The sequence below is a fragment of the Harmonia axyridis genome, chromosome 3, assembly GCF_914767665.1.
Source record: "Harmonia axyridis chromosome 3, icHarAxyr1.1, whole genome shotgun sequence".
NCBI classification, from domain to species: Eukaryota; Metazoa; Arthropoda; class Insecta; order Coleoptera; family Coccinellidae; genus Harmonia; species Harmonia axyridis.
The window spans coordinates 20,571,116-21,047,724 of NC_059503.1; the positions used below are offsets into that span (position 1 = coordinate 20,571,116).

General features: G+C 34.1%; 22 protein-coding genes and 2 non-coding genes across 33 annotated transcripts; 8 read left to right on the plus strand and 16 right to left on the minus strand.

Moving 5' to 3' along the window:
- Positions 1-3,660: 3,660 nt before the first annotated feature.
- LOC123674549 (A-kinase anchor protein 14-like) lies at positions 3,661-4,506 on the minus strand. The gene is made up of 2 exons (XM_045609452.1): positions 4,354-4,506; positions 3,661-4,087 (listed from the first exon to the last, which is right to left on the minus strand). Exons 1-2 carry the CDS (start codon positions 4,363-4,365, stop codon positions 3,749-3,751), a joined length of 351 nt encoding a protein of 116 aa, XP_045465408.1. The 5' UTR covers positions 4,366-4,506; the 3' UTR covers positions 3,661-3,748.
- Positions 4,507-15,237: 10,731 nt separating this feature from the next.
- LOC123674548 (neuropeptide SIFamide receptor-like) lies at positions 15,238-64,217 on the plus strand. The gene is made up of 2 exons (XM_045609451.1): positions 15,238-15,517; positions 60,862-64,217. Exons 1-2 carry the CDS (start codon positions 15,438-15,440, stop codon positions 61,619-61,621), a joined length of 840 nt encoding a protein of 279 aa, XP_045465407.1. The 5' UTR covers positions 15,238-15,437; the 3' UTR covers positions 61,622-64,217.
- LOC123674550 (cuticle protein 16.8-like) lies at positions 27,682-28,363 on the plus strand. Its single transcript, XM_045609453.1, has 2 exons — positions 27,682-27,810; positions 28,000-28,363. The coding sequence occupies exons 1-2, from the start codon at positions 27,802-27,804 to the stop codon at positions 28,282-28,284; spliced, it is 294 nt and encodes a 97-aa protein (XP_045465409.1). The 5' UTR covers positions 27,682-27,801; the 3' UTR covers positions 28,285-28,363.
- On the minus strand, positions 30,463-31,853 carry LOC123674552 (cuticle protein LPCP-23-like). The gene is made up of 2 exons (XM_045609454.1): positions 31,496-31,853; positions 30,463-30,794 (listed from the first exon to the last, which is right to left on the minus strand). The coding sequence occupies exons 1-2, from the start codon at positions 31,499-31,501 to the stop codon at positions 30,525-30,527; spliced, it is 276 nt and encodes a 91-aa protein (XP_045465410.1). The 5' UTR covers positions 31,502-31,853; the 3' UTR covers positions 30,463-30,524.
- On the plus strand, positions 36,475-38,228 carry LOC123674547 (myosin-9). The gene has a single exon (XM_045609450.1). It carries the CDS (start codon positions 36,599-36,601, stop codon positions 38,036-38,038), a length of 1,440 nt encoding a protein of 479 aa, XP_045465406.1. The 5' UTR covers positions 36,475-36,598; the 3' UTR covers positions 38,039-38,228.
- Positions 64,218-68,903: 4,686 nt separating the features above from the next.
- On the minus strand, positions 68,904-75,852 carry LOC123675650 (cell division cycle 5-like protein). The gene is made up of 7 exons (XM_045611093.1): positions 75,691-75,852; positions 73,996-74,261; positions 73,204-73,334; positions 72,819-73,126; positions 71,482-72,598; positions 70,084-70,421; positions 68,904-69,642 (listed from the first exon to the last, which is right to left on the minus strand). The coding sequence occupies exons 1-7, from the start codon at positions 75,733-75,735 to the stop codon at positions 69,442-69,444; spliced, it is 2,406 nt and encodes an 801-aa protein (XP_045467049.1). The 5' UTR covers positions 75,736-75,852; the 3' UTR covers positions 68,904-69,441.
- Positions 75,853-76,459: 607 nt separating this feature from the next.
- LOC123675804 (U11/U12 small nuclear ribonucleoprotein 48 kDa protein-like) lies at positions 76,460-79,317 on the plus strand. The gene is made up of 5 exons (XM_045611324.1): positions 76,460-76,714; positions 76,770-76,935; positions 76,991-77,053; positions 77,880-78,015; positions 78,455-79,317. Exons 1-5 carry the CDS (start codon positions 76,583-76,585, stop codon positions 79,266-79,268), a joined length of 1,311 nt encoding a protein of 436 aa, XP_045467280.1. The 5' UTR covers positions 76,460-76,582; the 3' UTR covers positions 79,269-79,317.
- A 543-nt stretch (positions 79,318-79,860) lies between these two features.
- Positions 79,861-92,268, minus strand: LOC123675528 (ABC transporter F family member 4-like). 3 transcript variants are annotated; one of them, XM_045610893.1, is made up of 9 exons: positions 91,704-92,268; positions 91,585-91,650; positions 88,278-89,196; positions 87,825-88,163; positions 86,236-86,481; positions 85,640-86,005; positions 84,790-84,975; positions 83,345-83,566; positions 79,861-80,264 (listed from the first exon to the last, which is right to left on the minus strand). In XM_045610893.1, the coding sequence occupies exons 1-9, from the start codon at positions 91,779-91,781 to the stop codon at positions 79,930-79,932; spliced, it is 2,757 nt and encodes a 918-aa protein (XP_045466849.1). In that variant the 5' UTR covers positions 91,782-92,268; the 3' UTR covers positions 79,861-79,929. The 3 variants fall into 3 exon arrangements, with proteins under 3 accessions (XP_045466849.1, XP_045466850.1, XP_045466851.1); XM_045610894.1 differs by having other exon boundaries at positions 86,236-86,337; positions 91,704-92,218; XM_045610895.1 differs by lacking the exon at positions 86,236-86,481 and having other exon boundaries at positions 91,704-92,194.
- Positions 92,269-94,009: 1,741 nt separating this feature from the next.
- LOC123676256 (39S ribosomal protein L2, mitochondrial) lies at positions 94,010-95,209 on the minus strand. Its single transcript, XM_045612043.1, has 2 exons — positions 94,644-95,209; positions 94,010-94,479 (listed from the first exon to the last, which is right to left on the minus strand). The coding sequence occupies exons 1-2, from the start codon at positions 95,086-95,088 to the stop codon at positions 94,028-94,030; spliced, it is 897 nt and encodes a 298-aa protein (XP_045467999.1). The 5' UTR covers positions 95,089-95,209; the 3' UTR covers positions 94,010-94,027.
- A 2,087-nt stretch (positions 95,210-97,296) lies between these two features.
- On the plus strand, positions 97,297-100,637 carry LOC123675813 (insoluble matrix shell protein 4-like). Its single transcript, XM_045611336.1, has 3 exons — positions 97,297-97,454; positions 99,015-99,563; positions 100,480-100,637. The coding sequence occupies exons 1-3, from the start codon at positions 97,427-97,429 to the stop codon at positions 100,518-100,520; spliced, it is 618 nt and encodes a 205-aa protein (XP_045467292.1). The 5' UTR covers positions 97,297-97,426; the 3' UTR covers positions 100,521-100,637.
- A 1,157-nt stretch (positions 100,638-101,794) lies between these two features.
- On the plus strand, positions 101,795-104,953 carry LOC123675812 (probable pyruvate dehydrogenase E1 component subunit alpha, mitochondrial). Its single transcript, XM_045611335.1, has 3 exons — positions 101,795-102,268; positions 104,074-104,458; positions 104,513-104,953. Exons 1-3 carry the CDS (start codon positions 101,921-101,923, stop codon positions 104,938-104,940), a joined length of 1,161 nt encoding a protein of 386 aa, XP_045467291.1. The 5' UTR covers positions 101,795-101,920; the 3' UTR covers positions 104,941-104,953.
- A 3,300-nt stretch (positions 104,954-108,253) lies between these two features.
- On the minus strand, positions 108,254-110,031 carry LOC123674889. 2 transcript variants are annotated; one of them, XM_045610033.1, is made up of 4 exons: positions 109,934-110,031; positions 109,546-109,843; positions 109,467-109,485; positions 108,254-108,985 (listed from the first exon to the last, which is right to left on the minus strand). In XM_045610033.1, exons 2-4 carry the CDS (start codon positions 109,711-109,713, stop codon positions 108,855-108,857), a joined length of 318 nt encoding a protein of 105 aa, XP_045465989.1. In that variant the 5' UTR covers positions 109,714-109,843; positions 109,934-110,031; the 3' UTR covers positions 108,254-108,854. The 2 variants fall into 2 exon arrangements, with proteins under 2 accessions (XP_045465989.1, XP_045465988.1); XM_045610032.1 differs by having other exon boundaries at positions 109,546-109,977.
- A 3,383-nt stretch (positions 110,032-113,414) lies between these two features.
- LOC123674888 (ETS translocation variant 4) lies at positions 113,415-144,509 on the minus strand. 2 transcript variants are annotated; one of them, XM_045610030.1, is made up of 10 exons: positions 144,214-144,509; positions 135,530-135,605; positions 134,733-134,774; positions 130,821-130,901; positions 126,538-126,685; positions 123,173-123,285; positions 116,528-116,611; positions 116,237-116,427; positions 114,921-115,029; positions 113,415-114,349 (listed from the first exon to the last, which is right to left on the minus strand). In XM_045610030.1, exons 1-10 carry the CDS (start codon positions 144,283-144,285, stop codon positions 114,102-114,104), a joined length of 1,164 nt encoding a protein of 387 aa, XP_045465986.1. In that variant the 5' UTR covers positions 144,286-144,509; the 3' UTR covers positions 113,415-114,101. The 2 variants fall into 2 exon arrangements, with proteins under 2 accessions (XP_045465986.1, XP_045465987.1); XM_045610031.1 differs by lacking the exons at positions 130,821-130,901; positions 134,733-134,774; positions 135,530-135,605; positions 144,214-144,509 and adding an exon at positions 127,603-127,723.
- Positions 123,546-126,272, minus strand: LOC123674887 (GPI ethanolamine phosphate transferase 1-like). Of its 2 annotated transcripts, none has more exons than XM_045610028.1 (2): positions 125,775-125,900; positions 123,546-125,662 (listed from the first exon to the last, which is right to left on the minus strand). In XM_045610028.1, the coding sequence occupies exon 2, from the start codon at positions 125,481-125,483 to the stop codon at positions 123,663-123,665; it is 1,821 nt and encodes a 606-aa protein (XP_045465984.1). In that variant the 5' UTR covers positions 125,484-125,662; positions 125,775-125,900; the 3' UTR covers positions 123,546-123,662. The 2 variants fall into 2 exon arrangements, with proteins under 2 accessions (XP_045465984.1, XP_045465985.1); XM_045610029.1 differs by having other exon boundaries at positions 125,522-125,662; positions 125,775-126,272.
- Positions 144,510-153,168: 8,659 nt separating the features above from the next.
- On the minus strand, positions 153,169-237,296 carry LOC123674669 (colorectal mutant cancer protein). 4 transcript variants are annotated; one of them, XM_045609635.1, is made up of 13 exons: positions 236,987-237,296; positions 236,726-236,922; positions 235,934-236,037; positions 164,644-164,785; positions 162,482-162,585; positions 162,118-162,415; positions 160,402-160,705; positions 158,204-158,482; positions 157,912-158,101; positions 157,656-157,850; positions 156,819-157,009; positions 156,618-156,720; positions 153,169-154,059 (listed from the first exon to the last, which is right to left on the minus strand). In XM_045609635.1, the coding sequence occupies exons 1-13, from the start codon at positions 237,094-237,096 to the stop codon at positions 153,973-153,975; spliced, it is 2,304 nt and encodes a 767-aa protein (XP_045465591.1). In that variant the 5' UTR covers positions 237,097-237,296; the 3' UTR covers positions 153,169-153,972. The 4 variants fall into 4 exon arrangements, with proteins under 4 accessions (XP_045465591.1, XP_045465590.1, XP_045465589.1 ...); XM_045609634.1 differs by lacking the exons at positions 235,934-236,037; positions 236,726-236,922; positions 236,987-237,296 and adding exons at positions 212,366-212,561; positions 219,389-219,751; positions 230,591-230,856; XM_045609633.1 differs by lacking the exons at positions 235,934-236,037; positions 236,726-236,922; positions 236,987-237,296 and adding exons at positions 212,366-212,579; positions 219,389-219,751; positions 230,591-230,856.
- LOC123674671 (mitochondrial import inner membrane translocase subunit Tim29) lies at positions 235,223-235,949 on the plus strand. Its single transcript, XM_045609637.1, has one exon. The coding sequence runs from the start codon at positions 235,364-235,366 to the stop codon at positions 235,907-235,909; it is 546 nt and encodes a 181-aa protein (XP_045465593.1). The 5' UTR covers positions 235,223-235,363; the 3' UTR covers positions 235,910-235,949.
- A 306-nt stretch (positions 237,297-237,602) lies between the features above and the next one.
- Positions 237,603-240,785, minus strand: LOC123676258 (odorant receptor 7a-like). Its single transcript, XM_045612046.1, has 6 exons — positions 240,532-240,785; positions 238,783-239,287; positions 238,616-238,715; positions 238,025-238,129; positions 237,805-237,960; positions 237,603-237,743 (listed from the first exon to the last, which is right to left on the minus strand). Exons 1-6 carry the CDS (start codon positions 240,611-240,613, stop codon positions 237,690-237,692), a joined length of 1,002 nt encoding a protein of 333 aa, XP_045468002.1. The 5' UTR covers positions 240,614-240,785; the 3' UTR covers positions 237,603-237,689.
- A 647-nt stretch (positions 240,786-241,432) lies between these two features.
- LOC123675891 lies at positions 241,433-244,125 on the minus strand. Its single transcript, XM_045611448.1, has 6 exons — positions 243,669-244,125; positions 243,005-243,509; positions 242,596-242,695; positions 242,432-242,536; positions 241,815-241,970; positions 241,433-241,556 (listed from the first exon to the last, which is right to left on the minus strand). The coding sequence occupies exons 1-6, from the start codon at positions 243,976-243,978 to the stop codon at positions 241,503-241,505; spliced, it is 1,230 nt and encodes a 409-aa protein (XP_045467404.1). The 5' UTR covers positions 243,979-244,125; the 3' UTR covers positions 241,433-241,502.
- A 137-nt stretch (positions 244,126-244,262) lies between these two features.
- On the minus strand, positions 244,263-247,759 carry LOC123675892. Its single transcript, XM_045611449.1, has 2 exons — positions 247,359-247,759; positions 244,263-244,989 (listed from the first exon to the last, which is right to left on the minus strand). Exons 1-2 carry the CDS (start codon positions 247,516-247,518, stop codon positions 244,409-244,411), a joined length of 741 nt encoding a protein of 246 aa, XP_045467405.1. The 5' UTR covers positions 247,519-247,759; the 3' UTR covers positions 244,263-244,408.
- Positions 247,760-251,531: 3,772 nt separating this feature from the next.
- On the minus strand, positions 251,532-281,191 carry LOC123676152 (cadherin-23). Its single transcript, XM_045611872.1, has 26 exons — positions 280,988-281,191; positions 262,975-263,356; positions 259,969-260,120; positions 259,592-259,901; positions 259,327-259,530; positions 259,003-259,187; positions 258,747-258,944; positions 258,116-258,510; positions 257,494-257,771; positions 257,125-257,438; positions 256,753-257,067; positions 256,417-256,693; positions 256,094-256,362; positions 255,657-256,042; positions 255,322-255,469; positions 255,007-255,264; positions 254,763-254,951; positions 254,576-254,708; positions 254,361-254,518; positions 253,902-254,141; positions 253,659-253,844; positions 253,327-253,463; positions 253,069-253,267; positions 252,823-253,015; positions 252,310-252,463; positions 251,532-252,226 (listed from the first exon to the last, which is right to left on the minus strand). Exons 2-26 carry the CDS (start codon positions 263,231-263,233, stop codon positions 252,058-252,060), a joined length of 5,706 nt encoding a protein of 1,901 aa, XP_045467828.1. The 5' UTR covers positions 263,234-263,356; positions 280,988-281,191; the 3' UTR covers positions 251,532-252,057.
- On the minus strand, positions 274,232-274,315 carry Trnal-uaa. The gene has a single exon. It is a non-coding gene; the product is annotated as a tRNA-Leu (tRNA).
- Trnal-uaa lies at positions 275,711-275,794 on the minus strand. Its single transcript has one exon. It is a non-coding gene; the product is annotated as a tRNA-Leu (tRNA).
- Positions 281,192-285,394: 4,203 nt separating the features above from the next.
- Positions 285,395-465,919, minus strand: LOC123677030. 2 transcript variants are annotated; one of them, XM_045613434.1, is made up of 17 exons: positions 465,667-465,919; positions 463,758-464,004; positions 459,198-459,525; positions 455,080-455,239; positions 453,818-454,046; positions 450,878-451,167; positions 444,024-444,208; positions 332,715-333,064; positions 329,098-329,293; positions 309,992-310,200; positions 300,635-300,826; positions 297,440-297,592; positions 294,954-295,129; positions 291,494-291,546; positions 290,802-291,109; positions 288,758-288,907; positions 285,395-287,219 (listed from the first exon to the last, which is right to left on the minus strand). In XM_045613434.1, exons 2-17 carry the CDS (start codon positions 463,992-463,994, stop codon positions 287,082-287,084), a joined length of 3,354 nt encoding a protein of 1,117 aa, XP_045469390.1. In that variant the 5' UTR covers positions 463,995-464,004; positions 465,667-465,919; the 3' UTR covers positions 285,395-287,081. The 2 variants fall into 2 exon arrangements, with proteins under 2 accessions (XP_045469390.1, XP_045469389.1); XM_045613433.1 differs by having other exon boundaries at positions 290,802-291,546.
- LOC123677031 (adenylate kinase 8) lies at positions 455,251-456,818 on the plus strand. Its single transcript, XM_045613435.1, has one exon. It carries the CDS (start codon positions 455,322-455,324, stop codon positions 456,741-456,743), a length of 1,422 nt encoding a protein of 473 aa, XP_045469391.1. The 5' UTR covers positions 455,251-455,321; the 3' UTR covers positions 456,744-456,818.
- Positions 465,920-476,609: the final 10,690 nt, after the last annotated feature.

Here is a 476,609-nt window from a genome sequence, read left to right on the forward strand (position 1 = left end):
AAAAAAATTTTTCTGCTGCAGCGCGAAGTGTTGAAGAAGACCCCGAAATGACGATACGTCGCCATTCTCAACTTGTTGGCCTTTGTCCTTTGACTACGTGGAAAATTTTACGTAAGGATCGTGGATTACGGGCCAATAAAATACAGCTCATACAAGTATTAAAGCTGAATGACCATCGTTCTTGTCACAAATTTGCTGATTGGGCTAATTTAAAACTGACCAAAGATAAGCATTTTTACAGAAGAATAATGTTGAGTGATGAAGGCCATTTCTGAATAAATGAATAATAAGTGACATTGCCGTTCATGAAACAAAGACAATACTCAAACGATTAACGAATTCAATCCATTGAAACATTGGTTTGGTTTACAGGCTGGTGATGGCATCATCGTTTCTTATTTCTTCTGAAATGAGGAAGGAGCTCCAGTTACGGTGAATGACGAGTGCTATTGAGCCATGTTGACCGATGTTTCGTTTCCAAAATTTAATCAGCTTAATATCGATGAAATTTGGTTGCAACAAGATGACGCAACTTGCCATATAGCGCGCTTCACCATCAATTTATTGTAAAATCAATTTGGTGACATTTTTATTTTGAGAAGTGGCCCCCTCATTCCTGCGACTCAACACTTCTCGATTATTTTTGTGGGACTATGTTAAGTCATTAGTGCCAACAAGTCAGCAACTCTTGAGCATTGGAAGCAGATATTCAAGCCTCTATTGATGCTTCACGACCAGATTTATTGGAGAAAGAAGTGAAAAATTCAACTAATCGAATGAAGTATGTTGCTCATAGCAGTGACTAACATAAAGCGAAAATCATATTTAAAAAATGAATGCCTTGAAATTATCTACCAGATAATAATAATCAAGAACAAATTCCAACAGTATTTGTATCTTTTATTATTATTATTCAAAGTTCTGCAATAGCTCTTAAGAGAAAGGTGCTGTTGCCACTTTGTGCACTCTGTATGAAACGATTAAACCATTTTAGAAAACCGAATATAAATAATTTCTGCAGATAATTTGAAAAAGATCATGAAGGAAAATCGTAATACATAAATTCGAATTTGCATTTGCAGTGTTATCCCAAATTGAGGAGAATTCCCCATTTTAGCATTCCGAATCCCACACACATGGATCTTTCCCCATCCGATAATCCCCCACCCACTCTCATATCCACCAATAATTGTTTCCCAAATATTCTGATCCGGAATGAAAAATTCAATCGACCGTTCGACTTCCATCTGCGGTAATATATGCGCAAAAATGGAATATATCAGATCGCTCGCGTTCATCCAGCTTCCTATCGAGACCCTTCCAGGGGTTTTATAGTCGATCTGAGCCATTTCCACCTGATAACCTCCCAAGACATATACATATATTTTGTCAGCGTCACGGGGAAGTGGCTCAAGGAGACTCCAATTTTCCCATTCATCGCACCGGTTGATTTTACTCCTTTCCATCAGAAGATGCGGGGGTGGCACATTGTCATATCGAATGAATGCTGGCTCAATTTCGGTAGTTTATTGGATGAATTGTTTTAGTTTGGCGTAGGCATCATGGGATAAATTGACTGAAATGAAAGCGTTCAGCTAGTGATTATCGGAAGAAGCGATCTTTTCTTGCTGGAAAGGAAATGAGGCAAAGTGTAGAGGTTTTGAAGTATTACCGTTCAGATTGGTGTGGTGGAACAGAAAACAAGTAAATCTTATCGAAAATTGGATGGTATACAGGGTGGCCTCTTTTTCAATGGGATTGTATTGGAAACTTTCAAACCATAACAGTTAGAAGATCGGTCAAATGGAGAAAAAGTTGCATGCATAGAAGCATTATCAAGCAGTTCAAACAAATCGAGATTATCAGGGCCGGTTATTGAGATATCATAAGAAAAGTAAATTCTGTCATTTTGATTTTTCCCTTTTTCCCACTTTCTTTCAAATATTATCGAAAAATGTTACAGGAATTTTCTATTCGACAGTAAATTGTTCTCAATTTGACGTAATCAGATTTCGTATCCAACGTTTCGTGCTCTCTGGGCCATCCTCAACCTCATTTTTTTCAATACGGACCTGTATATTTTATGACAGTTTTCGAAATAACTTTTAACGCTGAATTCAACGATATATCATATAATGTCATTCAAAGTTGATTTTCAAGTGATTTTGACCCTTATCCAAATTTCTTTGGATCTGCTGACAGAAAACTAGTATCTGCATCCAAACGAAAACTTTTTTAGAAAATAAATAAAGAATTTGGAAGTTTCTGAAAACATTTTTTCATTCATAAATTCTTATTCAACATCTTATATATATATATAATACATATAATATAATATTATATATAATATATATATATATAATATATAATATTATATAATACATCATAGTTTTGTTTTTTTTTTATACATATCATATCCTTTTCTATTAGAAATAATCCAAAATTCCAATCAAACTCGATGAACGTAGAAAAAATTGACGAAAAATGAGTAGGGTGAGAAATTTTTTGAAAAACACAAGAATTCAAATATCTTAGAAACTTCCTCTCACAAGGTTAACGTCCAATTTGGAAACACCCTGTATACACGGAATTTTACGCGAATCAACCTTCCTCTGCTAGGTTAACCGGTCCTGCTCAATTTCATGCTCTAAAAATTTATTCACTTCAAGAGAAAGCAGAAAAACTATTTCTGTTCTGCCTGTTTTGGAATTCATTTGGGAGATCAGAAGAAATCTTAGGCCTCACATTTCGTATGTGAAACATATGTTGAACATTTGCGACAGTGAAGAGTCAAATTTTTCATTCATTTAATAGAATTGTAAAATCTTCTAAATTATGTGTCATTCGACTCCTTATTCAAGATTATTTAGGCGGTTGCCACCCTGCTTCAGGGGATAATCGTTGAGCCACGAATTTGTAGTTACAAAATGAAAATTGACCTCCCAACGTTTTCTGGAAATAACACAAACTTGGGGAAATATCCAGCCAAATTGGTTTGTTTGGGACATTCTGTATATTTGAATGTCTATTTTCGTCAAAACAATAATATTTTACCGCATTCTGTAGTAGACAGAGTTCAACAAATGAATGGAATACGTGTAAAAGGTTTCGTTCAGAACAGACTAGTTTTTATGAAACTCGATTGAAATCAACGTCTATGATGAAGGGACGTTATTTTGTTTTCGACGTACAAGTGATATATCACGTATGAACCCAGGTTCAAGAATGATGGATATAGGTACATTTGTCATTTCGATGCTCTTTTGTTACCAGCGTTACTAGTTCACAAGTGAAAATTGCAACTGCTTTCTCTCCATTGTAATTTGAACAGAAATATTTTCATCTTAGGATAATGAAAATTCTCTTTCTATCAACATGTTGAATCGAAGAATGTAATATTATTTCATGTAGGTCTAGGTATTCTTCATTCCAAATATTCAATATGACTGTATTCAAACGTTGCCAAAAAGCATTCGATAAAAGGAAAAATGTTTCATTATGTCGAAGTAACTTAAACTTCTGAATTTTATATGGAGATACAGTTAGATCACAATGCTACTCCAAAATTCTAATATTTGTTGGAACCTCAAAACTTCCCAACATTCTACTAGCTTCATGTAAATGATTCTTTTGGGAAAACGAAGTTGAATAAAATAATGATTACTAAAAGACTTATCATTTATTCAAAGCCTCCCATAGCTTTTTGTGCATGACTATTTACAAAATATTACATCGTTATCTTAGAGGTTTAATGATGGACAGCAATTACTGGAGCGTGGTGGACAACAGCGGCTGATCTGACAACTGGAACAATTGGGGCAGTGTGGACAAGGGGTACAACAGGGGCGGCGTGTACAACAGGGGTGGCGTGAACAACTGGGACTGATTTCACAATTGGAACAGTGTGTACAACTGGAACGCTCTTAACAACTGGGACAGAGTGAACAACAGGGACGGAGTGAACCACTGGGACTGCTTTCACAATTGGTGATGGGTGAGATTGTACAGATCCATGGCTGGTCACGGTGTGAGAGGTGATCACTCCGGCATTGGTGTAGGCAACAGCCAAAAGGGCGAAGAAGGCAACCTGAAAAAATGATATATTTCAGATTGATATATCAAGAAAAACCATTATTTTTAATGCAGAATCCATTTATCGTTTTTAAAAAATTGAAGAAAAATATGAAACGATTCACTGAAATGAAATTCTCAATAATAAGAAAATATACTCAATCCATAATGCTAAAATACTTAACGATTGAAATATTCTTAGTCAGATTATTCGTGTTATTGAGATATTTCAGTTGAATATCAAAATATTCGACCACGAGTATAAAAAATATGTTTCCTCACCTTAGCGAACATGTTGAATGAGGGGATTATCTCTTCTGTTAGGTTCAGAAATGAATATACTTCATCTCTTTCGTACAAGGTATTTATATCATTCTCCTTCGCCTGATACCAGCTTCAGATAATGTTGGTAGGTAACTTGCCTTAACCTTGTACGAAAAGACTGATTACTTCATAGCCAGTACGTCCACAATATTCGAATAAATTATGTGTAAATTTGAATATTAATTTCGAGGGAATCAGTCGATTCATCGATCTGAAGTTCACGACAATCACAAGAGGAGAAACACAATGCTCCATTCATCTTAATTAACCTATTCAATTTGAATGAATTAGAATTGAATATGTTCTGTGATATTTTTCAATGAACTAAGTACGATTATTCGTTCATTCCATACAATATCTCATATTCCATCTGAGAAACGTAAGATATTATTTATGTTGGAATGATTCATAACAAAATGAATTCCAAAAATATTTCAGGTTTAGGTTTTTTTTTTTCATTGATAAATGTTTCTTTGATTTATATTAAATCATTCAGAAGGGTATTTCTTTCCTAGTGATGAGAGGCTATTTATTGGTTTGAATACAAGAAAAACTTCAATCGTAATAATGACGATGATAATTCATTCAGAATCATTTTAGAAAGAGACAAAAATGTCTCTTGTACGTCTGGGCATCATTGGATTTTTCGATAGGATTATGATTAATTAATGAGTTGTTGTTCAGATAGTTACAGTTAAATCGATGATTTCATTTCTTTCCCATATTTTGATTTCCAATTTATTTGTCAAAAAATTCAAACAAAACCCGGTATAAAATAATAGTTTTTGTAATGAGGGTGATTTATTTTCGTTGAAAGTTATAAGTTAATTTGAAATAAATTGTGAATTAAGAAAGACTTGAGCATCAAAAGGATTTCTGAATCATCCTGTGTGTATGTTAAAATTGATATCTTCTCGAATTTAGAGTTAGAATCAGAAGCTGAGATGATTTTAGACTTGCATGTTTTTTTTTGTCTGTTTCTCACGTAGGAAAAATTATTGTTGTGGAATTTAGTACCCACACTCATGAATTTATTCATTCCAATTACGAATTTCTCAAGTTTTCTGAAAATCATAGAACCCGTCTGAAGGAAGGATAATATCAGGCCAATTGAAAAGTCCCCGGTCTGATGAACACATAGCGGTGCTAGAATTAAATCCATATGATTTTTACTTAGTACCAACCTTCAAACGATACCTGTCAAACCTTGACAGCAGCCCCACCATTAGTTTATGAGATATTGCCTTGTGAGTGTAGCTACTTTTGTTATTTAAAAAAAGGTGAAATAAAAAGAATTTCGTGTGCTGATAAAATATTGCTTTTTGAAGGGAAAAATACAGTTAAAGCAGAATCTTGGCTTGATGAAGAGTTTCCGGGGTCTGCACCAGGAAAATCAACCGTCATTGATTGGTATGATAAGTTTAAACGTGGTGAAGTGAGTGGACGCCCAAAAAATGCTTTGACCGACGAAAAAAGGGAACCAAATAATTTTGAATGATCGTAAAGTGAAGTCGATCGAGATAGCAGACATTGTGAAAATATCATCTGAACGTGTACATCATATCATTCACGAGTATTTGGACATGAGAAAGCTGTGTGCAAAATAGGTGCCGCGCGAGCTCACAATCGATCGGAAGTAACTTTTATTTATTTATTTATTTATTTATTTATTATTTATTACATACAAGGAATACAACAGACTATTTAAAGTCCACTACTGCATTCACAAATATCTACATAATTCGAGGTTTTATTACAATATAAAATAATCAAAAGAAGAAAAACGATTCCATTGAACCCAACTCAAAAATGAAAGTTTGAAAGAAGTGAAAAAAAAACAAAACAATAAGATATAGTATAAAAAAAAATTAAGAAAACAAGATAAAATAAACATACATACTTAAATCTAACTATAGTAATGAAAAGTGATTTTTCAAGGATTTTTTCAATGCACTCGAATAAATTAAAGTGGTCATTTATGTTATCAACAACGTGTTAATGATTCTGAGCAGTGTTTGCAGCTGTTTGAGGGCAATTAACCTGAATTTTTGCGTCGATATGTGACAATGGATGAAACATGGCTCCATCATTCCACTCCGAAGTCCAATCGACAGTCAGCTGGGTGGACTGCTCACGATGAACCGAATCCAAATCGAGGAAAAACACAAAAGTCAGCTGGTAAGGTTATGGCATCAGTATTCTGGGATGCGCAACGTATAATATTCATTGATTACCTACAAAAGGGCCAGACCATCAACAGCGATTATTATATAGCGTTATTAGATCGTTTAAAAGATGAAATCGTTAAAAAACGGCCCCATTTGAAGAAAAAAAGGTGCTGTTTCATGAAGACAATGCGCCATGCCACAAATCAATGAAAACAATGGCGAAATTACATGAATTGGGTTTCGAATTGATTCTGCTCCCACCGTATTCTCCAGATCTGATCTACAGCGACTTTTCCTGTTCTCAGACCTCAAAAGAATGCTCACTGGAAAGAAATTTAGCACCAATGAAGAAGTAATCGCCAAAACTGAGGCCTATTTTGAAGAGAAAGACAAATCTTACTTCAAAAATGGTATCGAAAAATTGAAAGATCGCTATGATCGGTGTATCGCCCTCGAAGGCAACTATGTTGAATAATTAAATCGAATTTTGCAAAAAAAAACATGTGTTTTCTTATGGTAGACCGGGAACTTTTCAATTGGCCTGTTATTAAAATTTTTATTCCATATAACAAACATTATGAAATTTCTCATTTCGAAAGAATGAACTCGTGAAATCAGGACTTCTTCAGTTAAAATAAATATTGTAATACATAACCTCGGTAACTTCGATCGATCGAAGAAAGCAAGACAGGAATAGGAATTCCACTCCAAAAAAATCGAGTTACATTGTTCGATTAATTTAAGGATTAAATCGGGGGAAATCAGACAGAGGTAAATTAAATTGGCTGTGAGTTCATGAATACAAAAACGGGGTAGGTTCATTTTTCAATCTTCAGAAGGAATCGATTAGATATCAAGTCACGTTTTAAAGGTCGTGTTCTTGAGATTAATCATTTTTTATCAGCCCTATATCTGCATTCAGGGATAGAATCACGTTTGTGGAAATTGAATTGTGTTATGTGTTTATCTCCAATTGAGTGAATAGGGCAATAAGGAAACCCAACTAATTGGAAATATATGAAATTGAAAAAAAATTTCCAAATCAATTTTCATCCAAATTTTTGATTACTGTTCTTGTTGTTGGATCTGTAACAATATGCATACCTACCAATAGATTTTATTTGATGGATGGCGTATTCAATTTCCAGTTTCACTTTGATTTGGGTCTTTCAATTACAGGATTTTGATATTGATCAAAAAACAAGTATATTTTAAAGAAATCAATGGATGTTCATTTTATTTTAAAGAGAAAACCTTATAATATAGATAGAAGGAACGGAAAGTCCTCGATCCCGAATACATGAGAGATCGAAGTTTAGTGTCACCAATCACAATCGAGCTAGCCGATTGTGTGTGCAAGATATAGGCGTGCAGAATCCTGATTTGATTGTTGAATGCTTTATCAGGAATCCTTTTTTCATAACTTCACAATAACTTAATCATTAAACTGAGACAAACATTGACCCTTTTGTAACACGAAAGAATGTTTAGGAATAAATCACATTGGAAACTATTTTTGAGCATGAATTGATAATTTGGGAATGAATAAAATTATGTTACGCTATTGCTATAGTGTCGCGTCAGACAAGGACTAACGAATGTTGGCATCGAAACAAATGCATCAGTTACAATGCGATTTCCGTTCCTCTTATTGATGTTCTAAGGAGAAAATGAATAAATGATGCCTTATGATGAGAAACGATATCAGCTAAATGGACGCCACAGGTTGCAGCACGATATTCTTTACAATCACAATGACTTATTCGCACATTTACGTCTGTACATCCTTGATAACTCCAAGAATTTCATCTTTAAGGTCTTGAATCTATTATGGAGCATCAAACAGTTTGAAGGTGTAAATCAAAAGATCTTGGTGTTCAATTATTGTGATCACCTTTTCGAGAAATAACACAGCCAGGAAACTTTGCTTGCAAAATCGTGTTTTTTTTTTGCTTGTGTGGTATAGTATGTCCAAAGTCACTTGAACTAGTCCATAAAACCACTTGGCCATAGATTTCCCTTTGAAGTGGATACCGCGATCCGCTAAATACCGGAGTTTATTTGGGTACTGTTAAGCAATAAATTAACTGGCCCCAAACGAATTTCTGGAAATTTGGACAACCCTTGTATAACCGAAATATTCAGTTTCCTCCAAGTGATTTGGATGTACTATACATAGCACCGTCTTGTTGAATCATAAGTCATAGCTCGCTAGAGCCCAATTTATTCACAGTAACCAACCTCAAAAATCACATCAAACAGTGACACTTCGAGGATGAAGAGGCTTTTGAAAAATCATTCTTGGATTTTCCTAGCCCCAAATGCGACAATTCTGCTTTTTATCCGTGGTAAAAATCATTTTTGAATCATTTTGATATATTCCAATGTCCAAAATCGACTGGCTTGAGTTCTATTCATCTGACAGTCAGCGTTATATACAGTGACTTAAAAAAACACATTGACGACAATTCGTTCAAATTGAGCATAAAAATGATGAACCATATGGCTTTACCATAGAACCTGAGAATACAATTGACTGAACTGAACTGACACTTTGTCAAAATTAAAATTATTGGACCTGATACTATTTGATTGTATATAAAACAAATTTATTCAACTGAAGAATACTACAGTGGCTTGATAAAATGGGCCTTACATTTTTGAATGAATCCCAAATCCAAATATCAGGTAAACGGAGAATGTTAACAAAAAGCCGCCATATTTAGGCTCAGTCAATAAAAAACGAGACCAAGCGTGACGCCACTGTGCTTTATTAAGTCATTGAGCGTTATATGTGCTGATGCGACACCTGGCTAACATCCACCTAAACTGTATCCCCTATACACTAAAATTAGATATTTTCGCAATGTCTTTACCATTCGAGGTGGGTCTCAATGAAACGCTCGGATCATACATTATAGAAACTAAAGCGGAAGTATGATATTATTGTTCAATTACTGCTTGCGTTTTTTCAGTTGTTTCCGTCTCCCACATTATACATCCGAGCATAAAAAGAAAAACCACTTCTGTGAAAATTTTTCAGCACTAGAAAAATTCTCAGATGAGAATCGCGATATCATAAAAACAATAAATCATCTCAAGTTTTAATTCAAGCTTCATTTCATGAACCAGTTACAATATTCTTCATGGAAAATAGTTGAAATTTCTCCTCCCTTTTCCTCATAAAAGAGATGTATATGCACGGTATGTCGTTATCTCCTAGAGTAAAGCTTGTGTTATCTGAAACGGGAGCGTCATAAAACGAAAATTCTGTACAGATTTTCAACATCAGCTCGTCACACTAGGGAACAGCTTTCAGACGGACAGAATGAAACGATTCATTTTGTCGATATACGAGAATGGGAATATTTGCCAATTCTTTCGACTCCAATAAACGGGTAATATATTCACGCGAGTCAAAAGAGAATAATAAACGTGCTGTCCCGGTATTAATTAATGAATCTGTATGAATCGGCATCGGCTTTGTTGAAGAAATCGAATATCGCGTTGAATCTGATTCCAATGGACGAGTTGTATAGGATCATCGAAAGAGCATCAAAAGAAATCGGCTTTTGTAGGGAACACTTCAAATTTCATTCATTGATTAATTATTCACTTCTATCTCACAGAATATAAAAAAGATAATATAATAGCTTGGGAAAATAGTAATTTACGTAACAAGTCCGGAAAATAGGGTTTTTTTGGACGAATAGACAAAATTCCTGGAATAGACGAGTCCTGGAAGTCTGTGAGTCCAAAAAAACCATTTTCGGGCGTGTTGCGTACAATATTTTTTCGGCAACCATGTAAAATAACACTATCGCTGCTGCTTTCCATATTTTATTGCGATTGCGATCAAAAAGCATGCAAATTTTTTGACAACTAATTTCATATGAACTGTCAGCCGTTATCTCGGTTGCTATGGATTCTATGATTCTTTTCCGGCCTAGTCCGGGAAGTACTACTTTCCGGACTAGGCCGGGAAATGCTACTTTCTCAGAGAAAAAGCGTCCGGGAAGTGAGCACTTCCCGGGTAGGTCTGAACTGGATGCATTAAAACTTCCTATCCCAATTCACAGAACTTCGGGCGCATCATCAAAGATGTGTGCAGCCTGGCATTGTCCACAGCAACACCTTCCTGGCTGTCAATCCAGGCTTGGTCATTGTCTGGCCGCTTTGTAGGCTTTCGACCTTGATCTCTGTTGCTTGACATTGTCCATAAATGACTCATTTTTCATCTTCAGGCAACATTCACTTCAGAATTCGATTTCATTGCGAGAAATTCTATACAAAAAAACAACAACTGTCTACTAAGTAACTTAAGTGATGGTTTTACATAACAACTGCGAACTAAGTTATTTTACAATTCAGATTTTTATGGAAATACACTGACAGAACTCTCCAAATGGGATGGTTATCAAAATACATTGTTATATCGACATAATAAATGATTTAATAGTAGGCTTGCGCCAGAATTGTCAAATAACTTTGTTGACAGTTGTTATGTGAAACTATCACTTGAGTTTTTTAAATTATGTAGAACAATTTCTACAGACATTGCCAGTTTTACGCTATGTAGATTGTTGACATTAGCATGATAATGTATAATTAATAGGATGTTACTTATCAAACAAGATAAGGTTTTTAAAAAAATATATGAGATGGCTTCACATAACAACTGACCAAAATTGTAGCATTGTTAAACATCCTGTATACTACGGAATATATGGAAAAACAATTAGAATTATCTTGGAAGTGTTGATAAATTGATTAATAGTTAATTGATTCAAATAAAAAATTCGAAAAAATGATAAGAAATTGGTGTCTATGAAAAAACACTGAGGAAATCAATAGAGTATGCGAAGTCTTTAATTATCGAAATCTTGTTGGCAGTCAATCCAGGTATATTATAGTATAATGAAAAATAATTCAAATTTGATTCTGAAAACGCGAGGTTAAGTTGCGTACGCAAACTCAAAACTGGAGATAGATTAGTTAGTTCCCTATTTGAGAAATGAATTATTCAAAAGTTGCTGATGAAATAGAAAAAATTGTTGCATGAAAAATGGTAATTCATCAAACACGAAGGAAAGGACCAATCGTAATGTTATTCTAAAAATATTATGGGATAACAGTAGTAGTGGTCGTGAAGATCAATATGAAGGTTGCTTAATTCTTTTTGAGCGCTCGACTCCGAACCGATTGCTTTATCATTTCATAAAATGTCTGTAATTTTCGAATTTCGAGCCGGGATCCCGCTGATCCTTGTACCTGTTTGTCACCTCCTGGCATTTTGTCACCGTCTTAGCAGTACCTAAAAGAACAGCTTTTTGCATTATATCACATTATATACTAACTAAGCCCTAGTTGCTTGATATTCCTTTTGAGATTTTTGAGATTGAAAAGTACCCGGTTTGATGCACACATGACGGTGCTAGTATTAAATCCATATGATTTTTAATTAGTACCAACCTTCAAACGATACGTGTCAGAATTTGACAGCAGTCCGACCATTAGTTTGTGAGATATTGCGTTGTGGGTGTAGCTACTTTTGTTGTTTAAAAAAGATGGAAAAAAAATAATTTTGGGTGCTGATAAAATATTGCTATTTGAAGGGAAAAAATACAGTTGAAGCAAAATCATGGCTTGATGTAGAATATCCGGGGTCTGCACCAGGAAAATCAACCATCATTGATTGGTATATGCTAGGTTTAAACGTGGTGAAATGAGCACCGAATACAGCGAACGCAGTAGACGCCCTAATTGGGCTTCGAATTGCTTCTGTATTCACCGGATTCGCCAGATCTGGCCCCCAGCGACTTTTTCCTCTTCTCACACCTCAAAAAAATCGGCTGGAAAGTAATTTAGTGCCCAATAAAGAAGTAATAGCCGAAACAGGGGTCCTCTTTTGAAGCGAAAGACAAATCGTACTACAAAAATGGTATCGAAAAGATCGCTATAATCGCTGTATCGCCCTCGAAGGCAACTATGTTGTATAATAAAATCCAATTCAGCCAAAAAAAATGCGTTTTACTATGATAGACCGGAGACTTTTCAATTGTCCTATTATTCCAGTTGTTGAGATGATAATTGGAATAGTTCTACTTGATGTCATTATTATTTTTTTATCACTACCTGAAACAAAAATTATGAAAATTTTATTTCAATATTTTTTCTCCGCCAGCTTTATCGGCAATTCAGATAAATTTTCATTTCAATTCAACCGAAAGATTAACTACTTCTGTCTAAGATTCTTAAGCAACTAGCAGAAGTCAGGCAAAGTCGATTAATCGATTATACCAGAACATCTGCATGATGAGGAAATAGTAATAAAATGTAGGTCGACTGGGAAATTATAGGATGCATACATAAAATTAGGTCATCGTCCTAGATCGGAGCGGTCAGGACTAGTGCGATGACCTAATCGAAAATCCTTCCAAATATTAATTGCTTGAAACGCTTGCGAGTAACTGCAAATTAATTCAATGCAGGCATGTTAGTGGAGAGATACGTTCCAACTGAAAATCACCGAATAGGAGAAGCAATCGTATAGATTTTATCCTTGACAATTTTATTTATCCTAGAAATTTGGAAAATGTATGTCTAGAAAAATGTCAGGATATCCATTGTGGTTTACTTTATATTGATGAATATTGTTTAAAGTCAAACTATATAAAATTCGTCAAACTTGGCTTCAGGACTATTGTAGTGATAGCTCATTCATGCTCTGAATGAGCTCCTTGAGACCTCAGTATACAGTACCTATACTGTATACAGCGTGTATCTGAATAACACCGAAGAAATTGAAGTGGGTATTTGATAAAAAAATTTCTTAAACACCCCCCCCCAGAAAATTTTCTAGGCAAATTTAAGCTTTCAAAGTGTTGAGGAACTATTTGATTTCTTCAATGTTTTTTTTTTGTAAGTTCGACATAATATTGTATTTTGTATAACTAAAATAAAAATTTCGTATCTACTTTTGTTTATTACACACGGATTTGAGTTGAAATAATGTAACTTATATTTATCTAAATTTGTATATCTTAAAAATTTAAGCTACTAGGTAAAAATGAATACGTTATTTGAATTCAGGACATCAAATTGATATAGAATCAGCTTAAAAAACCTAGACATGGAAACAACTGTTCCCTTGTAATAATCTTTTAAATGCAATGCGAAAAGATATATCTAAAAAAAAAACTCAATATTTTAACGGGCAGTCCAGAATTCAGTTCGATATATTCCTTAAAATAACTCATAATAATTCCTTTTAGGTTTCAGCCCGACAATGGCATGAAAATACCAGATGAAAGATCCTGTCGTTCGATCGAATAGAACATGTAACGCGATAAAATGAGAAATCGGTTGCCATAGAATTGGCTGCAAGAAGATTGATGGTAGTATTTCCAATATGGAAACAATGCAAAATTGCTAATTTCTTTGTCATTCATCAGAAAACCGCTGAATCTGACAGGGGGTTATCTGAACCTCGCCAGAAAAGGCAATAACGATGAAATATTGGAACTATGGTTACATGTTCTACGCCATTTGTTGCCATTGAAATTTCGTGAACATGATTATATTTTCAAGGGACGCGTCTTTCACGTTCTCGTTTATTCTCTAAAAAATCTTTTTTGAAATTCGAGTCTTCACTATAAAAAACTGGTTATTCATTTATGATTCAAAGTATTACCCATCGTTGGCCACTACTTTATCCCATCTTTCGGGCAGCGTACGAATCCCGCTTTGAAAAAACTGGTCATCTTATGAAGCGATCCATGAATCGATCCAATTTTTTACTTCTTAATAAGACCGGAAGTGCTGATTATGTCTCTCGTTGTATAAACGCATTAATTGCGTTTGATAACTATCACCTATGCTGTGATTGCCCATTTGTTGTAACCCATTTTTCATCTCCAGTCACAATGCAATGCAGAAATTCTTTCCGTCTTGCCTTGCAAGTAGCTGTTCACAAGCAAACAAACGCCCTTCAACATCTCTCAGCTTCAACTCGTACGGCACTCAATTTCCTTGTTTCTGAATAATTCCCATGACTTTCAGGCGTTTTTAAATGGCTTGTTGCGTCACTCCCAATGATCCTGCCAATTCTTGTTGCGTTTGACCCGAATTTTGATCATGTAATGCCTCCAATTCTGCATCTTCGAAAACCTTCTCTCTTCCACTGCCATGCTCGTCTTCGAAGTCAAAATCGCCGTTCTTGAAGCGGCACATTCCTTCACTAATAGCGGCCCGACCATAAGTATTAGATGAGCCTCAGCTTCATATTAAAACAGAAAATTAAAACCTTCCGCAAATAACGAGAATTTGGCTCGTAAGCTGACATGTTTAATCGAGAATAACTTTCGATGCAGACACAAATCGACTAATATTTCGATGGCGTTATGTTTAAAAACACCTAAGCTTATTGTATATGATATCTACGATCTCTTTATTTCGACTATTAGACTTTTCGTCCAAACCAGATCGATCGACAAAATAAAGTGTATATGATTGATTCTAAATGAAAGAATTATCAAACCAAGCTCGAGAATACTGAAACATAAAACATCAAGTATTGAACTATCTACTTATAACTTGTAGAAGGAGAAATCGTGCTTCAAAAATAAGTTCATTGATTGGACCATTCATAGACTATTTCATGTACAATAATTTGTACAAATTGTACCAATATTTGGAGACCAATATCCAGAGTTAGAGTGGAAACACATATTTATGGCTTTTCGCTTCAATATTTTGACTAGAAATACTCAACCTATCTTATAGGCTGGGTTTGACCCCAGGACTATATAAAAACAGTTTTACATTGAAAATAATAATTCTCATTTCTTTTCAGCTTGGGTGCTTGGCTGGTGGATGTGCAAAACTGTTCCTTATATACAAGGCGTTTCCGTTGCAGCATCTGTTTACAGTCTCATAGCAGTTTCTTTGGATAGGTAAGCATTCGCAAGAAGTAAAAATATATAGGGTGAATTTTGAAAGAAAAACATCGCCAAATTTTCTTTCATTCATGCATTTAAAAAAATATCGATGCTTCTTTTATAGGTACAATTCATATACTAACCGCCTTACAAAATCTTCATCAACATCTTTCAGTTTTTTCTGAACACGTTTTCATTTAGCATAATGAGATGAATCACGAATCTTCATTGATAATGATATATAATCAAGTCGATTATCTAATACTTCAATTCATATATCAGCTTTATGAGATTAATCCACAGTCTCAATTTTCAGAGTGCCCTAAATGTTGAGCACTATACGTTGAGAGCACGTGTACATTTGTTGTTGGTTCAACAAGTTCTGAAAATGCTCTCCAAAAAGCCATAATCGAAGTCAAAAACACTAAATTAGTCAACGAACTCAATTCAATTTGAAGCGCTCTTGTTATCAGAGAATCCACTATCTATTTATCAACTGAATTTTGCTACCCCTGTGGCCGACTTCAATCAATAGGAACCAAATTAGGAACCTTTTGATTATTTCCAACGTGTGGTAAAAGCAGGGACGATTGAAAATGATTGAAATGGCCTAAACCTCCAATCCCGTAAAGATTTGAACTTGGAATTTGGACCAAGATGCCTGAAGATGAATGAAAGTTCTCTTAAATGGAATTCAATTGTAATTGAACACACTTTTGTTTCAATAATAATGAGTTCTGTTGTAATAATTCGCCATATTTAATAATGTAATTATTTTCATTCATCTAAACCAATGGAACTGAAGCCTTGTTAATTAATGAAACAAAAAATTCAACTTGTTTTATGAATAAGCATATCAGTTGACCTCATTCAAACGATTTTTTTTCAAAAATGATAACTAACAGAAGGAATAAATTATTAGGATAGAAGATTTGGCTCGTATTTATTCCTTCGCAAGAAATTATCTCGAAACTGGGAAAAACAATAGTCAATAATATAAAAAACTTCATATTATGCTAACCACCGTAGTCCAGTGCATGAACGGATTAGCCACAGAATTAGAGATATACGAGTATATTATTGATACAAACCATAAAGGGTTCAAGAGAAAATGAACTACAATCTTCGTTGAGATTTTATTCATTCCACTAATTTTCCCGGTTAGTAGGTCAGAGATCTGAAATTCCATAGTTCGGTAGGTTTTACTTTTCAACATCGGAATTATCTTTGGAGCAAAGGAGAAAAACGTTAATACGTTGATTATTGATGTAAAAACGTTTCTATTACAGAATTGGCCTCTTCTTTCATTCCAGTTGTTTATCATTTCCATATCCTGCTTAATTCAGTGAAAAACTTTCCTCATAAGTAGACTTATTGGCCTTGATCGAAGAATTTACTCCACTTTTTGTCATTATCCAACTCTCTTATGGCGAGAATTCGTTACATAATTATTGATTGACTCTTTATCGAAGCACGAGTAGACGGAACATAAATACTCGAATCGAAGTCACTCCAGATCCTTCTTGGGTCAAGTTACAGCAATTTTCGATAACCAGTCGACTACTTGTAAACACTCCAGCACGCATAATTTGGTCATGTTACGGCACTCGATCCTTTGTAAGTCCATCGACGCCAATTAAGCAGCACTCATCGTGAAGAAAGAGCTTGTAACAATGAGTTTTCCGCCCTAGGCCAATATTTCAGATACTGGAGATAGAGCGCCATTTTACCTTAACCCAAATTTCAATATCTCAACTGGTTTTTTATGCAACAGCCGAACTCGAATCGCATTTCTATGTGGAAGTCGATAAATCCAACCAGTTCTAACCCACTGAAATCTGTTGAGTTTATAGTTATTGCCAGCTTTTTCGATTTTATTCTGTGGATTCTCCCTCGACTCCCAATAAATTTCGCTCTACAGTCCATCGTTAGAGGCATTCAAATCAGCACACGTATCTGGGAATAAAGACTTGGGGTAGAGAAACTCGAAAAAGTTTTGATTTAGGATGAACATTAAGTGCGTAGGTTTTTATGGCCTAACAAGCGGATGGCAAATGATCTGTAAATAAACGTACTCGGTTATCATGTGGATTTACAGGGTGTATCATAAGTAATGGGAAATATTTCATCTGTAGAATTTTGAGGCCAAAATATGAATATTTTGCTCAAATCCCCAAGATTATAAATGTATCTTCAGTTTGAAGAACAGGGTGTTTCATGTCATAATGTATAAACTATTTGTTCCCCGTACACTAGAATTTTCGCGGTAGGATCGAATCTCGAATGTCGCAACTACAACTAGGAGATCCGTGAATGTGGCCGTTCTAATTTTTTTGCCTGTTTATATAAAAAATGACTAATTCAAGAGCCGCACTAAACAACACTAAATATTGATAGCGGAATCGGATCCAGAGAAATGTTGGCAAAATATCGACAAAAAATTACTCATTATTTTCGTGACTTTAAAACCGATGAAGTTCATATTTTAAGTGTTGAAATAAGAATTTCAAGCTTCATATAAAATTTCGAATTCATCATATCATCACAGAACATCCAAGAAAAATACACAATATTTCCTCGTCATATACACGATCGAATTAAGATTTTCCCTGTATATATAGAATAACCATTTTCATCTTCAGAAGCATAAGAAATTCACGCGGAATATTGAAAAAAATACTTTCGAAGAAACTTGTTTGACATACGTACGTTCTAAAATCAAACAAACATTGGATGAAGAACTTCTGAAGTTTTATTCAATAAGTACAATTCTATCGATCTTGTATGGCCTTCACCTTTGAGTGACTTACAATGACAATTAATTTACAGATTTTCTATTCAAGCCGCTCAATCTCTTATTTCTCTTTATTCATATGAAGTATAATATAGCAAAGGAAGGAAAACAGTCAGGGCACAATATAATTTTTTCAATCTGCCCAAATGTGAATCGAAGGAAAATAATCCCCTGAACTTTTTTGGTCTATCTCTGAAAACTATTCACATCGATTTCAACCTTTTTAATTTATCCTTTTCGATATTCATCAATTATAGTGTATTGATTTTGTTACTATTAAGTACCGATTTCTGAACAAACCCATTTATGTTAGCCGATTTTCTAACCTCTCTTAGATACTGAAATGAATAATTTAAGAGGTATTAATGCGCCATCTGGTCAAACTGATAATAAGAACCTGCATGAATGAAATTATTCAATAATTAATGATTGTACCTGTTTACCACATTAGTTTTGTGCTTAGGTTTTGTGGTATGGAAACATTTCAGGAATAACATGTTTCCTATGTTTTGATGACTGAGAGAAGTTTCTGTAAACATATACATGGTGTTCCACCATTGACGAGACGCCCTATTACGGTTAAGCGCTGATTTTTAACTTTTTTTTCGGCTTAGTATCATTAGGCTACATTTTGAAATTATTTGTAAATACACAAGGTTCACCAAAAAAGTTTAAATGTGCAAACATGTTTTTTCTTGTTGAACACCCTTTTTTGTTTGAAATCATTTGCTGATTGCTTGCCATAAATAAATATGAAGTTTGAATCTAATAACTTCTAAATTAATAATGTTATTGAAATGAGATTTTGAAATTGAATACTAGAAGAACGGAGGTAAGTACTAATCGTTGAGAACTCTAATGCGTGTCCAAAATGAGACGATCAATTGATGACTCATTCGAACGGGCTTCTCCCAAATGGAAGATGAATCGAAAATAATGGAATTAGGCGGAATAGACCTCAATAACTTTTTTAAGATTATGAAATTCGCTACATAATAAAATAAATTAAATAAAGGGTGTGCTATTTGGAATAAACCCGATAGTAACGTTTAATAACTCATCAATAAGTTGTCTCATCTGAACACACCGTAGAATTCTAAATGACCATCAAAAATTTATTACTTGCCTCCGTTTTTCTAGTATGTAATCCAAAAATGTCATACAAATAAATTTATTCATTTCGAAGTTACTAGGTTTTTCCAAAAACCCGCCAATTTATGAAAAAACCTCCAAAAAGGTTTCAAGCAAACAAAACTTTGAAAATACTTGAGTTCATTCATTGCATGCAATCAGGAAATTCACTAAAAAACAGGGTGCTTCAAAAAGAAAAACATATGTTTGAAAATTACCCTTTTTTGGTATACCTTACCTAATGATACTATGTCCAAAAATTTCAGCACTTAACCTTAAAAGAGCGTCATATCAATGATGGAACACCTGTATACATATTTCATAGATTATGTTCAACCCTTATTTTTCAATTGTTCAGTTAAACCAAAAACTAATTGACAATATGAAAGTCAATTGAAATTTTAAAGTTTTCTAATTTCATACACGGTCGATATTATTCGATCTATGTATTTCTCATCTTTCAACAAAATCCATTGCATCATAGCTTTACAAACAGACGATATTCTGATAGGAGCTCATTGAATTCAAATAGATTTACATCCACGTTTGCCTCCCAACCAAATTCCATCTAACACGTAATCGTAGTGAACATTGATGTATATGGAATACATCCCTATTGTTATAAGCTATTTTGATGCATGTCGTTTAATCCCCCATAATAGCATACAAGGATCATTATTTGTACATGAAATGTACAAACGCTCACAATGGACAATAATTCCTCCCAATACTATCCAATACTTCATCATGTGATTTAGTCATAACAATTCCTTATCTTCGAAGCAATAATGCCTTACAAATGAACTTATTATTATTGAAAAACAGCTACCTGAAACAAGTTCACTACAACTGATCCATATTATTTTATTGCCTACGAAGATTTCATTGAAATACCAATAAAAAGAATACCTGCACTATAACTCTAATTTTGAACACATAAATATAAGGTGATAAAAATTTAATGTTAAATCGTAATCACAAATATCGAAATATCCCCATTTCAAAATCGTAAATTTTCTTCGATAGAATCTGTGGTAAATATAGGCATGAAGTTTAAGGTGAGGTATAAATTTAGAACGTTGTCGAAGTATAGTGTGAATAAGAGGTATATTTTCATGGATACATCATTGGCAATTATAAAAATTGCATTTTAGACCCCTTTTAATTTCTTAGCATTTCTAGCTGAACATGTAATTTTTATCACAAAAATTTACAATCGAAGTATTAAACAGAGGATTGACCAAATTTTGCCTGTATCGAAATAATACATAGATATAACAGGCCAATTGAAAAGTCTCCGTCCTACCATAGTAAAACACATTTTTTTGACTAAATTCGACTTTTTTATTCAACCTAGTTGCCTTTAAGGGCGATACAGCGATTATAGCGATCTTCCAACTTTTCGATATCATTTTTGTAGGACGATTTTTCTTTCGTTTCGAAATAGGCCTCCGTTTCGGCGATTACTTCTTCATTGGAGCTAAATTTCTTTTCAGCGAGCATTCTTTTGAGGACTGAGAACAGAAAAAAGTCGCTGCAGGCCAGATCTGGCGAATACGGTGGATGGAGAAGCAATTCGACGCCCAATTCATGCAATTTTGCCATTGTTTTTCTTTTATTTGTGACACGGCACACCTTTTTTTCTTCGAATGGGGCCGTTTTTAACGATTTCATCCTTTAAAGGACTCAATAACGCTATATAATAAGCGCTGTTGATGTTCTGGCCCTTTTAGAGGTATTAATTGAATATTATTTGCGCATACTAACGCCATAACCTTGCCAGCTGACTGTTGTGTTTTTCCTCACTTTGGATTCGGTTCATCGTGTGCAGTCCGCTCAGTTGACTGAGTCCACTCAGTTGACTGTCGATTGGACTCCGGAGTGAAATTATTGCACTTTAACAGCTTCAAATCTTCAAATCTGAGCAGTGGCTCAGAATCATCAACACGTTGTTGCTTTTGGTCGTTTGTGAGCTCGCGCGGCACCCGTTTTGCACACAGCTTTTTATGTACAAATATTCGTGAATGATATGATGTACACGTTCAGATGGTATCTAATAATAAACCAAAATCAACCAACTCCTGCAGTAATATGGCAGAAACGATATTGACCGTGGTGGAATCACCCACCTTTGAAGATGGCTAGACGGGAGCTAACACCACTGCAGTAAATACAGGAGTCGATCTAATAAGACCTGAGGAATAGAAGTTGTAGAAGAATACATTAGGTATTCTATTTGAAATCGGATGAGTATAGCAAATAAGTTAATGTCCTTATTACCTGGCTCTTATTTTATATTGATATTTATACTGATCCTCGAATACGATATTTAACATTTTATAGGAAACTTCATCTTCGGACGAACATTTATATTGAGATTTCTTCGAAGAATATTTCTGCCCCGATTTTCAATTCTGATATCTAATTGTCGAAATAGCATGAATATATATATAACTGTCAACATGAAATAATTGTTGATATTTTCAGATTTGTGTTATTCTAATGAATGTGAATATATTGTTTCTTCTATTACGACAATAGTCGTGAAAAAAGTCTGTTAAACGATAAGAATACCATGCGATCATCAAATACATGTTACAGAATATAATATTCCATGTGAATAAGATATTTCAGAATATTCATTCCATCGAAATGCTCTCAATCAGACTTCTAGAAAAAATAGCAATTTTCAATGTACCTACCTATTACACCTTATAACTCTTAATCATGACACGGTTGAAACTAGCAAGTACAAATACCTCCGTAGTATTCTGATATTCTGATATTCCTCACCATCGAATTACCTCCGTAGTATTCTCAAATACTTCTTAATAAAAAAAAAATTGTTAATCACAAAATGATTGAAGTCTGGCGGTTCTGGGATCTTGATCTGTTGAACATCAATGCTATTATCAATTATTTCAGGCTCATAAGAATTCTGTTCGTAACTCCTCTAGGAAATTCTTCGGTTAAAATTCACCAATCCTGTTGCCAAACAAAATTGCCAGGGAGCCTATTCTGTGTGTAAGGCAGATACTATCGGGGGAAAGAATTGATTTCCTGAAGAAAGGGCTTTGTGTATTGTACGACGAGGGAATCAGGCATCGGCACCCATTTATAACCCTGACCTCCAAACTTGAAAAAATGTTTTCGGGACCTTGAGAATTTCCCAATGAAAAAGAAACAGCAGTTCGCTAGACGGCTTTCTATCCTACATCAATCTTATATAAGAAAACACAATAGATTTCCATTTTATTTTTGGATAAATTATTTTCATGACATCCGACATGAATAAATAATAAAGTTTATTTGTTTTCAACACAACAACAACAATAAAATCAATAGGTTCATTATTTGCAGTGTTTATTTTGATATAGACCGGAAATATGTAATATGTATTTAGGGTGATTCACCTTCACCGGGATGGCCTATTAGACGTTTATGAAAACTAATCATAATTTTGAGCTGAAAATTTGCATATTGGGGTTTGAGACAATGGATTTTCTCCCAAAAATATTTTCAGATCTCTACAACTTCCGGTTATAAGAAAAACATACTACTACTTCCTTATTTCAAATGGAATACCCAGTATTTTATTGCATCATTAGATAGCTTTTTTGATGATAATTTCAGCAAATGCCATACCTTGGGTAAAAACTCAACGGTTTATGAGTAGATGGGATTCTTATGAAAAAAAGGTGGCGACGAGGACTCACATTTTTTTTTAATATTTCTGAAGAAATATTTACCCTATATCAACCTAACCTAATAGGTTAGATAATTGAATGCAACCTTGTAAATTTCCTCAGATTTAATTGAATATAAAGTTCTGTAAAGGTTTTTATCAATAAATAGTCTTTTTCTATTCATTCGGTTCAGACCATAGAAATTAACATTGAAAAAATGTTATACTTACTCTGTTTTTACTACCAATAAAATTGGATATTAACAATTTGAGGATTACATTGTGTAACCGCCCAGTTTCGAACTTATTCCAAGTTCATCTTCAAACAGAAATTGACCTTCCAGTTATATCGAAATAGATATTCGTGGAAATGGAAAAAGGGAAATGAAACAGTTCGCGTTCAATCTTAAACGCCACCGAGGGCTGCAGAAGAAACATTTCCAACTGAATAACTCAACTTTATCCCATGCAATCAATTCGGTGAATCGCAGAATTCCTTCATTTTCCACACGCCAAATGTAGGAAATTTTCTTTTACTCTTTCTCCGCACAAAACTAAGAACCACGCTCTATCACAGCGGGGGATGCCCGAAAAGTTTTCCCATTCGTTCTCTCCAGGATGAAATGTTCATCCTGAAATCTCTCCCGGACAGGTCATAACGAAAGTCAACAGTCAGGAAGCTGTCATAGGACTTGTCTACATCAATTTATGAACAATGCAATTGAGGGCTGGTTTCGAACATATTAGAGTATCGAGACTGATATATTACCCGCAATCTTTTCTTGTTTAGTCCCTCGTTGTCTGTTGCTTTCGTCGGCCATGGTGGAAATCTCATACATGAAGGACACTAAGAGTTATTACCCCCCAATACAATGGGCGGTAGCATAAGGAACGAGGTTTATTAGAATTTTATTGATAAAAGCGTCTTCTACCATATAATTTCATATTTACGTGTAGTAAAATGGCTGCTGGAAAGCTTAAGCAATAAAATACGTTGTTGGGCAACTACATTCGGAATTAGAGCTCTAGCTACGAATTTAGATGCCATCATTCCTCAGTCTCGCAATAAATATTCTTTGAATTAATATACATATTGTCAGAAGACTAGTTGATAGGATTATTATATCGTGTTTTTCATCGCTTCTTCTTCATAATTCCTATGAATGAACTTAATAATCGTTAAATAAAATTATGGCAGGAATATAAATAGTTAGATACCATAGCAGTGAAAAATTATAATAAGGATCGAACCGTTGAGCGAAAATGTTAAGTGAGTCTTTTACAACATAAATTTTCTAACTCAACTGATAACTTTCATTGGAAAATGAGACATCCTGAGTAAGGTACTGACTGACTGACATTTTCGATTCAGAACATCTTTTTTTTGTCCTGCCATACGGAAGCAAAGATTTGGGCTGCATTCTGGATGGTTCATTATCATTTGAAGCACATATTGACCAATTCATTGATAGGTTGAGCTCAGTGGTTTACACTTTCAGGGTAATAAAATATATATTAGCACGATGAAGGTAATAATATCATTATAACTTTGAATCTCTAGTAAGATATGGTATTCTATTCTATGGGGAAGTGAGTAACTACAAAGAGTTTTCATTTGTCAGAAGCGCGTCTTGAAATCAATTGTTATAGCAACGAATTATAGACAAACTTGCAAAGATCAATTTAAAAGTTTTTGCAATATATTGTTGTTCTTTTTCAAAAATAGGGATATTTTCAAAAACTCCAAACAAAAAAATATTTATCCAACACGATCATTGGAATATGCATATCTCATACATAGGCTCACAATATCTGAAAAGGTTCCTTTATACAGAAGTCTTAAATTTCATAGCAAACTCCCAAATTCTATAAAGACAATAAACAACCTTAAACAATTCAAAAAGTAAGTTTACAAAATGTTATTGAATCTAGAACCTTATGATATTTTCAGTTATCTCAATTTCCAATTCCCAAATTGTTGTTATTTCTTTTGTGCTGACACTATTTTTTAAGTTTCCTCAAAATAACAATTGTTCATTATTATTATTACTATTTTCATCTCAGAAATTGCTACACTCGGAAGCAAAACTCGTAATCCTTACTTGTTTGTTATTTTACTTTTCTTTTTCCTCACTTACCTTCAGCAAAGACTTTTCATTGCTGCTATTTTAAACACTGTCATGAACGAAATGAATAACTACTTGAACTTGACCAGTTTCATCTACATTAACAAACATCCAGAAAATTCTAAATGTTGTTCTCCCCAACCTTGCATTACATTTTCTTCAATGAGAAACTAATTGGTAAAAGTGTTCTTTCATTTATAGAAACCTATTAAACTTGATCCAGTTTCTTCAGTGAAATAATGATAGCTGAAGACAAGTTGTATTTATCTGGAAGAATAACTCTGTATGTACGAGGTGATGATTCCTAGTTGCTTACCTCAACCTTGCCTGCAAATCCGATATATTTACTGTCAATTGCTCAAGAGAATACTATAAATGCGAACAAAAATCAATCAATTTTATGATTGGAAAGTCTGACTTGACTTGATATAGATAATGAGTGTTACAGTATTTTTATTACCTTCAATACAGTTTATAAAATGGGGTTTATGTATCTATTTCTACAATATATCATTGAAAATAAACGAAAACCAACAGCAAGATCTCTTAGAATGAAAATATCTGCCGAATCATAGAACAATTCAAAGTTAATAATAGTGGCTTGGTGACCTATAAAAAATTCGTAAACATTAAGTGGTTCTAGAGAAGCAGAAATAAGGGTATTCAAGTTACATTTTCGGATTTGTGAAGATCAATAAGTAGGTATTTATTAATTTTCTGCGATTGTAAAGAAAAAATTGTATTTGATAGGCACTCATAATTTGTTTTTCACTTTTCGAATAGAAATTTTATTGATGGCTTCAAACTCACGAGGCAAATTTAAGTTTCTATAATGATTGAGGAGAAGTACAAAAATTAATCAGATTTATATTTGATTTGAAGTAACTATCACCCGAGAGTCGAACAAAATAATAAAGAGTTCCTTCTTATTTGAAAATTCAGTAACTAACAGAATATTTTGCTTTCATTGAGGATCACCCTATTCACTTTTTAATGCTGTTTTGGCACTATTACCTAGAAATCATTGATAAATGAATGACAGCTCATCAAACAAACAGATTTCATACATTAAATTGAGTGAATCTCAAAAAAGGAATTCCATGAACTTGAAAGTACATTATCATAAAATTTAAAGGAATCGGTTCTGAGTTGGCAGAAATTCATCATGAATAAAGTAAAACGAAATAATTACACGAATATTTTATTGCCTACGACAACTGTTTCTCTAATACTGTGACTTCATCAGGCTATGTATTTGAATAAAACACTTAGTTTTATTTTATTTATCATACGTCTGAATATGTGAAGCAGTTTTTTTCTCATCAATTCAATATTCAATAAAATCAATATCGCAAGTTTTACTTACGATAAATATCTGTAGTCCAAATTAATAATAATTTCATTTAAAATAATTCCCAATTGGGCCATCAAGAGTTTGGTATGAATTGCATTATAATCTAAAATCAAATCTAAACTGCCAAAAATTGAAAAAAAAACATCGACAAAAAGGCACTGACTGGGCGTCAGAGCTTTTGAGCGCTCGTTATTCATATGCATATTGTTCCCTTGCAGACCACTTAACAATAGGTAGATATATTAAAGATGTGATTTATTATGATGTCGTTTTCCCTGGCTTTGACTACTGATAATGTGATAAATTTGAAATTATTATTTCATATCTACAATAGAAATCTCAACTCCGTTCGTTTTGAGATCACATACATATTCGGTAATTTTTTTTCGATATTCATCTCTTTATTTTGTTTGGTTAGAGTGATGTGACCAATATGTTATTTTACATGAAGCTTGAAATAATCATTTGACAGTTCGTAAATCATCATAAAAAAAAATCGAACAATAATCTCATTCTTATCCTGAATCCTTATTCAAATATTGCCTTAACTCAACCACAGCATTGAGGATTTGAACCTAACATGAAATTTTCTAAATATTTTCGTTGCAAAGGTTTCGTGTTTAGCGCCAGTGCCAGAGACTAAATAATAAAGCAATCTGTCCGAGGATCGACCGCTTGAAAAAATTCAATGTAACAAAAATACTTGGTACATATATTCTTGAAATTCTTACCAAACCACACCTTTGTTGTAAACAAATTTGCTATCAATATATTCAGAGTTCACCTTGAAAAGCAAGGAAATAATGAGCTCAAACAAAAAAAATATTCGCGATCATATCTCGTATTGGCAGAACGCTGAAATCACCGTTAATAAATCCTTTCGCACGTCTAAATACTTCCTTCCGTACGAGCAAATACCATGTCCACCTTCAAATAAACTGCAGGAGACATGAAAGATGTGTGTACGCAAATCAATTTCTTTCATGAAAACGAGCCCACAACTGACAATGTACCAATTCAAATCGAGTTTGAATAAATCAAGCGGAGATCAAGAGTTTATCAAGGTCCTGTCCTTGAAAGAACAAAGCTAGGATCGCAAGAGGTGGGATATCTCACGAATATATATACTCCGGGGATTCTAGGTAGGATCAACCACAAATTCAAACGTTCTCAATCGATTTGAATCGACATCCCAAAATACAACCCAAAATGTTCAAAGTAAGTAAAGTTATTTCTTTTTTTTTTTTCAAAACAAATCAAATTGGTTATCATTTCTTGAAAAATTGATCTAATCTTTGAATTTGATCTCCAAATCATCGAGGAACAAGTGACCCATTTTTACTTTTTACACAGTTAATAAGTATTTCGAATTGATTATAATTTATTAATTATTAATAATAATTTCAGTTCGCCGTTGTTGCCCTCATCGCTTGCGTTGCTTTCGCTAATGCTGGAGTGATCACACCACTTGTGAGCACCCACACCGTATCCAGCCATGGATCAATCCAATCTCACCCATCTCCAGTTGTCCACTCTGTTCACGCTGTTCACACTGTCCCTGTTGTAAAATCTGTTGTGCCAGTTGTACACGCTGTACATGCTGCTCCAGTTGTACACTCTGTACACGCTGTACCAGTTGTCAGAACCGCCGCTGTAGTCCACCACGCTCCAGTCATTGCTGTCCATCATTAGAACTCAATGTACGCTGTGATTATAGAATAAGTCTTCATGTGTATTATATTTAAAGCTTTGAATATAAAAAAAAATATTACCTTTTTGTTTTTCTCCCCAAAAATTTCGTTCATTCACTAGCAATAAATTTAAATAATAGTAGGGTAACTAGGGGCAATGGCATTCACTTAAGGAAAACAATTTTTAGCATAATGATTTTATACCAAAAATCAAAAAAATAACAAATTCTTTAACGATTAAGTAATGAATATTTAAACAAAAAACTTCAATGTCTTTGAGCTATTAATGGTAGGAAAACTTTATAAAATTTGGAGCGTCATTGCACCCTTGGTAATGGCTCTCAGGCAAATCTACGACACTGAGTTCATTTTTTAGCACCTTTACTTGTTCAACAATTCCATTTTCTTATAGTGTGAAAATCGGCCTTAGGCTTTTATTTTTGTTTTGCAGCTTGTTTTTTGGACATCCCTTCAATTGCCTTCTTCACTCTAAGCTCCTTTAGCAGTTGTCATTTGGCAATTTCTATAAGAAAATTTCCAAAAAGTTGCTTTTGATTTTAACCTGATATTTAAAAACACTCAGATGCATTAGTTGAAATTTAATTAGGTCACCATAAAATTGAATGGTGAATATTCATAAAATTTAGATCAACAAATAAGAGACATTCAAATTTTGGACTCAGATCTAAAAACATCGAGCCCAATATTAGATCAGAATTGCCGCTTACAAAGAAACTCACTTTAGAGCAGGTTTACATGACAAGCGCTTAACGCGCGTTTTGACAACAAGCGTTTATAATTACATGCAATTTATTCGCAGCGTCGAACGAGCGCTTCATAAAACGGGCGTTATCATGTGTACGCTTTGAATAAAATGCATGTACTTGTAAACGCGCGTTGTCAAACCGCGCGTTAAACTCTTGTAATGTGAACCTGCTCTAAAGTGAGTTTTTTTGCATGTGGCAGGACTAATCTAATATTCGGCTCGATATTTTTAGAGCTAAGTACAGAATTTTAATGCCTTCTAATTGATGATCTTAATTTTCTAGATATTCAATCATTTTTTATATGGTGATCCAATTAAATTTCATCAAATGTACTGAGTGTTTTTAGTTTCAGGTTGAATACAAAAACTTCCATTTGGGGTAACACTGCTCAATGAAGCATCATTAACCCTTTAAGATTTTTTTTTTAATTTTTCTTATAGAAATCACCAAAGAACTACTGCTAAAGCAGCTTAGAGCGAAGAATACCTCCAATCTGCCATAAAGGAAATTGAAGGTATGTCTAAAAGACAAGGTTGTGAAACGATATAACATACCATTCACCAATTGAGGAATTGACTGAAAAATGAAAATATGAACAGAAATTCTGGGTTGATAGTGTAATCAGGATCATAGAAAATTCAAGCAGAATGTAAAAAAAAATCAAATAATATTTCAGTGACAACAGATCCAACCGAGTGGAATTGATCGTGTTGATTTATAATTCTATATATATTTCTATAATTTGTAAGTGTTATTAGATTTATTTTGCTTGTAAAGGTGAGGAGGATTCATTTTTGTGAGCCGATGGTCCGATAACAAAATACATTTATTTGCTACAATTTCAATAAAATAAAGCTGTCCTAATATTTTCATTGTCAATGGAGTTTGAAAAACTTTACAAGATTAATCGAAAACAGATTTGGGGAAAAACTTGAATTTAGCACTATCTTAACGGACTACTACTGAGTATTGAAGTGGATTCATGAAAGCAATTCCAAATAATGTTTTTATAATAGGATTACCTATTCGTTGGCCAGTGATATACATTTTAGATGTTCTCTCATAACCAGGAGTCTGCCTATAACAATAACAATAATAACAATATGTTAAGATATAGGCTTAAGGAACCCTTATCGATTCCAGTTCACACAAAGCACACTTAGTATTTTAGAAGTAGGCTACTTTGAAGACCATACAATAAATTTTCATGTTATAATAGGTATAAATAAATATTTCGTTGAACATTGACCAATTATTATCGGTACTACTTTGGCACAGTACACAGCTTTTTCAAGTTTCATGAATCTGCTAATTGCTATCTATTGGAGAATTATTTTGATATGTCAACATTACTGAACATAAATATCTAATATTTAATTCAATATTATTACGAGTAGAATGAAACACATCAATATGAACTATGGCTATTTATTTTTTACAACATTATGTACATCGGTATAATTTAGTCGGAGATTTAGTGGAGAAGAACTGGAGTATGAACAACGTGGGCGGTTTTTACAATTGGAACGATTGGTGCGGTATGTACGACAGTTTTTACAACTGGTACAACTGGAGCAGCGTGTACAACTGGAATAGTCTTCACAACAGGCACAGCATGGACAACTGGAGAAGGATGACTTTGGACTGATGAATGGTGAGACACTGAATGAGTGGCCACCAAGGGGGTAGAGATCAAACCTGCATTGGCGTAGGCAATGCAAGCGACGAGGACAACAATGGCGAACTGAAAAAAACAAATATAAAGAATTCATTTTAATTCATTGAGTATATTTAAACTACTATTGACTTAGAGAAGTAAAGTGGCAATTATAATGCAGCTACACCATGTTTGAAAATAATAATTTTCAGATTTATTTGAATATGTGAAATGTACGACGCTGTTTCATGAAATGACTTCTGAATTTCATCTTGAAAACATAATTATTATGATTATGATCGAAATTTGACCAGCAGGCTAGAATTATCAATTTTAATTTAAGATTAAATCATTCGGGAAAAATTAAAAATTGAAATTAATTTTGTTTAGAATTTTCCTTGGAAGATGGAATCCACAACAATATTCAACAACTATATTAAATCTTAGAAATTCAATACTCGGAACACAATACCTAAAATCCAAGGAATAAAATTAAAGAAAAATTATTTCTCGAACAACCCCATGAGATTTAAGGTTCCAAAAATCCTGAGATTGAGACTGGTTGATGATTTATAAATAAATTTTGCCAGCTTTAGTTCAGAATATCAAACAATATACAAATTGCAGTGATAGAATATTGCAATATAAACCTAAAATAATTTTTGGAAATTGTCCTATTACGTTCCATTTCAAAAAATTATTCTCATACTTCGCCTAAAGAGTTCACCAAATTGCCAGAAAAATATTTTTGGAAAACTGAGTACTTGAACAAGTAGAACATCACTTACTTTCATTTTGATGGTAGTTTGTAGAAGCTTGTGTGACTTACTATGATATTAACAAGCTTTGTGTATTTATTTATACCGGCTGCATCGAATCCCACCATTTTCTTTTACTTCTCATGAACGCACCTCAATGTCCATCACCTTGGTGATCTTGTACCATTACAAAATGATAAATTCAAATCAACGCAACATCATGAGATTAATTATTATAGTATTCCCATATAGAGATGTTTACAATTTAGATAAAGGTTGTCTTAGAATTCAACCGTGTTATTGAATCGATAAATAGCATTGGATACGTTAAAATAAAATATCTGGTACAAGATGGGTTTGTCACTTGTTTACTGTTATAAGGTGACCTGATAATTTAACGACTAATTTAAAGGAACATAAACATTGTTCAAACCCATAAGTAACTGCATTTCAATAAGTATTGTTTTATTATACGGTGAATTTAGCTTGAGGAAACTGTTATTCTTCAAATCAATGCTTAGTCGTTCAAAAAAAACACTGCAAATTTCATAATACGATTGATCAATTTCTTCTGGTATGAGAGCTAGAAAATTTTCAAATAATGTTTCATCATCGGTCGATTAAAAATATATTGTTCTAGCAGGTATCACCTTTCGAATTTTTTAAAATTCCTGTATATTTTCCACTGGAAATGCTAGGTTAAACTTCGAGATATTTCACCCGAAAAAATTGTTTATCGATGTTGTCAAAATCATATTCGACAAAAAGTTATTTTTGATTTCCAAATGCGTCAACTGTGCCACTATAACTACGTATTTAATAGGCCAATTGAAAAGACCCCGGTCTACCATTGTAAAACAAATTTTTTTTTTTGACAAAATTCGATTTAATCATTCAACATATAGTTGCCTTCGAGGACGATACAGCGGTTATAGCGATCTTCCAACATCTCAATACCATTTTTGTAGAATGATTTGTCTTTTGCTTCGAATGACACGACGCATTTTCTTATTGAAACAGCATATTTTTTTTCAAATGGGGCCGTTTTTCAACTATTTCTTCCTTCGAACGGCATCCCAGAATACTGAAGCCATAACCTTGACAGCTGACTATTGTGTTTTTCCTCGGTTTGGATTCGGTTCATCGTGTTCAGTCCCCTCAGCTGACTGTCGATTGGACTTCGGAGTGAAATGATAGCGCTATGTTTCATCCATTGTCACATATCGATGAAAAAATTCAGATTTATTGCAAAAAAAACATCAAACACTGCTCATAATCATTAACACGTTATTGCTTTTGATCGATTGAGAGCTCGCGCGGCACCCATTTTGCACACAGCTTTCTCATGTACAAATATTCATGAATTATATGATGTACACGTTCAGACTATATCTTCACAATGTCTGCTATCTCGATCAACTTCACTTTACGGTCATTCAAAATTATTTTATGATTTTTTTTAATTTTTTCGTCGGTGGCAGTCTCTTTTGGGCGTACACTGCGTTCGCCGTCTTCGGTGCTCATTTCACCACGTTTAAACTTAGCATACCAATCAATGATGGTTGGTTTTCTTGGTGCAGACTCCGGAAACCTTTCATCTTTTTTTCAAATAACAAAAGTAGCTACACTCACAACGCAATATCTCACAAACTAATGGTCGGACTGCTGTCAAATTTTGACACGTATCGTTTGAAGGTTGTTGGTACTAACAAAAAATCATATGGATTTAATACTAGCACCGCCATCTGTGTATCAGACCAGGGACTTTTCAATTGGCCCAATATTGTTCATTATTATATCCCGACTGTTCTAGGTCTCCGTTATATTCTGTGTAGGTGTAGGCTTTGTTACTGTGTTCCTTTACAACTTCAGGTACAGCGGTGTTACATTTTCACTCATTAGCGACTGATTGGACGGTCCCCTATAATTAGAAAATTTCTTTTTCAGCCCGGGGTTCTACTTCCTAACCTTCAGCTTAAGAGTACGGGATTCTTTTATGACTATAAAATAATTTTCACCGTGACAGTTTCAGAGTTAGTATTAACTCTGTATAAATTGTACTGGATACTTGATTATTTGGAAAATTCATTGTCATATTCTTGTACATGAAATACTACAATATAATGAAGTATTATGTTGTAAAAAACAAAAACATTGAATAAAAAGAAATAATGATTATGTTCATTATCCTCTAAAATCGTCCATGAAATTCTCGAACCATCTGCGAATAATTTATTACGAATACCAAAGATCTGGTTCAACAAAACAAGTAAGAAACCAAACAAATAAATTATCAACTCCTTCTTGGCGCCTATAGCAGTTGGTTTCGATTTTTGGATCGATCTTCACAAAACAGATAATTATACCTTTGAATACACTAGATGGAAGAAGTTGAGGTACTAATATACGGGCCAAGGATGGATATCAATTAAGAATTAATCATGACCACTATTGAATTTAGCCGGATTGATGTTATCGTGGATTCGACTCGAAAGTGACTCCATCATCGTGACAGAAAATTCATCATTTTCTCGGTGAGACCTTGACATAATGACCCTATGATTTGGCGTTACGCAATGAAAGCTTGTTTATAATCGAAATGAAATATTTCGATTACGTTTAGAGTTGTTTCTCTTGTTATGGGCCTTCACGCCTCGAGGCAAATGTAATAGATCATAGTTTTGGTCTCGGTTTTGGTCTGCTTTGCCATCCGGAAATGCATGAATCAAATAAAGGGTTTTCCAATAAGAGGTTTCATTTTGAATAGCACGCTATCTGGGTAGCTTTCGCTATTCAATTTGTCATCTCTCGAAATTTCAGAAGTATAAACTACGCCGTTACAAAAAATGGAATGATACACGCTTCAACAACGCATTAAAATTGTTAAAAGTCACTACAAAAATGCTGAAAATTTTGTAGCCACAGTTCCCAAAACTAAAGCACTTTTGGGTCGTTGTGGAACCACTTCTCGGTTGGCAATACTGAAACTGGTGGAAAAATTTGAGCTCTTGAGACAAGTTGATGGAAAATAGAAACCCTGTGCGTGACACTGTTTGGTTCTAATTGTGTGATTGAACCTACTCATTCTAAATTGAGGCTGGTGCAACTATTACGGTGAATGGATTGCGCTAGCGAGGTATGATTGACGTTTTTTATGGTTGGTATTGAAAGATATTGATTTGATAGAAGTTTATTTTGAACAAAACTGTGCTACGTTCAACACAAGCAAAAAAACAATAGCAATTTTGCAAGAAAAGCGAAAAAACTGGAAAATGGACATTTTTGCATGATCAACACGACCCCTCGAACTAGAAGAGTAAAATTTACTATGGGACCATCTATTACCAAACTGAATATTAGGCCAATTGAAAAGTCCTCGGTCTGAAGCACAGATGGCGGTGCCATCTTGAATCCATATGATTTTTAGTTAGTGCAAACCTTCAAACGATACGTGTCAAATTTGGCAGCAGTCGGACCATTAGTTTGTGAGATATTGCGTTGTGAGTGCAGCTACTTTTGTTATTTGAAAAAATATGGAAACAAAATAATTTCGTGTGCTGATAAAATATTTCTTTTTGAAGGGAAAAAATACAGCTGAAGCAGTTTCCGGGGTCTGCACCAGGAAAATCAGCCTTCATTGATTGGTATGCTAACTTTAAACGTCATTTCACTCCGGAGTCCAATCGACAGTCAGCTGAGTGTACTGCACATGATGAACGGAATCCAAAGTGAGGAAAAACACAACAGTCAGCTGGCAAGGTTATGGTATTAGTATTCTGGGATGCAGAAGGCATAATATTCATTGATCACCTTTAAAAGATGCAGACTGCAGACCATCAACAGCGATTGCTATCTAGCGTTATTGGATAGTTTAAAGGATGAAATCGTTAGAAAACAGCCCCATTTGAAGGAAAAAAAGGTGCTGCTTCATTAAGACAAAGCGCCGTGTCACAAATCAACGAAAACAATGGCAAAATTGCATGAATTGAGCTTCGAATTGCTTCTGCATCCACCGTATTCGCCAGATCTGGCCCCTAGCGACATTTTCGTGTTCTCAGACCTCAAAAGAATGCTTGCTGGAAAGAAATTTAGCGCCAATAAAGAAGTAATTGCCGAAACTGTGACCTTTTTTGGGGCGAAAGATGAATCGAACTACAAAAATGGTATCGAAAAGTTGGAAGATCGCTATTTGGCGAGTCTGTCTCGAGCCAATATTTAGGTGCGCCCTCTCCCGGGGGTATTGTGTTTCGTCCCGAAATCGCTGGTGGACTCATCGGTTAGGCTATCCAGCGATCTCTGTCTAAGACACACCTTCCCACACCATTGGGTGAGAAGTGAATCGGTTGCTTCGCGTCGACCCCTTTAAATACGCCGGGGCCGATGTTTTGTGGCGCATTACCACCATAGCGCCATCTCTGAGCAAACCGAGTCACTACAGCTATAATCGCTGTATCGTCCTCGAAGGCAACTATGTTAAATAATAAAATCTAATTTTTCCGAAAAAATGTGTTTCACTATGGTAGACCAGGGACTCCTCAGTTGGCCTGTTACACATACCAAATTTCATCGAAATCGGATAAGAATTGTAAAAATTGAGGCTGTTACATAAATGATAAAATGTGATGAAATGACATGAAACCAAAGTTGTTCAGAATGGTTCTAAATGCAAGTGTAAACTTCAAACTCGGAAACCAAAAAATCATCACAATCCTTTCTTTGGGTTCGGTAGACTTGAAAGCAAGAGATAGTCGCTATTAATCGCAGAATAATAAGTGAAAACACCATATGTACAAATTTCCACACAACAAGCCCAGAAACTACTAATGGCTTGTAGGTACTACCCGTATCAAAAATCATCTGTGTATTGTTAGCCCCTACTGAGTATATTTTCGAGCACTTTTCCATTCTGTTAATCAGATCAAATATCGATTATAGCAATTCAATTCATTATCTATTTCACTCAAAAAGCTTCAGGTAATCAATTAATAAATTCTGAATCGATCTTGCTATGACATCACGAATGACATTTGTCAAAATGTAACCTTTCTAATATATTCTTTCAGCTTATATCTGATGGCAGTTCTTCCTACAAAGAAATTTTCTACCAAGATAATATAGATAAACGAAAAAAAAATGGCTTACTGTGTATCTAACTCACCGCAAGACAATACATTCCAAATGGAGAAGCAACTCGTAGAAATGGAAATGAATATCCAGCATCTGGAACAGAAAATCAGGACAATTCAGAAAGAACGAGAGAATCTAGAAGAATACAGGAGAATGATATGTTTACCTTCCACTTGTAGCGGCCCCTGTTCTGTATCTCCAAGTTCAAAACCACCATGCCTTCCTCAGTCACCATCAGTTGCTACAGGTAAAGGAGGAGCCTCTGACCAACAGGTTAGAGAGTTGAGAGAACAATACAACAGACTTCAGGATGATTTCAAATCGAAATTAGTGGAAGTAGCAAATTTGAGAGCTGAAAATGATAAACTTAAAACAGGCTCCAAGGAAGCTGAAGAGTTCAAACGAATAGCTGAAGAAAAAATGAAAGAGTGCGATAAATTGATGAAAAGTCTGAAATCAGAAAATAACAAATTCCTTGGTTCCAAAGAACTTCTAAAAGAACAAGAGCAACAATTAGCAGTTGCCAAGCAACGGTTTCGAGAAGCTCAAGATGAACTGGAAGAACTCCGATCTCTGATTCAGGATCAGAAACAGCAGCTTGAAGATTACAGGAATAAGTATCTCGAAGCTCAACAGGAAGTTGAAGAACAAAGAAGGCAGATCGATTTAATGGAAATAGAAAATAACAGAGTCAACGAACAGGTTAATCTAGAGATTCAAAGAGTGAAAAACCAATTTCAAGAGAAGCTGCAAGAATTGATACCACTCCCCGACATCCTCAAGCAGACTCAACTGAAGCTGCAAGATGCCCAACAAATGCATCTTCTTGCTGAGAGAAATAATGAAGCCTTGACTCGGGAACTGCAGGTTTACCGTGATAAGGCGACAGCTTTGGCTAATGAAATGGAAGCTGTCAGAAGTGATCAACAGATGGGAGCAGATGAAAAAACAAATTTGAGCAAAAGGATTGATGACTTGGAAAAAAGAAGTGGCGAACTACTAGATGAAAATATAAGGCTCCAAACTGAACTCTCTAGAGCTGAAGAGCAAAGTGATAAATATCAGAACAGAGCGGAAGCGCAGCTCCATGAAATTGCTCAATTGATGGGTCAAGCAGAAAACGTCAGAGAAGAATCTGCACGACAGGTGGCTAGAATCAAAGACAGATGTGAGACGGTTAGAAGATCAATGCAAACTCAAATTTCAGACTTGGAGAGACAAGTTGCTCAAAGTAGAGCTTTAGCTAGATCTGCTGAGAAAGACAGAGACGATATAAGGCAGAAAATGCAAGCTCAAATCAATAACCTGAACGACAATTTCGAACAGGCCCAGATACGAATAAGAAGTCTTCAAGAACATGTGAATTATCTAAAACATTCATATACGGCAGTGTTTCCGGGTGCTTCGGGACCTTTATCAGATGATGGAGCGGTGTGCAATTGTTAAACGGAACAGTTACTATGACAATGTTGCTTCAGCTGTTGTATTTAACTTAAAAATAGATTCTAGACAGCGAAATTCTTGTTGTGTGAATAAGTACGTCTTTTGTAGCGTCTGATGTCATCAGCAAAATGTTACTCAAAGAAAATAATTCATATTTTTACAATATACATCCAATATATGTGGTTACAATGTCTTTTTGCCCTTTATAATTTCTCACCCATATACACAAGTTTTCAGATGAACTAAAAAGTCCTTCACTGTACATGAAGCAAATAATTGAATGAACTAAGGCAAAATGAATTTGCAAACAAAAATAAGAACGTTGACAAAAACAAAAATTGAACGTTGACAAAAACAAAAATTGAACATTGACAAAAACATGAAAGAGTTATTCTTGAGATTTTCATCTGTTTGTTCATTCAAGAGAATATTTTGGTAATTATACTTATTTATTTCATTTTTCTATGGAAAATTTCGAGAAAATTATTAAAGGTATGGCCGAATTTTTTAATGTTTTCAATATATTAAACGTACGCAATCTGAAGTATAACTCATTCGGTGGTTAGGTATGATCTTCTTGTATGATCTTTTTGTTTGTTTGATGTAAACTACAAAGGAATTATTGCCATTCAACTTGTAGACTCCAGATTTATTTTAATCATTTCATTGTTAGATTTTCATGGTTTTTTGTTCAACTTTCAATTTTTGTTACCTATATAAATTAGTGATTTGTTTTGTATCAGTCAAAATACAAAATTAATCTGAAAAAATCAATGTTGCCGAAACATTTGTTATTAATACTAAAATATTTGTGGCAATCAATCTTTTAATTCATTTAATAATCAACTTCCATGAAGTAAGGACCAAATTCATTAAATATCTAAGCAAAAAATAATTTTTTCAGTATTCTGCTTGTATAGTGCACTAATGAATTTTATCAATTCTTAATGACAGATGTTGTTTTACGAATTGAATTTAATCTGATAATCTGTTTAATTTCCTTCATAGGTTTTTTTGACCGCAGAATTCTATTCTGCCCCGTTCTCCTTTAGAGATCTGAGAGTAGATTTCCTATACTTTGCGATTCTGTTTTATGGGAAATGGCTATCAAAAATGAACCTTGACTATTTACCTATATGTGGGAAATGCCAGGAACACAACTTCGAAATCCCTCGCTAGGTATTTGAACGGGCAACTCGACTAGATATAAAGTATGTATATCTCTATGGACCAACTGGTCACTATCGATATCAGAAACTTATATTAACCGGGAGAGGTCTGCGATATTAAACCGAATATTACATTTTACAAGCCATTCCATGACCATTCCGGACCATTGTTCGGAGTTGATATTATCTGGGTCATGGCCAGCTTCAAAATTAGGATGTACAGTACATGAAAATATATACAAACCCGAACTTCACAAATGAAGCGCGCCTAGCTTAAGACACAATAGATTTTTATCGATTGCATATTAAAAATGTATAAACTAAGGCATTCAATTCGAGGTTATTGGATATTGGAGTACTAATCTTGTTTTGATGGAAAGTAAATTATTGTTGCTTCGTGTTTACTATCCTATATCGTATTATCTGATACATTTGTGGAAATTGTTGAAACTTTTCACATTTCAACTCAATTGACTGAAATAACAGACATTTTTATTTTAATCTGTTGTTTTCAAAATATCCACTTGCGATTGAAACGTGTGCTCTTGGATTTCATCAATTGACTTTTGTTTGTCGAAAAATTCTTGAATAAGCTGCATTGTGTAGGTACCCGAAAACATTTAAAATCTAACCTAATAGAATAGAAATACACCGAATATTTGAATTATCTGATTATCGTAGATAGACACTTAGGTGTATTCTCCGTGGAAAACTGAGACTTTTATAGTTTAAAAAGAAAATTATGTATCACGTTATATCTTCTTGAAAAGAAAAAAAAAACTATTTTATGTTTGAGAAATTTTATGATTTACATTAAAAAAAAAAGTTATTATTATAACGTCAAAACTAATCGCAATAAAAAACAAATTATAACACCAATAGATTCTACTGAAAAAAGTGCCTATAGAATGTTTCATGTTTACCTAGAGCACCAGTAATGAGCATATTACATTTCACGTAATTTTTCAATTTTCTCTTATAGCTTGAAAAAATGTAGTTGAATTTATAAGGATGCGGTTCTGAACCTTTTGAACTCAACTCGAGATTTCTCGTTGAGTATAAATCAATCTCAAATTCATATAGTACCTGGATTCTTAGCAGAAGCGCTGTATCTTTGTAAGATTATAATGACATTGTTTTCGATGAGTTCATCTAGATGAGGGATGCTGAAGATATGATCTTGAATATTCGAGAACTTTTTCTATGGAAATATTGGGTATTTTTTCGATTTTTTTATTGAATTTGTTTTGATATGATATGGTGATATGCTCTGGTGATTATAACGAAATATACAATTTCATCTCGAAAATGTAATTTATCAGGAAAAACTCGAGTTTTATGGTCTCCAAGGGTTCAAAAGCTCAAAGCCTCCTGTCTCCAAGTCAGAACTTTCCTCGAATTATTTTTTTTAAGTTAAAACAATTGGTATACCCGCTATAACTCCAGACAAATTCTTCGCAACTAACGTTTCAATCCTACATCACTTGAAGGTTGATAAAGTACAGTTAGCGGTAAGTGAAAATCGATCCACATACTCAAGTCCCCATTGTTCCTAGCATCTGTACGGATTGGAAACTTGTACCATGGATGTTGGCAAAGCTCTTCCTCATCTTCATCATTTCAAAACATCGAACTTTCGGGCAATATGCATTAACCAAATTATCACAAATGATCCTAAGTTTGGAAATTAATCGAAACCGTTGTTGTCTTCCGAACACGTTGAGGTCAAATGGAATCATTTGTCCGAGTAAACGGTCGGATGCGATTGCCTATTAATCAAACAATAGAATTCCAGGATGGATGGAATCCTTCTTCAGTGATTGCCGAATTCCTTTGGTCAGCTACTAACTTTTCTGTTGTTCGAAAAATGATTAATGTGTGTGTTCCATCATTTCTATCCTTGCGATAATATGGATTGATTCATCAACAGCTACTGAATGAAACAGCATTTTTCAGCTTGTTGGCCTAGATAAAAAGTTATTTCAGTACGTCTTCAATCTTTCCCGATGAGTTGTACGAGAATTTCTGCAGTTGAATTCGAATTAAGTTCTTCCACGTTTTCATAGATTGATAACTGCATAATTCTTACTCCTCCGAAGTTGGTGGTTGCTATATATATATTTCATGAGGCATTTGGAACCAGAAATACGAGTATAAAAAATATCCAAGTTGCTGCTCCCCATGGCCACTAATTTTCCAATCCAATATACCTAATAATTCCTGTAGATATTTAATACTTTTATCTAATAAAATTTTCATCATGACTATTGGACGCAGTAATTCAGGATTAAATACTATCTAGTTGTACCAGCCCTTAACAGCCTTAAGTGCTTTTCAAGCATTAATGTCAACATCTTTATTCCATAGAAGCTTACGGTCTAGGGTTATTCCTAGAATTTTCAACTTTACACCTATTATTATTATTTGAACTAGGGTCGTTGAGGCTCGGTAAGTCTTCCGGGAACTACGACCATGTAGATCTTTTGTTCTCTACTCTACTCATTCATGGAAACCCAAAGAGTTCGCCAATGACGTTAATAAAACTGACAACCTCCGAGGCCTTGACCGTTACTTCTCGGGTATCCAGGACCGGCTTCCCTATAGGAATGGTTCTTAGGCCAGCCAGCTCTGGACACTTGCATGTTCGGCTGTTTCTGCTTCTGGTCCACAGAGCCTGCAAATCTCATCAGCCGACTTTCCCATACGGTACAAATGATGTTTGTACCGCAGTGCTCCATCAGCAGTCCCACCATCACCCGAAGCTCGGCTCGCGACAGCTTCAAGAGCTTTTTGGCGTAGGTAGGTGAAATCGTCACGAATTTCTTGGCCTGAGTAAGTCCAGGAGTGTCAGTCCAGTGGATTATCCTGTCATTCAACTCCCATTGCTGGACCGCAGCCTTATATTGGTCTTTCTCTAGCCCACAGAAAGGCTCAGGTCCAGCAGGTGTTAACCTTGATGCACTTTTTGCAAGTTCATCGGCTTTTTCATTTCCTTCAACACCACAGTGCCCTGGTACCCATAATAGAGTCACTTTATTACCTCTGGCCAGTTTCCTTATGATGTTACAGCACTCCCAGGTCAACAGAGACCCCTGAAACTTCACACCTAAGTTCAAAATACATGAAACATTACTTTAACTATTCTTGGATTCTGATGAGAATAATTCATATTACTATCGGTACAATACATTCGTATTTTGAATACCGGGAAATGTAAAAAAAAATTCTTCCAATGAACTTCACTTAAATACATACCGTCCAAAACATCCATTGTTCTTCAATTCAGCTCTCATTCCTGAAAATCATTTCTCTAATTAAAATATCAGGAGCATCCCTCAGTAATGATAATTGCCAATTTACATCCCTTTCAGAAACGTCTTACAAGAACACAATTCCTGAATGGATAAAAGAATTGTCTTCTTTCAAATGATGAAAAAGCTCTCAAATATTTTCCAATCGATTGACGAACATTTTCCGAGATTGGATTTTTCATCAGAGGTTCGAACACTCATCTTAATTGTGCTTGCGGCTTTAGGTGAAATATAATTTGTGCTTAACGCTGGTTGTCTGAATAGAGCTCAAAGCCTCTTCGAACCGCTTAGAATTGATTCAGTATGGAAATATCTTCCAGCAGTTATTTGCATGGAGAATACCTGTTCCTGGGAACAAAGAGATAACTGAAAGTGAGCATTAATATTCAATTTGGTGACTTCAGAGAGTTTTTCGATACGAAAGTTATGTGGTTGGGTTAGAAAGGGGTTTGCTTTTGTCAGAAATATTTAGATTTCCGACTTTCTTCTTGATTTTATACGGAAGAAAAAACAGCTATCACTTCGTTATCTATTATCATTATCGTTAACGGGTACATAATTGGATTGTTGAAAGGAAAAACATCTGTTCAGGGTGAGCAAATTTCAATGTTTTAGCACTACAACTTTAAAACCAGAAGAGATAGACAAAATCTGATACCCCATTCTCGTTCTCTTTTTCTGAGAAACTAATAAGAGTAGTATTCATTTTTAACCATCTTCTTTTGTTTTCGAGATATAAGCGAAAACCTGAGATTAAAACATTATACAAGCACTTTTTTACGTACCATGAGAACTTGAGTATATCTCACTTAGACAACGAAGGTCGGCGTTAGGGGTGAAAGCGTGAGCCTCTTTTCGATGGGCGGCAATTTAGCCCAGTTTGTGGCCGCCCTTTCATATTTCTGAAAAAATATAGTATTGATTCTTAAAACCAACATGAGGTTGGTCCGCTTTGCTGCGTTTATCATCATTCCCTGCTATTAAAATCTCCAAACCGTCTTTACTAAGCCGCCTATTCAATAAATAACACATGGCAACCCAATCAATATAAGCAGCATTGCCTATCAACCTTATTGAATGAGGGATGGAATGTATTTCAAGACGAAAAACAACACTTCGAATTACGTGAAAGTTGTTTACACATTCAATATATGGAAAATTCCTACGATTCTGAATTCGAAAGTTATTACTGATAAATGCTAAATGTTTTTAATTCTATTTAGTTTTCGAAGCTTTACATGCCTTACCGCCCTTTGTATCTTGTGGTGTGATAGATAATCTTTCATCGATCGTATATGATTGATTGTGAATGTGAAAATTAGATATATTACTTCCGCATTGTTCATCGGCGTCGAAGAAATCCTGGAATTTATTGTAGGAAAAAATGTCCGAAAAAAAAGAAATCCAGTGGAAACGACTTAAGAAAGAAACGATCAACAAAATCGCTATAGAAATCAAAAAAGGCGAAGTATCATCGAGGCAGGTGCTGTTTTTTGTTGGGGAGGGGTTTATTGATACTTTTTCAGCAGGGGCTGAAACAAATTTAAGCAAACTACCTAACAAATAATCAGGTAATTTAAAAACCATTATATCACAGTTATATTGATCATAACATCCACCAAACTGTTAACTCTAACAGCTACGAAGTTATGAATGTTAGAAAGTTTAATTCAATGAACAAGCCATGCACAGTTTAATAATTCAGTTCCAGTCATGAAATGATCTATTCTGTGAAAATTAAAGAAATAGAGTGGGCACAATTGTTAAGAATTCATACTATCATAACAAATGAACACGTTGTAAAGTTCCAGAAACGTTCATTTCATTTGAAAGTTTACCAATTGCAGTTTCAGTTTTAGAGCATAAAAGATTACTAAAGCGTAAGCCATTTCTACATATCTTATATTTTGACTGGAAAATGTATAAACTGACCAACAATTAGTAGATGAAATACTGCAATTCGGTATATATTATATTTTTAGAATTGTTCAGTATTGTGTGGTTTCCGCATGTAAACTCAATTTCGGGCCCCAAAGAAAAAAGTCCATTCTAGACAAATATGGGCTGAAGCCGGTTAAGTGAATAGCAATCAACCTTTTACTCTAAATTTTAAACAGGCAACTGAACCTGAAAATTTCTGTAATACTGTATGAAAACATTCTGTTAAATGTAACAGATCACTTTATATATATATATATATATATATATATATATATATATATTGAGAATGGAATATTCTCAATGCTCTAAGTTGAGATCTTCATAAGAGTATGAACCAACGTCTCCTTTTTTTTATATCGTCACTTATTGAGTTCATAGTTTTGAGTACTTCAATTTGAGTTTTATCACTGTAGAAATGATAGTTCCGTCCTTCATTTAAATATGACAAGAAATTCAGGGATTTTACTGAAATTCCGTTTAAAAACCCAATGCAGGTATAATTTTGATTTCATATGGGTGTAAATGTAAATTTTCGTGTAGTATACTAAGTATATATCGAAAAAACCTACACAAGATTTTCAATTATAGTGTTAATTATGTTAATCGATAATTATAAGTTATTAAGAATTAATAGGATAATTCTAACGCAGCATACTACTTGCGCAATCCACTCGGTCTCGTATGATGCGATTGTTATAGAATAAATTATCTCAAACAAGAAAAACTCCTTTTTTAAATGACGGGATATAGGCGGATGAATAGGATTGATTGATTGATATAATATATTAGGAAAGTTCACCTTAACCTTAATTTCAATGGGTCATCTGAAACTACATTTATTGTATTCTTATTTATATCTTTCTTCGAAAAATACAAAAATATAAGGTGTGTGAATAAGTCTTTCCCGTTTTTTTTCAAATTTTGAGCCTTTATTGTGAAAAAATGGTTACAAATGAATTATTGAAAGTATTGGCCATCGCTAGCTACAACTTTTCCCCATCTTTCTGGCAACATACGAATCCCGTTGCGAAAAAATTCGACCGGTTTGGCCTCTATCCAGTCATCCACCCATTTTTTGGCTTCCTCGTAGGAATGGAAGTGCTGGTCAGCCAGGCCATGCGTCATCGATCTGAAGAGATGGTAATCAGACGGAGCAATGTCTGGACTATACGGCGGGTGGGGTAGAACTTCCCATTTGAGAGTTTCTAAGTATGTTTTCACCGGCTGTGCAACATGTGGGCGAGCATTGTCATGTTGCAAAATAACTTTGTCGTGCCTGTCGGAGTATTGTGGCCGTTTTTCTCGCAGTGCGCGGCTCAAACGCATCAATTGTCGTCGATAGACCTCGCCTGTGATCCTTTCATTCGGTTTCAGAAGCTCATAGTAAACCACACCTAGCTGGTCCCACCATATACAGAGCATGTGCTTGGCGCCATGAATATTTGGCTTGGCCGTCGATGATGATGCATGGCCGGGTAGTCCCCATGATTTTCTTCGCTTCTGATTATCGTAACGGATCCACTTTTCATCGCCAGTCACGATACGATGCAGAAAACCCTTTCTTTTATGTCGCTGAAGCAGCTGTTCGCAAGTGAAAAAACGCCGTTCGACGTCTCTCAGCTTCAGTTCGTACGGCACCCAATTTCCTTGCTTTTGGATAATTCCCATGGCTTTCAAACGCTTGGAAATGGTTGTTCGGTCAACTCCCAATGCTTCAGCAAGTTCTTCTTGCGTTTGACACGAATCTTCATCAAGCAAAGTCACCAATTCTTGATCTTCAAAGATTTGCGGCCGCCCGGAACGCTCCTTGTCTTCCACGTCGAAATCGCCACTTTTGAAGCGTCGAAACCATCCGCGAACACTTGAATCATCGTCACAACCTTCTCCATAAGCTTCCTGAAGCAACCGATGCGCCTCGGCAGCAGATTTCTTCAAATTGAACCAATAAAGTGAAACTTCCCGCAAATGACGTCGACTCGGCTCAAATTTCGACATTTTCACGATTTCAAAAATTTATGATGCGAAAAAATTTCAACTAATGTGTTAGTGTGGAATTGTGGACAGATGAATAAGCTTTGATTATGACATATGTAACCATTAAATACTCGCACAGTATTGGTGGCGCCATCTCTTACAGAAAACGGGAAAGACTTATTCACACACCTGATATATTTTTTTTTTGTAAATGAAGTATGTACATACCTACTTTTCATTGGTCCCTTATACGGACAGTCATGTGTGAAGTTTTGTGAACAATAAGAATAAGAAAATAATTTGAGGTCTTTATTACTCTCAAAAGGCAATATTGTTGTTAATAGGTATAGAGATATCATCAATTTTCTCCTCATTAATGCGAAAAATTTGATTGAATAAATTGAGTGTATATTCATATTGAATTTACATATTGAACATTCAAAATTATATCGTCAAATAAGAAAGGATAGACTTTCCTCGTTATTTTCCTCAATTCTTATCAATTTTAGTTTTCATCGCAAAATTTCTACGAAAAATTGCAAAAATTTATTGAAAAAAATCAGGAATACAGAGAATATAATTTTGAATTTTGTTACAAGACCAACTTTTGACGATACTAAAGTGTTGAAATGACTGACCACATTGTTATACATACATTTTGTGAGTAATTATTCGAGAAATTCAAAACAATTCATGGAAGATTTCGAGCAGATGAACATGAACTCGAACGTTTTCGACTTCTACTCAGTATTATTTTTTATTGACAACACAGGTTTATGTATATAATCATTCATAATTGAAAAAAACTTGTGACAAATAATCTGTGATCATCCTTGAAATTCACAATGTCTACGGTATGTGTGAACAATCCAGAAATTGAAAAGAATTCGGAATTTCTGGATATATAATAATAAAAGTCGTATCGTTTTTTAGCCTTTAGAGTCCACCACAAGGTTTCTGAAACCCTTATAAGTTCAGAGTTTGTGCGGTAGGTTCTATGTAGGCTTTGTTATTGTTTCTTATCAACATTTCAGGCACAGTATTATTCATTAATGAACTATTAAGTTTGTGAATTCCAAAATTATGAACATTCACTCTTAAACACTTTCATTTGTTACCTTTAATTGATAAAAGGAAATCCACTCCCTAACCTTAAATTCATTCAGCATTTTTCCTCAATACAACAAAAATAGAAGCAATTAATTATCTCTTTTAAAAGTCTCCGGCATTTTAATAACCTTCCGACATCACATTCCTCATTTCCCAGAATCCCAAGATTCTTGTTAAGGTATTTCGAGAATAACTGCGTTATGAAACATCTCGTAACGTTCAAATATGCAATTCTGGGTCTTGACACAAACAACTTGAGTAATAAGGGACGTATTACCATAAGATCTAAGGCAATCACTGAACGGCATTCATAGTATCATGTCCATTTTAGCAGTTGCTGCAAGACAAACCATAGTGAACCTGAACTTGAGAAATATCGAGAAAGTGAAAGGGTGACTAGATAGATCCATTTATTTATTGTGACGGTCTCCACATTGAGAAATATAATATTATTTTTAGAACGTATGATTCATCTAGAAGAATAGATCGAGATAACATCAAGAAAAAGTTCAGTTTTTGTTTGAGGAAGGCAAACAATGAATGGAAAAGATCAATCAGTGATAAATTTTGAAGTTTTGAACTATTGAAATATTTCGTTATTATTCATCAATGGATAAAGGTAATCAATAAAGGAAAATCATTGAAATTTAAAATATTTTTAGCAAACTATTCAACAAATAATGAGAAAATTGAAGAACTATAAAATCACGATAATATTAATTGAAAAATTCATCCTTGTAAACTATCAGCACCGTTAAGAAGTTATGAATGAATCCTAGGATATCCAACAGTTTTATTATTAGTTTTACCATAGTATAAGGAAAGGATAGTAAGCCAACCGCCGTTTGACGGCAAGGAGCTGGTCACTTGGAGTCGCTTCTGTAGTTGGAACCAATGTTTTACGGGTTGCATATATCGAACACTATTGACTACCCAAAGTGGAGAAGTAACTCGATAATAGATGGCGCTGAATCATGAGCTATAGATGGCGCAGAAATAATACGAAAATTCATTCAGTGGCGTGGTTGAAAAGGGGTCGCATAACATTGCCAACAATTTTTATGTTATTATTAAGTTACCACTACATTTGAATATTCGAATATTCATTGAATATTTATTCGAATAATTGCGTTTTGCATTACGATAAAAGTTTGAATGATCACTTAACTCTCTATTCAGGAATAATTACAACAAATTGATAGATACAATTGAATTAAAATTATTCATATAATAGTAGAAAGTGGTTTCATCCGAAGAAATATGAATAGAATTGGGATATTATCAATGAAAAAAATATAAAAATTGGATATAAGATTCAAACATATGAATTTAGCAATAAAGAGTTCTAAAAATAATAATATAAGATTCCACATTCGAAATGTAATGCCGTCTTTTAAATCGTTGGTAAAGTTTTTTCATTTGAAACCTTGCTTTTCTGATCCCTATGCATTGTGATTTTTAGACTTTTCTCTATTTCAGTGGTCAAAAATTTTTTTATTCTGAATTGAGAACCGACGAATCTTTCTATTCTTTTAAACCTGGGGTCTTGAAATGTACACACATCCTCCTCTAACTAAACTGAATCAGAAAAACAAAGTGTTTTGAATCATTCATAGAATTGAGGACGAAGTGTATTCTTGGAGGATTAAATGTTCTCAAAATCCGCTCTATCATTCTTTTTGTATCTGTATACCTGTAATGAATCTTATATAGGAACAAAATTGACACAAAAATATTCGAAAGGGTATCATAAATTACAAAGTTATATTGGACAATTTACCGCCTGGGATTTCCAAACTATCGGAAGAAATTCAATAAAGGGGATGAGTTTACATCCGTTTGTTCGTTCAACAGAATATTTTGGGTATTATACCTGTTTATTTCTAGGGATTCTAAGAGTGTTAGTCTTAAGCTCTTGTTTTCTAAATGAAGGATTTCAAAGTTATTATTGAAGGTATGGTCCCATTCTTTTAAGTGATTCGCCTAGGTTGAAAACGAACTATCAGATGTATAACTCTTTTGGTGTTCCTTTATCCTTTTATTGAAAGATCTTCCTGTTTGTCCAATATAAACCATAGGGCAATCATTACAGGTTAACTTGTTAATGAACATCTCTAAGTTGTTACTTGTTTTGAAGGATATTGTGTAATTGAATTTTGTCTTCAGGTATTTAGCAATCTTTTCAGAAATATTATTAATTTTATGGTATTGATACTTAATTTTTTTCGTTAACTTATGTTAATAATATTTCTGAAAAGATTGCTAAATACCTGAAGACAAAATTCAATTACACAATATCCTTCAAAACAAGTAACAACTTAGAGATGTTCATTAAAAACAATAAAGACAAAACAGATAAAGAAAATAAATCCGGTGTCTACAAGTTAACCTGTAATGATTGCCCTATGGTTTATATTGGACAAACAGGAAGATCTTTCAATAAAAGGATAAAGGAACACCAAAAGAGTTATACATCTGATAGTTCGTTTTCAACCTACGCGAATCACTTAAAAGAATAGGACCATACCTTCAATAATAACTTTGAAATCCTTCATTTAGAAAACAAGAGCTTAAGACTAACACTCTTAGAATCCCTAGAAATAAACAGGTATAATACCCAAAATATTCTGTTGAACGAACAAACGGATGTAAACTCATCCCCTTTATTGAATTTCTTCCGATAGTTTGGAAATCCCAGCCGGTAAATTGTCCAATATAACTTTGTAATTTATGATACCCTTTCGAATATTTTTGTGTCAATTTTGTTCCTATATAAGATTCCGAAAACCTTTGTACTCTTATCAGTTCAGAAATGTAGCCTGATTGAGCCACAGTGTGGCGAAACAATTGTTGCTAACAATTAAATAATATAGTGGAAATTAATTCGTTTTATTTTATTTATAATGAATTTCCGCCAAGTAAGGACCGAATCCATTAAATATGTATTTTAGTATATCCTGCAACATACTAACTATATTTATCTTAAAATGATAAGGAAATGCCAGGCGGCAAATTTTCAAAGTGCCTGTTATGGTTTATTACATCTCTTGTCGTTAGACACTTCTATCTTTTGAGCGTTTTCTTGTGTACCTCCAATTTCTTTTATTACAAGGTCAGAACGATTATTGAACGCATTACGACCCTAGGACCGGATCATAAAATACCATTTGGTACCTATTTTGCTCACTCTCAATTGAGCGGTAGTTTTTCTATAGAATGCTTATTGTGGGATTTCCATTCTCTGTATTGTATTGGGATTTGATTCTTGAGTCGATCTTGAATAAGCCTTTCTGTCAATGAATTTTTGAGCCCACATTTTTTATCCGTTGCAAGTTGCTACACGGTTTTTATATATAGTGACAAGGAAACCATCAAATATATGGGTCTCGGTACCTAATTTGTTATTTTTGCCAACTTCAAAGAAATAATTGCCAGTTAATTCATAATGATTATTGATGGTTGCAAGAGCATTCGCTCAGTATCTTCATGATTACAAGGTTTTATTGACTGAAACTGTGTGCTTTTCAAAGCATCAAATTCATTATCACCAGGGCAGCACTGAGACTCAATAACCCTCATCAATATCGTATAGTGTCTTATATCGGAAAAGCTTTATTCCCATAGAAAATTATTTTGTAAAGAATTGGTGCGGGTTGAATTCAAATGATAGAGAGTATCGAAAAAATACATCATATTGTTTCCTTCCAAGAACAAAAAAAAAATCAGAAACTTTTGATTTCTAATTCAGTAAAAATTGAGGAAATCTCTCTAAATTTTTATTGAATTAGAAATCGAAAGCTTCTGACCTGGTCGTAGCTAAATTCTTTAATGTATTTCTGACATCTAAATTCACCTTGATACTCACTTGTTACCATTTACTTGAATATTGAAGGGATTGAGGCAATAGGTCCTTTCTCAAATGCTGGATAAATAACAGATTTAGAACAAGATCTTGTAGAACTGATGTTAACCAGAGAGCTAAGAGTTTTAATTAAACACGGATAACAACGATTCTGATTTAAAAAATCATTTTCAGTTCTTTCTTCGTTAATGGTTGAGCTTGGATTTAATAAAGTAGCTTATTTACTTTATGAAAAAAACTGCACAGCACTAAGAGTGGCTATTTGCTTAGTATGTATAGAAGAACTAAAATTCCATCTGTCTCTACCAACTCTTGAACTTTTCTTTATAAAATTTCTTTTATTTGATATTAAAACTGAATTTTCCAATTTTCAAGTTTTTTCCTTCATTTTTACCAAAAAAGATGTATTACTAGGAAACCTCTAATATTTCAAGCTCCTGAGCTATATGAAAAATCCATTGATATGTTCAATCCACAAACTACAACCCGAAAATATTCATTTCATTTAAATATAAGGTAAATATAAAAATAAAACATGATTTTATTTATTTTCAACATCATTGAGATATTTCAATATAATTTGGTTGTTTAAGGTAAACTTTTCTTCAAATATTCATAAAAACATGGGCTGATTTTTCGGTCAGAAAATATTATTACAGTCGAATAATAAAATACATAACTCTAAGAATCGTAAAAGGTTGGGAAAAAATGATCGAAACCAACTGTCAAATGCTAAATATAGCTTTTGAGAAATTTCATTGGAACTTACGACATTAGGAAATAAATGTTGATAGAAACTTTACCTATTCTCACTCAATCTATAACAAAACAATGTCAATCGAATATTCTTCAAATACATTCAATTGCAATATCGATATCCCGCAAAATGGAGTTTATTCCATTCATAAATCCTGAAAAAACCTAGAGATATCATTTCATGACGACTGGACCTGATTAGTGATTTCATGATAACTTGTAGCATTGTACTTGTTTGTCACAAATACACGCCACTGGCGTAAATTCTTATTGTAGAGCAGAAAAAATATCAAAATATAGAAATCTTCTGACCACTCTTTTTCAAATGTTTTAGTTCTTCAAAATAACACCAATTCTTTCAGAGGGCTCCACTTTACGGACCAATTTTTTGACAGTAAAATTCGAGGCTTAACGTGAGTGCAACTAGATGGCGCTCAACATCAACAAAATCGAAAAAAGCACTACACTGGCTTACTATCCTTTCCTTATACTATGGTTTTACCAATAAAATGATCTTTGCTATGGAAAATGGGAAAATAAAGTGTGGGAAATTGTTCTCCGAAAATTCATATGATCATAGCACACTGCATTTATTCAGAAATGTTCATTTCATTTCTAAGTTTACCAATCACAATTTTAAGGCATTATAAAAAAAACTTCACTCATTTAAAGAGGTCATTCAAATATGCCTGAAGAATGTTATAAAGATGGGGAAAGTTGAACCATTTAGTATCGATAGCAAATGAGTAGGAGCTACATAGATTTGAGTTTGTATATGTACAATAAAATTTAAATTAGTCTCAACACTGAACCCTGTGGGACACCCGTAAATAAATTATTTCGCTATCTGGACATTTATAGTGTTCATGATTGTAAAATCGGGACAGTATTTCAAAAAGGAATATCTAAGAATTACCCACAATGAAACCAAGAATTTGTATTAGCCCAGAAATCAGATCAATGAAATCGGATGTTTGTAATACAAGGAATTGAAAAGCTCCTCAGAAACTATATAACATAGATAGTGACATTAGGTCATAAAAAAAATGAAATGATAGGCTAAAGATCAGATCATTTGCTTGGCAATAAGTAAAAAGGGACATTGTACGCTAACAGCTAGTACAGTACATCATATCGTAAAGTACTTCTATTAATAATTTCCGAAGTGAAGAAAAAGGTACCCTAAAATAGAAACTTGAAATATTTATACCTACAGAAATTCGCTTACACAAAATTATGAAATTTCAAACGAATAATTCCATAATTGTGCTGAATACAGATTCAATAGTTTTGGAGCTATGAATTCTTTATTAGAAGTCAAGAGGAAAAAATAATAAACCATTGAACAAAATTTGCAATGCTCTATCAATAAATATAACAGAAAATTCAAAATGTCATATTTTACGTTATCTGAAAAACAAATGCCTAGGGATACATGAACTTGAGAGATCTCGAAGGAATATAGGTAAGTTGATTCAAGAAATTTGCAAGTGGAATAGAACTTGATAGGTTTCCTTCAGGGTTGGGTGAGGCTTGGAAATGTGTTAGGGTATACCTCAATTCGCTTTCTATTCAGCGCGAAGATGTTCCCTTCCGGTGGAACCTATTCATTCAAATATTTGAGGTCTCATTCCAAGGATCCTAAATGGAAAATTAAATTCAGAATAACTTTCTGACATGGAGTGATTTCTTATTCAAACCTCAACTTGCGGATTCAAACGAGGCTTATCAGACGAAATGAAGAAATTTGTTAGAACCAAAAGATTCGTAACTGAAATGAGTCATTTGATGATGGAGACTTTCACTTTTAGAATATACGTTAAGCATCCTCAGAGGTTATGATGGTGCGAATATGGTTTTCATTTTTTTTCCATTAGATGAGTTGGGGATGGGGATAGGTGATACATGATCACCACTGCCCGATGATTTGGTTCTGGTGCGATTTATTGGTTATCAGGGCTATGAACGATTTATGTGATGTCGTTTCGGGCTATTTGGTGGGCTAATTCGAACCCAAAAACTGAAAAATGAAATTTTGTTCTCTAATGGGTATTCTTAACGTCGGTATAACTACTTAGTTCAGTGCTCCGCTGAATTGTACTATTCGTACTGCCAGGGTTCTTTGTTGACCTGGGAGTGCCGTAACACCATAAGACAACTGGCCGGAGGCAATAAAGTGACTCTACTATGGGTACCAGGGCATTAAGGTGTTGAAGGAAATGAAAAAGCCGATGAACTTGCAAAAAGTGCATCAAGGTTAAGACCTGCTGGACCTGAGCCTTGGGCTAGGAAAAGATCAAAATAAAGGTGCGGTCCAGCAATGGGAGTTGAATAATAGGATAACCCACTGGACTAACACTGCTGGAGTTACTCAGGCCCAGAAATTCATGACGATTTCACCTATCTACGCCAAAGAGCTCTTGAAGCTCTCACGAGCCGAGCTTCGGGTGATGGTGGAACTGCTGACGGGTCAATATCGGTACAAACATCATTTGTACCGTATGGGAAAGTCAGCTGATGAGATTTTTAGGCTCTGTGGATCAGAAGCAGAAACAGCCGAACACATGGTATGCAAGATGGCTGACCTAAGAACCATTCATATATGAGAAAGCAAGTCCTGGATACCCGAGAGATAACGGCCAAGGCCCCTGAGGAGGTTGTCAGTTTTATTAACGTCATTGACGACCTCCTTGGGTTTCCATGAATGAGTAGGGTAGAGAACAAAAGATCTACATGGTCGCAGTTCCCGGAAGGCTCACCCAGCCACAACGACCCCGGTTCAAATAATAATAATAATAATAATAATAATAGTTCAGTGCTCCACCGGTATCTAACAGCACTAAGTAGATAAAAAGAAATTAAGAAGACCCAGAAAACCAAACTCTATTTATTAGTTTTTAGGCTCACAGTGCTTAAGTACCCCGCAACGATGGTATGTATCTATTGATCTTTTATGCATTACTATATCATTCATCCGATCACCATTAAACTTTGAGTACATTTATACGGATATTTCTCTACTAATACTTCATACTAAAAAGTGTAAGAAAAATTACTTGAAGAAATTTAAAATCTGAGCATTCGCCATTTTGTCGTTTTCCATATGGAAATTAATAAGAATAATGTGAGCTGAATGTTCTCATATCAATTTCCTTCAATTTTTCTTCCTCTGAGATACCACCAAAGCGCGACCGGTGAGCTATTCAGTCGTTGGAAAAATGAATAACAATATTTTGGTTATTTTCTGATTCAACCGACATCATCTTTCGTGCTACAGAATAGTAAGTCAATTCTGTAATATGGTTAGAATGAAAATGCGATCCGAGCCGAATTACAAAATACCCTGTATAATAAAATATTTTAATATTCTTCATTTACTAGAATGCAATTTTTTTAAACGATTGCAAGATTCTTCATCGGAAAAGAAAGTTCTGTATTATCATTGGAGCAGGTCCAATTTTTTTGGCGTCTTTGAAGGAGGTCACACTGTAATTGATACTTTTTTAGCAGGGGCATCTGGCGCCAAAATTACTCAGGCTGGCCTGGATATCGAATCTTGTTAGATCGGCTTCTGCATGCTCAAATTAGTGAACACCTTGTATCTCGCTTATGCTTCGAAAACGAGCTTGATCAACAAAAATTACATGTGTAGAAATTCAAAAGACCGAATGAGATTTAATTCAGTCAACAACAACAGGAAGGAATACCGACAAATTTAACAAACATCAAAAACCATCAAAGGTGCCGCGTTACGAGTAATTGACGCTAAAAAAAATACATACACTCATCAGGCTTGTCGGCTTTCGCATTACGTTGCCGAATTTTATTGCCTCTTGGGGTTCTGGATTATTTTCTTTTCAATTCTCTAATCAGAATGTTGATTCCTCAGAATGGAATGCAAAATATAAGAAAAAAATTCCATTTCATCACTTTCAACTAACCTTCTTAAGAAAAATATGAAGATTCATTAGTTCATATTACATTTCATTATTTTATAATTTTCTTCCTTTTTTATATGAAATTATCTAGTTTTGGGCGTGGACGCATTCGAATTAAATAATGGTTCATCCGCATTATCCGATTGTTTTATTCGATATACTTAAACAAAAAAAAAACAATTTTCAAGTTTTTTCTAAAATCGAAACTAAGCTAGGAACCTAAAACTGAAGAGCCCTCTCTAGAGGGGCGGCAAATAATGGAGAGCGGCATTATCTACTTTTCCTAGGAAATCTGGATTACCGGAAGAACGAATTAAATAATTTTGATTTAAACGAGTTTCACAAATGATTTTTTTTTATCGAACTTTCTAATCTTAAACATCTTTGCATCGTGAATATCTGTAACATCTATTACATTACATTACTTCTATTCAGATTTAAAATAATCGTTCATTCGCATCATCCGGTTGTTCAATTCAATCATATCAAAGAAAAAAAAACGAAATATTCAAGCGTTATATATGTAGTCCAAACTCAGCAGGAGAATCTGAAACCTGAGATCAATTTATATATTTTATCATTTATTCATTATAGGATTCAGTTGAGAACGTTTATTGCATTCTACTTATTCTAAATCATGTATTGGATTGAAATTTGAATCCATAAAAAATAATTACACTCCCTTTTTTGTATTTGTCTACTGGGCTATATACTGGTGCTTGCCAAATTATCGAATATTTCGAGTATTAGGCAAGCACTCGGGAATATTATAATTCCATAGCAAGTGATGGAAATAAATACAGTCGAAATTCATACCAAACGAGGTGTTACATAATGAGTATTATATATCAAGTAATAGAAAGCATTACTGCAGTTCTTCTATAAAAGCAATTTGAGTACGCATCTGGACAGACTACTCGATAGCTACCAGATATAGATCGGCGGAAACTCCTCACCAAACGTGTCGTAAATCCCTCTCGGGTGGCTCAAGTTCGAATAAGATGGGGAAAACGGGTTCAAGTTCAATTATTATTTGTAATCAATGCGAATCATCCCCTTGGGATTTAATGAGCAGCCTGGAACATCGAGGAATTTCGCTTGCTGGGCACCGAACATAAAACAGAACGTGCGTGCATGGGAGAATTTGCTCGGAGGAGATCTGCAACGTCGTTATTTAATCCGATCCAGGCTGGTAGCTTGGTTTACGGCTCTTGAGGCTGGATCTCTTTCGAGTGTTACTGAAAACGCTGCAAATTTCACACAAAGGTTTATTATTTCCTTTTTCAACACTTATCCAACATAATAGCTCTCCTTCTGATAAAACTCAAAACTGAACAGTTTTAGAGCTGGGTACTGTTGAGTACTTGATATATACTAACTGACAAATGCAACACCCAGAAGAAGCTGTTCAAATTTAATTTTTTTTTTGGTAAAACATAGATGGTATAGCAAGGAGTAAATGATTAAAATTTGAAGAAAAAAAACGAAGGGTTTACAAATTTTTTTAATAAATTTGTTAATAATGTGTTTGTCCACCGCGATTATCTATACACTCCTCAACACGTCTCGGCATTGAAGCAATAATTCTTCTCAAGGGATACTATCCCAAGCTACTCTGCAACTGCAAACTCTGGCAACATGAGGTCGGGTATTATCTTGCTCAAATATTGGATTCTCGAGCCGGTTGAGGTAGGTGAGAAGATATGGCTCCACTATTTCTTGAAAGTAACGCAGCGCTGTCATGTTACCTCGAATAAAGACTAAAGGTGCCTTACTTGCATGTGCAATAGTACCCCATACATACATGACATGAAGCTCAACATCAAACTGAGGTTCACGTATTTCTCCCCGATGTCGTCTAACCCATCTTCGGCCATAATGTTCACCCAAGGAGAATCGAGATTCATCAGAAAAGACGACCTGATGCCATTTCACATTCCAATGTTGATGTTCTCTGCACCACTTAATCGTTGCCGGCGATGCTCAACCGTCAGAGGTAACACAATATGGGGTTGATAATGCTGCAGTCCAAAAGACCTTATCCAGCGGTAAACCGTTCGGAGAATTATAGGATGGACTTGGTCTCCTAACCATTCATTCGCCAAAGATCGAGTTGTCGCAAATCGGTGTCTAATAGCCATAAGTCTTAGACGTCGATCTTGAACTTCATTTGTGCACCTTCGATGTCCAGTGCCTACTCTTCTTCGATTTTGGGCATTATCAAACCACGAGATAGTGGTGGCCAGCGATAGGCAATACTTTGAATCATAAATGTATAAGCAGCTTTTTGCAATGAAGCCCCGAAAGTCGAAAAAAACGGCGGAAACAAAGTTGTACGCCTTTGTATCAGTAATTGGAACTTGATGGTATCCTTGTCGATCTCATTGGTCAAAGTGTCCTTTGAGAGATCTGTAAAATTTGATTATTTTCTTCCGTGTGTCATATCACAGTTCAATAAACGGATAAATTTTGAGATACCGAGACTTATGTGTTACTCCGAAGATACGATCTTGAAAATTGGAACTCAGTTAGTCAGTTGAAAAATCGTGAAACAAATATTGAATGTTGAATTTGTAATAAATTAAACGCACTGTTTAATAATTAAAAGTCTTTAATAAAATATAGGAAATAACTGTGTAGTAAACACACTGACAAATATACAATAATACTCTTCAACAACGGCCAACGAGAGAAAGGGACGAGCATAGCTTGCACATGGCCTATCTAACAATTACACAGAATAAATATACGACTGCGCATGCCGCGCATAGAAATACTACAAGACAACTTATATTACTTATGTACTGGGTAAATATTTCAACAGAATTTGATATGGCGTGACTCAGGAAACATTTTACGGATTTCAACTCATTGAGAAAGTTAGCCGATATATTTGGACTCTGAACCATATTTCAAAAAGTGTAGAACGAACAAAATCTGCCTGGAATAAGCGCAGAAAAATTAGTGTTGTATGTGAAAATGAAAAAATCAACTTCAATAGGTACCTACATACCGTAGTATAGTATATTAAAAGAAAGAAAAATTCAACCAGAAATAAATGACAATGATTAAACAGGTGCTGTCAATGAATACAAACATTTATAACGATAATAACTTGTTTTGAGATTAGGTTCATACCTTCATTGTTCGTTGGGATTTTTTCAATTGAAATAATGAAAAAGACAACAATAGAAAAATTGGAGTTATTCAAGAAGAATGTGGCAAATAGAATGCAAAAGAATCAGGTGTCATTGAAATGCAAATGACTCGAATTAACTTCGGGAATATTCAACGCCTTTAGCTGTCAAGATTTCTTATCTTTTTTTCGGAGCAGGTTTCCGGAGAGAACTTCCTTCATTTCCTCTCATTCGGGAAAGTATGCTGAGGGGTTTCGAAATTGGCCCCATTCAATCGCATTTTTCCACCTTTCAACAGCCAAATTCAGGAGTTCTGTACAATAATGAATTCTGTCGTTCCATTCCCACAGCTTTTGTTCCACGAATGTTGGTAATCGAAAAATCAAAAATATTATTCCCTGGATATTTCAGTTTATTGATTGTAGTGTTATTAATTGTATGTTCAAATAATATTGTCGATTGAAAATCTCAAATTAATAAATAACTGTGGGATTTAACTGTTACATTTTTAGATTAATAAAAATTTATAAAAATAAGGAATAATTTCTTTCATATTCTATCTGCTAGACCGCAAGGACCAAACATGTTTTGAAACAGCATTCTATTAATCTAAAAATGTAACAAGCTACAGGGTGTTACATTCAAACCAATTGCCTCTAGACAATAAGTATTTTTGATAATATTGTTAATTTAACTAATATAGTTATTTATAATACAAGTGCAGAAGGCATTGATATTCTTCCACGAGTTCAAAATTCAAAAACGAGCCACGAAGTGGCGAGTTTTGGAATTAACGAGTGGTAGAATGAGCCTTCTGTACAAGTATTATACATTATTTTCTCTTATTCATTGCATTTTCATTGAAATTAATGAAATATTTCCATAAATATATTTTAGTGATTTTTGCATTGAAAAATGTTGGTTGGCAGAACTGATATCTTTAAGGCAAATTGATGAATTGACAGATAAAGCCGTGGCGGAAAGTTCGGAGTACCAACATAGAATAATAAAATATAACCATGAAAACTGTGCGTTTCTGATATATTCTCGTACGATTTTGTTCCACAAGATGTGGAAGAATGAACGGAATAACCACAGAATTAGAGAAAAGAATGTTACGCGTTACGTTATGAGCACACACAAAACTATTCTATTTTTGTCCTCCCTGTACCAATTGAATTCAACATGTGATACATTTTTGGAATCAGCTCAGCTAGAGTAATCGGAAAATTGAGACAAAATGGGGGTGTTCCATTTAAAAAAAAATGACGGTGACGTCATTACTCGAAAGTGATTCACCCTGTATATTATATTATTATTTTAAAATACGGTAAATCAAAATAAAAAAATCGACGTGTTTCAGGATTATTTCTTGAAATGGTCTGTTTACCTAAAAATTAATTTGTTCCATACTTTACGGACACAGTGTATATGATCTGCTTTCTGATATGTTATTATTTCGAAAAAAGAGATCGGGGGTCCTCTAAGTCTTAGTTCTGGAGATGCTTTCAGTGAGCATCGAATTTGGGACACCCTGTATCTACTTCTAATTCTAGAAGACAAAAATGTTTCAAACATTCCAAATGTTTCATCTTGATATCTATTTAACGGTGATGTATCTTTTCTAGATTTCTGGCGATATGGTGGCCAATGAAATGTCAGATAACCAAACGAAGAGCTCGCTTCATGATCCTCCTCATCTGGTTTATAGCCCTCACAACCACCATCCCCTGGGCTATTTTCTTCGATCTTGTGGTGATCTTCAGCGACGCCCCGGATGTCCAACTCTGCATCGAAGTGTGGCCAGACTCAATGGATGGAGCGTTATATTTTCTAGTAGCCAACATGATGTTCTGTTATATTTTACCAATGATTTTGATCACTATGTGTTACGTTTTGATTTGGATCAAAGTATGGAAGAGGGATATACCAACAGATACCAAAGATGCTCAAATGGAGAGAATGCAACAAAAATCTAAAGTGAAAGTTGTCAAAATGTTGGTTGTAGTTGTTATATTATTCGTTGTGTCGTGGTTACCCTTGTATGTTATTTTTGCAAGGATTAAGTTAGGTGGGGATATCGAACCATGGGAAGAAGAAATTTTACCTATTGCCACCCCAATAGCACAATGGTTAGGAGCGTCCAATTCATGCATTAATCCAATTTTATATGCCTTCTTCAACAAGAAATACAGACGCGGGTTCATTGCAATAATTAAAAGTAGGAAATGTTGCGGTAGATTGAGATATTATGAAACTGTAGCCATGATGTCTTCGTCGACGTCTATGAGAAAATCATCTCATTTTTATAATAATAACTCAACCAAACGAATTCAAATGAACGAAAATAACGCAGTAGCTTATATTTTCAATGACACAGGGGTTTAAAGTCCTGGAAATGGACACCTCTGAGGTGGATGGTTCAATTGTCGACAATTTATTGTCATTGTCTACTCGATTTTATTCGAGATTGGAAGATTCAGTGTTTGTCTAAACTGACAAGATAGTCAGTATTTTTAAGTGTATGTAGATAGATTGACAAAATTAAGGTGAAATGATTTGTATTGGAGATTGCACAATATTTTCTTATGGGACTAAAAGGCAGAATTGTAGATGAATAGAAATCGAGAATATCCTATAATGTAGATATAAGTTCAAATTACGTTTCATTATCCATTAGTGAAAACTTGTTCTAGGTATTTTCAATTGCATATACATGTAAATGTGCTTATGCAACTTATTTGTATAATAAGAGTTAATTGTTTAAGTTAGTTTGGATGTGTAACTTTTAAGGTTCCTGGGCGAAAATCAATAGTTCAGTACATCAATAAAAACTGAATATATTGATGAATTTTATGCATAAGAGACTCGACCGAAATCTTATATATTTTTTCATAATTTTCCAGTTCGTTTGCGAATTTTTTTTTCACTCATAATAATTAATCTGCAATAGAATATTGAACACTACTGATTACCAATTCATCCATATTAATATTACTACATACTGCTTTTTTCCAAAAGTAAATTTTATATTCACATAAAAATTGAAACCTCAGCATAATTATATAAATATTTTCGGATAAATAAACGATTTTGTTTCCTCAAACATTAAACATAGTTTATCAGAAATAGATTCATCTAATGCTAAGCAAGGGACACATCTAATACTTTCTATATCATGACTGATTAAATAAATACAGGGTCCCCATTGAGTAATAAAAATATAATTTTATTTTGCAAGTGCTGTATACTTATGTTCGAAATTAAGTCATCGAATAATTCAGAAATATCTTATAAGCTCTATTGATTGATTCTCCATTTCAAATGAAATATTAATTTTTTTTTTGAGGACATAATTTTTAATCAACTTAATTCATTTTCAAACTGACTAAACAAAAAAAAACATTTTTTCCGAATGAGGGGCACTCAATGTTCGTTTATTATTGATTTGTTTCATCTCAAATTTGTATGTTGGATATAGAAAATATAAATTCAAATGGTTGTAGGCATTATTACAAGTGAAGTGGAGAACCTCTCTGGAGAGCAATAAAAATTGATAATTTCAAGTTTATCATTCGGTTCTGGCATAAAAAACAATTCGTTTCAACCCTATCAAAGAAAACTAAATAGATTCCAATCTTAATTATATTAAAAAAAATATTTCTCGTAACTACCTATCGATAATTCACGCAAGTATATTGAATAATATATTTTTGAAATCAATTAAAAAATCATTTAACCAACAATAAGTTCAAATAAGAGTAAGAAAACAACATGTGTAACATGAAAGCGCTTACAAAACTTCGTAGTAGGTTTGTTATACATACTGCCCTTAGACAAATATTACTGATTGTATGTATTAGGTACTAGAACAATAATGAATATAATTTTATTTGTAACTTGAGTAACCTGTTAATATTTAACAAGGTTTATGGGAGATGTCGTTTCGTTGAAATTTAATCTGTAACCCGACGCATGAATTGTGAAAATGAAGGGAGATTTCAACTTGGAAATGTTGAGAATGAAATATTTTTTCCGAAAAACTATTCGTATAAAAGACAAAAATTAATTCAAGAAGACAGTACAAATTGAATTTGTATATTTTGTGTTATTACATTTCATGAACTATTTAAAGCACTTTTTTTGTTTTCGTAGGAAAAATATAATACCTACTTAGATATTTACTCATGGTACACAAGCAGCAAGGATGATATTCCAACATCATGAATTTCATTAGGAAAAAAGAGCTTATAGCATCCGCTTTCAAGTAACTATTCAGCCTGTGTTTTTGTTTTATTTCCTCCAGCATAAATAAAATAGCTTTTCGTCGAGAAATTGAAATTCATGGTGAGGTCTGCAGTTTTCAATGAAAAAATAATATTTGATTTATTATCTACTAAGAACAGACTTCACAGTCTGAATGTCTACTTTTCCGATTCTAATTTCAAATAAGAGAAAATTAAAGCATATTATAATATTCATTCCAGACCAAAATCATCGTACATATTTTGAAATAATATTATCATTTTTATCATAAACCGAATATGATCTATAGAGGTAAATATCCATTTCGAATCTTCTGCTGTGGTTTCTAGACTGAATATGTTTGAATTGAATCAATCGTCCATTTATTCAGAATGAAGACATGTAGGATGTGTATTTCTGAATAATCCATTTATTAGGTATTAGCAATTCTTCATTTTTTGTGGTAGAAAGAAAATCGCAGAGCAAATTCGATTCGTTAATGAGGTATTCTTCTCAATATTCGTTTGGTAAAATTGCATGCTTGATGAAAATAAATATGAACTTAAACAGCACATAATCGCTAAATGATTATCACCAAATCCTGATAGATTTTAGATTGAACTAAAGAACTATTCAACTTTCTATTTTTTCATCGAATATTACCTGTAGACTACCCTATATGCATTGTTGAAGTATTGTGATATAAGTGATAATATAACGTACCTATATCATTTGTAATGTGGGATAAAAGATTAATATTTTGATATTATCAAATAAGGAAAATCTATATACATATACATATACTTGCTATATATTTAATTGTCATTGAAAGCTAATAATTTCCAATTGCATTTTTTCGTTGTTGTGTAATCTTGCAAGTTGTTCAGCAAGTCTATTTTAGTCATATTCAAAATAATTCAAAACATATCAAACAATGCAATAATTGGAATCGTGGAATAAAACCTTAGAGATATAATATACCTTACCTACATAAAGGTATATTATACTCCTATGGAAAAAACCATGCTTGTTTAGCTCTTATCACTGTTATTAGTAATATTTTGATTATTTCTATTTTTATAGATACCTAAGTATAGCTTACTTTCGCTATATGGAATCCTTTTTTTTATAATGATGAATCTGTTCAATATGGCATCTGTAAACAGATATATTCAAGAAGGTGTAAAATTTTAAGACCTATCATCATTTTTCTCAATCATATGGGTACACCTAGGCATTAGATGAATAAAAAATAATTTACTTACGAATCTCTCAAAAGGAAATAACGTGAAGCACAATTTTGGCAAGAAAAGTTATGTAAAAATAAAAATTTGAAAAGGACACTCTCTCACTTCGAGCGCTCATTCATTAATTCGCATATTGCGCCTTTGGGAGCCACAGAATAGTTAGTTTATCTAGATGAAGGGTTTTGAGTATACGATACTGTTCAAATTTGGTATGATCACCTACGGTTATTTTACTCGGATAGGAAGTCCTATAAACAATGCTCTGTTCTCGAGATACAGGGTGTTTCTCGTAGTCGCCCTTGTTTTAATGATTTTACCAGTTTATCGAATCTTCACTACAGATTGGGTGAATAAGTATCAAACTATTAATCATAGCTTACTAACTGAACCTTTATAATAATTTGAATTTTCCTGAGGGTTTCTAGAGAATTATTTGAAATTTTTTCTCGAAATCGGTAGCAGATACGACAAAACTACAAGAAACCAAATAGTGTAGTACTGGACCAAAGTTCTTTTTCTAAACTACCAGTGTCCACCAAAAAAAGTTCAGGAGGAATGAAGCGGAAACTGTCCCCAAAAAAATATCACCCTGTAGATTCACATTTAAAATTAATATATCACATGATAGAAATTTTAAATTTAAGTTTGTATGCCAAATTTAAGTTGAATATCCTTCGAAGAAAAGGTGCTATGATAAAAACAATTTAAAAAAAATCAAACTTCAACACCTGGTATCTCGAAAACAAATCATTTGCGGGCCCATGATTATTGAACCTTTTTTTCTTAAAATGATCCAAAGAATCTGTCATTTTCTTCTGTACTTCAATTTAGAAACACCCTGTATAAATACCTACAAACTAAATTTCAACCTAGTCGAAACGAGTACTCAAAAACAAATCTTCATTCGATAGTTTAAAGTTTCTTGGACTAGAAATTGTCGAATTAATGCTAAAAAATCGAATTGTCGAAGATAAGAGAAATCAACTATGAAAGGAATTATAATTTTGGTCCACCATTTCCAATATTAAAACATTTAAATCGTTCGCAGAAAAAATGTTACTCCCTGAATTTTTCAGAAATCGAAATAAAAAAATTCGTCCATCTACATTCCAGAACCTTAATCGAGAACTATAAGAGCATTTCGCATAAAATTTGGTACAAAAATCAATTGCTGTACCGCATTGATCCTCCAAGCTCAAAAATTCGACGGATGAATTTTTGAATCAACATTTGAAAATTTTAAGCAGAAAATCTAAAAAATTGCAAATATTTTCGTGACGACAAATATACATATAATAAAGTTGAAATTAAGTTTGTATATGTCAATTAATAACTAGGATTCCGTATCTAGATAAAATAACCGACAACAATGACAAAATAAATCAGTTATGAATGAGCGCTCAAAATCAGTGCTGTGCTCATATTCTCATTTTGTTAATCTCTTTTTTATTTGAGTTATTTATCTTCTATGAAATTATAAGTAGACGATAGTGTAGAGTTTTGAGTATTTTTGAATCTCTCAGCTCTTCCTGATGTTTTCTCTCGGAAGTAAGCTGTTTTCCAACAAATGTTTTTTTATTGCCAAAACTGGGCACAGTTGAGAATTGTGATACTTTAAGAAGAGTTATTTCATAAAAGATATGTATAAGAAGATCCTCGTATCTTAGCAAAAATATTTCGATACAATTGTTGTACATCATGACTAATTACAACAAAATGATCAATCAATTCGAAATCTATCAGTTATTTTATCATAGATGCATATGAATAATTAAATAAATGATATCCATCTCATTTAAAGATTTTACCTATGTTCAGACAGAGTATGAATAGAAAATCGCATTCAAAATAATATATTAAGTATCAAGAACGGTAAACATGTTTTACCGATCAGAGCCGATTGATCAGAGCAGAGAGATTGATTGACTAATTCTGACAATTATTGTTTTGATATCGATACATCTTATTAACGCATATGATGCTGATAGCGGTTTTCACACGATCTCATCATTTGTTTCCTTGAACATTTTAATTTGAATACATAAGATCTTAATTACTGAAAATTCGAAAGTGATGCTTTTATGAAATTAATATTTCTCTTATAATAGTTTTAACGTCTGTCTGTTAATATATATTAAATCAATTTCATTCAGCATTCAGACAATTTTTCAATTACAAAAATATACCTCCTCGAGCGGGACTCGAACCCGCAACCTCCGAATCACTAGTTCAGCGCTCTACCACTAGCTACCGAGGAACAAGTCTTACTGCTAGAGCGCTGGACTAGTGATTCGGAGGTTGCGGTTTCTAGTCCCGCTCGAGGAGGTACTTTTTCCAGAATTGAAGAATTGTCTGATTGACGTGAAATTGATTGCATTAATATTTCTGGTACGTCAATTTCAGTGAATACTAATTCCACTCACACACGGGGAATTACCATAGACAATTGTACTAAAACTGAACATACTGTTAACCGTTGATAATACTAAGGGCTTTCAAGGTGGAATTGTTTAACAGAATTGGAAAATTCCTAATCGTTTTTTTCGCCTGACCTTTCGCTACTGCGGTACGCATCTTCGACGCATATCTTCACCGCGGAATTACAATCTTCGAGCTAGAAACCACTGAAGATGCTTACCGAAGCAGTAAGCGAAATATCTGGTGAAGAAACCGACTAGACATGGCGAAAACGCCCGGAATTTTCAAACAACTTTATTGACGCTTAGCAATCAGTTAACAAAACCTACTTTCGTGGCAAGAGATACCGTAGGAGTAATCCAGAAAGTTCGATTGTGCAAACAATATTAGCAAATAAACAGATTTCGTATTCATTGAAAGAGAACCCCATCTTCTTGAAAAATCATATACTCAATCTCACTAAATAAATAACTTTTTATATTCATTATAATTTAATAATTATTGTTATACACTATAGAATAGCTGAGTTGATATCGTTTTTTTTCCTCCTTCAAGTCAATATATCATGTTAACAATTATGAATATCATTGACAGAATCTCTCTTTTTTGTTATTATGAAATATTAAGAAATGAAGAACGAAAAACTGAGGCAGAAAAGTTAATTTATGATTAACGAAATACCTAGTATCCTAATAATATAAATGTATGACATGTGAGAAATGAAATTCAAAACTAATAAATACCATAAGACTTATATCTATTCGTTATTTTCACCCATATCACCCCTATAAGTCTATAGAATATTTGAAGAGATAGTTATATTATAGGAAAAAGGATTCCACTCTGTTTTCATCTTTGATTTTGATCTAAAATTCAATTCTTTCCGGCACTGTGGTAAACGCGACTGAGGAAATCACAACATATAATATAATTAGAAAGATTTAAAATAGTGCTCTGCTTTCTGCAAATTTATCCGGGCATCTACTTCATAGATTAAATTATATCAATCAAAATCACTACTTTTGAAATGATCAAAAAAACAACATTTCGGATGATTATATTTATTTCTTAGGCTTGGAAGCAAAAAAGGTGATATATATGTAAAAACGTATCAGGGTTGCCATGTTGCGAAAATACGCCAGATGATGCCCAAAATTCCCCCAAAATAAAATATAAAAGAAGTCGTTGCGTTGCAACAGGGTCACCTCTCCAAGCTGGTGTGTATATTATTATCACCCAAATTTTCCCCGAGTGTCCAAAAATCCCCGACATTTGGGGAAAAAACATACTCCAATATGGCAACCTTGGAACCGACAACTTGAATGTTTCCTTAGTCAGCTCCACATATCAAAAACCCCTCAAGATGATCCCTGATAGTTTGTAATGGATGTATAGACTTAGGATTGGTATTTTGGATTTTTAGGCACAAGTAGAGTTAGAAGTCTTTAGGAGAACTTGAATTAAAATTTCTTGACCTTTAGAATTTTTATGACAGACCATTAGCTGTGTTATTCAGTGTATGACGGATTTTTTTTATTTTTTCTCATTTCAGTGGCTTGCTTTGCAGTTCTTCAATAGTGGAGTACATATTAAATAAGCAATCTATGTATTTTATATGCTTTTGGGGCAAAGTGGCAATTTTGATATTTTTTGTAGGGATGATTATTATTTATAGCAGGGTTCATTTATGAGCAGATAAAAGGAAAAGTCGAAAATTTCGAACATTCTTTTATTATTTACATATGCTTTTTCGTTCCTCCAAAAAACTTTTTCCAAAACAGTAAAAAATGACATTTCATTGATGTATCATGTCATTTTATGTTTCCATGGCATGGCACACTCCAGAAAGTTTTTACTTCAGATTTGTTTTCAGAAAACTGCATTAATTATATAAAAAATATACATGCAAAAATTAGAGAAAACTACATCAATAAGATTAATAACATCAATAACAAACACGCCCAACACTGACTTCACATCAGTGTTTTTGTCATTTTTTTCTATTATTGACGGTCAACTATCTCTTGCGGATAAAAACGAAGAAACATAATGAAGTTTTTATAAGAAAACAACAAATCAGATGAGAATGAACCTTGTTTTGACTCAACATATTTACATAAACATTTTAAAATTATAAATTATTCATTATAGAATCTGTTAAGTGCCATTAACATAGAAAAAAAAATTATATAAACTATATATATATATATATTGATTTCATGACACTCTAATTTGACAATATGTGCATTTCAAAATAATTTAGCTTTGTATGCAATCCTTGAGATGTCAAAGTTGCTGTTACTCATTTTGGTTATTGAATACTGTAACTTCTTGTGAATTTTCATTTACTGAAACCTCTGTATTTGAACTACTTTCAGTTGCTGTCTTCTTTGCAAGTTGTTGTTCATAGAGTTCTCTGATTTGATCCTGAAGTAAACTGTACCTATGTTGAAGACCCCTCTCACGTTCCATCTGCCTATTAACATCTTCTGTCAAACACTGGAAAAGTAAAATATATAATTTAAAGAAATTAAAAACCCAACATTCTTATATTGGCTCTACTAATTGCTTATGGCAATGAACTCCACATACATATTGATTTTTTTTATTCAATCATGAATTACCCAAATACCTATTCCTTAGGACATTTAGAGTGAACACAGATTTCTACCTCCTGAATCTAAATCAAAATAGTTACAAGTGCAGAAGGCATTAATATTCCCTTAAATATCATTTAGTAAATTTTGCATTTAAAAAATGTTGGTTGGCACAACTGAGTTCTGTATCACAAATTTGACAGATATAAGGTAAATCTGTGACAGAAGAGTTGCAATTACCAACAGATAATAATGAAATATAACCAGAAATCTGTGTGAAATTTCTACAAAGTATGGCAGAATGAAAGGATTTGCCACAGAATTAGAGGAAAATATTTCTCACCTGTACTCTTTTTCCCATAGCAATTTTTTCTTGTTCTGCTAGCAATTTCAAAGAATTTAATTCCAATTCCAATTGATCTGCTTGTTCATTTAATTCTTGTATATTGTTTATCATTTTCTGAGCTTTACTCTGGTAACCTGCTGTTAAAATTTTAATTTTCTTCTCTATTTTCGCAGCTTTTTTAGCTTCTTTAGCCATATGCATTCTATTTTGCTCAAACCTCTTTTGGAGGGACTCAAGCCGATCTTTTTTACTAGCTAAATTTGCTCTGGTGTACCGTTGTTGATTGGGAAGATAAAGGACTTGACCTAAGCATTCGTCCCATACTTGGGAGTAAGCTGTAAAAAAATAATTTAAAAGAATTAAATTTATCTTTCTACCCTCATTAGAAAAAGGTTCATAATTCATTCACTTCATACTTTTCAAAAAGTTTTATTATGTTCTCAACCATGTGAAATATCTCAACTCAATAAAATAATCTCAAAATGACACAAAAATATGTACCAAATATCTAGCCGACAAATTGATAGAAGGAATTTTTGCCAACGTCGCATATATTATTGCTACGGGTTAAAGAAACATAAGGTGAGACCTTTTAACTTTATTTTTTTATTATTTTATTTATGTCTCTCTGATGATGTTTGATGTTTTTTGGGGCTAGACTTGCTATATAATTCGAAAATGAAGTTTTCTAGCCAGTTAGTAGAAAAAATGTTATTTTTTAAATTTTTTCAACTCGAAATGAAAAATAATTTTCATATACATATTTTCATGGACGTGATATAATATGATTATGAACAAGGAAATTTCAAATTAGTCTTATAAAAATTCAAAAAAAAGGTCCATGTTCACACAACACCAAAAATTCTTCAACAAAATAATATTGAAATATAACCTATTCTTGTTCAAGATGCACAACCACAATGACAATGAGGCCTGTCACAGTGGCGGATCCATGGTATTGTTTAAGGGGAATGAGAAAAAACTTTTTTTCTATTATCATATTAATAATATACTACACAAACAACATTCAGCATATATTTAATGCATTTACTCTTCGATGAAAGCTGATTCCTCTTCAAACTATGAATATTTAGAAGAGTTTTTGGGCGGTAATTACCCCTTTTACCCCTGTCTTTTATACGCCACTGGCCAGTCATGACTCATGAGAAAAAGTTTGGTTATTTGCTAGTTAAGAATATAGAGGCCACCGGATCTAGGTGTTAATATATCCGGAAGTTTAGTGGCCACTTTTACCAATCCGAAACTGGTGAAACACAATTTTAGTGATATCTGTCAGATAAGCTATGACTAGGCTATCTGGGACGTTAAGAAAAGATGGTCAAACAGGCCCTAAGAGTATTGTAAATCATTCTAATAAAAACTGTATACACATACCTTCTAGCGGCAATTCTCCATGGTTCATTCCCTTCTTAACATATTCCATTTCATCTTTTATCATTTTCCTTGCGTTTTCAAGGTCTTCTTCCTTGAAATGTTCGTACTGATGTGAATCTAAGAACAAAAGATGATCTTTTTGTGGAATTTTCTTTTTACCATTTACTAATGGGGGATTATGCAAATTATCATAAATCATCATGGTAGTCATCTCCACTTTTATTAATTCTTCTGCTTTCTGCATCTCAGTTAAACCATACATTTCTTGGGGGGGTCTTAACACTGACAAATTGACATCATAGGGTCGAGGAAAATTTCTTTGAATCACTTGTGATCTCATCTTCAGTTCCTTTGCCGCTTTAGCTTTCAACTCAGCTTGCATCTTCTCATCCACATCTGCTTGATCTTCAATCATATTTACTTCTGTTTCTTCATTCTGATTAGATTCTTCAAGTTCTGGCACAACAATTTCATAGTCATTTTTTGGTTGAGGTAAACTGCTCAAACTTGCCCTCAATTGCTCTTTTGCACCCAAAAATTGATTAATAGGAGTTCCTAAAGTATTGGCATTCAGGTTCAATCGGTCTCTTAAAACTGGAGTTGCCGAAGAGGGGTCATTTCTATTCTGAGGGGTGGCAAATTCAGAATTTGTATTACTTCTTACTGATGCCAGAGGTGTAGATAAGACTGTATTTGGAGTAGCTATTTGTTGATTTTGGGGCATAACGGAGGAGAAATCTGTTTCATGTAGTGGGGTATTCAAACCTCCCTTCAAAGGTGTGTCCACATGTGAAAGAGCCATCAAATTTTGAGCTTCCTGCATTATTTTATCATTTTGAGACATCGGAGTTCTAGGAGTAGCAACTGCTGTAGGCGCCATAGAATAATTATTCATCAATAAATCTGTGGTATCATTTCCGGTTTCACTAGCTACTTCTTTCGCCAATTCATTGGCTCTTCCTAATTTAACAACTTGTTGAAGCTCACTGTCACTTATTTGAGGAGCCGGGAGTACCAATTTAGATCTCTTTTTTGCTGGGGCGTCATTACTGAATATTTCATTAGGAACATTCTCCTTTTTTCTTTTTGCTGCATTTCTATCTTTTTTCCTTTCATTCTGAAATCAATAAGAAATTAACAATAAGCTGTGAGATAATTTTTTTTAATATATGATTCTTAAAATATCAAACTCAATAAAATTTTACTATTTTTTTTATTACAACAAGAATCCTAAATTAAAGTTAATAGGATATTCATCATTCATTGACTGTTAGGCGGTACTAAGTTTGTCAGATCATCTAGTTTACAATATTTTTTCAAGTAGTTGATTTACATACCTCATCATTATCATTGCTATCATTTATTCTATTGAAATCTGGGCCAATTGGATCGACAGTCTCTTTCGATGTGTCATAAAAGCCAATTGCTGGCAATTTTTCGAAAGGAATTTCTGCATTATAATCTATACCTTTCTTTTTTTTATGTCTTGAAAGTACTTCAATTCCAGCAGCTCTTAACTCTCGTTTTTTCTGTAGGGCTGCCAATCGTCTGGCTTCTTCAAGTTGTTTTTCTCTAGCTTTCCTTTTAGCTTTCTTGCCTTGGGTGTTAGCTAACCTTGCTCTTGCTTCCGAAAGCATCTCAATCTCTTGAAGAAAAAAATTATGGATTGAGTTTGTTTGTGTAACTAGTAGCATAATTTCAGAAATTTTTATTTAAACTTACCGTCTTCATCCATATCCTTAGGGTCTGGTCTAGCAGGTTTAGTTTCAGGATTAGGATCAATTTCACCAGGTTTGAGCTTCCTTGGATCATCATTGGCATATTCACCTTCTTCTTTTCTTTGAGCTTGCTCCCTAAATTCATAAAAAAATTAAAATTGAATGAAATAATGACAAATATTTTTTACAGAACTATATTATCTGAATACTATTATCAGAAATAACAAAATTTCAATACTAATTTTATCACCTCTATTTAATTTGCAATAACCTTGAGTCATAATCATTTCACTGAGTAAAATAAGTTTTGAGGATTGTATATTGATAAAATATATCATTAACACTGTTCAATTTTATTTTGATCCACCAGCGCTATCTATGAAGGAGTACCGATATTCATACTTCAACCTTATTCAAAAATTTTTATGAATTATGCAAGAAAGGACAGGATTAGATTGAAGCAAAATTTGTTTGGTGTAGCTATTTATATCTGAGATCCCGGTGAAGGTTACTACGAAACTAAAAGGCATTTAGTCTAGAAAATAGTGATAAGAAATAAAGGATGAATATACTGAGTAGCACAGCGCACACTTCATAGTAAACGGATCATTAATTTTTGTGTATACTGATTGACAATAAGATTCAGATAAAATCATCTCAATCGAATTCAAAATTTAATTTTTCTAATCTATGAACAAATCTCTCTGAAAATTGTAATAATTCATATTTATTCACAAAGAATTCAAAATATTTTTGAATAGAACCTACTTAAATATAATCTATTTCCAAAACTTACAAAAGATATTCATATCTCTCAAGACATTGTGCTGCAGTTCGTCCAATAATTGGTGCAATGGTTCTCCACTGAGTAGGCATCAATTTTGCTAAATGTAGTAGCTTTTCATCTTCTACTCTTGACCATTCCGTTTTTTTTATACTAGGATCCAACCATTCAAACCAACGAGCCTTGCACTGTTTTGCTGACTTCCTATGAAGCAATGATGCAATACGAGACCATTGGTTTTTTCCATATTTCATCACTGCCGCTTTGAGGATTTCATCCTAAGAAATTGAATAATTGAAAGAATTGATATATGATAACATCATTTTACCAAAATGTTATAGACCTCATTAAATTCCATTCTGATTTTTGATGACCAACAAATATATTTGTTATATATGTTAAGAAAAAGGGCATTTTTAATAGAAAATAAAAAAAATACTATAACAATAATTTTTGGACACAAGAACTTTTAATGAGATCACAATGAAGTAACTGAATTAAATTTGAATAAAAAATAGGATGTTCAACAAATTATGTCTCAAGATCTTGTTGAAATACTTCAAATATCAGAGACATGGTTGATTAATTAATTGGTATTAGTAAAAATGAAACATTTACAGATTATCCATATAACAATAATCTTATAACGAAACATTTGTATTCATAGAAACACTTTTACAGGTAGTAAAGCCTTGTTCTCACCAAAAAACATTGTTGAAAACAATGATAGTAACAAAAAAGTTACTGTAAATGATATTCAACAAACTGTACACGCAATAACATTATTGCAAAATTTGTCACTAACAAATGTTCCTGACATTTTTTCATTGCACCTATGTAAATACATTACATCCAGACCGATTTGGACAATACCGTAGTATAGCAAAAATGGACGACAATATTATTATTGCAGCAGCAGCTTGTGAAGTGATTAGTCCAAAAAACGAGAGGAAATCAAGTCTTCGAATATTTAATTCAATTGGGCATAAAATTGTAAAAAAGATAAAAATTACAGAGAATCTATTCCAGTGAAATAAAGACTGGCAGTTACTTCCAGATTTTTAGCAATCGGAGACTTATCACAGTCTTATGTATTTATATTATATATCTAAGCAACATATATCAGAAATCGTGCCAGAAGTTGGGCTGGTAAATACTCAGTTTCATCACCAGACTTTGTTTTAGTTTTCTTAATCTTTTGCTGGAACTGCAAGATTAAATTTTTTATAAATTTCACCACGATCGCTGTCTAAACGAACAGTTATTTCCCCCCATGCATCGTTCTTCTTTTGCTTATTTTTATAATCTTTATCAGTTGCATCCCGAAGGATTGCTTATACATGAAAAAGTTCTATCAACTGACAAACTTTTTTCCTCGGCCACTGCATTGCGACTCTACTTTGTGCAGACTGTGTTAGAAACCCATGTTTATAACAATGATATTCATGATTCGGACAAGGCTTAGGAAAACAAAAATGATTTCTTAAATTTTGGCTGAAAGAATGAAACATCAATGCCTCTTCAACAAAATTACCAAGCAAGTCTTTTCGATTTACAAGAAGATATTTAGGCTGATTGAAATTGCAGCTTTAGTATAAAACCCCTTAAAATATAATTTTCAATCATATATTAAAAGAGGTTTTTCCAAATTTCCTTTCAATGTAGTTTGTTTATAAGAAAACATTTATAACCTATATAAATACAAACCTCAGTATTTCTCCAAACACCCCCTTTTATCATAACCCTTGGCATCTTGAAGTTTTATGTTATTCTTGTAAATTAAAAAATTGAAAAAGCAGAACACCAGATTTATCAGAATATTCAGAACAAGTCTAACAACACAGACTTGTTGTTTCAGCACTGACCACAGAGTACTAACTACTAGTCATAGATTATTCATATGGATATTAGGTCTATGGTCTATGTCTTTAGTCTAAGCCATAGACATTGAACAAACCATTGAACTTTTATTAGTTCTATGGAACAAACCGATCAGCTCATCCTAAGGGCCATTTGCACCATTTGCCAAAACATTGATTAAAAATTTAAACGTTGATCACTCTATGATTTCTCAAGAGAATCAGAAATTAATCAATAATATCTATATTCTAAGAGCTTATCTATGGTCTTAGGTCTTTGCTAACTAGTTACAACTCAGAACATTAATAATTAATCTACAATGTATCTATATTCTAAGAGTTACAAGCACAAACACAAATATATAGTCACAGATCCTCTTCTTCTTCTTCGAGTGATGAGTGACAGATTATAGAGTAGAAGCATAGAAATATAATATAACTAGAATTTGATTTGTTTAATTTCCGCTTGAATAATCCAATATATCATTTTATGATTTAGAAAAAAATGTCATGATCTGTAAAGCAATACCTGAAAGAATGGTGAATATCACTCATCTCCATTTTCAATTAAATAAAATGAATTTCACTATTTGTCTCTGGTTTCCATTGACAGATTATTGACTAGAATAAAAAAAAATAGAAAGAGTTGACAACATCGCGGATAAAATTGTGGTATGCACAATTGTATGTATGTATACTTCAGTATTAATGTACCCCGCTTTTCTAAATAGATATTCGTTATGGCAGTAGATTTCAATATTGAAATCAGAAAAAAACAATTAGAAAGTTTAGATCACTTTGTTACTTGCTCTAGGGAGAAAGTACAATCAATTATGAAATGTTTGGGTTGGTCAGTTGACAAAATTCAAGAAGTAAGTTTTAATTTTTTAAAATAATTTTTTTTTCTAAAATTAAGTTTCTGAATAGGAGCAGAGACTTTTCGTCACTTGTCCATATAATGACAATCATAAAGTACCTGCAGAGAAAACTGATGATCATATAAATAAATGTAAAATCAAGAGTGCAGGCTATAATTTACAAGAGGAATTTCTTTCTGAACCAATAAAATCAGAAGGAGGAACTATAGAAATCGGTATGATAATTATGTTTAAATTTAAAAAATGTACTAAAACTTTTTCTATTTTTAGGAAAAGATAAGAAAATAGATATACTGTGCCAAGCTGTTTCACAAAAACCCTTCTTCCAGACAGGTTTGTCCGATTCAACTCTCCATATTCTAAAATAATGAAAAATTTTTTTCAGAAATTTTTTTTCTGCTATCATGGATATTGAAAATTTCAAAAAATGTCCAAACTTTCATTTATATCCTTTTCAAATATCCTTTTTCGGTATCCTTTTATATGTATCTTTACATTTCGCTTTTAATTTCCTAATTCGGTGCATGACCAGCACTTGAAATCTGGTAGAAATAATAATATTAAATTCAAATGCAGAATTTATAACAAACCATCCTTACCTGATATTTGCAAGGCCTATTTTCATAAATCTAAGGTGAGAGTGCGGGAGAAGCTTATAAATTTTAAGAGGATAATATCAGTCTCATTTTCAACTTATCTGTTCATACAGCTCACTATAGAAATATAGTTCAAATTGAAATTAAAGTTAATATTTTTCATTATTGCTGACATTCTCTATTGCAAAAAAGTATAATGGTGAAATTATCATGGTATGAGTATATTTGATTTTCTCCTTTTGAAATTCCGAAAAAAAAATTATTTTTTTATATATATTCCACAGTGAATGATCAATGAGCTCTCTGGAGTAATTAATGATATGTTCAAATTCTTCGTGATTGTTAGAGAAATAGGCTTTGTTCTTTTCCATTTATAATGAGTTTTTATCCTTTTTACAATACTGATGGTACTAGATTAAAAGTCAGTTGAATTGACTCTTAATAATTTTTAAGTTAGCTGACAACGTAACTGTATGAATCAAAATTATCCTTGTTCATTTATATATTCACCAAAAAACAATTTAGCTCTTTTCACAATTTTGTTTCTTAAATTTTTGTTACAGCATGGAATGGAAAAGATCCAGACCCTCAGACCTACAGCCGTTTAATTTCAACATTTTCTTGTGATGAACGTTTGGTACTATATGATCATTGTGTAGCCAACACTAAAGGCCCATTAGAGCTTCCAGAATTTGATACGTTAGTATTTCAATTTTTATTTGAAGTGCATGTCACTGGAATGCAGATGTAATTATTCAAATTCATCTACATGGATACCAGAAATGAAATATTAAATTATTTCAATATAATCATGAAATGACATTTTTTAGTTGAAACTGATATAAATTACTCAGTATGACTTACGTAAACTATAAATATTCATCCGATTGTCATTATATTTATTTCACTGTTCTACTAAGTGAAGTTTTTCGAAACTATCCTTCATTCATGTTCCTATATGTCTTTTAAACACTGCTATGTACTTCTCTTGTGCCCAACTGCTCGTATGACTAATGCTCTTTATGTATATTGAATCTCACAGGACCATGTCCTTGATTCAAATCAAATTATAATAATAATTAAAAAAAAACATGAGGAATTATAAAGAACCAAAATAAGATATTTTTTTCCCTTCTAGTTCTATTGAGAGGGATGAGAAGAGAGATTCTGAATTTACCAAAGAAGCTTTGAAATCTTTTGAACGGGATATGAAAAGAAGGAGTGTGAAATATAAACCAATTCACACTAATCACAAAAATTACAAAGAAGTATTACGAGAATTGATAGATTCTCAAATGCAGCAATATAGTGATTGGCTAGAGCATGTTAATGGTTCTAAGGGGCCTCACACTCCTGAGGATTTCTATACTCAAAAATCTATTGAAGAAGATGAAGCACCAGAGATTCAGGATAACAGTCAAGAACACATTGATAGACCCCATTCTTCTATCAGTAAAATCAGCAATAATTCTTCTGGATCACATAGTACAAAAGGTAATAGACATACCAGAACATCCCATTCTGATTTTCAATTGAGTAATGGAAGCAAAAACCATTATAATAAAGACAGCCACTCAAATTATTTCTGTCAAAGTTTTAAAAGTAAAAATAAATATATGCATCATGACGAAGATTCTCAAGAATCTAATAGTATTAGTAAAGTTTCTTCAATTGACATGGATAGCTCTTGTGAAAATAATGAGAGTACCTCAAGAAATCATTCAAGAGATTCATCCATCCAAAGGTCTTACAAGCATAAAGATAAGGGTACTAGGTATGAGGATAGGAGACATAAATCTAGAAGTAATAATGGAGATCGTAGAAAAAGAGATCATAGTAGTGGTAGCAGTAGACACAGTTCAAGAAGCCATAAATCTAAAGAAGATAGATATCACAAGCATCATTCTAGAGAAAAATATAGAAGACATAAGAGTTATTACGAAGACACTTAGTGTTCATTGTTTTGTCTTGTTAAATAGTTATTAAATGTAATATTTCTTATATATGTGTTTACTGACTTATTATTCTCCACCTCCAAATTCAAGAACTGTTTCAGTGTTATATATTTGAAGTGGCTGTCGAAGTATTGAGAACAGTAAAAACTATTTTCCTTGATACTCAGTTGTATATTTACAGTAGGCTATTTAAGATTTCTGCTGAGAAAACTTCAAAATATATGTCCTCTAAATAAAAAAGTAACTCAATAAAATAATGTTCTTGAAATTTCTTATTATTTGTGATTTGAAAGGGATATTATGCCCTTCACATTATATTCATTTTATACATTCCTTCCCTACAAAGTGGTGTGCATCTGTAGATTTTTTCTTAATATCAGATTTGCTGAGTTTTTAATGGGGATCACCTAAGACTTGTTCGAAAAAAATTTGGGGGGGAGGTTGTGATATGGTGGTTGTGTAGCTCCGCCCAGCTGCATGATTGCGATTGGTGGCTATTGCAATGTTTGGGATGGACTCACCAGTAAAAATTGATGAGTACCTACATCCGAATTCAAATAAAGTAAGTCTAAGGATTATAAAGACATGGTACTAATAATATATTATTTTATTTTCTCATATATAATATTATATACATAGGTAATAACTTATACACTGATTAATATCTATTTGGAGGCAAAACTTTTCTCAAATATACTTCCTCTAAACCTCTTTCACTCTGGACTAGAAGGGGAGAATGTTCAAAATAGTCTTGAAATTCTTTGAAAGAGTCAAATTCTGGCGATTTCATGGATCCTTCTCCACAGGTGATTTTATTGTTTGGTGTTCTCTCGATACCTAAATTGAAATATTTTGCGTTTTTCTTTATTGTGATTGATAGGAAAAACTTTCTGCTCGGTCGCAATAGGAATGCTCCATCTTCCAAATCATTAAGTAATTCTATCGCACCTTTTCGGTCAGTATTCCTGTAGAAAGGCTCGTTGTTGAAATTAACTGAAATAATAGTTAATTGTTAGATCTCATCCCCGAAATAAGCAACAAGTTTTCATTGAAATAAGTAATGAGAAGTTCTCATGTGGATGTGCATACTCTTTGTATGTTGTACTGCTGATTCATGTTATAAAAGGGTTCGAACCGCGCGAGAATAATTTTAAAATATTATAAATATGGTCAGAGTTCGAACGTATTCAATATATTGCACCGTAACTATGTGACCTTTTAGATGATTCTCACTAGCATTCTTTTATTTCTTGTGAAGACGTGACAGAAACATATTTAGGATTTATTGCATGCCGAAAAGGGTTTTTGTAGTAATTGCTACAAAAACACCAATATACACCATTGGGCAATTAATTGCCCAATGGTGTATATTGGACAAACAGGAAGACGTTCAAGAAAAGAACAAACGAGAACACCAAAGGAGTCACACCTGTGATAAAACCTTCTCATCATATGCAAACCATTTAACAGAATTTGGACATTATTTCAATGCTAATTTAAAAATCCTACATATCGAAAATAAAATTAACCTTTTGAATTCATTAGAATCACTTGAGATTAACAGGTACAGTTTTAGACAGATTTTGTTGAAAACCCAAGCAGATGCAAATAAGTCGCCTCTTTTGGGCATTCTCAGATCAATTTTTCGGAAATTGCAACAAACGAATTTATATAGTACCCTAAGAGAAGACCCGGGACCTTCTCTCGAGAAACCATAAATAAAATATTTTTTTCTGTGACGGGACAAAAATTTGACATTTTATCTATGTTGACAGGTAACAAAATATGACTTTTCACGAAATTACTTTTTTCCCCGGGAAAAAAGTGAGTACTTTTTTCCCGGATATATATTTACCTACATATAGATAAAGGAATAATAATAATTCGACCGCACTATTGATGGCTTTTGTTGTTGTGCCAATTCCGAAAAATAAGCCAATAACACTGTCTCCGAGAAAGAACTGCATGTCTTTTTCATTTTCCATTCCATAAATCTTGAATACGCGGTTTCGTAAATTTTCCACGATTTAAGTAAGGCAATAATTTTCGTGACGCTACTTGCGCTGATTCTATCAACTTCAGTGGAGTCAGAGAAAACTCGGAATCAGACATTTTCGAACTTTATATTATTCAACAGAATAACTACCAAACAATTAAGATGCATAGAATACCTGGTGTGTTTACTGATTCGATTTTGTTTCAGACTTTTCGAGAGACCCACCTGTTGCTTTGGTGGTGTGCTTCACCAGAGTGCTGTAAGGTGGCGCTCTTTAAAATTTTTCGAATTCCCGCATCTGCCTGGTGCCGTTTAAAAAGGAAATACTGATTTTAGACACTGCAAACATTCACAATAAATTACAATTCAGTTCATATCGAATTTGTACTCAAATGAATGGAGTATAATGACAGACCATCATAGAATATAAAATATTATTGTTCTATACTCAAAGTTCACGACAAGAGCGTAGAAATAGGGGGATACTGGGGGTAATTACACGGTGCTCCTAAATTGGGGATACAAATGAAAATGACAGATTTCCGGATCATTTTAAGAAAAAAAGTCCTATAACATGAGTCCCCATACATTTTGTTTTGAGATACATGTGTTGAAGTTCAAGTTATTTTCTCGTATAACCTTCCCTTCACAAGATATTTAATATGAATTGGCCATAGATATTCCAGTTTAAAGTTTCCACTATGTGATATGCTAATTTTGAATACAAATCTACAGGGTGATATATTTTCTGGAAGGATGCCTGCTTCCTTCCTCCAAATCTATATTTTGGTGAATGGCTGTTAGTTTAGAAAAATATAGAAAAAAAACTCTGGTCCTGTACTACACTTTTTGGTTTGTTATAGTTTTGTCGTATCTGCTATCGATTTCGAGAAAAATCTCTAGTAATCCTCAGGAAAATCCAAATTATTTTTAAGATCCAGCTAGTAAGCTCTAATGAATGCATTAATTATAAGTTTTGGTATTTATTTACCTAATCTGTAGCGAAGATTAATAAGTATTTGATAAACTGTACGACACACTAGAAACAACCTGTATATTGAAAGCAAAGCCTTTGTGGGCTCATATTCATGAAACTTTTTTTTCTCAAAATTATCCAAGTAATTTCTCATTTTCCTTCGTAACTCTTATTTGAGAACAAGGTAAGAACAACCGAATTAGTAACAACAAAAATTATTTCGAGTAATTTGGTTCAAACTTCATTATCAAACTTCTTTTTTTAACATTACAGATATGAATAAAAGTTGTCGTCAAAAATTTTTTTTCGATTATCCCTCCCCAAGAAAAAAAGATCTACGCCCTTGGTTCACACGAGTCGAGAATTGAGAGAAATGTCAAATGTAAACGATGTATGCGCCATCTGAAAAGCCCGCGATCCCTCGAAATCAAGTAGGTAAAAATCTCCCGTTTTGTCTGAAAGTTTTACAGGTATAAGTAGACACACCAGGTATTCTATGCATCTTACAAACAATTAATACTGAGTTCGCAATTGTAAAATTAAATTGACAGATATTTGATTACTTTGAAGTTTCCCTTAGCAACGCAGGTCTATTTGCAGCTTACTAGTTCAAAAATTCAAAATTCATATCGATAACATTCTGACTTTAATATATTGTAATAATATGTTCTTTCACTATTAAATTGTCGTTTTTTCTGTCACAGAAAAAAATAGTGTATTATACACGGGAAAAATATTAGATTTCAGCTCTCGGTTTTTTGTCTCCCTCCGCTTCGCGTCGGGAGACAACATAACCTCGAGCTAAAATCTAATACTTTTTCCCTTGTATAATAAATAACTATTATTGCTCCACATGGCACTCTTATTGTTTTGTATTTAAATCTGGAAATTAAAAGTGCTTCTTGATAATTAATTTTATCAAAGTCCATCTACAAATAAAAGCGTGGTGACACTGCCGTAGCAGGGTTTTTATCCCAAGCGGTGCCGATTTCGCGAGTAATGCGCAGCCCACGACGACATCTCTCGGGCAAGTGACTACACCTACCTACATGAAATAATTTCCAATTGTCCTTAATTTTTTCCTAAATAATTATTACTTACGTAAATCTCTATGTGCTCCCCCTACATCATAATTATCATGTTCGAAATCATCTTGTTCGAATTCGTCATCTTGTTCGAATTCATCATCTTGTTCAAATTCACCATCTTCAATGTGATCCTCTTCTTGTCTCCTCTTTTTCAACCAATTTCGGAGTTCATCAGCGAGGTGATCCAATTTAAAATTTTCGGTTGGTGTTGACAAACCTCGAAAGTCTTGACCATCTGTTGAATTGAGATATTCCGGTTGATTATCGGAATCGGAAAACACTACAAATTCTATACGAATGTCTTTTATTCATTCCTTTCTATTGGCAGATGGGCCTATAGTCTAGAGTCAAGACTTTGTAATAAAATGTTGTATTCAGTACGTATGATATTGCACCAATACATGTTTTCAATTTCAATATTTATAAAGGGTGTTTCTCTTAAACTATAATACACACAGAAAAATTCCCAGATTTTTTTTTCGAAACAATTCGATATCAGAAAGCAGATCATAGATATCTTGATTTGTTCTCGAGATAAAAGTCGTTTCTGAAAAATTACTGTTTCAAATAGTAGGTCTTGGTTTCTATTCAAGATTTTCTAAAAATTCTACAACATTTTTTCAGTAATTTTCATGGTTCATATAATACTCATAACGGATCATAGATATAGCGAAATATTTTAAAGTCATTTTTCACGAAAAGCCCTGTAAGTCGAGAACGAATCAAGATATCTATATATTATCTGCTTTCTGATATCTAATTATTTCGAAAAAAAGGATACTCTCGGTGAGCATCGAATTTGGGACACCCTGTATATTGTCTTTCATTGTACCATTACAAACTAACAATAAATAAATTCTAACGTTACCTACTCATCTGTATGGAATTTTCTTTGTATAAAACTTTTTGACAACTTTTGAAAGAAAAGTCGCACTCCTTATCATATTACCTTGTGTATATCAAAAACTGTTCATAGTGAAGCCAATACTGTTCGACATTATAATTACAAAAAATTGGAAATTCCACGGAAGACTTTTTTGAATATAGGGTGAAAAATGAACTAAAAAAATTCATTCTGAGTTGTTTGACATACCCAAAACCTAACAATAATTTTTATTTAAAACTAATTTGAAATTATTATCCTATGACTAAGCAATATTGGTCGTGCAAATGTCTTTCATTCAATATTAAGTTTTACTGCGAGAAATATGTTACTTTAAAGAAACACCATTTTCCAACTTCGACACCTTGTAGGTATCTCGAAAACTAATAATAGGATCTTGTTCAAGTCATATTCTACAAAATACGAAAAATTCAGAATAATTAACCGGTGACAAATTCTTCCTGGTCCTAAACAATCAAGAAATCAAAAATAGAAAAATATTTTTTAATCGAAAGGGACCATCCATTTTACAAAATCGGTAGATACCTATATCTTATTTGGATCAAATAGCATACCTTGTTCGGAAGTGCCCTCTTCAGATTTGTAATGAGACTTCCAACTTGACGGTTGTTCGGTAGCAGAAGGTTTGGGTTTGTCATCCATTCTTTTTTCTTGGATATTCTGGAATTCCTTTTTTGGTGTTGCGGGTCTGAGTTTTTTCCGTGATATTTCTAATGCTAGTTGACTCACATTTTTCTGGCCTTCAATATGAGATGAATGATAAGATAAGCGAATCTAAACATCTAGTCGGAACCGAATTGACAGAAATGAAGCTCATCTATAATTTTTCTCCGAATAAACTGTTTCTCAAGTTTTGAGCATATTACTGTTTTTCGAAGAAGCAATTTTACCGTATCATCTAATACTTCTAATAGTATATTATTTCATAAGGAGAAGAAGTGTCTTTTTTCACAGCGAACTTGTGTATGTGTGAGATGTAACTTTTCATGGATTTTTATGAATCCAAAATGTTTAAAAAAAAATAATAATTCATTCAGAGGAGTGAGTGACTTTTCATGGCTCGCCTTCAATTATTATTATTATTCAATTACCCGCCTCTCAACGTTCGGCGGGTAAACATTAGCTCACCATGAAATCTACATGTTATGAAATTATACATATATTATTTCAGGTTCATCGAGAAGCAAGTTTCGAAAGGAAATTGGGTTTTTTGAACAGACAACGCAATTACTCGATTCGATAATCGTAACTTATTATGAGCAGTTTATTACCTTATTTAGCGTTGTAACTTATATTCTTAATATTTTTTTTGCAAAGTTTTATTTGTTAAGATTTCTGTTTGTCATTCAGAGATTCAAAATTGAAAATCAAATAAGTATTGGAACATTGAATACAAAAACTTACCCGGATTCTCATCTTCGTTACCATAATCACAAGTATCACCAGAATACGCACTTTCACCATGCTTTGGTAATGTAATAGGAGGTTTGGGTAGATTCGATTGAAATTTTGATGAGGATTGCTCGTTTCTAGAATCATTCATATTAGTTTCTCTATTTCCAAGCCTATATTGTATTTTTTCTTGCAACTCTCTGGAGCTCTCATCATCGAGAAAAGTATTTGATTTTCTTCGATTAATTTTGGTTTTCAAAGAATTAAGAAAACCCTTGTCAGTTATAGGACTCTTCTTATTCTGTATTGATGTTTTCTCTGTTTGTTTAAAGGCAATTCCCGTATGTTCAAATGTGTTTCCGTATTCCGGAAGTGTTTCTGAAAATAATTTCAAATTTCTAGGTTTTTCTTTTCGAGAGTTATTGTGTTTATGGACGGACAGAATTGAATTTGAATACGTAACCTTATCATTTGAGATCATTCATCCCGATTCAAAATTCGAAAATAACAGACATCGTGATGAACTAATAGAGCGATCTGTTCGGGGAACGACCACGCCAAAACCAAAACACCCTTTACTTGTTTATAAGTTTCGAATATTTATTCACCTTGGTCATTCTCTAAATCTCCCACCTCAAGTTCGCCATGATGTTTCCAACTTACAGGCTGTTTGGTAGTTGTACGTTTCTCTTGTACATCCATTCTTTTATCTGAAAAATTACCGAATCCAGTTTTTGATTTACTGGATTTGAGCTTCGTCATGGTTATTTCTTGTGCCAGCAGACTTTGTTGGGTTTTGCTGGTTGTTTGTTTCGTTTTGGTTTCATCAGTGTTGCAGTAGTCGGGAAGGCTTTCTGTTAGAAGGTATTCATTAAGACGATTATTGTTTGTACTATAATATTAGGTGTACAACTTTGCTTCCGCCGTTTTGCAATAGATAACTGTAGCTCTAAGTGGTAGTCGAAACAAATAGATCGTAGATGTCATACAATAAGCTTAGATATTTGTAACCATAGCACCATCGAAATATTAGTCGATTTGTGTCTGCATCATAAAGTTATTCTCGATTAAGCATGTCAGCTAACGAGCCAAATTCTCGTCATTTGCGGCAGGTTTTAATTTTCTGCTTCAATATTAAAAAACATACGGCTGACGTTCATCGAATGCTCTTAAATAACTGTGGTGAGGCCGCTATCAGTGCAAGAACGTGCAGAGAGTGGTTTCAACGCTTCAAGAATGGTGATTTTGACGTCAAAGACCAGCAAGACGGTGGAAGAGAGAAGGTTTTCGAAGATGCAGAATTGGAGGCATTACTTGATCAAGACTAGTGTCAAACGCAACAAGAATTGGCAGGATCATTGGGAGTGATGCAACAAGCTATTTGAAAACGCCTGAAAGTCATGGGAATGGTTCAGAAACAAGGAAATTAGGTGCCGTACGAGTTGAAGCCGAGAACGGCGTTTGTTTGCTTGTGAACAGCTGCTTGCAAGGCAAATATGGTAATTCTGCATCGCATTGTGACTGGAGACAAAAAATGGGTACACTACGATAATCCCAAGCGCACATAATCATGGGGATGTCCCTGCCATGCTTCCACGTCGATGGCCAAACCGAATATTTACAGTTCCAAGATCATGCTCAGTATTTGGTGAGACCAGCTCGGCGTTGTGTATTATGAATTGTTAAAACCAACTGAAACACAGATGATTGTTATCGAACGCAATTACTGCGATTGAACAGATCATTGCAATGCAACGAGAGACATGATAAAGTGATTTTACAGCATGACAATGCTCGACCACATGTTGCGAAAGTGGTCAAGACATACTGGGAAATGTTGAAATGGGAAGTCCTACCCCACCCGCCGTTGCTCCCTTGGACTATCACTTGTTTCGTTCAATGGCACACGGCCTGGCTGACCAGCACTTCCGGTCTTATAAAGAAGTAAAATTTCGGATCGATTCGTGGATCTCACATTAATGCATTGTCTGCATCTGATTATTAATTTAAATTATTACATTTATTAACATTAAATTTGTTTACAGGTGTATTTCGGTATGATTTTTTAATATCGCCGTTTTTAGATCTCATCAGAATCTTTCAACTTAAACAACTAAATATTAATTTAAAATTTTCACAACATTAATTATACATATACTGCAGAACATACGTATTGAATTGAAAGAAAAAAACTCACCTGAACTTTCATCTTCCCCACCATTATCAGGAATCTCTCCGAAATACGAACTTTGCACATGTTTTGGTAATGCGTTAGGTGGTTTGGGTAGGTCCAATTGCAATCTTGAGGAATGTTTCTCCCTTTTAGAATCATTTCTATTAATTTCACTATTTCCAAGTCTGTTTTGTACCTTTTCTTGTAATTCTCTGGAGCCTTTATCGCCGAGATAATTTTTTCTTTGACTAATTGTAGATTTCAAACTATTTAGAAAACCATTTTTATCGGTCGAAATTTTACTGGTTTTAATTGATGTTTTCTCTATTAATTCAGTAGTGTTTCCGTATTCTGGCAAAGTTTCTGAAAGCAATGAATTAATGAAATGCCACCATTTGAATTCTTTCAATCAAAAATTATGTCACTACCCCAAAATTGAGGTTGAAATATAAAAGGTTCACAAAATAAAATTCTTACCTGTTTCAGGAGTTTCACTCTCGGAAGCCTCGTGTTCCGCTTCGAAGTCTTTATTCCTCACCACTCTATTAGTAGTTTTTTTATTTAAAGAATGATTGGCATCAGTTGGTAGAGGCGGAAGTGGTCTTCTTGCCGAGGATGGTCTAAAATGTTTACCTCCATTGGAAACAATTTTAGTGTGACTTTCATTTGTGTTCATGTAAAGAGAAAAACCCGTAGTTTTTGTAATTTCTGTTCTACGAGGAATTGGTTCATCTGGAAATGGAGGTGGAAAATCACTATCGATGTAGAATGTTGACTTTTTGCGTTTTAAAGGTTTCTCTTCTTTTTGTGTTTCTATGTAATCATAATCTATTGGATCTATAGATTCGATTTGTTTGGGCCCAAACCTTGGCGGAAGTTCATATTCATCAGCTAGGTCTTCAGGTGGTGGTGGTGGTGGTAGTGTCTTAGACTGAACTGGAAGAGTTGATGCATGTCTTGGAGGAGGTTCATATGTATTCTCTTCGACGTTCTCATCAGAACGTGGTATTACTTCTGGTTTTCTTTGCGGAGTGGAAGGTACTTCTGGACTTCTTCGATAGGAAAATTTTAGTAATCCGCTTTTTTTCTGTTCTATCTTCTCTGAGTTCATTTCTTTTGGTCGTTTCATAGAATTTGGATTCAAATAATTATCTTCATCATAAGTGAAATCTATATTCGGTTTTTTTATAGTTGTCGATGTCTTTCTGAATGGTGTTTTACTATTTTGCAATGAGTCCGTAATCCAGACATTCTTCCTGTGATCTTCTCTTTGAGTTTCTTCTTCTGATTGTAGAAGTATTTCTGGATTCTTGATAAGGGTTTCTTTTAGAGAAATGAGTTTTTGTGTTAACCATTGTGGTAACTTTAATGCAGTCAATTTATTTTCAGACAAATTCTATAACGAAAATAGTCGAAATATTAAAATTAGGTATATTCCAAGAATTAGATTCTGTTACACTGCTATGATGATATGATAATGATACTGATAGCTAAGTGTAATAAAACATGCAAAATTCTCTGCCAATGGGTGTGGCACTATATGCTTCCTCTTCCTCTTCGCTCCCAAAATTAGCCGCCTATAGTACCTTATTTTCAGTCTTTCAAAACAAATACTACTTGAAAGTTCCAACACGCTCTATTAGTGATGACGTCACACACCGCCATTTTTGGTTCTCCTGTCAGTGTTCGGAATCCAAACAAAAAAATTGTCATTCAAATCAGTACGTTGTCGTTGAGGAAATTGGCTTATTTTGATATATAAGATTATTTAAGGAACGATTTTACTATTAATTGATAGACAGAAGGAACGAGATTATTGCCAATAAGTTCGAACTTGAAGTTCAACTAATAAACACGGCTTTTTACAAAATCTGGGAAATGATACAGGATTCAAACTTACTGGTATTAACCTCGTTCCTTTCTGTCTATCAATCAATACTGGAATCGTTCCTGAAATACTCTAATTTATAAAAATAAGCCAATTCCTTCAACGACACCGTACTAATTTGAATGACAATATATTTGTTTGGATTCCGAACACTGACAGGAGAACTAAAAATGGCGGTGTGTGACGTCACACTAATAGAGCGTACTCACGCATATGCAACGCGTATCATGTATTCGATGGTTCTGAAATGCCTATGCAATCATTTTTGTCTCAATCCGAATACTCATACTGAATTTCTTCAGAATGGCTCTTATAGTTCAGTCAATTAGTGCTCACAAGGGTTCCTCACGGAAATTTTTGGGGTAGTTTTGATTTCTTCGATTGCATATGTTTTTTGGGGTGTTGAATCCGAATCTGAGGTTTACCACCAAAATTTTGTAAAGGAACATTGAAAACAATGCGAAAAAAATTAAAAAATTTTATTTTTTTGAGGTTGTTTCTTCTCGCATATACCTCGTAAAATATCAATGGATTAAATTTCCTACAAATATTTTTCATTAATTTAGCTCCTCACCAGTATAGGCCCCTAAATGGCCAAAAAGAACAATGTATCATTCTTCACTTTTTCAAATTTAAAACTATGTCAGGGCGCCTTTATTGAGGTAGGTGATATACCAGACTGCTAGAAAGCAAAATATATTGTTTCGATAATTACACGTTTGCGTATGAACAAAGAGCAGTATTTATCGAGAGGGCGGAAATTCCTATGGAATCACTTCCTATAGCAAATCTGAACATCAACCATAATGAATTTTTTAACAAAATCGAACAAATAGAACGCGAGAAATGGAAATATCAGGAATTCCACGTTGGCATATATTCCTTCCATGCCCTAAATTCGCGGTGACATTTCTTTGGAATCAATCTTTCGATCAAATAATCAGATAAGTACGTGAGATATGGGAATACCAGGAATTCCACAAGACCACAGAATCGTTGTGATTTTTTATTTTATATGAATAATAATCTCAAGTCTATCCGAAATTTCAAGCTGATTACAAAAACTAACAGATAAAATTTTATCGTTTCATTCATTGTCATCTAACTTTTACATGATTCAAAAAAAAAAAGTTTTGTTGGGAAAATTTTAAGTTTAAGAAATTATTCCTTCTGTCCTTTTTCTAAAACAAATATCCTCAATATCCGGATACTCTGGAAAGAGTTTTTACTTGTTACCTAATTCATTGACAAGGATGATCGTACGGAACTGATATAAATAAACCTAAATCAAAAGGAAAATATGCCGTCATCAAAATGAGTATTAATTTTTTTGCTTTATTTGACATAAGGCTGTTCTTCAAAGTACGAAAATGATGCTGAGAAGATTCCGGTGAGCTACTGACACTGACAAACCAAATTACAGACTGAACCACGAGAATAAGGATAAGATTGGGGACAAGTACTTCTACGCTGATGAATCCTACAGTTTTTATAGTCTTTAGACTATATATAAAGAGAAAACAAATCTTTTAAAGGACGTCAGTGCTTATCTAGAATTTTTCCTCAATCGATTGAACTTTTTGTCTACAAAATTTTAACTAGAAAGAAGCTTTTTCAAGTTAATTTTCCCTCAACTCTTTTGTTTTAAGACTACTTTCTTACGTAAAGACATATTCTGTGAGCTAAGTATATTATGGAACAATATTTGCAAAAATATTTTTAAAGATAAGTTCTAATTTATATAAAGACCTAGGTATTAAAAATAAAATCATATAAAATATAAACGAAATGATGTTAGTCAATTTTGAATATGAATAACAGGCAATTATTGATTGTAATTATTAATTTGAACAATTAGGTTTATGATATGATTTATTAAAACTTATTGGAACTTACCAGTATATCCATCCCCTCAAAGTTTTCTTCATGTATTACTATGTAGCAACTTGCATAGTATTCATTCTACAACAAACACTTATTGGATTAACAGAAAATAACTGATAACACTACCTCACATTTCTTATAAGTTTTTTGAGATCCTTGTTCGATAAATTTTGTAAGCGCGAAGACTTTGAAAATTCGAGATACGACATATTTTGATCAATAATTTTTTATCAATAGCTGATGAGCGCTGAACGCATCAGCAAGACACTGTGAAAACCAACAAAAATACCTTATCATTTGCATTTGGTCATTTTCCGGTTTTTACAGATAATGACTTGGACATTACAAATTCTGCACACAAACGATAGGATGAAATAATGTGATTGCGCAAACTAACAAAGGAATTAAAGCGACCAGAGTCTTATTGGAATGAAATTGACCTAAGGGATCAGTAAGGAGATGAGTTAGTGAATAAAAGAGCTAAACAAAAAATAAGAGAATAGAATCTCTTGAAGTGAATTAATTGGAGCTCTCAAAACTGTCGGATCTGTTGTTACGAGTTACGGAATAGTCAGATAATATTTTTCCTTATACTACTTGAGTTTACTATGGTTTTGATGAAGCTGTCATCATGAAAACTTTTATGAATTCTTGAATAGTTTTATAGAAACACGCAAAACCTCAACAAGACCGAATCATTCTTTAATCAGGGATATATTAAGTACTTTTTTGTGGTTCTGATGATGTTGCAAGCACTGCATTTTGCCAATTTGTTATAAACACCCTAAATCTCTACTCCTGTGGTCGATAAAAATTGGGTACATTTTTCTATATTCTTCTTGAATTTTCTTTGGTTCTAATTATGCTAGCAACACAAAAATCTGCAAGCAGCTTGAAAAGGTTATTCTTATTCTATACAGGGTGTTTCAAGATCGACTGCTCATTCGAAATCTGAAAATTCGGCATATCGTCGGATAAGAGTGTAAATCTGCTATGTCCATAGTGAACAATTTTACAGGAGATCAAAAAAACAGTAAGTGTTATAATAATAATAAGAGAGTTTATTCATGAAAATACATTCAATAAACTCTATTGAATGTATTTTCATGATTAAACTCTCTTATTATTATTATAACACTGTACGGTTTTTTGGTCTCCTGTAAAATTGTTCATTATATGGGCATAGCAGTTTTACACTCTTAGCCGACGATATGATATTTTCGTAATTCCCTATTATGAAAAAAAATGCTCAAAACAAACTATTTTTCTTAAATATAACAAAACAAATTATTCTTCTTAAATATGATCAAGATTTCCATTTTGAATCACGTCTTCCTCGAATTGCGGCGTGAGTCCTAATAGTTTTCAAAATATTCAAGAAAAACTGAAAACAAGAGAAAATATCCATAGCCAGAATAGTGACTATGAAAATTTTCTCTTTTTCAGGTTTGTACCTGTCACCTGTAAATTAATTAGACGTGGAAACAGACTGAAGTAATATAATTGACCTAAATATAATGTACCTATAACATAAATTCATAAAATCCCGAATAACTCTTGAATTAATAATTAAGTAGCATAATCATTTTTGGACAATATCCTCGGTTTTCATCGTAGAACCCAACGCAATCATAATAATATAGGGTTCCAATTTGAAAATCCAAGTTATGATCAAATTTTTTTTACAATTTTTGGCACATTATTTGATATTCTTTCAAACTCAAGAGATCCATGATATTCTTACATCATTCAACTTCGAAAAAGGGAATCGAGTACACGCATAGGATATTTACAATGAACATAAAGTTGACTATGTAAATATTCTCTTTGTTTAAATTTTCTTTTAATATTTTCAAAATCTTGACAAGTAGCCTGGAGAATTTTCTTAGAGCAGTTCTTTAGTGAAACCAAATAATGAAAAATAACACTTTGATTACTGTTAACTAGCCCTAAATGTAAAAAAAAAACATTAGACAGTAACAAAAACAGAATTAATTTGAGTTTTGAAGGAAGGTACAAATATTTTGTGAATTTTATAGCATTTTTCTTAATAAATGTAAAGTAGAGAAGTATAAAACATTAAAACTTGATGCAATTTTTATTTGTGATTACTAGAATATTTAATTCAATAGTAACAATTTGAGTTTTATAAAAAGAAATTTAACCAAAGTCAGAAGGATGGGATAAAATAACACCGAGTGCAAAATATATATTTTGTCACAAGATTGATTCGGTCTTCACTTGAAGGAAATTCATTTCAATAGAAATTAAATAGCAGTTATTCTATATCCACTTTTAATTATTTATTTATTTTTTTTAGGTTATTCAAAAATGTGAAGTACTGTGCAGCAAAACAATAATTATATTAAATATTTTGAAGTGGAAATAGAGTAACTGTCATTTAATTTATAAGAAAAGAATAAATTGAAAACATGGATACCTACTAATTATTCATTTAATAATGAAATTGTGCACATAAAGTTTTGACAAATTTTCCTTTAAAAGTCAACTGAATGATTTCCTCATCCTTGTCATCCGCTTGAATTAGTTTTACTGGTGGAGGAGGTTTGATTTTTCTTCCATGACGTCCAGTTTTTCTTTGCCATAAACCTGATCTAGGCCTATATCCTAATTCTCTCAATCTGTTAGGAGATCCTATCGGAATTGAAGAATGTTCAATATTACCAATTCTACCAACAGTACACATGCATATTTCTGGCAGACTGAATTCTTTTTTGCTTGGCATCATTATAATGACACGTTTATCTGCTTTTCTAAGTATGGTAGCATATGTTCCTGCAGCATGAACTAAAAACCCACCAAGACCTGGGTATTTTTCTATACAATGGATTTGTGTTCCCAATGGTAGAGCTCCTAGAGGATAAGCATCTCCTTCATTTGGTCTCACTGAAAAAATAAATATCCAACTAATATGATTCACTATAATTTTCAGTCTTAAATCTTATTGGAATATCATAGCTAGCAGGACCATTTATTGTGTAGTGCAATATTAAAATAACCAGAAATGAAAACCTTCTCACATTATATCAGAATTCCATAAAAATTATTACCTGGTATTCTTGGAATATGACCAGATGTTTTTATTATATCACCTGGTTTCATATTCTCTGTAGCTAAGATGTAACGAAGTTTTTGACCAGATGCAACTAGAGCAACATTTGCGGTACGACATCCATCTTCAATTATTTTTATAACCCGTTCTTCTAATGGGGGACCTTCTTTAGGACCTATACGCTTCCAATCAATCCAATGATATTTGTGCTTTATACCTCCACCAAGACCTTTAATTACTAGTTTACCAGTAACTGGATGTCTTCCAGCTAAGTTGGTGACATCTAAAGGTTTAATAGTATATTTTTCAGGATAGTGGATTTTTCTTCTGTAGTTGACTCCATTCGGAGGCTTCTCTACATACTTGAATCTTACAGAAGTTAAAACAACTGGTATGGGGGGACTTTCAAGTATTATTTTAGAAAATATTCTTAGTGTGTTCATATTTTCTTTGCTGTGTTCGGGAAATTAGATTATAAAAAGTACATTCTTTTATTCAATATAAATCAATTTTGGTTATATGGCAGAATTGACAGAAAAAGTTCTTGAAGTTAGGTTAAATATTCCCAGTTTGCCTAAAACGATAATCATAGATGACAGAATATCTATGAATAAGGCTCAGGGATGGAAAAATCTCATTATCGAAAACGAAGTGGATAATTTTCGTTACAGCCTAATGACTTCTATTCCATTGTATTGATTTGTATTGCATAAATAAATTTAAAAGTCATACATGAACGCAATAATTGAAAAAATACCTAGCTGATCAAGCTGATATTTGGAAATCACTTGCAAACAAGTGGAAAAAAATGATTAAGCAGAATTTTGTGAAGATCGTATCATTGGTAGATTAAAAAAATAATTAATTTCTCAGAATTTACTAGTCGCATTACTGAAATTTTATAAAGTTAGTCCAGGGCCGTCGCTAGGGGGGAGGCAGGGTAAGCGGTCGCCTGGGGCGGCATTTCAAGCTTGATCAAGAAAAATCACATGTGTAGAAATTCAAAGTACCGAATGGGATTTAATTCGGTCAGCAACAACATGAAGATGATGGAATACCGACAAATTTAGTTAACATCAAAAACCATCAAAGGTGCGTCATTATGCATTATACTCATAAACATCCAGATGTCAAATAATACCCTTATAGGGCTGTTTACGAGTTGTCGACACTAAAAAAAAACATATGCACTCATCAGCCTTGTCGGCGTTCGCTTTGCTAAACGTTGTCGAATTTTATGGACACTTGGGGCGGCTTCTGGATTATTTTTCTTTTCAATTCTCCGATCTGCATGTTGAATCCTCAGAATTAAATGCAAAATATACGAGAATCGATTCCATTCCACCTTATCCTTCTTAAGATATATAAGAAGTATTATTATCTCATATCACATTCTATTCTATTATAATATTTTTCATTTTTTATATCAAATTAACTTGAGTTGGGCGTGGGCGCATTAGAATTTAAAAAAATGGATCATCTGCATAATTCGGTTGTTTTGTTAGATATAATCTTAAAGAAAAAAAACAAAATGTTCAAGCTTTTTAAAAGTCAAAACTGAGCAGGAGAAGCTGAAACCGCAGGGCCCGTTTTAGAGGATAGGCAAATAATGGAGGGCGGCATTATTTACTTTTTCCTAGAAATCTGGATTCCTGGAAGGAGGAATTAAATATTTTTTATTTTAACGAATTTCACAAATTATTTTTTTTATCAATTTCACTAATCACAAACATTTTTGCATCGATAATGTCTGCAACATTTATTCGAATTAAAAATAATGGTTCATCCGGTTGTTTTACTCAATCCAACCAAACATATATAGGTATATATAACATAACATGATATATAAGTAAATTTCTTAACAAACTGTAGAAGTCATCAAATGTTTCAGTTTAATAAGGCAAATCAACCTTAAGTGTCTATCCTTATAATCTGAAGTTCACAGATTATAATGGATAGACACTTGGTTGATTTGCTGTGTGAAATTAAAACTTTTGACGATTTCTATAGTTTAATGACAACATGAATGACATGCCAATTTCAATAGCAAATCCACAGGGTGATATTTTCTCTGGAACATTATCCCTTGTTTTCCTCCAGAACAGTGGACAGTGTTCCAAAGAAAATATGTGGATTTGCTATCGAAATTGGCATGTCACATGGAGTGAACTATCAATGATAATATTTATGCGAAATTTCAGTTGAATATCTTACTATAAAAGAAAAACTTGAAAAAAAATTTCAACTTTAATACTATCACTAGCACTATCTCGAAAACAAATGAGAATCGTATAAGAGTATATGAGTTTTTTTGAATTATTTTTACGTGTATAATACGATCCTGGAGTTTTGCCCGTTCCTCCCGACCCACCCTGTGTATCTATTAGCCGAACAATAGATATATACTACTTATAACTTCTTAGAGTAATAATTTTTTCTCACATAAAAATTTCATCGAGAAAATCCCACCGATTTCTGGTTTATCATCTCAAATGATAAAGCAGCACGTGCATCTTTGAAAACAATCTACAAAATAGCCTACAATTCCAAAAATTTTCGAGTATTTTTATTGAAACGTTATCGAGTTGATATTGAAACTTTGTCATTATTTTTTCCAACTGATAAGAAATGTTAGATCGTCATCGAGAGACGAAATAAGGAATTTCCTGAAAGAAAATAGAAGATTAATTTAAATCTTGTTTGATACGCAAACCAGTTGATATCCTTAGCGGCTAGGGAGCGAAGTATCAGAAGTTGAAAACAACTGACGAAGTGCAGACGATGATCCAAAATATAAGCATCTTTTTAGGTAAGTTGATTGATTATAACATATTTTTTTTTACTTGAAGTTTGAAAATAATTGATATATAATTTGATTTCACTAGTGAAGAGGCCATGTACAAATAAGTAGAATAATATCTAGTATTTACGTAAATATTTTTGGTTTTCAGAATTACATAGAAAGCTATTGTGTGAATTGTTAAATCTATAAATATGAGTATATTGAAAAATTAGAATAATGAGGACACTAATAATCGATATCTGTTAAATGCAATATTTGTACAAATTTCTGAGACACGGAAGAAATGGCTGTTGGCCTTCGTCTGTATACCCAACTTGAATAAAAAATTAACCGGTTAATAATATTATTTTTAGAATGTATACAATTCCTCATATGAAATATTTATGAATTATCAACAATTTTGGAATTATTGCAGGTTTCAAAAATGCTATTTTATTAAATGGTACCATCATCATGAATATGCTGAATTTATTCATAAAAAATATATTTCAATAGGAGTACCTATACAAAATTCCCAAGTCCAAATGTTCAAGGAAATTATTTTTTTTTATTTCCTCATTAATTGATTCTTTTGATTGAAAAATGTTCGGTATTGAAATTTGAACTTTTTTTCTAACTAATTTATTTGGTTTGAAGAAACAAATGGAAACTGCTTTAAATTTATAAAGTGTTAACATTCTAGAGACAATTTTTTTTGAGTATTCTAACAAAAATTACATTAACCGACATACTTCTACAACAAAACGCTATAAATTCCACAAAAAAGTTTTCACATTTATTTCTTCTGCAGTAGAATACTCTTCACATCATATTTATTGGAAGTGTATCATTCAACAGATTTTTTTTTTCAATTGAAATTTCGTTATATCCATTAAAATGTCATTATTGTTGTTTTGATTGAAAAAACTTAATCGTGGTTTTCATCACAACTTTCATTCACGTCCAAAAGATAAGGAAGTCTTTAGGTTAACCCTTGAATTTATGATAAGTATCAGAGAATTCAGAGATGATCAATTGTTTTCAATGAATTATATATTTTATGATAGTTCGTTATAGCCGACCTTGAAAACGGTATATTCAAAACATAAACAAATATTTCTGCAAACATAACTATCTACAAAGCTTCAGACATGCAATTTTTTTCTATTAATCCCATTCGAATTAACCGTTTGCTTTGATAAAAGTACTTCACACCATGTGAATTTGTTTGGAACTTATATTGTGGGAGTGTCATAATAAGATTTTCCCAAACTCGAGAGTAGAAGAGAAATCCCCAAGATGTTTGCATAATTATTTATTCAAATATTGCTATTGTAGTTTGAGGATTGACCAGATGATAGATTTCTATAAACAAATGAACATTTGGGAGATTTCTCAGATTTCTCAGCAGTGTACGAAAAAATTTATTGTTTACCTTAAAAATCTATTATCCTAAAAATATGCCTATGGGGCGTACATCCTCATCACCCTTGAATAATGGAAACGTATTTTAAAATTTGATCGTTTTTTACAATTTCATTTCTTTCGAGTTAAATAAAAAAAATATGGTTTTCCATTTTTTTCTAGTGCTGTTGATAGCATTCGCAGCAGCACAATGGGATACACCAGATCTGGAAGATTCTGGCTTTTCTTGGGAAAATGCAGGTAACAACCTGAATCAAAACAACAGACAAACAGGAAATAACCAAGGTTCGTTATCCTGGGGTAGCGAAGAAGACTCTCAATTCAACAGACCTGGATTTAACCAAAACAGACCAGGTTTTAACCAAAACAGGCCAGGATTTAACCAAAACAGACCTGGAAATAACCAGAATAGACCAGGCAATAACCAGAATAGACCGGGCAATAACCAAAATAGACCAGGCAATAACCAGAATGGAGCTTGGAATAGACCGACATCTTCTACAACCTCTAGATCTACAACGACAAGAAGACAACAGAGTACTACTACAACATCAACAACTGGTTCAGATTTTAGTACAACAGCTTCTCCAGCATTCACCTCTTGCATGACTTTGTGCAGGACGACCCCAGAATATAATCCAGTGTGTGGAAGTGATTCTAGAACCTACAGCAACGAGCAGAGACTCAATTGCGCCATAAATTGTGGATTGAGTAAGTTATTTGTGAAAATTTTTAAGGATTATCCAATGTTCCAGTGGCGTAGCAACAGAGAGCGATTGGAGCAGTCGCTACAGGGTGAAACGCTATAGAGATGAAAGGAAAATATTATTTTTCAAAAAAATCAACTTTAAAAATTTCACGTCGTATTTGAGATTCATTTGGTGGGTCCCTTTAAACTGTGAATAAATTGCCTTTTGGGATATTTTAGAGAATTATTCCTTAAATGTGCCAAATGGTGTTTATCGTGTTTTTATAGACCTTTGGTACCATATCGGAACGTATTGAAGGAATTTACAGCAAGGAAATGAGTTGGCTCAGGGGACTATTTATGATTTCAATATTTAGCACTTTGCAATTTATCAAATTGCACTATGTGTCTCTCTATATTTTGATGAAGAAAAACTTTAAATATAAGAGTGGCAAGGTTTCACGGTGCCATCTTTTGATTCTTCTAAAATTAAAAAAATCGAATCGCAAAATAAAAACTAAATCAACTCTATTTTTTAAAATGGAATGATTTTTTTTTTGTTCTTTCATTCCTATGAAATTCACTACTATTTTTGCGAGCGGTTTTCTACTCATTCAGATTCGAATATAAGAATTATTACCAATAGAATTTAAGATGTCGTGGAGGCAAAAAATGCCACATTAACCAGAGAGAATGCATATTCCAAAATCAGTGTCTGCTTTCTATGGCATTACATTGTGTCTATTGCAATTTAAACTTAATTGGTAATTTCGATTCAATATTTTGAGATATTCAGTCGGAAACTGCTATCTATAAAAAAATAGGAGTACGTTGAAAAAATATAATACCTATGTAGGTATATATTATATTGAAAGAAAATTGTTTTTTGTATTTTTTTTATTTATTATATAATTTTTATATGAAATAATTCTTTTTCAGATATCAACCTTGCCTTTAGGGGAGCTTGTCAACCAGCTTGATTGGATAACAAATCTTAAATCAAGGATTTTATTTCAGATGCCAATGAGTATTCACTGATTTTATAAAATTTGCAATTAGTCGAATAAATAATTTTATACTAATAATATGAAAATGTACCTACCTTTTGTTATTTTGATGAATGAGAGAATCAAGAGAGGTTTTTCTCTATCCTAGTGACTTTTTGAAGAGTAGGTTTTCAATTATTGAAAGTTTAAGGCTTTTTTCATTCATTTTATGTTTCGATTTCAGATTCGGCATAATCAGAACTTTTTCTACATCCTCAATCACATTTATTTTCTCATAGGATATACCTTCCTTATAGGCTATTGATGCTTGAAGCTTAAGGAAATTGTCTTATTCAATAATATCCTCATGGATTAGACTGAGAACGATATCAATTTATTTGACAAAAAAAATTAATTATAGAAAAGAGGTCTTAAACTTGAATGATTTAAACATATTATAACATAATAAGAAACGAATTGGATTGGACGAATTTACTGTGACTTTGGGTGACGTTTCGACGACATTTTTGGATTTCAATCTACTTATTTTTTCATTGAAACCACTTTAACCACTACTCAGTTATTTGACGCACCGAAGTCATATGGTTTCGTAGAGCTGTTTGTCTTAAGCGCCTAGCTTTACACTTTATGATACCTTTTTATTTTGATTCATTATTTTTGAGTTCAAATATTTTCAATTTTTTGGCTGTTTTTTGTTCTATTGTTTATCCAGTTCTTTGATTGAAAGATTTTTAAAAAAAATTGAGGAAAATTTAGGGAAGGCATTCGTAAAGGGTGAAAATCTGCAATTTTCGAAATAATTCTTTCGATTATTCAAGAGTTCTTCAACTATGAAATTTCTTTCAAAGAGGAATGTTTATTGATCACCCTGTATAAAGTGCCAAGCAGAAATTTAGAAGTAAGTACATATTCATGAAAATAGAAAAAACTGAAATTTTCCTAGTCCGGATCTGATTTATTCAGTTTCAGAAATATTGAAGGACAGTAAAGGGTGACAAATCTTCCAAATTTGAAATTATTCGGTCGATTATCAAAGAGTTATTGAACTATGAAATTTTACTCATAAGATGAACATCACCCTATATATCCCAAACGAAAAGGCACTCAGGCGATTGAAATCTCTTGACACGAGTCTTTCATGATGCCCTTCATTCAAGGTTTGTCGCATTTTTTCCGTGACACCCAGTATAGTTCTGGATTTCATGTTATTAGTACATTCCACAGAGTAATACTTTGAGGTACATTCCAAATCTTATTTCGATGGTGCACATATGACAGCTTCAGAAAAATGTGAAACTTGAATATTATCGCCGATTTCACTTCGAAAGTGCTAATTCTCCAAAATGTCAAATTTAATGTGAAGTTTTCTTATAATGTACAACCGTATACGGTTGCTTCTTTCGAAACAAATTCATGTGAACGTCAGCTCGAAAGCTAAAAAATCAAATGAAGCAACCATTCAACTTCAATCGCCATATGCATTACACAATTTGAAAAATGGACCATCCGAGTCGGTCACCCTGACAAGAGAAGATGGTCTTCATATTCTTAAGGACATGGACACCATTCGAAGATTTGAAAACAGCTGCGCTCAAATGTATAGAGAGAAGGTAATACGAGGATTCTGTCATTTATATGCCGGACAAGAGGCAGTTGGTGTTGGAATTTTGGCCGCAATGAGACCCCAAGATGTCTGTATAACTTCCTATAGGGCCCACGGGGTAGGTGAAATGTTTTCAAGATTCCATATTGAGAACTGCTTCCTACTTCTTCGAATATCATACTATGAGAAATAACAAAAGATTGCCACATACTCATAAGTTAGCGGTTTTCACCAAATTAATTATAATAAATATACAATGTTGAAGAATTGAAAGACGAAAAAAACAGTTTTATGGCTTTCTGTGACTCAACCCAATGGCCTGTGGATATCAAAACAGTATTCGAAAAGAGTTTTGCTAAGTGAATGAAGCAATCTCACTCGAAGAAAGAAAAAAATTGCTACATAGCTATTGGGAGATTTTTATAGGGATCTAGATAGACATAGAAGACTTGTTATAGAACTGAGAAATATCCCTTACAAGGAACTTTTTGGAGGACTTGGTTCCCGAGCTTCGCCAATATTTATATATAATTTTTTTGTGCAATCTTTAGCTCTTGATCAATCGAAACAGTGCCGGTTGGACTCGACAATGTCTATGGTTTTATCGACATTTTCGACAATTGGCCTTTTAGTGCGTGGTGCATCTTTCACATCGAAAGTACTGGAACAGAATTGACGAAACCAAATTGCGCGTGATCGGCTGTTAGAGTATCAGGGTTATAAATACCATTGACATTTTCAGCCGCTTAGCTTGAATTTTCACCTTCATCGAAGAAAAACTAAAATATAGCTTAATAACTCTATGCTAGTGTCCATCTTTGACGCGCGCTCAAACTAAACTGAGTCAACTAATCACTAAACTGTCACAAAAGTTTTTGTAGTATGAAATCTCATCTTTTTATCGCCAATAGACCCGTTCGAACTCATACAATGCGAGATATATATAACTGAAGCCTTCTGTTGGAAAAAAATAGATTTCTCTTTACTACACCTAAAATTAGTTTCATAGAACTTTCAAGATGATATACCATCATTCATTGCTTGATTTTTTAAATGCGAACAATTAATTTTCTTTCATTCGAGTCACTCGAATATCATACTGCTTATGCAATTGAGGTATATATCTTCACCGCATATCCTTTTCCGGCATTAATGAGTCAAATCTCTTATCAGAAAAGTAATCGGCTATGAAAAAATAAATCAAAGGTTGAAATCATGTTGAAAAAATTATTCCCTCAGGATGTGAAGCTCTCAATATCACTGAATGTGCATTAATTATTTTGAAAAAAAGTTCTATTACTCAGTTATGTTCGGCTGGTCTTAAAGACGATAATTCCCAAATGGAAAAATCTAGAAACTAAGGGTTCCGTAATTTCGTTTTTTTTGACAGCTTCAACTGAAAATACCATTGAGATAAAATTTTGTATTTCGATTTAAAACAAAATTTCAAGCAACATACAAGCATGACGTGTTAGTCGGGTCGCCAGAACCAGAGATAATTCAAGTAAAATAGAAAATAATAAATATTTCACAAGAGATCCGACCGAGTTCAGATGTATAATAAGGACGATTGAATGACGAGTGCTCAAAAGCTACTGAGCCAACTTAGTGTTATTCTTAAATTTTTCATTTCATGACATTGGCATTGACTTCTTCATGAAATGAAAAATTGAAGGAAGGGAATATTGTTTTCATTCATAATTTTGTAGCTACTCCCTGATAGACCGAGAGATGGCAACATCATTGAGTGTCATACTGTTGATTCCATCAGTATGCCCGGTATGAAACACCGCAATCTCTTTACAGAGGGCTCATCTTGAAAATTGACTGAGAACGCCTCGCCAAAATGTATTGATGAATTTTTGTCAATAAAGAACAAAAAAATCTAATATAATTATTATATATTGATGAATGTCGTTACAGATGGCTTATCTTTTGGGGGCTACTGTTGAAGAAATTTTATGTGAACTGACAGGTAGAGCAAGTGGTATCGCCAGAGGAAAGGGTGGTTCTATGCATATGTATGCTCCAAGATTGTACGGAGGCAACGGAATCGTAGGATCCCATATTCCTGTAGGTACTGGTTTAGGTTTTGCCATGAAATACTTGGGTAAAGAAGCAGTTTCAGTCACTATGTATGGCGATGGAGCTGCAAATCAGGGACAATGCTACGAATCATTAAACATGGCAAAACTCTTAAATTTACCAGTGATCTATGTGATAGAAAATAATTATTATGGTCTAGGTACCTTCTACAAGAGGGTGTCAGCAAATCCTAAATTCTACACAAGATGCGAGTACATCCCAGGTAAAAAGATAATGTGATTATCTATTGTATCGCTAAGTGAAATTATTCTTTTAGGAGTTTTTGTAGATGGCATGGATGTCTTAGCGGTCCGCGAATGTATGAGATTCGCTATAGATTATATCGTAAAAGGAAATGGACCTATAATTGTAGAATGCATGACTTACAGATATTATGGACATTCAATGTCTGACCCTGGAACCAGTTATAGAAAAAGAGAAGAAATAGAGGAAATGAGAGAAAAAAGGGATTGCCTTAAAAAATTGAAGAAATATCTCATAGATTCAAATTTATCTACAGCAGAAGAAATAAAAGCTATAGAAAAGGATGGAAAGAAACTTGTCGAGAAAGCAACAGAATTTTCGAGAAAAGATAAATTTCCAGCACCCACAGAGCTTCATACCGACGTCTATGTGAAATCATTAGAGCCAATTCGAAATGTTCTTCCCTCGAATCCTTTACCTCATATCAATACGAAGAAATAAAATATGAAACACACCTATCAATTTTATTATGGATACCATCATCTGAACTCATAACCTAGTCATTCCTAAGCGTTTAATAAACCTAACCAAACTTAATTTGACAGTGACAACTGACCAGGCAACCCCCTAGAAATGGCTGCATAAAAATTCTCTTTCTCTCTCATTCAGCAGAAACATCGGCCTTTCATTTCGCTGCAGCCGATGAAACTAAGAATAAGAAAAAAATGCACATTCAACAAAAATCTCAAATTTTCAAATTTGATAGTTGGCCTCCGAGTTACAGAATTTACTCACTATACGAGTATCAGCTAAATTTGTTCATCAATACGTTATACTCAGTACATACTTATTAAGGCTGGTCAATTTGTTGATAATATAATAATAATAAAATTGCTGAAATGTAAAAGTTACCTATTAATTTATATAGTTCAGTGTACCCCTACATCCGGTAGCCTCAGCTACTTTTTTTAATGAAATTATTAATTTTCACCGAAATGTATTATTTTTGGATGAATGAAATTTTTATCCTGCTACGCCACTGCTAATTGTTACGTGAGTCGACTATTCGAAGGCCCTTTTGTTCATCAGTTTTGAGACGTTATGCTCATAGACAAACTAGTTAGTCTATGGTTATGCTCCCTCCTGTTATTCTATACTCTAGAATAAAGACGATATTTTCAGAAGAAAAGGAGTCGAGTTCTCAATGTCAACGTCAACGTCGTCAACCCGTAAACCACAGAATGTGTTTTGTTGTTGTTAACCAACAAATTTTTGAATAATGATAAATATAAATAAACATAATAACTTGAATATTCTGACCGAAATTGAATAAATGAAATTCTTGAAAATGACAGAGAAAAATTATCGGACTCCCTTAGTTCGTTCGGAAAGTGAAGAATTGATCGATAATATAAGTTGGAATTCAAGTAATTCAGAAGAAAGTGAAGATGAAGCGAGAAATCCCAAAAAATTCAAAGCGTACTTTCCTAAGTTTGAACAAGATATGAAATTGACTGTGATAAAACCAATTAAAATAAATAGAAAAAAGGAAAAATATAAAAAGGTTAAAGTAGATCTAATGGAAACTATTGATAAAACTACATTGCAATATGAAGAAAAAGTAATTAATTCAGAAAAAAAGTCACCAATTTTGAATCACAAATCCTCATGTATTGTTAAGTCAGAATCTCCAATTATATCTCAAAACTACTTATTTCGAGAAACGTCTCCAGTAATAACGAATAGAGAAATAATAAAGAAGATAAGAAACAAAAAAAGGGATATTTTGAGTAGGTGTTCAGAACTTGATGAGTCACCTCCAGATATTTTTCTGTCACAAAAATCTAAGATAATCGAAGAGAATGATTCGCCCAATAAGACTTTTTCACTTACAACAAACTGTTCTCAAGAATTGGGCAGTATAGAATTAGTTTCAAGCCAGGATAGTTCTAGTTTGGTGATTTTGAATCCTTCAACTAGTGAAAGCTCAGTGCAAATTAGTGAATTAAGTGATCAATGTTATCATCAGCCAAGTCCACGAAGGAAGAATTGTAAAAAAAATGGGCTGCTTCATCAGCTTCAAAAAACTTTAAATCTTCAAAAATCAAGAATTTCTCTTTGGCACCATGATATATTTTGCAAAAATGTCATTCCTGCTGATCTGGAACATATCAAAGGTGTAATAAATAGTAAATGGAAAGATTTTGGTTGTACTATTTTGAAATGTTCAAAAGTTATTAATGATTCAAATTTAGAAGAAATATTTTTGGTTTCTTTAGGTTGCAATGCAAATTCAAACTTAATGTTGAATGATGGTGAATTCATTAAATTATTTTCCCCATTCAACGAAACATTAATTCAGTTTGAGTATAGAGAAGTGAAATTATATTATAATGTTTTTAAGATTTTAACTGAATCGAATGAAAATGTGCAATGAAATATAAAGGATTATTTTATGTGTAAATTGTAAATCCCACCAACAAAAGTTTAATATATTCAATATGTAGTGCAAAAATTATACAATTTTAAATTTATTCACAACATGAAATTTGAAAATTGTTTACATGGACGATCTTTCATGATTCATTTAATTAAAAATCCTATTGTTGCTAACAATTTTATTGATATTCCACAATAATATTCTTACATTGATATTTTTCATTGCTTCCTTTAATACTTTAGGGTTTCCAACGAGGTATGGGTTTTCTAAACATTCAGTGATTGTCGTCAGTGAGTTTGCAAAGGACAGCAATAGGGCAGTTCAATAAATTGCTGGAAGGATGAATGGAAGGAAATTTTTTTTCAGCTGGACCTTAATCCTTACATATCTTTTTAACATTTTGGAGGTTCTCTTACCAACAAGTGGAAATTAATACCTGTCAAATAAGAGTTTATTGCTTGATAGTACATAAGATAGAACAGTTTGGTCAATAGCATGAAAGACATTTATTACAGTTATTCACATCAAGTTAACATTTAAATGCTACCAGTGAATGTAGCACCACCTATTTTCACACCCATTACACATTTTAGTTTTCATATACAGGCTGTTAGAATGAGAACCTGGATAAGTTTCAAGTAAAAATAGTGTAGTTACAACAAAATGCCCAGAACACTTGATTATAGTTGTAAAGTAGAACTACCACTTAATTTAATGTTGATAGAAATTAATTGCTTTAAATGCCAAGACATCAAGAAAATCTTGAAATTTCTGAGCAGAGAGAAATGCACTAAAAAATTTTGTTGAACCTGAAGAATTATTAGTTTTTGATGCTCAGGATTTTACATGCGGCTGTTTTAATATTCACCTTTTCTCCATAAATCACAGTTCGTCACGAAAATAAACACTGTTAAATAATTGATATCAATAAAATGAACTAGTTCATATTATTGGATGCTGTGAGCTTTCATATTTTAACAAAATTTTCAAATACAACTCAGATTGGGAATTCCAAAATGGTACTCTAAGAAGTTTTTTCACCATAACAACCAATTTTGAGAAAATATTTGAAGTAACAAATTTTTCTTCCACTTTGTTGTTTTCAAATGGTTTCATTTCATAACTGTATAGTTTTTGCTACAATATATCAAATTAATTGATAGATATACAACTTTGACTTTTTTCTATTGAAAACCTCAATGGATAAGTCTGAGCATTTCTTTTTCAGTATTATGAACCTAAAATGTTATGTGAATACTACTATAAATGCAAATAATTCAAGGAAGACATTTATTAATTAATAGTTCTCAAAAATTGTAAAATGTCTTCTTCATCCAATAACATTTTTCAGCTTTCTTTTAAATTTCCCAATTTTAAATAAATGCACAAAGTAGCATTATTGACTTCTGAAAAATTTTTCAGTGCCCCAATTTTTCTCTGTAAATTTAAAATTCAACTCAATACGGAGTGATATTTAATACTTGGAATCTTGAAATAAAATGATGTACAATGAACTTTCATAAAATATAGCCAAAATCTGCTTAATAATTTCAATCTTCAGAGATATTGATCAAGAATATTCATGAAAAATAGATTTATATGAAAAAATATATTTTCATGATGTTGGAATGTCATTTCTCCAACTTATAAATGAATATAAATATATAAACCTCATAAAATAATTATTATAAAATTATTTGGAACATGGATCCCCTTTTGAGATTAATCAATCCAAATTAACACTTTCCTGTTATAAATTATCCTGAAAGAACGTCATAAATAAAGCTGTCAAGAATAAAGTTATTAACAATATTTCCAATGTGGAACGAGGAATAAATATCAACAGAAAATTTCAACAACTTAAACTTAGTTAACATCAAAAATCATTAAAACAACATCAATAAATCTGTTACAATATTTGCGTTTCCATTTTAAAGTCATTGGGGACTGAAACAAAAATTGAGTTCTAAAAATTTCAGTTCTTGTTGATTACTACATTACGAACTGAATTTGTGCAGTTGCAAATGGTAGTAATCAATCTTGATGCAAATGATCTTGCTGATGTTCTAGCTCTACTAGACCAAGCACCTATTTTTTTGGTTCCATCTAAAACAAGCAAAATATTGAATTTTTAAAACAAAAAATTATTCAAAGCTATAAAGTCTTATATCACTTCTATTTAAATGAAAGATTGAATGCTTTTGATTCTGACTTACCAAGACTATTGTGAACACATCTAAGAGCTTGTATGAGTTATAAAAACTGAGAACTTATCGGTAATAAAGAGGAGTGTTGATCCCCTGTACCTACATCAACTACTATACTACAAAACATATAATTCCCATGCATTTCTAATAGAAATAAATAACTTGATTGAGTACTAAAAAAATCAGGTTATATTAAAAATTTGAGAATTTCACAGAACAAGTGACTAAATATATGTATAATTATGTTTTCTTTCTGACTTGAACTCATCAAATTGAAAAGCAAGTAATATTTGCTGCTTCAGATTGTATGTAGCGTTTTGTGAATGAAAATATATAACAATTAACACTTGTCAACACATTCAACAGCTTTTTATACTTACTATGTGAATTGGAGGATTCCTGAAAAGATGAGGAAAAATTAGCACCTCTTATAATATATCAAGTTGAGAAAATACTCACAGCTTTTGCCTTTTCTTCAACCTCTTTTCTTTGTCCTGCTTCTTTCACTGCTTTTTTAAATAATTCATCTAAAAATGCATTGACTTCCTGCATTTTTTCTGGGTCAGATTTGAACTCTGCCATTCTGAGTTCTAGTGATAACTGGATATCCAAGTGTAAATCAGCCATGGCAATATACGGTTCAATGCTTCACTGAGTTTCTGCTTTGATCAATGTGTAGTTAAATTAAGCATAAGCAACATCCCTCCAGTTAGAAAAAAATAGTCATATGAAAACGAAAGCCTCAATTTACCCATTCCTTTGAACGTATGTAAATTATTCAATTTTATGAAAACAGAATTATTATAACATTAAATAATAAGAAATGAATTGACTTGCATATTATTACCCGTTCAATGTATACAAACAATTTGTAAATGACACTGACAGTGCAGTGACACAATCGTATTGACATGTTCGTCCCTGAGCAGTGAGCATAGAGTTATTTGAGAAAACTGAAAACTCAATATTTATGAGATGTGTTCCAATTATTTATTTTCATTATCATCAGAATACCAAAAATGTTTTAAAAATTTCGAATGGTTTGTCGTTTATATCTATACTATACTACTCAAAGTTAGAAAAGGCAATTGCTCGGATATAATAGCATTTACCATTTCGTTACCGAATCGAGTTTTCTCTATTCCTTTTCAATTTGTTACTTTTACTGAATTTTGTAACAAATAGCACCGATAGTCCGATATATTAACTAAGAGAGTTATTAGTGGGAAAAGGATCGATAAAATGTACTCCTTGGAGAGCTGCTTAGTCAAATTAATTCGCTAGAATTCGCCGAACCAGAAATTGAGTGAATAACTGAAGAAAGATGTAGTGCGAGACCTTCAGCATAGATTGGTCTGTGCCATCCTTGTCCCGGGAGATAATGGAAAGTGCAGGCTATGCAGGCACCGTCCTGCTGGAGTCATGCATTGTGAAGCAAAATATTATCTTTGAACTAGGGTATAAAAACTTGATTATCATAGCATAATAAGGTGCGCCATTTACCGTCAATGAATTATTGACGCTCATTAACTTGCAAATGCGGTAGATTTTCCTGTTAACGAAGAAATCCAACTGAAATCAGCAAGTTCTGTCATGTAACGCTTCATGTTTACCAACTTCTATTGCCACCTCTAGTGATCTATGATGATGAATATTATGACAGTCAAAATGATCCAAAATTTGATGATCATGCTCTTATTGAAAAACCCTCAAATATAGTCGTTATTTGAAATAAAACATTTTTCAGATACACATTTAATAATTTTCTAGAACAACATAATATACTCGTATAACAGCTTGATACTTGATATACAAAACATAAATCAAGAGAAACAACTAATTGTAAGATAGATTTAATCAAGTGATTGAAATATTTACATTCTTATACTTATTTATTTACACTATAGTGGAAAAGTTAATGGAATATGGTGATAATCGTGTTCATAGAAGAATACTAACGTGCCAGATATAGTTTGCAGTTTAATGTGGAATGACTTCCAGTAGAGAATATTCTTTTATGTCATTATCAGGGCCGGCCAAATAATTCGAAAGAGAAGTTAGTGCCGTTTTTTTTAGTGAAATACATAATGATTACATCCGGCATCCCCTTTTCAATGAGAGTTATAGGGAGTTATGTTTATCATGGATGGCCTGCCATGTGTTTTTTATTATATAGGCGGCTCAGTAAAGGCGGTTTGGATATTTTTATTGCAGGGATGCAGGGAATGTTGACAAAAGCAGCGGATTGGAACAACCTTATGTTGTTTTTAAAAATCAAGGATGAAATATGAAAAGGCGACCAACAAACTGGGCCGAATTGCTGCTCTTCAAACAGAGGAGCCTGAAAGAGTCGCCTCACTGTTTCACCCCTAACGCCGGCCCTGGTAATTATTGTTAGATATGATTTTGTCTTTGATATGAGTTAAGTATATTTTATAGCAATTGAATCTTTCAATGATTCACGATATTTTAATAAACTGATAATTATTCATTTTGAAGATAATATGAAGCGTGATTCCTATATCTATGGTAAGAAATTTCAGAGAGTGATTCGTTAGGTCTTTTGAAAATAAAAGTCGGACATATGTCCGTAGTTGCTTCGTTTCTGAGATTCTTGATGTTTAAAAAAATGGTAGATAGGTATTTATAAATTGTCTTAAATATTTTCTATTGCAGTTTTTATTTTTTAGATTACAACTAAAAATACAAAATTCTGGTCTCGTGTACCTATATTCTTCGCTTAAAAAAAAATCATAATAACTAATTTTAAAAACTATCCATAGTGTTCATGATACAGGTACAATATAATTTTTTTCTCGAAAACGAAACTTGATATGTAGAAAACACAGGAGACCCAAAAATTTTATTTTTAGTTTTAGTGTCTCAGTCTTGAAAAATTAAAAGAAAAACCATAAAAAAGTCAGTGGCGTCGTTTTTTTCCGTTGAGCCCACTGAGACGCCACTGAAGCTAATAATTTCAATCTAGTTTTGGTTTTTATTATTATTATTCGAACTGGGGTCGTTGTGGTTCCGTAAGCCTTCCGGGAACTGTTAATTAGGGTTAAATAAGCGCCTCATTACTTCCAATAATTTTATCAAATTTCAACAAATCGGAATATTTACTATAATTTAGGAATAAATACCTAACGCGGGAAACTCCGAACATTATGTTCGTAGGACTTTTTTTAAATGACCTAACGATCGAATCACTCTCTGAAGTTTCGTACCGCAGATAGGAATCACCCGGTATAATTGAAGTTTCATGATTGGAACGTTATATCAATAATAACAAAAAACGGTTATAAAAATGGTAGAATAGTTATTTATAATACAAGTGCAGAAGGCATTGATATTCTTCCACGAGTTCAAAATTCAAAAACGAGCCACGAAGTGGCGAGTTTTGGAATGAACGAGTGGTAGAATGAGCCTTCTGTACGTGTATTATACATTATTTTCTCTAATTCATTGCATTTTCATTGAAATTAATGAAATATTTCCATAAATATAATTTAGTGATTTTTGCATTGAAAAATGTTGGTTGGCAGAACTGATTTCTTTAAGGCAATTTGATGAATTGACAGATAAAGCCGTAGCGGAAAGTTCGGAGTGCCAACATAGAATAATAAAATATAACCATGAAAACTGTGCGTTTCTGATATATTCTCGCACGATTTTGTTCTACAAGATGTGGAAGAATGAACGGAATAACCACAGAATTAGAGAAATATTTTTCCAAACTGTGCCAAATATTGAAAGAAAAAAGCACATATTTACCTCAATTTGCAGGTACCTCGGGAATTCAGATTCACATTTTCATTGTACTTTCAGTAAGGGTACCTATATTCTTAAAAAATTATTTTGTCTAATGAACGAGTTGATGATTTGAGAAAATTGGTATCAGTGGTGTACCCAAGGGGGGGATAAGGGGATATTCCCCCCCCCCCCCCCCATAAGGAATATCCATTATATGTAACAACCTTATATATCACAATATTATTATAAGTAAGCAAAATTCTTTGGAAAACTTATTCAAGAGAAGGAAAATTTGAAAATTTTTTTCTTTATCCGCCAAGGCTTATGTCTGGGTACGCCACTGATTGGAATGGAGATTTTTCGAATACTGGGGACAAATCATATGGACTCATTGAATACCAGTGTAGGTTGAGTTTGTAATTTTGTAATGTTTTGGTACATCTGATTCATTTTTTCATTTATCTTTAGAAATGTTGAATACAAAATGTAATTGCAAATGAATAATCCAATGCATTTCTACCGTATTCTTAGGAAAATCAAACTCACGAGCACGAAGGACAATTTCGTAGTTTTTCAATGCTAAAAATACTGAAGAAATATAAATTGATGTATGTGAAAGGTATCTATCTATGAACTATTACCCGTAACATAAGAATCATTTTTTACTTTTCCCCTTGGTTCCAGTAAACCTACAAATTGTAAGTAGAAGTAGATATTCACAACATTATGTTGAATGCTTTTCCCAGCCATGGCTTATAAAGAGCGGAAAATGACGATAGGATGACATATTTTTGAACATTTTTCTTATTTTCTTCATTTCCAATAAACAGTTAGAACATGAACTATACAAATTTGGCGTACAAATTGATAAAATTCAATAGTTTAATATACAGGCTGGCGATTACGAACATTTTTAGGGGATGAATCTTTGACGAAAATTAAAGGGGATATTTCATGAAATCCAAAGCTCTTAGGCCTTTCTTTGAAAAGTTACATACTTTTAAAATTAGAAAAAAAAATTTCTAAAAATTTTTGAAGAGTTGCATTGAAGGAATGTTTTACGGATGAAAAGGCTACCTGTGAATATTATATTGGATTTGTTGTCTTATATTAAAGGGGCGAAATGCAACTTCTAATGCATTTTTCACCAGAAATATAAATCCTGAATAAAATATTTCTACGAATCGAAAACTAGGCGCTTATGATCTTTACAATAAAAAAAAAGATAAAATCTCTATTCTACAAATGTGACATTTCCACTTTCAAGGGTATCTGGATCGTTTAGATTCTTGTAAATACGGATGGAGATGTTGATAGGAGTGTGTAATTCCACAGTTGTAAAAATTGAGCATGTCTGTGTAAGCAATATGATGTGCATCGTTTTTACCGCAAATACTATCCGAATGTCCAACTGAATGGCTTCTTAGGGATCCTTCAGATGTCGCTCCGTTCCAAGCCATCGTGAAAAGTGCTTCTGGGTCGCAGACGAATTTGTAGACATATCTTTCTCCTACGGACAGATTCGGGATAAACAAATAGAATATTTGGAAAGAAATACAAAATAATAATTGAAAAATTTCCCTCAATATATGCGTAAACATTCTAAGCATGAGTGAATTTAGCTGAAATTTTCGGAAATATACCTCTTACAACTACATATTCATCAGCGATTCGCAGATGGAAACTCTTTGGCACTCGAACATCAACCTTTTTTAGCCTATTGCAAATGGTTCAAAACGAGTAATACTAAATTATTTCCCCAACCTGATATTCAACCATCTATTATACGGTTAATTGCTGAAATTTTCGAATATTTTTTCGACACAGTATCATTAGGTTTCATTAGAGCCACATTTTCAAATAGTTTGGGAATAAACTGGGCGTATTAAAATGTGTGAATAACAAAACATATATCGTTTCCATCTGGAAAAGCTAAATTTTACCATTTACGACCTAAACTGAAGATCTATACTAAAATTCATTGCAATCAAATAAGAATTATTAGAACATACCCAGACCTACAGATATGGGTACACTAAACCAATGCTGTCTATTTTATTCAACATTAATAAGTTACCTACCCGCTACTTTCTGCATTATCCCTTTTTCGTAATAGTACCTCAAAGATCGGCTCAGTTTGTCATAATTCATAGCTGGGCGATTTTTCTGGGCACCCCATCTTCTGGCAACCTGAAGAATTAAATGATGATAAAATACTTTTCATCTGTAGTAATTTTAATTTCAGGAATATCTTGTCACCACAACCTCTTTTTTCTAACCGATATCGGATTTTAGATGGCAAACGCTGATATTAATTGTATGGATAAATTAAAGAATCAAAGTTCCTTATTCAAGGTTTCCAAGTAAAAGCTCAGATAGGTCAGATAGTTTTTAATAAACCACCTTATGGCATAAAAATTCTACTTATGACATCATGTCTTCTTTTTTGAATGACCTCTTTGCCGTAACGCTTCTAAATCATTTCGTCTATTGAAATAAAAATCTTTTGATTTTAAATGACCCCACAAAAAAAGTCAATAAAGGGAGTATGGAGAACGCAGAGCCTACTCAATAGATCCTGGATGTCCTATCCACCTTCCAGGTGAATATTTAGTGCCTACTCTGGCAGCAATTATCTGGTACTTTCCAGGAAATGTGGTCTCAAGATATTAATGGTTGTTTATTTCAATGTGAGGAGCCCCATCTTGTAGAAAACAAAAATCCTGATGGGGTACATCTGCTCCGCCATCATTTCGAAACATTGCTGCCAGAACAGTCACTAAATATTCACCTGGAAGATGGAGAGGACCTCGAAGACCTATAGCCTCTGCATTCTCCAGACTTCCTTCTTTGATTTTGTTTGTGGTGTCATTCAAAATCGAAATGTAGTGACTATGTCAGCCCGATAGGTGGCGTTATGGGCGTCGCACACTCTACTTCGGTACTGGCAGGTTTATGGAACAGGGACAGAGTCACCTCTCCACGAGTGTGCGAGAGGCTGTTTTAGGCAGAGATTGATGGATTGCTTAACTGAAGAGTCCACTAGCGATCATGGGATGAAACATCGTAATCTCTAGAGAGAGGGCGCACCTATGACATTGGCTCGAGAACGACTCGCTAAAAAAGGTTCATTTTATAGACCAAATGATTGAGAAAAGTTAAGGCGAAGAATTAGCGGTAGTCATTTTGAAAGGAATTATGACGTCACTATGTAGTAACGAATGACATCATAGGTAAAATTTTAAACTCTAAGGAGGTTAATTAAAAACTAAAATTGACCTGTCCGAGCGTTTTGCTTGAAAACATTTCATTATAGAGTTGTGAATTTTGTTCCTATACACTGTATATTTTGCCAATGGACGAAGGGGAAATTTTGGAAATGGATAAAATGACGAACCTCTTCTGGTTCTATCAGTTTGAATTCCATCCCTCTACCAGTCCATGCTATGCATCCTGCACTGGCGTCAGGGGTGTCAAGAAGCGCTACGAGGAATTGCCAGAGTTGTAGAGAACCCCGACGGCCTGTTGATATGTTTAAACTGTTCATTTTAGCATCGTTTCTTCTATCTTCGACTTGTTTCTCTAATTCTGAAAGAAACATCATTCATTGCTGTTTTACATCAGATAAAATTGTTGATACATTTTTCAGACTTCGAATCTGAATGATTGAAATTTGAAAGGTACTTACTGTTGATATTTATTGAATTATATTGATTCTTATGTGGAGTTTTTGTTTGATCACATCTGTTTTTATCGAATAGTCGTACATTGTCTGAAACAAAAAATCACAATTCTGTAATTTCTTGCATTTTATATTTTGATAGTGAAATACTTAAATTTCTTTCTACTATACTCAATCAACTTCTTCCATGCACACTTTTATTACAGAAAATGTAATTTTCTTGCAATTAAACGTATGCATAAGGTCGAAAAGGAAGTATTTTCCAAAGCACTTAAATCAAACATCAAGGATTTTATTTTATATGAGATTTTGTTTGGAGTGCTTCATTTGTTCAGTTATTGTCCAATGTTTTTTGAGATTCTTACAATAGAAGTTGAAAGTTGAATTATCGAACTCGAAAACCTTTGAATAATGTATTGCTAATAAAATTTCATTTGCAGTTGATTCAAAATGTTACAGAATTCGGTTCCACTAGATGGCATTAGAAAGATGAGATTTTGTACATCAGAAACTTTTGTGATTAGTTGTCTCAGTTTGGATTAAGCGCGCGACAAAGATGGACACTAACAAAGAGAAAATACGCTCTACTCGTATTCTACAGTTTACCTTCGATAGGGGCGAAAATTCAAGCCAGGTAGCTAAAAATGTGAATGATGTTCGTAGTTCTGATACTGTAACAGCCAATCACGCGCAATTTTGGTGTCGTCGATTCCGTTTCTGTAATTTTGTATGCCAAAGATGCACCACGCACTGGAAGGTCAATTGTCGAAAATATCGATTAAATTAAGGACATTGTAGACTCCGACAGTCATGTAATCACTGTTTCGGTTGCCAAAAACTGAAGATTGCACAAAAAACCGTTTGGAACCATTTGCACAAGGCTGGTCTCAAGAAGGAGTGCGATGTATGGTTACCACGCGAATTAACGGAAAAAACCTCATGAACCGAATTTACAAATGCGAATCGCCGCAAAATCGACCCATTTTTGAAGCGGTTGGCAACTGGTCATAAAATGACTCAAGGCAACGTTAAGCGAAAAAGGTCGTGGTTGAAACGCGGTGAGCCGGCGGAAACGATGGCCAAGCTAGGATTGACGACCAGGAAGGTTCTGCTGTGTGTTTGACAGGATTGGCAGGATTATCTACTATGAGCTGCTCCCTTACGCAACAATTGTTAACTTGGAACTGTACTGTCAAATAATTGAACCGTCTGAAGGAAACAATCAGCCAGAAGGGGCCAGCTTTAGCCAATAAGAGAGGAATTGTGTTCCATCAGGACAACGTCAGTCAACATCGATAGTGACTGGCCAGAAGTTTCGGGAGCTTAGTTCAAGGTTCTTATGCATCCACGCGAACAATTTTGCTGGTGAAACAAGTTATCGAACAAAATTGTAACTATGGTAATTAAAGTGTAGTGACTCTGTCTGCCCAAGAGATGGCATTATGAGTGTCGCGCCACACTCCACTTTACCCCGGCGGATTTATAGGAGTCATCGCGATGCAGCAGAGTCATCTCTCCACGATGGTGAAAGGGTGTCTTAGGCAGAGACCGCTGGATTGCCTAACTGAAGTGTACACCAGCGATCTCGGGACGAAACATCATAATCGTTAAAGAGAGGGCGCACCTACACAAACTTGGCTCAAGAACGTCTCACCAAAAAGCCTCGTTTTTCATGCAAAAATAATGGATTTCTCTTCACGACACCTTATATAAAAGAAACCTTCGATTATTCCAAATTGATGGCCTGATTTCAATGGTCTTAACCCTGGAATTTGAACTTGAACCACTCTAATGTTCTCGGCAAATAAGTGTTATGTTAATCAAACTTTAGGACTATGCCATCAGAACGATTGAATTTCATTTCCAATGCTCAGATTGCTCAAATGTCTTGAAGTCTTTATGAGCTTCTATCGACTCTGTATGCAAAGAAGAACCCACCTTTATAATTCACCCCTCCAAAAAAACACCCAAACCAAGTACGTCTTCGGCGTAACGCAAAATACATAAAAATGAAGCTTTCTATACAAAAGTGACAAGTCGCGTTAAATCCCATATATTAATCCGCGTATCGGCTGTTGAATCTGAATGCGTTTCATAAACACACATAATCCGATCAGAGCATAGCCTCTGGGGGTCTTCGGAAAAACCGCGATACAATTTCCTGCCCATCGATACGGCAAACGTGACGAAAATGAGTAATGTGCCGAGTTTATTGAAAATCAAAAATTCATTCTTTCGCGATTAAAATCTGCACGAGACGCATTGCGCCGATAAACATATTACGTGCAAGACGGCGTTGTCGCATGCAAAAGAGGGTGATCCGTGGGACGCCGATGATTTGATTATAAGAATACAACGGACGCGACCGCGGAATTTTGAGTTGGCTGATGAGGCGGGAATATTGAGGGCGCGAGGAAAAACGCCTTTGAGCTGTCGTATCCGTCGATTCAAGAACGTGTGCGGGTATTCGTTGAGTTTGATGAAAATATGTTCATACATATAGGGAGTGGTTTTGAAGTCCAGGGTGTTAGTGAATAAGTGCGACAAATTTCAAGGGGCGATTTTGCATAAAGCAGAGAAGTTTTCCTTAAAAATGTACTATTTATTAATTGGTCTGAAATCGGTCGAGATATACAAATGAGATTTGGTTGGTTTCATACAGATAAATGTTGTCGGATTGTGATATATATAGACATAAACTGATGAAGAAACTGCAAAACCCAGAAGGAGCTGTTTAAATTCTGAATTTTTTTGGTAAAACCTAGATGGTATAGCAATAAGTAAATGATTGAATTTGGAGAAAAAAATCGTGAAGGTTTTTCCATGTGAAAATTTGTTTTTACTTGAATAGTGTAGTCGTTTCTTGCAAGTTTTGTGAATTTAACAATAAATCAGCTGTTCGAGGAGACACGTGTACGCGGAATTTATCGCCAGCTAAGTGAATTTGAAAGAGGTCGAATTCATGGTCTATTGGAGGCAGGGTTGTCATTTCGGGAAATCGCTAACCGTACGAACAGAAATCCAACTACTGTTATGGTATGTTGTCAAGCGTGGTTTGATAATACCCAAAATCGAAGAAGAGTAGGCACCGGACGTCGAAGGGGCACAAATGAAGTTCAAGATCGACGTCTATGACTTATGGCCATTAGAGACCGATTTGTGACAACTCGATCTTTGGTTGATTAGTGGTTTGGAGAACAAGGCCATCCTGTAACTGTCCGAATGGTTTACCGCCGGATAAGGTCTTTTGGACAGCAGCATTATCGACCCCATCTTGTTTTATCTCTGACGGTTGAGCATCGCCGGCAACGATTACAGTGGTGCAGAGAACCTCAACATTGATATGTGGAATGGCATCAGGTCGTCTTTTCTGATGAATCTCGATTCTCTTCATGTGCACATGATGGCCGAAGAAGGGTTAGACGAGGTCGGTGAGAAAGATGTGAACCTCAGTTTGATGTTGAGAGTTCTATACACCGGACAGTAGGCGTTATGGTATGGGATGCTATTGCTCATACAAGTAGGTCAGCCATATGTTCTTCCTTACCTTAACCGGCTCAACAATCCAATATTTCAGTAAGATAAAATAATTGAATAAGCAAATTTGAATATTTGGAATCCGATATTTTTGCTAATTGTCGACTTCATAGTAAACAGAATATTTATTATGTATTTTCTGTATATACTTGCTGAAATCCAACGGCAACTATTGCGCACCTAGTGCTTTAGGTTGTTTCACGAGGTTTGGCGAGGTTAAAGTTTGTTTTCTGAATTTTTGATTTATTTAGGTAATAATCTCAATGTATTTTGATGGTAATAAGAAGTGTGTCCTTTGTGGAAAAACATTCAAAATCGATGTTATTCTATAAAATAGATCGCTACGTGAATGCAGTGCATGATTTTCAAAATACAGGATGGTTCAAATTCAATCGTCTAATGATAGATCATGGAACTACAGCAGTTGCAAAGAAACTGAAGACTTCATTTCGATATTTTCCTTCAGTTTCTGATTAGTTTCTAGTTTAGATCTAGTCTAGAAAATTTGAAATTTGTTATTTTCATCAAACCATCATAACGTCCACATTCTTGATGCCCTCGCTATGAAACAAAAAGATTATTTGAGTGAAATTTTTCATGAAATCTAATGATTGTGCAGAAAAATTTCAGTTCTTTCAGTCTGTTGGTGTTTTCCTGTGGTTTTTAATGATGTTTGAGTCGTTATAAATCCAGAAAATGCTTGAAAATGCATGTATGTAGAGGTGAAGAAATCATGTGGCCAATTCTATTTGATATGATAAACAATTAGGGGTTCAATTCTGCTTAGATTTTGAATTTATTGCTGATAAATATATTCACAACTATTCCACCATTCCATAGTTATTATAGGTTATGTTTATCTTTTGTTTAGATATATTATTACATTTTCTTTACTAATAAAATCAACAAAACTAGAAATTAAATCATTAAAAGCTGTTGTCCTCTGTTATAATCTGCGTCCTTCCCAATTCGAGTTATGTTATGCCAATCGGATAAAAAATAATGTTGGTGGACTTGGATTTAGACATTTTGGGAGTCATAGAAATATACATGAAAAAGGCATGGTGTGATATGGGATTTATAATTTATAGTAAGAAATCCTGAACTGATAATGTATCCCTTATTTTCTAGATTTCTTGAAGAATATTTCCTAGAATATTAAAAAAAAACTCCAAAAATAATAGGCCAGTCCAAATTGCCTTCGCGAACGAACCTGATCGGCATCCAATCCAACAACCTGGGGTACGTAGTTCACAAAATAATATAAAATGCAAACAGCAGATTAAATGTTCGCAAATTTAACAAAGGGTGGTTAGTTATTAATCAGCTTGTTTGGCGATACCTTTTGGCGGGTCTCTGCCACTGCCCCGAAGCACCATCGCCCACCAGTCACGAAGATTTTAATTGAAGTTGATCAATATTAATAAAATCGAGGCTCGACATTCACCCTCGCCGAGATGATCCATTACATAAACACTGGCTGCTTTTCGGGGTGGGGAAATATGAGGGATGATTATTGAATGTACTGGAAAGGATCGCTTACAAACTTAACAAAGAGCCACCTCAAAACCGTTTGAAAAATTTGAGCCTCCGCAGTCGATTGAATAAATCAAAGATTTGATAGTATACTAAATGACAAAAAAATCCAAACCAACATGTGCTATTGATGATTTCCGAGAATGCGACCAGTTCTTATATCAAAAATTCACAAATCTTTAAAAATTTTGGACACACTGCCTGTTAACACATGTAACCCCGAAAGGAAAGGACATTCTTTTTTTATAAATACTTCAAAACTTATCTAAGACATTTCAGAAGGCAGAAAAGATTATATGTTTTGGCTTTAAGATCAATCTGCCGCAGAATTGTCATCGACACCGAGGAGGTGAACGGTGTCTTCTCTGCGAAGAAAGCTAGAAAGTTCAATTTTCCAACAAGAAGGTGTATATTTCTGTAATGTTTTTTTTATGATAACGTATACAGTGTGAATCTAAATGTGTACGAGTACCGAGCTTTTTGGAGGTTATAGTACATTGAAAATTAAGTATAGTTCGATGAATAAAAAGCTTATGGCTCAAAAAGCATATCAAGGGAGATATATCCTTCCAAAGTTGATAAAATTGAAAAAATTTCTCCTCATAACTTCTGAACGGTGAATGCCACCAGAAACTAATCTTATTTTTGAATGTACTATCACCTCCAGAAACCTCGGATCATATTTTAGACTCACCCCGTATAATAGATTATTTACAAGAAGATTTATAAGAAAATTTGATGTTTTTCTTCTATTCCATCCCCTCAAAATATTTTTGGCTACAGAGTGACCATAATCTCAAACATCACCTGGCAAGGCTATGCCATCCGTATTTTGGAACGTGCATGGTATATTGTTCGTAGACTATCTTGAAAAAGATATTAGATCGATTGAGTGCAGAAATTAAGAGGAAACGTCCTCAAATCTAAAAGAAGAAAAGTCATCCCTGACAATATCTCATCACAGGCCACCATATCTAAACTTATTTGCAGTTTAGCACCAAAATCGAGGTATAAAAGCCCAAGCTTTTAGTCAAAGTAATCGTCCCCGTTCAAACTCTAATAATTCAATAATTGTCGGTAATTTGCATTTATTTTACACGTTTACTAATACTAGCTGACATTTTAAGAGAATATTCTTTTGATAGTTTCAAATGAATAAAGCAGAGAGAATAAGTCAGACGTTTTTGTGTGCTAAATAATAAATCTGCCAATTGCGTCCTTGAAGACCATAAAACTGTATATGTATAACATATGAGATATGATTTATTGATCATATCCACATCCACATCCTTCTGACATCAAGTCAGTGTTTTCCCTATTTCTCTTGAAATTTCAGATTTATGGGGTCACTTATGAATTACTATTCCCATAAAAATTTGCTGTCTTCTTGCAGACACTGGCAATCATCAGTCGCTACTGATGAAGCCGCTACTATCTTTCTAAGTTGAAAATATCTGAATTGTTCACCTACTCGGTTTATGGAGATACTAAGTTAGACGAATAAGCCCGTAGTTTCACTACATTCCATACCCTCGGAATTCGACACTATTTCTTTTAGTAACATAAATTAGTACTTACTTTCTTCTGTAGGTTCTTGTTTAATTGGTAAGTGAACCGAGCTTGGAGGAGAAGAAGTGAAGATTGCAGGTGTAGCTTGTTGATCGCCATTTTTACTTAATGGTGAATTCGATCTGTAAATTAATAAAATGACCGATTTCGACAACTGTAGATCAGAAGAAGAATAAATTCTCTGGTTTGAATATTATGATGTCAGCATTAGAAATGAAGTGCTAATTATGTGTTCCAATCACATTCATTTCTTATTAAAGAATAAGTATATACCGACAGGACAATAGTTCACTGTTCACTTGATGTAGGTACTCAAATTATCCGAACAAAATATATACTGAAATATCTTCCAGAAATTATTAAGATCTACATTCGAATCAAATTCCTTATAAAAATGTTGTTTATTAAATTATTTTATGAATTCACATTGACCTGCTTATAATACTTTGATTATTAATGATATGAAGGCATTAAACTTAAAAATGAGTAGTTGTTTGAATTATATACTATTGGTAAAAGCTAAGAGTTTCTCACCAAACAAAAAAGGAAATCCAAAATCCATCAGAAAGTGAGCAGCCTGAATGAATAGAATTGAAAACAAAGGAAAAAAGTTCACAATAATGAAATTTATGAAGCTTGTTCCCATTTGTAACCAAGATCCACTGTTCCTTATTCTTAAAATGATGTGGAACAACATTGAACTGAAAAATATTTCCAGGAAAATGAAGCATGTTTTCAATTCCATTCCCGTTTTAAGGAAAATATATCGCAAAATACAACCTGTGAGAACGATAGATAAAAAAAATTTCAATATATAAATATCATATTTGACCCATTCATATTTTTCACTATTGTTTATCCATCTAGGGTAATCTAAATTATACAAGTTCACGATTCCTGTTAAGCAGAAAAGATTCATTCCAATAATGATCAAACAAACGATAAAGTATTGTAAATATTGTGTAGTATAACTGCTACCGTCAATTTTCACTATCGAATAACAATTTATTAAAAGCATTGAAAATACTGAAAGTACTAAAAGATCCTGAGGAAGAGAAATAATAATCAAAACTGGAATAACTCCCAGAAAAATGGTAAAAATTTTTAATTCTGCTATTTTCATCGAGAAAGGAATCAAGACTAGAGGAATTAATACAATAAGTATCACAAATTTGTAACAATCTTCAATAGGAGGTGTTCCGAAACGAATCATGACAGCTGAAAATGAACAAAGGTTCTGTACTAATATTATAAGATATTGTCCACTTGTTACATGAAAACCTTCCTTATTTATGATAATTTCGAAAAAATAATATAAACTGGATAAATGCCATAGGACACAACCAGTAAGTATCAATAAACTTCCTATTTCTGATGTCGAGTTGAATGAAATAGAAGAAAACAAGGATAAAATTACACAAAGGATGGCCCATGTATGATTCCACGCACCAGAATACTTTGGATTGGTGAAAGGTAAGATGTAAGAAAGGAGAGACATAATAAAAAATGTCACAGAAAAGTACTGGTGTCTATAAAAACCTAATATCAATGATATATAGAAATACAAGAAGAATGCAATCAAAACCAACGGAGGACACGTATAACTTTTATAAAAAAGGCTAAGAAATTTTTTGTAGTTATTCATCAAAAGACAGAAAGAACCTATTGGAAAAGCATAGTAAGCAAAGAAAAATGTTTCAGAGTATACAACAGAGCTGATACAACTGAAGTAAAAAATTACAAGTAGAATGAATTTCTTTGTTATGAAATATTCCTTCTTATTTTCAGGAATTTCTCCTGGAATTATGGAGAATAAATAAAGAATCCAAAACAATACAGCGAGTAATCCTGAAAATATGATGTTATATGTGAAGTATAATTCATCATACTGTATAGCATCCAAAACCATCTGGATTGAATCTCGAATTTTTGTAAAGGTTTCATTTGTAATTGTTCCATTCGTTATTGACATTTCTATGAGTCGATTTTTGATTTTTTGCATAGTCAAATGATTTCGGTAGATCAGAGTTCCTTTTGATAGTCTTCCATTTCTCCTCTCATAAATATAGAAGATTTGATGAAGATTATTCAAGAGTAGTTTATACTTCTCTTCAAGAGAAATATCCAAATAGTCTATTGGAATAATTCCTCTAGAATTGCTGGGAAAATTGATTCCAAGTAAAGCAGAAATTAGTGGTGCTATGTCTATGTTACGCACATTTTTTCTTTTCTGATCTTTGTGAATACCAGCGCCCCAACAAATTAATGGTGAAGCTCTTTCTGTTGGATAATTTGATCCGTGTCCAGCATCTGGTCTCATACCATGATCTGAAGTTACTAGAAAGGTAGTTTTGTTATCTTTAAATATTTTTCCGAATATCTTCGTTATGTTTTTGATGTGTAAGTCCACATTTCTCACTTCTTTTGAATATTTGTGATAATAGTTATGGGCAACTGTATCAAGATTTGGCAAAATCACTGTGAATATGTTGCCTGCATCTGAAAAATGGACCATTTCACTTTTGTTTTTCAGTACAGATGCGAATTTATTTATACTCCATATATCTCCATTATGTACATAAGGAAATTTAGGGTATGAATAAAGTCGTACATTTTTAGTCCTATATCGAGTGAATATATCCTCAATACATTCTGCACCAGCTACACACCAAGTGTTGGTGCTTTGTTCAAAAACGGTATCGTATTTTACTGGATAGTAACTCCATGCATACAAAATGGCTCTGGGATCTTCACGAAAACCTCCTATTACAGCATTAGATCCTATTCTCGACTCTGTAGGTGCAGCACCATAAGAAATGCCCCAAGAACTATTTCTGTCTCTCAGGTCCTTCAAGAATGGAGCAACATTCTCGTTTTCGCCCAGGATTGCTTGAGCCCTCAATCCATCCACTATAATGAGCAAAATTCTCTTGGCTGGCGGATTGTCAGTTGATGTCGTCGAAGGGAGATCAGTTTCGATAATGCTCTGGAAGTATGTGTTCAATACTGCTAAGAACAAGAAGATATGAATGCAGAATGATATCGATATGAGTTGTAACATTTTGAGCTAACTCTTCTAGAAACAATCAAATCTAATTTGACAAATCGTTGACATTGGAGGTTTCATGGAATACTGGATATGCATCTTGTCAAGGCACATAAAATTCGTTATTTTTGTGATCCATAGAAGGAATATATTATGAGTATTTGTCAATTTCAGGAGTTTTTCAGTAATAGACTGTTCCTTTGGCTTTTTTAATATGTAATCATCTATTTTTAACAAGAAGATAAGTTCAACTACTAATACTGGAGTGTATATTAAAAAGTTTTCAATACGAAAATTGAGAAGATAATAAATCAACATCAAAACTCACCTATTGTAAATTGGACTTGGGTAAGTACATCCAGATTGTTGATGGGTGTGGGAATACGTGTTTTCGAAGCTCTCGGAGTTCTGGGTGCTTGGGTATGCCAATTGTTTGATACCACAATGAAGTACTGTCATGTTCTCTGGTTTAACTTCTGTAACAGAATTCGGAATTTGAAATTTATACTTCAGAAAATTAGGGTGAGTTTTCTCTTTTATTTTGTTTATGGAACCGTTAGTAGCAGCGTATGGTTTCAAACGATAAGAACCGACTGACTGACGATTTCCGTATATTCCCGGAAGTAAAAATATACTCTCGAACGGAAAACTTAAAAAACAAAAAATTTAAATTTTCAGAGTAGGTTTCGAATACCATCTCACTTTGATGGAAAGGTGAGTTAATTATTGGAAAAAACTGCAGATTCGTTCGATATGTAACATCCGGTTTTTTTATTCATAATCAGATTATTTATTCAATTTTAGATTCCTGCAATGTATCGTTCACATCTTTTGCCTAGAAAATTTGTCTTAAATTTGAAAAAAATTTTCAGATTTTAGATTTTTGCATGAAATTTTCTGAATTTTGAGCTTCTTTCAAAAGACATACCAATGCTTTTCCTCCGTTAATTAAAAATCTCATTGAACATACAGATTCGATTTCAATGTCAAATTCAGCCATGACCAAAACCTCAAAACTTATTTTGTTTCAAATGGGAACCCATGTTTTATTGATCGTAATCTACCTCAAAAAAGTGTATCCATCCAGCGGTCTTCCTGAATCACCCTGTATAGACTAATCATTGCAAGCTTTGTGCAAAGTTTCGAGTAGATAGCGTTTTTAAAACCATAGAAGCGTATCGAATATCAAAAAAATTACGAAAGCACGGAGGTGAAGTTAAGAGCTTTTGAGCGCTCGTCATTCATGTTCCCTTGGAGATCATACATTAACCTATAAACAGTTCTGTGATCTCTAAGGGTACAATTGGTGTACGAATGGACTATGACTGAAAAGCTCCTGACTTCACGTCAAGGTTTCTTCATTTTATTTCCGTCAATGTTCCGATTATCCTACCTTTCTTTTTATATCGTCCATTCATGAAGAAACTTTTATTTAATTTGGATGGCAACATTGATGCACTCAACAACACACAGAATTGTCACACTAAATTATAGGAACGGAAACGACGTGGTGGAGAGACCAATTATTTTCATTTATTATTAAATTTAGTCCAAGCATATACACGTTTAAGAACATCCGCAATCTACTTATTATGGAACCTTCTGCATAGTTATACTATATTCTTCTGGTATCTACCAGTGAAAATATAGAATGCAACAACTTATATGAAATCGTTGCTCAATCTCTTACATATGCCATGTATGCTTCTCTGGCAAATAATAGGATGAAATTACTTTATTGTTTTAGGGAGAAGTACGTAATAATTTTGACAAAAGTCATTATCTTATGAATTTTGTACTGAAATTGGTTTCAAATAATTAGTTTATAATCAATACTTGAATTGTTCAATTTTACTTTGTCAGCCCGTACGACCATCCAACTCTAAGCATAAAAGATAGCTGGATAGAGATGTCTAAAAATACTGGTGAGTCAACTGATAAGATTTTGCTTAAGGTAATTCTGGCTGCTCGATTAGGTCATTAGGTACCAGTATTTCTCTTCATTCGATAGGTAGCACTATTTAATGAAATGGTAATATTTCCATGGAAACCACAACAAATATTATACCCATTAGAAGGCGATAAATAAAGGAATGCCATAGATAACTATAAGAAAATCAAGTGAAGTACCGGAAATATCCTTAAAATCAAAGGAGGCTGATCCCTTCAAAAGTTGCTAATTTATCTTAAAAATATTCGAGCTTAGATAAGTGAGCACACTATTATTTCTAGACATCTCAGAAGGTACTGACCATTATCCCGGTGGTTGTCAATATGGTAACAATTTTCTCAATTTCTTGAGATCTTTGAGTTTTTGGGCAGTCGTCTGCTCTATCTGTAATTTTCATATTTTGAGCCAAGAATGTTTTCAAACGATGAAGTTTGAGAAACATATGACGAATCCGTCCTCAAATTCGATTCTGTTCGTCCGTCCGTCATAATGTCTCTTGAACGAAAAGTCATAGAAAACTCAAGAAAAATAAAGAAAAAATTACCCTGTATTTCCGTGACCACCAAACAGATGAAATAACGAGTCCAAGCTCCGTGCGTAATTGCAAGCTGATCACATCATCAATACCATAAAAAATTCAAGAAGAATATTGGGAAAACCTAATATTTCTGTGATAACTTATCCAATCGAGTTAAGATTTTGTCTATATATTCAGAATTACAAATTCAATACAATATTTCGAGTTGTTCGCAAAATTAAACCACAAAAAATTCAAGCAGTTCACCAAAATAAAAAATCATAACATTTCTGTAACACCAAATGTACCTCGGTTGAACTTCTGTTTTATGTGTTAAACAGAAACTGTTTATTCATGATGAATTTCAAATAATCTTATCATGAGAACTGCTCATTTAGATAAACTAACTGACAATAATGGCAATTTTTTTAAATGTTTTCTGGGCCTTCAGCTGAGCTATATTATTTCCATTACTATTTTCATTAGGTACTGTTTATTTGTTTTTGTTATCATGTAAAATGGTCGAAATAAATGAATAATTATGAATCACATCTCATATGCAACATAACACTAGAAGTAATAAATCGAATATTTTCTGTATTTAATCGTACCTATTTGGTAGATATATTTTGAAAAACCGAAAATCGCTAATATCTCAAAAATTGCTCATTTGCGGATCCATGTTTATATGAAACTTTTTTCTTATCTTGAGGTCTAGAATTAGCTTCCAAAATATTGAAACTTTGTTTTTTAACACCCGGTATACCCGGTTGGTTATGAGGTCTCCAAGAGCGTAATAGATGCATGCATGAACTAGTGCTCATAAGGTCCTGACTTCAAATCAGTGCTTCCTTAATTTTTTTTCAAAAACCTGTTCTTTATCGGGTTGTTAACTAAAGAAAATAGAATTAAATAAATGATTTATATGGTTTGAAACGGTCAAAAGCGGGTAATATGAAGTTATTTTTTGTGTAGGTTGTACAACCATCGGTGATGACCTATTTATTTCGGTTGGCTACACTGTTCGTTCAATTTTGATAGTTTTCTTTTAGATCTTCCAGTCCGAAGATAGAAAAAAAAACTGATAATTCTATATGCTCCAATGTTTATAATCTCATGTTCATTCGTTGACGCTCGGTTGATCTCAACCGACGGTCAACCATCCTTTATAAAACAGTCCCTTAAAAGGTCTAGTTTCGTTTATTTCAGATACAGTCACCAACGAAGTAATCTATTTTAAATTACGAAATTTTCAAATTGAAATTTCCAAATAAAGTAATCTGCAAGCACATATTACATGATAGTTAATTTTCATCTAACCGATTCCCTCAATTTTAACTGAGTTAATCAACATTTTCTCTGGGACTCCATTGCCTTTCTTCAAAGGCGAAACCTAATCGAAAATATAAACGGTGTTCCAGCCAGTCCCTCAGATGAGTATTTGCGGTAGGCAGATAGGTAGTCAGAACTGGTAATAGAGATGCTTGCTGCGTTGAGAGATCAAACTGTCATATGTTCTTTCTGAAAGCCTATAAAATCCATTTAGTTTTGTAATGTGTTCCCGAGTACATCGCAACGGGGTTCACCGTCTTTCTGTCATCCCTGTAAGTGTTATGATGGCTTGGAAGGGAGACAAGGTCTTTGCGTATCACGTTTATATTTTGTGTTCGGTAACGGAGGTTTTTCAGTTCTCATCTGTACAGCAGGAAAAATCTGTTATTTATATGTACTCACTGGATAAGGTCTGTAAAATGGAATCTTTTAAAATCACAGTTGATTCAAAACATTTAAAGAATGTAGTAATCCTCCGACAATGTATGATACTCTGATACATGGTAGGTATTCCTTAATTGGACGAACAAAAGAAATTGAGAGATTCCTTGAATAATTCAAAGAAAAGTCCGATAAACATTGACCCATGAACGCTTTATTTTCGTGATACAGGGTGTTGATTTTTTTTCTAGTAAATTAATTAGTTTGATCGCTCAAAATCATTTCCTCCTTAATTTCCAAAATTGCAAATATTTGGTTCAATCAGAGCACCCTCAAACAATTTTACAGAACTTCGTGTTTTTCATTCGTATGGCTCTTCCATTATCAAAAATCCAATCAGTTCTTAGAATTATGATGATTGCTCACTCACCATTTGAAGTACTAGTATATGGTTGAGGATATTCAGCTGCTGGTACATATTGCTCTCCATCATCTGTTTCGCAGCTGTTTCCTGTAATGAATATCAATTTTCATGGATGTTATGGTGAAATATTATGTGGAAATAAACTAACTGGTTTTGATCTCAATAAAATTAGAACAACAGCCACACTAGTCTAAAGTGACATTGATGACACAAGAAATTAATTTGTTCCGAAACCATTTCATCTTGTGGTGAAAAGGTGTAGGATAGCTCTCTGTAAATGGTTCCACACGAATTTGATGTTGAACTGACAATCATCTTCGGTTGAATTAGATACTAACTGACAAAGAAACTGCAACACCCAGAAGGAGCTGTTGTTTTTGGTAGAACATAGCATAGCAAGGAGTAAATGATCGAATTTGGAGAAAAAAAGGTTTTTTAATGTGAACAATTTTTGTTACTTAAATATTGTAGTAGTTTTTTGCAAGTTTTTTGATTTTTACAACAAACCAGCTGTTCGAGGAGATCCAAAGTCGATATTTAGTGGTTGTTAAAATGCCTAGAGCACGTGTAAGCGGAATTCATCGCTAGCTAAGTGAATTTGAAAGAGGTAGAATTATTGGAGGTGGACTTGGCCATTTGAGATCGATTTGCGACAACCCGCTCTTTGGCTGATGAGTGGCTAGGAGAACAAGGCCATCCTGTAACTGTCCGAATGGTTTACCGCCGGATAATGTCCTTTGGACTGCAGCATTATCGATCCCATATTGTAACCTCTGAAGGTTGAGCATCGCCGGCAACGATTACAGTGGTGTTGAGAACGTCAACATTGGAATGTGGAATGGCATCAGGTCGTCTTTTCTGAGGAATCTCGATTCTCCTTGGGAAGAACATGATGGCCGAAGAAGGGTTAGACAATGTCGGGCAGAAAGACGTGAACCTCAGTTCAATATTGAGCGTCATGTACACCGGACTTTAGGTGTTATGGTATGGGGTTCTATTGCACATGGAATTAGGTCACCTTTAGTCTTTATTCGAGGTAACATGACAGCGCTGCCTTACCTTCAAGAAATAATAGAGCCATATGTTCTCCTTTACCTTAACCGGCTCGAGAGTACAATATTTCAGCAAAATAATGCCCGACTTCATGTTGCCAGAGTTTAAACTTTTTCAAAGCGACCTATGCGAATCTTTTGCCATGGCCGCCCAGATCCCCCTATCTTTCGGCCATAGACCATGTTTTGGACATCATGGGTAGAAGGCTTCGAAATTTACTCCAGCCTCTACGGACTTTGGCTATTCTGAGACATGAAGTACAGAGTACAGATAGTTTGAGATAGTATCCCTCAAGAAGAAATAGACCATCTTATTGCATCATTGCCGAGATGTGAATAGAAAATCGTAATGGACAAACACATTATTTACAAATTCATTAAAAAAAATGTATACCCTTCGTTTTTTCTCCAAATTCCAATAATTTACTTCTACACCTGCTATCTGTGTTTTACCAAAAAAAAATTAATTTAAACAGCTCCTTCTGGGCGTTGCAGTTTCTTTGTCAATTAGTATATCTTCTCTTTATATCAATTCCCAAAATATTATGAACTCTTAGGATTGTGAAACGTATAGTATAGTGTTTAATTTCTTTTCTCTTCGATTTTATTTCAAATTTGCGAAAAGTTGAAAGAAATCAGTATTGTTGTTATTCTTTTTTTTCCCTGATTTGGTTTAATTAAGCGTCAAATACTTATTCCGTGAGAGGCAAGGTTTTCTAATGAAATGATGCAATTTAAAATTATTATAATGGCAACACTGTGCCATGCCCATGATCAAGGATGACTCTCTCAAAAGATTGATTTCTTGTTAATGGTGTTAATGCTGTTAATGGCTCAAATTTCTATCATGATTTTTTCCGCATAGAACCTGAATGAATGTAAGAATCAACTGAACATAAATTTACGATGATATTTATGGAAACTAAAGGGAAATGTAGTTTACAAAACATCACTATTGAATTTGATATCAATATTACATTTTTAACTATCTACCTATGTTTTTAACCATCAATTAGTACAAGTTAAAAATGCATCATGTGTAATGGCTTATCCATATTCATCACTTCAGAGGATAGAATGGAAATATATATTCGAAATCAAATTGTTGTTCCTCTACATTGAGCGAAATATTGCCATGAGCTGAAGCGAGCATCAGAGTCATCCACCTGTTGTGTTATCAAATATTCAACAATAGTATACGATGGACGGGCGAAACTCCCATGGGAGCCGTTTGCATCGAGTTGTTATGAGGGAGATTAGACTAATGTACCCTAATATGAGCCCCATGAAATATAAATTTCAGATTCTATTATTCAAGAGGATCATTAGAACTCAACAGATTGATCAACGAAAAGTGAATGCGAGCGAGTGTGAGGAGATGATCAGAAAACATGGTATGTAATAATATGTATTTCATTTTTGACTCATTTTGTTCATTCTAGTTATTTATAATACGAGTGCAGAAGCCAGAAGGTATTGATTTCTTTCCACGAGTTCAAAATTCAAAAACGAGCCACGAAGTGGCGAGTTCTTGAATGAACGAGTGATAGGATAAGACTTCTGTACGAGTATTATACATTTTTTTTCTAATTCACTGAATTTTCATTGAAATTAAGGATATATTTCCATAAATGTCGTTTGGTGCTTTTTGCATTGAAATATGTTGAATGAAAGAAGTGTTTTCTGTCACACGAATTTGACAGATAATAGATAAATCCCTGATAGGAGTACCAAAAAATAATAATGAAATATAACAACGAAATCTGTGCTTAGTAGTTTTCTCACATTTCTGTGAAATCTATTAGTAGATTTTGGTAGTTTCAGAAATATCTTTCCAAACTTGGCCAAAATGGCCAAGGGTTTTTTATCAACGCCAGCATCTCCAGCTCCTGTTGAAAGACAATTTTCCTGAAGTACTCTTACAGTTAGAAAAACCCGCAATAGGATAGGCGACAAATCGATAAGATGCCCAATGTGTCTTAGATCCTGGATGGAAAATTATGAAATCAGAAAATCCTGGAGGTTTCTCAATATTAAGAAACTTCAATTCTTGATTATTCTTTATTTTGATTTATTATTTATGATTTATAGTGATTCAATTCATGTTTTTATTAAAAAAAAGTTGATATTTTCAGTTCTTTCATACAATAAGATTAATAAATGAAAGTGTTTTTTGCAAGGTTCCTTCTCATTTCATAATTTTTTAATTGATGTGACACTACACAATGAAACTGCTAAAAATCAAGTAGCTTGATATGATTCAAGTACTTGATGTATAAATAATTGACTTGGCATGAGATTGAAAAACTACTACTTGACTTAAGCTTGACTTGAAATCAAGTCAAGCTCAAGCCGAGTAGCTTGAAAAATCAATCCAAGCCGTGAATCCCTATAATAGTGCAATCGGGTTTTCACATTTAATCTCAATATTTTAATAAGAATGCACAAATATGGGAAAAGCTTGAGAATCATTGACGTGAAGTTGAAAACTTTTTGAAAGAATGTTTATTTTCGCAATATTGACTCCTAATGAGAAAATAACACATACATTTTTTTTGCATCAAGCGCACAAAAACCTTGATCATCAAACATTAGCATAGACTGAATCACCTTCAAACCCAACTTTTTTTTCATGATAACCCCTTTCACTTTTCGGAATGCAGCAAATTCATAATCGATTTCTCTAGTTCAATTTGAGGGATTATGTAAGGAATCTCCCCGGTTGCAAAGTTCATTATTGAAAACCAACGATGCTCCAACAACGTTAACAACTGCGTATACTTCGGGGTGTTTGAGCAGAGGGTCGAAAGTTAAATATCTCGCATTTACTGCCTATTAATTATGAACGAGTTGGAGTATTACTTACCTTCTTGATGCCATGGCTCTCGCCAGTCTGCTGGGAATACTCCTGAAATTGCAGATGTATTTTATTCTCTTGTTACATTCCCTTCATGACTGGTTTTTTCTGATTGAAAAATTGAAAAGGCTGCGAATACTGCACAAAGTTTATTTTCAGATATTCCATAAACATTTTCTATCCACTATTGTTTTGGATCTAGAAACTTTTAAGGAACAGGTTCCTATTTTTAAATTTTTTCTCCGATTTGTTTCATTGGTCTATGATTTTTTGGCGGAGAAGGATCTACCCAATTCTGATGTTTTTCACAAAATTTTCAAAGCATCCTTGAGCATTGTATGGTGTTGTAATATATTATGTAACCTGATGTTTGTCTCTAAGGATTACTGAATGCCAAATCTATCATAAATATTATTGGAAATGGAATAGAATAAATACAGAAAAATATTATCACGTTTTAACCTTCTATGTTATAATTTTATATGTGAATTGCATGCACTGTAGATATAATTTTAGTGTATAGTATATCCAAAGTCACTTGGAGGAAGCCAGAATATTTCGATTATACAAGGGTTGTCTAAGTTTACAGAAATTACTTTGGGGCCAGTGAATTTATTGCCAAATAAAAGCTGGTATTTAGCGGATCGCGGTATCCACTTCAAACGGACATCTGGCAAAGCGTTTTTGTATGGACTAGTTCAAGTGACTTTGGATATACAATACCTAACTATATCAGGAATCCGGATTTTCTGTGTTTCTGAAATGAAGTATTCTTTTGCCATGGAATAATAATATGTTGTTCTCACCTGAATTGAAACATTTGTAATGTTCCGGATGAAGTTGATACGGAGGTGAAGAAATCGATGTTCCAAAGAGGCAACCCTGGAATAATAAAATGATATCTAAAAATAATTTGATGGAAATTCCATTGAGTTGCTAATGTATCACTTTTTGGAATTATTCCTTGAACCAAGGACTCGAATTATTGGAATTACCAAATAAAGTAGTACTTAAGTATACTTATATTAACTTTATAGATTTAATTTCTCATAAATGAAGAAAAACTATGAACTGATTTATTTCGATAGTCCACATACCTACAAATAATATTCGTTTCTCTATTTCAGTATCGTAATGAGATCATTACAGCTTTTAAATCAGTGCTGTACTGAACTCATTACAGCATCGTTATCAAGTTATATTTTTCGTTTTGTGGTTGTCTCTACTGCCTTCCAATCCTATCAAATTTCAACAAACGTCAATAATTGTCAACATAATATATAATTTGGATATAGTGAAATGATTTGCAGCATTATTCGCAATTTCTCTTAATTCAGATGGTGTTAAATCGATTTCGTCACACATAATTCATGAATTTGATGCGTAATTTTAAATTATTTGAAAATTCAAAACGTACGATTCAAATTCCGTAATCTGTCAATTTTCGTAACTGCCAAGATACAATACAAAATTCACTAGGATGTATAATATGAATTTTTCAATGAATTTCGACAATATTCCACAAAACTTGACTGAAATAGAGAAAATATCTTTCAATACTCGTTGCAGAAGGCAATTCCAACACTCTTGCGTTCGAATTTCGCATTCGTGTTGGAATAGGAGACCATTTTGCAAATTGTTTTAGAATATACTATTATCAGCCAAAATCTGAATATAAATGAAATACAACATTGCAAAAAAAAGATGAATGGAAAACAACTTAGGGACCCGTCAACGCAGCCACCAAAAGCCATTAAATAAAATTGAAAAAAAAAAGGTTTTGCGTATTGGATAATATTTCCTCAGAAGTAAGAACCTTTCATCTTTTCGTTTGAAATTGTAATAAATGAATTTTAAAAATTTATTAGGATTATTTTAGATAAAAGTGCAGGTACATGAAAAAGACCTCTGAAAATGCTTCTTTATATCCTCAATAGCGTAGGCAAAACAAGTCCAAGCGTCGAGCAACCTGCACAATAGTGTAGTTACCAGAAGTGTAACAAGAGTTGTTAGAGCGATAAAGTCGAAAGGATAGCAAATGAAAGTATTATTATAATTATCTGAATCTGATGACAGGCTACAAGGAAAAACAACAAAAAATGTTGAGAAAGCTTAAGCTGGAAATCGAGTCTCCAGGAATGAATGCAATGCCTTTCAATGAAGAGGAAGAAAAAATATGAAATATTTTTCAGTTTCAGACATTTGCAGACTATCTCAGGTTTGAGTTTCACACAGAGAATAAGCAATATTTTCGATGGATCATTAGTTTTCGAGGTGTGATGAATAAAGACCTTTTCAACATATAACTGAGTTTCCTTCAATTGGATTACCTTTGTTACATCCACCCTATATTATAATTGAATGAACAATGTCATTATCGTATCCATGGGGGTTTGACTGTAGGAGATTTTTCAATCTTTATTCTATTGCAGTAGTATGATGACAATATTGCATCAACACAAGTCTATAACTAACATATAACACGTTATGAAGTAAGTCAAATACTTCAATATCTGCTAATAAATATCGTGATTAATAGTATATTATTCAACGAGCGGTAATGTAGGTCATAACTCACGCAGATGAAGTTTGCAGCACGAGCCGCAGGCGAGTGCTGTAATTCATCAAGTGAGTTATGACCATTACCGCAAGTTGAATACTATACTTTATCTACGACTACATCAATAAATACTAAGAAAAAAATACATACTTAGAATATAGACAGAAGGAACGGGAAATAAACATATGTGCTCGATCCCGACTACAAGAGAGATGGAAACTTAGTGTCACCAATCACAATCGAACTAGCTTCGGCTAGCTCAAGTCCAGTACAGAGTACAGACATAGTACTATATTGAAAACCCTTAATAGTTGCATATAAAAATGCATTAAAATATACCAAAAAACATTCCCTGTAAACGACGACTTAATGACCTTACTGCTACAAACTCCTTTATATTTTTTTCGGGCAAGTAATTCTGTATGGTAACTTTAGCTGTTTGTCTTTTGGAAATGTATAGGTATACATTTCCAAAAGACAAACAGTTGATATCTAATTATTGTGAATGTTTTGCTGAAAACGATTAATTCAGATAGTGAAGATGAAATATTATATAGGTATATAATATTTCATCTTCACTATCTGAATTAATCGTTTTCAGCAAAACATTCACAATAATTAGATATCAACTTAATTTGAAAACGTCAAAATTATTAAAGTGACATTCCCTCGGACATGCCTCCCCTCAATAACAATAATGGAATGTTCCCTTTCGGCCAATCGAATAGAAGCAGAGAAGTATAGAAGCACAGATCCATATTTTCGATTTATTATAGTGAGTTATAGCAGTGAGTTATTGTAACTCACGATGTTTGTTAATATATACTATTAAGTGCCCAAAAGCAGTTGAATAATGAATATATAATTCAATAGGAGTAGATAAAATAATTTTTTCTCAAGTAAGAACAAAAACAATATTCCATTTTTGAAAGGAAGTTTCTTGATGTGCCAAGCGTAATCGTCACGTAAGGGAAAGGTGTTATGCTTCTCACCCTTTTTTTGTCAGCAGCTAATATTTTGTGCGACCAATTGTATGAAGAAAACGATCTTAGTGCATAGCCTCTTGCTTTATCATGGCATACTACATACTACACTTGCCTGATCCTCTAAACTTGTTAGGAAAAATTCAAATGAACATACAAGGTGTTTCGAACTCAATGTCAAATCCGGTCTTGAAAAAAAATTTTAAAACTCTTTTTTTCAAAATAAGAACACATTTTTTTTATTGGTCAGGTGGTATCTCAAGAAAAATTTGTGTATAAGTGTGATACTTAAAAGTGATATAAAATGCTTATTTCCTGAGATATAGGGCAAAATCCAAGAATTTATCTATCGCAACAAAGATTTACTATAAAATTTCAAGTTTTTATCTCGAGTCTTTCTTTGTTAAAAAGTGTTTTTTTTTTTGGAGGATCCATAATATCAGTATAAAATTGATCCCCCTGTAGAACCCCATAAGTGATTACTGCGATAAGATGGCCTTCCTGACATTTCGCAAAGTTGAGGTGAAAGCTTGAATACATAGGGTGAAACAAAGGACAAAGAATGCACGGCGGGTGTTTGTTCAAGTCATCTAGCGGTCATTACAGTAATTGGCATTACTGAACCACTGTTAGACAGTGCCTGCTAGCGATTGCCCTATAGAAGACGACATGCTTTTATCTCTATTCACTATACGGAGTGTTCGTTTGATAGCTAACTCAGCGCTATAATTTTGTTTATTGTTTATATCTATCAAGCAGGAACCTAATCTATTTATTTAATGGATTCGAAGCTTACTTGATGAAAATTCATTATAGTTTAATCAATAAAATAAACCACTAATCCTTAAATGTTTGCGACAATTGTTTCGCCAGCTCTGTGGCTTCATCAGGTTAAATTTTCACAGTCGACAGTTGATTTCATCACTAATCTTCTAGTTCTTTTAGAATATCAGATCTCAGAAGCTTAGAAATTTGGGCAAGTAGGCTTTATGTGAACTGACTGTGTTCTGTTTAAGCTTTCTTATTGGGCTGTGTGAGTCCGCTAGAGACCTAAGGAGACTCAATAAAGGGTTTCTACTCTTTTTCTCTCCCAAACAACTAGATGCTAGATCAGTTGAGCACAGAAAAACTCAAAGAATGGATATTTGACGGCACACAAAGACAATTAATTAAGGATCCTGCCTTTACAAATTCAATGAATCAAGTTGCACGAGAAGCTTGGATATCATTTGTTGCAGTTGTAGAAAATTTTCTAGGCAAACATAAAGCTCAAAATTATGTTGAAATGGTTAACAAGATGCTTAATAGTTTCAAATCCTTAGGATGCAATATGAGTATTAAAGTACACTATCAACACAACCACTTAGATCGTTTTCCAGAAAATTTAGGAGTCATGAATGAGGAACAAGGTGAAAGAATTCACCAAGGTATTAAAGTTATGGAGGACCGCTACCAAGGAAGACGGGACATGTACATAATGGCATATTACTGCTGAAGTTTAAAAAGGGACTGTTTGAAAAATCATTCAAGAATGTCGCGGAAAAGAAGCTTTCGAAGTGTTGAGTGACTTTTTGATTTCTTCAATGTTTTTTTTTGTTTGTAAGTACGACATAATATTGTATTATGTATAACTAAAATAAAAATTTCCTATCTACTATTGTTTACGACACTTACGGATTTGCGTTAAAATAATGTAATTTATATTTCTCTTAAATTATATTCCTCAAAAATTTGAACTCCTAGGTAAAAATGAATACTTTATTTGTATTCAGGACATTAAATTGATATAGAATCAGCTCAAAAAACCTCGACACCAAAACAGCTGTTTCCCTGTGCTATAGATATGATTAGGCAGAAATCTACTACTTGGATGTAAAATAGAGGTTCCAATGTTCATGCGAAATTTCGTGAAAAATTACATGAATACGAATTTAAATAACATCGCAAATGAGCCCAACTTCTCTCATCAATGCATTCCTTAGTTTTTGTTCGAAATCTATATATTTCTACAATTACAGCGTCTTACAAAACTAGATGTTATGTGGGCAGAAGTTTTGTCGTATAATAATGTTATACAATATAATTTTTTTCAACCGATATGCATTTTGCTTTATTATATCGACAAGGTAGCTAAAGTTTCGATTAAGAATTGTTCCATATTGTATCGAAATATCCCTTCGTCACCAATACAGCTAACGCATTTGTGTCTATCAAATGAATGGAGGGTGGTGTTGTATTTCATTGTTTGGTTTTCCCGAATGTCAACCCTCTGTTTGAACAAGTTTTCCAGACATTTAATTAGGTAATTGATCTTTCCATGAGTTAGGTGAGACTTTTATTGTTCGAAGGCCGAAGTAACTTTCAAACAAATTGGTTCTGAATTCACTTTGAGGCTGTCGTCAAAAATCGGGCTATTTTTAAGATGATTGATTGAAATCATGTAAGATATTTACCTTTTGTAGGATCGTTGGCGGTGTTATTTATTGCTGAGTAGACACCTGATGACACCCGATCCATCAATTTTTATAATTTATGTCGGTTTTCTCATGTCATCGTAGAGAAGTATGATTGAGGACTTGTGGATTCGGAAAATATATTTACCAGAAAAATAAAAAGTTGCAATCTAGTAGGTAGCTTTTCAACACCGAATGCCGTAATCGAATGAATGCTAGTATGTAACAATTGTTTATTATCTCTTATTCTTCTTCTCCGGCTCTTAGCTTTATATTTCATAATTTTTTTCAGGAATATTCTGATGTCAAATGAATATTCTAGGAGATTTAGCCTAGGATAAAACATTTATAATACAAAGATTTTCTGAAAAACGTTAAATACAAAAAAAAGTTTACTGTTTATATCAGTTGATTTTAAATATTTTCTTTTGGGTTAACAATTGATAGTAATGTGCTGAAAGTGACTATTGCACTTTCTCACAGTGGTCTTAGAGAGCTGGGTTGAATCACATTGAGTAAAAGAGAGTATTGCATACAGATCGACAAAATTAATATTTTCAATGTTGATGAATATCAACAGCAGATAGTTTGATTTCAACAGAAAAGGTTCGACTCACTGATGAAAAATCCGTCCCAAAATTCGATTCTGTCTTATAACTATCCAATGGAAAAACCAATTTTTAAGTTTTCAAGATAGATATTTCCCATGTCGCGGAATCGTTCGTTAATAATGCCTAATAAGATTAAGGGTTCCGAAAAAAATTTCCATTCGATATTTTTATTATTATTTACTTGTTAATTTCAAAACTGCAGATTCGATTTAAATTGAAATTCGCATTTGAATGTGAAAAACAATTTCAAGCTTCGTCTGAAATTTTACGTTAACATCGTAACTACAAAAACGTAGATAAAATTCAAGAAGAATATAAAAAAAATTCCAAATAATTCTGTAATCATAAAACCGCCGGAATTGAGATTTTGGATGTAACAATTTCATCCTCAGTGCAAAATTTCAAGCTGACAACATTATCGAAACCATAGAACATTCAGAGAGCATATAAGAAAAGAAATACATATTATTTCAGTGACTACAGAACCGATTTGGAATGAAATTTTGCGTGTATATTCAGAATCACAGTTTCAATCTTCCTAGAAAATTACGTTTTCAAAATCCAATCAGGAACATATAAAATTCGAGTAGGATATCGCCTACCACTAATATGGTATGATGAACTTGAAATAAGTTCAAAACTGTTACACAATAACCAATATTTTGGAGTGAAAAGATGGGAAGTATCAAACTAGATTTTAAAAAAACAGCAATTTCTAAATGAATGCAAAATTTCATGCTGATTGCGTCATTAAAATTGAAGAAAATTCAAGCAAATTGTCGACAAAAAATTAGAGAAGCATGTGGAGTGAGAAGTTTTTGAGCGCTTGTTCATTCAGTGCCCATTTCTTGGACACCAGATATTTACCTATTTACATGAGGTAGCCAAGTGTGCGATTGGCGCTCAAATGAACGAACGTTCAAAAGCCTCTCACTTCACGCCAGTGCTTTCATCTTTTTTGGGTGAAATAAGTCTTGCAAGAGTCTTATTTTAGGTCAAATAGTCCAATAAAAATCATTTTTCAATTTATTCATTCATTTATGTTGAATATGAAGTAGATAACTCTAAGGATAGTTCCAATCAATTTTATTTTTCGAATCAATTGAAAGGTTATATGCGAAAACACGTTTTCTGTAATTATTGATAATTCAACTTTCAGAGTTTAAATTCCTTCTTCCTTCTTCTCGGGTGTCATAAAATTATTTTCGAAGTGCGGGAATAGATTCTCGTCTGAAAATTGTCCAATTTCCTCATTAGCGCCCCGCATTTACGTTGAGATTATTCGATTTTGTTGCCGTCGCCACAAAATCAATCTGAAGTGTGCAGAAAAGAGCATATTTTTCCTTCAATACCTACCTTAAGATTCAATATTTGGAATTCATCGAGGGGAAGGGGACGACCTGATGTGGTTGGGATTATTATTTTCAATGACAAACTTTTGAAATCGTGAATCAACATTTCTTGAAAGATAACAAACAAGGACTCTAGTCTAGGAAATATTAAAACTATTTGAAAAATTGAGGATATGAGATATTATATTTAAACCTTCTATTGCTATGAAAATATACCTTCATATAAAATTTTTCAGAGCCAACTCTTCAGTTCATAAGTTATCGAAATTAGAACGAATAACTTCGGATTCCTACAATGTGATATTTTTCCTAAAATTATTTTTGGACAAGCTGGGGTATTCTATGATATTCAGTTTTATCAATACAATACCGTCTATGATATATACCTACCTAATCTTTGTTTAAATTTCTTCAGTCTTAAGCTTAATGAATGTTTAATATTTTCTTCATGCTTGAAATAATTTTTGAAACAGAAAACATTCACTGTGATGAAAATTTTGTGAATACTGAGAATTCAGAATAACCTAAGAATGAAGATAACTTCACATTCGAAGAAAGACGGTGAGAAAAATATCGTGAATTTCGAGAATTTTTCAGTTGGTATTTTTTTTCATTGCTCCTTGCTTATGAATAATTCTCTTAAAAGATGAACACTCAAAAGTCACTTCATATACGATATTTCAATCACCTAACTTTTTTTGTGCGTTGTTTAGTCTAATGTTTTAAACGATAATATCACACCTTGACTCATTTTCAAATAATATTCAAATGAATATGAAGTTTTTCCAGTTCACTTGGAAATAATATTCAATTGTAGTTGTAGCTCGAGTTGTAGTAACCACACTCTTATCAACGTAACCTTTGTAAGCGTTTCTAAAATGTTGACATCTTCAGAAACAAAACTTTGGTGACATTTGTTTTTGAAGATCTTTGCGGAAACGTTCGTTAGACGCTCGAATTGATTCTGTGGCACTGAATGTGGCTACCACAACTTCATTGGGACATTCAATTGAGCGCTAATAAAATTGCATGTTATGTCGAAATAACCAATCTTAAATTGAAATACCTACTCTAGTCCGGATAGGAGCTGAACCAATAAGCAAGTTATCAACTTGAAAGATTGTCAGAACTATATCATATTTTCTGAATTGAATAACCACAGAACTTCACATTTTGAAAAAAAATATCAAGGAATGTATGAAATGAAAGTATCCATTAAAAAGGAAAAAAAATATGCAGCATTTGGTGAATTTTTCTCAAATTTTTCGAGTCATCTTTCAAGGCTTGATACTTTTATTTTTCGAACTATTCAATTTTGGTAAAAAAATAAAACAGTCTACATATTAGTATGATTATGATGGAATTAGTTATTGTTTTAGTTGAGATTGGATAAGTATATGAGTATTGGTCCTAAAAAGTGATTGATAATTCCCTATGAAATTCTGCAGCAATATATATCTCGAATTTGAAATGAGAAAATCATGAACTCATGGAAAAATAACACATATATGAAAAAAATACATCAACTTACCAGTCTACCCAATTCACTCACAACTGTTGGAACTTCTTGATCTTGAGGATTCATTCTAGGAGTTGGAACCATTCATCTCAACACTTTTCATTAAAAAAAAAAACTTCAATCACAATCTGGGCTGGATGTGTCGATGAGAAAAATCATCACCGGTAACCTTCGAAGACGGTGGCAGGAAATGTGGTGAAATCTGAAAAGTCCCGAGCAAACCCCGATTACCAGCCACCAACGGGGGAGGGAATTGAAGACACGCCTGATGTTGATGTTAACCGCCCCCATCGTTGGCGGCTTACGTGAATACCTACAGGGTTTGTATCATTAGTGCACATGTTTCTTTAATTCGATTCCTACTAGGGATTTTCCGGTTCTGCATCCAGAATCCTCAGAGGAACCTTATAGAATATGGGGCAGGTAGATGCGATAACTGGAAAAATGTTTTTTTTGAGCGCTTGCTCCCCGCACAGATCGCTCTATTATTTCGTTGAAATGTCTGTTATTTTCGACTTTTGAGCTGGGAATAATCTTAGACGAAAACGATTGACTCACTGATGACGAATCAGTCTTCAAATTCTAATCTGTACGATATCATGATAACTCTAAAACTATAAAAAACTAGAAGCTTGAAAATTTAAGGGTACGTTTGGATCTCAAATCCCTCAGTTGAGCTCATCAATGGGCAACATCTTAGGGTTCCGCATATTTATTGGAAATTTTGTTTTCCTGATGATTCGGATGTGAAATACCAATTTCAAGAGAAAATCCAGGAAGCAAATGAAAAAATTTATCAATATTCCCGTGACCACAAAACGAAACTGACGGAATCGAGTATCGTGTAAAATTTCAGCCTGATAACTTTAGCTGAACTATAGTGAATATCGGGAAATAAATAATCAATATTTCCAGTACAACGATTCAATCCGGTTAAGATTTTGCGTGTACCTTATACAGGTTCGAAAAATAGGTACATTAAAAAAGATTTTAAGTTATTCGAGAGTATATGCATGGTCCAGTAGATCAGAGCTACAATCAAAACATCTGCATGCTATGAAATCGAATAAGTGAAAATGAACACAGAGGAAATTATATGTGTTTTTCATCATCGCGAATAAAAAGGAATATAATTGATGTAATTTTTTTGATCCGTTATGGTCTCATAACCCATGCCAAGATTGAAGTCATTGACTATCAGCCGCAGTGTGAGCATCCCCACTTAGCCATTGAAAGATAATACTCGTTTATTCGATATCATATCATCCAGATGTTTTGATTCTTCTTAATTCACTGTTGTCGTGCTCAATTGTGGCTTTTATCAGCTTCTTTTTTTGTTTGTTTACTATTTTCTCAATAGTTCTAATTTTTTATTTTCCTCTGATTTGATGGTTTCTATGTACTATTGGGTAGTTACCCCAGTTTCATTGTCGTGTTCAGTGTACCTTTCAATAGCTTCTTCTAGTAGATTTTCGTATTATACCAGATAAGTCTTGTCTGACTTTCTCCTTCTACCATGATCCCTCTTTCCTTATTCAATTGAAGTGTTTGCAGCAGGCTGCAGTGCTGTTCTTTACGTACCAGCTTTGAAAAGAGAAAGAAGAAAAGGTGAATATACAACTTCGTCCAACGTATAAAATTTGATCAGCAGGAGTGCTAGAGGGGAAATAGTTTGACCAGAGGGTACCATAGTTTGATTGGTACACGGAAAGCCACGTGGTGTTAATCCCTTAATATATTAACTCTGCCGTATAAAATTCTAGAGAATCGCCTTTCATGAAGGCTGTTGATTGCTTTGAAGTATTTATTCAACATAATTAGACATTTCTGGAGGAAATAATCACTAATCACTATATCCAGGTCAAGCGAATCTACAGGTTGCTACTGCATAAACCGTTACTCTTGTTCCTCTATTGTGCATACTGAAAAAAAAAGGCATGTGAGAAACGAAAAAGCATTCTTGGACGTGCAATGAACGATATTTTTATTATTATTATTATCTATTTAGACCATATATTGGTAAAAAACTTTTAGTTAGAAAGTAACGGGAACTAACAGGAATATGTATTTTTGATTTTTATGGTGAATAATTTATCCTATAGCATCTACTTCATTTTGATAACTATCTTTGATGAAGTCGAAGGTATTACTGTATAAATAAAAATATTCATCAGTTTTTGATTTTTCCCCAATTCATTGTATTCTCATATTGGCGTTATTTTTACTGTTCTTGAATGGTTGATTGGGAACGATTTTCAAGTAACTTGACATTGCTTACTGATTCTTTGACATAGTCTTCAGCTACGGTAGAGTAACTCCAACCTCTTCGCCTTACTTGCAAACCATAAGTTAAATGAGGCTGCACCAACACTAGATATAATGTTCTCAATCGCAAAACCTTCTGAGATTTTTAAATTTCTCTATCAGAGTTCTCAGTTTATGGACTATTTTATTAATTTGTTGTTTCCATCTAAGATGTTTGTCCAACACAACACCCAGGTATTTTACTGTGTCCGCTGAGTGTATCATGCAGTGATCGTCAACCACCAGTGATGTAAAAGTGGGACAAAATGCGACAGAGTTGCTGAAAGGAACGAAAACAGTTTTGTCTATATTCAGAGTCAAAATTATAGACCATAGGTATTTTGATATTAAGTTGAAGGCACTTCCCGCAAACATTTTCAATTCTTGCCATGTCTCCGCCTCCAAAAACACTGCGGTATCGTCCGCAAAAGAAATTATTCTTGACTTCGTCTCAAATAAGGCGTTCGTGTACAATAAAAACAGAATTGGGCTGAGAATGGTACCTTGGGGTACCCCAACAGTGACGGCAGTGAATGAGCTAACGAATCTTCAATCTGAACGCATTGACTTCTCCCGGTCAAAAAACTTCTGAACCAATCCAGTGTTTTCCCGACAAAACCATAGTCACCCAGAGTTTCTGATCTTTTGGATTTTCCACCACTGACTTTATAAAACCCTGCATGTAAAGCGAAATATCGACCATTACGATATTCATTAAATAAATTTGTTCCTGAATTGAGGGTACAAACGAAAATGAATATTTTTTCTGGAGCAGTGTCTGCTTTTTTCCTACAGAACTTTTTTTTGGTGGAGCACTGGTAGTTCGAAATATATGGAAAAAAAAAATAAGAAAATATTGGGAATATTGGACACAAGAATTCCGATTCCTTGAAAATTGTCTTTATGATTTTAATAAGCGTACAATATTGTTTGTCGTAACTAGGTAATGTGTTATCATATTATGTCATATTGTATGCCTTATATATTTATTTATTTTTTAGCCTTGAAAAAGAAACTAACTGTTTCGAAACGTCGGCGTTGTTACAAATTAAACAATAAAATAAAATTGTGTCCAATATTCCCAATATTTTCTTATTTATTAAACAATTGATGATAACCGAGTAATAATATGGAAAAAACTTTTATTCAGTATTGCACTTTTTGGTTTCTTGTAGTTTTGTCTTATATGCTTCTGATTTCTAGAAAAACGTCAACAATATTCTAGAAATCCTCAGGAAAATCCAAATTATCATGAAGACCTCTTCTCGTCTGAAGATTCAAGTATGAGTTTGGCGATTTGGTCAACAATTAATGTTGGTAAATTTTATGTTTTCTTCGGAACTTTTTCTGACTGCCAAATAGTCAAGTTTTCTAGATTGAAAATTGAATCCATAAATTCAAGTGTCAAGAGTCAAGTGTCTTCTTGGGTAGTAATTTTGTACTTACTTTTGCCACTTCATGTGATATTTTTTTCTCTGGTGAAATCATTTTCAAATATTTCTAACAAAAAATTGTAAATATTGTCACAACCAATGCTTGTTACGCCGTTGTTGGTTGTTAAGAAAATATTGAAAAAAATTGCGATATCTAAAGATTTGTCAATAACATATAATTTGATTTTGACAAGTCAGTAGGCAGCTACCTAATAAGCTAGTAAATATGGTGTTTTCAGATATGTATAATGACAGTGATTTCCCACAATCCGGGAGCCAATCTGTGAAATTTGCAATCAGAATCTTGCGGAAGAATAATTACCCCAATATTCTCAGCTACCCTACACCCCCTGCGATTTCATCCCCTTCTTGAATGATTGATAAATGACTATCGCCCCATCGAAAGGGAAAGGTGAAAGATGCACTCTGGAATAGCGGATTTCGCGATTTGATGCGCGCCAGTATTCTGGATAAGTTACCGGAAGTCCGATTGGCCCGCAGGGGGTCCGCCAGCGCCAATGCCTGCTAACCACCACGCCTTCCGGTCGAAACGTTCTTGATGTTTATTTTGCATCAATGTACTTTAAAGTTGGCAGAGCGCAATCAATGGACGAGTTTCATATGAGGACGGAGATCATTTATTCAAATTAGGTGAGCCAGTGGATTCGGTCTGCTGCTTGGAAACCACCTTTCCAGACAGCATCATCAGTTAAGATCATAATTAACAGATATTAATTGAAACGTGGTTGACAGCTTAAATAAGAAGAATAACTAATTTTCATTTTGGAAGAGCTTCATTGGAATTTTATTGAATCTGAGTCAGAATCTCAATTATTGGAATCATTTGAGACGTGAATAGCTTTTTTTGTCACATCATTAATGCTACTATGTTATTCTTCTGTGTTATAATTCGATTATTCTCTATTCTCGACCTGCAATATACTAGCAAGGAATATTATGCACTATGATGACATGATCGTTGCATGAATTTATAAGCACCCGAAAGTGTTTTAGATGAACTTGCAAATGTTTGTCTGAAGTTAATGCAAACTAATATTAACGTTGATGAAATTGATCAGAAATGTATTGGAAAGAGGCTCTTAAATAAACCCCAAACCATTTATTAAGATAAGCACAACTCCCACCAATAAAGGCGATCAAATTGCCACCCAACAGCAAGTGTACTGGGCAATGAAAGTGACCAAATCGACACCAACTTGACATACTATTTCATATGACGATGAACTAGCAGACTTGATCTATTCTAGAGGACTGGTAAGACCCTGCTGCCTAATAAAATTCTGGAAACTAGGAAAACTTTTGAATATTAGAAATATTCTTGTCTATTCAAGTGAGTTTAAATATACTTTATCCAAATAAAAAGAAAAAATCAGTTAACCAACGGCCTAAATTCGGGTAAAATGCTCATTTCATGAATCTAAGTATCGAACTGGTCTATGCGAATTGTCAGTAAGATAATATAAAAAAGAAAGCTGCTACCAATGAAAGTAACCAATTCGGCATGCGGTGAAGCGTATACAGCCAATAGAAACAGCCAAATCTACATATTTTGGTTTCAGAGACCATCCGCTATAATACCAGGATTCATTTCAAATACTATTAGGCAATATACACCCTGTCTCCTAATGAATTTCCGGACAACCCTTATAAAATCAAAACATTCTGGCTTCCTCCAAGTGACTTTGGATAGACTATACCAATATCATTGTTGGTACATTATGCCTTCAGGCATAATCTAAATACTGTATGACTTTTGAGCATCATATAATCAGAGAATAATCTTCATATCTATTAATTAGTTTTATTAACTAAATTATGAAATCTCGCTAAATGGATTGAGGATAAATCATACCTACTTTTTTCGATCAGAAACTCCAGCACATTCAGCAATAACCATGGGCAGCTTTCAAATATAAGAAACCAAAATAAAGAGACCAAAACTCATACTGTAAGCCAGAATGAAGATGACACCTGGATCAAGTAGGTACTTTGAAGACCTTCTTAGAAACAACGAACCAACTGATGCAGCAAAAAGTACCCCCAATATATACATAAACATAATGCAGATATAAGGAAAGCACTGGCAAAACAGAAGATAGAAAACTTCAGGCCAAGACGTCAAAACCAATGAACTCCTAAAATACGGAGGAGAAAAGCTAATTCTCGAACTCACCAACAAAATACTCCCCCATAACATGATTCCGGATGAATTGCGAATAAGTACTCTTCTGCTGCTATTCAAAAATGGTAAGTAATAAAAAACCTGCAAATTATAGAGAAATGCATTGTCTATATACTACAAATTAATAACAAAAATTATGACAACCATTGTGACTGAATAATTCGCAAATACACAACAAGGATTTAGAACTGGTACATCCTGTAGAGATGATGCATTTGTAATTAGACAAATAACGGAAAATATTGAATAATAATAAACCAATATTTTTTAGTTTTAGCTTCTGATAGGATCCATCTTCAGGATATAGTAGATACATCTTCTAAATGTCAGGCAAATACCGAGTAACATCAGTTAAACAATAGAGAACATCAGAGAACAAAAAAATCCAGGCAAAAATTAACAACACAGTCTTTTCAGCAATAACAGTAGAAAGAGGCATACGACAAGGAGACTCTCTGTTGTTCAACATCAACAAGTTCGTGAGCTACAGCCTACCTAACCTCAATGTTAGAGCAAGTCTTTCTCATGAAGCAATAGAGAGTTTCTCATTTTAGTATTCTGATGTTGGATTTCATTATGGAGTTCGTCAAAGCATCCAATAAACATTCTGAAGAAATTGAAAAACTTACTGCCATCACGTCTTAAGGAAGGAGTATCGTAAGACCTAGGAAGTTTCCCAAAAATATGATGAAATAAAGATGACGAATCTTTGATGTAGAACAGGCAATGTGCTCATTTTAAAGAAGTAAGAAGTAGATGTAGAACAAAATTATAACTACATAATTATGATCACTATCAACATTTTTCCATTTCCAGTGGTCTCGAAGAAGAATAATTTTTAAAAATCTATAAAAGGTCTTACCATGGATTCGGCCCGTCGCTTTAATGGTCTTGTTATTGATTTTCTCTCTTGGGAGACAGGTTTTGATTCTAGGCATTGAAGTCAATTTTTCAGGTCACAAAAACTCATATATTTTGCAATAACACATGGGATTTTGTCAAATGTGTTTTATTCCAACTGGATGTATAGTACAACGACATTGTCTATCGGTTAGAAAAGGCCATTTTTTCAGGTAAAATCACCTGATGATGAAGACATGTATTCTCTTAAAACTATTCATTATTCATTTCGCTTTTTTCAATAATTATATAATGCCATAATGCGCTTTTTCTCGGTTTTTGCCTCTGGTACATTTACCAAAAAAACTAAAGAACCGACTTTTTAATGCAACTAGCGCCAATTCACAAGTTCTCACCCACGGCATCTACCAAATGAAACAAAAATGCAACTTTGTACCTCAAAATGTCTCACATTGGCTTCAATTGAGTTAATTTCAGAACCTTTTTTCTAGCCAGAACTTTCGATTTTTTTTTTGGCATGAATATTCGATCGATAAAGTACCCGGGCCGCAGAGCTCCCCTTATACCACACAGTATTCTGTGATCTACTTGGTACTCTTCGTCATATAAGTGACCTTTTTATAATTACATTTTTTGCTTTTTCGGAAATTTTACAATTTTCTTCCATTTTATCTTAGTTCATAACTATGAATAGTTTCATAAAAATTTTATATGCGTTCACTTTGATAAGAGTGAATTAAATTTTCCATCTCGTGGATGTAGTGGCGTTACTGCTATGATAAAAGTTTCTATGCACCAGGGATATTGAGAGATATTGATGTCCTTAGGACATTTCCTTAATGCCCTTGAAACATAAATAACTATTCTGGAAACTTCAAATCTCTTGTTTTTCACTTACCTACTTGGATGCACAGAACTTGAATTTGTTATTATTGCTTTCTAGATTTCGAAGGTAATCTTGGGATCGAAATATTTTTGGGATCGCATTCAAAATTTCCGTTCAGAAAAGTGCATTTCAGATTGATATAAATCTTTGAATTCATACCTGTCGAAGCAGCCTTAATTCACTTGTAGAAAAAAGCATTCAAATTTCAGTTCCTTCAGATATAACAGCTTGGTTTTGTTAAAATTTTGATGGATTTTCGGACTGGGAATTGAAGTGATCTATAGTAATTTCAAATAAACGATGCGTGTGACGAATGCGCAATTTAAGAACTATAAGACCACAAAACAACGTAGGTACTTTGTGAGGTAGATTTGAAAAACAGGGAGCCTTGTGTTATCCCTCCGACGTATTCGATCTAATATCTCTTTCAATTCTCGGTTAATGTAAAGTTTAAACTCGGTCTGATGTGTTTTCAGTGTAATATCCAATTTTTTTCTGGACGTTCTTCTCCAATTTTCTCTGATTCTGGTGATAATGTAGTTGGTGAATGATAAATAGATTAGACTGAAGAGATGCCTCTAAGTGAGAATCAGTTTTGGCATGATCATTCATTTATTCGTTGTATTATTGCACTGGGATGGATCAATCAGTTCTAAACAATTACAATTCAGAGTAAAAGAATGAGTTGAATACATCAACATTGCCATTTCAACACACCTATTTTCATTACCTGTGGTGTGAGATTTCTGTAATTTTCACGCTAATTGTGGGAAATTCATCTACGATTTTCACTCAGAGATGTCGCTTTTCCAAACGGCTAAAAAGAAAACTTCTTTATTTACTCCCTATACTACATACCTTGGATTATTGATATTAATGTTTTAAGCAACATACGATATACTTAGTTACTGAAATAATCAAAAGAGTAAAATATCCTTCCATCGATTAAATATCTTTCAACTTGTCTCATGAAACTATTTATATCAAAAAAGTATCTTCAAATAACTATATAGTTGAGACGAAAAACAATCGCAAGCGAAGTTATTTTTTACCCATTGTCTCAATTTTGTCCATAAAATTTTCATTAGATGTATTTTAAGGATACCCGTACTATATATCTTTATAAAGATATATGTGGACGCCGGATACCTCTTGGACATCCATTGAACATCCAATATATCTAAAGGGCATCTGAAATATTCATTACAGATATCCATAGAACAAACCTATGCTATCTGAGGAGGGAAATTATCAGGTAAAATCATTTCTAATGAGAGATCTAATTTTCTACATATATATTTGAATGTTAAATAATAACATTTTGTTATACAACACTCATTGTTCATAAAATCAAAATAAATATAAAAATAATGGGAATATCTTTACATAACAAATGCTTTTTTAATTCCTATGTATGAATCCTGAAAAGGAAATTACAAAAAGATCTATAATATGTAGTTGAAACAATTCGATTTGATAATATAAAAGTTCAGGAAATCAATGAGTTCATTAAAAGTGATAAACATCAAATGATGAAGAATTGGTATTAGCATCAACAAAAACCAAATTCATGAAGAAATGAGTTATAGGATGTTTAAAAGGTTTGATTTGTGTCTGGATTTTTGAAAACATCTAGAAGTCACGATTACAGTAAAATATCTCATCTTTCAAATACCAATGCATCAAGGTAGTCGTTAATCACAGCGTGGCAAAACATAGTGAATATCCTTAATCCAATTCCAAGGCTTACTTGCGCTTTTCAAGTGAAATATAAGAGTTTGAAAACTAGAGAGAGAGTATTTTTTGGATGAAGAGAAAATTTAGAATATACAACTTCAGAATTTTTCTAATGGAAAATGATTTACTTTTACTGAAACTATGCGTTTGTTGAGTACATAAAAATATATATTTCGTGCATTCATTAATGAGTGATAGGAACTCTCATCTGTAGTTTCAGCAATATTTCACCAATTACAAATTACCAAAACAACACAACTCCAGGCTCAATCAAGTGCAACTCCACAAACAATTCAATGAGATCATTAATTCAATTTATTCTATATAATAATGCCTTATGTTTATAGTTATACAGCTAAAGATGCCAAAGAGTTATCTGAACTATTTGTCGGTGGCGTTTCCATAGATGCTATTCGCTGTTGTAAGGTATTAACCTGAAATGGAATAATTTAACAATTATGATTATGAACTTGTCATAAATGGTCATTCACACTATATGTTAGTGTCCAGGAGCTCGTGGACTCCAGAATTACGTCATAGTATAATAGCAGAAAGTTTCTTTACGCATTATACGGTTTGATAAGTCAGTGACTTTTTGAATAAAACAAATTTTTTTCGACAAAAAAACATTTTATTTTTCTACATAATCAGCTTTTAGCTCGATACATTTAGTCCAACGTTTTTCTATGATAATTTTTTTATTCCCTCCAAATAATAGGTTTCTTCGAGGCTCTCAAAATAGGCGTTTGTTTCGGTAATGACTTCTTCATTCGACTCAAATCTCTGACCGCCCAGTCATTTCTTGAGGTTTGGAAACAGAAAATAGTCGCAGGGGGCTAAATCTGGAGAATGAGCTGGATGAGGTAGCAGTTCGTAGCGCAATTGGTAGATTTTGGCCATCGTGATTAGACGAGTGTCAGACACGTGCATTGTCTTGATGGAACAGCACTTTCTTCTCCGACAAATGCGGCCGTTTTTGCTTCAAATCACCGTCAAATCTGTTCAAAAGCTTCGAATAATATTCGCCGTTGATCGTTTCACCTTTCTCGAGGTAATCAATGTGAATGACACTGCGTGCATCCCAAAAAACTGTGGCCATGATCTTGTTGGCTGACAGACTCTGTTTTGCCTTTTTTGGTCCACGTTCACCCCCTGCAACCCACTGTTTCGATTGTTCTTTGGTCTCTGGAGTGTTGTGATGGATCCTAGTTCCGTACACAGTAACAAAATGGCGCAAAAACTCCTTCGGATTACAGCTGAACACCGCTATACACTATTTTGAAGTGGTCACCCATCTTGCGGAGAGTTTTTTCATGTTCAAATACTCGTGTAAAATATTATGTACCTGTTCATTTGAGATACATACAGCATCAGCTAACTCACGCACTTTCATTCTCCGATCGTCCAATATCATTTCATGGACTTTATCGGCGATTTCCGGCGTGATCCCTTCTTTTGGGCGACCTGAACTTTCGGCATTACTAGTGCTGGTACGACCACAACGGAACTCTGTAAACCATTTTTTTATCATTGAAATTGATGGTGCCGAGTCCCCGTAATATTTATCAAGTCTTTCCTTAGTTTCAGTGACCGATTTTTTAAGTAGAAAGTAATGCTTAATCAGCACAGTGAATTCACTTTTTTCCATTCTCTAAAAATTCACGAGGTGGTCTGCTTTGAACGGCTATAAAACAGCAACTGCACGTCGTAACTTGCTGAAAATTGAAATGTTGCCCACTTATAGATCACAGATGACGGATGCATTGTTGCATTGGAAGTAAATGCGCGGGAAATTAAAAAAGTTACGGACTTATCAAACCGCCCTCGTACCCAGAGGGGGTCAGGTAGAAATGGCCACGAATAAATTTAGATAATCTTGGATTTGGTAATTAGCGGGTGATAAAGTTCTATAAAATTGGGATCCTTTCACGTTTTTTTGCGTAACTATCAAAACTGTTAGGAGGGTTATTAAGCCTCCGGATAAATAACCACTAAAATAAATAGAACTTTTATTTTAAGGAGCCTTCTGAAATGAGTGAGCAAGCTGCGTTGCATTTCGTTTTCAGTTATGAACAAAGATCGGATATCCACAAAAGTTAACACAGTTTTTGATGACTGATTACCAGTAGTGGTGATTCAACAACTATAGAATTGTTCCGAGTAAAAAGGATGTTTTGAAATTCCAGAGCATTCCTCGGAACTAAGATCTATTTCTATTATTAGAAAAATCGTCCTAGATTGAGAACACGAACTAGGAATTTATGAAGAAGAAGAAAGGGAAAAAATTTTAAAAATATGAACAACACATAATCTTGATATCAAAAATATATTTTGCTACGATGATACTGAATATGATCTTTTTTCAGCGGAAATATGAGTTTTTGATATTTTTATTCTGATTTGGAAACCTGGGTTCGAATTTCGCCGCTGGATCGATTTTATTTATTTATTTAATGAAAAAACGAGTTAAACCCTTTTATACAATAATAACAAATAACACGAATAACCTCGTGCAACACAATGAAATGGATAAGATTTAGGAATTTCAGTATAAGCAAAATGATGGCGAAAAGCATATCATCACAGTAAACAACACATGTTACACAAAATTTAAACTGAGACGAAACTCGAAAGGCAGAACAAAAGAAAAGAAAAAAGAAAATAGTCTCAAAAAATTAAAAACAAAGTTCACGCTACGATAGGCCGACATATGAAATGTTTTCTATTGATAATTTCATATTTGCATCGTCACATTTAGAGATATTTTGCGTAGAAAGAGGAAATAATAAATCATAATAAAACATTTGAATAGTTCTCAAGGATGTTATCGAGTTGAATATTTTATGATACTCTTTAGCTCCAAGAATGATTGAGATAAGAATTCCATTTAGTTTGTCATATATTGAAGAGTACATATACCTAGTGTCATAAAATAAAAAAATGCCAAAATTTTTTTTGAATTCGATATAATATCTAATTGAATGAAATTTACCTGTGCTGAATGCTTTTCAACTAAAGTAAGCATTTGTTGTTCCATCTTCTTGAATTTGGCTTGATATCTCTTGTTATTTCTATCTACTGTTTCAGCTAATACACTGGAAATAAAAACAAATCTCATAATATTCTCCATCTCATAAAGATCGAACTTATGATACTTGAACATTTGTTTAAGATAATAAACCTGCATACATACCTATTTGTTTGATTAAGGTCATGTACTATTTCCCTTCCTTCCAACAATCTTGCTTCAGCATTTTTTGTGACCTGCTCCAAGGTTGAGACCAATTCCTGCAGTCTCACTTTAAGTCTAGCTTCTCTCGCAAGCGCTTGCATCAGCTCCAACTCTACTCCTTGCGCATGTTCTGCATCAGAATATCCACGATCCTAGAACATTTAGATCTTTAGCAAACCTACTTTGTAATGTGATGTTGAAGGACATTTTGTCAGTCATTGGATCATTCTTTATAATTTTTTCCAGATATATTAGATCTAAATTCATGAGGTTATATAATTCTGCAGGTGCAGAATTAGTTAGGTTAAGCATTAGATAATGCCTAACCATGAAATTCACTAGACGTACTCGTAAGTAGTCGTGCTTTCTTTGGATACTGTATTACTATTACTGATAGCTCAAAAGTAACCTCTATCAGATAGCAAAATGACATTCACATGTTATTAAATTCAACTTTAATAGTGTTGATAGAATACTTAATTTCGGTGTTTGGGATGAAAATTGTGCGATCGAACTTCATGTAATATATGACTTCAATTGAATGGAGCATAAGCACATTCTATATGCGTTTCTGAATGGTTTTATAAAGCTGTATTTTTTTGGAAGTTTCAATGTTTTCTATCCCTTTTCAAGTAGGCCTCTGTGAAATCTCCCAGAAGCTAAGAGCTTGCACGAGTTAGGAGAATCTGTTATGTTCTGTGAATTGCCACTGTATTTCAGCGCCACTTCAGGCACAGAACAGTTAATTGATGTAAATTAAAAAAAAAAAATTAAAAAAAAAATTTAGAAACTATTTACCCGATTTTGTGATGCTAAAGCTAAAAGTGCTTCTGTATCTTTCAACTGTCCTTGTAGATTTTTCAATGTAGCCGATTGAGCCCTCTGTTGTCCTTCTACATATTTAAGTTTAAGTTGCATGGCACTCTTATCTTTTTCCAAAGCAAAAATCTTTGATACCAGCTCAGATTTCTCCTCCCTAAGACTCATTAATTCCTGTAATTGAGAAAATGAATTGTAGACATATATTATAACCCATTATTAAACTTTTGTTTACCTGTAATAACACTGCCATCTCAAGGTCCATTTTTCTAGATTCCTGATTATTCATAGGTTTCACATGTACGTTTTCTACGTAAGTTGATTCAAGAGACACACAAGTTCCTTGAATATTACTCCTTTCTGCTTTTAGTCGAGAAACATGCTCTCTGAGTCTAGTTTCGTGTTCGGTAGTCCATTCTTCATTACTAAATGAAAATAACAGAAAAAAATAAATTAATATTAATATATCAACAAATTTTCCAAAGACCAATATTTCATATTGTAGAAAATTTGTATGGATGACTTACTCATCAATCTTAGAACCATTATAAACATGATTTTGCCAAGGCGAAAGCAACATATCGGATGATATCTCATAAGAGTCGAGGTAAGTGAGAAGTTGTTTAGCAACAGTTTCTGCAGCGCTCCTATTCTGTATGGATTCTGTGTTCCCTTCATTTAATGCTAATTCAGTCTCGAGTAGAGCCAACAGTACGTCGTAGGCTTCTATGGCACGATCGGTCACTCCTAACGCTAAACGTAATGCAACAGCATTTGACTCATATTTACCACATAACAAGACCAATCTGAAATTAAGAAGTTGAAAATAATTATTCGGAAATCAGTCTTGGTAGTTTTAGACTACTCTGATTTCGTCACTCAATAAGTCACGGGTTTGGGCCCAGATAGGACCGCCAAAATTTCTCGTTAGTATCAAGCTTCAAAAGATGTGTGTCAAAAAACGTAGAGAAGTCTGAATCGAGATATTGAGGGTTAAGTACTACTTTTACTGCTGCTTGACAAATGGATAACCACCAGTTTAGTTTATTGTCAATGCCCCTTGTCCCAAATGGATAAGGATGAAAACCATGGTCAAATCGAACGAATTACGCTTCCACTGATTGACCACCCAACTTATTTTTCAGATTTGATCCCCAGTGAATACTGGCTTTTTTCAGATCTCAAAAAAAGCTCCAGGAAAAGACATTGGGTTCTAATGATGGCAAGCACGCATTTTTCTAGGGGAAAGGTATTGAAGAGTTACAGGAGCATGATATAAATATTGAAGGTGACAAATAAAGTCAAATTTCCAAGAAAAAATGCATTTTAACTGATTATACCTGAGTTGTTGAGTGGAACATTAGGATCATCAAATTTTGGTCTGAGTTGTAAACGGCACCACAAAAAATTTTAGCACTTCTAGATAAACAGTATGTTTTTGCGCGTGTGAAATTTTTTAACACATCTTCAGGAACCAACCTGAGTACTCTCCGCGAATTCTTTTTTCTCTTTGCTGTACTGAAACCAATTGTCGATATCGAAAATATTTGTTCAGTTTTTGACTAGGAAGTTATAGTGATGAAAAATCAATGACTGTTTTTCACAAATCTTGTCTTTCAGACTAACTTTATCTACTTCACGAATCTTTCTTTTACACGTCGTGTCGAATATACAGGGTGTTCCTAAATTGGACCTACAAACGAAAATAACGGATTCCTCGGATTATTTTAAGAAAAGTCCTATAAATTTTCTGCCCTCGAGATATAGAGTGTTAGGTTTCCTTTCTTTTTCAATTTTATTTTTCAAAGCACCTTCCTTTCACAAGATATTCAACTCAAATTTAACATAGCTATTCTAATTTAAAGTTTCCATCATGTGATATGCTAATTTTGAATGCAAATTTACAGGGTAATATTTTTTTCTGGAAGACTGCCCCCTTCTTTCGTCCAGAACTTTGTTTTAGTGGATCACTGGTACTTTCGAAAAATTAGAAGAAACTTTGGTCCAGCACTACATTTTTTGTTTTTTTTGTAGTTTTGTCGTATCTGTTACCAATTTTGAGAAAATAATTTCAAATCTTTCTCTAGTAATCCTCTAGAAAATCCAAATTATTATAAAGATTCAGTAAGTTGAGATCAATAAATGTTACGTCTTAACTCAAGTCTTTACTTTAGCGAAGATAAATAAAGATTCGATAAACTGTTATAATCATCACAAAGAAGTAGGACTATAAGAAACCATCCTGTGTCTCGAAACTAAAGCGTTTGAGGATTTATAGGACTCTCATTTTCCTTTGAGCTTTCAATTTAGGAACAACCTATATAATAGCCAGTCAAAAAGCGTTATTTTAATGTTTGGTCGAGATTAACGTGTTCTACTTTGACTGCAGACCCCTTTATCTCTGAATAATAAACGTTATTGAATCGTGTATCTTTCCATGATTGAAAGACCTAACCTTCCGAACATAAATGACATAAGACATGTCAAAAAATGTTACAAAGTAATTTTAAGTTATATAATTCTTATTGGGAACCCCTTAACAGCATATTTCAACATTTACACTTTTGAACAGATTCTTTGATCGATATTTCTTTCCATTTTAAAAATTGCAAAACATACACGAGATAAAATCGAGCACTATAAACAAAATGTAAATCTTCTGTATGAGCGGAATTTTTGAACGACTTTCCTGGCAAAATCGATAATGTATTATTTAGTTATTTACCTATCACAATGAGCTTTCGTTTCTGACAACGTAAGTACCAGAACGTTATTCTGTGCCCTAGCATGTTCTAACTTCGTGTAGAGCTGTCTCAATTCTATATCGGCTGCCGTTTTTTCATTTTGCGTATCACAATGGCGGAGTATGTCGCCAACGATATGTTCAGCTACTGCAGTAGTTAATTCAGTGGTCGTAACCTCGACAGAATTGTGGTCCTTGTTTCCATTTGTACTCCTCTTCAATTTCACTCGTTCCGCTACTTTAGATACGGGCGTCGTAGAGTTCTGTTTATTTTTATGTATGGGAACTGAAAAAGAGATGAAATTTATGAGTTATAACGTTCAGAACGAACAAACGATAGGAAAGGAAATTCATAGATTGATTAAACAATAGTTTGCTTGAAAAAATGCACTCCAGCAGAGTAATGACCCTATGAGTGTTTTTTGATCTTCAAGCAGAACATTGAACTGAATGCGGTAAAAGCAAATAATTGTAGGTAGAAAAAAGGAGGTGATAACAGATGATTCCAATTATTATGGGCAATTGACGAGTAGGTGACAATTGTTAATGATATTATTTTTGGATGAGCACTTATATTGTTTATCAATATTGAATCTTATGATATCATTGTGTCAAAAAATCTTCACTAACTTGCATTTGAAAACACTGTAGGCTAACTGAAAGGTAAATAAAAGGCAAACATTTACATAGGTAGCAATTTTGATGTTTATATTGCTTTCATCAAGTGAACTCATTTGACCTTTATAACTTGAAGTTGACACTAAAACTCGGACTATGACACACGCCCTATGATCCATGATTTTACCATTGAATATGAAAATCCAATTGATATGGATCATATAGAAGAAACGGACGAATGAAACACATTAGAAAAAGGTTATGCCAGAAAAATTTTAAGGTCAAGAAATGACAGAAAAACCATCAGAGATTGAATGAATGATGGACCTGGCTGAAAGACGATATGTAAGACTAAATCTTCAGTAACGAGAATAATTTCATAAGCGTTGACTCTCCGTTTATTGGAGTAGCTGTCAAGTCAAAAAGACACGTGACGAAATCACCATTATTTTGATGGCTTTTGAAAAATCCCGGAGAAAGAGTAAGCACTGATAGATTCAAAAGATTTATTGTGGAAAAGTCGAATGAGAAACCACAATGAAATTGGAAAATAGTGCTTTTTCTGCTGGGAAGAAGATTCCTCTTTGGTTCATTCTCATAGTGCCTTGATAAGAGACGTTAAAGATACGACCTGCCATATTACTGTTCAGTTCACACAAATAAAAAAATTAAACTACAAATAGATTAGATAGTCTACTAATTTTACATGAATTTATTGGTTTCATCCTACCATGATCTACCGTAATTTCATCTATAGTTTTTTCAACTATTTGAGTAGTTAATGTTAATTTGTTTTTCTGAATTTATTCCTATGATTAAAAAACCACAAAGAATAACATTGGATCACCTTCAGGGGTCTAGTAAAATTCTGTGGGATTTCATAATATTTGAATGGAATTCCCATAGCAAGAGGGATTCAGGAGCACAAATTTTGGCATACGTTTGTCCCCCACAGCCACTCGAAAAAGAAGACAATGTTTTGGCTCAAACCTTCAACGATGATCGTTTGAATCGCTCAATAATATCAATCACAACATCCCATGACAGGAGAAAGCTTCCATAACGAATGTGTCAACTTACCAATATTGCTATATTTGATATCGATCCTGGGAGAGGATTCTTGGAAGGACTTGCAGTCTACTTCGATATGAGATTCCGGCGAATCCAAGTTTTTGCTCTCGTTCGTCATCTCCTCCATAATCTCATCTTTCGCGATGGCATACTGGGCAAGTTTGTAATGCGCATCTTGAAGTTGACATTTCAAGCGGTTTATTTCCTGTTTGAACGGCTCAACATCCGGCGACGGCGACGATTCGTTCTGCTCGTTATTGGAGGAGTTCAGTTTCGGCTCGGGGAGTTCAGATGGACTCTCGGCTAACTGCAAATGGTGGATAAATTTTTGTTCTTTTTTTTAGTTTTTTTTTTGTTTGTATTTTATGCTTACGTGTATCCGGTTGTCTAGATCAGACGAATCGGGCTCTAGAGGTTCTAATTCGCTCACTTCCAAAGGACAGGTTACGGATTCGTCATGAACGCTTGTGCAGGATTCTGAAGAAAAAAATACGGAATTAATAATGTGGAATAATAAAACTTGATGTGATGTTAAATTGAGTATCATTGTCGTCGGTTAGTTCTGATGATAAGATCCTTCTGAAATTTGTTATGAACGTTTTTTTACACATGTATACAAACAAAATTTCAACGTGGTTGTATCTGTTCTCACGGAAAAGTAGGAAATTTTTTCTCGATATTGTATTACAATTTTTTATGGTTCTAGTGACGCGATCAACATGAAATTTAACATAAAGATTGAAAATGTTGTCAACATCCACACTCGAAGTTCCAAATCAGTCTAATTTGTTGTAACTGAGGTCTTTTGAATATCCTATGATTCTGATGACGCTATCAACACATTTTGCACAACGTTTTAAAATTGTTATTTTCTTTCAAGACTCAAAATCCAACTATGTTGTTACTGAATTATCGCGTTCTTTCTTATATTTTTCTTGAATTTTCTGTGGTTTTGGCAATCCATATGAAATATTGCATGTTGCTAAATGCAATATTCCTTTATTATTTTGTCTCAATTTTCCGATTACTCTAGCTGAGCTGATTCCAAAAATGTATCACATGTTGATTCCAATTGATACAGGGTGGACAAAAATACAATAGTTTTGTGTGTGCTCATAAAGTAACGCGTTACATTCTATATTAGTTAAATTAACAATATTATCAAAAATACTTATTGTCTAGCAACAATCAACAAATAATGACATTAAACAAAAAACTAGACGACTATGTTTTTTTCAAATTAATCAGAAATAATTTCTTTTATATTCTGTCTACTAGACCACAAGTACCAAACATGTTTGGAAACAGCTCATTTTTATTAATCTAAATATGTAACAAACTACATGGTGTTATATCCAAACCAATTGCCGCTAGACAATAAGTATTTTTGATAATATTGTTAATTTAACTAATAAAAAATGTTACGCTTACTATTGTATTTTTGTCCGCCTGTACCAATTGGAATCAACATGTGATACATTTTTGGAAGCAGCTCAGCTAGAGTAATCGGAAAATTGAGATGAAATGGGGGTGTTTCATTAAAAAAAAAGACGGTGACGTAATTACTCAAAAGTAATTCACCCTGTATATAAGATTATTATTTTAAAATACGGTAAATTAAAATAAAAAATTGACGTGTTTCAGGATTATTTCTTGAAATGGTCTGTTTAGCTAAAAATGAATTTGTTCTATACTTTACAGACACAGTGTATTTTTTCTGCCTGTTGTTGAGTATCCTAACCTAACCTAACCGGTTAGTACCTTAGTACAATGCCATAACGAATACTTTTTGAAAACTGAAGTGAATAAACCTAAAACCGACGCATTCACCATTTTTGTCACATGCAGATGTTTCAATATAAACAAAGCGATTTTAATGAATACTGGTTCTTTTTTCGTAGTTGAATCAGTCAAAAATCTCGATAGGGAAACATCTCATTCAAATAAACTCATTCATTTCGAAGTTATTAGGTTTTCCTAAAGAACCTTCAATTTATAAAAAATCGAAACATCTCAACAACAATCTTGGATTCAATTATTCTATGCATCCTGAAAATTCAATGAAAACAGGGTGTTCCATTAGAAAGTGATTTGGTATGTAATTTACACTCTTTTGGTACACCCTGTGTATTTCCAAACAATTTGAAAATGTAGCTATAACGGACAGTGTCGTACCCAAACATAAGCTTTTGGGAGGATAAGGACAAACATTTTCAAATTTTCCTTCTTTTGAAGAAGTTTTCCAAAGAAGTTTGCTTACTTATAATAAGATTGTGAGATATAAGGTTGTTACATATAATGGATATTCCACCTGAGGGGATATATCCCCCTTATCCCCCTTGGGTACGCCACTGATAACAGAGACTAATGATACTGTAATAGACTGTCGCAACAATGGTGGAACTCCTGTATATTTATTATGAGTAATCTTGTCACTGTTCCATCTCTGAATTTGCATATATAATTTCAAGTGCACCCAATTCTTCAACTGAATCCTAGACCAATTTGCGAGTTGAATGACAATATCCTACATACCAGATATTTCATCTTCCTCGGCAATTGCCAGTGTTCTCTGATGATGCAGTTTCCGCGTCAGTTCAGCAATCACCGAATGTAACTCGGTTAACTGCTCCTCGTACCTTTGGGCTTGCTCGTCCAATTGTTGCTGAAGACGTTCCTGAAATAAAAAGAGAGAGATTGTTAGTATTCACATATTCACATTTCTGTTAAAAATTTTCTTCGATTAAATACAAAAAATTGAAGGATATGTTCTTAGAGCCCAACAGTTGCTATTTGAAAGAATAATCATCCAAAAATTCAATTGAGATGCAGATTGAAGATAATTTTCTACGTTGTAAGATTCTGCTTGTTATTTCATGTTTAATATTTGTAAAGTTGAAAAAAAGATAAAAGGATTACTTCTTTGCGTATGATTATTTGGATTTCACAGTGATATTGATTCTTTAGAAGAGTGCAGTAACTGTTCAGATATATCTAAATTCTATATCTTTCAGTAGTTTTTGCATTAAATTCAATTTTTGCTTTTTGAAGCAAAAAAATCTTAATTCTTATTTCCTTAAAAGAATCCATGAAACGTTTACAAGCGTATTCATAAATTCCCTTGAATTTTATTGGGAAAAAATTCAAGATGACATTGTCAGCAACATTTACCAACTCTGGTGGTGTACCGCCCATATGGACATCATCATTACTGTCTATATCAAATATATCTGGAAGATAAGTAGGAATTGAACCGAAATAAGTAATGATTATCTGACTGTCAAGGAGACGATTTCATAGGCAAAGAATTGTAATCGAAAATCGTTATTGATAAAAAAATCCTTCATTTAACATAATGTTGCTTGCGATTTCAGAAAAATATAGATTCTGTACCTTTCAGTAATAGCACATTCCCGAACTCCAACGTTTACATTGTCGTCCGGGAAAGTATGGCTTTTCCTACTAGATACACAATGTACCATTCAATTTCCCCGTCAACAAAATGAATGAAGCTATCAATTCCACTTATTTTCACGACATTTTCGATGCTCTGCACGGATGTTTTGAAGTGATTCTTGAATCTGCATATAAATAACCGAATTGATGAGATCGACTAACGTTCACGTCAATATGAGAAACTGGGATAACGTTAACTCAGGTCCAGACCTACAAACTTTATTCACTGGAGGAGCTTGGATATTCTAAATGCAAACAAGGGTAGTTGGCACCTTCTCTTTGAACTCTAAAACTTATCTAGGTTTACTCCAACTGTTAATCTACGGAGGAGCAGCAAACTAGTTATTTGACGAAGAATGAATATTGTGTGCAGCAACCAATATAAGTTCACACAGGAAAGGATTAATTTTATGATTAACTGGTATGGAAGTTATGAAGTACTCTGGTTTAATTATTCGATTTGCATTGTTTTCAAGTATTAATACTTCGGATGTCATTTATTAGTTGATAGCTAGCCTCAATGACTGTCTCTTTCATATTTACTTTTCATTTTTTATTTTGCAAATTATTATCATACAAAATACCATTTGAAAAAACGGACTTTTCATCATTTGAGTATATCTCGTTCAAGTCTGTAATTTTGAAAAAGCCAGTATGATTATCGACGCATTTCATTAAACGTGAATTATACACAAGATATTGGTAATCCCTACCCAAAATTTCAGCTTTCTAGGATTCCACGTATCGAAGGGGTGAATTTTCAATTGAAGCTATGTTTTGGACCAAAAAATATCAATCAATTACTAGAGACAAGAAAACTAATGGATAAATAATCAAGGAGCTACGACAAATCAATCAATTAATACCGCAGCGCTTAAAATATTAGATAGATCGATAGTGCAGTGGCTCATACGCAAAAAACCAAATTTTCAAGAAAATAGTACCCTGTAAAAGTCCAGGTACTATCGACCGTGGTCCATACTATATATGAAATATAAGTACTCATCCTGAATCAATATTATCGTTGAAATAGCCAGATTCATAATAAAAACAGGATATCATCCAAAAAAATGGAAAACGGAGTATACAATCTTAATTTGGAAGAAAGGAAAAGACCCAACGAATTATCGACCCATAAGCCTATTATCGATAATTAATAAGGCGATAGAGAAATTAATTCACAGAGGACTAACAGATTTCGTAGAAGAAAAGAAAATTTATTTCAGATCACCAGTTTGTGTTTCGCAGAGCATTCAACGATCCACCAACTGGTACTACTAACGGAAAATATTGAGGAGCAAATGAACTTCCCTACAGATACTGGTGCAATATTCTTGGATATAGAAAAAGCATTTGATAAAATGTCGCATCAAGGTCTGATTTACAAAAAGAAATTGATGAAATTTCCCACCAAACTTACGAGATTAAAGAGTTAGATTAAGTTATATTGCATTGATTTCTGTATGTGTCTTTTTACAACATTTGGTAATTTTCAGTAGCCCTGAAGAAGGATAAGATATTATCCGAAAGCTTGGCTGAAACAATAAAGAGCTGAAATTATTTCAGTTGACTACATATCCGATCAACCTTTCTGTTTCAAATCAAAAATTGTTAGTCGAGATTTACAACTCTTACTAGTTTACGAGATTAATACAATCGTACCTGGCAAATAGAAAATTAAGAGTGAAAATCGATAGTACCAGGTCGACAATCGGAGAAATTGAAACCGGAGTTCCTCAAGGTTCGGTTATAGGACCGCTGCTGTTCAACTTATACATGGCAGACATACCAAAAATTAATAGATGCAAAATAGCCCAGTTTGCAGATGACACCGCTATTTACTATCACAGTAGAATGTGGAAAACAATTACTAGGTAGTTGCAGATAGACCTAGATAAACTTCAAGAAATGGAGATTTGAAGTGAATACATCGAAAACAGTTGCAATCTTCTTCGGAGAAACAACAGTATCTATAGAAAGAGAAAGTAGGAAACGTCAAAATGGAAAATCATATGATAGAATGGAAAAAGGAAACAAAATATACCTGGGAGTAATTCTAAATGAAAGAATGAACTTTAACAAACAGATAGAAGAAAACAGAAAAAAAGGCAAGGAAATAGCACGGGAGACTGTACCCGCTGCCCAATCCAAAAAGGATACTTTCTTTAGAAAATAAGATGAAGATAATAAAAACAGTGCTAATGTCAAGCATTACGTATGCAGAAGTAACCTAGTATATTACGAAAGACAATAATAAAGAACAGTTGCGAAGTACACTAAATACAGTAATCAGAACAGCGGTTGGCGCCCCATAATATATAAGCAAGCAAAAAATCAGAGAAGTATTAAAAATTGAAACTATTGAGGAAATAGTTAACAAACAAAGAAAGAAGACAATTGATACACTGATGGAACATGAGAATGAGGAAAGATACTACAAATCAAAATGAGAATTACAGATAAGAGGAAATACCTCTTTCAAACGACCAAATAGAAGAAAAAGTGACATGCGATAGGGAGAAAAGTCTCCTAATTAGACAACAAGAGGAAATCGGAGAAATTAAAGTAGAGGCGAAGGGAATAACATTCCAGTGAATCAACATAACAACAATGTTGAATTTCAGATGAAACTCCGTAGCATCAATGATACAAATGCAATTTTCAGGAAAATGGCTATGTCCCATTTGAAACCAATGTTGGATCGTCGTTTTTTGTTGTAGATAAATCGACCATTATTTACTCAATTTACACTGCAGGAGCGTCACAATACCAATTTATCCTCCCATCGTTACAATTCTATCCGCATTCTCTGATATCAGTTGGGTTGGGGCAGGGTTCTAGGTCATCAGATGAGAAAATCGATCTTCATAGGTCAGGGTTGAAGCAGGGAAAATTCCAGGGAGTTCGTTCGACAAAATAGCTCTCCATAATGCTTTCTGACAAATTGGCTGTGTGAATCATTGGGAAATATCACGAAAGCTGATTATTGGAGATTATTGCCTCTCGAAAATACATGACGAAAACAATCGATTGAATTTCCACAATAGCTATTTTCAATTGGGATTCGACTGCAATATTTTTTACGGTCGCCAACAAGGAGGAACTGAGTATGTTGAACGAATTAATTATCATGTAAGTTCTTAGGTGGATGTGCAAACAAACATTGATCTTTGAATAGTGATTAAAATAAACATACCGTCCAAAATACACTACTTATACCGTAGATCTGCTATAAACAGCACTTAAGTTTATATGATTCCAATTCAAAATAAACTGGGTAATAGGAAATTGATGAACATATTTTTTCAAAGGCGAAATGTTAAGCGTATGGCTGCAAAATACATAAATTTCGTTATCTACAATTGACTAATAAAAAATTGAATATAAATTTGATACATTTTAGTTTATCGATGTTTCAATTGGATTTTCTAGCAATAATACGTGCAATTTCATGTTTTTATTCGAGCGACTAGCTTCATTTGAGAAGATGAACTAAACCTTTTATTACAGTACCCAAGACTTTTTCTCTCAGACATGTATCAATAAATCATAAATATAAACGCAAAAATAACTACAAGAACACCCTGTCTATGAATTCAAAAATGGAATCGCAAGCTCAAATGATGATGAGTTTCCTTAGATCACCTTATCCTCAGAAGCACCATTCACGTTAAAATGACGAAAAATTGAAAATATGGAGTTATTTCAAATGGTATTGAATGAAGTAACCATTTACGCCGTCGATACATATAATGTTTTTTTGAGTAGACATAATGGTTACTTCTATGCAGAAAAAAAAATTCAACTCTGTATTATACAGAATGATCAAAATTCTTTTCTTACAGAATGATCATCAATAATATTCAAACATTAACTACAAATAATGGTCAAAAATTTGCTGGAAAACTATAAGGTTTTCGAACACCCTGTTTGTATGAAAATAGGTTTAAATTGTGCTTCTAACATCACAAGAAAGATTTTCATCATTTACTCCCTCAAAATAAGATCCATGTCCGGGTTGGGCCATCAGGTATAATAATATATGTAGGCTTGGTTAATCGATCGTCTAGAGGTATGATTCGATTACCTGGCCTTTCGTCTTTTTCTTCGTGACTTTGTTGGATTTGTAATAATTAAACTCTTTTGAATTATTTACATCTATTTACAAAGCCACAATTATACAGTACAAACTCAGTATTGAGAAGATCTTAATTACGTCTTAATTACAAGTTTCTCACTACGGTACTGAATTTCGTCTTTAACTTGTTCGTTAATTACTCGAAACGTCTTCTATTATCACGTCTTCGTCGTACTTTAAGTTTTCGGTCGTCTCGTCTTTAACTTGTTCGCGATTCGTCTTAATCTAGTCCGCGAAACGTCTTTTCGTCTTACGTCTTAAGTTGACTCGACTCGTCTTCGGGTTAAGTTGAACTGTACCGTCTGTACCCGTCTTCGGTTTAATTTGAACTGTCCTCTCTGCTGATTGGAACTACCCTTTATCGAATATAGACCTCCCTTCTCTCGGTTTGACCACACCCTTAGGGGAAGGTACTATACCCTAGTCCAATAAGGGCTTTTGCCGTATCGCCCCCAAAGATCTTCGCGGATTCCTGGAAATCGAATATTCTAGAAGGACTAGAACCTGAGAAAAAGATGTAACACATCTGGTACAACCGTCTTGTTCTAGAACTTTCCCAACCCCAGTAAATCTCTTAAGTTTTACAACCGACATGACACATTCTTCGACACCCCGAAGAACTACACATCCTTTTTACATTATGTACAATAAAAATTCGTTCCCTGTAAATTCATTGAATTTGTCATGCCCTTGGCACTTGAAGAGACTAATAGGTCTCCAAGCATCCGGTTGACCATCTCAATTATTTACAGGGAACAATAAACTGGATCCTACATATATAAATATAAAATAATGATGAAATTAATTTCACAGCATTCAGACAATTTTTCATAAATGAAATGAATTTCATATATTAACACACACACACGTTAAAACCATTGTTTACGTAAAATAATAATGTTCTGGCCCGAATACATATTCAAATCTCATTAGAGGATGAGGTGGTAATGGCGGATAGAGGGCGCTTTTGGATCGGCATTACGGCCATAAGCGAAATATCAAATAATGACTGGCCCGTGAAAATTTTTCAAAGGAATGCATATTTTTCATTTACTGTTTTCCCATTATCCAGAAACCTTTTGTGCATTCAAGTCTCGTTAAGTAGCGCAAAATATGTTTTATGTATGTGTATGGAGTTGCATATACGCTGAAATTGAATTTACTTCGTTCATGTTCGGCCTGTCACGACGGTCCTTTTTTGTAAGAAACTCATTTTATAATGTTTGTAGATGGAAACGAGAATAATTCAATTTTCTTCAAAGCGACTCCTCGTGAGCGTAAGATCAAAGCGAACCAAAAGTAGGGTTATGTTTCAGGTACACACACACATAAGAGATGGAAAACAGATACGGAGTAGACAATGTTGCGGCTTCTTATACATATCAGAATGAAGAGTCTCATCAAATTCTTGAAAAAATAAGTTTGTGATGCATAAATAAAGGTTCTTTTTTTTAGAGCTATAGAACTTTAAATTGCAATAAAACAACGATGGATTATTCGATTGACATGAATTTTGTTTATTCACAAGATACTCTTGTGGAATTACATTTTAAATATGATTTCTGGCATATGACCGCCACGGCGGGCTAGGATGTAGTCCAATCTGGACGTCCAATTTTCGATGACTTCTTCCAACATTTGTGGCCGCATATCAGCCAAATGGTCAAGGGTTTGTGGCTTATCCGCATAGACCAATGACTTTACAAAGCCCCACAGAAAGTAGTCTAGCGGTGTTAAACCACAAAATCTAAGAGGCCAATTCACAGGTCCAAAACGTGAAATTAGGCGGTCACCAAACGTGTCTTTCAATAAATCGATTGTGGCACGAGATGTGTGACATGTTGCGCCGTCTTGTTGGAACCACAGCTCCTGGACATCATGGTTGTTCAATTCAGGAATGAAAAAGTTAGTAATCATGGCTATATACCGATCACCATTGAATGTAACGTTCTGGCCATCATTGTTTTTGAAGAAGTACGGACCAATGATTCCACCAGCCCATAAAGCGCACCAAACAGTCAGTTTTTCTGGATGTAACGGTGTTTCGACATACACTTGAGGATTAGCTTCACTCCAAATGCGGCAGTTTTGTTTGTTGACGTAGCCATTCAACCAGAAGTGCCGTTCATCGCTAAACGATAAAATGGACGTAGTGCGCGATACGTATTTCGCACAGAACCATTATTTTCGAAATAAAATTGCACTATTTGCAAGCGTTGTTCAGGCGTGAGTCTATTCATGATGAATTGCCAAAACTGAGAATAAATCACTTGACAGCTGTTGAATCGGTCGCTATCTTGAACAGTAATGCCAACTTAAAGAGGACCTTAACTTTTTTTCGAGGTATATGATTTCCTCGAAAAAAAAACACCCTATATGTCACCCATTCGAAGAATGATTTCTTCTCAATTTGATTCCTCGATTTTTTGCAATCAGAATTCATATAAGGTTTTCTCGAGCTAGTCGGTATAGCAACATAGTTTTGTGCCAAATTAAAAGCAACAGTTTTTGAGAAATGCTCTGGTTAGTTTATAGTATATTATTCAACGAGCGGTAATGTAGGTCATAACTCACGAAGATGATGTTTGCAGCACGAGCCGCAGGCGAGTGCTGTAATTCATCAAGTGAGTTATGACCATTACCGCAAGTTGAATACTATACTTTATCTACGACTATATCAATAAATACTAAGAAAAAAATACAGACTTAGAATAAAGACAGAAGGAACGAGAAATAAACATAATGTGCTCGATACCGTACAAGAGAGATGGAAACTCAGTGCCACCAATCACAATCGAACTAGCTTCGGCTAGCTCGAATCCAGTACAGAGTACAGACATAGAAATTTATTGAAAAACCTTAATAATTGCCTATAAAAATGCATTAAAATATACCAAAAAATATTCCCTGTAAACGATGACTTAATGATCTTACTGCTACACCCATCTTGAAAATTTTTTCAAACTCCTTTATATTTTTTCGGGCAATTAATTCTGTATGGTAACATTAGCTGTTTGTCTTTTGGAAATGTATACCTTTATAATATTTCATCTTCACTATCTGAATTAATCGTTTTCAGCAAAACATTCACAATAATTAGATATCAACTTAATTTGAAAACGTCAAAAGTGACATTCCCTCGGACATTCCTCCCCTCAATAACAATAATGGAATGTTCTCTTTCGGCCAATCGAATAAAAGCAGAGAAGTATAGAAGCACAGATCCATATTTTCCGATTTATAATAGTGAGTTATAGTAGTGAGTTATTATAAATCACGCTGTTTGAATAGATACTATTAATTGCTCAAAAGCAGTTGAATAATGAGTATATAATTCAATAGGAGTAGATAAAGTTATATTTTTGGTATCTATACATTCTATAGGTTCATTATTGGAAATAATAGTACAAACTAGCATATCAAAAGGAATTACTCAAGTTGCTTATGTACTCCCAAGGGGCAAAGCTCAGCCATGACCACATTAGGAAGATGCTCTCTAATGGATGGCCCTCAAGAGATATTCTAGGTTTCTCGAAGTGTGAGACCTCTGAACGATAATAAATCCATCGGATGAAACTCTACCCAGAGCATTGCAAACCTAAGAGATTTTCTATCCAATTGATTTATAGGAGATTCTGGAATTCGGATTAGGGAAATTTATAGAAAGGCCGACAATTGTGGCAAGGGTTCTGAAATCCCTATTATGTTGAATTGTGTTCATTATAAGGTTGTGTTATAAAATAATAGATGCCGCATAAAAGGGTATTATAAGCTTTTTAAATAATACTGCTACATTTACATATTTATGTGATTTTGGTTTTTGTTCTCCCTATATAATTAGAGCACTGTATTTCTCCTTCTTGAAATTATATTCGTTGCCCAGAAATTTAGGAATTGTGTATACAACTAGTTTGTCACTAGCATGAAACCATTGAGGGTATTTATATTCAGATAGTAGGTAAAATTATTTGAAAAATTCTTGGGACACACATTCAAATAGATCTTTTTAGTCGAGAATGATGGAAGTAGTGAAGTGCATTGTAGTAAAAAAACGATTTATGTATGAAAGTCCTCAGAATTGATAATACCACATTGAATTGATCGAGTAATATAATACAATAAATATTTTTTCAATTATATTAAGAGGGTCGTTATTATAGTGAAGTAAAATATTATTTCAATAATATTTAAGGCATAAGGGATACATTTTTTAGCAATATTATGCAATACAAGATCAAGAAATTAATTTTATATTCGAAATGATGTGAATAATATATTAGTGTTTCAAATTTCTGTTTAAATTTTTTCAGAATGTATGCACAATGCACACTTTGAAAAACATATTTCGAGAACTATTTTCATTTCAGGGTTTATCATGTTTTCCTACATGTTATATCATCCCCACTCAACATGAAAAAGTCTTGATTATAAATATTTTGCCGAGGGGCTAAATTATTAGAGGTAGTATCTTTTATTGCCACACGAATACCTATTATTGATTTTATGATTTCACTTGAATACCTAGTGTTTGAAATTTTTCTTTAAATTTGGTTTTTCAGGTTCATGACTCATTACTAGGATACTCAAGTTGGAGAATTAATAAAATAACATATTAATTTTTGTACCGAATTTCCTGCTAAAAGCTCTCACAATTATTAAGAATAGCTCTGACAGGTGTCTATCAGAAAGATGATTATTGGTTATTATTATTATTGATTCTACAAATCACCAAAGGTGAAAGTGAAGAGTGAAAATTTCAGGGGGTTTATATTCTATCTTCGAAAATATTGGACTTAAATAGAACAGGAGCAAAAATGCTGGTTCGCACATTGCACTGAGGAAATATAATAAATAACAGTCGAAGTCGAGGAAATGTTTTCATGGAAACTAAGATTTATATAACAATAAACAATCGAACAGTCGATTCGGGTGAACATATTGGATGTTGCGAACGAAATATTGCGCTGGCATCATTCCAACGAAGTTTTATACTCAGCTTATGCTTTACGATAGCAACAGCATCATAAATAGTTACCCAATGAACAATATTTTCAATTTCAAATGAATCGAGTATATCGGTCTTAACATTTCATCGATTCGAATTGAATATGCTATTCTACACCAGTTTTGTTCTCATCAACTCCAATTAAATAACAAGAGAATTTTATATAATTCAGAAAATTACAGAATTCATATTTCGTTTTTTATTTCAACAATGATTCTTTATAATAAGTCAAGGAAAAAAAATCCTGATATATTTGCAGTTTACACACAACACAAAAATCGAATAAAATTTGTCCGTCCATCAGAACTTTTCTGGAAAACTATAGAAGTTATATTTTTTGTGATGCTTCTAACTTCAGAACACGATTTATGAATTTTGAAGCAAAAGGTCAAGAAATCAAATTTTCAAAAGTTGACTACACATAATCACGAATTCGAAACATATATGTTGCAATTCAAAATTTTTAATCGAAAGTTCGATATTCAATGGGATAGAAGTTATGAAAATAATTTTCTGTAGGCTTATGAATATCATCGATACATCTCATTTTCACAATCGATCTATAGCCGTGTGAAGTTAAAGCTTCAAATTGATATAGAAAATATAGTTTGAGTTTTTTCGAGATTTTTTCATCATAAAAACAAGTTTCTCCTCCTCCTTGGTTTTTTTTTTGTTGTTGTTTTTTCTCTGTAGTATAGGAAAAAATCTTTTTTGAGAAAGAAGAATAGTTCATCATGAGTAATGGTAGGTTATGGCAGTATACAAGCTATTTGCTTAGACTGCTAAACCTGCTTATTCTTGTATTTATTTCGATATGTATGTATTTTTGGATGAATTGAATTTGAGTAGGGTGTGAGATAGTTCATCACAGGGAAATATGCACTTTTTTTCTACATTTATTCTATAATGAAACGTTTTGAATATTCCATTTGGACGAGTGAAGGAACTCCTATTTGAATGACAACATTTTTAGAGATTTGAAATTGATAAGTAATTGTAGACGTAGGTACATATATCCAGGTCAAATTTTCATTGTGGCGGTATTCACGAATCTAATTATAATTGTAATGCCCCTTAAAAGAGCTCATTCTACACAATGAGCTAAATTAACACTAGAAAAAAATATTCATATGGATTGTTCCTATCACCTTTATTGAATATTAATCTTCTGAATGTATTTGTTTGAATCATATTCTTACTTGTTTCTATTTCTTTATTTATTTCCCCTCTGGCGCTCCTGCGATGACCAAACTCTGTACGGTGTACGAAGTTGTACATTTACTTCAACTTTTTTTTTTTCGAAACAAATAATTCACAAAATTCAGTTTTACCTCTTTTGTAATAGTTTCTGTAGGTTTTTCATGTGGGAATATGTTAAAATATACGAGTTTTTAATTTTATTTCCATAGTCTTAAATAACACATAACATAAAACGTTCAATATTTTCATTCCAAACATTGTTTCTGAAAAATATGATATAATTCAAGTTGTCGATTAACAATCGATTTTTCTTACTTATGGAATGGGTCGGAAGAAATGTGGTCGAAATAGGTGAATTCGTGGAAAATACCCGAAGCAATTGAATTTTTCTCCAGGAAAACTTATTCATCAAACTCTGTATGTGAAGCATGAACACTTTTTCCCATTGGAGGGAAGAAATCTCGATGTCATTTATCTTCATCTCACTTTGGGATCGGATAAGAAGTTTTTATGGATTTTCTCATCAGATTAGGGCAATTTACTCTGCACGTGAGAGAACACCTGAGCATCAATACTCAAAACGTTTTAATCACAATTAATAGTTTCAAAGATCCATTAGGTGAATATCATTTCGCGACTAATCTTTCAGAAATTTAGGTTTTCTTGATCGAAGCGTCTCCATGATTTTATCTTTCACTTATTGTCAATAGTCAAAGAGATTGAGCAAGTTTAAGTTTTCTCATGAAAAATTTTTCTGTGCCACCGGAGTTTTGTCGATTAGTATTATATAGAAAAGAAGTAAAATAATACTGAAGATTTCCGAACAACACATTTTGAATTTGAATGTAGATTTGATCAATGAAACAATTCAAGAAATTATGTTCGAAACGTAAAATTCTATTCACATCCAATAACTTGTAAATTGAATAGAGAGCTCTTTTGAGCTTGTTCAAATTTATATTCAAATTATCAGTATTTTGGAACAATTTTTTTCAGGAAAAAGCATGTAGAAATAAGCTGCGAATGAGTGATACCTAATATGAGGTCTGTCCAATTAGGTGCAGTAAGTGCGTACGAATGTAAACAGAAATACTCATCAATATACACATTTTTTATAAATCAAAATAAAAACTAGGAGGGAAAACTAGCATACCTGATATAAATGATTTGCAATGAATTTTTATATTACCTAATGAACAACTTGTTTTAAGGTGTCCTGATAATTCATTTAAAACAATAACAGATATATCAGAGTAATATTCAAGGTCTAGCTGAGATTTCTGGTTCGTTTAAATTTTGGAGGAATATACAGGGTTAGTCTTGAAGGTGCACATTGAATTAATCTATAGATTCCTCTCATCAAATTAAACATTTTTTTCATTTATCATTTTGACAGATTCAGCTGCGGTCAAAAGTACCAAATAAGCCATTTAATTGTCTTCCCATGGGCTGATGCTCTTCTGTTCTTTCAATATTTACACTACCGAGATAACTGAACTCAATCATTGTGAATATAGAAGTTCTATGAATAAATTACTTATTTGAATGAATGTTGCCAGATCTACGAATAATGAGGTAGAATTTAGAGTAGATCACATTTTGCATATTATTATAAACTTAGGGGTGGTGAACTCGCTCAAAGTATTGTGATCATGATTAATCTAACAAGCCAGCCCCAATATTAAGATTTGCCTCAACGTAAAATAATACAGAATATCTCAATTTTCATTGAGGAACAGAAAGATAAAGTATTCGAAAATGAAATGACTTTTCTGATAAATGCCTAAAATTATTGTTCTGAATCAAGTGGGAGAACGCTTACATTTTGTGAAGACATACCTATTCCTATTACTATTTAAAATCATAAATCTATAGCAGTCGTCAACAAAATCATATTTTGCAAGTCCCACGTAAGGAAGTAAATTATTTCTCTAATTCTGTGGTTATTCCGTTCATTCTTCCACATCTTGTAGAACAAAATCGTGCGAGAATATATCAGAAACGCACAGTTTTCATGGTTATATTTTATTATTGTATGTTGGTACTCCGAACTTTCCGCCACGGCTTTATCTGTCAATTCATCAATTTGCCTTAAAGAAATCAGTTCTGCCAACCAACATTTTTCAATGCAAAAATCACTAAATGATATTTATGGAAATATTTCATTGATTTCAATAAAAATGCAATGAATTAGAGAAAATAATGTATAATACTCGTACAGAAAGCTCATTCTACCACTCGTTCTTTCAAAAACTAGCCACTTCGTGGCTCGTTTTTGAATTTTGAACTCGTGGAAGAATATGAATGCCTTCTGCACTTGTATTATAAATAACTATTATGACGTTGATTATAATACAGAAAGAGTTCGGCAACAGGCTTTAGCAATGTTCAAGGCATATCCTGATTCAATGGTGAATCCATAATAAAGGTGTTATTTGTTGAATACTTCATTGACTTTTTATCCCTCGAAACGATTTTTTTTATGATTGAGTGGCTTTTGATTATATCCAATTGCTTTCTTTAGGCTAATTTCACAAAGTTTTATGGATAGGCGTGGCTATAACACTTATATGAAAAAAATAGAGTAAGGAGAGGTATATGTCTCTTAGATAAAAAAAACTTCACACTCAAATTTATATCATTCAAAAGGATCATGTTGAAGCTGCAAAAAAAAAACCACTAACATAAACAGCCTGTATGATTTCAGCAAAAAAAATTGTAAATAAAAAAGTATGCAATTTCTTGGGAGAAATCTATGGTTAAATTTAATAAACAACTTTGAAACTTACACTGTATATTGAGTACCTAAAGCAACCCATGAAAGCCACGTCTCCCTTTTTTTCGATTTGGGCCAAATTGAAGAACAGGTGTTTGCAGATGGAAAACATTTTCATGGGCGCGTTTGCTTCAGTGGAATAAAGCGTCAACAAATTTCCCCATAAACTTCGTTGCAGAGAACGAATAAGTTCGAAACTCATCTAAGGCGAGCTCCTCCATTCGGTATATCAAGATAGGCAACCTTCACTTATTAAATTTTCGCGAGAATCAAGAGCTCGAACTTCTGGTAGTATTTCTTCCGCACAAATCATAACAAGGCCTCTGGGCAAATGCGTTGAACCAGGGAAACTTTCAACGCGTAATTTGAGACAGGAAAGTCATTAAAGTAGCTCTCCCATTGAAATGTGTGCAGTGAGATGTCTTGAAAGATCTTGACGTAACGTCAGGAAAATTATATAGAAGTACAAGGAAAGAAAAATTTGAATATTTAGAGGAAGATAATTAATTTCAAATTGATATCGCAAATTTCAGATCTGGATTCTAGAATAAATTGGAGCATCTATTACACTTCTATCAAAACGATTTTATGAAAGTTTCGTTAGTAAACTTTACAGGGTGATTCACCCCGATGACCTATTAGTCATTTATGAAAAGCTAATCATAATTTTGAGCTGAAAATTTGCATATTGGGGATTGAGACACCCCCTATCTTCTCTTTCCTCCCTTAAATATTTTCAGACCTCTACAACTTCCGGTTATACCGGACACAGACTATCACTTTCTTACTTCAATTGGCACACCCAGTAGATCATTGCATCATTAGATAGCTCATTTCATGACAATTTCAGAAATATGCCATAATTTGAGTAGAAACTCAACTGGGATTCTTATGAAAAAAAATGGTGGCGACGAGATCTCACATTTTTTTTTAGATATTTCTGTGGAAAAAGTTTTTCGACAAAAACCTAGACTATTTGTGGTCTAAACAAAAAATGTACAAGGTGTTTATGAGAAGAAAAAATTAGGACCTATATTTTTCATTCCTTTAGTTGATTCTGCATATAAAAAGAAAAAGGGTTCAATTAAGAAAACCCTATACCAAAAATGAAAACTTTAAGGGTTATCGCGGTAGAACTTGAAATAAGGAAAAATCGCAATTTCTAACTGAGTAGAGTAGTCGGAAATTCGATGTATCGATAACTAAATTTGATAACGATAAATCTTAAAGTAGTCATTTTAGGTATAAGGTTAACCTCCCTTTTTATACGTATGACTGAAAGAATAAAAAATATAGGTTTCAATTTGGAAATCTATAGTTTTGATGAATTTGTGTTGTCCAAGTTCATAAGGATTTCATAAACAACCTGTACATTCTTGTTCCAAATCGTAAACAATCTTATAATACTACATATTGGCAGAATCGAGAAGGACAAAGGTGTTCTTTCGAAAAAAACTTTTTTGCAGAAATATTAAAAAAAATGTGAGTGTAAGGAAAAAGAGATGAATTATGCATGAAGCTCGAAATTTTATTTCGACTGAATCAATAAATTATCAAGAAAAATTCATTTGTATTCAAAAGACAAAGCATATTTTATTCTAAAGAGTTTTCCAATAGAAGTGATACAATTTGAAACGGTCATAATGCCAACAATGTGTATTATTTTTATTATTTTCTGATGTCATTTGTGTTCAATTGTTTTTCAATTATTTCATTTAAATCCGTGCTCATTTGTGAATACTGATGGAAAAATATTTCATTTCTGAATGTTGTTGAAGTGTGTATCCTTCCATGATCAAATTGCATAACCTACTAAACTGAAATGACATAAGAACTTTCAAAAATAATACACAGTGTTGCCATTATAACCATTTTAAATTGAATCATTTCTATTGAAAAAGCTTATATTTTCGAATTCACTCATTTTCAACCATAAACTTCAAGGAGGGTTATTTTTGAGTATCCAACGATTTTCAAGGTGAGCTATTGAAAATAATAAACCGAAATGTCTGCCTCTATTCGTAGAAGTCCATCGATCATCGTTTAGTGATAAATTTGGGAACTGTCAATGAAATATTCATGTCAAGCTTTCAGGTTCAACGGGCACAATAGTGGCCGTCAGAACGCTTAGTCAGTCAATAGTCTGCACTTACGAAAATGAAAGAGAGGAAGTGATTACCGCCAATGGGTGTGCTGGAATTCAGGAATTCTGAACGTGAAAATGTACTCTGCAAAGGCACGTCTAATTCACATTCTAGAATAAAGGAAGAAATGCCACGAAAACTGCTTCCACTCATATTCGTACTAGGAGTTCCTTTTAGGAGTCACATACGGCTTCTTTTAAAATATTGAATAAATCATTATGTTTTTTCCTCGGTTCTTCATTTGACAACTCTAATTGTTTCTGATTCTCCGTGAAATGAACTGATAGTCCATAAAGCTAATCTTTCTGTGCGGAATACGTATCGCGCACTACGTCCATTTTAGCGATGAAGCGCACTTCTCGTTGAATGGCTACGTCAACAAACAAAACTGCCGCATTTGGAGTGAAGCTAATCCTCGAGTGTATGTCGAAACACCGTTACATCCAGAAAAACTGACTGTTTGGTGCGCTTTATGGGCTGGTGGAATCATTGGTCCGTACTTCTTCAAAAACGATGATGGCCAGAACGTTACATTCAATGGTGATCGGTATAGAGCCATGATTACTAACTTTTTCATTCCTGAATTGAACAACCATGATGTCCAGGAGCTGTGGTTCCAACAAGACGGCGCAACATGTCACACATCTCGTGCCACAATCGATTAATTGAAAGACACGTTTGGTGACCGCCTAATTTCACGTTTTGGACCTGTGAATTGGCCTCCAAGATCTTGTGATTTAACACCGCTAGATTACTTTCTGAGGGGCTATGTAAAGTCATTGGTCTATGCGGATAAGCCACAAACCTTTGACCATTTGGAAGACAACATTCGCCGTGTTATTGGCGATATATGGTCACAAATGTTGGAAAAAGTCATCGAAAATTGGACGTCCAGATTGGACTACATCCGAGCCAGCCGTGGCGGTCATATGCCAGAAATCATATTCAAAATGTAATGCCACAAGATTATCTTGCGGATAAATAAAATTCATGTCATCGAATAATCCATCGTTGTTTTATTGCAATTTAAAGTTCTATAGCTCTAAAAAAAACACCCCTTACTTTATCTTTTTGAATTGTTCTTCTTCATGGTGCATGCATCTGGAAATATAGATTCAAGAATCTTATTATGTATATTAATCATTCAAGGGTAATTCACTGAAAGAGAAAATGGATAAATATTTGATCGCTCCAGAGAACAATCGGTTTCAAACATAGGAAGAACATAATCTTGTTTGTGATATCAAATAGCAGTGTTGCAATGTATGAGGTTGTATTTCAAACGATTACAAAATGAGTAATAGATAAGATAACATCTCCTTGTATTCTACCCACCGGAATATGATGATTCTTATATCAGGAAGCGTTTCTAAGAATTCACTTTCGATCTCAGACAGCTAGATAGCCGATTCTCATCGAGGAATATTCAGATCATTGACACATGTGATATTGTGTGAATGTCTAAAAATAAATCAACTCATTTTTCTAGACGTACGTTGGTAACTGAGAGATGAATTACAGTTGTTGTGGAATCATTCTTTGAATTAGACATTTTAGTTTTTGATATTTCACCAAACTTTGGTAATCACTCAATTTTATTTTTTCTATTTTGATTTTTGCAATAAACATGGAAATGGTAACATTTTTGAGTAGAGAATGAATTGACCTTTCAAACGATGTATCACAATCACATACTACCCGTTTGAAAAATCGGGAAATCAAAGGTAGGGTTCTCATTTTTGCGAAGAAGAATGACAATTTAAAATTTAAATTTGACATTTTTCGAAATTTACCAAGGTATTAAGTTTATTCCATTTGGCTTTTCCACACTGTATACCTATGTACAGTATTGAGTATGTAGCCTCCAAAGATGCATTTGTCGCATGATTGGACGAGCCTTCAACAACTTATGACTTCTCTTCGGTGCTTTCCACATTTCTTTTGCTATTCTCATTGAATTTTTTTATGATTCTGATAAAAATCAGATTAGAGATCCGAATCCACCTCGAAAATTTCTAGAGTCTAGACTAGGTCTTTTCGCTCGAGAGCTAAAACGATCAGGGCCGGCGTTAAGGGTGAAACAGTGAAGCGACTCTTTCAGGCGCCTCTTTTTGAAGGGCGGCAATTTAGCCCAGTTTGTGGCCGCCCTTTCATATTTCTGAAAAAATATAGTCTTGATTCTTAAAAACCACTTGAGGTTGGTCCGCCTTGCTGCGTTTATCAACATTCCCTGCAATAAAAATCTCCAAACCGTCTTCACAAAGCCGCCTGTTCAATAAATAACACATTGCAACCCAACCAATATAAGCAGCATTGCCTATCAGCCTAATCGAATGAGGGATGGAATGTATTTCACAAAGACGAAAAACAACACTTCAAATTACGTGGAAGTTCTTTACAAATTCAACATATGGAAAGTTCCCACGATTGTGCATTCGAATAGTTAAAATGCTAAATGTTTGTTAAAGATCCCATTTAATTTTCGAAGCTTTGCATGCCTTACCGCCCTTTGTATCTTGTGGCGTGATAGGTAATCTTTCATCGATCGTACGCAGTGTCTTGTGAATGTGAGATTCAGATATATTACTTACGCATTGTTCATCGGCGTCGAAGAAATACAGGAATTTATTGTAGGTGAAAGTGTCCGAAAAAAAAAAAGAAACCCAGTGAAAATGACTTCAGAAAGAAACGATTAGCAAAAACGCTAGAGAAATCAAAAATGGCGAATTATCATCAGGGCAGGTGATTTTTTTTTTGTTAGGGGGGGTGTTTGTTTATTGATACTTTTTCAGCAGGGGCGCCAAAAAATTCTTTGGTTCAGGCGCCAAATTTGCGCGCGCTGGCCCTGATCATGATTACGGACGTGCGGAAAGAAACGAATTTGAGGATTCGTCATCAATGAGTCGAGCCTTATTGTTTAAAAAAAATCGAGAATTGCAGACATTCTGACGAAATGATCGGTTTAGGGATAAAAAACCCATAAAGGTCTGAAAACTCAATCACTAATAGCCACTGAAGTGAGGTGGGCTAAAACATTCATCCGAAAATTACACCCTATTTGCTACCGTAACTTAACGCCCCCTGACCCTAAACTATCCTCCTTTATAATGTAATCTGTTCACCAAGAAAATTCAGCAGGGGGTAATGAAATCGTGTAATTCATTCGAATGGCCTTCGTCGGTGAATTTAAGTAAGGATTGCCAACGGTAGCGAACCAAAAGGGCGGGCTCATTATTTAGTAGCTCCTTCCGGTTCCGCCAAGAGCGCTCTGCGAATCCTCCTTGAATAACAAGCAAGGACGTTGTATTTCAGGAGCGGACACTGTTAGCTCAATCTTTTTTTTATCCTTGCAGGTCACTCGGGTGGAGAATAGTGTGAAGCTCGAGGGTGAAATAATTTAAAAGGTTTAAGGTATATCCAGGAGGGATTCATATGTGACTATACGCTCTATTAGTGATGACGTCACACAGTCATTTTAGTTCTCCTGTCAGTGTTCGGAATCCAAACAAACAAATTGTCATTCAAATTAGTACGTTGTCGTTGAAGAAATTGGCTTATTTTGATAAATAAGATTATTTAAGGAACGATTTTACTATTAATTGATAGACAGAAGGAACGAAATTAATGCCAGTAAGTTCGAACTTGAAGTTCAACTAATAAACACGGCTTTTTACAAAATCTGGGGAATGATACAGGATTGAAACTTACTGGTATTAACCTTGTTCCTTCTGTCTATCAATTAATACTGAAATCGTTCCTCAAGTACTCTTATTTTCTTATTTATGAAAATAAGCTAATTCCTTCAACGACACCGTACTTATTTGAATGACAATTTATTTATTTGGATTCCGAACACTGACAGGGGAACCAAAAACGGCGGTGTGTGACGTCACACTAATAAAGCGTATTCCCCTCTTAATTTCCACCAATCACAAACGCTTAATTTCGAATTTCAAATGGTTTCTAGATGGAAAAACTGAATGACAGCACTTGTCAGCAGTTTTTTCGAGTTTACGATGTCTAAAATACTGGTGTGCTCACTTACTCTTGAAAAACCTTAAAATTAAAGTGTTAACTTTTGAAAGAACTAGCCTTCTTGGATTTTAATGATGTTGGTCCCTTTTCACTTGATTTCCGCATCGTTTCTTATGGCGGCCCACACGTCGTAATTTGTCAATCTCGTTTTGAGGTTAAATCAACAACGAACTACTTTCGACAGAATAAATGAAAATTTTGATATGATGCCGTTGATTGGTTACTTCTAGGTATAGCGCCACCTTAAGGAAGAAAAGGGAAGTGAACACAGTAGTATTTTAGACATCTTACCCGCGGGAAATTTAACAACTGTTGTCACCAACAATTACAATACCTTCGATAACAAGTAACTATGGTCTCATGGAATAATCTTGTTTAATACTTAAGAAATACACGCCGAATTATATCAAATGGTTTTTATTTTCTTGTGAAATATAATAAAGTAGATTACCTCTTCGGAATAGAACCCAAGCCCGCAACATGACTGTCACGCCTCGTTTTTCTCTAGGTTATATTTAGGGAGTGATGGATGACGAAGTTGCTGATGATATCAGCCTAATATTCAGAGGGGTATATTGAAATAATGAAAACTGAATGAAACTAAATGAGCCTGAACCTTGCGGTAAAAAATATTGTATTCAGTACGACGACAAGAATACAAATATGATTTTTATTTTCTTAAATAGAGGCTCAAAATCGATGAACTTTTTAAACTATACATGAATAAAATATTAATATTTACCGAAAAAAGAAGATCGAAACAATAAGCTGATAATCTGTCACTTGACCTAAATGTCAATCAGCTGTACAACACGTAAGAACTTCACTTAAGCTAAACTAACCGATTTATATCTTACCTTAAAACAATTACAAAACATCAGCATTCTGAATAATAATATTAATACCATGATCAATAAATAATTTTACACGCGTTGAAAATTAAATAACTGCGAAGTCAATTTCATTAAATATTAATTCTAAAAAATAAAATATTGCCTGTTTTCTCAAGAGCTCCCTGAAAATTTCAGAGAGGCTTAATTTTTTTCCTGGAATGATCCCAAAAATTAACCAAAATCGAAATAAAGTTAATTAGTTTCCATTTCATGTACATTACAGTTTCTAATAAATGTTAATATCTGCCTACAAAATATTCGGGAGAATATACATGATGTTGACGTTCGCATGACGTAATATTCCATTATACCACTAAGGAATTTAATTCAATCCACAACTTCTGATATATCAAGCACTGTTTGAGTTCTGAGGTGATATCCTAGAAAGTTACATACAAGTCAGCTAATGCTCTATACAAGTTGAATCAGTTAAGGGCCAACAAGATGCACTTGAAAGTTAGAAAATTGGGTTGAATGTTGAATGGCTCAAAGGTAGGTATGCCTGAGTCTCATAGGCACGGATCCACTCGTAGTGCTTCTGTAATACTGAACTGCAAATATACTTTAATCGCTTATTTTCGGTAAATTCCATTGGATGTTCGTTGAATCTAGTTTCGAATGAATTATGTATTTCACACTGTGAGTTGAATATAACTTTTAAACTTTATTTCTGGTGGAATTTTTGCATTGATTATCATCGATGACATTTTATTTTTATTACTTTGAAGGCAATATTCAGGTTTAATTTGAAAAACTATGAATATTTTGGTTTCCTTGGCTTTTATAATGGGGTATATTAGATTTATGACTATTTGTGATATTTTTTGTTAATACCAAATTCTCTATAATTGGATGTTTGAACTTTATTGTTTGCAGCTATAGTTTTGTAGCTTATATTTCAGTTTCGCGATTTCCTTTGGATAATGGTGGTAGTGGTGAGAATCATTGACTGAAATGCTAAAATTGTGTCTAAATATGGGTGGCTTGAGTCTAAGTTCATTCAAAACTAGATTTAACGAACGTTAAATAGATTCTATCAAAAGTAAGTTATTCTCCACTTTTCGACATTTTGCATAGACAATGATCAACCTTACCGCACAAATGAAAACATGAAAATTATACATGTGGAATCAAAATGCAGAGGAGACTCAACTGTTTAGAACCTATTGAAATTTATAAGCTAGTGAACAGAAATGGTTTCGAAATTATGAATAAACACTCTGATCTGAAATCCTAGAGAGTTGAATAATGGCCAAAATTGTTTTCTCCCTTTTTTATCAAATTTTGAAGCCTTTTTATGGTTTTTCTTATCACTTTTTTGTACCTGAATCCATATAAACACTCTGGACCATTTGTGAAAGTTCTGCAGATGAACTCGAAATGAGATCTAGTTTACATAATGTAATCCTCATATTGTTTATATGATGATAATCTATAATAGTAAAAGCATAGAAAGTATAAAACTTGTTTTGATAACTTTTTGGAAATAAATCATTTGGATTCCATTCAATATTTCTGTTTGAGGGATTTGGTGCTGAATTATTGACCACTCGTTTTGGGTCAGCTGTATGTATAGCTTCTGGGAAGTCTCACAGAAGCGTAGAAAACACTGGACAAAATACATGGCAAAAAACTCCACTTCGGTTGAATGTACGATAAAGTAAAAAAAAAAATTCGAGAATGGCACTTATCACCTAATACTCCGAAAGGGTAGTATCTTTTTTAAATCCCTAATCTACGATCGAAGCGCCATCGGCAACAACTTCAACCCTTTCAAAAACCCAGAGAAGAGAGGTTCTCTTTGATCCTCGATCGAAGTACCTTCATAAATTTCATTTCCTATTCTTCATAGTCATATTTCCTCTAGAGACGCCCCGTTAGCTGAAAAAAAAAAGCCGTAACTTACGAGGGTTTCCCACAATCTCACGTTTCGGCATATCAATAAACCATGGGTGTGATTTATGATTCTCATCTAGAGAGAGAGGGTAGAGGATTCGCCCAAGAAGCTCCGTATAGTAAAACAGCACATCCCGAAGAAACAACTAATAATTCAATACAAGCGACGGAGTAATTCCATTCCGCCATCCTTTCTTTTCAATCTACGACGGCAAAACTTCGTTTTCCGAACGTGAGAATACGAGGGCTACTATTCATGTATTGAGAATTGGCGACAATATTGCCAGGTGAAATCAGATATTGACATCTGTTAGAATATTACTTCATCCGAACAAATTACGAGAGAGGCAACCAACATTACATCCTACCTACTCGTAGTATTACTTCATCTCACCACCGCAGCGGTGTAAGCGGTTACGAGGCCGTCGAGGGCTATCGAAAGAAAGAACAAGAATATATCTTCAATGATCTAGAGCGAATGACAGAGGTCTAACCTAAGAGATCATTCCTTCTGAAATCGAGCTTTCTCGTAGAGAGAGACATTCTAGAATCTAGAAAATCTGACATTTTTTGTGTTATGAGTACTCATAACGTTTTGACGTACGAGCACAATTTTTGTTGTTTACAGTAAATTGAAAATTTCATCTCTGCCAAAATATGGATTTAACTCGAGAAAATTTTCGAGCTATCAAAAATATGACTTCCGACGTGGACTAACTTAAGAAAAATGCATCTATTAAATAAATCCATTTTTTGGCGATGAAGCACCATTTAAAGCCACTGTATATCGCTAGTAAATTGAATTCAAAGGTGGACGTAGTTCGCTCACGGACGAAGTTAAAGAAGGTCCTCCAAAATCAGTCGTTGTGCCGGAAAATATTGATGCTGTGCGAAAACTAATTGGAGAAGATGGTCATGTGATATATCAGGAAATTGAGAGATGTTTAAGAATTGGTATGACTAGCATACTTTAGATTTTTCGCGAACATTTATGTGTTCGGTAGCTCTGTACAAGTTGGATTTCACATTTGTTGAATGATGCTCAAAAAATTGGCCTATCGGCAGTTTGGGTGTTTCAATGTAAAGCAAAGCCAACAAAAATTCTCGTAGTGCTCAGAAGCAAAGGGAGGCGTTTTTCTTCACGAAAGCTGGTCCTGTGGCAATTGTGACTCTTGAAAATCAAAAGAGCATTAATTCAAAGTGGTATGAAACCATTTGTTTGCCCGAAGTTTTCGGAAAATGGAGAGAACAAACCCAAAACGACGAATCATCCTGCATCATGACAATGAGAGCTCACACACATCAAATGCAACGAATGAGTATTTGGACACACAAAAATCAAATTAATGGATTATCCGCCTTACAGCCCCGACTTGACACCGAATGGCTTCTTCTTCTACCCAGAAATTGAAAATAAACTTCGTGGATAACGATTTTCATCGCCCGAAGATGAGGTTGAGGCCCTCCAAACGCCTGTTTTGGAACTACCAACTTCTGATTGGAAAAAATGTTTCGAACGAAAGTTCATTCGCATGCAAAAGTGTATAGATCTAAAAGGAGATTATTTTAAAAAGCAATAAAAATATATTGCATCAAAATCGCTTGTTTGTATTTTGTATACTCAATACATAAATAGTAACCCAATACATAAATAGTACATAATTCAATACAAGTGAAGGAGTAATTCCATTCCGCCATCCTTTCTTTTCAATCTACGGCGGGAAAACTTCGTTTTCCGAACGTGAGAATATAACATAATCCGTTCCGAACGGATTATACAGAGGTCCTTAGATTGCAGGAGCACTCGGATGAATCCTGGCGCTTGAAAGGTATTAAGCGCAGGCGAAGTCCTTCCAATTTATTTCTCGTTTCCTATTGATAAATCTAATCGGCAATCTTTGAAAACAAATCATTAAGGGGCTTATGAGAGAATTCGAGATTGAAAAATATTATGTTGAAATGATTATTGGATAGAAATATCAATGAATTGTGAGAAAATGTGAGACAGTTAAGAGATGAAAAGAATTTGATGATGTGAAGAATGTGATTATCATAGTTTCTGTGATTGTTTACTCGACTAAACTTAAGTTTGGAGTTCCAAAATGGTCGTCACGGTGATATGACTACTTTTCCTCACGTCCCGTTTTGGAGCTCCATAGTGTGAAAATATTGAAGCGTTTGTGAAGTTGAAATTGTTAAAATAGTTTATGATTGTTGAGATTTTGTGTGATTTTGGAGTTTGTGTGGCAGATTGCTTCATGTGTCGATGGCGACCAGCCAAGCACATTGTTGAAGGAATGATCAATCAATCAACTTAAGTTTGGGGTTATTCTTCTTCTTTCCCAATCACTCTTCATCTCAAATAGCAGCCCTCTATTTGAGGGGAAGTTGAATATGGGCTTAGCCTCAGGACTATGCGCTCAAAGTTTGGGGTTATGTTTCCTTGTTTGGATTGACGTTTGGAATATTGTTGTGCTTTTGTATTAGAATTTTTTATTACAAACATCAGTTTAGATAATCTCAGCAAATTTAAAAATTTCGGAAAGTACATAAGCGTACAACTTTGCTTCCACCCTTTTTTTTCCAAAATTCGAGGCTTTATTGAAAAAAACTGGTTAGACATTTATGATTCAAAGTATACGAATCCTGCGTTGAAAAAACTGGTTATCATTTGAAGTGATCAATCCAATTTTTTACTTCTTCATAAGACCGAAAGTGCTTTTCAGCCAGGCCGCGTGCCATTGATGGAAACAAGGGATAGTCCGAGGGAGCAACGTCTGGAGAATACGGCTGGTGGGATAGAACTTCCCATTTCAACGTTTCCAAGTATGTCTCGACCACTTTCGCAACATGGGGTCGAGCATTGTCATGCTGTAAAATCACTTTATCATGTCTCTCGTTGTATTGCGGCCACCAAATACTAAGAAATTAACCCATTTTTCGTCTCCAGTCACAATGTGATGCAGAAATCCCTTCCGCCTTTGTCTTGAAAATAGCTGTTCACAAGCAAACAAACGCCGTTCAACATCTCTCGGCTTCAACTCGTACAGCACCCAATTTCCTTGTTTCTGAATCTTTTCCATGACTTTCAGGCGTTTGAAATATCTTGCTGCGCCACTCCCAATGATCCTGCCAATTCCTGTTGCGTTTGACACGAGTCTTGATCGAGTAATGCCTCCTATTCTGCATCTTCGAAAACCTTCTCTCTTCCACCGCCAAGCTGGTCATCACCGTTCTTGATGCGTTGAAACCACTCTCGGCACGTTCTTTCACTGATATCGGCCTCACCATAGGTATTTGAGAGAATTCGATGAGCCTTAGCCGCAGATTTCTTTTAATTAAAGCAGAAAATTAAAACCTCCCGCAAATGACGAGAATTTGGCTCGTAAGCTGCCATGTTTAATCGAGAATAACTTTATGATGCAAACATAAATCGACTAATATTTCGAAGGCGTTATGTTTACAAATATCTAAGCTTATAGTATGACATCTACGATCTATTTATTTCGACTACCACTTACCACTACAGCCAATCATTGAAAACGGCGGAAGCAAGGTTGTACACCTAATTTAATCTCGATTAAGTAAATTCTTTTGTCCTGTGGTATGTTGATAAGACGAAGAGTCGAATATAAAAATTCCATTGTAGTAAAATAGTTCACAATAACTCATGGTTATTGATTAGACGGTGTAGTCTTTTGACCCCATTGAGACATTCGATAGATAAAGCGTTGCCCTGATTCGTGAGTGGAAACCTAGAACATGAAGAAGCGGAAGAAATATATCTTTTATGTTTCGTTAAAAAAACTTCAGTACTTCCTCGATTGGAAGCGATGTGAAAACTGCACCATTTCAAAGCTTTGAATTCTATCGTTCCCTCTGACGAGAAAACAACGGAGGTAAGGAACATCATTCCTTGGGAAAAACGAAGTTTGTTTTTTGATAAATGAGACAGCGTTAATCCCTTGAAGGATGGCTCGAGATAAATATTTTCCACAAAGTCTCAAACGTTTCAGTCATTCCTTCGGAAGCAGATGAGCATTCAGCCATCATAATATCCTACAGAGATATCATCCGTCACGTTTCCCATGAATAAAACGTTCTTCAAGGTGGAACGAAAAGAAGCGTGGACTGGTCCACGCCAATTCCTGGTACACATGACATCGAAAAGGGAGGATAAGAGCACGAGATCTTGAGGACATTGGCGTAGTCAGGGGAAATGGGTGGTAATATCCTCTCCCAGGAAGCTCGGTGACCCTTACGGTTAATCTAAAAAGATGTTTTAGTTCTATACCCAAGAATGCATAGGAAAATTGGGTTATTGGTATTGGAATATTCGTTTTTAAGAATCAATTAATTCAGAGGACATTTGCTTTATCTTTAAGAAGGCGTATCGCAAGCCCAACGCGAATACCATATCCGAAAATGCTGAAATTCATACGGCACAAACAGAATACCCACACCAAATTCCATCAAAATTTGATAAGAATTGTGGATGTTAGATTGGATAAGATTATATGAGGAGCGATGAGGCCATGTTAATCTCGCAAACACTTTGACCTGCACTGTTTACCAGTCGGGCACCAAAGTTGAAATCATCACTTTTTTCCGGTTTATGAACCTTTTGCTATAGATAACTTCAATACTGCAGAGCATTTATTTCAGTGACTTCTTGATAGGATCGACAGGTATCTCTTGTAACCTTATGTTCTGCAGATGATAATTTACATTGACAGTGTCAGTTTCCCCAGTACTAGTTTAGCGAGGTAGAGAACCTATTTGGCCCAGCTCATCGAGAAAGAGAGAAATAAAATGGCCTGCTTTCATGCCCTGACCCTTCGCCAGAACGTAATCTGACCCTTTTGTCCTATTCCCATTACAGTTTGCAATGGGCAGACCACGCATGCACTGGAGAGACAATATAAAAGCAGACCTGGTAACAATGAAAATACCTTAAGATCATAATATAAAGAAACGACCGAAAATCATGGAACGTAGTATATTCTGGTTAGCCAAAACCCACCGAGGGTTGTAGAGCTACATAATAAGAAGATTAACCTGATTCAGATAATGTTGATCTGTGAAGTATATGTTTAGTGTCTAAAGTTATTAAGCTTTCTATTTGTCCTATTGTTTTATGATGTCCAGTAGACCTCTACTTCTTTTATCCCTAGGCAGTATTGTACTCTCAATCTACTTTTGGAATGGTGCTTGTATGCTTTTATCATTAAAGTTCTGATGTTACGTTTCAGGTTTTTGGTATGTTTTTTGCTCCATGGAAATATACCGAAAGATTGAGTTGGGAATGAGAATGCATGAGTTTTGATGATTTTCGGTATGTTCTTGCTCTCGAGGTATATTTTTAAATTTCCTCCTAATGATCTCAGTCATTTAAGTCTTCCTTCATTCTTTTATGGTTGATCAGTCGTTTTTGTTTTATTCAGTCAGGTATTTGTAATGATGGTCCGATTTTATCGCTACCACCTCTTGTTCTGGTAGTGATGGAAGGTGGACGAAGAGACATGTGGAGTGGAGACATAGACATGAGGCATATAGAAGTAGAGGACGGCCTCCTAGTCGGTGGACAGACGATATAAAAGAGTAGCTGGAAACTGGATTCAGACCGCATAAGACCGAAAAAGATGGCTAGAGTAAAGGAAGGCTTTCGTTCAGCAGTGGACGATCATGATGATGATGACCTCTGAAAGACTGAATGGTTGAGTTGAATTTTTCCTGGTAGAAGGCTGAGATGTTCCACTAGTTTAACCATAATTTGTAGGTGGTTTTTGTTGCCCGGAGGATGATAATATTACTGTTCCTTGTGACGTTGAAAGCTTTTTCAGTAGCTTTCAGTTGTTTAAAGAGGGGGTTCAGCACCGAGCAGAATCATCAAGGAGCATGTATGGTCTCTTTTTCTTGTATACTTTACCATATTTTATTTGTTTATTTTTTTATAGTGAATAAACATTATATTATTATATTTCAAGGATTTTCGCCTACTGAGGGAGAGTTGGAATGGCTAATTGAATAATGAATTGAGGGGTCATATGCTCGAGCCGATTGTAGAAGTTTATACTTTTATAACATTTTGCGCAACTAGAGGCGATAGACAGAGACAATACCTTCATACCAAAATTGTTCAGAATTTTCTGAATTTAGTGGGAGGACTTTTTTTTATATAGAGACCAAAAAATTTGTCATCCCAAAATTGAACACAAACCTTCTCCTAGCTTAGATAGACTCTGAAGTAATTTTACTTGTAAAATAAGAAGTGTAAGTACTATCAAAAAGGTTGTGGAAAATTGAATATCAATACATATCAATAAATAAGGGTAGCATAGATAAATTACAAAAAGTACAAAATAGAGGTATGAGAATTATTTTGAAATGTAATAAAAGAACTCCCATCAGAAATATGTTGAATTGTTTGAAATTGATGAGTGTCAATCAAAGAATTATTTATAGAACATTAGATTTAATATTCAAAGCAAGAAATGAAATGTTACCTGAATATTTGAGTGAAAACCTAAAATTTGCTAATGAGATACATAATTATAATACACGACGTCGAGATGATTTTTACATAGAGAAAGTTAATACTACATCAATGAATAAATCCACATTTAGCAGGGGATTAGTTATCTTCACTAAACTACCTGAAAAGATCAAATATTGTAATAATTATAGAGAATTTAAAAAATGTTTGATCAGTTATATTTATGAAGAATTTAATTAAGTTAGTGGATTACATTTGTATTGTTTTCAATAGCCGAGAGCTAAATAAAGATTATTATTATTATTATTATACTGTCAAATGATGATCCGATTGAATTGAATCACCGACAATCACCATAGGCTGAATTCCTATGAACTATCAGCCACGGCAATTATTCTACTATTTTGCTGCCGAGTAAAACAAATAACTATTTTTTATTATTTTTGTTTAGACAAATACTTTGGCTCCTTAATCGCCACTGACTATAAGAAATCCTAAGTAACTACTTCACTTGAACTACTGCTTTATTTCTAACGGAAAACAAAACAAAAAATCCTGACTACGCCAATGCCTTCGGAGTCCTCCCTGTGTTTCTTGAAACAGATCAAAACGGCGTCGTTAACTGACGTTTTGCGGTTTCTCCCCACGTCCAGAACTTTCGTTATCCCGAACCGTGACAGTCGATTCTAACCCCAAACAGCTAAGTTGTCGTCTATATTACAAGAGTTTTAAACATTATAGTGTTTCACACAATAGTTTCAGTTTTCGCCGTATTTTATTCCACCGCGAACACGGTCTCGAAATACTGAGTGGAATAGATGGGCAGATTACAAAGCGGACTGGCAAAATTATGGCGACATTCGCGATGAATTCGAATTAAAACGTTACAACACCCGCATACTGAATTTCGTTTTCCGATTCGGGCACGATCGGGATGTTCGTTACTTTGTCAAGGAGGAAATTAGGCTGCGAATTATTATGGAGAACGCTGCACGTATGATGAAGATTCGAATTAACTTCGATGATTAGAGAGAGAAAAATAGAAGAAATTTCATTCTACGGTCTATTATTTTGTCCCTTGAGGGGGAATACCACCACGTGACTGCTCAGTTCAAAACAAAATTATAGATTTTTCTCCTTACAACCACCAATTTTTATAAGTTTTTCACATAATTCATTCAAACAATAATTCACATTGTACAGGGTGGGCAAATAAGCGAGGTAAGCGGCTATATCTCAGGATCCACCCATCGTAGTGACTTGCGGTAAAAAATTTTACCACTGAAGTGAACAAGAGAACACACTGGAAATTGTTTTGAAGGGGGCGTAATAGCTACCGTCGAGTAGAAAAATGAATTTTACTTAAAAATGTTTCATATGAAGTTGAAGAAAAAATATCATCACAGTAATCCTTGGAAAATTCTCTATCTTTTCGAATTGTCACTTTCGATTTTACGACATCAAATAAGGGTAGGTCAAAGGGAGAAATCTGACTGATTGAAACGCCTGTCTCTTCAGTTTGGCTCAACATTTTCGAGCAAATTAGATTTCGTCTGAAAGATAATATCTTGTTGATTGAGGACAAAATATACTCATGTTAAATTTGTTTTTGCTGCTTTCGATAGAGGGCGCTGAGTCAGAAGTTCATTGTTTTGTTCATTTTACTCCGAAATTTCAAATGTAATGATAGGATTTTCTTAAGAGAAATAGAAATTCCATCAAATTTGCATGAAAAAGCCTAAAGGTCGCAAAGCGATCATTTCAGGCGTTCTGAGGTTATCGCCGAAAGAAGATATTCTTCAACTGATGCACTGCGAAAAACCAAATTGTGTCTTTAGGATCTGACAGAAACAGAAATCCAATCAAATTTGTATGAAAAAACCAAAAGGTCGCAAAGCGATAGCTTCAGGCATTCTGGATTTATATGGCCGAAAAAAGATATTCTTTATCTGATGCACTGAAAAACTAAATTGTATCTTTTTTCCGCCATAACTCCAGAACGCCTGAAGCTATCGCTTTGCGACCTTTTGGTTTTTTCATACAAATTTGATGGGATTTCTGTTTCTGTCAGAACCTGAAGACACAATTTGGTTTTTCGCAGTGCATCAGTTGAAGAATATCTAGCGGTAGAGGTATGAACTTCAAAACAATTTTCAGTGTGTTCTATTGTTCACTTTAGTGGTAAATTTTTTTACCGCAAGTCACTACGATGAGTGGATCCTGAGATATAGCCGCTTACCTCGCTTATTTGCCCACCCTGTAGAATGGGAATATTTTCAATTAGCGAATGAAAAAAAAATGTTGGTAACTTTTCGTTTTTCGCAAAAAATTAATGATATGTTCTATGCACAAAGCACTAATATACATATTTTCAAAATCTTCGTGAAATAAAACCATGATTTTGTGAAACAAATTATCGACCGCCATACAATGCTGCCCTCTACTTCTATGCTTCGTGCAGAGAAAGAAGATAAAGTGAATGTATTACTTTGTATACCGTACAAAGTTTGGTCAACGAAGGAGCAATAGAAATGAATGGGTACCCAATGTTTGACTGATACGCGGAAAGCCATGTGTTGGTAATCCCACTTAAAATTGTATCGTCTAGTGAGGGGATCTCAGGATCCCTTTGAGTTAAAAAAACACATTTTAGGGCTCGATTTTCGGGAGAATTTATTTGGTGAAAACCGACTGTTTTCAAGCTATAAGAGAAAATTGGAATATGGTGTGAAATGATAAATTCTCCTAACTTCGTTCTTACTGGTGCTAAAAACATCAATCAAAAACATTCTACTGGCACTTTCCTCTGTAGAATCAATTGGCGTAATCATTTGTTTTTTATTGCAATTAGTTCTGAAGATATAATGCAATTTTGCACTCACGCATCATATTATTCATTTTTATTATTTACACTTAAAATTAAAAATCTTCAAATCATTCCCCAAATACCTTCCTTAGAAACACTAGGTATAACAAAATAGTCACCTCTTCATATAACTCGGCTGCATTCGAAAATGCAATTTTAAACTCCTTACATATTCGTCATTTTCTGAGAAATTTGATATTTACGTTTCAGTTAGTTTTCTTCGTACCATATGTTATATTATAAAACGGGGAAATATCCAATCGCCGTAAAAGCAAGATTTTCCATAACTTTCTCCCATTTCGCTCAAATATGAAATGACATGTTCTGAACCAATTCCAGGAAATTGACCTAGTAGGAAACGGAACGCATAATAACATCATATATGGAATTTTGCTTCCCACAGTCATTTTTCGCCATTTCAGAACTTTTCCGAAGTAAGAAAAGGTCACGCCGAAATAAAAAATGATGAGAATGTTCGATTCATTTCCATTCAATTCATGGCAATATTCAATATACAAGGTTTGGGAAAAAGTATGGAATCAAGTGAATATCTTTTGAACGAAAAGTAGAGGGGTGTGGAGCATAAATTCAAAGAAGTATAGAGAGACAATCGAATCGACAATGAATTGTCTTCAATTTCTATCAGCATTAACAAAAGAATACTGATTCTGTTAAAACAATTTGATGATTTCTTATCTTTCCATGATTGAAAGGCGTAATCTACACAAATGGTATAATAAATTGCAGAAAATAAAACAGTGTTGCCATTATAACCATTGAATTGTGTAATATTTATTAGAAAATCCTTTATTTTACTGTAGTTGTAGTACCAAACAAACTAATCTACACAATTTTAATTTCTGAAGATGACAGCATCGTTGTAATGGGTGTTTTTTTCAAGGTATATAACTTTAAGTTGGCATTACTGTTCAAGATGGCGACCGATTTAACAGCTGTCAAGTGATTTATTCTCAGTTTGGTTTGGCAATTTATCACGCCTGAACAACGCTTGCAAATAGTACAATTTTATTTCGTAAATAATGGTTCTGTGCGGAATAGGTATCGCGCACTACGTCCATTTTATCCATTTTTTTTCTGGTTGAATGGTTACGTCAATAAACGAAACTGCCGTATTTGGAGTGAAGCTAATCCTCAAGTGTATGTCGAAACACTGTTACATCCAGAAAAACTGACTGTTTGGTGCGCTTTATGGGCTGATGGAATCATTGGTCCGTACTTCTTCAAAAACGATGATGGCCAGAACGTTACAGTCAATGTAGATCGGTATAGAGCCATGATTACTAACTTTTTCATTCCTGAATTGAACAACCATGATGTCCAGAAGCTGTGGTTCCAACAAGAGGGCGCAACATGTCACACAGCTCGTGCCACAATCGATTTATTGAAAGACACGTTTGGTGACCGTCTAATTTCACGTTTTGGACCAGTGAGTCGGCCTCCAAGATCTTGTGATTTAACACCGCTAGTCTACTTTCTCTGGGGCTATGTAAAGTCATTGGTCCATGCGTATAAGCCACAAACCTTTGACCATTTGGAAGACAACATTCGCCGTGTTATTGCCGATATACGGCCACAAATGTTGGAAAAAGTCATCGAAAATTGGACGTCCAGATTGGACTACATCCGAGCCAGCCATGGCGGTCATATGCCAGAAATCATATTTGAAATGTAATGCCGCAAGATTATCTTGCTGATAAATGAAATTCATGACAATCGAATAATCCATCGTTGTTTTATTGCAATTTAAAGTTCTATAGCTCTAAAAAAACACCCTTTAGAAATGATACGTTTATAAAGATTCCGTGGATTAGAATTTGGTTACTAAAACTTCAGTTCAATAGAGTCCAGTTAAATTGGCCAACGGTATCCTATCGGAAGAATCATCGATATTAAATTTCCTTCACATAATCTTCAGAAAACCATCTATACTAAAAACCAAGATTTTCTGATCGACTATCATGAAAATAGAAACACGTTAATTCCTCAACGACTAGAGAGAAGCAAGAAATCTGATCGAGAGGAGATTTAACACGCTTATCATACCAATTCCCTCACTTTTTTGCTCATCCAATACTGGAAAAGTAATCGAGTTTCTCGATAGTAAAAGTTGACAGGTACGACTCATAATAGAGAATTCAAGGAAAAAATATAAAATTTATTGCCGCCAAAGCAATTAATCTCAATGAAGCGATTGATATATGACTCCGACATTCACCTACATCAATTTCTGTTAATCTCAATACGCAGGATGTGATAGTTTTCTACATTTGAAGTGAGAGCTTGTCCTCAAAAGCTATGCATGTAAGGAGTACATAGGAATGTTTTGCAAGATACATCAGATATTTTACTGCCTCAAATGCAGTACTGAATGTACTTTTTCACTCCTTTGGATAAAAAAGTATGACTAACTCAATTAAAGATTATTTTATCAAGTGTTTCCCCTTACGAATCTTGTCAGCAATGGACTAGTTTTCATTAATTCTAAAAATTTAAGTAAAATGAAACAAAAATGTGGAAGAATCATTGAAATATCTCTAGAAATGAAAAAGTTATGGGACTTTGAAGTTGCGCTTGGAAGAATAATTTCATTGTACGTGTAAGTGTCGTGACGTCACACACTAGACGACTGGTATTCGCAGAGTGCTTACGAATTCATTGGTGTACAATCTCTTGTGCCGTTCGTGTCGTGTTTTGTTCGTTACACGATGGCTGAAATAACTTACTATATACATAAATATAAATTACTTTTTCTCTTTTTACTTTTTATTCCTCACATAAATATGTTTTGTCATTGATAGACTTCAACAACCAGTACTCAACTACAAACTGTTTATGAAACGTTTTTTAAAAAAATCATCGTTATAAGTTGAACCATGATGAAGTTGAACCATGATGAAGCAAACTCAAAAGTAGATACATACTTGAAAAGTTTAACTCCTTTTATTTCTGCACTGACATAAGATGGATTTGAAGAAAAAAACTCCATCACTGCGAATATATCTATTTTAGGCAAATTGTCACTTTGTCCTTTCACGAAGCCCTCTTCCATTATGGTGACATAAAAACAAAACTCGAGTTAAAACTACACTGTACAACTACAAACGGCGCGAGAGCCTTGGCGCGGCTAAGTATTTAAACGTAATTTATGGTGTAGCGATCACAGGCAAGAGCCGTGACGTCACAGACCAAAAACGTTCCGCGCTAAAATACGTAAATTTAAATTATCTATTTCTCAGTCATTTATTGATGGATTTTCAAATTTTTTTCACTGATTTATCAGTTTTGCTCTATATTTTAATTCTATCGTGTCAAATATAGTATTATCAACATCACTAAACTAGTCCATTATTTTCTTATTTCAACATAACTCCGCAGCAGTGTTGCAACGTGCTCCAATAATTGAACAGCATTTCTTGAGGTATTTCCCTGCGATATTCATATATCCTGATCTGAAGTTATTACCTGTTCCAAAGATGAAAATTTCGATTCTATTATATGTGATACATCAAGAAGCTATAATTCACGACAGTGTAAACAGGATTTCCATCTTCAAATTCGCACCTCCCCTCCCAGCTCCTTATTCCTCCAATGTAATTCATCTCCCGTTCCCATATCGAAAGATTTATTGCGCTTTCCGTTCGTTCATTTTTCTGTGTAAAATTTTTCATGAAGTCTGCGAAAGAAGCCAATGAATTTTAATGTGGCGCGGTCAGGGCCGCAGCGGGTGAGTTAATACCCAGCGGATAAGTCCATCGTCACAAATAGATCCCAGACTAATTTGCAAGAATGTGTTCGTTGTTGGTGACCTGAATTGCCAACGCTTATTTGGAGATATCGATCTCTTCAGCGATAAAAAACGCTAATTTGTGGTTTTTATGTGAAGGTAGTTTATTCAGTGAGTTATAATAAGAGTTCGAGCTATTCTCCTCAACCCGAGGACAATAGCTGAAATGAAAGCCGCTTGCAAAATGAAAAAAATGTTTGGTCTACGAGGGATTCGTACCCAGGACTACCAGGCTTTGACCAAAGCGACATAGAGTCTGTGCGCTTGAGAGGCAATTATATTCTATATACTGTTTGATAAATATTTATAACTCTCAAACTATTGACTCCAGGTTTTTGAAGCGGAAAACAAAGAGGTTGATATTTTCGCAGAAAACACGTTTTAAATATAGTTAGGGAAGTGATAGAATGAATCCGACAACAATATATATATCATCCTGAAGAACTTTGGTATCATGTCTGTCTTCTTGGAATCTCAACTCCAACTGTCCAAGGTTATCAAGTCGAGGTTTATTTGTCAATTATGCGAAATATGGCAATTAGATTACATTCTAATATTTTTCCCATCTTCTCTGAAATTTTCCCTTTTTTGGTAGAATTCAAAAACCTTATAACAGTTATTTGAATCCTCGAGCTCTCGAATCGTAAATTTCAAAATACCTTTTCAGTAAAACAGGGGATACTTCTGTTTTATTGAAACAATTTTGATGAAATTTTATGTGTATATTCGGGTACCTATGGCGCTCTTGAGCAAACGTGTCATGAACGGAAACTCAATATTGGATTGGCAGCGTTGTTACCCCGTTATTTTTTCTGCGAAATTTGATATGGTAATTTACGGTAGGTGGTATATGGTTCCATAAGAATTTAAGTGAGTCGAATGAAACAGGAAGACGTGAAGTACGCCTATGAAAAGGTATTTTGAAATTTACGATTCGAGAGCTCGAGGATTCAAATTAGGTTTTCGAATTCTACATAAAAAGTGAAAATTTCACGAAATTTTCCGCATAATTGATAACCAAAATTCCACTCGAATAACCTTGGACGCTTTTGATACATGAGGCATCGAATTACATATGAGACAAAAATTAGGTTTTCTCAATCTTTAAATTAAATAGCCTTAGTATTAGTAACTAAATGTGAAAGAAGTCGAGCTCACCGTTACCAACTCAACAGGATAAAATGTTTACAGAAAATGGTTTGAAAACAACGGGGCGATACTGTTGAATAATTTATGCGCCGATAAGGAGAAATTTTTTTATAAGAATTGATAAATCAAAATTCATGATTGTCGCCATCGAAATTTTAAGCTATATGAGAGTTTCCAATAATAGTGAAAAGCGGAAATAAACATTCCAAAAGCCACTATGATGTTGCCATCATTTTTCAAAACCTTATACACTGTGTCCGTAAAGTATGAAAGAAATTAATTTTTAGCTAAACAGACCATTTTAAGAAATAATCCTGAAAAACGTCGATTTTTCATTTCAATTTACAGTATTTTAAAATGGAACACCCCCATTTTGTCTCAATTTTCGGATTACTCTAGCTGAGTTGATTCCAAAAATGTATCACATGTTGATTCCAATTGATACAGGGTGGGCGAAAATACAATAGTTTTGTGTGTGCTCATAAAGTAACGCGTGACATTCTTTATTAGTTAAATTAACAATATTATCAAAAATACTTTTTGTCTAGCGGTAATGAACAAATAATGGCATTTCACAAAAAAACTAGACGACTATGTTTCTTTTAATCTGATAAGAAATAATTTCTTTTATATTCTGTCTGCTAGACCACAAGTACCAAACATGTTTGGATATAGCTCATTTTCATCAATCTAAAAATGTAACAAACTACAGGGTGTTACATTCAAACCAATTGCCGCTAGACAATAAGTATTTTTGATAATATTGTTAATTTAACTGATAAAGAATGTTACGCGTTACTTTATGAGCACACACAAAACTATTGTATTTTTGTCCACCCTGTACCAATTGGAATCAACATGTGATACATTTTTGGAATCAGCTGAGCTAGAGTAATCGGAAAATTGAGACAAAATGGAGGTGTTCCATTTAAAAAAAATGACGGAGACGTCATTACTCGAAAGTAATTCACCCTGTATATTAGAATATTATTTTAAAATACGGTAAATAATAATCGAAAACGACGTGTTTCAGGATTATTTCTCAAAATGGTCTGTTCAGCTAAAAATGAATTTGTTCCATACTTTACGGACGCAGTGTATAATGAACCCATTAGGTTGAATTTTGTCCCAAAATTGCAGTACAATTCTCAAAATTGCTTTTATGTCTAGATGGCTTCATGGATTAGGTACATCTCGAATGTCTCCCAAATGGCATTGGTGAACTTTTCAGAGTAGACTACAAGTTGAAACGAAACGATAAGAAGATAAACAAACGAGCAAAAGCTTCAACTGGACGTCAGTGCTCCTCCCGATTAATTTAATTTACCGACTATGAAAAAACTAGTACATACTACACACAGAAACTCGGAACAATATATTTCAAAGTATGTTCTCATAAATTAGACCAATTTCGTCCGGACTCCGCGAATTTAAATCCCCCAGTCATTACAGTTTAAGCTTTTTGCTCTTTGTTCTCTATAGAACGAAAATGGAACATTGAAAACTGAATTCTGTTATCGTTTGGCAATGCGAAAAATTTCAACAAATTTTAATCCACTCGGCCGCACCCTAATGCAATTATAAAGTGAAAAATTAAGACGTAAATGTGAAAATGGCAACTCGGGAATTAAATGATATTTTTCGTTAATAAAGGGCGCAGATTATTAACGTTAATGCGTTCACGTGGGGCTAATGATTCGGGAAATGTCACACTTAATTGTAAATTAGGGCAGCATGTCAGATTTCGCAGAGCTGTAGGTCGTCAATTTATCTCTTGGAGTTATTAAAAAAAAGATTTACACTTTAATTGAATTAATTAAATATGTAGTATAGGTTTCCAATTTAATTATTCAGAATGAGGACTTAACAGTATACAACACTAGAAAAATATACAACGAATAATGACAACTATTATTTTCGAGGAACAGTTACAAACAGAGCCCAGCCATGAATGCTCACTGAAAGTATCTCGAGATCTATAAAACTCATAAAAAAATCGCCAAGGACCCTTTTTTTTGAGAAATAATATGATAAGATATAAGAAAGTAGATCATTGATATCTTGATTCGTTCTCGAGTTACAGAGCGTTTCTGAAAAATGAAAAATGTTTCAAATATTTCGTTATATCTTGTGTTCTGTTCGAGATATTCGGTAAATTCTAAGAAACTTTCTTCAGTAATTTTATGGTTTACATATATGATATTCATAACAAATCATACAAATTAGTTATCATTTTAGAGATATAGAGGAGAGTTGGTGATTTTTAAATGGGACACCCTATATTTTTCAACGTAGTTCTCAGCCGCAGATTTTTCGAAAAGCATCCAGTTCCAATTTTTCAAGAATGATTTCAAGATTTGATTTTTTGACATTATTCTTAAAATGGGACACCTTGTATATTCACATTTTGTGACTATTGTATAATAATAATTGTAACCAAGTCATGTGTCCCATTTAAAAGACACCTACTTTCTATTATATCTTTAAAACGTAAATTAATTATCATGCTCTGTTATGATCATATAAACCATGAAAATTACTAAAAAAAAGTTTTGGAATATCTTGAACCTAATATAAGTATAGCGAAATATTTGGAACAGTAATTTTTCAGAAATGCCTCGAGAAGGAATCAAGATATCAATGATTTACTTTCTAAAATCTTATTATTCCGAAAAAAAGATCGAATATCCTTCAAGATTTTGTGTCTAAGTCTATTACTCTCGAGATGTATTCAGTTAGCATCGATTTGGGACATCCTCTTCGTTATGAAATGTGAAAAATAGGATGAATTCATTTAATGAAATTCAAAATTAAACCTTATACAATTCGAGAAGTTTTTGGTTTCTATTTATTGATTTTGAACTTCTGTATAATTGGGGAAACGTCTAAAAAGACTAATGTACTGAATCCCCAAAATTAAGAACTCTGTTTTATTCAAATGGCTTTCTTCAAACATTTTCAGCGCTTGAGAAACTGTTTATGCAGAAAGAACTAAAGATAATTCATGAGAAAAGAATGGAAAATTCTACCCACACAATTTTCCATCAACTTAGATCACATCGAAAACCAACCGAGCAGTGTTGACCCAAGAATATATTGCATCCAAAGATGTCAATAAATTGCATGGCTCTTCGGTGATAAAACAATTTTCCTCTCTTTAGTTTTCAAGACGAGACCCTCGATAATTTATATCACATTATTCTTCCTGAAAACCAGACAACGAACTATGCAGACACAGAGAATTAAATTTGCCGGAAATTATGCAGAATATATGGGACCAGAGAAAACTTCTTGGAAGATGCGGAGAAAGCTTGTTTACCACTAAGAGGTGACACAATTCATCTACACTAAAAACATTTCTGCATGATGGAAGTTTCAATCGCTGGGAAAAGATCATGCTTTCATAAGATAACTAAAAAAAAACCCACAAACTGAAGTGAAGGCATAAATTATTAAAGAAAGTATATATTATAAATATTTTCATTTAGACATTTCTTCAAAATTTAAAAAGCAGCTTATCAATTTGAAAAAATTGAAATTTTTCTATACAGAGTAAGCACAGCATAGACTATGAAATAATAAAACGAAAGGTGGACAATCTTTCGAGGGAAGGTACATACAAAATTGGTTCAGGCAGAATCCCTCAAATCTTTTCAACACTAAATTGTAGGGTGTGATGAATAAAGTTCAAGGTATGAACGAAATTTGGAATTTCCCAATGATGATGATTTTATGAAATTAGGAAATTCCAAATTGGAAGTTATGAAACTTCCACATTCTTAATGGTAACATAATTCGAGTTAAATATGGCATAAAATTTGATGGTTGGAAGAATCAGTTTCCCACAAGTTTTTGAGTTATAAAATCAACGATGTGTTAAAACTCAAAAACTTCAATATAACCATCAACTTTTATCTGAAATTTCGATTATCATAATTTGTTGAAAATTGAAGATTCCGATTATCATTCATATCTCGAAACTGAAGTTCGTTTATCGCAGAAAAAAAAAAACTTGAAAATGTTTCATCGAATTTGAATCAACCTCTACAGAGATTGAGGAGATAATAAATTGCTAAAATTTCAACTCGTTTTATTTCTCTGCTTCCTACTCATAAATACTGACGGTCAATTTCAATTCTAGTGGGAAAATTGTATGCCATCTGGGCGAGTACACATATTCCCGTTGGACCTGTCCGGTTTACAGAATTCCGTTTACAATTCCGCGATATCTCTTCGATTCGTCTCTTCCTTGTCGTAATCGATTTGGCCTGGATATTTCAGTGTCGACGAGTTAACGCAGTTTTTTCGATTATAGCAGTTATAAGCCAATTACATGCGACAGATGGTAATCCCATTTGATTGCTTGTTGCAAATACATACTCGTATGTAGGATAGGGTCGGAGATACAAATGAGATGCTATAAACACGAGGCTTTTGTCGGCAAAATGAGTTTTACATATTTTTTCATTCTTACTCAATTATCCACTTATACGCATTGTTAAGCGTTATTTCCAGCACTAGCGAAGAAGTTTGAATATTTACTTTGTTATTAAGTTCTGAAACCACATATTGATGTCAGTTCAGAGCTGAGTTATTAACTCAATTAAACAACATTAATTTTCGCGAAGTGAAATGTGAGAATTGTTAATTAATTGTTGTTAATATTGAAAAAGTTGTGGAAATTATTTTGTTTCATTCCGTTTGAAAATTAATTTCCACCAAGTAAGGACCGAATCCATTAAATGATTATATAGGGTGTTTTTTTTCGAGGTATATAACTTTAAGTTGGCATTACTGTTCAAGATGGAGACCGATTGAAAAGCTGTTAAGTGATTTATTCTCAGTTTGGTTTGGCAATTTATCATGTATAGACTGAACAACGCTTGCAAATAGTGCAATTTCATTTCGAAAATAATGGTTCTGTGCGGAATACGTATCGCGCACTACGTCCATTCAGCGATGAAGCGCACTTCTGGTTGAATGGCTACGTCAACAAACAGAACTGCCGCATTTGGAGTGAAGCTAATCCTCAAGTGTATGTCGAAACACCGTTACATCCAAAAAAACTGACTGTTTGGTGCGCTTTATGGGCTGATTGAATCATTGGTCCGTACTTCTTCAAAAACGATGATGGCCAGAACGTTACAGTCAATGTAGATCGGTATAGAGGCATGATTACTAACTTTTTCATTCCTGAATTGAACAACCATGATATCCAGGAGCTGTGGTTCCAACAAGACGGCGCAACATGTCACACAGATCGTGCCACAATTGATTTATTGAAAGACACGTTTGGTGACCGCCTAATTTCACATTTTGGACCTGTGAATTGGCTTCCAAGATCTTGTGATTTAACACCGCTAGACTACTTTCTGTGGGGCTATGTGAAGTCATTGGTCTATGCGGATAAGCCACAAACCCTTGACCATTTCGAAGACAACATTCGCCGTGTTATTGGCGATATACGGCCACAAATATTGGAAAAAGTCATCGAAAATTGGACGTCCAGATGGACTACATCCGAGCCAGCCGTGGCGGTCATATGCCAGAAATCATATTTGAAATGTAATGCCACAAGATTATCTTGCGGATAAATAAAATTGATGTCAATCGAATAATCCATCGTTGTTTCATTGCAATTTAAAGTTCTATAGCTCTAAAAAAAAACACCCTTTATGTTCTTTTATATTTCTGCATATGCAGTTTCTCCATATTCCAGTATACATACATGTAAGTATATTCCATCTGCTTTTTTTTGTAGCTAGTGCAATGATAAGAGGGAGAAAAGTTTCAAAATTGATTTGAAAATTTTTTAGAATATAATGAAATTTTAACTCATGCGTTCTTTATGACTGAATAGTGCGAGAATCTATAACTCACTGCAGCTACTTTCTTTGGAGAAAATTGTAGATTTAATATCTCTGATTTCTTGATCTTCTTCCTTGATAATTCATATGTCAGGTTCTCGTTCTAGGATTGTCATTGCGGCATAATAGTTATGGCAATGATCCAAAAATCATCTCTAGGAGAGAGTGACAAATCTTTATAGAAAAAGTCAATTTTCGCAAAAAAAATTGATCTTCAGCGATGTCCTCACACACTGTTGAATCGAGAACGAAAAAGTATAACAGAAATAAAGAAACTATTACTAAATATGGGATAATTCTTTTTTAGTTTACTTTTGAATGGCCTATAATTCATGGTTATATGTGCTCAAAATGGAAGTTTGCATGGATCATTTCAATAAAGGAAAAAAAAATTGGGAATTATTCGTTCCCGTAGAGAAAATTGATTGAATACTAGATATTACCATTATATTTTTCCTCGGCAGATTTATCTGCTGCGCTTTTTTTTGTTCGCCCTCCATTTCCAATTTCAAAGATCTTCAGGTCCGACGTTGAGAAAGCATTGGAGAAGATAAAGTAATTTAACAGACAATAGAATTTTTTATCTCTCCTCATGAGGATACGAAGAGAACTCAATTATATTATTTGACATCCTCTGCGTCATTCTTGTTCGAACTACATCCATTTGGGAAATTGTATCACCAAATGCATCTGCCAACTACATTTGCTACATTTGAAGTTTTTATTTTCTTTCATTTTAAGACTGACGTAACAAGATAAGAAAAGTTTGCACTGAGCATTGCATGGATAAAATAGATAACACCATCGATCATTATCTCTTTTTATATACATATATTTTATTAACTCAATAATGAAAAAACCGAATAATTGTAGTTATTTCTTGAACTTCTTTTTTGTATTCAAATAGTGTTCTTAAATGATACGTTTATGACATTTGTGGTTAGGGTAAAAATGTTGGTTCTCTGAAACTTGCAGGAATATTAAATATAAATCATAGCTACCCCCATTCTGGACTATTAATCTATTTAAATGCAGCGAAATGAGGTTTCGAGGTCCACTACAGGGATATAAAAGCAGCAAAATTGGGAAAATAAGATTACGGAGCATGCCTGAGTTGTAAATTACACTATTTCAAGGATATTATTCCCTATTTCCCTTCAACAAATCTTCCTCAGCGTAATGCATTCGGTCTCAGAACGAGATCATTAAAAAGTTCTGAAATTAATTCTTAGGGACTGAGAACGCGAATGCAAAGTCATGTAGATTAATGAAAATGGAAATTAGTCTTCAAACCCTAACATTAATCGATTACCCGCGATTTAGAAGTAATAGTGAACACCTGAAGTAAAGTTGAGTAAATTAAGTTAGGACCAATAAATTTTTCGTATTCAGAAAAGAAAATGAACAAACTTATCCAAACAAATTTTCTTGAAACTCGATTTTTTTTCTAATATTATTCATCACACAATTGAGCAACTTGAAGAAGTTGGGGGAAGGGTTTCTTTCAAAACTTAATTCCACTTCTAGTACGAGTCTGCAATTAAAAATTTCAGATAATCCATCAATTGAATTATTCGATGTTATAAAGATGAATTAATGAAATTATTCTCATCGAATGCAATTCATTCAAAATTTTTATTATGTAAAGATTCATTTTGACTACAGCAATTATATGAAGATCTTATATAGTCTAGACTATCTGAATTTATTTGCACACATTGAATGTTATACAATTAAATATTTAACTGCTTATAGCAGATGAATCAATGAGATGTAATGTGTACCAAAATAAACAAGCTGTTTCAACGAAAACTTGACCCTTCATAAGTCATAAACGGTAATAATTTCCAAAATTTGCGTTTATAAACTTTATTCGTTGCAGTAAAAGTTGAGTTCAATATTTATAATTGAAAATTAATTCAGAAGACATAATTTTCATACAAATCTTCATTGCTAGATTTCCTCAATTGTATTGAGAAAGCATCACAATTGGAACTCAAAGACAAAAAATTGCAGGAATAGGAAGTCGATATTGCCTTATTTGTTTGAAAAACACTCCTCATCCTTATCTATGTTCGAATACCTTCCGGCTTCGAAAGAAAACCTCAAATCAAACATGTCTATCACTACATCAAACATCCTAGTGTTTGATTGTTTCCGACACAAGAATATTACTGCATAGAATGTTAAACAGACTCCAATATCAATTTCACCAATATCTCTTCACACAAGAAGGCGACACTCCTCTATAAATAATCTCTTCGAGGAAGAAATAAACTTTTCCCGAAGAAAAAGCAGTGATTTGAAACAGAAAACTCCCACGTGAATAAATAACCTCAAACATCAAAGGCCCTTCCGATTCTATTTTTCATACAATCATTCTTTCAGAACGCGAGAGCACTCAGCGTTTCCCAAATAAACCGGGTGAAGGAATCACCAATTATTTTCATATCTATTTTGGACGGAATGCTCTTCAGTTGTGAATGCAGCATCGTTTTTGTGTGCTCCTAAAGTGGTATTTCTTTCTTTCGGGAGTTTTTTGTGAGTAATAGAGCAGTGAACTTGATGATTCATTCATGAATATTATCCCTACATCGATCTGGTCATGGGACGTATGTTTGTTTTGATGTCGTCAACATCTGTATGAATATATGAGGATATGACGTGAATGATGATGTTCGATTCAATCGAATTTGTTGAATTTTTAATTTGAATATTTGAGTGTTACTTTGTGAAGTTGATGAAAGATATAATAACCATAAGGTTATCGAAATAACAATCTATTAACAGTTCGATTATCTGAGGTATATTTTATAAGCTCCGTATGTATTTTAGAGGTCAGATTACTTGGAAATATTATGTAGTACTTGCCAAAAAAAAATAACACTCCTATTATACATTGTTTTGAGAAGTCAGTATTATATTATAAAATTGTAGTATTTTGTCCCGAGAGGAATGATTGGAAACACAATAAACCCATTTTGAAAGTTTACTTCATAAAAAATCAAGGGCGTAGAAATGGGGGTGGAACTGGGGGTAATCACTCATGCTCATTTTGATTCTTAAAATTATCAAAGGAATATCTCATATTCTTTCGTAACTCTTATTGAAGAACAGCCTGTGGGCAGTATAAGGTGAGAACAATCAAATTGGTAATGAAAAAAATTTTTCTAGTAATTTGGTTCAAACTTCGTTATTCCACCTCTTTTTCTCACATTACAGATATGAGTAAACGTTATCGTAAAAATTTTTTTCTTTGGATAATACGAATACGTATCTGCAATAACAAACAGGAGTTCCAATTTGAAATTCCTAAGTTGGCCCAAGTATCCCCTTCAAGGGGGGGATTCGAAACATTTTTCCGTAGGATGATTCTTTTCCGAGATTTTTGAGTGATTCAACTTGAAAAAATACCCGATACAATGAACTGAAATAATTTGAATTCTTTTTAAATTTGTTAATCATGAAAAATTTTCAATTTCATGTTCATTAATATTATTGGAAAATTCGGTATAATTTCCATTTTGAATTTAATCACACGTCGATACATAATAATCATTCTTTTCGAATAATATTTATATTCGGTGGAACAATTCGTAATTGAGTTTTCGATACCACGCATCAAATGGGAAATTTTGGTTAACACACACACATATTTTCGTGACCTCACCATCAGGAATACCGGGCTCGTCCAGTCATAACAGTAATCATAAAATCTATGTCCCGAAACGAATCATCCAGATAGCAGAAAACAAAGGGTCAGAGGAAATTGAATTTATGGATATGGGTCGGATTTTGAATGAGCAAAAAAAGGGAGTTATCTTTTATAACCATAGTAGGTACTCTTATCAATATGAAAAATGGAGAAGAGTACCTACCTACTGACCTGGAGTCAAGAGTTTTTGCATGATTGTTCATCTGGTTATTTAGACACGAAAGTTATCGTAAAAATGTCAAGTCTCTGATTTAGACTTTAAAAGAAGCTTCACTTTGGTGAATACCGAAACAATTATAAGAAGCAAGTATTCTTTAGTGTCATGTTTCGTGATTTTAATTATCAAAAGTGAAATATGATAATTATTTTTCTTCTCATAAATAATTCATTTGATTTCTGTAAAGTAGAAGAACGACGTACCGGGCAAAATTGTGGAAGCGACTCAATCTGCATTACCTAAATGAATTTCTGAGAATTCGTATTAAGGTATGATTTGACTTATACCAAAAGACTGCACTTGAACATTTGCATTTGAGTCGAAGCTTTAGACCTACAATTCAAAGCTGTTCAGTAATGAACATTCAGAGCAAAATTTTTTAACTCCATTGCAATAATATCTATGGATCTTGTCAATAGGATATTATTCCGCAAATTTCATTTCAAATTGAAGAAATTCATCGACATATCATGAATAGAATAGCAGAAATAAATCTAATCAACTTTTTCTTTGAATGTCGCCTAAAATAGTAGAATTCCTTGGTACTGAATCAAAATAGACTAGAATAAATTAACACTATCGACATACTGTATACGTACACAAGTTCCAGAGCAAAACGAACGGCTTGGCTCTCTGGTGATTGCCTCTGGAGGAGATGGAGTCGCTTCTTTCTTAACCTCAAAAAGAGCCGGTTGTTCTCCCTCTTTCTTTTGCGATCCCGGACAACACAACCAAGACCTCCTCGGTAGTTCCCCTGTACATGGCTCATCGTACATCCGCTCCTCCTTGTCACTTCTTGATCCGTTCAAGACACTTCAGAAAATTTGAGCGATTCGATAGGTAGAATGTGATGGGTCTTTTTATAGGAGTTATCAAACGATTGCGTGTAATACATGAACGAAAACCATTTTCAGGAAGCGAATGAAAATAGTACCTACATTCTGTATTTACATCCGATACAGTTTGGGCGTTTTGTAAATTGTATGAGAATAATTCTTATTTTATTTTTTTTTTATTTTCATTCATTTTCTTAGGGTAAAAAGTGAAGCAGGTTTTCCGCAAACTCATTTTAATTGAAAAAATCACTTCATTACGTAACAAGTTTGCTGCCGACCATATAAAGTGATTCGCCACCGTGGTGCGATTTTATTCTGTATATCCAGAAACTTCCGGTATAGGATAACGATTATTAATCGATATCTCAACTGAAATCCATGTGGGAAGTTGTGTGTGGGGTTGTTGCTCATGACAGTAGGTTCAGATCTGGTCTTGACATAGGTATTATGGAAACATTGAGTTATTTTATTCCCAATTAAAAGTCGTTATAAAATACATTGTTAAGTTCGTTAATCGTTAAATTATTCGAAAAAAAAATGGTTTTGAGTCTTTCAGTTGTATTAGACGCTAATTACGTGAGTAATTATCTGCATATTTCATCGATTCCTGGCCATAACACAAGCAAATTTGAGAATTCACCCATGTACCAATGTATAAAATTGTACAATAAATTGCCGAATACATAAAATCTTTGAATATATTAAAATTTGATAAATGTTATTATGGTGTAGAGGAATATCTAAATGACATTCTTTAGTTCTAGTTATTTCTGACATGTCCTATGCATTGTAAAATGTCTTTCAGGATGAATGAAACTATTCTATTCTATTCTATTTTTTTTAAAGACTGCAATATACAAATTGTTCCAAAAGATATTGGCCCCTTTTCTAGTATAGCATCACTTATCAGTTCATCAATTTCAAATCAAAATATTCCGAAAACGGTACACAATATAGAATTATATTAATAGTGGGTACCTTTTATAAGTTCAAATTGAGTTTTAGTTTTTAAATGTAGGTTCACATAACCATTTGGACTAGAAAAAGGTTCAATTTCTGTAAATTTTTGTCAACTCCCTGTATGTGGAATGCTGTACGAATATTTTTCACTGAAGATACCCAACTTATTCTGAAGCGATCAAACTTTCTAAGCAAACTTTTTTGAAGCACCTTATATTCACTTTCTTTGAATCCCTTGAATTTCAAGCCAATGAGAAATTTTAAAAGTAATACTATAAGTGCGGTGACATCATACAAGATCAAATAAAAAAATTTCATGTGATACCACATTTTGATGGTGTTTCAGTTCTTCATTCATCAATCATACGTTTAGATTATATTAGATTTTCCAGAAGAAGAAGCAACAAAATGGAATTATGAAAACATTTTTCCTTCTCCAGAATGCATTCATATCGTAATATCGAATAGACAAAAAAGGAAATACTAATAGATAGAAAAAACTGTTTAAACTAATTAATCTTTATTCAATTTGATACTATGACATGAATGCATTCTGAACTATTTCCTTGAAATGACCTCGAAATCAAACTCCAAGGTCACATTGAATGTCTGCATTCGATGTCCCCCTGAAGACTAAGAAACTTTCATTCGAAACATTTTTTGAACCAGGCTCTTCTCAAAAACTTATTTTAGTGAATCTTTTGAAATTGACCACCCTGTATATGTTTGTTTTTGCAAAAACCATCGACATCATTAAACATGTGTTAAAAAGAACAAAAGGCTTTATACCTATACCAATCAAAATAAAAACTTTGAATTTGAAATATGTCCAATCAAAAATAAAATTTCCGAAATTCGAAGAAAATAATAATGTTCCACCTTTTACATGCTCAGTTTGAGCATGGTTTATTTTTTTTTAATGAAAGGAATTTTTCTCAACCTCAAATATGTTAATGGTTGAACTTTTTCATCGTCATGTTTTCAGATTTCACCTTGTTTCTCGAAAATTGAAATTTATCTGGTGTCAGCGATTTTCATCATTGTTTATTCATTTCAAACATGTTGTCAGAGTTAACTATAATATCAATACATTTTCCCACGATACGATACATGTAGTGATAATAAATAAATCATAAAAAAGTTCATAATGAAAAAATTCCGGCTTGTATCCATGGTAAATTCTACAATATAAATCAAACGATGTTAATGGGAATACTGTTTTCCATGAGAGGCTTATAAATTTTCCATTCCTCATCGATTTTACGGAAAAAAACGCCGAATAACACCGAGATGCATATCAAAACCGATGAATCAATTTTCTATATCGACATTCAGCAGAATGTTGGATTGTTATTGCGGATGCTTCGTTATTATCGAACAATGGGCGGCGACTCCTCTCTTTGGATGCCTAATTGTGTGGAAAATATATCCGCTTGGTCAAGAGTTATCGGTACCTGATTACTTGGAAATGGATGGATGAGTGCTTTTTCCAATAGTGGGAACAGGAGAAAATAAAAAGCTGCTCAATTATTGTGAAGAATGAGAAGCATTAAAAAAATGGAAATTCAATAAAAAACAGTAGGGTGGATTATCTAAGGAGCTATCGATAATAGTGATAAAACTATGTTGCATAATTTGAGATTTTTTTGAGTCGAAGTAAATGTCATACCGGTCGGAATAAGATAATTTATTCGATGCAAAATGGCGAATGCGCATACCTATCTAACTTTGGTTTAGGCGCCTGTTTTGATACGTCTTCATTGTATTCATCTGAAGAGCACACCAACAGAAAATGTCTTTGATAACTGAAAGAAATAAATATGTAAGCCACTCACTTGACATGATTCTCCATGCGAAGACAGTTATTTGGAGTTGTTTTTTTGAAATAACACATTATCTACGCAAGAATACTTGTGAAGATAATAACTTCTAATCAGATCTAGGTGGAAATTCTCATTCAGTTAATAAATTTCCGCCAAATTGGCTCTCATCTAAAGACAAACCAAACTAAAAAAGGATCTAAGTTCTACCAGGAAGATAGAGAGTTATGAAGTAGTACCTAGCTAAAATAGCTAGCTACATGTAATAGATGATAACATTTGTGGACTGTAAACTAATGAATTGTGAACCACGAAAGCGAATATCGAACCAACCTACTTCAATAGATATAAGTCAACTCGGAAAGAACTTATTTTGAAGATGATATAATCAACTTGTAGGAGTTCAACTTTCATGTGTTTCATTGACGAAGTCACGGTATTTTTTAGCAAAATCATCGATCCATTCTGTTCTGGAAAAGAACTAGATTATTATCTTCAGGTTATTACCCCTATTTCAGATTAGATTTTAGATAGAATTGGGGTAATAACCTGAAGGAGACCAGAAACCGACCACTCTATCGATAGGAACTGTGGAAAAATAAACAATAACGTAAGGAGAATAATAAAAATGCTAACTCATCTGTTTATGGATGGCTTGAAGGTAGTTGCTGAAACGAGTGAACAGCAGCAATGAATCACTGCATCGCATGAACGAGGGAAAGTAGGACAAAGTATATTATCAAATTTTTCGATCGTCGGAAAGCAATAAAAGCACTCAATGTCACAGTGATTAACTCAAAATGAGTGTAAATAGCGTCTAAGCTTCAAACAATCCATTTAATTTGAAATACGTTCCGATTGTTTTATGAAAATTACTATGACGGGAAACAGATGGTAAAAATTAGATTGATGAGTCGAGCCTCATTGTTTGAAGTCCATGCCATTTCAACAATCGGAAATTATAGACAAAATTGCATATTTAATTGTCTTTTTGAATTGGAAAACTGTTGAAGCATCAAAATGTTCTCCCCATTATGATTGAATTTCGGAATTGAAGAAACTGTCTAAAATTGACATTCAATTATCGTTAGCTGAATCCAAACTACAATTCTTTCCTTGATTCTCAGTCTCACCCCTTAAAATCTTTTGCATCAATTCAGAAGCAACCTGTATAACGCGAAAATTTTCAGATCATTTCGACATTTAGATGCATATAGAGAAATATCACTGATACATTATTAGTAACATTAGTATTTGTACATTATAAGTAACTGAACGTACAGGGAGGTAGATCACGCTAGAAAATAGATGGATCGCTGGGATCCATAAACTCTCCTGAGGAATCAAATAACGAAGTCAAGATATCGATATGTCCCAAGGTATGACCCTAAAATAAAATTCTGCGATAACTCATAGAAACCCAGTGAGACAAATAAATAATTCAGTATCTTGTATTTTTCATGAGAATACGTAACAAGTGGAGAATGCGGAAGTACCTTACTCAGATAAAGATTTATTGAGTTATAGTCATATTATTTTGTTTATTTTCGATATACGTGTTTCATGACACGGATGAGATAACGATTGTTTTTTGTCCTATTCAGGAAAACAAAAAAATCAACGTACCACCAATTAGTGGTATCTACGTAGTGGTACACTAGGTGTGATAAATTAAAATGGATTCGACAAATGATTCGTTGATATATTTGTTATTATTATATATTATTATAGTTTTTATGAAAATGAATGCGGTCGTACAACAAGTATAGTACACAACTTGAGTTGTAAGACAATTACGCACTCCTAGAATAACTTTTTCCAACAACTGCTATGAAAAGTAGCGTATTCTTCATAGCTTACTCAATTTCAAAACTATATATTGCTCATACTGTGGGAAATATATTATTTCTCACGGCACTTCGCACACACCTCGCTTGGTAGACCAATGAAATTAGGCTTTTGAGTCGTTTTTATGGAAACGCAATAAATCAGCTCATACTGTCAACCAAGGCCATTTTGATTTGAATCAAGTCCATTACTTGAATTATTGAAATTTGTTCAGTTTTAGGAAAAGTATAGTGTGCAACATGTGAAGAAAGTCCTTTTCTCGCTCGTGTGTTTGCACAATCTTCCACACTCGCGAGAAAAGTTGGACTTTCCCTACTTGTTGCACAATATACTATTTCTAGTCGTGCGTAATATGCTTCTTACAAAACTTGTTGTGTAATAAATATACTAACTAGCACTACTAACAAAGAAACTGCAACACCCAGAAGAAGCTGTTTAAATTAAATCTTTTTTTTTTATAAAACATGGATGGCATAGCAAGGAGTAAATGATAGGATTTTGAGAAAAAAATCGTGAAGGTTTTCGCATGTGAACAATTTTAGTTATTTAAATACTGTAGTCGTTTTTTCAATTTTACAATAAACCATCTTTTATGAGATGTTGTCAATCGTAGTTTGATAATGTTCAAAATCGAAGGAGAGTAGGCACCGGACTTCGAAGGGGTACAAATAAAGTTCAAGATCGACGTCTAAGACTTATGGCTATTAGGGACGGATTTGCGACAACTCTGAGGAGGTTAGGAGAATAAGGCCATCCTGTAACTGTCCGAACGGTTTACCGCTGGATAAGGTCTTTTGGACTGCAGCATTATCGACCCCATCTTGTGTTACCTCTGACGGTTGAGCATCGCCGGCAACGATTACAATGGTGGAGAGAACGTCAACATTGGAATGTGGAATGGCATCAGGTCGTCTTTTCTGATGAATCTCGATTCTCATTGGGTGCACTTTATGTCCGAAGAAGGGTTAGACGACATCGGGGAGAAAGACGTGAACCTCAGTTTGATGTTGAGCGTTATGTACACCGGACAGTAGGCGTTATGGTATGGGATGCTATCGCACATGCAAGTAAAATTTGTAGTGGAGCCATATGTTCTCCCTTATCTTAACCGGCTCGGGAATCGAATATTTTAGCAAGATAATGCCGACCTCATGTTGCCAGAGTTAGTTTAAACTTTTTCGAAGCAATCCATGAGAATCTTTTGCTATGGCCGCCCTGATCCTCCGATCTGTAGCCCATAGATCATGTTTGGGACAACATGGGTAGAAGACTTGGAAATTTATCCCAGTCCCCAAACTTTGGCGACTCTGAGACATGAAGTACAGGTAGCTTGGGATAGTATCCCTCAAAAAGAAATAGACCATCTTATTGCATCAATACCGAGACGTGTTGGGAGTGTATAGATATCGCGGTGGACAAACACATTATTAACCAATTCATTAAAAAAAATTGTAAACTATTCGCTTTTTTTTCCAAATTTCAATTATTTACTCCTTGGTATACTATCTATCTTTCACCAAAAAATATTAAAATTTGAACAGCTCCTTCTGGGTGTTGAATTTTTTTTGTTAATATTTTGTATGCGTCTGAAAGAAACAGTGATGACTGTAAAATAAAACTTAACTGACGTTAACATAGTTAACATTTTTAGATATTTGCGAAAAATCATTATAATCACTACGACATTACAATCTTGTTTACTAGAGAATTAAGTTTTATAATCATTTGCCATTGGAATTTAACAATGCCGTAAAAAAATAATTATTGTCGAAATATATTTATGAAAATACTGCTTTTTTTTAGTGACTGAGAGAAAAAAATATTTGATTCACCTCATATTATATCTGCACCTGTTTGCATTATGCATTTTGCTTATTTTGTTGGTCAATATCTTTCATTTTTATTCTACTTGAATTAACTTTAATTTGTTATATTCCAATATATTTGTCTCTACTTGTTCTATCTAGAAAAGTTAGGTTGGACGATTAATAAGTTATTATCAGGATACTTTTACTAGGTTTTTTTTATTTCGATGTTACCCAGTTTATGCACACGCAGACGAAAATCTTCCTGAAAACAGCCGTTCGACGCAAACGCCCGAAAACTCCACTTAAAACTACCCATATCACATCTTATCTATCCGGGGGGGGCATTTTACCTGCTGATGGTGTACAAATGGCCGAAGCTCAGGTCATCGCCGAAATGCCCGCCCACGCAACATTTCCCGTGCGTGCCAACGTCGAAGTTGCAGTTTTTGTAGCTCAGCTCGTAGTCTGCGAGAAAATTGGGTCGGCCCTCTTGGATGATTTTCCCGAAGAGAAAATTCGGGTGCATGTGGCGCTCGACCTGCAGGGCGGCCCGCTGCTTGGCATTCTCGCCGTCGCACAGGGACGTGTTCAGGGGGGACTTCTCGGGGGTGGGGGCGCCCGTGCAGGTCTCGGCCGGGTTGAAGATGTAGGTCGTGAGACAACTTTTGTCGCCTCCGATTTCCACTGTCGCTGCCAGTCTGGACCTTATTTGCCTTCACGGAACATAATAGGATATTCTCCTCGTCGGGGGTTGTCTGGCGGTCGCGGGGGGAATTAAAAAATCATGGGGTTGCAGTGGAAGATTTACCGACAGGCAGGGTAGGCTGGAGCCTAGAGAGGCAAATTTTAGGGAGCAGCAAATTTGTCCAACAATTATTTCTTATTCTACCAAGATAAACGAAAAACATAGTTGGGTTTTTCTTGAAAATATGCTAATCTTTAAGGGGTCGATTCTTAGAAACATTTGAAAAGAATCATAAGAACCAGTATCGTGGACTTCCTTTTCAGAAAAAGGAAGTCCACGATACTGGTTCTTATGATTTTTTTCAAATGGAATACTCTGTATATAAAAGGGTGCTTCGTTTGAGACTGCTTTTTTCTTCATTTTATCGAGGAAATATTACTTAAATAATGTAAAAAATATATTAACACCTAATACCAATTAAATATCGTAAAATGTTAGATAATTGGGGAGAAAACATTAATTTTTTCTCTCCTATTATTTATAACTTGACACCATTTTACGGTATTGAAATGACATAAACTGGAAATTTAAAAAAAATATTTCCACTCTTAGGGCACCTACAGCTAAATTACAATATATGAACACTTTTTCAATGAAAAGTCGCTTTTTGTCCGTTTTTTTTTCATTTTATATTATGTTTATTAGTTATAGTAAATTTGTAGAAGACGTTTTGAGTACGGTATTTGAGCTTTTAATATAAAAAAAGATTCCTCCACAATTCCAACCTATTGAATTGCTATAGTATTGAATTGCCGAGGTAAATAGAGGCGGCAAAACTGTCAGATTTACAAATTTGCCGCCTGTAGGCTAGCAAATTTGTAAATCTGACACTGTGGGAATCCGTTTTGGTTAACTTATAACTTTGCACTTGCTGATAATTCATTGAGAGAAAAAGACCTAGGTTTTACATAGAATCAATGAGCACAATTGGATTGGATTGTATTCTGGATCGCAAATTTTATTTTATACCATTTTGAACAACTTTGATTTTGTTTCTACGAATGATTGTTTAAGTTTTAACTACTTATTTTACTCGATTCTAATGAAATTTGGTGATATATTTCTATATATGTATAGCTTTTATTTGTACGTTGAATTAAATTCCTCAGAAATTAATATTGTAGTTACTAGGATTAGTGTGAATGGTTCCATAGTAAAATATGTTCTAACGGATATGCCTGAAAAATTCTAGGCATATATAACGGTAATCCATTTATGAAGTCTGGAAACGAAGAGGTCAATATACTTGTCAGAAAGGGAGCACGAACGAACGCCTTTTACAGTCCCCGAGAATTGCTGATGTATAGGAAAATGCACCTATAAAAAAAGTTTCGAGAGAAAGAGTATCTTCCAGGGATGGATCACTCCAAAAGTTCCCTTGATATCTAATAAGTATGTGAATCTTAGTGAGAACATTCTACGCCGCCTCAGTGGCTGCCATACAAAGCACATACATAATTAAAATAAGGTTATTAGAAACTGACGAATGCAGATTCTGTGAGGAGAAAGACACTTCTGATCGCTTGGCGAATGCTTCGCCCTTAAAAGCCCATGCAAAAATGGTTTGAACGAGAAATTTATAGGAGTGAGGATGTAACTGGAGTTCATAGTTCATTAGAACACTAGGGCGAGCTGTATATGGTGCACTATTGAGAGCAGCATTAAGTGGTGGGGGGAAGGGATATTGCATTATAGATCTTATCTGGAATTCCATGTAGGTCAATATTAAGAAAAGAATAAAACTCTTTTCCAAGAATTCATTATTCCAGAAAATCTAAAATATTTCCATGAAATTTTGTCTACACATAGAACATCACTGAAAAAAGTGATAAACGGAGATAATATATTTGAGTGTAAGTATTGCTTTCAACCAATGAAGATAGGTATTTTGTAGGCAACAAAATAAAAAACTTATGAAATATGATTTTAATCATATTAATTTTCAATCTATCAAGAAAAGCAGTAGAATATTAATATTCCTAAAATATATTGATTGCTGAAGGAAATGAATAATTCAGAAGGCTTTCTCATTGCATCTAGATACTTTTGAATGAACCAAATGAAAAATAAAAATTATAATTTACTATGCAAATAGTTGTCAAAGATTAAAGGACAGTCCTACGACTAGAGATTACGAGTGTATCTTTTGTTTTGCAAGGCTATAATGATTCAATGAACTTCTATATGCAGCTGAGACCCCCATGCGCAATTCAATTCATTAAGTTTCCAATCAAGAGCGGAAGGATGAAAGCAAACTTTGTATTTCTCGTCTGCTTTGTGACATTTCATTTCACCACCAATCAACCAAACAATAAGGCGACAACATCAATTTTAAGATTCTCGCTCGTTAGCAGAAGTAATTCTTTCGTTAATTTTACGGTCTGTTCGTTTACGGAGAAGGAAAACGCCATAAAATTTGACGGTCGTAAGTTATGAAAGGAAATTTACTTGAAGTTTTGCGGAAATTGGATGATAAGAATGGATTAAAAACATGAAAAACGACTAAGGGGAGGCCCGGATTTGTATTAAATATAATTTTTTCATTGATTTGTGTAAACTATTATGTTCTTGTGGCTAAAAACCAATGTCCATCTAAAGAACTTTCCAATAGAAATTATTAAATTTAAAATAGTTATAATATCAAAAGTGTGTATTATTTTTTTATATAACTTGTCATTTGTGTTCAGTAGGTTATGCCATTTAATCCTGGAAATGCCTTAACCATGTTCAGAAATTGTTGAATTGTTCTTGTTTCAGAAATTTCAGAAGAATGTATGGATGACATTATTCAGTGCATCGACTCACTATTCGTCATATTATAGAAAACTTTGAAAGTTAATTTTATTTACTCCATACAGGAAGTGTAGAGCAGACAGAGTCACTACTCTGTTTGCTCAAGAGATGCCGTTCTGGGTTTCGCCACACTTATTTTGGCCCCGGCGAATTCATAGAGGTCGACGCTTTGCAGCAGATTCACCTCTCCACCATGGTGTGAGAGGGTGTGTCTTAAGAACGTTTTACATCATAACATTTTCTGAGGTTTCCTAGATCAAATTCGTTAATGTGCAAAATCCTCGGATGAATCAGACTAGCAGTTCAGTAAATATGTCCGTTCGAAATATTGTTTTCCTGATTCAAAACTACAGGTTTGATTGAAATTAAATATTATTTGTATAGATAGGCATGGGAATAACAGGATTCATGCAAAATCAACTTCACTTCACCAGAACCAGAGAATATTCAGGATGAATATCGAAAAAATCCCCGGATATTTTTGTAACAACGAACCGAAGAAATGAAGATTTGAGTTTACATAGATAGAAAATAACTATTTCAAACTTTGTGTAAAATTTTTTGATAGAATCGTCAGATCATAAAAAATTCAAGCAGATTATCGCTACAAAAATGAGGAAAGTACCAACTTGAAGGCATGACATTTTGAGCGCTTAGATACAATATAACTGTTTATAGGTAACCATGATATTCGAATATGCTATTGGCGCATGAATTAACGAACGCTTAAGAGCTCCTGCAGGACTTAACGTTTAAGTTTAAGTTTTTTCCTCATTCGAAAAATAGATGAACTTGGTAGTCAGAATAACTATTCTGATTCGCATCACTATGAATCAAAATAACTTTGATGCAAATATCCGAAACCTATACATCCTTATATAAAAGAAGATCGTTATCCGAAATTCATAGCATTGTAATTCAAAAATGATGCAATTGTAGCGGAATCGCAGCTTTGATATTCGAACCCGGAAGTATGCCGAACCTAAGACCGGAAACTGCTTAAATCCCAGACGAATGTTCAATAAATATATCCGTTCTCATTATGTGGCACGTACGTCTAAGTATCAACAAAGGTATACCTTAGAAGGAGGAGACCGAATTGATATAATCAAAAGATTTTGGGCTCAGGTTCATGAATAGTTGCTTAGATGGCACCACCAGTGCCATACCATTCTTTTTCACAATATTCAAAAGATGCAAAACGGTATTATCATCAGAAAACAAAAATTTCATGGATACACGAAACTCGTTTTTATCCATTTTTTAAACAACAAAAATATAGCATCATTTAAAGTCCGATCCAGATGTATCAAGTATCAATTCAGCAGATGAACTCCAAGAATCAGTTTCCTTTGTATAACAAACGTTTGTAAAAATTTTTCATTAACTTCTCGTTATGAGAAAAATGCGCAGAATGTCACTGTGGCGAAAGAAAATATAAAATACACTAATGACATTTCATGTAGGGCAATCAGAGAAAACAAAGTTAAGTAAATTTTGATGAACTAGTCGTTTCTATATTAAATCTTGTATAATTTAAAGTGAATCGTGTCCATAGAAAGTGCAAGGAATGATCATCTTGCGAATATTTGTAGTTTCTAGGAATTTCATGAAGAAAACAGTGAAAAATCATCTAAATTTGGTACGTCTGCAGTTGAATATTCACAAATCGTTCACTAGATTAAATTCAAATATTTGAAATAACAAGAATCTGTCATCATTTGTTAATAGCGCTACCTACAGTTGACTTAACTAATATTCTCAAAATTGGAAAAACTAAATATAATCAGTGCTTTCACCAGGTTTTTAGACATCTTACCCTGGACTTAATGAATGGCATATTACTAATTGAGTTGATGAACAGAAGCGAGTACTCAGAAAATAAAATAGGGTCGAGAATTTTTCAATTACTATTCATGATATCAAGACTTCCAGACAGACGTCTGAGAGAATCGCAAAATTGCGAGAAGAAAAGTAAAGTTAGTTGCATTGATGTGGATTCCACGTGATTGTATCCCTTTCATATTCTTAAAGCTAGGATTTGTATTAGCAGAAAAAGATTAAATGAAACCTAATTAGAGGTGAAAAGAAAAACCGTCTAATAGGAGAAATGTCCGATGGTTTCTGAGAATTATAATTAGTTAAAATATGAAATCCAATTCATACCAATCATGTCCATTGGTTTAAAATGTTGATTCAATACTTTTTCATTCAAAGAGATGATCACTCTCATTTTAAAAAGCATTTGAAATGGAAACTTTACTGAGAATCGTAATATTGATGAAAAGCGTAATTAATAACTGGTTTTTCAGATTGTTGAAAGGCCTTCAGTAGCCTACGCTAAGTCAATATGTATGTAATTAATCATAAAAATGTTCCATCAGCGGATTCGAAATCTTCCAAAATTCGACACATGTAAATTAAACAAAATGGTATTCTTGTGGTGAATCAAAAGGTAATGTAATTTTTTCGTTGGTGGTTAAATATAGTGAATTGATCCTTTTAGACAAATATACTTACCGCAAACAAAATAAGATAAATATCAGTCTCTGTTGAATAGTTAACTGTTAACGAAAACGGTAAATATCAAATTGATATAACTATCGAACGTACGTACTAATTTTCATAGAATGAAGTGTTAATGTTTTTATGGATATGATCTTGAGTATCTCATTAAATCAACGGAAAAACAAAACTGGATTTTCCTTGCAATGTACAGTGCATCCCATTTTGGGTGAGACAGCCAGGTTTCTCGCTTGTTATTTAAGATAGAGCCTTGCGGTTTTCTCGTTCCTGTCCTACTTTTTCGTGAAACTCAAAATGGTCTAATCAGATTTTGCATAACTGTTTCCGTTCAAGAGATACAGGGCGATTTTGAAAATTTATAATTTTGGGACCCCTCCTTTATCTCCGAAGTTATTAGAAATAATGCTGAGGTAAAAACTACGCCTGAATCAGAATTCTGCGTAGAATCCAGTGGCATACTCAATTTTTTTTTTCGGGGTTTGGTTTTGAAGATTCAACACAAACCTATATTTTTTTAAATGGAACACCCTATATATTATTACTTCGTTGAATTCGTTATTTTTTTCCCTTCAAAATGATGTATGATACTATGTAGGTAGGATGTTCAGAAATGTTAAAAAAACACTAAAACATCAAATAATGATGATTTTTTTGTTAATGGGCAATGGATTTCCCATATAAAAAAAGAATCAATTGAGTAATTTTCATTTGTGATTTATATTCATAAAAGAGTAAGCAAACAAAGATAATACACTCATCATTAACGTGAAAAACAAAACGTAGGTACCTACCAAATAGCAACAAATAAATAATACAAAAATTCATAAACATTGCATAATATTATTATTATTACATCGTTGAATTCGTTACTTTTTTTCCCTTCAAAATGATGTATGATACTATGCAGGTAGGATAAGAGGATTATCACTTTTGATTTTTAAAAGTAGTAGATCATTGATGATACAAACATCCTTGTTGTTATTATCGCTACTATGCATTTGGGAGCATTGTTTTATCAAATAGGCATTGGAGAAAAAAAAACCAATCTGATCTAGCTGTCATCGCAATTATTATTGTGTGTCATCGTGCGAAGCTTTGGAACTTTATTTCAACAGGTATGACGTCGAGAATTTTACCACAAGACATTTTCTTAATTTCCTTATATCGTGATTTAAAAACTTTCAGATATCCTGAGAGGCATCAACCTAGTCGAGCAACTATATTCAGACTAAAGCATAATTTACTGAATTATGGTTCATATTCCAAACCTCGACCCAAGGTATATAATAAAGAAAATCAAGAAGTAGATGAAATAAATGTTTTAGCTAGCGTTCATGCCAATCATCAGAATTCTTGTGCAAAATTAGAAAATGAAACTGGCGTTTCCAGATCACGGGTACACAGAATTTTAAAACAGCATAAGTTAAAACCCTACAAATTTAATATTGTCCAACACTTATATCCTGGTGATGCAGCAAGACGTATGAATTTCTGCAATTGCTTTTCGAACCAAGCTCAGAGAGATATTGATTTTGCAAAAAAAATTATTTGGTCAGACGAATCACATATTAGCAGTGCTGGTATATTTAACAGGCAAAACACAAGACATTGGTATGATGAAAACCATCACATAGTTTTTGAACGACAACAACAAGGTCGATTTGGTTTTAATGTGGCATGTTTCATATTGGGGACTAAAATCATATACCGCATTTTTGAAGGATCTCTTACCGCAAATAGGTACTTGATAATTTTAGAAGACGTGTTACCGGAACTGCTGGAAGATGTTCCCCTCGCCTTTCGTAATTCTATATATTTCCAACAGGACGGCGCCCCTGCCCATAATTCAAGATTGATCGGGCGGTTTTTAGAAAATAATTTTCAGGGTTGTTGGATTGGAACGCATGGACCCATCAGGTGGCCTCCAAGGTCACGTGATCTGTCTAAATTAGATTTTTTCTTTTGGGGCTATTTGAAAACTAAAATATACGGTAAAAGACACAACAGTCCCGAAGAACTTCGTGCATCAACAAGGGCAGTTTTCCAAGATTTACAAAACCCCCCTTTTATAATATTAAATGCACTCAGGCGTATTGAAAAGGTTTGTCAATTATGTATTAGGGAAAATGGACAGCATTTTGAACAGTTCAATGTGTAAGATATTATGAAATGTTTATGAATTTCTGTATTATTTATTTGTTGCTATTTGGTAGGTACCTACGTTTTGTTTTTCATGTTAATGATGAGTGTATTATCTTTGTTTGCTTACTCTTTTATGAATATAAATCACAAATGAAAATTACTCAATTGATTCTTTTTTTATATGGGAAATCCATTGCCCATTAACAAAAAATCATCATTATTTGATGTTTTAGTGTTTTTTCAACATTTCTGAACATCCTACCTACATAGTATCACACATCATTTTGAAGGGAAAAAAATAACGAATTCAACGAAGTAATAATATATAGGGTGTTCCATTTAAAAAAATATAGGTTTGTGTTGAATCTTCAAAACCAAACCCCGAAAAAAAAAATGAGTACGCCACTGGATTCTACGCAGAATTCTGATTCAGACGTAGTTTTTACCTCAGCATTATTTCTAATAACTTCGGAGATAAAGAAGGGGTCCCAAAAGTATAAATTTTCAAAATCGCCCTGTATCTCTTGAACGGAAACAGTTATGCAAAATCTGATTAGACCATTTTGAGTTTCACGAAAAAGTAGGACAGGAACGTGAAAACCGCAAGGCTCTATCTTAAATAACAAGCGAGAAACCTGGCTGTCTCACCCAAAATGGGATGCACTGTACATTATCATCGACTAGTCATTCCTTCCTTTAATAAATAACAATATTAAGCTTACCTATCCATTTTCCCTCTAGACTTTTTTCTTATGATTCTTCTTCTGATGTTAAATTCTCAATATAATACTTTTATTGCACCTAAAATCAATGAATTGATGTCTCGATCTAAGTTTCATGAAGCTAATAGTTCATCTCATTCGTGTCTTGAACTGAATAAAAACAATACACATACAAAATAATTCTCTACGCTAATAAGGAATTCGCGTAAAAATTTTCAGGTAAGTACGTACTAATTATCTTCAATATCTCAATTGTGAAAATGAGATGAACTTAATGTGTTAATCGCGAGAATAGTTCATTGAACAATATTTTATTGGTGAAATAGGTTCATTTTCATTTCATATATGGTTTCTGCCGAGCATTAGATAAACGTCTAGGAACCTCGAGAAAAGAAATCAGTTCAAAAGTTTACATATTTCATGATGAAGCTCTCATAGGTAATCGTATCAATCCATTCCGTTGAAAGTTCAAAGAAGTCTCAAGAAACTAATCAGTCAATATTATTCGTGATATATTATACTCGAACAAGCCGTTTAAAAGACTTCCATATTCACTATCTTCATTAACATAATATAATTCAGAACTTAATGGAATAACAAGAGATTATTATTAGACATTGAAACCAGTGAATAATTGTTTCTTATTACTTGGTCTTTTATGACTGGATACAAATTCAATAATATCTTGTACTTGGTCAATTAAAGATTCAATGTAAATCATCCTTCAACTACCCATGCTTCGATATTCATAGATTAGTATCACTAAGGAATATTTACAAGGCAATGAACTGAATTTAATAAATAATTTATGGAGAACTATATTCGAGCAACATATGTATCAAAATGAATTCTCATAATTCAATAAAAAGTTGTAAAAATATATTCCAATAGCAGCTAATGATGCCTTATGTTGTATTGAAGATATTTCGAAAAATTACAGAACATTTTCATTTCATATAATTCATTTTCATGCAGCTCCTAGTTCACATTATCATCAATTAATTTTTCAATAATTCGAATGAGTATCACACTGTATTCATTGTTCAATTTATAGATATCTTTTTGAATTATTGTGCATAACTGTATATTCAGTGGAATAGAGTTATTATTATTTTTCAAAAATCAAAACAAACTAAGGAAATGAGGCATTGACGTGGAGCCAGGAGCTATTGAGCGCTCGTCAATTTCACCCTTGGATATCACATAACTGTATATAGGTACATAAATATGTAGACTCCAAGAGTGTAATTGGCGTTTGCATGAACGAGCTCTCAAAAACTTCCTACTTCACATCAGTACTTTCTCATGTTTTGTTAATATTTTGCTTGAATTTTCTATGTTTCTGATGACACTATATTAACGCGAAATTTGATACGAAGCTTGGTATTGATATTTTTTATATGCTGACAAAATATATGATTTATGTTTTTCCATATTCTTCTTGAGTTTTATTAATTCTGGTGTGGCTTTCCACACGAATTTTTCCATTGCCAAATTACGTAAAATCTCAACCAGATCGAATCTGTATTCACGGAAATATTCAGTATTATTTCCTCTCCAATATTCTCCTTGAATTTTTCACGTTTTTGATGATGTGAGCAGGTGGAAATTTTACAAAGCTTGAAGTTGTAATTTTATATGATTATCTCAGCTCCGCTGGTTTTGTGGTCACGGAAATATTGGCTATTTTCACGCGATCAACATAAAATTCTGCATGCGTCTTTGAATTGTCATTCTAATTCAAAGTTTTCATCTAGATCGAATAGCAAAGTTTGAAACTAACAGGATGACACAATTTTTGATTTGTCATATTTACGGAACACCTAGTAGTCAAATGCTCCTTTGGAGACCACAAAACTGCATGTGGTCTCCAAGGGTGCAATTGGCGAATAAATGAATGAGCAGTCAAAAGATCTGACTTGACGCCAATATTTCCCTTATTTTTTCAATATTCTTCGTCATCATCATGATATTCCACACGAAACTTGAAATTTCATTTGAAAACATCACCCAAAACATCTGTCAGTTTTTTGATCATTGGTAATTCTTTCCGAATATTTTTCGAGGTTCTGCTACGCTATCTACACAAAATTTTCTTATTTGTTTCAACCATTTCATATTAGTAAATTATCAAATTTGATAATGAAATTATAGAAAGTTCAAGAAATATATAAAATTGATCAAATAATTCTTCCAACTTTTGAACAATCGTTTTGATGAATCACAAAAAGAATGATAAATACAGACCCGGAATGCTCGATCCTTTACCTTTTGATATATGCAGTTAATGTATTGGAATTGGCAGCGAAACATGAAAAATGAGCCCATTCACAAAATAGATGATTATCAATAACTACATATTCAGTATTGTCTGCAGTTATAAAGAGAGACGTGTGACATCTCAAAATATATGCCAAAAATATTGAATTCGAAGGATTATTATCTTCAGCTATAAAAATTTCAAAATAGTGATAACAGCAAGTGCAAAGTTCAAGTAAGTATTTAGTTCTTCCGGCTTTCTTCCTCATGAGATCATCTTATCTGACTCATCAAATGAACCCCATTGACGATGTCCAAACTATGTAGTTAACGACATCCCAACGTGTTCAAAAATTCCTATTTACATTGTATCATCCGCGACCACCAGACGCTTGGACCCGCATGGACAAACTCATGTCCTCCAAACTGCCAGGATCTAATACCCCCACACCGATCGAACTGACACTGACGGGCGATGGATGAAAATTGACCGATTTCACGCCGCGAAAAACCGCAGCAACGTAGAACGCAGTATGCCGACACAAAACAAACGACGAACGTGTGCTGCACGTAGACTGTGTCGCAGCGCCGTTGGAGTGACTCGCGGAACGCGTGCACTCGCACTGTTTCTGCCGGTTACGTAACGGGGGATCCGAGTCTCCTTCCTCCTACATCTATTGATACGTAGGAGAAGGCGGAGTGCGAGGCATGCCCCCAATGGTCCTTACAGACTGGAGATAAAAAGACGGGATAGAGGCCGGCGGCAATTTCACACCACGCGGAGGCAACTATGTTGTTTCGCAGGTGACACGGCTCGTTTTTGGGTGAAATTAACTTTGGGTGTCGTACGAAATTCGACAAGCACCAGGTTGAAGTCGGAAGATGTGTTTACACCTTTAACTTTTAAAAGATCAAGTATCTGTTTCTTCGTTTCATGTTTTTGCGCTGTTGTCTGTAATTTTAGGTTTAGTTCGAGATCAAAATCGATTATGTCCGGCAGCCGTGTACAGGGTGTCCCAAATACGATACTTACTGAAAGCTTCTCGAAAAACTATAAGCCTTCGAGAAAATCAAGAACCTCGATCTCTATTTTCGAAATAATATTGAGTCGATCTCGAATTTCAGGGCGTTTCTGAAAAATGACTTATTCAAATAATTCGCTATATTAAGATGTCTAAAATACTGTATTCACTGATTAGATTTTGTTTAATATAATTCCGGCGTCTCGGCTCGGCATGAGTCCCTTTTCTCCCTTAAGGTGATGCTATCCAAAGAATTGACCAATCAACGGCATCATTTTAAAATTTTCTTTTGTCAACAGTGGTTTATTGTTGATTTAACCTCAAAACCTGACATAAAGAGGACGTGAGCGCCGCCATATAAAACGATACGGAAATCAAGTGAAAAGGCACCAGTACCATCAAAAGAAGGCTGGTCCCTGCAAAAGTCACCACTTTAATCTCGAGTTTCTGTTTGAGATATTCCAAAAATTCTAAAACGTTCTTTTCAGTAATTATTATGGGCCAACAAAAACATAGAAAATTTAAGTATAATATCCAAAACAAAATGAGAGACGTGATGTCAGTAGAAATAAGAGACTACAGAACTGCACAGATAACAGAGTAGAACAAAACTGTATGAAGGTACATCGGCCATCGGCGCATGAATAAATAAGTTTTTGACGACAGTGCTTCCCTCTTTTGTTTCGATATGCTGTTTGAATTTTTCTATAATTTTGATGGCTCTAATATCAATAAGAAATTTTGAATTTATTATTCTAAATACACTCACCGGTAAAAAAAACTCGGCCATTTTACTGAAGTTCGTTGACCAAGAACTTTCGTAATTTTTCAACGATTACAATTGTTTTTACGTCAAATTAAAAATTCTTTGGTATTAATACAAAATCCAGAAAAGTTTTCCAAAGAGTTTGAGAGCTTATTCATTTATACAGGGTGAAAAAAAAAAGTATTAGTAGTCCAATTTCTTAACACCCTGTGATGCAAACATGAAATTCCCGAGATTAGCATCCTACTAGTCCGTTGTTGATCACTATTTCATGTTCTTGTTAAATAAACCTATCAGGAGTTCTATAGTCGAATTCGAATTATAGACAATCGTAACTTGACTCTGATTGGCCTGTCAACTCGTCCTGGACTCGTAGTAACTAATTTTCTTTGAGATAAAGATACTTAAATTTGGTATGTATATTCGGACTTTGGCCAATTAAATAACTCAACCGGCACTTCTCTACCTCAAGCCTACCTTGCAAATTGCAAGTTTCTAGATAGATTCTTTTCCAAAGCTATATTATACAAATTAGTTTACTTCCCATCAACAAATCGAACTTGATATTTTTAAACCGATTTCGTTTGAAAGCTCGCAAACATGGGCAAAATGTAAGAACCCTGCTCTCTGAAACAAGCGTGAAAACCATAACAAAGTTCATATTTCACACTGTCTGACGAGGGGTTGAACCTGCGTTTCAAATTACCTTGTAATTGTGGTTGAAATCTAAAATAAATTTGCATGAAATTCACAATGGAAATCGGTTGAGATTGAGAGCAGCAATATTCTCAGCTTTAGAACACTCATCTTAGCCTATTTCAATTATTGTCAAAACTACAATTTTTGAACACGTCGTGGTAACTCTTTGCTATTTCGGGAGATGGTTTCGCATGCTGCGCAATTGTCGGCAGAACGGCTTGGGACCCATTCTACGGCAAAGTCACCATGATCTGCTAAGGAGGTCGAGGTGTATATAGCAGGTACCACTGAGTTTCCATTCTGATGACTGATTCCTCTAAGAGAGGGCGCACTATAAGGAATGGTTCAGAAAGTCTTGCTAGAAGGTAATATCATAATATTTTTACATTCGTGATGGGTCGAGAAAATTATGACTTGTAAAATTTGTTAAGCTTTTCTCGAATTTCTTGATAATTTGTCATTTCGGAACAGTAGCGTTATAGGTATATCACACAATTAATTATAACGTATATTCAAGGGTATTCAATTACATTTCGCATACAACATTTAGGTAGAATACGAAGGAAAGCGTTAATAAATTAGGGGTTCCTGTTCCTCCTTAATGCTTTTTGGACAGGTGGTATTTATAGTATACGATCAACAAGAGTTTATCGTATGAAAGTTTAAAAATGTAGACCACTTACCAATGCAAATTAATAAAGATGGTTCATATATTTCCTTTATCTTAAAAAAAAAATTAATAATAAATTGTCCATAGTAATTATACTATGTAAATTGTTCGAAATTTCGTATTATTATATCATATTTTTTCAATTGAATAATTTCATTATTTCTATTTTGCGTGCTATAGAAGGCGTATAGTGTAAATTTGGAATGGATGAAAATTGTATTTTCCGAATGATTCCAAGCATAATATAATAAATACCATAGCAGCCATACCTACCTCAGAAAATATGTTTGAGAGTATTATCGTCAATCTGATTATTTTGAGGATCAACAAGTGATTTTTGTTCTGTATTCGTACGTTGCGTATAATTGCATAAACTATCTTGATTTTATACTGGATGTTTTGAATTTGCCAGACTCAATGTTAACTATTTAATCTAGTTGGCACTTGAGATCACTGACGAAATATTTTTCAAATTTCTAGTATCATTTTCTCAGATGAATATTTCACTGAAACATAATATTGTTCACAGTAGCAAATGACATGATCAGAATCGTCAACTTAATTGAGGTAATAGGTAAAGTTGGATTTAGAAATGTGTTTTTTTCTACGCAACAAAATACTCCAATTATGCCAGAATGGAGAATATTCTTCCTTGATTTCAAATACAGACTATACACTGCACTTCAGTATGTTCATGAGAATTAGCAATAGTAACAGTCATTTTTTAGTTCCACAAAGTAGTTAAAATATTTCAGTGAAAATACGGAGATATATCGGAATGCAGAATTAACTAATGTGAGTTTACGACAATAATTCAACATTTTTCTGCTATACACATATTCTATATATTCATAAAAATCCAGGGTAAATGAATACTTAAAAAAGAAGAAGTGCATAAGGCCAGTCATTTTTGGAATTGTTTAAGAGAAAATATTTCGAAACGCTACATTTAAAAAATAAAATACATAATTGGATGTTCCATATACCCAGCTGAAAACTTATTATAAAATAAATTTCATACAACAAGGAGTGCTATGCGGCATCGAATTTCTATTTCAAGTGTCTGTCTGGTCCTCTCACTTTGTAATAAAAAAAACTCAAAAGCATTGTTCAATTAAAAATATAAAATATATATAATTCTGTATGTGAAGACCTTTAACGAACAGTTCTATTTCTAATTCGGAATGTGTGAGTATTTGATACCACTATTCTCAATAGAAAGATAATTGGGTAATTATGGGATTATCTAATATTCGAAACTAGTAAACATTTCCTATATCCTAAATAAGTCGAGAGTCAAGACGACTACATTTACTTGCCTCCCATTAAGGAGTTCAAAATTTTCGAAAAAGTTCAAAATTTATTCATTATTAGAAAAAAGAATTGTATTGATATGTAATTCGTTATTAAAGTTAGAGATTTTTGTAATTAACTGTATTTTAATCTGCGATATAATATAGGTTAATCCTAGACTTCTTATAACCCCAGGAATTATTCCACATTACCATTAATTATTTTATTTTTGATAAATTACTTGATTTTGGGTACAAAGCATTATTATAATAGTATAGTATAGTCTAGAATGAAGAAACTAGTAAAAATTCTATAACCCACATCGGCAGATCATAAATATAAAATATTATTCATCATATTATTATTATTGTGGTGAATAATACAAACATCATGAATAATAATAATATTCTGAATTCATAACTGGCATAATTCAAAACAATAAAATCAATTCAAATTTCTAGATAAGTCAATAATATAAAAAAATTCAATTGTGTCGATAAAAGTGTACCTGCGTAAAACCTACCTTTGGTGTCTGTGGTTCGCTGTAGATTAGATTTCTGTGATCTAACATAACCTAACATTGTGAAATGTAGAATGAATATTCTATTCCTAATTATATGACAAATTAAAGTATAAACAAACTTATAGAGCGGATATCCTAAGTAAAACATCAGAAAAAACATTAAATATGTCCGCAATTATGCGAAAAGTAATTAATCCTGTTAGCATTCAACAAAAAATAAAAGGTACAATATGGGAGAAATGGATGTTTTATTGGAAAAGTGTCATAAAGGATTACAAGGATGTTGCAATAGGTTTGAAGGAAGAAGCAAAACAAAAACCAATAAAAGCAGCTGCAATTACAACTGGAATCGCATTTGCTAGTATATGTGCAAAAACAAATCCCGACCTGAAGAGTTTCCGATCAAAACAAATTCAAAGTGTTATTGACCTTTCTTTGGTTCCTTCAACTGTGGCGAATCCTACATCTTTAGAACATTTGAAATATTTAGAAAAATGCTTCAATGCTGACTTGATTCGACATAGAAGTTTTGGATTATTTTCTCTCATTTGGGTAGACACATCTAGTGATAAGTGTAAAAATTATGAGAGTACCTGTGATTACACAAATTGGAGATACATAAACTTCCATAAACAAATAACAGATGTAGGATTTCTTGGTATTTGGTGGGTGATTTCCAGGAAAATGCTCGATTATGATATAAATTATTAACAAGAAAGTGTAAATAAAACTTACCTTAACTAGTTCATTATCCATTATATCAATGTTTCTGAGACGAGACTTATGTACTGGACTCATATCCCTTGCTCCAGAATCCCATTCCCACTTATCTAGTTTTCCTGAAAGAAGTTCATTTATAATGATGCATCATTCAAATGCATTCCAAGGTATCGAAGTGTGTTTAAGCTATTGTAATTTCTATTTCAATGAGATGAGAATAAAGTATTAGATTTTTTTTATTAGAGTATTCCAAATAGTGTAGTTTTAATAATTTATTTTCAACAGGGTAAAATATATTAGAATTTTTGGGTTTATATATCATCTCCAACCATAATTATCAAGGATGGATATTATAAAGTTAGTAATTAATTTTACACAATCTTCTGAGGTATAGCCAATGTTTCATCAATAAATTTGAACTTTCTTCAAGACAAAAATGAAAGAAGTAAGAAACAAAATGAATTGAATCTACCTAGTTTCACAAGTTATCTTATTAGATTCACTATTTCTCATATGGGTAAATCCAAAAATGACATGAAGGTATAGATATATTATTATGCTTCCATTCATAAGATGTGAATTCAATCTAGAGAATAAAAATATCTAGGTTCGAGTTTTTGTTGATACCTGTTTTTCTTTTTTTGGGATATCCCAAAGAAAAAAGAATGAACAAATATATCTTCAGGGTCTTTTTAGTCTTGAAAAAGTTGAAATATACAATGAAAATTTGCATTAGGTCAACAGACGAATAAATCGACTAATAATTTTTAATATGATCTCAAATATATATGAAATTGTGAACCCCACCTTGACTTTGACTAAGTTCACTAAGATTATCTTTGTTGGTTACTTTGAGGGCATCTATTTCAGGTCTCAGAGCTAGCCTTCTTTTCAGAAATTGTTCATATGAAATACGACCTTGTGCATCAGCACCTAACTGAAGCATCAGCTCATCTAGAGAATCTTCTAAACTTAGTTCCCTACATATTGCAGCGAGGTCTTGACTAAAATGATAATCAGTCATATACCCACATAAGGGAAGTATTATGTGCGTGAAAATGCTTTTACCTATCAATATAGCCATCCCCATTAGCATCACATGCTTGAAAGAGCCTTTTAATTCTCTCTTCATCGCATATAGAACTTGTACTCTCACTAGCACAGTCTGTATCAGCCATTTATGATTCAGTATTTAATTAATTTCCAATAAAAATATTAATCACATGGTGATTAAATAAGAAAAATTCATTCTTAACATTATATTAAATTGCCTTCCATGAAATTTTGTTGGAAGCTTGTTCATTAGTATCTCCAAGGTGTAAGTCATATAGGTGACAGAAAAAATGTAAACAAAAATTGTTACTTTACTTTGGGTTAAACACTTTTGACAGATGTCACCATGACATATAACTCCTAGTCATAGAGAAATAGTAAATTCGATAGCTTCATAGAAAATTCGAAGGAACTGTTCTTTTTTATTGAGCTCGAGTATCAACATTAAGTCCAGTTATAAATATCCTCATCGCCTTTTTATGAGGACGTATACTTTTATATTATGGAACCAAATTTAACTTAAATAATACGATAAAACTTATGTAATCTAGATAAAACATGAAATTCTTCTCTGTAATAAATTACAATATGTTAAAATGAATTTGGGGAAAGGTTATAAAAAAATTTGTATTTGGATACTGCAATTTATTTTCGTATTATTTTCAGTGTAGGTCGGTACATACAATACCTATTTCACATATATTGTATTATTTCCCATTTATTGACTCAAATTGATGAAGGCATTCAATATTGTGTATATAGCCCTCATGGTCTGTATTGAAAAAAAAAACATTTAATGGTTCTAATGCCTTTTTTTATTTCTTTATACAAACCTTGGTGAATACGCTCAAATTGGCAGGAAATAAAGCTCCACAAGTAAGAACAAATGGTTTTTGAGCTCTCATCAGAATGAATTTGAGAATTTTTTGATGTTTGACATTCATTTCATACCATTTCAGAAAATGTATGGATTCTGCCAAAAAAAGACACTGAAATGAAAATTTTAATTCATTTGGTATGACGGTAGCAGGACAAGGAAAATGAATGATTTACCTCTGAAGATAATTGTTCAGATAACGAAAGTATTAGATAAAGGTGGGTACATCCATAAAAAGCGGCACAATAAACGAAGAGTGCGAAAGTGCTTGTGCTGTCTCCCTGTAAACGTATTCAGCATTAGTTAGTACTATATAAGGAAAATTATCATCGAAATGCATCAAAATTCTTCATTTTTCCAATAATGAAGGGAAAATTATGGTTGATATAATGATCAACAGGAAAAATATCGAGAATTATAAGAGCGCATCCGCCATTATTTTAAACTCGAAGTTGAAATTTACCTACCTATCAGTAGATATCTATCTAAAATTGTTCAATGGAATACGAAATGGGATATCTTATATATGTGATTTGAATCCAAAATTGTCAATTCTTATTGATCAATAAATAATATGTAAACGTAAGTGAGTGTAGTAGTTTTTACGAATTGCCTCAAAGTTCATTTACCAAATAATATTGATCTTCCCTTTCTAAATCGCGGGGTTTTTGAAAATTCCATATAACTTCTATATCTATGACTATTACCCCATACAAACAGAAATGATCATTTATCGACATAGATAGATGAAATAGGTATATACCTACTTTGAATATCGTAAGTGTAATGTTTGCTACTGCAGGAGCATGTACTATCAACATAACCAAGAACATCTTCGATGAATTTTCTCGCAGTACAAAGAATTCCCTGAGAACAATTATTATGATGATCATAAACAGAAAGAATATCAGATGATATCGCAGAATGAACTCACCTTATGATATCTTGATGTTCCCTAACACACAGCCTCAGGAGATAATCGATTTTTTCATCGAATTTCTTAAAACTATCGATTTCTTCAACCGCAAATTCCTTCAGATTCCTGACTATATATGACAGAAGTCTTAGTCTACATATCAAATAGCAAATGTATGATGCGAGAAACATATCTCTCGTAATAGCAAATATTCCACATAATCCACCAAATACTGCATCTTCCATGTTGGCCACCCAGTAATATTTATTAGTATCCCAGGGGAAATAGTAATATCCCATAAGAACCATATTACAATCCTCCTCCACAGAACATTCATCGATGTGCTTCAATTTGTTTATAAAAACGAATATCATGATGACAAAGATAATAACAGCAGTACCAAGCGCCCATTGGTTCATTTTGAAGAGAAGTGCTGGCCAAATAGTTTTGATGGTAGATCGATGAACTCTTCTAATTTTCGGATTTGGATGGTTATACATGAACTGTTCATTTTTGAATAATTCTGTGAAGGCATACAATGAAAAATATACAGTTTTAGGAGTAGTAGGAATAAGGTCTATTAGAATAAGGTGTACCTATTGCAGAATGAAGGTTTTCTGTCAAATTATAAGAATAACAATGCACAGATATTCACACTTGAACTTGCCTAAAAATTAAAGTTTTATGTAGCTGAAAGGCTTACCAGCTTTAAACAACCTATTGGAGCAAAGCGGGTTTGTGAAGAGTTGATAATTCTTGGTTGGAAAAAATTGTTCAACGAAAAATTTATATTACAACTTTGCTTCCGCCGTTTTGCAATAGATGGTAATTGAAATTAATAGATATTAGCATAGTACAAAGAATCCTTATACTATGATATTAGTGAAAGAACGAACCGAGAGTAGTTTCAACGCTTCAAGAACGATGATTTTGTCGCTGATGACCAGCATGGCGGTTGAAGAGATATGGTTTTTGAAGATGCGGAATTGAAGGCATTACTTGATTAAGACTCGTATCAAATGCAACAAGAATTGTCAGGATCATTAGGAGTGATACAACAAGCCATTTCAAAACGTCTGAAAGTCATGGGAATGATTTAGAAACAAGGAAATTGGGTGGCATACAAGTTGAAGCCGAGAGGTGTTGAACGGCGTTTGTTTGCTTGTGAACAGCTGATTGCAAGGCAAAGACGGAAGATACTTCTGCGAAAAATGGGTTCATTACGATAATCCCGAGCGCAACAAATCATGTGGATATCCCGGCCATGGTTCCACGTCGATGGCCAAACCCAATAATCAATAATTGCGCTTTTATGAAAAAAAAAAATTTAGTAATCGAAAATTCGGTTTATTTATTATCTGTCAAAATTGTGATAGGTACAGAAGTTCTGCCAACCAGGATTATTTCAATGCAAAAATCTCTTAACGGTATTGATGGAGGTATTGCCTCAATAACAATGAAAATTCAGTGAATTAGGAAAAATAATGTATAATATATGTACCCGTACAGAAGGCTCATTCTAACCCTAGTTTCTTCAAAACTTGAAACTTCGAGGCTCTTTCAATTTTGAACTCGTGGAAGATTATCAATTCCTTCTGCACTTGAATTTATATGGTTCTGATGATGTAATCAGCTACAAATTTAACAGGGAGCACTATTACTTATATTTCATGATGAAATATATGATGAGGTTTCTTGCTCCAAAAGTGGGATATTCTATGAATAATATAGATTAGTGCTACATGTTGCGACAAATACCACACTTACGATCCAACCATTTCTGATATGTCTCCTTATTATGGACCAGTATTACTGTACTCGCATAGCCACCAACTGTTAACATTGCCATTTTCGAACAAATAACTTCGAGATTTCCGTTAAAAATCTCGCTGTAGAAACCAAGGAAACAAGTCGTATTGAAAATGATGTAGATAACAACAAAGGTGATTTTACGTGCATAATGTTTTGGATAGCCTCCCTCCTCCCATATACCGAACAGATGAAGTAAACATTTGACCGTTTCAAACGGTTTGGAGTTCATAGTGATACCTCTTTTACAATTTCGTTATAACGAGAATAAAATAGGATTACACCTGTAAATTACGCCAATTCTAGATAATGAGTGACTAAGGAATGATCACTGGAACTAAACTTTTCGAGCTCAATTATCCTTTGGTCAATTATTACATTTGATTATTCACTTACCTACCAGAGCATGGCAGAATAAGAAAGTGGACATTAGAGAAGTTCGATGAGTTAAAAATTCCCCATAGAACTTCTTAATTTGATTGATAAATTAATTACAAAGATGGAGGAGAAAATTATGATCCCAACAACAGTGTAGTTAGTTCAAGAAAGATTAAATATGCACAGCCAAAAAAAATAATAATAACCGTCTTTATTAGACAAAAGTTATTTCATTTATCGAAATCATTGACATTCATAATAAAATTCCAAGCGAAGCTTATTATGTGAAACTGATGAGTACGTAGGTACCTACACATATGCAGGTAGGTATATAGACGTAGGTGAGAGAACAGGTCGAAAATTGTAACTCCTTTTAAATGGGGTTTTTAAATAAATGGTTGATAATTATTCGATCGATAGCTTCATAGAAGAAAACAGTATGAATTTCATAATTCTTTTTATTTAAGTGAACTAATTAATTGAAATTTTTTATCATTTATGCTATGGTGAGTTATCTATGTGTATTAATAGGTGAATGTGAACATTCCTTTTTATTTATTCAAGTTTATAACTGCATTCACAATGGTGTACACAGTCTTCATAGTCTGAAAATAGAAAAATCATATAAAGCTGGAAGATAATAGTAATATATCTATGACGGCTTCATTTTGATAATAATAATAATTACCGTCAAATAATAATAATTTATTATTTATAATATCATATTATAACTAATGAATTATTATTATTATTTGACTACTGAATTTTGTCCAGTTGCGTTACGTAATGAAACTCATTACAAGCATTGGTATCTAAGCAATAAAATCAAAATAACCATCTGGTATGAGAAAAATGTTTATTACCTTCATAAAAGTATTTAGATTCGCTGGAAATAGATCTCCACAAGAGAGCGCGAAAGGTTTTTGAGCTCTCAAAAGCATGATATAGAATATTTTTTGATGTTTAACCTCCATCTCATACCAATTCGAGGAGTATATTGAATCTGCCAGTTGCAAACTCCGAAAGAGAACGGAATGGTTCAAAAGTATCATTATTAGTTAGACGAGCTACATATCCAGGGTGTCGCTAGAGGTATCATCTACATTTCTACAAGATAAAAGATATTCCGAAAATTCTAAATCAAAAACGTAATATTGAGTTCAAAGTACCACTATTTCTAATATTCATGGATATTCAACCATTGATATGATTTACCAATTACTTTCGAAGGACGTTTTCCATCTGTAGTCTGTACCTAATACATATATCTCGTAAATTCATTTTTGACTGAAAGCGAATGGATTTTTTTGTATGTTGAATGTTATGGGTTTCTCCAAAAAAAATGCCACCGTGCGGGTTGTTTACCAAATGTACTACCCATTTTCATTATATTGAATTGAAGAATATGCATGGTTTCCTTTCAACAAAAATAGTTTAAAAATTTGTTCAAATTTTTCTTTTTCGACTGTAAATAATTCACCTTGAGAGTAAGTTCTTCAGATTGGGATAACATCAAATATAGATGGGTACATCCATAAAAGGCTCCACAGTAAACAAATATGGCGAAAGAACTGGTATTATCCTCCTGAAAAGATTTTGGTGAATCAATCAAGTCGTCTGAAGTAAAATTCGATTCTGCAATACCTGAAAAATTATAACGGTGGTATTGACTATCACCAAAGTGTTCACCAATAACATTGCACAGAAAATCTTAGACAAATACTTGTGTAGAGACAGAAACTCTCTGAAAATTATAATGACTATAAGCGTTTGTTATGTGGAATATTCTTTACTATTCGGAATTTTTTTAACAGTCCTAACAGAAGAAGCAGAATATGAATCATTTGATTATAAAACATTACCTTTTGTGAAAAATCCCTTAGAAACAATTATTTAACTCATTTTAAAAGCCGTGATTTGTGAATTCTCATTCTACTGTCAAAACCAGATAAAAAATGAATAAATTAGGTAGGTATATTTCAAAATGCCACCATTTGGTTATTAACTTCTCTTATCCATGAACTACTATTCTATTGCAGCGGAAAAAACCTACTGGAATATATTCTGATGTTCTTGGATGCATTGTTTGAGAATATGGTCGATTTCAGAAGAATATTCCGTTCTACTCAATCCACATGCTATGAACTCATCCAGATGTCCAACCACATAAGAAACAACTTCAAGTTTACATCTGAGATAACACATAAAACAGGTTAAATACATATCTCTCCAGTAAACAACAGCACAGCAAAAGACACCAAAGGTAATATTCTCTATATTGGCTAACCAATAATGAACATCAACATCCCATGGAGAATAATAGTAACCGATGTAAATCATACTGCATTCCTCAGAAGCAACACATTCTTCTTCAACATTGAGCTTAGAAGAGGTGTAAATTAAGAAAACTCCAGCTAGCATAATTTCCGCTACAAGTATGGACCATTTGTTGAGTTGAAATATTGCCTTTGGCCATGTGATTTCAAGGGCTGATCTATAAATCTGCTTTAATTTATTATTGGGATTATTATTGAGGAATTTTTCTCTTTGAAACATATCTGAAAAATTCATAAAGTTCACCTTTTCATTTTTCAATATATGAAAGTGATTATGTAAGTTATGAATAGATGATTATCTTATTGTTTTCTTAATATCGAAAACAAGTAAATTCGTTTAAAAATAAAAATGAAACTATTTCTTTAGACCCGATACTTTACCTGTTAGCCAAACATTGAAAGCTTTGCGATTCAAAATCAAAATAGCCACACTTCCATAACCACCCACAAGAAGCATAGCAAAATTGGAGCAAATCAATGGTATCTTTTTTGTTTTCAGTTGATGATAAAATCCCATACAGCAGGAAACATTAAACATAATGCAGATAATAATGTAACTTGCACGAAATATGGAATGCTTGGTAGTGCGCTTCTCGGCCCAAATGCCAAACATTTCCATTGAAGATTGAACTTGCCTGAAGGGTTCTGATGAATCGGATTCTAGTTCAAGATGATTTTTGGGAAAATTCATTTCTTCAGCTGCTCTATATTGTAAAGTGGAATGTGAGTTGACACACCAGAAGGAACTATTTTATATGCATGACTTCGGAAACTTTATGTGGTAAGTATGAATTAATTATTATCTTCGAACAACGTATGCTTTCTTACATTTCAATTTCTGTTTATTTATTAACCAGCCAGAACTTGCATGTATCTTAACATATGGTTACTCGAAATACAACCTACTTAACATGCAACTTTTTATGAAAACTTCGAATATATCAGTAGAAAAGCACTGGGAGATGAGGAATGAAATAACATCCATTAATTTAATAGGAACATGATATAAACTTATTCCATATAAATTTCATTCATTATTTTCACATAAAACAATACAAAAAAGGTACATAGTGAAATTGATTGACGTTATGAAAAATTCGAAAACTTTATTCAGCTAGATATCAATTCTTATCAGCTTTAGTCTTTTTTGTAGGTGATTCTTCTTCTTCTGACGAAGAACTTCCTTCCGATTTCCTTTTTTTGTTTGAACTTTTATTTTCTTCCTCTTTTTCCTCATCTTGAGATTCTTCATCTTCAGTTCCTAGCAAATCTTCGAATTTCGATTGGTTTTTCTTTATTTTACTTGCTTCAGGACTATAAGCCCATAAAATAAGGTGAAGGTGTTCTTTTGTCGGTAATTCTCCATCCCAAAATTCAGAGGAATTTGAATGAAAATTTTCTAGTAGTTCTTTGAGTTTAGAATTCCTAACTATGTCCCAAGTAGGTTTATTTTCTCCACTCGAAACTGTTCTCAAATTTTTGTATTCTGCTCCTGCTTTTTTGTAAGCTTTCAAAAATGACTCAGCTTCTTCATCTTCGATTTCGTATTTTTTTTTCAAAGGAGAAAGTACTTCTATAGATGCCAAAGGTAGATAAGCTCGATTTTCTTTGGAACGGTTCTGAAGTTCGAAATTACTAAGCCAGTCTTCGAATATTTTCACAGCATCGTTGATATTTTGAAGTTTATCCTTATCTTTTGTTACTGAAATAGATAAAAAAATGATTAAAAGAACAACTCTGGCTGGAAAAATAGTTCATTTCAAATATGTTAATGTTAACATATTTCTATTGAATAGGTTATTGAGATCATTGAAATTTTATTTTTTTTTTCAAACAGATGTTCAGAATATGAATTTGTGGATTACTCTAACTTTGAAAGTACAGTGTCTTCATGAATTACTGTAACATCTTAGTCGCCTCCGTAATATTCTCTACCAATGATCAAAATCACAATATTTTTAATGTGAATTATCAATTTTTATTCAAATTTGTGAATGCTCTGTTCCGATCCAGCAATGAGTGCATAAAATATTTTGAAGGCCACTACGATGTAACAATAACATTACGATGTTCACTACGACTAACTCTGGGCTAAGCAATTTAGTCTTTTCCTTAGATACCTGTATTTCTCAATACTTGAATATCTCTTTCGTTTATTCCTTCCGAAAAATTAAATGCTCTGATCTATGACACGTCATTTTTTTGAAATGGAAACATGTTATAAGTTATTATAATATCTGCACAATAACACAGAATATCTAATTCCCATTAAAAAGTCCCAGAAAATCACTGGCTTGATGTAAGGAACTCTTCTGCTTGAATTTTCTTTGGATATGTGACCTGATCAACATTTCAAAGAGGGCCTGAAATTGTTATTTTAAATTAACATTCTCATGAAGAAATCAACACAAAATTGTGCACTTAACTTGAAATAGTGGTATGAGTAATTTCAAATCTTTTCAATCTCATCGAAAGATGAAGTATCTTTTCGATATTCGTATGATTATCTCTGGTTCTGGTTACGCGATCTATATGAAATTTTGCATGAGGCCTGAAATTATTGTTTCACATCTAAATACGAAAGGTTTTCTCGATGGAATTCGTAATTTCGAAATATAAATAAATGATCAGGAAATAGAATTTTGAACTGCCATATTTACGGAAGTCCCCCATAGATGAACATAACCACGAACCTACAATGAAAATTTCAAGTTTCGAGTTTTCTCCCTTCGAGAGTAATCCTGTTTTCAGCAATATCGGATGAACAGACAGAATTGAATTTGATTGAAGATCCATCATCAGATTTCATTCGATATTTGAAGAGTTGGATCTTTGATACTCGTATAATTGTAATTTTGAAATTATCAACTCAAACTCGATGAAATCATGATCATTAATTGTTAAGTCGTTAAATTTTAATATGCCGACTTGTGAAATTATTCTCTTCCACGAGACAATTTACAATTTAAATATTGTTGTCAGCCAATAATTCGAAAATAGCATGCTATAAAAAGCAGATGAAAACGCAGTATGTTCTGGGATGTGAGTCATAATTTGTACTTGAACTAATATAACCCAATGACGAGTGGATTTGAAATATTGATCAAAATAAAAATAGAAAGAAATGGACGGTTGTACTATATTTACAAACATAGTTGTAGTATAGCTAATACTTCATTATATTTTTTTATAGAAGAATATGATCATTTAAGCAAGGTATACCTTTTTCCGAGCCTATTTATCTCTTTTTATTTCACACAATTAGTGTAATTGAAAACACTTAGAAAATCCTATCCCACTGTATTTCAACCCGAGGTTTTATGTTTCGTTTTAGAAATGTTATTAAAGATAAAATACATAAAGACTAGAATATATTGTATTCAGTATGACCAGAATGGAGTTGAAAAATATTTTTTTGAATTAAATTTATACAATTCAGCCAAAATTACTAGGTATTGCCCATTTCCCAATGTAAAATTCAAGGAAATGGAATAAAGAAAAACAATTCGGAGCTCAGTTTTGTTTCGTATGTTTTTCATCGATTACCTATGTTTCAATGTTTGTTTTATTCATCCCGACTATCCTAGGCCTCAAAATATATCAAAATCAATAGAAATATCAGAAATTTTACTTCAATTTGATCGCAAATATTGGTAGATACTATTTTACTTCAATTTGTATGAATTTTACGAGTAGATTTGAATTCATGGGAATGGAATAAAGAAAAACTATTCGCAGCTCAGTTTTCTTCTTCGATTACCTATATTTTAATGTTTGTTTTATTTATCTCGACTATAATATATGGTCCTCAAAATAAATCGAAATTAATGAGAATTTCAACTTCAATTTGATCGCAAATATTGATAGATACTCTTCTACATCAATTTGTACTTTATGAGCAGACTTGAGTTCACCAGGAAACTCTCATTTCTCATGACAGATTTTTAATAATTTCTTGAAAAATCTCTATTCAGCTATTCATTCAGTCAAAAATATTTATTGGAGTTTATATAAAAATTCTCGTTACTTTCTGTTAATAAAATCATCTTTTTTGAATATTTGAATACTCACAGGTAAGTGTACGTTTTGCCCTTCCAATGAGTCCTTTGATAGCCAATTTTTGGTAATCAGGATCTCTCCCTTCAAGATTCTTTAGAGTCTCATGTGCCTTTTCCTTGTCTTTGAATCCCAAGCCAGGAACAGTATCAGGTTTTCCAGAATCCGAAGACATTATGTATAGTCCACAACTAAATAAACCAATTCAAACACCAATCGATACTACCAGCACAAACTTAAATTCGCAGTGCACCTTCTAAGTAGAACTGACCGGCAACAAACTGCTTGCGAGTACACAATTAGCCTCGAAAATGGATTTTGGTCATTCATGAAATTGTGTAGATCGACCTCGGAAGCGTTTATTATGATAAGGAGCGGCACATTACACCTTCTCAACATGTCCAGGAACGGATTGAGTGTCAATTCGATGCACAGATTAAGGTTCTACGTTTGTATTCATCTATGATTCGATGGCTATTCGAATTGAAAAACATGGAAACAAAATATTTTATTTACACTTTAGAGTAAATCAATTTTTAAGATGTTTGCATAAAATATTCTTAAACAATAATCTATACCTGGAAGAAAGTAAATATTATTAATTTGCGAATGAAAAATAATACAAAAATTTGGTAACTTTTCGTTTTTCACAATAAAATTGATGATATGTACTTTGTACAAAGCACTGATATATTTTCAAAATATTCGTAAAAAAAAAACCACCAAAAATATTACAAATTCGGAACCATTAGTTGGTGTGCCAGGAGATCTTTTCGAGTTAGCCCATTTTGCCTTTCACTCATTCTGTCTTTGTGGTCTCTTCAACATTGTCTCCTCATTCTGCCAAATAACACCACGCATCCTGTATCTTAAGTTCTTATCTTATGGTCTCGCTCCTAATTCGATCTTTTGGTATCAATGGATCTTTGGATCTTCATTTCAGTTGTTCCGCTTTTCGTTTTCAACGTTTCTGCTCTTGTTTCTACAGCATATTTTAGTATATGCCTCACCAATCTTTTATGTACACTGACTTTACTGTCAGTGGTCATATAGGCGTTCTTCCAGAGTCCAGACTATGCCTCTCAGGTATACGGCTATTCTTGAGTCTTTGTTTGCTTGCATTCAGGTTTCTTTGATGAGGTCTCTGTGACTAGTTATTTCTACACCCAACACCCAAATAACTGAATTTCGAACTGTGCTGTATCGTTACATCTAATTGGCTCTTATATGACCATGGATTTCGTCACTGATATTCTCTTAATATTGTATTTCAGTAGTCATTGCTCTTCGTTATAATCTGTATCCACCTTGCATCTCTTCCACGCTTTCTATGTGAGGTTCTGACTGTCTTATTCCTTTCATTATTGGTATTTCTGCTGTAAATGCTTGTAGTGTTCTCATTCTTGTTTTGTTGTTCTTGTTGATTTGTACTATGGCTTGTATATAATCTTCTATAATGGTCTTCCCTCGCAGTATCTCTATGACTCTTCCAATTGTTGTCTTCAGATTATCTGTCTAAGTATAAAAATTGCATCCACGGTCGATCTATTTTTTCTGAAGCCTTGCCGTTCTTCGCTTATATCAACTCTATCTGTTCTATTTGTAGTAAAATCTTAGTAAACCGTTTGCTGGTGCTGTTCAGCAGTGAGATAATTCTGTAATTTTCTGGTTCGTTCTCATTATATAATTGTTATTTGTATATATTTGTTATTTGATGCTATTTTTTAAGTGGGCATTTAGCACACTTTCAGAAACATAAAAACATGAATATTTGAATTCGTTCGCTTGAATATAAAATACGTAAAAATGAGTTCAAAATATGAAATTTCAAATTGCCTTCACTGCAATTCAGTTTGGTGCCTTTTCTGCATCAACTTATTGATTTTTCTGTTTTTAATGAATGTCAAGAGATTGGTTTTTCATTCTTGAATTGATGTGTAGTTATTTTACTGTACTTAAGGTATACCATATCGCATTGATTAAAACTGAAAGTATAAATGATATTTTCAGTTAGAAAGAATTCATCAGAAGTGATAGAATAATTATGAAATTTTTCGATGTTTCTTGTATTCGCACATCTTTGATCCAGAATAATATCATAACTTCAATGATGATGCTCATGGTACCGATCAATTATTCCAAAATTTCTACTTTTGGGAAAATTTAGGCTAATACCTTCCTGACCATTCGAGAATCCTACCACACGAACGGAATATTGGCTTCTTGATGAGAGAATTTCTATCTTTATAACATCTGTAATTACGTCATTGCAGAAGTTGAGAAGGTTTATAATCAGGAATCTAGGTAACATTGACATTCGTATGTTGTGTTGTAAGTTTTAATAATAAAATGTTAAATGGTAGTTAACAGAATCGTTCGAGTTGGTAACAACCTACCAAAATAAACGATTAGCGAATATAAACAAATAGTTGAAGAGGTTGTCAGCCGCTCGGAGTTTGTCATAGATGAAGCAATCTATCATTCTTATAACAGATGACAAGCAATTTTTTCATTTGGCAGTACTGCAGTACATTTGCGATTTATAAATATTTTGTTTGATACTATTGGATCTGAAAACAGGAAATGGAATTGAAAAAAATTGTCTACCGAACAAAACGGTTCCCATTGCAAAATATGCATGCATTTTAGCAAGTGGAATTCGAAGTAAGTATAAAAATACAGTAAAACCTCGATTATCCGTTCTCCTATTATCCGTTTTACTCTGTAATCCGTGCTCGTCGACATTTTCACTCATCCGTTCCTACGAGCAGACATCCACTCGATTATCCGGGATTCAATTCATTACGCATGCGCCATAGTAATAATTTGGTATAATTTGAAAATGTTTTAGTCGATGTTGTTGAGGAATGGCTAAATTCGGATTTAAATGAACCCGGTTATCAGATACTGGATGATTCAGAAATCGCATCAAAATTTTCCCAACCTAACCACTGTATGGATACAGACGATTGTCGATTAAAGTGTTGAAGAATTTTCCACGCAGGAAATAGAAATTCATAATACAAGTGCAGAAGGCATTGATATTCTTCCACGAGCTCAAAATTCAAAAACGAGCCACGAAGTGGCGAGTTTTTGAATGGACGAGTGGTAGAATGAGCCTTCTGTACGAGTATTATACATTATTTTCTCTAATTCATTGCATTTTTATTGAAATTAATGAAATATTTCCATAAATATCTTTTAGTGATTTTTGCATTGAAAAATGTTGGTTGGGTGAACTGATTTCTTCAAGGCAAATTGATGAATCGACACATAAAGCCGTGGCGGAAAGTTCGGAGTACCAACATATAATAATAAAATATAACCATGAAAACTGTGCGTTTCAGATATATTCTCGCACGATTTTCTTCTAAAAGATGTGGAAGAATGAACGGAATAACCACAGAATTAGAGAAACACTGTTTCTGCCAAAGACGCGTTGAGATTTGCAAATGGTCTGATGCACTATTTAGAGCAGGAAAATGATACGGATTATATTGATGTCCTCCACTTGAGGAAAATTCGGGCTCACATTTGTCTCAAGATGAATAATAAAAAAAAGACAGACAAAAATTACATAATTTTTCAACTGAAATATATACATTCGATGTATTATAGGTACCAATGCAATGATTTGTTTTTCATTTGTATATTTTTATATGGTATTATGATTCTATTGATTTTGTTGCTTAATAAATAATTGTACCGCATACATTTCTCTAATTTTCATAGTTGTTGTGCGTATTTTGAGGAATTTCGATTGTCCGTGTTTTTCGATTATCCGGGAACCGTTTCCCCTCCATTAGGCCGGATGATCGAGGTTCTACTGTATGTATAAAATTTCCAGACATACAACAAAAAGTGATCAAATCATCAAAATTGAATGAATTTCGGAAAGTGGACATTATATTTTAGCATCTAGGTATGTACTTTCAAAATTACCAACCAATTGTACCAACCTCGAAAAAATCCTTGGATTAAACTTTGAAGGAGATGTGCTTTCTTGCCGGCAGTTACATTGTTCCCATTCGAATTGATAATATAACCAGAACAACCCTCTTCCAATAAGGAAAATCGAAGTATTGGTTGGGTCAACGCTATTTACAGATTATTTTCAGATTCAGCTGAAATTTTGCTTACTGTCCTTGATTCATTCTTTTAATTTTAGGGCAATAAATAGTATTTGAACAGAATGTGCATATAGTGTTTATTCCATCATATTTCAGAATTTGGAGAATATCAATCTCAATCGATATCAATTCCGTATTTACCTAAGAGAAATATAAAATAGCGAATGAATTTTCCTAGACATTAGTGATGAATGCTATTATTTACAGTGATAAGTTATTCTGTGAGATTGAAAAGTTTTACATAAATTCCATTTTACAAATTAGGTTCATTTTCTTAAAATAAATCTACTGACTTCCATCAAACAATTGGGAAAATAAATATTGCACACAGCCTGTATACTTATAACTAACATAAATAACACATCTCCATTCTACAAGAGTACTCTGTTATTATTACACTTTCACTTAACATATTCACTCAGTTCACATATTTCATCGTACCAGGTGTAATGAAAAATGTTCTATGTAAAAGGTGAAACTCGTTGTCAGATTAATATCATTTTAAGAGATCAAAATGAATTGTAAATTACAATAGTTTATAGATTTCCTTCCTGCCATCTTTTAAAAAATAATTTCTCAATTATTCATAATTCCGTTGTTTCTAATTTTCTTGGAAGTGGTGCTGGAGGTAGAGTTTGATAAACATTTTGTGGTCTATGGTTGCACTTCTCTTCCATTTGATCGTTGGTGCAGATGTTACTTTCTGGATTGCTGATTACGTTTTCATCAAGGGAGTCATGCTCAGAAGCTTGGCTTTAAAAAATAAAATAAATATGAATTGATAACATTATTTGAACAAAGAAAAAATCAACCAACATCAATAAGACTAGCTATACCTGTATAAATCTCCATTTTTGAACCATTCATTTTCATATGCCTGAAGCCAAATTGGGTTGCTACCATGCATAGTGTGTTTGTTGGTATTTGGTACACGTCCGCTAATGATGCTGAGACCTCCTCCTCTCTCATGGATCTCAGAATCTGCACCCACTAAAACATAGTGTAAGTACGTTAAAAAATGGGGAGGAATGATAATGAATGATATAAAAGAATGTCAATACAATTTTTGATTCCAAAAACACATAACTTCCCTTGAATTGCCTAAGGTAGAAGGCTTTCAAAAGAATCATGTCCTGGTTTTTATGTTTTTGGTACTGTTTCAGGAGTAATATGCCGAAACATTTACCATTCCTACGAAATAATTAGTTCTGAATAAAAAGTTGTAGAGCATGAGTAATCAATAATAAGTGATCTTCTAAATTCAATATTGAAGTTGGAAGTTCTTATGCTTTGAAATTCAACATGAAAAGATATCAAACTAACAATGTTATAAAAGTAGGAATCCTTACCATAAGCAGTTGCCGTTGCTGCCTTTAATTTCCTATGGTATCTTTGCCTTTGATTCCAACATAATGCTAAGCAAAGACATAACAGAAGCAATAAAAACATTGAAGAAGCTGTTAACCAAAATGTCTGGTTAACAGTTTGAAGGGATTGCAATGCAAGGGCTCCTCCAGGTTGCGTATCCAACACATTGAAATCCTGAAAAAACTCATTTATATTCAACGAAAAGTGTAATCATAAAATAATATTACTTTGAAAAGACTGTCTAATTTTTCAGTATTTTGGTCGACCAATCGAAGAACCTCTTCTACCTCCAGAATTGAGTTATCATTTTTGTCTACCAGATGAAGGTATAAATCGGTTCTTGTTTTGTCTACAGTTCCATCATGATTAGCATGTACCCTAAATTCATCTATATTAACGATTGCTCCAGTCACATTACCTAGTATTCTGAAAAAAAAAGGATAAATGTTAGTGATAAAAGGCTAATCAAGAATAATCCTCCTTACTCCCTGAATAGTTCGATTTTTTCTCTCAATTCAGGTGGATGTTGTCTTAGAACAAAACGAACTCTTTGATCTTCTCTCAGCAGATATATGAAGACCCGAGACATATCACGAAGATTGTCTGTATCGTTAACCATGACCTGAGAATAATATAGGCAAAAATTATATTATGGAATTTTACATAAATTTTAACATTATTACTACCACAGATAACAACAAAGAAGTTATCAAAATTTCTACTCTGATGATATATTTTCTCTGCTAGGTTTTTATGGTTAATATTGAATTAAGTTATTTTTGAAAAGTTTCAACAAAGTAGGTGTATATCATTTTACCATGAAGTCAAAGTAGCCTTTCATTCCTTGCTGTGGATCAAAATTGAGAATAACATCACCTGTATCCTCATCAACCACAAATGGCGGTTTGTGTATATTCTCCAAACCTTCTGTGAGAGTCATTTGAATTTTTCCTATCAAATAATATTTGATTCTGGCGTTGATTCCAATATCAGCATCAACTGCCTAAAAAGCAGACATTGGATAGTGTTTTCAATATTTGAGCATTGGTTATAAGTTCACCTTCACAGACATAAATCTTGTACCGAAGTCTGTAGCTGTACTAACACCTCCAGTGAACACTCTATGTAGAAATCGAGGAGCATTATCATTAACATCTGTAACATTGATTATGACTTTGAGTTGGGTGTCATCATTTGGATCGAAAAATCCGTCGCTTTTTGGAGTAGAGGAACAATCTTCTGTAGCTTTGACAAGGAGAAGATAGATGCTCTGTTCTTCACGATCCAAAGGTTTCAAAATCTGGAAGAATTGGTCGGAATATATAAATATGTGAATAGATATTTTTGATTATGTTTTTGAGAGAAAATTATTGGAAAAGAATCTCAGAACGTCATGGGCGTAAACAGGAAGTAGGCTATTTCTGTGGAATTAGCTGATTTCAGGTAAGAAGTTAATCTTAAAATTATGTTGTTTATTTGTTTCATAGATTTACCAGAGTTTATAAAGAAAGAAATTTACCGTCAGTGTATGCTGAATTCTATCAAGTTCGAAGTATTCATCTTCGTTTCCTCCAATAATATAGTAACATATAGGAGTTGGTGGCCCTTCGAATTCAAGATCATCTCTATCAACAGTGTCTGGTAACTTTCTTATTTCGACTCCTGGCGCTTCATTCTCTGTTGAAAAATTTCAATAAGATCTTAAAATACTCATGAGAATAATATTTCAGCTACCTGTGAAGCTTACTGTAAACTCATCACTCAGGAATTGAGGTTGATAGTCATTTATATTGCTCACGTAAACAGTCAAATCCAAATCAGAACTGAGAGATGTGGGTGTACCAAGATCATAGGCCTCTATTCTAATCTGGAAACGTTCACAATTATCGATTGATCAAATATTAGGAGCAATATTTCTTACATCGTATATTTTCTGTTGTCCTCTATTAAGCGGTAGTCTTAACTCTAGTACGCCAGAAACTGGTTGGAGATTGAAAGTTTTCCAATGGCTAGCAGGGTCAGCTTTCAATTTATATCTTACTGCACCATTTAATCCTATATCTGCATCTGTAGCAACTATTTGAATCAGTGCGCTACCTACAGTAGCATTCTGAAAATTAAATTGCTGAATAAGTTTAGTCCATTAGTGCATCTCTCAGGTTTACCTCTGGAACACGCAGTGTTGAGTTTGGAGGGGGAGTTACAAAAACTGGAGCATGGTCGTTGAAATCTATTATACTTATACATATTGGCTCCTCCACCAAGTGACTGGGAGTTCCTAAGTCTTGTGCCCTCATCAACAAGGTATAATTTCCATGTCGACCTCTGAGAGGAGCTATGGCTTTCAACTCAGCAGACCATTCGTTTATCTGCTCCACACTGAATAATTCAACATTGTTTCCATCTGCTATATCAATGATTACCTAAGGAGTGATATTTGCTCATTATGATAAATTCTTGAAGAACTCAGCACCACATACCTGACCATTAGACGTGCTAGGATCATCTGAGTCTGATGCATGAATTGTAGTTATTGGTTGGCCAATTTCATGAAATTCAGTAACATTGATACAATACGGTGGTACCAATAACTGTGGACTATTATCATTCACGTCTAGAATGGTTACACTGGAAAGGAATCATTTGATTTAACATGATCGTTAAAAAGAGATTCTGTTTTGCAATGATGAGATCCAGTTTGACCAAAAGTTAAAAAAGTTGTTTCAAAATACTACACTATATATTTTTTGAGGTCCCATGTGAGAGCTTAGTGTGGCGCATCATGTATTTGAAGAGTTTTCATTTCATTACTTACTTTATATGTTTGAAAGCATTTCTACTTTCACCATTATTAAATCCATATTGATAGTTATCCCAAGCTTCTATGATCAGTAAATAGGAGGCTTTTTCTTCGCGATCCAATTTATCCGAAATTTTCAAAATACCAGTATCAGCGTCTAAAGAAAATTTTCCTTGAGATGACAAACGATCCAATAAATAGGTAATTTTTCCATTTTCTCCAGAATCTGCGTCCTGAGCTTCGATGATTGTTACCTGCGTTCCAACAGGCATATCTTCAGGAAGCATTAACCTCGAAGGTTCAGCCATAAAAATTGGACTGTTATCATTTTCATCCAACACTTGAATGAAGAGTTCTACTCTTGAAGATCGAGGAGGAACTCCTGAATCAATAGCTTTAACCTGAAAAATGTATGTTTCAAATTTCTCAAAGTTCGAATAACGGAAACTTACCGATAGATTCATCCAGTTGTACATCTCATGATCGATTCGATTTGCAACAACAAGATTACCAGTTGATGTGTCCAGAAATACCAGATTCTTATATTCAATTTTACCCTCTAGAGCATAAACGATAGTTTTATTTTTATCTGCATCCTCTGCTAGAACGCTTCCTATTGCAACTCCATTCTTAGAATTTTCTGTGATTGAGAATTTATAGAATGGCTTAACGAACTTTGGGCTGTTATCGTTTATATCTTCCAACTCTACATCGATAAATGCTGGAAAAAAATTGACTCACATTCTATATTACAGAAAAATTTCGTTAATTTTACTTTTGGCTATCTGTGGACCAGTTTCAGAAGCTAGATCCTCAACATTCAAGGCTATGCGGTAAGTTTCAGCAACTTCTCTATCCAATAGTTTGGCTACAGTTAAAATTCCTGTTTTTGCATTGAGATGGAACATTTTTGCGCAGTCAAATTCTGGAGTTCTTAGAAGAAGATTACCTCTCTCGTTTCTTGCTTCGCACTCATTGGGATTGGTTGAGTAAAAAAGTTTAGCTGTGGAATCTAAATCTTTCGCAATAATCTTCGATATGATTGTACCGACCTATTGAAACAAACCATAAATAAATATACACGAGATAAAATGTGTGTTTGAAGACTTACTGGTGTGTTTTCCCTTATAATTATTTTTCCGGTTTCTAAGAACACTGGTTTCTTATTGTTGACGTCAATAACATTTATAATAACAGTGACAGATTTTTCACGTCTATTTTCTCCAGGGGCTCCATCTATAGCAATGACTGTTAGTTTGTATTCCAACGTTCTCGATGATGAGATGTCAGGATCTAAGGATGCTCCTTTCGCTATTGAAATGATACCAGACTCAGCACCAATAACGAATTTATCTGAAGCTCCTCTTTGTATTCTATAAACGATGTGATTGTTGGGATAAGATCCATCACCATCCCAAGCTCTTATCTGAAACACAAGAATATGTTGACTGACTTATACAGTGAACTAGACGTTCATTAATACCTTGAGGAGAGATGTACTCTCTGTTATGTTTTCCAAAATGGTTTTATTGTAAAAATTATATTCGAATATTGGAGTATTATCATTGACATCTTGTACGTAAACGACCAGTGGCACATCTGAGAATAGACTTGGATAACCTAAATCTTTAGCCCTTATTGTTAACAATAACGTTCGTACGTTTTCTTTGGAGCTTCCATCTAAAAGTTCAAAATCTAAGGGATACTTTGGTTCGATGATGCCTGAGTGTGGATTAATAGTGAAGTTTTCGTACAATTCACCGAATAGTGAATATTCGATTTCGCTATTTTTGGTACCTGAAAAAGTAATGATGTAAGTTTATGAACTTCTTCAAGAAGTTGAAAAATTCACCATTCAAGTCAGCATCACGAGCTTCAACTCTTATGGGCACCTCAAAATGAGGCTTATTCTCGAAGAGCCTAGCCTCATATTTGTTATAAATAAACAATGGAGGATTATCATTTACATCCTCAAGGTTAATGACCAACTGTACTGTATTCCTATTTCCTCTACCAAGGTTATCCCTCGCTTCAACTGTTAGATAATGTCTTGAGACTTGCTCCCTATCCCAATTTGGTCCTCCAGCTGTCTTGACAGTAATAACTCCTGATGTGGGATGCAGATTCAACCTGAAGATTTGAAAGATATGAAATAAAATTACCCAAGGCTCTCTCTCATTAATCACATATGCAAATGTACTAAATGTGATATCAAAATTTTAAAGATATCAGAAAAGTGTAGGAACGATATTGAAAGGTAGTTTTCAAGTGTATAATTGAACCTTCAAGGCAATCCCAACGAGTTCATTCAACACATATTATATTTCAAGAGAATTCAGAAATTTGTGTTATAGAAAATATAAAAAGTCAATGCTATAGGTCTAGACGAGAAAAAACAAACCTAAATGACATATTTGTGTTACCTAGCAATCTCTTAGTCTACAGATAATGTTGTTTAGATGAATAATACTTACAAATGCTCAATACTTCCAGCTAGATTAGTATATCTTACTCCTTTAGTCCCGAAGTTACCTGAATCATCATCCAGAGCTTGAACCCAAGCTATTGTTGTTCCAATATCACAATTTTCGGGAACGCTAACATCATAAATACTTCTAATGAATTCTGGGTAATTGTCATTTCTGTCGAGGATATGTACATTCACACTAACTTCTGTAAACTTTGGGTTGGTTTTTACTATTTCTTTCGCAACCAGGGTAAAATTGATTATTTTAAGTTTTTCATAATCCAATGCACTCGAATTCTTCACTTTGATCATGAAAGTGGCTTCATTGACCGCTTTCGTTGGAGAAATCTCGAAAAGGTCACTGGCTCCTTTCACATAAAGTTGGAAGGTTCCATTCAGCCCCTTGATGAAAATAATTCAAGTGAGTAAACACTATCAACAAATATCATATTATCAATAAAAATTTTAATGACCTACTACAATCTATACTGCAATATCCACTACTAGTTCTAAGCTTTCGAGAGTTCTTTAAAATGTTGAAGGACAAAACAAAACAAATATATCATTTGATGTGCCTTCTATAGGCCCTAGACATTTCAGCAAATGGTAATAGAGGATCTGTGGATAAATCATAATACCTGATCGTAGTCGAAAACTTCTGGTATAGCTGATCTAAGAAATGTCAAAGGGGTATTTATAGGGGCGTTTTCAGCAACTTCACAATCATAGTGTCTACTTCTAAATGTAGGGGCTTCATCGTTAACATCTGTTACAATGATGGTCACCTCAGTCGATGACCAAGGAGATGGCACTTCTTGACTTCCCCTTTCTGTAGCCTTGAAAAAGTAGACAAAATGAAAATATAGAATTTATCAAGTGGTTCTTGAAACTTACTATAACCTGGAGTACAAAGGTTCCAGATGTTTCAAACATAGACTCTCTGTCCAAAATGGTTTTTGTTGAAACAACACCAGTGTTTTGGTCAATTGAAAAGAGATCGAGAACTCCAGAGATAATGTTCGAGGAAAGAGAATAGGAAATGGGATTGTTTATTCCACGATCACCATCTATGGCAATTACTGAAACATAAGAATATATTGAAATGTTTATACACCTTTTGTATGAGACTTGCATTTCAGTCTGCATTAGTATCATTTCTTGTCGCAGAACTATTACATTTCATTAGTAATTAACAGAAATGCAGATGCTTATTATTACCTTGTAAGACAGATGTTCCGATTGGAGAATTCTCAGCAACTTTAGCAACAGGGCTAACCCGTACAAATTCTGGTGGTTGATCTTCTACATCCTCAACTTTCACGAGTAAAGCTGCAACACCTGTATTGACTCTTCCTTGCTTAGCACGATCAACGGCTAACACTTTGAGTTGGTGAATATTTTTCTTCTCGTAATCTAAATGTCCTGTAAAATACAAAAATTATATATAATTTTCTCTAGAAATCTGGATGCACCCAGCACATACCTATAAGTTTAACAATAGCTTTTCCTCCTGAAGTAGTTAAACTAAAAAGGTGTCTCTCATCTTGGTCCAGTTCTTGGAGATGGTAAACAACTTGACCATAAGGGCCTTCGTCATCATCTGTTGCTTCAAGTGTAGCGATTACACCAGGCGAAGCGTCTTCCTTAAGATATACAGTAGGTTGGTAACTTTTGAAAATTGGTGTGTTGTCGTTCACATCTTCGACCAGCAGGAGTAAACTCTGGGTTATAAAGTTACCATGGCCTAAACGACCATCGGTTAGTGTTAAAACTAAAGCATATTCGTCCCGCTCCTGTGGAATTAATGAAATAATTTTTCTTAGTAATATAGCAGATAAAGTTCGATTCTAGATTTATTACCTCTCTATCTAATTCTTTTTTGAGGTAGATATTGGCTTCGTTGGGAGATATGTTCTCGACTTTGATGACGTCGCTTCCTGATTGTGTTCGAACGCCAAACTGGAGAGCATCACCGTCAGGATCAAGTCCTTTTAATTTATAGATAACTGAACCTATAAAATACCAATAATAATGAATTATACTCTTAACGGATAGCACAGGAATACAACAATGTACCGGGTTTTTCACCATAATTTGACCCCCCCTTTAACTTTGTTACTGAAAGAAGTACAAAAAAATGTTTTCTACAAAAGTTTCACGAAATCGACTAGTGTTTTTTTAAATGATTTCACAAAATGAAATATATACAGGGTGGGCATGATATTGATTGCAACTTCATTTTTTCAAATGGAACATCCTGTATATTTGACTAGCTTTTTTCCCCCTGATTTCGAATATGTAACATATGTTTGCTCTATCTCTCATATTCTGAGTACCACAGAGATTCAAATTTTAAGAACCAATTAGCATGCTCAGAAATCAGTTTTTAAATGGTAGGCTGCGATAACTCAAAATGCCCTTTTTGAGTTATCTTGATATATGATATACGTTTTTCGATTCGATGATTTGGATGCAACTCCATATTTTCTCTTCTTGTAGCATTCTTATTTTTATTGTTCTTCACATAAAGGGAAAATATTTCAAATTTTTCCGCATCTGTGTAGTGCATATTCGATGAATACTTTCATTCAATGACAAACGTATGTCATATCGTTGACAACGAGATAACCCAAAAAAAGGCATTTTGAATTATCGCAGCCTTCCACTTGAAAACTGATTACTGAGCATGCTAAGTGGTTCTTAAAATTTGAAACTCTGTGGAACTCAGAATAAGAGAGATAGACCAAAAATATGTTATATATTCGAAATCAGGGGAAAAAGAGCTAGTCAAATATAGAAAAATATACAGGGTGTTCCATTTGAAAAAATGAAGTTGCAATCAATATCATGCCCACCCTGTATATATTCATTTTGTGAAATCATTTTAAAAAACACTTGTCGATTTTGTGAAACTTTTGTAGAAAACATTTTGTTGTACTTCTTTCAGTAACAAAGTTAAAGGGGGGGTCAAATTATGGTGAAAAACCCGGTACCTATTAGATAATTAAATAGAATGAAACTTTTATCTTTTCTTTTTGTTAAACTACCGTGTTTCAAATTTGAAAAGAACGATTACCTGTTTTAAGTCAATTTCGTAATCACATTATCAGGAAGGGCAAATTCTGTATGTCACAAGACAAATTGAAAAAAGAAAATCGTTCTTATATCTCGAATATCTTGTGAATAAATCAATCGATATCAGCCAATTAATTATGATCCGTTTTATGAGAAGTGAGATTGAAATTTCAAATATTTTGTACCATAAAAGTGTCTGATTACTTCATTGCATTTTCCTCCTTTTTTCTTGAATGAGCAAATGCTATGGTTAATATTCGTTGTTGCACATCATTGATCAGTCACGATAGATTTTGATGTTACATAAATAACAAAAAGATAACTTTCGTACAATTCGCCAAGCACATCACTCAGCGTCCAACAGTAAATTTCTCCTTTGCGAGAAGAAGGTTTACTCAATAGCTACCTGATTAGTACTTTGTAAATTGATTTATGTTCGGGATAAAACGTACTTTTTCTACAAACAACATTTGACGCTGTTTTTTTGATGACACTTCAAAGGCTTGAAAGGTGTATCAACTTGTAAAAAAATGGTTATAGGAATTAACATTTTACATGTAAATAAAAATGATAAGAATATCTGCGAATGCTCTTGGGATAGACTACATGACAGATTTCATAATTCCTTCCTGTATTATAGGAATAAATCAATTTTTTCTTGAAAATGAGTGAAGCAGTGAAATCAAAACTACTTTCTTAAACGTCAAATTCATTGCCTAAGCATTCTTGTGAAACATGCAAAATAATATAACAACTGCAACATGCATCGACTATCAGAAATTTTCAAGTTCAAATATCTAGAAAACGGTTGCTCATGGTGACTTGTAACTTACTGAATTTAATGTAATTTACTGAAAAATGTGCTAGAAGTACGCTGAAAACAGGTATGTATCTCTTATCTTTATAAAAGAAAAATGTGTTGGTGGCGCTCCCTACGAATGAGAGCAGGTTCGAATTGGACACATCAAAAAACCGGATCTGAATCCTCCAGACTTTTACGTCTGGAGAAACATAGAAGAAAAAGTGTATGCTACTCCAATAGAAGGAAGATTGATGATTTGATTTGGACAATTCAGCAAGTTTGCGATGATATGCGGCAAAATCTCAACCAAAAAAAAAGGGCTGCAATACAATCATTAAGTAGGAGATGTAGAAAATGTATTAAGTTTGGTAGATTATATTCAAATCAACTTCTCTAATCTCATTTTCTTTTTGTGATTATTTGTTTCACTTTTTATTGTTTCATCAAATCAGTAGGTAACAATTTTGAATTTTCACTCTTCACTCAAGACAGAAGACAGGTGCTAAGTTGAAAAAAAATTGGGAAAGCATTTTTATCACAAATTGAAAAGGAATTCTTGATTGCTATTTATTTCCAAAAAAAGCAATGGCTCTACAATTTTAAGAAAGTCTAGTCACTTGTTATCGAGCATGCTATTTAAGACGGCACTGGTAAAAAATAGCATCCATCACGAACATGCTGGAAATTGAGACCTAGAAAACATTATTTGAATCTCAGCCGTTTTGCAAAACTTAATAAATCAATTTTTTTCTAATTCAACTTGAAAATGATGAATTTACCGAATATAGCAAATCAACATTTTTTTGTTGGATATTCTGTCCTTCAAACTTGACTACCCTGCATGTTTTCCACTGAATTTGAGAGAACAGAGATTTTGCTATTACAATGTCAAACATGAATTTTCCAACAATAGGCTAAATCAAATCAATTAATCGTCAATTCAACTCATTTAGGAATAGCAGAAAGAAATATTTCTAAGAATTACTCACCCACAGGCGTTTCTTTGCCCTCTTTCAACCTTAAAACTATTTCAGTCTGTCCATCGATAAGAAACCTAGGTGGTCTATTACACTGAACTGAACTTAAAACACACAAGAACACTAAGAAGAACCAAATACTACAAAAATCTCTCACTTCCGAACATCTCGCACTCTTGAACTTTATTTTCACGAAAAATCCTTTGAATGTCCTCATTTTATTCTTGAAACTGGACTTCATTTCACGTTGATATCTCCATCGGTAATTCATTTTCCGTAACGATCATTTTGTTATTTTCCTCGGAGTACAGTTTCGAAATCATTGCATTCTTCATGGTCGTGGTGCTCCAGTGTGACTGATTGGCGGATTCGCCTCCAATTCGCTCAACTTTCTCTGAAACAATGAAAAATCTTCGTTAGAAAAATGATCGACCACTGAATCGTAGAGAGAGGTAAAGAGGTGCTGCAATTAAACGGACGCCAATGCCCAATTTTCGAGCGTGGAGGTGTAATGATGGGTTTGGGTCGGAAGTTTGTTGAATGCGTGTTCCGGACTGCATTGGAGGAGTCCGAGCATCTTTTTTCAACTCGCAGGAGATTTGGGAATGAGTCAGTAATTTCCCCGATAGATTATAGAGGAGAAATTTAATTACTGATATAACATAGATATTTTTATCATTATTCGAAAGACCTGTTATAACTGAGAAGTAAACTCCAACTAGAACACGACAGAATACAATTGGAGGTCAAAAGAAGATCTTAATTATGATTGTCTTCAATTGTTGGTCCAATCAAAATGAGATTCTTTCAAGAAGGTAGGGTTTTTTCTCATCTCGACTAGAAAAATTAATGGACTCTTATTTTTAGTCATGTAATAAATTATTGAATAATAAAAAAAAATTTTTAGTATTTCTCCAACAATTGTCGTTTATATACAGGGTGAGCCAATAGTGCTCGATCTGTCTAAAACTCTTCAACACTTGGAAATTTTGGGCTAGAAAAATGATTTAAATTTTGAGGGAATCGACAGTACATACTCTACGCATAATCCCTTCATTTTTCCTTATATCTTGTAGCAAATTTACAATTTTGCGGTAAAAGTGACGTCATAAATTTAATTCACATAATGAAATTGCAATGAAATAAACCTTAAATTTCCAATTATTTTGGAAGTCTGCAAACTTCATAAAACTCTTGAATGTTACTCGTATATGGTTCGCAGATTATCAGGAAATCAGCTAGCTCTTTTTTAACTCTTTTATATTGCTGTTCTCATGGAATATCCTTGGTAAGCTTCAATACTTTTTGACACTACAGGCTGGTCCGAAAGTGGTGAAACAAGATACCACGATTTTTCAATGAGAACACCTATTTTTATAAATTTATTTTTTACACATTCTGTTCATCATATAAAAGGTATCGATTGGCTTCTTAGTGCCTTAGGATTTTGAATTATAGTCACAATTGGTTTAGCCTATTCTAACAACACTTTTATTGAGATGATGTTTTCGATTAAATCATTTATGTTTATGTTCAAAAAAGCTGTCTATAGTTTGATGAATATGATCAAAATAATAAGTTAAAATCATAATTTTCCTATTAAATGTAGAAATATCAGTTTCATTATTAGCTGAAGAACTCTCCATATTAAAATTTCATCGAGTTTTGTTCCAATTGAACGCTTTTGGCTCTAATAATAACTGCGAAACAGTAATAACCATTGGTGAATGAACTAGCATTTATCGACATCATAGAGAGATCCCCTTCAAGATGAAAATCGTAGATGATCTGTAAAGATCGATAGCTCTTTAAAAACGCCTCTTTAATTTTTGGGTATTTACTTCGTCATGGTCGATAAAACCTAACTGGTCATCTTATCTGGTTTACTAAGGAAGATAATTGCGCGTACGAATTTATCATGTTGATTTTCCATATTTATTGCTGTGATTCGCGGTCTAGAAAGCAGGGTCATTAAGAATTTGAGTAATTTCCCCAATAACTCACTGCCAATTCATTATAATATTCTTCGATACATTTCAATGAGGAATCTGTTGATTGAAGATTCATTGGGATAATTCAGAGAAATATACTGAGTGACATTAGAATTGATACACCCAGAAGAACTACCAAAACCGTGCTTGTGGTATCAATATATATTTACGTTTTAAATATTTTTTCAAAAACTTTATTTTTTTTTCGACTTGACAGTAATTATCGAAACCAAATAAAAAAATCTTTTTGTGAAAATGATATGATACACCTACGGAAATGTCAGCAGAATCTATAAAGAATTGCCATGATATAGACGTCATGTCAAATATTTATTTATTTATTGTTCATTTAGGTTGCGAACACTACAATGTACCAACAAAGAAACCACAAATTACAGAGTTGCTAAGTCAAATTACCACTTGAAATATGATAAGGGATTTACTTCACAATAAGAGGCAAAGGAATTTTTTAAAATTATCACACTCGTTGGCCAAAATGTCTATACATTCGCTCAAATTGAGAGAGTCAAAGGCGGCTTGTTAACGTATCATCGGAAATGTATAGTCAAGTTATCTTTTATCAAGTTAACCAGGCGCGGATCCAGGCCCCACATTTCGGGGGGGAACTTTTAGATACTCCAAAGCCAAAAGATACTGGAATTTTGGAGAATGGTAAATCGAGTATTTCCCAATAAAAACATCATTTGCAAAATTATTTGAGAACTGTATTCATAGAAAAATATTAATTATTTGAGCCTTAGTATGTCAAATTCTAGGAGGGTCGGCAAAATTCAAGAGGTGCCCGGACCATTTGGGGGGGGGGACGTTCCCCCAGTTCCCCCCCCCCCCTGGATCCGCGCCTGATGTTAACAACTACAAAGTACAAAACTCATTTTACAAAATGTACAATGTGTTCGGGTATGTACGCGTAAAAACTAAATGTTTTCAAAGGTGAACTCTAATAACTTTTCATTAACTGATTATCGATTGAAAACAACTATTTTTCGTGAATAAATATTATTTGATATTATTATTACAATTATTGAATTTGAATGCCATTAATTCATTTGGGAATTGATAACCAATACCTACCTCAATCACGAATCACCTATATCTATATAACCTGTAAAATATATGATTTTCATGAACATGTCATTTTCAAGAAGACATTCACACAGACCTCAATAATGAAATAACTAAATTGAATTATCACGTAATAATACGCAATATAGACAAAGCGCTGATCATTTTCCGTGTAATTTTCATTATATTCATTGTAAAAACTTGAAACACACCAACAATAATAATAGTGACGATTATAATGAAATTAAGGCTGTTACTAGACCGTTAACAGGAAAAATAGGCTCTTAGAGTTATCTTGACTAAATGAAGAGACAAACGTTTTATCAATGACACCTCTACCTTTCCACTATCAGGAATTAATCCAAAGTCTCTGGGGTGCATCGAGACGTTTAGTACTACGGACGTTGACCAGATAAAATGGCCATTGACCACAACAGCTCGAGTTCATTATGCAGGTTTTGCTCTGTATTCTTTTTGCCTGATGAATAATCTTTTGATGTTGGGAAACACGGAAATATCTGTAAATTCGCTTCAGTTCCTACGAAAGATTCGGATTTAAATAAATAATTCAAGAAATTTTCGAGTACGCACTCACAGAAGATCTGGAAACATTGAATTTTACTTGTATCTTAAGGAACAAAAATTCAAAATTATTTAAATTTTAGAATTTGAACAAAATCAACGGTTGAAAAATTGAATACATCAAAATCTCACTCAGTGCCCTCCATCCTCATTTCCGAACAGTTTTTTCACCGAAAAGAACACCGAACAGAAAATTTTCAGCATAATCATGAATAAAGGGTTTGCAATAGAAATGGTATAATTTACCTAATAGCAACATTGTTTATTATTTTTGACATTTTTTATTCATTTCTTATGTCATTTTCGTTCGCTAGGTTATGACATTTAATCGTGGAATAATACAAGCTTCGATAACGTTTATAAATTGTTAACTCAACTGTTATTAAAATCAGTTCTCATTTGAGAATACTGAGAAGTGGGAGAAATTAAAGAAAAATTCGTATTACCGATAAATTTGGATGCGGCAACAAGAATAGGCAAAATACCATAGGAACATACCATAGTATGTCAAAAATTACTCATAGTTATGTCGACAAATTCAAAACGAAATTACTTAATACTCAACTTTACAATGTATCATTCGCGAAATTGCCGAAGCAACAAACATTCGCAAATTTCGCCGCCAAAATTTTCGATTAAATTTAAGCTTAAATTACACAAGCCCCATTTTTTCCAAGTAAATATGAAACTTAGAATGATGTAGCTTGTCGAAAACAGTGGCGTCGCTAGGGGGGGGGCAGGATGTGCCCGGCCCCCCTGAAATTCTGTTGCCCCCCCCTTAAATTTTAAATACTAAGGCTAAAATAATAACGAGATTAGCTGAACTATAATTTCGCTTCACTTTGGCCACCCCACAAAAAATCCGGCTCCCCCTTGGCCACCCCTATGTTTGAAAGCTGGCGTAGCCACTGGTCGCAAAACTTACCTGAAAAAAATTCAATTCCATAGGACGATTAATTTTTACTGGTAATTTTATGAGTCGAGTTGTAAGACTCAGAAATTGAAATGAAGATTTCAAGTTCATTTCGACCAAAAAAATTTTCAGTGTAAGACCGTAAAACAATTCTGACATTATTTTCATTAATAAAAAAAATTCCATGAAACCGATTATGCAAACCTTCTAGGATCAAAGACTAAACTATTTTAAATGTATAAGGTTTCGTTTTGTTGATGAAAAAGTGGTCAATCTATTGATCATGAAATTTTGTGTTTCATCCTATTTTTAAGGAACAAGTAGTTCATTCACATTACTTAGTTCTGTGTACACCTAAGATTAAGTTTCGAAAAAAGTACTACTTCAACTTTACACGTTCTGTTTAGATCCGTAAAGATTAATTCTGGATATCTTCTAAAGAAATTGAGTTTTTGTGATTATATAATAGTCGCATACTGTGCGTGAAATTGTTGCAATTTTCAGATAATCCGCTATATGAAAGTAGTTTATATGCATTATGTGCGTTTTCCATGACAGTGGAGATGCTCAATTTTTTGCCATTCGTCAAACATTCCATGGAAAGTTCGTTCTGCTAAAATGCAGTGAGTTAATATTTGATCTATTTGGCCTAATTGATCCTTATTCAATGGCTAGTAATCTTGAGGAATATTTTTAATTTTGCCAGTGATATCTAGCGTAACAATGATAAACAAAAAATACCCATTAACATAACAGCGCTTTGAAAAAATTAACCAATAAAGCTACAGGACAAAACCAATTTCAAACCTGTGACATCTTTAGGACAGAAAGCAGGTACGAACAATAACTATTGTTGAATATTTTTTACCCCACCTGAAGAAATTAATGACATTTCAACTGAGTAGAAAAAATATAGACTTTCTTTAGGTGTGGAGAAATAGTTAAGCCAACAATTTCCAAGGAATAGGATATCTACATGTATGTATCAAACTTTTTGTTTTTGTCTATAATCAAGTTGGATTTCTCCACAGATTGTTGATGAAATAATTGAAGTGAAAACTAGACACATCGATTAGTAGGTATCTGTAATGCTTATTATTACAATTATAGATCTTGTATACTGACTACATCCTTTTCGCCCACCCATTGATACAAGATTGTTTTAACGGTTTGCTGTATATCGGCGCCAAACACCTGAGGTCATGTTATTCTATGCACGAATGAGCAAATTGATAATCAGAAAACTCCATGAATTCACTTTCCATTTCTACATCAAGCTTCCAGTTCATCTGATGATAAATATTCCACTTAAAAATCGAAATTGGAATCATATGTATATGTATGTATAAGAAACTAACTTGAGGGTTGGTGCTTCATTGATTTGTGGTCATCATTAAAACTCTTATGAATGAATAAATTATATATTTGTTGATTTTGAAGAATTTTTACAAAAATAGTTCTTCTTCTGTTATTTCTACGAATGGAAGTTTATTGAGATAAGTGAATACAAAAATACGACATAATATCGATTATCAGCTTTCACTGAAACGTTGCACAATCCCTCTAGAGCTTTTTTTGGTGGACCACTGGTAGTTCAGAAAAATATAAAAGAAACTTATGTTCAGTATTACACTTTTTGGTTTTTTGTAGTTTTGTTGTATATTCTTTCAATTTCGAGAAAAAATTTCAAACAATTGTCTAGTAATCCTCAGGAAAATCCAAATTATTAGAAGAATACAGTTAGTAAGATGTGATGAATAAATTAAGTTTAAGTTTATATACTCATTTACCCAATCTGTAGCGAAGATTAAAAAAATTTTTTTGAAACAAAGCGTTTGCGAGCCCATATTTATAGGACTTATAGCCTTATAATATTCGTTAGTCCTGATAATATTAATAACGAGCTTTTGCCAACGAGTAATTCAATCGTAATATAATTTGGAATGATTTTCAAAAATCGTACTTTTCAAAAAGTACTAGCTGAAATAGTATTTTATACCTTAGGTATATCAACTGAAATTGGATGCTTTATAGTGAAGTGTTAATGAATAAAAAAAATCTTATTTGGAGTGCAAAACTCAAGTCGAATTTGTTGTTCTATAGTGGTATTCATTGTAAAGATGGCAAATCATACTTGAGATGGACAAAATGAAGGGCTATAAGCAAACTGGATGAATCATAATCTTCAAACTCCACAAGTCAATCAAATGGGCTCTTGAAATGAACAAATATGAATTCCCTGAACTTTTTTGACGGGATGAAAAAAGGCAATATTTTGAATTGCTCAATCGAAAATATATCATATTAATTTACCGAGATTTAGTTCTTCTAGATATTTTGTCTCCAAACATTTTAACAATTCGTTCACAATCAAAATTGAAAAATTCTTCCACAAAAATAAGAGGTTCTTTTCGAATGAACTACTAAATAATAACTCACTAGGAAAGAATGTAGATACATTTTAGTTCCTATGCATTTCCTCTCTTGAATTCTGCATGATTCCTTTTTTGATACCTTTCAATAGTCATTCTTAATATAGTAAGAACACCAAATGACAACAACAATCTTTTTATATAAGAAGAATATTCAGCATATCCGAATTCTTCAGTCTTTAACTCTTCCTCAAGATTCCTACGTCGATCAATAACGACCACAGCTTCCGCCTTTACAGTTGTTATTCCTACCTAGACAAACTAAAAATGAGGTCCGTTATCAAGCCACGATCTACTTTGATAGCGAAGAACTTGAGGCAGCTCGATATACGATTACGGAAACGAATCTCTACACGATTTATTGGAAACCATTCAGATGACATTTATATTGATATGGGAATTTTTCTGATTATTTCCGATCTAGTTATGCTACAAAGCATGGATACCTCGATAAATTTATGGTATGATAATGAGCTTTGTAAAGGATGTATTATTGAGCTTTCCCTGAGATTTTGAAGGTTTGTAGCACAATTGGGATATAATCGTTATCAATACTTATAGAAGTTTTGCGAAAATTTATGGATGGGGCAGCTTCGTAATGTAGGATTCTGAAGTTTTGAGTAGGGTGGACAGCAGGAATCGAAAAGAGTATTTTCCAAAAAGTATACTTTATATATTTGCCCATGAGCAAGTTTCACTATGATTAGCTCCTTTATTTCTCGAAAGTGCTGTTTTCTCGAAGCTACTTTTCAGATGGTGCTTGTTAGGTTTTTTCATCAAATTTCTCATTTTCGATATCTGTTTTGGTCCATTGAATTTTACAGAAAGAGTATGATTGGATGGAATACCTATGTATTGATGGCTCTTTTCATCTTCTTGGTGTTGTGGTTCGTTTTTAAAACTCTTCTGATTCTCCTGATGATTTCAGTCATCTTTCAAGGTCCTATTTCAAGGTATTTGCGAAGTTTGTCTGATTCCATTAGTTCCATCTCTTGTCCATTAGAAGGAGCGATTGGTTCATCTCGAAATGAATTAGGATATTAGACTTTTATTGATTTTATTATTACCCATCTATAAGATCACCTTAGCACAGAGCTACCTCATTCTCAAATCTACATTGGTCACAAGTCTATCTTGCCAACATATTTATCTTGTTCACAGATTTTGATTCATCTTTATTCACAGACATATTGATACAAAGTGAATAATTTTAACCCATCAACATTTTACATGGGGCGTCAAAGTAAAATACAAGTAAAATATGCTAAACATCCCGAAAAATAGAGATCAATAAGTTAAAATATAAATGTACAAAAACATAGTTCAATAAGTTAACATTTAAGTATATCACAAAGATCATATTGAAGGACAAACTATTCAAAATGACTCGACCAAAATTCATCCATAGTGTAGTATGCTTTTTCATATAGTATTTTTTTCATTTCATTTTTCAGCTTTTTTTATTCATAATTTTGAGATATTCAGGAATTTTGTTATAGATTTGTATGGCTTCATGATTTATGCTCAGCTGAGTTGCTAACAGCCTGTGGTATGGAGTTGAAAATTTCTCTGCATTTCTCGTAGTATAATTATTATGGTATTTTCCATTTCGGGTCAATGTGACCTTGTTGTTGTGGATGTATAAAATACAGGTGAATATGTATAGACAGGTAAGTGTAAGTATGCGCTCCTGCTGGAAGTAGGTTCTACAGCTTTCAGCTCTCTTTAGTCCACATATAATTCGAATTGCATTCTTTTGTTTCACAAACATCTGGTTTTTTTTCAGGTTCACTACCACAGAATAGCAGTCCATAACTGATAAGGCTGTGAAAATATTCAAAGTAAGCATGTTTAGCAGCTTGCTTACCTGCTACCTGTCTTGATCTTCTAATTGTGTAAGTAGCTATGGACAACTTCCTTTTAAGAACTTCTGTATGCTGCCAAAACTTCAAGTTTGGTTCCAGATATAAACCCAAGAATTTCAAGGTAGTCCTCTCTGGGTCTGGCATCGAATACAATGCTTTGAGTCTTTTCTTTATTCATTATGAACTTGCTTGCATGGAACCACAACTCAGCTTGTTTTAGGACTCGCTGCGGTTTTTCCTGAAGCTCTTCCTCGGTAGTAGCAACAATGAGGAAAGAACCGTGCTGTGTGAATCTACATTTCGTGGTAAGTCATTAATATAAATATGAAACAGCAACGGCCCCAGAATTGATCCCTGAGGGACACCACTCTCAACACTCCCCCATTCTGAACATTTTCCCTGAACGGAAACCATCTGAAATCTATTACTCAAGTAGTTCTCAATTAGTTTGAGTACCTCTCCTCTGATTCCATATCTATATAGCTTCTGCATTAAAATTTTGTGCTTAAGGGAGTCAAATGCCTTACTTAGGTCACAGGCTATCAGCTTACATTTTCTTCTTGAGTCGAGAGCTTTTCTAATACAGATGATATTGCTGTATCTGTGGATTTATTTTGTTGAAACCTGTGCTGTTCGTCACACACAACATGAAATTTATCAAAAAAATCAAGTAATTCATCTCTGATAGCCAATTCGAACACCTTGGAGAGGCTTGCCTTCCAACGACAATCACAAATGAATGTCAATAAAATAGGTAGTGTCATCAAAGACACTTTTCAATTATATAATTCTCATAAATATTATGGATTTTTTTGCGTTGATATCCCCCTACCTCGACATACAGCAATATTTCACTGATTGATCAATTACATGGTCAAATTTACGTTGTACAGGGTCAATGACAATGACACCGTAAAGTTTTAATTATATCGACTAGTGACGATATGGTCTGCGGTTGCAGGTACGCTTGGGTCAACAGGAAACGGAATCACCATAATGTGAATCAGTATGTTAATGCTATCTGCCTCCGAACTGCAGGAAATGGAGGAAGTACCAGCATGGGGTAGATAACTATAACAAAAACGTCTCAGAGATATGACTCATCAATGAATTGTGGGTGTTTTGAGGAGAAAAATAGCTAAAATATTACCAAACTGTGAAACTGAGACTTCGGACGCAATTCACGATAGATATTCGATAATACATATATTTCATATATCACTTGCCCACAAGATTCACAAATTCATATATTTGTTTTTTCTGCTCAAATTATTTTGGATATCGATATACAGGGTGGCCACTTTTTCAATGGGATTGTATTGGTAACTTTTAAACCATAATAGTTAGAAGGTCGGTCGAATAGAGAAAAAGTTGCATGCATAGAAGCATCATCAAGCATTTCAAACAAATCGAGATTATCAGGGCCGGTTATTGAGATATCATAAGAAAAGTAAATTCCAACATTTTGATTTTTCTTTTTTTCCCTCATTACGATATAATTTTTGCAAGGCTTGGTATTCAAACTTAAAATAATTGTATTCGCGTCTCTTGACTATTTTATTAACAGCAGTTTTTGATAAATTGCATTCACTACAGATCCGACCCAAAGAAAATTGGATAAGGGTAAAATCACCTAGAAATCAACTTTGAAAGACATTGTATGATATATCATTAAATTCAGCGTTAAAGGTTATTTCGAAAAGTGTCATAAAATATACAGGTCCGTATTGAAAAAATTGAGGTTGAGGGTGGCCCAGAGAGCACGAAACGTTGAATACGAAATCTGATTACGTCAAATTGAGAACAATTTACTGTCAAATGAAAAATTCTTGTAACATTTTTTGATAATATTTGAAATGAAGTGGGCAAAAACAAAAATCAAAATGACGGAATTTACTTTTTTTATGATATCTCTTTAACCGGCCCTGATAATCTCAATTTGTTTGAACTGCTTGATAATGCTTCTATGCATGCAACTTTTTCTCCATTTGACCTACCTTCTAACTCTTATGGTTTAAAAGTTACCAATATAATCCCATTGAAAAAGTGTCCACCCTTTATAAAGCTATTTGTTTGGTTATATTGTTGACGTTGATAAAATTCAAAATAAAAAATTTTAGTAAAAGACAATCCCTACAGATCAAATACCCAATACATAAAAATATATAAGCGATAACACATTCCGAATTCGAACCAAGGAAGGTAACATTGATTAGGTAGGAAAGACTGTTTCTGCAAAGTTCCGGAAATAATAGTATATTAAGTGTAAATTCCAGAAAAAAAAGACATTGGTATACACGGGACTTGCATGCGTTCTACTAAAAGTGTTAGTGGTCAAAATGTTTATTTCTGAATTAATTGTAATATCCAAAATGTGTCGACCGAAGTCTAAAAAAAACGATGTGTCAGGTGTGGGGTTCGAACCCACGCTCCCAATCGGGAACCAGAGCTTAAATCTGGCGCCTTAGACCGCTCGGCCAACCTGACGTTACGGGATAGTTGGGTATTAGTGCTTATAACGCAATGTAATGCCATAAAGTTTTTTCACAAGACTTCTGTTTTCTTTAATGATCAATAGGTATTCCCGGTTTATGTCTGTTGATCAATTTCACTTATATTTAAAATGCCACTCATAATTTTTACTAGATGAAATAATATGTTCTTACATATAAAAAAGTCACTATGCATCAGATGTGTTGAAAACGATTATTACATTACATAGGACCTAACTTATTTTCTGCTGCCTCTACCTAAATCTCTTACCGAATCTGATATTTTATTTGAGCATATGAATAGTACTGCCGTACCTAGACTGGACCTTGACTTATATTTTTATCATAACAGAATAATTATTAGAGTAAAATTTTTGTGAAAGAAATATATGGATTCAAAATCAATAATTTTAATATTCTACGGCCTTGATATTCCTTTGAAAATATCAAGCCAATTATTATAAGTGATTTATTGATTTTATTCGATTTATTCTCATCTGAAGTGATTTTCCATTTTGTTTTTTAGTTACTAGTGGGTTTTGCATCCACTCAAACATATAAATACCTAACATATTCGTTACTCGTATAGTCAGCAGATAACACTACCTATTCAATTATATAAATACCTATGATCATCCTTCACGTTTATTTTATATTTTCACTTTCACACGTTAAGTATTTTGCAGGCTAGATGAAGAAAGTAACGATTCATCTAATTCACCTACTTAATTTCAATGATTGATGGTAATAAAATTGTGTGAATATGCTAAAATACATTATTGTACGCTTGATTACATATTTACTTTCAGATCATTGCTAAGCATCGGAAAAAGTTTGAGATAAGTTGGAAAAATTTCACCATAATTAGATATCTTGTTTAAAATAAAAATAATAACTCTTCATTGGTGTTTCTCCGAATTTTCAGATTCGACAGTCCTACCTAAGTGATGATGGTTTCTAATTGATGATTGATTAACGAAAGTGAAATCTGGGAATTACCTACCTAAGTTTATCGGTAGATATTGATGTTCGATCTCATATTTTCGCATATACTAATTAAGAAAAAATTAACATAAATTTTACCTAAGATTTACAGAATAATTATTATCAATAGGATAGTTTTCAGTATGATATCTAAAATATACAGCATTATGTCCGAAAATTTTCGAAATACCTAAATTGCTTTTGTTAATAGTAAAAATCCAGAAGGAAAATCTAGAAACATATCATTAGATGTGTTATTGGGAAAAAGACCGAATTTTTTGTGCAATTATTTCAATTCTGCAATAGGTCGTTGGTTCAGGAAATAGTTGGCCATGAATTCCATTTAGAGGCCTTTATGATCAATAATTAACCCATAATTTCGAATAGGTGCGCAGAAAAAAATTTGTGTCAGGTGTGGGGTTCGAACCGACGCTCCCAATCGGGAACCAGAGCTTAAATCTGGCGCCTTAGACCGCTCGGCCAACCTGACTTGGTGGATATTTGGCTGCTTATCGGAGGTCATTTCAAGGTAATAGATTCACCATTTATGGTGGTAATCGTAAGGTAAGCATTTTATTCGTTATTCCATTTTCACGAAATTATTTGAGGAAACTTTATGGTCCATTTTATGGAAGGTTATCATATGAAGAGTTGAATAGAATCTTTCAAACAAGTAGGTATCTACCTACCTGTAGGTAAGTTAAATATCAGAAAACACATAAAATGTTATTTAAATTAATCTCTTACACTTATTTACAACTTTAGTACTGATAACCAGGAACAGTTGAAAAACGTGCAGGGCATCAAAATGTCTGTTGAATTTTGTGATAGACAATTACTATTGTTGTCCACCAAGCGCGCAAATAAAATTATTTTTGAATGCAAAGGGTGGAGGGAGTGATATTTGATCAGTTTATTATAACCATTTAAAAGATAGATTTGAATAGGACATATCCAACTTTTCAAACGTTGATTTCGAATTCCTGAACCCATTGATGTTCGATTTATCATTTGACGTCATCATTTCGCATGTTCTATTGATATTGGTATTGATTTGTACTCATTGAATACAAAAACGTTTATACAGAAGTAAGTTACAGTATGAGGCAACATGAATTAAGAATAAGTGACTAAAAATATGAATGGCTGTCTAAGTTGGAAAAACTATAAGTATGAACACTATTTGTTCACTTGCTGTTAAAATAACATTTTAGTTGCATTGATCATTTTTTATCCCCTTCAATGACATTAGAAAGTATTTTGAATATGGCTCGTTATGCATATGTACCTACATCACTAAATGTAGGACGTTATATTGCAGTTTCATATCACCGTAACTAGCTCAAAGCTTAGCGACCTGGAATAAGACACAATACTTCATATTTCATTCAGAAATATTATTGGTTTCACTCTATGTACCTTCAGCGATCAACTGGTAGGTAATCAAGCTAATCTAGCAACCATCAACGGATTGCTTTCTGATATTACGGTTTATATAAAACTGAAACTGCTGTTGTTTTTCTTATAAGGAATAGAAATCAATATATAACGTTTATTATCAGCCGTCAGATTAATCAATCATGATCAATCAGAAATTTTTTTGAGTAGAGAATTATCTCCATTGATGATAAATGTGTCCTCAAATTCTATTCTGTCCATCCTCTAACACGATAACTCTCGAAAGAAAAGATCTAGATACTTGAAATTTTCAGGGTAGGTTCGGATTTAGAATTCCGAGGTTCGTTAAGGGATAAAATCTGACTGGGAGTTCCGTTGAGATTTTGCGTTCATGGCGCATTAATTAACTAGCGCTCAAAAGCTCCCCACTCCATTCTAGTGCTTTCTTCATTTTTATATTTTAAAACCAAAATCTGCATCTACTTTTCTGGTGACCTTATATCATACTCTCAAATGACATTAAATCTATTGAGGTTGAAATAATTCTAATCTCCAGATTCCCCATAGAATCATCCTTTCGTTTTCAACATAATGGAACAATTGATTGCAATATGTATATTATAATTGAATATAAAGTTTCGCATATTACTCGTTGAGAACTCTGTTATTTGCATTCTCAGAAAGAAGACATGTCATCAGAATGAAGACGAACAATAGAAATTACGAAGCATTGAAAATTATGTTGACAAGATACCCATAAATTAGCATGCCAATGGACCCAAACTTTCGTTTTCATTCTTATTCCAACGAAATTTTTAATTCAGTAATTTTTGCAGCAAAGAAAGATATGAAAAGAGAAGATTGAAACTATTTATCAGCAAGCGCAAATATCGATTGCTATAGGTACCTACCTAATCTAGCTTCGAAGAAATGTGATACTTGGGAATTAATTTTATTTTGAAAGTAATTGAACCAGAACGACTTTCTTCTTATTTTACCAATTTACCATGTGCTATTACTTTTGGATAATTGAATTGAAAATAATAAATCTCTGCAATCGTTCGAGGAAAAAACGTTTCAACTTTTTTTGAAATTTTCAGTTTGCGTTTTGGAATTTGTAGTATCCAAGAATCGAATGAAGAACCCTACAGAGCTTTTCTTGAGCATTTTTGCTTTAAATTTGGTACAAAAATCAATTTATATACCGCATTGATCATCATTTTGAAGTTCAAAATTATCATTGAAAATGATTCGCCATCTTTGCTTCAATTCTTTATTATTGGTAGTTTTGCATGAACAATTTCAAAAAAGTAGAATTTTTATAATTTTGATTTTCTCATCAAAAATAATCTTTAAAACTAAACCCAAAAAACAAAGGCCTCGTAATACAAAGATCTACTTGCCTGAAGCCTCACAAATGCTTAGGACGCCATTAGCTTTTTTAACATAATAAAACAATAAAAGTTGTGAAGAAAAAGATCAATAATAAATTATATATCAATGAAGCGAAAGAAATTGAGTTCAACATAATAAATCCAATGGGTTATATGCGAATAATGTTCCGATAAAATTAATATCTGTAAATACCAGTTATTAAAACAACATAATTACATTTCTTTGAAATTCAAGTGGTTAAAATTCACTCTGTAATGTAATGATAATTTGTAATATATTTTATGTTTTATGGATACTTCAATGGCTTCAATGCACTTAACTCTTCTCAATGTTAAAGTCGAATGATTCAGTTACACTTTGGAGCAAATGATCCATAAGTTTTAATGGTTCGAAAAATCTCAGAACTCATTTTGTTTGGAAGTTCCACTGGGAGAGTGGCATATCGATAATTTCGCGTGACTAGGAGATAAAAATTATGTAAATTTCGATGAAATACTGATGGATCTAAGATCTAATGAAAAAATTATAATTTCGTTTCAAAGAAGGATAAGAATATCAGAAATTTGCATTTGATAGAATGTAGTCACTTTTTGAGGATTGTAAAATTTAGATGTCAGCACAGCCGACTTTATAATAAAGACGGCTATGATATCAGTGATAACTGGAATCGCACTGTGTTCATCAGACGTATGGATGAAAATTCATTGAAATGAATACGAAGACCCCAAAGGCATTATGTTTTGTAACAGCAAAATAAATAATGCACACACACTAATAATGATAGTAACTATTCAGAATGATTCGCAAATATTCAATACAATGCCACCATACGAACATATTCGCTGATTCCCTTATTTCCGATTTTGTAATTTGGTCGACATGGATTTGACATAGTTTTGGGAACTTTAGTTGCCAATTTATTTTATCTTTTATTGAGTTATTTCGATTGATTTTCCATTGAACAAGTGATGAATAACTTCTACTTCGAGGCGAACCATGTTAAATCAATAAATAAAAACAAGTCTTGAGGGTGTTCATGTCAATGCTATCCCACTGTTAATCAACAACATTTGTAAATTACAAAATACAGGTCGGATTCGTTTCATTTTTTTAGTGTACAATGACGTGATAGTAAACTTGGTCGTAGCGTTTCGATTTTCGAAAAAAAATTGATAGTATTCCGCAAATTGAACTTTAGAACTAAAAATATTGCAAACATACTTCTTCCCAAAATGATTGGATTTTGTATTTGATATTTTTGAAAAATCTACAGAGAGAAGAAATTAATTGCCTTCTTGAAATATGTCATCTGGGTATAAATCCAATCGTTCTCCAATCATTTTCTGTGGACTGTGAAATTTCTTTTGCAATTTGGTACAAATATTGATTAATTGAATTGAATTGCTTCTTCTAGCTTAAATTTATGATGATAATTAAATTAAAAACAACTCTACTTCATTTATTGAAGAAATTTATAATTCTTATGGAAATTTTACAGTAGGTAAACATTTTTGGAAAGTTTTTATCCAATACTTATAGAAAAAAACGAGGAAAGCTCTAATGTGAAGTCAGGAGCTTCTGAGCAGTCATTTATTCATGCGCCAATTGCACTCTTGGAGCCTGTATATAGGTATATCCAAGCGTGCAAATGGAGCATGAATGAACTAGCGCTCAAAATCTCCTGAATTTTCACTAGTGTTTTTCAAAATTTTTTCGTAGATATTCTGCTTGAATTTTCTATTGTTGTGATTTCCCTATCAATACGTAATTTTGCACAAACCTTGAAATTGGTAATTTTTATATATGTATATGCCAAATTTCAATTCGGTTAGATCTGTTATCATTGAATTATTAGGTTTTTCCGATATCCTTCTTGAATTCTTATGGTCTTAAAAAAGAAATAAGCTTGAAATTATCATTTCATTTTCAAACTGGCGACAAGATCAACAAGAAACTTTGCATGACGCTTGAAATGGTTATTTCACATCTTAATTGTATTGATTGAATTGTTAAGTATTCAAATCATCAGGATATGACATTTTTAACGTCCTTTTCCAAGTTGAATTGTGTCCATTAACGAAATTTATAGCTGAATTCGAGATCTGAACTTACCCGGAAAATTTCAAGGTTCCAAATTATCCGTTCGAGAGTTTAGGTGTTTATAGCCGGACAGAATTGAATTAGAACACAGAATCGTCATCAGTGAGGCGACCTTTATTGTTTGAAACTATTCCTGGCACAAAATCCGAATATACAGACATCGTGACGCTATAATATATCTACCCTGTTCGGGGAACGAGCACTTAAAATACAGACATTGAAACTGCTGATAATTATTCGATATTAGTCAGGTGTTATTATTATTTATTATTACTTAAGTTAAAAGAGCAGAAATAATAACATATAAAAGTTCAGTGAAAATGTTATCAAAAAAGTACAATATAATAAAGTTCTCCCTGAATACACACGATGAGTTGAGTACACTTCGATTTGTTTTGCCAAATTTCATCAGAATCGAATAAAATATTTAGTTAAAACTCAAACCTTCATTTGTAGAAACGAAATCAAAGTTGTTCGAAATGGTATAAAATAAAATTTTCTATCCAAAATCTTGAATTTAAAGACCAAGGGTTCATCCCCAAAGTATTCACGAAGCTTTCCTTTACCATTGGAAATGAATCTTAAAAAATTTTCAAATTTATTTTTTTCGGAAAAAAGCCAAAATCAGCTAGATCCATCATTACCTAATTATAAGGAAGTATTTTACAATCACCTATATCTGTCTTTTTTATATTTAGGCCAAGGATGATCCTTCCGGTATATTTATTTTGGTTCCGCATCAATTTCGTAAAATTGGAAACAAATAAATTGCAAAAAAAATTTCACTCACTTCTTTCTGTAGAACACTGTAATTGATCCTCGGAAGTAACCAAAAAACTTCACCAACAACTCTTAATTACGTACCTACTCGTGCTGGTTTGATAGCGCGCAATCAAACACTTCGTATTTCCGACCGACATACCACGGTAGTTAACAGAGAAATAATGGTGAACGTCGCTCCTGAAGAATTTTTGTTGAACATCCGTCCGTCAACTAGCGTGGTAGTGTGGTAAAAAGTGGAGCGATCAAAGTAGCGTGACGGACACAAGCGCAACGAAAATGCAAGTTTCCGTGAAATGTACCGAACTTGCATGAGGGAAGTTCACGAATTCATTTAGGGTCTTCCTGAACAACAGAAGGGGCGATTATTATCATTACCGCAAATGTTCCTATGGTTACTTCTCGTTTATTTGAATAAAGAGCGATAGTTTTCGGAAATTCCCTTTTTGGAAGAAGATAGGGTAAAACAGGGAGACATGACGCGGCGGGAGAGAAGACGCAATTCGATAATTCATGTTTTTGGTACACGCAGCGCCGGTTGCTCAAGACAGGTGCATACAGACGGTTTACTCTTGCCGTTCGAACAAAATCATGTTGAAAGTAAGATATACTTACAAGATATTTGGTGATATATAGTTGGTAAGTACCTAAAAAGATTGCGAGGTGTTTAGTTTGATCCACTATTAATTAGAAATCCGCTAAAAGTCGACGTTCTGACGAATTTAGTTGGGTTATTATAAAAGCTATATCTATTCACTAAGCTAACTCTATCTTTCGACATTTTTTGTAACCTAAACAGGTGCATCATCTATCCCATGGGATCGGGAAAGATGACGAGTGGTATTTCGGGACAGATGACGTATAATAGTTTTTATTTTCAAAAAGAAATCACACTTTTATCATTCGAAAGGCCAAAGATGTATCCAGGTCCCGAGCTGAAGGTATGAACAAAGAAGGGCCCATAAATATTTTGAGCTTTTGCTGCACAAAACTTGACTGATTGCAGATAAAAAAAAGATTGGAAAGGAAAAAAGTAGGAAACCGTAAGAAGAATGAAAGTCACAAAAAATAATTAGAAAAGCATTACAAAAGACATCAGAAAAAACATACCCAAGAAGTTGATGACAAACAACCTTGCTAGAATAAAACGTGTAAAACGACGTTTGATGAGTTCTTCCTCTGAAGAAAATAGTGCGATGGAAAACGATTCCATAGACGACGAAATTTTTGACGAAAATTATTGCTTAGGTTGCTTGGAATGCAACGAAAATACCAAATCTACACAGGAATGGATTCAGCTGGAATGGTGGCTTTATGACACGTGCACATCCTTTAAAAACTACTGTATGCCCTGTGGGAATAAAACAATTGCCGAAAATTAAGCATGTTATGTGGAGCCTCTTGAGCAATCTCTCCCAAACCCATGGGATGCGGAAGAGATTGCCAAAATCAAAATTTTGTGTTTAGTTCATTTTTGAAAAATGTTTGAGTTTTTTTCTTGTTGATGTTATAATATGAAAGAATAATAACCAAAGAATTATTTATGATTTCAGGACCACGATCAGTTTAAAGCAGTAGATTTCCGGCACATTTTACAAAAGGTGCGTCATCTCTCCCTGTTTTCCTATATTATTTGTTGACATTTTTATATAAACAGAGCTTTTGTGATTTGCTGCTGAAGGAAAATAAGATGTTTTGTGAAGACATATTTACTTTGTTAATAGACTAAATTCGTCGTCAAAAAATATTTCACTTATACACACATTTAGGGATATCATAAATACTTGAATATTGATAGACTATAGTAACTAAATATGAGGTTAAGGGACATATGGACGAGTCTGAATAAACTTTCTTTTAGGGCCTTATGTCCCTCTTTTGGGATATACAGGGGGGGCACATAGTATTTCCCGATTTCGAAGAGGTGTTGTACAGTATGTTGTAGATCAAGGAAGGTGAGGAAGGGTAACCCAAATTTTAGTTCCTATGATGGTTATGTCGGGTGTTCATCGTGGCTCTATTGTGGGAGCCTATTACTAAAATAACAGGAGAAGTGTTTCAACATTCCTCATGCACGTCTATTCCTGGTGTCAAAACAATTCGTCCCTGGATTGCGAATTTGGAAGAAGCAGGGAGCACACGACCACAAAGAAGACGTTGGATGGTGCCACGGTTATCGTGACTGCAGATCGAAATGTGACAATGTTGCAAAATTTCTTGTAGTCTAGTCAACGAAGAGGACGTAGGTGTTTTGTGTTCCAGCAGGATGGAGCTACTGCTGCTACAGCTCAAGTCTCATTGAGTGAGAGAAATGTTCAATCAGCTCTTGGTCTCTCTGAGAGGAGATCTGAGCATTTTCGATTTTTTCCTTTGGGGGTACTCGAATGAGAAAATATTTCAACATTGGTCTCACACCCTTGAAGAACCGAAGGAGGGGATCAGAGAAGAAATTCACTCAACACCCATCGCAGAGTGCCATCGGGAAGTGGAAAACAGAGAGCTCCTTGTATTGATTCTAACGGGGCTCATCTTAGAGACATTATTCTCAAAAATTAATATTTCAAAATGAGGATGTCTACATCATATTAAAAGATGAAAAAATCAGTATTTCATTCCATTTATTTTTTATAACCCTCAATTCTGAATCGAGGAATGTTATGTCCCTTAACCTGTGCAAGGTGTCTCAAAAAATGTTATAGTTGTTTAGCTTACCGCGTGAACGCAACGATTCGGAGGCTGCAAGGATTATTTCAATCGCAGCGTGGCTCTTGGTTGCTTTGGAGTGTTTCGCGGGAGCGGATCGCGCGTTGTGCGTATGCGAATTTTACAAAAATAGTAATTCTGCAAATAAATTTTCCCATAATTCCAGGGTATCGTCACTCAAATGACGTGCCATGCATTCTTCCCAATCAGAAATGGGTAAAAAGTTTTTAAGAGACCGGTTGAACGCTAGATAAAATAAAACCCGGGCGCCCAAGATCATGGAGAACGAAACAGAACGTGCAAAGCTTTAATCGATCTGTTCGTGATGATCCTGACTTTGCCATTCGGAAACGTGTAATAGCTTTGAATGTGCATAGAACATCGGTACACCATATTTCGTACAAAGATCTAAAGCTTTCAGCAACTTCATACAAACCATATGTTTCTCTGCCACGAGTTCGTGAAAATTTTCCAGGCAGATTAATATCCAGTAGAGGTCACATCCATTGTCATTCAGGAATGAGTAGGTCGAATTTTGCCTCCTTTCGACAAGATAACATCACTTTGTATGTCGATGATCAATAATATCAAATAAAAGCTTAAATTACATGAAATTCCGAATAATCCGTAGTCGTCTTATAATTCCACAAACGATTAGACAAGAAAAACTATATTCATATTGTTCAACGACTAGTAGTACCAGATCTTATTTGAATTTTGTAGATAGTTTTCATCTCATAGAGGAATCATTTTTCCCATTTCATTCACAGATGCCTCGAGATGACATTTACAATTCCCAAAATTTGCATGTTTGGGATGAAGAAAATCCTGATGCAATCCCTCCAAAACAATCTCAGTATAAATTATCAGTAACGTTTGATGTGGAATAATATAATATAATGATCTCTCATGAGTTCCTCATGTTTTTGAAGTTAGCCTAACTGGAGAGGTGTATTTGATTATCCTAACCGAACAATTTCAAAAATGATGGATTGGGCGAGGTGGCCCTTTAGTTTGGCCACCAAGATCTCCTGATCTTACTCCTTTCGACTATTTCTTGTGGGGTCATATGAAAAGCAAAGTATATAACGTTGATATCAACCATACACCTGTTACAGCAAATTACGGATACCTGTGAAGAAATAAGAAGTAATCCCAATGTTATAAAGTAATAAGCTACATTATCAATATCAGAACGATCTTTGAACAAAATCTGAAAGCACACATTTATAACATATGGACATTGAAATTTTGCTTGGTCGTAGAAGTGAACACGATTTACTAAATCATTTTTTATTGTCAACCTCTATTTGACTTTTAAACCGAGCTGCTTCATTACAGATTTATTTTACCTGATGTTTGTGTCATATATGCACACACACACATCAAGAATTAATGAGGAACATCTTGGAAGAACAGACCTATTTTAAGCGTTTTTAGTGTTTTCATCGCTAATTAATGAAAAAAAAGTATTTTATGGAGAGGAATATAATGATTCCAATAGTTCTTATTTTGTTATCAATTTCATATTTATATTATATGTGTTCTTCAATTTTTGATGATAGTTCCATTATTTTCAATATCCATATAGATATATTACCTTCATATGGCTTCTCTTTCCGAAACTCCAATCACTACATTCCTATAAGATAAGAAATATTTCACAAAGCTGAAATCCAAAATATAATTATAAAGGAATCAATAAAATAAAATCTGAAAGATTTAACGATATTTATTTCATCTTTGGTTTTAAATAAGAAGAGATGAGAGATTTTTCGATTAAAATAATATTTACAGAAAGAAGGAGAAACACTATTAAAACTTTTCTATATTTAAAATTCATTGAGAAGTAGAGGTAATATCCATTTTCATACAAAAAATAAATAATGCAGTTTCTATTAGGCAAATATTTAGAATAATTTTTCATCCTCTTATAGATAATTGATTTCATATATTTTTTTGTTAATACTGTGCATATACTACTTCAAACATTTCACAATTTGATGTACATATTTCAACTACATCGATTCGAATCTATATCTATTCTTAAATTATAAGTTTTGTAATTTGGTATCTTCACAAAGAATATCTTTCTTTGTACGCATTAGACTAGCTTACACCTCTAAGTACATTTTAAATAAGATGAACAACATGTCAGCTCTGAGAATTCCAATATTTCATTGAACAACCGAATTGTTTCAATATCTGAGAGTTATTCGGAGTTCTAGGAATTTTTAAATTGAATATTTGCTGAAGACTAGACAGTAAGGAAATTAAGTTACTCAATCAGGTCTACCTCTTCCAAACTGAATAGTTAAAATTATTAAAATATTCAGCTTTTGGGCACTGCATCAGTATTGCTCTTGACTATTTGATATTTTCCAGAATTTTTGGATATTTACTTCACTAATGAATATGGATGGCGATATTCCTTTAGATTCCCAAATACACAGCCTACGAATAGATCACAATTAACAGGATGTTCTACAAAGTTGAATACTTCCTAAATGGAAAATATAAATACTAAAGAAATATTAAAACGTAAAAACTTCACAAACTAAAAATACAACTTGAGGAACAACCTGTGAATATACAAAAATAATTGAAACTGGAATCTTAAGATAGATATATAAGACAAAATATCAGTTTAAATGTCACATCTGGATATAAGTGTTTGAATTAATTTTGAAAGATTCCATTTTCAAATATTAATAAAAATATATAATAGATATACACATATGTAGACAAATCAAATTATCACAATTTTTTTTAGAGATATTTTACATGAATTAGATGCAACATTATATATAATCAATAATATACAGAAAACACGAAGTCCTCGTGAATAAATCCAACTCTTAACAACTACATTCTATAATTGGTAAATATTTTTGGGATAATCAAGTGGATGCATTCATTGTCAAGGCATGACTTTGAGTACGAGAGAATATAATAGCTATGCCATAATTTTAGACTAATTTAGAATATGGGAGTACAGAACAAAGCAAAAGTTCTCATTTAATGTATGATGTTTTGTGACCTCACTGATTATTATAACTTGAAGTTGGTTGGGAAAAAGGATGAAATAACAGAAACCACTTATATTTTTGTAGAAATTGACCTATTTGCAGTTTGTGTTTTTTGACTCTATTGTTATTTTACCATTTATTTTATTATTTGTTCTATTATCAATCCTTGTATGATAATCACAATCCCTATTGCAGTGCCCTGAGGATGACTATATAAAAGTCGAAACGTCGGCAACAGATCCATAGTGGTTTCAGTTATTTTGACCTTTTTCCCAACCAACTTCAAGTTATAGTTCTTATTTAATCCACTGTCGTTTTGCCTTTGCCCTATACTAAGAAGAAATGCATCTTCGGCATTTTAAGTACTACAATTCAATTCGCAGCATTGCTTTTAATACAGTCTTCCTTTGAATTTGTTCTGGAAACAACAATACAAACTGGACCCCTCACAATTCTCAATAAATCAATAATTTCCATTGTAGACAAATGCTCCACACTCTCGTCGTTCACCTGAAATATACATCCAATTAAATTTATATAATCAGTAATAATATACAGGGTGGCCATTTGAAAACGAAACAGACGAGATTACAGACGAAATAAAGTTTTTCGATAGAAATGCTCGGACAGGTCGATTTCTGTTTCGAGGGGGACAACTTAAGATGTAGGTTACGGACGCATAGCGCTTCAACCCTTGCTACTACAACCCTCACCCCCAAATTTTGAATAGGGAAGATGGGGTGAGTGATACCTCATTTGAAAGGTATTTTTATACTGATTTCAGCACAGTAATAGTTTTTTCATTTTATGCATTAGTTCTCGAAATATTCTTAACTAAGTATTTGAAAATGAAGTGGTGTTTTCATGGCACTTGTAGTGTTTTGTGAAAAATCGACATTTTGAGCTTCAAAACAACCATGACTGTGGCTTCCTTCCTAACTAACTAACGCATGAATATTTCGAGAACTAATGCATAAAATGAAAAAACAATTACTGTGCTGAAATCAGTATAAAAATACCTTTAAATTGAGGTATCACTCACCCCATCTTCCCTATTCAAAAATTGGGGGTGGGAGTTGTAGCAGCAAGGGTTGAAGCGCTATGCGTCCGTAACCTACATCTTAAGTTGTCCCCCTCGAAACAGAAATCGAAGAAATACTCTTTGGTAGGTACATTATGTACCATTATAGACCAAGTTCATCATGATGGTGTTGGAAGGACAATTTTGTTGACCGAAAATATGACGAATTTCATGAAATGTAAGTTTTATAGGTTCACCGTATAGAGAATTTTTATGCGATTTTCGAGAAAAATTGGAAGAATTGTAGCCATAGAGTAATAAACATAGATAGAGGAAGTATCCAGAATTTTTACATATCCCCAACACGGTTAGATTACGTTGTCGGATTGTGATATATTTTCAAATCCACAATTTTACTATATCATTAAATTGAATGAAATATATTTATTTGAATTATTCCCGATTAAATATGCAAATTTGAATATTTGGATTCGATATTTCTCCTAATTGTTGAATTCATAATAAGCAAAATATTTATTATTTTCTCTATTTACCTGCTGATGTCTTTTGCTCTCCTAGCGTCATCGGTTGATTCACGTTGATTGGCGCGCTTGAAGTTTGTTTTCGGAAGTTCTCATATATTTAGGTATTTATTTCAATATATTTCGAGTTAATATGAAATGTTGATTCACTATGGGACATGAGAAGTGCGTTCTTTGTGGAGAAACTCGCGAATTGAGTGAAATATCGTCTCACTGATATGTCTTCATTTCTGCGCGCTTCAGGTCAAATTTGATAGTTCGAGTTGGGGACAAAATTTGCTTACTGAAAATGACATATGCTCCCTCTATCTATGTTTATTACTCTGAGATTGCAACAATTGGCAAAATTGTCACAAAATAAATGTCAAAAGTATCATGTTGCTCCGATTAGCCCCTATTGAAAAACAAAGTTCTTGTTGAAATTTTTTTCCTATTGGGGCAAAATTAAGGTGAAATTATTATACTTCCATTCAAAAACCACATACCCGTAACACACGATCACCTGGTTTAAGTCGACCATCCTTTGCTGCCACACTGTTTGCGTACACGGCGCTGACATATGTCACTCCTGCTGCTCCTTGTAAACTGAATCCTAATCTGCTATTCCATCCACGGTTAAGTTCGATGGCAAGAACCTAATGAAATCATTTTGAAAATTAAGTTTACTGAATAATTATTGATTCAATTAATTGTTGTTGGATTCTCTATTCGAGATATTGATGTAGGTACATGCGGATGTCCAATTCAATGAACATCAATATTCCACACTAATTAATAGGTTTCGTACAACAAATATTGCACAAACTGCAAGTTCCTATACATGGACATTGTATATTGATCGACATATAATGGTAGGGATATGCATACAGTTGGAGTTTCGAGCATTGCAGAGGCTTCTAATGCCTGGTGTCTAAAAAACAGGTTCTCTCAATCGACCTCTTGGGAGAATTATTGCGGTCTATGTTGGCATGATGTCAACAAATCTGATGCTTTTTCTACAGGATGAAGTCTTTCATAGGGTTCAAAAATTATAAAAATGAACAACCAATCTTTTCGTTTCAAATTTTTAAGCAGTGATATTATTTTTTTTTAATATATAATATCACTCAAGTATGAATTTATTTTTACAATTCTCATATATTAATCGATAATTTTGACTACCCGAAATGTTGTTGATGGAATCCTAATAAATTCTCTTCAATTGCTTGAAGGATTCGAATAGGTGAATTTTAATTGTAGAAAACATTCAAGAGCAACATGATTGCTCTCCTTAATGGTGACCTTAATAAATACATAGCGTTTGTCTTCGCTGTCTGACCTCTAGATGTCTTCTACATCTTGGGGGATCTTGACAATCTTTATCTGTGAGCTTTATCTCAGTCATCGTTTTCCTTATCTCTTCGTTTCACGTCTTCCTTTAACGAATACCATATTAGTGTCCAAATTAGGCGGAGCCTAGATTGGATCTGTTTTCTCCAGATCGGCTGTCGGTAGTTTGACCAGATAAAGTTCAGATGGAGCTGCCTACATTGGGCGATCATGGAGTGCAGAGCAGCGACTCAAACATTACCGAGAGAAATGTTGATTTTCCTGTCACTTGATCAAGAAGAAGATCATAAATAAGTTTGAATTTCAACTAATAATAGAATGAACGATCCAATTTATAGAACCAATCAAAGCTGAGTTATCTGTTGCAAATATCTTACATCTAAATCCTATGCTGGAGCCGATTCATCTCTCTCTACACGTTGTTTACATATCATTGCATAATTTTTCCTGATTCTCCGATCACTCCCAATATCTTTCGACGAAAAGCGGGTTCGATTTTCAGTAAATTCAGCCAACGCAATTGATGGAACTTTTCAGTGGTATAGGTAAAGAAACACTCTGGAGTTTCTAGGTTGAATCATTCCAATAAGGTTCTTCGAAACGTTGGTACCACGAGATCTAAGAAGTCCATGGATCATAGCAAGAATATGCTTCACCTCCTTACTGGATTCCTTCTAACAGGGCATTGCCGCCTTAGGAAGCAACTAATGAAAATGTGTCTAGTAGAGAACGATGATTGCAGATTATGCGGGAAGGAGGAAGGAAATTCCTATCACTTGGTGACGGAATTCCTCGCCATCGATAGCCAACACAATACATGCTTTGGACAAGAAAGTTGTGAAAGTGAGGAGGTAACCTTTTTGAAGCTATCCCAGATACTGGAGATTACTAGAACAGTAGAATTGGAGGACGAGCTCTAGACTATGACGACTAATGGCGAGAACAGCTCTTTTGAGGGTACAATAGATCATAATGCGCTGCAATTAAATCTCCTTCAATCTAATCTAAGTTCACATTGGTAACGCAGAGTCTTTTGCAACAAACACAAAGCATTCCATCAACAACTTTTAGAGTAGTCATTGAAAATAAGTGTATCGAATTGTTCATCGATTTTTGATCAACACAATGTGTTCAGTTTCTATAACCATTTGAATTCTCAGAGGATTACTGGATTATTTCTTATTTATACTATTTCCTTACCTCGTTTTCTTCCCGCATCTTGAAATCAGCCGTGCACTGGATAGGCTCCTCCTTCTCCTCCAATACAGCGCCTTTCCACCTCCTCATCTGGGCATCATCTTCTTGGGTCGGAAGCACCGTCCTAGAGGTCGTCGGAGGCTGTTCTTCGTGGTCAATGACACAGGACGGATGGGCGGTCTGGTACGCTGGGTTCTTGTAGCTGAACCCGGCGGAGGAATTCTCGAGGGGAATGTGGGGCATGCTGGCAGGTCCCTGACCGAAGCTGTCATTGGCTTGGCCTTGATCTGGGCCCTTACCTTCGTCATGACCTAGGTTATACGTAAGATTAGGCGCGTCTAAAACTTCAGCGTCAAGATTATTGAGTTCGTATGCGTTGTGGGCAAGGGAGAAGTTGAAGCGGGGCTTTCGCGCCACCACCGGAGTTTGGTTAGGATTGTAAAGATCAAGGGAACTGGGTCGAGACGGTTTGTCGCAGTCGTCCGAAGAGTCGACTATGAACAGAGAGGTGTCGTCGTTGAAGGGGTGCGCGTGGAGAAGCAGCCCCTCGTGAAATTGATCGTTGTCGCTTATAGCGGGGTATTTGGTGGAAGAGTGATCGGTTTCTTGAGAGGCATCGGATGGGTAAGGTTGGCGACGCAGCCTCCTGGGTGAAGCACTTGGTGAAAGTGATCGTCTGTATGTGTCTTGATTACCTGGGATCAGCTTACGGACCGCTATATCGTTCAGCATGTCCACAGCCTCCTGTCTGCAGAATGAAAATGAAAGATTTATCAGTATTTGAATCAAACATCACTAAGGTTATCGATTTTTTTTTACCATTGACAAATTCGTGGTAGTTTGAACTGCACAAATACTAAAAAGAACTCATTTAAATATATTATAACATGAAGGTATTTAAGTCCATTAGTCCTATTTAGCAGAATTTCAACAGCTTTCGATCACAATGAGTGTAGGCACGACAATGGTGAAATACTATTGAATATGTACTTCAACACCAGAAAATATTCTGAAATCATGGAATCTGTACCTTTCGATCGTTATATCGGAAAAGATTTCGGTTTGGGATTCAATAGGAATTTTAGAACACCATGCCAAATAACGAACACGCCTTAGCAGAGCCAGCAATATAAAACATGTGCTACGTTCGAAGTAAAACGGTCTTCGAAAAATTTAAGATTGCTAGTTATTGGAAGCGAAATATTGAAACTACTGTTGAATATATAAAATTCATTTGCTTCAGGTTATGACGAAATATTCAGTTATATTGATGTCAGTGGCGGGTTGTAATCTATTTGAGAGGAACTGCTACCGAGCATAAGAAAAGAAAAAAATCAAAATTTGAAAACGAACAAAAGGTGTAAGTCGAGCATGGACCATTCATTTCATTAACAGATTTCAATTCAATTTTGAAAGGTTTTTTATACTATTTCTTCAATATGAAGATAATATTCCCTACTCCAGCCATAGAACCACGCTGAAACAACCATCTGGCCTCTACTCGGTGAAGATATTTCTCAATTGCTATTGGTCAGCTGAAGATCACATACAGGAAAACAAAGCTGTGCCTGATTGCTGGCTTAGTAGGTTCATCAGAGGTGTATCAGATAGATAAAAATGAAATATTACACGCTTATTAAAATAAAGAAATTCGATATTTTCGTTTTCAAAGCCGCCTGCAATTATATGTATCAACATGTTTACATTAGGGTTGGTGTATAGCAGATTTGGATTTAATCACATTTGGTTGACGAAATGACGCAAATTGGAGTTGGTAATATTAAAGTGTAACATGATACAAGAACACCAACTTCGCACAAAAAGATGTTCAAATTGTGGATTTCGAGTACAAAATGAGGAAAATATGATATTTTTCCAAATATCTGCGGTGATGGAGAATTGGATGAGAAAAACTGAGCTGGTGCAGTGGTAAAGTCTAAAAGGACTTCATATTACAATTATTTAGATTTAGGTATCATTCAAGTGTAATAAACGCCTAGAGAAACTATAGACGATTTGGTTTGAAAATTTTCAAAAGTCACAGATGAATCGAAAAAACTTCGGAGAAATATCCAGGCATCTAAAGGTATGAAAAATGGTTATCGGTTAATTTAAAATGTAAGTATTTTTTGTAAAACCTTATGGCCTTTATGAGAAAACGTAATTCTTAAGCTGTTTTGCTCAGACAATATTCCTATAAATTACTCGAGATAGATTTGGAATCCTGGAAACCATTTTAGAGATGAGTATGTTTTTTTTTATGGATGTGAGTATATTTACATCCATATCAAGTCATGACATCGATGAAGACGAATTCGAAGATCCAATTGAAGGCTTTTACTGCAGATGTAAAACACGAGCCAGAACGTTGATAACCTGAGTTCATATCGCAAGCATTTTATGGTTTCTGGGATACGCGTATCATCAACTCTAACAAAGCTTTGCTGGAAAATGTTCAACATGCCATCTCACGGTACATCGCGCAATACCCTTAATTGATGGCAATAATAAATGATCAAAAGGAACAAAGTTACCCATATCAACTTTGTAGCTGACGATACTGTTGAAATCCCGCTTCAGAGCACAGAGACTTACTTGATAGTGCGCTATTCAAGAATGTTAATGTTGTAATTAATTTATTGATGTGCCTATAATATTCCAATCAAAATAGCGAAATACTGAACGAATAATGAAAATGAAACATTGTATGGACAGAACACCTAGGCAATTACGTTTTCCACCTAATCATGTAACTTATGAGTAAAGTCCTTGAATAGTCCTAAAAAATTAAAAAAAAAACCTAAGCGATTAACGGAGATTGGCCTTTTTATATACAAAGTAGCAGAAAAATATCCATATATGTTGCCTGATAGAAAGTTATGATAATATTACATTTCTAGCTTTTATCACTATGTCTTCTTTGATCACCCTATAACACCTATAACTTGGGTACCATTGTTGACCATAGTTATCCGATCAGCTCTTTTTATTAGGGGCATAAAGGTCTACAAAAATAATACTAAAATTTGAAATGAACCAGTAACCATTTGTCATAAATTCAGTTGCCTGGTCCTTAGCATAGAGTAAGATGTGTAAAACACTGATGTGCTCACTTACTTTCGAAAAACCTTAAGATTAAAGTGGCGACTTTCCAAGGGAAGAGCCTTGGATTTCAATGGTATTGGTCCCTTTCCACTTGATTTGCCCATCGTTTCCTATGGCACTCACGTCGTCTTTCGGTCATTATCATGTTTTGAGGTAAAGTCAACAATAATAACAAGATCAACGACTTTTGACAAAACAAATGAATATTTTAGAATGATGCCGTTGATTGGTCACTGTGCAGTGACTGTATATACCACAGTGACGACAACTAGACAAGTAGATTCAAACATTAAGCGGTGTTTCAAGTTTCAGAGTATTAACTGCACCTACGCAGAGGGTGGTTGACAGCTCGTTTATTTTGATAACATCTTCACATTTTGGGGGGGTTTGAACCCCCTAAACCAGTCACAATCACTAACAAATCAAACAAGAATGCATGTGAAACAGTCTGGCATTCGAATGTAAATAGTGAAAATCAGAGATCTCTGGTGAAAGTTCGACCTTTAATGGCGGAGAGGGCTCCAACCAATCAAAACGCTGACGAGCAGTGTCGTCACTGTAGTATATAAAGTCACTGTAGGTCAATCCTTTGTATAGCGCCACCTTAAGGAAGAAAAGAGAAAAGGAACTCATGCCGAGTCAAGTCACCAGAATTATCTTTAAAAAAATTTAATCAGTGAATACACCAGTATTTCAGACACCTTAGCGTAGAGTTGCAATCTACGACCTACAAATCTTTAAAGAACAGTAGTAGGCGAAACTTCAGGTAAGAAACTCACTAGACCACGGCTCAAAAACCCGGAATTTTTCAATTACGTGAGGTAAACATATCGATCACAATAAATTGTCAATCATCTCGCATCGTCGCATACGACCTTTACAGATAGCTGATTGCCACGACGTAAAATCAACAGGACGTCTTCAGCCAAACCAAATAGGGCCAGTCACACGTTCCACGGGCTTAGGCTATGCCGCCATCAGTCGGCGTAATGATTCCTCCACTATTCAAACAAACAGTCACACATGAAGCTCAGGGCTTACGGCCATTACCTCAAATTGGATTTCCGGGAGAACGATGTCCTGGGGGTAGTCTCGGTCGGGGACAGAGCAGCCACAGGCGTCTGGGCGGCGTCCCTATACAGGCGCAATTTCACCTCCTCGTCGCACTGCCGCAGAAACTGCACCGCTTGCTCGTGGCTCATGGGAGATATTTCAACGTCGTTCACCTGGAATTGGGCAATTTTTAGCATGATGGAGGGACTTCGGAGGGCGGCGGACCTGGTGGTCTTATAGGGCACTGAGGACCCTCTTTATCGGTCGGATAAACATTAATAAGAGGGTAGAGGGAAGTGAACGTGTGGCGTTCGAGGATATTTTGAGGAGATGAAGCATGAAAAGATGTGCGGGAGGGGTGAACCTTTAACATACATACGAGGTGGCACACATCTTGGAAACAGTCCAGCTGGTTATGAGTTTTTCTAGGAAATGCCAAGACAGGTCGATTCTTGTATGGAAAGTTATTGTTTATTTGTGGGTGAACGATTAACCCCTAAAAAATCTCAAATGGCAAGGGGTTCCGAGTGACACCTAATTTTGAAGGTTTTGAAATTCTATTCACGAATATGCTGAAAAATATTCGTTTAGCGTTGGCTTCAGAGTGGCAAAAGCATTGAAAGTGATGAGTTAAGAGCATTAAGTTTCTGAACGAAGAGAATGAGATGATCCCGAGGATGATCCAATTGCTAGCCTTTTCCATCTGAACATTCATTACGTTTTGGTTGATATCTTGTTGATCATCTGAACCATAGAAAATTAATGAAGAATACTGAAGAAAAATAACCAATACTTCCTTGATAATAGGTCTCATCGGGTTTAGATTCTGCTTATAAATATGTATAAACAAAGCTGGAATTCTTTCCAGCGCCAGCGGAGGAACAAGCCGCTCACCAGAATCATAATAATATCTATCAAATCAATAATGTTTCATTCTACTAAGTCTTGAAATGAACAATTCTTCATTCAAACAGAACTTCCAAAAAAATTAATAATATTTCCGTAACAACAGATTCCACTAGATTGACATTTTATTTGATTATGTAAAATCATGACTTGAATGTTTTTGCCTGAATTTCAGGAAGATCGTTTTTTCAGAAACCTGGGTCTTAGCAAGAATACACTACACCTCCTCACTGGATACCTCACAGAGCATTGTCGCCTGAGGAAACAACTCACGAGGATGGGTCTAGCAGAAAATGACGATTACAGATTCTGTGGGGAGGAGGAGGAAACTCCGAACACCTGGTGACGGAATACCTCGCCATCACAAGCCAACGCAAAATCTGCTTCGGACAAGAAAATTGTAGAAGTGAGGAAGTAGGCTTCTTGAAGCCATCCCAGATACTGGAGTTCATTAGAACTCTGGAACTGAAAGGCAAGCTGTATATCACGCTATGGCAAGAATAGCACAATAGACCATTAGGTCGCAGTGGAAAGGAACCCCCTCAATTGAATCTTAAAGTAACAATCAAAAAGAAAACAATTGATCAAATTTCGAACACTCACATTATGCTCCAAATCTACTTGGAATGCGTGTCCCGCTCTTGAGAGTGACTAAAAAAATCGATTTTCAAGAGAAAATATGTTTTTTACCTGTCTGGCCCGAGACGTATTCTGTGAAGTGTTTGGCACTTTGGAAATATTTAGTTTGACTGTTTTATGAGGGCACTCTGAATAAGTACTAGTTGGAAAAAGTGCTATAATATTGGTTTGGCGATTTTCTGAAAATCTCGTGAATTGGAAATATTTCAGCATGACAAATGAATTTCAGAGGGTAATGGCGTAGGTATTGGTTGCATGGCACCGAGACCCTTTTTATCGGTCGAATAAACAAATATTACAGGGGACAGGGGGAGAAATGGGACGGTCGAAAAGGTTTCCTTAAGCATTGAAGTGATGAAATATGAAAACAGGTACGACGAGGGAGCAACCTCCATATCTTATACCTAATAGCTAAAAAAAATACTGCAAAAATTGCGAAATGGTATTTTCTCATCAATCAATTCAATTTTCAAATATAAAAATGCAGATTCGATCAAAATTATATCTATTAATGCTGATATTAAAGCAACATTTCATTCTTACATATAAAAAATTACATAATTCTTCTTGAAAAGTCATATGAAAAATTTTTCATTTTTTATGTAGAACTGTGAAAGTGGAAAAAAGTTTTCCAGCTCAGAAAAAATAGAACACCACGTGACTGAAAGTATTATTTTTATTACGTAGTGCTCAAACAATAACGTAACTCAAAAATCCGATTTCTATCTAATCCACAACTAAAGATATGCACCACCACGCCACTGTTGCAGGACCCTGTTTAAATTTCTCATGATTCAACATTCTTGAACAGAACAGAATTGCCACTTAGTCCTCTAATCAAATACCCCCATCCTTGTAACATTCAAGAGTGATCATGTCGGAAAATAGATCTCATGAAGAACACATTCCACGTAACGTTTCTATAGATTTTCACTTACCGCAACGATTTTATCTCCCGCCCTAATCCTGCCATCGGTTAGGGCTGGTTCACGGACTAATGCTCTCACATAATGACCGAGGGCGCTATCATCTTCTTTCCGAAGCGTGAAGCCCAGCGAACCTTGTATCTTGTTGATGATTATCTCGAATTCCTGAAAAAAGGATAATTGACATGTTGAATTTTGATCACTTGCAAATGCATAGGTTTTTTCAAGAAAAACAGAGTAGACATAAAAATTTCCCCTTCTTGCTATATTTAGATTCCCACAAACCAAAGCCGGTTCAATATCTCATAACTGACTTCATTTCACGGAATTCTATCACTGGAATAAATAATACCAAAAAATGTAATTCATAAAAAAAAAATCTTGGTTGTGTAACTTGAATATTGAAAGTGGAAGGATCTTTCAAAAAGCAAAAATCTGTATAAAAACTGTGAAATAAAACCTTACTAGTTTTCGAGTTAAATGCGATAAAATTAAATTGGAGATTTCATCCAAACTCTCCTTTGAATTTTCAAAAACTCAGTTGAAGTAGGTTACTTCACTGTAATCCAAGGTATTCATATTTTTTGCTCTCAAAGTTTTAGGGGCTAGTCAACCCATTTCAATGGTTATCCTTCAAAGCTGAAACTTCATGAAAGATTCTTTCGAAATAATAAATAATGATATAATACTTTAACGGAGAGCGACCGTAGGCAAATTAGAATATCGCAGAAATCTAGATAGTCATAATCAATCATCAGCATCAGCGCATATAACGCTAATGCTACTGCTGGTTTTCAATCAAATAACCTCTGTTTTCAAGTTGTTGATGCTGATAGGCTTCAAAATAAGCAGAACCAGTATATTGCTACTAACCATCAATGGCAGCACGTTTCCCTGTAGTTAATTTTCATCCTAGATTCCTGCCCATCCGATATTCTCATTCATTTGATAGTTCGAATAGTATATGTACGAGGGCTACTATTTATGTATTGAGAATTGGCAACACTGATATTGCCATGTGAAATCTGATAATGACATTTTTTGGGTTAGGTATAAATACTCATAACGTTTTGACGTACGAGCATAATTTTTGTTGTTTACGGTGAATTTGAAAATTCATCTCAGCCAAAATTTGGACTTTACTCATAAAAATTTTCGACCTATGAGAATTATGATTTTCGACGTAGTCTAACTTAAGAAAAATGCATCTATCAAGTGTCAACTAAAATCAACTTTCAGCGATGAAGCACCATTAAGAGCCACTGTATATAGCTGATACACTGAATTCAAACATGGACCTAGTTCACTCATGGACGAAGTTAAAGAAGGTCGTCCAAAATCAGACTTTGTGCCGGAAAACATTGAAGCTGTGTTAAGACTAATTGGAGGAGATCATCAAGTAACATATCAGGAAATCGAGAGATGTTTAAGCATTAGTATGACTAGTATACATAAGATTTTGCACGAACATTTGTGTGTTCGGTAGCTCTGTGCAAGTTGGATTCAACATTTGTTAAATGCAAAAAATTGCTAGTGTTGATTGGTGCCGTAAAATGATTTCGAAATACAACTGTGGTGCACCCAAAGCGGTATACAACATCGTCACAGGTGACGAGTTGTGGATTTATGTATACGAGCCAGAAATACAAGGCCAGTCGGCAGTTTGGGTATTTCAATGTGAAGAAAAGCCAACAAAATTTGTTCGTTCTTGAAGCGTTAAGAAGCAAATGGCGGCGTCTTTCTTCATAAAAACTGGTCATGCGGCCATTGTGGCTCTTGAAAACCAAAAGACCGTTAATTCAGAATGGTATGAAACTATTTATTTGCCAGAAGTTTTCGGTAAATTGAGAAAAACAAACCCAAAACGACGAATCATCTTGCATCATGACAATTCGAGCTCACACACATCAAATGCAACGAATGAGTATTTGGACACACAAAACATCTAATTAAAGGGTCATCCGTCTTATATCCACCATCAAATGATTATTTTTCTTGACAGAAATTAAAAATAAACCTTTTGGATAACGACGATTTAGGCCTTCAAAACGCATGTTTTAGAACTACCATCTGCTAATTGGATAAAATGATTCAAATGATGGTTCAATCGCATGCAAAAGTGTATAGATCTTGAAGACGATTACTTTAAAAAGCAATAAAAATATTTTGCTTCAAAATCGCTTGTTTATTTTTTGTATTCTCAATACATAAATAGTAAACCTCGTACTTGCAACCTCGCTTGCAACCATATAAATTAGTAGGCATCAATTTTTTACTTAAACATGTAAATAACAGAATATCAAAATGGAAGCCTTGTGCCAGATGATAAAATTCTGTTGTTGATATTTCAAAAAACTCAAAAGTTGATGACCGAGACAAAGTTTCATTCTAGCTTTGTGGAAAATAAACCATTAGCTAACTCAAGAGTTAGATAATTCAACAACCGAACGCCAGTCTAGCCTACCACCAATACGCTCTATTAGTGATGACGTCACACACCACCATTTTAGTTCTCCTGTCAGTGTTCGGAATCCAAACAAACAAATTGTCATTCAAATTAGTACGTTGTCGTTGAAGAAATTGGCTTATTTTGATAAATAAGATTATTTCAGGAACGATTTTACTATTAATTGATAGACAGAAGGAACGAGATTAATGCCAGTAAGTTCGAACTTGAAGTTCAACTAATAAACACTGGGAAATGATACAGGATTCAAACTTACTGGTATTAACGTCGTTCCTTCTGTCTATCAATTAATACTGAAATCGTTCCTCAAATACTCTTATTTATGAAAATAAGCCAATTCATTCAACGACACCGTACTAATTTGAATGACAATTTATTTGTTTGGATCCCGAACACCGACCGGAGAAACCAAAAATGGCGGTATGTGACGTCACACTAATAGAGCTTATTGCAAAAAAAAATTCAATCAACCTCGAAAATCATCAGGTACACCCATGCCTGAAACGAGACGCCTCACATAGATGGAAGCACCGTTCGACCGGATCACGGAAATTTCAGACAGAATAACTGTCGCGCCCGGAGCGACACACTGGCAACAATTTCCCTGATTACAGCAATTTATCATGTAGGCTTTGACTCCATCAGTCCGATCTCATCTTGTTAACACGGAAGAACCGTCGGAAAAAGCGTAGAACTCGGCTACGTCTCTAATCCCCTGAAAATGATTCAAAGCTCCTTACCCCGTGGTAATAATCGTCTTCCGGAGAGCTGTAGCCCAGAGGCGGCTCGTTGGGTCCGCCGGCTGCCTCCCTTCTTGGGGGCGGGGGTGGAGCCTCGGAAATTGGGCTCACGCAGGTCAGTACGTCCGGCGGGGGCCTGCATATCTTCAGTTCGACTTGATTTGGTGCTGTCCTTAGTACTTCTAAAGCCTCCTGGAATTTAGAAGATAAATCTGTTAGACCTTGGTTGTAATTTGATGAAGGGGTTCGTTTTGGGAGAGGGTAATAGGGGCTGGGAGGATTGGTTTAAATGCCTTGCAGTAGGCTTTGGCGTGAGAAATTAAATTGCAATAGTTTGGTCGTGAAGATCTTTCTACAGATTGAGTCAAATACGTGTACCGAGCTTTCTGAGGTGGAATCTTGGAACCTAAACCAAATTTGGGTTGAACATCTTGTGAAGCGAAGATACTATGAGAAAAAATCTATTATTGTTGAAAAAATTAAAAATACCGAAAAATAAGCGTTTGCGGGCCTGTATTTATAGAACTTCTTTCTCTTAAAATGATCCGAGGTATCTGTTATTATCATTTGTACCTCAAATTTAGGAATATCCTGCATTAAAATCGTTAACTATAAGTGATTAACTAATTCTCGAAATATACGGGAAGTTCAGATTCTTTCTCACGTGTGAACAAAGTATAATAAACTAGTAGGAATGCTTCGATTTTTTTCTAATAATACTGTTAATATGTAAGGTGAGGTATTAAGTGTGAGGGTCAGTCCGTTCTTGAAGGAAGACACTAAAAAAGCTTATTTCTTATCGACACGACGAAATGGCGAATGCGCCGGTTTAAGATTTCCTCAATTCAAAGAAGTAATAATCATTTTGTTAGAACTGCACCAAAAATAGTCGTGGTTAAGAAACTTTGTGAAGTTATTGAATACAACAACCTCACAAAGTTTTTTGGCTATCGTATTAATGGTATAGAAAGCCATAAAAGACAAACCAGCATATATACCTAGTGTTTGGAACGCTCATTCTCCAAACAAAGCGCTATATAATTTCATCATTATGCTCATCATTTTCGAATTTTGAATCGATACGGTCTTAAACGATAAGATTCAACTGAATTCAGCTGAATCAACTGAATCCGAAAATTTGAAATTAGGCTTTCCTGATTATTTAAATATAACAATTTCAGAGTTCATTCAAGATTTTATGATCATCGCTCAATCGATATTGCAGAAATTGAAAGTATTTTGGGAAAGTTTTGGGGTGCTACCAATTTCAAGTTTTGTAGAGCATTTCAAGCTGATCACATCATCAAAACCATATATTATCCAAAAAGAATATTGACAACAGATCCGATCGATATGATATTTTGTTTTCTGCAAATATTTCGTGTTGATAGCTTCAACAGAATAATGAAAAAATCAGAATCGGAATATCGATAAATATAAAGAAGGCACTGACATGAAATCAGAAACCTTTGAGCGCTCGTCGTTCAGTAATACGTCAATTACGCCCTTGGAGATTACATAGACCATTCCGCATCCTGCGTTATCAAAAAGTGCTATTGGCATCCTTAAAAGCTCTTTATTTCATATGAGTGTTATATTCTTTTTTTATACAATAGTTGCTCATTACGAGGAGAGGCATTTGATGACATAGAAATGTTTAAGAGCTACCTGGAACCGTATTCTAGACAAGTGATCTTTCAAAACGTAAACGTATTGATTCCAAGTGGAAACATTGTTTTGAAAATTAGTTTATCCCGAGTTTATCCACGACTGCTATAAAATATAGCTGTTTCAATTTAAAATTTGATGACATGTTGGTATTCCATCACTTGATATGAAATAATGATTCTGAAATACTTGATTTTTGACTGAATTTTATTCCATCACTTGGAATGAATAAAACGAAATTACTTTAATTTCTCCACAGCACTCTTGACCACGAATTTGAATAAACGCTCGTTACAATAAAAATGTCATTATGAAATAAGTTTTGACGTTTTTTAATGAAAATAAACCTATTTTTTTTTATTTTACAATTGAGGAGAAAGTAGAGTCTGTTACTCAGCTAGAATGAAAATCCGATGGTCGTAATACGCTCTATAAGTGTGACGTTACACGCCGCCATTTTTGGTTCTCCTGTCAGTGTTCGGAATCCAAACTAATAAATTGTCATTCAAATTAGTAAGGTGTCGTTGAAGGAATTGGCTTATTTTCAAAAATAAGAGTTTTTGAGGAACGATTTCAGTATTAATTGATAGACAGAAGGAACAAGGTTAATATCAGTAAGTTTGAATCCTGTATCATTTCCCAGATTTTGTAAAAAGCAGTGTTTTTTAGTTGAACTTCAAGTTCGAACTTACTGGCATTAATCTCATTCCTTCTCTCTATCAATTAATAGTAAAATCGCTCCTTAAATAATCTTATTTATCGAAATAAGCCAATTTCTTCAACGACAACGTACTAATTTGAATGACAATTTGTTTATTTGGATTCCGAACACTGACAGGTGAACTAAAATGGCAGTGTGTGACGTCATCACTAATAGAACGCATTCCACAGGCTCGCCCTCGGAATGATTCAATCTTATCGAATATAAATTCTAACCTTGCCACAGAATATACCATTAAACGTATGGAAAAGTGTATTAATCTTGATGGAAAATATTTTGAGATGAAATGAATTTGTTCAAATGATATTTTTGGTATGTTTTTCTATCCATTTCCGAAATATAAAAGGCCACCCTCGTATTATTTCCATCAATTTGCAGTAAATTCCAACAAATATAAAGGCCAGCACCAACAATTAATTTCACAAATTTTGGAAATGAAACTGGAGCGTGATGAAGAGAGAAGTCACGGGGTTTCTAAGAACCCATATTTTCATATCTGCCCGGAAATTAGCCGACGATTTGACAAAGCTCCCCGCAAAAATAATGGCCGCTGCAACTGAAGTAAGAAATAATGAGTTCTCCCGGAAAAAGAATGGGCTTCAGTGAGAGCAGGTGGCTACACAATTAACACCATTAAGAAATTCAATTGCTCAAAACGATTCACTCAGAAATGGCGGAAATCGAGTTTTCAACTTTATTTTAATGAAATTACATTTTATAATTCGCCTTACAACTGAACCTGTTCGTTCATCTTTTCAAGAGCACCAATTATGAGAGAATAACGAGTGCAGTTGACGTTTCAAAAAGAAAATTTGGAAGGAACTTCGCAGTTTTTTGTTCGGCGACTCGCAGACCCTGGCTCGAATTTTTTTCCACCTATTTTTCTTTCTCCGCTATGAGAATTATATAGAATTGGATCGTAATAATAGTCCTTTGAAGAATGCTCGATTTCAAAGTAACCATAATACTTTTGTCAGTGCACAATGAAAATTTTCATTTAGTCGATGGTTGGAATCGATCAGAATATAATTAGACCTTTAAATAATTCATGCAACATTCAATTGTCTAAAGGATATAAATGTGACACAAGGTGTATTTAGAGTGATTGAATTTTTACGTTCCTGAATAATTTTTTTCATGTTTTTGGTTCTACCTATACTATGTTTGTATAGCAAATTACACTGACTTAATGAATAACTGATAATATAGCATATGAGTCATTCATGAGGTACGTTGGTGTAATTGGATTTTTCAATTTGTCTTTGTGTGTGATGTATTGGTGAATATGCAATTAGTTTAGTTTGCTCATTGTTTAATTGTTAAAATTTTGAGGATATAAGGTAAATTTTACGTTATGAAACTTTGTTGTGATGTAATTGTGAATACATTTAATTCCTTTGTTGGAATTAGAATCGGTTGTTTTCAGCTTGAATAAGATAAGAGAATTCCTGGTACCTATATAGGTGCTATCATTTTGCCAAAATAGTAAGTTATGTTTGACTATCACTGATAAAGAATACGAGTTCATAATGAATTTAGTCCAACTTTTACTTTCCAACAAAATGTTCTAAAGATATTCAGGGTTCCGTTCCAATACCTCGGTTGAGGTTATTCATGGCAAAAATCCGTTCGATATCTCATAATCTATATCTCAGATCTATACGTTAGATTTCGTTCAGATTTTGTGAGTGATGAAGTGAGTTATTCAAAAATTTTACTATGTAGAGTTTTCGATTTACATCTTAAAGGGCTTGAATCGATTTGGAGTATTGTCATAGGTCTAAAATTTATCTAAAGTCCTAAGGTATTTAATCACCCGACGTCGGTGGCCAATTGTGATCACCTTTTCGAAATAACATGACAGGATACTTTTATTGCAAAATTGCTATTGTTTCGTTGCTTATGTGACACGTATTCTTGGAAATAAACGTCATCCACATGAATATTTTCCAATGCTGGCCATAAAAAATGATTAACCATAGCTCCATAGCGCGATAATAGTGGCACAGCCCCATTTTCAGAAAAGTAGGGTCCAATTAGACCACCAACCAAAAAAACGCACCCAACTCTGACGGTTTCGATTCTTCGCAACACTAACTTGTCCCAACAGATCAAATTTTTTCACCAGTTTCACTTTTGCCGGAGAGAAGGTTCTTCACGACAACCTAAAAGTGCTTATTTTTCCAACCAACTTTTCACAATTTCAGTTCGTTGTTGAAGCTTGTATTGTTCCATGTCAAAAAAGCAGCTTCAAAAGTGACAGCTGCTCAGGTAGCGGGCTATTTGAAATGAAACCTCTCAGCCTATAACTTTCATACGGAAAAAATAATCAAGATGTTATCTGATAAAATAATGAACAATAAAATATAGCTTCGAGAACAAACTGATTAGTGCCAAAATTTTTCTGTTATTTGCAGAGACAGTCTCAGAAATGCCAGAAGGACTTATTTACATGGTGTTTTAAGAAAACAGCATTTATTGGGAACAAATATGGAAATTTTTGAATGAAAATATTGGTTTAATTAAAAATCGACAAATTCGAATGTCGCTCTTCGATGATTTGTTACCGATATATTATAATAATGATATATATCGAAAAAGGAAAAATCCAACTTCCCAAGTTATTTTAGGTTTTCATTGCATTTTGACATCAGTATTCTGTAAGAAAGACTTGATAACCTTTCTATGTGAAAATATGACATGTTAAATCACGCAAAACCTCATTATTTCACATCTGGCTTATTCATTTTTGTTTCAAAATGGAGTAAAATCATTCAATGATAATTGGGGGTGAAATCTTAGATTTTAAATTCATAAATTCTATAATGTTCTGAATCCTGCAATTTCCTAACTCCCTTCATCACAACGAATTTTTAGCAATGAACTCTAAACAGAGGGTGCACTTCCTCAATCATGTAGATTCACAATAAAACATAAAACCAAAAATACCCGCTAGGTACGGAAATCCAGCTCGGGAACCTGAAAGCACGTACACCACATAAAATTATTTCGATCATAAACTCCGAATATAACAGCCGAAAGTGTTAATGAACGTGCATTAAACTTTCAAATCATGTTTACTATCTTTACTCAACGTAGTTCATGTTGAACCTTCTCCAGGACCAGATAGAATTTGCATAACGTATTAAATTAGTTATGAGCAACTACGCCCTAAATGAACCCTTTCCGAACCCCAGGGATGTTGTCTGATACCGCAAAAGCCGAAATGGAAAATTTATAAATATAAAGCAGCTCCGGGGGATGTGGAATGAAAATGAACTCCGGTAAATGAAGGATGGTTGTGGGTATTGTCAAGGTAAGAAACGGTTCGATATAAAGGGTGTTTGTTTTAGAGCTATAGAACTTTAAATTGAATTAAAAAAAACGATGGATTATTCGATTAAATGAATTTTATTTATCCGCAAGTTAATCTTGTGGCATTACATTTTAAATATGATTTCTGGCATATGACCGCCAGGGCTGGCTTGGATGTAGTCCAATCTGGATGTCCAATTTTCGATGACTTTTTCCAACATTTGTGGCCGTATATCGGCAATAACACGGCGAATGTTGTCTTCCAAATGGTCAAGGGTTTGTGGCTTATCCGCATAGACCAATGACTTTACATAGCCCCACAGAAAGTAGTCTAGCGGTGTTAAATCACAAGATCTTGGAGGCCAATTCACAGGTCCAAAACGTGAAATTAGGCGGTTTTCAAACGTGTCTTTCAATAAATCGATTGTGGCACGAGCTGTGTGACATGTTGCGACGTCTTGTTGGAACCACAGTTCCTGGACATCATGGTTGTTCAATTCAGGAATGAAAAAGTTAGTAATCATGGCTCTATACCGATCACCATTGACTGTAACGTTCTGGCCATCATCGTTTTTGAAGAAGTACGGACCAATGATTCCACCAGCCCATAAAGCGCACCAAACAGTCAGTTTTTCTGGATGTAACGGTGTTTCGACATACACTTGAGGATTAGCTGCACTCCAAATGCGGCAGTTTTGTTTGTTGACGTAGCCATTCAACCAGAAGTGCGCTTCAACGCTAAACAAAATAAAATGGAAGTAGTGCGCGATACGTATTCCGCACAGACCGAAAAGCTCCTGAAGCTGTCGCGAGCAGAGCTTCGGGTGATGGTGGGACTGCTGACGGGGCACTGTCGGTACAAACATCATTTGTACCGTATGGGAAAGTCAGCAGACGAGATTTGCAGGCTCTGTGGATCGGAAGTAGAAACGGCTGAACACTTGTTATGCAAGTGTCCAGAGCTGGCTGGCCTAAGAACCAGTCACATGGGTAAGCCGGTCCTGGATACCAGAGAGGTAACGGCCAAGGCCCCTAAGGAGGTTGTCAATTTTATTAGCGTCGTTGACGACCTCCCTGGGTTTTTATGAATGAGTAGGGTAGTGAACAAAAGATCTGCATGGTCGCAGTTCCCGGAAGGCTTACCGAAGCAAAACGACCCCAGTTCAAATAATAATAATAATAATAATTCCGCACAGAACCATTATTTTCAAAATAAAATTGCACTTTTCCAATAGTTGTTCAGGCATGAGTCTATTCATGATGAATTGCCAAACCAAACTGAGAATAAATCACTTGACAGCTGTTAAATCAGTCGCCATCTTGAACAGTAATGCCAACTTAAAGTTATATACCTCGAAAAAAAAAACACCCGATAGAATGTTCATCTGACAGAATCGCGAGTTGATCATTTCATCTTCTCCTTAGACAGCTATAAATTCATGAAGTGAGATGGAAAAAATGAAAGTACGACGAGAACAATCTCGTCGTAAAAATGATAAGAAAGTATACCTCGAGGAGTTTCATCTCCTCATTTGATGTTGGATGAATGAATTATCTCACGATAAGAATAAGAGTTCCCAAATTTGAATAATTTACTAGCCAGATATATCCCAGCGCACAAAATTATAAGTAATTCATGTTAGTCTATTAAAATATGAGATGGCAGTAATTTATAACTGTCAAACAAAAGGTGGAAAGAATGGCGAGAGACTGTGAGGACAAATGTCAAATGGGGTGATATATTAGTGCTAATTAGAGGCTAGGTGGAAACAATAGATTTCAATTAGCATGAATGAATGGAATTACTTGATGAATGAAATTATTAATATTTCTATTCGATGGAGATTATTTCACTATTCAAATTCAGTATTGTTCTCTTCAGGTGAAATCTTCAACAGTTGAAGCTACTTAGATGCTTTTTAAAAAACTGCAAATTATACAGATTTCCTCCCATCTCATAGTCATTAAAGACGGATTAAAAACATAAAAACAAATAATTTGATACCATTCTGATTGAGCAGTCAATTGCAATTTCGAATTGATGGGAAACCCAAGGAAAATTTTCATTGATAACATCTCAATTTGATATTAAAATGAAGTTCTTAAGAACAAAGGAATGTTAACCAGTTTTGATATGGATTTTTTTGTCGTCCCTATTGTCGTTTGATAGTATTATCCACTATCGTCTCCATTAGCAACAACTATAATCATAATGGAGGTTTAATACTCTTCGTTTATCTAAAAAAAAATATTGAAATGTGTCTTATATGGATTACAGTATTATGAGTCAACATAATAGTAATTTACGTAACAAGTCCGGAAAATAGGGTTTTTTTTGGACGAATAGACAGAATTGTCTATTGTCTGTGAGTCCAAAAAAACCATTTTCGGGCGTGTTGTGTACAATATTTTTTCGGCAACCATGTAAAATAACACTATCGCTGCTGCTTTCCATATTTTATTGCGATTGCGATCAAAAAACATGCAAATTTTTGACAACTAATTTCATATGAACTGTCAGCCGTTATCTCGGTTGCTATGGATTCTATGATTCTTTTCCGGCATAGTCCGGGAAGTACGTACTTTCCGGACTAGGCCGGGAAATGCTACTTTCTCAGAGAAAAAGCGTCCGGGAAGTGAGCACTTCCCGGACGGTTGCCGAAAAAAATATTTTTTCATAATATCCAATGTTATACAGATATAACTCATTTATGTAATTGATGACTCATTTGAAAATAAACATATATTCATTTATTTTATTTATTAATTTTAATTAATTTAATAAATTTAATTAATTAATTTTAAAGATGAACTATGAGTAAACAATTGAAATATGCCTGAGGTAAGAATGGAACACAATACTAAATCCTGTACATTCATCTGAACAGTCATTCATCTCGACTCGCAAAAATGTTGATCTCTTGTGTGTCAAATTACGTGTCTGTCGATCTGTTGTACACAAATCCTTTTAACAACCTCAACTGCTGGATGATAAGATGATTTCCATCCAACATTGATGGAATTTGGTACGATTTAGGTTATAAATAATTGATTCCATATGAATTTCAGTTATTCATGCTATACTGAATATGACAACGTGATAATTCAATTCAAGCTGGCACTGGTAAGTGATAACAACTCTCGAGGAATTGGTATATATTGCACAAGTGCAAACGACGAATTATCTGGATCTTAATATTTCGCATTCCACTGTGCTCTACAGATCTAGATATAGGGATTTGGGTTGGGCTGTAAGTGCACTCATAGTATTTTTATTGAGCTAAAGGAACAAGGACAATGGCTGATTTTATTCATTGGTTTTGTCGGTCTACAAGTTCTATGACTAACTTCGACAGATGATAGCTGCGCTTATCTGAACATTTTTTCAATAGACTTTGGTCTGATTCGTTTTCGTTAAGAAGTTACAAGTATTTGAAACATTTATTTCAATGTTTCAATTGAAAGTAGACCGACAAACGAAAATAGAGGTTTATAGGGCAACTAGTGTTATTTTAATCATTTATTAAACATTTGGTGTAGTTTTTGAATACCAATGAATACAATGTTTCACAAGTAAAGAAATTTTGAAATAGAGCTTGTAGAACACCCCGTGTAAAAACAGCTTGTGGAATAAACTATCGACATTTACTTACATAATTCGTGAGACCAATGAGAGTACTTCCATTAGCTTCTAACAGGAGATCTCCAACGTTGATCAGTCCACACTGAGAAGCAGGTTGGTGAGGAAACAGTCTTTTGATACGAATCAAACCTGGCCACGAGCCGCCACTGTCGATTCCACCCGTCACGCTGAGTCCTAAGCCTCGAGAACCTTTGTTCAGCTTTACCAGGAATGTACTCTCTGAAATGAAGAAAATATCGTGAATTTCAATACAGCAAGAGCAGGAGGAAATCTTCGAGTCTAGCTCATCCGGAAAATTACCTTGTAACATGTTACTTTTGAGGAATGCTTTTAAAGAATTAAATTTTTCTGAGAGAGTTATGAGGGAGCTCTCTTTGTTTTATTCGAATTTCCAGTTGCACATAAATTCAAGCGAAAATTTCACTAAAATGATTGATGAACTCATGGAACATTATTTTTTGTTATAAAATATAGCTCTTCTCATTTCGAAACTTTCAGTAATTGTATGAGCAGATTCAATAAATTTTAATGAAATATTTTGAAATTCCAGATTTGATTCCCTTTATGCTTCTATTTCAATTTGTTTCAATAAATATTGAATCATGTTATTCAAACCAGATTAAAAAAATATCATTCCATAATAAGTGATCAGGTTTTGCAGTATTCATTGCAACTCTTGCTATCGTAACTATTCTACTCGTTTTTTTGTTTTTCGGAAGTACTAACAAAAGAGGTTGAGTATATGGCATTCTTGAAAAGGCGATCGAATTACCTTTGAAGCAAGGTGTCATCCAACCCCCTTCCTTTTCAATATTTTAGGGTAAAGGGTGCTCACAGGGTTGAAACAATTTGATTGGAACCAACGGTAAAAAAAATCACCCTACGAACCAAAGTTTACCCCTCCTTGCATTTATTCTGATTTTGCATGGAGACCGAGATATTGAGAATGGAAACTTCTTACATTGACACCCTGTATTATTTCATCAAATTATTAGATCAGTGAATGGTGGCTCGAGGTTTGCGTAGCGTCCTGGGTTCAAGTCCACCGGATACTGTTTTTTAAAGGATTTTATAAACCGTTTTTAACGATCTGAGATATTTCACCAGGAAATTAAAAATCACAATGTAAATTTTGCAGTGCTTTTTGTTTTTCTAGGTAAATAATGCATAGTTGTATTCGAGAAGCATATTGTGAAATTCAAGAAGGATTGAAATTCACAAAATGCATCAATTAGTACAATATTCTGAAAATTATTTATTGTCATGGATGCAACTACCCAGTAGTAGACAAATTTACTTGTTTTTATCTTTATTGCTGTCAGTATTTAAGTACTTCAACCCATATGAAATACTCAGTCGATAAACTACCATACGTTTGGAGTCGTTCAGTAAAACCTTTTTTTTAATATAATTTCTCTTTGGATACAGACTAAATCAAATAAAGCCGAACAAAAATATTGTACTGAGAAAATCTCAAGCAGAAGGAATGGGGGAATCATTCCAATACAAACAGCACAAAGGGAAAATTGTGAATGGGATGGTTACTCGAGCAGTATTTCAGTTCACTCTTTCCAATATCGAAGATCAACTGTAGTTTGCATACTGTGACTATTCAAAGTAACTTTCATCTGGTGAACTGAAAGGAAATTGAAATCGGAGTTGGAGAATTCATAACGAAGATGTAGAAAGCATCTCTCTAGAAGTTTTCCACTTTCGGCAATATGTGCCTTATTCCGCTCCTTCTGGAAATTTGCCGAACAATTGATGAAGAAAATAAGTTCTGGATTAAAACCGCGGCTTCTCCTTTTGCCAAACACTTAATAATTTCAATCATACCTTATGAGTTATCAAATGTAGGGGGATTTTCAATAAGGGGTTTGATTTTGGTATGAAAACAGTATTTTTTGAGAATAATCAATGTTTATTTCATTATGAAGAGGAAGATATACCACAATAGAAAATGAATTAAATGGCTGCCACCACTACGGTTGCAGTACCATATTCTTTTCTCGAAATTTTCTATGACCAATTCACATATTTGCGACTGTATGTTCTCTATAATTCTCATATTTCACGTGGTCTCGAAGGAAAAGGTCTAAAGGTTTCAAATCACAAGATATCGTTGGCCAATTGTATTCACTTCTTCGAGAAAAAACACAAAATGGAAACTTTTCTTGCAAAATTGCGATTGTTTCGTTGCTTGTATAGCACTTTGGCATGAAGCTTCGTCTTGTTTAAAATAAACGTCGTGCACATTTATATCTTCCAATTCCGGACAAAAAAATCTGTGTTCTGTAGTCTGAATTCGGTATTCTGAACAAAATCCTCACTAAATTTTTTTAAGATATATGCTTGCGATGATTATATTCACATGGTGATGTCGATCGAGTCCATGACTGTTTTAAAACTGCCTCTAAAATGCCTCTATTTTCACATAGAGCAGAATCCTCACGAACGGTCTGGAGTAAAAGAAAAATTATAAAGTTCAGTTCGCAAATTGATTCTTGCGGAAATGAAACTGCATAATTAATGGCTCTAGCCTTATTTTGATTACACTTCTTAACGGAAGCAATGCCGTTCCATTAGAATAGTTGAATTAGAAGGAGATTACTCAGGTTTTGGTATGACCCCATAAAAGTTTACAGAGGTCGCCTACTTTGTTCGTTGGAATAAACCCAAACTTTACCTATTAAACATCTAGGAAGTGGGATTATGCGAGGCTATGGAAGTCCGCTAAACTTCAAAACATTCTGTATGAACTAATGAGATCAATTTCTTAGTTAGGCAATGGAGGGTGGAGAATGGACTCAATCGACCGTCTGCTGAAAAACCACATCGATAGAGTTATGTGAGAAACAATTCCTCAATTTTAGGAGTTGTTAGAAGTTTCATTAAATCCCGTAAGTATGTGTTATATCTATTGCATTTAAATAGATTATAACAATTTCCAAAATAGAAAAAAAAAACATTCTAGTGAATACTGATTCGTCCGATTTCATATTTTGTATCCGCAAAGTATCCAAACATATTGGAAAAATATTAACTTGGATAAATTGCTTTCTGATTCTGCATTGATTGGCGATGGGACACAGTAACAAAGCCCACAAAGAAAATCGCTGTTGGTTTTCCTAAATCGCATAAGTATAAGTCTGGATAGATATTATTAGCAAAACAAATATTGAATTGACTCAGTATTTGCTTGAAGGAAATTAATTCTGATCGGAATTAAATAGCAGTGAGTCTATTTCCTGTTGCCATATTACTTAAATAACAAGTGTTTCGCTACAAAGTAGTTTCTTCAGTTTTTATTCAAAATGTAAAATTCAAGTATTCAAGAAGAATATTGAAAAATAATTAATTCTGTGATTACGAATCCGATAAAGATATTTTGCATGAATATACTTTTACATATAAAGACTTATCATGTCAAACGTGTTTTAATAGTTCCATCAGAACCATAAAAAAATTAAGCTAACTAAAAAATTTATAAAGGCTCTTAACCAAACGTGAAGCCTGGAGCTTTTGAGCGCTTATTTACTCATGAGTCAATTGAAGACTTCATATATTCCCACATAGAGCTATGAGATCTCCAAAGGCGCAGGAAGCCAATAATTAAATTTCAAAAAAATTAAGTGAAAATCTCTGTTGCATTTTTGGAGACTACATAACTGTATATAGGTATATGTGTGGTCTCAAAGGATGTATTGGGCGAATGAACTAGCGCTTGAAAGCTCCTCACTTCACCTCAGTGCGTACCTCTTAATGCTAAGGATATTCCGAAAACTCCTATTTTTCATCAATACTAAGCTGAGGATTATTTCATTCAAATTGCGTAAATTTTTGCCACAAGTGAATTTCCAAAAAAAAGTTCAATCGTTCTGGATTTTTCCGTAAATTGAGAAGATTGGTATTGTTCGAAAGATGATGCAATTCAGAATTCCAAGAACGTTCCAACCATAAATATACGAGTATCCATCAAAAAAGCACTTGAATGCTAGATCCGAAATTTCAGTATATTTCCCGTTTCGAATACTGAAAGGACATCCTCCCCATAATTTTAATACAGTGAATGGATAGATTCACACAATCGGCTCTTGGGATCAGTAGCTATTTTACACCAGATGCAATTACAGATTTTATGACGTATATCGCAGTAATTTTTCCAAGTATACCCATTTTCTCCTGCTTCTTTTTTACTGCTCGAGCGTATATGGGACAGGATACGCCATTACTGCTATGTGCCACATTCAACAGCAGCAGTATTCAATAACACAAATGTTGAAGTTCAGGGTACGCTCTTGAGCAATTTAATAACTCCAGCATATTTCTATAGAATGGCTTATTCGAATATAGTAACGAATGTAATCCTCGTTAGTACTTGTCTTTGAATTCCTCGGAATGCTACTTTTCCTACTCAAGGAGTAAGGACAATATTCGTTTGGAGCACAGGGACGGAATAATATATTTCCATGTATAAGCACTTCAAATAATTCCATGTTTTTTGGCCAAGATATTTCTCGAACGAATAAATATCTAATGCGAGGAACAGAGATGAAATAATATAAGCTATAGATATAGATCGTATAAGATTATCTAAATTTCGAGTTAATATTTTGTAGGAAACGAAATTGACATATTCTAAAAATTTTATTTTGTAATATTTTCACGGTAACGTAATGATCGAAATTCGACTACTTGATCACTGTTGTTTCAAGGATACGATTGCACAGTAATTCAAAAATTTTGAATATTAATTAGCCTCATGTCTAAAATTGTTATTTTGAAAATTCCACACATGTGATTTTTAACCAATCAGAACGTGTATTTCTGACAGATCACTTTCGAAATGGATGAATTTTAGTGGAAATTTTCTCCTCGTGGGTACCCAACAGCGAATTATACTGGAAAATTTTTTAGACGTTTAAAAGGAATATTTTTTTTTTAATTTTTATTTATTCACATGATAATTTTGATTCATTTCAACTACAAGCTTAGATGTTTTCTAAATTCTTTAGACAATTATGATTAATGTTTATATTAAAAACGCAACCATGGCAGGTTGATTGGAAATTGCTCGTTCTTGAATTTTCTTACCAAATACCACACGAGATCAAATTAAATCCGGAAATTTTTTCTCGCTCATGAATTTTTTTAGAAAATTATCCCATGTCTTCGAATCGGGATAATTTTCAAAATATTCATGAGGTCGAAAAAATTTCCGGAAATAATTTGACCTCTACTGGTATTACTAGTGAAAATTCCACACATTCGGAAAAAAATATTCTGACAATTATAAATAAATGAATTCAAATCAACTGAACGATTTTTCTGAATCGTCATAAAATATATATTATTATGGTAGCATCTTCAAATATTTTTTCCTGTTCAAGTTTCCACCAGATACAAAAGGTCCAACAACATTATTTCCCAGAAAAACTTGTCCGCAGGTTGAATTTTTTACTTTATTGCGTTAATAATGATATAGTAAAATATTTCATTAAGTTTTCTTCAGGTCTATAGTGGTTCTCAACTAAGCTGTTTTCCTACGTGCACCTTATAATACCTGCCATACTGTAAGTCCGCCTAAATAAGTTCCTAGCAATATCAAACGTAGATTTTTTGAGTTCCATCCAGAACTCAATAGAATGCTCTAGCTTATTCTTCTCGCTGTCAGAACTTTATGAGCCTATTCAACAATTCAACAGAGGCGGAACATGAGAGATTGTAGAATTGATCGTTCACTGCATACTATTTAATGTGTACATACCAAACTCCATGTATTTATTGTATTGATATTATATCATACAAAACAAACATCTAACTCGTGACTTTGAAGCAGCTTGGGTCTTCTCTCAATTTTCTGCTTATGTATATTTAAGATATTCTTCTTTCTATATTTTCAGGTAATACAAATTCTTATATTGCGAAATTCGGAATGTGAAACATTTTCCAGGACCATCGATCGTTATGGATTCCATCCTCTGGGCATCTACCGGAAACTCAGTGAGATGCGGAAATATAAAAACCGAGAACACTCTAGTTCATAGGGACGCAGCCGAGGCCAGATCCAATTTATTTATTTAAGAATCTCCGAGTGCTTTACAACAGCAAATTGAAAACAAGTTCCGAATAGTAATCAACTTTTTCATCCTCTCATTTCATTTTCTATCCTGGGGAGTTCTCATTAGTTTGTTGATGAGAGCTATATGGAGTCTGTCAAGCAGCGAATTCCATGAACTTAGTGAGAAAGATGAGATACCTGCATCAGATAGAAATATCTGACCTGAGACGGATCTATGAAGAGACAAGTAGGGTGATCATTAAGGTTTAAGTATCAGTTTTAAAATTTTATTTTCATTTGATACAAAAGATTCGAAGATTCAGCGATTGAGATATACTATGTGACATAAAAAATGCAACACCAAACAGGCGTTGGAAATGTTTGATCTAACTTGGCTGAAATATTTAAATAGTTAAAGGTTGCCATGAAAAATTTGACGTTTTACTTGTTGTTTCAACGAAACAATGGTATATTTTCGTAAGTAATTGCACAAGTGCAACAAAATTACCGATAATTTTGCATGACAGCGTGTTGTCAAAAAAACTGCATGAGTTCATTTTCATTTTTGGAGAAAGAGCCCAAAAATGAAAATGACCGAATGCAGTTTTTCAAAGAAAACACGCTGAATGCGAAATTATCCGGTCATTTTGATGCACGGGTGTAATTCGGGGGAATAATTCCCGAATAAACTGTTACATTACTTGTCAAACTGATGTAGAATGGAATTGCCATAGATTCGACTGTGTAAGATGCATAGAAACAGTGCAATTATCGCAGGGCTATTTCGCTTCCTACAATGCAATTATCGCTGTTATTTTCGATAATTGTTCTCCATTTACATAGAATTTTTTCTCGCACTTCATATCCTGTTGGTGTGTATCTGTCTGCAAATATTTGTAACAGCCTTGATTTCTATATGTCCTACCTAATTCTGATAGATAATTTATATGTTATCCTACATGGGACATTGGTGATCCTCGAATCCTACTAGTTATTTAGTTAGTTATTCAGATGAGATTTGTTATTGATCTTAACATTGATTCGTAAGGTATCCCAAAGGAATTTTAGCTCTTTAGAAATATCTTACTCGCTCCAGCGCAAGTGTGAATTCCTGGGCTATCTATATTTCGCAACTAGAATAATTTCGATGTAATTCGGTATGGGTATTTGGCTTGGAAAATTCAGCATCCTCAAAAATACGGTGAGCGTTACGTGAACGTAAATGAGAAATTCTACAAAACATAACTAGACCTATATTTTTCAAGAACAGGTCAACAAAGTTCGGGAGTTTCATTTTTGACTTATGTTCTTATTTTCCTTGTATTACAGAATAATAAAAATAATAATAAATAAGCTTTATTGAGCACTCGGCTATTGAAAACAATATAAATGTCATCCACTTACTCAATAAAATTCTTCATAAATATAACTTATTAAACACTTTTTAAATTCTTCATTATTATTGCAATATACCAAAATTTTTGGAACTAGCCCTTTTAGCTCCCTAGCAAACTATGAACGGCGAATGATTCGAATAATTTTGAAGTTTCATTAATTCCGAATAAATCTTTGAAATCATTCGAAAGAAAAAATTGATTGTCGCATTAAAATAGTCGAATTGAATCGACATAGGTTACAAATTTCTGTAACGATTTCACAAAAGAATTGCGTACGTTTTTAAATATTTTTGAATACTTTAACACATTAATAAAAAATAAAGGGTCATTACGTAAATTTGATATCGGTATTACACCAACAATAATTCGTATTATAAATAGACGGATTCCATAACCTAACCCTAATTCACTTTACTATCAAACTAAATTCTGTCTTGTGTTCCGTATTGAAATTAATTGACAAATCCCTTTGGAGGCTTGATACGCCAAAACTTCCGAAGTTTCGATGAATATCCAACCTAATTGTGAATCCTATCTATTGATTTGTAATCGGTTATTACCGTCATTCGAAATAATAACACTAGACAGACAGATCGTGCTGTTTCTGAATATATTTCATTTTTTACATCATAAAATATGTATGTTATCGATCCCTAACTTCGCTTAAATATTTTCACAGCATATATTGAGCATATAGGATAATATGCAGAACACCGATTTGAAATTTCTTTATGTTGATCATTCTTTGCTAATTTTAAAAACTACTCAATCTGTTTGAATGTATATCCTTATCAAATTCTCCGTTTCCTACATACAAAAAATTACTCCAAATGAAGCAAATCACTATAATCTGGAGTCATCTGGGATTGACTCATCCCTAAGAAGAATTTATCCACATAAAGATAATGATTCCTTCGTTACTTCTTCAAAAAAATTCTAGATTCAGATTAAAATTAATGCCGTTTACGACTCCAGGTCCTCAATTAATCAAATTCGAAATTTAATATTGAAAAGTGCTCCACCAAGGAAATTGAAGTGAGAAATTAAATAGGTACCTACTTTATTTGATTATCTGAATGCCGTTAACACCGGAATGTCTTTCAATTCAATTTGTTGAAAATTATACATACCAATAGAAAATCGGAATTTTAATTCAAGCTAGTCTTTTCATCTAATTAACCTTTAGACTTTTATTTAATGAGTCTTGAAAGAAGTTATCATCAATTATTTACTTTTATTTGCAAGTAACATCGAATTTGTGACTCTACTCGTTGTATAATTATCACTTCTAATAGAGTTGATTATGTTATCCTGTTCAACTTGTATATTTCCCATAATAAATGAAAGACTCAAGGTATTCCTGTTTTTTTGTGTATCATAAGAATGAAACGAATTATCTAATCACATGAAGCTCACATGTCTAAAAATTCGAATAAACATAACGCATACATCATTAACTTTTTTTTGAGTTAACTTTTTATTTTGAATCAATCGCGATATTGACTTGAAAATGATTTTATATTCTAATGGTTACCGATGCAATAAAATTTTATGATCGCCTTTTCCCAGATCTTCAATTCCTTATATTATGGTGATGAATGCGAATTCTATAATTAAAAAATATAAATTTTCAATTATCGTCAGAAGTCCAATTTATCTATTTATTGAGATGATTTGTATCTAGTATACAGGGTGTTTCCTAAACATGCGGCAAAAATTCAGGGGGTTGTTCCTTGGACTATTTTAAGCATGTTTTGTCCTTGGATGATTTTTGAAAAACCTCTTTGTTTCGAAGATACAGGGCGAACAACATTTTTCATATTTTTAAAATTAATAATAGTTTAAATAAAAATGCGTACCGCACTGTGTTTACTAAGTAGGTACAATTTATTTTTAAATTTGTTTAACAACATTCCAATTACTAAAAACGGCCAGTTTTTTGACTAAAAATTGATAAGTGCAGATGGTAAAGGAATACAGATTAAACACGGTTTTCATTTGAATTCGTTTTGTGATGTATTAGCAATTAACATTTTATCTTTGACTATTATGAATCGCTTGTATGCTGGCTAGAGGTGGTCATTTTCAACAGTTTTTGTAGGTTGAGTTGAATTTTCATGTAATTTTTCATAATAAAATGTTATTATCTGAAATTTTGTTTTCCCTATATCTTCGAAACAAATAGGTTTTTCAAAAATCATCAAAGGACAAAATATTCTTAGAATAGTCCAAGGAACAACCCCCTGAATTTTTGCCGCATGTTTAGGAAACACCCTGTATATTCGAGTATTTTATTTGAGTTTTCACAACACGATTCTTGTTTTTTTTTTTTTTTGATAGGCCGTATTTGATCCTGACGCCAACTTGTTGAGCACTAATCATTCTTTAATTTTCACAAAATTCGAATTTTTTTCAACACCATTATACCATTCTTCTCTATGCAATAATTATATTAAATTGTGAACATTTCAGAAATATAATACTATTCCTCGATCAATCTTGACGATTGTTTGAATTCAATATAATGGGATTAAATTCACGGTCATTGCAACAAATAATTCCAATATGAATTCAAATCGAATCAACATTTTTTTAATCGGATTCCCACCATTTTGTTCCGCTATTATGTTCCTTCCCAGAATGCTAGATAAATGAAACGTATTTTTACAGTTACTCAGATATATTTTTCATTTCGTGCAACCATAAACTGCAACTTCAACGGAAATGATAAAATATTTAACATTCGTTAAAAATGCCAAATGAACGGACTTTCATTACAAACCCAGGAGAATGGCCTCCCATTCAAAATTTATCGGAGGCCAACTTTTCGTGTTCATTTTATCTCGCTACCGGAAACTCAACCTTTTACCGGTTCTGTGATTTCAACAGAGCTGGTATTCTCCCCTAGGGGTGAACTACCCACGATTTAGAAAAAAAAATTTAATTGAATTAACATCATTTGAGACAATTCACAATGCTTGAATTGGTATCAAAGGATTGTGTCAATTTTTTATTCGTTGATAATAAAAATTCAATAAAAATATTAAATTGGGCTTTGAAAAGGAAAACAGAATGACTTAAATTCTTAGAATATTGATGAATAATGAGTTTTGTCTTATTCAAATAAGAAAAACTTGAAGTTTTCCACGAAAAATTTCATCGGAGATCATTCAAAATAAAAAAGCTGCTTCAAAATATTTTATCCAGGAGAAAATTGTGATTCACGTTTTCATTTCGAATAAATATGGGTGACAAAATCTTTCGGCGAAAACAACTTGGAATTGATTATGTCAAAAACAACCATCGTATATTCCCAATAAGGAAGAGTATTTTCTACTGAAAAATTTGAAGAAGAGCATAAATTGGATCCTATATTTCCTATTCATGAAGTAAATATTTCAAATTTCCTATGTTTCTTCGATAAGGATCTGAGGAAAGAGTTGTTCATAATAGATGGATAGCTCATAAATATACTCATATGAATTGTGCATCTCAGTTACCAATTTCAAAAGCAACAAAGTTACATTCCACAATTTTTTTGTATAAATAAGTGATATTTCTCATGAAAAACTACAACTACGAATTTCATTAAGATTCCTATAATAAAACAGCAAAACAACATTTTTGATTTATCTTTTAGGGGCTGTAAGGCGTAACTCCCAAAGGATGCATTTTCGGATAATATTATTTAGAACAAACAACATCCATTTTCCTAGAAATTTCGGTATAGAGTAATGAAATATCACGTATAAAGAGACCCAAATTCAGGAGGGTTTGAACCTCGGTTTGAACATACAATCTTTATGTATCCAACATGAATCCTTAGGGAGCAGAGATGAATTCGTTGCTGGAATCCTCCTTAGCGCTAGGCGTGAAAAAGTTTCCAGATCTGGAAACCTTACGCATCAGTAATAATTTCGAGACCTCCTTTCAGAAGTTCGATATTAAGTTAAGAACCGTATTCCACGCCCAAAACTTCGGGAATTCTGAAGATATTGCACATATATGAAGGGGAGATTCTTTAGGAGTTTGGTATGCGATGAAATTGTTCGTTATTCGGCACAATTGTTGATCTAATGGATATTGCTACTTTAGAATTTTCTAATGCACTAAAAATAACAAAACCTGGGGATTCACGGCTTGGCTTGATTTTCGAGCTACTTGGCTTGAGCTTGACTTGATTTCAAGTCAAGCACAAGTCAAGTAGTAGTTTTTCAATCTTAAGTCAAGTCAAGTATTTATTTATCAAGTGCTTGAATCATATTAAGCTACTTGATTTTTAGCAGTTTTATTGTGTAGTGTCACATCAATAACCTTGCAAAAAATACTTTTATTTATTCAACTTATTGTATTAAAGAACCGATAATATCAACGTTTTTTTAATGAAAACATGAATTAAATCACTATAAACATTAACAAGATAAAAAATAATTAAAAAATATCATAATATCAAGAAACCTCCAGGCTTTGTTTGATTTCATAATTTTCCAAGATCTAAGACACATTGCGGGTTTTTGTAACTTCAAGAGCAACTCTGGAAAATTGTCTTTCAGCAGGAGCTAAAGATGCTAGCGTTGATGAAAATCCTTGGCCATTCTGGCCAAGTTTGGAAAGATATTTCTGAAACTACCAAAATCTACCTATCTAAATAGATTTCATAGAAATATGAGAAAACTACTAATAAAGTCACACTAGCGAATGCTTCAGTCTCTCGTCGCTCACGAAATTTCCCTATTTAGTCTAAGCGCGCACGAAATTGCAGAAATATATGCCATGCGACGCGTGCATCTCAAGCTCAAGTAATATCAAGTAGCTTGATATCAAGTCAAGCAATAAATATTTAAAATCAATTCGAGTAGTTGGTTAAAATTTCAAGCCACTTGGCTTGACGAATCCCTAACTAAACGTGTTTTTGCTGATTTCACAAACGCTATCAGAAAGTTTCTATTAGTTTTATGATAGTTTTTGAGATACAGGTTGATTGATGTAAGTCTTTATATAAGCAAACGAAACAATACTAGCGTACGAAACAAAAATATTTTCCAGATTATTTTGTCTATTATCAGGAATATCGTTACAATTTCTGCAGTGAAACAAACTTGATTTATTTTATCCGAGCTGTTAATTTGGTTGACAACTGAACAAATACATAATACTGCAGTTAACCGGGAATATATTTTATTGTTGAAGGTAATACATGTCAGTTTACCTTGCTTGAATCCAATGGAACAGTAGAATTCAATAAATAATATGCAAGACTATAAGGAAGAAAATCCATGTTGGAGCAAATATACAGAAATAAATATCCTCGTATCATATTAGAGTAACATTTACATTCCTATGGGCTGAAAGGACTCTCTACATTATTAGTCTTATCTTTCATTTTCCCCAGAAAAAAAGGATTTTTTTTTCTGTTGTGTCATCTGAAGAATTTATTATATAATTGCAGAATCCAGCTTATATTTCATCTGATTCATATCCATATTTAGGCTATAAACAAGGGACATGTCTCAGTGGCCCCAAAATAGTGACTAAAATTTATTAGATCAAGAAGGATCGGAGAACAAAACTGCAACTATGAGGGTTTTTTGCTCTAAATCAATCACGAATTCGCTTAGATTGGTAGAATGAGGAGTCTTTCGAACGGAAATATGGCTCTGCATTAGCTAATTTCCTGTTTATTTTTCACTCTGAGTTTCAATCCAATCTTGACAATCACTCTCGACTATAAAAAAGTTGAAATAGGCGAATGTCCTTTGACTATTTATTCAACCTCCTCAACAACTAATCTAAAAAAGGAATATACGATGCAGTATCGATTTCTCAAGTCATTTTGCCCGGTCTGAATGATCTCTTACAACTTTTCAAGGCTTAATTCGTAGAACTTCAACAGTCGGAACTTTCTTTTTATTAGTTCTCCTTACGTTTTCCTTCTTCCAAGCCAATACATCTTCATGAAGCTCGAAATTGGAATTCGTGATACACCTATTTTTGGAATATCACTTAATTCAAGTTAATACTTCCCTTCGCCTTCGTTCTAAGGATATTGAATGGCTGAAAGGAAAATTTTAATTTTATTCCAGAGATGAGAAGTGTGAATCGACAACGTGAAGGAGAGAGAGATTGAACTTATATTTAAGATATTAAAATCCGTTATCAATATTATGTAAATATGGTGAAGTATACTATAAATAAAATTTGCATCGAAGAATTTTCATTTCATAACTTTCACTCATATAGAGGTTGCTTCATTTTTAAATTAATATTTAATGATCGCGCACTTGTTATGGCCATTTGGGTGCTATGAATATGTTCCAATGTTCTATCAAAAATACAATCGAAGAGTGCAGTCCAGTAGGTAGCAATAACCGATGTAATTTGAAGAATAGTTATATGGATTAAGTATTATTTCAGTAATTAGAGAAATGCCATTGCAATCGGAATTCGGAATACTATCACTAAACACTGATGAGGTCGAGTAAAGATACCATCGTTTTAATTTACATGAAGCACAAATTTTGTATATTGCTTACACACAAAATGAATTGAATCTCGAAATAAATGAAACTATTTATTTATAAGGTATCCCATCAAAATGGATGAAATAGAAAAACTCAATATCAATGAAACATATATTTTTGAAAAACCGGTAACGGTATGCATTTCGACAAATCTTCGCCTGAAGAACTGCGTTGATAAATGAATATTAAATATAGGGTATCCCATGGAAACACTTCTCTATGAAGGGTGTACACTTTTAAAACGACCTAACTTCAAGGGGAGATTATACAAGTGATTTGCAACAAAAAATGTCATATTATAACACATGGTCGAAACATTGGTGGTTATTACACAATTTAATATTTGTTAATTTCACGGAATTTATCACTTCTTTCCGAGCTTCTTGCCATAAAACCAATTATATCTTATTCAAGTTTGAGTATTTTCGTCTTTTTCATTGTCATCACGTTAGCCATGATATTACAGCAGAAGGAAAGTAGCTAGCACAAAACATGATATGTCGTTCGAAAGCCTTCAAAAAGGAGAAGTTTTTACTGCAAAGGAAACATATTCTCATTTATAGTTTTTCATTCATAGAACGATTGAAAAGATATTACTTATTTCGCTCTCTTCAGAATATTTATATTCACCTATTCACCATACTCGTTTGTTAAACTCTTTTGCCACTTATGACCTCTCATATCAAGGCAAATTCAGAATATATGATCAAATTCGATGGGGACGCAGAAATGAATAAGATATAATTGGTTTTATGGAAAGAAGTGATAAATTCCGTGAAATAAAAAATGTTAAATTGAAGAATAACCACCAACATTTTGACCATGTGTTATATGACATTTTTTGTTGCAAATCACATGTAGAATTTCCTCTTGAAGTTAGGCCGTTTTAAATGTGTTCACCCTATATATCTAAAGCGGAATTTATTTCTATGATATGTTGGTATATATATTCGATATATGGTTTATATAAACCATAAAAATTACTGAAAAAACTCTACAGAATTTTTCAAAAATCTCGAATGGACACCAAGATATAGAAGAATATTTGAAGCAGTCATAATTTTCAGGAACGACCTGTAACTCGAGAAGGGATCAAGATATCTTTGGTCTGTTTTCTGGAACCTTTTTATTTCGAAAATAGAGATCAGGTTTCGTTCAACATATTCTCCTTAAGTCTTATACAATTCTCGAGATGCTTTCAGTGAGCATCGAGTTTAGGACACCCCTTTCTGTTACGCGGATACTTTGCACTTCGACTTTGAGATCTATTTATCTGTCACAGAAAGTATTATTCCTATTTGCAAATTCATGACAAGACAACAGCGTCCCAAATAAAGTTTGAGATAACTTCACATAATTCGTTGTAGGAATATTCCATAATATTCCTGCTGGTACCTATCATGAATTTCCTAATGCAGACCTGATCCCGTTGTCCTCTTCGTGGTATATAAACCGGAACCGCTGTTCCGGTTCCATTGCGCTCTCCAGGGGCTACTTTGCAACTTACAGTTACGCAAACTCATTAGCATTACTCAGGCTTACACAAAGTTTTCGGGATTTACAATGCCAGGCGTGAAAAAATAATATCGTAGAGAGCTTCTGGAACATTCGGAATACTAGAACAATAAACGTAATGTAGTGTGAAGTTATCTGCTAGAGAGTGTGGGGAACGCCGACGTGAAGTAACTCAGTTAGTGCAATATGCATTCGGTAAATTTACGTTTCTGAAATATCCAGGCACAAAAACTATTATTCACCACTAAGAGAAATGTTTCGCGGTTTCTGCAAGATGATAGCAGAATAAGTTATGAACTGGTTTTGTCAAATGTAGGAATTCATGTTCTGTATTGTCTTCGAGATGCATATCCCACTCATCTTGAATGATCTATCAACTTGTCATTACTTCCCAGCGCTAGCAGCATTGGGCAGGAAGTTTTATGTGGCGTAGATATGCGGGAGTATTGGAGGTAATCAACTCCTCCCTCCGAACTTCAAAATTCCCAACAAGATGAAAAACCAAAAAAAAATGAACCAATATTTCATTTTTCGTTTAAATCTGCACTGCAGTAAAAACTGGGACCCACTTACGGTTCATGAGTCATTATCGTAATTATCGCTTTCAAGATGCTTACGTTTCTTACTCTTTTATAGCAATATGAGCACCTCTACGTCCCAGAGAATCATTAGCTTGTAGGCCTATTATCTTTATGACTATTTTTGAGTATATTATCATCACGAATCGAATGTGTTCTTACGGGAAAAGAGTTCGTTGCTATTTTAATGTAATGATAACTGTATTTGCACATAGATTTGTAACAAAGCGGATGTGAAATAAAAGTTTCAAAACTTATGAGAACTAGTATTTTCGAGATAACAGGTTTGACCAAGTCAAGATTTTGCTTGATGCAGCTATGAAATAATAGTTACAAGTTTGATGTAAAATATCGTGTTGACCGCATAATAAAAACCATAGAAAATTCGAGTAGAATACCGAGGAGAAAAAATAATATATTCGCTATAACATGTAAGGCCAAATTGGGTTTTACACGAAAAATTCAAATCTTCGAAATAAATTATTAAGATTACATATACTTCATGATTTCATTTAAGTCGTTTCAATAAAATTTCTCATCGATTTCTAGTGTTAGCATCTACATTTACCTATCCCATGGAATTCACATTGTTTCAATTATAGGAACATCTCACTTTCTCAGCCCAAAACTTCGATCGTACCACTTAGGGTCACCTCTGTTAATGGATACTGTGCGCATAATTAAAAGGTTATTATATCAGTTTCAGTAGGTAATGCTAGATGATGGCTATCTAATACCTTCATCCGAAAAGGCATTACTCTTCCCATTAATAAACATCTCTATTTCATTGAGCGAAAACATTTGTCATAATGGAACCTAAAGGTTGTTTCTCGAAAGTATTAATTTCTCACTCGAACACAATTTTGAGTTCAATAACTTCTTAATGCAAAACGATATAGGCAAATGAAGTTTGACACGCAGGTCTGCTTCATATGAACATGTTCTCTATTAGTTGGTTACACCATGATGAGTGATGATTAACGACAACCAGCAAGCAAGAAACTCTAGAATGTCCTCAGTTTTTCGAAATATTTTTTTTTATAAAATAATATTCACTTACGTATTTTATTGAAAAAGACAGTGAGTATTAACTCACTGTCTTTTTCAGTAAATTTCTCAAGAATATATTGAGGATCAAAAATTTTTAAATAATTATTGATGTTCTTTTATAGGCGTTATTATTTGTCACGAATTTTGAAATCTCTGAAATTCCGTTACACTAGTAGCTACAATATATCGAATTTAGATTTAATTATCTATAATATTTGTCTAAACTTTGTGGAAACTCTGGAATAGAAATAAAAAAATCTTTCAGATGGGATTCGATGAAGGTAGCGTTTTTCTGAAATAAATTTTAGATATCAAGAAAATATGCCCATACAGTTCCTAAATGTGATTCATTTACCGATTTCAGTACCCTGCTCGTCGGAATAACTCAGTATCAATACATTGTATGAAAAAATAATTTAATCTCTCCTAGAGCTCCTACAGCATTTCTTTAGAAAAAAAATTAAATATTTTATTTAGACAGCCAAACTGTATCTGTTTTTTTTTTTAAATCATGTAGTATCTTTACCATTAATTATTATATCTTTCACAACATATTTTTGATAGTCCGCAAAGCGTTGAGCAAAAGTCACATGGCGGCTTGTCCATGTTATTATAAGTCTATGGTTGGTATTTATATCTGCGTCGTCATCTGGACTGGATAGAATTGAGTTTGAAATAATTTTGTTGGATTAAGATTTTCCTCGAAATAGACCTCAAAAAGCTACATTTATCCGGAACAAAAAATATTTCTTAAAAATTCAATTTATGATTAGTTTTTATTTTTTAATAAACATAAGAAGTATCGCAACTATGAAGAAAATCCTCCTATTAGAAACTATTATACAAATTCCTTCTCAGAAATAATCGACATCTCCACGAACATCTCAATTATTTATCAGCCTACAATTGAAATTCTGCGAATAACTTGACACGAGTCTTGTCGAAACGTTGTGAACAGTGGGACAACCCAAATACTGATATCACCTAGAAAGGGCTGCGCTTCAATAGATCCTCGAAAATGAAGCATCAGGAATTCAGGCATAGATGTCGAGCCAGGCGGAACAGTCCGTCTAATCAGACCAATTCCTTGAATGAATAGCTGTCATACCGGGCTTTGAAGATGACTTGAATCCAGATATTGAATGCTTTTGACACTGTAACATTCAGACAGTTCGACAGACATCCCGCCACTAACACCTTATTCCGAAGATATTATACCATTACACAATGACTCGGGCAATAAACAGACAATTCTCGTACACATTGGCGTACACGGGTACAACAGGTATTATTTGAACTACAGAATCCAGCATTACATTTTTAGAACGTTACTTCTATTGGACAACCAAGGTTGCTGCATATTTACATCGCAGAAATTAAGATCCAAAGGGTTTCCCAATTTTTCATTTGGAATAGCCCGCTATCTAGGCAGCTGTCACTTTTGGAACTTTCATATTATGACAAGTAAAAACTAGGCCATTACTAAGTAAAGAATGTTTCAACAATGCATTGAATTTTTAAAAGTATTTACAGTTCGCAAAACTGTGTTTGGTCATCGCAGGAAAGTCAGAAGAGAAATGATTGGGTACTAATGTTTGACTGATACGCGGAAGCCACGTGGTGGTAAACCGTCTTGAACATTTTATGGCAAAATCATCACGCTCCGCAATGTAGGTAGGGACAACTAAGTTGCCATACAGATGATTCCATCAGTAGACACTAGATGAAACAGAAAGCCCTCTGAGAGAGGAACACTAAAAAAATTTGATGAGTACCTACACGTCGCCAAGAAATTTTTTTTTTTAAGAGATCTGATTGATACAAAATATTTTATTTGAGGCTAATATTGATAATAATGTGTGCATGAATTTAACATTTTTGGAATAAAATTTCATTTCACTGATGCTGTTTTCTAATATGTTTTTATCTAATCTTTTAATTACATGATTTTCAAAGGGTAAATTCTGAAAACATTTTATAAAAAGTATATTTACCAGTAGTGATGAAGGGGTAACATTCGTGAGGTTCTAAAAAGTGATGATCATGTCCCTCGTGCTCAGGTATTGGTGGTGGATATTCCTCTTCAGGGGATCGCTCAGAACCGTAGCCTTGGTCGCAAAGTGCTGTTTGCGTATCCGAGAATTTCCAATGCAGTGGCGCGCCGTCACTCAATGGTGGAATTCTAGGAACCTGTAAAAAAGATCTCATTGAATTCAAAGTGCCGAAGAAGAGATATTTTAAAGGTGAAAGTTAATATAACACGTCATTCAATAAGTCTAGGCCTGGTGCACAAATGGCACTGTTAGGGCCATACCATTTTCTATTCTCATTAATATCAAGCTTCAAAAGATGCCAGTCAACATATCGGAACATAGAGTTGAGTCTGGATCGAGATATTGAAGATTCATGATATGATCACCCTTCTTATACAGCATTTTTACACGAGCAATTTTCAATATATCAGGAAAATACCATCCAGCAAACACAAATAAATTATGTGTGTCAAAACCCACAAAACAGGTGTCAACCATGCTGCAGCACATTTTAACAAATTTGATGAAATGTTATCTACGCCTTGTGTATATGAACTCTTCATACCGTTAATGATGTTAAATATTTCACTCTCAGTAACAAAGATAGAGGAATCAATTTTATTTTTAGGAGTGTCAAGTGTTAACTAGAAAAAAACTAAGGTAGGTATGTATCAAGTTTTTGTAATGAACGAAAAAAATGAGGTACCTATGACCTGATCCCGGAAATCACATGTTAACACGATCATAAAGAGCTGCATGAACATTATTAATTGAAAAATCCTATTTTTTCAATTATAATTTACCTACTCACCAACTTGAGAAGAGAAACCATTTATTCTCACTGATTATAAAAATTCTTTCAATGAGAAAGAACAACTAAAAGCATTATCAATCATACAAGAGAATGGGAACGTGGTATTATCTCTATCTAAACTTTCTTATCTCACAAAACTCTTATGTTTACCCTCTCAAATAAACCGACCTAGAAAATATGTGTATTCAACAACAACGAGAATACTTCCTCCCCAAATGTTTGGTTGTGTATCGCCCATTAACATAAATATTCAAAATTCGTATATACTTAACTAATTCATATAAATCACTGCAGATTTCATACAGGGTTTAATTATTTCCACATCGTCTGCCGTTTGCTATGAACAGCTTTCAACGCAGTTAAATGCATATTGTTGGTTAATGAAATCAATAATCATTCCTTATGCATTAAGAACCTCACGTTTCGTCTACAACTTGACTAGATATCTTCAGAAGCTTCTAATTCGTAGATTGTAACTCGAAATATTTCATTTTAAATCGCCCGTTATTTGGTTCATTTCTGAAGATGTCATCTTTTGAGATTTTTTTTTTCATTTTTAAGGTAGATATGTGCGTATTCTTATGGAAAAATTTTGTTCGATGTCATAAAAATACGTTGCCTTCTATACGAGGCAATATCTTCAAAGTGAGCCACGAAAAACTGGCCATATTACGTCTAACTTTTACTCTCACTGCATTACCGAGTTCGTCTGTGAAGAGAAGCGACCCAATGAGACCTCCAGACCACAATGCAGACTAAATAGTGGCACGTTTTAGATTCATTGCTTTCTTATGAATCATTCGCAGACTAGCGGAGACCCAAAAGCGGCAGATTTGCCTGTTAACCATACAATGTAAAACGAATCGATTCATCAAGTCGCTGGTTGTGATTTCTGAAATGTCTACAACAATGCTTTAAGTGTTGTAATCATGATGAACTCGTGAAATCGCTTCATAGTTAAATCCATTAATTCTTGTTATTGCAAAATGTTCGAATAAATTGGACGGCCGCTTAAGAGAAACTTTTTCAAATGCAGAACGCCGGTTTCTTGTGTACCTACTTGAAGAATTTCCGGCAGAGGTCCAAACTTGGAAGGGAAAGAAACAAGAAATTTCACAAATGGAAAAATGGGAACAAAAAGTCCCACTGCAAGATGGAGGAGTATGTACGAAGGGCAGATCCATCTCAGCAGCGAGACAGCGGGACGGAAAAGAATGAATTTAATTTTTTTTCCAACGCAACATCACGTCATCCGTACGAACCTCGTTTTTTATTAAAATAACTGAAACGGAACGGCAGAACCCAGTAGGTACACCCGCATAAAGAAATAGCTGAGTTTTCATTTATGCAGTATTTTCAGCGATTGCCTGGACCGAAAAACATAAGCGCACTTTGTTTGATGTAGCAGGGGTTGAAAAAAATGCGGCATTTCATTTTGTATATGAATGCTCGTTTGGTGCAGATAGCAGCTTAGATTTGTATATGAGTTAGAGATAGGCACGATTTTGTTATCCTGTCAGTGGGGAGAGTATAGTTAACCAAAAAATAAATATTCCGCCTTATTTCTGGAATAAGTATTTCAGTTTTTGCTCTTCGGAACCTGAGAATCACAGAAATATTAAAGGTAAGTAAATATCCTGTATTCCTTTAAACTAGCCTTTCAGGTTCGTGACACAAACTTCCACACTCCTGAGAAAAGTTGGACTTACCCCACTTTGTTGCACAATATACTATTTCTTTTCAGTTAGAACCAAAGTCGATCAAAATTGTTAGAATGAAAGCGGTCTAGAATTGTATTAGAGTGACTGTAGTTTTTCAACAATTGCTAGTGATTTGAATGGGATCGTATCAATGTCTCTAACCGTTTCTCTCAACACTGAATTCGCCAGAAATAATAATTTGTCCCAAGGCCGGCGTTAGTGGTGAAACAGTGAAGCAACTGTTTTAGGCGCCTCTTTTCGAGGGACGGCAATTTAGCCCAGTTTGTGGCCGCCTTTCATATTTCTGAAAAAATATAGTCTTGATTCTTGAAAACAACATCAGGTTGGTCCGCTTTGCTGCGTTTATCAACATTCTCTGCAATAAAAATCAAATCTCCGAACCGTCTTCCCTAAGCCTCCTGTTCAATAACTAGCACGTGGCAACCCAACCAATATAAACAGCATTGCCTATTACCCTAATCGAAAATTGAAAGAGGGATGAAATGTATTTCACAAAGACCAAAAGCAACACTATTTTCGCTTTCGAATGACATGGAAGTTGTTTACACATTCAACATATGGAAAATTCCTACGATTCTGCATTCGAAACTAATTACTGATAAATACTAAATGTTTTCAGCGGAACATATGTTTTTAATCCCATTTAGTTTTCGAAGCTTTGCATGCCTTACCGCCCTTTGTATCTTGTGGTGTGATAGGTAATCTTTCATCGATCGTACGCAGTGTCTTGTGAATGTGAGAATCAGATATATTACTTACGCATTTTTCATCGGCGTCGAAGAAATCCAGAAATTTAATGTAGGTAAAAACGTCCGAAAAAAAAAAGATACCCATTGGAAACGATTAGCAAAAACGCTAGAGAAATCAAAAATGGCTAATTATAATCGGGTCAGGTGATGTTTTTTGTTGGGGAGGGAGGGTGTTTATTGATTCTTCTTCAGCAGGGCGCCAAAAAATTCTTTGCTTCAGGCGCCAAAATTTCTCGCGACGGCCCTGATTTTTCCTAAGACATAAAAACCCCACAGATCCCTGATTTCACATACCTCATCAGCGGCTGCCTTCTCGCAGTCATAGTTATTGTTGCAGCTTCCTGCGTCCCTGTCGTCCAAATAGCTGGGTAGGCTGCCGCAATATTTTCCTTCATTGTGCCTTCCCTTGCCGTTGCAGATGCTTCCGCTGGACTGCGACCTTCGGCCGGATAGGCCCTTGGACGAGTGGCGGCTGACGTTGGCGCCCATCACTGTAGTCACATGGTGGTCTGCTTGGGATGATAAATGCCTTACTAGGTCTAGTAAATGGGCGGCAGAGGAACCTCCGTCGGGGACGTCGAGGTCACCCTGGAAGATCTGAGCGGAAGCAGGCGATGTGTGGTGTTGTTTGGGTTTGATGCAAGCTGGAACAGAGGAGAATTAATTGTTAGAGGCTTTTCGGATCGATGTTTCACATAAAATTTCATTAGTCTTCGGAAATATTACAATGACAGAATCCTGAGCTCGAAATATAAAGAATTCAACCTTAAATACCTAGATAAAATGTAATTGTTGTCGTGATATTGATGATAGACTATACGTTTGATAGTTAATTGGATAATCTGATAAAATGTGTCTCCTTTCAGAGTTATTCAAAAACTTTATGATTAGTAGCCTCCTAGTACTTTAAAACTATTTCGTGTACGGATTGAAATTCAATTTGTCTAATAAATGCAATCCAATTATCCAAAACATAGATATAATTCATAGCAATTAAACATTTCGTTAAACATTTTTCTTAATTTGTTCGTTGACATTGTGTTTAAAGTAGGTACTCTAATTCTAATCTTTTTATGACATGTCACTTTGCAGATTAATTGAGAAGGGTAAGAGAGGACAAATGGATTTCATGGGGCGAAAGTTTACATTTAAATACATTAAAAAAGCAGGATTGAAGAAGAGCGTTGTTTCCATAACTTCCACCATATGCATGGCGCATGTCGTTATCAGATTTTGACATATTCCACGTAATTTTAGCAATTTTCAAATGCTCAGAAGATCAAAATACTACGCCTTTTTCCGTTATTGTTTGATAAAAGAACTCTGACATTCACTTATCGAAATCTTCATTATTTGAATTGAAAGCAGAGGGTCTCGCAAAACCTCGAAAATTATCTTTTAGGGGTACCTAATTCTCTATCATTATTGTTAATGGCATTGAACGAATAATTTTTGTGTTATTTTCAAAAGGAAAAACTTATTGAATTGTAAACCGACAAGGCTGACATTGAACTGATATATTTGTTTATTAAATTAAGGACTTTCTCTATTGTCATTGTTAACATTCATTTCATGAAAAAAAAAATAAATAAAAATTGGCTGATATCATCAACTATGATTCAAGCTAGTTTCCACTTTTTTGATACATACTTGGAGGATATCATAACTGATGGAACCTATTGACCCACATACCCTAATTGTATTTCTTTATGATTCACCTTCGAAGCACATATCTCGAAAACTATAAGAGACCAGCAAGTACAGCTCCAACTTCAGAAAACTGAATAGAATATATTGAAGTCAAAATCTACTATTTTAGAAAACGTTAATCGTCTGCACTGAAATATCTTTATGAAAGTAAACATCAGAAAACTACTACTCAATTGTGAGATCAAGGTTGAAAAGTTCGTAAGATATGAAAAAAAAATTACAGGAATATCACTTTGAACAAGCTCGCCCAAAGTTAGGATCTTTTGAGCGCTTGTCATTCATGCGCCCTTGGAGACTACAGATTAGTATATAGAATCCAAAGGTGCCATTGACGTATGAATGAATGAGCGCTCAAAAACCCTCAACTTCAAGTTATTGTTTTGCCCATTTTTTTATATAACAGCCATTGGAAGAAATACAAACTCATTCACAATAACTTAAATTGTTGAATGAAAATTTCAAATTAACGAAGTAGCAATGATGACTATTATTAACTCTAAATGTTACGTACTCTCTCTTAGCTTACACGGCTCGGTTCGAAACCATTCCTGGATAATAATTGTAATTATCATTGACCCTTGTGTTGTTGTACTATCATTGTGGTTATTTTCACGACCAAAATATTTATGTTTTCGAATGCAGTTTATTTTTGAAGCTACTAGAAGATTCAAAATCAAATAACTTGATATTGTGATATTAGTTTTTTGAAAACCGTTCAATTAAAACACAAGTTTTGAACAGTGTTTCAACAGTTGCTACGAATAAGGGCAAAAAAACGATTGCCTTGAATGAAGTGACGAAATGTTGTCATCTTCATTAACTACATATAAAAAAAAATTCCGACTGAATTGAAATCCGAGTTTATGCGTGACTTGAAATTTAGTTTGCGCTCAGTGTTCCATATTCATGTTGTTTTCAGTGTTTTTTGCCATTCTATTACATGACTTCATCAAACTTAATCACGTCCGAATGCATTCAAAAATTCATTAGTGGTCAATATGTAAAAGACTTGCTTCGTTCTTGCTGGAAGTCAAAGTGTTGAATCCTATAGCGACCGAGTATATATAAAATGATCGCCTTTTGAATCAGAAGAGATAACTGCCAATTGTTCTGTATATCAACCATAGAGTGATACGCATAGATAGAGAGAGTATACGCACATTTTACATGTACCCAACATGGTTAGATAACGTGGTCGGATTGTGATATATTTTCAAATCCACAATTTTACTATATCACTATGAATGTACATAATATTGAATGAAATATATTTATTTGAGTGATACCCGACTGAATATGAGAATTTGAATATTTGAAATTCGATATTCTCCCTAATTGTCGATTTATTGTAAGCATAAATTGGTTATGGACCAGCTGAAATCCGAGCTTTGGCAACTATTGCGCTCGTAGGAGCGCAAATATCCATCGGTTGTTTCACGTCGTTTGGCGGGTTTGTTTTCTAAATTTCGGATATATTTAGGTATTTATCTCAATATATTATGACTTAATATGAAACATTGATTTACTATGGAACATAAGAAGTGTTTCCTTTTTGGAGAAACCGGTGAATTGAGTGAAATATCGTATCATTGATATGTATTCATTTCCGCGCCCCTTGTGTCAAATTTGATGGTTCATGCGGGAGACAAAATTCGCTTTTGAAAATGATGTATGTTCCCTCTATCTATGTTTATTACTCTGAGATCTCAACAATCAATTCCTACCATGGTTTGGACATAAAATGCGTTGCCGCTATAAAAAAAATTGTGAAAAGTGAAAGTAACATTGACAGTTCTGATAATTGGATTCATAATTCATCCAATAGTCATATAGGTTGAATTAGTGAATGGATTCCAAATGATGATAAATCACTATGTCACGAAGCTTTCATTTATTATTAATTTTTATTTGATTTTTTCTACTAATTGGAAGAAAAAATGACATATAAAACCTCCCTCCATAATGAAGAATTCGACATAGCATAATAATTCGATATCTTCATGATATTTTTCATTGAGAATAGTTATTTATAATACAAGTGCAGAAGGCATTGATATTCTTCCACGAGTTCAAAATTCAAAAACGAGCCACGAAGTGGCGAGTTTTGGAATGAACGAGTGGTAGAATGAGCCTTCTGTACACGTATTATACATTATTTTCTCTAATTCATTGCTTTTTCATTGAAATTAATGAAATATTTCCATAAATATAATTTAGTGATTTTTGCATTGGAAAATGTTGGTTGGCAGAACTGATTTCTTTAAGGCAAATTGATGAATTGACAGATAAAGCCGTGGCGGAAAGTTCGGAGTACCAACATAGAATAATAAAATATAACCATGAAAACTGTGCGTTTCTGATATATTCTCGCACGATTTTGTTCTACAAGATGTGGAAGAATGAACGGAATAACCACAGAATTAGAGAAACGATATTTCATTACTTCTAATTGGTCCATGCTTCGCCATATTTTCCTGACTCGAATTTCGAATGCCCGATATCGCATTGTCTATGTTTCTCGAGTAACTGATCATTCCGATACAAAAATGAAAGCTGATTGTTTCCTTTCTTTGCGAACGGAAATGATCACAATGCAACTCTCATTTTCACGATACACAATCATCCGAGACATGGTATCGACTTCGCCCTTATTAGGAATCTTCTCGAAAACGAGAATAATGGGTGAAAGCACTAATCACGCGAAGAAAGTATATACTTCGGGGCAATTTTTAGAGAAAAATCCAATTAAATCTGTATCAGAGCGATGGCTCTTTCTGTGTTGCGAGACTTCAATTTCAGAGAAACAATGGGAATGAAGTCTTCTTTGGGTAGTTCCGACCGTTTTGTTGCGATATATTGTCGAATAGTATGCTCTGTGGCGGTCTGTTAGAGAAAGTAGTGCGAATCGAGAATTCTTGGAGTTTATATTGGAGTGAAGTAAATAAGCATTGAAAAGATCTTTAGGCTGTATGAAAATAGTTATTTATAATACAAGTGCAGAAGGCATTGATATTCTTCCACGAGTTCAAAATTCAAAAACGAGCCACGAAGTGGCGAGTTTTGGAATGAACGAGTGGTAGAATGAGCCTTCTGTACGAGTATTATACATTATTTTCTCTAATTCATTGCATTTTCATTGAAATCAATGAAATATTTCCATAAATATAATTTAGTGATTTTTGCATTGAAAAATTTTGGTTGGCAGAACTGATTTCTTTAAGGCAATTTGATGAATTGACAGATAAAGCCGTAGCGGAAAGTTCGTAGTGCCAACATAGAATAATAAAATATAACCATGAAAACTGTGCGTTTCTGATATATTCTCGCACGATTTTGTTCTACAAGATGTGGAAGAATGAACGGAATAACCACAGAATTAGAGAAAAACAATTATTAAAATATTTTCAATGGACATCGGGAGAGGCCAACTAACTACGATTGAAAAACACAAAATATTTCAACTTTGCACAATTTCAAGAATCGAAATTCGATTGTTCACACAGGTTCCGTTTGAATTGAAAAAAAAATGAATTAGGTATCTGGAAATTCAACAGGACATATATAGGTTTTTTCAATAGGTTTTTGCTACACACTTGAAATATATATCTCCATTGGCATTTATGAAAGTGTGGTTTATTGTGGAAAATTTAACTAATCTTGATTTTCTTCATTCAAGATCATGCGGTTGGTCTGATTCAGTGTATGAATAGATGATTACCCTTTTTGACATATGTATTCTACAACTTTGCTTCCGCCGTTTTGCAATAAAAGGCTGTAGCGGTAAGTGGTAGTCGAAATAAATAGATCGTAGATGTCATACAATAAGCTAAGGTATTTGTAAAAATAACGCCATCGAACTATTTATCGATTTGTGTCTGCATAATAAAGTTATTCTCGATTAAACAAGTCAGCTTATGAGCCAAATTCTCGTTATTTGCGGGAGGTTTTAATTTTCTGCTGCAGTATGAAGAAATCTGCGGCTTAAGGCTCATCGAATGCTCTCAAATACCTATGTAAATGCAGAATTGGAGGCATTATTTGATCAAGATTCGTATCAAACTCAACAATGATCCTATTGGGAGTGACGCAACAAGCCATTTCAATAGGTTTGAAAGTCATGGGAATAATTCAGAAACAAGGAAATTGGGTGCCGTACAAATTGAAGCCGTGAGATGTTGTTTGCTTGTGAACAGCTGCCTTGCAAGGCAAAGACGAAAGGGATTGTGACTGGACACAAAAAATGGGCTCATTAAGATAAGAAGCGCAGAAAATCATGGGGATATCCCGGCCATGCTTCCACATCGATGACCAAAACAAATATTAACGGTTCCAAGGTCAAGCTTAGTATTTGGTGGGACCAGCTCGACGTAGTGTATTATGAGTTGCTAAAACCGACTGAAACAATTTCAGGCGATCGATATCGAACGCAAATAATGTATTAGAACCGAGCATTGAAAGACAAACCGGCCGCAATACAACGATAGATATGATGAAGTGATTTTACAGTATGACAATCCTCGACCCCATGTTGCGAAAGTTGTAAAGACATACTTGGAAACGTTGAAATGGGAAGTCCCAACCCCTCCCTCGGACTATCACTTGTTTCGATCAATGGCACACTACCTGGTTGATCAGCAGTCTCATGAAGAAGTAAAAAATTGGATCGATTCGTGGATCGCTTCAAAAAGTGACCAGTTTTTTCAACGCGGGATACGTACGCTGCCCGAAAGATTGAAGAAAGTAGTGGCCTTCAATAGAGAATACTAAATGTATAACCAGTTTTTCACAATAAAACCTCGAATTTCGAAAAAAATACGGCGGTAGAATAGTTGTACCTACGCCTATATAGATTCCAAAAAGTGCACGAATGCTCTCAGAGATTATTGTTTTGAATAAAAACTCCGGAAATAATTAAATAAATACCTACCCTAATTGAAACAAAAATAGAGGTTATGTAATTATTCTGATATTTTAAAATAACTTTCGTTCTTATTCATGAATATGAATGAGAATTTAAAATCATTATTAATGAATATGGATAAGAATAAAAATTTGGAATTGTATTTTCTATTAATTTTTGAAGCTGAAACATACTCTACCACAGTTAACGAATGACGAAGCTTTACATCAAAGCGAATTGCCGAATGATGATTTATAATGGCTTCATTGAAGTCGATTAATGTCAAATATGCGACAATAGAACGGAATGTTTGGACAGAAATTACTTCAGGTGTCATAACAGTGTAACGATGTATTAAAGAAAATATTTATCTGAGAAATGTAGCTCTCATTAGAATTGTCGGAAAGTCAGTTATTCAAAACATTTAATCAATTTCTATGAATGATAACATAATTTATATTCAGCAATCATGAAAAATGAATACCTAGTCGCATTCAATTTGAAGAACGTGTAGATTGCGTTTCAAGTTCCCATTCGAAATTATTTCAGCTCTTGATTCGGAAAACTCAAAGGTTATTATACTACGGGTTTTCAAGTGCTCCAAAAGAAATTAAAAGAGACCGAAACCACTCAAACTACTTCAGATCGATCTGTATAATTTTCGGTGATATTCATTATCACTATCAGATGCTTAAAACCACTTCCCCGCTTTATGTAACAACGTCAAATATGTGACACGTGATTCAAAGCAGAACGAAATACGATATTTTTCCACTGATTGAATCGACCCTTATCGTTATAGATCCCATACTCCATAAGGGTTGACGTTTCGTAGTATTGAATTACGAGAATTTGGCTTTGTTCTTCTCATTTATTTTACCATCCGAAAACAATGCGCGATATTTGAATAGACTTCTTTCTGTTGATCTTTTGTTCAATCCTATGCATATGGAAAATATATTGACGTTCAGAATGTATAATTTCACACATGAATTGAGGATTTTGTATAGATTTGAGGACAATAGGATGATAGAAGGTGAATCCTCTGATGATTCGAGTGATTCGAGTAATTATTTCACATATAAACAGACTAAATTTCAACCTAGTCGCAGATTTTATTACAGAATTATTTGAAAATTTCTTGAATGACGATCAGCAGAAAATTTTGCATTCTGCTTGAAATTGTTATTTTCTATCTATACTTTAAATTTCTACCTGATGAGATCTGTTTCCAAGGAAAAATTGGGTATTTCTTATCCAATATTCTTTTGAATTTTCTATATTCTTGATTAAGAGTGGTTTATTCTCGTGATCTGCCAAAGTGTAACCCGTCAAATTGCTTCTGCGTCCACCGTACTCGCCCGATCTGTTCTCAGACCTCAAAAGAATGCTCGCTGGAATGGAATTTAGTGCCAATGTAGAACTAATCGCCAAAACTGAGGCCTATTTTGAAGCAAAAAACAAATCGTACTACAAAAATGGTATCGGAAAGTTGGAAGATCGCTATAATCGCTGTATCGCCCTCGAAGGCAACTTTGTTGAATAATAAAATCGAATTTTGAATGTGTTTTACTATGGTAGACCGAGGACTTTTCAATTGGCCTGTTATGATGCTTTTCGGCAAATACTTAGTTCATATGCCCTCAAATTCAACTTCTGGACTACCTTGAGACGAGTAATTTACTCATCTCCAACTCTCAGAACGTAACATTGCATGTAGATAGCGTGAAGAGTCTGCAATCGAGCAATCGAGAAAGTAAATATCTTTTCACCCAGTACACCATTACAAGCCTCATATTTTTTTGCAACCAGAACATAATCGAGATCATAATATTTTTCCACGCAAATGCAACCAGCCATGATCTAATATCACGATAATGCAGCTCGTTAACTGAGAGGTCATCCATCAAAAAATCCAACACATCAAAGTATCTCAGAACGAAGTCCATCACGTAAGTGCTTCGTCGTCGCCAAGGGAGCAAAGTGCCCAAGTTTACATGCAATTAACTTTTCTGCTGACGTCGTTACGAGCGTCTAAGCACCGAACAAAGGTGCATTTACCTTAATGCACATCACACCTGACTCTGCGATTATTAGCATAAAATTTCCATCTACATATTTCATTAGAGAACGCTCTTGTCGTCGCATGATATGAAATGTTATACCGGAGCACATCTTATTAAATATGGTTCGTCTTTGCTTCGTTCCCTGCAGGAGTTGAACGATCCAGTCATGGACGGATGGAAGCCGTATTTGTTTCCTACTGATTCACCCCCTATATTCTGGATTTAATGTGAAATTTAATTGCCTGACATGATTCCAATCAACTTCTGAATTCGATACTGCACAGTTCACTTTGATGCGAGGAAGCTGAAGAATGCTTCAATTAAGAGCTGACAAGTAGACTGTGAACTCGAAGGTAAATGTTCCAAAGTTTCTAGACCTTTTGCACGCTTGTTCTACAGGAACGACAGGATCTCATTTTGCCCAAATGTCTGTTCTTCTCAAATTCTCAGCCGAGGGTGGACTTGGGTTCAACTGAATGATGAATTCGACGATCAAAAAAAAAAAAATGTAAACTTGAAATGCTTAGGGTAGGTTCAAGGCCCAGCTATCTAATTCTTCAATGGTCAAAATGGACCAACAGATATTTTGTTGCCGTCATTTTTCATTGGTAACTAATTAATTTTTGGGCGCAGAATAATCTACCAGATATTTTTAAATTTTATATTCTTGTGATGGAGGTAAGTAGACTCCTTTAAGAAGCTCAGTTATCTTATGAGATCGTTCAGTTCGTTTTGGTTGTAAATAACACTGTGAAGTTGTTAAATCTGCTTGGAATTCACTGTCATACTTTGAACTTCTTCTTCAGGTGCCATCTCATTTGGGAGGTTGGCTATCAAAATGGCTACCTTCATCTTCGACACTGCAGCCCTAAACAACTCAACAGAACTGCACTGGTACCATTTTCTCAAGATGTTTCACCAGGAGATTCTTCATCTTCCTATGTTCCTTCTTCCCTGTATCACTATCTGCAAAGTTATATTTCTTCCCTCTCAGCACATGACCCATATACTGCAGCTTTCCAATCCTTAACTTGTTCAGTATTTCCCTCTCCTTACCTATCAACCTTATCTTGAGGATTCTCCTGTACGTCCACATTTCGAACGTCTCCAGGCGATTACTAATATCCTGCATCATTATCCAAACTTACAATAAAGTATTCAATCGAGTACAAGCAAGAAAGCATGTTTCTGACTTTAGAAAATTAGTAGGGATGAAGCTGGTATGAAAGGGAAGGACCATAGGCAATTCCAAGAATGAAATCAATAATTCTTTTGGGAAATTTCTATTTTGGCTTTTCAAAATATATTTATCTCTTTATTTTTTGCATATATCGAAACAAACACAAATTACCTCTATTTCAAAAACCAGTACTGAAAGCGTTTTTGAAATTAGCACATCAAAAATATTCGAAATCAGTTGTTGAATTTCCGGATTTTTTTTTTTTAATTTTGTTTTGTTTGTCTTTGTTATCATTGTTGAATTTATTATTATTATTTTATAGTGTTCTTTATCCTAATATGATCTGCAGAAATTTTTTCTCTCATGAAAGAAATCATTGTTCACTGGGATATTTATTTACTCATACATTTATAATTATTTACAACATACATATAAATGATTCCTTCCGAATCAAAATTTCTTCCCTAATCGAACCCTTGTGATAAATAAGTAGATTCCAACCCCATTTCGCAGCTTGTTACATCCATATCGATTCAATCAAGTTGTGGTACCGTGTCAGTGATGGGATATGTGGAGATCGATGGATTATTTCCTATGATAAATGTCGAGAAGTATAGGATGCAGAAATGCCATCAACTAGAGTTAATTTCGACATTGCTGTCAACATAATGAAGTGCACAAAGCGTGTTGGATTAATCTGAGTGAAATTGACGATGGGTCTATACCTGAAAATGTCACTGATGTAGTAGGTATAAATGCCCCGTCGAAAATGTGGCAGTGTGATATATCCCTTCAAGGCTTAATGCTGATCTGTTAGTGCGAATATTGGAATAAATTTCTCATCATAACGGGTTCTCTGTAGGATGAATCATTATGAATAGAATCACAGGCTTTGAAAGGGTTATACCTAGAGGGAATAATTTCTTTCACTTGATTTTTTCCAACATTATTGAAATATCATAGACATGATTTTGTGAAAATATAATCGTTATATTTTTGTTGTTTTTCTTTTTAATGAAATTTAACTATTCTTCTTGAATAAATCAGTTTCTGAAAGCTGAGTACTATAGATATACTAACAGAAAAAGAAACAGCAACACCCAGAAGGAGCTGTTTAAATTTTTAATTTTTTTGATATAACATAGATAGTATAGCAAGGAGTAAATTATTGATTTTGGAGAAAAAAATCGTAGAGGTTTTATCATGTAAACAATTTTTGTTACTTAAATATTGTACTCGTTTTTTGCAAGTTTTTTGAATTTTACAACAAACCAGCTGTTCGAGGAGATTCAAAGTCGATGTTTAGTTGTTGTTAAAATGCCTAGAGAACGTGTACGTGGAATTTATTGCCAGCTAAGTGAATTTGAAAGAGGTCGAATTATTGTTCTACGGGAGGCGGGGTTGTCATTTCGAGCAATCGCTAACCGTACGAACAGAAATCCAACTACTGTTATGAGATGTTGTCGAGCGTAGTTTCATATTGCCCAAAATCGAAGAAGAATTGGCACCGGACGTCGAAGGGTCACAAATGAAGTTCAAGATCGACGTCTTAGGCTTATCGCCATTAGAGACCGATTTGCGACAACTCGATCTTTGGCTGATGAGTGGTTAGAAGAACAAGGCCATCCTGTAACTGTCCTAAAGGTTTACCGCCGGAAAAGATCTCTCTGACGGTTGAACATTGCCTACAACGATTACAGTGGTGCAGAGAACGTCAACATTGGAATATGAAATGGCATCAGGCCGTCTTTTCTGATGAATCTCGACTCTCCTTGGTCGCCCAGATCTGCCGATCTTTCGCTCATAGAGCATATTTGAGACATAATGGGTAGAAGGCTTGGAAATTTACCCCAGCCCACACGGACTTTGGTGGCTCTGAGACATGAAGTCCAAGTAACTTGGGATGGTATCCTTCAAGAAGGAATAGACCATCTTATAGCATCAATGCCGAGACGTGTTGAGGAGTGTATAGATAATGGCGATGGACAAACACATTATTAACAAATTTATTAAAAAAAATTGTAAACCCTTCCTTTTTTTCACCAAATTTCAATCATTTACACCTCGCTATACTATTTATGTTTTACCAAAAAAAAATTAAATTTAAACAGCTCCTTCTGGGTGTTGCAGTTTCTTTGTCAGTTAGTATATTTGTATTAATTGAGTCATAGTCTACAAATATTCAACGTGAGTTCGAAGATCTCAAAATTATTTCTTTGCTACTACGACTGTCATTCATTTTTGTCGCATATTGACAGAAGAATATAAACGAACACGAAAATGAATTGCTCAACAGAGAGGTACCATATAGCGTCAAGGTACGTGCTTAAAAAGCTGGATCTACGAAATCGTATTGGTACTGTGTCAAATCTGTGACCAATGGCTTGGAGAAAATAAATCTGTTATTATTCAAATATTTTATTGTGGTATTCGAGTGATTCCGACCTCCCACGCTGTATTTTACTGCAGACCACATTTTTCAACGCTTGAACTGGTGCATATTCGAAGTAGGATAATGCCAAATGCCATTCGAAGCGACGTATGGTCTTAGAAGGGTAAGAGTTTTCCGCTGATTAGATGCAGGCAGGGCAGTTGCAGATTAGTTTACTATCTTATATATATTAATATTAAAAAAACCTCTCATCGCAAGTCCACAGACTCCTTCCTTTGCAAATATTATTTATTCATTGTTCACGAAGAACTGGATTACATGTTATTCATTTCATCCTGATTTCATATAACACGAAATAAATACTAAGTAATGCATATATTATACATTCTGCAAATACAAGATAGAATAGGGTAACGTATTTTAAAATGCTTTTTTCTGCAGGAATAATCTTGAGTAGATTAGATTCATTTCAGAAGTATTTCATCTCTTATGTCGGCATCTCAACTAAGGACAATTAATATTCAATCTTTATTTTTAAAACTCATAAATGATTAGGTTTCACTATCCGTTACATCAATAGAACACATAATTTTATGTATATCATTGTTTATTCGATGCCTGTATCTTCTTGTATGTGATTTTCCGCAACTGAACGATCTTTCTATCCAATCCTATTGAATATTCTTTACTTTTCTTGTTAATTCAAACGCTTCATTACCAAGTATAAGGTGTGTGAATAAGTCTTTCCCGTTTTTTGTAAGAGATGGCGCCACCAATACTGTGCGAGTATTTAATGGTTACATATGTCGTAATCAAAGCTTATTCATCTGTCAACAATTCCACACTAACACATTAGTTGAAATTTTTTCGCATCATAAATTTTTGAAATCGTGAAAATGTTGAAATTTGAGCCGAGTCGACGTCATTTGCGGGAAGTTTCACTTTATTGGTTCAATTTGAAGAAATCTGCTGCCGAGGCGCATCGGTTGCTTCAGGAAGCTTATGGAGAAGGTTGTGTCGATGATTCAAGTGTTCGCGGATGGTTTCGACGCTTCAAAAGTGGCGATTTCGACGTGGAAGACAAGGAGCGTTCCGGGCGGCCGCAAATCTTTGAAGATCAAGAATTGGCGACTTTGCTTGATGAAGATTCGTGTCAAACGCAAGAAGAACTTGCTGAAGCATTGGGAGTTGACCGAACAACCATTTCCAAGCGTTTGAAAGCCATGGGAATGATCCAAAAGCAAGGAAATTGGGTGCCGTACGAACTGAAGCTGAGAGACGTCGAACGGCGTTTTTTCACTTGCGAACAGCTGCTTCAGCGACATAATAAAAGAAAGGGTTTTCTGCATCGTATCGTGACTGGCGATGAAAAGTGGATCCGTTACGATAATCCGAAGCGAAGAAAATCATGGGGACTACCCGGCCATGCATCATCATCGACGGCCAAGCCAAATATTCATGGCGCCAAGTTCATGCTCTGTATATGGTGGGACCAGCTAGGTGTGGTTTACTATGAGCTTCTGAAACCGAATGAAAGGATCACAGGCGAGGTCTATCGACGACAATTGATGAGTTTGAGCCGCGCACTGCGAGAAAAACGGCCACAATACTCCGACAGGCACGACAAAGTTATTTTGCAACATGACAATGCTCGCCCACATGTTGCACAGCCGGTGAAAACATACTTAGAAACGCTCAAATGGGAAGTCCTACCCCACCCGCCGTATAGTCCAGACATTGCTCCGTCTGATTACCATCTCTTCAGATCGATGACGCATGGCCTGGCTGACCAGCACTTCCAGGAAGCCAAAAAATGGGTGGATGACTGGATAGAGGCCAAACCGGTCGAATTTTTTCGCAACGGGATTCGTATGTTGCCAGAAAGATGGGGAAAAGTTGTAGCTAGCGATGGCCAATACTTTCAATAATTCATTTGTAACCATTTTTTCACAATAAAGGCTCAAAATTTGAAAAAAAACGGGAAAGACTTATTCACACACCTTATAATATTTATCAAATATGGTACAATCGAATGAATCAAATAGGAAGAATTGAGATTTCTTTCAGTTTCTGTTAAAAAACAGTTTATTAGCGAAAAAAACAAAACATTCGAGCGTCATTGAAGCAATATTACATGGTTTGGAATTGATCAGTTAAGACCGCATTTATTCCATTATCGTTGTAGGAATTAATAGTGGAAGAGAATAATAACAGCTATCGATATAAATGTGGAAGCACTTAGTTTTTATTACATCAATTACTACAACAGGAAAACGATAACGTCAAATGCATAGAAAAATTTCAGGAGTCTCGCAATCAACTTATATAGGTACTTATTTTACCATTTCGGCGATTTCTTGAAATTGGAAACTGGAACTTGAAGATATTGAGAAATAACGTTGTGAAATTTTACTATTCTTATGATTCCAATTGATATACTCAATATTTCTTCCAATCTCATAGTCTATCAGAAAAAAAGCTTTTTGTAGTTGGATTCACAACACATGACTTTTATAATTACTTAAATACTTGATTATCTGAACATTCTGAACCCGCTTTGAAAAGTTCAAAAAATCAAACAATATCTGAAATTTCAACGCCGAAATCATAAAAAGAAACACGGTAAAAAAATTCAATTAACATCATAGGTCTTCAATTTAGTGACTTTCATGTCATGAGTTTTTCATAAATTAATTGTTTTTGTATTCGTTTGCTCAATATTTACATTTGGAATTTATCATCAGTTTCAAAGATGAAAGAAACGATATGCTTGTGGAAAATCAACTATTCTAGCAAAAGTTGTTAACTTGGCTCTTTCAAATTTCATTAGTTCACAAGAACATTGAATTTTATTGAATTTCTATAATATTCATATTATTAATTGCAGATAAAATTTTTCAAAAATCTGTATTCTGAAAGAGCTGTGTCTGATGGTGGTAATATATTTGAAAAAATCTGGAAAATTCGAGATCATCCCTCATAATATTAGGGGTAATTCAATCGAATCGATTTCGTCATATGCCAAATATATTCTGATACACACTTGATCAAAACATTTTCACCAGTCATAAATCTTCCCTCCGTTCTTGAAATATGAATCAATAATGAAGTAGGTCGAAATACTTCCTAACGTCGTTTATCTTCCGCCCATTTAATAAAATACGAATCGATAATGAAATCTCTTTGCGCGCCAGTGAGCACAATCTTTCCACTTCTATTCCATTGTAGTAAAATTCTGAGTGAATTTCGTTAGAGGTTCGTTTAACGTCTTTGGCACTTTCTGTTTGGAATTCATAGCAGACAATATAGAATGACAAATTCCAATCATTAAATCTACGCTCGCCGCTTGTAGATTCATTTGAATGCACGTTATTCAACATTTTCAACTCCGGGACAAAATTATGGCGCCAATTGAAAATGCCTCAAACTTTAACAATTAGTATTTTCCACCTGAAACGAATGAATTCTTTTATTATTCATAGCTTTGTTATCAGAGAATTGAATGGAACCAAATGTTTTTCAAAAGATTAAATATTCATTTGAAGGTATTAGAGTTGTGAATAGTATTCTCGATCTTCACAAAATTTGAGGACGGATATTTTTGTTTGTATAATAATAAATATCCGAGGAATATAACACTACACGCTGATATTAAGGTGTTAAGTGTAGGTCGCCTTTAGAAAGGAAATACCGATAAAATAAATATACTGTCAGGGTGGATCAATATTGTCCTGTCATTCAATGAAAATATCCTACAGGAAACTATCCATATCGTGATAATAGCCTCCTGAATTCAAAGAAAATAGTGAAAAGCGCCTAATAACAAAAAATATACTAGTAAATTTAGGATTAATTTTGGCATCGTTCAGTTCATTTCGGTTTTTTGCATCGAAGCATATTTTTACTTTTGCTGTAAGTACATGATTTCTTTCAAAAATTCAATATAGATTTTTGAACATTACTCGAATTTGTTCTTGTGGAATATTTTACAAAACCTCCAATTTCAAATTGAGGAATGGAATATCAGAGAAGTTCTTTTGATGCGTGAATCTTTTCAGAAGCATTTAGTTCATGAAAAAAAAATTCACTGCGGGAATGTTTGAAAAAAATTGAATAATTGAATGCTAATGAAGATTAAGGAGAAGTCCAGGTAGTCGCCCTATGACATTTTGCCGGGGCGCCAAATTGTAGGGGCCCTAAGTCAGTTAATAAAACAAGAGACATTTTTGATGTAAATATGTTTTCTTAGTGAAAATAACATTCTCTGTAGTAAAATAAAAAAATGGCCAAGCGCTTATTTTATAGAAGTTGAATATACTCTCTCAATTAGTTAATAAAATATAAATAGGTATTGAAGGCACTTATGTCATTTTTTACTATGAAGTGTTATACTATCGAACAATTTAGAGTGTTTTTTTTTGTGGAATCGACAGAACGTCCTTTGATAAATTTGACAAGGTGATTTTAAGTTCAGAAATACGATTTCCTTTGAAATTGAAGAAATGCCTGAAAGGAATAACAAAGTCTCCTCCGAAGAAAAATGAAGAACCGCGGTTCGAAAGTTGAAAAAAAAAAGAAGTTGAAAAAAAACTTTGGGAAATATTCAGTATAATAAATGGTTTTTCTACAGAGCTCTCAGCTGACAAAAACAATGTCTTTCTGGTAAATAACAAAATATATCAATTTAATGGCAGTTAATGATGGAAGAGTCAGACAATTGGGGTGGCGAAATTTTAATTTTTCCGGGGCGCCAGAATGTCAGCGATGATGTGCCAAGGGTAAACAAGTGGAAAATATGTACGAACGATCAACATTACTTGTATGTGCATTTACATATTATTTTTACTACAGCATTTGATTTAAAATATTCAATATTTTCAAAATTCGAAGGAAGCAAATTGAGCTGTTTTTAAAACTCGATTTCGACGAGTATAAATAAATATAACGCCCTTCAATTGAATTATTTGCGATCGCTATCGTGAGGATGAGAATGATAGATCGATCATCTTTCGAACTACAACATCCATTACAAGAAATTCTCTCGAGCAGCTTTCCACCAAACGAATGTGTGAAGATAAAAGCGATAAAACCCTACACGATCCTCGACATTTATAAATCTGGGTTTTGCGCCGAGTATATCCATATTCCGACGAAAAAAATTGGACTCAGCTTTCGTATATGTTTTCTGCGACTATACGCGTCCGAGGGAACATTATTAAGCCATTTCAAGGAATGATTGATCGCTCTGTTCAGAGGACACGACCAGATTTATATGGTTTTTTGATAAATGGGCTTTCCTACACGTTTCTGCTGACGAATCCAACCTGCGGATTTTCGTTTCACGAGAATTTTCATTGGGCCAATACTTCAGATGGAATTTATCATATGTGAATCCCATAAAATATATATCGGTCATTTGCACGGCAAACCATAAAATTCTCTCTCATATTTTGGAATATCGTAACCCGCAAAAAGATCTTATAAATGCCACGCTACGAGATTTTGAATATGTATACCAACCTAGGCTTGTGATCTCCTACATCCTGAATGTGGTAGTGGTATAGTTATAATACAAGTGGAGACGGCATTGTTAGTCTGCTACGAGTTTTTGAATGAACTAATGTTAGAATGAGCCTTGTGTATGGTTTTATACATTATTTTCTCTAATTCACTGAATTGTTATTGTAATTAATGAAATATTTCCAAAAATATCGTTTACTGATTTTTGCATTGATGAACGTGGGTTGGCAGAACAGTTTTCTGTGTCACAAATTTGACAGATAATGGAGACGTGGCACGAGAGTTCCGAGTACCAGCATATAATAATAGGATAACCATGAAATCTATGCTAATCTGAGATATTCTCGCGCGATTTTATTCTACAAGGTGTGTTAGAATGAATGGACTCGACACAAAATTGAAGAAATATAATATTTCATTAAATTAATTCATTATTTACAGCGTATTTCATTGCTGTTGGGCGAAATGATGGAACTATATACATTCAAGTTCGAGATGAAAAATGTCCGTAGGTAATTTACATTTACGCATCAGTAAAATTTGAATGAAAAATATTTGAAAAAGCTGAAAAATTCATTCTTGTCTTAACCCGAATATTCAAAGCAAATTCTACCAAAATTGGACTAGTACTATCGATGTCTCGGGAATTTGACGTTTGTAAATGAGTAGTGCTCACTGTTTATCAGATGAGGGAAAAATTCCTTTGGAGCCGCTTATGAATCGATATTAATGTCTATACAGAATTTTATCGAAATTGTAGTAATATATCGCGAAATATTGAAGTCCTGAAAATTTTCCGTTTGTATAGAGTTTTCCAACAGAAGCTATACAATTTAAAATGATCATAATGGCAAGACTGTGGCATTTCTTATGTTGTTTATTATAAGTAGGTTATGCAAATCAATCATGAAAAAATACACTCTTTGACAACGTTTAGAAAATATTGTTTCATAAAAATCATTGCTCGCATTTTCACATACTAAAAGAAATTTAAGGACGACATATTATTCAATCATTCAACTTACTATTCATAGTGGTATCAGGCTCAGAGCTGGTACTCGTTCAAAGAAAATTCACTTTCAAATTTGTGTATAATAATATTGAATCAATTAAATGAATAATGTCGTACATGAATTTTTCTAAAGTCTCATCGCAGTAGTGATTTCGATGTTGGAGCGTGTATCTATCTTGATTATATAAACTAACCTACTGAACACGAATGACATAAGAAATGTCAATAAGGAATACATAATGTGGTCATTATAATTATTTTATTGGAAAAGACATAATATGTCTATAGGACCATCCTTGATGGAATTCTATTAACCATATTAAGAAGTGTAAAACTCAAAGCTGTTATTAATACTAATAGCAAACACAAAACTTATGTTCTTCAGAAAGGCCTAAACTTTTTTTTAACGCGATACCAAAGATTACTTTCGGTATGGGCGGAAGCAAAGAAAATATATAGGAGATAAGCGACTTCAGACAAAAATGATTCAAAGAGAAATGCAAAACATCATAAAAAGTTAATCTCCTACAAAATTAATAGCTTCGAATCTATCTAGTATCGACTGAAGAAAATTTATAATCTACCTATCTTCTAGGTTTAAACACACAACTTCGTTCGATAATGAACTCTGTGCGATCAGCGCTGAGGTCAATATTCTAAATGAATCTTCATCATGAAGTTTTTCTCCGTGCAATATTCTCTCTACTATATTGATTAAAACGGTAACAGCGCTACAAAATGCACTCTCAACCTCTCTCTATACATTCGGCTTCTATCCCGTTCCCTTCTAAGAAATTTAGGAGCTGAGATTTCATTAGATTTCTTCGACACGATCCTCGGTATCTAGTTTCATTATTCAAGCAAGCTGCGCGAAATTGAATATTTTTCGTGGAGATCGTGCTCTGCAAGAGAGCCGAGGAATGTGTTGTTGAAAAAAGTCATGTCTTTATTTGCCTTTCTTGTTTGTTCCCGCGATAGACTGTTCAGCGTGGGCATGTGTTTGCCTATTCGGTACTCAAGTTTGGACGCTTTTTATGTTAAGCTGTTGATGTATGGGAAATCCTTGGAAGCTCAAGAAAGTCATGAAATATGAGATTAAGTTTTTGGCAGATTATGGAAAAATTCGGAGTTTTATATCTCAGATGATATTCTACAATATACAGGGTGTTTCCTAAACATGCGGCAAAAATTCAGGGGGTTGTTCCTTGGACTATTCTAAGAATATTTTGTCCTTTGATGATTTTTGAAAAATCTATTTGTTTCGAAGATATAGGGGAAACAAAATTTCAGATAATAACATTTTATTATGAAAAATTACATGAAAATTCAACTCAACCTACAAAAACTGTTGAAAATGACCACCTCTAGCCAGCATACAAGCATCCAATCTTCTCCTCATTGACTGCCGAACCCTTTCAAAAACACCAGGATCATTTCTCATTAAGTTACACCGAGCAAACGAATTTAAATGAAAACCGTGTTTAATCTGTATTCCTTTACCATCTGCACTTATCAATTTTTAGTCAAAAAACTGGCCGTTTTTAGTAATTGGAATTTAAAAATAAATTGTACCTACTTAGTAAACACAGTGCGGTACGCATTTTTATTTAAACTATTATTAATTTTAAAAATATGAAAAATGTTGTTTGTCCTGTATCTTCGAAACAAAGAGGTTTTTCAAAAATCATCCAAGGACAAAACATGCTTAAAATAGTCCAAGGAACAACCCCCTGAATTTTTGCCGCATGTTTAGGAAACACCCTGTATTTCAACTAATTATATTTTGATTTTCGGCCGTTGTTGCAATTCGTAAAAAATAATGTGAAAAGTTCCGAAAACACGTGAAAATTTACTGGAAATATTCATGTTTTGCTGTATCTCAAAAATGTGTTTCAAATTATTATTATTATTCTTAATTTCAAGAACCCACTAAGGCAAAGAAATACTCGCGTGCTAGAAAATCCTATTGAACAGGAAATCATGTAATAAAATTCAAATTTCCAAAACCACACAAACTGTTTTTCAATTAAAGACGATTTTTAATACAAAATGTTCACCATTCTCTTCAACAATCAGTTCATTTCGAATTCAAAATGAGCAATATTGGATTCGGAGTTATGTTCAATAAAAATGAGATTCAAAAAAACCCAAAAATATTATACAGGGTATTTCAGAAAAAGATCCTGATTTTTAAGTGTGTGAATTTTCAGTTGATTTTAAGAAGAAAAGATTCTATAAACCCAAAAATCCCAAAATCTATACTGTAACTTCAGCTTCATAAATATTTGTAGTATGTAATTAAATAATTTTCTTTTTCCTTTGAGAGTTATTCAATGTAATTTCTGTCAATTAATTGTTAAAATTAAATACTTAAGAGGGATTACCACCACGTGGCTTTTCTCGTATCAGTCAAACTTTGGTACCCATTCATTTCCTTTCTGGCGCTCCTTTGATGAGCTAACTCAAGTTGTACATTCACCTCATCTTCTTTCTTTTTTCTAAGAAAATAAGTAGAGGGCGGCTATGTAAGACGGTCGATTATTTTTTTCACGAAATTTTAGGCTTTTTTGTAATGATTTTTAGCAGTTCTCTCACGAATATTTTAGACCTATATCAGTTCTTTGTACAAGATACATATCATCATTTTTTTGCGAAAAACGAGAAGAAATCAAAAAATTTTTTTTCATTCGCAAATTGAAAATATTTATTTACTTTCTACCATGTAGATTATTGTTTAAGGAAATTATGCGAAAACCCCATAAAAATCGGTGATTTGTAAGAAGAATAATCTCTATTTTCGTTTTGAACTGAACAGCCACGTGGTGGCGTTTCGCAGAAATCGCTTGATTGATTACTTCAATTTTTGTGAGAAACCTTCGTGTGGCCCTTTAGAATGAATTCCCTGATATTTTTCCCAAAAAAATGTATAGTTTTTGTTTCATCTAAAGGTTTTTCCATCTTATTTTAATTATTACAATCATTAATTTCAAAATTTTTTTCATTATCATGGAATTACCAATGTTTCTAATGAACTACTTTCAGTCGATTGTCATTTATCCCTTTCTTATTTGAAAAAAAAATAAATATTATTATTCATTGATATTCTTCCAAAAATTGAAGCGATTTCAGCACAGAATCGAAATGAATATGCTGTGAGAAAGGAAGTGTACACTCCCTCAAGTATTGAAAGAATCAAATTAAGTTCAATTTATATTCGGAAACCGTCCGCCGAACGAAAACATGTCAAAAAGTTTTCAATTCACCCTCCAATGAGGATTACAAAATTAATTTTCACATTCGGAAAATGCCGCATTATATTTTTTCAGAAAAAAATTATTCACACCTTGTATCGACGAATATCACAGAATGAAATATTCAAAAACTTTCCACAAGAAATAGCCATTAATTTCAAATTTCATAACGATTCCTATGCATTTGTTGAAGTTATGATAGAAAAATAGTAGATTCGAGACAAAATTTCAAAAGGAACTTCTCCTTACTTAATCACCCTGTACAGCAGTTGTCAAACTTAAATTAAATGTTGCATGTACCTACAATTCACTACTTGACAGCGTTCAATGTAACGATCACTCGGCTCCATGTTTACCAAGTAAACGTACAACAATGTACCTACCATCTTGAAGTGCGTTAACGAACAAACTAAAAACAAATATTTACCTCACTTTGAAAACAAGAAACTGATCTCGATCCCCCTCTCGCACGTTTTGGACCCCGATTCGTCCCTGTAAACGCGAAAATTAGTGCACGAACGGAATAAAGAGATGCTGCCGAGCATGCTGTTTCGTTCCGATTCACACGTTTCGATCTCGGTCCATATCATTTTTTTGCCGCCTCTACATTGCACAATTGCATTGTTTACCTCTTGGTGCGTTCACCGGCGACGGCGGCGTTGTCAGGTGGTGGGGAAACCGCTCGGCGCAGATTACAGTAGCCGATATCGCGAACGTTTTTGAGCGCCGGTTCTACGATCGCTCTATCGTTTCGTTACAATGTGAATTTTGTGAGATGATCGAGTTTTTTTTTATTTGATTACCCTATGAAACACGGGGAACAGACTGATTTGTTTCAAATTTTCTGGTAATTTGAGAAATGCCAAAATGCAGAGTCGTCATTTATTTTTGAGAAATTTGAAAATTTCAATGAAACGATCGATTTCATTCGTAATAGACAAATTTTAATACAGTAATTAAGGGAATATTATAGGTTGTAGATTATAGAAAGTCACTTTGGGCTCTTAGTTAAGTTCTTTATTGTATGTCATCAAGCTTTCGACCATTCATATGGCTATTTTCATGGAAAATCAATCTAAACCTAACAGTATGAAGTCAGGAAAAAACATAATAAAAAAAATAAAATCTATACTTTGAAATCTAAAAATGTTCACCATGAACAGGAACATATGTTAACCATTTCGTGGCAGGTGCAGACTATGAGGTGGATGCATAAAAACCTCCCAACCAAGCCCTTGGAGTTTCTGGTGAGTCACTTTCGATGTGTGTAACCTGGCGTTGTCTTCTCCTATTCGTCAAAACTGGCTGCTTTCTTCCTTGAGACGATTCAATTATTGACAGTACAGTTCCAAGTCAACAGTTGTGCTGTGACGAAGCAGCTCATAGTTAATAAGTTCGTACCAATCCCACCAAACACACAGCAAAACCTTCCCAAGCGTCAATCCTAGCTTTCTGACCAGGACCGTTTTCGCTTAACGTTGTCGTAAAGATTCACTTTTCCACACCAGTCATCAAACACTGCAAAAATAGGCCGATTTTGTTGCGATTCGTAGATGAAAATTCGGTCCATGAGGTTTTTTTTGCATTAGCTCGTGTGGTACCATACATCAAGATTCATTTTGAGACCACCCTTATCCAAATGGTTCCAAAGGGGTTTTGTGCAATCTTAAGCTCTTGGGCAATCGATACATGATGATTTTCGACAATTAGCCTTCCAGTGCCTTCCAATTCCTTTGACATCGACTTTACCGGAACAGAATCGAAGAAATCAAAATCAGGGTGATTGGCTATTACAGTACCAGGACCAGAAACCCAATTTACATTTTCAGCCGCCTGGCTTGCATTTTCGCCTTTGTCGAAGAATAAATGTGAAATATAGTGTATTTTCTTTTTGCTAGTGTACATATTTCATGCTCACTTAATCAAAAAACTGTCAGAAAAGTTTTTGTAGTATGAAATCTTTCTGAATCTGAAATCTTCTGGAATCTGTTATTTTGTTGTTGATATTTGTGTTTTTCTAAACAATTTGAGAATGTAGCTGTAATGAAGCCTAATCATACACTGTCGAAAATTTTTTTAAATAATTAGCGCTTAACCGTAATGGAGGCCAATGTACAGGTTATTGCTGCAAGCCTCATCAGGAATTATAAAAATCCAAGAAAAATGTCAAGAAATGAGAGGGGCTTTGACGTCGGGGCTTTTGAGCTCTCGCCCACTAATGCGCCAATTGCTCTCTTGGGGATCACATGGACTTATATACAAGTAGGTGATTTTCAACAGCGCATGGATACTGGATAGAGCTAGATAAACTGATGGAATACTTCAATAAATGGAGATTCAAAGTGAATACATCGAAAACAGTTGCAATCTACTTCGGAGGAACAACAGTAAAAAAAGAGAAAGCAGGAAACGTCAAAATAGAAAAATCAGACTATAGAATGGAAAAAAGGAGCAAAATATCTGGTAGTAATACTAGATGAAAGAATGAACTTTAACAATTAGACAGAAGAAAATAAAAGAAGGCAAAGCAATTGAACGGAAGACTGTACCCGCTGCTCAACTCTAAAAGTAAACTTTCCGTAGAAAACAAGCTGAAGATAATAAAAAAAGTGCTAATACCAAGCATTCCATAGGTATACTGGAGTAACCTGGTATAATACGAAAGACAGTTATGAGAATCAGTTGCAAAGTACACTAAATACAGTGATCAGAACAGTGGTTGGCGTCCAATGGTATATAACCAACCAACAAATCAGAGAAGAATTGGAAATTGAAACTATTGAGGAAATAGTCAACAAACAAAGAAAGAAGAAAAAAGAGACACTGAAAGAGTATGAACATAAGGAATTAAGAAAGATACTACCAATCAAAATAAGAATGGCAGCTAAGAGAAAATATCTCTTTCAAAAAAACAAATAGAAGAAAAAAGTTATATGCAAGAAAAGTCTCCCAACTCCCAACAGTAGGAAATAGGAGAAATTGAAGTAGAGGCGTAGGGAATAAAAAAGGGATGTTGCGTTATATAATGAAATCAAATGAATTTAGGTTTTCCATGTTAAACGCCGTTTTTGAAATACTAAAATAGCATTTTCGTTATCTTATTTCTAGAATTCAATTTAATAAAATTCATTTAAATTGTGTTAATTCTTATCGACTAACACGTGACTGCGAACGCCAATCAGGGTAATTTTACGTCATAGCACTGAAACGTTTAGAACATAGACAAACTGTCTTATCTAGAACTAGTTTATTTATGGTTTAGAACGTCAGATGATATAATCAAACCGACTTGACTGTCAATATCAGCTGATATCAGTTCAGTTTGACAGATCGTTAGCACGTGATGATCATAGAAAACTAGTTAGTTTGTCTATGGTGGTGACTCTTTTATGCAGTGACGTCACCATAATACCGTGACAGATGGAGCGTTTCAGCGGGAATTTTGAAAACTTTTTTATTTACGTATTTTTTATTGGAACTTTCTATATTTTTCCATGAAAATATTTTTTTTCTTGTTTATACAGGGCTTATCTACAAATTAAAAGCAATTTCCAAATATAGGCAACATCCCTATTCCAGAAAGAGATCTGAGTGAAAGGCGCATGGAGGATCGAGCGCTTGAGAGCTGCCGGCTTGACATCGGTGCTTTCCTCGTTTTACATATTTAAAGGTCCATCCTGGCCGGGTATTCGTTTCCATTCATACGTGATATCGCGAAATAATGTATGAATTCAATTTCGCATCGACGATCACGCTCTCGCAACGGCCGGTCCGGAATGGAAGTTTTTCATGGCACGATATACGAACGTGCTTGAATACACGCCGGGAAAGCTAATGAGGAAACTGGATAATTGCTGCGTGTAACAATACGTGAATTGTGCAAGAAATCCGTAACAGAAGTTTTATTTTGGTTGGGCGTATAGCGTGAAAAAATTGAACTTTATTCCTCTGATTTCGGATGTTTACCCACTCATTCGTTCATTATTGCCTCCTATACCTCAGTCCCATTATTATTAACATTTGGGGATGATACGACCCTCAAAATGTCCTCCTTAGTGAAAGGTTTTTCAATAAGAGATTTCATTTTAATATAAAAAAACGAGCACATTTCAACATGAATCAATGGATGTTTATTTCATCGTAAAGAGAAAGGTAAATAAGAATGACAGATTAGAGGAAATACCTCTTTCAAAAAACCAAATACAAGAAAAAAGTGACATGCAGTAGGGAGAAAAGTTTTCCAATTAGACATTAGTAGGAAATAGGAGAAATTAAAATAGAGGCGTAAGGAATAAAATAGAGATGTTGCGTCATATAATTAAATCAAATGAATTTAGGTTTTCCACATTAAAGGATGTTTTTGAAATACTAAAATAGCATTTTCATTATCTTATTTCTCGAATTCTCGAATTCAACTTAATAGTATTGATTTGAATTGTGTTAATTCTTATCGACTAGCACGTGACTGCGAACGCCAATCAGGGTAATTTGACGTCATAGCATTGAAACGTTTATAACATAGATAAACTGTCTTATCTAGAACTAGTTTATTTATGGTTTAGAACGTCAGATTAATAATTATATGATCAAACTAAGATGTCTAAAAACCAGGTGTATGAACTGATTAGCTTTTGTTTTGCCAATTTTGAGAATATTAGTTAAGCTTCGTTATGTCAACTGTAGGTAGCGCTATCAACAAATTAAGATTCTTGTTATTTATTATTTACGAGGTTTGTGCCATTATGTACCTATATGTATATCTTTCATTATAGTTATGATCTATGGAAGTAATTCTTGTAATTGAAATACCAATAAACTCTCTCTCTCTCTATTACAAATATTTGAATTCATTCCAGTAAACGTTTCGTGTTTTGTTTCACGACTTTGCACGATCATACTCGATTACACATCGCTTTTGATTGGTCAGTATCGGGTTTTAATTAATGTATCCAATCAAAATCAACGGAAATGACAAGTATGACATTGCGGCGCCGCCACGAACTAAAACTAATATTTTCAATTTGGTCGAATGTCATTGCATTCAAAATTTGACGAGTGCATTCACCATGTTTTTAGACATCTTAGATCAAACCGATTTGACTTTCAATAACAGCTGATATTAGTTCAGTTTGACATTTTTTTTGACATTTTCCATTAATGATGGAAAACGATATCAGCCAAATGGCCGCGGATACGATTGCGGCACCATATCCTTTTCATGAAATTTTCCATGACCAATTCACGCATTTGCGGCCGTATGTCTTCGATAACTTCAAGAGTTCCATCTTTGAGAAGGAATACCACCACGTCACTGCTCAGTTTTGATGGCGTTTTCACATAATTCCTTCAAACAATAATCTACATTGTAGAATTACAATATTTTTAATCAGCGAATGAAAAAACTTATCGTTTTTTGCAAAAGAATTCGTATGATCAATGTACAAAAAGAGCTAATACATTTTTAAAATATTCATGAAAAAACCTACCAAAATTCATTACAAACAAGGCAAAAGATAATTTTGTGAAAAAAAATAATCGACCGTCGTACAGTGCCGCCCTCTACTTATTTGCTTCTAAAAGAGAAAGAAGATAAGGTGAATGTACAACTTCGTACACCATACAAAGTTTGGTCATCGCAGGAGCGCCAGAGCGTAAATGAATGGGTGCCAGAGTTTAAGTGATACGCGAATAACCATGTGGTTGTAATCGCTCTCAAGAAGGATTATCACCTCGTGGCTTTCCGCATATCAGTCAAACTTTGGTACCCATTCATCACTCATTCATTTACCCACTGGTTCTCCTGCGATGACCCAACTTTGTAAGGTCTACGAAGTTGTAGATTCACTTCATCTTCTTTTGTTTAGAAGAAAATAAGTATCAGTGCTTTGTACAAAGCACATACCTATCATCATTTTTTTTTGCGAAAAACGAAAGGTTGAAAATTTTTCGTTTTTCATTCGTAAATCATAAATATTTATGTACTTTCTTCCATGTAGAATATTGTTTAATGAAATTATATGAACACCCCATAAAACTCGGTGATTTGTAGGAAGAAATATCTCTAATTTCGTTTTGAACTGAGCATCCACGAGGTGGTATTGTCTTAAGATTTTGAATCGATTGTGGAGCATCTTATCTTTCACGTTGACTCAAAGGAAATAGGTATCAAATCAATAGATCTCTGTGACCAATTGTGATGATCTCTTCGAGAAAACACGACCTGGAAACTTTTCTTGCAAAATTTCGATTATTAACATCGCCCTCATCGATATCTTCCAATTCCGACCAGAAAAAATCGACAAACCTGGGTTTTCGTTAACACTACAGCAGCAATATTCCGCACACGGTTTTTTCACATCACTAACTTGTCCCAACATCTCATATTTTCCAACCAGCCGAGAAGGTGGTTCACGACGAGTGAATTTTAACAATCTCAATGGTTTGTTGAAATGTATATAGTTTCATTATTAGTAATGGCATAGTTTTTTACTAGTCAGATTCAAATATCAAAACTTGAGAACTCCAAACGTGACAGCTTTTTATTCATTATTTAAAAGATGCTACTTATTATTATGTCAACTACAACTGCAACATCAATTCATTTTTCCCTACTATATTGCTTACACTTGCAACTTTTAGAAAGTTATATTTGCTGAATATTTTTCAAATTTATTGAATTCTATGAAGGGTTTAACCTGAGGTTTTACCTACAAATCTTCTAGTTTCTCAATATTTTACGGTTAAGATAATAATCGACAACAAAGTTGTTCACGAAGAGTGAACTCTTCTGATTAATGTATAACTTTTGTACAGTTTCTCTTCCTGAATTCATGAGTTGCAAATAGCAACTAATCCTGCAAAGCATTGAATGAAATTGTGATGGATCTTTGCCACTATTTTCTTATTATCCACTCCCTGTTTTTTGTTCTTGCAAAGACCTTTTCAAAACCGCATCTAGAGCGAGAAATTCCCCAATTCATTCCTGATCTATATTTTATCTGACGTCCTCGAGGGATCGAAACTTCGGTCCAGGTTTATCCAATCCTTGATGAAGATGGTGCCCAATGTTTCCTCAAGCTCAACTTTTTCACTTCGCAAAGTAAATTCGGGGTTCGCCTCTCTATGAAAGTTTAATAACTTGTTTTATGGCGGTGCCTCTTTCAGTATAATTTTGAAAGTTTTAATCCTGGCACTCATCGGGAACGACAAAATTAGTTTCTTTCACGGAATCACGCTGTTCGAAACCGAGTTTCGAGGTGTTGGGAGGAAGTTTGAATTCCGGGATTGGATTTGAATAATGCAAGAACGTATTTTCTTACCAGCTCGATTCTTTTGTTTTTGACACGGTTCTAGAATTTTGTAGTTGATAGAGGGTTTACGGTGTTCTTTCAAGTGGGAAAAAAATTCTGAAAATCAATCGACAGCATCCTTCTTGAAGAAACTCACTTTTTTATACTGAAGCAATTTGGAATGACGATTTATTCGTGGATCCAGCTTAGTGAAAATAAAAATAAAAAAAAATCAAAAAGGCCATAACGTGGATTGAGTCCGGAGCTTTTGAGTTCTCGTCGTGCTTGCGCTTATTGCGTCTTTGGATACCACATGAGTGTATTTTGGTATATGAATAATCTCCAAGGAAGCACTTGACACATGACCGAACAAGCGGGCAAAATCTCCTTTGCGTTCAATTCTTCATGATTCTGATGGCGCTCTCTTATTCTTCATCTGTATGATTAATGTTTGTAAAAATAATCTGTTAACTTCTGGAATTCGGAGGCAATCAAAGTTAATTGAAATTGATGAATGTTGTTATTTGAATATGACTAAAGAAAAAAAACTAACGGTGCTACATCTGGAGACCTTGGTGGCCACCAAATATCGTAATTATTTGAAGTTTATTAGCATTGAAAGGTACTTAGTTGATTTGCCGTGAGAAGCTGAAACTTTTGATGATTTTTATAGTGGGATAAGAAATTTATATATCATTTTTGAAGAGAGAATGAATAAGCGGTTTTATTTGTTTATTTATTTGTATGATTCATATTTTAAGAAGCTTAAAAACTAATTACAATAAAAAACAAATGATTACACCAATGGATTTCATCAAAAAAATGCCTTTAAAATGAATGAATTTTGTTTCATATTGATAGCATCAGTAATAAAAAAGTTATGAGAACTTTTCATTTCACGCCATTTCCCAATTTTCTATTACAATTGTTATATACTTCCTGAATTTCTGATGATACGATAAGCTTGAAAATTTGAAAGGCACTTAAAGTTCTTATTTCTTCTCAACCCCACAAATCTCAAGTCCATTGATTTTATTAGTACAGAAATATTCTTCTTGAATGTTCTATGGCTCTGGTTTCTGATCAACATAAAATTCTGCTCGAGGCTTTGAGATCTATATTCAAATGCAAATTTCCATTTCTTTCGGATATGACTGACTTGAGAATGAGATTTCAGGCGAATATAAAACAAAAATTTCAAGCTTCGTATCTGCAAAAGGGTTGAAAAATTTTTCTTGAGAAAGCATACTCCAACTGAAACGGTCAGTTCCTAACTTCATGACCTAGCCTTGAATAACCCTGTATATTAAATATTCGAAAAATGGGAAAGGAACTTCGATATATCCAATTGCAAGAAGCTTGATACAAAATTGCGAAATAAATTCCAGCGAAAAGTGTAACCAAGCAATGAAAACTATCAACTATTATATTTCATGTCTATCAAAAGTAATTTATTACTTATTCAAAGTTTGATCTTCATTTTTTTTTATTTCAAATAGTTTTAAAAAAATGACATATTTTATTCAGAGGAGAAGTGACTTTTCCTGTCTCATCTTTAATTACCCGCCTCTCAACCTTCGGCGAAAAAGGATAAAATAATATACTATTTGCTTTGACGAAAACAATCGTCATGAGTTTTCTATTCCTTTCGTCGAATGCGACGATGAAGAGATAACGTAAACTGATCATTAGTATGTCTAGGTATTATGTTCTCCCTAATAATTATATCATCCAATTATAATTGCCATCTGTAATTACATATATTTATGTGAATAGCTGCATGTGAACGTACATAAATCCCGAATTTCTGCAATGTCTACCTTTGAGAGCTACAATTCCGAATTGAAACTCAACAATATTATTATTACATCCCATTGTTCCCGCGAAATCGTAATTCATAGACAGACATAGGAGCAGTTTCGAGGATTAATTATACTAAGCATTGTAGAAGGTTGAACATTACAGGAATTCAAGTTTCGTTAATTCCTCAAAGATATCACAGAGGAATTATAATAAGAAAAATTCCAGATGTGGGTCGACGTCAGATTAGAAGTTTTAAATGTCATAATACGTTATGGAGTAGTCTATTGATCTATTTCATGTTAATTTCAAATGAACTCATTATTGATATTGTATTCTCTTGAATCATAATAGTGATTAATGTTTCAATATTCATGATGTTTTTCCAATTCATTTATGGAGTGTTTTCCAATAATCGGTTTGATTTTGATAAAAAAAATAAGTATATTTCAAGAGAAATATCCTTCTCGTAGAATATTCCATGATAAATTCGCACATTTGCGGTTGCATGTCCTCGATAACTCCTCGAATTCCATCTTTGAGATATTGATTCGATTGTAGAGCATTAGTATAGACCTTGTCTTTCACGTGGCCGCGAAGAAAAAATCGAAAAATGTTTAAATAATAAGATCTCGGTGGTCAATTTTGATCACCTCTTCGAGAAATAATACGTGCAGGAAACGTTTCTTGCAAAATTGAAATTTTGTCGCATGAAGCGCCGTTTTGTTGTAAATAACTGAATTTGAAAAGCCTTCCTTCAGACCTAAGTCTCTGCAGAATATGGTGGAATGTTGTTTGTGGAAAGTCTAATTTCCAAGATCGAGGAATCGGCAAACCTGGGTTTACGTTGGTACTACGGACTATATTTCCAGTTGTTCTTGAGCTACGCACACGGTTTTGATTCTTCACATCATTAGCTCATTCTAACAGCTTAAATTTTTTCACCAGTTTCAGTTTTGCCGACCAATATGATATTTCACAAAGACCCAAATGGGATTTAGTTTTGTAAACTGTGTCTAAAAAATTTTCACCTTCAAAGTAAATTTTTACGATTTCAATCCGTTGTTGAAGTCTGTATCGTCCTATTTTCAGTAATGGCTGAATTTTTATTTGCCAAATATCAAAAAATAACAGCTGCAGAAGTATGAGCTGCCCAGATAGAAGGTCATTCAAACTGAAATCATATTTTCCTTTTTGAAAAATAGGCTTTTTTATTTCTATCAATTTTGGATGATATTTTGAACAATTTATATTCATCTCCTTATGAAGCAAGCTTCACGAAATGATGTATATATAATCCTTCTGTAGTTATTTCAACTGACAAAATAGATTCAATTCGATCGAATTGGTATTGTTCTAGTCGAAGAAAAAAACTTCATCGAACCGAATACAATAAAAAATTTTTTCACTCTTCTAAACTCATTGTGAATGTCGTAATGAAAATTTCATTTAAGGAATGTTTTGTGACTCCATTTTCAACTAGTAATCCAAAATTCTACAAATTTTATTACTTTTATGCGAAGTGAAAGAAATATTTTATTTATTGATAAAATTCTTCACGAAACACAATGTCTAACCAATATTCAAAATTCTGAAGAGTAAATATTTGTTTCTTATTTATAGCAGTCTTATAATTCACAGATGAACAAAATCTACACTTGATATTTGCACTATTTGCAGATCTAACAGTGATCTGTGATTATGAATACGAACCAATTGATATAGGTCAAAGATATCAGCTGCAAACATGACTGATAGGAACATGAATATTGTTCAACATATTTCTATTATCAACTATCGAATTATCAATTGATTATTCATCTGAAATGTAAAGATAATTTAATATTTCAAGATCAATTCGATCAAAAATATTCATAATCTCAATAATTTCCTCAACAATGCTATTTTATATAAACTGATTGACTGTTCAAACGCGAATAGTAATATGTGAAGCTTGGGCGAAAAGGATTTCTCATAGGTACTTTGAGACAATGACCAGGATCTCAAAAAAACTGCTATCCTCATATCAGATATCAAAAAGTTTATCGCTTACCTAAATACGACACATTTCATGAGTGATGTATGTCTAACTTCCTCAAACCACATCCGCTCACTTCAAGACGAGCAAATTAAATATTTAGATACATGTAATCATAACCTATTTGTGCAGTAGCGAGAATCGTGATTTAATCCCAAATTTGATAACTTCCTACATAGGCCAATAATCAATTCCTCGATTATCCTTAACAGAATAACGTAATCGATTTGCATCGGATATTCTATAAATATTGCTCCCAACCTTCTCTTTATCGCAATTTACAATTCAGAACGAATTCTTCAAATTGCTAACTTATGATTTCGTTCAGTTATGCATACTAGACATTATTCAACGATACACTTTGCGGAAGTTTCATAATTGATCTATGGATATGTAGGCATGGATTCGTAATGAAATATTTGATGAAATTCTGCTTCATGGCCCGAATGGAGAAAAAAATCACCATGAAAATTTCTATGTAAATACTCTATATTTAGGTCTAAAAGTTGCCATAATGAATTGATTTAATCATTCGTGATGTATGAGAAATTGTAATTACTAAAAATGTTGATAACTGGAATGTCTATAATCCAAATAAAAAAAAACTATTGCTTCAGAACCCGACCTATAACTTGTTTAGGCTGAATATCAAGTGAGTAAAACTTTACTAATGGCTATGGCAAAATGCTTCATCGTTCTTCGCTTTTCAAGTTCTTATAAATCTATGACCCAAACCGAATCCTCATAAATATTACTTTTATATAAAAAATAGACAAATTTTCATCATACCTACATCATAATCCTTATTCTATGAACTAACATATTTATTTATCACTAATGAGGAAATTTGAAAAAATAATTTTTGTGGATTTTCATAGATAATACTCGCTTTGTATTCGATTATCTGGAAAATTCTATGAAAAAATTTCCAGAAACCTCTCTCTTTAGCGAATGTTGATTTCAGAAATGAATTAATTTATTTTTTTCAAACATTAACACCATTGTATCTCGAAAACGAAGCATGTTAAGAATTCTTTATATGAACTTTTTTTTATGGAAAGAATTGTACTAACCGACGCCAAAGTTATTGAACTGAAATCTGGACCATCCTTTATAGGAGAACAAAGACATCCTTGAGAAAGAAAAATGTTTGTACGTCCAGTGGTGTTATATTTGCCAAAAGAAAGAGAAAACACCGCAAAATAAGTGAATCTGAACAACTGAATCAGGATGTTGTTCGAGTTATACAGGGTGTCCCGGGAAGAATGCGACAAACGAATACCATGAATTAAGGTCATCATGGAGGACCCGTATCAATAGGTTTCAATCGCCTGGGTGTTTTCGATTGGGATATACAGGGTGATGTTCTTCTTATGAGTGAAATTTCACTATTGAATAACTCTTCAACTAATCGACCGAATAATTTCAAATTTTGAAGTTTTGTCACCCTTTACTATCGCCTTTCTGCAATATTTCTGAATTCGAGTAAATCAGATCCGGACTAGGAAAATTTCAGACTTTTCCTATTTTTGTGAATATTGGATCACCCTGTACGTGAATATTATGATTTTTTTCCGTTTTCTGAACCACAAAGAATCAATTCATTATAAAAATTCTAAATCTAGGCTTGGCACGGTCATACAAGGGTGATCAATAAACATTCCCTTATGAGTGAAATTTTTTTAGTTCAATAACTCTTCAAGAAATCCACCAAATAATTTCAATTTTTGAAGTTTTGTCGCCCTTTACTATCGCCTTCCTTAAATATTCCTGAAATCGAGAAAATCAGATCCGGACTAGGAAAATTTAAGACCTTTTTTATTTTCTTGAATATTGAATCACCCTGTATGTTGATATTATGATTTTTTTCTTTTTCGTAAAAAGAAAGAATTAATTCATAATAAAAATTTCAAATCTCTGCTTGGCGCCATTATTCAGGGTGATCAATAAACATTTCTTCATGAAAGAAATTTCATAGTTCAAGATATTTTGAATTTATCGGTAGAATTATCTAAAAAATTGAAGTTGTTTCACCCTTCACGAATGTCTCACCTAAATTTTCCTCAAATTATTTGGGAAAACTTTCAATCAACAAGCTGGATGAAGAATAGAACAAAAACAGCAAATAAATTGAAAATATTTGATCTTGAAACAATTAATCAAAAATAAAATATTTTCAGTTCAGCAGATATTGTTCAAAATGATATTCCTCCATTTTAATGCATTTTTGAGCACGTTGATATGATATAGTTGTTTCACAGATTTCGCTATCTTATTGGGTTGAATCGGTTGTACTTCTTTCATTAGGGAATGTTTATTGGTCACCCTGTATGACGGTGGCAAGCTGAGTTTTAGAATGTTGAGTATGAATTAATTCGTTGTGGTTACGAAAACGAAAAAAATTATGATATTGACGTACAGAGTGATCCAATGTTCAAGAAAATAGAAAAAGTCTAAAATTTTGTTAGTCCGTATCTGATTTACTCGAATTCAGAAATATTGAAGGAAGGCGATAGGAAAGGGTGACAAAACCTCAAAATTTGAAATTATTCGGTCGATTAGTTAAAGAGTTATTGAACAGTAAAATGTCACTCATAAGATGAACATCACCCTGTATATCCCCAACGAAGACACTCAGGCGATTGAAACATCTTGATACGGGTCCTCCATGATGACCTTAATTTATGGTATTCGTTTGTCGCTTTCTTCCCGGGACACCCTGTATTTCCATGTAATAATTTTAAATTTAAGTTTTCATATTTTATTACTGACATATTTACTTGTAGAACTTCACACATCGAGTTTAAGGCCAAACAAAGTCATACAGCTGAATAGAGCAGCTATTATAATTCCGCTCCTCATATTTTCAAACGAAATGAGGGTGTGTGCCTGAAATGAATCCGAACAATGTGTACCTTGCACAGAAACCGTAGTCTGCCCACGTTAGTCGTTCGATAACTCAAGCGAAAAGCTTTTCCTGCAAAACAATTCGCCTATTCATGTTTACATCGCAAGTAGACAAAGTTCATCAAAGTTGGTTCGATATTCGAGGCTGGCGCGCCCTAGCAAACGATTCAACCGAGTAACGCGTTTCCATAACCTCTGATCTGGAAATATTATGGGGGAGGGAATTTCACAGACCCTGTGATCGAATGACCAGTGGCCACATCAATTACTTTGGTAAAACACTGGTTTGAAGCAAATTTCATACGGAGATTTTTTCGTTACCACTTGATTAAACTCAAAAGTTATAACTGACAATGGACTAGTTTTAATTTTTTTCTTAAGGATTAATTCTAAAAATTCAATCAAAATGAAACAAAAATCTGGAAGAATCATTAAAATATCTCTAGAAATGAAAAAGTTATGGGACTTTGAAGTTGCGCTTGGAAGAATAATTTCATAGCACGTGTAAGTGTCGTGACGTCACACACTAGACGACTGGTATTCGCAGAGTGCTTACGAATTCATTGGTGTACAATCACTTGTGCCGTTCGTGTCGTGTTTTGTTCGTTACACGATGGCTGAAATAACTTACTATATACATACATATAAATTACTTTTTTCTCTTTTTACTTTTTACTCCTCACATAAATATGTTTTGCCATTGATAGACTTCAACAACCAGTACTCAACTACAAACTGTTTATGAAACGTTTTTTAAATAAATCATCGTTATAAGTTGAACCATGATGAAGCAAACTCAAAAGTAGATACTTACTTGAAAAGTTTAACTCCTTTTATTTCTGCACTGACATAAGATGGATTTGAAGAAAAAAACTCCATCACTGCGAATATATCTATTTTAGGCAAATTGTCACTTTGTCCTTTCAAGAAGCCTTCTTCCATTATGGTGACATAAAAACAAAACTCGAGTTAAAACTACACTGTACAACTACAAAAGGTGCGAGAGCCTTGGTGCGGTATTTAAACGTAATTTATGATGTAGCGATCACAGGCAAGAGCCGTGACGTCATAGACCAAAGACGTTCCGCGCTAAAATACGTAACTTTAAATAATCTAGTTCTCAGTCATTTATCGATGGATTTTCAAAATGTTTTCACTGATTTATCAGTTTTGCTCTATATTTTAATTATATCGTGTCAAATATAGTATTATCAACATCACCAAACTAGTCCATTATTCACACATCTGTTGTGATGGAGTTGTCTCTTAGATATTTCAAACAGAGTTTTCATTCATTTCATAACCACTAGGAGTGAGATATGACGTTCTATTTTTGAAAGGTTTTCCAATTAAATATTTCGTTATGATATTAAAAAAAGTGTATATTTCAAGAGATATCAATGGATGTCTATTTCATTGAATGGGAAATGATATCAGCTAATTGGCCGCCATGGCTACGGTTGCAGTACCATATCCTTTTCATGAAATTTTTTATGACCAATTCGCACATTTGTGGCTGTATATCCTCGATAAATTCACAAATTTAATCTTGAAGGTCTTGAATCGATTGTGAAGCATTGACAGATCTTATCTGTCATGTGGTCCCGAAAAAAGACTAAAGGTGTTGAATCACAAGATCTTCGCGGCCTAATGTGGCAGGAAACTCTTTTTGTGGTCGTTTCGTAGCGTCATTTCGATGAAAATAAACGTTAAAACTTAAATCTTTATGAAAAATACGGTTAGATACCTGGGTCGGAACTACGGACTACTGCAGCGATATTCTCAGTTGTTCTTGAACGGTTTCGTTGTTTCACATAACCAGTTTGCCTATTACCGGCCAAGTAGGTGTTTCACAACGACCCAAAAGTAGAAATTTTCAAAATTTTCACAATTTTTGTATTGAATTTTAACAATTTGAATGCGTTGTTGAAGCGCGTATCGTTTCATTTTTCGTAATGGTGTGGTGTTTACTTTTCAAATATCAAATAACAGATTCAAAAGTGACAGCTGCCCAGATAGCAATTTATTCAGAATGGAACTTCTCATTGGAAAACCCTATATTATTTTACTGGTTATCAATTTAATAATTTATAATCGAATGGTTTGTCAACCTTGAATTTTGAATTCAGTGAAACCGTTTTTTTGGAATGTCTGGTTCTGGTTCCCAAAAGAAGCATTGAAACTCCAGTAGAGGATGTTTTATTTTGCTTTGTTGACTCTACAGTCTACACATTACAAATCTGAATTGTTTAAATTTCAGAAAAACCACAATAGGTAATTACTTAAGTATTTTTTCAATTTCCCTAAAATAATTCAGTGATGAATTAGCATAAATCTTTTTCGAAAAAATTGGATTTAATGAGTAAAAATCAAAGAGGACCCTGAAATGGTGTGTCATATACGAGAGCATTTTTTTTTTCATTATATATTCCACCATTTCCTTTTGTGGGCATCATTTTTAAGTAGCTAAGTACCAACCTCACACCTAAACTTATAATTATTCATAAGAATTTATTGATGAAGAGTTTGTTAGCATTCGGTGTTTCGATGGATTACATTTGTAATAAAGTTAGTGAAGGCTATAGTTCAATATTGTTGTCAATGACTTTTCTATTGAGCAAATCAATCAGTAGCAATTCGTATCAAAACGCAAAAACAAACATGTTCACGCAAATTGACATAATTGTGTTAGTACCTACGTTTCTTCTCAAACATGGTTTTGAATTATTTTTTCTAGATCTTCTTGTTGCCTATTCAACAACATATTTTCTTGGTCAAATTTATGTAAATCATCATGAAAAATTAAATCTAGGTGTTGTCGATGAATAGAACAATATTTTCGAGTGCTCATCATTTGAAGTGATCGCTCTATTATTGTAATGTTTTCCGAATTTTGAGCCAATAATGGTCTTAAACGATGAGGTTCGGTCTCAATCTCGGTTTCACTCATGACAAATTCGTCCCCAAATTGTATTCAGTCCGTATGGCTGGTCGTATACACAATATAATCGGAATGGAAAATGATTTCGAATGTAGAGAAAAAATAAATTTCCTGGTTTACATGAAATTCAGTTGTGACACAAATCATGAAATAAAACTTCATTGTCCCAAAATCGTTCGTATTCCATGCACATCACACATTTCAGCATGTCCTATCGAAAGAATTAATCTCGAATGCAATATTTCTCATTGCATAATTCTGAATAGACTCCTCCACAATTATTTAATTCGTTCTATAGTCTAAAAACATTTATCGGTTAGCCTAGTGAAGAAATGTACTGAAAATAGGATGAACACAATTAATTGACTTGAAACCCGAGATAGTTACACTTCCTGAATATAATATGATCTGCTGCAATATACCTCACAAACTTTATTAAAAAATTATATGTTGGTACAAAGATAAAACTTATTACATATTCGGGTCATAACATTCGAAGCGAGACAAGAGAAAACAATGAATTTCGAACGTCTCGGATTTTGTCGGAAATAGTTAGTCTTGTTGATTGAAATCGAGATGAAAATATACACGATGAAATTCGTGTTCCTTCAGTTTCCCTTTGGACAGTGACTCGGGAAGAATATAAAAAACAGGAAGTCGTAGATCGGATGTTCCTTTATGTTCGAGCGTATATAGAAATATTTAGGATGTACGTTCTTTGCATAATGTTGGGGACATTTATATCTGACAAGAAAAGAGACTCAAACCGATATTGGGTTGAAGGATGGAAGAATTGAAAGTTTCCCCTAATATAGGAGGTATACGACATCCAATATATTCTTTTCGAATTTTGAAATGACAAATAGATCAGAACGTTAGCTATCTTTTGCAACGGAAATGAACTAAATTTTTGTAAACAACCTACAAGCATTTGACATATGTCAGGAACAAGTACATACTTTGTATTCAGTTGTTGAACTCAGTAATTGCAGCAATTGAATTTTTTTTTATATATTTAAAATCTTATTATAGCAACTCTTTTGAGTAAATAAAGTATCACTTTTATCGCAAGGCTAGATAGAGTAACACTTTAATTTAACAGTAAACTGTTAAATTTACAGTTTCGTAAAAAAAGATTTCTTTACAAAATTTCAAGAAATAAATTCAAATATTATGTACGAAACTTCAAAAAGAATATTTAAGTAGTCATCTGACCTTAAATTGAAAAATTCGTTTTTTTTTTGGTCGATTAATTATTGCAAATGACCCGGTATCCACAATTTCATGGTAATTCTCGATATAATTGAGAATAGGTTCCTATCTACGATCATAAATTTTATATGGTAGGTACTCGATTTCTTTTTTTTTATAGTAATATTACCTAAAGATTCACAATTTCACCACGAACTGATTCATGAAAGGTAAGTATATGAAATACTTGAATACCGATGAAGTTATATTCAAGACAAGGGAAGTAGATAACTTTAAATTTTCTGCTTCGCAAGTATTTTCAAGATTTTTCGAAACGAGAATAATGAATGAATTGAAAATTGGGGAAATTACACATTCATTATATGACCCTACATCCACTAAAAGCCTATTTTTGTTGAAAAAGATTTGATTCTTGAAAAAATCAGGACAAAATTCTTTACTCCATGAAGTAACATAATAACAAAAGACTTAAAAAATGTGTCCAATTTGCACAGGTAAAATAAGGGTGAATTGGTCACCCTTTCTTTCATGACTTCGTATGGCAAAACTCTTCTCTGCCAATAATTTTTATTATTTCGTACTTAAACTATTTTCCACAATTCGGACATTTTTTTATCATAGGTAGTTCATTTCTGATAGTCGATTCGATTATCCTAAAGTCCTTTTGTAAATAAATTCTTTGACCCCCGTTTTAGTTTCATCCTCCAGAAGGGTTAATTTAGCACGATTACCTACCACCTATTAACGTTTTGTCCTTGAACGCTTAAGCGTAGCAGTGAATTCAAAATTATGTATATTCAAATGGCGATAACTTTTTTTGCTTTTATCAGATAACGATGAAGCAAATTCTAAATTTACTCAAAATTGAGCTCAATGTATACATGAAATACGTTCAGCAGTTTTGGATATTATCTCGGATATAATACAGATCAACCGCTAAGATTTTTGAAAATTTTTATCGATCACATTAATTTTAGTTCATTATTTTTTCTTTGATAAATTCATTCAATGTGCTAATTTGCACAAATGGTTTCTACTGCTTCATTAGATATATCCTATATTTCTGACATAAATTATTTCATAAGCAACAGGGCATAGGTACATAAATATAATATCGAAAAACTCTCTATGCATTCTGCCTTACAATACTTCAAGAGTAAATTGTCAATTCAGTATTGTCCTTTGTCAATTCAATTACTTACATGTGATCAACATTTTTGTTCAATTTCAACCCTTAGCTACTCATTCAGCAATAATCCATCACGTAATCCACAAAAAAGAGAAAAATCTATATTAAACACATAAAAATCCAAATAATTTTTCGCACAGTAACAACTCCAATACCGTTGTACACTTTCCAGATGAAACACAAGCGAACCTGTATCCTCGCTAGTTTATTCAACCTGCGAACAGGTAGGTAGATACACCAACACCGTGAATGGCAGGGATTCTGGGATCACTTCTGTATCAGTCTACAATAGGATAGAATGCACTGAATGCAGTGGATGTTCGAACCTTCGGGTATGCACCAACGAAAATACATCGAACTAAAATGCAAGCGAAGCGGATACGTGCGTACCGGAAGAAGTCATCACGTCTCTGAAAAGCTCGACCTATCCAAACGGGAACGGAATGAGGACCGGTGCCGGTGATTCAGACAACTGAAATTCGTTTGCTACCAACCGCACTCAACCACTCCATACACTCCTAGGTGCTCAGGGAGATGGAACATGATATGCTCAAGAGAACATTAAGGCAACATCGATCAAGCGACTTGCCGTACGGCAGAACCTGACGTCTGGGGAATTTTATTCGCATAAGTGACACTTGTGGTGCGGATCGGTTATCTTGGTTCATTAGAATAAGGGAGATGTCAAAAATATGTATGTTGAATTTTCACAGAGTACGGTACCATCGAAATTATAATTCAGAAAGAAAAGTTATTTAGAATGAAAATAAAAATTTTTATATTCCTAGCGATCTAAATATTCCGGTACTTTGAATGAAACTCAACAAACTGAAGGATTTTTAATTTCGGGCAAAGGAATCTTGGAATATACATGTATCACTCTGTAAGGAGGCTATGTTCTTGAATAAAGTCGAATTTATAAGAAAACATGTGTTTTTATTGGTTAGACCCAAGACTTATTAAGTGTTATGTAATACCTACGTATAAAAACTATAAAAGATACCTATAATGTTCACCTAGAAATCTATTAGTTAGGACACATTAACATGGATTTGTGAAAACTGAAGATCTGATGAGTAGGTGATAATTTTTCTTGCTTTTACCATTACAGTTTGGGTCATACTAAGTTTTCTCAGTTTATAAAAGGTGGTAAATGTTATTTTTTGAAATATTACAATGGATATTCACTCAATGATTTTAATCGACAATTCAAGCTCAAGATGTATTTAGATACAAGGACAGACATAGTTCTTATCTTGGGAGAGAATCGAAAAAAAAATTAATTTTCATGGAAAAATTTGCATCTTGGTGAGAATTTTTTATATTTTGGAAGTCTTAGGGGAGCTAATTACATCCAGTATCTACCCCCATATCTATTTCCTTCTTATTTTTCAGTATTTTTAATTACGATATCAAATATATGATGAAATTTGCTATTGATTACATTCTTCTCACTGTTTATTTATTTTCATCAATTATTTGGTATCGATGTATATTTGGTTAATATCAAAATACTCTCTTGAATAGTATTAAATAGTAATTGAACTGAAATTCTTCTCAACCTTCAATGCTCCGTAAGGAAGGGGCATCTGATTTTCTGTTGGTATGGTATACTCTTTTTTAAATGCACAAATGACTGGTGTTGAAGTGCGGGCGGTCAATATGTCTAGAGGGGGCTGCAGGTGCAAATTCGTACAACTACGAGATTGTACCTAAACCGAACAAGTCGATACCCGTCAATTTTTCGACATTTTCTGAGTTGGGGGTGAAACATGTACCATATAATATTTGGAACTTTTATCATTCCATTTGAATGACTCAGTATAAACAATTTTTTTACTTATTTTTTACAGTACCATATATGATTGTTAATGATTCTAATTAAATATGTTTTCAGATGAAATATTTCGATAAGTATGTTTGCATCGCTCTAAAAGGATATTCCTTCATTTTATACTAATTCTTTTATATCATAACACTATACAGGGTGTTGCTATTTTCGGGGTACAAACAAAAATTACCCTTGGATCATTTAAAGAAAAAAGCCCAATAAACATTTGCCTTTTCGAGATGAAGGGTGTTGAAGTTTGAAATGTTTGTTCCAGTTTTTTCTCATAACACCTTCCCTTCACAAGATATTCAGCTCACATTTGGCATAGACATTCTAATTTGAAGTATTGATCATGTGATATGATAATTTTGAGTGCAAATCTACAGAGTGGTACTTTTTCTGTAACAATACCCGCTTTTACCTTCATAACTTTTTTGATGGACCACTGGCAGCTTGGAAAAAAAAAGTTGTGGTCCAGTACTACATTTTTTGGTCTGTAGTTTCATCGTATCTGCTACCGATTTCGAGAAATTTTTTTTTTTAATCCACAGGAAAAATCAAATAATTATAAAAATCCCATAAGTAAGCTGTGATAAATGAAATAATTATAAGTTTTGATACAAATTTACCTAATCTGTAGCGAAGCTTGATGAATATTCGAGAGACTGGCATAATATTCACAAAAAAGTTGGACTACAAAAGAAACCCTGTATCTCGAAAATAAAGTGTTTGCGAGCCCATGTATATAGAACTTTTTTTCCAAGGAATCTCTTATTTTCCTTTTTACCTCCAACTATAGAAACACCATGTATTTTAATTCGATAATAGACCTCAGCTGAAGTGTAATTTATAAGGGTGGTATGAAAATCAAAAAATATATTGAACTAGAACCAATGACTACAGTCAATGCTATCTATTTACGGAAAAAAACAATGTGAGAATACCTATATTAAAAATTAAAATTTCGATCTTATTGCATCAGAAAAACAAATAAAAAACAATTTCGGATTTCTGGGGTGAAGAACCAAAGATGAGGATAAGTGTCATAAATCACTGTATTAAGTGACTTGAAAATTATGACACTAATGAACGATAAAACATAAATCTCATATTCGTGAAATATATCGTCTGGATATGCCATTATCTACCAAATATGTTATCAGTGAGGAATTCACCCTGGGGCGGTCGTAAAGTCAATGGCATAATGCCCTAGGTAGGCCACGGTATGAATCATCGCTTGATGGAGTCATTGTTGTGAGCTTTTAGTCCCGACATATTTTAGATTCTACCTACTACAAAAATATACTGAAGGTCAAGGGAGTTGCACTTGACGAATCGAAATATCCGACGAAATGAGTGTCATATAGTAAAAAATATTATTTCATTACTTAAATATCATTTATCAATAATTATACTTACAGTTTGACAACTTGCGGAAATTTTCTGTTCGAAATCTGATACTATAACACTGTTTTTGAGTTTATCAAGGTAGAGGAGCTTTGTGATCACTATTAAAATTACAAAAGTTTTTTGGTTTTCGATTTCTAAATTTGCAATCACAAAATGATTCTCAGATCATTCTTAACAACTTTGACGTCGTGTCTGTATGTCGGTCTGTGTCTAAAATTTCTACAATCAATTGCCTCAAGTTTTATAATCATTTTTGGGTTCTGATAAAATTTGGTAGGTGCATGTATCCTGTTTCGGTCACAAGTGCGTTAGTATTGAAATTGCGCAAACGTGAAATTCCTGAGATTCCTATACCTCGTGATGTACTGATTTCATGAAATTTATTAAAAATATACGGATTGAGTCAACACTGGTTCTAAAAAAAAATAAGCCATAATTGATAAACCCCACTTATGAGCAAATATGAAATTTGTTTAGAACCCCGATATTTCGTGTTTCACTAATCCAATATTCATGAAATTTCATATGGGTATTTGAGTTGGACATAAATAATTCCTTAATAACTAATATTCATTATTTTCGATCTTATTTATAACACTATTATCTTATTTCTAAATCACGCATGTAAGGTATTCCTGAAAAAAATTATCCTTTATTTTGTTATTGTTAACTTTTTGTAAATTTGGGAATAGATACCTAGATGGAATTCATCAGATTGAATATCACTTGCATCAAATTAGTTGGCAGATTCATAGGCCTAATCACAATCACGTATCGAGAATAACTGACCAGTTTTTTCTAAAACCTTCTATAAGCTTCAGAACAAGGATAATAATTTTATCCTTGTTCATTAGATTATTGTTTTGAGGGTTATGTTCGAAGTTGATAAAATGATTCTAAAGTATATTTGGAAGAAGTGTTCGGAAAAACTAAGTATCCGATTGGTCATAACAAGGGTGAAAATAATTTTTTTTCCAATAAAATAGGGCCTAATAATACTTATATGCAGATATACGAGTATAGAGCACCAAACTGCCGATTTAGGTCAATGGAGAAGTCTTTGGTAGAAATTCTCACATTTTCCAAAAGAAATTTTTTTTAAACGACTACAATTTGGTGAACGATTTTGGTTGGAATATTGTCAGCTTATTGAGAATTTGAAAAAATTCGGTATTGAATGTGGGAATGTATCAACGAGAATTGAAAAATAATAAAAGAAGTACGCTTTCAAGTACCTAAAAACAAGCCACAGTAACTATTTGTGAATAGAGCGCAAAATAAAAGTAACTTCAAGTACTTGAAAAATAAAATAAATGGGAGTAAACATTCTCGTTGTAAATGAGCAACTTCACTAATAGCTCTTGAGATGAATCATTCAGGAATCCCTGCAAGCAATTCATTCGAAATATAGTGTGAAACCTGGTTGTCCCAATTGGTTTATTCATATAACGAAGCCCTTGAAACTCATTATTCATGAAGAGCTTCGAAACGAAGGAAAATCCATATTAGCGCTAATTTGGTCAACAAACACGTGAGACAAGTTCACTCGAAGTGGAAGTGAAAATATTTCTGTTACGTCCGATAGCTCAGTATTGTTTGAGAGAAAAATGGACTGTATATCTGCGTGCGTTTGTAGTTGGATAGTTGGAGCGACAGCGAAATATTTGATAATAATGCAAATAATAATTGCGGTCAACAATGATGACTTACCAAATGGGGCTTCAGGTTGAAGGACAAATGGTCTCTGGTACAAATCCCAGCTCTTCACAGGGCCCTTGGTGCGGGTTATCAGCTCCAACTTTCTGGGTTTAAAGCGGTGTAGAAAAAACACTAACAAAGGCGTAGGCGAAAAGACAAAGCGATGAATAAAGCGGGTATTTCAAAAGCGTTAAAAAATCAAGAAAAAAAATGCGAAAAGTCAATTAATATTTTGAAATGTCAAGCACAATTTTTGGGCGAACTAGCGAAGTCAATCATTCAAACTATATTATTCATATGTCTCTTGCGTTCTGGGCAGAGCCATCAGTGTTGACATCGTTTACGCGCAATCCTATGATACTTCGCGGTCGCTCGAACTTCATAACTGTTTCTTGCACAAACATTCTCCGGGCGCGAAAAATGGAAAATGAATGAAAGATAAAAATAAAGAGAAAAAAAAATAAATACCGTACATAACATTGGTTTTCCAAAACTGCATTAGGTGCGACTTAATTATAAAAAAAAATTGAGAGAGAAAAAAAAATTAATTTATTAACCACAATTAATATAGGTGCCTATCAAATTTCAACAGGCAAAGGGAAAAGTTTAACAACCGGTCTCTTCAAGAAACCAGATCGGGTTTTAACAGTGGCGATGCGGGAACGTCCATCGATTGCATTGGACAGAGATGAAATTCGTCCAAGTGCCCATTGGCAAGGAGGAAGCCTCTCATCTTTGATGAGCACTAAATCTCCAAGTTTAGGAGGATTATTGTCCGGCGTGTACCATTTGGAACATTGCTGCAAAGTGTGCAGGTATTCACGTTGCCAACGTTTCCAAAAATCTTGTTGAATTCGCTGGAGACATTGCCAACGACTAAGGCGGTTCAAGGGAAGTTGGGTAATATCGGGATAAGGAAGGGCATTAAGTGGTTCAAGGGTAAGGAAATGACCAGGTGAAAGGGCGGACACATCTTCTGGGTCTGAAGACAATGCTTCTAGCGGGCGAGAGTTCAATATAGCCTCGATGAGACAAAGAACCGTATAAAACTCCTCATATGTGAGAATTTGAGCTCCTATAACTCTGCTCAAATGGGTTTTCACAGATTTGACACCTGCTTCCCATAAACCACCCATATGCGGAGCTGAAGGGGGGTTGAAATGCCACTGTATGTGCTCCCTTTCAGCAGAATCTTTCATCAAATTGATTATTTCTCGATTGGCACCGACAAAATTAGTACCACAGTCAGAATATAAATGACTTATTCTTCCTCGTCGCGCAATAAGTCTTTGGAGAGCGGATAGAAATGTCTCAGTGGACAAATCGGTTGCCAATTCTAAATGGAGGGCCTTTGTAGCGAAACAAACAAATAAACATACATAAGCCTTCACCGTTTTGACACCACGATGTCGACCTATAGTTATAGAGTAAGGACCTGCGAAATCTACTCCACAATTACTGAAAGGTTTAACTTCAGAAATCCGTGGTTTTGGAAGTGCACCCATAGGGGGTTGATATGGCTTGGGCCGAATTTTGAAACATTTTAAACACCTATTCAAAACCGAAGAAATGGCCTTTCTACCACTGATGATCCAAAATCTTTGAGCAATCAGAAATCTAAGAGTGCGAAGTCCTGCATGTAAATATTTTTTATGGTACATATCAACGACAAGTGCTGTCAAACGACTCTTTTTAGGTAAAAGCATTGGGTGTTTTGACTCGAAAGATAACGAGGATGAATCAATCCTGCCTCCTACTCTTAATATACCTCGTTCATCAAGAAAAATTTTCAATTTTTGCCAATGTTTGGGAAAAGTGTTCCCTTTAACTTCGGTTGAAAAGGCATGTTGTTGCGTGACTCTGACTAATTGAAACAATGATTCATTTAGCTCAAGGAGTGTGAGATTTCCAGACAGTTTATCACTCTCTTTTTTAGCGTTATGCGTGAAGCGAAGAACATATGCGAGAATTCTTTGAATTCTGGTCAACGAAGAAATACTATCGAGTAAAGAAATTATAATATTCTGGGCAGATTTATCTGAAAGTTTCGAGCAAAAATTATTAATGTTCTGTTGAGTGGTCACATCAATATCGATATTAACAGGAAATGAGCTTGAAGGCGTGTGCAATAATTGAGGTCCATCAAACCAAATGGACTGATAGGCGAATTCTGAAGGCAATAACCCTCTGGACCCGGCATCAGCGGGGTTATTTTTGGAGTCAATGTGATACCACGAAGCACTAGGTACCTTCTCCTGGATGTGAGCTACTCTGTTGGCTACAAATGTAGGCCACCGATGTGGTGATCCCTTGATCCAATCTAATGTGATTTGGGAATCCGTGAAAGCGTAAACTTTACAAAAATCTATAGAATCCCGAAATACGTGAAGGCAATATGAGAGGAGCTTGGTCCTTTTTCGCAGCCGGATATTGAATTTTGCATAATTTTGGTTTATTAATTTGTTTTCATTTCCCATTTATCGCTGTCATAAACATTTTTTGTGCCTTTTATTTCATAGTTCATAGTTATAATCTCGCATCTGGTGACGAGTAACGTCATATGTACCTATCTTCATTCCTTTCATTTTCCGTCGTCTAGAAATCGTTTATGCACACACATTTGAAAATTATTGATTGCTTTTGGACTTACCTTGAATTAATTTTCTATACATTTCATTATATTTTGGTTCTTACTGTGAATATCGAACAGAAACATGACGGATTTCAAACTGAAGAGAGCTAAGTTCGCGAGAACATCGTGTATAGGTGAATTAGCTTCACTATTGGATTTGGCCAATAAAGCAACAACAGATTCTAATCTCAGAACCTCGTTTAGAATTCGTTTTACCGAGATAGATGATGTTCGCGAAGAGTTTAATAAACAACACCAAACTGTAACTTCAATCTTGTTACAAGGTGAAGATACTGATCTCGATTCAGAAGAAGCAATAAAACGTGAATTTCAAAATGATTATTTTTCTGTCAAAACTATTTATACTCAATTATTTGATCCAAATGAAAAATCTTTGAATGAATCGACGCAATCTGTTTTGACACGCAAGCAGAGTCTTGCTTCTTGCTTTCCTCATTCCTTAACTCCTAACATTCGACTTCCGCAAATAGAAATAAAAAAGTTCAGAGGAGATTATACGCAATTTGCTACATTTTTGGATGTATTTGACGCCCTTGTTCATAACAATCAATCGCTCACTGAAATTGAAAAGTTCAATTATTTGATATCCTCGTTAGAAGGACCGCCTCTATCTTTAGTTCGCACATTGCCGATGACTTCTGATAATTATCAGATCGCTTATGACTCGCTGGTCAATAGATTTTCCAATGAAAGGTTGAGAGCCCAAGCTCATTGGAACGCAATAGAAAGCACAGGCAAAATCAATTGTAATAATCAAACCGCACTTCGCAATTTACTAAGTACATTCACTGAAAATTTGGCCGCACTAAAAAACATGAATTTTCCTGTAGAATCTTGGGACTTTATCGTGTTTATGCTCTTGATAAAACGCTTGGATAATTCAACTATCGCACGCTTCGAACTTGAAAATGGTTCCTCTATGATTCCCGAATTCAAGACTCTACTTGAATTTCTCAATAAATATTGTATTGCAATGGACACTCTGGGTACATCCCATAATTCTAATAATACCAGAACGGGTGATTCAAATAGTTCTTCCAATTCAAAACAACGCATAGGAACCTATTTCTCTAACGACAATAAGAATCAACGCTCAAAATCCACTTGTACGCTTTGTAATCAAGACCATTCGCTTCTCTCATGTTCAAAATTTATTGAAAAAACTCCCCAAGAACGTCATTCATTCGCCAAGCAGAAACATCTATGTTTCAATTGTTTGAGTAACATACATGATTTGCGATCTTGCAAGTCTGTGAATACGTGTCGAAAATGTCATCAACGACATCACACCTTGTTGCACCTTGCACGGCCCTCCAGTGAAACTTCCGCTGGATCAGAGGAACCTCCTTCTACCTCTTCTGATTGGGCAGTTTTGTCAGCATCCGCTGGTGTCTCTCATAAAACACCTACAGTTCTATTGTCCACCGCGTTAATTGAAGTCAGAGATAATTTTGGAATGTTTCATCGTTTTCGTTGCTTGATTGACAGTGGATCCATGTCTTCTTTCATAACTCGAAAGGCTGCGAATTTGTTAGGTTTACCCCGGCACAAACTTGATGTTGAGGTAAAAGGTCTTAATTCCATGAAAATGAACGCTTCTTATGGTTCTTTAGTTTTAATGTTTCGCCCATGTAAATTGAATGGTCCTGTTTTGTTGACAGACGCAATAATTTTAGACAGAATTTGTGATGAGATACCTTCTCATCCGATTCCTGTTTCCGCTTGGTCCCATTTAGCGCACATAAAATTAGCCGACGAATCCTTCCATACCCCTGGTAAGATTGATATTTTATTAGGCGCAGATGTTTTTTCGAAAATCATGTTGACTGAACAGATAATTGGAAAACCTGGTCAAATTGACGCTATGAACACCATTTTCGGTTATATTTTAATGGGGAAGTTCTATTGTAAATCAAAACCATCTATATCAACATTTTTAACTTCATGTTCAGATTTCTCCACAGATATTTCTCTGCAAAAATTTTGGGAACTTGACTCCTTGCCTTCAGTAGAACCGATATCCCCTGATAACAAACTATGTGATCAGATATTTTCCGATCAACACTATCGCGACAGCGAGGGTAGATACGTCGTTTCGCTTCCATTTCGCAGTTGTTTGCCGCAGTTTACTGGAATGCGTGAACTGGCGCTGCAAAGGTTCTTTACTCTTGAACGAAGACTTTTGAAAACGCCCGATTTGTATAAATTATATGTTGAGTTTATGCGGGATTATCTTGAATCCAATCATATGGAGATTATTCCTTACGACTGCATTAATCGAAACTCATATTATCTTCCTCATCACTGCGTTGTAAAAGCTCAGAATAGTCAGAGTAAAATTCGTGTAGTATTCAATGCTTCCGCAAAATCTCCTTGTTCTGAAGAAGGTTCACTAAATGATCATCTTCTTACCGGGAAGAAACTTCAAAGGGATATAATTTCGATTTTACTTCGTTTTCGGTTGCATGAATATACAGTATGCGCCGATATCCGACAGATGTATCGCATGATTCGTATAAGGCCAGACCATGCAGATTATCAACGCATTATTTGGAGGTTTTCAGTCGATGAGGCACCTCAAGACTATAGGTTACTCACAGTAACGTATGGTGTAAATAGTGCCCCATATCTAGCATTGCGCACCCTCATTCAGTTAACTGATGATGAGGGTCCTAAATTTCCTTTGGCTTCAAAAGCACTACTCGAAAATACGTATGTTGATGATATCGTTGCTGGCAGTTCGTCGTTGGAAGGAGCCAAACTGTTGCTCCAGCAACTAGTTGAACTTTTGAATAGGGGTAATTTCGAAATTAGAAAATTTTCTTCCAATTGCCCTTCCGTTTTGGCAGGAATACCGTCTTCACATATGTCAGCTGATCCTCTGACATTTGACCAGGAAGATGAACACTTTTCTTTGAAGATTTTGGGTTTGCAATGGGACCCAAAGGGAGATTGTTTTCGCTTCAGCTTTGAACCCTTGAATAAATCTTCTACAAAGCGACACTTACTTTCCCAAATAGCTCGCATCTATGATCCCATAGGTTTTTTAGCTCCAGTGACTTTTCTCCTGAAGCACCTCTTGCAAAGAGTCTGGTCGTCAGGTATTGATTGGGATGATGAACTTCCTCCAGATATCGCTAGAGTCTGGGATGCATTCAAATCCCAAATTCAGATCCTATCCTCGATCACCATTCCTCGCAAACTTCTCTCCCCGAAAGCCAAGTCTTACCAACTCGTAGGATTTTGTGACGCCTCTGAGAGGGGTTACTGCGCCGTGGTTTATAATCGTATGATTGATGACAACGATCAACCAAATAATAATTTTTTATGCGCAAAAACTAAAGTTTCTCCTCTGAAACGAATAACAATTCCGCGTCTTGAATTGTGCGGTGCTGTACTGCTAGCCAAGCTCCTCTCATATTGCCTTCACGTATTTCGGGATTCTATAGATTTTTGTAAAGTTTACGCTTTCACGGATTCCCAAATCACATTAGATTGGATCAAGGGATCACCACATCGGTGGCCTACATTTGTAGCCAACAGAGTAGCTCACATCCAGGAGAAGGTACCTAGTGCTTCGTGGTATCACATTGACTCCAAAAATAACCCCGCTGATGCCGGGTCCAGAGGGTTATTGCCTTCAGAATTCGCCTATCAGTCCATTTGGTTTGATGGACCTCAATTATTGCACACGCCTTCAAGCTCATTTCCTGTTAATATCGATATTGATGTGACCACTCAACAGAACATTAATAATTTTTGCTCGAAACTTTCAGATAAATCTGCCCAGAATATTATAATTTCTTTACTCGATAGTATTTCTTCGTTGACCAGAATTCAAAGAATTCTCGCATATGTTCTTCGCTTCACGCATAACGCTAAAAAAGAGAGTGATAAACTGTCTGGAAATCTCACACTCCTTGAGCTAAATGAATCATTGTTTCAATTAGTCAGAGTCACGCAACAACATGCCTTTTCAACCGAAGTTAAAGGGAACACTTTTCCCAAACATTGGCAAAAATTGAAAATTTTTCTTGATGAACGAGGTATATTAAGAGTAGGAGGCAGGATTGATTCATCCTCGTTATCTTTCGAGTCAAAACACCCAATGCTTTTACCTAAAAAGAGTCGTTTGACAGCACTTGTCGTTGATATGTACCATAAAAAATATTTACATGCAGGACTTCGCACTCTTAGATTTCTGATTGCTCAAAGATTTTGGATCATCAGTGGTAGAAAGGCCATTTCTTCGGTTTTGAATAGGTGTTTAAAATGTTTCAAAATTCGGCCCAAGCCATATCAACCCCCTATGGGTGCACTTCCAAAACCACGGATTTCTGAAGTTAAACCTTTCAGTAATTGTGGAGTAGATTTCGCAGGTCCTTACTCTATAACTATAGGTCGACATCGTGGTGTCAAAACGGTGAAGGCTTATGTATGTTTATTTGTTTGTTTCGCTACAAAGGCCCTCCATTTAGAATTGGCAACCGATTTGTCCACTGAGACATTTCTATCCGCTCTCCAAAGACTTATTGCGCGACGAGGAAGAATAAGTCATTTATATTCTGACTGTGGTACTAATTTTGTCGGTGCCAATCGAGAAATAATCAATTTGATGAAAGATTCTGCTGAAAGGGAGCACATACAGTGGCATTTCAACCCCCCTTCAGCTCCGCATATGGGTGGTTTATGGGAAGCAGGTGTCAAATCTGTGAAAACCCATTTGAGCAGAGTTATAGGAGCTCAAATTCTCACATATGAGGAGTTTTATACGGTTCTTTGTCTCATCGAGGCTATATTGAACTCTCGCCCGCTAGAAGCATTGTCTTCAGACCCAGAAGATGTGTCCGCCCTTTCACCTGGTCATTTCCTTACCCTTGAACCACTTAATGCCCTTCCTTATCCCGATATTACCCAACTTCCCTTGAACCGCCTTAGTCGTTGGCAATGTCTCCAGCGAATTCAACAAGATTTTTGGAAACGTTGGCAACGTGAATACCTGCACACTTTGCAGCAATGTTCCAAATGGTACACGCCGGACAATAATCCTCCTAAACTTGGAGATTTAGTGCTCATCAAAGATGAGAGGCTTCCTCCTTGCCAATGGGCACTTGGACGAATTTCATCTCTGTCCAATGCAATCGATGGACGTTCCCGCATCGCCACTGTTAAAACCCGATCTGGTTTCTTGAAGAGACCGGTTGTTAAACTTTTCCCTTTGCCTGTTGAAATTTGATAGGCACCTATATTAATTGTGGTTAATAAATTAATTTTTTTTTCTCTCTCAATTTTTTTTTATAATTAAGTCGCACCTAATGCAGTTTTGGAAAACCAATGTTATGTACGGTATTTATTTTTTTTTCTCTTTATTTTTATCTTTCATTCATTTTCCATTTTTCGCGCCCGGAGAATGTTTGTGCAAGAAACAGTTATGAAGTTCGAGCGACCGCGAAGTATCATAGGATTGCGCGTAAACGATGTCAACACTGATGGCTCTGCCCAGAACGCAAGAGACATATGAATAATATAGTTTGAATGATTGACTTCGCTAGTTCGCCCAAAAATTGTGCTTGACATTTCAAAATATTAATTGACTTTTCGCATTTTTTTTCTTGATTTTTTAACGCTTTTGAAATACCCGCTTTATTCATCGCTTTGTCTTTTCGCCTACGCCTTTGTTAGTGTTTTTTCTACACCGCTTTAAACCCAGAAAGTTGGAGCTGATAACCCGCACCAAGGGCCCTGTGAAGAGCTGGGATTTGTACCAGAGACCATTTGTTCTTCAACCTGAAGCCCCATTTGGTAAGTCATCATTGTTGACCGCAATTATTATTTGCATTATTATCAAATATTTCGCTGTCGCTCCAACTATCCAACTACAAACGCACGCAGATATACAGTCCATTTTTCTCTCAAACAATACTGAGCTATCGGACGTAACAATTTCGAAGGATGAATTCTCAATAAGTCAAGAGTCGAGTGCCCTGCTTTTCTCCCTAAGTCTATCATCCTTCCAGAATAAATAGAGATACTTTCATGGAATATTCCACAGATCTCCACTGAATTTTCTGCAATATAGGTTTTGAAATACAAAAGCGGCTGCACTTACTGGGCTTTTGTACTGTTGACTTTGGAGCTCATAAATTCATTTTATAAAGACATGGAGCCTGAATCAGACTGGGCAAACAATGGGACAGATTTGAATTCAACTTTTTCAATAGAGAAATTTTCATAATGCAATCAGAGTATCAAAGTATTTTAAGAGATTAAGTTTATTTTTCCCTTAATGAGTTGAATCATTGTGCTAGTTGCTAGTTAATATTGAACCAACTAAAATACTGAAGTACGCTCCACTTATATAATAACAATGGTCCTATGAATTATTTCTCGTGAACCTGACGACATACTCAACAACATTTGAAACGAGAACAAGTAATGCTAAGTAAAATAAATTGAAATTTCATAGTAGTGTAGTGACTTTGTCTGCCCGAGAGGTGGCGTTATAGGTGTCGCGCCACACTCTAGAGCTGCCCCGGCGGGTTTATGAGGGTCGCCACGGTGCAGCAGGGTTACCTCTCCACGATGGTGTGAAAGGGTGTGTTTTGGGCAGAGATCGCTGGAGAGTCCAACTGAAAAGTACACTAGCGAAATCAAGAATATTTTCATCCAAGAAATAACTATAAAGTTTTCTCTTTCTTCGATACACTCGGGAGCGAAATGAAATGTTGAATTAATGTTTAGCTGATCAAGTCAATTATGTTTTTTCTGCTGTAAGAATCTATTTTAAAAAGTAATGTAATGTCTCCTTGGACAGACATTAACAGGATAAAGTGGGGGAGCATCCAATAGACAACACCTGTTCTGGATGAAATGGATGTTTTCCAAGGGCGTCAGGGTGAGAACTCAAATATTCTGTTCGCCATAAAAGTAATTTAGGCGTCGAGTATGCCGAACAGGGATTTTGGGTATATCCTATATCTTATGTAAAATATATATATTCGCGAGACAGTTCTATCGACTTGAACACGTTTTCTCGATTTATTCTTGAGCAGGGTATGTACTTACCATTCTGGAGGCCATTCTTGTCATTTTCAACTCGAACGTCGAATATCAGGATAAATATTTATGCTACAGTCACAAAAGAAGCGTAAAGTTTGAGATCCGCATCCTTTCGACTATTGATCCTGCTAGGTTGGAATTTATCCTCGAAATATTTCACATTCGATGGTCTTGAGGATCGAATATGTATTATCGTCATGAGATTATTCAGTGGTTGAAACTTCATATCGTTCGTAAACAAATTTGGGAAGAGCATCGACTTGGTGTCCAGAGATTTTGAGAGTTCATTCATTTGTGCGTTATATTGCTCTCTTAGATACCATAGGACTGTATATGTTACCGGTTAGTTCATCTACATGATAGATTCTGTTGATCACGTGAAAATACAAAATTTCAACCAAGTTGTATTGAGATCTATTGTAACGGAAACATTGGAATTCTTTTTGACATACTGTTGTACTTTTATGGTTCACGTGAGGTGATAAACATGAAGTTTTGTACACAGCTTTTAATTTTTATTGAACATGAACATACAAATATGATTAACAAGGAAATCTTCACCTAGCTCAAAACTCTTACTCTTCGTTTATCCGAAAAATCTTAATTTCATCGGATTCGTTATCACTGAATAATTGACAATTGTTTTTCTAATTTTGTGGCGAATCCGTTCTTTCTTCTATACCTTATAGAACAAAATCCTGCTTTCGTCTTTATCTATTATCTGTCAAAATTATGATATAGAAAACAGTTCTGTCAACCAAAACATTTTTAAATGCGAAATATTTCATTGATTTCAATGACAATACAAAAAATTATCGAAAATAATGTAAAAGAAGGCTCATTTCAACACTAGAAATCGTTTTTGTATTTTGAACTCGTCAAAAATATTAATGCCTTCTGCTTTTATATATAAATAACTTTTCCGATACTATTCAAGTTTATTCCATTCAAGAATTATCATGCTCAGGGACGGAAAGCACCACAGAATTCTGTAATAGTGACGAATCGATAGATCTGTTTCAGGAAAAAAAACTAAAAATAACTCCATCATAAAAAAATTTCGTTTTCCTGTTTTTAGGTTTTCGCATTGAAAATTGTTCATCATAGTATCCGAAGAAATTTTTTCCTTTCACACGAAAATTATAACATGAGAAGAATATAATAGATTAATAATTGATGACAACCTCTTAAGTCATTCCCTAAATTATCTTATCCATTATTATCAAGGTTCAATTGTAAGGCAAATTTCTTCGGAGACAATGAGCATTTTGCTACATTGCATGGGAAGAATTTAACGATGCTGAAGTTGTTTAAGTGTCGTTGACAGAATAATAATAACTATGTGTATGTCACATTCTGATATCTGACCCTGACACACAGCAGAGAAATCACTGCCGAAGGGCCATTGAGAGGAAAATGGGAAAATTAGGCTTAATGCTTCCATGGAAGGTGTTCAATGTAAATACACATTAATACCAGATAATTTATGACACTTGAAGATGACTTGATGACTTCGTCCTGCTGGTATAATTGTATGAAAACGAAGGACAAAAGAGGAATAATTTCCAATTCCAATAAAGATTGATGAGGTAATTTAAGGCTGTTTTAGTTTCCAGACTGTTTCAAGAAAATTAATAGAGTTTTATAACTGGTTCATTAATTGCATTTTTGATCTTTTGGGAAATCCAAATGACAGAAAACATTGCAGATTTCACAACATGACTTTTTTTCCTCTATCGAAGAATATGAAAAAATTGGAGAAATTGATATCCAGGATATTTTGTTCCACATTTTGAAGGACATTTTGGAAAACTAATTATTACGGAAAAATTAGGGGAAAACTATAATGATAAGAAAATATCATAATTTCACAGGTTTTCAATTTAATGATTGTAAGCCTCGTTGCATTCGGAAAATTAATTTCTTTTAATTTAAGATTTTAAATTTTCAAGCAAGCAGAATCAATTTTGTAGATATATCAAAACATTTTTGTGAGGAATCTAACAGTGATTTTTATTATATTACTCACTGCTTACTTTTGACTTCCTGAAAAACTGATAGTTCAGTATCATTGGTATTGAAGGCCATCTACCTACTTGTAATGCGTAGACATGTTCAGGAAAAACAATATTGTCACCATTTAATCGATATAAAGTCATCCAGTTATGAATGAATAATGACAAAAGAATGATTCAATATTTCTCAGAAAGAAAAAGCAAAAAATGATAGGTATTATCCAGTATTGGCCAAATCAGTTATTCCAGTTTTATTGCGATTATAACAACATAATATATGAACATAACTTGATTAACTTCTCTTGAACGAAATGATTCTTCAAAAATACAGTACTTGATGCAAATTCAATTTCGTTTTCTAGCATCTGTCGAGACTTTGCCTTGAGATTGAATTCAATCTTTATAAGTATAGAGAACTATCGTGGGTTTTTCCTTATCGTGGTACAGAAGCCATGGGTTTTCTTTCTATAAATCTGGTTTCTCCTCGAATTACCTATATGTAACATTGATTATATAACTGATGTTTTGGCGAACCAATAGAATCCGTGAATTTCCCATAGTTACGGCGTATTGATAAGTGAATATACCTTTGACGACAAGGTATAATCGTTTCGGTGTTTAATTTTTGAATGATGATTTTTTATTTGCATTTGGTTTTAGATGTTGATGATATAACCATATTTGTTGAGGGTTTTCGTTCTTTCGAGTATTTGTCTGAGTCTGGTGTGCCCCAGAGCACTAATCTTGGCCCACTTCTATTTTTACTGTTTGTCGATGATTCGATTTGTGTGGTTGCTGTGACGAGGCTGCACTTGTGTGCAGGACTGCTTCAGATTACAAAGGGCGTTTATAAAATAATTAAAATGGTGTGAGGATAATCGTCTCAAGTGCAATATCATTTCCTTTACAAGAAAGACGGAACCCATTATGTTTGATTATTATGTGGGAAATGTACAGTTGTTGAGAATAATATTGTAAGGGATCTGGGAGTTCTGTTTGATGGCCAGATGTCATTTGTTCCTCAAATAGATGACCTACTGAGTGCTGCCTCTAGGTTGTATGGCTTTATAATTCGCAATGCAAGACATTTCCAGAATTCCGGAACACTTGTTCTTCTATTTAATACGCTGCTGGTGAGAACTAAGCTCGAGTATGCCTCTATTATATGGCAGCCTATTTATTCCTGTCATAGTCAGCATTTGGAGTCAGTTCAGCGTAGATTTTATAAATTTCTCCCATATAGAGAGGAAGTTGTCTATCCCCCGAGAGGTACTGACCATGCGGTGTTCTTGAGTAGGTTCAATGCTGTCTCTCTGGCTGATCGCCGGGATTTGCAGGCTGTCATATTTCTGTACAAGTTAGTTCACGGTAGTGTTGATTGTCCATACCTACTGGAGAGGCTCAACTTTCATGTTCATGTTCATGTTTCAAGATCCAACATGAGATATAGGCCTTTATTTCATTTGGTTCCTCGTAGGAATAATTGATTCGAACGACAATTCAGCATATACAGGGTGGCCACTTTTTCAATGGGATTGTATTGGTAACTTTTAACTCATAAGAGTTAGAAGGTCGGTCAAATGGAGAAAAAGTTGCATGCATAGAAGCATTATCAAGCAGTTCAAACAAATCGAGATTATCAGGGCCGGATTTCGAGATATCATAAGAAAAGTAAATTATGTCATTTTGATTTTTCTTTTTTTCCCACTTTATTTCAAATATTATCAAAAAATGTTACAGGAACTTTTTATTCGACAATAAATTATCCTCAATTTGACGTAATCAGATTTCGTATCCAACGTTTCGTACTCTCTGGGCCATCCTCAACCTCATTTTTTTCAATACGGACCTGCATATTTTATGACATTTTTCGAAATAACTATTAACGCTGAATTCAACGATATATCATACAATGTCATTCAAAGTTGATTTTCAGGTGATTTTGACCCTCATCCAAATTTAATGGTGTTTATGTAAGAAAAAACAAGTCTATTAACGATATCAATGTTCTGACCCAAATTCAATCGAACCCAGAAAAAAAATCGAGAACTGTGGCCAGTGAATGGAATTTTTCAAAAACTGCTGGTAATAAAATAGTCAAGAGACGCGAATACAATGATTTTAAATTTTAATACCAAGCCTTGCAAAAATTATATCGTAATGATCTCAAAATAAAGTTCGAATTTGTAATTTGTTTCAACGATTCAAATGACAAATACAACAATAGTGATACCTCGCGAGAAAATTGAGAATGTTTTGGAAGGTATTCAAGGAGACCAAACAAGCAAATGTATAAGAAGTATGGGTTCCAGAACCGTAAAGTGCATTTTACAAAATGGTGGACTTTTTGAACACTTACTTCATTAATTTTCATTTACTTTCGAATAATCATTTGATTTTTCTTTCATTAAATGACACTTTCGTTTAATTTTTATGAATTGAAATATTCAAATGATTATTATAAAAGAAGAACCAGGAAACCAGTTCACTGGTTTCTTGCTTTGATTCTAATATGTTCCATTTAGTTCAAGATGGGTAAGTTGATTTTCTTATCGAAATTTATTGCATATTGCATATTGTTAATTAAACTGAATGAAGATAATACAGATCCGACCCGAAGAAAATTGGATAAGGGTCAAAATCACCTGAAAATCTACTTTGAATGACATTGTATGATATAATTTAATTTAATATAATAATAATAATAAAAAAGTTATTTCGAAAAATGTCATAAAATATGCAGGTACGTATTGAAAAAAATGAGGTTGAGGGTGGCCCAGAGAGTACGAAACGTTGGATACGAAATCTGATTACGTCAAATTGAGGATAATTTACTGTCGAATAAAAAGTTCCTGTAACATTTTTTGATAATATTTGAAATAAAGTGGGAAAAAAAGAAAAATCAAAATGACATAATTTACTTTTCTTATGATATCTCGAAAACCGGCCCTGATAATCTCGATTTGTTTGAACTGCTTGATAATGCTTCTATGCATGCAACTTTTTCTCCATTTGACCGACCTTCTAACTCTTATGGTTTAAAAGTTACCAATACAATCCCATTGAAAAAGTGGCCACCCTGTATGTAGCCTTATGAATAACTTGTGTAAGACCTGTGATATTTTCTTCGACAATTTGAACATTGTAAAACAGAGATTTTTCAGCTGTAGATGTTAATGATCGTTTATTTTTCAATTGTCAAAACTTCATTTTGTAAATTTTTCTATAATTGGGTTTTCATCTGTAGAAAAATTGAGCTGTTTATTTATTATGTTATATTATTTATATATATATTGAGTGATTTGGCTGCTCGACTGAATATTTGTAAGAGTCGTCTCTATTTTCTGCGATAAGCCTGACTTTTCTTTACGTAAAAAAATATTAAATCGAGGGAATGAAACCCTTTCCTCCAGCACAGGAGGTGGATTGAAATGCCTACATCGTAAAGTCAAAATATCCAGCGTTTACTCCCATCGTCTCGCTTGTGTTAAACGATTCGTCAAGCCGTTCCGGTATATCGCATCGAATAGTCGCCGCAAAATTCAACGTTTTCGAACGAAATACCCAATTTACCTTATCTCCATGGAGACTAATTGAATTTGTAATTCCGCATTGTGTATTTGGAGAGTCAGTCGAGTGTCACTAATGTCGAAAAGAGAGCAGTCTCGGAGCAAATCTCCAGTTGACTAATTAAATGTTCCGTACAGTTTCGGGGCGTTCTTGCTACGACACGTGGCTCGACTGTGGCGGAGAGGTATTAACGCTAAACTTTTCGTTCTGTATGCTTTCGACGTTACAGAAGCAAATGTTTCTTGCGAAAGCTTCTCTCATTGAGGACAATATCAATATTGTGGAATACCCTCCAGCGTATACTCGAACTAAAAGTTTCAGTTGAGTTTTTTGCTCGATTAAACTATGCAGCTATAAATATTCATACGTTATATCACAGGACATATGAATTCAATCAATCTATCATCAAACCATTCGAGCTTGATATTTCTTGGAGAATAGTGGAATGTAAAAAATAAAACTATTTTTATTTATTGTAAAGTTCCGAGTGTAGACAGTAAGAACAATTTTTACTAACAATCGGTAGGTATTCTTACCTTCAAAGCAGTCAGTAAGCGAATCATTAAGCCTACTACATACAAATATGCCAACCGATACCAATACAAGGCTGTGGTCCAACAAAAGTCGGACAATAGAAAAAAACTATGGAGAAACACTCCGGGTCTTGCTCAGGCAAAGAAATTTGTGGTGCTTTCACCGACCTATACCAGAAAGCTTCTGAAGCTACCACAAGCTGAGCTTCGGGTAAAGGTGGGACTGCTGACAGGACACTGTCGTGCAAATACCTTTTGTACCGCATGGGTAAGTCTGCAGCTGAGATCTGCAAGTGCTGTGGAAAGGAAGTAGAAACAGCCGAACACATAGTATGCAAATGTCCGAGGATGACTGGCCTAAGAATGACTCACATAAGAAAGTCAGTTCTGGATACTCACGAAATGATAGCCAAGGCTCATTAGGATGTCGTCGGTTTCGTTAACAGTATCGACGGCCTCCCTGGGTTGGTATAATAAGTATAGGGTTAAGAACAAGAGATCAAATTGGTTGCCGTTCCCGGAGAGCTAAGAGAGCCGCAACGTTCCTGATTTAGTGAATAATAATAATATCTATGATCATAGCCATAGCCATTTTGTCAGTTTCAATTTATGGTTGATTAAACTAACTTTTTATGTGTTCTAGCAATAAACGGACAGGTGGCTTGAAAATAATTTGTATTTTCATGATGAAAATCAATGCTAGTAATAATTGTTATCAAAACCTGATTATTGATGTGGTAGTTAGTAAAATACTATGCGAACCTAGGGGAAAATCATTCCAGCCTCCCTTCCAGATGTAATAGATCACTTTCCCACCTAAAATTTCGAATACATTCACCAACGTAGTCACCTTCAACAGTGATACCTATACGTAACCCAACGCTCTTCTTACTTTTCAATATCTTTTCTCTAGAAAGATTCGTTTAGGCTTCCGAAATAGGCTTCAACCACGGCAATGATTTCTTCATTAGAGCTAATTTTTTTCCCTAAACTCTGTAATTTTTCTGAGGTCTGCAAAAATCCAGTAAACACTAGGGGGCCTATTCTGGAGAATAAGCTGAGTGGTCAAGCAGTTGGGGAGTAATTCTTTCTATGGTTTTCATCGACTTGTGTCAAGCAGCATTGCCTTGGTGAAAGACATTTGAGGATCATTTTTCTTTATTTTTTTCACTCAATCGATAAATTAATGTTATTTAAGAGTAACTGTTGATGGTTTTCTCATTGTCAAGATAGTCATTAGTTAATGAACAATATACCCTGCACCGAGCCCTGCACGTCCCAAAATATAAATTAGAGATAGATAGTTGGAAGATGAATTAAAGATAGTAAAGCTTCCTATGAAATTGGCAGATTATAAGTGTTGATATAATTTTCAAGAAAAAACCATAATCTTGTTGTTCACGAATCCTACTGGTGTTCTCTGACGGCTTCCTTACCCAGTTCATATTCAATGAAAGATAAATTTTTTATTCCTTTATTTATGGTGAGTGTACCAGAAAACATTGAGGAATTCACTCATTCATTGTGGATTAAGGGAAGACGGACAATTCTTTTGTAGTTAGCCAAACGTAATCCATAAAAATAAGGCACAAAAATCGAATCTGAAATTATCGGATGATGATTCTACCAGTAGGATTATCCAACTCAGCTCAACAAGAAAAGAGGATTCTTCCAAATCCTGTGAGATTCCGCTTCGTAAGGTCGTAAATAAATCAGAGTAAACGCAAAACTGAAACGTTCATTTCAGGCTGAAATCGCTTCAAGCTTGCAGCCAGTTCGTGGAACGTGCGGGCTCTTTCCAAACGAGGTTTGTTTAACGAACACAATGTGAGACGTCATTTGCTCATTTTCCTATTTCGTATTGCATTAGTGCGATCGCTTCGGTTTGTGTGAATGGAATAAACATTTTCGGTACTGTTGGACACACTGGTTTTGGTCAACTGATTCAATTTGTCACTTCCGCAATTAGTTCCTGAATTTGACAACCGACGTATGCACAGATGGAACCTTTAATTCTCTGGCTGTTCTACGTTGATGGAACGATGGAGCTTTCACGAGATTTGTGGTTAGAATTTATGGTAATGAAATGCAGATTTTCAACATACCTTCGACAATAATATCATATATAATTATAGATATATATAACAAAAACTCGCGTAAGCGAAGTACATCAGGGTGTCCCAAATTCGATGCTCCCTCAAAGCATCTCGAGAACTATAAGACTTGGAGAAAAAATCTTCGAAGACCTCCGACCTTTTTTTTTCGGAATAGGAGATATCAGAGATAGATATCTCGTTTGTTTCTCGAGTTAAAAGGCGTTTCTGAAAAGTTACTGTTTCAAATATTTCGCTGTATCTTCGTTTCTGTTCGAGATATTCGAAAAATTTTAAAACGTTTTTTCAGTAATTTTTCTAGCTTATACAATACTCACAACAGATCATAGGAATTGATTACCTTTTTGAGAAATATAGAAGTGAGTTGGTGTTTTTTGAATGAGACAACTATATTTTTGAACACAGTTTCTTAACCGCATACTTGTTGGAAAGCCTCACGAATTTTTCGAAAAATTCAATTTATTTTGTATAATTGTAATCAAGTAATATCAGTAATCAGACATCCTGGTGCAAAAACACTTTATATCTCTCAAACGGTAATTAACTTCTATCATCTGTTATGAGTAGGTACCGTATAAACCGAAAAAAAAAATAGGGGAGGCTGGGTAGGGTTGATACAAGGGGAGGTTTGATACACGTCATTGGACGATACGGCTTTACTATCTATTTCACAATATTCTCACTGCCTTGGAGCGAAATAACGATATTGTTCATCTTTAAAAAAATTTTCTAGGAAAACTGGACGAGTGCCAAAAAAAAATAAAAACGCTCCAGTAATGTGAACTTATGCTAGAATTTGTAGCAGGTAGCGAATTTTTGAAAAATGAATGTACAGGGTGTTTTTTCAAACTGCAAATTTAATATGAACTTATCATAATTCCCACCCTGTATTTTTGAGAAAGTGTTGGAATTTTTGAAAATAGACAATCATATTGTTCTACACTGAAAATTTCATCAATATGTAACAAGCCAAAGTTATTAATAAAAGAAAAATCGGTCGAATCGGACAAATCACCCTGTAGACCCTAAATAAAGGCCCCCAACCATAAACCAACATTGTTTCGAAACTGCCTTGACTACTGTAAACTTCTCCTAAAATCTGACGGTCTCCTCTGGAATCACCCTGTATAAAATAACAGTTTCAAGTTTCGGGTAGAATTTTCTATCGATAGTGTGGCCAGCAACAACGAAGATTAAAGCAAAATATCTCCAAGGGTGGATTAGGCATTTGAACGAACGTTCAAAAAAATTCTGAAGTCAAGTCTATGCTTTCCTCGGAGAAAAAAAAATATACAGCAACTAATTCTTCTATCAAGTTGCTTGTAAGGAAGGTCTTGTAATCTCCGAGGAAAAGACTGAACGGCGTAGGAGCGAATTCATTTTAATCGTTTTTCACGTTCTAGAAAGTAAACTGTTTAAATTTAAGGATGAAATGGATTTTTTGTACGAACGTTCGAATTGCTTGGAAACAATTGTCTGAAATTGAGAATAAAAAGTCGTTGTTAGTCGAATCCTAGGCTTTAAACGTCAACTCGAAAGTGTATAAAGAAGATTTTGAAACATATTTTACATGTCAGGTTTCTCACTGAACCCTTTTATTTTTTGCCTGATGAAATTTGAAATCGACTAAAAATAATCACCAATTTTCTGAATTAATTTAAATTCAAGAGAAGTTTATTTTCCCCAGGTCTGAAAGGTTTATTACAGAACGAGGAAAATGAAGAGGGAGGGACGTTCATTAATCGTGATTTATTGGAGAAGAGGAGTGTGTTCAAGAGGAATCAATCAATCAGGAATTCGAGAAGATTCTCATATAGACTACCATGGAATTTGCTGTGATTCCTGACTTTTCTGGTTAAAATAATTTTCATTAAAACTGAAAATAATCATTAGTTTTATTATTATTCTGGAAAATGCAATAACCAACTTTCACTTGCAAAATATTCATTTGTTCTGAAATTTGGTTGAAATATTCACTGTTCAAAAGAATAGTGTACGGGACGTCAAATGACCAAGAACTAGTATTGAAAGGAGTGGTGACATTCTTCTTGAACTACATTCAGCAAAAAACAAACGATGTTTAATTCAATCAATGCATTTTAAATTTGTATTTCTATGGACAAATAATGGCCCAATTCGTAGCTCCTAATGCAAAATGGATTTTAAACAAGAAATGATAATTTTTGATTTTAATTGTATTCAATTTTCTCGAAAATAGTATGAAAAAAATTCGAGAGACCCTTTTTTTAATGCAGCTTTGTTTATTTCAGAAATGAAACATTTTTTTCGAGAAATAGATAGTGGTATAGATTTTCAATAAGAAAAGGATAATCGCACCCCCATATCTAGCCACTGGATAATTTTGGCAGGAGTCACTTACCTAATCCGAAACATTATATTATCAAGACTTCAATACCTGAAAATTAAAACAATGAATGTAATAATACTATAGTTATAAGTTAAAAACTTATTTTTTTCAAACTTCAACACCTTACATCTCGAAAGCGAAGCTTGTTAGGATATATGTCTATCGGAATTATTGATTATAGAATTTTTTTTTCATTGAGAGAGTTGTTCTATTCGACGACACAGTTATTGCACTAGAATCTGGAACACCCTGTATATCATTCTTGAAGGTGAATAAAGTTGAATTTTTCAAAGTTGTTTGTAGTTGACTTATTGAGTGGTGTTTAATCAACCCTTTCGTCTTTGTCGTGACATATTGTCCTGTGGCGGCTTCTCATAAAGCTCCACATAGCAACAACAAACACAGCACTCGGTAGCCTAGACGTTAAGAGGTAGACTCACTCACCGAGATGCGACAAGGTGCCGGGTTCGAGTCCCGGCGGCTCCCGATAATAATAAATTCCCCAAGCGTCTGTGACACGGCACACACAAATATACCAAAGTCACACTGATGAGTCCGGTGTGTGTGCCAGGGACGAAACGCATAGGTAGGCATATGTGAAATCCTACAGTCCTAAGAGAGTTTATAAATAGTCCTAGGGTTAAATACGTCTCAGAATTACTTTACAATTACATATTTCGGTGTTTTTGAGATAAATGAAGGCTAATTGTAGGCAAAAAACAAATCTCATAAGTCAGTTCTTTGCTGACTAATAACTTGTTGCATTTGTAGATTTTTTTTTAATTTCACACATATTAGTAATTTAGTAGTTAAAAATCGCTTACAAGTGATATAATGTGAGTAGCAATATAATTAGTCACTTGAAATAATCGGATGTATTTTGTATGAAATATTTTTGAATTCTATGTCCAATAGTAATAAAAATCTCAGATGCCATCAGAGTAGTCAAAAAACCATTTGTGAAGCTTGTAATATACCACTACGTGAGAAATGTTTCCTGTATATTTCATTCTTAATTTTGTTTTTTCACACAATTAATTATTTTTTAGTCCATACGCCAAATCGACAAGGTTGAACTGGAAAATATTTTGAAATTGATGGAATTTTCAGAGGTTATACATTGGTTTTTTATTTGGTGTCAGCTGGGTTTTCGATATTGAGGGCATTGTGTTAACTTGGAGAGGTGGAAAACAAAATTTTTCCTACGCTTTTTTCGTTTTTAACCTTCAATTCGAAAACTACGCATCAAATGCAATAAATAGTTGAAGAGCAAGGGGTTTTCTATTGATATTGTGAAAACTATTGGGAATAATGCAGAAGGTGAAACAGGCATTGAACACATATCAGAAAAAAAAAATAAAAAAACAAACTTTGTTCAAAAGTGTTCTATTTCCTGTATAACCGGAAGTACTTATAAGCTTAATCAAAAATTACGAACGATATCATAATCCCAAAGTTTCAAAATTCAAATAGAGCCACTGCGCCAGAAACCTCTAGTAGGAATTCGAATTTCTGTGTTCCTATCTTGGTGTCTACTTGAAACGTTGTTGAGCTCTGACAAGCGACAGGATGCAACATGTTTGCATAAGTGAACTTCTTCGGTAGAACAGATATCAATAGATTCTGAATTGTTGAGATATACCTATTATGCCATCTCGGCAACTATGCTCCTTCCACTTTCCCCTGCTATGAAGACAGTTATCTTTGAATCTATAAGGAATCTGATATCTTAACTTGCGTCTTCGTTTTCAATTCACTATTGTTTGAGACAAAACACTCATATCTCTCAGATGGTAATGCGATAGGATAGTACAAATGGATTCCTTTTTCTAATCATCAAAGCATTCTTTATAATTGTTTATCTTGAGTACTTCCGAAGATAGTATCATCGATATTTTTATGCTCTCCATTTTTGGAAGGAAAAAAAACTTTATGATCATTTTCGGGATGAAAACTTTTTTTCTATTTCGGAATTCTTGCCTTTGAAATTCATTTGAAACTCAAATCATCATTATTCAGCCATTCGCGTCCACTGCTTAACGTAGGCATCCCTCAGTACTTCCCAACTTTTCCTATTCTGAGATTCCATCATCCAATTACTATTTGAGACAATTTCTGATCAATTTTGGTTTTGTCTATTCCTGTGTATCTATCTGAGTCTCCTTAGTCCCTTTAGAGAATCAAATTATCAAGTTGTCTCCTCAGAATGAGATATTGATCTATAAAGCGATGATAAAACAGATATGGACATGCGTTACTCAATTCTGGGGATGTGCTGAGAAATCCAGTAATAAAATAATATAGAGACTTCCATCCAAAATACTCCGCTCAATAATAGATTCGCCATGGTATGTTGCCAACTACACCATACATAATGATTTAATGATACCATTTGTCGATGATGAAATTAGAAAACATTCAATTAAATAATAACTTGGAAGGACATGATAACAGCCTCATAGACTAACTGACTCAGAACCCCTTCAACAACAGAATTTTACAACGAACTTGGCCATTTGACTTTAATTGCAGTATTGTATACAGGAGTATCGATATTGATTGATAAGTTCTCCATGTTGATTCACAAGTAATCAAATCTACTTAATATTCAGGAAAAGTAGATTGAAAATTTCAACAAAGGAGCCAAAAAAATTGTTTTTTTTTATTGGAAGTCCTAATCTAGTAATTATAGCAAATGGAATCCCTAGTTATTTGCAAGAGATTATTGAAATCAGTTAAAGTATGGAGCCTCATACAGTCGAATTAATAATGTCACAAAAACAGGATTGGATCTGAAATTAAATGTCACATAATCTTCTTCCAGACCCTTTTAGCTAGAGTAACCGATTGCCGATGGTGCATTAACCGAATCATATACCTCAAAGTATGAATACATGAAATATAAGATATTTTATCAAATCCGCACAGGCGAATTTATTTTCATTCACTGAATATCAAAGGAAAAATTCCAACATCCTTCCTGAAAGGAAAATCCAAAAGGAACGAGTACGAAAGCGGTTAAATGAGTTCATCCCAAAAAGAGCAATATGGGGCTTAGCAGCTAATCTGTCTCCTTTTTCAGCTCTCCCTGTTACTCTTTGAACGAGGGGTAGTTGAGCGCTTATCATTCCATGAGGGTTATTCATCTATAATATGTTAAATACCATCAACAGTTCTCCGAAAATGGCCAGAGATGCTTTCATCTCTGAAAGGATCGCTGAAAATGCTGGTTTTGTGTATGTAGAGAAAACATATCTGGATATTTTGATTTGATTTCATATTGGATAAGAACGAAAGATGGGATTGGGGCTGGATTGTTTTCCCTGGAAAATTCCATCAAGAGTGAAATTTATCCATATTTTTTTCTTGTTTTCTGTTTACTCTCAGAAAACCGCTTTTACCATTTTCATACGATTTGTTTTCCAAACAGACAAAGAAGAGAAGACTAATTTCACAGTATAATTTCACAAATGCTTCGAATTTTGAGATACGTTGAATTTTCTCTTGAAAACGACTCTTTTTTCTGTTTTAAAACCAGTGGAGATATTCAGTTATAATATCACAAGAGCATAGACAATATCCGATTATACACCGATTCACGATACTTAGTTCGCGAAACACCATGAGAGCGCAACTCGAGTGGTGTTTCGTGAACAACATCTTGTGAAGAGGTTTGTGTTTTTATAATCGAAATATACAGGGTGTTTCCTAAACATGCGGCAAAAATTCAGGGGGTTGTTCCTTGGACTATTTTAAGCATGTTTTGTCCTTGGATGATTTTTGAAAAACCTCTTTGTCTCGAAGATACAGGGCGAACAACATTTTTCATATTTTTAAAATTAATAATAGTTTAAATAAAAATGCGTACCGCACTGTGTTTACTAAATAGGTACAATTTATTTTTAAATTTGTTTAACAACATTCCAATTACTAAAAACGGCCAGTTTTTTGACTAAAAATTGATAAGTGCAGATGGTAAAGGAATACAGATTAAACACGGTTTTCATTTGAATTCGTTTTGTGATGTATTAGCAATTAACATTTTATCTTTGACTATTATGAATCGCTATAATGCTGGCTAGAGGTGGTCATTTTCAACAGTTTTTGTAGGTTGAGTTGAATTTTCATGTAATTTTTCATAATAAAATGTTATTATCTGAAATTTTGTTTCCCCTATATCTTCGAAACAAATAGGTTTTTCAAAAATCATCAAACGACAAAATATTCTTAGAATAGTCCAAGGAATAACCCCCTGAGTTTTTGCCGCATGTTTAGGAAACACCCTGTATAGTCTCTGCTCGAGTTGGTTTCGTTACGATTATATATCGAATAATTTCAATAACTATAACCAAAGCAATGCATTTTGATAATTCAATGACATTTCACTCAGCTTGACTTGTATTTTTTTGGCGAACGTTCAAGAATGGAAATGATCCCAATATGGCAGGAGGCGAAACAAAAAAACAATTATACCACGTTGTCAATGGTATATCCACTAATCAATACGCCGTAACTATGGAAAATTCACGAATTCTATTGGTTCATCAAAACATGAATTATATAATCAAATGAAATTTGGTGGGTTTCTAGAAGTAGCTATTGCACATTGATTGACAGGCAATTAAGAATTTCGTTATTGTTATTGACATGCATACGGGTAATTATCTCTTTTGTTTAAAGAGAAAATGGCACGCAACTAAGATGTTCCAAGCTGACAATCATTTCTGAAATCCTCGTTCAATCGAAAAATCTTGAATTCATTTTTTCTCGACTTTTGTGCAGAAAAATTCATCTTAACGCGTAATTTTTTTTTCTTTTTATCTATTATATCTATTATAAGATGGTTTTTGATAATTTATTACAGTCTTTAAAAGCGACAGACCACAATGTTTGAAGAGGAAGGTGTTTGATCAATGCGTGTTGCCGGTCATGACCTATGGAGCTGAAACCTTAACACTAACTACAGCAAGTGCTAACTAACTTATGGTAACACAGCGTAATATGGAAAGATCCATGCTCGTGGTGTCATTGCGGGATCAAATAAGAAATGAGGATCTGCGAAGAAGAACAGCCGTCACAGATGTAGTTGTGAAAATTCGAAAGCTCAAGTGGAAGAGGGATGATGGACATGTGGCACGAATGACGGACAGGAGATGGACGAAGAGGCTGCTCGAATGGACACTGCGCTTGGATAAAAGAAGCAGGGGAAGACCTCCTACACGTTGGACGGACGATCTAAAGAGATGTGCAACTGGATACAAAGAGCTCAAGACAGGAAGGAATGGGCAGAAATGGGGGAGGCTTATGTCCAGCAGTGGACGCAGAGAGCTGAGTGATAATTTTTTTATATAAAATCGCGACCCACTTTTGTCACAAATTAGATGGGACATTGAGAAATGATTTTTTGTTGAGATATCTCAGAGGCGAACCATATTTTTTTAAAACACTGGAAGCAATAACCGAGTGCTAAATAAAGTTCATTATTATTATTATTAATAAATACATGGTTAGTTTTCAAGAAAAACTTCAACTACTTGTATCTCGGAATACGAAGCTGTTGCGAAAAAAAGTTATATAGCAATGATACGATAGTTGAATGACTACATCCAATACCTCCTAGAAGGTATTGCCACATCACAGGAGCTAGGATGACACATCAAACAGGACCAGACCCTATAGCAAAAGGAAGAAAAAGAAGAAGTCTACTTATGTCACCGGGGATTACAATCAAAACTTTTCTTATCGGAGTCACCAAACAGAAAACAATAGTAATCCGATTCACACGAACCCACAATCGAGAAAAAACGATCTTCTTGGCTATAGCCATAATTTCCAGGATCAACATCTGACAATCGAACGTTTCCGGCGACTGAGATCACAAACCTCAGTCTACACCAGTTCGGTCACAGGGGAACGAAAATTAGGAATTATCTAATCTCCGCATCCACGAAAAGCTCAAAGTTCCTCTTCAAATTCGGTTGATAGGTCACGACGGTTTATTTGAAATGGCTGTTTAAGTATTCTGTCTGTATGTGGAACCGCAAATTAAAATTCAGGCAGAAATTCAGGAGCTAAACCCGCATTAGGTGGAGTTTTAATCTGAACGACTGAAAGATTAAAGAGATTTATTCAATACTTCAGTCGACAGTTTATTTCTGAGTGGTTTAATTTTTTAACGGAGAACAACCTTTAATGAAATTCGGAAATACGAAGCCTCGACCTATAATGATCCTAAGAGGATCTAGTGGGATGTCTTCATTGATCTTTATGGTAATTTTGAGGCTGAGTTTCAGTATCAACATTTGCCATGTCGAAGTTGATTTGGGGGAGTATATTCTGAAATTCGTTTCGCCATATTTCCTATTGTTACGAAGTTGGTTCTTTTATATAGATAGACACATGGTTAGTTTCACAATATATTTATTGTAAAAACCATTTAACGATAAAACCATTCTGTGTTGAATTTCATCTGAACCCTATGAGATCTATTGTCTCAATTCTGCACAAAGTTAGACAATTGTTTTTTATTGTTTATTCGAAATTTGGTTGATTCTGTGATAACAGAAAGATCAGTTGACTTCTGTTGTTTTTCCTGAATTTTCCTTGATTTAGGAGACATGGTCCACATGAAATTTCGCTAGAAAGTTTTACTTCAAAACAGTGAAATATTGTACAGGGTGTCCCAAATTGTATGCTCATAAAAGCATCCCGAGAACTATAAGACATGAGTATCATATAAATTCAATCACTGGAAAAATCGTTTAAGATTTTTTCGAATATTTCGAACAGTAACCAAGGTAAGTATAGCGAAATATTTGTAACAGTAATTTTTTTTTTTTCAGAAACTCCCATTAACTCGAGAACGAATCAAGATATCTAAGATCTGATTTCTGATATCTTATTATTTCGAGAAAAGAGATCATGGGTGCCTGAACTCTTATAGATCTGGAGATGGTTTCAGTGGAAAGCCAATTTGGGACTCCCTGTATTTATATAAGTATTAATAATATTGTATTTTGGTAAATACAATATATCATTTGGACCGTAGGTACCTGTAGTTATGAATTTATCAGAAAAAAATTTTAGACGGCCGTATTTACGGAGCTTGTTAACTCAAATGCAGTATTCGAGTACCTTTTTTGAAAATTTCTAATTTCTAAGTCTTACCGTTCGAATGTTATAATCTAAACAGACGGACATTATGTCGAAAAGATAGAGTGATCTGTCTAGGGAACAAGCGCTCAATAACAATAAAGATTGACGTTGGATTCACAAAATTTCCCTACACCATACATATTTCCTTTAAACATTGATTCGAATATACCACTAATGTTATTATATTAAATGAATATAGCTTTTCTCCTCTAATTTACAATTATCTCTTGTGTTATCCTCGTCAATATTTCTGAATCAAAAAGTAATCGTTATATGAAATTTAAAACCTCTGTGACCCTTACATGTTCACAAGAATTTATTGCGAAATATATAGCACATGGCAGTAATAAACATATAGTAAAAAAATTACATAACATCGTCATCAGACTTATGATCAGAAGACTCTAACTATTATCCAAGAAATTGAGAGATATACAATGTGTTCTGAAAAAATATATAAATTATTAACGACCAATTTTTTTTCACTTCTCTATATTATAAAAAAATGCTACAACAAAGATAATGGGTTCTAGAAATTACAGATTCATTGTCAAAGAAATAAAAAAGGGCATTATCTCAATGAAGAATAAATTCAATCTTATTATGTATAGCAGTTTATACACGACTAAAAAGAATATCAAAAATACTGACCCTTGTGGTACTTCTTTTCTATTTTTCAAATGCATGAAGACTCACTCGAATCCAAACTCAATGCAAAATATAACCCTAAGTGATAATGAAGTACAAATCCAAATATTTTGATGGTGCTTTAGGTATTTCCGAAAAATTTTAAGCTAGAAACTGTAACCAATAGTAGTCGAAACTAAAAATGGACAAATGTTGAAGACATATTGCAGTATTATTAGGAAGAATTAGTTTCATAGTTATTAAAAACAGTATATAAAATTTCTATTTTAGAATATTGTCATAATTTTTTATTTGAAATGAAATATATATTCTTCAATTTACAATCCCCAAGAAAAGAGCCATCAAAAGCGTTTTCGATATTCCTCAGTTGTCAAATATGTGGATGGTTGGATATTCATGTTCTTAAGTGTCGATAATTGGAACATCCAATTTGTAAACCCATTTATTTCATTCGAGATATTTCACTGTTTCCAAATTACCAGTTTTTTTTCGAAATTCAAGGTTGAAAGACTCAGAAATAGAATAATTCAATCACGTTTAAACTCTCTTTGAAAACAATAAGATTCGTCTTTCTCATCAATACGCCACTGTGTTTATGTAGATATTTGGGAAATTTATCTTGAAGTCCAGGAAAGCCAAAACGAATACTTTATCCTATCCTCTTATCAACCAAGAGCAAAATTAAATGTGAAAGCCTCGCATTTGCCTTTCTTCCTGAACGGAACAATCACAGCAATAACGTCGACTAACAGATCCTGATAAAGCAACGTAATTCCCAAATGAAAAGACAGGGGTAAAAAATATAAATATCCCGGAATTGGACTGACGAATATAGAGCTCGATACGATAATTCACAATTTGCTTTTACAGATGTAAGCCGTCAACATTTTCCGCTTGCGGCGCTCCTACAGGAGACATTCCAGTTGTTTATATGGCCGTGTGGAAAAATGGGAATGATGGGATGACCTCATCTACAGTTGCCGATGTTTGTGTGTGTCCATGTTCACCTGTGGCACGTGAGGGATGAAATGGTGATGAATTAGGCTTCATTTCTGGGTTGGATGATTTTCAGGCATCATTGTGAATGAACTGCTTTGGAAAATTGAGGGATATTCTGCTTAATTGGTTCGAATATATGTACCGTGAAATTTTCGTCAGAAAAAAAAATTGTGTTGAGGATCATCAATAAGTTCCGGTCTTAACTAGTGAAAACACATTTTTTCTTGAAATTTTTGATTGATATTCGTCACCTTCAATGATATTACATGTATGTTCCTCTAACTTTTTGATACCTTTTATGTGAAAAGATTTGTCTTTGTCTTCTTTAGAACCAAAGTTCTTTCTGTGGATCATTCTTTTGACTCTTTTGAGGTTTTAAGGAAGTCAGGGTCCCAGAACTGGAAATTATGCTGCATAGTCAAGCAATTTGAACTTGGTTTCCATCAATTTTTGACAAGGAGCATTGGAAATTCCAAAAACCTTTTTTTATCAATTTGGGCAGATCTAAGCATCTATATATCATAAAAAAAAATGGGAAAAGCATTCACGTTGGTCAGGAGATTTTGGACGCTTGTTCATTCATGCGCCAATCGAAATCTAATAATTGGGGCATTTACACAATTGAAAAGCTTTTGACTTCACGTCAATGATTTACTCATTCTTTTTTCGATATTCTGCTTGAATATGGTTCTGAGATGACGGCGCTGTAAAATTTTGAACGGAGCAGAGAAATATTAGTTTATTTTTTCCCATATCGTCGGCTAAGAGTGTAAATCTGTTAAGTCCATTTTGAACAATTTCACAGGAGACCAAAAAAACCGTACAGTACAGTGTTATAATAATAATAATAAGAGAGTTTATTCATGAAAATACATTCAATAAACTCTATTGAATGTATTTTCATGAATAAACTCTCTTATTATTATTCATTCAATAAACTCTATTGAATGTATTTTCATGAATAAACTCTCTTATTATTATTATTATAACACTGTACTGTACGGTTTTTTTGGTCTCCTGTGAAATTGTTCAAAATGGACTTAGCAGATTTACACTCTTAGCCGACGATATTTTGCTTGAATTTCCTTTGGCTCCGTTTAAATTTTGCTACTTGATATTTCATCACTAGTCAATATGTAACTATTTATATTTCTAACAGACGAACTCAGTGGTTTGGTACTCGTTGAAATATTCCCTTCAGAGAAGAAGTCAAGAATATTCATGACATTTGAAATCGTGAGAAACTGATAATAATTTGTAATTGGCTAGGTCAGGTCAATCAGATAATTATCTTTTATCGTTTATCATGTGTTATTGGAAACAAGAAAATTATGTGTGATTCTCAAAATTACCAGTGAAGAAAACCCCTGAAAAGGAAACTTTTGGATTATGAATGGATTGAGAAATATATTGGAATGATGCACCAATAGAATCCGTAAATTTAAAATAGTTCCGTCGTATTGATAAGTGGATATACCATTGACAACGTGGTATAATCGTTTTGGTTTTTCGTCTCCTGCCGTATTGGGATCATTCCCATGGTAACATTCTTGGACGTTCGCCAAAAAATAAAAGTCAAGCTCAGTGAAATGTCATTGAATTATCGAAATGCAGTGCTTTGGTTGTAGTTATTGAAATTATATATAATCGTATCGAATACCAACTCGAGCATTGACAATATATTTCGATTATACGAATCTCTTCACTCGACGTAGTTCGCGAAACATCACTCGAGCTGCGCTCTCGTGATGTTTCGAGAACTTCATCTCGTGAATATATCGAATATTGTCTATGCTCTCATATTATAACTGAAAATATTATAACATGTACTTACTTATCCTTATATTTAAGTTATAGAAAGTGAATTTTTTAAAACATTAAAGCAATTGTGAACACAAAAATATAACTATACTAAAATATAGGTGATTTTATACAAGTATCAAATCGCTTATGTTATTTGTATTTTGTATGTTACCGTTACCTCCCTGACATTGCATCCTAACCTGTTCCATGATCGATGAGCCAATTTTGTAGGGAATTTAAAAATATTCAACAACGTTAACCTGTTAGCGATGTTACAGGAACAAATCGAATTCAATTCTATTGAATTCCCCATTTTACCATGGTTTTAATGGAAGTTATTCGAAAATTGCAACAATAATCCATTTGCCCATCCCCAACCTAACTGCCTCATACGCCATCGAAACTTGTTAATGTGAACAAGCTCCAGGCGTCAATTTACACTGCATATTCGGTGAATTTGTTTGAAAACACGAAACAAATTGAATTTGTATCTGCTCCAAAACATATCTGTATTTATGCCACGTAACTACAATTTATTCCGACTACATAGGATGGCAATATGTGAAAATGAATCGATTTTGCCGCATGACTGTACGAAAATAATGAATTTTTCAGTAAATTAGTAGAATCGACAAAAGCACAGGTAATCGGTATGAAGTCATGAGTCATGACTAAATAATAGATACTATATCAAAAAAAATCACTGATCTGAAGTCGTCCGCTATTTGCATTAGTTAATTTGCTCATTAATTCGTAATATACAAGGTGGTACGTTTGGTAGGTAACATCGAGTCAAATCGAGTTTGTGAAAAAAAAAATTGCGAAATCCCTTTCCTTTCTACTAGATGAGATTTCATGGTAAGGAGTCCAATCTGCAATATCCTTCGCAGACTCTTGGTGAGACACTCTACGAAGTTCGAGTTGCTTGGAAAGAAGTGCCCCAAACAGATTTCAACCCCCTCTGATTCTATAGATAACTAGACAGGAGTGAATTCAACGAAGAAAGTGTCAAGTAGGCACCTACTTCCGAGTACTGAAGATCTCTTTAGGGACGAGAAAATATTTGGTTACTGATATGCATTTTAGGCCATTCTGAACATCTTTGCTTTTAGTCTATGTTTGTGTCTTTTTAAAAATTTGATGGAATTCGGCATCCTGCTTGGGCAGTAGATGTTTCCAAACAAAGTCCATCTTTTTAGGAATAAAGAGCACGTTTAGAAGCCTAAACATATAGGTAATTCCCCAAGTCTGCTTATATCGTGTTCTTCGAGTCCGTGTTTTAAAATTTGATATGTAGATTTCAATTTAGTCTTACGTAATTTTTTCAATGCGAGTTTTTACGAAGGAATATAAGCTTTTTCAGATGTATGGAGTGTACACAATATACGCATTCCTAAACAAATGTCCTGAGACCTCAATATTTCGGGTTCTGGTTATACCAATTTTGATTAAATTTGTTATAGGTATCCAGGTTGTGTAGGGATTATATTGCAGGAATGAAGGCTCGGAAAACAAAAGGCAATTAATTTCACAACCATTAGAAGTGTTTTATTTTCTATATTATAGGTAGCTATGTCGATAAAATTTCTCACGAATGTTGTCTTTTCATTCCTTATATTAGAGCAGAACATTGACTAAAACTCTAATTGAAGAAATTATTCCTTCTGGACACTGGTAACTGGAAAATACTAACCAGAAAATATCATCTTTCGTTCTGAACTTTCACTGAAGGATATTTGATCAGGTATTAGTCCTCACGTTACATTTCAATAATAATTTCTTAGATAGATTCAGAACGAATCACAAAACTTCGAATAAGTAATCTCATCATGAATATTGTCAGTATCATTGCCAACTGTGTATTCGTTTATTTATGAGGTTGGAACTCCAAAATCGCATTGCCTATCTAGTAACCAATCCCATCCACCTATATACATTTTCAACCCAATTTCCGAGCTAAACGGTTTATTAACAACCCTAACATATGCAGCATATTGAGTTAGCCTGACCTGAATATCTTCAGGTCATGCAACTTACACACGCTACATCGTTCCATGTTTCCAATTAGGACAAGAAGCCAATTCGATCTACCGTGGATAGGGAATTCGCGAGAAAATGATGACATATATGGAACAAAATAAGACATCGATCAATTCGTATGGAGTTGCATCTAAGCGAAGGGTATTGAAGTGGTGGCGGAAAACACGTTCAGATTCGGCAAGCACGAATTGAACTTTGGATCGCAGCTTCTTGTTGCTTTCAGGACTGAATAGCTCTCGATTGATTTGGCCTAAACGAAACGAATGACTTTCCTGCGTTCAGCAGGGATTTCTGAGATGTTTTCATAAGGCGGGTTTGAGGGAGACGTGAGTGGAGGAAATATGTGAAAAACAAAGAAAATTCATCATATTTCACAAATCATTTTTTTTGCGATTATTTTTGCGAATTGAGTATGAAAGTGTATTCAGATATGACGAATTTTTGTTAGTTTGCTAGAAATAATATTTCATCAGTGAAGAATATATAATTGTTTGCTTGCGAACAGCTGCTTGCAAGACAAAGACGGAAAAGAGATTTCTGCATCGCATTGTGACTGGAGATTAAATGGGTTCATTACGATAATCCCAAGCGCAAAAATCATGGGGATATCCCGGCCATACTTCCACGTCAACGGCCAAACCGAATATTCACGGTTTCAAGGTCATACTCAGTATTTGGTTGGACTAGCTCGGCGTAGTGTATTAGGCATTGTCCTAATAGAACGCGAATGCGCGATGCGAGCGATGCGACCATCGCGTGTTCGCGCGACGTCAAACACTGGGTGTCCTAATAGAACGCGAATAAGCGATTACGCGAATCTTGCTCGCGCGATTTGACGACGGGAGCGAGCGTGACCGGGCAGGGGCACGGTCGATACCAACAACCATGGACGTCAGACACGCAAAATGTTTGCTGTCGGGAAATATTTGGATGACGTTTTGTGCGGATTTAGATGGAAATGAAAAAAACAACGTGGGACGCAAAGTGCTGTGTTAAAAATGAGACCAAATCGTGGTGAATTTCACAATCAATATTTTGACTTACGAGAAGATGAGTCTGCATTTTATGATTATATGTCTATGTCACCAGAAGCATTTGACTACCTATGCAATATGATCAGAGACGATTGCAATCACTCGGTACCACTCCGACGTTTTCGCACGAATTTCAATTAGGACACCTATTCAAATTCAATATGTTTGATCGCGCGTTCGTACGAACTAAGTTCGCGCGAATAGGGTTTCAAACATTTGAGTCACGCGACCGCGTCGTGCGATTGTCAGTTAGGACACCTATTAGAGTTCAATATGTTTGATCGCGCGTTCGTACGAGTAAAATTCGCGCGAACTTACGATGATCGCGCATTCGCGTTCTATTAGGACAATGCCTTATGAGCTGTTAAAACCGACAGGCGATCGTTATAGAACGCAATTATTGCGTTTGAGCCGAGCATTGAAAGACAAATGGCCGCAATACAACGAGAGACAGGATGAAGTGATTTAACAGAATGACAATGCTCGACTCCATGTCGCGAAAGTGGTCAAGACATACTTGAAAACGTTGAAATGGAAAGTCCTACCCCACCCGCCGTATTCTCCAGACGTTGCTCCCTCGGACTATTATTTGTTTTGATCAATTGCACACGGCCTGGCTGACCAGCACTTTCGGTCTTATGAAGAAGTAAAAAATTGGATCGATTCGTGGATCGCTACAAATGATGATCAGTTTTTTCAATCCGGGATTCGTAGGCTGCCCGAAAGATGGGAGAGTATTGGCCAGCGATGGGCAATACTTTGAATCATAAATGTAAAGGGTGTTTTATTATAGCTATAGAACTTCAAATTGCAATAAAACAACGATGGATTATTCCATTGACATGAATTTTATTTATCCGCAAGATAATCTTATGGCATTGCATTTTAAATATGATTTCTGGCATATGACCGTCACGGCCGCCTCGGATGTAGTCCAATCTGGACGTCCAATTTTCGATGACTTTTTCCAACATTTGTGGCCGTATATTGGCAATAACACGCCGAATGTTGTCTTCCAAATGGTCAAGGGTTTGTGGGTTATCCGCATAGACCAATGACTTTACATAGCCCCACAGTAAGTAGTCTACCGGTGTTAAATCACAAGATCTTGGAGGCCAATTCACAGGTCCAAAACGTGAAATTAGGCGATCACCAAACGTGTCTTTCAATAAATCGATTGTGGCACGAGCTGTTGACATGTTGCGCCGTCTTGTTGAAACCACAGCTCCTGGACATCATGGTTGTTCAATTCAGGAATGAAAAAGTTAGTAATCATGGCTCTATACCGATCACCATTGACTGTAACGTTCTGGCCATCATCGTTTTTGAAGAAGTACGGACCAATGATTCCACCAGCCCATAAAGCGCACCAAACAGTCAGTTTTTCTGGATGTAACGGTGTTTCGACATACACTTGAGGATAAGCTTCACTTAAATGCGGCAGTTTTGTTTGTTGACGTTGTCATTCAACCAGAAGTGCGCTTCATCGCTGAACAAAATAAAATGGACGTAGTGCGCGATACGGATTCCGCACAGAACCATTATTTTCGAAATAAAATTGCACTAGTTGCAAGCGTTGTTCAGGCGTGAGTCTATTCTCAATGAATTGCCAAACCAAACTGAGAAGAAATCATTTGACAGCTGTTAAATCGGTCGCCATCTTGAACAGTAATACCAACTTAAAGTTATATACCTCGAAAAAAAACACCCGTTAGTTCTTATGAGAACCTAGCGATTAGATATATTGAGTTGCGGCAACTAATAAATTCCAACTTGCTCTATTCACCAGAGAACTTGATTGTTGCCTGCAAAAATAATACACACATTTTCATTCCTGTCTCCGTAGACTGGCGATTTAAAGTCTCAGTTCGAAAAAAAACACCCGTTATAATCAGTTTTTTACAAGAAAGCTTCGAATTTTGGAAAAAACGGCGGAAGAAAAGTTGTACGTAAGATTTTCGAAAAATCATTTCCAATTACACAAAAATAGACATTTTGTAACTGATGGCATAAATAGCTATTTCTACAACATTTCGTGGTAAAGGAAAAATTAATATGGGATCAAAGTCTAAAATTTCCAGTGTTTTCGTTTTGAAACTTTTCATAAAAAGTAAAAACATAGATAAGATCCCATTCAATGTTGTCATTCTTGGAATTCTTACATTCGCTGATTCGGAGTCAAAACGGAAAAGATCAAATTACGTTTTGCTTAATCTCTCCTTCACGAATAATTATCCTAATCGTGGACCCTTCAGAAAGAAAGAATCTCTTCCATTTCCGTTTTTGGGGCAAGTAACGACCTCCATTATGGTCCATTACTTGGGACCTATTTATATCTCAGAATCGATAGCTTTCACTGCCACGATTTTTCAAAAGAACATTATGAGAGATGTATACTAAGAACAAGAATCGCATTTAGACCCAACAGACTGCTTCAATAAGTTTACTCATTTAACCTAATGGGTTAACTAGAGTATAGTAGAAATACTTCACTGTCGGCTGTACCCTAATTGATACTTTTGACAACCCGTGTAATCAAATTTACGACGAAACAATAATATATTTTCGAAATAAGTCAAGAGAAAACCTGACAGTCATAAATTCAGTTTTGCGGCAAACTTCTTACAATACCGACATGATGTTGATAAAGGTTAAGGTTGGGAAATATCGGTCTCAGGAACAAAAAAAGTCTCACTCTATTCCTTCACTTAATAAGGTATATATATACAGGGTGAGTCAAAAATATGTATAGTTCGATGAATATAATCTTATGGCAAAGCATATTAAGGGAGATATAAACCTTTCTAAATTCATAAAATCAAGAAAATTTCACCGCATAACTTCTAAACGGTAAATGCCACCAGATTGAAATTTCGTGCATAAATGTATGTTGTTGGAATAAATTTTTTATTAATCTCTTACATTTCTGATATTATTATAAAGGGTGTTTTTAGAGGGTGTCATAACTTTTTTTGTTGTATTCGTTTCGGTGAAAAAATTGAACCGTTTTCGAGATATTTCAGTTTTCGTAGTCACATGATGTCAGCAGATTCATTCATTGCGGGAATCATCGAACCATAAGAGCTGTCCCAAAAACATCAGGACCCACCCCCTAAAAACAACCTTTAAAACCATATCAGAAATGTGGAGGTAAAATGTAAAAGAAAAAACATGCACGAAATTTCAATCTGGTGACATTCACCGTTTAAAAGTTATCACGATATATCTCCCTTAATATACATTTTGGGCCATAAGTTTATTCTTCAAACTATACTTACTTTTTAATGTACATACTGTCACCCCCAACTTTGAAAGGATATATCTCCCTTAATATGCATTTCGGGCCATAAGTTTATTCATCAAACTATACTTATTATTCAATGTACTATCACCCCCAGAAAGCTCGGTACACATTTCGGTTCCCTGTATAATATAAAGTGTATATTGAAAACAAGTCACAAATATGAAAGCTGATGTTGATACCTATATGTTATTTGGATAACTATCGAAAAATATTTTCCCGAATGAGAGAAGAATACGTATATTGAATTAAGTACCTATAAGTGGTTTACAGGGACGCAAATGGTGCATAAATGAAAGAATGCTCAAAATCTCCTGGATCCACGTTAGTGCTTTCACCATTTTTTTTTCGTTTATTCCCGAGTCTTCATAATATAAATAGTGAAGAAAACTAGGAAAAGAACGAGAGCTCAAAAATCAATACCCATTTTTCACAAAAGAATATTGGATACACAGAAATGATTATTTGCCAAGATTTTCTCGGTGTGAACATAGAACTTGCAACTCGTCCACGATATCTTTTAATTCGTTTAGGAGCCAAACATCAATTCTGCACTCTGATTCAAAGGAACTCCTCCTAGACATAGACTTTTTTGATGAACAGAGATTCGAGTCGTTATCTGCAAAGCTCTGGTGACCAACTTGCCCTAAAGTTTATTGAATTCTTTCCAGGTGGGTGTGATTGTCTGTCTAAAACCTTGAACTTTTGCCGACAAGAGAAGATTGAATCGGTTTTTATAGTATCATTGAATGAAGTCGTTGAGCTTCTGCCAATCTGATTGAATTAAGTGGATAAGCCATATATTCGACAGGTATTTCATATATTTATAATGGGTTCATTAAGGTTTTCCTCACGAGTATTTCGAAAAATAAAAATTTGTATCAATAAATTCGAAATTATAAAATCATAAATTTCTAGACCAAGATTCAAAGTACATACCTCTAAAACCAAAAAAAAATAATTTTTGAAAGATCATTAATCACAAAACGGAAAAATTATAGTATGTTATCGTGTTTGACAAAACCACAATTAATAGTCACTTCTTAAGGAATTATCTAAATTCTAATGATTTCGTGAATTTTGTATGATTGATTTGTAATTCAGATCATTAGCATTCTTTCAATAGATGACATGTCATGATATACATATCGTGCTAATAACTTAAATCACATTTTTCAAATATTAAAACTTCTTCAAGAAAACCTGGATTTCATCAGAATAAGATATTTCGTACAGAAATTTAGTAGCAATTTATATAATTGTTAGAACTAGACTTGTTGACTTCCTCTAATGTTTCAGGAATACGGTATAAAATTCTTGGTACCCAGGACTAGCTGAATTTCACACATATTATTCACAAAAACAGTGAGATTCATCAATCTTAGAGGTTACAGGTATCGATCAAGCTCAGAGGACTTTTTGTTACAACATTTATTCAAAAACGACATTTGCAATCAGTTTTCTGCTCTGCTGTGCCTATTGAAAATAAAGACCATATACTAGTTCTACTGAGTGTATATCTTATTTTCCATGTCTTAGTATATTGTTGTTATCAAAAATACATATGCTGTATAATATCTTTCTATAGAGAAATAATTACCATGTGATAATTACTGAAAGTTTTCAGGTAATGATCCCTAAGAAAATAATTTTAAAGATCCAAAAATTTACTTTCAAAAATATAATTAAAACGAACATTTTTTTAGAGAATTTATTCAATTATATGCATTGAGCATAATTCCTCAGAACGACATCAAATGCAACAGATTCGAAATGATAAACCACAATATAATCCTGTTAGACCCGTAAGCTTTGTCACTCATCATTTTATGAGTCTTCGGGAAAATCAATTTAGTACGATTGAAATATCTATATATCGTAGCTGAAAGAGTCAAACAATCAATTTCGTCATTTCCAGCATCGCCAACAATGAGACGAAACAAAGGGAAAAATGATGAAGGTCTGACTGGATTGACAGCAGTTCAATTCACAGCAAGCGGCCTAGGGTCAGGGGGTAAATATTGACATTTTCGATAGCCAACTTCCATTTCGTCTGTAGCTTGTTCGAGGTTATGGAGATTGCAATCTTTGGTGGCTATATATAAATTAAATTTCTGTTACTACGTGAAACGGACAAAAACCAGGGGACATTTTCTCGGTACACTCCTGACATCAATTTATTCTTCATTGGTTTTGTTTATAAACTCGAATAATATATAACAGTATGTACCACCATACAAAATTATAAATTGAAATCGTGAGAATACTTTGACAACAAATTGTTTCGTTGATTTTATGGTAGAAGTTATTATTACGCACAGGTAAATATTTCGTGAAATAAATACCTCTGTAATTTTTCTATGTTTATAGTAAACAAACTTAATAATATATATAAATAAAATTAAACTTAAAAAGTTCTTGTGTTGTCGAGATATGAAGTTGGCGCTACGTCTAAGGATGCTTCAGTGTTATGTGTTCTCCACGCTTCTGTATGGGATGGAGGCGTGGACCTTGAAACGGACTCATTTAAATGGACTGGCTGCCTTTGAATTCTGGTGCTACAGAAGAATCCTTCGAATATCATGGGTAGAAAGAGTGCCAAATATGGAAGTAATCAGAAGAATTGGAAGTGAACCAGGAATGCTGTTGACTATCAAAAGAAGAAAATTGGAGTACTTGGGACATGTCATGAGAGGGCGAAGACACAGATTGCTGCAGCTCATTATGCAGGGCAGAATAAGAGGAAGAAGAAATGTGGGTAGACGCAGACTATCCTGGCTCAAGAACCTGAGAGAATGGTTCGGATGTAGCAGCTCAGAACTATTTAGAGCGGCGGTTAACAAAATCCGCATTGCTATGATGGTTTCCAACCTTCGATCGGAGATGGAACTAGAAGAAGAAGAAGTAAATAAACATTATATTATTATTCATCACGTCATAGATAAACTACCTCGGTAGCTCAGTGGGTTGAGTGGCGACTGTGGTGCCGAAGGTACCGGGTTCGGATCCTGGCTAGGTCACAGAATAGAGAGGTATTACAGAAGCGACACTCTTCGAATTTCCTTTGTTCTCGATGTAACCAATTTTGGTGACCTTGAAGAACTCTCAGAAGGCTGGTAGTTCTACATGACCACAGAATAGTAAATATTTATATTAAAACTTCTCAATTCTATGACATGGCGGTCCATTTGAAATTACATTTGTATGATTTCGTATGATATTTGGGACATGACTGCGTATTGAATGGAAGTAGTAATTTTATTTCAAAATATTTTTCAGCCTAAATTTGTATTTCATTTCAGAATTTGAATTAATGGTAAGTTTCCGACTTTTATTATCTTACTTGAATTTCCTGAAATACAATATAATCGCTTTTATAGAATACATTAATAATAATAAATAATAATTTTATATATATATATATATATATATATATATATATATATATATATATATATATATATATATATATATATATATATCGTGTCAAACGGGCAATGAACTCGAACACCGAAACACGTGGAAAGATGTGAACATAACTACTGACAATATGGCGGTTGGGTACCATGAAAAAGGGAGAGTGTCGCTTCTGTAATACCTCTCTATTCTGTGGCTAGGTCATGGTTGTTGTATTTGTCTGGTGATGGTTAATAATTTTGAAAAAGAGTCTTATAGATGAAATATTGTAATGTGTCGATGGTGAGCAGCCGAGCACATGGTAAAATGAAAAAAAAATTCATAGACGTTATGATTAGCAAATAATTACTCAGGCAAGAGTTCATGATAATCCACACCACAGATAGAAATCTGAATCAGTCCTCAAATTGAATTCTGTCCGATGGTCTACACGAGAATAAAATCCAAAATAATTCCATGATTACATATTTGATCAAGTTGAGATTTGCATGTATATTTCGAGAGTCCCTAATCCATTGTCTAGTGAAGGGATTCCTTTGATCTAGAAGAAAAATGAATAGCACATTTTCGGGCTAGATTTATGAGAGAATAAATTTGGTAGTTACCGCAACTTCATCAGTTCAATTATTTGAATCATGTGAACAAAAATTATTTGAACATTTCAAATTTATTCCATATTTTATCACGTAATTGAATAAGTTATGTTATAAGTTATAACCTATTCTACTGTCCAGTGAACTTTCAGATTTCATTACTATTTCAGACACACTTTCTTTTTTCGAAACAAATATAACATAAAGTCACATTAAGGTCCAAACTTCTGAAACATACCCGGAATCAGCATAAATATAAATTTCAGTTAAAATGAGGCGAAGTTGGCGGATGCAGTAAACTCTCAATTCACTGTTCAACTTTAGGGATTCATTGTTAAATGGTTGTTCAAAGTTTGGTAAGCTCCGTAAATTATTATAGGCTCCTGAAGTACCTGATTTCATTATTGAGAATAATTTGATAATTAGCAGATTCTCGTCTGCTGCAGCATTGTATACTCGATTGTGAGATGGTTTCTCCTGAAACCAATTAAATTACTCTTTTTTAGGAGAAGAGTTCTTACATAAGCTTGGATCAGTTCGTACAGCCTTGGAATTGATTAATTTTGCGAAAGAAAATCAATGATATTCAATTCAATTGATGCACAATCTATGTGAAAAAGTTTTACATACAGTATTGTTTCGTACGTTGAAACAAGAGAATAATTGATCAGCATCTTTCAAGGAAATGTTCAGTAAATGGACAAGGTTAATTTTTTTCAATTCCGTGATGAGAGAATTAAATAACATCAATGATAAATAATAGCATTTGATTGAAATCATTATCATTTTTTTCAAAGTGTGTCCATTTCATTCTAACGTCATAGTAAATATTGGTCAAATTGAACAAGGTGTAAATAAACGATGCTGCAATATACGGACAAAATATTGCTTCAAATTTTTTTCATTATTTATTGAGTCAATATTGATAGATTCAGTTGTTTTATCTTATTAAAATATAAGATTACAAAAAAAATAATGATGAACCTACATATTTCGTTTGAAAATTCTAGTTGAAATACACCCTGAACTTCGCAGGACAAGATAATTTCATATATAGTGGGAATATTTTTTGCCTTTCAATATTGTAGGTCATCTTGCTAAAGTTCAAAGGAATTAGCATGATGGTTCTTCAAATGTTAAAATACAACGTGGTTTTCGAAGAAACTTTTAGCAATAGCATGACGTCACAGATGACGCAACCAAGATGACAACTGTATCTGCCTCGAAAACGCTAACAAAATTCATCTGTTTTTTTCAACACTTTGCTACAATGCCGATGTATTTTTCTGATTTCGCATATTCGTTTAATTTGTATTATGAACTGATTTTGATTGGTTTGATATGTTTAATTTTTATCTGCTCACTATTAGGTGTATGTAGTAATATGAAATCTATTATTTTTCCAATACATGGCTTTAGTTATCTGTATTTCACGTTGTATAAATCCGATTGATTTCCTCTAGATGGCGTCAGGAAGATGAGATTACGTAGGTACTACAAGAGTTTCACCACAGACTGGAAGGCCAATTGTCGAAAATGTCGATAAACTCATGGACATTGTAGAGTCCGACCAAGTAGGCACTGTTTCGATTGTCCAAGAGCTAAAGATTTCTCAAGGTCTCAAGAAAAGGCTCGATGTATGGGTACCACACGAGTTAACGCAAAAAAAAAACCTCATGGAGCGAATTTTCATCTGCGAATCGCTGCTGAATTGCAAAAAATTGACCTATTTCTGAAGTGGTTGATGACTGCTATAGGTGGATCACTTACGACAACGTCAAGCGAAAACGGTTGTGGTCGAAACGCGATGATGGAAACGGTGGCCAAGCTAGGATTGACGATTAGAAAGATTTTACTATGTGTTTGGTGGGATTGTCAGGGAATTATCTATTATTATGAGCAGATACCCTATGGCACAACTGTTAACTCGGAACTGTAGTGTCAACAATTGAACCGTCTGAAATAAGCAATCGCAAGTGACCAGTTTTGGCTTATAACGGGTGTTTTTTTCGAGGTATATAACTTTAAGTTGGCATTTCTGTTCAAGATGGCGACCGATTTAACAGCTGTCAAGTGATTTATTCTCAGTTTGGTTTGGCAATTCATCATGAATAGACTCACGTCTGAACAACGCTTGCAAATAGTGCAATTTCATTTCGAAACTAATGGTTCTGTGCGGAATACGTATCGCGCACTACGTCCATTTTATTTTGTTCAGCGATGAAGCGCACTTCTGGTTGAATGGCTACGTCAACAAACAAAACTGCCGCATTTGGAGTGAAGCTAATCCTCAAGTGTATGTCAAAACACCGTTACATCCAGAAAAACTGACTTTTTGGTGCGCTTTATGGGCTGGTGGAATCATTGGTCCGTACTTCTTCAAAAACGATATTGCCAGAACGTTACAGTCAATGGTGATCGGTATAGAGCCATGAATACTATTTTTTTCGTTTGGTGACCGCCTAATTTCTCGTTTTGGACCTGTGAATTGGCCTCCAAGATCTTGTGATTTAACACCGCTAGACTACTTTCTGTGGGGTTATGTAAAGTCATTGGTCTATGCGGATAAGCCACACACCCTTGACCATTTGGAAGACAACATTCGCCGTGTTATTGCCCATATACGGCCACAAATGTTGAAAAAGGTAATCGAAAATTGGACGTCCAGATTGGACTACATCCGAGCCAGCCGTGGCAGTCATATGCCAGAAATCATATTTAAAATGTAATGCCACAAGATTATCTTGCGGATAAATAAAATTCATGTCAATCGAATAATCCATCGTTGTTTTATTGCAATTTAAAGTTCTATAGCTCTAAAAAAAACACCCTTTAGAAGAGGAATTTTGTTCCATCACGATAACGCCAGGACACACACATTGGTAGTGACTCGCCAGTAGCTCTGGAAACATGGTTGGGAGATTCTTATGCTTTCACCTTATAGTCCAGACCTGACACCCAGAGATTACCATTTGTTTATGTCCAGGAAAATTATTTTGCTGGTGAATAATTCGTTTCAACAGTGGCTTGTGAAAATTGACTGACTTTCTTTTTTGCCAATAGGGACCAGGGCTTCTATGAGAGGGGTATAATGATATTACATTGAAAAGAGCTACGAGTTATCGACCAAAATCGGATTATTCTAATTTTGGAAATTAAAGCCTTGTTTTGCATGCAAAAATAATGGATATAACAAACCATTTCTTCGACAATTGCCGCGTCTTAGGTTAACACAATAAAAACTGAAAGTACTTCGCCAAATACCTACTCATACATTATTACCTGATAAGTAAATGTTGGTTCATCATATATTCTCCATATTTTGATAAACAAAATCTGTATAATGAGATTTACGTTGGAGATTGACAAAGCGGTAACCTCATAGAATATTCATGATACTAGACCTCAACCAATCAATGATTTTCAGAATCAAATGATTAATTAATGACATCAGATTACATGTTGTGTAATTTGTGGTAACGTTTCGAAAAAAACTGTTTTACCGCATACTAGAAGTAAGGGACTTCTGACTAATCTAATAGGCAGTTCTAAAATTAACAGGAGGATTAGGCTCATTAACAAACGCAACCGCGGCATTCAAGGTCCGAACCTACCATGAAAATTTCAAGTGTCTAGGTCTTTTCATTCGAGAGTTAAGTATCGTGCCTGAATTCGAAAAGTACAGACATTGAGACGAAATGATAGAGCGATCTGTTCAGAGAACGAACGCTCCAAAAGAATGGTAGTCACAATCAAATATTATTGAACTCATCATGAAATTATAATAATAATAACTCTTTATTGCCTGAATTATGTGGTATTTACATGACTTGTACAATGAGTGCAAAAGGTGGGCATATCGCTAAAGCGATATCTTCCTGCCAACCTCACAATGTTGAAAATAAATAAAATTAAATTAACATGCTTTAAGGCAAAATACAAAAAAAACAAATGCCAGACTACTGAATCGCTCATGGTTAAGGAATTGGGATGGATGGAATATATGGGGGATGTATGGATAGGGGGAAAAATGAAGACAAAAATGAACCTACGAAACTCACATAACTCAAAGTTCGGCGGTGAGCAAGTGCTTTCTGACGGCAACTCTGAAAGATGACAAAGAAGGACGACTTTTGATACTGTTAGGGAGGCGGTTCCAAAATTGGGAAAACCTCAAGAAAAAGCTATTGTTTGCGAAGTTAGTCGTGTGTGCAGGTATTCTCAGTGTAAAGTTTGAATGGGCCCTCGTAAATTATCTTACTTTTGTTGTATATTAAGTAAGACCTTATGCCACTCCCCCATTTTATCAGCAATTTTTTTTATGGAAATTCTCACTTCAAATCAGTCTGATAGTACTGGATGAGAGCCCTAAAAATGAGATATATTCTACCCCTGCTCGAAATGGAGAAATGCTCTCCGGATAGGGGTTGAAGTTACCGGAATGAAACAAGTTTTTCCCCCTCGTATCAGAAATCGATGAGTTCGAATGTATCCACATTTTCATTCTATATAGCCGGGAAATTGGGGTGCGAAGTTCTCGTCAGCTCACTTGCATGAAATCTTTGTTCATTTGTTGAGAAAAGCTTATATTTTGAATATATTCAAGTACTTTTGTTCTCATTGAACTTAGATAAAAACTATGTGAAATGTAATTTCACAAAATTCGGCCTTCCACCCAAAAATAATAACATTATTTCTTTGATATATTGAAATTCATTTTCAAAAACCATCTCAAGTGTTCACAGGAGATGAAATTCAAGCGAGATTTATTTTACGTAATATTTCAACAATATTTATCATTGAAAAGAAAATAAGTACTATCTATAGTACAATTTCCAATAGAGTAATAACATCATACGATATTAACTATTTATCTGGTCAATATATCAGCAATAGGAAACTGCCATCAACACAACCATTGTCAGACAGAAGGTCTTCACGCCATTACGTAAGAACATAATCGAAAGTAAACCAAGGAGAATGCATGTCATCAAGGGAGGATAGCGATATACCGGTTTCAACCTTATTAGGGATCATCAGTACCGCATAACCCCTTCCCAAGATGCAAACAAACGAAATAGCAGGCACCTTATTGAACGCTGGAAGACGCTAGTCTGTAGTGAGTATGAATTACTGCGGAGCGCCACCCAGAGGAAAAATAACCTAACTATCTCCTCCATGGGTACCTCGAAAAAGCAGAATCCCACGTCAACAAGGAAAATCTTCCGTTTTTTAGCCTAAGCGACATTCATCATGAAAAATAACAAATAAAACGGCTGATATTTGGAAATAATTGATGAAAAATAAATACAATCTTTAGTACAATTTCCAATAGAGTAATAACTGATGATCCCTTATAAGGGTGGAACCGGTATATCGCTATCCTCCCTTGATGACATGCATTCTCCTTGGGTTACTTTCGATTATGATTCCTACGTTATGGCTTGGAGACCTTCTGTCTGACAATGGTTATGTTGATGGCAGGTTTCCTATTGCTGATACATTGACCAGATAAATAGTTAATATCGTATGATGTTATTACTCTATTGGAAATTGTACTAAAGATTATACTTATTTTCTTTTCATCAATTATTTCCAAATATCAGCCGTTTTATTTGTTAATATTTATCATTAATGGTGTACACTTCTAGAAAAATATTTTTTTAAGAGTTTTCCAATAAGAGGTTTCATTATGATATTAAAAAATCGATTGTTTGAATAGAAATCAATGAAAGTTTATCTCATTGTGGAGAGTGAAGAATGTCATTAACGATGAAAAACGATATCAGCCTAATGGCTGCCATGGCTAAATTTACTACACCATATCCTTTCCATTAAATTTTTCATGACTAATTCTTACATTTGCCACTGTAAGTCCTTGAAGTCTTAACGAATTCCATCTTTAAGGTCTTGAATCGATTGTGGATCATTGTCCTAAACCTTATATATCGAAAAAAAACGCCAAACAGAAATATTTTGGGATATTAAAAAAACCGACCCTTTATTTATTCCCAATTAAAATTCTTGATTGGGTGCCACCCCGTCAAAGAGGATGATTCTACACAAAATATCCCCTCCGAGTCAAATAAAATATAACCGTTTTGGCTTTTTCCGGAAAAACTAGGAAATATTCAGCTGAATTGTTCATTCAATAATCGCGGTATTTGGGAATTTCATTATTACAGCCGTCCATTTCAGAATCAACAGATCAATGAAAGCGCACTGCACCATCAAAGGAACCATTCAGACCAACATCTACCACGAATGCATCAAACGCATTCACAAAACACTAGGACAATCCTACATATAACCATTTCAAAAGCAAGTCACAAGTGAATACCCTGAAAAATAGCCTGTATTCCACCTAGAACACGACACACCCGCTGAAATGACAATGGACCCCATTAATCTGGACTGCTACAGCATCATTAATTTTCGATCTTTCCAACAAAGGTTACCCGTCTGTGATAGAAAGATTTATACCACCAAATTCATTTTTGTTTTTTATGTCATTGCCCCGGATGTCGTAACAGAGCTCCGTCCATCTCGTCGAGGAAGATCTATGTGGCCCAAATTCAATTTGCCACTACTAACTTACTTGGTTCTCTGATTTCATCAGGATGGCCAACTTGGGTTGGCTGCTTTTGCAACGCGATGGCTTAACTAGACCCTGAATTAGTGTTAAAATAATACAGATACTGAAACTGAAACTCCTGAAACTCCAAAGTTGTAAAACTCTTCTTTTTCATTCGTATTGAAATTCAATGAGTTTCTGAGTGCTTCGTTCCAATAAGATAAAGATGAGATGATCATGAACCACGACAATAATTGAATAAGTAAGGTATCAAATTATCCGGATATGATATGTCCCCTGTAGATCAAGTTCAAATGAAAAATGTGGCATTAAGTTCATTCATACAAAAATTCAGAAAAACGATGAAAAATGTCTACTTATAAAAAAACCGAAGAGATATATTAAGTTTAGACGTGGTGAAATGAGCACCGAAGACAGGGCACACAGTGGACGCCCAAAAGAGGCTGTCACCGACGAAAAAATCAAAAAAGTTCACAAAATAAGTTTGAATGACCGTAAAATGGAGTTGATCGAGATAGCAGACATTGTGAGATATCATCCGAACGTGTATATCATATCATTCACAAGTATTTGTACATGAGAAAGCTGTGTGCAAGATGGATGCCGCGCGAGCTCACAATCGATCAAAAGCAAAAATGTGTTAATGATTCTGAGCAGTGTTTGAAGCTGTTTAAGTGCAATAAACCTGAATTTTTGCGTCGATATGTGGCAATGGATGAAACATGGCTCTATCATTTCACTCCGGAGTCCAATCAACAGTCAGCTGAGTGGACTGCACACGATGAACCGAATCCAAAGCGAGGAAAAACACAACAGTCAGCTGGCAAGGTTATGGTATAAGTATTCTGACATGCGCAAGATATAATATTGATTGATTACCCCCAAAAGGGCCACACCATCAACAGCGATTATTATATAGCGTTATTGGATCGTTCAAAGGATAAAATCTTCAAAAAAAGGCCGCATTTGAAGAAACAAAAGGTGATTTTTCATCAAGACAATGAGCCGTGTCACAGATCAATGGAAACAATGGCAAAATTGCATGAATTGGGCTAAGAATTGCTTCTGCATCCACCGTATTCGCCCGATCTGGCCCCCAGCGACTTTTTCCTGTTCTCAGACCTCAAAAGAATGCTCGTTGGAAAGGAATTTAGCGCCAATGAAGAAGTAATCGCCGAAACTAAGGCCTATTTTGAAGCAAAAGACAAATTGTACTACAAAAATGGTATCGAAAGTTGGAAGATCTCAATAATCGCTGTGTCGCTCTCGAAAAAATGTATTTTACTATGGTAGACCGGAGACTTTTCAATTGGCCTGTTATACTACTGTGTATACTGCACGTTATAACTATTACTATTGCCAGTTGAAAAACACATGCATTCAAGTATTATTCAAGAAAAACACATAAATCTAAGTATTTATAACAAAAGGAACATACGTTAGTAATGTAAACTTATAACTCAAAAATTTCCTTTTATATGACTTTCTAGCATAGAATTCACTAGGTTAGCTTCGCTGAAGGCTCTTTCACTGGTCGGCTATGATGTGGATATACCATCGTCGTTGATATCGACTTTCCATAGTTTTGAAATCCTGAGGGAATATTTCCTCCTCTTCTTTACTAAAATCAGCCGAGTTTTGTGGAAATGATCTAGGTGGATGTGGAGGTTGAGAATTTTTGGCTGACAGCTCCTCAAAATCAGTTTTTTTCAATTCAGTGTTCAATTTTAGCTCTGTTGTCCAAAAGGCATAATAACATATGGATATTTTTTGTATCTATTTGTCCGAGGAGGAAGCTTTAGCATTTTCAAATCAACCAAATTGCCTATTGATATTGATTACTCATGAAATAAACATTATTATTATTATGTTCTTCGTATTTGCAATTGTTTCATATTCCTATAAGTAGTAGAACAACCAAAAGGGTTTGAACCTTATTTTTCACCGTTATACAAAACAATACATATTAAGCTACGAACTCATCAATAATGTATTATATCGAATCCATTTTTGCTAAAAGTCCTTTTATTTTTCTACAGAATACCAGGTTATTTCTTTGAGTACGAAAAAGATAATATCTTCATTCTTGACTAGCATAAGAACTAACATCAATTAACCTATATCTCAAAACCTAGGGCTGATAAAAAAAAATCTGATGACTTCTTCAAATCAGCAAACCAAAACAATCGAAAGCAATTGTTGGATTCCTGGCTATGATTTGTTTTTGTTTCGTTATGTTGGCCTTTGGAATGATTATACAAATATGAACAAAATATGAACCTTCAATAACGGCTCTCATTATTGTGGAACAGCTCACATGGGCCAGCAGAGATTTTTTTCCTCTCAAATAATATTAAACCCACAAATACAACTTGAATTATCAGGTGAGAAGTGGGAACGGTTTATTTCTATCACGTCAAACTTTCACGACCCTTCTCAAAGCAGAGCTTGGAAGAGTCATAGCTTTCCTGAATCAGACTGCTCAAGTCAACGAAATTTCTCCTTGGAAACCGGCAAGACTCCTACATTCCTTGAATCCCGAGTTCCCTCCTACTATTCCCTCCGCTAAGTGTTTGCAGGCATAGAAAACCGGGAGCTTTAATTTCATTGTCTTACCCTATTGTACAATCTCAATACAAAGCATTCTCGATATCTCAAACAACTCATGAACAGAGGATGAAACAAGCATACTTGAGATGTACAGGTCTTTTAATATTCGTTTCTGAATGGACTAAAGAATAGATGAGTTTTTTGTTTTAACCAGCAATAACATTATAATAAAGAAGTAAAGAACTCATGAACGGTTCTGAATAAATTTGAACTATAAAATGCAGAAAATCTAATGGTAACCGATATTCAATATCTCTATTTTGCTGATGGATCGATTATTCTGCCTTATATAACAGGAATGTTGTTGGAATTTATTCTCTTTTTTTAATTTTTCAAATATGTGGGTTCTTGTACATAATTAGTGTACAAGAATGTTGAGAACTCAGCACAGTTCATTAACATGATCAACCATGAATAATAACTGCGATTAAAATCAATTACTTATGAAGAATTCTGCTATTGAAAATGAGAAGTTTATGATATATGTATTATCATATCTATTCCTTCATGATATATGTATGTAAGGAAGTGTTCAATATTTCATACATTTTACTCCAATTTTTTTCTATTCAATAAATTTCAATGAATGGAATTGTTGAAAATGAATTTCAATATTGTAGGTATACTTGCTATATCCAAGCTTAATTTTTTGTTGCAAGGGAGCATCAAATTCATGATTTTTTTTTAATACCAACCGAATTGAATAATGATAACATATAGGTAATGCCTTGACATTTCTACTAGTTGTATTGGTATTATGGTCATTCAGTATTAAAAACGTAAGCGTGAATAAAAGAATGGACCTAAATTTCTTGAATGTTCTTTATTCTTCTGCCAAGCTCTTGGAATATTTTATTCCATCATCAGGGCTAAGAATTTGAAAACTCGAAAAGAATTACAACAATCGATCCTTGTAATTCTTTTCGAGTTTTCAAATTCTTAGCCCTGATGATGGAATAAAATATTCCGAAAGCTTGGCAGAAGAATAAAGAACATTCAAGAAATTTAGGTCAATTCCCTTATTCACGCTTACGATTTCTACTAGTGACAGACTTTGAGGATTCAATAAGCGATCAATGATATAATATCCTCCGATCAGTGAAAACTTTTCACAAACAGAAAATATCATTCAACCATTTTGTTGGGATTCTTCAATAACACCCTTTAGAAAGTGAAGAAATTAAATTGAGACGTTTTACGAAGCCCTAGGAGAATCAAATTGAAAATATTTTTTGAACGTCGATATTTAATTAGGTGATAATATTTCGATTAATTCACCTGTTTTCTATCGTCTGAAATTTTGGTTTCTCTTCCAAGTCAAATAGAAATGTTAAAAAAATCAAAAGTAAATTAACCCTATGGAATAATGGATAACTGTGTCTTCAAAGTCCTTAGAAGCAAAACAGAACGAGGCCACCAGATCCCCGAAACTAATGGTTTTGCTCATTTTGTGGAATAACTAGGCCAAGAGTGTGTCCGACTCTCTCGTCTAGGGTTTTATAGCATGCAACCTAATAAATTCCCTTACCATGTGATATCGAAATTAACAACGTTTTTTCAGAAGTATTTCACTTTTTTATGAGGGTATTCAAAATGGTCGGTTAGATGAAGTTTCTCTCGAACTGATTTTTGTACTCACCGATTAAAAAAAAAATTATGGTTAAATCGATTCTGTTCTCTATATTCACTCATTTTTGAAGGGGGACTCACTCAACAAATTGAAATCCCAAAGGTTAAATTGGCTAATTCTGCTGAAAAGATGCTAATTATTACTTGGAGTTATGTACAAACATAGTAAAACTAGATTCATGATTTTTTTGTCCAATATATCACAGAGTATTTAGTGCCCATAGAAAAAACCGATAAAATAAACCCAAAATTTAACAATTCGAACTGAAAATGTGATGATTTTAATCTAATTTAGGAGCCATCATCTTTTATTGAGTTCAGTATCTCTGTAGTGTAGTAGTACCTGTAACTTCCTCAAAGAACAATTCGATATGATTTGTTACTTTCTGTTCAAATGGAAAATTGAACCAGTATTCAAATTATACAGATTTCGTGTCTATTCTTTTTGAGCGCTTGATCTTTGGACAGATCACTGTATCCTTCCGTTAGTATGTCTGCACTTTTCGAAATTTGAGCCTGTAATGATCTCAAACGATAAAATTGGACCTACTCATGATGAATCCCTTCTCCAATTAGATTATGTTCTTCTGAACTTGGATTCAGATGTCAAACAACAATTTCAAGCCCTTTGCAAAATTTCAAGCTAATCACTTCAGAACCATAGAAAATTTAAGAAGAATATTGAAAAAAAACTATCAATAGTTCCGTAATAACATATATCATCAGGTTTAAACATTGCATGTATGCAAAATTTCGTGTCTATCAGAATAAAAATTATACAAATTTTTTTTAATGTCACAACAATATACACTTCATAAGAGTAACTCTCAAATAACAATTTCAAGCTTTATGTAAAATTCCGAGTGGATCGCATCAGAATAATAGGAACTTCAAAGCAGAATATGGAAAAAACATTGAGAGAAGTACGGCAAGACTTTTGAGCGCTCACTCGTTCATGCGTCAATTGTTCTTGGAAACCACTATATACAGTTCTGTGGAGTACAATTGCAATTGACGCATCAATGGACGAGCCCTCAAAAGCTACCGACTTCAAGTCAATGCCTTCCAGATTTTCTAAAATTCAAGTGCAGAGATGCGAGAAAGTGACATGAATGATTCCATTTTCAATGACTTCTATTAAGAATTCAATTGATTTTCGGTTTCCTGCTCTATTCAAATAAATTTATGGCAGAAAAATAATTCAGTTCAAAACATGGATATTTATTCGAAAGTAATATCAAAACGGCATCTAATTTTTCCGAAAGATATCGAAAAAACACGTTGCTAAGTAATATTCGAACAACAAGCATGAGTGCCGGTAGCAACAAAAATCCGTGTCAGAGACGAAGATTTTTGCACCTGCATGAATGATTTTTGTTAAAAAAATATCACTTTGCATTATGACTTTTCGATTTTTTTTACAGGAAAAATTAACAGTAATAGTTTTTGACAAAACTATTTCATGAGTAAGATTATTCACTCACAAAACATACTACCTATTATAATATGCATACATAATAAATATGTAGGTATTAAGTTATTGTAATTTTTGGTGACAACAGCTGTCAAGTTTTGCGGCGGATAAACTGCTGACAGGTGCTGTTATATTGTTTTTCCATTTGTAATTCAAAATTGTGCGTTTGTGATTGGTAGAAATAGTCAATCATATTCCCAAAGTGAGTACCCACATATTTATTTTGCGAGTAAAATTAAACCGACACATCGATCAATTTTTACAAACTATATAGCTTTTTATCTTCGATTAAGTAAAACTATTATGCAGTTTTATAAGAAAAATCCACAGATTTTGTAACTAAACAGGAATGTTATTATTTAATTTGAACGGCTTCTTCCCTTTTCCATGTTTTAGAAATAGGTGCATAATGAAACAAACATCATTCGAAACATATACCTACAGCTGTTTGATATGTCTTCTTTGTTTTCTCTACTTCATGCAATTAGGAACAATAAGTATAATTAATTCATATCGATTCATCTGAACGTCAAAAGTGAAATCACTTTTAATGCTGGAAAAATAACCCATCAATTTCTATTCGAAATGGTACACTAAAATATGTCATGACAAAACGGTTATGTGATTTGCACGATATAGGTTATAAAAACAGATAAACATATGTAGTGAATAACGAAACATAAACATTAAAAATACACCCAGTAATCACAGACGACACGAAAACAATAACGATCATCCGAAGTTCAATAAACCGAACTGCGGCAAAACAAACCCCATATCTTAAAACAAGCTACGTATCAAAACACTAAAAAAAATCGATACGAAAACACGAAAAACACCATAAGTAAATCGCTTAACAAAGCGACCGTCTTCCGCATATACACGTCGGAAAAACCCAGTGACGTACTTCCTAAGAGCCGCAAACGGTTCAACCGCAATTGCCGGCCAAAATCAATCAACATACCTGTTTATGATCTGCCCTAACGTGCAGTTCGGACAGTCGGGACCCCACAATATTCCCGCGATATAGAAGTCCTTCGCACCTTCATCCTCGACGCGACATTCTCGCACGTGTGTGCAGATGAAGAGAAAATGTAATTTTTTTTTTCGTTCGATCAGCAGGGCAGAAGTGACGTGCCTCACGACGGGCAGGAACTGGCTAGGCCTGGCGCTGCCGGATCATTTCCCGTACCGATTCCGGTGCCGGTTGGCCTGAGAAAACAAGGTGAAGAGGCGAGGTCGGCGGTCTGTGGCGCGCCGGCGCAACATCCTCCTCTACTTATCCGGCACTACTTGCCCGGTTCGGGCAAGGGTTGCCTTGATAATGCCCCCCGCGTCTTCGCTACGTTTGCGAACGCCACCACCGATTTTCCGGCGGAATTTTCCGTCGTGCTCGAAATAACTCGAATTTTCTTCTCGTATATATGCGAATTCCGGGGTGAGCCTTTGCTGGGGGGAAAAATTTATGTGTTCTGGGTTATACAGGGTGTTTCATAATATGTTTATGCGCAAGACTTCCGGATATGATAGCTCGTCCAAAAATATGAAAAAAAGTTTCTATAAACTTACCTTCTAAAATGCACCATTTTCGGGATGTAGAAATTGAAAAATAATAATCGTTTTTTGCGAATATTTCCTGAACCTTTTATCGTACAGAAAACACCTTTCGTGCGGACCTTTTTTATGTATTAATTGGTGAAGATTTTGAAGGGGTAGATGTTCATCTCCGCAACCTCTTCGCTAATGAAAAAAATGACTTTTTAAGACTCCCCTTCAAACCGCCAAAGTTTTCTACACAAAAAGGGCACTCTTGGTCATACGCTCTGAAGTCGACAATTTTCTGGAAAAATCACCGTTAATGATGAAAAACATGGTCTTTACTGTTTGAATTGAAAAAAAAATCGTTCTTCGCGAATATTTCCGGAATTATTCATCGTATAGAAAACAACTTTCGTAAGCATTGTTCAGTTGTTCAGAAAATAATTTTAAATTGTTAACCTTTAATTTATGACGTTAAGAGAAGGTTAACAGCAGATACCATGTTTTGAACATAGAAGTTGATTTTCCTCGAAAATTGGCGACTTCAGAGCCTTTTTTTGTGTAGAAAACATTGGCGGTTCGAATGAAGTCTCAAAAACCGTACTTTTTCCATGTAGAAGTTGGGGAGAAAAGCACCCACTATCCCTTCAAAACCTTCATCAATTAAGACGTGAAGAAAAAGTTCCGTACAAAACATAAAAAACAATAAATGGTTCAGAAGATATTGGCAAAAAACGATTTTTTTTTCAATTTCAACCATCTGTATCTCGAAAATACACGGTAAGTTAATGAAAACTAAATCTAACACTGTCGTATTCCTTATCTTCAATAATATGAATAAATTCTCTTGGGAGTGGAATAAGTTTAAAAATGTAGAGCTTTGAAGAAGCAACAATTAAGTTGCGAAACGTCGTTCGAAGAAATGACTTAAGGTCTCTCATTTTCAAACTTATTCCACTCCCAAGAGAATTTATCCATATTATTGTTAATGAAAACTTTTTTTTCATATTTTTGGACGTGCTATCACGTCCTGATGTCCTGCGCATATATCATGAAACACCCTATGTTTATATCAAAACGACTGGTAATTAACACTTCTGGAAACAATATTCAGAAAAAATAAAATTCACCGAAAAATGTTATCATACATTCTGCAAATATGAATCAAAGACAGACGATTGGAGGAATTGAAGCCGCAGTCTCCCAACTTATACATGGCAGACATACCAAAAATGAAAAGATGCAAGATAGCTCAGTTTGCAGATGACACCGCTATCTACTTTCACTCTAGAACTCTGAAAGCAATAACTAGACAGTTACAGATAGACATAGATAGATAAACTGATGTAATACTTCAAGAAATGGAGATTCAAAGTGAATATGACGAAAACAATTGCAATAATGGAAAAAGGAAGCAAAATATCTGGGAGTAGGTAACTCTAGACGAAAAAATTTATTTCAGAAATCAGATAGAAGAAAGCAGGAAAAAGGCAAGGGAATTGCACGGAAGACTGTACCCGCTGCTCAACCCAAAAAAAAAAAATTTCCCTCAGAAAATAAGCTGAAGATGATTAAAATAGTGTTTATACCAGTAATATCATTACGTATGCAGGAGTAATCTGGTATAATACGAAAGGTAATAAGAAAGATCAGTTGCAAAGTACACTAAATACAGTAATCAGAACAGCGGCTAGCGCCCCATGGTAGATCAGCTATTGAGACGCTGAAAGAGCATAAGAATAGGGAATTAACAAAGATAATACAAATCCCGAAAAAAAATGGATAAGAGGAAATTACTCTTTCAAAGAACCAAATAGAAGAAAACATTTACATGCAGAAGGAAGAAAAGTTTTCCAATTAGAGAACAGTAGAAAATTGAAGAAATGATAGTAGAGGCGTAGGGAATAAAATTCCAGTCCTTATACAAAAAGGAGACCTGTGTTTGGATTTGACAGAGTACTGACCTCTGCTAGAATAAACCTATTACCACTAAGTGGGAGTTTTCTGAAGGGCTGAAATAATTAAGGCTCCCACAAACCAACGCGGCTTGTACCGCATCTGCGCCTGGATCCTGCTAATTTATTTTCGATTGATGGTTTGATAATTGGGACTAACGATTATCAAACTATCAATCGAAAATCGCTACTATCGATTGTCAAACTTTCAATAGATCATAAATTGATAGTATCCGGCTCAAATGCATTTTCCGCGTTAGTTTGTGGGAGCCTTTGACTACACAGTGAGTTTAAGTTCATAAATGGTAAAAGAAGGTCCGCCAACCCCACATATTTTGGAGATTAAAATTTCCGACTCACAAAAACTCAACTTTTCTAATCTCATCGGGAGGACTTGATTCATCCCAGATGTAAGGTATATTCCCCGCATAACTACTCCAGTAAATTATAGGCATGTATAACCATATTAAATTTCTGACGTAAAACTGCTCTGCTCCGACGTTGTTGTTAGGTAATATAATTTCATCCGGGGAGATTATCGTACTAACTCGTTTCATCCCTGATGAGTTTCAACTTCTCATCCATCATCCTTTTACAATCGCGAAATAAACGCCGGGAGACATTAATATTTGAGATGCGATGTTGCTTGGCCTTTTGTCTTAGTCTTTCGAGCCGCTTCTTTTGTCAACGTGATATTTCAGGTGGACGGATTCATGTTTTGATTCATCCTCGCCCCCAACTAATCGTTGCGTGTTTACCTACCTCATTTCTTTGGCAGGATCGAGCACACGAAAAGTAAGGGTCGAAGGTGTTTTCAGCTTCAGCTTGGAGATAATGAACCGTCTCAGTGCCAATCAATTAAGCTCATCTCTCCATTATTGAATTTGATCATTATTAAATAGAGCTATCGGTTCGGAGACTGAAGCTCAAAAAGAAGTAGGTACTCGTGATACATGAAATTGAGTAACAGTTGGTTTGGTCTTCAGCATTCGGAGCTATAAAGGATGATTTCGTGGCCGTATGTACAGTTTTTCTTTTCTCTTTTCGAAGCCTAGCTCATGAAAGCTAGCTTTAATTGATACGCCAGTTCAAAAACTGTATTATTATGCACCGTATCCAATTTTAAAAAGGGTCACCTATGTCAATGCCATAAAAATGCATAGATGGCATGAAAATAGAGCTTGTTTTAGGATATTTTGCATTTTCCATGTTGAAAACACTTAATGATTGTGGTTATGTTCTATTGAATTGAAACTGTGTTGACATGAAGATAGACTATTAATTGCAGTTGGAATTTCAATGAATTATTGATTATTATATGATGCAATAGATGTATACATACTTTTTTGAATAAAATCGGCCTCAACCAATTTTTGAGTTAAAAACGCTGCTTTGTTCGACAACCCATTAGACGGCTGATTTTTGCTGTTTTGCAGGTAGTTTGGTTTATCAATTACTATTACAACACATTACAACAACAAAGATAGAACAGTTAAGAGAAGAAGAGAAGACTAAGTTTATATAAATTAATGGAAGAACATACTAATAGCTAATTGAAGATTATATTGAAAGTTGCGGTCATGAAGACTGCCAAAAAGACAGCGAATTCATCTCGAAAGTCACAGAAGCAGACAATGAAGAAAATGTTAAGTTATTCGTCAATAAATTGAGTGGAGTTATTGTTAATAATAATTTCTTAAATTAAAGTCTGGTGGCTTCAATACTAGAGTGTATCAGTGCAGTAGTGCAGAAAATTCCTGGACGCAGACGGAATTTACATTGGAATGTAGAATGGCATCAGGTCGTCTTTTCTGATGAATCTCGATTCTCCTTGGGTGCACAAGATGGCCGAAGAAGAGTTAGACGACGTCGGGGTAGGCGTTATGGTATGGGGTGCTATTGCACATGCAAGTAGGTCACCTTTAGTCTTTATTCGAGGTATAGTATATCCAAAGTCACTTGGAGGAAACTGAATATTTCGATTATACAAGGGTTGTCCAAGTTCCTAGAAATTCTTTTGGGGCCAGTGAAATTATTGCCTAACAATACTTTCAAATAAACTCTGGTACCTAGCAGGTCGCGGTATCCACTTCAGAGGGACATCTATGGCCAAGCGTTTTCATGGACTAGTTCAAGTGACTTTGGAAATAGTATAACATGACAGCGCTGCGTTACCTTCAAGATATAGTGGGGCAATATGATTTCCTTTACTTCAACCAGCTCGAGATTCCAATATTTCAGCAAGATAATGCTAGACCTCATGTTGCAAGAGGTAGTTTAAACTTTTTGAAGCGACCCTTGTGAATCTTTTGTCATGGCCGCCCAGATCCCCTGATCTTTCACCCATAGAGCATGTTTGGGATATCATGGGGTAGAAATTTCCCCAGCCCTCACGGACTTTGACAGCTCTGACACATGAAGTACAGGTAGCTTGGGATAGTATCCCTCAAGAAGAAATAAACCATATTATTGCATCAATACCGAGTCGTGTTGGGGAGTGTAAAGATGATCACGGTGGACAAACACATTATTAACAAATTTATCGAACAAAATTGTAAACCCTTCGTTTTTTTTCTCCAAATTTCAATCATTTACTCCTTGCTATAATATCTATGTTTTTCCAAAAAAAATTAAAATTTAAACGGCTCCTTCTGGGTGTTGCAGTTTCTTTGTCAGTTAGTATAATGCACAATGTACAGAAAATTCCTGGCAGCAGACGGAATTGTATTGATCCAGTATTGAAGAACTTACAATTTCAGTTGTAGCTAGAGATACAACTCCACTATCCAGATAAATGGAACAATAAGACTATAAGACCTCCAGATAACAAACATAGAACAAATAAGAGAATAATAGAAGACCTAGTTTATATGAATGAAAGGAAGAACATACAAATAGCTAAATGAATATGATATTGGAAGTCCCGATCAGAGAGACTGACAAAAAGACGGAGAACTTATCTCGAAAGCCACAAATGGAGACAATAAGTTATGTTACAGTATTCATCAAGAATAAATTTCTTTCGTCTGCAAAATTTAGTGGGGTGATTGTAACTAATTTCGTGAATGATAGAATGGAGGCTTCAATATTAGGGAATAGTAGTTTGTCCTAATGCATAATGCACAAAGTACAGAAAATTTCAGGCAGCAGACGGAATCAGCATGTATTGAAGAACGTACAACTTAAGTTGTAGCTAAAGCTATAACTAAAGGTATGTCTATGGAACAGTAGACCTCAAGATAACAAACATACACAAGAGATAAGATAAAATAGAAGACCTAGTTTATATGGATGATTGGAACAACATACTAAGAGCTGAATGAAGATGATATTGGAGGTCCCGGTTAGAAAGGCTGACAAAAAGGAACTTACCTCGAAAGCCACAGAAGGAGACAATGAAAAATATGTTACAATATTCGTCAAAAATGAATTTCTTTCATCTTTGGAACATGAGGTTCTTAGATCCACCAAAATCTCTAAATAATACACAGTATATTTTATCCTTGCAATTAAGTTTTCAATTGTTGAATTTCAAAACATTCCTTTGCAGCTAATTGTGCCTATTTCACCCGAATTTTCGGTTGGGCCTTCTGCATCAGCGGGGTATCTATTCCCATATCGATTCAGCACTTAACTGTTTCGCCTCCGTTCTCGCAGACCGGAATTCAGATGAGGAAAGAAAACGTATTCCGGAGGTTGGGCGAGGTATAACGTGTGCTGGCCCGGAGAGGGAGGAAGCTCAGTAATTCCGAAACAGGAAGTTTTGTAGCTTTTTCTGGGGGGTTCGAGAGGGTGAACGCTATTCAGGGGGGTTGGGCATCTTTTATGACCGAAATGAAATTTCCTGACTGATGTCTTGGTATTGTTCTTTCACTACAAAGGTGAACGTTAGCTGGCTTTATGAGTGTATGGACTCATAAGAGATGATGTAAGATGAAAGAAGTTGTTCAACGGTTTTTTTTTATTTTCTTTATCGGGCCTAGAGTAATGCAACCGCTTTGAAGAGAATTCGAAAATTATTCATGATCCGCGAGAAATGTTTTTTTACACATTTTCCTCATTTATGTTTTTTGAATTGTATGAGTTTCATAATGTTTTACCGCTGAATGATACCTGATATATAATTTTTGATACAATCAGAAAAAGTCTTATCAATAAATAGTGTTCGTATTAGGTGGCAAAAACATAATAATTTGAATGAAATGAAGTACTCTTAGGCTATAATTTTTAAAGGGAATATTGTATTGTGTAATATATCATATACTTGAATAGGAAATTGCACTGCTAATTAGTAATGTTTGGTGAACTTTGACCTTATTCTAAAGGTTCATTATTGTGGAATATGGAGAATTATTATCGAAAACAATACACCAAAATATATCGACAGCGTTATGGTCGTTAATGAAATTTAATATTAATTATTTTAGGTTCCATAGCATGTCATGAAGCAGGAAATATCCAACAATTATTGATGATCAATGTCGACATAAAGGTGACATGAAATAATCCATATGTACAGGTCTTTATATTTTCATATTTATTATCTTTGTTTCAGGTTTTTATATTTAATGTATTATTGGTTATTGACTAATGACTCAAGTAGTCATTGTCATAATGGAAAATAAATAATGAGAAGACAGTGTTAACTGAATGTTGTGGTTTCACAACAGACCTGTGAATGAGCCCAAAAGAGGCTGTCACTGACGAAAAAATAAAAAAGTAAATAATTTTGAATGACCGTAAAATGAAGTTGATCGGGATAGCAGACATTGTGATGATATCATCTGAACGTGTACATCATATCATCCACGAATATTTGTACATGGGAAAACTGTGTGCAAAATGGGCTCACAATCGATCAAAAGCAACAACGTGTTAATGATTCTGAGTAGTATTTGAAGATGTTTAAGTGCAATAAACCTGAATTTTTACGTCGATATGTGACAATGGATGAAACATGGCTCCATCATTTCACTCCGGATTTCAGCTGAGTGGACTGCATTAGATGAACTAAATCCAAAGCAAGGAAAAATACAACAGTCAGCTGACAAGGTTATGGCATCAGCATTGTCAGATGCGCAAGGTATGATATTCATTGACTACCTGCGATTATTACATAGCGTTATTGGATTGTTTGAATTCGTTAAAAAACGGCCTCATTTGAAGAAAAAAAGTGCTGTTTCATTAAGACAATACGACGTGTCACATGAATTGGGCTTAGACTTGCTTCTGCATCCACCGTATTGGCCAGATCTGGCCCCCTGTGACTTTTTCCTAATCTCAGACCTCAGGAAAATGCTCGCTGGAAAGAAATTTAGCGGCAATGACGAAGTTATCGCTGATTTTGAAGCGAAAGACAAAAAAGCCCTCGAAGGCAACTATGTTCATTAATAAAATCGAATTTGGCCAAAAAAAATGTGTTTAGTATGGTGGACCGGGGACTTTTCAATTGGCCTGTCACCTTAAGAATTTTTGGGATTCAGAAGTCTCAGAATATATAGGTTGGGGATTCGAATCAGTGGCCCTGATATCTTTTTCTTGAAATTCTCCAACAATCCTGTTCTTACTCTATAATCTCCAGGGGATCCACCTTTTCTCAATGATCAATTCAGTTAATTGAAAGATAAAAAAATAATATCGTCAATAAAGCTCACTTGTCGTTGAAATTGCTCCGTCGGCATCTTCATAATGAGTATTGTATCATCTTTCTTCCAATTGAATGGGAGAAAATCCATCAGACAAGCTTATAAGAACACTCGATATCTTTTCATTTTGGCGTTACGTAGGAACAGATAAATTAAAACAGAAAACCAATATCGCAGGAAATCTGTGATCGAAAGTAATAATAAATTTCTAATAAATGTTCGCGACCCGATTCCGCAGTAGAGACGTCGATAACTCGGCACTTTATCGCTCCATGCACAACAGCATTAATCCTTTTATATACCGTTGTCCTTAATTACTTCTACTACCACATGAAGCTCGTGAACCTGAAGTCCTTAACAGGAGTACTTTGAACTAGACTTCGCGTTAACTTTATCGACTTCACGTCGAATATTCATTTATTCAACAATCGCATTAATTTTACTTCGTGTTAGGCAAGGCGTTTAAAATCAATATTTCTATAGCTTCATAAGAGGGAATAACATCCCTTGTATCTTTAGGAATTAATCGAGTTCATTTATGTATTATGAATTTCTAATGAGAAAGTTATACAGCAGGAGAATATTCAGTAAGCATTCATGCTTTGGTCTTCAAATTTTATGATTAGTAGTATGTATACTAGCTGACAAAGATACTGCAACACCCAGAAGGTTCTGTTCAAATTTTGATTATTTTTTTTTGTAAAACATATCTATGTTTTACCAAAAAAAATAATCAAAATTTAGCAGCAAGAAGTAAATGATTAAATTTGGAGAAAAAATCGTGAAGATTTTTTCATGTGAACAATTTTTGTTACTTAAATATTGTAAGTAGTCGTTTTTTGCAAGTTTTTAAAATTTACAACAAACCAGCTGTTCGAGGAGATCCAAAGCCGATGTTTAGTTTTTCTTTAAATTCCTAGAGCTCGTGTACGCGGAATTTATCGCCAACTGAGTGAATTTCATAGAGGTCGAATTATTGGTTGTCGAAATACAAGGTTGTCATTTAGAGAAAATGCTTACCGTACGAACAGAAATCCAACTACTGTTATGAGATGTTGTCAAGCGTGGTATGATAATGCCCAAATTCGAAGAAGTTCAAGATCGACGTCTATGACTTTAGTGACCGATCTGCGACAACTCGATCTTTGGCTGATGAGTGGTTAGGAAAACTAGTTCATCCTGTGACTGTCCAAACGGTTTACCGCTAGATAAGGTCTTTTAGACTGCAGTATTATCGACCCCATCTCTGACGGTTGAGAATCGCCGGCAACGATTACAGTGATGCAGAGAACGTCAACGTTGGAATGTGGAATAAGTAAGAATAACAAGGTCTTTTTAATCTGGGTTCTCGGCCATTCGGGAATTAGAGGGAATAAAGCGGCCAACATACTCAACACATACTCAGCACAAACTCCTTTCATCAACCCGGAACATTCCTGTGGAGTAGAGAAATGTGCCTACAAAAAAGAGTTTCAGGAGAAGGAAGAAACACTCTGGCGAAATCTTTCTGGTTTGGATCATCCCAAAAAGTTTCTTCGAAATTTTGACTATGCGATATCCAAGAAGCATCTGGATCTTAGTGAAATATGCTACACCTCTTCCCTGGATTCCTTACAGGGCATTGTCGCCTGGGGAAACACCTCATGAGAATGGATCTAACAGAAAATGATGAGTGCAGATTCTGTGTGGAGGAGGAAGAAATTCCGGATCACCAGGTGACGGAATACCTCGCCATCGCTAGCCAACGCAAAACCTGCTTTGGACACGAAACTTGTAGAAGTGAGGCTAGCTGGCTAGCAGGAATGCATTAGCCTCCTTGAATCCATCCCATATATTGGAGTTCGTTAGAACTCTGGAACTGAGAGAATAGCTATGATGGGGCACAATAGATCATTAAGTCGCAGTGAAACGAAACCTTATTAGTTAAATCTAATCTAAATCTAAGTTTACCGCCGACTCGGCCAATTGCAGATTTCTTGGCTATTTTGTCTAGAAAAGTGTATAATGAAGGCTGAAAAGCGGAATCCAGCAACAATCAGACGGCATATTTCAAGTAAATTCATGTTTAAACGGTCCAAGGCTTCATGGAGATGTATCCAGAAGCTTATCGCGTATTGCTAAAGACCATGTACCTGTATATGTTTTTTATTTGAAAAAAACTGCTGTTGTTTATAAAACTTCTAAATGAACCTGTCATGAAAAATTATCAAAAACCACCTGTTACTTGGAGCATGAATGACAAATGCTCGAAAACTCCTAACTTAGTGATTTCCTCATTTTTTTCATAAAATGATATTTTCTCTTCATTGATAGAAAGTTTACAAACAGCCTAAATCTCCTTTATTGATTTGCGGTTTGACCTAAAACATTCTCGATCGAATTTTCCTATCAGACCAAACCGAATGACATATCCCACCTTAATATTTTTTCTCAAAATTTCAACGAACCTATAACCGACCGGGTGGTTTTAATATCTGGCCCGGGCACCACACACATAATTTAACAAACCTTTCGGCACAGATGTTCCTGCTTGGCCACCGCTTCTGCTCCCTGCATTATCGCCGTTGGAGGACGTCGATCCATCACTGTGACGACGCTGATTCCGTACCTTCCTCCGTTTCTTCTTGCGGTATTGTTGCCACTGGGACGGTTTCTGCGAGGCTTCGGTGGCGCTCTGCATCGAAGGGGATGATCTGAATGAAGATCGCATGAATTAGTTATGGTGGCGAGTGAACCTGAAAGGATTTCACAGGTTCTGAGCCCGTTGTGGGTTTCTCTTCTGAACTGGATATGATTTTGAGTTTGAAGTAAATTGCCAATTTTTTTTTTATAGATTCTATCGATGATAAGATTAATTGATTAAACTTTCTAGGCATATTTTAAAATTAATATGCAATCTTTCTATCTATTCCCTGCATTGTCTTCCGAACATTTCTTGTCATTGAATAAATATAATTTACTGCATTAGTCTTACATATTTACGTACCACGTGAGCACCTGGCGAATAGATGATACCACTAGTGCCATAATACATTTTTCCTCGTTTGTGCTAGTCTTCAGAAAGTAAGTGCCAAAATTTTCGGAGTTAAATATGGATTGAGTTATTGTTACATAACGCTACATTTGTTTGAAAAATAGATGAATAGAAGGAGTTAAGTGTGTTACAAAGCAAAGCAATGGCATGATAAGTGTTATTCTGAGACTGCTACATCTACAACAATGATTGAAGGTGGTATGCTGACTCTGAATCTAGGCGAAGAACCACGGACTATTCTGAACGCGCTGATCGCTCAAATTCAGCAGTTGATTCAGAAAACATGAAAAGAGTCCACGAAACAATTTTTTCCTACAACTGCTATGAAAAGTAGCGTATTCTTCATAGCTTACTTAATTTTAAAACTATGTCTGGCTCATACTGTAGGAAATATTGTTTCTCACGGCACTATGCCCACACGTCGCTTGGTAGACCAATGAAATTGGGGTTTTAAGTCGTTTCTATGGAAACGCAATAAATTAGCACATACTGCCAACGAAGGCCATTTTGATTTGAATCAAGTCCATTACTTGAATTATTGAAATTTGTGCAGTTGTAGGAAAAGTATAGTGTGCAACATGTGGAGAAAGTCTTTTTCTCGCTCGTGTGTTTGTGGCACGAGCCTGAAAGGCGAGAAAAGTTGGACTTTCCCCACTTGTTGCACAATATACTATTAGCGATCGTTAATTGAAACTGCTTGAGATAGCGATGAAGGTGAATATATGATATCAGAAAGCAGTATATCCACTATTTCGCTTGGACATTCGTCCATGAAAAAGCTTTGCAGAAGCTACGATGCTCTCTTGTGATCTTTTTGAACGCACGAAACTGTATCCAATATGTGACAAGGGGTAAAGGACCGGGACTTTCTGTGGAGGATAAGACGGAAAGTGCCTTATGTAGGCTCGGAATATGTCAAGGGCTATAGGGAGAGGTCCTGGATTGTTTATATAACTTGAGTAGAACTGTATTCTTCTTATAATATCAGATCTATTGCCTAAAATTCCATGTCATCACCAAAAGTAGGCACAACGTACCTACTGGTCCCAGGTAAGACAGACTACCAAATATATGCAGCGACTCACGTGGAGAGTAGTATTTGTCTATACACTGATGGATCAAAAATTCCCGTAAGAATGGGAGCAATCCCAGAGTGAGTGAGTCGCTGAGTCTGAGCGTATAATCAACTCTATTTCAGGCAGAACTTTGTGTCATCGAAACTGCTGCGCACCTGCTATTAGCAAAATGAGACCACAACAACAGAATCAAAATTTTCAGCGATAGACACGGTGTACTAAAAGCACTTTAATCGAATCTCTATATAAAATCAGTATGGAACTATGCCAAATGACTTTCGATTGTATCGGTGCTATTAGATTCTCCCTTGTCTGGATATCAAATTATTCAGGCTTTTAGGAAACGAAAGAGCGGATAAATTGGAACACATTAGAATACTTACTCCAGTAGTGGGACCTGAATCTTTCATTGGTATCTCACATGACAACATGAAAACAAGCAAAAGCACAAACAGAAGGAGAGACGAACAATACTTATTAAGACTTATCTAACCATAAAGATTCGACAAGCTTTCTTGAAGATATGGTAATTTTTTTTTTTTAGTCGAAATAGGCGATACGTTCTTGATATCCTACTGCCTTTTTGCTGACTTATCTAGATGGCAATTCATTTTCAGAAAAAAATTTAAGAAAATTCTCCAGAAAGATAATTTGCCGTACCTTACCTAAATTTAATCAAACATGTGCAGGGGAGTATTGATAGTAGACTCAAGTTTTTAATACTCTCCGCAGACTGAGAAATAGTTCATTCACAATACATACTAATAAAATTTTCCAAATATATGCATTCGATAATTTAATTCAGCAAATTACTTCCTTCAACTTCAACAGAGTGTGAGTTCATAATCTGTTGATTATTCTAATATTAAAATGTTATTTGACGGATTCAATCATTTTCCAGAAATTTGTGTTGAAGGTATCGAAAAAATAATATTATTAACTCAAAGGAAAACTATTTCATTATGAAATTGGAATGTATGAGACACAATCACCTCTCGATTGAAAGACAAAACTGACCACGACAATTATAGTTTCCAAGGTGTTTCCTTTCATTTCTTGTCCACTTAAGGAAAAATATATTTCATTTTGTTTTCATTGGGAATTTATTTTTGAAGATAAATTAGAATCGTGCGGTATCCCGAAAATAATTTTTGGGATTGAATAAAGATTTCAAATAACCAACTTAAAGAAAAGGCCCAGTAGAACGATGGGTAAAAACAAAGCTATACATAGAAAGAACGTGAACACATAACATAATTGAAAACCACAAAACCTCATTTACAGGCAAATATCTGTAAAACTACATTTCCACTAAAAAACTTAATTTCCATATTATGAACCTAAATTCAATATTAAACCATCAAAGCCAATAATTCTAGCTCCAATTTGTAACTACTCCGTGGAGTTGAAAGCCTAGAGCAGAGTAGTCTACAATTGAATTATGCTAGAGTACGATCGGAAAGAGATATTCCATACGTAATAAAATTACTCGTAGCTGCTTTGATATACACCGAATCCTACGCGAATAGTTGTTGTGAAAATTGCAGGGAATGAAAATGATATCCGGAAGAGCTTCAATTTTCTGGTTTCATATACATTTCCAAATTGAATTTTCCATTTAAAATTCTTGTAAATGCATATTCCCATAATACAATTTTAATGAAAACTATTTTTTTTTTTCATCAAAGTTTTTCTTTTTCTAATTGGAAGTAATATATGAAAGGAATTCACATAAATATTTTTACTGAATGTTAAATATAAAATACGGAAGTGATTTTAATTCAGTTCACTGATGAATATGTGATATAGGTAACTAATACCTACTTCCTTGATTTCAAGAAGTATTTCAAATTGAAAAAAAAATGTTGAAGCAGCAATATGTGTTCTGAATAATATAACACCCAATTCAATAAGACTTTTTTCTAAAAATTCGACTTTATTCGTTAATATAGCAACCTGGAGCTAGAGTGGATAGGAACTAGGAAGGAACGGTCCGATAGGAGCCCCAATTTTACTACTTCGGATTTTTATGCCTGGAACACATTCAAAGAAAAAGTTCATCAAATACGGGTTCAAACTCCAGATGATCTGATTAATAGAATCAAAATGTGTTGTGCACAAATGAGTCAAAGGGGTTCTGAACTACGCAGGGACGGAGCTAGCAATTTTGGCGCCTGAAGCAAAGAATTTTTTGGCGCCCCTACTGAAAAAGTATCAAAACACCCCTCTCACCAAAAAAATATCACCTGCCTCAATGATAATTCGCCATTTTTGATTTCTCTAGCAATTTCGCTAATCGTTTCTATCTAAAGTCGTTTCCACTGGGTTTCTTTTTTTTTTCGGACATTTTTACCTACAACAAATTCCTGGATTTCTTCGATGCCGATGAACAATGCGTAAGTAATATATCTGATTCTCACATTCACAATCGAAAACACACGATCGATGAAAGATTACCTATCACACCACAAGATACAAAGGGCGGTAAGGCATGCACAGCTTCGAAAACTAATGAGTTTTAAAACATATGTTCCGCTGAATACATTTGGCATTTATCAGTTACTACTTTCGAATTCATAATCATAGGGATTTTCCATATGTTGAAAGTGTAAACAATTTCCATGTAATTCGAAGTGTTGTTTTTTGTCTTTGTGAAATACATTTCATCCCTCATTCAATTAGGGTAATAGGGAATGCTGCTTATATTGGTTGGGTTGCCATGTGTTATTTATCGAACAGGCGGTTTAGTAAAGACGGTTTGGAGGTTTTTATTGCAGGGAATGTTGATAATCGCAGCAAAGCGGACCAACCTCATGTTGGTTTCAAGAATCAAGACTATATTTTATCAGAAATATGAAAGGGTGGCCACAAACTAGGCAGAATTGCCGCCCATCGAAAAGAGGCGCCTGAAACAGTTGCTCCACTGTTTCACCCCTAACGCCGGCCCTGGAACTACGCAGGGTTGAAGAGTCAGTACGAAAACTATGTGTGAAATGTATTGAACAAGGCGGTAGACATTTCAAACATTTGCTATGATTTAATTGTTTAATTATTTATTGCGAGTTTTTTCAGCATTTTGTTCCCTTCCTCAACTTTTTTAAATATGTAGATATCAAAGGTAATGTAATTTTTAGTGACAACAGCTGTCAAGTTTTGCCGCTGGTAAACTCGAAAAAACTGCTGATAGGTGCTTTCAGTTTCCATGTTTGGCGTTTGTAATTGGCGGAAATTAAGACGAGGAAAATAGTCAAAACTAAATGATCGGATTCTCAAATAAGTAGGATCCATTCAATAAAAAATGATTCGGTAAATAGAAGTGACAGTTACAGCACATGTCTCTTATGCAACATCGTTTGTCTATTGCAAAAGAAGCCTACGTTTCACTTCCTATTGCTGACAGATAAACCTGTGTTGAATCGACTGCGTTTCCGGCAGTAATTTGTGGAATCGCCGGAATCCCAAGTCCTCCGGTATTGATTCAACTTCGGTCCAGAATTACTTCGTTCTGAGATGTCTGATTTCGGTATTGCACAGAATGCCTGGACAGTTGTATCAGTTGCCCATCAGGAGGGATCATGAATACTCGGTATCTGTTTATATTGATAAGGGGATCAGCGCAATATATCTCGGGCGGAGATAGTTCCGACAGATAGGAATGATTTATTTTCAGAACTTTTGGTTTATTATCACTGATGTATTACCGCGTTACTCAATGAGTTTCTAGTTTCTAGCGCACAGATGGAACCACCAGTGCCCTACAACTTTTTTCTCGGTAATACAAATCTTCGAAAGATGCCTGACAAAATTCCGATGGAGTTGAGTCAGGATCGAGGTATTGGATATTATGTCACGCTACTTTTATGTTGTTCGAAAAATGAATGGAAATGATTTTGGTACATAGGCGTACAACTTTAGTTCCGCTATTTTTTTCAGAAATTCGAGGCTTTATTATAAAAAACTGGTTAGACATTTATGATTCAAAGCATTGTCCATCGCTGGCCACTACTTTCTCCCATCTTTCGGGGAGCGTACGAATCCAGCAATGAAAAAAGTGATCATCTTTTGAAGCGATCCACGAATCGATCCAATTTTTTACTTCTTCATAAGTGCTGGTCAGCCAAGCCGTGTGCCATTGATCGAAACAAATGATGGTCCGAGGGAGCAACGTCTGGAGAATACGGCGGGTGGAATAGGACTTCCTATTTCTACGTTTCCAAGAATGTCTTGACCACTTTGGCAACATGCTGTGAAATCACTTTATCATGTCTTTTGTTGTATTGCGGCCGTTTGTCTTTCAATGCTCGGCTCGAACGCATTGATTGCTTTAGAAAACGATCGCCTTTGATTGTTTCAGTCGGTTTCAGCAATTATTAATATATTACGTCGAGCTGGTCCCACAAAATACTGAGCATGACCTTGGAATCGTGAATATTCGGTTTGGCCGTCGACGTGGAAGCATGGCCAGGATATTCCCATGATTTTCTGCGCTTGGGATTATCGTAATGAACCCATTTTTCGTCACCAGTCACAATGCGATGCAGAAATCCCTTCCGTCTTTGCTTTGCAAGTAGCTGTTCACAAGCAAACAAACGCTGTTCAACATCTCTTGGCTTCAACTCGTACGGCACCCAATTTCCTTGCTTCTGAATCATTTCCATGACTTTCAGGCGTTTTGAAATGGCTTGTTGAGTCACTTCCAATAATCCTGCCAATTATTGTTGCGTTTGACACGAGTCTCCGTCAAATAATGCCTCCATTTCTGCATCTTCGAAAACCTTCTCTCTTCCATCGTCTTGCTGGTCTTCGTCGTCAAAATCACCGTTCTTGAAGCGTTGAAACCACTCTCGAGACGTTCTTCCACAAATAGAGGCCTCATCATAGATACTTCGATGAGCCTCAGCCGTAAATGATGCAGACACAAATAGACTAAAATTTGGATGGCGTTATGTTTACAAATACTTAAGCTTATTGTATGATCTCTACGATTTATTTATTTCGACAACAATCTGCCGCTATTGCAGAACGCGGAAGCAAAGTTGTACACCTAATATATGAAAAAAGACAAGAAACACAAGAGTAGAACAAACCAATAAGCTGGTAAAGATGTATAATTCACAAATAATAATCATTAATTGAAAATGTTTACTATTGTTCAGCAAAACAATTGTAATTTATAGAATGAATAAATGGAAATAAATTAACTGCAATTTTTTCCACCTGTAGTGCACCCTGCAAAAATATCTCAACCTCACCTGCGGAATACTTCCGGTTCACAAATTCCTTCAGCCAGCTCGTCTCCATCGTTTTCCTTCGCGAGCTGTGATTGCTCATGTCGCCATCTGATCCGCGAAATTACTGTTCTAACAGAATTATCATCGTCCTCGGTTGAGGGAAACGATATTCGGTAAGAAGTAGGCGTACATGGGGTAAGCGTCGATTTTCTGCTCTCAGATGACGTCTTTCCATTTAGATAGTCGCAATTAGACTCGTTCTCCGAAGATTTAACAGAACTTCCCGCCGAGTTGGCTTTGTCCGGAGAAATCTGAGAGGGAAAATTAAATTTACAAGGGTAATTTGGAAATAATAAAATGACATAAATACTGAGGGGAATGGGCTACGATCACATAAAGGAATCCTTAAACATATGCATTTTGCTCTATGTTTAAGAAACTTTTAAAACTACTCTACAATGTTGATATTCTTTTTACTCAACATTTATTACCCTCGACTTGCATAAAACTTCGATTTTCCGTATGGAACAGTGTATATTATTGATTTTTTAGCTCCGCCTGTTAATTATTTTTGCATATTTTAACTTATATTTAATGAAAGAACTATTTCCAGTTTCTAATGAAATTCTTTCTTCTCCAATGTCAATAGTGTCAATACTTCGAAATTATAGCAAGAATATACAAAACGCATCCTGTTCACTATTCGGCACACCCGCTTATCGACATTCATTACAATGACTCAATAAAACACGGTGGTGACAAAACGTTCAAATTGAGCCTAAAAATGCCGAATGGAGCGGGGCTTAAGCATAGAACTTAAGAACACGATTGACTAAACTAACACTTTGTCAAAATTAAAATTATTTGGCCGATAGTTTTGTATATAGAACAAATTTATTCAGCTGAAGAATACCTACTACTACTACTCAAAAATGGGCCTTACATTTCGAATAAATCCCAAAAATAAGTTAAACGGAGAATGTAAGCAAAAAGTCGTCATATTTAGGCTCAGAAACCAATCAAAAACGGAACAATTCGTGTCGCCATTGTGTTTTATAAAGTTACTGTATCGTTCAGAAACTTTTGCCGCTATCTGACGCTTATATTGTGAGTTGGTCAATTCTAGTGTGACTGCCGGCTTACATATTTCACGACTTTTGTTCCCAATGTTTTGGTGGTCTTGAAAAAACCTTGAAAAATTGTATTTAAGCGAACAAAAATATTCAGTATACAGTAAAAGTTCCTCATTTTGATTCGTGTAAAGGAAAATCTTCCACCTTTCTCCTTTTTTTCTCAGAAGTTATTTATTTACTTGTGCCATATTCGGAACAGTTCGCAATAAAGGCTAAGCTATCTGTTACGTCTGCAAGTTTGACTTGAAATGTGTGCTGCAATAGTTGTATATTGTGTAGGAGATCATTATTAGCCAAACAATCTGGTGGCTATATACTGGCTGAATTAGAACTTGCAGAAATTTTAAGAAGATCTCACGTGATACCTAAAAAGCAAGTTTCATAAATCGTCTGGACAAAAAGTCATCCATATGGTTTACAGATGGATCAAAAACAGAGAAGGGCACCGGCATTGGGATATATGGACCTAGACTGAGGATCTCTAAAGCCCTGGGAAGTGAGCCCTCGATTCTACAGACCGAGATAATGGCTGTTTATGTATGCGCCCAGGAGTGTCTCAAAATGAAACTCAAAGGGGCGCATATCTACATCACCACGGACAGCCAAGCCACGCTGAGATCCCTGTAATCGTGCTGTCAGGTGTCTCTGTTGACTTGGGAGTGCCGTAACACCATAAAGCAACTGGCCAGAGGAAATAAGGTGACTCTACTATGGGTACCAGAGCACTGTGGGGTTGAAGGAAATGAGAGAGCGGACGAGCTTGCAAAAAGTGCATCAAGGTTAAGACCTGCTGGACCTGAGCCTTTCTGTGGGATAGAAAAGACCAATACAAAGCTGCGGTCCAGCTATGGGAGTTGAACAGTAGGACAATCCACTGGACTAGCAGTCCTAGACTTGCTCAGGCAAAGAAATTGGTGAAGATTTCACCTACTTACACCAGAAAACTCCTGAAGCTGTCACGAGCGGAGCTTCGGGTGATGGTGGGACTGCTGACGGGGCACTGTCGGTACAAACATCATTTGTACCGTATGGGTAAGTCAGCAGACGAGATTTGCAGGCTCTGTGGATCGGAAGTAGAAACGTCTGAACACTTGATATGCAAGTGTCCAGAGCTGGCTGGCCTAAGAACCATTCACATGGGCAAGCCGGTCCTGGATACCAGAGAGGTAATGGCCAAGGCCCCTAGGGAGGTTGTCAAATTTATTAACGTCGTTGACGACCTCCCTGGGTTTCTATGAATGAGTAGGGTAGTGAACAAAAGATCTGCATGGTCGCAGTTCCCGGAAGGCTTATCGAAGCAAAACGACCCCAGTTCAAATAATAATAATAATACCTAAAAAGCAAGGCCAATCAATTTTCTCACTGCACCACAATTGGATTCGAAAAAAAAAGGAGTTGTGCCATATTTGGCACATTTCATAATATCAACTTTTTCACGGAAAATATGAGGCGAAAATTTTTTGAACATTCTTTATGGATATCTACGTACATTATACACAACATATATAGAAATTTCGAAAAAAAATGGCCCTGATAAGGGGTAAACCTCGTCATTTGAGATCCGAACCTATCCTGGAAATTTGAAGTATCTAGAGTTCCTTATTCCGTTGGAAAGTTTAAGTGTTTATTGACAGCCAAATTCTAATTTGTAGACGAATCCGTCAGTAAGGTGAACCCTATCGTTTGAGCCTTTTCCTATTCAAAATCGCAAATTACAGACATTTTGACGGAATGATAGAACTAACAGATGAGAACGAGTGCTGAAAAATGCCCGCTTTGTTCAATTCATAGCCTGATGCTGTTAAAGCCTCTTTGGTTCATTATTTACCTTTGCTGACGTCATATCCGCCGATGTGTTTTCTCGCTCAGGGCGTTTTCGTCTATTCGGTTTGTAGAAACTTTCCTCGCTTATTATCAACGTGCCAGCACTGCTCGTCCTTGTTTTATACCTGGGATGTGCCGTCGACTGAATTATTCTAGTGTTGTCGGAATTTTCTGAAATATAACGGCTGTCATACTTCGAGGAAGTTCTGCCGGGCCTTCCGTATCCTGTGTTGCTGAAAATGAGAATATATTTTGAGTTTGCTCACGGAATACAAATCACATAGAAAACGAAATGAGAATTTGTGTTGGTTCTGAAAGTTATCAATGATGTTTGGAAATTCGAACATGAATTTAGACGAATTATAGATACAATTCCTGAACTGATGGCCCCGTGGATTATCTTTCTTTTATAGATTTCAATTCCATTTCAAAAAGATGTTTTTCTAGAGAATTTCAATTTGAAATCTCATTTCAAAATTAAAAAATCAAATTACTCGTTGAAAATTTCCATTAAGTTTAGCATAGGATTACGAAAATGCAAAATACAAACTGTAGGTGTGGAAATAAAACTCAGAGAAGAGGAACGGAGACTTTAGAGATTCAAATGAGAAGAAAAATGAAAATCACCTGATGATTGAAAAGAAAACTAACAACTCTTTTCTGGGAAGAGACACAGAAGAGAAGGCAATTTATGAAGTTAATTTAAATGTAATTAAAGTAAAATACAGGATGATATCAACAACTTCTTTGAAAACGAATTCGATGGAAACTCCAGAGAAAAATAGTTGGAGGAGGTCTAAGAAAGGAATATTTTGGAGCACCCAAGAAACAATCGAATTAGAGTGTTGTAAGTGATATAGATCAATGAATTGAAGCAATACCTTACTGTACCTTTACAATAATTCTTTTCAAATAGCCAATATGTTGGGAAGAAAAAGATTATCTAAAATCAATGTAGTTTTGGAAAATATTAATATACCCTCAGCTTTTTAAGGGCATAATAAAAGACAAATTAATGTACTTCATTCAAATAAGAAATATAGTACAGATCGAATATAGAATATCTTCTAAACACAACCATTTGGAATATATTCTAATGGTTCGTTTATCGAACAATCTGAACTGAAGAGTTATTTCATTCAATAATTTATGAAAATATAATAATAGCTTGGATTTAAAGCACATCTTATATTTCTTCACATCAAAAAATATCTTATTACGTCTCAACTGAAACTTTCAGAATTAATTAACAGCATTTCTACTCACCTAGAAGAATTCTTAGTCGAGTCAGGTTCATGATTGGAATCATTTTCATTATTTGGTGATGCTTGTTCTCCTATCAACAGAATATCATCGATTGTAACATCATTATATTTCATCTTTCTTCTATAGACATCATCGCTTCTCGTTCGCCTATGTCGTTGTCCTATAAATAAATGACAGTTTTCAAATTTGAAACACAGATTGTCATTAATATTGTTTTGTAAATTATATGAGAATTGATAAATATGAACGACAAAAGTAGGCGACCCTTGCAAATTCCATCATGGCATATACCTTACATGGAAAAACACCGATTGTATGAACTCTTTCACGAGTTAGCCAGAGAACTTACCATACAACAACCAGAAGATCATGTGTCATTCATCAAACAGATATTATTCAACACATACCAGAACAGAGACAACACTAGAGTAGTGATGATCTGTCCACCGAGAACAAACTGTGATAAAGTGGCCTTACGCATTTCAAGTACAACAAGACAAGTAGTTATCACGAAAGATACATTAGAAAAATTCGCGAAAGCTGCAAAGAGTACCTTGAAACCTTCCCAAGTGGCTAGAGTTATATCCAAATTGGTTCGCAAAGATGACGCTTACAAAAACGGTTGGATACTGGTCAATTGTCTGAAGAATGAAGCTGAAGCTAAGGCTTTGATCAAGGCTGGAATATTGCCAACTCATTGCTTATTTCTAGTGAGTCCATTCTACCCACCGATAGATCAACTAAAATACTGTGATGTTCCAGAAGATTGGCCTGAAGACAGACGTCAGTTGCTTGCTTTGAAGAATATCTTCAAAAACATCCTACATGAGGTTCACTTAAAGCAAATGTCACCTGATGAAGTGGCTAAGACTTGTATTGAACTAATGAAAATACGAGGAGGGAAAATATCAATCACTCCAAGAGTTCTCATAATTGGTCCTAGAGGTTCAGGAAGGAAAACACAAGCGAAGCTTCTAGCTAAAACACTAAATATCGTCCATATAGACTTTGAATATTTATTATGTCAAGCATGGGTGTCTGAATCTGATATAAGTGCAAAGTTAAGAGCATGCAAAGAACGCGTTTGTTTCCATTCGGATCTCTTGGTTCAACTTTTGAACAAGAAGATACTCGAAGTTGATTGCTTGAAGAATGGCTGGGTCCTCACGGGCTTTCCGTTCAGCAAGGCTGACTTGATGTATTTAGACTGCGTCGATACTCCCCCCAATCGAATTATTTTCTTGGAGTGCGATCTCAAAGTGTGCCGAGAAAGGGTTACGTTGAACCGAATCAATATAGACACTGGTTCTGGGGTGAACTTGCTAGATAAGGAAAGGGTGAAGGGCAAGAAGTTAGAATTACATCCTAAGGATAGGGAGAACATCGTGAATTCAGAACATACATACTACTGTGAAAAATATCCGCAACTCAGAGATTATTGTGGGGGTACTGCTTCAGTGGTGAATGGTGATCAACAGAGACGTTGGGTGAATGAGTGTATGATCGGTATTATTGTGAGGGAGTCACCTCCTTGTCCTCCTCGGAAACCATTCGAGGATGAACCTATGCCAGCGAGACCTCCAAAGCTTGAAGATATGTTTGCCTTATGCAAATGTGGACCGTACCCACCTCAAATGAAGGATATGTTTATCACAACTTTATGAATACACTTACAATTGAAAGATATACGCCTGTTATTCTTTATATCTTATTAATAGATTTATTGATATTTTCCCTGATTTGAAAATGGATTTCATTTTTCAGTTAGTTGAGTAGTGTCTCGGTATATTTTACATAAAATATCTTTTCTACAAAAGAAATTATTACGTGGTGACAAGATATCAGTTGACGTCATCTGATATATTCTCTAAAGTGAATTATTATTCTAAAATGATAGATCATTAATGGAGCTTAACATTATCATACATTTTCGCATTGTTTTCAAAAAATGAAACTTTAAGTTTGTATTCATACTGTGCATGAGGTTGAATTTCTCAGAGAGAAGATGCTTCAAATAAAGGAATAAAGGTATTTCAAATTTGGAGTGAGTCCGTTTCACCTAAGCAAATCTGTTTGCTCCTTGAACCTGTGAATAATCTCTATCTCTAATATTCTCTAGTGGAAGATATTTCAGAGCTTGTTGATTGATGAAGAGAAAGAACCAAAAAATGAACATTTTCTTGAGTCTGATTTTTTTCAGTTGAAAATTGAATTTATCATCTGCACACAGTCTGCCTTCTTATCAAAGAGTCAAATATCAATTTCAAGGTCACCTTCAATGTCAAACTAAATTCAATTTGCTTATTTCGTTGGATATCCACTATTCAGATGTTTACTCTATTTTTACGTTTCTGAAATTTTGACAGTCTTTTTTAGATGCCCTATATATCAGAAACCTATGACACCTACAAAAAAATTGATTATATGCAAAAAATTAAACCTATTAGAGGATATTTTTCATTTCTTCAAAAAACTATCTATTATAGGATACACACATCATCAAAAATATTGCCCCGTACCCCCATCAACTCTCAACTTGTTGAATGTAATATGACAATTTTTTGTTTGTGACATCTCACTATTTTATCACAAAAAACAATCAACAAGCAAAAAAAAGTTTCTTATTCGGGAGAATACAGGTCCATTCGAAGGTTATCAGTTTTCAGCAAATAACGAGAGTTGTTATATTGAGAATATTCCGAAGAAAATGCCAGGACATCCAATTTCTCAGTTTGACTTAGCAAGAACAGTAACCCTACATCGTAAAGCTTTGTGGAAACACCAGATTGCGCAACGTTTGAATATTCTACGGATATCAGTAAGGCTCATAGTGGCTTTTTTCCTGGAAACCGGCCGCGTTGTCTGAAGACCAGTGTCTGATCGACCCAGAGTAACATCTGCAAGGAAAGATCATTATATCGCAAATTTTACTCGAAGAAATCGAACGGTATCTGTAACAGCCCTTCGAAGTCATTTTCTGAGGACCTACAGACGGTGGTTTCAGCCAGTACCATAAGGAGACGGTTGCATTTATTAAATTTAAGGGCAAGAAGATCTTTAAGAGTATCTCGGCTATCACCTGGCATAGAGCTACCCGTCGGCAATGGGCAGAACACCACACCAAGACTGTATTTTACCACAATGGTGCAACGTACTTTTTACGGTTTGGAGAGATCCAGGCAGACTAGAGCGACTCAATTTCGTCTGGGAAGTTGTGCCCTTTTGAGGGCTGGGGGGTATAATGTTTTGTCGCCGTAACCCTCTTATTATCGTTAAACGCACAATGACAGGTTCCATCTACGTAAAAAACATCATTGAACCAATCATTGTTCCTCTTCGCAACTAATTTGCGCCTCACCACACCGCACACGAATGGTTCAAAACATTCTTCAAGAGGACAATATCCAGGATATGAACTCACCAGACATTAATCCAATTGAGCACGTATGGAATTACTTAGGGCGGGCAGTATCCAATCGCCAGAACCCATCTTCAAATTTTCAGGAATTGAGATTATCCCTTCAAGAAGAATGGAAAGATATACAAGAAAATTTCATCAATGACTTGATTCGTGAGATCCGTAGGCGTATTGGGCAGTTATTGAAATAAATAATCGATAAATTTAGATCTTTTCTCGTTCTTCCCATTTTGTCTCATCCTGCAAGAAGCAAGAAGTAACAAACGAAGATTTTCCATCGAATATATTGCAGTTGAAATAGAGGAAACTATTCATCTCATTTCCAGAACATAGATTGTTCATTTCTTGACAAACCTAGGGAGGCAAGACTTTTGACAATATGTGTAGTTCTTAATGATTTATTACAGTTCAAATTTTTTCTGCATTTTTGACACAGATTGAAGGAGCAATGAATTAATAGTTAATTAAAAAACTCCTTATCTTGGAATATGAAGCTTTGGCGAACGAAAGTTATAGCTATAGCAAACTGTAATTATTTTTTCATGCAAAATGACCCCTTAAAAATAATTTAAAAATTTGTGACAAATTTTCAAAATATTTGCAAAATACCTAGTTCCCGAGATTCACCCTGTACAAAGTCTCTTTTTATTTCGATCACTCAATCCTTGAAAAATACACAAGGCGATAAACCTTAACCCACCTTGCTTCTTCCACACTACATCGCTCCAGGACTTCTCCAGACAGCCATCCTTGAATCTCGAAACTCTGCTGTCTTCTACACGTATCGCATCTTTGTTTTGTTCCCTACTTCCGTCCGTTCCCGGTTGTTTGGTCGAATTTCCGGCTGTCACGTTGATATTCTCACAGGAAGTTTTCGCAAAATCGTTGTTGTTTTTGCCCGATCGTCGTCCATCCCTCCGGTTAATCGATGCCCCCGGTTTGTTTGGCGTGAGGACATCCCTCTTGTCGCTACATCCCCGTTCCGACTGACTCGTTCTCAACTTTGATTCCCTTGGAATTTTCCATTGCTGTAAATAAAAGGTAGGACAAGTTATTTCATGGTGTCAGATTCTGACACGTTCAAGTGGAAAATGTTCTATTTGTTCCTTTTGTTCTCGAAGGAAATATGTGACTGCAATTCTATGTTTTTTTTTTGGTTGTTCGAAACGCCGAATTCGTATTGGTTTGTTTGTGGACTTTGGGGGAATTGACTCTGTGGGAATTATACAGTGCTAGCAAATAGGGATTCACGGCTTGGTTTGATATGCAAGCTACTTGGCTTGAGCTTGACTTGAAATCAAATCTAGTTCAATTCTAGTGGTAGTTTTTCAATATCAAGTCAAGTACTTAATAATAAGAACTTGACTTAAAATTGAAAAACTATTATCTAACTTGAACTCGAGTTGATTTCAAGTCAAGCTCAAGCCAGTAGCTCGAATATCAAGTCAAGTAGCTTGAATATCAAGCCAAAATGATGAAAGATAATTTTTCTCAGAAAAACAAGTCATAAAGTTGATATGAACATCTCAATCACGAGAATTTGTATGAAAAAGTTTTTTAACGTTCCGTTCCGACTGACTCGTTCTCAACTTTGATTCCCTTGGAATTTTCCATTGCTGTAAATAAAATGTGGGACAAGTTATTTCATGGTGTCAGATTCTGACACGATCAAGTGGAAAATGTTCTATTTGTTCCTTTTGTTCTCGAAGGAAATATGTGACTGCAATTCTCTGTTTTTTTTTTTTGATTGTTCAAAACGCCGAATTCGTATTGGTTTGTTTGAGGACATTGTGGAAATTGAGTCTGTGGGAATAGGGATGTTGCTTATATTTTGAAATTGCTTTTAATCTATAGATAAGCCCTATATAAACACGAAAAAAATTATTTCCATGGAGAAATATAGAAAGTATCAATAAAAAATACGCGAATTAAAAAAGTTTTCAACATGCCCGCTGAAACGCTTCATTCTGTCACAGTATAATGGTGACGTCACTACATAATAGCCACCATAGGCAAACTAACTAGTTTATCTATGGTCAAGGTCTATAGATAGACACGTTGTCTCGTAACTTTCAACCAATCAGCGTCAACCATTCGTGACGTCACTCGGTTTACATATTCAAATAAATAACATTTTATTGTAATAAAATCGTGGGTTTTCACGTATTTTCTTGTTAGTTTGATCGCGTATATCGTTTGTGGCCTATCCTAAATAGTCTTTAATATCTTCAATCATAAAATATCTATGATAAAATGTCTGTCAATAATGGCCAATGGCGATACAGACACTCTACAGACCTTGACAGACACCAGATGACGCGTTACCCCACTCTTCAACACAAGTTACGACAACCTGTGTAATCTATAGACCTTGATCTATGGTCACCACGTGCTAACGGTCTGTCAAACTGAACTGATATCAGCTGATATTGACAGTCAAGTCAGTTTGATTATATCATCTGACGTTTTAAACCATAGATGAACTAGTTCTTGATAAGATTAGTTTGTCTATGTTCTAAACGTTCCAGTGATATGACGTCAAATTGTCTTGATTGGCGTTCGCAGCCACGTGTTAGTCGATAAGAATTAACACAATTAAATCAATTTCATTCGATTGAATTCGAGAAATAAGATGATGAAAATGCTATTTTAGTATTTTAAAAACGGCCTTTAATGTGTAAAACCTAAATTCATTTGATTTCATTATATGTATGACGCAACATTTCTATTATACAGTGCTTAGGGATTTCCGGATTGGCTTGATATTCAAGCTACTTGGCTTGAGCTTGACTCAAAATCAACTGTAGTTCAAGTCAAGTAGTAGTTTTTCAAAATCAAGTGAAGAATTTATTCATTAAGTACTTGAAAGACATTAATATTGAAAAACTACTATTTGACTTGTAACTCGAATATCAAGTCAAGTAGCTTGATTATCAAGCCAAGCCGTAAATCCCTACTGGCAAGTCGGTATCTCAGGATGTACGATAATTTTTCTCAAAAAATCAATTCATAAAGTTGATATGAACATCTTAATCAAGAGAATTCGCATGAAAAAGTTTTTACAATGTTTTGATATGGAAATTATACAGTGCTGGCAAGTAGGGATTCACGGCTTGGCTTGATATTCAAGCTACTTGGCTTGAGCTTGACTTGAAATCAACTCAAGTTAAAGTCTAGTAGTATTTTTCAATATCAAGTCAAGAATTTATTCATTAACCACTTGACTAAGCATTGAAAAACTACTACTTGACTTGAACTTGAGTTGATTTCAAGTCAACCTCAAGCAAAATAGCTCGAATATCAAGTCAAGTAGCTTGATTATCAAGCCAAGCCGTGAATCTCTACTGGCAAGTCGGTATCTCAAGATGTAAGATAATTTTTCTCGAAAAATCGTTTCATAAAGTTGATATGAACATCTTAATCAAGAGAATTCGCATGAAAAAGTTTTTATAATATTTTGATATGGAAATTAAACAGTGCTGGCAAGTAGGGATTCACGGCTTGGCTTGATATTCAAGCTACTTGGCTTGAGCTTGACTTGAAATCAACTCAAGTCAAAGTCAAGTAGTAGTTTTTCAATATCAAGTCAAGAATTTATTCATTAACCACTTGACTTAACATTGAAAAACTACTTCTTGACTTGAACTTGAGTTGATTTCAAGTGAAGCTCAAGCCAAGTAGCTCGAATATTAAGTCAAGTATCTTGAATATCAAGCCAAACCGTGAATCTCTACTGTCAAGTCGGTATCTCAGGATGTAAGATAATTTTTCTCAGAAAAACAATTCATAAAGTTCATATGAACAACATCTCAATCACGAGAATTCGTGATTCTCGAATTGAATTTATTCATTAATAACTATGATACGAAATTGAATAGCAACACTACATAAATATGTATTCAATTTATTACAATCATTAAATTAATCAACAATAATTGACTTCAATTAAAAAATGTTGGTGCTAAGAGCAACTTAGAACCATGTTGTCAGGGAACAATAAGAGTTGAAATGGAAAAAGTACAATGAAATTATTATTTTCTCAAATTTCCAATTACCTACTCCAGCGCATATGTATATGTATAACAGTATTCAACGAAAAAACGTATAAACCATTGAAAATACCTTTGAATCCACCACAAAAGCTCTTTCTATAAATAGAAATGAGGAACAAATTCTGTAGCTTTCGCATATTTAATCCAATGAACAAAATTTCATTGCTGTTATTTCCCAACTGTTTTTCATTGGAAAGAGTGAAACACGCCAATGAATGTTTTGTTTTTTTGTTATTACATAATTGGTGTTAATTCTCATGACTGGACGGTATATGCCAATTTTCGTGACCTGAAACTTTGGTGCTCCACGTTTTGAAATGAGTAGAATCTAAAAATCAAAATGAAAGCAAACTACTCGTCTGGTATATGCTTTTCAGAGCTTTCTTACGAAACTAGTGGAACTACAGGAATTAAATGAATGAAGTTTGATGAATTAGTTTTCCTCAACTGTTTTGATTAGTATAGTTTGAGAATTCATTCAATGAATATCAAAATTATCAATTATTGGAATTGAAAAAGAAATATATGTCTTGAAAATAATTACTATAGACAGTTTTCAAAAACGTTTAAAAACAGTGTAGATAGAATTGACTCAATTACTTACTTATTACATATACCTAAAAACGAGCCTAAAAACCTCTAATAGAGTCGAAATAATTGTTGAGAATTTTATTTGACATCTATGAATGAAATTGAGTTCCACAGAATGATATTTATTATTCATCGAAATGCATGAAAATAGAGAGGAGGGAAGTTTTCAAACAACTAGATGGAGCAGTTTTGGGTAATTCCCCATCAGGAAAATCTTAATTTCTTCTTGAGCCATCTTAAAACCCATCACATGCTGTTATTTCATCATTTAAATTGAAAGACATGGTGATTTGCATTTTTCGGACATTTTATTAACAACAAGCTCGAAAGGTAGAGTTGAACATAAGGTTCACAGAAAATTTTTCAATAGAAGAAGTGGAATGTGAATGATATGGGAAGATGCGCATATTTAGTTTTGATTCCATGAAAACATACGAATATTTCGTTTGAAATGCTGTATCTGAAAGTAGAAAGAAATGAATAGTCATCAGAAGCACGAGCATTTCTGTTTTTCTGTATTTCAGTTCATTGGGGAATCCATCATAGAATCCGAACTGAAATCAACATTCGATCAAAATTCTATGAAATTCAGAGTGAAAATATTCAAATCTGGTTACCTTTTCTGTTTGAGGACAATCGCTGTGCCAACTCTTTCTCTGATTGGCTGGACCAGTATCCTGGGTTTCCAGAACTAAATTTCCTCTGTAATCATAAAGCCTGATCACCGGAAATAGAATATGTGGTGATGATTTCGATGTCGTTAATTCCCAGTTCCAATTTTTCGGTTTTTTTAATTTCAGGGCAATTATTTCGTCCCATCCTTGTCTTTTGGGACGTATCTCATCAGCTGTCATTTTGGGCTTTCTGAAAGAAAAAACTGCAAAGTAAGTGATAAGTTATGTTTTTTCATAATAAATCATTAGAAATGTAATCGAAACAAATATTTGAAATTTTGAGTTTCATTCCTGATCTGAGATCAGAAGCCCAGCGTAAAATTTTCATCAAGTGAAACGGTATGTCCCAATTGATACAGGGTGTTCTATCATTGATGCGACGCTCTATTACGATCAAGCGCTGGAACTTTCTATTTTTTTTCGATACAGTATCATTAGACTCCATTAGAGCTACATTCTCAAATTATTTGGAAATACACAGGATGTATCAAAAGTGTGAATGACCAAACATATGTTTTTTCTTGTGGAATACTCTGCTTTTCTAGTTTGTATCGAATAAATGAACTCAAGTCTGTTCAAACATATGCTTGAAATTTGAGATATGTAGGTATTTCGAATCTTCATAAATTGAAGGAATAACCTATTAGCTTCAAAATTAATGATTTTATTTTAATGATACACACACTGTAATTTATTTTTAATCAATGCAAATTTCATTATCTTTGACAAATTCTCTAACTAATGAGAGAATAAAATATAGGGTGTGCCATTTGGAATAAGCCTGATATTGATATTTAAATTGGTCATCATATTGGTTTCATTTTGAGAACCTAGTAGAGTTTTCGTTGATTATCAAAAATTCTGTACTCAACACCGTTCTTCTATGGAATCCACTTACAAAATCTCATTCAAATAAATCCATTAACTTCATCATAAAATTTTTCCAAAGACCTTCCAATTTATGAAAAATCGAAATATCTCAAAAACGGTCAACAATCTTTGCTTCACTTATTTCTTGAAATCTGAAAATTCAATAAAAAACAGGGTGTTCCATAAGATAGAATATGTTTGTTCATTTACAGTTTTTTGGTACAACCAAACAATTTCAGAATTAAAGCTTTAAAGGAGCCTAAATATACTGTTTCAAAAAAAAACGAGAATATCAGCGGTTAACCTTAATAGAACGTCACGTCACTGTTGGAATACCCCATAATAATGATCTTATTCTCAAGATGGGAAGAAAAGTTCTTTTCACACACAAACTTCAAAATCAATATAAATAGCTAACAAATATTTTTATTCCGCATGAATTTCGAGCTGAGAAAACGATTGTTAAACCTTTTGCTCTTTCAAGAACAATTTCCATCTCATAAATAAATGATTGTTCTGAAGAATTCACCTTTGGAAATACGTTCTCGGGAATCTACATTAAACCATAAAATCGATAACGACAATCTTATGATAAGTTAGCTCTAATAAAAGTATTCTATAGAAAATTTCTGTTCCAATCAATTATAAGAAAATCATTTTTGTATGAATTGGTCACGTCCGTCTTGAAATATCCAAAAAATTTAAATAAATAATCTATTTTGATTGAACTGATATATTTCGTCAATGTAAATGTGGGGTCTTTTCTAATAAAGATTATATTTTATATTTTTCGAACCTTAATACTTCAAGGTGACTTGGTACACGAAATTAAGTTCCGAACATAACATTTTTTCAAATATTCGAATGGCATTCTTGTTTTATGGAAATGGTCAGCATTATTCCCCTCATGAAAATATCCCTTTATAGTAATAGGACCTTTTTTCGATATAACGCGCAACTTCCCCATTTCTTGTACACTAACCTGAAAATTTAATGTGAAAATGGGATGAAACATATATTCCCTGAGAGCAGGAAGGGAAAAAGGCCTCTCTATTCGTATTCCTGGACACTCTCTTCGTGTTGGAATGTCCTGCGTTACGGCGATAAACACAAAATATGAGAATGTTGGTCAGGAAAAGTTCAAGTTCATTTTTCTCGTTTTTTTCACTGGACAAGTCTCCGTGAAACACAACATTCGCCAATGTTGTTTTATTCGCACGTTATCGTGTACTTCTCCGCGCACAATCGAAACTGAATTCGAATCTATTTAAGATTTGGGCCAACCTAAAATGCAAACCATCACTAATTTTAAACTTGGCAAAAATAGAACGTTGTGTTTATACAACAGGTGTCCAAAAAGAATTACGAAACTTTTGAACATACGTAATTCATGGATAAATTACATGTAAAACTGGTGACATTGATGTCGCAAACTTAACTCCAACGATGTATGTGGGTACATACATAGTTAATGATGTTTTCAACTAGTTTTAACAATGTATATCTTCGGCGGCTGTCTTCAATTGCCATCGTCTTGTGTTTAAAGCACAAATTTATGAAAATTGTTGAATCTACTTTTAAATACTTTTGTGAAAAGAGAGTAAGTATTCTTATCTTTGAAACTACTGCTAGGGACTTTTTATACATTGTTTGATTCCAAACAAGATCAGATTCAGACGACAAATAATATTATTCAAGCTCAAGGTTCAGGAAAACATAAAGCCATAGCTTTCTATAATAAAAAGTCCTTAAAAATATATAATCATGAATAACGCAATAAAGACTCAAATGGCCATACCTGAAAATAACTATGTAAAAATATGTTAGAGTAAATTAACAATGAAGGTACACTAAAGCGAAGATAGATAAGTGCTGAGCAAACTTCACTTGCCGTACCTACCTTACATGAGGAAACCTATTTTTCTCTAAGAAATTAATTGACGAGTCTGAAAATGAAAGTTCTTTCTGCTGGCTCGAGGAATAGATAGTGAGGAGATTTTTCCTATGTAAATGTACAAGAAAATATTCCGAATCGTGTGAAACCTTATACTGCATAATATCTCATTCTCATTTTCATGATCAAACTACAGAATTCAGTGAAGAATTTTCAATTCTTCCATTGTAAGAAGTAGAATACCTATTTTTATTTGCTGCGACTTGGAAATTTGAATCAATCCACTTTCGACCGAGATCCTTACAAGAAAACTCAAATTAAAAAAAAATCAAGTTCTGAAAAATATTTGTTTCTGGGTGAAATTTCATCTCAAACAAACAGCTTTCAAATTCAAAAGCGGTTATGCTCCAGCCTTCTATAGAGAGTTACCTCCGTAAATATTTACCTGGATTAATTGGCGAACTTTTTAGTCTTCATCGATTTCACCGATTATCAATATTAGTTTTATTTCCCAATTTAAATTCTGATATAAGGCACGTGGCTGTTGATTGAGTTAAGATCATATACAGTTTGCTCTGCTTTTCTTGTACCTTGTACAATCAACTAACACTCATCGATAAGTGGAGGATCTATCCATAAAAGTCCAAATTTCAAAGGTCATTGTCATGAATTGATTTGAAGAAATTCCTTTTCTTCTGGATAAATGAAAATGCTGTGTTTTTTGCATGCGCAAAACTAGTATTTCTGGAGCCTCAATTGCGTTCTAAAGCCTTTACTTTCGACTAGTGAAAATTTCATGACAAAGAATTGGTGCCGCAACTGTAGCCATTTGGTTATTATCACTTTCCATTTTCAAAGGCATACCTTTCTCTTTATCATGGAACAAACAAAAAAAAATTACCTCAAAATAGTTATTGGTTCCTGTACTGATAAATTAAAACGAAATTTGATAGAAATCGCAATTTTTGGAATGGTTGGTGCTATATGGAGATATATATATAGCTTGACAACTTATGAAATATCTGACTATTTATTGGGAAAATATCGGATATATTCATATTATGGACAGTGATAGCGACTGAGAAGTACTTAGTTACCCAGAAATAAGGATGATGGCAAAAAATATTGATTATCAAAAAATGTGGAATGTTTCATTCGCATTAAGAATAATCACTTTGCAGTCTAGGCGGGAAAGTAGTAGCTTTGCTGCCTACGCAGGAAGTGATACATTGCTGATTGATTTGTGTCAGAAAAATTCGAGACAAAATCACTGCTATCAATCGCCACTTGTGCCACAAGTGGGGAAAGTCCAACTTTTCTCACGAGTGTGGAAAGTTTGTCACACGAGCGAGAAAAGGACCTCTCCACATGTTGCACACTATACTTTTCCTAGAACTGCACAAATTTCAATAATTCAAGTAATGGACTTGATTCAAATCAAAATGGCCTTCGTTGACAGTATGTGCTAATTTATTGCGTTTCCATAGAAACGATTCAAAAGCCAATTTCATTGGTCTACCAAGCGAGGTGTGGGCAAAGTGCCGTGAGAAATAATATTTCCCACAGTATGAGCAATACATAGTTTTGAAATTGAGTAAGCTATGAATAATAAGCTACTTTTCATAGCAGTTGTAGGAAATAGTATATTGTGCAACAAGTGGGGAAAGTCCAAGTTTTCTCGCGAGTGTGAAAGTTTGTGGCACGAGCCTGAAAGGCGAGTGCCGCAAACACACGAGCGAGAAAAGGACTTTCTCCACATGTTGCACACTATACTTTTCCTACAACTGCACAAATTTCAATCATTCAAGTAAAGGACTTGATTCAAATCAAAATGGCCTTCGTTGACAGTATGTGCTAATTTATTGCGTTTCCATAGAAACTACTCAAAAGCCCAATTTCATTGGTCTATCAAGCGAGGTGTGGGCAAAGTGCCGTGAGAAATAATATTTCCCACAGTATGAGCAATACATAGTTTTGAAATTGAGTAAGCTATGAATAATAAGCTACTTTTCATAGCAGTTGTAGGAAAAATACTTTTTTCGGCAACCGCCCGGGAAGCGTTCACTTCCCGGACGCTTTTTCTCTGAGAAAGTAGCATTTCCCGGCCTAGTCCGGAAAGTACGTACTTCCCGGACTAGGCCGGAAAAGAATCATATAATCCATAGCAACCGATATAACGGCTGACAGTTCATATGAAATTAGTTGTCAAAAATTTGCATGTTTTTGATCGCAATCGCAATAAAATATGGAAAGCAGCAGCGATAGTGTTATTTTACATGGTTGTCGAAAAATATTGTACGCAACACGCCCGAAAATGGTTTTTTGGACTCACAGACTTCCAGGACGAGCGTAAGCGAGTCTATTCGTCCAAAAAAACCCTATTTTCCGGACTTGTTACGTAAATTACTATTTGTTCAATATAAAAGAAAACTGTTTATTGGGAAACTCTTTACAAAAAAGTAGTGGACATGCATAAAAAAAATTTCTGTGACCTTAATATCTTACGTTCAACGATTTGATATGGGGATTTGTTTGGGAATGGTATCATAGAAATTTCAACTATCGAAGAATGAAGAAGTTTGAGGCACACACATTGACAGAGATTTTCTTCAGTGACTTTCAAAGTCTCAAAAGTCTGGACCCCTGCAAAATATTCGAGAGGAAATCTATAATCAGCTATAATTTTCAGGAAAATATCCGAGGAATAACCCCTTGACAAATCGGCGGATTAAATCACTACTATTTTCCATGAACCAGCATCTGCAGATCGCTGGATTCCAGATGACAAATTCGTAAAATAATGCATGCTGTAATTCGTTCCCGCTCCGTGACCCAAAAACCGCCCATTTTTCTTCCTGCCTCCGAATGCACCGTCCATTCCGAATCCGTTCCGTAAATCATAGTCCTGGTATTCGGATTCGTAATTAAACTCAATTGCAATTTCCTGGAAGTATTCCTGAAAATCGTCGGGTGCAACAGCGAAAAGGAACAAAGTTCCCGATTTTCGATGACCTAAGGGTCGTTAATTACGTAGGCGTGCAGCGTTTCCCATTTTCTTCGCCACGCAGCACACTTGACGTGATCGCTGTATTTGGTAGAATCGATTTTGTTTTGGGGAAGTCCAAAAGATTTTTGTTGTGAAAGAATTTCATATTTAAGAGGAGTTTATACCACGTGGCTTTCTTGTGATTTGCCAAAGTTCAACTACTCCTCTCCCCTCAGCTTTTTTGAGATCAGAAAGTAACTAAAATTCAATGTTTCGATAATTAAATTGGACATATCATGAATTGAAATCAATCATATGTAATTGAAAATTTTATTTGTTAATGAATTTCTTAACTATTCCTCGAAGGATTAATTACAATTAAAGTGTCAAATTTAGTTACCAAAACATATGATAGAATTTTAGTTACTTTCTGTGATTTCCGGATGCCATAGACACAGTTAGAATTTGCGGTTTTTTCCTCATTTAAAGTTCTTCCTCGATAACTCTTGAAGTATGCATTTTAGGTATAGGGTATGTTTAATTAACCCTGTCCTTTTTATACGTAGAATTGACTGAAATATTAAAATATAAGTTCTAATTTGAAAATCTTGAGTTTTGATGAATTTGAGTTGTCCAACTTCATGATCTTCTGATAAATATCTTGTACATTTTTGGTACAAACCGCAAACAGTCTTATAATAGTATGTATTTGCAGAATCAAAAATGAGAAAGAATTTCTCAAAACAATTTTTTTCTGCAGAAATATTTGAAAAAATGTGAGTCTTTGTTGCCACAATTTTTTTTCATAAGAATCCCATTAAATCATGAACCGTTGAGTTTACCCAAGGTATGGCATATTGCTGAAATTGCCATCAAAAAAGCTATCTAATGATGCAATAATATACTTGATGTGCCATTCAAAATAAGGAAGTAGTAATCTGTTTCCGGTATAACCGCAAGTTGTAGAGATCTGAAATTATTTCAGGGAGAAAGATCGTTGCCTCAAACCCCAACATGCAAATTTTCAGCTCAAAATTATAATCAGTTTTCCATCAACGTGTAATAGGCCATCGCGGTGAATCACCCTGTATATTTATAGTACGTTCAAAAATGAGGTAAGCTCTATCATAAATCAACAAAGTCTAGTTTAAAATACCTCCCTTTAGTCCCTTGCATTTTTTATCCCTATGAAAATGAAATCAAGGAATTGATTAATGATTGAATTAAAGAATTGTTAACCCTATGAAGTTTCTTTTCTCAAGAATTTAATGGACATTATCCTTACACCAGACTTGACAGAATACAAAGCCTTTGGCGGAGACTACGCCAATTATAAATCTTCACTGTCGACTGACATAAATATGAGTGACAAGAGATTAATAATGACAAATAACGGGTGTTGTCCTACAGGTTTTGGTCATCATTATCCTTGTATCATGGCGGAGGCTTCCCCAAGTAATATTGACAATTTTTCGCATATTTCTTACCAGTGTTTTGAATTCATCGTTCCATCAGCAAGAGAATCTTGTCATTATCATGTATAACTATAGTTCATCTCGAATTTTTTGCGCCATCAAAAACTCTTGAAAACTTCTTCAACCAGGTAGGTATATTTTGAGTAGTCGTTCTCGGAAGAGATCGCTCTATTTTTTCATAACAATGTCTGTAATTTTAGAATTCACTTGTGACAACGTTCGACTCACTGATGATGAATCCGTCTTCAAGTTAGATTCTGTGTGATCGGCCGGCCGTGAATACGATAACTCTCGAACAGAAACACCAAGAATATTTAAGTGTAGGTTCAGATCTTGAATGAAGCCCCGACGCTTATGGAGAAAAGCTGACTAGGGCGATTCGAAAGTTTATTTTCAAAACTGCAAATTTGATCGAGATGAAAATTAAAATATGGACGTGAAGTGACAACTTTAAGAATTCCTGTAAAATCAGCTCTTTTCTCATTTATATATTTTCGGAGATCATATAACAATATTTGTACCTGAAATACAATTACCAACAGATAACGTTGTTTTATATTTTCGAAGATCAGCGAACAAAATCTGTACGTGCATTCCATCTCTGCTGTACTTTCGGCCCAAGAAAACTCTGATCAATAAGGCAGGCGCCGAACAGTTGGGAGGCCGATTTATTTCTCTCCTGAAATGTTTTCAACTTTTTTCCTGTTGTGTTTTATCGGGATCACGGGATAATTTCGAACGCGATGCCGAAATATAAAATTAAAGGGTTGCTTCGATAATTGTTCCAGCAGAAAGGCACACATAATTTCTACAATACAAATATCCAAGAATCATCCATATTTCATCCTAATTCATTTAATTTTCTCACTTGTGAGGATCCAATTTACAGCTCATCACAATGAATCCAATCTCATCCTATGCAAACATGTTCCACTGAGTTAGAGATGAGCCAACCACTAGTTCCAATTGAACCAGACAGGATTATTTCCATTTTATCGATCTAGTTGCCTTTGAATTAGCCCCAAAGTTTGGATCAATTCATCAATTAATTTTGTGTTCGTGTTACAAATTCCATTGATTTTGTGGAACTAATTAATGAGGGATTGTAAAATTAGACTTCAGGGAATGTTTTACTGGATTCTCAATAACTTATGAATTGTTCGATCAAATCATGCATTAAGCGTGTGGAAAATCTTCCACTCGTTGATTATCTCAACAAAATTTTCGACAATTCTTGGAAATCCATGTTTTCAAATGCAAACTAATATCATAAAAAATCGATAAAAGAACCTTTTATAATAAGGTGCTTTTGTATAATATGTTCAAATTGAGACTATTCATTGAAAATTTTTTCAAACGTTAATATCAGGCTTATTCCAATTGAATGGAACACCCCATATTTCGTTTTTTCATTTGGTAGAGAATTTTATTACTTTTGAAAAATTATAATTTCTCTAATAGAGTAAGATCCCAGAGCGATAAGACACAACTTATTTTCACATAAATGAAACCTCATGTTCTCAGTAGTCTCTTATGTGCTCAGAATACCTGCGCGCTTGTGGAGCTTGCCGAGTGACACCTGGGCAGGTACCAGGTGTGAAAGGTAACTAAAATTAATAGTTACCTAACTTAAATTTTCATAGCTGATTTTTAAATATATTTTGTAGAGTGTTATTATAAAGTTATACCATAAGCGTCAGACACTTTTCGTGGGCCAGTACTTTTGTCAGACGCTTTAAAGCTCTACAAAAAATAAATTAACTTAACTTATTTTTACATGTCTGACATTTAAATATGTTGTTCAGACAATTGTTACGAAGTTATATTTAATTAGTCAGACAAAATTGATTGACCAAACACCCCCTAAACAGCAAAATTATTCTGCCGTGAGTATGAGCGCGAAAGCATTATAGGTGCGTTTCGGAGCGAGTTAGACGGTCTTACTAACTCAGTTCCCCTTCTCTCATTCGTGTAATTCTTCTGTGTATTGTGTATGTGTCCTTTGGGGGTAGGCAAATTTTGTTGTAAGATGTTCTGATACCGATATAGCGATTATTATGTTAGGACATATGCATAATTTGAAAGACGATGGTTCCAATGTATGGTTAAACGCAGGCACCGGAAACAACCAAAGATATATTAATTTGACAAAAGTGTACGAGAACTTGGGATCATCTTTGTGTCGAAGTTTGCCAGGATTTCATGCATTAACCGAATGTGACTATAATCCTGCCTTTTTTAAAAAAGGTAAACAAAGACCATTTAAAATATTAATGAAGAGACCTGAGTATCAGCAAGCTTCGATGCACTTTGGTGATCCTGAATTATTAACCGATGAGCACAGACAAGAAGATATTTTCAAGACTATTCAAAAGTTTATCTGTGAAATCTATAGTGTTCCTGATACATACGATGTTAATGCTGCCCGTCTTCAGCTATTTTTAAATAATTACAGCGTATCTAATATAAATGAAGAATTCAACCGTAAAAATTTAAAAAACTTTGATGCAAGCAGCTTACCACCGTGTAAAACTGAGCTATTTCAACAATTTCTACGAGCTAATTACATTTCTAGCATATGGAATTATGCTCATGAAAAACAACCAACCATTTTTACTCCTGAACAAAATGGATGGAGGTTAGAGGAAAACCAGTTTCACTTTCATTGGTTTGATGGTGACCAATTACCAAGGGACGTTGGTGAATCTCTTCAACAATCAGGTACTATAATTAGAGTTCAAGATTAAAATTTATTTAACTAGTAATTTTATGTATTTTAATTCTTTTGATTATTTTTTGCAGAAGAAGATGTCAGCAACAACATAACTGATGACGATAAAGATGATGACTTAGTTGGACAGTATCGTGATTGGTTAAATGATGAAAATTCAAATAATTGTTATGATGATTGCGATGATTAAACAATAAAATAAATGCTTATTTTAATTAATTATGGGTAATTTTTTTTTTACAAAAATGATTTTGTAAAAAAAAATAATTTCAAATGATATTTTTAACAATGAAATAAAAATTTTTCTAAGAAAAAATAGCTCTGAACAGATTAATTATACCAGAAATATTAAATGAATTAATTTACTTTCATACTGACTAATTATTACGTTAATATTGAAATAGAGATGCAAAAATTTTATATCGGAAGCTGTATCGTGAGTATTTTTCATATATTTACTCTAAGACGCATGCGCATAATGCTTTCGCGCTCATACTCACGGCAGAATAATTTTGCTGTTTAGGGGGTGTTTGGTCAATCAATTTTGTCTGACTAATTAAGTATAACTTCGTAACAATTGTCTGAACAACATATTTAAATGTCAGACATGTAAAAATAAGTTAAGTTAATTTATTTTTTGTAGAGCTTTAAAGCGTCTGACAAAAGTACTGGCCCACGAAAAGTGTCTGACGCTTATGGTATAACTTTATAATAACACTCTACAAAATATATTTAAAAATCAGCTATGAAAATTTAAGTTAGGTAACTATTAATTTTAGTTACGTTTCACACCTGGTACCTGCCCAGGTGTCACTCGGCAAGCTCCACAAGCGCGCAGGTATTCTGAGCACATAAGACACTACTGAGAACATGAGGTTTCATTTATGTGAAAATAAGTTGTGTCTTATCGCTCTGGGATCTTGGACTATAATAAGATGCCTACCTTTGGAGCTATTATCAATTTTGTTGCATTTTTCTTTCCAGTATGCTTATAGAAATAGAATTTCTGTCCAAAATTTTTCAATAATATTCGATATCCAAAGAACAACGAAATAACTAACTTAAGTGAGGAAATCAAATTAGGTATCGCAGCCAATTGCGGCCTCGGAGCCCACAAAATAGTATAAGGTGATATGATAACTTCAAGCCTCGTCTAAAATTTTGCATATACATAGTGTTGTGGAGTAATGTGAACTCTAAAGCCGCAATTGTCGCATAAATGCGAGTGCTCAAAAACTCCTGACATCACGTCACTGTTTTCCTAATTATTTTTAGTCCACAGTCGAGTATAATGCAACGAATAATTGATGAAAAACTAAATGAGAAAATTTATTAATTTTCATTATGAACACAATTACTTATTTTTCTATTGATGAAGATAATGTTCAATTATACAAAAATTATAAATATTGAGACTGCTTAATTTTCAATCATTGTTTTGGAAGAGTTCAGAGATTTATGCCTGAATCAGTTTCTTTCATTGCATTGCGGTATAATTTCTGAAACAGTGTCTGCACTTTGTTGTATCATAGTATAAGGAAACCTTATACTATGGTTGTATATCAAGACTTAAAACGAAAGTCTCAATAATCATGTCCATCTCTTGGAGATTTATTGAAAATATGCTATTTTAAAGCAGAATAATATTCTCCGAAATAGTAAACTTCTCCTATAATCCGATAGGTGGCACTAGCCGTTCATTCAAAAATATACGAAGAATGAGTTTTGCCTTTATCCTTTAAACTGGAATACACAGTTTGGAATTTGATCTGATAGTAATTGATTCAGATAGGTGATTTAGTTCAGATTGAAGAATTGATATCGTCAAATCATATTTTGTCGTCCTGTTAGCACATGAACACGATAAGGTGACGAAAATAATCAGGGAAGGTATAATGAAGATAAAAGGCAAAGATTATGATCTTCAAAATATGCTAGATATATCGATAGTAGGTATCATATAATAATAATAACTGAGATAGTTATTCATAATGCAAGTGCAGAAGGCATTGGATATTCTTCCATGTATGAGTTCAAAATTCAATTTGAATCAACAAGTGGTAGAATGAGCATTCTGTACTAGTATAGTATATCGAAAATCACTTGAACTAGTCCATGAAAATGCTTGGCCAGATGTCCCTTTGAAGTGGATACCGCTAAATACCAGGGTTTATTTAAAAATATTATTAGGCAATAAATTCACTGACTCCAAAGGAATTTCTGGAAACTTGGACAACTCTTTTATAATCGAAATATTCTGGCTTCCTTCAAGTGACTTTGTATATACCATACTAGTGCATCACTGCTTCCACTGATTATATTTTGTCACAGACATTTCAGGTTACAAACTCGATATTGGCCAAACCTATCATTCCTTTTCTTACTTGAAAGACTTGAGTCTCTTTGACTCAACATCAAATGGAATGTCTGTACTTACTAATTTATCGCCCTAAAATAGACTGAATACCTCTAGATATCTCATATATCCTTGTTTCAGCATTTTATAAAGACAATGATAATCTCATAATATATGGTTTTAGAAATGATTCAAATGTCAAGGGATCGATGTGTTCTACATTCCTAGAAAGTAGATGGTAGGAAGAATCTCAGAGTAATAAAATACGTAGAGAAGCACTTTCCATCTCTTTTCTGGAGGTGAAATCTTTAGCTCGTTTGTATTCACTTCACATCAAACCATTGCAACTTTCAACATCTTCAGATATTTCTGGACAATTTTCTAGTAAAACACCTTCACATAACCTGTGCAAACCTGTTAATCGTATTATACAGAGTAAGTCATCATTATAAATAGCTTTTAGTGAAACTAATCTTCAAGCAA

What these genes read in the sequence shown, in the direction of transcription:
- LOC123674669 (XM_045609633.1), bottom strand. An exon ending in CATTTGTACACCATCAGCAG is followed by an intron (nt 212,580 to 219,388) that starts GTAAAATGCCCC and finishes AATTTTCTGAAG; the next exon opens with TGTCTTGAACGGATCAAGAA. An exon ending in ATCTAGACAACCGGATACAC is followed by an intron (nt 162,416 to 162,481) that starts GTAAGCATAAAA and finishes CACCATTTGCAG; the next exon opens with TTAGCCGAGAGTCCATCTGA.
- LOC123677031 (XM_045613435.1), top strand. Translation starts at nt 455,322, where the DNA reads ATGAACGACAAAAGTAGGCGACCCTTGCAAATTCCATCATGGCATATA.
- LOC123677030 (XM_045613433.1), bottom strand. Translation starts at nt 463,994, where the DNA reads ATGACAGCTGATGAGATACGTCCCAAAAGACAAGGATGGGACGAAATA. An exon ending in ATTGTCCTCAAACAGAAAAG is followed by an intron (nt 459,526 to 463,757) that starts GTAACCAGATTT and finishes TTTTATTTACAG; the next exon opens with CAATGGAAAATTCCAAGGGA. An exon ending in AGGAACATCTGTGCCGAAAG is followed by an intron (nt 333,065 to 444,023) that starts GTTTGTTAAATT and finishes CCTCTGTTCCAG; the next exon opens with CTTGCATCAAACCCAAACAA.
- LOC123676152 (XM_045611872.1), bottom strand. Translation starts at nt 263,233, where the DNA reads ATGAATTACCGATGGAGATATCAACGTGAAATGAAGTCCAGTTTCAAG. An exon ending in GCTGGAAGTATTGAGCATTT is followed by an intron (nt 257,772 to 258,115) that starts GTAAGTATTATT and finishes TCAAATCTTCAG; the next exon opens with GTTGAATCTGCATCCCACAT. An exon ending in AAAATCGAACTATTCAGGGA is followed by an intron (nt 253,268 to 253,326) that starts GTAAGGAGGATT and finishes TTTTTTTTTCAG; the next exon opens with AATACTAGGTAATGTGACTG.
- LOC123675813 (XM_045611336.1), top strand. Translation starts at nt 97,427, where the DNA reads ATGATCCAAAATATAAGCATCTTTTTAG. An exon ending in AAATATAAGCATCTTTTTAG is followed by an intron (nt 97,455 to 99,014) that starts GTAAGTTGATTG and finishes ATTTTTTTCTAG; the next exon opens with TGCTGTTGATAGCATTCGCA. An exon ending in CGCCATAAATTGTGGATTGA is followed by an intron (nt 99,564 to 100,479) that starts GTAAGTTATTTG and finishes ATTCTTTTTCAG; the next exon opens with ATATCAACCTTGCCTTTAGG.
- LOC123674888 (XM_045610030.1), bottom strand. Translation starts at nt 144,285, where the DNA reads ATGGTTCCAACTCCTAGAATGAATCCTCAAGATCAAGAAGTTCCAACA. An exon ending in ACAAGAACCTACAGAAGAAA is followed by an intron (nt 116,612 to 123,172) that starts GTAAGTACTAAT and finishes TTTTTGTTTCAG; the next exon opens with ACAATGTACGACTATTCGAT. An exon ending in TAATTCAATAAATATCAACA is followed by an intron (nt 116,428 to 116,527) that starts GTAAGTACCTTT and finishes TGTTTCTTTCAG; the next exon opens with AATTAGAGAAACAAGTCGAA.
- LOC123675892 (XM_045611449.1), bottom strand. Translation starts at nt 247,518, where the DNA reads ATGTCTTCGGATTCTGGAAAACCTGATACTGTTCCTGGCTTGGGATTC. An exon ending in GGCAAAACGTACACTTACCT is followed by an intron (nt 244,990 to 247,358) that starts GTGAGTATTCAA and finishes TATCTATTTCAG; the next exon opens with TAACAAAAGATAAGGATAAA.
- LOC123675804 (XM_045611324.1), top strand. Translation starts at nt 76,583, where the DNA reads ATGGCAGTAGATTTCAATATTGAAATCAGAAAAAAACAATTAGAAAGT. An exon ending in AGGAGGAACTATAGAAATCG is followed by an intron (nt 76,936 to 76,990) that starts GTATGATAATTA and finishes TTCTATTTTTAG; the next exon opens with GAAAAGATAAGAAAATAGAT. An exon ending in GAGCTTCCAGAATTTGATAC is followed by an intron (nt 78,016 to 78,454) that starts GTTAGTATTTCA and finishes TTTCCCTTCTAG; the next exon opens with TTCTATTGAGAGGGATGAGA.
- LOC123674671 (XM_045609637.1), top strand. Translation starts at nt 235,364, where the DNA reads ATGTCCGCAATTATGCGAAAAGTAATTAATCCTGTTAGCATTCAACAA.
- LOC123676258 (XM_045612046.1), bottom strand. Translation starts at nt 240,613, where the DNA reads ATGGCAATGTTAACAGTTGGTGGCTATGCGAGTACAGTAATACTGGTC. An exon ending in TTACACTTACGATATTCAAA is followed by an intron (nt 238,130 to 238,615) that starts GTAGGTATATAC and finishes ATACGTTTACAG; the next exon opens with GGAGACAGCACAAGCACTTT. An exon ending in CTGAACAATTATCTTCAGAG is followed by an intron (nt 237,961 to 238,024) that starts GTAAATCATTCA and finishes TTTTCATTTCAG; the next exon opens with TGTCTTTTTTTGGCAGAATC.
- LOC123675528 (XM_045610893.1), bottom strand. Translation starts at nt 91,781, where the DNA reads ATGTCGTATCTCGAATTTTCAAAGTCTTCGCGCTTACAAAATTTATCG. An exon ending in AGAGGGCACTTCCGAACAAG is followed by an intron (nt 83,567 to 84,789) that starts GTATGCTATTTG and finishes TCAATTCAACAG; the next exon opens with ATGGTCAAGACTTTCGAGGT. An exon ending in GGGAGCACATAGAGATTTAC is followed by an intron (nt 80,265 to 83,344) that starts GTAAGTAATAAT and finishes CTATTATTTCAG; the next exon opens with TTAATTTCAACAACGAGCCT.
- LOC123675891 (XM_045611448.1), bottom strand. Translation starts at nt 243,978, where the DNA reads ATGAATTTTCCCAAAAATCATCTTGAACTAGAATCCGATTCATCAGAA. An exon ending in GAACATCAGAATATATTCCA is followed by an intron (nt 242,696 to 243,004) that starts GTAGGTTTTTTC and finishes TATAATTTTCAG; the next exon opens with AGAGTTTCTGTCTCTACACA. An exon ending in ATCTAAATACTTTTATGAAG is followed by an intron (nt 241,557 to 241,814) that starts GTAATAAACATT and finishes TTCTATTTTCAG; the next exon opens with ACTATGAAGACTGTGTACAC.
- LOC123674547 (XM_045609450.1), top strand. Translation starts at nt 36,599, where the DNA reads ATGGCTTACTGTGTATCTAACTCACCGCAAGACAATACATTCCAAATG.
- LOC123676256 (XM_045612043.1), bottom strand. Translation starts at nt 95,088, where the DNA reads ATGAACACACTAAGAATATTTTCTAAAATAATACTTGAAAGTCCCCCC. An exon ending in TCATATTCCAAGAATACCAG is followed by an intron (nt 94,480 to 94,643) that starts GTAATAATTTTT and finishes TTATTTTTTCAG; the next exon opens with TGAGACCAAATGAAGGAGAT.
- LOC123675650 (XM_045611093.1), bottom strand. Translation starts at nt 75,735, where the DNA reads ATGCCAAGGGTTATGATAAAAGGGGGTGTTTGGAGAAATACTGAG. An exon ending in GAGAGATATGAATATCTTTT is followed by an intron (nt 73,335 to 73,995) that starts GTAAGTTTTGGA and finishes TTATGAATTTAG; the next exon opens with GGAGCAAGCTCAAAGAAAAG. An exon ending in CTATGGGAAAAAGAGTACAG is followed by an intron (nt 69,643 to 70,083) that starts GTGAGAAATATT and finishes TTACTTTTCCAG; the next exon opens with TGTTTGACAGAAGATGTTAA.
- LOC123675812 (XM_045611335.1), top strand. Translation starts at nt 101,921, where the DNA reads ATGTACAACCGTATACGGTTGCTTCTTTCGAAACAAATTCATGTGAAC. An exon ending in CTTCCTATAGGGCCCACGGG is followed by an intron (nt 102,269 to 104,073) that starts GTAGGTGAAATG and finishes ATGTCGTTACAG; the next exon opens with ATGGCTTATCTTTTGGGGGC. An exon ending in AAGATGCGAGTACATCCCAG is followed by an intron (nt 104,459 to 104,512) that starts GTAAAAAGATAA and finishes TTATTCTTTTAG; the next exon opens with GAGTTTTTGTAGATGGCATG.
- LOC123674887 (XM_045610028.1), bottom strand. Translation starts at nt 125,483, where the DNA reads ATGAGACCAGATGCTGGACACGGATCAAATTATCCAACAGAAAGAGCT.
- LOC123674889 (XM_045610033.1), bottom strand. Translation starts at nt 109,713, where the DNA reads ATGGCTGATTTACACTTGGATATCCAGTTATCACTAGAACTCAGAATG.
- LOC123674548 (XM_045609451.1), top strand. Translation starts at nt 15,438, where the DNA reads ATGTGCAAAACTGTTCCTTATATACAAGGCGTTTCCGTTGCAGCATCT. An exon ending in ATAGCAGTTTCTTTGGATAG is followed by an intron (nt 15,518 to 60,861) that starts GTAAGCATTCGC and finishes TATCTTTTCTAG; the next exon opens with ATTTCTGGCGATATGGTGGC.